Genomic DNA, 576,716 nt, shown 5'->3' with positions numbered 1-576,716 from the left:
CCTTTATCTGCCTGCCTGCTTCAAAGTTCCCCTTTTCTGGAGGTCAACTGCTGCATGAGTCATCTATTAGCCCAAAAGGTGTCTAAAAATGACTTTCGGCAATTGATATTACACCTTTATTGGATTGAAATGTTAGTAATGTGCGCATAATTTAAAAAAGAATAAAACCAAACATGACGTATTTCTGACTTTATTTAAGCATTTTACGCCAGGAAATAAATGTCAAAGTACGACCGAGACTTAGCATTCTGGCAAAACTCGATATCCTTGCAGCTGAGCTTCCCGGAAGTTGATGCAGTATTTTTTTCCAAAAACATATATCAAGTTACAATTTATGAGTTATGCTATAAATCTCTATTGTCACAGTCACAGACGAAGGGATATTTTCTCAGGGTATTTGGTTTCTCCCTGCTAGCAATTCGAATTCATCTGCTAGGCCTTCCAAAGATGGACTGAAAATAATTGAAGAAAATCCGGTGGAGAAGCGAGTGTTTTTGCGAAACGCCTCAGATTATCCGCTAGCTTTTGACAGCAGGAGTGGGGGTAAAGCGAGCTACCTGTTGAAAATAAGAAGTTGGATGAAGCCGAGTATCAGATGGGCATGCCGCTGAAATGTTGTTTGTTAGACAAGAATGTATACACCAGACAGAAATCCTTCGTAGCAGTGTTAATGCCGAGACAGCATGCAATCATTTTTTTGCGAGGTGGTGTGTCCCCTTAGAATAATTGAAAGAGATGTTAGTTGAATCAACTATATGCCCAAATTGTTTCCATAAAATCAAAATATTTCATTAATCAGTTCAATTCTTGTTTCAATTCTTGTAAAGGAAATAAATCACACTTACTCGCCAAAATCTTGGGTTTTCTGCGGCATAGGCAACCTAGTCAGACATTCCCGCATTCATCATTTTTCTGTCCATCACCTTAAAAAACAATAGATGGAGGTACCACTGTATACCTTTTTATTTATACATTCATCAAGTGAAATAGAAGAAGAAGAGTACGTTTAATATGCTTTGCGAAATTCTAGTATTTGAGGTATTCGAATATTCGAGCAATGACTTAATATTCAAATTCGATATTCAAGTTCAAGAAATCTGCTATTTGACCCATCTCTAATTTCTTTATACATTTTCTTCCTTCATAGCATATTGCCCATTCCTCACTATTGCCAAAAGTTGGGGCATGCACTGCATGTCCTGAGGTTCCAAATTTCTGCACTGTGTATCATGACTCTCCATTTTTAGTCCTTCCATGACACTCTCATACAAGGTGCCCATCATAGGCCATCCACCTAGATAATCATTCAGTGGTCCAAGTATTGAATTTTTTAATCTCGGCTATGCTTGCAATCTCAACAGTTACAAGCACGTGTCAGAGGCGCATCTTTTTTCCCAGAAATTGCTGCCAAAAGTGGGGGTGCTTCTCTTACACAAACTTCTTATCTTCCCCCCTCCCCTTCATTGGTCGCAAGTCCAAGGGGAACTGAGTGGCCTTGGTTTTCAGCGTGAGTCAGTCATCTGAAACCCTAGGTCAAAAGCAAGCAGCAGGCAGGGGAGTTTCTCCATTAGTGACGTATTTTTAAAATGCTCCTGTTTGCTCTTCTTACTTATAAGCATTGCACCTTCACGTCGGTACCTCAGAGGTGAACATGGAAAAGATCGCATGGGGTTTTTCGCTCTGGAGGACGTGCTAAATTTACTGCCACGAGTGGGCATCCCACGGCATATATACTGCAAATAGTAATCGCATATTAAACATAGAGAAACGCGTAGTTTTGAAGGACTATACCTGGTTAATAGTCAACATCTGTCATGCCGAGTAATTTCCATTAAGCTAAGGACCTAATTTTTCAAAATCATCTTCAGACGCTATTATGAGGATTATTGCAACTGAAAATTATAATGGTGTCAAAACATGCAGTTTTAAAAATTCAAATGAGTGTGTACATTGTTGGACTAAATGGTGGATAAGAGAAATTGAAAATGCTTATAAGTGAAGAGTGCTGAAGGAAAGGTCGAGGGGAAGGAGCATGCTCCCTCCATCTTGCCAGCAACGATGCTATGAGCAAAGGAACAAGGGAAGAACACGTCCGATCTTGCATGTGACGTCGATGCCTTCAAAGTGAAGGGGGAAGGCACAGCAATGTGGTATACTCAGTTTGCATTGCCTGAAGTTTCCAGTCCATCTCGTTTTGTTTGAATATGCTCATGCTACGCTTGTTTCTTCCGAAATGGTCCTGTTTGGAGTATGTTGAATATTAGTAGCCTTGTTGTGACTATAAATCTTTGGGTCAATAAATTAGAGCTCAAAAAACTCAAATGTTGTCAGATATGTGTCATGTTAGGTCTCATTCTTTTTTGAACCTTGTGCATGTCATACAATCATAAAATTGCTGAAAGCTATCAAGATATCTTTGAGCTCAGTTGATGACTCACCTAGCTTTTGGCCTCCATAAACTGGGAGGATAGGGTAGTTTCCTTCATTAAAGAAAACGAAAGGCATTGATTGCGATTCGTTACCCACCATTAGTGTATTCATAATATATAAATTATTTGGTTTAAGAAATCCCACTATAGACGAATGTTAATGATCAATTTTAACTTCATTTGAAAAAGGCCAGATAGGTGCCCATGCGATGCGACTCCGCATGACGTCACAGGGACCTAGATTCAATACCATTAGTCAGGAGTTTCAAAATACAGTAAAACCTCTTTACATCGTAATGGAGGGGACCAAAATTTGGGCAATTTGATGTATGGAGGTTCACTATAGAGAGGTTTTAGTGGAAGGCACCATTTTTTCATATCCTTGGGAAATGAAAGGTGCTACTGTCTTTTTAATCATTAAATAACTATATTTAAACATATATGCATGCATAAGTGAACATATATTTACAGTTATACATTAGGAAAAGGATTACACAAAGGTAAAGTAACTAGTTAAAGAGGCCTTTTTAGAAAATAAATTAGTTATTGGTTTTGCTTAAAATTTTTTTCAAACTCTTTCGAAATAATGTTTTCAATTACATGAGCACTTTTTAATGTCATTTTCACTATAAATAAATCACTAGCTGTTTTCGTTAATGCCTTTTGACCTAAGAAATTATTCAATTTACTAATAGTGTTCGGAGGAAAGTACAATAGTTTTATATTTCTCAACATAATTTCTTCATCCTCGTATTTCACTGCCTGAGTGTTTTAATTGTGCAGCCTAGATAGACAGTTTCTTATGTTTTTCCTTGGTTGTTTAAAATAGATGTCAGGGTGAATGATGGCTTTCCAAAGGTCACTGCTACATATTCCTTCTGCCAGCCCTCATTGATAGCTAGAGAAAAGCTAATTATGTGGTAATGTCAAGTAGTCGCCTTCTTTTATTTCTCGAATCCATCATCAGCCTATGATTAATTAAGTAATTTTTATATTTTATGGGCAATAATTGAAAACACTCCTGATAATATCTTTTAGAGAACTGATTTATCATTCTTATAACATGTGACTTGTTAAAAATTATAAAAATATAAATAAACATGTGACTACTGCAAAAAATAGACAAGAAATTGAGCACAATTTTGAAAATTTCATTGAATTCTCTCTCTTTAAAATATAATGCAAGTAGTTTTCCGAAGAAAAAATCTGTCAGGGGCACACAAAAATGCTAGGTCTGCGAAAGGACGTGATTTCCCGGCGAGAATGCTGGGTGAACTACTTTAGAATGCGGCGGCGACGGTAAGAAATTTCATTGCCCTACCGCATATCAGCTAATTAGCTGTCTCCTTCACCTAACATTGTTGCGCATGGATTGATGTTCGTCAGTATTGCTAGAAATTGACATCCCGGACTCCTGATGGAAGAGTCAGATTTTGCAGCATAAATACGCAGGCAAGACATATGTCGCTAAGCGCAATAAATTATAAACTACAATCGTTCACGAAAGCATCGAAAAAATTACCAAGGCGGTAGTAAGAAAGTGCTACACTGGGAAATGTGGGAATGAAATAATTGCAAAATTGTATTTGATTTATTTCGAGTCGCAGTATATTCATGAAATATTTTCATTTTAGAAGCAGAAGTAGCAATGCGGTCGAGTAATTCTGTCTCCATGGATGGGAGTGAAGTTGGTTGAAATATTTTCGCCAGCAAGTGATTATAAGCTGCACTGGTCGCCTCTTTTATTAACTGAACATTGTATGTAGGCACTTACAAGAAAATAAAGCCATAAGTAAATGAAAGCGATTGCTATCGCAAGATTTTGACCATGATTTGAGAGAAAACAATGTCTTCTGTCATCATCATCATTAACTACCACTTAATATGATTAGGAGAGTTGGATGCCTTTTTCTTATTTACTGTTATGTATGCTCTCATATGGAACAAAATGGCCCAAACTAATGGTTAACGTGAAAATTATTAAAGGTGTATAAGAAAAAAATAAGCGTGAAACATTTATCGCTGATAATGTCATTCCATGTTCGTTATCGCGGCTGCATTGATGGTCTCTAGTTGTCTCGGTACGAAATGCGGAGGTAGTTAGGCCGTCTCGGGGGTGTCTCGTTGCTATGATATATAGAGGTTTTACGATATAAAGAGGTTCACTATAGAGAGGTTTGCCTATAAATTTACATGTAAAACTGACGGGACCAGAGGGTTGGTATGATGTATAGAGGTTTTCGATGTAGAGAGGTTCACTACATAGAGGTTTTACTGTATTACTAATGCATGTATGAGGCACAGAGCTCAGGGAAACATCTCTTAATAATCACCAATTAAAGTTGACTAAGGTCAGAAAGTTTCCTTCGTTTGCTACGATATTACTAATCCTTATTTAAGCCAAGCTTTACCTGCTAGCAGCCTGCATCGTAGCGGTGCTCAGAGCATCGCACCAAGGTGGCCTCACATGACAGCAGCTGGAACCAGAACTGACGTCACGCAGGTTTTTCCCAGCATTCATAGTTAGGCGTCGTGTCGTGTGCTTGAAAATTTTCACTTTTCATTTAATTGCAAAAAATAGATATCGTCATTTAAAAATCCTAAAGCATGATCTATGTACTCCAGGAGTAATAATCTTTCAATTTAGGCAGTAAAAAAATAATAGGAAACCACCCTATTGAAGCTGGTAGACTGAAAAAGGTCAGTTGCTGAGATGGGGTAGGGATGAAAACGTTTCCATTGTTCCCTTGTAACTTGATATTTTCCTTTGAGGCAAGTGATTTATGGTCTGCAGGGTCTTTGAGAGGAAAAAAAAATGGCAGAGGCATTGGCTGATGGAGAGCCAAGTGTGGTTCTGTGAAATCTACGACGTGGTTATTATCCTACCGCACCTAGATTCCCCCAATTCTTGTTCCCCCATCTCTTGGGAAGGTTGTTACTGTTTGCCTGTTGTGTTTGCCTTAAAATTTTCCACGGTTGCATTTCTATTGCAATACTCCTATGAGAACTTTTAAACAAAATTGTTCGTGAGTAGGACAAGCATCGTAGAGCAACGACGTATGCGAAGAGAGGATCGGAACTCTTTCTACTCCCTCTTATGGGACGTTGCATTCACAAAAGCATTGGTTCAAAATTTTGGTTTCAGAATGAATTTCTTCGACAAATTTGGATCCGGAGTATAAGGTGAAGGGCATTATCCTTGAATACTTGGATGCGAGGTATCCAATCCGACCGTCCCTTGTAATCATCATAAACATTTATTGTTAAAACTTGCTGTAAAGAGTTAGGAGAAAAAAATCACTGAGTGAAACTACTATTTTCCCTCCTCATTATTAGTTATTACAATAGTCATCATTATGCAAACACTTTTAGAATATTTGAATGATTATAGAAGTGGTAGACAATTTTCCACCTAAAGACATTAGTTATTGCAATTATTGAATTTTAAGAAGATATTAGTGTAATATACTAGTGTACTCGTCCTCATCATTAGATTACAAAACGTGCAAGATATTGCCTGTATCGAGCATCTTAAAAGAGGTATTGTGGACAAAGGTTGGCATAGAGTATCAAAATTGTGGTATCCCACATCCTAGTAAAATCTCATGGGAATTTGATATCTTACGTGCATTGCATTTAAAGTTGTGGGCAGTTGTTGTTTTGCTCTTCATCCATTAAATGTACATCAAATTAAACTATCACATGTGTGTAAATTGTATGGAATGGGCTGTATGCCTTTTTCTTCTTGTCAGGAGCTCATTCATTTCTCTCCACATCAATCAACCACCTAATTAAAAGAAACCATTTGTTCATTTCTTGTATTGCCCTACTGATTCAAAATGTTTAATATTTATTTCAGCTAACTATGTTTTACCAACAAAAATATGTCAGTCAAATTAAGTTTATAGACTTTGTGAAAATTCCTCGAGAGGAGGCCAAAGAAATGCTAACCGATATAGCCATGTACTACACGAGCAAAGGATGGGACTTGATCTTTCCGGATGATGATGACTTTATGGAGAGGTGAGTGCCTTCATCTTATTTCAGTACCATTTTACATTATGCTAGAATCTATGGAAAAAAACACTAATATTGATGGAACGTAGTTTTATGAGGATCGGGTTGGTAATATGGCTACAGTTGCCCTTATTTTATTAACAAATTTGAATTAATTGGATGACAATAGAAATGGTGCACTATTTCCCATCTGAATACATTTGTTATTAATATTATTCAATTTTTGGAATTAATTATGTTAATTTGTTGAAGGATGTGTTAATTCCATGGAATCTTTGAAATATCTCTGCCACTAAAGGTTTAAAAGGCAGTGGTGGCAGCTGTATTTGAGTTTGTCAGATCTGTGCTTGTATGCTGTGCGTAGAGCTTTGCAAGAAGAGCACTCTTTCCATAGATGGGATATGAAGCTGTGGTCCTCTTGATACCTTTCATTTAGAGTAAGCTGATGCATACAGTGGCGCAGCGAGGGGGGTTTTGGGGGATAAAACCCCCCTCAGAGCTCAGAGAAATTTTTAAGTTTAATCCATTTACCGTATAAGCGTGTGTAAGAGGCGCACACGTGTAAGAGGCGCACCCCTATTTTGAGCTATGAAGAAAAAAAATTTGCGGCATTTTTTTAATACTATCACGCTGTGTTGCATACCTGGAATTTCGACAGTTATCGAACTTTTCTCTTTCAATATTAATTAGTGGTAATAGCGGCATAAGAGGGAGTAGAAAGAGTTCCGATCCTCTCTTAGCATACGCCGTTGCTCTACGATGCTTGTCCTATTCACGAACAATTTTGTTTAAATGCTTTCGCAGGAGTATTGCAATAGAATTGCAGCCGTGGAAAAATTTAGGGCAAAACACGACAAGCACATAGCATGAACCTTCCCAAGAGCTTGGCCAACAATCGGGGCAATCTCAGCGACGTAGGATAATAACCACGTCGTAGATTTAACGGAACCACACTCGGCCCTCCATCAGCCAATGCCTCTGCCGTTTTTTTCCTTTCCGAGACCCCACAGGAAAATAGGAAAACATCAAGTTACAGGGGAACAATGGAAACGTGTTTCATCCCTACCCCGTCTCACCAACTGACCTTGATCGATCTCCCAGTTTCTGGAGGCCAAATGCTTGGTGAGTCATCTACTGAGCCCGAAGATATCTCGGTAGCTTTCAATAATTGTATGACACGCACGGCGTTCAAAAAAAGAAAGATCTAACGCGACGCATATCTGACAGAATTTAAGTTTTTTAAGCTCTAATTGTTTGACACAAAGATTTATGGTTAAAACAAGGCCACTAATATTCAAAATAGTCCAAACAGGACCATTTCGGAAGAAACAAGTGTAGCATAAGCGCATTCAAACAAGACGAGACGGACTGGAAACTTTAGGCAATGCAAACTGCGTATATCAAATTGCTGCGCCTTCGCCCCTTCGCTTTGAAGGCAACGACGTCACATGCGAGATCGGACATGTTCTTCCCGTGCTCCTTCGCTCATAGCCTCGTAGCTTGAAATACGGAGGGGAGGGAGCGCGCTCCTTCCCCTGGACCTCTCCTTCCGCGCTCTTCACTTATAAGTATTTCTGATTTCTTCCATCCACAATTTAGTCCAACAATGAACACACTCGTTCAAATTTTTTAAAGCGCAGGTTTTGACACCAGTATAATTTTCAGTTGCAATAATCCTCATATTAGCGTCTGAAGATGATTTTTGGAAAATCAGGTCCTAAGCGTAATGGAAATTACTCGGCAAGACAGATATTGACTATTAACTAGGTATGTCCTTCAAAAATACGCGTTTCTCTACTTTTGATAACCGATTACTATATGCAGTATAAATGCCGCGCGAGATGCCCACTCTTGGCAGTAAATTTAGCGCGCCCTCCGGAGCGAAAAACATTTCGCGATCTTCCATGTTCACCTCTGGGGTACCGACGTAACGGCACGATGCTTACAAGAAAAGCAAACAGGAGCATTTTGAAAATACGTCACTAAGGGAGAAACTCCCCTGCCTGCCGCTTGTTTTTGACCGAGGATTACAGATGACTGACTCACACTGAAAACCAAGGCCACTCAGTTCCCCTTAGACTTGCGACCGGTGAAGGGAAGGGGGGGGGGAAGATAAGAAGTTTGTGTAAGAGGCGCACCCTCATTTTTGGCTGCAATTTCTAGGAAAAAAGGTGCGCCTCTTACACGCGCTTATACGGTAACTTATTTGGATCAGTATTACTTATAGAATAGTGTTAAGATTGATCAAATTTCCCTCAGGAAGCCGTAAAACTCGCCATTTTGAACCATTAATCTTAAAAATTTTCTGGAGGAGGGCCCCCGCAACTCCCACTTACCCTGGTGGGTATGCAATATTTGGCCGGCCTCGGTGGTGGTGAGGTAAAGTCCTCGCCTGCCAATCCGTTGGTCGTGGGTTCGAATCCCGCCTGGGTAGGTGATCCCTATCCAGGGCATGGATGTTTGTGTTGTACTTAGTTAATATTGGAAATCCTCGTTGTAAAAGGCCGTCATGTGCTGTTTACGGGGGATATAGTAAATAAATAAATAAATACCTCCACACCCGTAAGTATTAGTTGCGCCTAAAACCCCCCCCTTGCCTTAATTCCTGGCTGAGCCCCTGGATGCATATGCTGGGTTTCATTCTTCTTATTCAGGGACATAAATATGAACTAGTGTACCTTTGCTGAGTCACCTGCAAAGTGAACAAATTTTACTTTGGAAAAATCATTTGCCTTGACAAGGATTCAAATTCAGATCTCCAGAAGTCATGCCAGGCATAATGTCACTTAAAATACCATGGTATCTCCTTCATCTGCAGAGTTTTGTTGACTTTTGAGGAGAAGAGGGTTTATGCTGCTTGACATACAATGCCATGATGCAGCATATTTGTGCACATAGTCTTTCATAGTCCATAGGTTTGAGCCAAATACTTGGGTGTTCACCATAGAAAGTATCAATCTAAACAAGTAGGTTTATAATATTTAGGTATATATCAAGGTTGCCAGAGAAGTTTTTTTGCAGGTTTTTTAGGTGAAATGAACTATGGGGTTCACTTGGAGGATATACACCTTAGACTTCTATCTAACAATTTAGGGGGCTTCAACCCGTTGCTCAATTTGTATATGTATATTGTGACGGTCATGGCCGTCCCAACCCTGGCCTTCACCCCCTCGTTCACCATCCTCACCCATTTCCTATCCTCCCCCCCCCTTTTTTACCCAAGTATGCAAGGTGGAGTGGATGTGAGTGAGTCGGTGTGAGTGAAGGTCAGCTATGAAGAATGCCCAAGGTATCCCCCTATTTTCATTTTTTTTGTGTATGCGTGTGCGTCGGAACCCCCTCTTTTCCCTCTGAGATGTATATAAGCCGAATGCACCGCAAGAAAAAAAGAGAATTCTTAATGGTGTTACTGACTGTGCGATATCCAGAAAGTGGTTGCACTAAGAGAAAAGTGAAATTACGAGGCAGAAGACATAAGGCAGCGAGCGGTGTACGATGGGAAACCAAGTCGGACGATCAACCCCGGAATCCAAAGGTGGTCGCCATGGAGGTTCCAGGGGCAGCCAAGCCGCGCAAATTGCCGCCTCCGAGAAAATAGGAGACCGCACAAAGATAGACGAGCCTGCGTCCAGCCCGCACCACGGCACCAAGGAATGGGGTCATCCGGTGGTCATCCAGGTCACGTAAAGTTATATTGCCCTGACCCCAGTGATACCACCCCTGTGTCCGAGTACTCGTCCCCGTATGCAGCAATACGCCACTGTTAAGGCACCTTGTGCAATTCATCAACGCCTCAGTGATTTTTCTCATTATGCTCAGACTTAGTCAGCAACGGAACTTAAATGTGTAATTGGGACAGACTTTATTACTTCCCAGATATAAAAAGTGTAACGAAGTCTAATAATTGAAATAAGTCCGCCTAACGGCATACATTTTGGCTTTTGTTAGATATTTTTTTTTTATTGTTTCATGGTAATTTCAAATGCCCATTGTATAAATCATTTATTATTTCATCCATTCATCACTAACCCAATCATTTTCACTCATCAGGTTTAAAATTTCATGCAAGATGTTTCTTATTTTTGAATATATTTGTGCGAATGCTGAATGAAAAGGTCCTTGCATTTCTTTGGGTATTCCTACGAAATCTATTTATCTACCTTCACCTGCCGCCGAGTCGTCACGCGCCTTACTACAATTTGGATCTCTTCACCACGAAACAAGCTGCGAACGGGAATCCCCCGCATTTATTGTAATGCTAAATTAAATCTTTCGATAAATCGTCCTGACTGGCAACTTAAGGAGGTTTATTATTTATGGGTGGTTTTCGCGGTTTTCATCCGGGCAACCGACGTTGAACCATTACAATATGTATCAGTACATCAGTTAGCACTGTAGTAGGTAAGCTACTCTTTATCTTGTATTTGTTAGACATATGACCCAATATTCATAAAAAGTACGTAACATTGATGGATGGGAGACTTTTCTCATTGATGAAAAAAACAAACCACCTCATGGAGAAAAATTTGTGTGAACATGATATAAGTGGTACCAGAGGGGAAATTCTATTTCAAGCAAATTACAGGTTTCCAATCATTGGTTATTTTATGCTGGACGTGATTACTGGTCTATACAGCAAATGCAGGGACTGGTAATAGGACAAGACTCAGTGGGGTATGCATGAGCCCTTAAAATTGTTGTAAACTGATTGTGTGGTGAATCTATTGTAGAATATCCACCATTAAGTGAGATCCGATATCCTCATATAACTTAAATTGTAGGCTCTTAATGAATTTTGTTTTTGTGGAGCAAAGAGCAAAACCAACTAATCTTTGGACTGATGACTAAAGATGATGGAATTGTAATTACTTTTATATTTCCCCTTCCCTTGTTTTTACTTTTATAGGTATCCCGAAGTTGCAAAAGGTCAGCAAAAGCTGTTGGAAGATAGGAGAGCTATCCTTGATGTGGCATTCAAGGAGATGCATGAGCCTAGTAAGAGTCCAGATGTGCCCAGAAGGCAGCGGAAAAAGTCAGGCCGTGACACCTCTGGAGGCACCAATGATAGCAGTAATGATGGATCTGTTCCTGTACGCCGTAGGAAGAAATCTGCTCAAAATTCTGGGAATTTTTAGTTTTATTGACTCATTGAAGATTTTCCTATGCAATATAATGGAGTACAATTTAGTCACCCCAATCCAAGGAAAATTTTACCCCCAAATTTTGTGGTGAGTTCTCATTTGGCCCTGCCTGATCTGCATGCATGTGATCCCAATTTTTAAGTATTCAGCAAAACGGCTTTCTAGCCTTTTATTTCCTTGACACAATTTTTTATGAATGGAAGGGAAGATTTTTATGAAGGAAAATGTTAAAAAAATATTCATCTGTGGGCCAAATAACTTCATTTTAACTATACAATTCCATCCATTCCATTATACCATTTCAGTATTTTAAATGCAGTTTTAATATCTACATTTTTCTGGACCAGTGTCCTAATGTTTTATAATTAGTTGATGAGGCATTGGATAGCGTCTGAGGTATTCTTTGCAATTGGCATGCAAGCCGACCTTGTCATTTATAAGGTATCTCTGGCTTTCCTTGGGAATGAAGTACCCACCATGAGGAAGTACCCTCACTATCCTAAGGATATTGTTTTAGGATAAAAGAATTCTGGTGCCTGCCAGGGCCTTGTTTTTATGTTGGAGAAATATACGATCAGAAGTATAACATTTTATTTATGGGATTTGTATTTATATGGTTACAAATAAGTTATTTGTGGATGTCACATCAGTCATTATCTTTCCTAATATGTCATTCAGATATCCCAATAATTATCTGAGTGTGGAGAGGAAGAATAGGTGTGGTTTGATCCTTTCTGTACTCCATTACTTACAGCCCTATATACATTACAGCTGCCTCCTAATCAGTCAATTTAAAAGTGGTACAAACTTATGCATACTCTGATCTCATAAAGCAATTTCACTGAAGTACAATTTAACCTACCCCATTATGCTCATTGTCACTATTTTTTAAAAGTACTGGTACAAGTGTGAGTTACATTCTTATTTGGAGTTAATTATTAGGAAGATATTTTTGTCTGTGATGCATAAAGACTTTATTCTCTTTCTTAAATCTATTTATCTAGAATCTGTAAAGGGACACTTTAAGTGAAAATTATATTTTAATTATTTTGTACCTTATTAAGGTATATTTGTTTTAAATACGTATTGAGTTTCCCTTGTATGTTTTATTGAAAGATTGGCAAGGACTGAGAGATAAAAGAATGTGGGCCTTGACTAGGCAATGCTATTTTTAACCAGTGAGAGAAAGACTTTGCCTAAGAAAAACGTATTCATTCATATCTGGATGACTTAAAAATGTACCTGAACCCTGCCCTCCTCTAATAGCCAGTTTGCTGTTGTGATGCTGTGAAGCTGAAAAAAATAATAAACCTAAGAACTCTGCTCAGTGTAGTTGGGCTTAAGGATGTATGTATTTCCCCTTGCACTTTTGAAATTGCCAAAATTGCTGACTTTCGAATGGCAACTCTATTTATTTCCAGCTATAAGTTGAAGAAGTCTTCAGTACCCAATTTTATTGCATGAACAATTAGTAACAGGATCTCATTGCAGTCAATTATTGGTCATTTTATTTTCAGAGTAGAGGGCAAATATTCCTATTTTTTTATGCTTAACTTTTATTGAGATTTGCTACTTTTTTCTGTTCATCTGTCAATCTTTTATTCGTGTTCTCATCAGGAAACTTAAATGTTTATATTTTATTTTTATTTTGTGCATACCTTTGTATGTCGTTTCGTTTAAAAAAGTATAAATGTTTACCATACTGTGTGAAGTTACACAAATTGTATCATTTCCTTTTGTGATTTATGATTTATTTAATTGAAGTTCCAGGTATTGTATTTTCCATTTTTGCCGTTAAATAAAGATATTTTGATGAATACTGAAGTTATTTAAAATGAAAGATCTTTTTATGCATGAGCATTTGATGTTTTTGAACCATTTTCCTGTATGCATTTTAAAGAACTAGGCTGCTTTGAGTGTAACTTCAGCATAATGAGGTTGAAGATATAAGAGTAATTTTTTCTTGTGTGTGAAGTATTAAGAAAATCTTAACCATGATCCAGTCTTTAGGACATGAAGTTGTGTGAAGCATTGAAACTTCACTATTTTTTTGTCTTTTTTATACCATCCATTGTATAAAATTGGTATTAGCCCTGCAACCCAAAGTATCTATTCAAAACTTTGAAAAACCTTCTCAATCATTGTCACCCACCACCCAGTGCTGATTGGTTTGCTAGCTCTACCCTGTATTTTGTTCTCTACGCCCAGGGTGGTGTGGGGTGATTAGGGGCCCTCGACTGGGCCTCATAATAGGGCCCTCCATATTGGGGGGTTTCAGGGGTTCTTTTCCAAAAAATTGAGTGGATTGCATGTCCGGAGATGGATTTTGGCACTATTTTGGCTCTTAAAAACTAAACAAAAGTTAATAAGGTATCACTTTCATGGGGCAAAATACTATGAGAAATGAGAATTTCATGCTAATGCTAAGGAGAAAACTCCACCATCTTGAAAGGGTTAAACTTAAATGGATGCTATCTGTGAGAGTATTCTTCAATACATAAATGCTTCTGCAGTAGATTAGATAAAATATGTGGTAACCTTGTATAAAGTAATGTACATTCTCTGTGTCTCCCAAATTCCCATGTAAAGACAATTTGGCATCAACTTCAAATGTAAACCGTGTATTGAGTTCAAGTTCCATCAGGCAATTTACTACATATTGCCATTGATGGGAATGCTTCTTGACAGTTGCTGGTTACCTTTCAAGTGCCTTCGCTCAGATATTTTTCTAGAGTGTGGAGGTCATTTTGTCTACTACTGAACTTCTTAGGCAGTTTTTTTTACGATAGATCACCTGATTAGAGGTAAAATATGGATCAGGTTTATAACATACTTTTTTTTGTTGTCAACAGCTTTTGGGAGCAGCTGCGTATTGCGCTTTGTCACTTGAGCTTTTGCGGCCATTGTAGGTCGCCTTCATTGCCTGATGATGCAACCTGCAATGGCCACGAAAGCTCGCGTGACACAGCGCAATATGCAGCTGCTCCCGAAAGCCATTGACAACAATGCATCTCGCTGCCAAAGCCTAGGTAACACACTTTTCGTAGCTCTGGGCTGTATGCTATCAGTGCTGTGGAATGTCAGAAAAAAGTTTTGTTGTTAGGCCAATTTACTGTCATGAGGAAGTTCTCAGAAAGCTCAAAAATTCTTCAGAGAAATAATATGTACAAGGGCTTTATTCCTACAAAGATATTTTCCAGTTGCACAGTCCAGGTACAACAATATCCACTACGATCCATTACTGCATACTGCGCATGCAATTGCAATTGTAATGAGGTCAATGGTACTAGGTTCTCGTGGTCCATCTAAGATAGCAACACGAAAGAGAAAGGACCCTGTGCAGTCACAACATTTTGAGAGCCTCAAACCTGCTCTAAAGCTACACATGGCGGTGCTGTGTAATACTTCAATCCTGCAGAGTGAACGGTGGCGAAATACACATGAATTCCCATGAGAAAAATTCCTCAGAACCAGGAATTGATCTTTGGCTTTCCGTGCTGCTGCAAAGACCACTATGCTACCCAGGTTCCTGATTTCTCATGGCACTTGTAACAAAGCTCATGGTACTAAATGTTTGGCCCATGCGGTCAATCCAGGGTAGTAATCCAAAGGAGAAAGATCACCGCAGTACCTGCACAAGGCTCAAAATAATACACATGAGGAAGACTGGATGAGCAAATTGAGGAGGAGGTCTAGGACAATTTAGGGCCATAGGGCTACAAAGAGAGAGACTTTGGAGAACAGGCATACTGTATTTACTGAATAAAAACATATGCTTGGAAAATCTAGAATAATTAGAAATAGTAACACTTCTTCCACAATTCTTACTCGGAGGTACTACATCAAGACATCTTTCTTAACAAACAAATTAAATACAGTTGAGTGCAACGATGTACAATTTGAAACTTGCACAGTATATTTTTCAGTTAAGGACTTATGGACCTGCGTCTTTCACTCAGTCAAACCTTCCATCATTACTTAAGTTTTAAAGAAGGGTGAGTTTAGAGAATTACTCTTTCCTAAAAAAATGGAAGTGACGGAAGGTAGCTTTGGAAAAAATGGTTAACTATAGGCACTGAAAAATTGCTGAGTTGCAAAGTAAAGATAAATATCTGAAAATTTAAAATCTATCATTAACCTCAAAAACAGAAAAATGACAAAGGCAAATGAGTTAAACCTACATTGTTCAGGTGCTTTCATACTTTTTCATCAGGTTTTCAATATAAAATCAAACAAAAAAAGTGTTTGAGGAAAGAGATGAGACTATTTTATTTTACACCATAATAAATATACCAAACAATAAGGGCAAATTTTAGTTAAAGCATAGAAATATATATACGAATACCTGGCATAATGAAAAAGTTGTACAGCACACAACAAATTTTGTTGTTTTGTGTATGTGGTAAGGCTGTTCAAATGTTAGTGAATCACCAGTAGAAAAATATATATATATTTGTATTATATGAAATTTACTTTCATATTTAAGACAATTAAACTAATTTTCTAAAGCAAATAATGGATATTTTCCCATGACTAGGTTCTCACTTGAATATTTTACCAGTGAAATAATTAATACCACCTCATCAATAGCAAGAGTCAAATAATAACTTTAAACAGGATCATATCCTTAAAGCAAGCTGAAGGCATTAACAAATTATTGACCAATCACCCATTCAAGCCAAAATGGTTCATGTATTCTTGGATCATCAAATCTCATCGATTACAGCAGTGCCATGAAATTTTTATTATGGCATTTAAATGAACACACCTACTCTCTGAGTCACTTTGAAGGTGACACTCTCAGATGATAGGTCACTCAAAGCTCATCAGATTCTGAAATGCTGGAGATGAGTGAAACAAAAATTGAGTAACCCAATATGTACCTTCAGGTGATAGACAATTCTTCCAAATGTTCAAATAGGAACAAATAAAATCTAAGAGGCCTTATAACAATAGCCTCCACAAAAGACAAACATTTGCATAAAAGTAAATGAAATCAAACATAAAATTAAAACGACATACTACAGAAAGGTAAAAGACACATAATATGTAACTCATTAAATGGATTCATGGCATTAACACTTTGCGTGCCATGGACGTAATATAACGTCTATCTATTTTATTGAATTTGTTTACGTGAAGCTGAAATATTTCGTCCGTAGTACTTTTCCAGTTTACTGCTTAGTGGTTCTGTTATTTCAAAAATCAACTGCTCAATGGAAAAAGAGTTCTTTTAATGTCTTGAGGACGAAAAGTCCTCTCTATAGCTACCGGCACCCTTTTCTCAGCCTACTTTGTGTGAAAATTCTTTGTAGGAAAGAACCGTTCGTTGATGGAGCAGTGATCCTTTTTGTCATCCAGGATTTTGAATGATTTGCTTGGAACAATGCTTTTGCATGATTTCCGTGGTTTCAATAGCTCAAATTGAGCATGATAAAAAAATATTATGCATTTTATGGCGGTACATCATTTGTTGCAAATTTTTTATTTTTCAAAAACAGCAGGTTTTCATTATTAAAAAATATATTTAAAAGTTGGCAATAAATGTTACTAAACTCATTCAATAAGAAGAAAAAAATCCATTTTTATTGAAATACACATCCATATAAATATATTTTTGATGCTAATGTTTTTAAAAATTTGCGAATTTAGTAAAAATGGCTGGATTTTTCAGTGGGGCTTTAAAATTAGCGGCCGGCACTCAAAGTGTTAATGTGCTTTAGGTTCTAATGAAAAATAAAAAATATCACAGTAAAAGATTTCTTTTACTAAGGCACAAACCCACCAACTTTTCATTAAAGTTTGCCAGACACAAGATTGTGTTCTGGGTAATCTATAGGCAATTATGACCCGATGGAGATTCAACAATCTCTGATTTCAGCACCTTTGTTAAAAATTACACTACAATCTTCCCGCCTGTGATTAAAGGTTTTGCTGGTGCCTGATTTCATCAACTGAATAGCCAGAAACCAACAGATGGCAATGAAGAATGTTGATTTCGTTGAAATCCTATCCCTGATGAACCTGAAAGATAGAAGCAATATAAATTTTCTGTGCACTCTTTCGTGGTGAGTTTCACAATAAAATAGTGCAGTTTCCAGCCAAGATGTATAGATAGTATGAATCAATATCACAATTCGGATCCGCTTCATACAACATAGTGTGATATACTTTGACTTAGGCGATTAAATACAAATACTATGATAGAGTACTGTGGAGCAAGGAAAGGCTATAATTCCAATAAATGACAGTTCTCCCACAATTATCAATATTTATATTTGCAAATGACACTGAAAGGGCTTTGCTGAATAAGATGGTGAAATTAGCCTCTAAACAGATTGAAACCAGACTGATACCACCATATATGGAAGAAAAAAATGCCTTTCCACTAAACATAAACCCTTTACGTGGTGAATGGCCTTTCAGGAGTGTATTGATGGTCTAAAGGTTTTTTTTTAATATTTCCACAAAAAATGAATACACATAAATATTTAAAAAAATTAAAAACATTAAAATAAAGCCTTGTAACACAACCGACTGTAAACATTTATCAATCTTATACTTGCAATTATATTTTTGGCTAGAGCCTTTGAGAGGCAAGGGCCTTACAAACTTTTTGAAGAGTAACAAGCTAATGCTCTATCTGAGTATTCAAACAAAAGATTCACATTGTACTCTTTTTCAATTTCTTCTCCATTCTCTCTGATTGGCCATGTAGGAGATCAAATCACCCATGGAGATCATGTAGAAGACGTCTAGTAATTCATCAAAAATTTTAGACTTAGAACCATCACTGTTGCGTTGTCTGGTGGATTTATTATCAAACCACTCTGTAGATGCATATTTACCAGATGGATCAAAATTTAAGGAGTGGAAGACCTTTAATGCTATGACTACCTCTGAAATGGTCAAATAGGCAGATATAATGAAACTGTGGGGGGAACGTTGAATCCCTATATCCAAGCAGTGCTCTTCTAGCTTGAAAATTCTATTCATTTTGGTAACAAGCATGCCTAGCAATTAAGTTTTTTCCTGGCTCAAAATAGTTTTTGTGGGCTGACAATATGTACCAAATGATCAGAGTGAAGTCCATCAACTGTTGATAAAATACTTGTCATTCAAAATAACTAAGAATATTACCAAGGAAATAATAAAAATTTCTGAATGAAGTGTAGATGCTTTTCTTGACGTGTTCCAAATATGTGTCCAACATGTCATTTGTTCGATTAGTAGTTCATACTTGTTCCCACTAGATGTTAGAACACCAGTCACAGCAATACATGCAGTGAACAGATTTATGGAATGCAAGCAACAGTCCATGAATTGAGAATAATACTTACCAGCAGAATCAGGTGGACAAGGATGAGTCAGCAGTGGATGAAAAACTAGTGTGCATTGCTATGTGGATGAGTGGGCTGAAGGACGCCCTCCAACAAAGATCGAGAACCAAAATGTATTCCAATCATTGCGCGAATGACTAGCGTTCTCATTTTTATTGTTGCAATAACACCCCAGACCACAACCCTAGATAATTAAGAAGGAAAGCAAAATTATACCAAGTGCAGATACAATTACTACATTTCATGACCTATACCTACAAACTAGCTATAAAAATTCATATGATTTACTATTGGTTGGGACTAACACAAGAAGGTAGTGCATGATATCTGCACCACTCATCTATACAAATGCATTCATAACTATGCTAAATTCAGTTGCTTCAATTTTCAACTTGCAACGGCTGAAAGTGAACCCTGTTTCATCATTCTTAAATTTCATGTCTTCTAGCTTTTGGGTTCCATCCAATTTAACCGCTCTTGTTTTTGCCCACATTTTTCACTTTCCCACTTCTTACACTCTTTCATGGTCCCAACCAGACAGTTTCACTATACTTCACACTATGCATATGCGTGAGGCCCTTTCTGAAGACTTTCACATGCTAATACATGAACCACAGTAAACTCAGAATACATAAAGGATAAAATTTTTCACGAAAAAATCATTTGGCTTGGCCTAGATTCTAACCCAAATCTCCTGATAGCCGGTCAGGTACCAGGCACACCACTAACCCATCTTCCACCACGGTGGATTTCAGACTGGGTTTAACAAAGAAAGAGTGGATGCCTCAAGTCCACACTATGACACAGGAGATAGAGATTGTGCTTATTATTTGCCCAAAAATTCCACAGAGAATAAATCATTCGCCATGACCAGGATTCGAACATGGATTCCTAGATTTCCAGTTGAGTGCTTTAGCCAGTTAAGCTTCCAAGGCATCATTCCCTTCGGCGGAAATTTGTCAGGGTTTCCACTCAAATTATAAAATTCATGGTTTTTGCCAGGTTTTCACGGTTTAAATGTCGTCAAATTCACGGTCTGTAGAAAAGCCATTTTTGATATAAATATTGATCATGCAACAATCACAGGCCGCACGTTAACTAAAAGTAAAAAAAAAAAATCCGACGGACGCCGTGAATGTCTACACAGCACCGTAAGTGTTACCTCTAATGACGTCACCTATCTTTAGGAAAACTCAGGGCCAGCTAAAGGTTGTGAGTGAGAAAATGGAGGGAGGGAGGTGAAGAAGTGTCTGATTTTTCGACAGGGTTAATGAACACTTTTCCTACCCGTCTTCCAATCGCAGGAAAAACGGCTATGTGTCGTCATTGCACACGGACCAATCATTGCGCTTCGAATATACGTGTGCTGATAAATGCGTGTCTGCGAGTGATTGACCTTGAAACATGATCGAAATATTGATTTTTCTTTTAATCTATCGATTCTACAATCAAATTTGAGGGATTTTTAAGGTTTTATGACGAAATTCACGGCTTTTTCCAGGTTTTTTCACGGTTGACGAAATTCACGGCTTATTCACGGTTTTAAGGTTTTCACTAGAGATGGGCCAAATAGCAGATTTCTCGAACTCAAATATCGAATTCGAATATTAAATCACTGCTCGAACATTCGAATACCTCGAATACTGGAATTGCACAAAGTATATCAAACATACATTTGTTCTTCTATTTCACTTGATGAATGTATAAATAAAAAGGTATACAGTGGAACCTTGATCTATCGTTTTTCAAGGGGATGGACGAAAAAAAAACGATGAATGCGGGAATGTTTGACTAGGTTGCCTACGCAGCAGGAAACCCAAGATTTTTGTGAGTAATTGTGACTTCCTTTGCAAGGATTGAAACAGGAATTGAACTGATTAATGGAATATTTTGATTTTATGGAAACAATTTGGGCATATAGTTGATTCAACTAGCACCTCTTGCAAATATTCTAAGGGGATACACCACCTCGCGAAAAAATGATTGCATGCTGTCTCGGCATTAACACTGCTATGATGGATTTCTGTCTGATGTATACATTCTTGTCCACCAAACGACATTTCAGTGGCATGCCCATCTGATACTCAGCTTCATCCAACTTCTTATTTTCAAAAGGTAGCTCGCTTTACCACCACTCCTGCTGTCAAGTGCTAGCGGACAATCTGAGGCGTTTTGCAAAATACACGCGCTTCTCCACCGGATTTTCTTCAATTATTTTCAGTCCATCCTTGGAGGTTCTAGCAGATGAATTGGAATTGCTAGGAAGGAGAAACCAAATATCCTGAGAAAATATCCCTTCGACTGTGACTGTGACTATAGAGATTTATAGCATAACTCATAAATTTTAACTTGATGTATGTTTTTGGAAAAAAATACTGCATCAACTCCTGAGAAGCTCAGCTGCGAGGATATCGAGTTTCGCCAGAATGCTAAGTCTCAGTCATACTTTGACATTTATTTCCTGGCGTAAAATGCTTAAATAAAGTCAGAAATAGGTCGTGTTTGGTCTTATTCTTTTTTAAATTATGTGCAATTACAAATATTTCAATCCAATAAAGGTGTAATATCAATTGCCGAAAGTCATTGTTAGATACCTTTTGGGCTAATACATGACTCCTGCAGCAGTTAACCTCCAGAAACGGGGAACTTCAAAGCAGGTAGGCAGAAAAAGGTCAGTGGCAGAAAAAGACGGAAGGGTGAAACACGATTCTAGTAGTCTAATGTAACTTGATATTTTCTTTTGAAGCTTTTGATTTCTGATCTTCGTAATACGAAACCTGCGCATGCTGGGGCCTTTTGTTTGATTTCGGAGAGGAGGAAAGCGTTGGAGGAGGGGCCAAGGGCTGATGGATAGAGGGTGTAGCAGATTTTGGGAATTGTGCTACGTAGTTACTATCCCACGCCACTGAGGTTCTCCTGGTGGGGGAAACCGGGGATTTTACCGTGCGAATACTATTCACACATCTCTAGTTTTCATGGTCGAGTGGGAACCCTGTTTGTGGCTACACTGGTCAAGATGGTCTGGACTGCTGAGCATATTATGTGATTGATATTTTCAGATTTAAAACTTGTGCAAGGACATGCAAGAGCAGGAATAAAAATGTATTTTAAGTCACAGCCATGCACAATATATAATAATGTGAAATGGTGTGACAAAATCATATGCACTGAGGATTTATTTTTGGCTCATGCACACCAGATTAAAATTACAACTTAAATGGCAAAAGATAATCTGGACTTTTTCGGGAAGCAAAACTCAAACATTATGGACCTCATGAGCCCCAATACCACATGTACGCAGAAAAGACAACACTATGTCGAGAAATGACAAATTTGCAGCCCAGATAAAAGATAGGTTACAACAGTGAAAAAGCCAAGTCCTTCTCTATCACACTCTTAATGGTATCAATGCTGTAAAAGGGAGTGCTGAAAAAGAACTGTCATGCAATAACATATATTACCTAAATGATTTTTTGCTTCTTGATCTGTACTTTGTACCCTGACCATCACTTGAAGCAATGCCTGAGTGCTCGCCCTTTCCATGAATTTTTCCACTGACTCCTGGTCTTGAAGTTTGGAAGGTTTCCAAAACACAAAGAAAATAGCATTTCTGCCAAGCCAATGCTTTCCTGTTGCGCTCAGACCTCCAGTAATTGGCATATAGTTTTTGGAACTGAAATGTTAAGGAATATTTCATCATTAAGCTCTATAAAATTTATTATTAATAACCATAGAGTTAAAGTAATTTAATAAACTCACACAGTTAGCGATTATAAAAATATTACATGACTTAAAAAAATGCAAATTAGTTAATAAATCATGCACAACATCAGCAGTGAACTTCACCCATTCTTAGTAGAGCAAAAACCTGAGAAAAATAAAATCCATCAAAAAATTTAAATCCTGCACAAAAGCCAAAATATACTAACCACTTGCTGTAATTTGATTGACTCCCTGTTATCAGTTAAATGGGGCAATGCGTCAAGCATAGCCTGCTGATCTCGGAGCAATTCACCTGTTTCTTTTACCCTTGCTGATTGCTCTTTGGCTAACATATCCTGAAATATTTTTGCAACATCATGAAACTATGCAATGAAAAATAATGCACCGATGCAATTAAAACACATGAGACCAAAAATAAATTCACTTACGCGTAAAGCAGCTACTTCTTGCTCTAAGTGACAGCATTTGACATCAAGGAAATTTCTTTCGGTCTCTATTGAGGATGCAATTTGAGTTTGATAGTCATCTTTGTGCCTTAAATGCCCTTCAAGGACTGCATTGACGCCCTGTGAATAACGTCCAAAGTTATAAATCCTGAAGAATAAAATATTTACCATGGATCTGATGCTTGACCCAGGGTACAAATAGGAAATAATGAAGTTGAAAGAAGCATCAGGATGAAAGCAATGATTTAATTGATACACCCATGCCTTGCTTAGCCAAAGGGGTTCCTTGGGGTTTTTGAGCTAAACGAATTTGCATTGTATGAGAGCATTTTAACATTGGGAAGATAGCAATGCATTCCCAATAGCATTAGTGTTGGATATTCATTTTCCTATTAACCATATATATTCCTATTAACAGCCTTATTTATATAAACATTTATAGTTTAAAATATCTTTAAAGACTGTAGGCACGCATTAAAAGATAATTTTTCTCATTAAAATAAATTAGTACCTGCTTTTGTACCTTTCCAGTGGATGGCCTAACGTCCACGAAAAATGCATGTTTGCGTCAATGTGACGACTAACTATTGCATTACAATTGCAAAGTGAGAACAACGTAATTTCGGGTGATTTGCCGCTAGATGGCGTTCACACGACACTGCAGAACTTCTGATAATCTGTCGCTACCGTGGAAACTTGGAAGCATAATTCTTTTTCCAATACTATATTAATGTATTTATTATATTTTTTGTTAGCATTTGCATTATTATTTCGTTATTATTATTATTATTCGCATAATTTATCTCAACCTCAAACCACAAGTCGTAATTTAAAAAATTCATCTTCATACTCAAATATGTATTACATTGGTGTAAAAATGTGTCATTTACGCTTTACTAGTGAAAATAAGTTATGCACGTTTATTATAATGTATTATGCATTGGAGTTTGAGGGCGAAGAGTCGGCTCCTGGTGTATCTACCAGCGGGAAAAGAAGGTAATGTTGCAAAGGCATTATAACAAGATTCAGGAATGGAAACCTCCTTATGGACATAAATTGTATTATGATTTTATCAAATTGTGAACAAATTGAATCGGTGGTGACTAATGTAGAGTATATGATACTCCAAGGTCAGAACATATTTATCACCCTGATGAGTTCTAACGAGTGCTTGAAAAGTGCTCTTCAAATAATATCCTGAAGGTGGATGCTTCAATGATTGACCGTGCTCATTATGTTGGACTATACCTACATGCCACGGCCATGTTTGCCATCAAATTACAAACACTTTGAACACCCAAACTATCACTTTTATTTGAAAATTAATTTTCCATTTTTTAGTTAATTGTATGGGTCCTATTACTTACAATTACTGACTTAAGGATCATCACTATTTAAGTGCCTCTATTAATTTTTATGTCAATATAAATCTGCAAACGAACGCAAAACCAAGGATTGAGAAATACTATTAGGTAGTTCACGGTAGAAAAGTTGACAGAGAGTCTTGTCGTCAGCATAACCGAGAAATAAATGAATTAAAAGATGTAGATGATGGCATGTACACATGTTTAATCTAGTCCATAAGCCATTCCGTGGCTTCTTTCCAAACTCGTTATACGCTGTAGAGGGGCTCACCCTAAAGAACAAGGTATGTATGCCTGAGAACACATAAAACAAAATGACGTCACAGCTCTGAGAATATGGCCGACTGGTGTTTCAGCGCATCATTAATTTTGCAAATTTTAATAATTGATGTGTCACTTAAAAAGTACCTCACTATTTTCGGACTCGGAACTTACCCTAATTGAGGTTTAAATTTTTTTTAAGATAACTTCCAAAGAATGTGCACATACTCTATTGTCTTGATCCTTGACAATCATGAAAGTCATGTGAATGGTAATGTGATAACCAAGGCCAAAGAGAATGGAGTAATTATGTTGACTTTTCCACCTCATTGCAGCCTTCGCCTGCAACCCCTAGATGTCTCAGTTTATTCATCATTCAAGGCTAGCTACAATCGAGTATGCAATGATTGGCTGGCCAACAATCCTGGAAGACAATAACTATATATTGTGTTGCTGAACTTGTTGGGTAGGTATATCCTCTAGCAGTGACACCAAAAAATATTGTCTGGTTTTCGAAAGACTGGGATATACCCTTTTAATAGTGAACCATTTAGAGATGAATATTATCTTATGTCATCCGTCACTGATCGACCACTTGATTCTGCTATCGTAAATCAAGTCACTCAAAGCCTAAATGCAGGTGACATTCCTGGCACTTCTAAAATAGGCTCGTCAGAACCTATTGGTATAACTTCAACACCAGGAAAATCAACTCATGAGAATGAAGCTTCTACAGTTAAGCCCATAACACCTGAAGACATTCGTCCACATCCAAAAGCTGGTCCTCATATGGGAAACCGACTTGGGAGAACCAAAGGACACACTAGAATCCTGACAAGCACCCCGGAAGAGGCAGAATCTAAGAAAGCAGTGCAGGAAAGAACTAATACAGAAATGCAAGGAAAACGAAAAGTAGATTTGTTTACCGCCAAGAGAGCAAGGAAAATTTCAAAGGCAGGATCATCATGTGATGATGTGGCTAATCCTTTTCAGGAAAGTGATAATGAGTCTAATATATGCAAATCCAGCCGTGATATTAAGGAATTGGAAGATATTGGACTGGATTAAGCAGCAGGTTTGAATTCAAACGAATGATTTTGTGCTTGTTAAATTTTCTACAAAAAATCTGTTTTGTACTATGCAGGGAAAGCTTGTAGTAAAGAATACGATGATGGATTTGATGTCAAATTCATGTGGTTAAGGGGAGACAGTTTTAAATTTTTCTTCCCTGAATTAGAAGACATTAGTTTCGTGGAGAAAAAGGATTTTGTTCTGAAACTGAATTTTCCAATTTTGTTTGAAGGAACAAAAAGAGTGAAATCCTTGTTTACTTTTGATATTAATTGGACAAGATTTTATGCGCTGTAATTATTTCAGAGCTGCTATCTTATATGGTGCATATTTCAACTTTTGTACACTATGTATTTTTTTTTCTGAAGATCTGACGATAAAGTTTCCAGTGTTTCGTAAAGTCAATAATTTTCATTTTTATCTTGAGTCAAACGTGGATATTTTGCCATAAACCATATAAAATGATCTGAAATAACTACAATATCTATAATTTATTCATTTCAAAACTATCATTTATTTTTTCTAGCCATATTAGCACTTCTATATTAGTGTCCCATTCTTCCCACATAACTGTCCCATTCCTCCTGGAATGAAGGAGGACTGGGACAATTGTCATATGTTCAGAAAATGCTAAATTCCACAGTGTGTGTAATTTCTCAACAAATTTTCTATCGAATATAGAAGGATCAAGGCTATTAAGGATTCTAAAAAAAAATTTTTAAGCCTCCAATGTTTTCACAAAAAAAGTATCACAAAAAGTGTCACAGTCCTCCTTGGTCTCCCCTAAACAAAGAAGAAAATATCAGGCAAGCAATACTATTAATATGCATAAAATGAGTGTAATTTCGTGTGTTCTTATCGCAAGTTCACATTTTATCAAGAGAGTATTAAAGGTTATTTGATTAGGCTAAGCAGCACTGGAATGTTTCCCCAAGGAACGAATCTGCCCTATATCGAAATTGCGCTAATTGAAATTGCACTAAGCAAGGCATGGGTGTATTTTTATTCTTTTTCATAGCTTTTAATTACTAAATACTGGTCACTGTTACCAAGAGAATGGTAACACGTGTGCTCATGGGTCAACAAAATTTTTTACAGAGGGAAATTTCTAAATAGATTCACCAGTAGCAAAAATTCCTGTTTTTACCCAAGACCACATCTTCCCAACAATGAAGAAATAGCTGATGCAATGATCAACTTAATAATTAAAGTCTATAACACCTCTGCACTTTTGGATGATGGAAACATAATGAAAAAAATGATAGATAACACAAGGTGTACGACAATATTTCTAGTTATAAGAAGGAAATACAAATTTTTATTATTCATAATGTAAACCTTAAAATTTAGGTCTCATACCTGGGAATTTCTCGTCATACTCTCATATTGAGACTAGATGGTATAATTCTCACCTACTGAGCATGACTTAAAATGACAACACACCATACATCCCCTAAAGTTTCACATACCTGCAGGTCTTGCAGCACTCCCTCAGCATTGAATGAACTGTCTGTGATATTTGAGTTAGATTGTGATGCTGCAGCAGTCCACCTTGAACCATCAGCAGCCATACCACGTTCATGATGGAATCTACTCTCATAAAAGGTTTTCATATTCGCCAACTCTTGCTGGCACGCGACCTACAGAAACAAAAATATCAGATTGGGATTAATAATAAAATCTACCTTGAACCATGAACCATCAGCAGCCATACCACGTTCATGATGGGATCTACTATCATAAAAGGTTTTCATATTAGCCAACTCTTGTTGGAGCGCGACCTACAGGAACAAAAATATCAGATTGGGATTGCAGTAAAACTGATTTTACGCAGTTGGAGGGACCGAAATATGGGCACTGTGTAAAATCAAAGTGTGTAAAATCAAGAGTTGGTATTGAGGAGGAGTATAGTTTTCAGGATATCACTTGCTCATTATTGCTCGGAAAATGAAGCCTAATAATCTTATTTACTCAAAAGCAACACCACAGATGACGTGTTACCTTAAGAGAAACAACGTTGCATTCCTGAACAGTGTTTCCCATGGTTGAACAAAATGGTTGAAATGCCAGCATTTCTGGCACTAAGATTACTTCTGTTACCCAGGAGAAATTTCGGAATGGTGATACTAAATGGTCTCAGAGAAGCTAATTTTCGAAAATATTCTCATTAAAAGCAGTTTTCAGGATATCCGTTTAACCACCTGCAGACAAACAAAGATTGGAGATTGAAGAAATGAGATACCTGAGGATTAGTTTAAAGTTTACTGGGACTAGCCGCAGTGATAACTTTTAAGGGAGTCACCCGCAACTTTCGCACGATACCTGAGGATAGTCATCCAAATTAACCCCATTAACAGGGAGCAAACATTTGCTAATACATCACAAAGGCTTTACACCCTGTGGGCCAGGGTTCAAGTCCTGGCAGTAGCAGAGACTTATCAGAGTTGGCCCTATCCCTACTTGACTCTAATGTGGAGGGCACTTCCAGTGCACCACTCTGTCCATCAGATGGGAAGTTAAGTCCTGGTCCCTTTTGAGCTTATCATTACAACCTGGCTAATGCCAACATAAGGTTCCTATGCCCCCAGCTTCATGGCGCTAATGACCCCAGTTGTTGGTTACCTCCAAATAGCATACCATAGATAATACGGAGCACACAGGACCCGGGATATTCGGAAATTCAGATTTTTCCGGTGCTTAGATCACTTTTTTTAAGTGAGCTATTTAAATGACCGCACAACTGCCGTCATGCCGCCCGTGATGAGTAACAAATGACTTATAGTCCAGAAAAATTTTCCTTCTTTATAATTTATACGCATTAAAAAAGCATTTCCCCATGAAATTTTAGCATTCGTAGATAGACTCTACCGGGAATAGCTTCTCTGTCGGCATTCTAATATATAAACGATCTGTGTAATTTCAATTTTAGAGGTCATGTGACAGCATTTGCTGATGATGTCGCCTTAAATTATTCAGGTTTAAACTGGATAGATGTAAAATATGATATACAGTCAGATCTGATCAATTTGCGACGTTGGTTTGCCTCCAACAAATTGAATATGAGTGTAGCTAAAACGAAGTATATATGTTATAACTTATGTAACAGGTACAAATTTGATTGGGTTTTACATTATCATGAAGAAAATTGTCCTATAACTTTATGCAATAGCTGTTTACCCATTGAACGGGTTTCTAGTATTAAGTACTTAGGAGTAACAATTGACGATTCCTTAAAGTGGAATCAACATATCAACAGTCTCACAAATGTTATGCGTCACACACTGGCAAATTTTTATTTCATTAGAAATAAATGTCCTGAAAGCTTTCTAAAGACAATTTATAACGCCTTAGTAAATACCAGGCTAAGCTATGGCATTTTTTGTTGGGGTGGCGCATATCTAAACTCCTTGAAACCTGCTGTTTTTTTACAAAAAAGAATTGTACGTATTATTTTGAAAAAGGACAGATTTGAAAGATCCTTCCCACTTTTTCTTCATTTGGGTTTGCTTCCGTTGAGGCATCTATATATTTATAAGGTCCTACGATGTTTTTATGCTAGAAGTGGCAACTCTAAAATATTTCAGTCCCTGCCTTCTCCCTTTGCCCTGCGTAAAATAAGTGTGCCCTTACCACAACCAAATTTGACTTTGTTTAAAAGATGTTTTTTGTACGTAGGACCAAAGGTTTTTAATTTGTTACCACAGTCATGTTTTATTTCAAAGTCTTTAAAAAAGTTTTTTCAAAATGTACATTCTTGGCTTCTCACTAAAGAAAGTGTAGAACAAATATTGTTGTAAATGAATTATAAATAGTACTTTAGTTGTTTTTTTTTCATGTACGCACTTAAACTTTGGTTGCATAGATTATCAAGGTAGCACAAAATGAACACTATATGTAAAGCATAAATATTATTATTTTGGATGGTAGCCTCAAACAGGTTATCCTTCGCGGCTACCTAAAATTACTCAAATTTGTTATTGTCATGTAATTTGTGTGTGGAGTAATAAAATTATTATTATTATTATTATATTCTTCCGCGAATTCAGCGCCGGGACCTTCGACTCACAAGCCATGTGACTCAGCTTCACGTAATATTTTACTTCCCCATATCTGGTAACAACACCGGACACTTTTTGTATTTCGATTTAAAGGTGCTAAGCCATTCCTGAGTTTAAGGGGACTGCCTTATCACTCATGTCTTCAACTTGACTTCAATGATTACATGACGATTGACGACGCGAGTTATTCTCCGAGGGCATTAACTCCCGTTCCGTTAAAACGCTTGCCACCTGGCGGAGTTAAGCTAATAGCTATTCAAGTTCCAACCATGTTTAATTTAAACCCTCTGACAACGAGATACAAGTTGAGGCGGTTCTGATAAGCGCGCAGCACAAGCAATTTTTCCCCGCCTCCATTTGTCCCGCAGTTGTGGGGTTAGCCTGGGAATGAGACAATGCATGCTGCTTTTACCATCGTGTTTAATCACCACCGACTTAAGTCCATACTAGAAGTATGACTATCTTTTTTGGATCACCTTGGAAGCCAAAATTTTGATACGGGAGTATTTTTAACGACTCATTTCGCCGTTATATTTCGCTGGGGCGACGGAAAACATAGCGTTGGCAAAATTCTAGAAAGCCTTGCGTTGGGGATAGATATTCCGTAGCTCATAATTCTAGATATAAACAGCGTCGATCAATAAGTCGAATAATAAACGAAAGGTGATAATGTTAATATCTCCAGCGATCATGTCTTAATCAAAAGTAGTTACGCATACACGGCGATTGCCGTGTGTTTTAGGTTTCTATATCCTTCTACGGCGAATTTGAACTAAGAGCGACATTTGCGTTCGTAATGGAGCCTGAAATATTACTGAGAGGGCTCGCACGGGGAAGCAATAATTAGATTCGCGATGTTTTTAGTTTCACGCTCAATAGCGTGACGTCATTTCAACCGTTCCTGTATTCATTTTTGCAACTCATTGAGACGAAATAATAACCTAACTTCATATTGCTCCAGTCGGATTTTCAAAACAAGCCGAAAGACAACTGCGTAAAATCAAGAATAGCGACCTCTTAGGGGCTGCGGTTATGCTGCGCAAAATCGAAAAACTGCGTAAAATCAAGAAAAGATGTAAAATCGAAGTTTCACCATTGCAATTCCCTATGCTTTCCGGCCGGACTTTAGTGCCGCTGCGTAAAAACGAGACTTGATGTAAAATCGAAGTGCGTAAAATCGAAGTTTTACTGTAATAATAATGATCAAAAATAGGAAAAAAATCATGTCAAATATCTCTTTACAATAAGACCACATGCGATTAGGCCAATCACATGATGAATTCCAATCCACTATGAACTAACCTCTTGTTTTACAAGGATTTTTTTAAGGAGACTATAAATTTATAAACAATATTACCAAATAAAGTGATGAACCATAACTCATAGCTACCTTGATATGTGACCAATCAGCTTTTATTCAAGTTATTAAAGAGTGAATACATACAGAGCTATGCATGCATGGCTTAGCACCATGTAACAAAGCAATAACATCAAAATTGATGATTATTTTTGGATAATACTCCTCAATTAAGATTACCAAATCTGAACTGCTCATTAAAACTAAAATTAATCAAAATACAGCAATGCAACCATGAGTTTTTGTAGGAACCTTAATGTCAGTATAACGCATGCTCCTATGAAGTGGGAAAGAAGAAACAATGTCTATGGTACATATTTGGCACCAAGAAGGTAAAATTGCTTAAGATAAACTCAACATATTTAATGATGAAGAAAAGCAATACAAACTTAGCATTACAGAAAGTCACATAGAATAAAGGATGCCGAATAATCCACAAACTTGAGTAAATGTGATTACCTGAGAAAAACTAATGAAACCTACATCTCATATTCTCCCAGCAAAATTTGACCAATTCATTATTTCAATGCAAGTAATGTTCTTACGCAAACACTATCTTAATTAGTCAGTTTTTATTTGCAGCGATATTCATCAACAAAGAAGCACACTTAATGAACCAATGGAGAAAAACTGACAACAGCAAAAGTAGGACCCATCCAAAACAACAATACAAAATTAATTATAACCACAGAATCAAAATAAAAATTTTGAGTGTACTTACTCTTCTTCGCTTTTCTTCTTCAAGCTCCATCTCTAAGGCTTTCCTCTCACAGTCTTCCTCTATTTTCTTTAGTTTCAATTGTTCCTCTGAAATCCTCATTGAAGATCTCACATTCGGCTCTTCACCAGCTCCACTTGCATGACTCTGCTACAAAAGTACGTGAGGCATATTTGAGCATTTTTGCACCCGATTTTATAAAGATAAATCACATGCAAAGAAACACTATTTTCGTATTTTAATGCATGGATATGTGATGGATATCAGCTCTACTTTAATACAAATAACATTTTCATGCCTAAATTACAGTAGAACCTCACTTATGAAACTTTCAGCGTTGAACCGAAAAAGTTTCATAATTGAGGAAGTTTCATATGTAAGGTTTTTCGGTATTTAGCTTGAAATCCTTTTCAATAGGGCCAGATTGTTTCCAGGATGCAATTACTCATATGGAGGCAAGAAATTGAAGCCTAATAATCTTATTTACTCACAAGCCACACCACAGATGATGCGTTACTTCAAGAGTAACATAACTTTGCCTTCCTGAACAACTTTACCCACGGTTGAACGTCTTGGTCGAATTGTAGCATTTCTGGCTCTAATCCGCAGGGATATCATACAGGAGAAATTTCAGAATGGTGATACTAAATGTTCACAGAGAAGCCAATTTTCAAAAATGTTGGCTCATTAACAGCAGTTTTGTTGGCTCATTAACAGCAGTTTTCAGGAAATTCATTTTACCACCTATAGACAAATCCAAGATTGGAGATTGAAGAAATGAGATACGTGAGGAAAGTCATCCAAATTAACCCCATAATTAGGGAGCAAAGTTTCACTAATACATCACGAAGGCTTCACACCCTTAGGGCCAGGGTTCAAGTCCTGGCAGTGGCAGTATCCCTGCTTGAGAGTAGTGTAGAGGGAACTTCCAGTATAACACACTGTCCGACAGATGGGATGTTTAGCCCTGGTTAAGCCTCTTGTTATAACCTGGCTAATTCCAACACAGGGTTTCTATCCTCCCTCCCTTACCTCATGGCGGGGGAGGGGGGTGCTCCCCAGGTACTACTATCCCACCCCCCAAAGCATATTCCTAGTTACGCCACTGGCACCCGGGATATTCCATAATTATGATTTTTCCAGTGTTTAGATAACTTTTTTAAAGTGAGCACTTTAAATAACCGTGCAACTGCCGTCAGAGATGAATGAACAAAAATAGATTAAGAGCCTGGAAAAATCTCCCCTCTCTATAATATTTACGAACTAAAAAAGAATTTCCCCATGAAATTTTAGCCATAATAGATTGAATCTACCGGGTATAGCATCTGTCGGCATTCTTCTGCAAATTCAACCCCGGGAACTTCGACTCACAAGCTGCGTGAATTGCATTCACAGAATATTTTACTTTCCATTTCTGATATCAACACCGAACACTTTTTGTGCTTCGATATATTGGTTATGAGCCATTCCTGAGTTGAAAAGAACTGCCTCATCTTTAATGTTTTGAATTTGACTTTAATGATTACGTGACGACTGACAACGCGAGTTATTCTCCGATGATATTCACACAAACTCTCGTTCTGTTAAAAAATAAACCCTTGCCACCTGGCAGAGCTAAGCTACTAGCTATTCAAGGTCCAACTTTGTTTCATTAAACCCACTGAGGTACAAGTTGGGTCAGTTTTGATCTGCATGCCACGTATTTCTGGCTCAATTGGTCCCACAGATGCGGCATTAGCCCACGGAATGAGACCACGCATGCTGTTTTTACCACTGTGTTGAATCACTATCGACTTACATCCATACTGCAAATACGATAATCTTTTTCGGATGACCTTGGAAACCAAAATTTTGGTACGGGAGGATTTTTAACAGCTCATTTGGACGTAATTTTGCGGGGGCAATGGAAGACATAACCTCGGAAAAATTCTAGAAAATCTTTCGGGAGATAGATATTCCATAGTTCATAATTCTGGATAAGTGATCATCTACTATAGTTGAAATTAATGTATAATAACCATCATTGCTCATTATTAAAACTTATCATTCTTCATTGACATATCTATGTAATGAGCACATACTACTCCCGCTCCAGTGACTAAAATCGGCGCGCAGACTGCAATCTTCTCGTAGAGCAGTTCTCTGACAAGTCGTATAAGTGAGGTATTTTATCTCATTGGACTGGAAAAATATGCTTCGTAACCGAGGTCGTCGTATAAGTGAAAAGTTTCATAACCGAGATTGGAAATACATGGGTTCATATAGGGTTATTCACGGGACAAAAAAAATTGGTGTATAAGTGAGGTCATCGTATAACTGAGGGTCGTATAACCGAGGTTCTACTGTATTTTGCTTTTAGAGGTATTTTGGGAATGTTAGCATAAAAGCCCACTGAAATACAATAATTACATTTATTTAGTATTAATTCCTGCTTACTTTTTCTATACTCCTATCATGTTAATACCAGAGAAACATTTATCTTGCATGAAATATTTTTTCATAAACGAAAAGTAAAAAAAGAGTATATGGTGTCAAATATCATCGCTGTCAGAATTATTTTTTTTCCCAAGCTATGACATCCAAAGATATTTGTTTCAAAATACTCATAAAACAGAGCCCAAAGTTTTATGACAATTGGGGAAGTTCAATGAATACAAACAATGGCATACCAGTTCCATCTGCAGCTGATACACATGCATCTCCAATTCTTGTCTCACATCTTTCTCTTGTTTGTATAAGGCTTTCAGTTGTTCACACCTGCCCTGTAACTGCGTCAATTCATCCTTGAGGGCCTAGAAGCAGAAAAGAACTTTCAGAAGAAGAAAATACAACAACTGCACACATGATGTGAACTACAGGGTAGCGTTCCAGCAGAATGAAGATGAAATGATACCGAAAAACTGAAATAGCAAAAAAGAAAAGAAAAACATGGAACTGATTGCCATGATGAGTACACCAATATCAGAATTCATTTCCTGTATCTAGCTAATAGATAGATTCCATGATTTTTTGTACATCGTGGAAGCACAGAAGTGCACAGTTTTGGCATTATTGATTAAATACATGAGGTCAGATAACTATAAAAGGGAACTACCTTCTGGGTTACAGTATTCCTCTTATCCAGCACCCTTAATGAAATGCTAACAGAGAAATTCAAATAAAGCCAGCAGCTTGGTCATAAAATTATTCTGAGGGTCAGCTTTAAAACAGTTCCTTAGCTGTGATCTCTGCAAACCATAGGTCTTCTGTGGCACAATTTTCAAGTGCAGTTCCACCTTTCCCCACACAAAGGTGGCTCATTTTTTTGATCGGGATCTCAGTATCATTTATCTGCCAAGAGGTGTACAGTGGAATCCCGATCTATCGTTCCCGCATTCAACCTTTTCCTGCATTCATTGTTCGCCGTTACTGGTCCTAAATAAAGTTGCATATAGAAAATGTAATTCTTTTCCACATCTATCGTTCCCCAAAGAATCGTTTTCCCGCATTGACCCTTTGAAGATCGCGGTCCCTATGTATAATTTCCCACATCCATCATTTGACGAAAATGAGACAAAATATATATACGTTTCATTCATGGCTAATTACGACAGGCACATAGTTTGAATCTTCCCCAGGAGGAAAGACTACCATAAGGGGAAGCTCAGTGCAGTGGGAGAGTAACAATAGCGCATTTCCCAAGATCCATTATCCCCCTCCATTCAGCATACGCCTCCACCCTTCTGACGCTTTCCTCTTCCCTAAAATCAAATATGAGGTCCCGGCTCGTCTATATTTAATGATTTGAATGCTCAAGTTTGGGTTGAGAGTCGCAATTAATGACAAAATCTCTATTTCTTCGGTGAACACATTCCAACGAAAACGAGCCGTGACATCAAATTGGCCCACCTTGGAAGTCACAATCTCACAGAGTTGCCTATAAATCAAGGGGCAAACACCATAAACTACTCCATGAAAGTCACAGTCCACTTTCTTCCCCTGAATCGATATTTAAAGAACAGTAAATTCTCGGTGGTGAATAATTTAGGTACTCATAAAGCCTTTAACTGTATTTGCGCGCAATACTCCATAAGATATCTTGAGAGCATTCCTAGCCTTGCGGTAATGGGGAAGTAGCAAGCAAAGAGATAATCATCCAACGTAATGGTAGAAAGTATGAGGATGCTGATGTGCACTCCTTTGAAAATAGAGCAGGTCCCTTCCTTTCTTCTCTTCCCAGTACCTTTCTCCTCTCGCACAGTGACCTTTGCTCGACTGCATTGTGAAGGCTGTGCATCCGATAGGACCCCAAACATAAAAACTCACTGTCAACCAGCCTTCACCCTTATGGAGCCTTTGCTTTAAGCTTATTGTATTTTTTTTATTGGAGCTGGACTCTGCGGCGTCAATATGGGACTCGTCTCCATAAGGTACAATTTTTCTGAGGGAGAAACAATGTGCAGTTCTGCCCCAAATTATTTTTTCACTTACTTTGTAATTTACTGAATCAGAAGGTTTTCCGCTGCCAATTCATACTGTTCCAATCCATCTTATTACTTAGTACGTCATACCCCACCGCAATTCAAAGCAATACAAAAATATATTCAAGCGCTCATGTAAACAAAGCATTCCGTCGTCTGCAACTTCCAAAACAAATCAAGTGGTCAGAAACAGTCGGAAATATCATTAGAATCGAAATACATTATCGATAGTCACACCAGTGCACATCATTTCTGTGCAGAAAATTTGCCGAAATCATTAACCGTGCAAAGTGGTGAATGAATTTAATTCAAATGAAAATTCACTGTGTAAAGCAGCCTTAAGTGATGACAATAGGTTAATAGGCTATTATTTGCTCCACCTCCGGCAAAGCGACAATTCGCTATAGTCAGTGTTTACTTGAGGACCGTGGGGTCCATTTTATTGAGGTTGCACTATATGTTGACTCTAGGCCACAAAGGATGCTTCGCTTCATTTTTTGTCAAATTTACGTCAATAACCCATTTAACACTTGATCTTACTAATTTTAGGGTTAGTTATCACAAATTACCATGACCACAATAATTTTGAGCTAAGACCAAATCTTACCTTGACTACTTTGGAATTTAACTCCTTCGTCATGTTGCATCTCTTCCTTTCAGTATCCAGAGACACTTGTAGTTGAGAGAAGTTAGATTTTTCTTGCTTTAACACAGCTTCTAATCTAATAACATGAGACCTCTCCATTCCTAGGCGGCCCCTGAAAAAATTATCACAACATATTTAGTTATGAACACAGTCTTCAAAAATAAACTCCGCTAGGTGAGGACAGAAGGCAACTGGCTGCTACAACTACAGATGAATCCTTATTAGTAGAAATCTAAGAGCAAATTGTATTTCAAGTCGAGTTGAATAGGAAAACTTGACTCCACTACTTATGCAAAACCATCATTGAGTCAATAAGAGCAGAGATTCCTAAAAGAACTGAGTAAAACTAATTTACAGGATATTTTAACATCAACAAATAGATACGGTTGGTAATACTTCAGAATTTAATTGTCCAACAGCAGTATCTCTGCAAAAATGTTCTCTCTCCCAGCAAAAATTGCTGGGAGAAAACTAAAAGTGATGACATACAAGCTAATACTCAGGTAATTCATACATTTCCCCTCATATATAATCTGTTGCCAAGACTACTCACAATGTTTTCCGTGCCTCAGCTTCAGCTAGACTAAGTTTCTCCCGTAATTGCGTCACCTCCGCTTCTAGTCTTGCTCTTGCATTTCTTTGCTCACCAAGCCTTTCAAGAATATCAAACTCATGACGCTGCTGAACTCCAACAGCTTCAACCACACCCATCCAGCCAGCATGACCTTCCCTCTCTTGGAACTGCAACCAGTCACCTGAGAAAACATGCAAACACTTAGGTGAAATGAATTCAGTAAGTCAGTCCAGTGCTCCCCTACCTTTTTAGATGAAAAATTTTTAACCTAACTTAACTCCCCTAACTTCTTCTGAACCTTTCTTAGCATTAAAAAATCCATGAACCCAAACATTTCAAAGACAAACTATGCATAACACAACCTAACATCTAATAATAATCAGGATTATTAACTACATTACCATAAGATATACAGATTGAAAATACAATTTAAAGCAAAAATACTAATTTTATATTTTCTTTTCCCCAATTCTGCATCTCTGAAAACAAGGGATCTCAACTGAATTGACCAGAAAATTCCTTAAAATATTTCAAAATTCAAATAAAAGTTCCATGTTGAATTTTAGAAACAAATGGAATCAAGCCAAAAGGTTTCACTTCCGAATCCAACATGAATCTATACATAGCAATAATGCTTATGAGAGTTGATGTCAAAATAACGCAAATACCTAATAGCTCAGGGAATAGGTTAGCTCAAAGAAATATTAATTGTAGATGATGGAGATGAGGAACCTTAACTATTGGCCACAAAAAATATTTTGGAAAGAAGACTTCCTCAGAGAGCTAAAACGTAAACTGTTCTTTCAAAGTCTCACCCAAATTAATTTGTTATGAATGATGAAATGTTTTAGAAATATTCCAGTCTTGATGTGTTTTACCAGAGGTTGTTTCATTATGCCCTGCCAAGGACAGCAACCTTCCAAATCCTGCGTGACAGCGAATGTGAGAAATTCCACATCAAAAAAATAAAAAACATTTTATGCAACCAGCAAGTATATTTCAGGTATATTAAGAAAATTAAAAACTACCCTAATGGAACAGACAACCCTTTGAATACTTATATTTATACCAGGCAGACAACCAAATTATTAGAAGCAAACATGGTGGCTGATCCCTGACAAGAGAACCAGGCAGGCTGAAGAGTGCCAAGAGAGGAAAAGTTGGTTGGTATGAATCATGAGTTGAGTGGGTTTCCAAGCCATGGGGAGAGAAGAAAAGGTAGTGGGGAAAGTATAGGAATAAACATGAAGTGTAACTAAGTAATTGAGTGTCTCCTCATCTCGTGATTCTCTCGAGCATTCTTCTGATAAGGTAAAGGTGGAATGGAAACACCAGGGAACAATGTAAATGGTCACTTTGGAGTGGAGGAAGTATATTGGGTGGGAAAATAAAGGTTTTGTCAGCTCCTCTCATTATCAGTCAAGGAGAGGTCACTTCATCATTCATTAATGTTGTACACACTGAAATGGTGGCCACTTTTCAGTTTCTTATGTTACAACGAGCCTGAGAAGATTTAAGTAAAATTATGGAGTATCACGATCTGATTTTGACTGTGACTGACTGAAGTTGGTATGTAGATGAGCAGAACCAGCGCTGCTTGTAAAGCAAGAAACAGTTGCCAGCATTAAAAGCACACAGGTCTATTTCTGACAGCATCTGCAGAAAGAGCCTCCATACATACATCCTACATAATTGAGTACCAGTGGCTGTGTTCTCAAATGTCTCACTTTCACAAACTTTACTGCTGCTCTGCAATTGAAAATTTGAGATAGTCGATTAAGTTTAATGTGAACTGTTGTTACAACCACAATTCAATAATAGACATCCAAATAACTGGCCTTTAGTATTCTTCTCATGCAAAGTTGTGGAGTACAGAAACTTAAATAAGACTCCAAGCTGGCTGGCAGTCATTAAGTGACACAAAGGCACTCCTTCTGATTGCAACACATGCACTTTGAGTTCTTGCAAGGGTTCTTTCAAAATCAGTGGATTGCTAATTGAGCTTGACAGAGATAGACTCAGGTTTCCAATATAAAAACTAACTCATAATTTGAATTGAAAAAAATATAGAATGTTAAATAATTATGCCCAACATGCTGTAATTTTTACCTAGGTGGTGATGTGCAGGGTTGCTTAATTAGGCACTCAAATACTTGCACTCCAAGATAAGCATGGTCATTTCAACATTAAATTAAAATGGAGGTTATAATAAAGACATCCCTATTATTAATATTCAGGAGATTTAGGGCAAAAATGGTGGATTTTATTCTGATATATACAATGATTACTTTGAAAAATTAAATTTTTTACCCTAGTGGCATTCCAAAAAGGGGGGGTCGTCATAGAATCGTGTTTATCTTAGATTCATGCATTAGCAGTATTTCTACCACAAGAAAAAAACAATAAATTTCACAGCATGAAAATAAAGCCCTACATGGATTACCGTACAAGCATGTGTAAGAGGCGCACACGTGAAAGAGGCACACCCCTATTTTGAGCATCGAAGCAAAAGAAAAAAAAACTTTTTGGCATTTTTTTTATCCTATCGCGCAGTGTTGCAGACTTATGCCTGGACTTTATAGGAGGGAGTAGAAAGAGTTCCGATCCTCTCTTCGCATACGCCGTTGCACTACAATGCTTGTCCTACTCACAAACATTTTTTTTTTAAAGCTCTCGTACGAGTATTGCAATAGAATTTCAGCCATGGAAATTTTTAAAGCAAAACATGACAGGCACATAGCCTGAATCTTCCCAAGAGATTGGACAATGATCGGGGGAATCTCTCCGCCGTAAAATAATAGCCACGGCATAGCTTCCACCAAATCAACCCCGACCCTCCTTCAGCCCATGCCTCTGACGTTTTTTTTCCTTTCCGAGAACCCACTGGCCATAAATCTCTTGCCTCAAAGGAAAATATAAAGTTACGCAGGAACAATCGAAACTTGTTTCATCCCTACCCGTCTCACCAACTGACCTTGTTCGGTCCCCCAGCTTAAATTCTCCCAGTTTCTGTGAGTCACCTACTGAGCTTGAAGATATCTCGATAGCTTTCAGCAATTGTATGATATGCACGAGGTTCAAAAAATATTGAGACCCAACGTGACGCATATCTGACAGCATTTAAGATTTTAAGCTCTAATGATTGACACAAAGATTTATAGTTACAAGGCTACTATTATTCAAAATAGTCCAAACAGCACAATTTCAGAAGAAACAAGCGTAGCATGAGCACATTCAAACAAGACAAGATGGACTGGAAACTTCAGGCAACTCAAGTTGCGTACATTTATCACATTGCTGCATCTTCGCCCCTTCGCTTTGAAGGAAACGACGTCACATGCAAGATCAGACGTGTTCGTCCTTGCTCCTTCACTCGTAGCCTCGTCGCTTAAAAGACAGAGTGCGCTCCTTCCCCTCTACCTCTCCTTCAGCGCTCTTCACTAATAAGTATCTCCGATTTCTTCTATCTGCCTTTTAGTCCAACAATGTACATACTCGTTTGAATTTTTTAAACAGCAGGTTTTGACACCAATATAATTTTCAATTGTAATAACCCTTATAATAGCATCTGAAGATTATTTTTGAAAAATCAGGCCCTTAGCGTAAAGGAAATTACTCAGCAAGACAGATGTTGACTATTGACCAGGCATTGTCCTTCAAACTGCACGTTTCTCTACGTTTGATAAGCGATTCCTATATGTAGTATAAATGCCGCGGTATGCCCACTTAAAGCAGTAAATTTAGCACGCCCTCGGGAGCAAAATACTCCACGCAATCTTTTCCATGCTCACATCTGACGAGCTGATGTGACGGCGCGATGCTTACGAGTAAGAAATGCAAGTAGGAGCATTGTAAAAATACGTCACCAAGGGAGAAACTCCCCTGCCTCCCGCTTGTTTTTGACCTTGGTTTTTAGATGACTGACTCACGCTGAAAACCAAGGCCACTCAGTTCCTCTTGGGCTTGCAACCGGGGAAAGGGAGGAGGAGAAGATGAGAAATTTGTGTAAGAGGCGCACCCCCATTTTCGGCTGCAATTTCTGGGAAAAAAGGTGCGCCTCTTACACGCGCTTATACGGTATATGAAAAAGTAAAAACAAAATTTGATGTCGCCAGCGTGACTTCACCTCGCTTAGCGCAATTTCGATACAGTGCAAATTCATTCCTCGGGGAAACTCCCCAAAGCTGCTTTGCCTAATCAAATAACCCTCACATTCTCTTGATAAAACAGGAACTTGTGCTAAGTTCACATAAAATTACTCTCATTTTACAGATATTAATAGTATTTCTTGCCTCAAATCTTATTCTTTGTTCATACATTCATTGAAATCCATTCCACGCAATGGACAAAAACATAACTCGAGTTGGGGTCTGAGTGATGATATGAAAGTCAGCAAGGATATCGGGTGCATTGACTTCCACATAAAGGGTACAGCTTAAAGCCTTCAAGGCCATAGGTATTCATGGAGGAGAAATGGAGTGGTGGTCGAGTTGACTATGAATAGCATCAAAACGTAAAAGGGCCCGAGAGAGATTCTCAAACACATTGGCTTCTTTCCCTTCCAGCAATTGGAAGCCCTCTGCATCTCAGGAATACAGTGCAGCAGTTGTTCAGCAGTACAAGGTGATTTTGATAGAGCAACACAGAGTAAAAACCAAGAGAACAATGGCAAAAAATAGAAATGCGGATAGAAAAATAAAGTATTTATCAAGGAAAGCCTTAACCTAGAAGAGAAATTGAAAGTGATCTACTGCTTTGAAAACAGGGAGCGTCAAAGCAATATTTCATGTAACTTAAAGCTCACAATGCCGACAATCCATACTATTTTTCTGAATGGAGACGAAGTTAAAATATTAAAGACATCAGCCACACCAATTGCAGTTAAGCGGTCAACACGACAAGAAGTTCATTGCTGGATAAAAAATCTATCACAGGCAGTCATTTTTGCAAAATCTGTGGGTTTAATTTGATCTATAAAAGAAGGTGAAGGTGGTGATTGCTCTGACACATCAGGTGGAAGCTTCAACACAAAAGGGCCTGGGTGACACGAGAATTGTTTTAAGATGCTGGTTTGAAAATTCGTCACCTGCCAGCAATGCACTGCTAACCCCTGAGCTAGCTTATTTTTTTCATAGATGTTAGCCCACCCACACATAAGGAGGGAATTTCAAAAGCACATGGGAATATTTTTTAACGGGAAAAAACATCTTTGAATGCATACCTACTATCCTTTAAGATATTTTAAACGACAAATGTTTGCATAAAGAAGGTTTTCTAAGGCTATTAATATTAATACATATGAATTATAGGCAATTCGCAACCCACCACCTATGCTGATGGGAAGGCATCCCTATCTTCCCCATATTAAAATGGTGTCAAATTACACAAATTTGATCAGCTCAAAGACCCCATGGAACGCATCCCTTGCGCTAAGCAAGACATCAAAAATATTTTTTTCTCAGTCTTAGATGCTAACAAACTGGGTTATAACATGCCACATCAAAACCTAGGTCATGCAGTATTAAATTTACATGGAATTCTTTCGTTTTTTTACGTTTCATTGAGTAAAGACAAAAGACAACGCTTTCCATGAGCAGGAAAAATAGCTTTAGGACATACGTTTCCTTTTTTCTTCCCTCTCTTTGCGAGCAAGTTCATCTTCAAGAGCCCGAATTCTCATTAACAGCCACTCCTCACGACTAATTTCCGTCGCTTGCTCCTCGTCGTGCTTGATCTCCACTTTATTCTTCTGTGGTGTACTTGCTGAGCTGCTGCTGCCGAATCCTGCCTCAAAACTTGCATTCTCCTCCAGTGGCAAAGGTGAGCACACAGGTGAAGTCAACACCGCTGGTGTCACATCACCAGAGGTACTCTTTCTACTAGCTGCTCTCTCACTCAAAGACAAAACCTGAAAAGATTGCAACATATTATAATGAATACTTTACTTTCAGCTTTTGCATTATTTAATCACAATCAAGAATGACATAAATATTGAAAATATTAAATGTATCTGGAATACGGAAAACCTTCAGAAAGCCGACTCCAAAGTAAAGACAATGAGAAATATGAAAATCAATCCCTTCCTATTTTGCATAAGAAATATTGCTTGCACAACTGAAATATTTTAAGATACGACTTCATTTAAGCCATAAACCCAGAAAGCTAGTGTAATTATTTATTATTTCAATGAGCAAAATAAATTTTTTCTGCATGGAAACTATTTTTCATAATTATTCCCAAAAGAAAATAAAATCCCAATAGACAAACAATTTTGCATCCATCCCCTGGGATGTAAATCAACCCCAAATACTGACTTATAAAGAATTTGAACACATTTGTAGTGTTGGTTTAAATGAGACATTTAATACAGTATTTGCCAACTGATTTTGAACAAATTTTGATATGTTGTTAAGAGTTAGTTCTTATTACATTTGGTTGATGTATAAATATTTCTAAGGTGATTAATAATGGAAAAAAAATTCTAAATAGCCACCAGATGGCATCTACTATCATCGTCTATCTGGCCAAAAACTAAAAAAAAATAGTAACATAGCAGCAGGATCAACATATAGATATCACTATGAATTCTGTGTATGCTACCATGCTTGCGGTGTTTGTGGCCAGCTTCAGGCCTCGTACCAGTAAGCTTGTGGATACGAATGGGTTAAGTCAGATAGTAGATGACTCACAAGGCAATTTTAAAGCTTCCATAAGGGCAACTTAATTATAAATGCTCAGCAATTCATGACAATGAGTCAGCTACGGAGTCAGTTTTGTACCTTAATAATGAATGCAATTTGATTTTCTTATGTTATACTTCCACTACTAGCATACTTTTACTTCATCCATGAAGCATTAACCTATTTCTGGAGATAAATAAAATACATAGCGGCAATTTCTTAGAGAATAGACATGTGTTAAAGATATCTAACCTTCTTAATTTTACAAATTGTATGCAGATACTAAGAACATAGTTTTACCACTCACTTCAATGCCTTCTTGCTGCACTTTCTCCATCATCTGCTCTAACGCTCCTAAATCTGCAGGAGAAGAATCATCTTCATCAACTTCCAAAAACTTCTCGCTCCTTGCATTGCTTGAATTAGGAGACCTGGACCTGAGATTCTCTGTTAAAATAGAAATTAATAGCATTAAAAAAAATCTTCATTTGATGATACATAAAAGCTGACAACCTATAGAAAACGTATGTGGACTTGTTTCAGACTCTTGACTTTGTTTATTTGTAGGGAGGTTTACAGACAAAACAAGCACAAGCGATTGTAGATGGGACCAATGGATCGAGACCCTGAAATATGGAAGAATTTTGCACTTTTATAAGGGTGATCTGACCCACTACTAGCAACACCAGATTTACTGTTCCTATAGAAATGGAAGATCATCCTACAAATAGAATCCAGATGAGATAGTCTCTCAAGAGCATAAAACAACTACCTAAAGGACTTTTACACAGAATGGCTGCCACAAAAAGGAGATTCAGGCAGCCCATAAAGAAAAGACAGTCAAGCAGATGACAGAAGGTATGACTGGCCATTGGAAGCACTGCTCAAGAGAAAACAACCCTTCAGCTCTGCCACCATATACTACAACTGTAGCAAGGAAAATCTCCCAGATATTGTCACAATTTGGCATAGACATAAAACATAAACTTCAGGAAAACTACATAGTTTATCCTAGAAAGTAAAAGATAGTCTCAGTAAGTCTCTCATTTTTAGGTGCCTTAAAATTATCCCATTTTTTTTACCCAGCTTGCATCCTTAAGCCTTATAAAAAAAGTAAGGCAAGTTCTAAAGTAAAATAAATGCGATGATTTTGCATTTAATAAGGTAAATATATATTTTTTTAAATCAACTTTTTTTTAAACCTAGAAACTCCCAAATATTATATCTTCTAAAAATGTTATTGTTTCTCAAATTCATTATATAATGCAGATCCTGTGACTAATTCATGTTCTTATTTCTTGAATGATGTATGTACTATCTTTATATTATCTTTCGTATATTTACTTTTAGAAAACCTTTCTTCAAATTCTTCACACAACTTACGACAATAATCATTTAATTATCCAGGGATGTACCGTATTTAAGAGCATAAAAACAGCATTAGGCTGGGTCACATAGATAAATCTCACAAAGAGTGCAGTCTGGGTAGGAACCATTCCACAGTTTGTGAGGGAGTAATATGTATCACTCAGCAGATTGTGTGGGGGCTGGAGACAGCTCCTCAAGGAGGCAATTGAAATTAGGCTACAGAAAAAAACAACTATTATTACACACAAAGAGATGCATTTGAAAGTTTTCCGGCTGATACTCAAGTACATTGATACAATGGAAAAGAAATTGTGAGAAGACAATAGCCAATCAAGCAAAATCTAATCCCATGGAAGAATATACATTATGACCTTCGGAGGTCAAAATAATGACAAAACCAATCTATGAACTGCAAAACTGACTTGGGTACCCTTCAAAAGGTAAGGTTCAACACGTTGGTTGTGATTATGGCCCGACATTTACTGCTATGACCTGTGACCTCTGTGTTAGCCTCGGAGGTCAATTAGTGGATAAGATGTATTTGGACAATACCAATGACTTGGACACCCTTTAAAACCTATGTATCTACACCTTTGTTGGGATGCTATTCTTTTTGCCACGCCTATGACCTTAACTGTGACCTTACTGGATCAATGGTTGAATTTTTGTAGTAAAAAAGGTGTTATTTACAGTTTTTTTGCATCCAAAAACCTAAGAATTGACATCTTGTTCAATGAAATTCAGACTTTTTTCTACCTCAATTTTTTTAACATTGAAACCCTATAAGAAAAATTCAAAATTTTTGTTTGGACTAGCATTGTGAGGTTAAAAGGTCAAAATTGTAAAATTTTGCTTACACTCAACAAAACTTAGGACTTTTCCCCATAAGTATACCAATTTTCATGAATATTGCTTGAGACAAATTTAATAAAATTAGAGGTCAAAAATGACACAGGACTAGTGGGACAGTCTGTAAAGGAGACTTGCTTAAGTGGTGCAAAGATTAACAGTTTTCTTCTACGTCCCAAAAAAATTCTCTCGAGAGCACAGTTCTTATTTATTTATGATACTGTAATCACATAAGAAAAATGGGTCCAAATTAAGAATAATCAGAAAGAGGGTATAGTTCCCCAAGACCAAAGCAAAGAAAACCTAGTTCACTTTTGGAAACTAATTGCAATACTAAGACACCATCACATTTCCACTAACGTACATTCAATCAGTTGTTCACTAACCTAATATGCATTTATTCTCTGGAATATGAAGCAAATTTTAGGAAAAATTGCAATACTGTTCCCACAAACCACTATCTTACCTGATATTTCCATACTTTTCCTTAGTTGATCTTTCTCGTAAACAGCGCGAGTCAACTCACTCCTGAGGTGCTTCACTTCCTCCACCAATCTATACGCTGCTTCCCTGATAGAGGTCTTCATCGCTGTTGGGCTAAACGCTTTTCTTTGACTAGCATCACTCTCCCTTCCATCACTTGAGCTTTGCGCACCCGGGGAAGCCAAAGGAGACGATGTTGAATGAGGCTCTGTGATGCATCCACTTTGCAGGCTGCAAATTAACAACAATTCTCAAATGATTATCCAACATGTACATTTTTATTCATATGAAGAATGTTATCAAAGTCAAATGACTTTTTAAGTTGATGCTGCATGAATTACTCTTGAACTTGAATTTTACATTTAGTTTATCGTCATGTCAAAAAATAGATTGCAAAGGTTATTTTTTTAAAGGGCATTTTAATAAGTAACTGAAAAATAATTTTTTAAGTAACAATTACTTTTTTTAGCTTGAACCATAATCAGTTACTTTTTCAGAAAAGAAACTTTCATCTTTAACAAGTAACTTTTCCCAAATATTAACTTTAATTTATTTACTAACTGTTAATTTTTTGGTAACTTCATCAACTACTTAGAATTCCATAACTTAAGATAAATCCGATAAAAAAAGAGTTCATTTTTGATAAACTCAAGTGGCCCAGAGGAATAGCACGAAAGGAATCAGGGAAGTACCATGTCAAACAACAAAAAAGCAAATGTACTTTTACATTTTGGCTTCATGACCTATTAAATAAGCAAAGGATATGAACCTAATAAAGGTTAAATTCGATATCATCATTACCTTACTGCATCAATAATGTATTTAATTTCTTTTCGCTCTTGCTGATCAGCTTTTAAGAGCATATGTTGTTCCTTATTTGCGCGACAGTACTTTTGTACCTTTTCACTCAGTCTTTTATTTTCCTCTTTCTGCTTCAGGATTTCTTCTTGCAGACTTATACTTGATGCCCTCAAATTTGATATCTGTTGAAAATAAGTGATTTTAGTCCCATCCTCAATAAATTGGAATAAATATACTTTGGTAAAATTCAACTGCTGATTATTCCTTACATCTAAGAATAATATGAAATTTACACTGATAATTCCCTACATCTAAGAAAAATATGAAATTTACTCTACCTCCTGTTCACATTTGAGGATGTCATTTTTAGCCTCATCCCTCTCACTAATTATGACATTCATTTGAGCCTCATGATTAGAACATATCTCCAAGTGCTTCTCCAGATGTTCACTGTGCCAGTTGATTTTCTCTCGAAGCATTTTATTCTCTTGTGAAAGCCTACTTAGCTGGTCAGAAAAAAAATAATTGTCAATATCCCTTTCAATGCAAATCATTTCAGAAGAACAGAGCCTTGAAAGAATACATTGAAATGATCAACAGTCAATCACTTACCTTAATTTCTAAGGCTTCAAACTGCACAAGTTTTTCCCATGTGCCATCATTAATCTCGCTTGACGTTTGTGTTCCTGCTTCTAGCAACAATGGCAAAGCATTGCCTTCCACTTCCTTTCCAAAATTATCATCTCCACTCTTCCCTCCAGTATCCCTGACATTTGATTGGCTTCTGCTTGCCGTTTCCCCAAGTGAAATTGTTTCTGGGATATCCTCTTTCTGTAGAGGCTTGAGCGTGACATCTTGAGCAGCTTTATCGCAGGGAATGACTAGTGATGAAGTCAATCCAAGAGTATTGGCTGAGATGTGGGTCCCTAGCTTGGTACTGTGGAACAACCACTGTGAATAAGATGTATATGAGGAGGCATTTACATTGAATGAAACATTTATTTTACGCCCATAAATATTTTAAGAAACAAACAGGAAGAGAGAACGGCATCCAAACCTGGTTTTCAACTCCAACCCTATGTATCACGTCCACTGACAATTCAGGAACTGCAGCTTCTCTCAACGCTTCTACTTCTTCACCACACGTGGACTCGGTGGTTGGCTGCTTAGACTTTTGTTCCAATACTTCAGAAGCACCTTTCGAATGCTGCACATGTAAAAAAGAAAAAGAATCATAACACCATGACTCTGCAAATAACGTTTTGGAATAAAATCACTTCTCATTATAAAGACATACAGCTGTCAATGCATCATCCAAAGATCTTACACATATCTCACTCTAAAAGTGGAAATTGGAAGAAACTTAAACACTATGCAACATCCTATTATTTAAAATAGTAAAAGGCATTTTAAAGGAATATTTAGTTTCAATAATCTGTACTCAAGAACAAGTATTTATAAGAAAACTGAAAATTCCTATAAGGTGCTTGGGGGTAACTGGGACCAAGGGGTAACTGGGGTATGGGTAAATTATATGCATATTTATGGGAATTTTGAGTTTATCGGGTAGGCACAACAATTTCTTCTTCTTTTGCTTCTGTGGGCCGGCGCATTGTCATGATGAAGGATCCACGAAGCGGTGATGGCTGGTCGGACGCGGACGATGCATTTTCGCAGTCTTTCGAGTACTTGCACGTAAAAAGCTGCATTAACGGTTTGCCCTGGTGGCACAAACTCACTGTGGATGACACCTTTCGAATCGAAGAAGCACATGAGCATGGATTTTTGCTTCGATTTGGACATGTGAGCTTTTTTGGGTTTTGGCGATGTCGCTGTGTGCCATTCTGCACTTTGCCGCTTCGTTTCTGGGTCGTATTCAAACGTCCACGTTTCAACTCCAGTAACCACGTTGTCTAAAAAGTGTGGATTTTCATTCACGAGGTTGAGATTTTCTTGTGAAAGTCGCACGCGCATTTCTTTTTGCACATCTGTAAGCACACGCGGCGCCAACTTCGCACAAACCTTTCTCATGGCCAGGTTTTCAGTCACAATTTCGTGCACTTGAGTTTTAGGCATTCCCAGTTCTTCGGATAACATTCTCACACTCATTTGACTGTCACTGTTTCATAAAGTTTTCACTCGCTCCACATTGTTGTCCGTTTTTGAGGTCGAAGGGCATCCTGAGCGCTCGGTGTCTTTGACGTCTTCTCTCCCCTCTCGAAAAATCTTGTGCCACTCAAATGGGGTTGATCTGCTCATGGCACTATCCGCGTAAGCTGCCTTGATGAGTTCATGGGTCTCCTTGCCGCTTTTCCTGAGTTTAACGCAGAATTTCACTGCGTAACGCTGCTCCACTAAACGTTCCAAGACGCACCGTGACGAGGTCACTTGACAGAGGTCTGGAAGAAATACGATTCACACTCCACAAGAGCTCAGAGCCGACTGCCACGCATTCGCAGCACTTAGTTAGAGTCCCCCCCACCACCTGCAACCCAGAAAACTCCCGTCCGACCGTCTGCGTGTGCAGGAAAAAATCAGTCCTACTACTTTCAGGACACACCCTGTATTATTAACTGGTAGAAATTACTTTCAAGTGTCATGATGTGTTAGTCTGATAGTTGATAAATCATTACGTGTTTTTTCTCAGCCATCCACTTGTGTTATCTGTACAAAAAAAATATTTGAAAATGATATTGTACTATCACATTGAAAAACTATGCCCCAGTTCCCCGGAGCACCTTACTTGCCAAATATTTTAAACCTCTCCGTACAGAGCTCTTTTATGGGGAGTTGCCCTGATATTCTCGTCCCTCTCATTTGGGACCCAACTCAATGGGGCACCTGGCCATTGCCCCGGCCACTAGACTAGACCCTCTAATCCTATCTTAGAACGAGTCTACAGTCAACTTATTGCATTGCCAGCGTTTTACAAACCAAATATTGCTTTTGATTTTCAATAATTTACACTTCCATATGAATAACTAACATTTTTAAGCATCGAGGAGTTTTAAACAGATTTTTAGCATTGATAATGACAAAATTAGTGAGCACAAGTTAAGAAGACTCAAAGTTCCATATTAGTAACTCTAAAACTTCATCGAAAAATTGCTTACGCACAGAAAATAAAGACAAATCATTTCAAAATGTAAAAAATTGGAGTTCGCAACAAATATTTTTTTAACAAAATCATTGCTGATTATACCAGTTCACCGCAAATTCCTGCTGTGAGGAGGATCATAAATGAGTGGGTGGGTCGGGCTTAATTGCTGAGGAATGGCACTAACATCCTGTCATTCGTGTTGAAAAATACAGCCCCATTTTACCTGACATTAGGTCTTCTGCATATGAAAATGCTCATCGGCTCCACCCGACGTTCAGTGCAAAATGGTTAAAACAGTAAATACTTACCGAAGAGCTCCATGCCTAGGAATCATGCCCATGATGAGAGACAGGTAGAATGAAGGCTTTGAAAATAGCCTACAGTACATGCTAAGATCCACAAAATTTGCAGTGGGAAAAAAGCCTCATAATCTTTTTCCTCAACTTCCTCATTTGAAAAATGAGTTAGCAACTTACATTTGTTTATTGAATTACATCAAGACATAAGGCTCCAATGCCACTAAGTTATAATGAGAGAATTTTTAATTGTAAAAAATACTACCAGAAAACTTGTCCCGGCAGCATTATTTACCATGGATCTCCAGGAAGTACCCACTGTAGGTATTTAGTTGACATTTCTCATGTTAACGATACTTTAATTATCACCCCAAAGATATAGATAGTTGATTTCTCTGGCACAAACATTAGGGGTAGGAGTTGATAAATTCATCGGATTTGGGAAGATGGGAGGTGCTCACAAGAGATTTCCAAAAGCACAAGAATGTGCAGAAATGATTCACTACAGCACTTGGTTAACGTTTGAAAATGCAAATGATATAGTTATACCTCTTATAAAATTTAGAGATTGAAGCAAATAGGATATCCAATGACAATACAACTTTGTTAAATAAGTAGCCTTATCAAGCAAGAAATTCTCCCACTGATTTTTCAGATATGGTGAGAAAAATGGTCAAAATCTGGTATTCATTAACTCAGTTCCATTACCGAGTAATTATTATACATAGTATTATCCACATTCTTGTAAAGCATATCTATAAAAATTTCGGTGTCGTCATATTTTGAAATCTAAATATGCATGCATTGAACTTTCAAAATAAGACTTATCAGAGAGAAAATCAAATTGATATCCCACCAGAAATATAATTACATCAACTGTTTGTAATTCAACTTACTTCTTTCTGAACTGCACTTTTAGTTTCTTTGCTAGCCTTGAGAAGTAACTGTTCCTTCAATGTCACCACTTGCAAGTTCAGGAAGTCAATTTCCTCATTCTTCTCGGCCACTAGAGCATCCAAAAGTATTGAAAATGGAACATCTCCATCGTTTGTCTTAATTCTGTGGGACAATTTTACCTGAAACACGTGGAAATTTGAAATTTTATTTTTCACTCAAATAGCAATTATGCCCTGAAACCTTATGTGCAAAATATTTTGTCCCATATGTTTAATCAGTCCACAAAATTGTTAGAAATACATATATGTCACTTTGATTAATTAGCGGAGTTATCCTGAAGGCTGTAGGCATCCATCATTTTTAATAAACTTCCATCTGAATTAAAAAGCTGTCCCCCTTCCCTATTCAAAGTTAAATTATGTAATTTTTTAGCAGGTAAAGCCTATTATGATATTAGCGATTATTTAAATGATTCTATGTAATTTGTATTATTGTATTTATGTAATTTGTATCATAGTGATTTTTGTGATGAAACCATGCAATGTATATTGCCAGTTCGGTGAATAAAAATTATTATTATCATTATTATTATTATAGGCACCAGGAGAGGCTTTGAATCCTCATTAAGTTTTCAGAGAATTTCTTCACCAGGAAGGTATTTTCAAATTTGCACTCACATTCAGATGATATCACAAATTTAGCTAAATACAGGCAGTATTTTGAAGTTCTATAAGTGACCACCTATGATGCATAAGTAGCTGCTCACTTAAAGGGCTCACTTTCATGAGAAAAATTAATTTCTATTGGGTCATTTTTAATGTCTTAAGCATTGAATGGCTCATTGAACATTTTATCTGAAAATCTAAAAGGTCTCCGAATGATGTCATTTTAATTTGGAAATAAAGGATAACCCTGCTGGAATGTCCTGAATATCATTGGCTCGCAAGCAAAAATTGGTGGAAAGAAGATAGAAAATGATGTTCTCTAGGAAGATCTGGAGAACTGACAACTGCAAGTTCAGTGCAGGAGGTAGAACCTATGGAAGCTTTGGACATAATGTATGCAAAGATGTATCTCAAAATATAATGAAAGATATGCAAGGAAAATGTAGCTGCAATTTATTTCTATGCACACCCAACTTATCATAATTACACCTAAAAAGTGTCCAGAACACAGCAAGCTTGGTGTTTTTTAATCCTTGGGCCATTTTGAGCCATTTTGGACGGAGCCACAGCACAATTGTGCTCCGTGATTTTGGAACCACTCTATATAGAAATTGCCTCCTAAGCAACTGAAGAGTGAGCTTAAATCAACTTAACCCAATGATCTGTAAACCAGAGTGCGGATGGGTATTACATAAAATACAGCCAGACACTGTAGCCAACTAATAAAATGATTATCAGAATAGTTTCTTTAACAGAAATAACATTTTTTTGCACCATAAAAGTAAAACATTTTATAAAAACAACTTCAAACTTTGTAAGAACATGTTCATCATGAACAACCAATATATTTACATATCATAATTTTCAACATGATTAGAAAAAATCATCCAATGCCAATGAATTGTGTTCAATCCATTGGAATAGTAGCCATGACGCCTTGGTAACAAATATCATAATAACGAAATCACATCTTCACTGGTCCCATGAATTTTTTTAATGCCAAGGTTCTACCCTAAACATCTTGTAAAAATATCTCTCAGTGAAAAAATTCCTTTCGTGAGAACAGTGTTATTTATCACAGTTTACCTCATATACTACCTACTTACAGAAGACTATGCTACGATGAAGCTTAGCTGGTCTTGCAACAAATAAATGAACAACAAAATTTGAGTCAAAGTACAGAATATTTCTGTTCACCAAGCCTTTACTTGAAACTAATTCATTTCAGAACCTTCTGCTCTCCCTCAAATTTACTATCATCACAGTTTGCCTAAAAATCTTTCAATTAAGACCCATTTCATCTTTTATTGCCTTAAACTCCAGTCTGTTGCATTCCTGTCGGGAATATCCCATGTTTCTTTCCACTATTATTGTTTCAAACCCCACAAACTAACCTGCAGTTCATCCCTTTCAGATTTCAGTCTTTCAAATTCTCTCAGTTTTTCAAATGTTTGGGCAGATTCCTTCGCTTTATTCATCAAATCCTTTTCTTGTACAGCCACAATCTTTTTAGAATTCTCCAGAGCCCCTTTCAACTGCGTCAGCTGAAAAATATACAGCATTTTTATAGGTTCACTTCCAAAGAGGGATTGCACTGGATACAATTACATTTTACTCTAAAGTGACAAAAAGAATAATTGAAACGACTTTAAAATAGAAGAGGAGGAGAAACTTTTGATCAATCACATTGTAGGTAATGTAGTTTTAACACAGTGAAAAAAAATTTTACATGGAAATTTATGTAATTTAAGGATTCCCCTTAATTCAAAATTACCACAGGAATTTACAAAAATATTTAAATAATAACGATAAGTGAGAAAGTTTCATCAACCTAGTGAACTCTAACCCTATACCCTCAGCTTTGAAAGACTGAAGAACTTTCTCTTTGACAGGAAATTATATCGCACATTTATGGCTATGATTCTATGGCACTCACTTCCAGCTCCTTCTTCTCAAGGCACTCGGTGATATTTTCAATCTCATGCCGGGCTTCAGCAAGGGCAGCACAGCAAAAGAACGGCTGGTCTGGAGTAGCTGACGGTGACCCAATGGGAGATCGGGTCATGGGTGATGATGGGAGTGGGGTCACTGTCACGCAGTGAATCTGGCGTCCCCCTCTCTGCCGTGCCTCATCCAGACGCGCCTGTAACTCCGAATTGTGCAGAAGTTGCTTTTCCACCTGTGACTGAAGCACTTCTCGCTCAGTCATCAACTCCTGGAAGGTATAAAGTTGCAAGTTAAGGGCCAAACAATTAATACATTAGCTACAAGAAAAAATTTTCTCACACAGTAAATTAAACCGTGGACACAAATATGAGTAAATGCATAAATCTAATACATCATTCAAAGCCAGGAAGAATACCTTGTGGACATAGGTGGATCTAGGGGGGGCACAGGGGCACGTGCCCCCCCCAGACCCTAAAAAAATATGCAAGATTTTTACGATGGTCCCATTATCATTGCCCTTGTTTTGTATTATGAGGTATCCTTGTGCCAACCCCAGAACAAAATCTTGGATACAGCCTTGCATGTGCCCCCCCCCCCCCCCCCACAGAAAGAAATCCTGGATCCACCCCTGCTTGTGGACATATCATTTTATGGTCAGGCCACTACACTAATCATTTCCCATTATGTTAGCCTTGTTGTTCTCTCAAATGGTGATATCTAAGGTTTTTTAAGAGCTATTCTCATGGTAATAAAATGAGAAATTATATTAAATTGGAATCAATAACTATAAGTGACAAATTATACAGATACATATCTATTAAAGAACATTGCTCAAGATGAAACATAAAGGAGAAATTATATTGACAGCAAGCCAGGCAACATCTTTGCCTGATTAATTATCTTTGCACAAAGTTTTAATTCTATTTTGTACTTCATTATCTCTTGCTGGCATTGGTATGCTGGTACTCACTTCTTCATTTTTCCTTATGGAATGAAGCTGCATTTCCAAGTCATGTATCTTCTTCCGTAATGGCTCTTGTGCTTGAAAGTGACGCGACAATTTTTCTTGGAGTGCCACCAACTCGGAGAGTGGGGCCCGTGGGATTGAATAAGACAACGACTCTTTGTTGGAGGCACTAGCCTCTTCAGCATTTGGATGAGCTCCTAACTCTGAGACCTCATCTTCTGCTGGGGACTCTGACCGCCAAGTTGCCTGCTCCAGCTGCTCCCTGTTTCAACAAAGAATTTTCTTAGTCATTTAGAGTTTCCCAACTAAGACATCTCCATGGGCAAAATTCATTCAAGTAATCATAATCTGTTCATATTATAATATGCACAAAATTTATCACATAGATGATTAATGACATTAATTCATTACTTTTATGGTGGTAAGGGAGATATGCACACACAATAACCAAGCAGTCATGACACTAATTTATTGTTTAACAATGGGGTACATTACTGCCACTTTGATGAGAGCTATCACCAGCACTCTCTTTAGTATTTGGAATTGATGGGGGAGCAGTGTAATTGGAGTTGGTCAATATTTAGAATTAATTTTACAGAATTGCTCCAACCATGCTGAAGTCAATGTATTGACAGAAGCGTCTCAATCCATGTGATGCAAGCTTATGGAATCAAGGTGCAGGCAATAATTTTTTAAAAGTCAGTAATCCAACTGGGTTTCACTATAAATTACCACAGAAAATGAGTGGGATACTGAATATGATTTATGTATTAATTGCAACGTGTTCACAAAATTAATGCAGGTCTCATCTTAAAGTAAAAAAATACATACTACCCCTATAATGATGCGACCCACAATACACCCATGCACAGGGAGTCGTCAAATCTCTGGTTCCACCGAATTTACTATAGGGAGGTTTATAAGTAATAGGCATACTTGGAACTGTGATTATAATGGTATAACTTCAATGCAACAAGAAAATTTTGACAGTCTCTCTCATACTGCTAATAGAAATTGGTAGGTATTTCACCTTATAGAAACATCTTCGGAAGGTGAGCTGCAATTTCCACTCACAGCTGGAGTAACCTGCATTGCCTCTATTTCCTTAGTTTTTTTATCAATCAATCGGCCCATGTCCAGTAGCTATAAAGGAATAACGCCATGTGTCACTTCATTAAAATTAAAATCAATGCTAAATGAAAATCTCAAATAACATGGAGTCAATCAAATGATATAAGACAACAATCACTAAAACAATTTATCTATGGGACATACATCATGGGAGCTGCGAAATGAATTAATATAGTGAATGGGATTTTAAAAGATACATTTAAAATCCTTATCAAAAGCAGCAAAAGAGCACAAAGTAGGAATACAAGTGACTAAGGCAGCCTGAATACAAATATCAAAGAACATCTCATGTCATGGTACACATCACTATTTGCCATTCAATCTCGTTTAAATTCATCTAAAGATCCTATATTTTTTATAGAAAATCAAATAGCTACAGAGAGATGTGATTCCTTTGTTTTTGCAGAAAAAAACGAATTGCAGCCAACAAAATAATTTTAAAAGTTTTTGAATGTGATCATTAAAATTTGATGAAATGCAATACTGGAACTTATGATAGATGAACAGAACATGCTTTGAAAACTTATTTGGAGGTCAAGTTAGTCTTAAGTCAGAAATAAAATTCAAAGAAGAGACTTTGGAGATCCTTAAAAACCTGTTATTTTAAATAATTTTAGTCATAACCTCAGACAGTTATATGTCAGGGATTACCTTAACATTTATTGCAAGTTACATACTTAGATTGATTTTATATGTATTATTCATAGATTTGGAAATACATTCATGAAAAGAATACATTTTTTTTTTAATGTAAAAGAAATTTCAATTAAAAAGTAAATGGTCATGCATATAAAAATATGGACTAATAAGAGAGCCTCTATTATGTAAGATTTTACACTTTCCCGGTGAACAAAATATATAAACTTTTCTAGGGATTCTGCACGGGTAAGATTTTGTAAGAGCACCTCTATTAGTTTTCCATTCTCACTGTTATTGAAAGGAAAAAAAAAATTCCCACCTTGCACGTCAAATCTTTGAGAGATGGGCCAAGAGCTTTGGCTTGTTCCACTTGTTGACAATGCTTACGCAGTGCCTCCTCCAATAAGGCTGTGTGCCCTTCATTTTCCATTTCGCCAGGAATGCTATAACCAAGGGAGCTTCTCAATGACTCCAACTATTGATGCAAAACACAAATTTTCAAACAGAAAAAAGGAGATAAAATAAACCACTAATAATGCATATTTAGAAGCACATGCAATAAATATATTGACACAATTATTTCTATCCATATTTCTAACATACTATCTAGATACTTTATGATAAACACAGACATGGATGAATACTGGGTCCTGAAAACAGCACATGACTACTGAGAAAAATACAATACATTAAGTAGTAAGAGAAACCTATCTGCATTAGCAGAAATGAACAATGAGGTCTTTAGAAAATTCAAACCAGTAATTAGTTTGACCGCTTAGAACACCAACAATACCATCGAGAAAATCATTGAATACCAAGTGAATTGCAAGGAAAGATAACTCAACACCATATATGTATATGATAAGGAGATTAGTTTGACCCTTTGTCAAATCATTATTGACATTCATGATTATGCAGGGAAAAATTAACTAAGTGATTTTCTTGAACCTGGCTATTAAGGTTGTAAATGCTACACCACTTTTCAGGCACCATAAGTTCCAATACCTGAGCCTTATAAAGCTTAAATACATCCCATATCATTAAAAAGTTTATTTAAATAATAAATCCATGAATGAGAATAGTGGGCTAAGAAATGATGTTTGTACTGTACATCACAAGAATTTACTGCAGAAATCAAACTTATGGTATCAGAACATGTGATGACGAAGTATATTTTTCTGATGCTTACCACAAAAAGAAATGCCAATTTACTTACCTCTTCAATTAGGTCATTCAACTTCTTACTCTGGAGAACCATGTCAGCAGCAAGCCTTTCATTCTTTGAACGGAGATCCTTCTCCAACAGTAAATTACCTTCGACTTGGCCTTCCAGCTCTCTGATTATCTCTCGAAGGTCCCATATCTACAGGAAGCACAATGAGTCAGACAAATGCGATGGTGGTTGGCGTAACATGGTGAAACTCCTTCATGATGCACAAAGGTTAAGAAAAGACTTCGCTGTTTCACAAAATAAAATACATTGCGACCGGTTTCAATGCAGCGTATCATCATCTGGCAATTACAAGTATCAGTACATAGAATTTATACCCTTGAAGACATTAGAGGGGCGGTGGAGTGGAGGTGGAGAAAGGGGGGAGGAGAAATGGGGGAGGGGGTAAGGGAAGGGAAGGGTCTTTTCTTAACCTTTGTGCATCGAGTCAGAGAAAGTTTCAACCATGAAAATCTAAAATTACAAATTATTTTTTATAGCTTTGGATTCTACATTATCACCAAAATCTCATGCTCCTAGTTTTCTAGTTTTGTAAATATAATTAGTTTGATTAAAAAACATTAAATGAAACTTATGTCTTCAAAAGGAAAAAGAAGGAAGTGATTAGATTAGGCAAGATAGATCTACTAATCAATTCAAGAAAGTGGGTCATCAAGCCATAAGATTTGAAGGTTTACCTTATCCACAGCTGCTTTCAATTCCCCTTCCAGTTCTTCCTTCTTGGCAGTTGTTTCTTCGAGTAGCTGGGTTAAATCCTTTGAATGCTGCTCTAATCTCTCAACCTATAGTTAAGAGATTACGGGATCATATTACATAAAAATTATTTTCATTCATTAATATTCATTTGAAAGCCAATTTAGAAAAATTTCAAGGATAGCATAACCTGACCCAATATTACTCATCACAAGAAAACATGTTATACCATTTGTCTGAACTGAAGGCGGCTGACCTTGAGCGTGCTCGAAACCCACCCACTCATCTAGCCAATCACAGAAGAGCGACAGGAGAAAGTGAGGAAGAGCCCGCAGTCTCTCTCCGAACTCCGAGCAGTGCACATCGCTCTCTAGCTATCAGTGTTGCCTAGCCGAATCTTTGGAGATCGCACAGCGATCGTTCTGCCGCCCCCAAAAGTACCGTTATTCTCAAGGCTGGCAATGCCGATCGGCCGGATGGAGGGGAGCGGAGGGGAAAAGGGAAGGGGATGGAGGGGAACGGAGAGGTCGGAGGGCCAGCGCTTCTCATTGGCTAGTTTCTATTTTCCACCCAGCCGCCATCAGTTTGGAAAAATGGTGTAAATGACAAGACTTTAAAAGATTTGAAAATCCATGTAAGAGCATGCGAGAGTCCCTTATCGAAGTCAAGCTTGAGAACACAACACCATAAGTTTCCCATTCTCAAAGCAAAAACGCACCCAGAATGAAAACATTAATTTTATGCACACATCAACAATGATGGTGAGCATGTAAGTTAATAATTGGTCTCAATTCCTGAATTTTACTCTAAATAGCAGTGAAATTGTATCAATGACTTTTCTGTTCTAGCATAAAACAGCCATTCATTCTGCATGGTAAACCTTTCCAAATAACCTAATTTTCTCTCTTTATTAATTCCTATAACATTCCATTTCCTATTCTTTTTTACCCTAATTTTTCTTTCCTACATAGTTTTAGTTGCAGTAGTAACTTTCTTTCTTTTCCCAAAGAGAAGTGGAATTTTGTGATCCTCTTTCTTCTCAATGTCTATCATTTCAGCCCCACAAAAGACAATGCCACTACAGTAGAAGGAGGGAGACTGCACGTAGGATGCTCCAGTTTGTCCCATAGAAGCTTGATTTATGTGGTCACTTTGTTCACATTATAATCAGTTACCAAAAATGCCCACAGTGGGGTGATGAACGCAATTCGATCTGCAGTTGGGTGAAGAAAGCTCTCAACGAGTCCTTGAAGAAATCTAAAATAACAGAATATCTGCATAAATAGCAATAATTGTTTGATTTAAGTAAATTATGACAATTATAAAAACATAAAAGTGAAATTTTGGATCATCTGTGTTTTCTGATTATTCAGGCCACCTCTCACCCATCATAAGCCCATATAATAGGGTGGTTTCATATTATTTTTTTATTACCTTAATCGAAAGATTATTACTCCTGGAGTACGTATTTCACGCTCTTAGATCTATATATGACGATATCTATTTTTCGCGATTAAATGAAAAGTGAAAATTTTCAAGCGCACGAAAACGCGACGGGTAAGTATGAATGCCGGGAAAAACTCCGGGTGACGTCATTCTGCTTCCCGCTGCCGCAAGTGAGGTGACCTTGGGGCGAGGCTCTGAGCACTGATACGACGCAGGATGCTAGCGGGTAGCTGAGTACCATGCTAGCTGGTAGCGCTTGGCTTAAATAAGGATTATTAAAACCTTATCAAACGAAGAAAACTTTCCGACCTTAGCCAGTTTTAATAGGTGATTATTAAGACATATTTCCCTGAGCTCTGTGCCTCATGCATGCATTGGTAACCTCAGACGATGTAAAACTCCTATCCTCTCGAGTAGAAACTAGGTCCCAGTGACATCACGTGGAGTGGCATCGCGTGGGCGCCAATCTGGCCTTTTTCAAATGAGGATAAAATTGACCCTTGCCAATCGTCTAAACCGGTATTACTAAAGCCAAATAATTTGTATATTATGAATACACTAATGGTGGGTAACGAATCGCAATCAATGCCACTTGTTTTCTTTGATGAAGGAAACTACCCTATTGGGAGTTTAGAGTATGTGCATACTGTGGCTAGACAGCAAGAGACAGCTATAATATTTCACACTTCTTCCTCAAATTAGAGTAACCACAACATAAGGAAAATGGATATAGTGCTACAACGAACAGTTTTTAACTCTTTTAAGAGACAACATTCAGATGTTTTAGTACCGGGAAGCTTCGCTATTACAAAATTCTACCATTACAAACTTAGACTTAAGTTCGTTTCCACATGCATCATAGAATGTTGTGCAGAATGATGAAGATCAGAGGGGAGACAGCGCATAGAGGATGAGTCTTGGAGAGGAACCCAAGCATAAAACTGTGCTCCAACAAAACGACAATTGATCCAAGCTGTGAAGCCATATCTACACAAAAATGTATTGCAAACCACTCAAAGTTTACTGTATAGGCCATATACTTATTATTTAATACCTATTTTGTTATTTATAATGAAAGGAATTCCAGTTTCAATCACCAGTGACCAATTATTGCTGCAAATAACATTGGAATGGAAGGAGGCCTGTTAAAATTTACCATGAGTCACCACTTCCAACAAATTCTACAGTAGCACAACTAATTATAACTGCACCAAATGATTTCCCTGGCAAAAATAAATTATTGTCTTGCCAGTGAACGTGATTTATTCTTTAATCCTAGGCCCAATTAGAGTTGGTATGTGCCATATCTTTGCGTGAAAAGAAGACTTAAGTTTGCGAGATGGGCAGATTAGTGACTACTGCTTGCAGAAGTGATATTATTGACGCTGCAGAGAGGCAGTTGCTCAATTTATCCACAAAATTGAAAAATGATAATGGATTTCTTACAGCAATTTATTATTTTGTTCAAAAGGAAGAGAAAGCAGTATTATCACCCAGCATGGGTCTACTGCACTCTATCATCTGTTCACCCTTTGTTTGCGGGTGAGCTCTGGTGAGAGCCTGGACATTCTTGGAGGGCTTCCCTGATGGGGAAGGGTAGTACCGAGAGACAGAGAGAGAGAAGGGACAAACTAAACATTGTCATATGTAGATAGCTACCCTAGTTTGATAGATAGCCACCCTAGTTTGTCACAGAAAATGTGTGAGTCATGGGTGGCCACAGGCCCAGCACTGAGACATTATACCTACTCATTTGGAAGGCATTGAGGATATTCCCTTCACAGAAGCCCATGACAATGTCAGCTACCATGCTGAATGTGGCACAGATGGTGAAAGGCATACTTAAGACATACCCGGAGAACATGTTAGGTTTTGCAAAACTGCTTCATGAGCAGTTTCACGAACATCAACAGTTAACATGACGGAGGTCTGAAAGCAACTGAATTTCCAAAGCACCTCTCCTAACCCTAACGGGGGGAGGCTCAGAGGGCAACCTGCTGTCTGGTGATTTGCTAAAGGAAATTCACGTGTCGAGAAACTTCCCCTCCCCCTAACCCCCACTTGCTTTAGCCACACCAGCTCACCCACAAAGATAAAATAAACAGAGTCTAGTAGGCCACGAGCTGGAATTGGAGTTGTAGCTTCTGGGAACTAAGCTCAGTAGCTACTGCTCACCAGCCCCTTCACATGACACCATTCTTGCATGCCTCTTGTCTCTAAGGGAACTCTGCGCAACTGGTATCCAAACATCCTCCACAGAGCAAATACACAATTGCTCTCAGCGATCTCGGAACTGTGCCACGAAGTAGTTGCCTTCTGGGCAACATAAACACAGCACAACTGCATGGGATGTTGTCTAACAATTTAGTTTCTGAATTCACCATTGGTCTGACGTATGCTAGTAAACTGCTATCCCCAATCCGTAATCACAACCCCATCCAACACACAGCCACTGAAATGTGGTTCTCAGAAACTAAAGCGTAAGGTCATGAAACATTAACTCAGTAATAGGAGTCAAATTGTAAATTTAATAACATGCAGGCAATTTAGATATCCTAGAGCTAAATTTTCACTCATAATTTAATAATTTGAGACATAGAAACCAATGTCCATACACCAAGGAGCTGCTACACACCACAAAAAATAAGCCTGAATGCCATATCCAATGAATACTATGGCCGCTAGACATGATTCTGTCATAGAAAACATTTTGTTACATATGAGTACCATAACCTTGCTACTTATTGGGTAACATGAAGTTTGCTGCATCAAGGTTCCATTGTAACTGGTAACTCAAAGATTAGGAGGCATATAATAATAAAAAGAGCATATCCTATCTTTTTCCTACTAATAATGAAAATTATTTGCTTACCAATAAAATTAAAAGAATCACTTAGAAGTTGCATTCAATTAAGTTTCATGTTATCAATCAGAGGGATATGTTCACAAAAAATGGCATTGCAACTAGCCTCAGAAACTCCCATTATCTCAAATCTTGATTCTTATCTCACAAAACTCCAATGAAATAATTTACATAGTTGTATATTCCCTTTAATCTAGTGCTCGCGGCTAACAAACTCCCCTTGGTACAAATGAAAATTAACATCAAAAGGAATCTTCCAAAGTTTTACCAGAAGATATTCCTTCTTAGTACTTTTTAAGTTTCAAGTAAAAGGGGATTCACTAAGTAAAGAAGAAGGATTGCAAATGAATCACAAGAATCTTACTTGCAATGATCAACGCAACACAACCACAAAATTCTTGCAAGATAAGAGTTTGCACAAGAGATGGGTCGAATAGCAGATTTCTCGAACTCGAATATCGAATTCGAATATTAAATCATTGCTCGAATATTCAAATACCTCGAATACTAAACGATAAATGCGGGAATGTTTGACTCGGTTGCCTATGCAGCAGGAAACACAACGTTTTGGGGAGTAATTTTGATTTCCTTTAAAGGATTCGAACAGGAGTTAAGCTGATTAATACAATATTTTAATTTTATGGAAACAATTGGGCAAATAGTTGATTCAACTAACATCTCTTTCAAATATTCTAAGGGGACACACCACCTCGAAAAAATGATTGCATGCCGTCTCGGCATTTATACTGCTACGATGGATTTCTGTCTGATGTATACATTCTTATCTACCAAACGCCATTTCAGCGGCACGCCCATCTGATACTCGGCTTCTTCCAACTTCTTATTTTCAACAGGTAGCTCGCTTTACCCCCACTCCTGCTGTCCAGTGCTAGCGAACTATCTGAGGCATTTTGCAAAATACACACGCTTCTCCACCGGATTTTCTTCAATTGTTTTCAGTCCATCTTTGGAAGTATGTACTCACGAGATAAGAAGATATATTCGAATTGCTATCAGGGAGAAACCAAATATCCTGAGAAAATATCCCTTCGTCTGTGACTGTAACAATAGAGATTTATAGCACAACTCATAAATTGTAACTTGATATATGTTTTCGGAAAAAAATAAGTGAATAATAAGTGAAATAAATAAAAAACTTAAATGAAGTCAGAAACACGGCGTGTTTGGTCTTATTCTTTTTTAAATTACGTGCACATTACTACTATTTCAATCCAATAAAGGTGTAATACCAATTGCCGAAAGTCATTGTTAGACACCCTTAGGGCTAGTAGATGACTCATGCAGCAGTTGACCTTCAAAAATGGGGAACTTCGAAGCAGGTAGGCAGAAAAAGGTCAGTGGGCGAGAAAAGAGGGAGAGCGTGAAACACGTTTCTATTGTTCTCGTGTACCTTGAAATTTTTTTCGAAGCTTAGGTCTTTGTAATAAGATCCCTGCGCGAGCTGGGACCTTTTGTTTGATTTTGGAGAAGAGGAAAGCGTCAGAGTGGGTGAGGCAAGTGCTGAATGGAGGGGGATAGCGGATCTTGGGAAATGCGCTAATGTAACTATCCCACGGTAATCAAGCAGCAGTTGACCTCCAGAAATGGGGAACTTCGAAGCAGGTAGGCAGAAAAAGGTCAGTGGGGGAGAAAGAGGGAAGGGTGAAACACGATTCTATTATTCTCCTATTTTCCGAGTCCACTACCAACGACAGTGTGCGGCAGAAAATTCAAAGTATTCGAGAGCGTACCTTTAGCATAATTATTCGAGACCTCGAATATCGAATACTTTCTAGTATTCGAGTATTCACGGATAATATTCGCACATCTCTAGTTTGCACATTAATTAATCACCACTCAGTCACTAGTAATTCCCTCAAAATGTTCAATGCCATCACCACCATGGTTAGTGTTGAGAAAATAATGTATTTTAAGGCATGTGAATCATTGCTATGGTATAATATTTGAGCCATTATCATATGGTCACAATTATTAAATGCATGGGCAATTCGGCAGAAAGAAATAATTACAAACTCAACTAGTTATCACTTAGGTTCATAAGACAAACTTAACGATGAGAAGAGAAAAAAAAATGCAGAAAAAATATCAATAGGTAAAACAAGGCCACGATGGAAAAATTTGCGCCAACCATCTCAATCTCTCCAGGGAACAAAAACTTAAAGAAATGGCAATTATCAATGGAAACAAGTCGTAAACAAAGTAAAAATATTCACACATGGTTTCTTTAAACAATGATGCTAATTTTTTCATCTCTAAGACTGTTTATTGATATTTTAATTTATATGACTACGATCTAATCCGGTTAACGTTTGTAGCAGCTACCATAATTGAAAAAAAGTTTAATTGACATCAAGAAACATAAAAATATAAACATAAATTTGAATCAATATAAAACACATGATTAACCAAGTACAGTGACCACATCATAATAGACTCTAATTAAGGCTCCACACATGTGCTTTGTTTATACCACGACTTAGGTGCAATTTTAGTTGACCCAAATAACCAATACAAAAAATTTAATTTTGTTGATTAGAAATACCAAGTTCATGCATACAGAAGTAATACAGCATATAGATATGTAGCACACAGAAAAGCGATATTATTTGAGTTATGTGCAACCCACAACTACTATGTTAGCAACACCTTATTGGACAAAATTGTCAACAGTGAAAAATCAATACTAAACATGAATAATTATTAATTCTAATATTATCACAGCTCTTACCTCCAAAAATATCAATTGTAAAAACGTGTAATAGAAAAAAATAATCATTAAGTCTGGCACATAAAACCAAAATACAGAAAATGTACGGTCACAGACTAAACCAAAACTCAAGGTGCTGATTTGAAAATGAAATACAAAAGTGGCAATCGAGATGGAGAGAAATGTATGTATGAGACAGGCATCAGATAGAGGGACAGACATCCCTAACCCATTCACCTCAATTGATGACATCTGGATACTTATTTGGCATTCACAACAAGGGAAGAAGATATTTTTCTCAAACTGAGCTACATACAGACATTAGATAGCTTAGCTAAAAGTCTTATTGATAGCTCAGTGATTCAACCCAAAGGTTGCTTTAGATAGAGCACACCTTGAATTTTTATCACCATACTATTTTTCAATTGATATATCTCCTCTTATTTCCTAATATGATTGAGAGTAAGCCCTTCAATAGATGGTATGTATTACCTTGAGAAGAGTACTTCTTCTGTTCCATAAAATTTTAGCTCTGCATTTTAGGGAGCCTTAAAGTGCTTAGTTTTCACAGCTTGACTGTAGTGAAAGGTTTTCATATCGGAAAAGGCGGAGCTATCAAATGTTGTGCACCATTAATTGCCTGGTTATTTTCCAAAGCTATTTATTCCCCAGCTCTGTTCAGCATAGCAAACTCCCATATAATGAGGTTTAGAAATATGACCTACTGATATTAAGATCCCTCTTTTCAGAGTAGCAGCCCCAGTTTCCACAGATGCCATTTTCGAGCCTTCTCCACTTTTGTTGTGATTTAATTTTTTCATTTCATCCAGATGCAGTTTGTATTAAATAATATTATAAATGCATTAAAGGGTCTTTAACTTTACAACAAGTGCTTGATTATGAAAACAATAAAAAGCTTCAAGAATAGGTTCTTTATGTTATCAAAACTAATAACATTAATTGCTCATCCTACACTTAACTAGATCCCTGAAAATCTCATAGCTTCATAGAATATATAACTACCACAGACCAATGAGTTTTGGTTGTCAGAAGGTATGACACAACATTCTCTGATACAAATTACAAACTCCTGGAATTGGGAGGGAGGTAGGAGGTTTAGACATGATGACAAGAAGACACTCTTCAATAAGAATATCACCAGAAACTTAATGCCAAATAATGCCGAAACGGGAGAACACAGGTATGGAATGATTTTAAGGAGCAGGAACGCAAAAACATTTTCAAAAATAAGTGAACACTCACTGTATCCCTTGACGAGGGGTCTCTATCTTGGCCTTCTTTCTGGTTCTGCTGTGGCATTTCCTTAAAGAGGAATATTTCAGGAAAGCAGCAAAGGAAAGCCAGAAGGGGTGTGTGATAAAATAAAATTAATTTTTGTCAATGTATTGTGCTCACACTTGGTGGTGAGAGTGATGGAAATCAAATGCTTTATATTAATGCAATTAAGGAAAACAACTGGGGGTAATACAACAAGGAAGAAATATTAACAGAACAGATGAAAAATATATCCCTCCTCAAGGGGACACAGTGCAACTAAATTAATTTCCAGAGAATGGAATTGATGAAAAAACTTATTTAAGTAAAGTTTCACTCTGTACTTGATACAAAGTTTTATAGAAATAACAAATAAATTATTTATCACCCTTATAGTGCAACAACTATTACAGAAATTAGGTATACTTTTAGTTGGCAATCAATTCAGCTTTTCAGTTTGTTAATTGATAACTTAAATAGCAAAGAGATGAAGAGTTTATTTTAAATTGGATAGACTAAGTGAGGTATGAAAACCAAATATTCCTTTCACATTAAAAATATTCCAATTTTACCACCCCAGTAGCTTCGCTTTCATTATATGTGAATACCTATATGTACATCAGACAGAAAAATCTTACCACCCGGCCATATTGTTTCAAAAGTTACAACTTAACGACGAATTAGCAAAGCCTATGAAGCATGCTCCCATAGAGGAGAAAAACAAACCCTTTGAGCTGGGAGGTAGGGCATTTCTACCATGGTGGCCAAAAAGGGTATTGAAGCTCACTGTGTAAGAGATTATGACCTGCAAATGTAGTTTTACAATGGGGTGGGTGCAAGGTCGAATTCTTCACAGAGTTCAGCTGCTAAGTATTTTGATGCCATCATTTCGTCTGCAGAATGCACTTTTGTGGCTATCTCCAGATTGATTAATTCAGGAAACAATGAAAATCCATTTTTTCACAAACATAAAATGTGTGGCATTAAATATTTGGTACAGTAGATTCCAGTTAATTGGGACATATCAGGACTTGTGCACTTTGCCCCAATTAAGCGGCTGTCCCAATTAGGCGAACTCTCCTGTATATGTGCATAAAGAAACATTGAAATGATAGAAAGAAGACTAAAGAATGTTTGTAATGCAACATAATTTTATTAAATTATTAATTTTATTAATAAATCAGCAAGTTTAGATAATTTATTATCATTTTTAAGAATTATAACAATTTAGTTAAAAATATTTTTCACAGCCTAAGGCGACGCTGAATGAAGGTCTTTTACTAAGTCCTATTAAAGAAAAGTCCTATCCTCTTGCTGATATTGAAACAAAAAGAGCTTTCAAAACAGGGCAATAACAGGAACATTTGTGAAAAATAAGAGTAAATCAAAGGAGGAAAATATAAAAAATAGTTTTCTGAAAAAAAAACATTTAATTTCGCCGCAAGTATAGAGTCTATGTCACCGACTCATGGCCCAATAAAGCGGCATGCTGTCCCAATTAAGCAGAGAATGCTCTGGGGTATTCCTCTATTGGGTTCTGTTCTTCAAGATCCGCCCCAATTAAGCGGCTGCCCTAAGTAACCGGTGGACCCATTAAACGGAATCTACTGCATTTTCTGGTGATTGTGTATAGGTCGGATGTCAGACTGCTAAGGTCATCTCTCACAGAAGGGAATGGAAGGTGAGGAACAACTAAGCCTGAGAGCAAATCCCTAAATCTGTGATTAATGATGGCAGTGCGAATCACTGCGAATAGACAGAGGAGAATCATGAGTGAATTCCTCAAGGGTCTACCACAATCCAGGGTCACATTGACTGAGGATGTTTTGGATACAAATGTGGTGTTTGAAAATTGTCTGCTCTAATGAGAATCTAAACTAGAAATTCAAGAAGAATTCACTCAATTCCTAGTCATTGACGTTAAAGAACCCTCACAGAGTCAACATAATAATGGCGCTAAAGAGAATTCCTTTTCAGAGCCCTCTTCCCACAGTGTGGTTTTTATTCTCCGCTATGGAGGCCCGGCTCAGAGTCATTCCTGATCCCTCGTTAAGACAGGACTAGAAAAATTTTGGCTCCTGAGCGATAAGATTTTCTGTCCAGTACTGTACATTACTGACAACATATTTTTCATGAGCAAGTTTCTTAAGAAAAAATTCACAATTATTCTTGAGCTCAGCTTTTATCACTTCTCCTATTCATTCCATGCAACTATCACCTAGACAGAGTAAAGAAAACATAGACACTACTTTAAAGCAATAAAAAATTAAACTCCATGGGAAGGTAGTCTAAATTGGTTACAATAAAATTAAAAAAATCTTCTGCAATGCCCTGCCCTGACTTGAGGGACAATTTAATGTAGGCCGAAAACTAACAGGCAGATCACTGAAAATATAACACTGATTAGCATTAAAATTATGCTACATAGACATCCATGTGTAAAGCCTTGTAGGTGTACATAAAAATCTGAGGCAAATTCAGCTACTCAAGCACACAAATTTATCCATCACTTTAGCTACACAAAAATAATTACAAGCTACAATACCATGGGAAAGCAAAAAGCAATTGCTACACCAAAATCTGTGCACCAAATGTGTGAGAACTGACGTGATGATAAGCTAGTCACAACAACCCAGCACCCACTCAGAGAGCAAAAGCTAAACCATATAAAAACTAAACGAATAAGTAAGGACATAATACTGCCTTAGTGTGGGTAACATTTGAAGAAAGTGAAAATACTGCTCTAAAACCCAGTAATCCCATGAAATCAAAGGAATTAGTTTCATAAAAAACTTTTTAAACAACTGGCAATGGCTATACACTAAAATTCTAACTGTGTTAAACCATATATATTCCTATTAATAGCCTTAGAAAACCTTATTCATATAAATGTTTATTGTTTAAAATATCTTTAAAGAAAGTACACACACATTTAAAGACTTTTATTCCCATTGAAAAAAAAATCGTACGTGCTTTTGAAATTCTTCTACAGTAAAACTTTTGATTTTACGCAGTTGGAGGGACCAAAATATGGGCACTGTGTAAATTCAAAGTGTGTAAAATCAAGGGTTTGTATTGAGGAGAAGTATAGTTTTCAGGATAACACTTGCTCCTTATTTATAGAAAACTTAGTCATACACTTTTGTATAGTTCTGATTTAAGCCAGAACCGGAACCAGAAAAAGTCTCATATGTGAGGTTTTATGGTAAAAGAGCATGAAATCCTTTTCAATCGCATCAGATATATGTTTCCCGGATTCAATTACTCATTTGGAGGCAACAAAATGAAGCCTAATAATCTTAATTACTCACAAGCAGCATCGCAGATGACGTGTTACCTTAACACGTTGCGTACCGGGGTATTTAAATTCCTTTTAACCCTCTGTTCCGGCGGTTTTTTAAACATCACTCACTTAGCAAACCTTCCATTCGAAAAAATGCCATAACTTATTTAAAAATTAAAATTTTTTCATGCAATTTTGAATGCAATACTCACAAATAATTTCAGAATCTTTTTCTGGTGTGATACTCCATGAAACACTTTCCCTTGTGGAGTGGAATGCCGCAAGTTGAGCACACATATCTTGTCTCTTTTCTAATTTTTCTCGTAGCGCACATTTTGCATCTTCTTGTGTGATATTTTTTCGTCCCCTTCCCCACAATAGGAACGAGATGGTGTTTGCTAAGGTCTCTCGATAAGCGCTGTGGGTGATCTCTTGAAGGGGCCCGTCCTGTTGGCTTATCATCGCAGTCATCGTCCGAGAATGATTCACTCGACTCCTGCCTACTCGCTGCCCACTCTTTGGCGGTCTGGAGCAATAAGCTTTTGAATCGAATGCCATTATTTTTGTTTAGAGTTTTATAAACTCTGAAAGCATTAAAAAGAGCGCAATTTATTAGCCAAAGCACGACTTTCTTCGACCATTTCATTGTTTTTCTCATGATGGAGTAATAGGATAAGTACATATCCGCCCTGTCAACACCTTTCATGCACTCATTGTATTTTAGAATACAAGTGGGTTTTCTGATTGCCTGTCCTGTAACCCAATCTTTTACCTTTGAGTTACCCATGCTGGTGTTATGAACAGTGCTAATCATTCTTACTTCCCTCTTGTCTTTCCAAACCACTAGTAACACCTCACCTTTACGAGAGAACGTGCTCTGTCCCTTTTTCAAAGTTTTTGCCTCGCTCTTCAACATGGGAGGGAGTCCCGATTTGGTCATATGGTTCCACACACTCTTACTTTGTTATCTAAGAGCAGTTCTGCAATTTTCACACTATTATAATAGTTGTCTTGATAGACATGATGCCAAAGATTGAGATGTGGCTTCAAAAGAGACAAGATGGTTTGTTCTAATTTTTTCCCCTCGGCTGAATAAATTTCTAAATTACTAATGTAGCCAGAATCACTTTCACAAACCATTCGAACTAATAAACCATATTTTACAATTTTTGCAGGATTATAGGTCTTGATTTTCAATCTTCCTCTCCATGGAATCATGGCTTCATCAAGTGACAATTCCTGCTTTTGTTTATACACATTTTGAAATTTTTCAACTAAGTATTCCAGGGTGGGTCTTATTTTATATAGTCTATCCGAAGTATCTGAGAATGCTTCGTTATCACTAAAATGCCACGCTTTCCATATCTGCTCAAATCTGTTTCTCGTCAGTAGCTCTCTAAATATTTTTGTTTCGATGAAAGGATCTGTACTCCAATACTCCTTCAGTGTATCCCTCCTCACTTGACCCATCAGAATCAAAATAGAAAAGAATTTTTTCATTTCAGCCATGGTTATGTTTGACCACTTCCCTGTTTTTGGCGATTCTTTGTATTTATGCTTATTTTGACAGTAATACAAATTGGATTGATGGCACATCATTTCAAAAAAATCATTACCAAGAAATAGTGAGACTACGTCAAGGATGTTATTGGAATTTTCTGGTAATCGCTTCACTCCAGGTTGGCCCAAAAATTGCTCTAAATGTCTCTCAAAATCTATTTTTTCCCATGAAGTAGAACTTCCTGCCAAAGTATTGTCTTCATTTTCACTCCCATCGGAGTCACTTTCACTGATAACTAGAGGAATACGTTTTCTAGTTTTCATATTCACCACAACATCAGAATCGCTTTCACTTTCGTCGTTATCTTCGTCATACCCTAATGGTACATCTGACAAATCATCAGCACACAAGTCTAACAAAATTTCTTCTTCATCCAAAGTGTTGTCCTTCCGATGTGATGCCATAATATGGAATATTCTTATGAGTGGTTTTTAGAGCACAAATGCGTGCAAACCTTCAAGCGAGAAAAACTTGACACCAAATGTTCTATTCACTTGGACTCAGGGAAACACCAACTGCTCTTGACACATTAGGAGAGGAAACTAACCCAGAGGCAGGAAATAAGTAAGAGAGCATCATCTTCCTCCATGGCATGTACCAAAAGAACTGGGGGCCTCATTGTGAGTCCCCCAGTTCCTTTTTTCGAGAATGTTTATGTTGACGGAGCAGAGCAGTCCACTTGCTGAGAGTGCATCTCGAAGAAGCGGCGATGAAGATAAGGGTCAAACTCGCCAGATAAAACAAGGCCATGTGGATAAACTCTTTGGAAATAATAAGCCAAGTGTGTGGGGTAACTGAAGGAAAAAGATAAATAAGGAGCCAACGCTGGTAAGAAGAGGAACGCCGATTCTGGGTGGAGGTGTTGAGAATGGAAATATGTGCCTATTCGGGCGTAATGCCTTTAGTTTAAGCATGGTTAAAAAGCTAATGTTTAGAATATAACTTTACCCAATCAAACTTAATGATGTATCAATTCATTATTAATAACGAACAACAACTGAAAACGTTCTAACGAATACGGATTGCACGCTTTAAAATTGTTTAGGTTGACGCGCCTAAATGACGAGAATCTTCGTCATCCGTCCGGAACGTTCGGGGAAAAAATGACAAGAATTCTCGCCATCCGTACGCAACGTGTTAAGAGAAACAACGTTGCATTCCTGAACTATATTTCCCATAGTTGAACAACATGGTTGAATTGCTAGCATTTCTGGCACTAAGATTACTTCCGTTACCTAGGAGAAATTTCGGAATGGTGATACTAAATGCTCACAGAGAAGCTTATTTTCTAAAATATTCTCGTTAAAAGCAGTTTTCAGGAAATCCGTTTAACCATCTGCAGACAAACAAATATTGGAGATTGAAGACAAGAGATATCGGAGGATAGTCATCCAAATTAACCCCATTAACCGGGAGAAAATTTTCGCTAATACATCACAAAGGCTTTACACCCTGTGGGCCTGGGTTCAAGTCCTGGCAGTAGCAGAAACTTATCAGAGATGGCCCTATCCCTACTTGAGTGTAATGCGGAGGGCACTTCCAGTGCACCACTCTATCCAGCAGATGGGACGTTAAGTCCTGGTCCCTTTGGAGCCTATCATTACAACCTGGCTAATGCCAACATAGGGTTCCTATCCCCCCAACCTTTACTTCATGGCACTAATGACCCCAGCTGTCGGTTACCTCCTTCCAAATAGCATACCATAGATAATACAGAGCACACAGGACCCAGGATATTCGGAAATTTAGATTTTTCCGGTGTTTAGATCACTTTTTTTAAGTGAGCTATTTAAATAACCGTGCAACTGCCGTCATGCCGCCAGTGATGAATAAAAAAATGATTAATAGTCCGGAAAAATTTTCCCTCTTTATAATTTTTACGCATTAAAAAAGCATTTCCCATGAAATTTTAGCATAAGTAGATTGAAACTACCGGGTATAGCTTCCACGAATTCAGTGCCGGGACTTTCGACTTACAAGCCGTGTGACTCATCTTCACGTAATATTTTGCTTCCCCATATGTGATAACAACACTTTTTGTATTTCGATTTAATGGTGCTAAGCCATTCCTGAGTTTAAAGGGACTGCCTTATCACTCACGTCTTGAATTTGAATTCAATGATTACATGACGATGCGAGTTATTCTCCGAGGGCATTAACTCCTGTTTCGTTAAAAATAAATGCTTGCCACCTACAGGAGTTATGCTAATAGCTATTCAAGTTCCAACCATGTTTCATTTAAACCCACTGACAATGAGATGCAAGTTGAGTCAGTTCAAATAAGTGCGCCGTGCAAGCAACTTTCCCTCCCCTCCATTCGTCCTTCAGATGTGGGGTTAGCCCGCGGAATGAGACAACGCATGCTGCTTTTACCATCGTTTTGAATCACCATCGACTTACGTCCATACTAGAAGTACAACTATCTTTTTTGGATCACCTTGGAAGCCAACATTTTGATATCCTTCTACGGCAAATTTGAACTAACAATAAGAGCAATATTCGCGTTCATAAAGGAGCCTGAAATATTACTGAGAGGGCGGAGGGGGAAGCAATAATTAGATTCGCGATGTTTTTAGTTTCACGCTCAACAGCACGTCGTCATTTCAACGGATCCTGTATTATTTTTGCAACTCATTGAGACGAATAAATAACCTAACTTCATATTGCTCCAGTCGGGATTTTCAAAACAAGTCCAAAGACAACTGCGTAAAATCAAGATTAGCGGCCTCTTTGGGGCTGAGGTTATGCTGGGCAAAGTCGAAAAATTGCGTAAAATCAAGAAAAGATGTTGCGAAAAATCGAAGTTTCACCATTGCAATTTCCTAAGCTTTCCGGCCGGACTTGAGTGTCGCTGCGTAAAAACAAGACTTGATGTAAAATCAAAGTGCGTAAAATCGAAGTTTTACTGTATTTATATATTCCTATTCAGTACGGCGCTTATAAATTGTTTGAATGGTTAGTTGTTGTTTAAGTAAGGAAATTTAGTGATGCAAAAAAACATCCCCTTTTGTCTGGATTTATGCTTACGTTTATCGGATATAAATTTGTCTGTCGCCGCACCGCTCCTGTTCCTCTATAACTGTTCAAAATAGGTATATTGGCTATCATTTGCTCCACCTCTGATAAAGCGACAAATCGCTATAGTGAGTGTTTATTTGAGCACCGTTGGGTCTCGTTTTATCGAGGTTGCACTGTAGTTTCTGCCGTCACACAGTGATTTGACGTATCGTACCAATTATGGAAGGTACTAGATCCATAATCATGCCTCTACTCATATTCTGATTACATATATGTGGTGTTTAGAAATTATTCCAAATCATTATTTTTGCGATATTTCATTTGCAAAATTACGTAAATTTACGTAATTTAACACAAACACAGATCTTGTTCCTTTGTGAAGTAGAACCGATATGAAGTAAAAGCAGTATGCAGGTGAATATGGGCATTGAGGAGGATCATCCTTCAGCTTATATATTACAAATATAACAATACATAACAAGTGCCCAATATAGCCAACAATTTTCCAGGCATTATGAGCACTTAATGAACCAAGCTCCATTGTATACTAACTGTGCTTGGGACAACTCATCACCTAAATATGATGTTTTGACACTGAAAATTGAGCCAAAATAAATTTCATTATTTGCAAAATATCACCTTATTTTACAGGGTTCCCACTCTACCTGAATAATGAAATTCACGGCTTTTTCCAGGTTTTCACGGTTATTTTTCACGTTTTCACGGTTTTTTTTCACGTTTTCACGGTTTTTTTTCAGGTTTTCACGGTCACAATTTCGCAAAATTCACGGTCCGTTAATAAGGCAACAATAAGAAAATCACTGGCCGTATATCAACAGAAAATTAACGTACGCGGCAAACGCCGTGAATGTTAACGCCGCAATGAAAAGTGATATCTGTTATGACGTGATCTATCGTTTGCAAAATTCAGGGCCGACTAAAGGACCAGCCCAACCGCGCTCTTGCCTCGACGCCGAATACCCTTCGGACCTTCTTCCGTCCGGACACCCGAGGTCCTTTTTCAATTCCTCGCCGAGAGATTGTTTTTAGCGCACGTTGTTATAAGTTATAACTGCACAGTAACCGAATTTCCCCCACCCCAATCATTCTATTTAACTGAAAATATTTTATTTAAATTGTTTATAGAATATAATAAATCGAAAAACAATTTCATACACCGTATTAGCACAAATCTAAGACGAACACGATTCTAAGACTGCCCTCCTTTTTTGGAACTCCACTAGGGGAAAATTTTTTTTTCCTAATAACGTTACGATTATAAAATGAATGCGGAAAAAAGATCAATGCTTTATTTTTTGCTAGGTTGCCTATATCCCAGGAAACGCAAGATTTTGGCGAGTAATTAAAGGTTTCAAACAATATTTTAGATAATAACAGGAATAGTAGTACTTTATCAAGACACATAGGTCATATTGTTGATTCGACCCATATCTCTTTCAAAATTCTGAAGGAAAACGCCACCTCACTAAAAAAAATGTTAGCTCTCCACTCGGAATTTACACTGCTATCATGGATTTCAGTCTGATGTAAAAATTCTTATCCATCAAACACCATTTCCAGTACACGTATTCACGAGAGCAATGTGCATGTTGTGCCTAAAACAACCGCATTCGCCGGCACAGTGACTGGTTTTGAGATGGATGACGAAGGCCAAAAATAGTCTATTACTTGAATTGTTTCTGTCTTATGATTATATTTTTAATATAATTGAGGTAGTGTGTAAAGCGTGAACAATGTTGCGTTAATCGTCAGTGGCACGCTCATCTGGATCTTCGCCTTCATATCTCTACTTGTTTTCTCCAGGTAGCTCACTCTACCCCCACCCCTACCGTCATGTGCTAGCGGAAAACCCAAGACGCTCTGTAATATTCACGCGCATCTAGCCCGGATTCTTTTCTTCGTGTTCAATTATTTTCAGTCCATCTCTTAAAGTTCTCAATAGTTTCTTCGGAGTGGCCAAGGTCCGAAGACGAATAAAATTAAACTAGTGAAAATGAAACCTGACTTTATTAAACCCACATGGAAAACACTCGGTGGTTCGAAGTCCAGCCACCCTGGAAAGTAGGGAACCACTCATACGAGGTGAAGTTCGGAACTGATGCTATCGCGTACGGGGGTACGCAGAGCATACTGCAGAGGGCGAAGCGTGACCATATGACTGCGCCATCAAATTTTTTACCCTAAAGATACCCATTCTTTTCTAACTATCGTAGCGCCAGATGAGCAGATGAATTCCGATTGTTAGTAGGGAGAAACAAAAATCCTGAGAAGATATCCCTTCGTCAGTAACTCTGACAAGTGAGACTTATAGTATAGCTCGTAAATTGATAACTGATAACAACCTGATATCGTGTTTCCGGGACAAAATGCCGAATTAACTGCCGAGAAGCTCAGCTACGAGGATATCGCATTTCGCCAAAAATCACCATCGTATTTTTTCATCTATTTCCTTGCTTAAAATATGTCGCGTTTGGTCTCGTTTTTTTTTTATTACATGCAAATTACTAACATTTCAATCTAATAAAAGCATAATAGCAATTGCTGAATATCATTGTTAGATACCTTTTGGGCTAATAGGGGACTCATGCAGCAGTTGACCTCCAGGAACTGGGAACTTTGAAGGAGTTAGGCTGAAAAGGGTCAGTGGGTGAGAAGAGGGGGGAGCGCGAAACACGTTTCTATTGTTCTCGTGTAACTCGATATTTTTTTCGAAGCTAAGGTCTTCGTAATACAATCCCTGCGCGAGCTGGGGCCTTTTTTTATTTTGAAGAAGAGGAAAGCATCAGAAGGGGGGAGGCGAATGCTGAATGGAGGGGGATAACGGATCTTGGGAAATGCGCTAATGTTACTTTCCCACGGCACTGAGCTTCTCCCAATGGTAGTTCCATCTCTTGGGGAAGATTCTAACTATGTGCTATTCATTATTAACCAAAAATTACACATTGTATTTATTTCGTCTCATTTTCGTCTAACGATGGATGCGGGAAAATTATGCGTCGGAACCACGATCTTCAAACGATCAATGCGAGAAACGATACTTCGGGGAACGATAGATGCGGGAAAAAACTACATTGTCTATAAGGAACTTTATTTGGGATCAGAAACGGCGAACGATCAATGCGGGAACGATAGATCGAGGTTCCACCGTATAACTTTTCTTTTGAAAGCGGCAGTGTAATGACTTCTCTGCTACCGTAATACTCTGAAACCAAAACTGAATCGATCTCTCTAATCAGAGGCAAATCATGTTCCCTTCATACTGTTGTTCTGGGAAAAATGGAACGACTTTGTAGCAGTTTATATCGCGACAGCATTGAGGCTTTAACGTTACGATCCTAGGCGGATCTAGGGAGGGGCACGGGGGCACATACCCCCCAGACACTTAAAAAATATGCAAGATTTTGAATACGGTCACATTATCATTGCGCTCGTTTCGTATCATGAGGTATCCTTGTGCCCCCCCCCAGAACAAAATCCTGGATACAGCTTTGCTTGTGCTCCCCACTCCCCAGAAAGAAATCCTGGATCCGCCTCTGGTTAAAATTGAGGTAAATTGTAATCAATCACACAAAAATTTTGTAAGTTGATCAAGCTCTAACTTGAATGGAGCCGAACCCAGGGGGAAAGCAGGCGATCTCGCGGACACGGCAGAAGTGCACCCGGCGATTGATTTGCACGCACGCTTTACCTGCTGCCTAAAATGGCAATAGTTTTTCACTTAAACACAAAATTAAATAAGCTAAATTACTGTTCAGGTATTTTTGACGTTGATTTTTCGTTGTATGGCTATATATATTAGGTTGCAACCTCAGGTATCCATAATTTTTTCCGACGAAAATTATGCAACCCGATTGACGTCGAAAATTTTGCATTCGATTGTAAGCTCTTTTCTGCAGGAGTTAGGATGAAAAAAAAACTTGTCTTAGATAGGTGCAAATAGGTACATTATAATTCACTTGGTTTGAAATACATATATAAAGACATAATAAATACCTGCTGAAACATGATATTTTCACTTTCACTTTACTTTATCACTCGTCAAATATTTCCACACAAACTTTCCGGTTGCGACGTAAAACCGGCAAGGCCCAGGTCGACGCATGCGAAGATCGTGTAATGCTGTGTTGCCATAAGCGGAAATCTTCTCTCGTTTTCAGGCCGCAACGCGCGAGAATTAGTAACCTCGCGCCGAAAGCTCGCTGTCGCCCGGTTCAAACGCAAGGAGTGTAGTGTCCACAGCGCATAGCAGGTTGTCCAGGTTAGTGGTCTTCCAATCACAGGTTTGAGGGTGTTGAATAAACGTTCAAATTTTTCGAAACAAATGCCATCTAGATTTAGTTTTGAAAGTGGTCGCTGCAGCCAGTGGGAAGCCTAATTAGGTGGAAGGGGACTAAGCAGTGACCGAGGGAGGGGAAACCAAGCCAGTCGAGGAAAGTAAACAAGCTGATGAGAAGTGGTGTCATATTTCAGGAGGGGGGAGAGAAAAGGCCTGCGCTGGGAAAAGATGTTCTTTTTTTCTTCAGGCAACATTCGTTTCCACGCTTTTCTGACCCATGCGACGATGCTCGCCACAATGAATAGAAGTGCGCTAGCCACGAACGAAGTTGAAAATTTCTGGGAAGGTATTATTATCAAAATTGAGAGATTTTTAAGCTTTTAGGACGAAATTCACGGCTTTTTCCAGGTTTTTTCACGGTAGACGAAATTCACGGCTAATTCACGGTTTTAAGGTTTTCACGGTTGAGTGGGAACCCTGTTTTATTACGTACAAATACACTTGATTTCATGGGACTCCTTGGATTTAAAAAGCAATTTCCTTCTCTGCGGCAACTTTAAGACCCCATTATGCTTGAAAATGAATTTTGTATGATCAGCAGTTTGAATACTTGGAAATTTTAAATCCCCAGCATGACTATTCAACTCATTTACAGGCTTAAAAATTTTTCATTACAAGTGGCATTGCCAAGTCAATACCAAACAATTCAAATAATTTATAAACAACAAAGTCAGTATCAGCAGAAGGCAATTCTCCATTACTTATCACCCACTACACAATTACTATGATGGAATTGGTACTATAATCTGACTACTGGACAAACTACATGACTTGAACATATCAAAACACATAAAAAATCATTCACACTATCTTCCAAATTACTTAAACCAGGTATGTGAAAAAATAGACTCTCATATAGATCATCAATATGTACACCCTCCACAGCACAATAGAGTTTCTGATAACCAAATTTTAATTCCACTTTACAGTTAATGAACATACAATGGAATGAAATGTACAACTAATTGGTAAAAAGATATTTTAGTAGAAACCTATATCAGAGTTTGACATTCCCATTTAAACTCGGAGGCTTCTCCAAACCTTGAAAGAGCTGATGTTATTGGTTGGGACATAACATCCAAGGCCACATGTGACACAGGTATATTCATGAGTTGTTTTTATTGTGATGGCAAGCAAGTAATTGATATACTCTGATTTTGATATTGAATGCTTACGTTATGTGTAGAGCTCTTGTTCCATAAAAAAAACATGTAAAACAACAGGAAAGTGTCCACAACCGCATGATTCTCTCAACGATTATGAAATATCTTATCCCAAAAAATATTCTCAATTTGGTTTCCATCAAAATATAGCAAAATATTTGTTTACAAAACTTTGCAGTCATATTTCAAAGCGAGAAATTTATATGAAATGAGGCAACAAAAGCACCCATGAGGTGAGATACAAGGCATTTAAAAAAACAAACGAGCAAGGAAAATACAATGGACATACCTCCTTGGAAATTCTTTCCCTGTCCACCTTCTCGCGCTCCCTACCCTCAAGTGCTTCATTAAGGCGTGTCAGTTCACGCTGATATTCTTCTCTCTCCTGTTCCCTTTCCACCGCCTGTTCTTCCAGGAAAGCGCGAGTTGATCGCAGCTGTTTATCAGCAGCTTCCACCTAAATAATCAATAAATTTCAAGCATCACCTATTAGTATGCAAGAAATGAGATGGCTTCAAAAAAGCTGAAATGGACTTATTATAGCTTTTCCAGTACTGCAACCCACTTATCACCTCTGCCATACAAACTGCCCTATGAAGTTATCATTTTTCTGGTCCTAAGGATTTCGTTACGAGGAGGTTTTAACATTGCTATTTTCTTTCCTCCTTTTTCAAGGTGATCTCAAGTAACCTGATTGTAAATGTATACGAATGCAATCCAGACTGTATTACAAAGCTGTCTGTTTACTGATTAACATAAGGATTAGGTTTGAAAATCCGTCAGCAGTAAGCAGGAGCTGAATTCTTACCTTCTTGATTTTCTGCCAGATTCTTATTTAAAATCCCATTTTTCACACGACAAATTTGCTTTGAAATAAATAAATACACATATCTATCTAAAAAAATAATCCCGTGCTTCTCAACTGTTAAGTAATATATGTAAATACATACATCATTTTGAGTAGCGACTCCTTACACATTAATAATGAGGCTAAATACAGTGCTTTAAAGTGCCACTAAATGCAATAGATGTTTGTTATAGAAACGCTGAAGATCCCCAAAAACCACTTGTAGCGATGATAACTCTTTATAGGCACTGTCTATCAAATATCATATCTCTTTTAGGTTATTATGACACAGAAAGAAGAATATTAACATTACTTACACATTAATATTCATCCAGAAAAATTAATTGATATAACAACAACAACAATAACAATTGATTTTTTTAAAAATGATTACGTTTCAGTAATAAATACTGATGTCTTGCAAAAATTCCTTCATTTGTCAGTTACAGCAGCACAAAAAGACAATTTGATTTATTTACACAGTGATTTCAAGAATAATAGCATACATTCCTACGAAACCAGGAGATGTAATGACATTCACATCAAACAATCAAACCTAGCTCTGGTATCAAGGGGGCCTGAGTTCATATGTACTAAATTGTATAATAACTTACCTGTATATATTAAAAGTATAGAAAGTATTAATGTTTTTAAAAAGAGTGTCTCAGTTTACTTGTTAGAGAAGTCTTTTTATAGTATAAAAGAGTACCTTCAATGTGAAATGTAACATTTTTTTATGTGAATTTGTTAATTTTGATGTGCCCTATACACTTGTGTTATGATTGTATCATGATATAATGTGTCCTTTGGGCAAATAAATATTATTATTATTATTATTATTATTTCAATAGATGTACAAAAAATCAATCGGTAAATGAACTAAAATGAAGTTGCTCAACAAAAGCTCTTCGTCTTCTTGTCAACTATCGCTCATCTTGTTTTTTTTCCGAGTGTTTTCCATCAAGAACAGTGATAATCACAGGAGCAGAAGTATTACTAAATAGCATATAGGTAGTCTTCCTGTCAGGAAGAAGTTGGCTGAGTGCTATGGTGGGGCTTTTCAATCGTTCAGCCACTCCCCGTTTGTAACCTAGCACAATTATCTGCACTCATGCTAAACAGCGATGAGTGCTCATGCATGTGGAGGTCAAAAAACTAATCAGAACGGAAATAAAGTGTGAAAATTGCACGTCCATACTGTAGTCTCAGTTACAAGGAAACTACCATGGCTGGAGAACTCGCACCCCTTGTGCCCATTATTCCCTGGAAAAATATAAAATCCCTCTCCCCTCAGAACTCTCTCTGAGCAAGGGAGTGAGGAACTACATACATAGCATATTTTCAGCCTACCTGAATAGAGAAGTAGATTGAGCATTATGTGGAGACTTTAAGACCATCTAGTACCACATCATTGGCCAACTAGAACCAATATTTGAATTCCCGGCAAATAACAACGAGTCTTAGGCAAGTAATGGTCTAACAGACTGCTCCAAAAAGTGAGTAATCACTCTAACTTTGCATCTATGAAGCCATCACATTCATGGAGAAATTCCATAGCTATTGGGCATTCAGTTGTGTTATCACTTTCATCTGTATGTAACTCTACAGCATTTTCCAGGCATGGAAATAACACATATAGTGGATGATGATAACAGGAATTTGTAGAGGAGACGATTAGGATTCATATCTGCCAAAATTATGCCTTACCTAGGTGAAATTCAGCTGAAATAAGCAACAACCATCCTTAGGTGACAGTTTAGCATGGCATTAGCCTGTGAGTTATACATACCGGATGACGTCTCCAGCCAAATGGTCTTGTTATAGAGCCACTGTAAATATGAGGAGTCACTACAGGCAGATGATTTCCCTACGATTTTCTAAACGGGCCAACTAATACAAAAAACTCACTTGCAAGAGCATCACCCACTCTTTAGTCCTACTTGCTATTATGGACTTCAACTGTATGTCCAGCAATAGGCTGAAGACATGTTTCAGGCAGTCATTTGTTCATCATCACACAAATTTATAGGGGGAATGAAGAAGATTAGTCTCAATGATAGGTAACACGTCACTACCCAACACTGGCTCTATTTGATTTACTTACCTGGGCAAGAGCCTGAGAAGACTTCAAGAAAATTATTCACTAAGGAAGAGAATCATGAAAAATACATCTGTGTTCTAAAAGTCACCATTTGTAGACACGAAAGGAGCACGTCTATACCTGTAACTGAAGGTCCTCCCGTTCTTTCCGAGCTTCCTCTGTCAGCCTATCTCCTTCCACACACAGCTCTTCTACAAGCTGAGCCACTAGTGTGCCTGGTAATACAGTTTGACTTGCAGATGAACTCCCTCCTTGTTGCTGATACTCCTTCAGGATCATACGCACTAGGAATGAATATATGGAGTAAAATCATTTATTAAATGAATATACTTTTCAAGACTCATAAATGAATGGGGCAATATAAATTATGGCTGTTTTAAACTTAACCATGGTAATTCACCTAAACATATGTAAGCCCTAAAGATGCAGGTAAAAAGTGGCAAAGCAGTGGACGAGAAAAAGAATACCAAGTGAAGTTCAACAAAATACCCTCAAAAGACACTAGCTGAGACTGGTCAAGAAAGCAAAAACATATTTAAAAATAAATATTGACCTAAAAAATAAATTGAGTGACTCAAAAAGGGTATTTCCTAGGACCTAGCAAGCAACAAGGATGAATTAAAAAGTTCAGGGTTGTTCATGTTGAACCAACAAGAAAAACTTGGTAGACTTCCATAGGATGAATGTATTTCACGACCATCGTTTTGCTGGAAAGTCAGCATAATCAGATGAAAATTTTACAGAACATATTCCTCAAATAGTAAAACCAAGGAGTAGAGGAAGTGGTAGTAGGACAAGTGGAAAAGGAGGGGTTTACAGGCCAATTGGTTGGGAGCGTGGGAAGCAGATTAGGGGAAGGAGATTTTCTATTTCCTCTATTACTCCCCTTCTTCATTTTGCTATTTAAGGAATATCTTCTAAATATTTCTCTATTCAGTGAAAAATGAATTTCTTGTTCGTGAATCATCCTTATTACACTTAACTTCGCAACTGTGGGGGCAACTGTCTACTAAGTCACTTGTTTCATGCAGTGCTTTGGAATTCGTCATCGCCAAAAAGAGCAGCAAAGTAGGGTTTTTCACTCTGACAGTGGCTTAGTCAGCCAACCTCCACCACATGTGCCACAGTGTGGACTCGAGATGTCAACACCTTGTTTGGTAAACCCATCCCGATATTCGCTCTGACAAAATGGCTTGGAGGTATAACTGGCTAACATGCCTAACCGGCAATCGGGAGATCCGGGTTTGAATCCCAGCTAAGTCAAATATTTTTTCATGGCGAACTTCATTCTAGGTGTATTTAACTTTGCACCCATGCACGTGACTGTGTACAAAGTCACTTGTTTCATGCAGTGCTTATGCAAGTCTAATTACAACAGGTAATTTAATTAGGCGAAGCAAAATAATAATATATCTTTAGAATATACTTATTACACAGTAATAATTCAGATGGTATGTAAAAAAGTCTACCTTTCTCGCCAAAGTTGGCGATTTTTTGCTGTTGACCACTGAAATGTGTCACACCACTGCCCTCCCCATACCCCTCCGCTACAGTCTCAGCTCTGCCATGGCTTTTCATCACAGCAGTCAATTGACCTTCAGCTTGAGTCGCTCTGGTAAGCAGGGAAGAAATGGTGGCTGCATTCCCCTCACATAATGCTTTGGCTTCATGCAGTTCCACCTTCAGTTTATCTTTCTCTATTACCTCCTTCTTCAAATGATCCTCCAAGTATGTGATCTAAGAAAGGTTAAAATAACAAAACAATACTAATTTTCAGTCATGTATTAGCATTTAAGTAATTAAAAAAAAACGAAAGTATTTCCTGCTGATGGGTCGATTCCAAAATTTTAACGATTCCGATCCCGATTACGATTCTACCGATACCGATTCCATCAATTCTGACGCCATAGGCTCCAAGAAAAATATCACTTAATCCCAGGCAACAAGACAACCACTTAAAAAAATTATTACTCTGTGAAAGAATCAGTTGACAAGAGCATCTTCCATATCATCACTATGTAATTAAAATATAATAGCTAAATTTCAAAACAGAACATGCCTGAAAAGTGGTGTTACCTCATAGGTAGACGTCCGTGTAATTCGCGAGACGTGATATCGCAAAATAACGCAAAACTGGTAAATAAACACAAAATTTCGCGTTTTTTGTGATTTTAGGTGAATTAGCAAAAAGAATCACTTCTATTGAGTCACAGTCTATTAAAGCCTAAGCCTTCATTGTTTAAAGCTGCCAACGTTCATTTGCTCTATCTCATTGCGATTCCAAGGTCAATTGGCTCGTTTATTCTCGTGCATGACGCATCCACGTAATATTGCGCACTGCAGTGATTTCTCTGCCAGAATTTGCCGTTAAATTTATCACAGCCTCTCTCTTCGATTCCCACGTATCAATCCTGAAATTTTAAGAATGAGGCGCTTTCTCACCTGAAGAATTAGATATTATGAATTAAAAATGTGCGGAAAGAAATTTAACGCGGCCGCGGAAAAGAGGAAATACAAGCTCATGCGCCCGTTACGTGTCAATGCCGAGCAGTAATTCCGGTGACTCACCGCGACGATTTAGACAGCGTTATTGGATAACTTGTTGCAGGAAAAGACACTTTGGGTCTAATGTAACAATTTCGTTAATATCAATAAAAGAAAAAAATATTGAAAAAAATATTTCTTTAAGAAATGAAGTTTTTTTTGATTATGAAAAGTGTTAAAATTAGTTTAAAACCCATTTCTTAGTACCCTGTTTTTCAAAAATTTCCCTCCCTGGTTTTGGTGCCCCCCCCCCCCCCCCCGGAACAAAATTACTGGCCACAATACTGACACTGCTATTACAGATTTCTGTCAAATGTAAAAATTCCTATCCATCAAATGCCATTACCAGTATCGTCAACAGCACGCCCACCTGATCCTCGGCTTCATATCCCTCCTTGTTTTCACCAGGTAGCTCGCTCTGTCATGTGCTAGTGGTCAACCCAAAGCATTCCGCAATATTCACGCACGCTAGAAAGCCAGGATTCTTTTCTTCATCTTCAATTACTTTCAGCCCATCTTTTAAAGTTCTCACTTGTTTCTTTGGAAGGGCCATGATCCGAAGATGGATAAAAATAAAACTAATAAAAGCGAAACCTGAATTTATTAAACTCACACGGAAAAAACTCGCTAGTTTGAAGTCAACCCACCCTGGAAAGTACGGAATCACTCGTACGAGGTGAAGTTCAGAACTGATGCTATCGCTTACAGCGTACACAGAGCATATTGCAGAGGGTGAAGCATGACTGCGCCATGAAATTTTTTGTCCTAAAGATAAGGCAACTTACCCATTCTTTTCTAATTAGCGTAGCACCAGATGAACAGATGAATTCGGATTGTTAGTAGGGAGAAACAAAATATCCTGAGAAGATATCCCTCCGTCAGTAACTCTGACAAGGGAGACTTATAGTATAACTCGCAAATTGATAACTGATAATAACCTGATATCCTGTTTTCGGAAAAAAATGCTGCATTAACTCCCGAGAAGCTCAGCTATGAGGACATTGAGTTTCGCCAGAAATCACCATTGTATTTTTCCAACTATTTCCTTTCTTAAAATGCTTAAAAAAACGTTAGAAATACATTGTGTTTGGTCTTGTTCTTTTTTGAATTACATGAAAATTATTAAAATTTCAATCTAATAAAAGTATTATAGCAATAGCTGAAATTCACTGTTAGACACCTTTTGGGCTAATAGGTGTTTCATGCAGCAGTTTACCTCCAGAAACTGGGAACTTTGAAGCAGGTAGGCTGAAAAAGTTCTGTGGGCGAGAAAGGGGAAAGCGTGAAACACGTTTCTATTGTTCTCGTGTAACTTGATATTTTTTTTCAAACCTAAGGTCTTTGTTATATGATCCCAGTGCGAGTTGGAGTTTGCTTTTGGAGAAGAGGAAAGTGTCAGAGGGGGGAGGCGAGTGCTGAGTGGAGGGGGATAACGGATCTTGGGAAATGCACTAATGTTACTTCCCCACAGCACTGAGCTTCTTCCTATGGCAGTTCTATCTCCTGGGGAAGATTCTAATGTGCCTTTCCTAATTAACCATAAATGATACATGATATATATTTCGTCTCATTTTTGTCAATCGACGGATGCGGGAAAATTATGCCTCGGGACTGCAATCTTCACACGATCAATGTGCAAAAACCATACTTCGGGGAACGATAAATGCGGAAAAAATTACATTGTCTCTATGGAACTTAATTTGGGACCATGAACAGCAAACGATGAATGCGGGAACGATAGATCGGGGTTCCACTGTAATGTGTTTTGTTATTACGATTACGTGGCACGAAAATTCAAATGAAACTGTTGGAAACACGGTCGTATATCAATTTGTGGTTTGAAGTACTACTGGAATCGGAATTGATTTTTCACCTTGGCAAGTACTCATTTTCGAGAACAGAGGAATCGAAGAATCAAGGAATCGAAGAATCAAGGAATCGAACCGACCCATCACTAGTATTTCCAAAACCAGTGATCCTGTCTCCACAGAAAAAAGCCAGTTAGATAGATTGATCAATGCTTGATTATTTAACTTCATAGACCTGAGACATGACGTCGCATCTTTTTGCCTATGGAAGGATGCCCTCTCGGGCTGCTGAGCAGCGCTTTTGGTGTGTGCGAAGCAGTGCCTCAGCATGTCGCAGCTTTACAGATATTAAAAATATTGTATTTATCACCTTATGTTGCCTTATGCAAATATTTTAATGTCTCCTCAGGTGAATATTTTAACATATTGTTACAAAAATGGTTCTACTATTGCTAACATATTTTTTCCGTAGTGATACACTCGCACGTTTCAGAGATAACGTTGTTTTTCAAATTATTTTTAACACATAAGGTAAAGAAAATTTGTCATTATGTTAAAAATATGCAATACAAATTTAATTGATAAAGAAGTATGTTGAAAAATATGAGATGACATTGAAATTACGTGTCACCACAATTACACCTTCTGCTACAGAACAAAGCTTTTATTTCAATCTAAATGCAAGCAAATTGACTAAAAAAAATTTCATGTACCCAAAATAAAATAAGACGAGCTTTTCAATGATGCTCATTATGTCTTTATATAATTATTTTTAACTAAAATTCAAGCTTTCAAACTACAGTGCACAACCTCCCAAGAGAGACTGATGCAGTACCTTTGAACATGCTTGTACAGATTAAAAAAAAATATTGTGGAATAAGCCAAAGTGCATTTATTCTCTGTCATAGCATCATTCAGGGGTTAGGTGGAAGAAGGGAGATATTAGTCTCAACCTCACCCGAATAAAGGCACCTATTATTATTAACCAAAAATATGGGACCTCAAGTTGTAGAAGTCATTGCAGCACAAATATTTGAATATAAGCATCGTTAAAATACTTTGCTCTTAGTGTAGCATTGCGGCCTCCTTTTCACCAATGATTGTCCCTTGAGTCTCGAGGAAGCAGCTGGAACAGTGGCCATTGCTGTGGTACTGTATCGGAGCCTTCGAAATGGCAGTTGCGATTTCAGACCCACTCAAATTGACCGCAACCCATTTCAAATACCATTGGAATTTCGACAACTTTGAGAATTTTTATCTTGGGAAGGAAGTGTCACCTACCCCTGAGGATTTTTGCATTGAGCAGGATTCCTCTTACTTGCCTCTTTTTTGCCAAAAAATGTCCAAGTATTCCATTTATACACACAATAAAAATGCAGCCATGGCCATATCACATCAGATTTTTGGTAATCAAGTCAAAAATTACCATTTAATATCAAATTGTATGCACAAGCACCATGTTTTTCAATTGCCAGTTATATAGTAATCGGTCTCACCTGATTCATGTCAAAAATTTGTTCAACATATTGAACATTACCAATCACTATCAAACTGTTCCCACAAGCACAGTGGTTCGTGCAAATTGCTAGAACAGGCCAGTGGTCCTCAAAATACATGGACAAAAAATAATGCAAAATTATCACTTAAGCAAGAGAGTTGGAAATACTGATACTGACCTTGTCGATTAGCTCCTGCTGAGTCAGCAAGTTTCCACTAAATGCATCATTGAAACCAGGATGTTTCAAGTTAGAAGATAGGCCAAGCAGGGCACTAGCCTCAGCTCGCAGCCTTGCTAGGCACTGCTTCAATTCAATCCGTATACCCTCTCCCGAGTCTTCCAGCAGCGACATCACACCCTCCCCTCGTTCTCCGTCCTCAACTTCAACCACATTTAAAATGTTGGGGAGCCTCTCAGGAGCAATATGTACCCTCCTGGGTTGAAGCACTCTATTCCCACTCCCCTCTGTTAGGACACCATCATCATCACTTACTCCACTCAATCTCAACATGTTTTGCACTAGAGTGTCATTAAGTTCACTCTCACAGTCATTCGTATACTGCACTAGATCATTCATTAGTATCCTCATCATATGAGTTGCCTTTTTCCATTTGTCTCTGAAAATTGAAAGGAAAGTATCAGCAACTAAGACTTCACAGAATTATTTTAAGGTTACCACTAGAGATGCATGAATAGTGTCCGCGAATACTCGAATACTTGCAAGTATTAGATATTTGAAATTTTGAATAATTACGCTAAAGAATGATATCGAATACTATGAATTTCATGCCATGCACTGTGGCATGCACGCCAATGGCAGTTGACTCGGAAATACGTAGACAACTCTAATCGTTTAGTGCATGAAGCGCCGTTTTAGGCAAGTTGACGAACTACATCAAATTCGCGGATAAAATGGTGAAAAGATATCGTTCGATGCGGGGAACCAAAAGTGATTGGGGGAAAAACTCCAAAAATCCCTGCTTTCCCCCTCAAAACCTCTCAAAAAAATCGACTTGGCGGTACCTTCCGTCATGCATTTAGCTACTGCTTCCGAACCGTTCCACTCATCGGAAAGATCATTCCGAATTCAAAGACTGCAAGGTTTCGGGCTTCCCCTGACTTCAGTTTTGTTTCATTATGCCGAAAGATGGCTTGGCAATGACGCATCAAAGTTGAAAAAGGATCGAAATTTTCATTATAATAATAGTAAAAAACAGCATGTGCGCGGGCCCCTGGCTGAATGCATCAATACACCAACATTCAAAAAATTATTTTTACCACTACTCATCCTATGCTCATCCAGGATGAACCCACAAGATGGAAATCCCTTTTTCAAATGATGAGGCGTCTTCCGGAACAGAAGCAAGCCATAACTTTAGCTGCCTCTAACCTGAGTTTTAATTTAGACATAACTCCACCACAGTGCGATGCTATCAAGCAATTGATTGATGCTCTGGATGTTTTTGAAGGAGCAACATTTCTTGCGAGTGGAAGTGCAGTCACAGTTTCTTAAGTTATCCCCCTTGTGAACAGCATTATTAATTTCCTAGAAACTAAGAAGTTTTCGCATAGTCATCAACAAGGTTTCATCAACGATTAGTTGTTTTCCATTACAAGTTGGTAAGGATTTCTGGAAAAAGAATTATTCACTTATGCCAAATTTTTTGATCCACAATTCAAAATCAGTGATTTCCCAGATTCAAATAAAGCTGAGATGATAAAAAATCAGTTTGGCTTTGGAGATGACAAGGCTGTCTAAACAAAGTCACCCAACAAAAAAAACCATAGGATAAGTGCAACCGAAAATAGCTGATGTAAAGCAACAACAATCAATGTAGGGAAATAATTCAAAATAAAAAATTCTATTTAAAAAATGTATTTTACATGTATTTTACAATGTATATACCTCTTTATCTACACATCTATTAGTGAAATAGAAGAAAAAATGGAAGTTTAATATGCTTTGCACAATTCTAGTATTCGAGGTAATCAAAATTCGAGGTATTCGAGCAATGATTTAATATTCGAATTCGATATTCGAGTTAGAGAAATCTGCTATTTGACGCATCTCTAGTTACCATATACCTCTCCTCACAAGATAATGAGCAAATAATTGAATTGCAGGCTGAATAAAATAGTGTCAGTAAGGGTCACATGCAGCCCACAAGCCATGGATTTCCAATCTATTGACTTAATATTAATATAATTATTATTTAGCAACTATTTATTGTCAGGAATGCATTTTGAACATAATCCACAGGTTGCCAAATCCTACACATGAGTTATAGAATAGATAAGTCAAGATCACATATACGTTTAACTAATAATTTACTGATTCAATTAATAATATTTAAATTTGATGACTGACAGTCATGACAGTCTTCGCACATTGAAAACAAACTGGCATATTCCTCTTTCCTTCAATTTCAACATTTTAATCGCTATTGAGTAAACAAGGATTCTTTCATACTTAATTAAGAGCCAATAAATTCTGCATCACTTTTAAATATTTAATTAATAGGGCCAGTCATTTGGCGAACATTTATCCCTAAATATGATAAAAGCACATAAATGTCAATAGTAGCTCAAAATTGTCTATTTTAAAGAGCTACTTCAGAATTTATTAATATAAAGAATCCATTTCCCTATCAAATGTTTGCAAATGTTTAATAAAGATTATATCACAGTTAGATCCCATTACACTCATAGATTACGAAGAAAAGTTAAAAGTTAAGAAAAACAAACATTTCATTGTTTGTTGTCCTTCCCCGAGTTCAATTCGGTCTTCCAGGGTTGCAAACTAGATTCTAACTACCCATATTGGCCCTCACAACATACCAAAAAATTAAAATTAAATGAATTAATGAGTTAGGTAGCCTCTTTTCATGAAAGTTTCAACAAGCCAATCAACCCATGTTCTATACCGCATATATCTCTCTCATTTTATCATTTCTGTTGAACCTCAAAACACAGAGTGAATTCTAATATGATGTTCTCTGTGGTATTCTTAGAGATATTTGTTCTTAATTACTCAAGCAATCTAAAACAAGCACATACACTCTGAGTCTCCAGATACTATATCTTATTATTTTTTTGCTATAACATTATAATTTTGATTAATCCCAAATTCAACCAGAAATTTAACTCATGGGAAATAACAAGTTCTGAAAATTCCAGAGTAATTCCCTGACTTCCAGGTTTTGGAAGTTACCTGGTCACCCCATAATTAGTAAGAAAATAATGAAAATATTTCTGAGGCCACTACAAAGATAATCCAACCTTTTACTGGTTGCCATTTTTAAGGTGAATTCTTTGTTATATTATAGGGTGAAGTCTGGCACATTGTCACATAAGCATTACAACCAATCGCAATGGAGATACCATAGCTAGCACATGTGAGGTTGACAGCAGGCTTACATGAGTCCCTTCAGAAAAACCTGCTGACCAAAACAAAGGTATGTGAATACATTGGTAAAAATGGCATATTAGTAAGCCAGCATCTTCATACCTATCCTTCAGCAACTTATCCAGATCAGTCTGCAAGACAGTAACAGACGTAGCATTGTCAATTTCAACCTCAGCCTCCCCAAATCTTGATAGTAACATGTTCTTGGACTGCTCCAGCTAAGGATAAATGGACACATAATTTGAAAAGGGAACACAAACAGAAGGCCTGTTTACACGGTACATTAACCCGTACGGGTTAACGTCTAAATGTATGAACGCGAGAATGAACGCCAAAATGCACCGTGTAACCACCCAACTTGTGCGAATGCATGCACAGAAAATAGAACCTGTTCTAATTTGGTTCATGCATTCGTACATGTTCAGTTCCGGTCCACAAAAATCATTCACGCAAATGTACATTAACTCGTTCGTGTTAATGTACCGTGTAAACAGGCCTAGAGAAATGATAATTCCTCCTACTCAGAATCTATGTCTACAGAATAAATTAATGCCATTCACTTGGAAATATTTCATTGAGACAAAAGGCTCACTAAGAGCATAACACATAAGGGATTTGATGATGAAAAAAATTTAAGAGCAACTCCCATAATCATGGTCAGGCTCCCATTATTATGGACCTCTAATAATGTGGTCAACAAAACGGACCCAGGAATTTGGTGAACTGGCATTTCCCCAGATTTTTTTGCAATAAAAAAGTATTAATTATATGAATGAAGCACTTACATGTTAAAATTTTATATTCAAATGATCCCTCAATGAACAGAAATTAGATAAGTCACAGACTAAGCATATCCAATGTGACAAGTGAAAGAAAGCAATAGATGACAATACTGCTATATACTCTGCATCTCATCTGGTGTGACAGCAGGGAGTAAAAATGTATCATCAAATGATAATGGGGGTAGAGGCGACTTATTAGTTTTTCAAACAAGGCTTACAGTAAAACTTCGATTTTACGCACTTAGATTTTACATCAAGTCTCGTTTTTACGCAGCGACGCTCAAGTCCGGCTGGAAAGCATAGGGAATTGCAATGGTGAAACTTCGATTTTACATCTTTTCTTGATTTTACGCAGTTTTTCGATTTTGCGCAGCATAATCCCAGCCCCAAAGAGGCCGCTAATCTTGATTTTATGCAGTTGTCTTTGGACTTGTTTTGAAAATCCCGACTGGAGCAACATGAAGTTGGGTTATTTATTCGTCTCAATGAGTTGCAAAAATGAATACAGGAACGGTTGAAATGACGTCGTGCTGTTGAGCGTGAAACTAAAAACATCGCGAATCTAATTATTGCTTCCCCCTGCGCCCACTCAGTAATATTTCAGGCTCCTTTACGAACGCGAATATCGCGCTTAGTTCAAATTTGCCGTAAAAGGATATCGAAGCCTTAAACATACGGCAATCACCGTGTATGCATAACTACTTTTGATTAAGACATGACCGCCGGAGATGTTAATATTATCACCTTTCGTTTATTATTCGATTTATTGATCGACGCTGTTTATAACATATTTATTGTAAATACAGTAGATAGTCCTTAATCCGCAGTTATGAACTACGGAATATCTATCCCTAACGGAAAGTTTTCTAGAATGTTGCCAACGCTGTGTTTTCTGTCGCCCCAGCGAAATACAACGGCGAAATGAGCCGTTAAAAATCCTCCCGTGCCAAAATTTTGACTTCCAAGATGATAAAAAAAACAGAGTCGTACTTCTAGTATGGGTGTTAGTCGTTGGTGATTCAACACGATGGTAAAAGCAGCATGCTTGGTCTCATTCCGCAGGCTAACCCCACATCTGCGGGACGAATGGAGGCGAGGGAAAGTTACATGCACGACACGCTTATCAGAACTGACTCAACTTGAATCTCATTGTCAGTGGGTTTAAATGAAACACGGTTGGAGCTTGAATAGCTATAGCTATAGCATTCTTAACGGAACAGGAGTTAATACCCTCAGAGAATAACTCGCGTCGTCAATCTGAGCCGTGCCTCACTCTAACGGTCGAGCAGCTCGGCGGGTGGTGTAATCCTCCGCCGAAAGGAAATGGCCTCCGGTCAGTGAGGGCCTAACATTGCTGGTGGAAAATGGGCCCACACTATAAAAAATAATGCCTGCCCGCGAGCGACCAACATTATTTTGGAAAAACTCTCGTCGAATGTTTGGCTGCGAGGAGAGCTGCTCCCGGGAGGCGACCAACGTCGCCGTTTCTTTGACCACCGCTACCTCTTGCTGGCAAGGTAACATCCTTACCCTACCTTACCTACCCACCCTGAGTCATTAATTTGTATCTTTAGCGCCACAGTTCAGTAAGGTTTTTTTTTGTTTTAAAATTTTTTATTCTCCTTTCAATTGTGCCTTTTTTTTGAGCTTTCAATCCTACGCATCTCCCCCGGGCCTCCAAGTACGTTCCAAATCGTCATGTAATCATTGAAGTCAACTTCAGGACGTGAGTGATAAGGCAGTCCCTTTAAACTCAGCAATGGCTTAGTACCATTAAATCGAAATACAAAAAGTGTCCGGTGTTGTTATCAGATATGAGGAAGCAAAATATTGCTTGAAGATGAGTCACACGGCTCGTGAGTCGAAGGTCCCGGCACTGAACCATCTGCTAATGCTAAAATTTCATGGAAAATGCTTTTTTAATGCGTAAAAATTATAAAAAGGGAAAATCGTTCCGGACTATTAATAATTTTTTTATTCATCACTGGCGGCAGGACGGTAGTTGCACGGTTATTTAAATAGCTCACTCAAAAAAAGTGATCTAAACACCGGAAAAATCTGAATTTCCGAATATCCCGGGTCCTGTGTGCTCTGTATTTTCCATGGTATGCTATTTGGAAGAAGGTAACCGAAAGCTGGGGTCATCAGAGCCATGAAGTAGGGGCTGGGGGGATAGGTACCCTATGTTGGCATTAGCCAGGTTTTAATGATAGGCTCCAAAGAGACCAGGACTTAACGTCCCATCTGCTGGATAGAGTGGTGCACTGGAAGTGCCCTCCACATTACACTCATGTAGAGATAGGGCCATCTCTGATAAGTTTCTGCTACTGCCAGGACTTGAACCCAGGCCCACAGGGTGTAAAGCCTTTGTGATGTATTAGCGAAATTTTTCTCCCTGTTAATGGGGTGAATTTGGATGACTATCCTCAGATATCTCATGTCTTCAATCTCCAATCTTTGTTTGTCTGCAGGTGGTTAAACGGATTTCCTGAAAACTGCTTTTAACGAGAATATTTTAGAAAATAAGCTTCTCTGCGAGCATTTAGTATCACCATTCCGAAATTTCTCCTAGATAACGGAAGTAATCTTAATGCCAGAAATGCTAGCGATTCAACCATGTTGTTCAACCATGGGATACATTGTTCAGGGATGCAATGTTGTTTCTCTAAAGGTAACGCCATCTGTGGTGCTGCTTGTGAGTAAATAAGATTATTAGGCTTCATTTTGTTGCCTCCAAATGAGTAATTGAATCCGGGAAACATGTTTCTGACGCGATTGAAAAGGATTTCATGCTCTTTTACTGTAAAACCTCACATATGAGTCTTTTTCTGGTTCGGGTTCTGGTTTAAATCAGAACTTTACAAAAGTGCTTGACTAAGCATTCTAAAAATAATAAGCAAGTGTTATCCTGAAATATATACTCCTCCTCAATACCAACTCTTGATTTTACACACTTTGATTTTACACAGTGCCCATATTTCGGTCCCTCCTACTGCCTAAAATCAAAGTTTTACTGTATTTGAACAAACCGGTTTTCACACTTAATGTGCCATTCTCAAGGGGTCTACAAAGAATAAAACTGACACATAGATGAAGAATCTGAGCTTTTCCCGGTGAATAGCATGGATGAAAGCTTCTTGGGTTTCCAACCGGGTCAGGGTCTGCATTGTGTAGGCCGACGTTTTGTTGGGAGACTTTCCCAACATCCTCAGGGCTGATGATGCCGATGTCGCCATGTTTTGATATGTATACCCTCCTCCTTCACCTAGGTGGTCTCTGATTGGTCCGGGATTTTTCCTACTTTCTCGTCCCATTTATTGCCAGGTTCCAAGCGCTACTTCCTTGCAGTCCTTGATCTGCTTCAATCCTTGATCTTGATCTCTATTGATGTTGTTTGGGTGAAGACAGATCTCTACGGCTTCTTTAGTAATACAGTCCCAATAGCCTCTTGTTCTTCCGAGTTAGGTAGTTTCTTCCCAGTGGATGTTGTGATTTTCCTGGACAGTGTTCAGCAATCGCCGATTTTTCAAATTGACCGAGTCGGAGGTGGCGTCGATGCTCCTTCACCATTCGCATGGAATGCAGTAAATGCCAGCTGTTTTGAGACCAATAGGGTCCTTGGCTTGGACTAACTGATCCCAGAGTTTGCCAGGAGGAAGGTGAATGCTACGAATATGGTGTTTAGAAAGATACCTTTCTATCTTTCCCGAGACCGTGGAGACGTATGGCAGGATGACTTTAGATGCTGGAGGCTGTTCTTCATCCTTTGTCTTGTCTTAAGGCCCTTTTAAGGGCCCTATGGACTTGGAAGTGGCTGTTTCCGTTGTCTATGAAGGTCTTCTTCAGATGTTTCAATTCTCCTTGTAAATTATCCTCGTCGGAGATCTTTTTGGCCCTATGAATTAATGAGGATAGGACCACGTTCTTCGACATACCTGAAGAAGCACTTAGGGCGCAGTGGAGTTGAGTTGAGGGCGTGCTCTTCGAAGTCTTCCATAAAGAAGTAAGCAATGATAGGTGATAGAGGCGAACCCATAACTCCATCTGTTTGCTTGTAGAAGTCCCCGTTGTATAGGAAGTAGCTGGAAGTTAGAACGTGGCGGAAGAGTTCCACTGTTCTCCGGTCCAATATTCTTCCCAGCAAAGCCAGGGAGTCAATACAGACCCTGACCCGGTTGGAAACCCGAGAAGCTTTCATCCATGACACATAGATGTCGAAAGCATAATAAAGTAAGTGTTAAATGAACATTGCATGGAAAATTACTATGGTGTTATTACTTCCATTATCATGACAAAATTCCAAGTTGAGGCAGCAACAATTGTACATTAAATGTTGAAGCCACACCATGATTTCAAAAAACAATGCAATTAGAAATTAAAATAGGAAAAAAACATTCCCCATCATTTGAGCGAATCTCCATTATAATAAATATTAATGCACACAAACTCATCATAAATCATACACCAAGCAAGCATGCTAAGTAAAATTTAAAAAAATAGCTTCATCAATTAATGAATTATTTAGTAGCACATTGCACAAACCTGATTCACTTGCAACTTTAGAGTAACTAAATCACGTCCCATACATTCACTTTGAGAAAATCTGTGCGTAATATCTGAATCAATTTTATGTTTGAGGAAATCCACTTGTTGCTCCAGCAAAACCTAATAAAAAAGAACCAAAAAACTTTCAGATGGGTGTATCAGATGGGAGTCGAAGTTTTCCCCCATGAAATTTTGTCATTGAATGCAAATTGAGGACTTAATTTCACCAGCATTGCATGATAAAGACTAGAACACTCAAAGGTGCTATTTCGACTCAGGCAATTAAGGAAAGTGCCAAAAAATTTTCATTCCATTATCTGGGTAATTCGATTTCTTGACTGACATTAACTTCTCTTATTGTGTGTGGGGTTAAATTTCAGATCTCCAAGTTTTAAGAGGCATAACTACAACCTCCAATGGGAATTACAGCAACTCTGTCAGATAGTTGCCTTCAATGAATATGAATGTCTTTCCCAAGAGCTTGTGGCATATGTGACAGTAGCAGTACAGTAAAACATTGTTAATTTGAACCCGTTCAATTAAAAACACCTAAATACATATTTTATTCTCATAAAATTAAAGAGTTTCAGTCATCAACAGCTACAAATGCTATACACCCATGCCTCGTATAGCGCAATTTCGATATAGCACAAATTCGTTCCTCGGAGAAACATCGCAACGCAGTGTAGCCTAATCAAAAAACTTTAAACTGATAAAACGTGAACTTGCGATAAGTACACACGAAATTGTTATCATTTTACGAATATTAATTATATTGCTTGCCTCAAATCTTCTTTTTTTTTATACATTAATCGAAATCCATTGCTGAACATTGGCCAAAAGCATTACTCGTCATTGGGTCCAGATAGCTAGCCTACCAAAGTAATTTATCTCGTCTCCTTAACAGAATGACAATAGTTAATTTAGATCATTAATGAAGTGTGGAGCTAGTGGAAATGAGTTTTTTTAAGCAATACGGTTTGAGATGTAATTTTATGCTGTCATAGGTTATCAGACTTCCAGATAGAGGGTCTACACTAAAACCTTCAAGGTCATCGGTATTCACAGGGGAGAAGTGGAGCGGTGGCCTAGTTGCGTATGAATAGCATCAACACATAAAAAGGGTCTGCTATAGAGTCTCAAACACAATGGCTTCATTCCCTCCCAGCAGTCGTTGGCCCTCTACGTCTCAGGAATACAGTGCAGCAGTAGAAGGTGATTTTGATAGAGCCATACAGAGTAAAAATCAAGAGAACAATTGCAAAAAATAGGAATCTGGGTAGAAAAATCAAGATGTTATCAAGAAAAACCATAAACCTAGAAAAGAAATTGAAAGAGGCCAATTGCTTTGAAAATAGAGAGCGTCAAAGCAATACTGAGTAGAAGTTTAAACTCATGATGCCTTATTCTGAATAAAGTCAAACTTAGAACATCAGTGGCCTCAGCCGCACCAACTTCAACCAAGCGGTCAAGACATACGGAATGCTCATTGTGAATCTGTACAAAAGGACGAGGGTAGTAATCGCTCCGAGACATTTAGTGAAAGCTGCGGTTGGTTCCAGAATTTAAAATGGCAAGCAGGTATTTTCAGTGCGGCAACATCAGGTGAATCTGCAAGTGTTGATAGCGCAGCCACCACAACATTTTCTAATGAACTCCAAGCTGTTATTGAAAGTGGCTCCTTTCCCCCTCAACTAGATCTAGTGTTGACGAGACGATATTCTTTTGGAAAAGAATGCATTCTCGTTCATTCATTTTCAGGGAAGGAAAACCTGGGTCAGGTTTCAAGGCATTTAAAGGCTGTTTCACGTAGCTGCTAATGACTCGGAGGACTTCAAATTAAAATGATTTATCATTCATAAACTCCGCTAGCTATGAAATGGCATTTATAGTAGCATTTTCCTGTCATTTCGATGAGCTACAAAAGGGCCTGGGTGACACAATAGTTGTTTTTAGACTAGTTTGAAAAATCATCAACTGCCGGCAACGCATTACGATCCCCTGAGATAGCAGATGTTAGCCCACCCGCACGACAGGATGGAATTTCGAAAGCATGTACGAATTTTTTTCAACGTGAATTAAAGTCTTTAAATGCGTGTGTACTATCTTTAAAGATATATTTAACAATTAAAATTTACATATATAAGGTTTTCTAAGGCTATTTATGGGAATATGTATGGTTTAGAGGAAATTCGATACCCCACACCTATGCTACCAGGAACGCATCCCTATCTTCCCAATGTTAAAACGCTCTCGTATAACGCAAATTCATATGGTGCAAAGACCCCAAGGAACGCATCCCTTTTAATGGAGATTTCTGATTTTTTTGCATATTTCTGAACGTATGTTTCATTTGTGTCCATTGAAAATTGTCAATTTTTATCCCATTCCAATGGAAGAATTTGATAACTCACAGGTATTAACTTTTGCGTCACAAGATGTCACAATTCCAACAGAGTAACCAAGGAAAACAAAAAGAGTAAGGGAAACTAAAATTCCTCGATAAGCAGAAGTGGCGCAACAAACTTTGCCCAAAAACTTTTGAAAGTGACTGTACATAGTAAAAATACCAAATGGCAAGCCCTCCAACCCCTTCATTAGAATTACAGTACATTGCCACACTATTCATCAGAATATACTACAAAGACGAGAAAGCATCCACCTTAGGCAACATTGGGGATTTGTTTTGTTTACAAATGGGACATTAGATGATGTTAAAAAGATTAGAATGTTATTCATTAATTGGAAAAATTTTTTAAGAAGTAAAGAGAAAGACATACAAAAATTGTGGGAGAGTTCACAAAAATTATACAAGAAATAGCCTTCGCACAGAAGGTAGAGGTAATAAACGCGGTAGAAATTTCAGGCCATTTTCCAAAATATACGTATACTTAAAGAATTTTCTTTGTTTTTCCCCTTCATGACAAGTGGAAAATGACAGCTATATATGTATCTCAAAATTCATTCACCCTACACCAGCTTAATTCTGACTCAAATGAAAAACAGTACAGGGAACAGAACAAAAAGTCTCATGCAGGAGTATATTTTAGAATACCATCCCAAGACACTCCACAATACAAATTTTTTACAAAAGAGTATGATTTAAATGAAATGTATACTTAGAGAAAATGAAAAATATCTTACAGGATTAGCTAGCTCAGTATTAGTAGTCACCATCTTCTTTGTATCCTCCGGAGAGTCTTCAGTCGTGGATTTTCCTTGGCCTTTCTGCTCCTTGTCAGCTGCCATCTCTGAATCATTCTGTTTTAGATGCTCTCTTGAAGTACAGAGCTCTAATGAAGATGAAGTTTCCTGACCCCCTCCATCACCAAACAGTGCCTAAGGACAGTAAAAAAAATTGCATGTTATGGCCAATAAATATATTCTACAAGCCATGTATAAACACGACAATGAAAGCTAGCTTTTCATTGTTTCTGGTCATTGCTCGAATGAGAGGAAAATTATGCTCACTAGATCGACTTGGAAAAGTACCCACCCACATGACAAGCATCACTAGTACTCCACAACCGATGCACATGCAATAACATATCTACGAAGTACACTTTTTATGTAAGTACCGTTTTGAAATATAAAAAAAACAGCAAATTTTCTAAAACAATTTCACTTTAACACAAAAGCCCACACTTTAAACTACCTTTCCACACAATTTCTCGTAATATTAAGGCACTTATTGTATCCCAGAACAAGCTTTTGTACACCGTTGTCATATAATACTGCCACCTGCATTGACAGCAATTGCAAAACTGTTGTTTTTACACTTTCATTGTCATCATCATACTGACTATATATGGTCAGAATATTCTCCAAACATTACTACATATTAAACAGAACATAAATATATACTCAACTAGGTCTCAGATTCATGCACATGACACCAGATCCAAAATTAATTTAGAAACTGAGCACTGTAGGCTCATAAAGACCTACTATAATTCTGACAACCTGGGCATAAAATTTTTCAACAGGCCACCTAATGTAAATGTCTGTCACAATTGATAGGTTTAAGTCTATTACAGTAAAACCTCTTTATATCGTAATGGAGGGGACCAAAATTTGGGCAATTTGGTGTATGGATGTTCACTATAGAGAGGTTTCAGAGATAGGCACCATTTTTTCATATCCTTCAGAAATGAAGGATATGATATGACACTACTGTCTTTTAAACCATAATATTTATGTGTTTAAACAAACATACATGCATTAGTGAACATGCATTTATTATTTAATAAATACAGAAAGCGAGTGCTATCACATGATTTTTGCCATGATTCGAGAGAAAACGATGTGATCTCTCTTAATTCAACAGTCACTTAAAATGATTTTGATAGTTTGATACCTTTTTTCTTATTTACTGTTAGGTATGCTCTCATATGGAACAAAATGGCCACAACTAATGATTAACATGAAAATTACAGCATATTAAAGGTGTATAAGAAAAAAATATGGGTGAAACATTTATCGCTGAAAATGTCATTCCATGCATGCGGCTGCATTAATGGTTGTCTCGATACGATTTGTGGAGGTAGTTTGGCTGTCTCGGGGGTATCTCTATGGTATGATAAGTGGAGGTTTTATGAGATAAAGAGGTTCACTACAAAGAGGTTTGCCTATAAATTTACATGTAAATCTGACGGGACCATAGGGATGGTATGAAGTATGGAGGTTTATGATGTCAAGAGGTTCACTACATAGAGGTTTTACTGTAGAAGTTTATATCTCTGCAATAATCCATTGTATTCCATTCAGGAATATTTTGATGTGATTTAATATTTTTAAATGTGTATGTAAATGATGAATTGCTTTCATTTATTTTTTCTGACGACATTCTAATGCATTATTTAACATGGCATGATGGAATAAAGACATTTTTTTATTTATTATTAGTATGTATTATTATTCTTGGTGCTGACCTCCTGGGTGTTCCAAAAAATTGCAGCCACTTGGCTAGGCATGGTAGCTATGGGATCTTGAGTTCAATTGACTGCCAGTGGACTGCAGTGGAATGCAAGAAATGGACTTCAAAGATTGATTTCAGTTTTAGGGGTAATCTAACTCTTTCATTTGATTTTGAACTTAACTTGGACTTAAAGAAACATATGAAATATCATAAGCTTAAACTTCTCCAGCCATCTTTACCAAGTGAAACTGAAAATTTCTTTCAATATGTATGGAATGCCATACAGCAAGATTTAAAATAAATTAATCTGCCTTTCCCCAAATTCATATCCAAATGCCTTCTTAACTTGAAGTGATTTACTTCCAAGGATAAGTTCCTACATGAGAGCATACTTTTGTGTCTCATCCAGTTGACATGACACCAAAATTTATCCAAATGAAACTACACAAAATTGAATATGCATACTCCATTTGTTGAAACATAGTACCAATTCAGAAACCAAGTAAATTAGATTCCAAACTGAGGGTAGCTACATTTAAGAAAGTTTCACTGCAGCCATTCTTCACAACTCTCAACATGCAACGGAACATATAATTACAGCTTTAAAGTATCTGGTTCAAGTTATTCTTCCAAAGAAAAAATTAAGCAGTTCCTCCGTATTAAATTGCATTATGCCCTTGAGGAATATCATTATGATCTTATTGACTTTAATTGAGGGAAAAAAATAAAGTTTTGGAAATGCATGATTTATTATTCTCCGACTGTCGATTGAATGATTTAAAAAGCATATTTAATTTACGAAATTTAAAACAAAACTTTTTCAGTAGTTAAATTGTTGAGTTGTGATAGCTTCAACAATATTTATTCTTATTTTCTAATCCCATAGAAAGATACACAGCCTGTAGATTTGGTAGAGCCTGATGATTTTTGATCAGAATATTTACTTGAAGTATGAAATTCCTAGGAAATACAAAGGAAGCTATGAAGATGAGCTACTAGTCAATTGTTATTAGTTACAGTAACAAGTAGAATAGACAACAGGAAAAGATCACATGCCTCCTCCATGCATATCATGAAAATGTGAAATTTTGAATGTCGCTGTAATGTGAGAGTGCATTAGCTAGAAGTGCTCAGGAATATTCAGAGAAAAGAATAGCATAACAATCAATTGAAAATTAACAAGGGCATAGACTCAAATAAAATTCCCAGCTTCACCTTCCCAGACTTTGTTATTATTCATGAAAGAAAAAAGCATAAAATTTTGAAATAAGCAATTCCCTATTCCTGGATGTACCTGGATCTGATCACATTGATCTTCATTGGTGAGCCTAGATTGCTCAACTTTCTCCTGCACCTTTCTGTCAAAACTCTCTCTCAACTCCTTAAGTTCAGTCTCATACTGATGTTTCACCTCCAAACATTTTTCCTCCTGGCAAGATAATGATGTGGCAGGTATATGTCCCACAGTGTGATGGGGTTCCAAACAGGTAAGGAGCACACAAGACGATGGAGAGAGGGAAATATTAGCACAGGCAAGAAAACCAGGCACAAATTCTCGCATGCTCAGGAACTTGTTTCCAGTAAAAACATGGTGTTAGAGTAAGGGTGAAAGCGGGTAACATGGCTTTAAGAGTATTAGACATTTAGTGACACCCTCTGGCAACATTAAGCCTCTTTGAATCATTCAGGGAAAGAGCTATCAGTCAGGAACTTACATTTCTTATGAATACTGATGACGTTTCTTTGGTCCCCTTTGCTCGGCAACATGTCATAGCATTTGAACAAGATGGCTTGGAAAACCATGATAGCAAGAATGGTCCGCTTAAAAATCCAAAACTATTGCTACCCATTATGATGCCATAAAGCTTCCCCCTTCAGCATTTTTCAAAGAAAAATCGAAACAATAGAACTAATCATGAGTGCAGGAGATATGAATGTCAAATTACACAGCTCCTGTCAAACTATATAAAGAATGAAGGAAAGAGAAACTGGTGAGGAACTAAATCTTGGACATATGCCATGACATTAAGCCAAACTCAAGAGTAAAGAATGGCTTCACTACACTAATGAATACAAGGAAGACTGTATACAAACTGGCTCGAATTGTAGCATTGTAATTAATAAACATAAATTTTCGCTTAATTTTGGCACTTCTCAACTTTGAAATTATAAGAAGTTGAACCCATTGAATCTGAAAAATTAAAGTTTCTCAGACATGAATACAAAGAATTAAATACTATCAAATCATGATGTACTTAGAGATTTTTCACAAATATCACAATGATAACATAAGCAAAACCTCAAATATTCCTAAGTTCATCACAAGGAAATACAGGTATGTCGACAGCAACTTAACGCAAAGCCAAAAGAAGTGCCCACGATTCCAAATCATTGTTTATCATACGGAAAAATCATAGCAAACAAGTGGAAAAAATTTTAATCCTAAGCCCAATGATCATAGCGTCATCACGAAAATCCTATATATCATCAATTAATAAGCTCATGACAGCATTGAAGTAAAGGCAGTAACTTGATTCTACAGGAAAATTTCACAGCCTCAAAAACCTTATCTATGCTGGATTGCTATATCTAACAAGTAGAAATATGATGATAACAAGATTTTTCTTGAAAAATAAGTAAATATATCGAAAAGACTCTGGAGGAGATGAAGAGCTCATCCTGTAATTTCCCATTTCAGGAAGCATGAAACATTATTCATAGATATTGCTTGTATTTATTATGGTTCAGTAAATTTTCTATTCCCAATGAGTCAATATTATGTTATGTACTTGAATAGAGGCCATGAAGCACAGGATTCTATAATAGCAAACAGCAAATTTTGTTACAAAGCCATGCTTGACTCAGTAATGAATGAAATTTAGTCTTATACATCATTAGGCATTGGAAGGATGGCACTTGACAAGTATCTCATTTTCTCTAATCATGAACACATTTGTAAAAAAAATTACTATGGCAACAAAACTTCCATTGTAAACAAATACATATTCTAGAAATGCTTCTATGAATGTATGAGTTTTTTTCCAAAAAGAATTGATTTGGTCCTAGTTCAATTTTTCATCATGAAGATATTTTTAAACATAAAAATGTTTTTAAGGGACAATCAAACATTAATGTGCACATACAAAAATTACCTCCACCAATAAGGCAAACATTTTTAAAATCTGTGCAGGAAACTAGAAACTACATGTGATTTCATTTCAGGTGCCAGTAAAACAAATATGTGCAAAAATCTGGTAGTCATACCGGGGCACAAAGTACATATTTTTATTATTTTTTCCATGCTTAATTTAAAAAAATTCTTTGGCAACAAGGCCATATAAATTCATAAGTCAATCTAAGAAATGCATACGTTTTTAAAAATTAAATCCAATCACATTTCCCAAACTGTGAATAAACATTAACATTAATTCAACTGCCCACAAAACAGACTAACTTCTTCCTAATTGCCTAACACTTCCAAGTGCAGTGAGCTATAAATTTCTTGACACTTCATACTGATGTCTAAAAATGACCAAGGGGGATTTTTATAAGGAGCTCAGTTGACCCCTGACCTTCAACTCGTATAATTTGCAAATCCCTTAAGTAAAGTAATCCCTAAAGGAGCAAGGTCTAATATAATCTGATATATATATTAAGCAGTCACTGTTTTGTAGCCTACTCCTTAAAACACAATATGTAGTTCCTATCGCCAAGATACACCTTAACAAGTCACTAGACAGCAGAATTTCACATAGGATTCACATAGCATTCTGATATCAAGTGACACAGCTTTGCATTGTGTGGGGTCAACTATGTACATTGCTTTCCAACCAAATTTACTAATTACAATAACTGAAGATTTATCAAATCATTGGCATTAACCCCACAGTTAGGATCTGACACTTCTAACATTGTTAAATCAAATACATTAGAGTTATTTACTCAGATCTGAACTTGAAATTCAATGAAATAATTGAAGACTGAAGTTAATTAATAAATAAATATAAGTCAGGCAGAAAAAAAACCTTCCCCATTTGGCCATTTGCTTGTAAATTAAAAATATGAAAACGCTTTAGTTGCCACCCACTTTTCATGAGTTGATGACATCATTAGAATTCTGGTTTATTAGCTTCTTCAGGGAGAACCATAAATTGTGGAAAGGAATTGCTCACAGTACGTAGCGTAAACAACAACCAACCACACGAAGCCCAAACACAGCTGTGTGAAGCAGCTGAGAAGCAGTGACACGCTTGGCATGAGCTAGTGAGGTCATTAACTTATCAGGCTATCAAATTTTTGCTGCTAATAGCTCAAGAAGTCGGTTACTAATCGAAAAACGGAAAAATAAGGGTCCATTTATTTTTTAAACTCCACTAAATCTACAATACTAAAATTGTTGGGGAACCAGCTCATTCCACTAATACATGAAACCACAAATGCACACATATACATAGAAGCTCCAGGCACGCCTTTATATTTTAGTGCCGCACATTCATTAGAATACATAGAAAATATTTTAATCAGGATAACTGATATGCTTTTTCTTAGAGCTGCCTGGCTACTATATTTTATTATAATTGTGGCTTTTACAGGGTAAACCATTCCTTAAAAACTTTAACCACATGAAAAGCAGAAATTACTGTCACAACATGTATCTAGCCCAATGCTGAAGGTAACATTTACCTCCATTGCACACAAGCATGAAATGCACGGCAATCAATTTCTAATTATTTCAGTTAACCTTTTAACTAAAACTTAATTTAGTGGTTCTTGGTAAACATACCTGAAAGCTATATACCTACATGATGATCATTAGCAATCATACTATAATGAAGCAGCAGAAAATAGTGAACTAAGAGAAATTATAATTCAAGAAATAAATATGTTTGTAATTACCATCTTCTTTATCTCTTTCACCAATTTTTCCTTTTCTTCTTCATGCTGGGCCTTCAAATTTTTCTTTAGCTCACTAACTTCTTCAGCATGTTCTTGCATTAGTTTTTGCGATGCTAGGAGGTATAAATTGTGAATTAGACACACAAAATATTTCAACTATCAATGACATAAAAGCTTAATAGCAATAACATGCTGTCTTAATGATAATAATTACAACAACTAAATAATCGCTTCTCCCAACTACTCTTGTATCCAAACATTTACATGCCCTAATTTTTCATCTAATGTGAGGGAAAATTGCGAAGAATGTTTACTATCAAAGATTCACAGCCATTTAGACGAGCATAATCCTAAAAAAATATGAATGTAAGTGATGGCACAATTTGATCAAGATGTAAGGTAAATTCCTCATTTGGTTATGATAACTGTAACTACATATAGGTCAGTTCAGTTCATTTGTTCTTGGTTTCACCAGTTCTTCCACTAGGAACCGGAATTGGAACCAAAGCCAAAAAGAACTGGTACCAAAATCATTTGCATAAAACACAATTGAAAACTTTTCTTGATCATAATTTAAATTACTTACTTAAGGCAAGACATGACAGGTACATAGTGTGAATCTTCCTTAAGAGAAGGACCTTACATTGAGGAAGCTCAATGCTGTAGGATATCAACTATGTTGCACATTTACTTAAATTCACCAACCCCTGCCCATTAGCCCTCGACCCACCCCTATGATGCTTTCCTCCTATACGAGACCACCCAATAGGTCCCAGAGACCCAAGTTCATGACTACTTCAAGGTTCATGTTACAGAGACTATACATACATATATCATTAGCTTCATAGGAAAATATAAAGTTACAAAAGAACATTGGAAACATGTATCATCTCTCCCCCTTTCTCGCCAACTGACCTTTTCAGACTACCAATATTCAAATTTTCCCAAACAGCACTATGTATTTTAAAGGAACAAGCATTGCATGAGCACACTCAAACAAGACAAGACAGACTGGGAACCCAAACTGCATAAGTCACATAACTTGCCTCCCTCAAAAGCATCAATCACCACAAAATAGCTAGATTGTGCGTGTTCATCCCTTGACTATCTCATTAGTAACCTCACTCTAGAGCCTTGCTGCTTCGAAGACCGAGATATTGGGTGCCTACCACGCCACCACCCCTCTCCTCTCCGCGCTTCCGCTGCCCTGCCATTCTCTTGCATTGTGGTTGTCTGTTTCTAGGTACCCCAACTTGCTGTAAGTGATGCCCTCTGATGGGGCACATTTTTCTCATTCTAATTGTAAAATATATTACATAATTCATCCATTTCTAATGGCTTCAAAGCTCACATTAAACCGATCATGTAGCCAGCATTATTTTCATCATCTCATTTTTTGAAAAAAAAAACAATAAATATACACACTTTGACCACACTTAACTTTCAATATCCATATCATTTTTATTTAAATATCATAGAGATAAAAAGGTCTATATGTCCTACATGTGTTTGCAATGGTTTCATGCCGATAGTTACATCCACTTTGCTAGAGGTGGTAAAACCATGCATGGGGCAATCACTTTTTCCTTAATGCATACTGATGTTAAGGATCCCATCACTTCAGAGATGATTTATGTTAAGTAGTTTCCATTGTAACCCAGGGAATATTATTAAAAGCTTTTGACTTTAACTAAGCTAAGAAAATGAAAAACTTGTTTAACGGCCTGGTTACACGATGCATTTACCCATATGAGTTAATGTCTAAATGTATGAACGCATGAATGAACAAAAAAATGCACCGTGTAACCACCCAACTTGTGCAAATGCATGAGCAGAAAATAAAACCTGTTCTAATTTGGTTCATCCATTCGTACATGTTCCATTCCGGTTCACAAAAGTCATTCACGCAAACAGACATTAACTTGTACGTGTTAATGTTCCATGCAACCAGACCTTAAGATAAGGAGTCCAGGGGCCTGATTCTGGTTCTTTCTGGCTAGACCCAACGGGATTTGTCGAAAAGATTGGCAAATGCTGTATGCGTTCACATTCTCATTTTCATTCACTAGCTGTTTTGCAAAAATTGCTTTGCTTCATGTCTCTGGCGACAAAAAAGTTAATTCTCGTTCTGACTGGCGAGCATATAGTGAATGTAAACATTCGCCAAGTGTGAATTTTGCTAGCGACGACAATGAAAACGCTCTAGCGTCTTTGCGAAAGAATTGATGATGTGTAGGATTGCCTGAGAAAACTTATTGTTTCAGTTTTCATGCTCATGAACATTTCATCAGAAACAATAAGAAAGACACTGACCACAGCTTTGCCATATAAGAGCATTTCTTTTGTTTGGTACTTGGCATAGTGGTGTAGTGGATAGTGTGCCTCTCTGTTAATCTTAACGTCGTGAGGTTGATTCCTCCCACAATCACTTTTCTTTCTCTTTACCAGAAGAAAAATTTTGCATACCATATTTTTCATATTCAACAGCAAGTCACTTAAAGTTATCATGATACATATTTTCTATTTACAGGAAAAATTTCGTATCAGTTGTTCAGTTCGTATAAAGACTCCATGAATTTCACTATTGGGCTTTCCATTTCTGATCAGCAGAGTTCTGGGCAGCAGAGGATGTGTAGCACATTGTTATGCCACCTTTGGTGTTCATCCAACATCAGCGAATTATGTTATTTTTAGAATATTTGACGGCATTCCTTGCCTATTCTTCCCTTAAAAAATATCATCCTTGCCTTACAGAAGTTTCCTAGCATACGATAAGTTTCTTATCACTTTTCTTCCATAATAAAACCATGAGAAACAGATAACTCTTATTTTGAGCCATCTGGGTTGGAATAAAATTGAAAATATTAACTCATAAGTTTCACCGCATAGACTTTTGGACTCATCGTTTATATCTACGAAAAAGATGAAAACCAAAGAAAACCATAAAATATTTAAAAATACGACTTGAACTTACCAACTGCTTCGCCCTCTTCCATTTTTTCGTACTGCGGAGGCAACGTATTGTTGCCGAAATTGTATTGCGCCCATTGACTTATGGGTAATTCGTCATTGTTACGTCACAGTATTTCGCTTCGAGAACGGAGTTACCCGAACTGAAGCGATAGGGCGGTGAAGAGAACGACAATAATGGCGGAGAAAATTTTAACTTCGAGTTGCCGTGGCGAAGCGAAGACTCGGGCGATGTTGTTGTATTTTTCAACCCTATGAGTTTAATTGATATTAAAATGCTTGGCCTACAACCTGTGTGTTGTTTTACTCGTATGGTCGATCTACGTTATTAAATAAATGAGATTAAAAGTGGGTTTGCATTTGAATGAGTCGCGAAGCTCCTCTTTGATAAGCGTACTGTGTTATCGTGGGGCTGCTGTTATTCTGAGCATATAAATGTATGTATTGGATTGCCTGAGAAAGCTTGCTTTTCGGTTTTCATGCTCGTAAACGTTTCACCGGAAACAATAAGAAAGAGACCACAGCTTTGTCATATAAGATCATGCCAAATTTAATGTTATAAGGTCATTTCCCACCATGTTCGCTTTCTTTTCGCTCCAATATAAGAAAAAGATTCGCATACTATGCTTTTCGTCTTCAGAGGCAAGTCACTTGAAGTTGTCAAAATGTTTTCTATCTACAGGGAAAATCTCGTATCAGCTATTCAGTTCTTATAAAGACTCCATAAATTTCACTATAAGGCTTTCTGATCGGCAGAGCTCTGGGCAGCAGAGGATGTGTAGCACGTTGTTATGCCGCCTTTGGTGTTCTTCCCTAAAATATCACCCTTCCCTTGCAGAAGTTCCCTAGCGTACGATAAGTTGCTGATCACTTTTCTTCCGTAAGAAAACCATGAGAAGCAGATAACTCTCTTATTTTGTGTCATCTGGGTTGGAATAAAATTGAAAATATTAACTCATAAGTTTCACCGCACAGACTTTTGAACTCATCGTTAATATATACGAAAAAGATGAAAACCAAAGAGAAAGGTATTTCGTTACACTACGGAAAACGACTAATGAATCAGCAATATTGTACAAGCATACATAATGTAGCAATTTCATAGCATCACGCAATAAACAAAACATGGCATAAAATATTAAAAAATACGACTTGAACTTACCATCTGCTTCGCCCTCTTCCATTTTTTCGTACTGCGGAGGCACCGTATTGTTGCCGAAATTGTATTGCACCCATTGACTTATGGGTAATTCGTCATTGTTACGTCACAGTATTTCGCTTCGAGAACGGAGTTACCCGAACTGAAGCGATAGGGCGGTGAAGAGAACGACAATAATGGCGGAGAAAATTTTAACTTCGAGTTGCCGTGGCGAAGCGAAGACTCGGGCGATGTTGTTGTATTTTTCAACCCTATGAGTTTAATTGATATTAAAATGCTAGGCCTACAACCTGTGTGTTGTTTTACTCGTATGGTCGATCTACGTTATTAAATAAATGAGATTAAAAGTGGGTTTGCATTTGAATGAGTCGCGAAGCTCCTCTTTGATAAGCGTATTGTGTTATCGTGGGGCTGCTGTTATTCTGAGCATATAAATGTAGAGAAATGTAGAGCATATAAATATAATGTATTGGATTGCCTGAGAAAGCTTGTTTTTTCGGTTTTCATGCTCGTAAACTTTCATCGGAAACAATAAGAAAGAGACTGACCGCAGTTTTGTCATATAAGATCATGTCGTACAATAATGGAAGTAGTGGTGAAGTGGATAGCATGGCTATATACCAATCTTAATGTTATATGGTCATTTCTTGCCATGTTCGCTTTCTTTTCTCTCCAATATAAGAAAAAGATTCGCATAATATGCTTTTCGTCTTCAGAGGCAAGTCACTTGAAGTTGTCAAAATTTTTTCTATCTACAGGAAAAATCTCGTATCAGTTGTTCAGTTCTTATAAAGACTCCATGAATTTCACTATTAGGCTTTCCATTTATGACCGGCAGAGCTCTGGGCAGCAGAAGATGTTTAGCACATTGTTATGCCACCTTTGGTGTTCATCCAACATCAGCAAATTATGTTATTTTTAGAATATTTGACTGCATCCCTTGCCTATTCTTCCCTAAAATATCATCCTTCCCTTGCAGAAGTTCCCTAGCATATGATAAGTTGCTTATCACTTTGTGATAAAACCATGAGAAACAGATAACTATCTTATTTTGTGTCATCTGGGTTGGGTTAAAATTGAAAATATTAACCCATAAGTTTAACCGCACAGACATTTGGACTCATCGTTTATATCTACGACAAAGATTAAAGTCAAAAGGAACGGTTTTGCGTTCCACTACGGAAAACGACTAATGAATTAGCAATATTGTACAAGAATACTTAATGTAGCAATTTGATAGTCTCACGCAATAAACAAAACATGGCATTATATATTTTTGAAATATGATTTAAACTTACCAGCATGCTTTGTTCTCTTCAATTTTTTCAGACTGCGGAGGTGTTGATCGCGAATTATCTTGAGCCCATTGACTTATGTGTAATTTGTCTTTGATTACGTCACTGTTAGGGTTTCTGCGAGACGAGACGAGTCTTGAGCCAGTCTCGTCTCAGTCTCGTTTGGTGAACTCAGGTATCATCTCGTATTGTGAACCTCAGTCTTGTCTCGTTTCCCCCAAAATAAATTTAGCACCATATAAAGCCGTTTCCTTTGCATACTTAATCGCTGTATCGATACACTCGAAATAGGAAGTCTTCGATATAAATTTTTAATATATATTTATCAGAACACCATTTACAAAAAACTGCTGATAAAATCACTGATTTTAGTGATACTCAATGAAAAAACTAGTAACATAAAAGAAAAAATTTCTAAAAAGGGAATGACACAAATTTACTGCAGAGGAATCCAGAGAAGAGGTTTAAGAAAATAATCGCAAAAATAATATGATTGCGTCCATCCACCGCAGTCGCATCCACCGCAGAAACTGCAGTCCTCCAACTTTAAAATGATTAGAAGGGACTACAGTGGAAAACTCCAAAACAAATCAGTGCAATTTTTGGATACTTGCACGTCGTCAGCCAAAACAAACCCACGGCCCAGCGATTCCAATCCTGCACATCTTCAAAAACCAAAGAGTAGTAACGACACGCCTGCAACCCCTGGCGATGATTCCGACGAGGGTTTCAGGGAAGTCAGAAGAGGCAAACGAAAAAACACACGGATCATCGGCACTTGTCCCGCCTCAGAAATTTCGTTACGCCCTGCGAACTTAACTTCGTATCTTTATGTTGGACGTCTTCACCACGACACCACTGCCGAGGAGATAGTCACTCACCTTCGTAATCGCCTCAAAATCGATCCTGCAGCTGACCGCCTTACATGCGAGAGAATCGTTGGGAAAAGCGTCCATGCCGCCTTTAAAATCGGCATCGCTCCTTCAAGACGGAAGGATGTCCTAAATCGCGCCCACTGGCCGGAAGGTGCTGTGGCAACCATCTTTCACTTTCCCAAAAACGCCACTGACCCCCCGACCTCTATGTGACTAGAGGATCTGGCAACAAACGACCATCCCCAACAAGTGAAGTGCTCTTCCCAGTCCCCAAAACGCTCTACCTTTGACCTTAACATCATCTATCTCAACATTCAGTGTTTGCGACAGAAAGGCTTCCTGATAGATCTGCTCATGCAGGAGCACGACAGTGATATTCTTCTTCTAGCTGAACACTGGCTTACAAACGATGAAATATCTACCTTTAATATTAGTGGCTACAATCTTACCTCATCCTTCTGCCGTCAAAGAATGAAGTGTGGTGGTGTGTCTGTTTATAGTAAACCTTACATAGGCCTAAAAAGCTTAAAATTCAATAAATCTGTTGAATCTGTGTTAGAGTGCGCAGTGTCCATCCTAGAAGTGAATTCACAAAAATACATTATTTGTGTGATGTATCGTTCACCAAATGGTGAAGTTCGTGACTTCTTAGACCTTTTCTCAGAAACTGTTAATTTCCTCATCTCTAAAAACACAGATGGCATCATAATTTTTGGTGATTTTAATATTGATCTATCAAGCAACTCCCCTCATAAGTCATCCTTTCTCAATGTGTTATCATCCTTTGGTTTAAATGTCATGAATAGTGAACCAACCCGGTTAACCTCCCACTCCGAAACCCTCATTGACCTGATAATTAGCAATCTCCCTAAGTTGTGTTTCTCCTGTACTACTTTTGATTCCCTTATGTCTGACCATCTTGCAATTAATGTCAACATAAAAATCAAAACTCACACCCCACCTCGTCCTGTACCTATATCTCAGCGAGCTTTCTCAGACTCTGCTATGGAAAAATTCCTTCATGATCTATCTCTAGAAAATTGGGAAGAGATATACTCAAGTCTGGATTTGAACTCAAAACTTAGTGCCTTTCTTAACATTTTTCATATCTATTTTAATGCAGCTTTTCCACTAAATGCGAAAAAAAGCAGAATCTTCCCTCTAAAGGAAAAGATATATTCTGAGAATGTTCTTAAAAGAGCCGCTAATGTACGCAACCTTTACTCCCTGATAAAAAGCGGTAAAAATGAATTGATTCCCAGTTACAAAGTAGCCAGGAAAGACCTTAAATCTATGGTATACAATGAACGTAGGATTAAAATTGATACATACATAAAAAACTCAAACAACATTATAAAGGCTTCATGGAAAGTGATCAAAGATAACACAAAATCCTCCTGTGGAACCCTGACCCCCTCCCCGATCTTCTTCAATGGCACTCCTTGCTCTGATCCATCAATCACTGCAGATAGCTTCAATAAACAATTCTGTTACTCACCCTCAACCCTGAATTCCACAATTGATTTCAAAGTAGTCAACCCCGAACAGAGTATTTTTCTCTTCCCAAGCACGCAAACTGAAATTATTCACATTATTCACTCCTTCAAAAATAGTTGGTCAGCAGGTACTGATGGTATACCCATGCCTATAATTAAGCATGTTGCCAAAGTCATTGCTGGTCCCCTTTCTGACATATTTAATACCTCCATATGCTCTGGAGTCTTCCCAGACCTTTTCAAATATGCTTCAATTACCCCAATTCATAAGAAGGGCCCTCTAAATGACTCGGCAAACTACAGACCTATATCTGTACTGTCTGCCTTCTCAAAGATATTCGAAAAACTCTTTTACCATCGTGTAATGAGTTATCTCAAAACCTTTAAAATACTGAAAAATGCCCAACACGGTTTCTGTAAATCCAAATCCACAAGTACAGCCATCTTTCAGTTACTAAACCAACTATGCACAGCTTTTCAGGAACGCAAATTAGCAGCTGGTGTTTTCTTTGATCTAAGCAAAGCCTTTGATCGAATTAATCATGAAATTCTCCTCTCTAAACTGCAGTCAGTGGGCATCTTGGGGAAAGCTCTCTCCTGGTTGTCATCATACCTAACTGACCGTCAGCAATTTGTCAAATATACCTCCAGAACAGCAAAAAGCATTACAGTAGTTAAGTCAAATCCCCTTACTGTGAAAGCAGGAGTACCACAGGGTTCTATACTAGGGCCATTGCTATTCCTAATTTTCATTAATGACTTGCCAGACAAACCCCTCCTCCAAAATGCCATTCTATATGCAGATGACACCTCAATCATTTCAAGTGAGGTAAATAGGAGCGACCTAGTTAATACCACACAAAGCAGTATCAACAACATGTCAGAATGGTGTCATGATAACGCCCTTCAAGTCAACATTGACAAAACAGTTTTTCTTCAGTTCCAAGGCAACCGGTCTCCATGTACCTCAAGTATGATCTTAAATGTTGGTCCTCACGTGATTTCCCGGGCACATTCAACAAAATTATTAGGTGTTATCCTCACTGACAACCTTGACTGGTCATCACATATTGATTATATAACGAATAAACTATCCACTGGCATATTTATTATAAGAAGGCTGGCTGAAGTAACCACCATTGATACTCTGAAGATGATATATTATGCCAAAATATATCCTCACCTAACTTATGGCATCATCTTTTGGGGTAATGCTAGCTGCTGCCACAAAGTTTTCTCTATGCAGAAACGTGCAGTGAAAGCCATGGCCAGAGTTTCTATGCGAGCACCTGGCTTACCTCTTTACAATGATCTGAAAATACTAACATTCCCATCACTGTACATACTCAACTGTGCCTCTTTCGTTAAGAATAACCCTGAATACTTTCCAAAAAATAGTTCTCTCCATAATCACGCTACCAGAACCACCAATGACATTCACCTCAAAGACTACCATAGCACTTTCTGCCAAAAAGGACCCCTTTTCTCCCTATCAAAAATATACAACAGGCTACCGTATGATATTAAATGTCTCCCACCTACGCCATTCAAGAATGCTTTGAAGAAATATTTAATGGAAAATAACTATTATAGCCTGAAGGATTTTATGTTGGGCTCGGAGTAATCTTTGCCCATCAACCACTAAAATTGTAACTCTTTTTCTTTTATCTGTAAAAATTGTAAATGTTATATCACTTCATTTATTTGTAACTATTACTTTAATTATTTACTTTATTTTGACGACTTCCAATGTCACCGGAACATGTGATCTCTAGGAACAATAAAAATTATTATTATTATTATTATTATTATTATTATTGGTTTAAGAGATTATTCGCTTTAATAAAACAGTTAAAATAATTTTCAGATATAAAAAAGTTTAATTAACATTGCAATTAAGTTTTTCATTTTAATTTAGCCATTTAAGCTAAAGAGCTAAGCCATCAATCTAAATGTCCGGGTTCGAATACGGGTCAGGGCGAATGGTTTTTCCTCTGAGGAATTTTGCACTAGTCTGCAAATAGATTTTTTTGAGAGGTTTCTGTATAGAATGGACTGCATGCTGCTGAAATAAGGTTATCTGCCCCTAGCACGTGCTCCTGGAGAAAATATGATGAATGGAGCTAGAATGAGTGGCTGATGTATAAATGCCGGTCAGAGCATCCAGTAATGGACTTTTTGATAGCAAAATAAAGGCAAATGAAAGAAATTTAACTCAAAGGAAAGGCTATTGTAGTTATTTTTTATTTTAATATCCTCAACACAATTTAGCAACATTATGCTAAATACCTTCACTAACCTCGAAAAATTTACAATGCAGGAAGAGGTACACATGATTATTTCAATTATCATTTGTCTTTCTGCTGAGGTGATGTACTCTGCAAAATTTGAAATAGCACCATCATTTTCTCCTAGCATGCAAAGTGTAAGCAGGATAACAAGTGCCGACGGGTGATACTTAACTGATATGCGAGTAAAAATCCAAGATATTTTTGTCGTACAAGTAAGCACTGAAAATTACCATTTTAGATAGTAGTCTAATTTTTGCTGGATAAATTTTCCAAAGTTACTATCACAGGAAACAAGGTAACTTAGTCACCATTTAACCCCTCAAGTGCCGTGGGCATTTAATTAAATCCCATCCCAGCGGCCGGATGAGATTTAAATGTATTTCCCTTTCTGGCATGCTATCATTCAATAATTTATAACTTTCATGATGCACAATCAGTATTGTTGAAAATTTTTGTAAACTAGCATAAAATAATGTGTTACTATATGATAATTTTTCAAACAATTTGAAAAAATATTTATTGTATTATGTATCATGTTTTCTGAACACAATGGATAAATTTTCAGTTTTCAAAATTTTAAATTTTGTTTCCATTAATCAGCCAGATCTTTAGCATGACATGCATTAATTTAAAATAATTACATGATATAGTTTAGTGATAAACGGTTAAAAATTTCATAACCGATTGGATATTTTCGATAGGATTACCCGTTTCGTCTAGTGAAAATGCATGATGTCACCTATTTCTTTGACTTTGTCCTATTATTACCAAATCAATTCCTTTAGGTACTTACTTTCTGTTGTTTCAAACGTCAATATGGAAATATTCAAATGACTTTACTTTGGCAATTCTGCTTTGTGTGACATATTTCGAAGCAATGCCAGCTTTAGTCCACTGCACATCAGTACATGCTGTTTCTTCTTTTCCTATGATTGGCACCAACTGCACACCTCCTTTGGTACTTTGGTTTCTTGCCAGCAGCATGAATTCTCCATAGGAAATGTCTTTCTCTGAGTCTTGGTTCGAAATTATCTTTGGGTTAAACAATCGTACAAACTGTCCATATGGAGTTGCACATTTCAAAAATATTCCCTTGACCAGCTGCATGCAAAATGATAAGAGGGCCAACTTTTATACATGTTTTCCCTATGAATAATGTGTGAATATAGGACTGTGGCATTCAATAGTTTCCTAAATAACTTCATACACAACTTGTTATGAATTTATCTTTCCATTAGGTACGAATGCAATAACAGGGCCTTGAGATCCACCCCACCCATGAATTTATTATAATCTAACACACAAATAGACTCCCAAGTCCCTTTTTTCCCTTCCAATTTCTCCCATTTCGTCATCGTAGAATGCTAAGATCATGAATACAATTTTTTGCCATCCATTTGAAAACAAAAACTGGCCCAGAATGTTTTCCACATAATTCGTCCCTTTGAAGTTTCATCTCCTTCACATATTTTGGGACATCCTTTCTGTTCAACCTCAACATCTCAACACTGTCAGTCTTCTTTTTGTTTTCAGTAGTCTGGCAAGATCAGGAGAACTATTAAAATTGTGCAGTCAAACAAAACGTCCTTGATGTAGCAGTGTTGCAGCCGTATTGCATCAATTTCAGAGTGTTCGTTGATATAATTTTCTCCATTACTTGCCGAACTTACACTTTCGTCTGAATCACTTGCAAGTAATGCTTGAATATTTCGTCATCAATTGGAAATTGTAATATTTTGCTTCTAGTGGAAGCCATAGTATGGATCCTTAATTATAATAACCACACACAGGAAGTACAACTGACGAGAATTATAACACTCTGCCTGAAAAAACACCACACAGCAAGAATGGATCTAGTGGACTGAAACGCAATGTTTAGAAACACTATCAAGAGAATATCTGGAAGGGGCCCCAGTGCACGCTGATTGTTTGGACGGACTCTTATCTTCGTTCATTACTGTCCACCAAAGAAAAAAAGAAATGCAGAGTGAAGCACATGGCCCCTTTGCTTAGGATGCTTAGGACTAACGACGCAAACCAAAGACACTTGGGGCTCGAGGTGATGACACGCAAGGGAAAATCAGAGGGAGGACTGAGAGCTATTAAGGAAGATATTGTATCTCATGCTAAATGAGCTGGCTCTTCTTGACGTCTCACAAGCAGAATAGGCTGCAGTTTTCAAGATGGTACAGTTGATGAAAGGCGTTCATTTTTAAGACCAAATTCAATTATTCACCAGTGTAAAATGGAATTTCATCGATTAGAAAACTTCCATATAGTGAAAAGCATATAGTGAACATAAACATTGGCCAAGAGCAAATTTCGCTGGCGACAGCAATGACTAGTGGTTTAGCGAAAGAATTGACAAGAAACAGACATGATTTTACTACCGCTTTACATCATTAGGTATTATGTTCTATTTTTGATAACGATGAATTTAAATGTTATTAAGATGTTTGGCATACAACCTGTGTGTAATTTTACTCGTCTTATCATTCCAAGAAATTAAATAAATTACATTGAAAGTGGGTTTGCTTTTGAATGAACAGCAAAGTTTGTGTTTGATAAGCATTGTGTTATCCTGGGAATGCTGTTATTCTGAGCATATTAATGTGTTGGATTGCCTGAGAAAACTTATTGTTTCAGCTTTCATGCTCATGAACATTTCATCAGAAACAATAAGAAAGAGACTGACCGCAGCTTTGCCATATAAGAGCATTTCTTTTGTTTGGTACTCGGCATAGTGGTGTAGTGGATAGCGTGGCTCTCTGTTAATCTTAACATCGTGAGGTTGATTCCTCCCACAATCACTTTTCTTACCAGAAGAAAAAAATTTGCATGCCATATTTTTCATATTCACCAGCAAGTCACTTAAAGTTATCATAATATTTTCTATTTACAGAAAAAAATCTCGTATCAGTTGTTCAGTTCTTATGTTGTTATGCCACCTTTGGTTTTCATCCAACATCAGCAAATTACGTCATTTTTAGAATATTTGACTGCATTCCTTACCTATTCTTCCCTAAAATATCATCCTTGCCTTACAGAAGTTCCCTAGCGTACGATAAGTTGCTTATCACTTTTCTTCCGTAATAAAACCACGAGACACAGATTACTCTCTTATTTTGTGCCAACTGGGTTGGGTTAAAATTTAAAATATTAACCCATAAGTTTCACCACACAGACTTTTGGACTCACTGTTTACATCTACCAAAAAGATGAAAAACAAAGGGAACAGTTTTACGTTCCACTACGGAAAATGACTAATGAATTTGCAATATTGTACAAGAGTACTTAATGTAGCAATTTGATAGTTTCACGCAATAAACAAAACATGGCATAATATATTTTAGAAATACGATTTGAACTGGCCAACGTGCTTTCCAGGATTTTTTCCGGATCCAGATTCAGATCGGATCCTTGATTTTCGGAGCCGGATCTTTCGGATGGGATATTTTTGGATCCAAATGCATTTTGAAATTCCTGATGCTGAGATTACCCTGACAATTGTTCAATCTCTTGGGAAGAGTCACACTATGTGCCAGTCATATTTTGCCTTTTTTATTTTCCACGGCTGAAATTCTCCTACGTAACCACTGCGAGAGCTTTCAAACGAAACGGTTCATGAAAAGGACAAGAATCGCATGCGACGGTGCATTCAAAGATAGAATCGGAACTCTTTCCACCCTTATGGGGCTAACAAAGCTATTATTTAAAATTTCAGATCCAGATTCGATGTCTTCCGCGACTTTGGATCGGATGTATCCGATGAAGGGCAATATCCGCGGATATTTGGATCCGAGGTATCCAATCCGACCATCCCTAATCAATATCTTTCCCTTACTAGCTGTTTTCTTGCTCTCTAAAGGGAGTAAATTCGGGGCTCTCTCTGTTTCTTTCACAATTAGCGTTCAAATTTTGTTGGAACAGCATATTTTTAAGCAGAGGCCTTGCTTTGGTCAACGTATGTTCCTGGTAATTCTTCAAGTCAGTTTTGTACTATAAAAATGGCAAACAAGAGTCATCAAAATGAAACACTAACTCAGAGACGGGGATATTTACATGAAAATATCCGTAAGTTCACTTATATTTACAGCAGAGTTACACGTACAGTCACTTTCAAAAGTTTTAGGGCAAAGTTTGTGGCACCACTTCTCCTTCTCAAGGAAATTTATAAATAGTATATAGTATCCTTTACTCCTTTCGTAGTTTTTTTCTGCGCTCCACAAATATTCCGCTTTTGAGTGAATACATATGCCCTCTAAGGGGTAAATTATTTTATAACTGCAAATTTATCATTCCGCTCCTATTTATGAAGGATGTCATGATTATTTCATGTCCATTTACTGCATACTTGCACTGGTTTTCACCCTTAATTGTTATAATACTTATTATGTAGTTCCTTTTATGTGAACGCGGTGGTATATAGTGGCCAACGCTTTGAGCTGAGGTAGTGAAGGTTGACGGTTCGGGGCTGTTTCTCATAACTTTTTATCAGTTTGTTTTATTACTTATGTACAGGTTTTTTATAATGGTAATTTTGCTGTCATTGCTATTATACTTTTATTAAAAGTAATGTGTGTTTTTAAAATTAGGAAAAAAATGGTGGATAAAATCCTAGCGTTGTCGTTAACGTACAATTTGAAGTCTGGCAAAAGGAGTCACACATTACATTTTATTATTTGACACTTATTCTGTTTCAATTAATGATAGTTCTGTTTGTTAGTATTCATTCAGTTCACACATGCCTCCAGTTTCTCCATTTTGCTGTAAGAGTTGAAAAGTTAATCTGTGTTTATTATTTACTATTCGTGCATCTATTTGTCAACCTGGCGGTACCTCCTAGTGTCAGTTTTGTTTATTTATACTTTTTGCGAGTAATACAACACAATTGTATTTCCTGGAGTACAAATTTGAGATTATCATGCGTTAACTCTGTGCTATTTGACATTTCATTAGGATAGCATCAAAGACCCTTTCCGTTGCAGTTGCTGGCTTTCAATGCATAAGTTAAAAACAAAGAGTGAAGACAGCGGCAAATATACAGTAAATGCACGCGAAATAATCATTGAATCTAACATAAATTAAAGCAGAATGATACATTTTCAATTATAAAGGAAAATTTCCCTTTGAGTGTGGATATATTTATGCACACACAAAATTTATGTGATGTGTGGCTAAAGACAACAGAAGGAGCAATGGAAATTAAATCCCTTTGAGAAGCAGAAGTGATTTGCATTAAAATGGCTCCCACAAATTCTATAACAGCCTATTTCTGAAGGAATGTGCAGTCTCCTTGCGCGTCATACCACTGATTTCTTCAGTCTGGATCATTTGGCACAGCAAAAAATACTTTTCTGGTGTTCAACGAGAGGTAAATTCACATCTCGGCACACAACAGTAGACATAAGGTTTCCTCCCACTAATTTAAAACTCTCCGTTTTATCCATATTTTTATATATTACTTTTTATATATTATTTTATACGCTATATCCATTTATTTATACTCAAAATAACGCATACGACAATGCACTCGTTACGCAAGCAATGCAGATATCATGAGGCTCACATGTCATCAACATGGCCCGAGAAATAAGTTTTTGGCACGAAATTTAAGTTGAAACTTCTGACTATCATAACCATTTTAAGGAAGTATTTCAAGGCATAGTTCATTATTAGTGAAAAAATTTACCCTTTTGCCTTAATTTATTTCCAATTTCCCCATAAACAGCACATTGTGGCCTTTACAACGGGTTTTCAACATTAACAAAGCACAACACAAACATCCATGCCCTGGTTAGGGATCACCTACCCAGGTGGGATGCGAACCCACGACCTACGGATTGGCAGGCGAGGACTTTACCCCTCCGCCACCGAGGCCAGCAAGGTTCTACAATAAATATTAACTACTTTTTTCATTTTCAAGATGAAATCCAAATTCCTGAGCTTTTTCAGCAATTAAAAAGAGCAATACATAAACGAAAATAATGATCATGAAAAAGTGAAGAAATAAAAGTAATGGTCCTTGGTAATTTTTGCACATGAGCTTATCATGAATTTGAGAGCTTTGGTTTCCTTCTAAGGAGTATATTTCTATTAGAATGACTACTTCTAATGGCCAGTTCTCAAAATGCTATCATAGCTATTCGGCAAAATTAAGCGAAAAATTAAAATTAAATGTAACCCACAATCAAGTAAGAAACCAGTGTTAACTTAAACTCACCTTCAATTAGCTCTTGATTGTACTTATGGTGCATTCTTTCCATTTCTGCTTTTAACACACCCACTTCACCAGTAAAGTCCCTTTGTTGAAGTGCTTGGAGCTCTTGATCATGGAGTTCATTCAAATCAATCAAGTCCTTTTGATGCTGCTCCAGGAATTTATCCATCATTTCTCGATGACTCCTGATAAACTTCTCCTGCAATCAAAGGAGACATTACAACATCTTCATCTTTCAATTTATGTAATGAAGCAATTTTTAAGTGCACTTCCTTAACCTGTTCTTCTTCACTGCATTTTTTAATGGCATTAGTAACTTCTTCAACATGATGCGCATATGCCTCAGCCTCAGCAGCTATCTGAGCTCTTAATGCTTCTTCATGTTGTTCTTTCAGCTCATTGATTACTTTCGCCAATTTCTTCTCATTCTCCTCAGCCATTTGACAACTCAACTCCTCACGAATCTTTGCTTCCAACTCCGCCTGAAAAGAAGAATGCTCCTAGTATTTACCTTTTGTAACAGTATTATAACACATTTAACAGGTGCTACAAATAGGTCTACAATAAACGCATTATAAACTTCATATAAGTATCATCCTCATGATATCATACAAGGAAAATTTTTAATCAAAATTAATATCTTTGATTGAGTTTATGACATTTCTAGCCCCATGACTTACCCTCCTCTCATCATAGGACATTCCTTGGTTGACTAACAGCTGCAAGTCCAAGCCTTCTTTCTCATGTTCCTCAAGGCTTCTGGAAAAAAATCATGTAGAATTCAACCATATCAAGAAAAACTGACCAGGCAATATAAACCCAGCTCTGTGAATAATGAATAAAGAACACTTAAATTTTTGTAATCCCGTGAAATAAGCTTTGACTTGAAAATTGTAAATTTTTTTTAGAAGTAGATTACACTTTCAAAGTGGCTGTTTATCATATCCTGTGATTAGTAATCTCATTTGGAGATGGGGGATCAGGTCCGGTACCTGGTTCTTGGTACTGCCAGTTCCTGGCCAGTGGAACCAGATCGGAACAGTGGCGAGGGTTTGAATTTGGCGTCCAAATCATAAATGCGGTCTGTGGGTATTCAAGGCCATGGCCAGTGTCTTGCACAATGATCTTTCAGCTTTCATTCATAACTTAAAATACCGTTTTGTGAGAGAATTAGCAATTCTTTAAAACTCTTTTATATGTTCAATCTACTTTTCACTGTTGCAATTAAGGATGAGTCAGTTCTTAAATTTAAATTTTTTTTATTCTCGCTACCGGTCCGGTTCTACCCCATCGGTTCTCGTTTCTCGATACTCGGCTCCAAAGATGAACTCTTAATACCTGAATTAATGGCAAATTTAAATGAACAACTGCAAGAAGTGAATGAAAATAATTTCACAAAATATCTAAATCAGCAGGAAAGGTCTGTAAAAAAAACTTAAGATCGTCTCCATAATTTTATTTGCCAAGCAAAAAAGTTTAAATAACAAATTGTTAAAGAATGCATGATTGACCAATATGTCACATTACATCCGGTAGCCACTTCTTTTTTACCATATCTGGGTCTAGTCTATTATTTTTTTGGCAGAAATATTGCCTACAGTACTAAACAGGCGTTCACTGAAAACAGTAGTGGTCAATGTTGATTTTGAAGGGCCGCGTTAACATGCTAGGAGCACAGTTTACATACTGCATAGCATCAGGATCAATAGTGAAACCCCCTCAACATCTGACGACATCATCCCTTAATTTGCTGTAACTTGTGAGTCAGTTCAAAATATATTCTGTATTCTGCAATGTAGCTTAAATTGTTGCTAACAATTACAACAGTTTACAAGAGAGCGGAGGAACACAAGAGGAGTTTTCGGACTTGTAACCTCTCCCAATCCCACTTTGCTAAGCACTTTTGGGAGGAGAACCACAACAGTGATTTCATGCCAAAAATTCTGCACATGGAGGAAAAAGGCAGAAGAATGAACAAGCTAGAAGAGTTGGAGATTAGAAGACTCATCAAGAAACGTCCCCTTCTTAATGATATCCTTTTTGAGAACCTTTCCCCCCTCCTAATAGCCTCCCTGAACCTCACGGAAAAACCAACAACCCATAATCCTTCCCCTTCCCCCACTCCCACGGACACCCCCGTCATTACCTTAGTCACCAAAAACCTTCCGTTACTCCCGACCAACGGTCTTCCACACCCCACCCCTCTCCAACTCTCACCACCCTCCCACAACGCCCAATCACACACCTCAGATTTCCCAGCCACCCCTTCCACCTACCTTCTTCCTCCCGATACCACATGATATATAAGGATGTTTGTTTCTTTGTAGCCTTTGTACCTGATGATGACGCCGCTGCGTCGAAACTAGTAGTACCACAAAAATAAATTGGTGGATTTATACATAGTTTGTTCGCTTTTATTTATTAGAATGAACCTCCACAAAGTTGAGCCTGTTACGATAGAGATTATTACAACAGTTGCTTAAACTGCTTGCACTGACATAAGAGAAATGAAATATTTGCAGCATCTATTAGTTATTTCAACAATAAGCACACAATTCTCATATGGTTTTCAGAACTGGCTGATATTAATGAAATTACTGGGTGACTTACATATCTTTTATTCAATTTACTGTAAGAGGAATAATTTATATCATTGCAATCAAGAGTTTACTTTTACTATTAATAGTATGGCACTTGGAGAAGGTGACCGACAGCTAAGGTAATTTGCACAATGAGGGAAGAATAAGGATGGAAGGGTGGAGAAAAACCTTGCATTGGTATTAGCCTGCTCCTAACATAAAGTACCAAGGGGACCACGCCTTAATGTCCCATGCAACACGCAGAGTACTGCACTTGAAGCGCCCACCACAAAGCATTCAAGCAGCCTCTGAAAAATCTCTAATTGGCTACCGCCAAGATTTAAACTCAGACCACTTGAGCACGAATCCAACACTCCAGCCACCACACCAACCCGAGCCTCCTTTTACTGTTTACCAGGATCATTAAGTTATGCTAACAACCAAAATAATTCACACCTTATTCATTTCTAAGGGCAGTTCTCATGGTGGCATTATTGAAGTTCCATGATAACTCCAAATAGTGACTACAGGAATATAAGAGTTTATGAACAGCATGAAAGATGTGCCATCATGGGCACTTTCTCAGTCCCTCCGAGTCTCAATCCCTCCGAGACTCAATCCCTCCGAGACTTAATCCCTCCGAGACTTAATCCCTCCGAGACTTCATCAGGAGGAGACGATTCGCAAGCGCCAGAGTACCACTCTCACGAAGTGGCCGAGTACGTCGCGCAAGCTAGATTCCGCACGCCGCAGATTCTCACGTGCAGTGAAGTTCTCCTCAATTTATAGTGAATTTATCAATGGTGTCGGCCTCTTTATGCCATGTGTGAACTTTCATTACTCTCCGCCACCACCTCTCCAATTGTAAGGTGAAACATCAGAGTGAAACCTGTTCCCCCTCTTCTGCCTTCACCTCCCCTCTCACGCCTGCTTTGAGCGCGGTGGCTATGCTGTAAGCGAGCCGGCTAGCTCTCTCTGCTTCAGACCTCGAGCAAGGAAGGAACTCCTGGTGCCCGGCATTTTCCCAACTTCAAAGACTACAATTAACCTCAGGCAATTTAGTATTATATGTATTGTGTACCTATAGCTTACTTTGCATATTAAATTTATTTATACTGCTGGAAATCAACCCTATTGTTTTGTCATTTTCCACTCCTAACCGCCAATTTCTCGTCAATCCATTTCTCGCGACGTGTGTGCGTTGCAAAAAGAATACACCTTATTTTGAATTAGAGATGGAAGAAGAATTAAAGAAGGAAATTCAATGAAGGAGGATGTAATGAATGGCATCATTTCAAAAATTCTTCATGTAAATTATTATTCCTTTTTCCTTATAATTATTCATCACTGAAGTACAATAACTTACTTTCCTGCAAACTTTGTAAGTCCTCTGTATTTTCTTTCAAGTTAATACTCAAATAACCATTAAGAATTATTGCTTGATAAATGTTATTACAGTACAAATGAGTTTTTCTCAGACTATAATGTAAATCTTTTGTGGCAGGATATTGTAATGCAGCAGACTCCCGATTATCCGGGTGCAGTTTATCCATGCTGCGGATTATCCGTCCATGAGTTCACACTCCTTTGATGTTTCCCGTGATCTTTTAAAAAAAATAAAATGGGACACTAAAGCACCGGGATATTTGCATTTTAATGCATGGCTACAATGGACCCATTATTTCCATTAGAATTCCCTCCGTAAAATGGAATTTATCTATTTACTCGCTGACAAGGAATGTTTCAAAGGGCATAGCCAGATAAGAGGGTGAAAAGTCCCCCCTCCGGGATTTTCCCTGTACTTGGGGTATGCGATTTGGGATCAAATAGGACAAACCTCCCCACATTTTCAGCCCGCTAGAGGCCCACCAGGGCCGGCTAGATCAAAAATACAATTTTCACTCTTTTTTTAATATCTCAGTCAAGAAGGCATATTTTTTAACGCGGTTTGCGGCATTTGAAACCTTATTTAATGGAGCAGATTTCCAGTTGTTTTCAAGAACTTTGAGCGGGACAAGAAGATATGGTGTGATTTGAAAATTTCTAATGCATGTTATTATAAATTATGCTTGAGAGGGCCAAAAAGAAAAAAACGTTTTCTGGAGGTGTTTTTTTAATACAATTTGGCTGGCGTATTGAAAAAATAATTTTTAGGTGGTGGAACATCGCAAAAAAAATGCGATTAAAAATATGGGATTTTGGCCATTTGGCTCTTTGCTCTGGCCCTCCATAACACCCCTTTTTATTTATTATAGTAACTATTTTTAGTATTATAGTAAGATGAATGTATACTTCATATCGTAAAAGCACAATTATTGCCGTGGCCTCACAATGTGGTTGAATATGGCCCAAGGGAGCCAGAGTTTCGTCGCACTCTGGCATGTTTACGCCGTGACTAGTCCAAGTCAACCCGGAGAGGAAGGGAATAGTGGAAGTAAATGAGTAGAAGTGAAGGCAATGGGAGAAGTGAAAGTAGAGATAGCATGAGTCATAGCGATGCACCTGATTGCATTGACAGTTTGTCATAAGCCTTGGTTTCCCATAACCACTGCAGGGTCATGGGGTGATCACGTGCCTGTAGCCATCACGGGAGTTCCGTGTTCCTGTTCTACAAGCATCGCGGTGCATGACCGTGCTCAGTGATCATGGATCAGCGTCCCACAGCAACTGCATCACAGGCAACTTGTTGGAGACGTGTCATTGTGTCTGAAAGTGTCGTTTCCGACATCGCGCAGTAATTTTGAAGCATTCGTGCAAACCACATTCTGAATTTCTGATCTTGCAGCCATGTATGTGTGGTTTTCAGAAACCAGGTATTATACAGTGGTAAGAATAGGAGTGCAATCACGTTATCACCACTAAAAAGATCACAGTCGGGAAAAGAAAGCTCTTAATGATTCTGGAGAGAAATAAAAATATCACAAAATGTGCATTGATAATAATAGACTCATTGAGTTACGTAAATGATGAAAGTAACGAGAAATTTTGGATTGTTCGTGTTTTACGATTACTCAGGCCACCCCTCCCCATCATCGGCCCGGATAATCGGGATTGTTCTGTATACTTATGTTAACCCTTTGAGTGCGGATGGCATAGCATTGATGCCCAGCGTAGGTCCTGCCAACAGGCGGGTGGCATCACATTGATGCCACGCCGACCTATGTCCTTCAGTCGCTCCCTACGCTCCTTCGCTCTGTTCTGTCTACTCTCAAGATGGTTTCCCGCACGCGCAATGGATTAGGCTACCTGGATATGCCTTCCGTTTTTGAAAAAAGTTCATATTTGTTGAGTAATTTTTTAAAACATTTATGGAGTACTTTTCAATTTGTAAAATTTTTCCCCATTACAAAAAAATTTAAATGTGATATTTTCTTTACAATTCTGAATATTTGTACTAAATGTAGCCACATTTGAAGGTTATTATTCTCGTTTTAGTCCTATTAAAGTTTTTGTAAACAATATATAGACATAATCTTCCTTCGATCTCATCGACGAGAAATATTTTCATATTTCAAAATACGGTCACTTTATACACGCTAAACACAGTTGAATAATCAGTTGCTGTTTTTATTATTGTTTAAACTTAATATTTACATAATGCCCTAATAACTCATAACATTCTTCCATAATACATTTGCAACTTATTTTCTGAACGATCCTTTCAAAAGGGGTTTCATTACTTTGGTTACGGAAAAAGAAATAGATTTTTTCGACTTTTTCTCATTTATTTCGTATGAGTTTGTTAAAGTTACTAGGTGGGAATAATTACGACCACCAATTCGTTATTAACGGGAAATAATTGAGGTTCTAGGAAAACTTTTATATTTTTTTTTTCATTTTGAATGAGAAATTAGAATTGGGGAAATCCTCGGGGAAAAAATGATCGAATTTCGGGGCTCAAATAAAAAGAGTCGTTTTACGTCACCACGGAATAGACTACAAGTCGCTCTGAGTCGCCTGTTATCTCTATGTTTAGAAGCATTTTTGTCATTCCTATTATAAATGCATGCAAGTATTCTGTTGTGCGCATGCCATGGAGAAAATCAGCTCTTCCTTCTCAGTTTTTGCGACTCTCGCCATTAGTACAGTCTCTCTTTCGGACATCTTTCGATTGCGTGCATTTTCACACCTCTAAAGAGATTTTATTTTTTCTAATATTACCGCATGGCCTTTTTCTATTGGACATTTCAGTATTTACATATATTTAGCCACTTAGTGGAATATGGGAGAAACCTTTATTTTTAATTTTATTCCTATTTTCAAACCCCAAGGACCGTTTATGTATCAGCCTTTGGTGAAATAGGCTTAGAATATCTCCTCGCAATAAAACTACCTCTGGTACAATTTACTCAAGTGTATACATGGAACACTGCATTGGGTCTTCTCCGCGAAGCTTTTTTTTTAACTTTGAAGCAATTTACATATTTCACTTTGACCAAATAGAGCTATTATAATCAGAAAAGAAAGTCAGCAAAACTTCTATGCTCAAAGAAACAATTATTTTTGGATTATTATATGTTGCCGTTTTATCTGGAACATACACGTTTAGACAGATACAAATTTCTTGTACGTCGGTTGTAAATGTTGACGCTCACATCTCTTTCTGACTGCAAAAGAGCAACCTCATCATTCTTGTGTATTTTGTAGGTGTAATGTATTTTATTGAAGTATATGTTATAGGTTACTGCAAATTCGGCTCTTTTGAATTTCTTCACTCGAGGAATGAAAGAAATTTACCATCCGGGTAAAGAACCCTGCTTCATGAGTCCATGTTGCTTTGGCGTCACAAACACTGTACAACATTATACATGCTTTCTGAGCCTAATGACCTCGTACAAGATGCTATAATTTACACTGGGCCGAAGGATCCTGATGGTGGAGGCAGGGGATATGCAAACAAAGTCGTGTGAAAATTAATCGATAGAATTCTTCTCCGTGCGCACAGTTTATACAGTCATGTAGCCACGATTTTGAAATGGGGGGGTCTTCGCCGGAGATTTTGGTGCCCTTCCGGAGGGTGCGGGGGTCAATTTATCCATTTTTGGCGCCTCAACGGGGGTTGTAACACATAACTCCCTCCCATAGCTACCCTACTGAGAAAATTATAATAATCTGTTCAAATATCTAGACACACCACTGAAACTCTAAGGAAAAACAGAAGATATAATCCTCCTCACGTCCTAAGAACGACTAAAAAGTGGCGAACCAGTATACCTCTGATGGAGTACGATGTGCAGAAGTTCCAGGGCTGTGTTTGAACCCTTTCAGAATTATAAGTTAATTTTTGCAGCATTAACGCAAAATAAAATGTCAAAAAGATGAAATAACTTTCATATGTTTGCATGCAAATCTAAGTTACTAGTAAATTTAAAAATTTGGAAATGTAAAAATTAAAATTCGAAAACTTTTGTTTACCCAAAATATGATGCATGGATAGTGGATGACATCTGAAAAAATATTTATCTTATTTATAATTCATTTCCACCACCATTTCAGAAATTATTTCATGCTTCTTAGTTGCTACGTAAAATATGTTGTCCGTCGTTCCTTATGTTTGTGTAACGGGTTGCATAAGTATCCGAAGCATATATCACATGGGTGCGGATGGCATCACTGTGATGCCATTAACAAATTGTTTAATAAATACTCAAATGAATATAAAAATTCTTTTTTTATTGAAACTGTTTTCATATTTTCGAAAAACAAAGTGAATGCAGTGAAAAAAAATCTCCGCCAATGTGAAACGACTCTGAGAAAATGCTACGCAATGAAAGGGTTAATGTGTGGAGATGACTGATTCTTGTATATTATAAATGTTTCGGACAACATTCTATGTCACCAAAAGGCCAACAGAACAAAAAAGTTACTATTTTTTATTATAATTAAACCTTACTTAACCAGTAAAATAATTATAATACTTCTTGAGAACACAATGCTTCTGAAGGTTCACTTCAAGATACAGAAATGAAGCCCTCAAGAGGAGATACATAATTCTTTGTGGTAAACATTTCCAAAATTTGTAGCCAACCATTTTCGCAATGGTTTTGGTCATAGATACCTTGATGGAAGAGTATCTTCTGGATTCAAAAAGAAATGATCAGACTCCAACTCTGCTGCTGAACCCACGATACTGGCATTACTAGAGCCTTCACTGCTACCAGTTGCAGAATGTTTTATGCTTCTCTGAGTCAATACATCCTCAGAATATCTGATTGGAAAAAGGAAGAACTGCAATTTTAAATTTGTAAGGATAATAAGAATTAAATTCAATAGATAAAATGGTACACACTGCCTAAACAAGCAAAAATCACATAAACAATAAACAAAAATATTAAAACTATTAATAAGATTTCATTCACTAACCAAACCGAAAAGAGATATCTGTACTACCACTCATCCTTTTTGTTTATTAATACCAATGAGGAATAAAACAACTACCAATCTTATGCGTAGACAATAGTAGCTATTCGCTACTGACCACAAAATTCTTGGTTGAAATTCTTATACAAAAATTTTCAAGGTGTTATTTAATTATGTTTTCTAAAATGGACAGGAATTTCTTTAGCGCTAAGATCATTGATATTTAACAATACAGAATGGGAAGTTTAGGGTTGTGTGATTTTTAACGATCTTTCACATCATAAAACCAATATGAAAGAGCATTTTTAAAACTCATATCTTAAATAGCCACTGAAAACGTAAAACAAGGTCACTAAAGACAGAAAAAGGGCAGTGGGAACGAAAGCAAACATTTTTTCACGACTTATTAAAAAGGTTTAAAATTACGAAACTCTATATTTTCCATTCCCACTGACTTCGTATAATTAAGAGTTTACTGTATCTGGAATTTAACACTATAATTTTAACTATTCTATGAAACAAACTATGCAGACTTTATTAATTCTGACTCACACCACAAACTGTAAACCAAATAATATTCAGTACATTCCTCTTTTTGAGCCACCACGTGTTAGGGGCAGCTGCAGACATGGGACATGTCTCCAAGAACAGAAACCAAATGAGAAATTACCTCCAGCTTTTTCTGGTTAACTGGGACAAAGAGCCATTTAAACTGGCCACATATCAATGGTATTTTTCTAGATGATATGCAATATTTTAAACAAAAGTACATTCTACCTCTCCCTTGAACTAATACTGAAGATATATGTATGTATCTATTTTCATTGTCACTTTTCCGCTTCATAAGCTATAACCACAAGCTCTCAAGCATTGATGCAGAGAGAAATATGTATAATTCTTCATCAACCATGGAATTTCAAATACTTTTTTTATAATGCTAGTATTTTTTCATAGTGAAATTATAAATAATATAAAACAAAACAAAACTGCATTTTAATCTTCAAATTATCTTATCTTTTTCATTTAAATATCCATGTATTACTGCTTTGGATAAATAGGGCAGCCACTTAATTGGGGCAAAGTGTGTGTGGCATGGTTTTTGGAGGGGGAACCCAATAGATAAGGTCATTTGCACTACGAGGGAAGGAAAGGTGGAGAGAAACCTGGCATCTGAATTAGCTTCCTCAAAACAAGAGGTGCCAAGGGTGACACAACTTTACGTTCCATACAATTCACGAAGTGCTTGAAGTGTCCACTACACAACACTCATGCAGGGTTCAGGTATATTATTATTATTGTAGTATTCTACCAATTAAGGTAGGTTTCCATGGAGTGTTCAAGAAGTGATCTGGAAGCCTCCCTTTCCTTCCAGCATTGCCTTCTTTAATCCACTGTAAGGCCTAATCCCTTTCAATCTATCTAAAAATCCTATTCTTTTCCTTCCCCTCCCTTGTTTCCCTAACCCCAAAAAATTCTCTGCCACCACAAGGATTTGAACCGAAGCCCACAAGGTGTGAAGCCAACCACTAGCTACCACACCAACCCAACTTCCAACGCTAAGTATTACAGTTCTAATGTGTCCCAATTAACCATAATTTAACACTTTGCGTGCCATGGACGTAATATTACGTCTACCTATTTTATTGAATTTGTTTTCGTGGAGCTGTAATATTTCGCCTGTGGTACTTTTCAAGTTTACTGCTTACTGGTTCTGGTATTTCAAAAATCAACTGCTCGATGGAAAAAAGAGTTCTTTTAATGTCTTGAGGACGAAAAGTCCTCTGCAGCTACCGGCACCCTTATATCAGCCTCCTTTGTGTGAAAATTCTTTGGAGGAAAGAACGGTTCGTTGATGGTGCAGTGATCCTTTTTGTTATCCAGGGTTTGAATGATTTGCTTGGAACAATGCTTTTGTATGATTTCCATGGTTTCAATAGCTCAAATTGAGCGTGATAAAAAAAATATTATGCATTTTATGGCGATACACCATTTGTTGCAATTCTTTTATTTTTAATTTAAAGTGTACCGGGACTAGCCGCGGTGATAACTTTTACAGGAGTCACCCGCAAATAGTCAGTCAGTCCGGTAGTGTCCGAAAATATCCACAGGGAAGAATGACGCCTCGGTAGCTTAACTGGCTAAAGCACTCGACCGGAAATCGGGGGATCCGGGTTCGAATCCCGGTCAAGGCGAATGATTTTTTCTCTGTGGATCTTTCTTTTATTTTTCAAAAACAGCAGGTTTTCATTATTAAAAAATATATTTAAAAGTCAGCAATAAATGTTACTCAACTCAATCAACAAGAAGAAAAAAGTCCAATTTTATTGAAATACACATCCATACAAATAAGTTTTTGATGCTAATGTTTTAAAAAAAATTGCGAATTTAGTAAAAATGGCTGGATTTTTCAGTGGGGCTTTAAAATTAGCGGCCGGCACTCAAAAGTGTCAAAAAACACCACCATGCCCCAGTTCTAAAATATACCCAGGCGGGAGTAAAAACCATGGCCCTCAGATTGATAGTCAAGAATTTATACTCCACCACCACCAAAGCCAACCTGTGGTCGCAATAGGGTGGTTTCCTATTATTTTTTTATTGCCTAAATCGAAAGATTATTACTCCTGGAGTACGTATTTCACGCTTTTAGATTTTTAAATGACGATATCTATTTTTCGCGATCAAATGAAAAGTGAAAAATTTCAAGCGTGCGAAAACGCGACGGGTAAGGAAATCTCTCCGTGTGACGTATTTCTGGTTCCCCCTCCCGCCTTGTGAGGTGACCTTGATCGAGGCTCTGAGCGCTGATAGGACGCAGGATGCTAACAGGTAGCTGAGTACCTTCCTGTCTGGTAGCGCATGGCTTAAAAAAGGTTTATTAATACCTTATCAAGCGAAGAAAACTTTCCGACCTTAGCCAGTTTTAATAGGTGATTATTAAGACATGTTTCCCTGAGCTCTGTGCCTCATGCATGCATTGGTAGCCTCTGACGATGCATAACTCCTATCCTCTCGTGTAGAAACTAGGTCCCTGTGACGTCACGTGGAGTGGAATCGCATGGGCGCCAATCTGGCCTTTTTCAAATGAGGTTAAAATTTGACCCTTGCCATTCGTCTAAACCGGTATTTCAAAAACCAAATAATTTGTGTATTATGAATACACTAATGGTGGGTAACGAATCGCCATCAATGCCTTTTGTTTTCTTTGATGAAGGAAACTACCCTATTATTAAAATTTCTATGACTTTTGATTTTATCTTTTTATTGGGATTTCAAGATTCTACGAAACCAGTATGATCATCCAACAAATGCCAATGCACACCCTCCACAATTTCTATGGATTACCAGCACAAGCGAACACTGAATAGTTTCTAGACTCCAAAAGAAAGACTTACCTCTTTTCTACTTCAGCACACTTCTTTTCAAAGTACAACCTAAGACTTTCCATCTCCTTAGCATGTTTCTCTTCCAATTCTTTCTTCAAAGCTTTGATGTCATTAATCCAGGCTTCATCCTCAGTACCCAAGAGTGAGTATATATTTTGGTTCACCGAGTATCTTTCTGACCTTAAAATAGTATTACAGTATGTTATGATTTGTAGATAATTAAAACTTAGAAAAATATAATGTAAATTTTAGCAAAATAAAATATTAACACCACATTAGCACCAGAGTTAGTCCAGCTGAAACAAATGGTATCAATACAAAACTCATAAAATTCTTTTCCTTAAAAGGATAACAGCAGAAGTCACTTCATGCCCAAGGCAGTTTATACAAAATTCAGTAAAAACAAGCAATTTTCTGGGGTTTATAAGGACTAAAAATATATCTGTCATCTAATTAGCCACTTTTTTGTGATACAGAATCACAATTTATGAAAGTAAAATTTCCCAGTGCATTTAAATTTTATGCAGCACTGACATAGGAGATGGGGGGAAATATGGAACTTAATGGCAGATTGAGAGGGGGGCTACCCCCTGGCCCATAATTTATGGAAAATTGAGAAGATGGTTATGTTTAAGGCAACTCTCCAAAAAATCTCTATCTTACCAAACAATATTTAAAAATAATGATAAGATGACAAAAGCCACTTTTCAATGCACATCAGACCTCATCAATGCAAGGTATTGCATACCACCAAGGCAAGGTAAGTAATGATCAGCCCCTTCCCAAAACAATGACCTGAATCCGTTCCTGAGGAAAACAGGATGTATAACGATGATTCAGATAGTGTATTCATCAGGCAGTTAAGAAGTATTTTTTTCTTACTTCTTTTCGATTAGATCAGCATTATCTTCCACACTGACAACACGAGCGCCATTATTCCAGTGTACTTCAAGAAGTTTCAATTTGAACCGAGACTGCTCGGACTGCAACTTTTCCATAAGTTCTTTCATGCACTCAAACTGCCATTCAGCCATTTCCTTTATGTGACCTGTGAAAAAAAATTTGTGTCAAAATACTTAAAGCTTCAGTGCATAAATTATCAATATTCCATGCCATAATCCCAATAATAATAATACTAACATAATGCTACTTAATATAATCCTGAATTCCTTCATGGGGTCATTCATCAAGACCAGAAATCGCAGTTCATTAAAAGAATTCAGTATATGGAAGACTAAAAGAAGATTAAAAATGGAAAAAATCTTCCCTAATCAGCCATTCTCTTCAAGTTCATAATAAGAAATCATGAAAGTTACCGCCCACTTATGATGAGTAGGTGATATCATTGAAGCTTTGGTCCATTTACTCATTCAGGGAGAACCTTTCATTGGGAGAAAGAATCTCCAATAAGAGTGAAAACAATAATGAACCATGTGAGGACCATGCAACAAGCCGGTGGGTGGCAGTGACTTACTCGGCATGAGCTCATGACATAATTAACTTATCTTCAAAATGACTACGCTACTAAATATTTGTCTTGAATAACTTGAAAAGTAAGCAAAGGATTGAAAGATGGAAAAATACAAGTCTTTTTATTCTTTAAACACTGCCACAATTGATGATTAAATTATGTAGGAGAACAAATCCATTCGGAACTCTATTGAATGGAGATAAGTAAACAGAACAGATTTAGTCCAGTGAAGTCAGAGACTTTTCAGAGAGATATGGGAATTATTTCTTGTTTCAAGGAAGGACAAGTACAGATTGTCCACAAGGACAAGTACAGATTTTTGCTCAAAAGAAAGTCAACATCACTCCTCTACTGATCTCGACAAGGTCACATATTATTAATGGCTTGGGCATCAAGGAAGCTAGACCTTGTTGTTACTCCATTATATACTGTTATAACTTGAATAGCTATCGGCCAATATCCATTATTTCCATGCTTGGTAAAGTTCTGGAACGAGTGTACTTCCATGAAGGTTTTATTTTTTTTTGAAGGCTTCTTTTATTTTTAACTCCTTCGTCTGGAGTATTATTTGTACAATTATAGGAGCACTTGATTTCCACCAAGCCTTCCCCATCAGATATTATACCATCTGGACTGGAGCAACCAAAAAAGGTAAATTTTAAGTATACCGGGACTAGCCACGGTGATAACTTTACGGGAGTCACCCGCATTGCACAATTGTGCGAAAATTCCACAGAGAAAAAATCATTCGCCTTGACCGGGATTCGAACCCGGATCCCTCGATTTCTGGCCGAGTGCTTTAGCCAGTTAAGCTACCGAGGCGTCATTCTTCCCTGTGGAAATTTGTGGACTATACCGGACAAGGTGGTATGTTTTTTCTCTGAGGAATTTTCACACAATTGTGCAATGCGGGTGACTCCCGTAAAGTTATCACCGTGGCTAGTCCTGGTATACTTAAATTCGTCAAGAGAGAACACCTCTATGTGTTCAAAGTTCAGGCTTTACTCCCCGGCTGTGGCGCCATGCGCACGATTTGGACTGCTCGTCCCATAATATGCTCGGCAGTCCATACCACCTTGGCCGGTATAGTCCACAAATTTCCACAGGGAAGAATGACGCCTCGGTAGCTTAACTGGCTAAAGCACTCGGCCGGAAATCGAGGGATCCGGGTTCGAATCCCGGTCAAGGCGAATGATTTTTTCTCTGTGGAATTTTCGCACAAGGTAAATTTTCATCAACAAAGAGATCTGCAGGCAAAACTTTGTTTTTGCTTGATCTCTTGTATTCCCTGATAGCAAATTTTTCATTGGCATTTCCCCAATCGGTTGCCTTGTTTCCTCTGAAGGAAGGCAACAAAATATTGTCAGCCACTTTTTCCCTTGGTGTTTTTTCCTTAGCTTATATATGCGACCAAAGAAAGAAGCCATCAACCTCTTCCAGCTTTCTGACTGCCACGTCGCAATGAACATTTGATCTCTAGTGTTCCTCTCTAAATTTTCCGGCAAGGTTCGATTCATTTTTCAGTGTAGAAAGGAAATCACTCATTGAATCGTGGTTGGCCAATGAAACATCACAAATGAGTCCATATTGTTTTTCTGGTCCCTCTATTTGCAGACGTTTCTTTTTGGATGTTGCAGAGAATTTCAGATGTCGCTTCCTCATATATTCCACATTCCTTGTGGCAGAAACAGATTTTTTTGTAAATTCTTCTGGGATTTTGCTCCTGACCTTTGTGAGTAATGTTATGCACATCGTCTTTCACATTGAAGGCTACTGATGCAATGGCACACCTAGTTTCGTAGGCCTATGTTTTCCTCTCCTTCTTTGGGCCCTTTGCAACAATATATGTCATGTTTACTATGGTTTTCAAGGGTAATATTTCCTTTTCTTTGGCTGGTAACCCTTCCGATATCTCCACCTCATGTAATGAGTCTGTTGTTCCACCTTCTACTTTCCTAGAATCCAATCATATACGGCATAGACCCATCCAAAAATCACAACAGACTATCCGAGAGGTTGGGCTAAAAATACCGGTATTCGGTACACAAGTTGCCGGTGTTGCAACTGCTGTGGGATGAGTATCTGTGATCATGGAGCGTGTTCACACACTGCAAGGAGAACAGAAACACTGAGCTCCCGTGAATGCCTTGCGCCAGTGAGCGATTGCACCATTGTGCAGCAGCGGTTCTAGGCTGTCCACGCCAGCGTGTGCCTGGGTGTAACTCATACAATATCTACTTCCTTCGTTACTGCCTCCACTTCGCCAGCTGCCTTCACTTCCACAAATCCCTTCCTCTCCAGTTTAACCTTGAGTGGTCATGGCATAAACATACCCGAGCTCGACGAAATCTCCAGTTCCCTTAGGTTGTATTCAACCACATGCAAGACCACGGCAATAATTGTGTATTTGCGATATGAAGCATACAATCTAAAGGTCATGAATAACACTTTTCTTAACTTACAATTGGTAAACAGTTGAAGAATATTTTAAAATTAATCAAGAATTTTTTCCCATCGCTTATTGTCTTTTTCAATAATAGAGCAGACGTCCAAGTAAACTTGAAACATTAATTTTCAGCAAGTAAAGAAAATAATTCCGTTTTACAAAGGAGACTCTGATAGAAATAATAAGCCCGGTGTAGCCTACCATTAAAATGCAGTAATTCTGGAGATTCGCATCCGATTTTATTTATTTATAAAGATTGCAGAAAGCATTGAATGAGAGTGAAAGTCATGCACGGATAATCTGCAACACTGATAAGCTGCAGCCAGATAATTGGGAGTCTACTGACGGTATGATTATCCAATTATGAGGAATTTATGTAGCAATTTAACCGTAATGCACACTAGAAATATATGATTACCTTCAGACATGGAGATAAGTTTAGAGCGCAAATTGACGAATGGGTCCTGAGAATGAAGTTGCTGCTCCTTGGTCATCATCTCCCTGCACAATTTACTACTATTCTGGACATTCATGGTGCTACCCTCTGAGTTATTTGCTTCTCCCGTATTTGCTTCTTTCTCAAATTTCTTCAGCCATGTCTCACCAAAACCCTAAAGAGAAAATACAGTGTGTAAGACAACACAAAGCCATAACTAGAGATGGGTCAAATAGCAGATTTCTCAAACTCGAATATCGAATTCAAATATTAAATCATGGCTCGAATATTTGAATATCTAAAATTTCGAATACCTCGAATACATAATTCTGTGAAAATCAACTTCAGATAAGTGCATTGTGATAGACAGTTTTTTCGCACTTATATCTTGTCATACAATTAAATAACTGTAGTCTTTTGCTAAAAGTTTATTTTTGGTACATTAAATTCCCTAATACAAGCTGTTTCACCATTGCTTGCTTTGTTTCGAGCATTCATGATTCGCCTGATAGCTAGTTGGCAAATATGCTTCCCGCTGTCTCTGAACACCTAAACTAGGGTGTTACTGGGTGGGCTAAATATCTATTATTTTGCAAGCATTTGTTAATAACATTTTTGTGCTCCCTTTTTCTCTATGAAAAAAAACAATTATTTTAATTTTTGTCATTTTTTAAAGTGCTTTGCAGGCTCAGAAGATAACGTCTAATTTTGATATTTCTTTTTTGTTTTTCTTGTACCAACGTATCACAACTTATCCGCACTATAGCGACACGAAATTAATAACTTAAGTTTTTTCGCACCACCCTATAGGTAATTCAGCAGGGCTAACTTCAGTTTTATAAAAAAAAGCTCTACAAAGAAAATTTATAAATGTGTTTCTTTTTGCATGGTTATGCCTGCTAAAAAATTGACTACATATCTACATGTGACTATAAAGGCTATACCAAAAACGAGCAATTTATCAAAATTTTTAGGAAAGCAATTTCATTAAAAACTTTTCTTTTTAGAAACATTAGGACACAAACTTACCACAAGAGCCCCCTGGAAACCTTTGATTATATTTTTCCTGAGATCATCTAAAGCTGTTTCATTTGCAATGGATGCCTTCACTGTTACTTCATAGCACCTGGTCTGCAGACCTTTCAAACCAGATTCCACAGCTTTAATCATTTCGTTGACATAATCCTTTGAGTTTTTACTCATCTCCTGTTTCAAGAGAAGAACAAAGAAATACTGTAACTTACTGATAGGGTAAAAAAATATCACATTACAACTGAGATATGTTAGCACAGACGAAAGACAAAACTGCTTGATATAATTCTACAAACATTTAAAGCTACTATATCACTCAAATCAAATCAATCAAACTGATATCTATGCAGACATCATTTGAAAAAATAGGGACATGCCTCAATCTTAAGTTAAATTGAATAATAAAGTCAGAATTTATTAAAACATGCTCACTTGTCTAACATGCAACACTTCTAATTCCTTTTCATGCTCAAGTGCTGCCTTGATAGCCTCAACCTCCTGCCGATGAACCGATCTCAATAGATTTATTTCTTCACTGACTTTTAAGTCATAACTTTCCTGCAATTAAATGAAAGCATTAGATAAGAATAAATAAGGATCTTGACAATTATATCAATTTTTACGAAGCAGAAAGGTAGTGAAGAAAAGGGTGGCAAATAAATCTTTTTTTTATCTTAGAGATTAATAAGGTTTTGCTGGAGCTAAGTTAATTCTAGCAACAGCAAGAAAATAGTGAAATAAAATGCTGCATTGCTGTTTAAAAATGAAAAAAACTATTGATGTGCATTATGAAGGTAAAAGCTATTGAGGTTTTACTGTAGATGGAGGTTTTCGTTCTGTAAATGATAAAATGAATTGAAGGGCATATTTAAGTTAAAGGGAGAACAGTTAAGAATAAAAGTTAATTTTTCCAAATGAAGGGCCAATAAATATAATTTCTGCTGATAATAAAAAATGTGACGATACTTGTATTCCCAAATTTTTTATCACCAATAAAATAGCAGGAAAAACTATGTCCATCAAAAAATAACAATGAAACTGATAATAAGAATATGTACCATGATGTCAAGGGTGGCATCAAAGACACAGGGGAGTATATAAATGACATTGTTTAAAAGAAAAGCTCAGTAGAATATACAGTAGAACCTCACTTATGAAACTTTCAGTGGAGAACCAAAAAAATTTTCATAAGTGAGGAAGTTTCATACGTGGGGCTTATCAGTAAAGAAGCATAAGAGTGGCTCCTTTTCAATAGGGTCTGCTTTGTTTCCAGGATGTAATTACTCATTTGGAGGCAAGAAATTGAAGCCTAATAATCTTATTTACTCACAAAGGTCATCGTATAACTGAGGGTCGTAAAACTGAGGTTCTACTGTAGCTCAAAATTTCAACTCCATTTTATTACAGTAGGAGACCCATGTTAAGCCTGATTCTTAAAACACACACAAACTAACCTTATATATCCTTGTAGCCAAAATTATTTGCTCTGCAGTAATCCTTTTAAAGATTTGCTTCAAAGCCTCTCTATGTTTTTCGTCAACATCAGCCCACACTGCCTCAAGTTCTTGCTTGTAGCTGTCCTAAAGAAAAGAAAATGGTGGTTCCCTTCAGCATAAATTCAATGTCAATGCAACAAAAAGGCAAATATTTGCTTTCCAGATACCCTGTCCACGGTATGTAACAAATCTACCGTATATCTTTGTTAAATCTGCCCACATGGCCTTCAGTTCTTTATAGATGTTGTAAAGAGGTGCAAATAAAAACCTCTGGGGCATAGGTTAGCTTCAAGATAGCCAGTTTACTTATTGAATAAATAGTAGTTTGAAACAAGATGTCAATTGCCTATCTTCATTCCTGTCAAGGGTAATTAATGGGGGAGCAGCAAAATCTTTGTGATTGAGACCTCTTAAATTGGATGAATCTCATTTGGAAAGGTAATGCCTACTGTAATCGTAATCCACATGAAAGTTGAAAGCTATAGTTGCACGATGTTTTGAGCCCAACTTTGCCTAATATACAATTCATTCCCTTCCCTTCCATTATCTCAGATAGTAACTGATGCACTACCGTACCCAATAAAAGTAAAAAAAGTTTGAGGTATAACACCAATGTTTGCCATTTGAAGTTTTCCTTGAGCAAATTTTACTTGCCATAAGTTAGAGGTGATTTGTCTGCTGTTTGAAAGCCATCGATTATGGAGAAATGAAATGAACTCTTTCATTTCACAAGCCTATAAACATTCTATATATACTTGCCTTAATTTCTATATCCCTGGCTTCCACTTCCCTGCATCTGCTTGACTCAGTCATGATTGCTTCTTCAGTTTTTCTTTGATTTTCATTCATTTTTTCAGATACTTCTCCCATCAAATTTTTAAGCTGCATAAAGAAATAATAATTTATGGGGAATGATAACATGCAGAAAAGGAAGGAAAAAAGTACAAAACCAGTATTAAAACTTCCAACACATTTCTCTAATTTTTTTTCAGTTTACACATGCTATTTCCGTGATGATAATTACCACAGTCATAATTAACTCCTCTACTCTAAATAATTATCACATTTACTCTAGACCCTTGTATTGCATAACTGCTTTAGAGACAAAATTTGTGACAACGACACCCATGCCTCCATTAGCACAATTTTGATTAGTGCAATTTTGATATAGTGCAAATTCGTTCCTCGGGGAAACGTTACAATACTGCTTAGCCCAATCAAATAGCCTTTAACCCATTAATCCCCAGCGTTGCGTAAACGCAACATTATTGAATTGAAATTATTATAGAAAACCTTTGCCTTAGGATAATTTTTTCTCAGGGTTTCTGAATTCCTGAAATACCATTCGCTCTTTTTCAGTTATTTTTGGAAAAATATTCATTAAAATAATAATTTTTATTTTACTTCGAAATTTGCCTATTTAGAAGCGCTGAATTACTACAAACTGCAAATATTTTTTTACAAAGATTTATTGGGCGATCTTGCTAGAGGTAATGTTTTCTCTTAGTTCTAAGCTTCTTTATTCATCATGTTTATTTTTGTCACGAACTTTCATCGCTACTGGTATAAATATGGTTGTTGTAAATAATGTTGCGTTTACGCAACGATGGGAATTCTCTGGTAGACCAGAGGGCTTGTCTCAAAGCAAAACGAGAATCGTCAATATGGCTTTTAATCGACAACATAGTCTTTTGGAGGCATTTTAGATGCATTTTTGGCACTCACAGGTTGTGAGTTTACATAGTAAAGGGTGAATGGTATCTTGAATTCCAACATGGCCATCGGTACGAATTTTACATGGAACACTCTGGTACTTCGTGGAGTCAAACTTTTGCGCGCACACGTGAACCGATACAGGGCAATGTCATTCCCATGTCGTTGAGTCGAAGGATTACTTAGTAGACGTTAAATTCAGCTTTAGAGGTGAGAATGAGAGGGTGAGAAACGTATTAGTTGATGCAGGATTGTGATGGAAGGTGGAGCGTTCCTCTAGTCACTCATTGGAATTTTCTCCGTGCAATCCTGAGTTACCTATTTTTTCTTCTATCGCTTAGGTGATGTAAGGCTAATAATCTAGCTTCAGTTGGGTTCGTATCAGTAAAACTGTCCTCTGAAATGCATCTTTAATTCTCATCTAGTAATTATATCAATCATACCGCAGTAGTTTTTGCTCGGCTTTTTGCAAAATAATTTATTCAGGGGTTTCCTTCAGATTTAAAATTGAAGAAAATTTTATTCGTTATTTCTATGCCTCAGACGTATACTTTATAAGAAGCGTCAAGAAGGTGACTGAAGAATATAAATTGACAGGAGAGGCGATTTATAATATTTTCTTAACTTTGGAACTACAATGGGGATTACATCTTCTCAGTATTTCGAATATTGCAGGAGGTGCTGCAAGGTAAATCATATTTTACTCAAGCAGTATCGAAAGAAAAATCGTCCAGTAAACGCGCACGCCCAGGTAAAAGATGCAGAGAACAAACAGCGGTTCATCTAAATGTGAAAAAATAGAATCTACCTCCGTAGGAGTCCCGAATTTCTATGTGAAAAAGGGAATAGAAACACTTATTACTCAGTATGGAGGCCACTCACCAATTGAGCTCCGTCACTTATTTCTCAGTGGAAAATTAATTGAATTAATTTTGAGCTACTCAATAATTACGCTGAGGAGATAAATAACCATTCATTTACTCAGAGTAAGGCAGATATAAAAATAATTGGAATGGTAATGTTGTCGGGGTAAGTATTACATATTACCACGCACTAAGTTGTACTCGACAAGCCATGAGGAGATGTCTGTCGCAATTGTGAGGCAATTTATGACGAGGATTTGGTTTGAAGAATTAAATAAATATCGACAGCTGTCCGATAATTCTCAACTACACAAAGTGATACATTTTTGAAAGTTGGACTTTTTCTCAATAGTCTTAACCAAAATTCCATTCAGTTAGGAATTTTCCTAACAAATGGTCCCATATTTCAGGTGGCACACAGCTAAAATGTTCATTCGTGGGGAACAATTTAGAGTAGGTTATACATTGTGGTGTCTGGCCTCATCTACAGGCTATCTATATGAATTTTTGTCATATGGAGAGGTGGAACTTGAAAGTGATATGCCTAGGATTTGTAAGTTCACTAGAAGAAATGGTTGTAATAAATTTACTGAATTTTTTTGTTAGTCTCCGAAAATTCTTGCCATGTATTTTGATAATTTCTTCATCAGTTACAATCTATTAGTAACTCTTAAGTGCTAATTGTTATTTTTCAACGGGAAAGCAAGAGGAAATCGAACGAAAAACTGCGCACTCATGTCTTCGAGAGATTTGACAAAAAAACCTAACGGGGATTTCTACTATTCGTTTGACAGGTCAAAAAATATTCTCTTAGTGCGATGGCAGGATAACTCTGTCATCGCTGTTACTTTAAATTATGGGAATATGACACCCATAGTAAGGACGAAAAGATATTCCCGGAGATTCCCGTAGAAAATCGAAATATCATCAACGATTACAATCAGGGAATGGGAGGGGTAGATTTTCTCGATAATTATATTGTATGTTACCGTATCCACTTTATGAGCAAAAAATGGAGGTGGCCTCTATTCCAAAAAGGGGTTGACAGTGCAGTGGTGAATCCGTGGTGATTTTACGCCAAAGTCACGGGCAAAGCAATTCCTCAGTTAGAATTTCGGTCCGAGATCGTAAAACTTTACTGAGACTAGAAATCGTTTCCAATACAATGGCTGATGACATTTGGCATTAAAATCGGTGTCCACATGCGGGACACTTTAGGAAAAATAACATGTATGTGGGGTTAACCGCAGCATGCCCGTAAAAAGGAGAATACGGCATTTCTTCCGCAGGCTACATATAATTCCCGGCAAAGATGTCAAATTTGCAAATCAAGGATAATTATGTTGTTCAAAGCGCAACGTTTAATTCCGAGCAGCATATTATTGAACATTACATCAGAAAAGACGATGAAAAATAAAATATGCAACCTAAGTTTTCAAAATTTTTTTTTGCTTTTATTTACCGGAGTTTTCCCAGCGTTGCGTAAACGCAACATTATGCAAATCATATATTATGCTGAATATAATAATTTTGTCCGAAAATTAATCTTAATTAGGCCATAATTAACCGTAAAATACGAAATAACCGGAGATAAGAGCCCTATGTGCAGTCTGGGGAATAATGGGTTAATACTCTCTTGATAAAATGTGAAAATACGGTAAGTACACACGAAATTAGGCCGTTTTCCAATTCACAATTATTCACCCTTCGTGCACTTTTCGATCGTCAACTTACGGATGTGACGACAGCAAGGGTGGATCCAATCGGCGAGGGCGCAAGGGAACGAAGGGTAAGTGAACAAGGGAACGCGGATGCTCCCTCGGTAACGTGCCCTCGTAGGAAGTGGACGTGAAAATGGCGGCGATGGAAAACTCAGAAATCTTGAACTGGAGTTTTAAGTAATTTTGTGTTTATTATGTGAGCTCTTCTACGTTATATTATATCGGCATTGTGAATTCTTGCTCTTCCCATGCAAAAATATAAGTATAAAGGTGAAATTGATTCTTAAATCAACCACCAGATATTCTAACACTACCCCGTGCGTCACATTTCGTTACTGCCAATAGTTCGAATTATTTCCGTTCACACTTTATGGCGCCAGTAGAGCATTAGGGTGCAAGGGAGAAAGGGATCAAGGGAATGAGTGCATACTACGTGGATTGGAAAACGGCCTTACACTCATTATATGCATATAAATAGTATTTCTAGCCTTTTTTCTATTCTTTGTTAATATTTTCGTTGAAATCCATTGCTACGCAATGGGCAATAACATTGCTCGTCATGCGTCCGGACAGCCGACCCACCAAGGTAATTTTTTCATCCCCTCAACTGGATAACATCAGTTAATTTAGATTATTATTTAAGTTTGGAGTTGGTGGAAATGAGTTTTTTTTAGCAATACAGTTTGAGACGTCATTTTTGCCATTATAGGTTATTGGGCGAATTGAATACCACGTAAAGGGTCCACCCGTTCAGCCTTCAAGGTCATTGGGGAGCAGAGGCCCAGTTGCATATGAACAGCATCAACGCATGCAAGGGTCTGAGAGAGAGAAAGAGAGTCTCAAACACAATGGGACAACGGCTTCATTCCTTCCCAGCAGCACTAGGCCCTCTACGTCTCAGTGGAATATACTGCGGCAGTTGCTCAGCAGTAGAAGGTGATTTTGATAGAGCCATGCGGAGTAAAAATCAAGTGAACGATGGCAAAAAATAGGAATGGGAAAGAAAAGTAAAGGACTTATCAAGGAAAAGCATAAACCAAGAAGAGAAATTGAAAGTGATCGTTTTCTTTGAAAATAAAGAGCATCAAAGCCATATTGTGCGTGACTTTAAGCTCACGACGTCGACAGTCCACACTATCATTCTGATTTAAGATGAGGTTAAAACATCAGTGACATCAGCCGCACTAACTTCAGCCAAGCGGTCAACACGTACGCGAAGTTAATTGCTGGAAAAAATGGAAAGACTTCTAATTAAATGGTTGAATGATGTTCCTCTATCACAGGCATTTATTTGTGCAAAAGCTGTGGCTTTATTTGATCTATAAAAGAAGATGAGGGTGGTGATTACTCCGAGACATTTAGTGGAAGCTCTGGTTGGTTCCAGAATTTTAAACTACGAGCTGGGGTTTTAGTGCCAGGATATCAGGTGAATCTGCAATTGCTGATAGCATAGTGAATGCTGTAACATTTTCTGATGAACTCCAATCTATGATTGAGAGTGGCTCCTTTCCCCCTCAGCTAGTTTTTAATGTTGACAAGACGGAATTGTTTTAGAAGAGAATGCAATCTTGTTCATTCATTTTCATGGAAGAAAAACTTGACTGAAGTTTCAAGGCATTTAACGACCGTTTCACATTGCTGTTTATGATGCTAATGCCTCGGGGGACTTCACATTATAGCCAGTTATGATTTATCATTCACTAACTCCTCCAGCAATGAAATAGTATTAAAAGTAGCATTTTCCTGTCATTTGATTAAGCAACAAAAGGGCCTGAGTGACACAAGAATTGTTTTTAGATTGGTTTGAAAATTTGGCAATGCATTATTATTATTATTGCAAACCCCTGAGATGGCATGCAATTTTCCTGAATGTTAGGCCACCTGCTCGAAAGCTGGTGAATTTCAAAAGCACGTACAACTTTTATTTTGAAGAGAAAAAATGTCTTTTAATGCATGCCTACTATCTTTAAAGGTATTTTAAACTATAAATGTTTATATAAATAAGGTCTTCCAAGGCTATCAATAGGAATACATATATACCAGTTTATAGGAAATTCGATACCCAACACCTATGCAACCAGGAATGCATCCCGATCTTCCCAATGTTAAAACACTCTTTTCAAATGCAAATTCATATAGCACAAAGACCCCAAGGAACGCATCCCTTGAGCTAAGTGAGGCATGGGTGTACTAGGTGATTGCACAATGCATATTCAAAACACAAGAAAAATAATTTAAACAGCATGGACGATAAATAAAAAAAAACAACTAGGTACCATATCAATACTCTGAGCAGGTAGCAAGATACTTAGTCAAACATTATCCTTTGATAAATTTTCCTTGACAAAAAGAGAAGCACATAAAATTTATTATGATTCCTCGACAAGTGAGTGATATATGTCACTAGAAACAACTACATACCTGCAGAACATGTTGCTGCTTTAAAGATGCCACTTCACCTGCATGATGCATTTTCAGTTCAGCTGTCTGTATTTCATGCTCCTTTTCCATACAATACTTCATACATTTTATCACTTGGGTATTGATAGCACCCATCTCCTCATGTAATTTGCTAAGACTACTTAAAATATCTTCGGCAGAACCATTTTTATCTACAATGCATTTGAGCACCTTATCATAACTCTCTCTTTCCTCCTGATTTGACTGGTGAGTAGGATCAGACTGAAATCAGAGAGATATATGTAAAAAAAATCAAATATCCAATCATCTAATACTGCAAGCTGTTTTAATAACACAAGCATAACATATTTTGAAAAATAATACTATAAATATTTAATAACAGTCTTATCACACCAATTTGTACAGGACCTGTGGCCTCAAGCATTTTGATAAAAATGGATGTTTGCCACCCCAAATAAAATATCATTACAAGCGCTTTCAGAAGATCTAAAAAACAGACGAATATTGAGTATTTTCAAAATAGCAGTTTTCATAATTAAAAAAATTTTTGTCACATTTTAAGGAAAGGAATGAACATAAAATGTTTGAAGACTTGTAAGAAGAAGATTGTATATTCTTCAAAAATTAGTTATCATATACGTATAATTTGATTACAGTCGACATATACAGTAAACTCTCGATTATACAAAGCAGGATATTATGAAATTTTCGATGATACGTAGTGAAATTGTGGTCCCGGCGAAAAGCCTAAGTAAATACATGGAGCTAATTGATAATATGAAGTTTTGAAAAAACAAAATTTTTTGAAATTACAAACACCAGGCTTGGTCCCCAGGAGCAAATGGATGTTGGAGCACGGCACCCGCACGGAGAGCCCGAAAAGAATTTACTTCAAATACTCCCCGGTACAATTCACATCTTACGTAATTTATGATACTAACTGAATCATAATGAAAATAACTAATTAAATAGATCGTAAATTCACTTGACAATATGGAGGGAACTACAAATATTAACCTAAGTAGGTTACTTTGGAAATGGGCTAAGTCCCTTGTTTTTTTTCTTTTTTTCTTGTCACTGAGCAATAGAGGGTAACATAAATGGTGGTTAGGCTGGCTGCCGTTAAAGTTTTGTAGGCGTTGCAAACAAATCTTATGCGTGGATAATAGTTGCTATTTGCTACTGACATCGAATTTCTAAGACTAAATTTATATAAAAAAATTTTCAATTGGTCATTTGATAATGCTTTTTAAAATGGACAGGAATTTCTTTAGCACTCAATCGTTGATATTTAACTCTAAAGAATGGGAAGTTTAGGGTCAAATGATACTTTAACGATTTTTCACAGCATAAAATCAATAACAACAAACATTCTTTTTTATTCTAGAGTAAATAACCACCAAAAACGTTTAAAAAAGGCCACTACAAACAAATAAAGGCAGTGGAAACAAAAGCAAACATTTTTTGCCACTTATTAAAAAGGTTTATAATTACGGAACTCAATATTACAAAGTGCCTATTTTCTGGCCCCGCTGACTTCGAATAATTTTCAATTGGTCATTTGACAACGCTTTTTAAAATGGACAGGAATTTCTTTAGCACGTTGATATTTAATTCTAAAGAATGGGAAGTTTAGGGAATGGGAAGTGCTTCGAATAATTGAGAATTTACAGTACAACTACTATTAGGAATCAATTCATATCAATAAGTTCTATCAAATTTTTTCGCATACCATCGATTTCATCACTATAATTTATAATAAGAATTGTGCATCAGGGAAAATGAAATATTTATACAAACATTCACTGATGAAATAATAATAATCACTCCATACTTACTTGAGTTTTCACATTTTGGAGGTAACATTCAGCCTCCAGTAACATCCTTGCCTGCCTCAAAACTTCATCCTTCCTCTTTAGATACACAGCGAGTTGGCAAATGTCATTTTCCACTGAGGCCCTTAGAGGTTCTATTTTCTAAAATAGACACCATCATCATAACTATCAGAAAAGTATGTGCTAATTTATGCCTCACAAAAAATTATTTATCAACATGCAGCCCTGGTTTCCTAGAACCAGTCCATTATGCACAATAGCAAGATTGCATGCCAGTTTCCTGGGAAATGTTTTTAATAAAAATCCAAAGTACCATATGTCTGAGTAGTAGCATGGATAGAAAGAAACCAATCATCATAATGGACTAGAACACAATTCACAATTAAAGAAATCTACACAAAAACGTCACAATCATGACAGCATTATGACACACTTCTTAAAGGCTTTCTCACAATGGATACAATCTAACCTCAGCATTTATTCATTTATGTAACAATGTTAGGATATCAGTAACACACTAACTGAGGATATTAGATTAAAGTAGCCCACCTGCGCAGGGAAAAAGTCAGTGAGGCTGAAATTAATGCCTATTAGAGTTTACACACAAACACTTACAAATGTATGTACTGCAAAACCCTTACCATTTTCCTTTCCTCAATTAATCTTACCTTTGGAAAAAATAAATCAGTCTTTTCTTCATTTATCTTCGTAATCACATCAAATGCTAATTGCATTTTATTCCAAAATCTATGTAGAAAAATGGGGATAAATTCTTTATTTTCTATGGAGCTGCTATCCAAATCTTTCAAAAGTTTATCTTGCTGATTTTCATCTTTATGTTGTGAATGCAAAGGAGATGTTATGAAAGGCATTTCATTATCGTCATTCTTTAATACATCAACCAGTGATCCACTTTTATAAGTGTCTGTGGTCTCCCTCCCACAAAGCAATTTTTCAAGATCCCTTTGAAGGTCCATTGCTAGTTTCTCAGCACTTCTGCATCTAAAAAAATAAATACATGAAAAGTAAAACACAGAGGTGAAAGTAATGTAACTCATCAAACAATCTGGAATATTTACCTTTTCTCAACCTTATCACAAGAATCCATGGCACTTTTTAGTTGGCACATCAACGTCTTCTCTCTATCGTACATTATTTTCAGCTGCCTCTCAATGACTGACAGGTGTCTTGCTTTAGTACCCAAATCAAGAAGAACTTCTTCAGGACTTGAGCTACCAAGCAAAAGAGCATTTACGTCCAAATCGTTTGACTTACAAGCAGACGACATATCATTCACTCCACAACCCTCATATTCTCGTATCGTATCACACTCAACAGGCATTTCCAAGTCCGCTTTGACCTCAAAAGAATAATTACTTTCAATTTTGGAGGGATACAAGGAACTATTTTTAGATGGCACATTCTGATTTTCAACTTCAGAATTAGAGGGAATATTACAAAGCGTCTCTTCTCCATCTCCTTTTCCTAACTTGGCCACAAATTTTGCATAATTTAAAGAGGAACTATTCAAGTTTACCTGCACTGCAGAACATTTTTCACCTTCAGTCCTCAACACATTGGCATCACAAGGCATGTCGTTCGACAAAGATAAATTTGGAAAACCACACGGAGAGATTTCTAAAAGCCTATTCATAATGTTCAAATCAATGAATGATTGAATAGATTTGTCTTTAGCATTTGTCTTTTCATGGTTCATATCAGTTGCACTAAAATAATTACTGCTGCTCTTGCACTCCTGCTCTAATTTGTTGCACCTGTCCTTCATTGCCTTAAGTTCAACATTAAGATCACTAATGTAAGACTTCAGCTTAATTAACTCTTCTTCTTTGTTTAGCACTTTACTCATCATAATTTCACTCTGTTCTTTGGTTGAATGTAGCTGTGCAAGTTGATCTTCATGAGCACACTTATACTTGTGGGCTTGAGATGATAATTCTCCAATGTTACCTGTTTCAAGTTAGATAAATAAACAGCAGATAAATATAAAATATTGATATAATTTTTTGTTACACAGTATGTATTATTAAAAACTAAACATTTTGCTTCTCCAAAAGTGAGACTAGACCGTGAGAATAAGATGAGATTGTTCTCAATATCTATTAGGCCACATGTACATCCATGCCTCGTATAGTTCAAGGGATGCGTTCCTTGGGGTCTTTGCACTATACGAATTTGCGTTATACGAGAGCATTTTAACATTGGGAAGATAGGGATGCATTCCTAGCAGCATAGGCGTGGCTATCGAATTTCCTCTAAACCATATATATTCCCATAAATAGCCCAAGAAAACCTTATTTATATAAATTTTATTGTTTAAAATATCTTTAAAGATAGTACACACGCATTTAGACTTTTATTCACGTTGAAAAAAAATTCGTACATGCTTTTGAAATTCCCTCCTGTCGTGCGGGGGGCTAACATCTGCCACCTCATGAGTTCGTAATGCATTGCCAGCAGTCGACGATTTTTCAAACCAGTATAAAAACAATTATTGTGTCACCCAGGCCCTTTTGTCACTCATCGAAATGACTTGCAAATGCTACTTTGAAAGCCATTTCATAGCTAGCGGAGTTTATGAATGATAAATCATTTTAATTTGAAGACCTCCGAGGCACTAGCAGCTGCGTGAAACAGTCTTTAAATGCCTTGAAACCTGACCCAGGTTTCCCTTCCCTGAAAATGAACGAACGAGATTGCATTCTTTTCCAAAACAATATCATCTCGTCAACACTAAAAACTAGTTGCAGAAGAAAGGAGCCACTTTCAATTACAGCTTGGAGTTCATCAGAAAATGTTGCAATGACTGCGCTATCAACACTTGCAGATTCACCTGATGTTGCCGCACTGAAAATACCTGCTTGCCATTTTAAATTCTGGAACCAACCGCAGCTTTCACTAAATGTCTCGGAGCGATTACTACCCTCGTCTTTTTGTACAGATTCACAATGAGCATTCCCTATGTCTTGACCGCTTGGTTGAAGTTGGTGCGGCTGAGGCCACTGATGTTCTAACTCCGTCTTTATTCAGAATAAGGCATTGTGAGTTTAAACTTCCGCTCAATATTGCTTTGACGCTCTCTATTTTCAAAGCAATTGACCTCTTTCAATTTCTCTTCTAGGTTTATGGTTTTTCTTGATAACATCTTGATTTTTCTACCCAGATTCCTATTTTTTGCCATTGTTATCTTGAAATTTACTCTGTATGTCTCTATTGAAATCACCTTCTACAGCTGCACTGTATTCCTGAGACGTAGAGGGCCTACGACTGCTGGGAGGGAATGAAGCCATTGTGTTTGAGACTCTATAGCGGACCCTTTTATGTGTTGATGCTATTCATACGCAACTCTGCCACCGCTCCACTTCTCTCCCGTGAATACCGATAACCTTGAAGGTTTTAGCATAGACTCTCTACCTGGAAGTCAATCCCCCAATAACCTATGACGGCAAAAATTATGTCTCAAACAGTATTGCTTAAAAAAACTCATTTCCACTAGCTCTATGCTTAATTAATGATATAAATTAACTATTGTCATTCTGTTAAGGAGATGACATAAATTACTTTGGTAGGCTAGCTATCTGGACCGAATGACGAGTAATGCTTTTGGCCAATGCACAGCAATGAATTTCGCTTAATATATAAACAAAAAAGCAGATTTGAGGCAATCAATACCATTAATATGCGTAAAATGATAGCAATTTCGTGTGTACTTAGAGCAAGTTCACATTTTATCATGAGAGCGTTAAAGTTTTTTAGATAAGGCTACACTGCGTTGCGATGTTTCCCCGAGGAACGAATTTGCCCTGTATCGAAATTGTGCTAATCAAAATCGCGCTATGCGAGGCATGGGTATACTGAATAGGAGATTGACACCCATTACATTTTAACACAAAAATTCACTACATCTAGAGATATATTTGGCCTTTTCATATTAAAGTGATTGGACATCAATTTTCAAAAGAATCTATAATTCAACATTTCCCTGAGCTCACCTAATTTTGTCGCACAATAGATGAGATAAATTCAATTGATACACGAGCCACGAGGAATAAAAATAATTTCAAAGCATACACCACAGAGTATAAACTTAAACAGTTTCACAATAGTATTCACAATGTCGGCAAATGTCATTCATCACTGATGGTAATGAAAACAAATTAAAATTTGACATTTGCTACAATGTTTTATGCAACCAACAATGAAAACAAATATTTGTTCATGATTATAAGCATATCATTGGAAATATCTTGAGGTCATTACTGCAAACATTAAGAAACTCAAAATTTAACATTATCGAGTAGGGATGTGAGAGTACTCGAAAATTCGAATCGATTCGAGTAGCTGGTACTAGACTCGAGCTTTTCGAGTAGCATTACGAATGTCAAGTCAAGTCGAGTAGTTCCGGTAACAGAGCCATTGAGGCCAGAAATTTCAGAGATCTGCCAACATGAGGCACTATCATGAAACTAATATAAAGATATCGTTTTTGAAGTCGATAAGGCGTTCTAATGCCTTAGCCGATGAGTTTCAACTTTAGTGTACGCAGCAGTCAACCACTATAGCACTCGACATGGGTGCTGAATACCTACCATTTTGTCAGCGGCAGCGGCCGACCTGGCAGTGCGGGCGTTGGAGTCGATTGCTGCATCGCGCATGCTTTTATACCTTACAATACATTCTTTGCTCAAACGCTGAGAGAAGACATAAAAATAGCAAGGATTTCAATGGAAAAAATGCACCTTTTAGGTTTCAGTGAACAATGCCGGTATTTTCCTGGTATTTGACTTCGAAAATGGTGTCATCTTTTAGCCTTTTTGAGCACTACATACACCCAACGTTGATTTTCGCTTATTCTTTTGCTACGTTTCATTTCCTTCTTGAACAAACAAAAAAGATTAAAAGAACGCTATGGTTCATTAAACGAAGTATGAAATTAAAATAGCTATAGCTAACTTCTATATTAGTAAAATTGGACATTGCAATATTTCTGCTGAGTTCAGTGGGAATATTGCAATGTCCAATTTTACTAATATTTAAACTTCCATCGCATCATGCCTCACATCATACAAGACTAAGTTATATTGTTTGTTTGCTTCGTCCACTTAAATTCCATGACGATTCAAGATCCATAAAAAAATATAATTTTTATAAAAATTCCCAAGGTTCCCAAATCTTTTAATTTTGGCAAGAAATTATGCACTAGTGCAGCCACATAAGTGCGTTGTGAAAGACAATTTTCTGCAGGCAGTAATACTGTAACATGGAGATGTCAAAACTTGCTGCGTGAGCATGTAGAATAATTAGTTTTTCTGCATGAGAATTTGAAAGGATCAAATGTTACATGATTCATAATATATTCTACATATAATCTTTATTAAAACTGTAGAAATGCCTTAACGGAGGGCTCTTCCCAGCATTACATACATTAATTAAATTGCTACTAGACGTAGTAGACTAAACGTGCTACTAGAGGTAAATTCATTTCAATTGTGCTCATGGGCCTGTTTAAGACACATTAATTTTCGTTCATCTCCTAATTTTGACACAATTATCATCAACGTTCCTCATTATCTTTTCCTTTTTATGTCAAGCTAAGCATTCAGAATAGAAAATTTACGAGGGAAAAATGAGACTATGTTGGATCACGCATTGCCTAGTTCAGGAATTGCCATACTCGACTCAATACGCACGAGTAGTTTTCAACTCAACTTGATACTCGACTTGAGATCAAAAAGTACTACTCGCACATCCCTATTATAGAGAAAACTCCACCTCACCCAATAGATAGATTCCTCAGCATACTCAAGCCACCGGGACAAATGTTTATATCATTGCCATGGCTGCAGAAGGGAAGCCTAAAGACACTCCTATAGACCTATAGTACCCAAAATCATTTCAGCTAGGATGGGCCGCTTCAAGTGTTTTGTCAGTTCCGATTTTGATTTGGTTCCTGGCATTGGCTCACAGTCCCAACTTGCCTATGGTTCTTAATCAAGTGTGTCATTTTCAAGTGGATGATTTTCAAACTCAATTAATGACTAGCAGGCCACCCGGCATTGCTCAGAAGGATAGCACCCAAACAAGTAGGAAACTTGGATGTCATGATCATATAGGATTTTAATGTTTCCTCTTTGATCGTGTCAAGAGGTGTTCCTACCCGGCAGGATGCCAAATCGTAGAAGTAGTATGACGTAACATAACTAAGGGTAATAAGACAACGATGCAAAAGACGTGTCATTATCTCATTACGTCGTTGGTATATTTTTGTTGGGTTATAATCAAAACTGTCTAAAAATAACACACTAAGTTACCTTATAAGTTACCGAAACCACCATATAACTCTACTTTGGGTGTGTAGTGTAAATTTTTCTCCAGTTAGTTTTCAAATTGGGTTTTGCACAATTATTCGGTGCTCTTTTTGGCTATGGGTCCAATTCCTGTTTTCAGCTGAAGAACCCTGGGAAGCACATCCTGTAGTACCAAACCAACCCACCGCTAGATTTCAGTAAAACATTAATAATCATACAAGCTTGACCATTCACTTCATAACTTTTTCATTTAACAATTGCTTCATGAAATTTGAGCTATTTCAGAAATTCAACCAGCTGTTACTATTATTTATTTTCAGCTATCCTATGAATATTTTTACTACACTTCAGGGCATCCACGCATTAAATTTCAAATATGCAATGCCAAAGGAATTTGCCATTGGCGAAACTTTGCCATACTCACAAGCTAGGTGGCTACTGACTCAATGCAGTAATGACCTATATTTGGATATTGTGTATATTGTTAACAATGAATTAAGATTAGATAGAATAAGTCACATTTCCTATCTCTATAACAATTCTTAGCTATTTTTAACAGAGAAATGTCTAAATTTGTTATTCAATGCCAAAGCAAGAAATTTACAATTTTTGGACCGCTGGGACATTATGATTTTTACACCGCTTCCTTGAGTATACCTACCACTTTTCAGGGGTCTCCACAAATCTTGCATGCTAAGTCCTAAGTTCTACACTAGTACAGGCTGATGACCGAATAGATGACTGTTCTCTGATTTCCCAAAAATTGCATGAAATATTTTACTAAGTACTAAAATATTTCCACATGTTTTACTAAATTTACAAATACCTGTGACTTAGCACAAAATTCTCCAACTTTTCAACGCTGGATTAAAGTAGACACCCTGTACATACTAGCATAAAGTTTATGAAGCACTGGGGGTCTCGAAGCATTAATTTAACTTACTTGCTAAATCTAAATCACGTTGTTTCATTAAAATATCAGCGGGAACTTGAAGATGTTCCAAGCTGTGAAGCACCTCTTCTTTAATCTGATTAATCTCTTTTAAGTGTTGGCAGTGATGATTACATTCCAATTTCTCTACCCTGAAATGAAATATACATTAACAAGTTGAAGGTGCACATTCATTTAAATGCATAAAGTAATTACTATTTATACGATCAAAATTTTGTCACCAAGCTAAAAATTAACTGATTAGTTTGATAATAAAATCAACTAAATTATTAAAATATAACTGATAAAACAAAAAAAAACAATTAGTAAGCCATTTCATCATTGCAAAAAAAATTGCAAAACTTTGAAGGATAGGACAACCAAATCCAAATAAAAAAATAACAAAAAATAAAGGTCAGAAGCTGCAACAGCTCTTCTTCATATGTGTGAAGGTGAAGACCACATTGGTTGGTACAGAGAGACAGAGTTCACAACAGGCATGGTAATATTTACTTTAGGCTGTAGTATTGCGATGCGGACGGGGAAACCACCACGTTATTACCTTGAGGAGTCACAACTGCACTACTACTCATGTAACTTGATATTTTCCTTCAAAACTAATGATTTATGGTCTGTTAGGTCTCAGAGAGGAAAAAATGTCAGAGGCATGGGCTGAGGGAGGGGGATTGTGATTTTGAGAAATCTGCGATGTACCGTATATGTCTGAATATAGTCCCCCCTTTTTTCCCAAAAATGCCTGTGGTAAAAGTAAAGGGGGGGACTATGTTCAAACGCATTTTTTTCAACTTTTCCCGAAACTGAAGCCTCAAAATTGGGGGGGGGGGGGGACTATATTCAGAGGGGGACTATATTCGGAGAAATACGGTAGTTACTTTCAATGTGGTTATCATCCTATGCCACTGAGCCATCCCCTATGGTTGTTCAATCTTGGGAAGATTCACTTAATGTGCCTGTTATATTTTGCCTTCATATTTTCCATGGCTGAAATTCTATTATGTAATCCCTGCATGAGAAGGACAAGCATTGCCATGTATTTGCGCATGCAAAGAGAGAATCGGCACTCTTTCCACTCTAATGGGATTGCACTGTATTCACTAAAGCATTAATTTAAAATTTCGGATCCAGATTCGATTTCTGTCTTGACTTTGAATTCCATATATCCAGTGAAGGGGATAATCTGCATGTATTTGGATCCGATGTATACGATCCTACCAGCCCTAATAATGACCATTAGGACTACAAACGATAGAGAGCATGATATTCCCATGGCAAATTAGAATGCTTTTTAGGGTTAATACTTGCAAGTTATCTGATCCCCAATCATATGAACGAGACTTAAATAATTCTAAATTTATAATTACAGTAGACTCCTGATTATCTGGGTGCGGGTTATCCTTGTACATTATCGGTGCATGAGATCAAACAAACGTTTTCCGCGATCTTTATAAAAATTAGTGATGGGTCGGTTCGATTCCTCGATTCTTCGATTCCTCGATTCTCGGCCAAGAATCGGAATCGAAAATGAGTACTTGTCAATGTGAAAAATCGATTCCGATTCCAGTAGTACTTCGAACCACAAATTTAAATATGACCGCGTTTCAAGCAGTCATTTGAATATTCGCGCCGCGTTATCGTAACAACAAAAAACATTATCTTCTAGGGATTTGCGAGTACTCGAAAGTTCGAGTAGAGTCGAGTAGTTGGTACTTTTATGCGCTTAAGTAGTTGGTACTCGACTCGAGCGTTTCGAGTAACATTGCAAATGTCGAGTCGAGTAAGTTACGGTTACACGGCTTTCGAGGCTAGTTGGTCCAGCAATCTGCCGACAGGAAGTGCTATCATGAAACTCATGTAGTAATACAGTTTTTAAAGCCGATAAGTCATTCCAATGTCTTAGCTTGGTAGTTTTAGCTTGCTGTACACTCTACAGTTGTCGACGTGGGCGCCGAATACCTTTACGCCAGCCGCGGCGGCCGATCGTCTTCCGACCCGGCGCACACCGCGGTGCACCGGTCCGAAATCGGAAAAAGCTGGAATCAAGTCCAAAATCACCTTTTTGGGGATAGAGGCTTGAAAATTAGCGTAAATACTCATAAATCATTACCAGATATACACTTATATGCCATTTTACCTAAATAGGACGCTTTAGTGATGATACAGTGGCCCAAACATGACCAACTTTTCAAAACCACGCGCGATCTCGTTAATCCTCGAAAATTTTTAAATTTATCCAGGTGGTGTTGCGTTGGTATGATTTTTATGGAATAAAAAACGCAATATTCCTTACACTTGGTGCTTTTTCTATACTTCTAATGACTTTTGAAGATTTTGGCTTTCATCTGTCTGGTTTTACAACGCGAAATGGTCGACTCGTTTTTCACTTGAAATTTGACATAAAGTAGAAACTATCTTTCGTTTGCGAAAAATATAACTCGGAAAATTTGAACCACAATATATAGTAGAGATTTCTAAAAAGTACTGAGCAGAAATCTTGGAAAAACACTTTTGAGAAGAAGGAAAAAAGAGCGATTTTTTAATCGCGCGTCAAGGCTGAGCTACACGCCGCGGAACTCAGTAACTGAGGCCGATTTTTCAAGTTTTAAAAAACATAAGTCTTGAAAATCGTCATTTAAAGCACGGACAATCGTCTTCATTGACTTAAAAAACTAAAATGAGGGTGTTAAAAAGGGTTATATATAGATCGACTTGACCATTTAACGCATTACTCGAGTGAAAATACTAAGGATTGGATATTTTTCTGGAACCATCCCACGCATAAGAAATATGGCTCGGGTATTGAAGTAAAGTGAAGAAATTAATTCGGCATGCTTAAGAGAGAGGAAAATGAACTGTTTCCTCGAAAGGCAACAGCCGATACCCTTTTTCCCTCTCCACCTTCGCAAAGGTGAGTCGCGCGGAAAGCAGAGTTTTCACATCACAAGGCATCTTTTAGCCTTTTTTAATACTGCGTCCGTCCAATGTGATATTCATTTGTAGCGTTTAGTTTCTTTCTTGAACTTAAAAAAGCAAGAGTTTTAAGGCTGATTAAACGACGTGAGAAGTATAGGTATTTTTGGCTCTACAAAACTAAAGCTAAGTTCTTTAGTTCATTTGCTTAGGCAACTTGAGTTCCATGAGGTTTCAAGATCCACAAAGATCGATGATATACTTCAAGTTTCCAAAATCTTGCAATTTAGGGAGGAAAGTACTTTCCCAGTCACACAATTATGTAGCAAAAGGCAATTTTCTGCAGGCAGTAATACTGTGACATGGAGACATCAAAACCTGCTGGCTGAGCATGAGCATGTTGGTTTTTCTGCTTGAGAATTTGTAAGGGCCAAATATTACACGATTCATATAAGCAGTATTTAATCTTAATTATAACTGTGAATATGACTTTACTCAGGGCTCTCCCTTGTATTTAAAAGTGGTCTTTTTCTTGGAGCCTATTTCGTCAGAATCGATGGAATCGGTACCGGTAGAATCGGAATCGAAATGTCAGAATCGGAATCGGGATCGGAATCGATAAAATTTTGGAATCGACCCATCACTAATAAAAATAAAATCGGACTCAAAAGCAGCAGGATATTTGCATTTTAATGATGGCTACACCAGGCCTATTATTTCCATTAGAATTCCCTTCGTAAAATGGAATTATTTTATTCACTTGTCAACATGGAATGTTAAAAATTTACTTGCACAGCTAGCATTGCAGATGATGATCACCGGCAGGAAAAAAAACTCTTTGATTAATTTTAGAAGATTCTTCAAAGGTTACCCAATCGTAAATTAAGAAAAATTTTATCTACGGTCATTAAATATATGTTTCATATTGCAAACATGCAATTATTGACGTGGACTTGCATGCAGTTGAATACGACCCAAGATATTGCTTTTGTTTTACCTAGGTAACATCAGTATTATATTTGTGTTATATTTTTAATGAATTAATATCAAGTTAATATCTTTTCTCATACTTCCAGTTCAATTCAAATAATTTATATTGCAGTGCAGTGGATACACTCAATATAATATTTCAATGACATAGTGGGCGTGACACTCATAATAGAACTTAATTTGAAACAACAGCTATGGTTACGGCATTATTAAGCATGCTTAGCTGACTTTAATGTAGATGGTGAAGATTTTACATTGGATGAAAGAAAAAGTCTACTTCTCGTTCCATCGCCTTCCACAGATTTTGTCTGCAGAAACAAACGCGACACCTTATTTCACATAACTTCTGCAAAATTTGCAGGAACATTGAACATAGACCAATGGAAGCATTGGAGGTAAGTTATAACCGCAATACAGTTTTATGAGTAATCATTTGAATTTTTAGCAAAAAATACTAAAATGATAAAATCATCACATAAATGCACTAGGTACAGAGAAAAGTGTGACTTAGTCGATTGTCCATAGGGATAATGGTTGACAAAGTAATGCTTTGTATGATCTTGATTCAGTACGTTGCCTATAATTTGAATGGTTATTTTGCTGTAAAGGTAAGAAAAATAAGTGATGCAAAAAACATTGCTTTCCATCTGGATTTATGCTTCTGTTTCTCGGATAGAAATATCTCCATCCCCACACAAATCCTGTTCCTATATCGGTGTTGACAATTGCTACAGTGAGTGTTTATTTGAGCACCGTGGGGTCTCGTTTTATCGAGGTTGCATTCTACCTAGTTAGGGTGTCGACAATGACTTTAAAAATCAAACACGAATATCATCTTACCCATTTTCTGAACTTGTCTCACTTCTTTCAGGGAAGGAATGGAAAGCAGATGACTCGCATATCTCAGTTAAGCTCCGATCCTAGAAAAGACACATAACATTTTTTAAATCCTTTCAAACTCATTTCAATCAATGTGGTGACAAGAAAAATAACTTACTCTCTCCTTCAATTATGTCTCTACCAAAAGAGACTTAATGGAAGGAGAAGATGAATATTTTCTGCCAGAATTTACTCAGAATTAGTCTTTTACTGGAAATGCTAAAATAACTCAATTTACCAGGATTTAAATTGAAGCCTTCATTTCCAGCAACTACAGTAAAATCTCCATATAATGCATCAGTACAGGACTGGGAAAACGACTCTTCATTGTGAGGGAGTTCAGCATACTGAGGTGATTTGTGGGTTGCATCGTAGCAGGTAGGGGAAAAAGGGTTGATTGAAGATGAGAGCCACAAATATAGCAGCTATAGTTGACTCCCATAAGGACTTTTTTTGAAGGGACAAGAAATTCTATCCATGGTAACTAATCCATCATGTATACAACCCCTTGCTTTGCTGAAAGAGTCACTCACTGATTAACACTAATTCCTGACCACTTCGAGAAACGTTGGACTCGTGAAATTATGGATAATGACCCCCTATTCTATTGCAATTGAGGAATTCTGCGTAAATAGTTAATTGATGTCAACAAAAAGATGCATAAAGGCTACAACCAATGAATACCATGGTCACTGCCAGGTCGAGTCAAGTATCAAAGTATGTAAGAACAGGATATGTACCTCCGAGCATTAGCAAGTTCATTTGAAGAATTTGATATTTTTACAATGCTCACAAAAATAATGAATGCCATTAGGTTCACTGTACTACAGTTTCCACTCCATAATAGAGCAGAAAATTAAGGCCAATAATTTTTGCTTATAAACAACAAATTTGCCAATTATAACGAATAGTAGGTATATGTTGCGACATCACCATTGTGTGGCATAAATTTTGTACATAACACTCAGAACCAGAAATTTCCCACATATCCTCAGTATTTTCATTCCTTCCAATGAAATCACTCCCTTAACCAGCATTGACGAGCTGGGAAGATTTAATTGAGCAAATACCAAGAAATAAGACTACCAATAAAACTTGAGTTCTTTGAAAATAATACATCAGGTACTAAAAATTAAATAATTCAGTGGACCTGCTCATCGTCAATTAATATGCATCCAATTTTCATATACATGGATAACTCAACTAATACAGAAAGACCAAATTAATAATTAAATTCACCTGCTCATCTAAGTTGTCACCATCTTCATCTTTTACCTGGTATATGTTGGACAAAAATTCAGTAGCTGAACTAACTCTGGTCTTCAAGGCTTCAACACATTCCTCAGCTGACTGCCCTTCCTCATTCGCTCTCTGCACAGTGTTCAAAACTCCACTTAGAGTTTCTCTAAGCTGAATTATGGCACTATCCCGATGCTTTAACTCCTGATCAAATTCTCCAATCTAAACAGAGTACATAATAGTGTCACACAAACATCAACACAGACGTTAAGCACACTAAAGCTTGGAAACAAAGGAAAGCATAAAAAATAATGTGGACAATTTGGTGAAAAAATATAATTTTTAAAGTTAAATATTACTTATTCTGGAAAATTTTCATTTCGTAAATGAATTTTAATAAAGCAATCACATTCAAAACATAAAAAGCAATGGTTTTTGACAGTGCTTTGGAAACAACAACATCAATGGTTCCCCACTTTGCTCACCTTAAGCTGACATTTTGTAAATTAGTTAGTTTGTAATTATGGGAAAACAGTCATAATTACCATGTGGGTTTTGATAACAAAAAAAAACAGGGAAAACCATCAAGCATAGTACAGGCAGTCATAATTTGAGGCAAATTATATGTACGATGTCAAATGAGGAAAATAATATGCATGATGGACAATATTTCAAATACAGTACACTCCCAATTATCCAGGCTAATCACGGGAAAAGGCGGCACGAATAATCAAAAAACACAGATAATCCAAACTTTACTCTTATTTCCTATAATTTTCATAATTAAAAAAAATCAAACAATCTATTATTACTTACGCTCATTGGCTATTATGTATTTTATATTATTTTCCGGAATCGTTAAGAGCTTTTTCTTCCTGATCGCAATCTTATTTGCTGTGATAACCTGATTGTACTCATATTCCTACTGCTACATATAATACCTGGTTTCCTAAAACTACGCACCCATGGCTGCGAGGTCATGGATTCAGGAAAGTGGGTTGCACGAATGCTTCGAAACCACTGCACAACGTCGGAAACTACACTAACCGGCACCATGCAGAGTAATCGCGTCTCGCACAAGTTGCCTGGGATGCAACTGCTGCAGGATGCGGATCCGTAATCACTTCGCCCGATCTTGCACCGCGATATTTGGAAAAGAGGAGCACGGAACTCCCGTGAAGAAAACGGGCGCGCAATTACGCCACCGTGCCGTAGCAGTTTTATGAAATTAGGACTTAAGGCAAATTATCTAAGTAGGCGAGTGCCTGGCTATGACTCATGCTATCCCTACTTCCACTTCCCCTACTGCTTTCACTTTTACTATTCCCTTGCTCTCCAGTTTCGCCTTGAATGTTCACCATGTAAAAATGCCCGAGAACAACGAAATCTCCAGTTCCCTTAGGCCGTATTCAACCGCATGCGAGGCCATAGCAATAATTGCACATTTGCAATATGAAATATGGGCAATTCCATTAGTGACGGAATTACCTTTAGAGAAAATTATGCAATAGGATATTTCGATTGATTTGTAAAATACAAAAAAATTGTAAAACTTTTAACTGTGCATGATCAAAAAACATTGATGAAGGTGATTTTCATGTACATAAACAAAATTAATTATCGAAATACCTTGTAAACAAGCCCATAATAAAAATGTGACGGAATTACTGTGAGGTCAGCCTCCTAAGTGGAATGATTTTAAACATCTTCAAAGCTCTGTGAATTGAAGTATAGTTTGAAAACTTTTAGCAAGGCTGTGAATAATATTTCAAACATTGATTTCTTGAAATTCAATAAATTAGCTGTTGATTTATAAAGATAAAATATTTCCAGCCTAAATTTTAATTTGTGAGAAAAAGTTGACATTTTCATGGAAATGCCCATCTACAATTAAAGATCGTAAGTAACATTTCTCTGTAACCATTGAAGAATCTTCTAAAATTAATCAAGAGAAATTTCCCACCACTGATAGTCATCTACAATGCTAGAGCAGATGTCCAAGCAAACTTGAAACATTCCTTGTAAGAAAGTCGATAAAATAATTACACTCTCAGAATGGAATTCTAATGGGAATAATTAGCCCGGTGCAGCATTGTATTTTTTTTAATGCAAATATTTTGGTACTTCTGCTTCCGATTTTATTTTTTTAATAAATATCACAGAAAAATTCAAAGGATCATGAACTCATGCACGGATAATCCACAACCCGGATAAACGGGAGTCTGCTGTATTAAAAAAATAATAATAAACAGATAACTGTGGTATTCTTCATAAACAAAACTTGCATTTTTGATTAATCTAATGCTCAAAAGATTTATTTAATTTGAGCACTGAAATTTTGCAATCCTTTTAAGTAAGAACAATATAGCATGGATAATCAACAAATCAGATTGTTAGAATAATAGAGAATGAACTCTAAAGCAGGCTTACAATTCTCAATATTGCCCACCACAGCATTAAATACTTCAAATAGCATAGTGTTATTCCACTGATGAATTGTAATTAGTATACCAAACAATATTCAACTAATATAATTCATGTAAAAGAATCCATAGATCTATGGAAATACTTTTTTACCACTATTTTACAATTGGTACTGCAAATGGTACCAGGGTTACCTAAAGGATTTTACTTACTGCAATGAATTTATTCAAATGATTTTAATGAGAATTTAGCACTTAGATAGTATTTCATCTAAAACAATATTAGACAATAACTTATACCCATCAAATGTCAAATCAGAATCAAATTTATGCAAATAAAGTGGTATTTATCCCAACTGTTGATGGACGCTAATTCAAATTAGTCAACTACCAGTCAATAAAATGACATTTTCACACTGAATTTCATCCTAATTTTAACCATAAAAAAACTCATTCCATAGAAAATACCCATTTCAGAAAAATGCATGGTGAAATGGAGGTATGAATAAAAGTCTTTCATTCCAATATTAATGTGATATAACATTTAAAATAATAGATGATAATGTTGTTACCCTTTTATTGCATTGATGAATATATAGTTTCAGGGCAGCAACTGTTTTCACATTCCCAGCAGTCACACAAAGTTCTTCATACTCTCGTGTATATTCTTCTGGAAAAAAGGAATAAAAGATGAAGTCGAATGTGAAGATGTAGGATTAAGCATGCTGTTTTTGGGGGTTCACTCCTTTCCGCAAAGCCTTGGTGATATTCACACTAAAAGGCTAAACACAACAGGCAGATAGCACGAATCTTTGCCAAGAGATGGAACTACCATCGCGAGAACCTCAGCGCTATAGAATAGTAACTACATCCCACATTTCCCAAATTCCACTATCCCCCAACCATCAGTCCTCAGTCCACTCCTTTAACGTTTCCCTTGAGTCGAGTAAAATTTTCAAGTTACCTGAGAACAATGGGAAGTGGTTGTGTTTGAATAGCTTCCCCCTATCCTGGCCAGCTCCCCTCTTTTCATGCAACCTGCCTTCCTGGTCCCCAATAGGGTAGTTTCCTTCATCAAAGAAAACGAAAGGCATTGATTGCGATTCGTTACCCACCATTAGTGTATTCATAATACAAAAATTATTTGGTTTTTGAAATACCGGTTTAGACGAATGGCAAGGGTCAAATTTTATCCTCATTTGAAAAAGGCCAGATTGGCGCCCATGCGATTCCACTCCACGTGACGTCACAGGGACCTAGTTTCTACACGAGAGGATAGGAGTTATACATCGTCTGAGGTTACCAATGCATGCATGAGGCACAGAGCTCAGGGAAACATGTCTTAATAATCACCTACTAAAACTGGCTAAGGTCGGAAAGTTTTATTCGTTTGATAAGGTATTAATAAACCTTTTTTAAGCCAAGCGCTACCATTCAGCAAGGTACTCAGCTACCCGCTGGCAGCCTGCGACGTATCAGCGCTAAGCCTCGCCTCAAGGTAACCTCACCGGGCGGAAGGTGGAACCAGAAATACGACGTACGGAGATATTTCCCATCATTCATACTTGAGCGTCGCGTTTTCGCGCGCTTGAAAATTTTCACTTTTCATTTAATCGCGAAAAATAGATATTGTCATTTAAAAATCTAAAAGCGTGAAATACGTACTCCAGGAGTAATAATCTTTCGATTAAGGCAATAAAAAAATAATAGGAAACCACCCTATTTTAGAAACACCCTGATAGCATGAGTCACATATGTTCCTTGTTCTTTTGTGACAACCAATAACTTTCCGCGATAAGTGTTTTACCTCTGTATGATTTCAAGAATAGGAATGTACACCAAATATAAAAAAGAATGAGTGCAAATATGACATATTTTTGACATAATTTAACATTGATAATCATGGTTCCGTCACTTAATTATCAACGAATCACAAGTATTCTAGCCAACATATATTAGACTGCACCTAAAAAGCGATGAGAAGTTTTTCTCACAACAGTATAATTTTGCTTCAATTAGCATAATAGTATTAATACAATTTCCACTGATATGTCCAATGAAGAAAGTAATAAGGATTACACACAATAATTAGAAAAGTCGGTATGTGCATGTTACGTTGTATTTTACACGTTAGTACACATATAATTATGCATCTTATATTTTCAATTTTCTTCCATGCATGACAGTTTAGAAATTGACACATGGTAAATTTAAAAAAAGTTGTTACTCAATCTATTAAAAATAAGACATTTTTTGCAATATATGGTACTCCATCAACAGAACTTGAAAAACATGGTAGAATCATAAAAATGCAGGCCTGTGTTATTCGTATTACACCCAAACAAGACTAGAAACTCAAACAGCACAAATCACTTAGCTCGCACGTTTCTGCCTAGAAAAAGACCTCACGATCTTACACGCTCCTCCCTTGCTCCCGTCCATATTTCTCCAGTGCCTCACTGCTAGGAAGGCAGAGTTCCCAAACACCCAGAGAACACTCTTCATCCTTACCACGGCCCCTACCATCCTATGCTTTCGCAGGCCCCCCTTTCTCTCGCTGAGCGGATGAGTCATTCTAGTTTCTCCAACTTGCCACTGGCGATGCCCTCTAACAAGTCCTGTTTTTGTGATTATTATTATTTGATTTACTACTTTACACTTGCATATTTCTTGGTTATAAAAGTTCCATTCAACTAGACTTCTTTTGTTGCTACTATCTTTTTCCAAAAACAATATATTTAATTAATTGCAACACGAGTGTGATGTGCCTGCTCCCAGCGAGCTTCCCCCGCTCTTTTCAATGCAGGTCCACAGAGGGATAGGCACGTTTCTAATTTTAAAATGTAGAAAAAAAAGGCAGGGTCTTATGTACAAATTTAATTAGAATATTCATGTACAAATTGAGGTCAGAGGACCTCATTAAACACAACATTGGAAGTAATTACGCTATCCTCTGTTAATACTTGTTTAGCGTTTTCCTTAATATTTACAAAAATATTTTGAAAAGATCTTACCCTAGAGAATGCTACATAAAGCTGGACATGAGAGAATACAGGGTCAGGCAGGAATAAGTCAGCTCTTAGCAAATTCTGACCCTGAGCCTTGTTAATAGTCATCACATAGGAAACCTTAATGGAAAATTGTCTGCAAGTCAAATTAAAAGGCATTAACTTTTAATTTGACTCGCAGATTTGACTGACAAGACGTTAACTGTATTCTTGGGATGAGGACAATCTTGCCGGAATGCATTTTTTTTATCGAATATTTTTTTAAAACCAATTTTAGGAAACAATAGCAATATTTAGGAAGTAAGATATGCCCTCGCATGTTCTCTGATAAATTCTGTGCATTTTGGTACCTCATTTGTAGAGTTTGGTTGCGTATAAGTTGAGAAAAAGGTATCTATACAGTAGAAATAATATTTGCAACATATGAAACTTACAACTTGTGGTACCTATAATGGCACCTAAAATTATTAATACCAGGGATAATTACCATCATCATCCGACAGCCCTCTGGCTAAGGAAAACTCAGGGTCAGCCATGTCCATCATGTTCTCATCTGCCACAATTTCTGCTCCTTGACTTTGGCCTTCCTACATGGGTAAATTCATAAAAACAACTATGATTACTAAATGTGATGGATTGAAAGGCAGATGAAAAATGATTACAGTATCAAAAAGATAATTATGAAAACTGGTTGACTATATCAAATCTTTTTGGCTGTACTAAATCTTTTTTTTTTACTACATCAAAACATTTGTCACATAGAAATTAACAAACACAGCTTTTTTTAGAAAATTTAATAGTTCAAGACAAAATAAATGAAATTACAACAAATTACAATAAATAAATACATAGCTCGGAGTGCATGAAATTCCATGCAACGCATTCGTTGAAGATGAATAGCAAATCTTCAATTTGGCAATAATGGAAGTAAAACAAGAGGTAAGAAATAAAGAATGTTTGAGGGAAGAAGAATAAGTATATATTTCTAGCAAACATTTAAAATTCATACATCTAAACAAAAGTTCTAATGACAGAAAATTTTAAATAGTAAATTTGGGAGAAATTTTTTATCGCTGCTTTTAATTACATGTTCGAAATTATGGCAGACAATAGAAGCATCAGATAATTCTAAAAACTTTCACAGCAAAGTTTTACCTACGTGTAATTTGCAGTAAACAAATAAACCTAGGCTATTGCAATCTTATATAATCTTCATACTACACAAAAATCACTCTGAATTATTGACTACTCGAAGCAGAGAAGAGTGAGAAAATATGATAAGTGAGCATATAGGTACTTGCAGAAAAATATGGGTGGTGATGCTCAAAAAATGCAAGGCACCAAAATATGAAACCACGGAACCTAGGACTTCATCCGTGGGGAGACAACTATTGACAGAAAAGTTATGACGAAAAATTATAATAAAAAACGATCCCTTTCAGGAATATCGTTATATCCATTGAAAGAGAAACGTCACTTGCGAGAGAGTAGGCATTTAAACGAATACAACACAGAAAGCCAACGAAATATTGACAAATTTCTTGATCTTGCCTCATAGACAAATACAAGACTTTGGCAGACCTTATTGCATAAAACTAGTACTTATTGTAAAGAGCCATGAATCTATAGGTCTAAGACTCCAAATGCACAGCTAAATTCATGTTTACTTCCACATTTTGAATCCTGCATATGTCATAAATCTCTCAACAATCATAGCGACAGTCAAAGACAGAAGCAAAATCAAAGACAATTCTCATCAATAACTTCAAAAATGCATGTTTCGAGGTGATTAAAGCCGTCAAAGAGACTTAAATGCAAAGCCACTCAACATTCACTCACGATTTTTCCTCCCGCCTCAGTGCAATCCCGTCTTGAACTTTCCATTTTAGACCAATTTTAATGTTTATTACCATTAATGCCGTCAGGTAGCTATGTCCCATTCCGACATAAAATTAAAACATAATTGGGGACTACACTCCTGTGAATTGAAGTGTTGTTTACCAACGACATTTTTCAAAGTCGCCAAATATTCCAAATATACAATGAAAAACGAAAATACTATCTCTGCTACGATTTTAGCGCCGCTTTGGACGGCCGGAGAACTACAAACGGTAGGAGGCTTGGCTTTTCGTTTCACCAATCATGAAGTAGTGGGACTTTTAAACGAGGAATGAAAACAGAAGCCACAATGAAGGAAGAATTGGTGCTCTCCCAGTGAATGAAACGATTAATGTTTTCTAGTGTTCTTATCTGGGTGTGAGGTTCCCACAAGTCCGGCCTAGAAACCTTTCATCCGGCAGGAAACCCAAGAAAACTTTAGTTTGTGGCAAAAATGTTCAGTTGTGAGTCTGACAACTTGTATAGGAGGGACATAAAAATTCCCAAGAAACGATGAAGGTAATGATAACGACGTGACTGGTAATTGATAGAGCAAGGGTTTTAATTAAATGGTAAGGGCGTACCCAGGATCATAACTAGGGGGTGCAAGCCATGGGATTAATGAGATTATTTTCTTGATAAAATAGTTTTATTTTAATTACATATCTTATACTAATATATATCATTTTTCGTCGGGTTAAATAAAATTTGTTGAATACTTTCGTTTCAATTCAGTACAGATTTTGCTCAAAGGATACTGTGATTTTCGCCTCTAGGGGGAGCAGCTGCCCCTCGCTGGGTACGCCCATGTTAAGCAGTCCTGTCAAATGAGATTTGTACCGTCACTTTATCCCTGCAGTTTATAACATCATTTTCCCAAAACTTAGAAGTGTGCCCTTCTTATTATTTGTTGTGGGAGCATAGTAGCTTTTGGCTACTGTCCAATGAATTCCATCATCAAAACCGGGTGAAGCCTTCAGGAGTCCCAGGAAAATCCTTCAGCAGGAGGTGGTCCACAAAAAGGTACTTGCACCTCTTCTCTGGATTTTTTAAATTCTCTCAGTTAGGGTCTGGAGTACCACAACCCCTGAATAGCAGGTGATCAAATTCTTTTTAAAAAATCTATATAAGCTGGCTAAGAGGAGGAGTGGGGTGCTGAGGAGTTAAACCATCTCCATATGGAATTTTGCAAAGTATTCAAAATGAAAGTAGAGTTGCCAGGGATGAAGGCACAATTAATTTTGTAATTCAGCCATTTTCCATTAAAAGGTGAGCCACAAAGTGTGATTTCCCTCACAATGTGCTTTGGGATATGTGCCATTGTAATGGTCCCTGATAGCATGTTTAGATGAAGCTCTACATTTATCAATGGAACTAACTGTACAATAACAATGTAAAATCTGTGCAGCAACCTACAAGTTGAAACATTGCGAGAGATTTATTACGAAGCTAAAAATTGTGAAAATGGTATTGCCACATTGTACATATGAGTTAAGTCTGAAGAGGAAATGGTATTGCTTGAATTATTTGTTGATACTGTGTCATTTCAACCCCTTGCGGTAATGTTTTTTTACACGTTTTGCACGCTGACTGCGGCATTTACCCAAAAATTTTAATTCCTCCTAGATATATCCTCCACTAAGGCACTTTCCCTCACCAGAAGGATTGATAAGGGGCTTAACTCTATAAGACCAGCCCTCATGGCAGGGGGTGCCTCCTGCACAGGGGGTCTCTTCTGCACTGGCTGGCAGCTAAAATCATGAACTACCGCAGCCCAAGGGTTAAATGCCCACAACACTCACTTTTCTGTTGGAAAGTTCCCCTTTTTGGAAAATTTCCTTTCAGCAGGCAGTTTACTCCTCCAATCTTGGTCACTGGACTATGATAGAGGACATCGAGGTAAGGATGTTTGAAAAAGGGACAAAAAAAATGCCTACCACTAAAATAGCCAGAGAAAACACACAGACAGATCCAACAACCTAAACCAGCAGTCTGTATTAGCCAAACCTGTTCCTCTGACTTAAATATGTGCTAGGGAGGAGTACAGCAGTGGCGCAGCGAGGGGGGGGTTTTAGGGGATAACCCCCCCCCCCCCCCCAGAGCTCAGAGAAATTTTTAATTTTAATTAATTTATTTTTAATTTCACTTAATTGGATTGATACTACTAATTGAATAGTGGAAGGATGAATAAAATGTCCCTCAGAAAACTGTAAAACTCACAATTTTGAACCATTTATCTTACCGCTTATCCTAGTGGGTATTCCATACCCCCACGCACACCGGTATTAGTTGCACCTAAACCCCCACCAGCCTTAATTCCTAGCTGTGCCCCTGCACTCTCCATCAAATGTTTATGCTGCTTGTGACAGTAATAGACAAAGACCATAGCCATATTCACATAAACATCTGATGAGTTAAAAATATAATCCTTTTAACAATTCAGGATTTCAGAAGTTCTTGCAGTTCCTTAAAATAAACCCATGTAGATATACAATAGGAATTGGCATGGATCTGCTTGAAATGCTGATAAAAACTTAGCTCAAAGTCAAATATTATCCCTAGCAGGGGCGCAGCTAGGAATTGAGGCTAGGGGGGGTTTCATGTGCACCTAATACTGGGGGGCTTGAGGTATTGCATACCCACTAGGGTAAGCGAATTAAATAGGGTAAGAAAAAAATTAAGATGAACGGTTCAAAATGGTGATTTTTACGGCCTTCTGAGGGATATTATATTAATCCTCATGCTATTCTATAAGCAACATTAATCCAATTAAGTAAAATAGATTTAACTTAAAAATTTCTATGTGCTCTGGCGGGCGTTTTATCCCCCAAAACCCCCCTCGCTGCACCACTGATCCCCAGGTCCTTCATCAATGTTACCTGGGACAATGATTCCCCATTTAGTTTATATTAAAAATGACAGATATTTTCATTCCTGGAGAATGTCATTGAGAATTTTTTTTACTTCTTAGGCTAAGTAGATTATGTTTACACCAAACTTCCAGTTTTATGAGAGTTTGGAGGGTGAATTGATTGGATTCTATAAAAGATTTTCATGTCATCAGCATATAGAAGGAATGGAATTGAAGATCTATAAATGCTGAGGCCTCTACTAATCTCACTAAAATCAATGCCTTTTCTCACTGTACCTCACTATAAGGGCGTATCCAGGATCACTAGGGGGGGCAAGCCATGGTTTCGGGGGGGGGGGGGGGGGCAAGCCATGGTCTAGGGGAGGGGGAGAGCCATAGGATTTATGAGATTATTTCCTTGAAAATATAGTTTTATTTTAGTTATATATCTTATACTAATACATATCATTTTTCGTGGGTTTAAAGAAAATTTGTTAAATACTTTCGTTTCAATTCAGTACTGATTTTGCTCAAAGACTATTGTAATTTTTTCTTCTATGGGGGGCAGCTGCCCCTCGCAGGGTACGCCCATGCCTCACTACCTCCTCATTCCCACTAGATACTACAAATCACTCTTGTCTTTTAATCATCAAGTTCTACTATATTTATGGGCACTCCCAAAGGTTACATAAATGATGCTGCTTTTCCATCAAGTCATGTTTAGTCACTAAGAACTACGTGATAAAGAGAACTTGCCCCCTTGAATTTATAGTACAGATGGGTTTTATAACCTATAACAAAATCAATTGAATTATGCTGTAGACCATTTTTGGATTGGGTCTTCTTGATAACTAGCCACTTTGGGAAGAGGCAGCATTCACTGAATATTTATGATCATCATCATGGCTAGATGCTTAAATGTTGTGAACTCCCAAATTTGGCACGTACTGTCAAAGGATTCAAATGCTTGCAGCTATGCACTATGGTGGACAATATAAGGAGGGTAGAGTTATGGTGTGATGAGTTCTTGTCCTAGGCTTAGTATATTACCTGCAGGGAATACCAAAATTATTCTCACTCAGGAAAACATTTGCCTTGACTTACTCAACAGCATTGCTGCAATTCTTTCAGCCATATGATGACTGACCATTCATGCAGAGAATCAATGAAATTCTTCAAAGTTTGGTGCCTAAATAACCTACATTTTAGTGACACCATGACAAAATTTTGTTATTATATGAATACTGAATCTACCCTTTTTCTGGGAACAGATTTTCTATATACATATACCTTTCAGTTTGCATGTAGGAAATCCAATCTTTCTCAAAGAATATGCGGAATTACATACTTTCTTTTACCTTCAAAAAACAAATGTTTTTCCTGTACATTTGTTACACCCTTTTTATTCACTCATTGCATGTATTTCTCTGAAAATAGTCCCACCTCATTTAAAGACAAGTCCAATACACTCAGACATAGTCCCACCCCCATCACCTTTCTCGAGTAAGGGGGCATCAAAGAAGGACTAAATTCTGGGTAATACAGAATTAATTTCATCATACTTCCAATTCATGGTTAGTAATTCAATCCAAGCCATTCTCCTGAAATCATTAGCATAACAATAAATCTTAAAAAGTAATGGAAGAGTAGGTACATATCTAAATGCTGCTAGCTTATTCTCACCAGTCCTCAATCCCGTTATTCCATACCACCAAGGAATGAAACAATGCATCAAAAAGAACTGCCCCATCCCCCATAAAAGACCTTAATTTGCCTGATTCATTATCTCCAACAATGGAACAGAATGACTGCAGACAGGCAACTGTATATTGCTGGATGAATGCAGCAAAGGTATGAAAGATGGCTTCCAGCTAACTTAGCCTGATTACCTTACTTCAGGAATAATAAGATTTTCATATTATCATCACTCCAAGTAACGAGTCTTTCATAGTTTGTTCAGCTGCATGTATATCAACAAAGTATAATGATTAGGTTGAATAAATAAATTCCAAATATTATCCAATATAACAAGAGTTTAAGTACCAATAGAAGAAATGATGAGAAGGAAATCCATTCCTTTCTTATAGAAGTACATATAATCGCTTACTTGAATGTGGTAATAACAATGGCAAGAATTGTTTTTTGCCAAATATCTTTTCCAAAGATGCCCATGCATCACACCAAGAAACTTTTTATTTATTTTAAAGTTGGATATCCAGTGCATTGCTTTTTTAGTTCTAGTAAATGGTGTGTGCAGGGGCGGATCCAGGATTTCTTTCTGGGGGGGGGCACAAGGATACCTCGTAATACAAAACAAACACTATGATAATGGGACCGTGTTAAAAATCTTGCATATTTTTTAAGGATCTGGGGGGGGGGGGCATGTGGCCCCACACTAGATCCGCCTATGGGTGTGTGTAAGGTGTGAATAAGAAAAAAAATATTTCTCACAAAATCCTTCCTTAGCACACTTAAAAATCGTACACAGGAAATATTCTGCACATTTCATAGTTGTATCACCAGTAGTTCAAGCTGTGCATTAATGAATGAATCATGACAGTATTAGTATAATAAAATATTTTTTTAGTGACAAATGTTATGAAAATCAGGATCATCACAATTTCCCTAGGTCACATTCCTGCCTAACCAAGAATTGAAATGGATAACTCGAATGCTCCTTCAGCACCTCCAAATGCAATGCAAGAAAATCTGGAGATTTTACTTTGATGCTGTTTACCCATTTATGCCAAAGGTTTGAAAAATGCAAATTTTACCTTGAGTGTTAGATATTGCAGATGAAAATACGTATGAAAGCAATACCCGAAAGAAAAAACAATGTAGCTCTTGCCAATTATTAATTATGAGGTGTTCCAAAAATGGAACACTAAGCAAATCCACTACCATGACGTACTCAATGATAACAAGCAAAATTTGATTCATACATTTATTTACTTACTATTAAGAGTGATATCCAGGTGAATACTTAACATGCAAGGATACATGGCATTTTTTACTTTGAAAAGTGGTATTTCTGTGACATTGGACAGTGGGAGTTTGCTTTCCTTGCTTTATAAACGTATGATTCATGTCATCATGATGTGAGTCAAGTTTATGCTTCATAGATGGTCTCCCTTTCTCACCAGGCTCAGCAGTATTATCATATGTCTCTATGTAGTGACAGGCCACACGGCGACAAAATTCAAGAAGGTCCATTGGGTTCACATCGTTTATTTTATGAAATTGGCAAGCATATGTAAAGCCAGCTCAAAGCAGAATAACAGAGGGCTTGAGTACCATTTCTTTTCACAGATTGATGCTCGATTTTTGTCAATATTTTCATTAGCTCGGTCCACTCCTTCCATTTACTGATTATAGACCTTGATTTGGCTGATTAAATTGAATCTTTTATCTGCTTTTGAGAATAATGACTGACCTAAAGGATTGACACCAACACCAGAAGATGCAACAGTCACAACACTGTTACCATTCCATCTACAAACAATATTGCCTTTTCCATCAATTCAGTGAACAAATGTGCCCCTATCTTTTTTCTTTAGGGTAGCTACAGATAGTGAAGGAGGTTTATCTATGCGATCTTTTCTCGCTGTGCCTGTTGCTTGGTGGCCCATTGAATGAAGCTTATCAAGGAGTACAATGCTTGTGAAAAAGTTGTCAAACACAAAATGGTATTTATCAGGATGCTGCATTGTGCCTCAGTAAATTGCAAAACAACTGAAGCACCTACACCATATTCTAGGTATCGAGTGTTCAGGTTTTTTCCTTGATAAGGCTGAAACCAGCAAATGTAGCCTAGACGCGTTGCACCACACCAGAATTTATACCCAAACCGCATAGGCTTACCCCGAATGAACTGTTTGCACCTGTGACGACCAAAATAGGGAATCATGGCCTAATCAATGCCGACGTATATTTCATTTGGTACAAATGTCATCTGTCATTCAGTTGCTCAATGAGAGGTCACAGCTTGGACAACTTGTCCATGTGGTTCAAGTTAAATTGTCAGCAACATGCAAATTTGAAAATATTGTCTAAAATCGGTCACATCTCATTGCACCAATAACGAGAGAATTATGCGAATCTGGTCTTTGCTCCCAAAACTTACGTTATCTCGGAACAGAGATGCGAATAGCAGAAGGTCAGCATGGTCAAAGTACTCGTCAGAAGAACCATGAATGAGATGAGCCAAAGCACGCAGCAATGAACCAGGAAGATTATTAATTGTTCCACACCTAATTGCTTACTTTTTAAAAATTAAAGAATATTTCAGAGCACCTGAATGCACGCATAATAGTAGTGGATTTGCCTAATGTTCCAAAAACGGAACACTGTTAAATAAAAGCTTATAACTAAAACAAAATAAGTTGATTCAAAGTTATCTTATTAAAGCACTATAGGTTAACTATTATTGAACATCCATGGAAAAATTTACAACATTTAGGCATAATGGCAAATAGTTAAAAATACAACATTGGAGAACGTCTCAGAAAAACTGCCTTGAAAAAAAAAGACCAATAATCCTCTATACTCTGGCTGCAATGGGTTGGCAAAACTGACATTCTTTGCTCCCTGTAATACAATATATCTTTAAAAAGAGGTATAGGAAGAAAAACCGTGGCATATTGGTGTATAATGAGTCATAGTCATTAAATTAGAAAGTCGTATCAGGTGTTCCAAAAATGGAAGACTAGGCATAAATGGGTTGAAGCAAAATCAATTGTAGTCCACATTCAGTATAGATCCTCACCCTTCAGGTAACTGTGATCAGGAGCAAAACTCAAGCTCTACAGATTGTCACATTTATCCCAAAAATTTATAACTATGTACCATAACGCCAAATTTACCTCGCAGAAATTCCACTCTTCTCCGATGAACTACCAGGATCAGGTGGCATGACTCTCACAAAAAGCTAATTAAGACACTACCCGCCTAACAAACAAGTGGTGCAGTGGCAGTACTGCCTTAACAATTAGAATATCTAAGATAAATGCAATGTTCAGTGATTCGAAAGAGAAAATTTAACAGGACACACTGCTTTATAGCAATAGGGTGTAGTATGTTAAGCATTAACTAAATTACGATTAGCATGTCACAAACCTGCCACTTGTAGCAGGAATAGAGTGAGTTGCCAAGTCCTTCATCAATAGGGAGGAAAAAATCTAAAACAATAGAATGCCCATCCTTTTTTGTTAAGTGTGAAGGAGCATAGCAAACGCAAGATTTAAGTGTGCACCGGAGTTTCAACAATAAAAGCAGGGACTGACATACTAACAGGAAACTTTCTTTTGACCTAAGGAAAAACAAGGATAACCATTACCAGATGCTTGCTGAACCCAAACCATACATGAAAGAATTGTCATCTGCTGTTCAAAAAAGTTTCTGCCAAATTCCAAATTGGATTTACCAATGAATAATACCCAGCAAGTCTTTCTTTTGGATACGTCCTGGATTAATGATCCTTTTGATACACACTAAGAAGGCATTGACATTAAAATCAAGGGTAGTCTTGTAAATTAAAGCAAAACCTTCACTAAAATTTCTATCATAAAGGACAAACCTGAATATAACACAACACTATACCTAGAAAACCGATACGCATAGGAAGAACTTTGATGCCACAGAATATCATTAAACGCTTTAATGCCAAACATATATTTGCTGAATAAGCTGCAAATTCATCCTTCATTACCAATTAAATTTGCATCATAGTTTCTAACATGAGCCCTGGTGTTAAAATCACGTTCATTAACTAAATCAACTTCCACCCTTTAACTTAGCAAATGCTATCATGAAATGAAAAATGATTGATATTATGTTATTATTGCATTAGTGATAGGGGAACTAACAACAAAAATAGTAGGTATTAAGTTACGATGAAATGTTGCATCATCTAGCAGTACCTTATTATGATCAAGGTTCAACACACAAGTTACCTTGCTCTACAGTAGCACATCACATATCCGAAAATAATATAACCAATAGAACCTCAGAAGAGCTAATCCCTAAGTACTTATTTCGTGTTAATTTACTTTGAGCACCACAATCTCAACTCACAGATAAGCAAGTACCAAAAGAGACAGGAAATTGTAACCCAACAAGAGAATCCGAATCAACTAAGTACCAAGGTAAACTTTAAACGAAAAAGGGTAGTGGTATAGTTATTTGAACACAAAGTGAAAAATAGTGAAATAAACGTCAGGATGCTTTTATTCAACATCGTAGATGTAATTAACATGATTGGTAACCAGGTTTGAACTGACATGTACAAGGTTATGTATTTCATTAAAATGATGACCGACCACTCGCTTTATTTACAGAATAGGTAGCTTCACCCATTCACGATTTAAAATGTTCACTTTAAATTAAATGACAGTGATTCAATAAATACCTATCTTTACAAATCCTTATTGTAAGGATTTCCTAAAAATTTCACTAATAACACCAACTACACATGAGATGGTATTCCACAAATTCCTGGTCTAATTTCAGAGCTATTACTTCGTAGCCTGCTCCAGGTAGGCTATTAAATCGCCTCTTTCCTGAGGCTTTTTGATTCCAGCGAACACCATCTTCGTTCCAGGAATATATTTCTTCGGATTCTCTAAGTACTCAAACAGCGTATCCTTGTTCCATGTAATACCTGCAAAAGTAAGGCATTAAAGTGAGTAGGCCAGTACCATTGCAAGGAAAGCAATTCACCTTTGCCACAGGTCCTCACTCATGTCCAATTCTAAGTAACTTTACTGCATGCTAATATCCGAAGAAGTTCAATAAGGCAATAGTTAAATATTGTGACTCTGTTGCATTCAGTGTGTGGCTTTATTGCAATATGGTATAGCTGAACTAAAAAACTACAACCTTAAAATCGCTGAGATGTGCGCACGCAAGAGAAAATTCAGCGATTTCCACATATCCTTGACATGATTAACAATGCACATGGAAGTGGGTGACGAATTAGTGATGATCACATCAAATAAATTGCTTTACAGAGGAAACTGACAAGTATGAACGAGAAAAAAAGGCAGCATACACGCACCTTTGCTTTTGTTAGCATCTGTGTAAACGAACCCCGCGGCCTGGCCTGTTTTCCTCCCAAATAGTCCATTCAAATTTGGCCCAGTTTTGTGCTTTCCGCCCTTCTCCACTGTGTGACACTGCGCACAGCGTTGAACAAACACCTACAATTATAAATAGAAATTTATTACTTCCACATATATCATTCATGTACATGAAATAAATGGTGATACTCTGCCCAAAGAAATTCTCAGGGTATCACTCTACTATCTTCACTAATATTCACCTGCTTAACCATTCTTTTTCGACAGCAGATGAATACGAAACTACATTAACACTATACATAAATAAAATGAACGAAATTCGCACATTGCTCGGTCAATTGTGCGATTCGACACCCGTATTTTGTAGGTCGTGGCTTAGCCCACTATTTACGAATAGCAGTAGAGAAAATATCACTAACCTTCTTTCCTTTCTCAGGATCACCAGCAGGTACACCCATTTTAATTTCTGCAAATAAAAAAATCAAAATTAGTGATGGTAATATGCAAGAGTCACAGAAACTAGCCCGTAAACCAGCCCAAGTTCGTAAAGCGGTAACTACTCGCAGCTTTCACGAGCAAATAAATTGATAGATGTGAGTAATCGACTATATTCGCTAAAGAAGTGATTACAATCGCTGTGTATCTATAATTATATCACAAAAATGGCACTAAAATACGCCAACAGACCAAGAAATTTCAATTAAGTTCCCACACACCTAGGATGTGATCCGCACCGACCGTATGCCAAGTGAGAGAGAATTGACTCAATGCTTTGGGCGACCTTTACGAAATCGCATCAACGTCGACCGATCGCATCGTTCTGTCGGAATTACATCATTTCGTTTTATGATTGTAATTATGTCACTGCAACTCAATATTGATTTTTAAAATTTTATATATGTACATTGAATGAACTATAATAAGTACTATAATCTTAGTAGGCAAATAAATACTATTCCCGCAACACAATCAACTTGGCAACGTAGCACACCTATTTCAAATGTTTACAATTCGTTCAAGTGGGTTTGACGGAGAACTGACGGAAAATCTTGAACGTTTCCTGCCTGGCGTTCAACGTGGATGAGGTAGGTTGTGGCTATGAATTTCTTATGGGAAAATCTTACTTCGACTACAAATTAGAATGGTGGGCTGTTTGATATTTCATCTCCAACAAACCACTCTCCTACTTTTCACCATTCAGAATGTTTGTAATTATTCTTATGGGTGTGCTTTGTCAACAGTTTGGACCTGGTTATTGTCATGTTTCCCAGTTAATAATATGCATATTTTATCAAGATTTGACCCTATTTATGTGTATTAGCTCCTTAAATCAAAATTGTTATTATTATGTGGTGTAGGTTTATCTTAAAGAGTGTTTCGTTTTAATTGGACTACATTGCCGAGCTTCTGTTTCTCCAATTTATTTTACCTGCGATCCTACATCTCCGTTGCCTTGAATGTTTTTTTTTCAATAAACTATTCCGGTTGGTGTGAAATTGGACATGTATCCCGTGAAAGCCTTTTAGTTGATTTATTGACTTACGATGGACCCTGCGAGACACTTATCATTCTTACTTCGGTGACAATATTACTACGGCAAACATACGGTCTACAACAAACAGCGTCAATAATGTTTAGAATTTACATTAAGCAAAATCTGTTCTTAATTCGTGACATGAAGTCATAATTGGTTTTCAACGTTCTGAGATACCCAATGAGTAGATGCTGGTTTGTTCTCTTTATTTTCCTGGTTCATATCTTGTATGTTGTCTTTTGCACTTCGGGCATGTATATTGTCATGCCCTAATTCATACTCTTACCTCTTAGATATCCACCACCCTATGGTGCATCCTGTGCAACATTTTCACTATGTGTCCAACCAATGGCATCATACAATTTTTTTAATTTTGTAGAATGATTATAAATATCTAAGGCGACTACATTTTTAAATTGGTATTTGGTTCTGATATGCACTAGAATCAACCCTTAAATTCCCCAGCATTGCTGAATATTTACAATCCCTCTTCTATCATAGGTTTTCTCAAACACTAATATTTTTCTCATTTTTCAAATCATTATTCTGACTATGCACCTCTTATTATTTAACTTGCAGAAAAACCCATTTAGGCATATAAAAGTTAGATGTAGTATGTGGGACTTATGTGCTGCTGGAACAAATTAATTTTGAACCTTGAAAAACTGTTTTTATGTTTGATTCTTCCATTAAATTTTTTTGGAAATACCTATTGTAAATTATTATTTAACACTCGGCCATTTTATTGAAGTGAAACTTGAAAAATAAATTTGTTGCGGTTTTCATTTCGTCAGAAGTGAGGCATCCTAGAAATTACTATTTTAGGGCTGTAGGATGCCTCACTAGGGAAGGAATTTGCCTCTTTTTGCTTCAACATCCAGCATATCCAACTCCTGCTGTGTGGGTTACCAATTTTCAGCCACCAGATGGCCTTGAGTGAATCATTATTGTTTACACTTTTGCGAAGGATTATTTCCTACAGTAAAAGTTCCTCCCTTGAGGAGTAAATGACCCAAAACACAAGTGATAACAGTTTTTCATGAAAAGTGTGCGGAAAATTTTTGAGTTTTCTTATGTTAATGTTAGCAGAGAATGGCTGAATGGAATCGATTTTTTCATTGAAACTTATCTTTGCCTTCCATCTGCTGAATACTTTAAATGAATTATAATTTACATGTCTGAGTGAACGAACCCATTTAGGATGACAGAGAATTAGGGAAGTATATAACAATGAAATACCGAAAAAGTATGCTTCGAGCCATTTTTGTAAAGTAGCTGAAATATGTCAATTGATCCTAGACAATCGACTGTATAGTATGAGTTAAGTATCTTAATTATTTTATTCCTGTTGACCATTAGCACTGGTGTTAGATATATTCCTTGTTTATTTTCCCTGATTTGTCAAAAAAGTTTTTAAAAATTAAAAATACTATTCTAGAAAAAAATTAGTAGCAGTTTTTCCTGGCTGTAACAGGGTGGTAGTATTACAGTTTTTAATGCATAAATCAGCTGATGGCATAAAAAAGAGATTTTTTTGGCATTTCACTTCCATAGCTGTTTAAAAAGATCCATTTAAATTCTTAATAAGCCCTTGATCCATGTGTTCACTCACCATTTTTTTAATGTTGATGAAGGTGGAATTGGTGGCAGGTTTTTTGCATCAAATTTTTGAATTGATTTTTCAATTGGACGTTTACCATCTTTTTAAATATATTTTCCCCCAATATTGGGTGAAATTGGGGCGGAAATTTTTAAAATTATAAGTTTATTCATCCATGTAAAATTTACAAAAATATTTTATGGCGGTGATTGCTGATAGATACTCATGTCCATTAAAGGTTAGGTCTATTGTGACGTTGAAAGAATAAAGTACCCTCAAGTTACAATTCTTCCATACCCTTGTTCACCTCTTGACAAGTATTTAAATGGAATATACATGAACAATGAGGATAAATGATGGCAAAAACAAGTTCGAAACTACATATTGGCATTAAAAAATTGGGCAACAATAATTCTGGATCCTTCAGCATTCTGGCCAGAATTTCTGACTGCTAACTTAAAAAAAATAAATGATGATACTTCCATGGAATGGATAAATTTTTACTATAGTGTAGTTACGTATAGTTCATCCTTACAGTGATTCTAAAATTGCTGAATGATTGCTTTGGAGGGAAATGCACTAATCATCTGGCATGTTGAAATAAATAGCCTCACCTCAAGTCCCAGGTTTATGGATTAGTAAATGTATGCCTGTACTGTGAAAATGATCATGTATGGTTTATCCATTTTTCCTGTCCTGAATATGCTATGCTGGAGACTACCAAAGGGAATCTGGAGCCATAGTTGGTTTGTACCTTTCTTCATAGGCAGGGGGGCACCAATGCTAGGTTTCGCTCTTAGTTTCCTTCCCTTCTCTCTCGCAGCTGATGATGTAGCATGTTGGTTGCTGTCTGTCAATTCCCACCAATCCAAGTACACAGTCACAGGGGGCAGTGGGTGGGCAGTTTCCTCCATGCTGTGTTTTCTTGACATCCTTTGAGTTCGGATGACATTTTTATATTTATAATATCGTTAAAAATTGATTGTCTATTCTTAATACTTTCCTCCTGTATTCACAGAGTCTTAGATTCAGAAATTTGATGAGAGTCAACAAACTGAAAGTTAAGGGACATTCTCAAATCAGAGTTGTTTGAACAGCCCTGTGCACATTTTTTTTGTGTACGAAAAGCAGGGGAATATCATGACATCAGTTTTGGTGTGGTTATTTCCCTGTTCTTATTCTGTCTCATGATGTATAAAGAGTATTGTTTAATGTATTATGGCTTCCTAACCATAGTTTGACCGGCATAAAAATTTCTTTCCTCGATTCTTAGGGTGCAAGGGCAGATAATAAAAATGTACATTCATACTTTAAGAAGGCCCATTGTGTGCGCTAGCTGTTAGTATAATGGTTGTATAAGGGCATAAGTTGCGTGGTACCCTTGTTGGAACGTAGTCTTCCACAATCAAAGTGAAGACGCTTTCCAACTGAAGATGCCTGGTGGAACCCCGGTGAAACTGTCATCAACCTCTGATAACCAACGCGGCGAAAACCCGGAAGATGGAGAGATCTACGCATGGTAGCTTACTTACTCTGGTATTTCCAAGTGTTCAGGTTGTATTGTCTTGGGGACCCAGGTGCTAGTGAATCGTGTCCCCCTTCTGATTCAACACTATGTGTGAAATTCGCTTGGTGGTGTAACTTTTAGCGCACTTTACTGGCGGTAGGGATGTCTGGGTTCGAATTCCGGCTAATGATTTTTTCATGGCGAAATTCATCCATGATGTAAATTGGCACTCTTGAGAGTGGCTGCGCACAAATTTATTAGTTAAATGTATCGTTGCGAGTCAGGGAAATTGAAATGGGTCAGGAATATCGTTCGTGGCGTCTAAGAATATTTATGCCATTAGGCGCGACTCAAAAGAACCATCGCGCTTTCGTCATTGACAGGGAGAGATGTAGTGGATATATAATGCAACCTATTATTTGATTTGAGAAAATCTAGGCTCTGAGAATGCCTCATTTAATAGAATTGCTTATGATTTTATTTAAATCTCTTTGTGTGTGTGTCAATTTTGATTTGAGGCTATTTTTTTGTTTTAATTTCACTAAAAATTAAGTTCACATGATACTGTTTTTCTAGGGGTTCGTTGCGAAGATGTGCGAGCCGATAAGAATGAAAACATTTTTAAATTCAATTTTTTCATAACCGACTCGTACTCTTAAAATAGGTGTTGTAATGATGGAAAAGATAGTATACAATAGGCAGGGGAAGGAAGGTTTTTGTCAAAGAAAATTTGGAGAATTTTATTTCGGGAGTCTTGTAACAATACCGTGGCCTGCGCAAGGGAACGCCTGTCGCTTCCTCCAAGCGCCATTATCGAAGGAAACGTTTCTCATTTGGCTCAGCATATCATCGTAAAAAAACAGCGGCAAGCAGGGGCAGGTTAAGAGGGTAGGGTGACTCCCCGTACTTCCTGGAGTAATGGGAAGGATTGTAATCATTAAGGTGGGCCTCTAATGCATTGTTTTTCAAAAGCTCAACCAACCGTCTTAAAAGATATTTGGTGCATATTTAAAAGCCGCCTTTCCATTAGCAGACGCATTATCTTTGACGTGAGAGGTATTGCATATCATCAAGGTACCTACAGTGGAAAGTAGTGAGCAGCCCCAAAAAAACCGCTGTAATCCGCCCGTGGCGACAAGCGCGGGCAGTCTTGCTTTCCGGAATTAATTATTTACCTCCTCTAACAATTTATTCCTTTCATAGCCATATTTCTCGGTCTTTCAGCACTTAGTAACACTGATTACCTTCTTTGTTAACTTTGCTTGAGCTTAACTCAAGGTCGTTTGGAATGAAATGGTTTAAGCCCTCCTGAAATACTCGCCCGTTCAATGGGCACGGATACAGAAGTCACGTTTGGGTTGTTCACCGTGTCTTTTTTCCCCTTCTCTCCTCAGAGACATTCATAAATATGCATATTTTCAAAATTTCTACGGTTGCAATTCAAGTTTGTTGTAAATTTATAAGTTTTCTAGCCTTTTAGATTGATATAAGAGACAATGGACACTACTTGTCAATTTCCATATAACCGATTCATTTTGATGTAATGCCGTTCGATATTTGCCACCATCACGTACAAAAATTGTCTACCTTTAATTCCATAGTGTTCAGATCATTACATATCCATATGTTTGATTATAAATTCACAATAAAAATTTTTTCCGGGGAACATCACAATGTGAACTTATTTCCTGCAATCGCATTGTCGTTCCACGATGTGAAGTCTGAGACATGTGTTGTTGGGGCGCAGCTAGGAATTAAGGCTAGGGGGGTTTTAGGCGCTACTATTACATAAGGTTGTGGGGGTATTGCAATTGTATACTTACTAGGGTAAGCAGGAGTTGCGGGGGCCCTCCTCCAGAAAAATTTGAAGAATAATGGTTCAAAATGGCGAGTTTTACGGCTTTCTGAGGGATATTTGATTCATCCTAAGACTATAAATAATACTGATCCAAATAGGTAAAATGTATTAAACTTAAACATTTCTCTGAGACCTGGGGGGGGGGTTTATCCCCTAAACCCCCCCCCTCTCGCTGCGCCACTGATGTGTTGTACATCGATTTTTATTTTAGGTAGAGCCATTTTGGGCATTGTAATGAATTTACTATTTTCCCTCCCCTTTTTAACAAGAGTAGAACGTCCTTTATTTTAAGCCGTTACTGATGTGTTCCTCTTGCTTCGTTTCTCCTGCGGAATGACTCTTCTTCCCCACGGCTTATGTTCGCCGCGGGCTCAAGTTCTCGCCTCCATTTTCACCGCTTCCTTTCCCCACCTCCGGATTGTGTTAAACTAGGAGTCAGCAATATTTTTTTGATCGAAAATACACTAGGTACTCATATGCTTTATCTACTATCAAAGTTCACCCATGGAAAATCCGTGACTAGGGAAATTTTCGCGGGGGACATGACATTTTTATGCTCTCGTTCACAATACGAAATTTAGGATAAGAACTTCATCTTATTTTTAACGTATGTACAAGTAGTCTCTGAATTTATGTTTAAGGCACCCTACTGAATTCTAGTCATTATTTATGGTTCTTTTTATGTTTATCTGCCTCAAATGTAACGTATTGGGGAGCAGAACTGTTAAATGCTTAATTAAAATTAATGCATATTTCTCGAGTGCAAGTGTGCCTCGAAATTAGGGCTCTGTCTAGTGTGATACTGTAATTGATTAGAATTGGCATATGGGAGCAGCTGGGTTGGAGGAAGAGGAGTATTGTTTGCCACAACGGCCACAAAGAACCAGGAATAAAAAAATCAAGGCAAATCAATGGCTACGGCCTTGCCTTATGGATACCAATCGCCGTATTCACTTGGTTTTATACGAAATTATTTGCGTTGGTTTTTATCACCGCCACGTTTCCATTGGTTAACCCCCCTCATTGTTTACTGTTTTACTTCTCTTCTGCATGATTTTTCATTATAATTCCATGTTGACTTTCCCGTTGTTAATTACCCGATAATTATCTCTCCCGTACAACTCCGCCCGCATTTCCTCAGACCTCACGCAATTTCCATATTTGTTTCATTTCTCGATTTTTCATTTGGTATTTTCGCCTTTAATTTCCTATACATTTGTGGTACGTCATTTACCACTTCTCTCACCATTTACATCCTGGTCCTCTCTTTTGGGATGTCGTTGTCTCTTTTCTATTTGGATGACGGGGATGATTGCTAACGCTAATTGCTCGTGTCCAGCGTTTTCTCTCTTCTCCCCCAATACAGCGGGTACGGCTTTCGGGAAGTCATATTCTTTAAATACTTGTAATTATTTCATTGGCTCATAATAATTCAGGTCTCAACTTTCAATAAATTACCTAGATTATAGTTATGATATTTTTGTAGCCACTAATCGCTTTCGCTCGTCTGCAGCCTTTTTTTGGTCACACTGCCAGTTCTTACAATTGTTGTCTGCCGTTGTTCATTAGGATATTTATTCGGATATATTAAGCCTGCTTAATTTGAATTCTAGGAATACCAAGCAGTTATTGGTTTCCAGGCTCTCTGACTGTTACAAGGTGTCTAATGTAACTAATGGCTGTCACATTGTGACAGTGTCACAAGGACTTAGGTGCCATTAACAAGCTTCTCCGCGATGTTCAAATTCCTCATTTCCATCGATTTTTGACCCCCAAATGGCCTCTAAAACTGAAGGCCTGAAGGAAATTGGCAGCACTGTAATAAAAGGAAAATTTTGTGTTTGGACGATTTTCCCTAGTGTTTCAGACGATTTTCCCTAGTGTTTCAGACGATTTTCCCTAGTGTTTCAGACGATTTTCCCTAGTGTTTCAGACGATTTTCCCTAGTGTTTCAGACGATTTTAGAGGGGGTCGAATCTATGACTTATTGTCGTATCTCGTCTAGTTCAACCAAAACATTTGTATAAATTAGTCAGTCTGTCAGTGGTAGAAAGTGGGCAGTATTAAAGGTATTTATGGAAAATAACATTATTGCGTTCGTATTTTTCCCGATGGCTTTCATGTCTATTAAGCTGAGGTATGTGTGTTCCCCAAAGCAGAACATCAATCGTGCAACAGCGCCACATGCCGCAGAACGGAAATGTGGGCTACTGAAAGATACCTATAGATGATATTTAGTCATCAATACGCCCGCATTAATGAAAATTCTACGAGCGGAAAGGAAGTAACCCGGTTTTTATGCCCTTGTACTCTCCATCTTCTTCCATTCTCTAATCCTAGAAAAAAATGATTGAAGTGGATGGAGAAATAGGCTTTGAGAGTTGGGACAGGAGGTGGAAAGAAGGGGGTAATTTGTTTTCTCCAAGAAACATTGTAAAATTGCGATCTTAGTAATCTTAAATACTGGTCTTAACTAATCTGAAAAAAATAATAAAAAATGTTTTTTTATACATTCATCGTAATGAAGTACAGATTAACGTATTTGCCCTAAAATAAGCGTTTTGAATAATCGCACGTGAGATTAGGGGGAGGGGGTCGAGTCGAATTTCGCGACATCTTACTGAGAGGGTAGGGGAGTTACAAATATCGCAAAAATCACCTCACGTAATTAATGAACGCCCCTTTATCTCCATTTGTCCATTAGAACTCTTGAAACGCCGAGGAAATGTAATCGAGTCTCTTTAGTATACTTATACGTGGATGCACCGAATTTTCGCGAATTGCGAAATCTCAAGGTTCATGTGTTTTCATGATTGTGCTGTAGACAACATGAATATGTTATGGAAACTTTGAAGGCATAATTTTTACGTTTGATTGCAAAAATGGGTACGAATATTTTTAAGTAAACTGTTCTTGCAATTGCTATACGCGAAAATTCTTTTGAGTTATCATGAGATACGAAAACTACCGCGGAAAGGTAGTGGAAATAGTTCGGTATTTACTGCTGAAGCGAAATATTCAAAAGACGGTTGATAAATCTATTACTCACTCTTTCAATGTATCGTTACAAAATTAATTATGCAGACGATGTTTCTTCGCAAAGATGGGCATGTCTGATTGGGTTAGATCTGGCTCATCATTAAGGTCCTGGAGTGAGAAATTTGCTGTTTCCGGGGGCCTGGTGCTCTCCCTAGCCCACCTGCGGTTTCATGTGAAGCTCTCATGATCAGATTGCATTCCGAGGATTTTTTTAAATTGCTATCCAACAGCGTGAACAGCGGTGGAATTCACTGTAATTCACTTGAGGAAATATCCCTTTGATCGGAAATCGAACCATGGCCCTTTGGCTTTCCGGGCTGTAGCGCATGTATGGGGTTCTTAAATGATTATGGCTGCATGAAAGTCCATTCTCCCTTGTTTGGATGTCTTGGGTTGACCTTGAGGGTGTTACACCTAGCCCCAAGGGCCTCGAAAAAATTTCCATGGCAGTAAAATAAACTGCTTGGGGTTAGGATCTGCGCATTGACCCGGAAAGCGATTGAAATTAGTACGAATCTCGAAAAAATTGTTTTAATGTGGCTATTTGGAGGCATCATGCGGATATGTACTCTACACCTCTTGATATACATGTAAAATATCCATTTACTTTAAATACTCGAAAATCAGTTACTATTCGATTTGTTTCAGCGTTGTCTGCGTGAGCGAGGCAGATGCTTATATAAATAAAAGTCTGTGCCTGATATTTGCGTCGAAACCAGTTTTTATTAAGTGCGGGACATATAAAATTGTTTCCTGATGATGTCATCAAGAGGTTTCAATGCCTCGAAGTGAATACGTGGAGGAGATGAGGCGACTTTTTTCCTGGTCTGTACCGCGAATGACGTTCAATCATCTTGCTTCCTGTTGTCGGAACCGAAATGCTTTTTCCTTCCCGCTAACTGGTCAATTTATTTGGCTCGTGGGTTGATGCGTATTGGAGAAGTACCTGAATGACCTCCTGAACGCGCGATCGACTGCTCAGGACTAATTCCCCGCCCTAGTTCTGCTCACGCCATTGCTCTTTCTTCGAGAGGAAATACTGTTACTGCTACTGCTGGGGATTGGTATTTTTCAGCCATATTTCCTCCTAACAAGGAGGAGTATCGATTTGTGCCTGTAGCTCTTGAGGATCTTAATGCTCATCAAATGTGTTTGCGTTGCATTTTTGAAACTATTACTTACTCTAGTGCACATCAGAATAATATTTGTATCGTTTCTTTGGTGACCGTACTAAGGACTTCGCGAAGGCGTGTTGGCTCAAAATGTAGAGGCATATTTTTCATGTAAAACGGACGCCTTAATATTGCGGCAAATGTAGTACACACACGTTTCAGTTGTAGAAATGGTCGCGTATATCAGTGTCCTTGAAAGCGACCATATTTTCATTTTTTTGCAAAAAATGTAGGTCTTTGCAACGTGGTAGTCTACTACGAAAATGTTTAATTTAGTGAACCTATGTTTGTCGATGATTGAAAAAAAAGTAGGCCATGGAAAAAATAAGCCTGTCTTTTAAGAGTGAGAAACGTTTACTCGCAAAAGTTGTAATGCTCTCAAAATATTCGGACGTAGCAAAAATATTCTGTTATGGTTCAGTTTATTTCAATTCTGTTCACTCCGCTGGCTACAAAGTGAGGGAATGGAACGTAGCTCTCTTAGTGACTGGACTGTAGTTGTGTGTGACGTCAATTGGCTTTCCCCTCCCCTTTCTGTGATTGGTTTAATGGCTTTGACGTATGCCTCCAGTAACGAAAAGGACGCGACGTGAATATGCGAGACAATATGGGTCTTATTATTTTTGAATTATATTATAATGTACCATGGAAGCACCTGGGTAACTGAGTGTGTATGAATCGTTTCATGCGCATTTTCCGAGTTGTTACGCTGGAAGTTTTTTTTTTACCTTTTCATTTGTTCATGAGTTACGGCTCTGACTCTGAACAATGGCTCACCACGTCAGTGAAGGCGACCGTACGCGCGCCCAAGGAAGGAAAATAGAGCGCGCTGAGATCAAGGTTAAAACTTGCGGCTGCTTTTTTCGTGGTGTCGTAGTTAGTCTGCTGTTTAATTAGGGATGCAAATTTTCGTCACGCCATTTTTTTCGGTCACTGCCCTTAGGAGAACTTTATTACCTGATAGTCAGCGTTCACAAGTGTAAACTATTCCGGCTTGAAAGAGGCTACAAACACGATTTTTAACATAACTCCAGGGATTCGTAATGTACTATATGGTTGTCATAAGAGGACAGTGCGGTTTTGAACATGGTTTGAATGAAAACAGAGTCTACATTTCTTCGTTAATGGTTGTCATTGCTTCATTAATCCTGTTCAGTAAGTGGTTTAGGTTGCGAATTTTTTTGTCCATAAAAACGCTTTTGATGTACCCCCGAGGAAAAATCAGCAATAAAACATCTTGAAATTTCCGCAATAACTTCCTCTAAAGTAATGAAACCGCTCCATTCTTTTAATATAATCCTGTATTTTAGTATGCGTGTGTTGAGTAGATTTCAGACATCTCATTCTATTGGTCTTAGCTCGAATTGCGTTGCGGTGACTTTCACTGCATTCCGGATGCCCATTTTAGGTGGTTATCTTGCCATTTTTTTCTGACCTGTCGTCATCCTATGATGATTCAAAGCTATGCTACGATTTATTTTATTCTCTGAGCTAGCAAGTGGAATTGCAAGGTCGGGGTATCAAATCCGCGGAATGGGCTTTTGATTCACAGAAACGAAGAGACTATAGCATAATACTATAACTGACATTACTGAAAGGAATGAATTTCATAGTCTCCAAATCTCTTCAACATTTTATTCTTCTGTCAAACATCGATCCAGCGTTGGCGAAAAAAACATGCATAACTTTTAAGTAAAATAGCTCTTGCATGCACAATTTTTAATGTTATCGGTTGTTTAAAGACTGGACAATTTTTCTTGGTTAAATTACTTTTAATGGCACCATCTAGAAATTATCTTACATTATCAGTGTAGGTGGTAAAATCACTTTGCCATTCCACATCGATAATTTTGAGAATCGTCCCTGAATAACTTTTTTCGGTTATAAACGTCAAGGCATGAACGGTACTTAAATGAACGCTTAAACTGTTTTTTTTTCAACTCCTGAACAGTCGGTTATTTTATTCATGTGATTCAAGTAGATGCAAGTATTCTTAGGGCTCACTGAATCCATTTTTCGTCGTTGCCTTCGCTCGCTCCGGCAAAATTTTGCATGAGTTCCACCTTCATCATAACCAAACTTACCGCTGCATGCGTTATAGCATAATAGTCGGCCTTGACCAAGAAAAATAACTGGTCCTCCCGCTCTGAATGCATATTTATTTCATACACCAATGACTTCGTTCAAGATGAACCCTTCTCTGCCGTAAGAGTATTAGTGAGTAATAATGTCATGTAGAAATTGGCTTTCTAATTTGTAGAATTGCTTTTTCGAATCTTAGTCGTTAGTTACTTTTAGAGATGGTGCTGAAGATCGACTTAAGACGTTTCTTTGAGACTCACTGCACTCTATATGGAGCTAAAATGCAAACACAATTATTTATGTACCTATTGCATTTAAGAGTGGGGGCAAGGTAACTTAGTGGGTAGAGCGTTTGGAATCTGACCGCAGGGTTCCTAGTTTAAATACCGGTTGAATCAGACGCACTCTAACCTACCTCTTGGAAGTTTGTGTTGATCAAAAGAAAGGAACCGCTCTCGCCGTCCTAAATGAGTGTTATCCTCATTGCACACTCCTGTTGCTTATTCTGGGTTGAGCGCTAGCCTCGCCAATTCAAACCAGCCCTCGGGTTGAAACACTTAGTTTTTGGTATGAAACTGAGGTATGATAAGAATTCTCTCTATCATATCAGGCACAACCTCGTGGAAGTTCATTTTATCGTAAATGCAAAGAAAAACTGTTATATTCCTATAAAAATATATTGGTGGGATATAGCAAAGTTTAACTCTTTATTTAAGATATGCCAAATATGTTTTTGAGCTTTTTATAAAATGTGTTTGTTATATATTTTTATTTGCAGAATAATATTTCAATTCATGTCTACGTTGTATCATAATTTTAGACGGCGACCTGGCTGCTTCATTAATTAACCCTCGCAGAACTGTGGCGTCTGTGAGCTAATTTGTTGTGAGTTTCTTTGAACTGTCATCAGTGCAAAATGCAATTGACCTGTGTCCTGGTGAACTTGACCGTCGAGGTTCTTGATTCACCTATGTCGTAAACACCACCATGGACGTCGTCTTTGCGCCTTCTCACTCTCGGTGTTGATATTCGAGTTTACGCTGTGCATGAACTGCATTTCTGCCTTTCCCTTGCCTTGGCCGCTTTTCGTTTCTCTCTTGTCGAACAGTGGTCCGAAAGGAGGTCAATCAGAAGTCTCCGTCGGTTATGTAATCACCGTGACTCGGCATTTATTTAAGCGGAAATACAGCTGTATCTTTTCAAGTTTCCTCTCGGGCGGGAACTGGCTCGGTAACTTTCTTTAGTATGAAATCCATAGACAAGGTTGTTTTCTTTGTTTTCTGTATGTGTAATTTTACGTAGAGAGGCCGATGTAACCTTATATGTGGTAATGCCTAAATTCCATTTCCTCCTGTGGTAATCCCGATGTAAATGAAGGTTTTCGTGAAGATTTAAGATTAACATTTAGATCTCTGAGATAAGGAGAGAAAACACTGTGAAAATAAAACGTATATTATTTTAACTTCTTATTTTATTTAGGAATTTGGTGTTTGGAAATTCTTTCTTTCCAGCTTTCTTTAAAATGATTTTATCGTATATTAATTCAGTGGGAAATGCGATTACATAACGTTGTAGGGAATGTGGTAGATATAGAATGCTGGTGATTATATTCGTGAGCGAGTGAACCATGCTATGCAGGCTCATAGACTCTGTCCTCTGGCCATCGGTGTTGGAGGGAATATCTAAGTGGTCGAAAATATTTCATTTGAATCCTATCTCAGTCAACAGCTCAAAACTAAGGCAAACGAACCATTACTATCCAGGATCAATAAGTATTCCTCAAGAAGTTCCTTCCCTTCCCTAGCGATTCAACCCTCATATCGGTTTGAAAAGGTAGTGGTAGAGCTCACCCTAGACCAAGCCGCAGGCGAGTAATGTCACACATCAGAGCTTGGAGATCAGTCCCTTTCGTTGGGCCACCTCGCTTCTCGAGAGGTTTGGTTTGAGGTGTTCGATGGCTTAACTGAGATAAAACCGGGTCTATTCGTTTTTTTCTTCGCAATAATATACTGATTTTTTTATTTACGGCTTAAATCCTGTGGCTACCACTATCCACCTTTTATCTGAACTTTGTTTCTTTAAAATGTAATGTACCAGCGCAGTTATGGCCAAAGAGTGTTATTAGGCGTAATGTCATTGACTTGTCAATCGCATGTTGTCGTTGTCGTAGAATTTTACCTCTCCTCGAGTCATTTGGGGCTGCCTTGATTTGATAAAGCCCCTTGAAGATTGTTTTCGGAACCTGATGTATTCTCTTCTCAGACGGATGTAGCGTGAGAGTAATGGATGGTAATGGAAGTCACTAGCTGAATCGGTAGCCGTTGGGCAGGTGGAATGCGTCTGGAAGCATCGGGCTTCAGATGCACCTCTCAGAAATGTTTTTAGGTTTACTAAACCTGTGTATGCTAACGGATTTTTACTGAGTTTATCAAGTGTTTATTTTAACGTCTTGTAAATTTATACTTAACTGTTTCTTTCTTTTATGTTGTCCACATTTGCGACTGTGATTTTTGTGACACTACTGTGAAGGCGAAAGAAAGATACACGTGGAATTAATGACATTCGTAAAAATATGTATATTATTTTTATCTTTAGCGATATGTTACTTGTGACGGTGTACCTATAGGTTGCCGAAATGTGTATACATGTACGTTGTTTTTGGTTAACATTCTCAGTTATTTAACGGTGAACGGTTATCTCTTTAGAACAATAAAAAATATTTATCCCTTGAAAATTATTTTGGGCGTTGGTAATACTTTTTTTAGATAAAAATTAAGAATTTTTGTTGGATTTTGATCGAGCTAAAAATGGGGGTTGCGTTCGGAATAATGCAAGGGTTAAGTTCATTGAAGAGTGTGGAAAATAAGGTATTCTTTTTTTTCCTAATTTTCCTCTTCTAGAGTCTGAGGTGTCAACTGTGTTAGAACTAAGAAAAAAGTTTTTTTTACCTGCAATGGGCGAAAATAATGGATATTTTGGATGTCCACCACCATAGATATGGTAGTAAATGGAGGAGAATTTATCTTCGATGTACCATGATTGTTATTTTCTTGTTGAAAGTATGATCATTTATGGTCATGTTACTCATCAGCCTTGCTTGTTCCTCTTGCCAAATTTGATATTCCTGTCGTGAAATCTGTTTCCCTTCGTTCAATCCGTGTACCCTGTTCCTTTTCCTCCACTTCTCTTGTAACATCTGCGTGTCAGACTTCCGTGAGGAATGTCCGCCGGGAGGAAATCGTTGTATCATAGTTGAGGATAGGTCACTGCGCCCTAACGCTGTCGTTCCTCTTCATGGAAGAGAAAATGCAGTTCCAATGTGTTGGTTGCGATTGTCCACTAACAATCCGACATCTCTATGACGGGCTGAGAAAGATATCGGGACGCAGGGGTTAAGTTAGCTGAAGCGCTAGGAGACATTCCAGAGCATGTTTCTCGACTTATCAAATTTTTCATCTCAACCGTCCTCTTATGTAACTGGTGGGCCACCCGGGCCTCGGGAAGGATAGTACCCAGAGAAGTGGGAAGCTTGGAACTTGGAATTCATGGTCATATAGCAGGGTTTTTATATTTTTTTCTTTGAGGGCGTCAAGAGGTGTGCCTACCCGGCAGGATGTTTAGCCGCGGAAGTTGTATGATGTGACGCAACAAACGGTAGTGAGAAAACGGCGCGAAGGACGCGTCGGGCGCAACCGAAAGTAGCACTACGAGGTTCGATAGCATACGATGCTCCTATGTACTAACTTTGGTCGCGATCCGTGCAGCCGTATGGAAACGCATAGCGGACAGACAGACAGGCATCCTCTTTTACGTGTATATAGATAGATATTTGCTACTATTTTTAGTTTTTTTTACATTAATTTAAGATCAGACTTATTTTTTTTAAGAAGCGTCAATATTTTCTTCCTTTACGATGAGTAAGTGATGCAAAATTAGTCCTCGACGTATTCTGGTTCCTAATTACTACGACTACTACTCCACTTCCCCGCTTACCCTATAGCCTTCCCTCTGGCACAGTTTTTAGTATCCCTTCCCCGCTTAGTACTCCCTCCATCCGTCTCATAGTCCTCTATAAGTGTCCTATCTTCTCCCCATGACCAGTGTCTTCTCCGCCTTATCATCTACCTGATCTTCTCTATTCCTCTCGGAACCCAGGCCTCGTGCTCCTCTCCAGCCTATTCTCAATATTTCGCCTCAGCGTCCACGTGCATGCACCACAAAGCGCCATACTCCTTATCATATTCTCCTCTATCCTATTCTGTTATTCTATGAATGAATGACATTTATTTCTCCCTAAAAGTTTGCATATGAAATGGAAAAGAAACTATTTGATTGGGGGTTTTGATGGTAATCGGCCTTTGAGGGGACACAATCAGAGAAAGTACGTTGTACTGCTGACCAAGCATCTCAACATGGTATTATAAACAGCTCTCATTAACTATGCAATTTTATGCATATGCACATAGATAGCTATTTATTTACGTTATAAAATTATCCAAACAGAACGATGCAGAGTTCAATCAAGGTCAATTTCATAGATCATAAATCACTCATCATTTGTTTCCTATTCATGAAAGCCTCCTTTGCTAAGGCTGTTCTTTTCGGTTATCCCTTTTTCTTGGTACATTTTCTTTATTTAAGCCTCAACATCTCTTCTGCCAGCTAGGAAAGCTGTTCTGTTGTTACTTGCGCTGGAATAGGCACCCGCAATAGTTTCTTTTGCCTTTTTCAATAGGCTCGGCATTCAATCCCTCCATTTTTGAATCGACTGCTGAGCAAATAAAGGCCAGAGCGTTATTCGGGTTGGGTGCGTGTAAATAAGATAGAAATGGCAAAAAAAAGAAATCACGAGATGGTCTTGTTGGTCAACTTCGGCGATAGCGTTTGTTTTCATTTCTATACCAAAGTTTATTTCGATAAAATTTAGTGCTCACAAATAAAGAGGATCACTACGATTTTAATAAAACTATTATGATAGATACTTCATTACTAATTTTGACAATAGAATAAACATATTGTGAAATAAAGGTACTGTGGAAAAAACCAGTGTTGGAGTCATCGTCATATAAAGTTATTTTGAAGGGAAGGCATAAAAAGAAACAGTTGGCTGGTGGGGCCAAAAGCCTAGCATTACAAATTTGACATTTTTATAAAGTCAAGAGAGAACATTTTTTCAAATCATAATTTCACTGCAAGAACAAGAAAAAACATTTTTACCATTGGTCCCGAGTATTAATAAACAAACGCATTTACAACGTATGCATTAATCAATTAAATTTTTAGTTTAATATCCGAAATTATTTTTCAATATTGTCTATAGAAAATACCTTCAAGTGTCATAGAGACAGTTTAACATGCTTTGCCGAGGCAACGTTGAGTGGTTGGCGTTTTAGCATTTTAGTCATACAATGGAGGTAAGACCGTCTAAACGTTTCATTGTAAATCTCTAACCTTGGTAGGAGCGCTCCCTGAGCGCTCTTTGTTTGATTTCCCTTATTTATTTATTCATGAACAGCCAATATGACCTTTAAATTGAGTATAGAACTTGTAATCTGAAGCTTTAACAAATATGAACCATAGAAAAACTAAAAAAAGATAAAACATTTAGATTCAGGGTAAAATAGCTTTTCTAAGCTGCCTCATAAATGGTCCGAAGGGCGTTGAGATGTCCAGGGAAGGATAGGTAGAAGAAATGATGTTGAAAAGGTTAGGAAATGTATAAAAAAGTGATCTGAGAGAGAGAGAAAGACGTAATTTAGGTCAGTATAGTTGGTGGTTATTATAAAGGACGCGGGTTTGAATGTGAAGTGAAAAGAATGGGAGTATTTTAGAGGATCGGCACTTACCATTTAAGGCATTGTAAATGAAAGAAAGATCATGAATATTCCTACGGGTGAATGGTGGGTCCATTGTGGGACAGATATATTTTTAAGCTAGAAGAATTACGGAGGTGAGGAACGAAGTGTCGGACAACTGAAATGAAGAAATGAACAGGACATTCAAGAATTCTCAGGTTGGAGGGACAGGCAGTGGAGTAGATAACGGAGAAGTATTCTAGGATTGGGTGAACGCTGCCAGTTAATCATGAATATTATAAAAGTGTACCCTCAAGTCGGCCTCTAAATTTGTTGTCAACCACCGCGCATTTACATGGGTTTACAAAAGTCACCATTCGGACCATTGTCACCATTTCCCCAAGACATTCGGAAAAATTGATCTGAGTATCTCGGGGAATTAAGTTATAATTAAGGGTGATAACAGAAATTTATTTAAATGATGATGTGATCTATCTAATGCATAACTTTTCAATGACATTCCTCGCAATTACAAACATTATACTTCAAATTATTGGGAAAAAGTGGATCGCATTGCACTCAACACCGTTGACATTTTTGAAAACTGATTAAAATGCGACCGAAGTGCCAACAGAAATCATCATTCTATGGTATGGAATTGGACCTCCTCTGTTCAGTCCCCTTGCAGTGAATAAAGTTTTCATGGAAATAGGGTCAGTGACAGTAGTGAACCTGTAAAGGACTCCCACGAATGATATGGAATTTGGTTTTAAAAGAAAACCCTTCAGACTGGAACTAGCTCGGTCATTGAGAGGTTGGTTGTGCAGCTGGGATTCGGATCCCAGCTCCATAAATTTGCCGTGTCTATCGCTACGGGTGAAGAGGGATGCTTTGCCGTCAAATTTCTCGCCTCATCAACCTTTTCAGTGAGACCATATATCCGAATGCCGTGTGGTCTCGGCGACAATGGTGACCATTTCGCTCCATTTGCTGCGAGCAAGAGGAAATGTATGGAATCGCCTGTTCATCGTTTCCACGCCTCTTTGCCGGGAATTCGCTGTGCCTGGGACTGAGCAATGGATGCATTCAGCCACATCGAGCGCTCACCTTTTCTCACTGAGCAAGTAAATGCTCTGACGTCACGGGATTGAGCGGTCGCCATTTTAGTGAGCGTAGAAACACCGCGGAGCAGGGGGACAATCCGGGAATTTCGACGTGTGAGATTTTCGTCATCAGTGTCGACTTTTCCTTATGTGACGTCACAGCTTCTCGGAAATTTTCCGCCTTCGGTTGACTGGGCGGTTCTCCATTCACTGACCGGCTCAAAATTTCGACAAATTCATACTTCCATTCCGACCGTAAATTTGATGTTGGAAGACGATAGTATTTTCAGAAAATATCCCCTCCCCGTCTTCGCAGCCTGATTTGGCAGCGGAACTTGTCAGTATTTTCTTCAAAGTTTTAAAGGCGGATAGGGCGAGTAGAAGATTTTAACTCCTATTTAAATGTTTAAATTAATGGTGATTTTGTTATTATTGGGAGGTAGAATGTAATTATCTTTGGATATTAACTAGTAAATGCTATCGTAGTTGTCCTGCGTGCGGGAACTTATTTGTATTTGAAATAATGATGAGAATAGTGAAGAGCACGTTTCACGTCTTTCTAAAATTTCTTTTGTATAACTCTAAATTTGATTTTATTCCGTTCATAGCCATGGGAATGACACTCGTTTGAGGTCAAGAGAAAGTAATTCCATCTTAATTGGTATGGAACGGCCACAATGTATCTTTAACATTGTAAAACGGTGGATATAAATTGATAAATATACATTGAAAATGCATATTGATTTATTATTTTTATAAATGGGATAAAACACATTTATGCCCTCTTCCACACGTACAAATTCGTTATAATTCACATACTGAACGCGTAATTCAAAGTCTTTGCTCTATTAATCACCGTTGTCTGAGATGTACATGCTTCTAATTTCGTCGTTTTAATTTGTTTCCGTACCGAATTGCGAGGAAAGCAAATGCGAAACGTGAAGCACGGCATTGCAAGAGAGAAGAAAAGGAATGAAACACTGAGCTAACAGCTCATTCAATGGATCAAAGAATCATTCATTAAAACGTCCACACTGATCTTTTTGCCATTCATTGAGCGCCTCAATGAACGATGTCGGACTTCGGCTAGCGCATATGAGCCGTCAAATTCCCAAATCGCCCCCCAGAACGAAGGAAAACAAGTGAGAATCGTGTTGCGTACTATTGCATTCGGTACGCACTCGCCGAGTGATCATGACGTAATGATCAATTGATCACAGAGCAAAGTGCGGCTGAATGTACACAATGGTCGCGCAACTTACTTCCCGATTTAATGGTTCCCTCTTCCCATTCTCTTTTTTATGCTTCTCCCCAGAAAACGTTTTCAGGTCTCCGCTTTTTCTTCCATGAATCTAGGTCGGCTGAATTACATCGGGGTCGTTCACTCACAATCGGAACCGAAATCGAAATTCATTAAAAGAATTCGTAAGATGGAAGGGAAAGAGGATTTATGGCGAAAGACTATCTTCCTTATTCCGCCATTCTCTCATAATTCTAACATAAAAAAACGCGAAAGTCGCCGCCCCCTTTGAACAAGTTGGTGAGGCCATACACAGTCGTGTATTGTTTGCTCATTCAGGGAGAACCTATCATTGAGGGAATGAATAGCTCGCATGTAAATATTGTAAATAACAAGGAACCATGCAAATGCCCGTAGCTGGGGAGCGGTACCCGCTCGGTATGAGCATGTGACGTCCTCTACTTATCTGCGCAAGGGTAGAGACTGTCGATTTTGGTAGCGGATAGTGCGAGAAGTTGGTAAAAAATTGTGGAACGGAAAAAATACGGTTCTCTTTTATTCCTACTCGATCACAATCGTCAAATATAAAAAGAGCTGTACAAGCCCATTATTTTCGGATGCTTATGGCTTATATGTCAATCGGTGTGTGTGTCCCGGTACTTCCGAGAATTCTGAATCCCTTGAGGAAGCAACCAGCATCGGAAGAGTACCTTTCCGCGCGCGCACGAAGAGTACCCCTGAAAGTTTTAACGGAGAATAGAAATGAAGTTAACAATGCTCGAAAACTCATTTTTCAGCCGCGCAGTACATCTTCCCTTGAGAATCCCTTGAGAAAGCGGCCAGCATCGGTCGGGAAACGTTGGGGCCACCCTAAAATTGACGCGGCGACATAGCCCAAAAGATTTTATTCAATATTCATTTCTATTGAAATTAATCAGTAATTCAAAAAATATGTGAAAGGCTGGTGAGTTACCCTTTTATTTTTTCATAGTCTACAGTATCATTTTCGTATTTGTGTCATAAATTTATCTCTAATCTGATGATGGGAGACCTTCCCTCGGATCCGAGATCTCAATACGCTGGGAGAATTCGGTAGATGGAAGGGAAAGAAGCCACTCTCTCGTAAGTTTAAAATGAAATGTAAACGCGAGAGCTGCTACCCACTCGTCATGAATTGTTGACGTCATTATGGTGTGGGTTCATTCACTCATTCCGTGAGAACCGCTCACTGAGGGAAGGAATCGATCACGAGGGAGTAAGAACGGATCACGCGAGACAAATGCGAGGAGGAGAGGGTTATCCGAGAAGCGGTGACCCGCTCGACAGGAGCGCGTGACGTCATAGCTTATCTGGTAAAGGATTAAGGACGTCGATATTGACCCGGAAATAGTTCGAAAAGTAGGCCGCGGAACTAAAATCGGGAAAATACGGGTCCTCCTACTTTTCATTCTACACAATCGACGTTTACAAAATGTATGAAAGAGCCTATTCTTTTCCCTAGTTTTTTGCTCGCAATCACTGACATCTATCATCCAAAATGTCATTCTCATCCTTCGTTCACATTTTCTCATCAGCTGCAGCTGTTGCCTCAGAGAGAATTAGGCCCGCCACATGTTTTATTTGCTTTATATCTCTCTTTGAACGCTTCATTAGTGGCGGATTTAGAATCAAGTCTCATTATCTGCGGCAGGGGGACAATATCTCCTCATACGTTTTTTTACAAGGTGGTTTAATAATTACCTCCTCCATTGCTATCGGAATTACGAATTTTTCGTCTCGAGGAAGAGGGGTGGCGATTGCCGCTTTATTCCGTTGGTATCAGTCTCTGATCTTTGTGTCATTGTAACGATTCGCTTCCCGACCCCCGTCTCACCTTTTTCTTGGCGTACAGTTTAATGTCCTCAAAATTGCCCTAATACCCCTTAATAATCTTTACTTATCTTTAATGTTACTTATTTAACGATATTTGTTTATTCTTACTTTAGTCAATATTTCATTAAGTTTAATATTTCTCTTCTAAACTTATATTTTCATTATATTTGAGTACTCTTGATCTTTGATTTTTGTAAAAAAATTTGCAATGATCATTCACTCATTGAGCTTTTAAGCTCTGAGGTTTGGCACGCTTAGGTAGTGCTCTCCTTTCACTCAGACAATGAATTATGAATTTCACTGATTTATGGAGGGTTCCAATCCCTGAGCCACCTGCGAAAATTCATTAGTCTGTCATTACATGATCGCTTCTTGAAAACTTGAGATTTTTTCCCCACGACTTACGCAGAGTTTGATCACAGAATCTTTTGGTCAGTGGTCGGGAACTGTACTCACTCTACCAAATCTTCAACCGTTTATGAAGTTGCGGGGTTTAAAAAGGGAAATAATAGGAAAACCACTAAAACCTAAGTGGATATTACTTCTGTAAAATTGAATTGATTATATTTGACCTTCCTCAGTAAACGACGCTTTAATACTATTTATGCATGCATTCCCTACTGTTCTACCCCCTCCTTGTGCCCACGTTGGAGGTATGCGATTCGAGTCTGTTTCTCCCGTTACAACCGGCCTTGCGTGATGTTGTGCTTGTTATCGTACGAGTAACCTGCTGGTGACGTTGGAGGTTAGCTGCCTGTAATCACACTATCTATGGATTTTATCAGCCATATTGACCGGGATAATAAACTCCATCACTAAATGCACTCACCATTTATTGTGGTATAATAGTGTTGACTGTGTAAGCAGCGGCTTTAGTTCCTATTCTCTAATGTACTACCTGATGGAGTCGAAATCAGTAAAAGCTATTTTTAGAGGCCCGTATCTTTATTATGGAATACGGATTCTGTTGTTTACTTGAATTGTAATGCTCATTCTGCATGGGGAAAATTTCAAGGTCTTAACCTAATTTATATATATTAGAAGAGTAAGAAAACTTCTAAATCCTTTCCCTTGAGGGAATTAGAATTAGAGAGCATTGGGTTTCCGGATTGAATATCGGAAGACTTAGCCACAAAATTGAGTGTGAAGCCTAACAAGGGCCCACTGCTCTAGCTGAATTTTGAGAGCGCGCTGCTAGAGATTAAAAGGAGGCCTATGACCTAAATCTTCTCGTCTCTTCTCAACGAGCTCGAAGTCTGCAGACCATCTAGGAGCAATCATGTGGTGCATTTGCAGGGTGAACGCATGCCCAAATGAGGCCTCGTTATAGCGCGTGAACTTCATACCCACTCTGCGAATTGCTGGGGAGTGTTTGGAGGAGCTGGCGGTGCAAGTGATAGGCGTATAATCAGTAATATTGAATGGGTAATGTAGCAAAGGAAAATCGAGTCTCTACTGAATTTTCTTTTCATATGAATCCTCCCAAAGTACCGAAGGCGTTGACAGAGATTTCAAAAGTTCAGAATGACTGGGGAACTGAGAGGAGAGACTACCGTGACGGTCTTGGGTTCGAAGCCCTCCTCAAACTCGGATGCTTTGGTAGCCCCCCTGGAATGGGGTCGCGAGCGAGCGGGTGCGGCATAACCTTGAGGCACTTAAAAGCACGAGTCCAGATGACGTCCGCCGCACCTGTGCAGTCGCGGGGGGAAGGATTCCGCGAGGCGAAAACCCTGATGGGGGAGTATTTTGCCTCTTCCTCCGAACCCTGGGGTGAGGGAAGGGTTGTGGAAGGAGGCCAAGGATCCTTCGGGATGTTGGGAGGGGGCGTAGTGGAACCGGTGGCCCCGGATGTCCTAACGAATGTGTGCCACGGCACGACCAGGACCACCCCTGCTATCCTTCCTCCCGACTCGAGGAAAATGGGTCACCCCTACCCATACCCCTGGCCGTGCACTCCTCCGCACCCCGCGCCCCGACCCTGTACCCCGTGCGCGCGCCTGCGGAGGAGGCGAGGATCAATATGGAGAGGGAGGAGGAGGGGGTGTTGCTCCTCCCCTCTCCCGCTTTCCACTCCCCTCTTTCATACCCCTTCCTCCCTCCCCTCCTAGCCGCATCGTGACTCACTGCAGCGCCGAGGCGTCTAGACGAGCCCTCGTTGCCGCGCCGCTGCTTCACCCGTTGCCCGCCTCCCCCGGCACCCGGGCGCGGATGCACACTCTTATCTGCTCGATTCGCGGCCCACCCGAGTCCTCTTTCTCGAACGACTCCCGTTGATGTTAGTTGCATTTGCGTGAGAGGCGCTCTAACCGCGAGCCATAGGTGTTCCAAGTCAGGGTGGCCTTTCCTAGGGATAATGGGGGAGATTTGAGAATTTCACGGCATAGAAAGTAATGGAATGTCAGAGAGAATGGAACAAATATGAAAAAAAATCATAGTTGCTCCGAAATTAAATGGTGATTTTTAGATTCGTATTCCAAGCCTAAATGGCCTTTCCTCTGCATAATGTTGGAGGTCAGAGAATTTTACTGCATGGAAAGTCATGGAATGTCAGGGGAATGGACACAAATGTGGGAAAAAATAATAAATTCTCCAAAATCAAATGTTGATTTTTTTCCTCTTCCCATTATTGTGGTAGCCTAGTGAGGAGAGTGGTTGGCTACTGATCGAAGGGTCCCGGATTCAACTCCCGGTGAAGTCTTCGGACAACTCCAAGAAATCCTCGACGTGTGAGGTGGCACAGGGGAAGGAACTGGCCCCCTACCCAGAGTGTTTGAATTTCCCGCGCCTGTGGTTTAGTCCCGGTTGTGATCTACCCTTACCTATCTCAACCAGCCTACGGGTTGAGTCACAGAGTGAGAGATTACAGAGGCTATGTATTCGATATCGGATTGTTCCATTCCTGTCTTATCTTTCAGATGGTTCTCCAAACTGATATCAGTGGCGCTTATGAATCCACTTTTCGGGTGGGTGGGAGGTGGTGCGGGCCTTTTCCACTGAGAGGCCCACTACTTCTAGCAACTCTTAAACATTTATTTGGCCCCAATTCATAGCATTATCTCGGTGACGAGAGGCAATCACATATGCCAGTACACATATGAATATTCATCGTATCCTAATAGGTAATTTAGGATCTTCGCTTTCTTCCCCCCTCTCTCACGCGTACTGTATTTAGAAGTAACTTGTGACGATTAATAGATAATTGTAGTAGAGGCGAATATGTGATTTGGTCAACTCATTTTAATTAAGTTTACTCCGTGATATTTTTATAGTTAGTAGATATTTTCGAATAATGTTATGTATGATTGTCACTGCATACCGCGGCCGTCGTTCATGATTAAGTAAATTAATTGGTTAGAATATGATACTTAATTTTTTGTTCCTCATTTCGGGGTTTGGGTGGGCCACCTTGCCCCGCGTTATGCTCCCGAATCGTATTAATACTTTATATTTTGAGGCTACTTTTTAACAGATCGTTCAAGGGCGGATCCAGGATTTTTTTCTGGGAAGGGGAAGAGTGTCTTACAGTCAAACAGTCTTCTCATATTTGAGATTTAAAACTACGTACAACAATAACTATACGAAATATTCTCTTTATTTTAATATGAAAGTTATTAATGTGTAATTAAACGATTGAGCCTCAGTAGTACACAAAACAAAACGAATGTAATGATAACCGTATTAAAAATCTTGTGTATTTTTTAAGCGTCTAGGGGGGAGGGGGAATACGTGCATCCGTGCCCCGTAGGGATATCTAGACCCTTTCAGGACCCTTGCGTCAAAAATGAATTATACAGTCCTTACCATCACTTGAATATGATTGGTGATGCATGCTTTCTTATTCATTTAATTCATACATACCATCGTAATCCTAAGATAGTTATGGTGCAGCCCTCCATTTCTCGATATCCCAAGCTGATTCATGTAGTTCCCTGATGTTCTTATTCTTGACCTTTTATCGAGTTCACTTTGTCTTCCTCCCAGTGTCTTTTTCTTCAAGTTAACCCTCCGTCAAAATCCTCTCGTGACTGCGTATGCCTTATAACATAGCCTATCCACCGGGTCCATAACCGGGTTTATAACTTAAGGTACTCCATTGTTATCTTTCCCCTATTCTTCGGTACCCTTTGTTTCTCGGCTCTCCGCCCATTTTATCTTAAAACCTGCCATTCGTTTAAGAGTATAAATTACTTGCTGTATTTTTTTTCAAATTACTGGCTCGAACTAATCAGGAATTTATCCCGTCGCATCTTATCAGTTGTCTTTATTGTTTCCTCTTACTGCTAATATAAAATTTAGTGGATTCGCCTGAGCGGTTTAGTAGATTAAATAACTCCTGCCTGAAGTAAGGGGCCCCCTGGCGTCTGACATGCTACAATAATGTAATTTTCGACTTAAGGGCCCTGCGATGAGCTGGAATATACCGTGGTAACCACTGTAAATGCGGCAAATTAAAACTCACTACCTTTTTCACATACCATCCTACTAATCAATTGCCTCAATTAAATCTAATGGGACTTAATTGGCGTGAACATCCTATATTGTATCTCAATCCGAACATCCAGTACAATTAATTGGTAACTTATCTTCCAGCCGGCCATTTCAATCGTCGAGATTAATGTACGTAGCAGACCTCGGAGGTTTTTATTATGTAACGTGGTCACATAAAAAAAGCCTACGACTGCTCTTTCAGCAGGATGTTAAAGGCAACTGGTTTTCTTCCTAAATGAGTCTATTTATAAAAAAATGACCCAAATAAAGGAAACAATCTCAATGAATTGTTATTATTAATTCAAAAGCGTATTTAACAGAGAAATTTGGACTAGAATGTGCTTTAAATAAATGGGACTATGCGAACGAGGAATTAATATCGTCACTTTCATGCTACGATCAAGCATGTGGTGACCTGGTAGGTATGCACTGTTCAATGGACCGCATGATTTTGAGGTCAAAACCGGGCGGAGCCTAAGGAAATTTCTTTTACGCTATTTCATGCAAAATCAGCTGCTCTTTTGTGGAGAAACCTACCGTTCGGTGTACTCATTGTTCCAGTTTCTAAAAACCGTGGCCAGTATTCTTGGCGTGCGATTTTTTATTCGAACTTCGTGGGGAAGTCGCAGGCGGTCCAAGTACACCAACTGAACTCCTTTCTGAGTTGCATCAATGAAAAGCACCCCTAGCCGAGTAAGGGGCGAGCTCTACGGTCACGTATCATTACAATCTTGGTTGTTATTACTGAAGAACTCCACGCTGGAGTTAGAAATATTTAAAAGTTCGCATCGCTTCCGCTTGTCGGGACTTTTTTCGTGACGTAATATTCGTTTAAAGCCTGTGAAAGCATAGTGAAAAATTCAGGGTTCTTGAAGTAGACTCTTGTCAACATGGTGTTGATGGAAGCTTTCATGGAGCTGTGCCCTTGTCAACATTTGACTAACGCAAATTTGACAGTTCCGCCTGAGTATTTTCATATGTTCAATTTTATATATCTGTGATTCAGGCAAGCGTTGGCAAAGATTTCTCTATATGCGCTGAAAATTTCTCTATAAGAACTTATTTTTTAAACGAGCAACTCGTCGCAAAAGTTAAAATACGCTCAGTCAAAAGGAAGTGATGCGTGCTCTTAATACGAATGGGAACGGACAGGCTAAAGCATTTTTTGGGGCCCTTATGTGTTAGTGGACTGCAGATTGACATGGTCTAGTATGTTTTTTCTGTATCGTAACTGTAGCGAACCACCTGTAGATTTTTTCCCTCCTGACAAACACCTGAGAGAAGGATTGCAGTGTGCCATGCATATATATGGAAAAGTAAATTTTCTGCCTCTGTTAGGCTCGGGGAGCTATTTGTGTCCATGAAGTGTGAATTATGAGCCCGTCTTCCGTGTGACGGCGTGCGCATTCATAGCACAGCTCCTCCATGTATTGAGGGAGCACCGACGTGAACAGTTATTCTAACACAGAAAAAAATACGTTGTGGTTTAGAGAAGCTGTGCGTACATTAGGTTTTCTCTGCGCTTAGATTTTTTAACGGTGGCCTATCATTGCAGTAATTTTTTGGTAAACATGATTGGATTTATTTTTTATATTTAAGAAGTCATTCGTTACGGCTGAAACACCAAGTCATTTGAATTATTGATGCTTGCAAATAATTTTTCTTCGTGTTGATCCCTCCATCGCCTCAAGTCCCATGGGTTCACATTTCTCTCTATGTTTTAACCCGAATCCTGGTTTGTGCAGGTGAGACTAAAGCTCATATGAGAGTAAGCCACAGCGATAGATTCCTTTCCCCGGGCTACTACGGAGCTGAGCTTGGTACCACATATTTTGTTTTGGGATATCTGATATCTTCTCCCGGGAATTGAACGTGGGACCCATAGTGTTGTGGCCATGCGGTCAACCCACAATTCTACCTCTCTCCCCTAGCTACAGCACTCGAGGCAGGCTTTGTCTCTCTTTTTCTTCTTTGTTATTGCCGGGTTACCTCTAAAATATTTTTTCCTTGCCTATATGTATAGCGTTTGAAGAAATTACTCTGGTATTACAACTCATAATCTTTCTTTTTTAGATCCGAAACATAAGTATCGAATTATAGGCGGCGAGTGAACGTTCGGTGTTTTTACCGTTTTTCGGCAAAGACCGTGGAAAGTTGTTGACGTCATTCGCTGTTGGCATCCAGTCACCATGAGTTTCCTTTTCTTTCCTTGGATACCTGATGACGTCAAAGAATTTTTGAGTGGGCGGCAATATTCGCTGATACCTGTTTTTAACTGACGTTTTCTAGTCGAATGAAGAAGAATGGCAAATAATGAACGACTCCTTAGATTCTTCGATAAACTTTTGGAAGTGCAGTAATAAATGGCGTTAATTTGTATTACTCCAATAATGTCTTGCTTGTTCTTCTTGTTAACGATTAGAATTCATTTCTATCATTGTTTATGCTAATTTTTTATTTTCTTCATATACTAATGAATACTTACCATGCGCAATTGTTGTTCGAGGAAGGCTTGTTTAATAGCCATTAATGATCGTATAGCCCTTTTTTGATATTTCCTGATTTACCTCTGAAAATAAAAATCACATTGGAACGTAAAATGGAAAAAAGTTGATGACATTTAGGAGTTTTCAAAAGTTGAGTATAATTGCGAGGTTACCTTATTGTCTATGATGATTTAAGCTGTGTAAAATTGAACCGTGGCAACAATCGATTATATCTATGCTAGTAGGAGCGTCAAAGAATCGAAGATGGAGGTCGAAATGAGTATAGAGGGCTCTCCTTCCCAATTATCAGCTTTCTTGCTATCAGAGGTGCTGGCTATCGTTTGATTTTTTGAGAAATTATTATTTACCACCGATAAATTCATGCGGTTCATCAGCAATTATTGGAACTAGCCTGATTTGACGTTTATATTCGTTGTCTTGTTTGAAAATGTGGAAATGTTTTTGGTTGTGTTTTAAGTTTGTTGCTAAAAGCATCATGTTTATTGTAACGCTAACTTTATGTATCATCGAGTCGAGGTATTTCTGGTGCTTTTGTTCTCTCGGTGTGTTTACTTTTTTATGCATCTCAAAAAAGGCCAAGTATTATTGCTACCAGCATTAAAAACGAAATAATTTTCAGGTAAAAAAATAGTTGCGAGTGTATTTCATCTTGCTGGGGTCAGAAGAAGGTGATGACGACGAAGAAAGTGAGAGAAATGATAAATTGAAGGGATATGAGGCTGAATAGCTAAATACCGTTTTTCTGTATGTGGGGTTGATTTATCAATAGTGATAATAATTCAGAAACGTGTTCATTAAAAAATTTACCGTAAATTCTATCTCCATGTAATATGATTGAAAAAATTTCCAGTGAATGCATGCATCAAATTGTGATTAATGTCGAAAAGAGGAATGTGAAGGCATAAATTGGTTAGCTGGGATGAAAATGGAGATCCGTAGGAAACCACAAGCTCCGAATTTATGGCTGCTCCGGAGGATGGTACTCGGTGTTAAATGGAGCGCGAAAATTGGGATATAAAAAGGAGTGATACAATTCGGGACTGGAGAAGATGTGAGGGTTGTAATGCATCGGAGCGCTCAGGGAATTGGAAAGGACTTGAGGCTCTGTGGCTGGTGAAGGCATTAGGGCAAAGGAGAGAAGCAACACTGCAATGGGATAGGATAAGGTGGATGTGCGCTAGTAATGTAGTATTAGTACTAAATTTAGTCTTCGAGGGAAAATAGCATTATTTAGAATCTTAAACGTTATATTTTTGTTGCTATTGAAGTAATGTATTTTGAACGGTGTATTATATGGAAACTTACAGTGCATAGGCTTAATTTGAAATAATAGTGAACCATAAAATAAGTAAGTCCGTGGATTGGTTAATTGATGGCTAAAATTTCTTATCTGTACAGTGAAACTTATTAGAGGGAGGTATGGTCGTAATAAGGCCTCTTTAACGTTTTAACATTATTTTGATTTTATTCGTAATTATTGTATTTTAGGCAGCGTCCACTTCTTGCTGTGTGTATACCTTTTACATCTCCGTCATATAATGCATCCTTTCCCGTCAGGCGATAAGGTTTTTATTATTTTGTTTGGACAATAGTCGTGTAAAAGGAGGAAGTGGGGTCAAGGAAAATAATTTTGTTAAGTGCATGTGGTGAGGATAAAGTATTAGTTATCATCTTTGTTCACGCCATTTGCATTGATATTATTGTTGCTTGGTAGTAATCGTCTCTTATTCGTGGAGTATATATGGGCTAATGGAACGTTATATTAGAAGGGGGGGCCTAAAGCATAAACTCATGTAGTTCTAATTTCTTGGTATGGTGTTAGGAGTAATAGTATTCAAAGTCCTGATTTGCAGTTCATTAAAATTTGTGCGAACGCCGTAGAGGGCAAAAAATAGCATGATATTCGAACTTTGTTTCATTTTGCCTCTCAAACTATGCGTGTTGTGTGATCTGATTCCATTTTTTAATTAATAAAATTTAAATTTTATTATAATTACACTAATATTGAGTTCTGTATTTTGAGATATAGCTCTCCAAAAGAAAAGAGATTAAAAATTAAGACTCATAGTCAAGTATTTTATAAAATCAATATCTTGGTCGGTGTAGTACAATTTACTATCAGGCATTGAATTATTCATAAAATTATTCCAAATATTTTGGCATTTTGAGGGATCACGTCGGGTACAATTATTTTTGCTATAAAATGTAACGCATCAGTTTTTCAAGATGTTAACTCATTAATGTGTTCAATCTATCATGCCATTGGTGGTAATGGTGCTTCCTACTCGTCGGTTCGTTGCCGCAACGTATGCCTTTTTGATGTCAAGCAGACAGAATTTGGAAACACGTGCAGTGATGGCTTGGAATCCAAGCTATCGTAGCGATTCACGTCGGGTGGTGAGAGGATCTCTTCGTCAACCTCGTGGGAATCTTTCGAACGACTCAACATTTCTCTTCGCGTTGCTTCGAGACACACTTCGCGAGCTAGTGCGTTGATTCAGCGCTTTGATGGCGTGGGTGTTGCACCGTTGGTGGTGAGTGCCACGGCCGCCCAGAGGGGGATGAATGCTGCAAGTTGCGCCGTAGAAAAAAATTTTGGGAGGAACTTTTAAAATGATAGCTATATATTGGAGGGGGGAGGCTGTATATTTAGGGGGTATTAGCCATCAGCATTGGGGTGATGGGCACTCCCGGTGGGTACTATGTTTGTTTGAATCGGAGTAGTTCTCTAATAAAGGGAGTTTTAAATTATCCTTTCCGTAAAGTGTTACGTAAGACGATTAAGAAAAAGCCGTAAATCAAAAGAGGGTTTTTAGGGGGTACTCGGTTCCCGAAAGTTCTTGAAGAATCAAGATAGCAAAATATGTTCTACTCTCCACTATTTTGTTAAGACTCCAGAACAACACGTGTTATCGCCTCAGGGCCATCTTCATTTACGAAACGTTTGAACATTTCCTTCAGTCTTAATCACGGGAGTGCGCATTCTCCCTACAGTAAAAAAAAATCCTGCCACTCCCGCACACAGTAGCTACTTACTCAAGACTAAAATGCGAGAGTTTTCCTTCGAAAATCTGGTTTTATATACGTCTAGCATATGGTTTAGCGTTTAATAACCAATTATCAAATCAACCAAATTATGACATGTGCATAAATTACTGTGAGTGAATAAAAATATTCGGATTTAGTTTATATTTCTTTCATTAATTAATGCCCAATAATTATTTCTCATATGGGCAACTTGAGGCTTTATCCCCCCTGTGGTCGTCCTGGATCTGGGTCGGGACGTCCGAATAATCATCTGCAATCTATCGATGGCTGCCTCAATAGGTGAGTTGCTGCAGGTGTTAGGAGGATATTAGCCGCTAACCTGTACGAGAATACAAAAAATTAAGTTGGGTGTTGTGAGTGATTTTACTGCCTGAGTTCGGCTTTGCCTCTATAAAAGTCCGTTTTTTGTTGCGAGGAAAAGTGAATTCCAATACCTATCGGTTCTGCAAAATATGCCTCTTAATTTTATGTTTCTGTCGTACTCTAAAATATTGTGCATTGCTAAGATGATATTTTCAGTGATGAATTACCAGTTCACCGTCCTAAAGCAATCTAAACTTATCACCTAGCCTCCAAGTTTATATTGGCTACCTAGCCTAATTCGCGTAAAAGCTGTGTAGCGCTCTTTATTCACTCATAGGAGTTTTTTGACCAATCATCGGCTCGCTTTCCTTTGCATTTAATCCATGCCATTCATGCACAACACCGTTGTGGCCGTGGGATTGCAAAGCAATACCTCTCTCCCTCGGAAGGGTCCTTTTGAGGAAGAAGGCCTCTGCGCCGGGTGTATGGGGTACTAGTGTATTCTGTTTAGTGGCGTCTCCTTGTATTGCTCATATAGTTGCTCAAGCTATCCTTTGATTTCGCACTGGCGCTGCAAGACCTCGCCGTGGTAACCGCCGGACGCCGCTGCTTCTAGCTCCAACTCGCCACTTAGCGGCCTGCATCCTGGCCCTGGAAAAGCCTTAATTATACCTTTATTATCTCCATCCTCGTTCCACCTGGTTGCTTCTTTCTTGTACGTAATTATTAGTAATAAAAGTTACAGCTGAGTCGAGCTTTCTCTATGAACACCTACCTTCGAGAGGTATATATATAGTATTTCATATTTTATTATTATCACGGATTAAGTATTTCTGCTCGTGATACCATATGCTTGCCGCGTATTCCAGGCGCGGGAAACGAGTGCGAAATAAGACCTCTCAGGTGCGTTTTCATGCGAGAAACTCCCCACAACGCGCTTGACAAATCGGAGCTTTTTTAGGGCTCTGTCACAAGTACTTCATATATTTTTTCTCCGCGTTAGATTTGAAGTTATCGTAACTCCTATGTATTTGGCTTCATCTGACGCCTTCATGTTTAGATTTGTCTCCGAAAATAGTTAAATTTATCCAAAGAATCCTTTTTTGGTCGAGAAAAATTCCTCGAATTGGATGTATTTTTAAATTAAAGATGAATGTTATTTATTTAGTGTAGAATTATGTTATGATTTTATGGTGAAATAATTCTGTTGATTAGTGCGGAACCAGTTGACTAGGGGATCTTCCAGTGGCTTTGAATAGGCCTTCGATCATGAAGGATCGGGTTCAAATCTTGATCGAGGATTTTTAGGGTTGTATCGATCCCTACTTGGGTTCTGCGTGGAGAGCGCTTCGTGTACAACACTCCTTCCGTCAGAGGGTACGCTTAGCATTGGTCCCCATGATGCATTCAAGAGAAGGCTCACGTCGTCACTACGTTCCCCTCGGTAGACCTGAGGAAGCCAACTGTAACGCTGGCGAAATATTGTCCAGTAAAATGGATAAACGCGGAAGGAAATCCGGAAGAATCGCTGCCTACCGGCATAATCTCCGCGGAAGCCTACTTGGGAACTAGGTTTCCCTCCATCTTTCCCTTCGTGGCGAAAATTTTCTCAGTCAATACAAATAGAGAGCCTACCAACTGATTTATCTCTACGTTTGTTCGAAATTTTGGTTTTAGTTTGTTTTTTAGGCTGAATCCTACTGTTAGACTACTTGTTGTGGAGCATAAATGGGTTTACAAAAGTTGCCACTCGCATCGCTGAAGGACAGAGCGATCCGTATTCCGCTGAGTAATGAGGTATAATTCGTGATGTTGACTGAAATTTATGTCCGCAATGGTGTAACCTATCAAATTCATAAGTTTTCAATGCTACTCCTCGCAATACAAAATGCTTTCTTGCAAATATTGAGCGTAATTGGATCGCCCTGTAATCATCGCTGCGCTGTGGACAATTTCGAAAACCGTTCAAAGTGCGCCCAAAGCGGCAGCATGATTGAAGCATCTACGGGGCGGACTGGTGTGTTCTCCATGTAGTCGCCTTGATCGTTCTCTTCATTTGGCAATCTGCGATTTCTCTAGGAAACGAAAATCTGGTTTCGCCAGTGATAGCTGGAACGAGACTCCTAGGGCGGGCTCGCGAGGATACACTCCCGGGGGCAGGGTCTGTAAGCGCGAGCTTTTTACCTCTGCACCCAGAAGGGGGAGGACAGGAAGGAGGCGCCGCCGCGATAGGAGCCCGACGACGCCTCCTGGGACGGGATAGGGAAGGAAGGGAAGGGACGAGGAATCCCGCACCGTCACAAAGGCGGGTGGGTCCTACCATCAGCGAGACCAGGCATCAGCCATTGCTATTCTAACAACTTTGGAGGATTATCCTATGAGGAAGAATAATCCAACGATCATATCGTTAGATTTTGCTAGTGATAGCTCGCGTCGCCCCAATGGTGGTGAAAGATTCCCATCCCTTTCCCTACCCCGGAGGCGTCGTAGGGCTCCTCAAGCGCGGCGCTATCTTCCTCTTCCTTTCATCCCCCCTCACGAGGTCAGGATGAAAAAAGTCCTTGACTTGTCGACCCGACCCGAGTGTATCCTCGCGGAATCCCTGCGGGGTCTCGATCCTTAACCTTTACCCGGTGACGTGCGGTCTGAGAGACCGCTGCGTTTCTAAAATTATGAATATTTTCGAAATTAAGATTTCAAAATATCTATAATTCTCGTTAGCTTCATATTATTGCATAACAAGGACATCCCATTCTTAAAATTTAACGTTCCTTTTATTAATTTCTGTAAATTTGCAATTGGACTCGATTAGCGGTCTGTGAGACCGCACGTCACTTACTAAGAATGCATCAAGAAAAGGAATAAGCGGGATACATTTCATGGCTACTTACTACTTAGCCTTCCAACTTTAACATTTGAGGCTTTTTTTGAATCTGGCGAAATATTGATACATGAATATAATAATTACGAGGGTGGTCTGAAAAGTTTTCAACCCAAAAAAAAAAAAATTTTTTTTTCTGAAATTTTTTATTTTATTTTTCAACGTAGTCTCCTTTTAATTCTATACACTTCTCCCAGCGATGCTCCCATCTCTGCAACCCGTCCAAATAGTACTCGGCGCTTTTCTGTGCAAAATAATTGTCTACGAAGGTGATTGCCTCTTCATTGGATGAAAATCTCTGTCCTCCGAGAGCAATTTTTAGATTGGGGAACAGAAAGAAGTCACTTGGGGCTAGATCTGGTGAGTAAGGTGGATGGTCAAGCAGTTCAAACCGTAATTCGTGGATTTTAGCTATTGCAATCGCTGAGGTGTGAGACGGTGCGTTGTCTTGGTGAAACAGGATTTTCTTCTTCTGCAAATGTGGCCGATTTTCCGCAAGTTCTGCCTTCAGCTTGTCAAGTAATGATGCGTAGTATTTTCCTGTAATGGCTTTTCCTTTTGCAAGATAATCGATTAAAATAACTCCATGACTATCCCAAAAAACTGTCGCCATCACTTTCCCAGCCGAAAAAACAGTTTTAGCTTTTTTTGGAGCCGGTTCCCCCTGTGCAGTCCACTGTTTGGACTGTATTTTCGCTTCGGGCGTATGGTGGTGTATCCAAGTTTCATCAACAGTAATTAGTCGGCGCCAAAACTCGGATTTATTGCGTTTAAACTTCGCCAATAGAGCGTTGGAAATGTTCATTCGAACAAGTTTTTGCTCTAACGTGAGCAAACGCGGCACCCAACGCGCGGACAGCTTTCTCATTCCTAAATGTTGATGTAAAATGTTACAAACACGTTCTCTTGATATGTTCATGACCTCTGCTATCTCTCTCACTTTAATTCGGCGGCCTTCTAGCACTATTTGGTGAACTTTGGCGATATTTTCGTCTGTAGTTGCAGTTTTTGGACGTCCCGAACGTTCATCGTCTCCCAAGCTCTTACGGCCACGTTTCAATTCAGCTGCCCAAAACTTCACTGTTGTAAATGATGGTGAAGAGTCTCCATACACAGAATCCAACTCATCCTTGATTTGCGTAGGCGTTTTTCCTTTCAGAAACAAATATTTAATGACAGCTCGATACTTGAGTTTGTCCATTATCACAAAATCACTCACATCAACTCACTAAAATGACTGTTACACAAAAAATGCGCGTCCAAAATGGCTGAAACTTTGGTTAGTAACAGTAAAAAAATAAACAATTAAATTTCATAGCTTTTATTTACTAGTGTTGCCATCTTCACGTTGAGGTCGGAAACTTTTCAGACCACCCTCGTATAACTCAAGTGTTTTTGGCATCAGTTTTTTGATCCTGCTTCAAATCACAATTTTTTATGACAAATTGGTTCGTATTGGGAGTGTAAAAATTTTAATATAAGTTTTAAAATAGTTAAGCATTCAAAGAAAAATTAAACAAAACAATAAAAATGGCGTAGCAATATTTTATGAATTTTTGATTTATTGCGGTCTCCCAGACCGCACGTCACTGGTTAAGGGTTAAAGGTCTACTGACACTACTGGCGGTTATCAGTAGCGAGTTATCTCAGCCAAGGCCTGACAACTGAGTGCAGGAGTTATAACATCAGATAGCGTTATTTTAGGACAAGACATACCTCGATAGCATGCTTTAGAAATACCTCTTATATTAGGTAAACATACCCCAATCAAGTCAGGGAAGCATTACGTTATTACGGTATAGGTATTAGGAACGGTTCATGTGCCGTGGTGGGCAGATTCTAACAGTTCAGCTAGCCTTTTGAATGGCCTTATTGCAACGTGTAATATCGGAGTAAAGTCGCTGAAGTAGAGTTGCTAGGTACAGGCTAATTGATAAAAAAGTACGGTCAATTCAAGGTTTTTGGCACCTAAAATATTTTTCCACAGTGCAACTTGTGTCGTGTTGGCTTCGCTGGATACCTGTGCGCGAAAGCTTCGTCACAAATATACATATTCCCTACAGATACATACTCCTAATTCTACTAATCCTTTCAACCTTCTCGCTTGTGGAGTGAACTCGTTAATCTCGTGCAAACAGTCATGTTTTTTCGTGACCTGATACTTGTTTAAAACTTAAGCTATCATTTTCTTTACCGAGTCAACATTTGCCGGTATGCTATATAAGAAAACTGTATGCGTGAGAGAATACTGAGGCAAAAATCTGCATTTTTGTGATGAAGGTTAATGTTGAAAAGAGTCGATCCTAATTCTTCTTAAAAATCAAGAAAGCAGCTACAGTGTTAAACGAGTAACGCGTCGCGAAGAAACAGTAGTCGAGCGGGAAGGATGCGTTCTCTTGACGTTGCGTTCGCTATCTGGCGGACATGTTTCAGAATGTGAGGGGGGAAGAGCAACAGGGGGATTGAAATGGTGTGGGGGAAAGAGAGATGAATGAAGGGCGTGGAGCAAGGTCGAGGGATATGAGTAGTGGTGATAGGGACAGGGTGTCGGATGGACCGGGGTTATTTGTACAGTTGAGTCCTCTGGGGTCAGGATGACAACAAAAGGGTGTTATACGAAACGGTAGGTACAGATGGGATGACTTGAATTGATGGTTGCTGTGGACGTGTGCTACTGCTGATGAAATTCTTGAAGAGCTCCTATCTCCTATCATTGATCTGATCGTTGGTGTGTGGTCGATATTTTCCATACGTCAAACTGTTTATGAGCCTCTGTTCAATTGGGGTAAATATTGGTTCCGACCGTAATCATCTGTAGTTCACCAATAAAATGACTACTCCCCTGCTGGGTCTTTTTCCTGTAATCACGTCTCTTCAGCTTATCCTTCGTCATTGTTTCGTAATGTATGATCTGCTTCTGTCAGCTCCCATATTGTGCTTTTGTAGTTCTGATGTGATAATCCTAATCGTTTTTAGTGGCAAACATTATGCATTCATAAAGTGCGCACATGCATACATATGGTGTTAGTATTCCTCTCTTTCATAATTCTGTTTTTTGCTGCTAATAGTTTTTTTAGTACAATGCATTCTTTACTTGGGGTAATACCTTTACAGTGTGTATTTCTTGCTCCCGCTGATGATGGCTCTGTGTGTTACATGAAAAAGTTCTATCTCATTTTTGATACCCTTCGTAATCCCATCGAATATCCCTACTCTTTCCTTTTCTCATCACGAGTTGTTTGTCTTTTAAAGGCTAATACCATGGAATGCTAATGTGGTCATTTCCTTTTACGCGGAGAACATATTTAGGTTGTCTTTCCTTTGATTTTCAGTTGATTCTGGGTCATACAGTTTTCTCTCTTAGTTGATACGATTTCAAGCTCTCATTTCGTGTTCTGCGTAGCGCTCCTTCGATCAATTCCTTGTTTTCTTAATCGTCCGGAGACGATTGGATTATTGATCCATTTTATCTACCTTCAAGCCTGAAGGTTCTTACTTCCTACTTTTGGATCGCCTTTTCCAATTGCCGGTGATGCTAGATGAAATTTCTCTTCTATTTTACTCATTTTTTTATCTTTATAATTTCGGCTTTGATTCGACAGATTTTTATGCATACATGACTTGAGTTACAGTAAATATTTCTTCCACAATATGGTATGCCCACTCGTTTTCATATTTAATGTGGGTGCGTATCGCAGTGGGAAACTTGATTTAAAGTGCATCGAGTTCGTATATTTTTTACATTTTTTCATTTTTTAAATTATGTATTTTCTTCAAAAACCTTACATGTTTCCTTTTTAGTTGTTCTTTGGCATTGAATGGTGTGCTTTAAAGTAAATTCTCCCTCGATGTTCTCTTGATTTTAATTGCATCGATTGAATTCTTATGTTTAATTCTTACGAATGTGCTTTGTTCTCTTAGATTTTATTTCAAGCTGTTATTGTTGTGGTTTTACCGTAGTTTGAAGGGAATCCAAGTTTAATATATTTTATTTCTGGCTCAGAAACCTCTAGAACTCTGTAGCTCTTCCAGAGAACTGAGTTTAAGTACCTTCGATTTTTCTCAATACTGGAAGCGTGGAGGGAGTATATGAGCTATTATCTTTTCTTGTCCTATTTCGTTCTGGCGATTCAGCCATTAGCTCGGAAGATTGATAATGATGGAGTAATTGGCAATTAGGTGACTTGATGGAAATAGCTAACATTGACGGAAATGGGAGATGAATACTTGGTATATGCTAGTCGTATGGCACTTGTTAAGGGCCATTTTGCTAACTTGTGTTATATTACTAAATATAATCTAAAAATGCCTTAGTATTGAAAGGTGAGGTTCAATAAGGAGATTGTGTGGATTGGTGAGGACAGAGCCTTAAGACACCGGGCTGTGATTTCGCGCTGAGTTGTGAGGATAGTGCTCTGGGTCATCTCGCGTACAGGATATTTATACGGGATATTCAAAGGCTTCACTGGTAATCTGAACCCGGGATCCTTTGGTCAGCTGCCTTACGATCTGCCTTCTCGGCCACCTCGCCCCCATTTGCAACATTATCTTACATTCTAAACACATCATTGATGTGCAATTTTCCAATCAATCAATTCATGGCTAAATAGGGTGGTTTCCTATTATTTTTTATTGCCTAAATCGAAAGATTATTACTCCTGAAGTACGCATTTCACGCTCTTAGATTTTCGAATGACGATATCTATTTTTCGCGATAAAACGAAAAGTGAAAATTTTCAAGCGCGCGAAATCGCGACGGCTTAGTAGGAATGATGGGAAAAGTCCGTGTGACGTATTTCTGGTTCCCGCTGCCGCCCTGTGAGGTGACCTTGAGGCGAGGCTTGAGCGCTGACACGACCCAGGCTGCTAGCAGGTAGAAGAGTACCCTGCTAGCAGGTAGCGCTTGGCTTAAATAAGAATGCTTAATACCTTATGAAACGAAGGAAACTTTCCGATCATAGGCAGTTTTAACAGGTGATTATTAAGAGACGTTTCCCTGAGCTCTGTGCCTCATGCATGCATTGGTAATATCAGACGATGTAAAACTCCTACCTACTCGTATAGAAACTAGGTCCCTGTGACGTCACGTGGAGTGGCATCACATGGGCGCCAGTCTGGCCTTTTTCAAATGAGGATAAAATTGACCATTGCCATTCGTCTAAACTGGGATTTCTAAAACCAAATAATTTGTATATTATGAATACACTAATCGTGGGTAACGATTCGCAATCAATGCCTTTCGTTTTCTTTAATGAAGGAAACCTACCCTATTCCAAAAATAAAACGAAATCAATACGTCCTCACTCCCCATGGCCCCTGCGTACGTCTTCAGTACTGTTATGAAAAATAAAAGATCTTGAAATGTCAACTTCAGGTAAACTCTGCGTCATCATCGGGTACACACTCGCACTTCGTCAGGTACACTGTGTACCTGATGAAGACGCAATAGCGTTGAAACGCATTTTACTCATTAAAAGTCTGAGTGGGCATTGCAAAATCTTTTCTTTATTAATCCTCGTAACATGTTCCACAGCACCTCGTCTGACATCGTTGAATCTAGTCTTCATTACTCCTTTTTCTTGGGTCCGAGTCAATAATCTTTAAAGTTTCAGTGAATAAGCTCTTGAATAGAAAGGAAAATCGGCACAACTTTAAAATCACATAATGGGGACATAGTTATTATCCATCTTTTATATCCTTTTCTATGAGAGTGAAATTCTATCCCTTCTATAATATAGTACCAATTTCTCAGCCTTACGATCTGCCTATTTCGCTACCCCGTTCCCATTAGTAACGATTGCGATAAGAGGCTTATTTCAATTTCTCTGTTTATCTAAAAAAATTTTGGCGTTAACAAGCGTTATTTAGGAAGATTATAAAGAAACCTTGTTGTCAGGTGATTTTTTCCCCGGATGATCACCGTGTTGGCTCAGTCAAAAATTTTCCTCCGTATTCCAGTCCGTCATGTAGTGAGACATAGATTATGTCCATCCTTGCAAAGAAAGAAATCGTGTGCTATATGTATTCTGGTTGTCATCCCATTGGCACATTTCGTTGAATTTTGGGGCAGAAAAAAATTCGCTGAGGAATTTAATTTGCTGACCTCGGTCCTGTAGGGGTTAAGTCCTCGCCTACCAAACCTGAGGTTGGAGATGCGAGTCCCGGTGGAGGCTATTCTTAAGCTTGGGCGTTGTGAATATCCTTTTTGAATATTTAATCTCTCTTGGTAAAAAGCCCGTTTTCGGGGGGTTTGGAAATAAAGAAATTATTTAATTAATGGTCAAATTATTTTTATGTTTTCTTTAATTTACCAACGGATAATAGACATAATATTTTTTATGGTTCGAGGGAATTAGCTTTTTCCAATGATTCTTGCAAAAAAGATGAAAAACGAATTTTGTGTATACTTACCGTTGCATCAAATTGATAAGTTTCCTTTTGGAACGGTGTCACGAAAGTATAGTAAAATTCCATAGAAAATAGCCAAACTTCATCGCTCTCTTTCTATCTGATGTTATTGTAGCAATCCCAAGAAACCATGATGTGTTTCGTGAAGAAACAAATTCCAAATCTTCAATCTTGCTGTAATCAATCGTTATGATTTTCCTCTGGTAATATTTTAAAATACCGTGATAAAGTTTATCGTAAAATGAAAATTCTGTATCGAAATTATTTTTCGAATGTACTCGTGCTATAAAAATCAAATATAAAACTAAAGTTATGATACTCTGAGCTTGGAGGTATAAAAAGCTGAGATAATAGAAGAACTCACTCGCTGAAGTAATTTTCCGCATTTTTATCAAACTTATAGATTTTTACGGATAGCCGTCATTATCAAGGTTATCCGTTGGAACCTAGGTCGGCGTAAGTTTTTTTGTAAGGGTGGAAAATTGCAAAAGCGTGCGTGTTCTTCCATCAGTATGATTGAAAAATTCCGCAAAATTAAACTGGAATCTATTGTTTAAATTGAAAAACTGATTTCAATCTGTATGAACTATTTTTTGATTGTCCTTTTATTACTTTCATAAACTATGTATTGTATTTTTCATCTCTCGATTGTATTTTCAATGTAACTTCAATCGTATTTTTCATTTCTCATTGTCCTCTTTTCTTCGTCTTTAATATCGCGTTTTTACCCATTCTGAGTTGTGTGCCATGGCCGACAGTTGGTGTTGCGTATTTCTAGGTACTCGCATGTGCTCCCGGCTGCGGATTCCTCCTTCCTTGGTATGTTTCCCCGAAGTATGCCTCGTCACTGAACACGTCTCACGCCATGCTCCTTCTTACGTAGTTTTTCCTTCGGTCTCGGTAGTGCTTCCCGTATTTTAGTCACGCAATTGTATCGTGTTACCGCTTTGTGTTTGTTTGAGGGATAAACTCAGTACCTTATCCACAAATTTTCAGTCGAGCCTGTACCGGTTTTTGTCGCAGCACGCAATTTTCAAGGGCACTGTGAAAATATTGTCATTGTCTTTATATTCACAGCCAGGCAGTCTATTTATGGAAATATTTGTGCAATATTAGTGCCCTTCATAACGGTGATACCTATGTTAGGATCATGGAATCGAATTTTTCGGGATTTAAACTTCTTTCTAGAATTTCATCATCATAGTAATACAATCCTAAGATTTTTGTAGCACTCTATTCAACCTTTTCTGAAGTTAGTTTCCTGATGTTTTTCCTCCATGTGTCCATCTTTGTCTTCTCCAAGTAATTCTATTTTTTTCCTTTTGTGAGACTTTTCCTTCCATTTTTGAACCCTAAGATTATTTCTAACGTCATCCAGCATGGAATAACCTTAATGCCATATAATCAAAATTGAAATCATTGAACTTCAGAGGCTTAACTTTGGGGGGATGAGAGGATAAATCCCCCAAAACCTCAGGGAAATTAAAAACATATTGGAGAGGATTCGAGCCTTCTCAGTAATTTCTGAAAGCCTATTATATGGAAAAATCAATATCGCTGATTTAAAATGGTATATTTGCTAGTAAAAGGACTCATCGATCCCTCTAAACGGGTCTATTTCGCATTTTTTGTTTAAAACTTAAATGTTCTTCTAACACTTGTCAGGATAGATAAAACTTTGCCAGCTTTAGATGGGTCTCAGATTTGAAAATTTTACCTAATTACTTGCTGAGAAGTAATATTTATAAATTTGAGGTACAGATTAATGTCGCCAAGGGTCAATTCTCTATACCCTGAAAACTTCAAGGTGATTACGTAAGTGTTAAACATATGGTGTATGAATTCATTTATTTCGGTGTCCACAAGGGACTTGGTGATGTTTTTTGGATTACTCGCGTCTTGGTGTTAAAATTAGGTCTTCGTCTCCTCTTTTGCCGTATATCTCTTCAGTGCTGATAACACACGTAACGAACAAGTGGTACGTCACGAAGAAGTGAGACGTTGCGAAGAAAGACAAGATACGACCAGTTTAGTGGGAGTGGCGTGTCTTCTTGTAGTGGTACCGAGAGATCATTTGGTCTAATTATAAATTCCCATCGAGAAACGCCTAAGGAATTTGCATTATACGTAATATCTGGGAGAAAATTTTCTGTCATGTCAACATTTTTGGTATATAAACATGCTGTTTCTTTAAATTTCTCTCTTATGATATTATTTTTGACTGTATAAGTAATTCTGACTTTTAATCAAGAGTTTAGTTGCTGCTTAATTATTAATTTAAACAATTAATTACGCCAATGTCGATATTATGGTCTGCGGCACTAAGAGGATCATGTAATATTTAAGTTTGAGTAAATGAATTTACAGTTAATGCAACTTTTATTATTTTATTTTTCTTGTTAGTAATTTACTAAAAACACACCCATTTTCATTACCCTTCTATCGTTTTGTAAAATGTATCTGAATGGGTTTCACTTTGGCAATCTTAAGAGGCTGCTTTTTGTAATGCGGGCGAGCTTCGATTCCAGTCCCTGGGATGAGAGGACCGCTTGCTTTCCACCGCACCCGATCCCCGTTTCGCTTCAAATTGCGATGAGTAATGAGACGAAATGAAGAGAATGGCGCATCGTGCGAAGCCTAAAGCTTTCAGGGCGGCGGAAGTGGCCCTGTGTAGTTACGAGAGCCCCTCTCACCCTATTGCATGAACAGCTCTCCGGGCTAAATTACCGCTCTTGTCCGTCCTTTGCCTCTCGAGTCTGGATCTTTTTTTTTTATTCGCTGCGCAAAGGTCCGGTGGAGCGCACTTTGACCTTTCAAAGATCAAAAGGATGTGTTCCAAACTAGTCAGAAACAGCCTTCAAAAAAGGACGATATTTGTAGGTGTCAGCGCTGGAGTGCTCTATACTTTTTTATATTTGGTGTGAAAAGATCTCCTAGTGTAATAATGTCTCCGACAGAGTGATGTCAGGTTGAATAAATATCAGAACGTCGAGGCCTGGAGCGTGTGGTTGACAGCCAGAATAACAAGATGTGATCTACAATGGCATGGGAATATATTTCTGTTGTCCCAGGGAATTCCGCTGCATGTGGCTAATAGGCGGCTGTGATAATAATGGGGCGTTTCATTCCTTATAAAAGGGGTATCTGTCATCCGCATGTGTCCTCAAGTTCAGAAAAGGAATGAATTCAGCTGTAAAGCAGCAATTCAGCAAGGTGTTCGTAACCCTTTTTCTATAACAACTCATAAATTAATTGAAAAAATGCATCAATAAATGAAACGTTGGTAGGGCCCTCGATACTTATGGATTCTATATTTTACCGCAATTCATAGTAGCTGTCTTGTTATTAGCATATTATTATTACATCTTAACAAGTCTTACCATATCTTATGCTGGTTCCAAACATTTCGGGCTAGTTTGAAGTTCAAACTTTGAACCTATTAAGAGGATGGATTACTCCCTCTCGACCGATCGTATTTTTTTGGTGTAATTACTCCTGTAAAAATTACGCTATAATCGTGAAATTTTCTGAGTATATTGGTGTTTCAGGAGGAATCGGCAATACTGCAGAAGGTGGTAGCATTTTTAGTCCATATCCATAAACATGGGTTCGCAACTCCTTAGTTACTGAGCTATGGCAACGCAAACAGTTTTTTTGGATGCACTTTTCATTTATCATTAAACGTTTTTTCTTGGTTATGCAGCCTTTTCAACATTTTATTTTATATTCTGGATTTTTAAGGACATCAAATAATTAAGGTTGGACGAAAATATGAAATTACAATTGTCTGAAACTAATAGTCTCAAAATGGATGGGATTGTCTAATCGTATTGTTGATACCCACTCAAAGCTCTCGCTTAATTAAGCTCAAAGATTAATTGTTTCAGACAATTATAATGGAACCTTTTCGTCCAATATTAATTATGTAATGTTCTTTAAAATCCAGAGTATGTCAAATAAAATGTCGAAAAGGCTGGATACCCAAGAAATACCATTTCCGTAGTAACTGTATATTGCATAAAAAAATGTTTGCGTCTCCATATAATAGCTCAATAGCTAAGGATGGATAAAATGGATTGACCGTGTGAGTAACGAGGAAGTGCTAAGAAGAGTGAGAGAAAAGAGAAACCTCCTAAAAACTTTATGCAGAAGAAGGGACAACTTAGTTGGCCACATTTTGAGGCACGATGGTCTGATGAAGACAATCGTTGAAGGACTAGTGGAAGGGAAAAAGGGCTAGGGACGGCCCCGAATGAGTTATTTAGGACAGGTAATAAAGTATGTAAAAGAGAAGAAATATGTAGCTATGAAAAGATTAGCGGATAGGAGAGAGAAATGGAGAGCTGCGTCAAACCAATCTTAGGATTGTTGACTAATGATGATGAGCTAAGGAGTGTTGACCACATGATTATTTATTTATTCCCATGCCACCGAATACGGCACATATTGGCCTTTTACATCGGTGCATATTCAACAAGCAACCGTACCCTGGATATGTGATACCTATCCAGGCGGGACTCGAACGCACGACCTCTTGTTTGGTAGGCGAGGAGATGAACCTGCCGCCACCGAGGCCCGCAAACAGTGGACCAAAAATGCATAATAATTTCTCCCTTACCACCTCCTGAAGTATTGCAGATTCCTCCTGAAACATTTGTGTGCAGTAGACTTTTGTGAACATTTCATTGTTTGTCAAACATTAAAAAAATTGCGTATGAGAAAATGTTGCGTTAAAATTTTCAAACTCGAGATACAGAAAAATAAAGAACATGGCGTGCTTTATTTATCATGAAAATTTCATGAAGGTATCACATGTTTTAAGCGAGTAATCCGTCTCCAAAAAAGACCGATCGAGCTCGATGAATGTGTCCTCATAACCCCACCGCTTGCCGCGGACATATCGTCGCCGATCGCTAGAGGGGCAGACAATGGATGAAAGAAATGAAACCGTGCGGATATATTTTTTTTCATCCAATACACTTAATCAGAATCGGCAATAAAATTTGTTTCACGAGCACAATGGAGAATGGCTTTGGATGCTTCGTGAAGATGGTCTGCTGTGAAGGGAGCCTTGGGGTGACGGGCGGAGAAGTCATCGGGAAGTTGCGTGGGCTGGCAAAGGGCGCGAAAGCTGATTGAAAGGTCGGGGTCAGTCGACAATGTTCGGAGGGGACGCTGCTGGAGGGTGGCATTTCCGAAATTCAAGCGCCGTCAGCTCAAAATCCAGGAAGGAATGGCGACGTATGCACAAGTGAGTTCATGAAGCATGAGTTAGACCTCGAAGTTGATTATAATAGCTGGAGTTCGGAAAAAATATCTCGCTGCAATTTTCAGCACAAAAGTGTCATCTCCCAACACACTTTGTGATGGCAGAAGTGGACAAACAAAAGAATCCAGTCGGCGAAATAGAAATATTTTCAACTCCTCAGGTATTTACTTTTATTTTTAGATGAAAAATTTTCCCTCATAAGTAAGATATTGAAAATTAGCAATCGGAAGCTTCGATTTTTTCCCTGCGTAGTTTACTCAGAATTCCATATGCGATACATCCATAATCATTGATTCGTTCTGCGTTCAAAGTTGAGCTGCTCCATCTTCGCTAATGGAAGGAATCAATAATAACCATGTCTTCAATAATTTTTTCGATGTGTAATCCAGGCTTACCTCGCGGGGTTGATGGTTCGATTCATTGAAATCATTATCGATGGTTAATATAATCCTCCAAATACAGCATTGGTGTCTTTTAGGGTTCTATAAAGATATAGATAGTTGGTTTTACAGCCAAACTCACCTTGAGCGGTAGCTGAAATTGACTCTGGCTCTGGTTTCCTCGAACCCTCATCTCGCTGGCCAACCTTGATAAGCGGTAATGGGTCAAATACTGATTTAGTGTACCTCAATGAAAGTGCATCCAGAATTTAAGATTGTGGATACTGTAATGATCTATGCAGTAAGTCTGATAGCCATTGGTCTGTTAGTTCGATTCCTGGTGGAGTTAAAACATTTCTTTTCGAATATTCAGCGATATATATATTTTACGTAGAAACCCGAGAACTGTTAAGGGGACGCGTCACTCCTGCTCGACCGGTCGCCTATGACCGCTGTAGGATCCAATGGAGTCGCATTGTCATTGCACTAGTAGCAACTATTGATTTAAGTACGCAGGGAAAGAATATAATCACAGATTGATTTTTTTAAATCCATGGTGTGTTAGGGATCAAGGATAATCCAAGAATTGATTTTATTTTCTCAGAGAGAAGAGGAGATGAAATTATTTCTCCTTCGCAACTTCCACCTCTTTTGTTTATTTATCCATGCGATCTCGAAGCGCATTGTAATTTTTGGTACACTTTTGCGTAGATAATAGTCGCGAGATGCCGTTCTTGAGCCATTGGTGTATTCAACTTCGATCCTATAAACCTGGCTTCAACTTCAGCCGACGCAGTTCGATATCGAAAATCGGCAATCGATCAGGCATTGGTGGATAGCTGTTTGTGGATCATGACTGGTGACCTCTCCGTACGCGCTGTTGGGATGGACTCGTGGGTAGGCTTGTGAGGGTGGGATTATCCGTGGAAATGGTGGAAGAGTGGAGAAAAACCAGACTTTAGCATTAGGCCATATCCTCATGGGAATGGCACCAAGTCGTGATTGAACGCCCTTTCCTGCATTCGGTGGAATACCCACGAAACGCTTTCCACGTTTGCGGATAGAGGAGGAATCAGGGTTGCGATGGAATGGTTTTCAAAATGGCCTCGTTCTAAACAGGAAATTTTCTGCATGCATTCATAATACAACCACTGGTCGAGTCGTTAAAAACCTGTCTTACTGATAAAATTGATTACTTCAGGAGTAACTTTGTGGAAATGTTGTGTATTCATGATTGGATAATCACTACTTTTTGATTTTAACAGACATTTTATTTTCAGCTCGGACCTGTATAAAAGAAAATAAAATTTCGAGTAAAATTTCTGTGGAAATTACAAAAATGCGATATATCCATCATGAATCATTTCTTAAGTGTTGAGTTATCATATTTCAAGTTAGCATTCATTGTTTTCTCTCATATAAGCCAGGATTCCACCAAAGTGTGATGTCGAAATTACTCTTAAAATGTTTATTTTTTTATCTAAAAATAAAATTAACGAAATGCTGAATTCTATCCAGCTACTCAGCCATTTTCCCCATTTTTTTGGTAAGGGACCAAAAGGTATATTTTTGTACTTTTAGGTTCAATGAGTGCGACAGCAAAAACTGTCATAAAATTGAAGCTCGTCGAACTTTCTCTTCAAATCTCAGAAACGTTGGTTGTGTTTTATTTTCTAACTGTGGTAAACTTCCTTTATCAGTGCCACCGTTTGACGGCCTACTGTCTATAATATTTTTCCTCATTATTTATTGAAATACTGTAATGATCTCTTTAGTTTTAAAAGTCATGGAGTTTCATCACTCGAAACCTGAAACTTCATCTTTCATTGGCCCACTGTTTGTGCTTTGGAATTGGAAGCTCTTCCCCAATTCTCGCTCCGCGCGGTAGTGAATTTCCGTTCCAACTCCTTGATTGCCTGCAAAGCGTTACCTATTCACGCGCTACCCGGACTGATGACGTCATTTTCGTTGGTGCAACTGTTGTGTGATCGAAGTTCAATCGCCCTCTTTTTCTGTAGGAGCCATTTCGCAATGGCTCCTACAGGAAAAGAGGGTCAATACATCGTCACTTTTCCTAAATGCGCCTATTTTCAGTTGGAATTACATTATTAAAACTGCACATTATCACTAATTATTATTTCGCCGGCTAGAGTTACACATCTCGCCGGCATTCCATTTTGAGAAATCATCAATATTTGCATTTAAATTTTTACTACTGTATAATTTGGCATTGCTCTAAAAATAGTAGTGTTCATAATAATTACTTAAGAGTATTATTTCTGTCTCATTTTCTAGGCTCGGAGTATGGCAGTGATACCTCAGTATTCCTAGGATATCATATTCTATTGTGAGTACTTAATATTTTATAAATTTTCTTCTTTTCTAATTATTCAACCAACAAATTTCCCCGTTTAAAACTATCCATCGTGACTATCACGTCATGTTTACGAGATATATGAATCCGCGTGCGCAGATGCGTTATGTAAAACTCAAACGAATGCTTAGATTTAGAGCCGTGACATACTGATGGAATGCGTACACGCCTGAGTCCAAGTTGGAATTTTTACACGATGCAGTTTCCATGGTTATTGTTTCCACGCGTCCACCTAGAGTCTCCTACCTAACTCTGAGGAAGGTGGATGTATACCACCGAAAATTTAGTTCTGTGAGTGTTTTTTAAATCTTTTTGTGTCCCGTGCTTCTGCCCAACCTGGGATATTTTTATGTTATATATAGCGCAAACATGCAAATAAATGCAGAGGTAAGGAAAGAAAGGGATAGGAACATGTAATGGAAAAAGGACGAGGACAACGGTGCTGTGGTAGATGGAAAAATGCCAGAAATCAGAGGGTAAAAATGCGGCCTGACTTGGACTCGAACCCTGAACCTCCTAGTTGTCGGCCAGGTGCTCTATACATATAGTTATCATCAATTTTTTTTATTTATTTACCTATGCATGCTTTTAGCTACTTCGATTTATCTCGATTTATTTTTAACTACCTCGATGTATTCTTTCGTATAGGCTTCCGCGGGGTATTGTATGTGAAACACCGTTTCTACCGGATGTTACTCCGTGTATATTCAATGTTATGACGTGTGTTTTGTTGGCGATGCAATTGCCTAAGCTATATCCCAACATATTTATGCACAGGGAGTAAACCCTGTAGAAATGGTATTCCTATGTACGCAACATTAAAAATTGCCATATCATTGGTTTATTCAAATTATTTTAATCACGCCTAAAATGAAGAATGTAAGTGACTGTGAGAACATGGCTTTATGAGGGGAGTTATTGCCATACATGGCAAGTTGAAAGTATTACAGTCTTCCGGGTAATAATATAGTCACAAATAAGAAATTATATATGTATTACTATTATCAATGTTGGGACGATTAATTACTTAACGCTGCGCCTCGGTGGTATGCATTACCTCTCATTGATGATGCGTTTGATTTCCCGTAGACAAGTGGCTTTTAGATATTCATTAATAATTTTAAAACCTCATTTGTTAAGTTGGTGAAATAAAAACTTTATTGGAGAGCTGCGTTGAAGATTACCTTATTTTAAATTCTGCAGAAATAACGGGAGGAGGCGTCCGCCCCTCCGTTTATCCGCCACTGCGTCTTACTAAGTAGTCTCTCCTCTGGAAAGCCAAAGAATTTTATTATATCTTATCATCATATGTGTCATTTTATCTTTCATGGAATGTTTGAGGTGGACGCATAAAATCTGGAATTTTCGTATTTGCAATAAGGTTTTATGTGATTTTTCCTCATTCTTTTACTCATTGGTATATCTTCCGCATTTGCCGGGGGCGAATATAAGTACCGCCCTCTCACCCGAAATGAGAAATAGAAAGAGACCTCCCCGAACGGATCAATGCTGATCCTAAGAAACCCGGGTGACGAACTGTCCTCGACATGGAATAGCCAAACGGAGACGTTGGTAAGAGGAGAAATGCAATCGAACTAAGGACGAGGAATCGGACATCGCGGCATCAAGTTTCGGATGATCACGTGGTTAGGGTCAGTGGATGAGCGAGATTGAATCAATGGCGTGGTGCTCAGGGCAATTCCTCGTCCGCGAACGTTGACCCGAAGGCGGAGAGTGGCGTAGAAGGTTTTCGTGACTAATGACTCACACTCCCGGACGAATGACGTATGTGCTCACGACGCAAATGATCGTACAAAGTAGCATGCAGAGTACCTGCGCCGATTAGGAGAAAATGATACCCACAGCCTCTCTTCAACCGCCTATTTCGTAAGTTGGTCTCGTTTTTTATGCTTGGATGAATTTTGTGCATTGAATTATCGTTGTTAATATTCATGTTGTTAAAGAATGCGTAGTTTGGAGCGTAGTAGAACTTCTGTATCCTCTCTGCATGGTTCTTGCGTTAACTAATCGCTGTGACTGAGGCGACGAATAGGTGGCTGAGAAGACGAATGAAAATGATTCTATTCTTAATTGATTTCGCACAAAAATATCGAATGCGATTGATATACTTAGCGGATGGCGTTTTGGGTATATTATTTTGGTATAAATATCAACGGCATGAATCAGAAATAAACCATATATAATTTTTCCTTTCGATGTTTTGCTAAGTTAACGAATGGTTTGTGTGTATGTTTTTAAAAATTTAGTTAAATATTAGTTCGTCGGAATCTATCAATATAAATGGGTGTAGTATGTACCTTTTCCGATGGAAATATATCTGCAGTTTGTTCTCCGTACTGAAATCATTGTAAGCATAAATTAAACTGCGTGCATGCCCTGTTAGATAAGCCCTCGTTGGTTAATGAAAATTAGTTGCATGCATGCTTAAAGGAAGCCTAAAATATTTGTATGGTTTTTTAAGTCCCTTCTCAAACTTCGTACCCTAATTGCCATTGTTATAAAATTACTTTTCCTTAGCCAATCTAACTTACAATTAGAGTTCAGCCTGAAGAATGGTGTGCGTAGTTGAGGGTAGAGCTCACCCCATACAAAGCCACGGGCGTGGGAATAAGATACAAGGTAAGAGGGTTAGTTCCTTTCCCTGGGGCACGTGGAACTTCGAGAATTGCTCTCTTGTCTCTGAAGGCTTGTCCCGAAATTTTACCCAGCACTCTTGTGTTAGTAGCTAAGCCCTCTACCAAATGGGCTACCTCGATCCCCTTTTATCTTTCGTAAGCATCAGCAAAAATGTCACGAGTTGAAGTATTCAAAATTGGTGCTACCGAAGAATGATGAAGATGAAATGGATCGACCGAGTTAGTGGTCTAACATCTAAAACGAGTGGGAGAAAAAAATGTCTTCTGAAAACCCTAAGAAGAAGGCGCGCGTAGGTTGAAAGACTAAATCAGTAACGTCATGAGGCTTGATAACCTGTTGAAGACAAGTGACAAGGGGACGGGAAGAAAGGAAAAGGGCGGCTCAAATAATTTGCATAGGACAGGTTATTATTAAGGATGTAAAAGAGAAGAAAAGCGTCGCTATGAAAAGGCCAGCAATAAATAGTTGGTGGGGTGGAGAGCTGCGTCAAACCAATCTTCGAATTGCTGACTTATGATAGCGATGAATATGATTTCAATGTAAAGGTGTTCTTAAAGGTATCGTGAACGTGCACCAATTAATACGTCTTAAACCTTCGTTTTCTTTAATCATCATGGGACATCTTTATTGCTGATTTTCTTCCTTCATTCTTTCTTCACGCAGCACTTAGACCTTCGTAGTCTTTAGCTATTAAGGGACGTGTTCGTGCCCCTTCAGTCATTCTTTATGTAACGTATAATGTCCCACTACGTGTAAGTATCAAATCTTATTTGATCAACTGCAGTTATCGTACGAGAATCGTGCAATGTGTTAGAGAATGTTTTCATATTTTTTATGAAAAGCTTAATTTATTTTTCGAACTAATTGTTTTACGTTGTCCGCCATCCTTGTGTCCAATTTATTACTACTTAAACCTTCGTAGTCTTTAACTATTATGGGACGTCTTCAGTGATGATTCAGTCATTCTTTATGTAACGTATTAATGCTCACTACATATGAAACATCAAATCTTATATACTGAACTGCTGTAATCGCTCGAGATTCGTCGTATATGTTAGTGTGTGTTCTAAATATTTAAAATGAAGTTTTTAAATGCTTTATTGAAGTAATGGTTTTACTATTATCCTCCGTCTCACTTGATTGATAATGCAAGGATAGATTGCAGAATTTTTTGGGCGAGGTGCTGACGATAGGTTCTCGGATTTTCCCTTGGGTCTGGAAAAATGAGCCAGTTCTATCTCTGCATTCCTATATGTATTCAGTACATACGACGTGAATGGTAACAAGCATATACGATTATGACGACAGTGGCAGATTTATCCTTCCATGCTTCGAATGCACGCATATTGCTGACCCTATGCAAAGGACAGGAGTGGAATGAATCGTGTGGAGATATATTTTCCCGTATGCTCGCGGATCCGCGGTGAAGATGCAGCTGCCGCTAGTTCACCAGGTTGGCTGACTAGCGAAAACTTTGGTGATCTTGTGTTTTAGGGGCCATATAATTTGGGATTCGGATGACTGCGATTCAAAATCTACAAATATTTTATGAAATTGACTTTATGTTCAGCTGTTTTATAGTGAATATATAATATGGGCAAGTTCCATGTGCAGGATTGCAAAATTTGGCGTGCTTGAAAGCGTACATTTCTGAAAGAGGGGTAGTGGATTATGTCCAGATGTTTTTTGCCTGACTTTTTGGTCCATGTTGACAAACTTATAAATTTTCCAAAGCCTGGGTCAGGTACCTAGCGTAGTTTGTCTGTAAAGTAGCCGCTCCTGGCACGTTTTGGCGGGGAAATTTAGCAAAGATGGTTAAGCGTAGTTGAGTTGCTATTTTTAAAGGTGGCTTGGTTTACTTCCGCCCTGCTTTTGAGACTTCTCCATTTTTGTTTTCTATATATACGGCAATGGAACGCAACGGGGGCAGTACAGCATTCAGCTGAAGTATCTGCCCCAGTTAGATATGTGTACCGACAGTAAAAATTCGTTGGCGGCGACGTCCGGACATTTTTTTTCGGCGTGCGGCGCAAAAAAGGTTCTAAATTTCTGTTTTCGAATTTCTAAAGATCTAAATGAAAATCTTTCCGAAGATCTAAATGAAATAGCCGCTGATAAATTGATGGCAAAGAGTACCTGCTATTTGGCGTATCTATTAGAGGCAATATTTTTTGAGCAAATGAAATGTGAGTACAATCATTTTCATCAGCTTTTTATATCGATTTCATCTAATTATTCGTCGTCACATTCATAGTGCATAATGTTCTTGAGTGTCAAACTACACATTATGAAACAGCATGAATGATAACTCCGATAATTAAATAAATTACGACGATATTCTTTACCACGCGCATTGCACTAACGATTTTTAAATTGAGTTCCAAAACTTTAGAAGTTCAATACTAATATTGAATGTTCAATATGTACCCTAAAACCGAGTATTTTATCGGAGATTTTCAGGAGAATCGGCTTCGGCGCCGCGGCTTGGACTAGCTTTCGGTATCGGCGGCGCGGCGAATCTCACCTCTAACCCCACTACACAAATTTATTCTGGGCCCTAAAGGAGCCGTATGATATTGATAGAATGGAATTTCTTGTAACATACAGCTCTTACTAACTCCTTAGTTTTCGTACGAATTTTTTGGGATGTGTTAATTGCTAACCCCGGCTAGGGCGCGGTCTGGGGCGCGGTCTGGGTTTCTCAAAATCTATGCATGGTGAGCCTGACAGGCACATGGCGGAAAAAATCCTTAAAACGCCGTATTTAAACAAATTTACCAATTCTTTGCAGGAGGTACACGATTTAGACAATTAGGGAAAAATATGTTTTGTATTTCTTAGTATTTATTTATGTACAAAAACAAAGCAAATGTAAAAAGTCAAAATGTAAAAATCGCAAGTCTCGTTTGACCCTCGGTGGGAGGAACACCAGAAAAACCGATGCCTGTTCCTGTCATTTACGCAGGGTTAGTAGATTTGGAATCCATCTCCTTCGTGGTTAGATGACAATGGAATGACTATTTGTGAATGTCTTACCTACATTTTCGACTTTTCTCTTGTGCTGTATTTCAATCGCTTCTTCGGTATGCATTATTATTGATAGTATTTTTTTCTCTCTTCGATGTAATAGGCAATTGTGGTAATATCTTAGTATTTTTGCCACAGCACAACCATGAGGAAGTTATACTTAGCAAAGCTGAATGTAATTCCTGTATTAGTCATTATTGTGTGTACTGATTGAGAGGAATTAGGGTAGTTTCCTTCATAAAAACGAAATGAATTGATTGGGATTCGTTACCCACCATTAGTGTATTCATAATATACAAATTATTTGGTTTTAGAAATCCCAGTTTAGACGAATGGCAAAGGTCAATTTTAACCTCATTTGAAAAAGGCCAGATTGGCGCCGATGCGATTTCACTCCACGTGACGTCACAGGGACCTAGTTTCTATACGAGTAGATAGGAGTTTTACATTGTCCGAGATTACTAATGCATGCATGAGGCACAGAGCTCAGGGAAACATGTCTTAATAATCACCTATTAAAACTGCCTATGGTCGGAAAGTTTCTGCGTTTGATAAGGTACTAATAATCCGTATTTAAACCAAGCGCTACTTGCTAGCAGGGTACTCAGCTACCTGCTAGCAGGGTACTCAGCTACCTGCTAGCAGCCTGCGTCGTATCAGCGCTCAAGCCTCGCCCCAAGATCACCTCACGTGCCGACAGCTAGAACCAGAAATACGTCACACGGACTCTTCCCATCATTCCTGCTCAGCCGTCGCGTTTTCGCGCGGTTGAAATTTTTCACTTTTCGTTTGATCGGGGAAAATAGATATCGTCATTAGAAAATCTAAGAGCGTGAAATGCGCACTCATGAGTAATAATATTTCGATTTATGCAATAAAAAATAGTAGGAAACCACCCTATTAACCCCACAGCCTTTCTTCGGCCACCTACTCCATCTATGAATCTAGTCTTGATCTATGAATTGAAATTTATTTTTTAAATTATCGGAGTTATCGTTCAAGCTGTTTCATAATGCGTAGTTAGGCATTCAGGCGCACTGATAGAGACGACGAGTAGTTCGATGAAATCGATATAAAAGCCGCATAAAAATGATTGTATTCACGTTTGGCTTGATAAATAAATACAGAACGTAATTGATGTGCCGAACAGCAAGTACTCTTTGCCATCAATGTATCTGTGGGCACTTCATTTAAACCTACATTAATATTTGGTGTTAAAAAATTCTAAACTATAAAATTCTTATATTTTTGCGCGAAAGTTAGGGTATTTCACATTTCTCTCGATGTGTTTATAAGAAGCAATATTATTTTTAGAGTCATTGTTTGAAAATTTTTATTTAATGTATAATTAATTCGTAGGACATTTTTAAAATTACTTAACCTTAACGATTATTCACCAAATGTTGTTAAACAATCAAGAAACGGTGATCTTAGACCGTTTATTTAAAGAAAAAAAATTGTCTAACCGTTCGATTGCGGGGCAATTATTTATGCTAAAACACTCTGTGGAATGTTGGTTTAGTAGGCGTTCCCTAATTCAATTTTATGTGTTTATTAATACCAGCGCGCCGTTACGTTTTAGAAATGTATTACGAATCACATTAAACTTAGTGAAAACAAATATTTGATGTAGACTCGTAATTTTCCGAGACGTCGTTCCGGAGAAATGTAGTCACAAATATATGATTTGAACCAAATATTAATTGAAACGTTGAAAATAATTCATAGTTGACGAAAATAAAAGAGAATTATGTCAACAAATTTCGAAAAATTCGAAAATCCAATTATCTCTAACTACATTTGAATCTCGTGTTTCCTCCGTTTCCTCTCAGTTTAGAAGTGCGCTGGAAAGAGCATGGGATCGGAAAATTATGGGAAGCAGATGCGATTTTGTTTTGCGAATTAGGCATTAACTCGAAACGAAGGGAAAACACCCTAGCACTCGGGAGAGGCAGGTAGCCTAATTAACGCTTGGGCGCCGAGACGTAGGAAATTCTAGGCGAGATTGGATGTCACTTCCAACTTCGCGGAGCACTCGGAAGACTTAAGACATTGATGACTTCATTAGTGCTTAATATATAAGGAAATGCTCCAAATGAGATTTATGTGATAATCGGAAACAGTGATTGGAATGACAAATGATTATGTTGATATGCTTAACGACCATAAAGAGTCTCGGAGATGCCTTGCTCACATTCGTTACCGTTTTATTTTCGTCGCTTTTATTCCTTTTTCTTATCCTCGCGTTAATCTTCTTCAGCCTTGTATTTTCTCCTTTGTAATGCGCAGACATACATGCTTTTTATTACCACCACTAGTCAGTTTATTACTACACCACCACGACCATTATATCTGCCTCGTTGTGTGCATTACAAATCCCTTCTTCGAACGACAGGGAATTATGGCATTACGAGTTAGGTTAGATCCGAGGAAAATAGATATGCAGCAGAGAAGGCCAGTCGATCTGTCTTCCCCAACGAACAGATTGACTGGACTAGGATTTTTCCCCTCACTTTGCAAGTCATGAGAACATAGTCTCTAGACGGTGAGTGGAATATTGGAGCATTCCAAAGTTATTGTTATTTTCTGAGATATTGAGATATTAAGGGAGTATGGTTGGGGAGGATGAGACTGGTCTAGGATATTTCCAGATCTGTCTGAAAAATGGAATGAGTAATGATCCTAACTGTTGAGTCGGCTTGCGGGGTAGCATGTAGATTTAAATGAGCGTGGTATCCTAGTGGGTAGAGCAATTGGCTACTAAGTGAAGGGTCCTCGGTTTAACGCGGGGTGGAGCTTTCCCAAATAATTTGAAGTGCGAGGTGGCCCAAGGAAAGGAACTGGTCCCTTATCCTGAGCGTATAAATTTCACACGCCTGTGGCTTAGTCTGGGTTGAGCTCTACCCTGCCTCACCCGTCTAAACCAGCCTTCCGGTTGGATGACTGAGTGAGTCATTACAGAAACTATATGTTCGATGTAGGAATGTTCCATTTCCATCATATCTTTTAGATGGTTCTCTAAACGGTTAAAATTTGTTTTATATCTTAATCAGTGCTAACTGGCTCTGGGAAAGGAAGAGATTTAATGGATACTAGCAGGCCACCCGGCGTTTCTCGGTAAGAATAGTACCCAGAGAAGTGCGAAAATTGGAATTCATGGTCACATGGCAGGATTTTTAGGTAAAGGAACGTAGCAGGTATGATGATGGTTTACATAAGTAACATTGGAAAAAACGATGTCCGTATATTCTTCACGGGAGCAGCTTATACCCCGCTCCACAACATAAATCGTTGTGTGTGTCCTTACGTGCGTACACCAACAACGTCATGTGAACGCATACCCCAACAAAAATGCTTGCACCAAGAGCATAAGCGTAGAATCCTTTTGAGTTATGTTTTACCTTTGAGCGTTTCAAGAGGTGTGCCTATCCTGCAGGATGTCCAATAACAGATGTTGTAAGATGTGACGTAAAAAATGGTGATGAGAAAAGGACGAAAACGACGCGCCGGACTCAACCGAGGGTAGCACTAAAGGGGTTGGGAGCACGATGTGCACCTAAGTACTAACTTTGGTCGCAATCCGTGCAGCTGTATGGAAACTCATAGCGGACACACAAACAGACATCCTCTTTTAAATATATATATATATATAGATTCTGTGCCGAACGCTCACAAATTCCGCGTCTTATCGCTATCACTGTATTTGGATGGTATTTGAGTCGACCTTGAACCTAATTGAAGGATAGACACTCTCTTATTCCGCTGATTCCTTCAATTGCATGCCAACAAAGAATAATCGTTGGGTATTATCTCATGTAGTAGGTGTAATCACAATCTATCAGTTAAAATTTCTAGCATGGCCCTCTTCATGCGGGGGAGTAAATGGTGTTGGGTGCAGTGGGACAGATTGTTTCTGTTGGAAATTGGTTTCGCTGAAGCTTCTATCCAACTTGGGTAATGGAGAGGCAATGGGCTCAAGCGAATTAAGACTTGTAGGAGATTGCTTGCACCTGGTGGCTCCCGGGTGAGCTTTACCATCCGTTGATTGGCGTGTAGGCGCGAGGTTGATGGAACTCCATATAGACCCACCGACCGGAACCACTTAGCAATGATTCGAGGCGTGCAGACGGGCATCGGGTCGTGCGAAGTCAGTGACGACATCACGTCGGCGGGGTGAGCGGTGTTGTGCCACCGAGGATTCTATATGTTGCGTGGTGAAAGAAATCTCTAATTGGCGGAAGATGTTTGCAGAAATAGAAAGTAGCGTTCCAGACAGGAAAAATATCATTTTTCTTGACCGGTATCCGAACCCGAATCTCCGAAATTCGTGCCAGATGTCGAGGAATATGTTTTTTCCTCTGCAGAATTTTCGAAATTTATGTGCACTTGCCTGTTACTACATAAACGCACGCCGCTGGTTGTAACTTCCTTGGATAATGAACATTGGCTTTTCTTGATTGTGGAGTTGGATTAGGGATATCTTCGTGGAAGTTGATCAGGAGTTGTAGTAGTCATTGATATTGTTCCACTGTTAGGTGGCCTGAACATATATGATTTCGCAATTGGGCGTCTCATAGAATAAGTAATTATCTCCTTCTGTATGCCAACAAAACATTTGCCTCTCCGCATTGATTTCTCTGCTGAATATAGTTGCAAATTTATGGTTCAAAAAGGTGGTGACACATGATTGAAACGGTAATTAATGAACATAAATCGGAACGACATGAATCTAAATCATTATCATGATAATGATTTAGATTCACGTTGCTCCACCAAATGTATGCAAAAAAAACATTACTTAGTGTCTGAAAATGTGTTTTTTGATGATTTGTTCATCTGTTATTTTATGGCTTGAATATGTTTCTTTGTGCTAAAAATTATTGGAGGAATTTTTAAAAGTATTACTTAAATGAAATTTTCTTCGCCTGCTGTAACAGAGCTTACAGTATAGATTTTGTTGTGACCGATTACAGATGCACACAACTTCTATCTTACTCGGCGCTCCAGCCCTTGAATGCGTGTGCGTGCAACTGGGGCAGGCACATGGGGATGGAGTCATAGGCGAATACGCGGGAGTGGTGGCTGCGACATATGCATTTTCCTACGCTGTGTGATGAATAGCGAGTTTTCCGTCGTTTGCTAAATATACCTGGAGATATGGTCCAACTTTTAGATGAGCATATGGAATCAGCAATGAAGTATTTAGTCTCCAACGGTCTTTTTGAAAGACATTAACGTTTTTTTCATCAATACCGACGTATAATGCCTGTTTTACCAAAAGGTTACCCTCTAATAACTTCATCGGACCTGTTATAATGAGTGCAAGAGTAAAAATGACCCTAGTCATCGATGCACCGTGTAAATTAATTCTACCCCATTTGTAGTGGTGGTGCTGTCAGTTTAATTTTTTAAACAAATAAACAGAAAAATTAATAGAAATACCCTGCTAATCTTTGAAATTGATATTATTTCGCTAATTATTCCTTTATTTCGCATTTTGGTCGCCAGTGAATTTGCGACCCGTTGAGTAGTAGACGGGGAGATGATTATGCGCAAAAATTATTCACGTTGTGGGAATCGGAGTTGGGAGAACCACTTGGGGATAGGAGATTGGATAGATAAATCCGAACGGGGTGAGTAAAATCAATAGTCTTTCCGCAGAAATATATTTTTTTAAACTTTGATACACGTGTTTGACTCGAAAAGCAATCATCAGGTAATAGCTGGAAGGCATTTTATCTTTTGCATCCAATATGCCAAATGCACTCAGGGGCGCGCGAGAGTATGAGTATCATGCCGGAAATAGCCATAAAAATCTTTTTCTGGAATCACTCATCGCTATACTAAAATAATTTTATTTTTTTAAATTTTAGATTTCATCTTTGCTTGGCAGTAATGTACATTGTTTAATAATCATAATACTATTAGTTGACTTCAAAATCAAATCAGAATGCCTTATTTTCACCCCAAAGTTTCAATTTAGGTCTCGCATAAATTTCATATAAAAGATATGGTTAATAATACGAATAACAAATATTATCGTGTAGAATTTATTCTAGATTTTCATAGACTTGTTTAACAAGGCAGCTGTATTTATTTTTAATGGGCGAGCCGAGGTATCGCGCGGTAGTAAATTTAGATGTTTAAATATTAAAGAAAAATTTTGAGTTGGACTTTATTTTATTTCTGGAATTATACCGTATGCATTATTAATTAATAGTTTCGGCCGATTCGTATATTTAGTATCTGAGAAAAGATAAGTTACAATCTTTATAAATTTAAATTTTACAATTGTAGAAATAAAATAAATTTGTGTTATTAGTATTAGATGTTTTTAACCACGCCTGAGATTATTAATGGGCCGAAAACGGTGTGCATACGGAAATTGGATGGAGTGATTATTGGCATTACATGATTCAGGGCTAATTTTGAGATGTAAATCACTGGAATGCCAATAAACCGCACGTTGGCTTTTGCAAAACGCATTTTGGGTGTTTAGTTTATGTTAATTCACATGTATAGAAACGTCCCAGTTGATGAATTAAAAACTTGGAAATTTTCCAGAACTATGGCTGTAGTAAACAGTAATCGAAGTAAAGATCTTGCATCAGTGGGAAGAAACACATTTTTTTGTTTCCACTGCGAATAAAAACGAGGATAACTCCCTAGCCCCGGTCAGGGGAACCGTGGTTAAATATTTAACCGCGTTTGGCGCTGCCGTTCCCATGGCAATATGTAACCATTGTTCGGACGTTAATATTGGTCCTGGAATTGTGATATGCTTCCATTTTGTTGCCAAACATTATTGTTTTATTTTGTTCATTCCCACACCACCGAAAACAGCACAGATTGGCCCTTTACATCGCGGTTTTCAAAAAAATTTGACAATTAAACGCGCACAAACAACCATGCCCTGGATAGGGGCAATCTAACCAGGCGGGAGTTGAACCCGTGATCTCTTGTTTGTCAGGCGAGGATTTTACCCCGCACAATATGACAAATTCTTGGGCGATTACAGCGCCGCCAATGTTGTCTTTGACAATCTTTGTCTGGGAATCTGTGCTTCCTTAGAAGACGGTAATTGAATTTAGGTCCTTATTGGCCTCTTTTTTTCCAACGATTTGTCTTCTGTGAAATTTCTTCTCACCCTCTGCCTAATACATCTTGATTTAAAATGGCGTGAGGAGATCGTGAACCTTGACTAAATTTAGAGCCAAAGCATTAACTACTCGGGAGGAAGGTGAGGTAATAAGTTGCTCTCATAGAAACCCTCTTCGGGGGCACCAGACGAACCTAGGTGCAATGAAGAATTAGCCGAAGTCTGATCGAGTTCAAAGTTTAGGGTCGGCTCTAGGTCACATCCCCAAATAAATAAATAAATGTTTGTCGTGACGTTTCCGCGCCGTACTATCGATTTTTGCCTCAGTGTCACCTTCAGCGTTGGATGGTATTTTTTTCGGGAAGACGATTGACATTGACAGCAGAGGTCATTTGCGCCGTTGAGAGGGGGGAAGCTTGTAGGGATTTTAGGGAAGGATTATTTGGGGCTTTGGAGTGGGGCCGTGGGAGATCCGGCGTCGACATTATTCGACTCTTAGGGGAGGGAGGCAAAGGGGTCGGAGCCATGAGCCCCGTTTGATTGAGTGCCTCTCTTGAAGCGTTCTCCAAGTCCCACTCATGTGGGGTTCGGTATTCCGCTCTTAAAATCTCCGCTCTGTTGAAATTGGTACAATTACTGTTGACATGGATGTGGCCTCATCATCGTCACTAGTCAGCAATTCTAAGGTAGATTTGACGCAGCTCTTCACTCAATTCTCCAATCCTCTTTTAACACAAATTTAATTTTTCTGCTTTAAATCCTTCCTTACCTGTTCCATATATTTTAGTCGAGATCTTTTCCGTTCTTACTTTCCACTTGTCCTTCGACGATGGCCTTCATTAGGCCGTCATGTCAGACCGATTAGCTTGTTCCGTCTGCTTCCTAAGGTTTTAACGAGGCTTCTCTTCTCTCTTACTCTTCTTTAGACTTCCTCATTACTTGTTTGATCCATGTGATTCTGTTGCACCCCATTTCGAAGGCGTCCGCCCTTGATTTCTCATCTACCTATTCGATACACCATTCTAAAATACTCCAAGCGGCCTCTTCTCCCTCAGGTTTGTTATTTAAAGGAAATAGTTCTAAGTAACGACAGTGATTTTGTAAGTCCCTTTTTTGATGACAGCCACATTTTTCTCGAGAGTGGAATCGTCAGTGAAAATGATAAATATTGATGGATTCAAAATTGGACTCTATTTTTCATTTCTCAAGCAGTGGTCTCATGCGTAACGACTGAGTGTAGATTATATACGTGGCAGTTTACCCGTAACAAGAGAATATATGGGAGTTATCCGCAAATTTTATGCATTGAATATGTGGAGAACGTTTGCAATTTAGTTCATAAGCTCATAGTTTTTTTTGGCCAATGATTATGACGCGGTAACTTTCCTTTTGGAATAACAGAGTTATAATGTTTGTGGAACGAATTATTCTGATAAATAATGATTATCCATCCGTGAATGAAGTATTTTGATCAAGTGCAATACTACTTTCTAGGGGTAATCCACGTTTTTCTATGCGTGGACAAATATACCCATAAGGCTGTTGATTAATAGGATAAACAGTTATACTTGCGCTGCATTAGCTGCCATTCGTCACGCATTAAAAAAGCCCTCCCTTACCCCTATTTCTATACGAGACCATAGAATCTGCAATAGTCCTGACTCCCTGGAAAAATTTCTTAAAAATCTACGCCAATCCCTTCTTCATCGAAGTTATACTAACCACCTTCTACATAAGAAAACCCTTCACAAATTCTATAGATCCAAAAATCACCCTAACAAAAATCCCTCAGACGTCTTACTTTCCATCACCTTCTTCCCTGGCGTGCAATCATTGGCTATAATCATTAAAAGCCTCTTTCCTCTTTTTTATAATAATTTCACGACTGGAAACATTCACTAATTGATCTTTCTTAGCCTTCCGACGGGCATCATATCTCTCTTTCATCCTTAAAACCATCAAACCGCTCCCAATGTTCGCAACCCGAACCAAAACTTAACCTACCCTATGCCAACGATCCCATTCCGAAACCTGTGCGATCCCCATAACCCAGCACGTGCAAAAAAGGTCTCACTTTTTCGCTTTCTTTAACTCCATCTCACCTGCACTACTAATAATGTAATCTGTATCCTTTTGTGCAATCATGTCCCTGCTTTATACTTCCGTTTAGGATCCACTTCAATCAACCTCTGGGTTGACAACCATTGCGCCCCTGCAATCCTTCCTCCCCATCTGCCTCGCTTCCTGTCCCCACCCACGCGTTTTCCCTCAGTATGGATTTTGATAAATATTTCAGCCTAGGAACATTTGCTTCCCTCCCGCCCTCCGCCTCACCGCTAGGATTGAAAACCTTAAAGCAATCGTGCATATGACTATCCCAAGCGTTCAATCTTTCAAGTCATAACCGGGCCCACGAATTTCTATGACCGTCTCCTCCTTCCCCACCCTCTTCCATCCACTTGCTTATCCTAGCCTCCTCGGCATAAAGCCATCGTTTCAGGCCCCTCTTGTCTCCTTCCAGAAGAATACTGAGAATCGGTCGAAAATCTGAAACCACATGCATATATGTTTATTTTATTTGTGCCATCGTTTTTGTGGCCACTCTTTGAATTTATTTATGTGTTTCACCTGTGGTGTCCTTCCTAAGTTATATATACAGGCTGGAGAAAAATTTTGTCACGAAATTTTAGCCTTGGATAGCTGATGCGAGTGGGAACCAAAATTACTGATGTTGTTTACGTCGAAAACGCACCATTTGTAAACTACAGAAACTTTCAGCCTAGCGCTCCGATTGGCAGCGAGTTTGCTCTGTTGCCGGATGTCCTGGACAACTCTTAACTTAGAATTCTTTGCCTGCCGGACATCGCGATGTATCCAAGGTATCCGGCTACAGGGCAAACTCGCGGCCAATCGGAGAGCTTGGCTCAAAGTTACTGTACTTTAAAAATGGTGCGTTTTCGACCTAAGCACCCATTAGGACGGAGATGGCCCAATTCCATTCCATTGAAGGCTGATTTCTGTTGCCACTTCAGTTGCATTTTAATCGGTTTTCAAAAATGTCGCGGCGCGGTGATGAGTGCAATGGGTTCTACTTTTTTCCCATTCTTTGCAATACATTGTTTGTCATTGCGAGGAATAGCATTGACTAGTAATGAATTTGATGGGTGAATGTTTTTCGGGTTCATTCTGCGTTGACTCATATTTTGCGGACGACAGTTTCGGGCGCGTTCCAGCTCCCGCCCGAAGACGCCAGAAGAATATGAGTCGACGCGGAATGAACCCGAAAAATATTCACCAATCAACTCACCGCGGAAGCCTCCGTAATAATGAATTTGATAGATTAAATCACCTTGTACATATATGCCAATTAGTACTCCAGTAAATACCTTATTTCCTTGTGAAATTCTGATTAATTTGTCCGTCAGCGACGCGAGTGGCGACTTCTGGAAACCCATTTAAATGCGCGGTGGGTAACAGCACATTTAGAGGCCGACTAGAGGATTCTCTCATGCAATATTCGTGTAAACACCATGGGTAATTTTGGTCCCTACTGTCATCAGCTATCCAGGGTTAAAATTTCGTGAAAAGAATTTTCTCCTTTAAGGATATAGGCTGAAAAGTCAGGGAATTCACTTTTGATATCTAACGTGGACGTGGACACCGTACTATCAGGATAGGGATGAGTTGTCGGGTGTTAGCAAGAAGCTCTTCGTCGGTATCAGCGTGCTCATAACGAAGCACGGCATAGCGTCCCATCTAACGGAGTGATTGCCGTGCTCTGGCACTCCTCTCTCAACACCAAGAAAAAGGGCTTGGATTACCTATGACAAATTTTTAGGTCGCCTCGTTTAAACGTGTGGCCCTCCCATGTTAAGCCGGTGCTATATTCCACCCTAATACTCCTCTTCATGTGTAATCCATGCCTCATCAACCTAGTTACACCCCTAAATGACTTGAATGACCTGTGTGGATATCGAGCACCTCCCGAAATTTTGCAAAGCTTGATGAAACGTTGGTGAATAGAAGGACGCGTGGAATCACTGTATGGATTATGCTGAGCTCCTCAAATCTACAAAAAATTCTTTTTTCAAGATGTTAAAAAAAGTAAAGTTTAAAATATTTAAGTTTTCTAATCGTGTGTGGTTTCTTTCTGTATGTAAGAAAATTCTCCTAATAATTTTTATCGAGAATATTAAATTTAACTCGTCATGTTCCAAAATATTTTCCCTGGAGGATGAATGCATCTAAAATTCATGCGCTTTTTTTTAAGAATTTGAAGAAATTTATGAAGAAATCCGTAATCACTCCTTATGTGAGTTTTTAAGAATCACTCTAGTTTGGCATTGTCCTTCTTATATGACATACATATTACAATAGAGATTGGCAGTTGTCACAATATAGTCCAATCTTTTTTTCGGACTCGGAAAGACGTCCCTTTTCTAACACAATTACCTCAAGTACCTGAACATCCTATAGCACTCACCCTATCGGTGGCTTTCGGGATGGCACTGACGTAGATAACGAGTTATTGGATCGAGTCGTGTTGTGTCACTCGAAATATTGTCATTTGTAGGCAAAAGCCTTGTATCTTGCTATCGAAGTAGTGCAATATGTCCACTGACTGTTGAGCAGTTATTGATATTCTTGGGGTAAAATTGCGACGTGTCCTTATCTCATGAACCATCATTGCCAATCAGTTACAGGCCAAAGCTATCGTAGGAAATTCTAAAAACGTCAATTATTCAATAAAATTATGGTGGTTCCAATGCATCAATGCAGTTGGAAGGCCCTTTCACGAATAAATATTCTCATTTAATGAGTGTAAAAGTTTGGGTAATATTTATAGTCAAAATATTGTTGAAAAAATTCGCTATTTGTGCATTGCAGTTTTTTTTTCATATTTAGGTCGTTTTTAGCAATTATGTGCAGCTTAATGCGCTTCCTTAAACACGGCCCGTCGGTGGAAGAGTGCAATCAGCAAATGAAATAATCAAGGCTTTATCGAGTATTGCAATAAAATAGAAGGATCTTGGACTTAATTAAGCTCTTTAATAGAAGGAATAATTTTTTTATCCTATTTAAAAATTATAATAAAAATCAGAGAGAAGTATCTTACACAAATCAAGTTAGTTCTCTAATTCGACCATTTAATGCGTCACGAGGCGCGAGAACAATCTCTTCTTGTGAGCCATTTATGCACTTTCCTAATGCTGAATGGTCACCCGTCTAGCATTAATCCAAGCTCAGCAATCGCGTAGCTTGGGTGATATTTCGGCAGCCGGTGTGACATTGTGGCTGGGCGCTTGCCCGCTACTCGACTTAATCCCTTGGGGATGACAGGATGCTGAGGGTGGAGATATTGTTGTGGTTCCTAGTTGTGTCACTCGAAAGTTAGTCATTTGTCATCTTCCCGAGCATCCCGCGGTGTCAGAAATTGGGGCGGGTTTGTTGAGCTGCTATGAGCGAATTTGGGGTCGAAGTGTCGCGATAGCTTATATTTTATGAGTGCAATTGTTTATAATCGGTTAAATTAGAGAATAGAAAATTGGCGTGTATTTTGGAGCTAAGCAATGCAATATAATTTCGCCCTGAATGATATTCAGTAAGGTAGTTTTGTTGATGCTTTAACATCGTAGCGCCACGACCACTGATTTAAAATTGGTCTTTCCTTAGGTGGTTAAAATTAACATTAAGTTTATACATTTAACTTTACAGGCGGGTATAATTTTCTCTTATATTTTCGATTCATACGTTTCATATCATTTTCGTATTTTAGGGGTAAATAAATTAAAAATAGCGGAAAATAAGAATGCTACTCTAATTTATATTCTCAAAAATCTGTCCATTTTCCGCGTATAAGGGTCCACTATGTGCAAACTTAAATCTACCGTAATGGAGAATAAGAATGTCACTCAAATTTTGCTGCTCCAGTAATGCTTTTATTTATTGTGCTTAGGTTCTCTAGCCAATCACACCCCGTCGCCCGTCATAACCTAATCTCTCTGTCTGGAGTGCTCGCTGCTCATCTGTCATCGGCGGAGCGGACGGCCCGGGCGAAGATAATGCATTGTGTCCATGTGTTGTGCCACTCGAGAGATCGTCATTTGGCATCGTGTGTGTGGGGGCGGCCGAATATCCCGCGGTGTGAGGTGGGGGACACCGCGGGAGGAAGAGAGCAGCCATCTCGGCGGCTGGCGTGCGGGGGCGGGGCGATTTGTTTGGATGTGGGCGGAGGTGGGCGTCAGGGGTGGTGGTGGGCGCCGGCGCCATTGATTTTCCCTCCCATATCGATCGGCCAGCCTCCGGGGGAGTGGGGTAGCATGGAAGGGGGAGAGGGTCGGGGCGGGGGCGGAGGGAACACATCCGCCCCTCCCGTCCCCCGATCAATGAGAGGGCGAACTCGGGACTTTATTTTTGGGGACAAGGTTAAGGGCCGAGCGGGAGGGCGATTCCTCCTCGCGCCCTCGGTCCTTCCCGGTGACCGGCAGCGTGCGTGTGTATGCTCAGCCGTCTCCCGCCCTTCCCCTTCCCGCCAAACCGAAGATGCGGCCGTCAAATTCTCCGGGGTGACCGTCGTCAAATAGGTACCGCCGAAAACGTTGTTCTCCCTCCGGGAGAGTGTCAACCTCATCCTTCAAACCGAATGTCGGTTTGATTGTTAAGGTTTGACCTCACGTAGTTTCTGAGCAAGCCGTTTGGGTCTCCAGTGCTATTTTCGACGTGGAATTAGCCAAGTGCAGTGTCGCAGATTGAGTTTTTTTATTGCTCGTGCGGCAAGGCTCACTTTTGTGCCTTTCCTGTTATGCTAGTGATCGTCCTAAAATAGTTTGCGGGTAAATTAAATAAAGATTTTTATAAAAGTATCGTTCAATGTCGTGCATAAGGTGTTGAAAATTGAACAGCAGATCTATTTCTTCTATAAGCCTTATATGTTTGCATAATAAACGAAAAAAAAAAGTTTTACAAGAAATATGCTTTTTACTATTGAATTCATTTGTCGATATACTGCGAAAGCGTTGATTTTTCACTGTATTTGAATTGAAAAAAAACCATTTATTTGCGTTTCGGTCGCATTGAATAGACGTGATACAGAAGGGAATCATTCTTACTTTTCCATACGGCATTGTTTGTTTGTCTTCAAACGCTTTCAGCGACTTATCGCCATTCTCTAGAGGTTTATCACCGTCTCACTTCCCTGAATTTAAAGTTTAATGGGTGTAATTCTTGCAGGATCTATAGGAACGAACTGGCCAGCTTGCTCTTGAAATTATTCTCGTCTTTGGAAATATGAGCTCGAAAGCAACTAATATTAAAAAATGATTAGAAATTTGCTTAGAATAAGATGCTTCATACGGCCTTTGGAGTGCTTATCTTAGTGAAAAGGATCCAGCTCTATCATACTTGATTTGGGTGTTTTTGTTTTGTTTGTACCGTTTATCGTATTTTAGAACATATTCAAATCCATGTTATGGTATTGAGGTTTTATAAACACTTAAAAATATTTGTCACTCCTTCATAATCTGAAGCACACAGTCTCTACCTTGGAGTGCTAAATCTGTTGCTGTTTGTTTTGTGTCCGTGAAAATATTAGCTCAGCCTGTCATATTTTCACTTCCATTGCCATTTTTACCGTCCTATCATTTTTGGTGTTTAATTGACTATATTGGCATTCCTCAATGCTTTCCTTTGTCATTCCATCATTAGCATAAGTTGGAGTTTGAATTGCTCTGTGACCGTACGCTCTGATTGGATCAATGAAACATGAGGAGGCGGAAAAATAGATGTGTTCAGGCTGAAAAAAGCGATCGGGATCGCTATCATTACTTCTATCCTTGAAGTCGTTCTCCTCAAATTGTCGGATTTTAGCCTTCATGCGAGCAATCAGTAGAACCATACCACGAAATAGGTTGGGAAAATGATAGAGCGATTTAGGCTCGGAACTGAAGACACGGAATTGCTCTCTACCGGATCATGATTTGAACTCTGATTCCGCGATTTCAGGTGAGCCATTCGTCCTGAGATTGGATATTGTTTTATCAGCATTTCATGTCTTTGCTTTAATTTTTTAATCGTATTGGGACGAAGTTGCCGATGAAATGCGTCGTGAATTAGTATTAAAATGTTGTTGAAGGGGACATAAGGCGATGGTGAACTACATATGAGGGGGTGAGAAGCCGAGGGGTACTAGTGATTTTTTTAAAGAGTTAGATACAGAAATTGATAGAAGAAGTATGCAGAACCTTGGTGACAAAGAGATACGAGCGAGTCTGTTCTGTGCAGACATCGAGTGGAAAATCAAAGCTACTACTAAATATCTATTTGATTTCATTTGTTTTCTTTACCTAATTTCTGTATCTTACTCTGTTTAGAAAAAACAATCACTTGTACCCCATGAACTCGCACCACATCTTATATTATGCTTTTTTCTCTTATATAGTTGTCATTCTTCATCTGTTTTTTCCTCTTTGATTGCCCTTCTTTGCTCCTTTTCTCTCGACTTGATATTCGTGGTGGCGAAGGTTTTAGAGCAAAGAATGGACGCTGGTGTGGAGCCTTTCGTGCGGTGGAGTCATTTACTCACGAGAGGTGAATACTTATTAAATTTACGACACGTGTATCTCAGGTGTAAGGAGTACTCTAGCGGAAGAGCGAAGTCCGTCACTGCAAGGAAAAGAAAAGCCTTTTCCCCTTCTTATCTGCTGTAAACTCTCGTAGAAAAATGAAATCTCCCATCTATGGTTGTGCTTTCATAAATATACTTCTGCGCGAAACCTTCGCGCTTTTTTTTCTCTCATTACGTTACATTTGAGTATGACCAGGTTTTATTGTCTGGCGTACTCGCAGAAGTAATATGCGTTACATTTTTTTTATTAAAAAAAAACTAAGTCTCCCATTTATGATAGTGATTTCGTAAATATAGGCCTGCGTGAATCCTTCGCACTTTTTTCTTTCTCTTATTAAGTTACGTTCGAGCATGACCGGGGTTTATTGTCTGGTGTACTAGAAGTATAATAATTTATATATTTTTTAAATTCACTATGGAAATTGAAATTTTCATCACGGCGTAAATTATTATTGAAGAATTATGCACCTTTTGTTTTAAAGGGGAGAGAAAGTTTGAAAAACTGTAAACTTTAAAATTTATTACTTACTTCAGGAAGTCTACACAGCGGTTCTTCTAGATGAATCAAACACTTATCTCATGAGCTTCATTAAATCATTCTGGCTTTAGTGAAGTTATTCTACTTCCAAATTCTTAATTTACGTGTCAAAAAGTAATGCCGTTGGCAGTCTCTTTAAGTTCTCTCGCTGAAGAGTTTTATTTGGATGATAAACTTCCCTTCGCACGGCTCTCACATCTTTAATTTTTCTCCTAATTACTGGGCCATTGACGTGAGTAATGAAACGTCTTAATGGTCGTAATTAGGGTTGCGGAAACTTAACTCTATGTTGTATTTATTACGTTTCTTCATCATCTGAGCATTATTAGCGTTTTTGGATCTCCGTTATATTTAGGGATTGGCTGTGGTATCTTGTGCGTACGATACTACCTATAACCATGCTATTAATTACGAGTCATTAAACCCCACTAAAAACGAAAGACGTCGATATTTGGGTAAAATAGCTCTTTATTTGCTATCAATATTTTCTCCTTTTCGGATAGCGGAGTCAATCTTGTTTTAGGCAGATTTCGCATTATTTACCTGAGTATTTATTGCCTTATTCGTCTCCTTTTCATAATGGCCCAATAAATTACACCTGTTCGTTTTAATCTCCCATTTGCCCCGAAAGGAGTCCTGTTGAACATGCTACCGCTCCATGTACCTTTTTTGCACACTGCCCCCACTTAATATCTACGAGTTTTTCCTTGGCTGGGAACTTGATATCCTGCTACAATGAAGGGCTTAATTTTAAGTTGAAATTTATGTTGCTAGGACGCGGTAATTAATCTTGCGGCCGTTTTAACATTATCGAGAGACGGCGGAAGGATGCTGTATGGATGGCGTGGAGCAGGAATTACTATGAGCTCAAGAAATAAATCGATCTCAAAGGTAGAGCAGTTGTAATGGTGTAGGTTTTTCGTGTATCTCCTGGTTATATGCTTAGCGCAATGTTTTTTATTTTTGTTTGCTGTTCTAATTAAGGGGTATTTTATTAGAGATTTGATTTCAATTGAGTTGTGATGCAGTGCTCTCTTCTCAATGATTTTATTTTAAAAGGACCAATGTCGGCAAATTATAATGGTATTATTCCTGCGTTTTATTCCTCAACGCTCGATTTGTGCGATTTAAGTAGTGGCTGTGCGTGGTTAGAAACATTTTTCAAAGGAAAACTTCGTAGGTGCATGTTATTAGCTGCATCTAGTGTTACACTTTTGTTGAATACCTAACAGATTTAGCGCTGGAAAATAAGACGTAGATATTTGTTTAGGTTTTGCTTGCCTGTTTCGGAATTATTTACTTATGTGCCTTAATTATGGAGATTTACGCGCTTGGAAAACGGTATATCTACGGTGCGTTTAGAGTAGTAGGCCATGTCAGTGCTTATGAAAAGAGTGTATTCATTAAGTTCAGTACAATGATTAAGCATTCATATTAATATTTTGTGAAAAAACAAGGATTTTCCTTTCATTGAAGTTGAGCAGACCGCGTGGAAACATCGCAGAATCCTTCAGCAGCACTCAGACCACGGGTAAATCGGAACCAGACAAATTTCTACTGCGTCATTACTTCGCAATGGGTGTATTTTTGTAAAATCTAAAAGGTAGCTAATATTATATTTTTATATGGTTTTTATCTAACATTCACCCCATTATCTCACCTTATAATAACAATTAAGCCGTGAGTTATTTTTTTCAAACTAATGTGTAATTTTTCGTCGAATTTATTTGAAGTTTTCCTGTGGATAGCCTCAGTATGATTAAAATTATATTGTCCTCGTTTTGCGGTGGTATAGTCTTAATTAACTCTCTAATTGAACTTCAGCGCCTTTTTAGATATGATTCTGGAAATGAAACACCACTTTCCCGAGGCAATATAACTTTTATAATATTATCCTCTACGGTTTTCTCCTAAGGTAGTGGATATAGTATAGGTTTCGCGAGTCAAAGAGTATCACTTTCAAATGAAGTATGTTTTTGGATGAATTAACCTGGGACCTATAAGAGTGAAAACGAGTTTCTGTGGAAAATATGTACCGTAAATGTAATTCTTCCCTTTCTTTTCGGTACAATTGAGTCTAGGATCTCTCAACATTTTTGTCAGGGCATGTATCTCTTTTTTATCTAACATAATAGGTGCGTATGTGCACTGAGCGAAAGCCTGAATTTTCAATGCTACCATCCTTAACTTTGCTTGCCTAATGCACTCGTACTAATAACACTATATTTCGGTTAATTTGGACAATTCGGGACCGGGAGACTTTTCCCCATTTTTCCAAAGCGTTCCGTAAATATGCGCATATGAGGTTTGAGAAATGTAAAGAAGTCCATACGAGAATCAAAATTGTATGATCGCTTTCTTAACTATTATATAAACTATATGTATGAAATAATGCTAAAATTTTAAACATTATTGTGAAATTTGGCGACTAGATTAAATATTTTACATATTTCTGATGCTGCTCACGTAAGAACGAGTGATTTGTCAGTTAAGCAGCCAAAAGATGCATGTTAAAATGCCTGTTCAGGGTTAGTTCGGTGGAAAAGATGGTACGCAATTGTCCGGTGGCTCAAGTTGTCGGCATCACCCTAGTTACCTTAAAAAAGGAGACTATAATGACTTCAGCTTACTTATGTACTGAGTTGTTTCAGGCTTAATGTGGTGGAATTATAACGTATTATTAAATTTATATTTACTGACAGTTTTCATGACTTCTTTAATTTTCATTTCACGACCGGTTTCAATACATTTTCTCCTGAAGGTAGTACAAAATGTATTGATACCAGTCGTGGAAGGAAAATTTAAGTATTTGTGGAAATTAACCTTTAGCTTTTACTTACTAATCATCTTTAATGATAATAGCAAACACCCTGACATTGATATCGCAGAGCCACGACGGTCCTCAGGTCACTTTGTGAATGAACTGTCTTGAGAATCCAGACGAGACTCTTTCAGCAGGGCATAGTCCTGCCTCATGCTCTCAAGATCTCGTGCGACGCGTCTTCGCGGGGCACATCTCTGACGCGATCGTGGAGAGATGACGCAACCGATGGCGATAAACTGCTCGCGGTGCTAATGATTGTGTGGAACCACTTCATTATCCCCACGCTCATTGCCAGCCTCCGAAGAAAGTGTGACGGAGTTTCCACGCCTCGCGGGAAGCCTCCCTCCCCGCCGCCGCCGCCACTTTTTGGCCCGCGTCATCAACTCCCACGGCCTGCGCCGTCTCCGCCTCCCCCGCTACACTCGGCGTCGACGGCCGCGCTCGATACTTCTGGAGAGTCGCGGTCGGCCGTTCGCATCGCTTCCCGAGGGTGGGCCATGTGCATTTGCCGACCCCGCAATTGCCCTGGGGGTGTGGGGATGGACCGTCGCAGATTATCCGAATGCACTTCATCTAATAAATTCAACTGATTAAATCGTTATGTAGTGGTAGTTCGACATATACATACAGGCGTACAGTCACTGTCTCCCTACTACTGAGTCTTGTACCAGATGATGGCTCTGTGAGCCGAAACACGTCTTACGCATTAAATTATTGTGGAAAAGTGCTTCTACCTTTCACTTCAAAAGCCATTCATCTAAGATCAGTTTTTAAAATTATACAAGGGCCAGGCAACTGACCGGTGTACTCGATTAGTAAGGTGACGGCCATCAGAGACGTAATAAAGAGACAGGCGACAAAGTATTTCGAAAAACTGACAGACAGCTTAAATGAAGCGATTAAAGCTCTGACTAAATTCAAGGATACATTCGAAGATAGATTCCGTAGACTGGAAGACATTTTAAAGCATATGACGTAAATATCTTATTTTTAAATATGATGGACGCAAGGGCGTAAGACTGAATCAGAGAGCACAAGAAGGGAGAAGACTTCAGACTCCACCAAACCCCGACCACTCCGAAGGCCCTTGTTATTTTTTGGTTACGCCATTCGGATTGGAAATGGGAGATAATGGTTTTATTGCTGGTTTAGGCAGAGGATTTTTCCTTGTCGACATTAGTTCCCTACAAATTTTGTGGACAGATAGCCGAGTCCATGTGCGACACTGGTGTAAGGAAATATCTAGAGAAACCCGCTTTCGGCATTAGCCTGATGCTTGCAAAACAATATAAGGAGACCTCCATGTTTAGTTCCGTCAGATGGACGGAGCGCTGTACCCCAGAGTGAATACAAGGAAGACCGATTTTTGACTTCGTACGTGCCACCGGGATTGAAATGGCGAAATCTGAGATCACGTGTTTGGTTTTATAGCTGACTAAGACGTGACGGTAGCGTTTGTTTTCTTTTTGTTAATTTCCATTGAATATTTTTAATTTACTAAATTTTAGTACTCACGGAGAAGGGAAATTATCAGGATTTGAATGAAATCTGTTTGCCGGCCCCGGTGGCGGCGGGGTAAATCCCTCGCCTGCCAAAGGTCGCGGGTTCGAGTCCCGCCTGGGTAAGTTACCCTTACCCAGAGTATAGGCGTGTGTAAATGTCCTTCATTGTTAATTGTTGATTCCCCATTGTAAAGGCCGTATATGTGCTGTTTATAGGGTAATTGAAATAAATAAATTTGTTAGCATTGCATTTGCTTTCATTTTCTCAATTTCCCGTTATAATTCCTGTTGTAGTTTGCGTTGCAATATTGCCCTCAGCTTTTGGTTACCGTTAAGTCACCTTGCATGTTCACGATGATTGCGCCGAAGACCCGAATGTTCTTGCCGCTCGGGTGAGTCCATTAGCTCACCCCAATCCGCCAGTTTACAAAAGAATTTTAATTTTGCGCTTATGTTTGCGTTTTCGATGTTATGTATGGTTTACGCGAAAATGTGAAACTAGTAGCTTTTTTTCTCTTTTCTTCTCTTGGCAGAAGAGAAATCTTTTGGCATTTGTTTGAACATTTGTCTTTGTGTAAGTGGAAAAAAAGTAATTATGGATGGAATTTTTCTCTTAAGCTATTATTATTATTATTTCAATATTTTAACGTACGATTTGAATTAATAATTTTCAATTATCGACTATTTTCACTTTTTGCCGTCGTGAAGAACCACAACAAACCTAAGATTAGAAGGAGTTGCGTACTTGTGTGATTGTGAGTGACGTACTTGAAGTGACTTCCACGCAGTAGACAAGCATTGATTCGAGATTTCGCTCCTTAGGCTCAGCGACCGCAAAGATATGAGATAGGCCCTCTAAATGGGAATGTGACACTCTGCAGACAACAAACCAATCCGGTCCTCTTGAATTGTGTGTGTTCGCATCTCGGCGGAGATGCTTCAGATGTGTCTCAATGGCCGTTGCGTCGACACCTTTCGCCGTGAAGAACTTCAAGAAATACCCACGCCAGCGGCTTTGATATTTGTAATGGTAGAAATCGATCAGAAACGTATCTTCTAGTCTATAACGCCGCCTCTTCCCGTTGGTGGTGGTACTCGAGAAACAAGCCAGGTTCGTTTCGGCGTCTTATTCTCCGTTGAGAACGTCTGAGAAAGTACGGGCTCAATTTCCTTATCTCGCATTTCCCCGAGGAGAGGAAGCAATATGATTGGGATTCGTATCTTCGAGCGTCTTGAATTCTGATGCACGAATTTGCATCATACATGCTGGTATTCCCACTTTTTTTTGCAGAAAAATTATTTAACCGTTGCTTGTAGCGTTGACCAGTGTCATCGTTACATTCAAAATTATGTGAAAGATATTTTAGCGGAAATGGTTTGAGGAGCTTCAAAATCAATGGAGGCGGCTCTAATTTTTTTTTACCCAAGAACTAATAGTTTCAGGTGAGGTATTTCCGTTATTTCTGCGTACATACTCCCTTCCTTATTCTAACTGAAAAAGCGTGTCATTCCTTATGAAATGGGAATTTATAGAAATGGGGTTTGTATTTATATGCGAAGTTTATTCTTTATATCATCGACTACTATGCTAATTTTTTATTACTTATTAATCATCTTTTATTTTTGGGTGTGCGAAGGAAAAAAATATTAATTGAGTTTGGCTCTGTAGGAGGTTAAGTACGGAGTACATTACGAATTAATTAGATCAACAAATAAGACCCTAATCGCGTATTTGGTTCACCACTGCGAAAACGCGATCATTTATCTCACCGCACAGTTCACAGAATAGTCTGCGGCGGTGTTTGCACGGAAGTTACCGTATACTCTTTGGCTCTTAAACAGTGAGGTAATTGGTGCCATGAATCATCCATGAGCCAGAACAAGTGGGATGCTGAAATGCATGGGCATAATGGAGCTATGAAAATTAAAGTAGCCATGCGTCAAGGGCTTTTATTAGTACCTAGATCGTTAGCATAAGGATTCGCGAGGTTAAAAATGCTGTGTTATCTTCATTAAATGTCCACATGTTCCATATCTTGGTAGCGACTTCTGGTTAATGTATCTGCGGCGAGATATGGTAGAATCTTTTCTTCTCTCTATGGTTACATGTTTTTTAGTGGTGATTGTTGAGTTATAGTAGGAATCTTCAGGTCAGTAAAATTCAGGGGTTGATGATTTCTTGCATTTTATGCTACAACCTGTTGGATTCCGATGCGCTGTCGTTAGTTGGTGGCCTTTGGGGAGGCACACTCGTGGAAACGCATGCTAATAAATTGCGAAATATGGGCAACATTGCGCGAATATTGGAACTCGTCAATTAACAAAAAATACTTTCTACCTCCTGGTTTTCCATTCGTGACTAGGATCAATGTTTTTTAGATAGCCACTTACGAAACTGCAGAGGAACTGTGTTTTTAAAAATGGTGGATTCTTTTCCTTTGCAAAAATAAACTACTTGTACTTCCCACACACTATTTATGTAATTTGGTGTACACGTAATTTTTTCAGATATGATAGTGATAATGTATCCAATTTTATGGTGGTAATTTTCTTTTTCGGATTTCCACGATGGTTATTATCTTACTATCAATTATTGTTTGCGGAGCCTTCCCAACAAGTATTTGAAAATAATGTTTCTTTCGCTGATTTTGAAATAAAAGGTATTTGCACTTTTCCACAATTATTTAATGCAACGCATTTGGGCTCAGAGACAACAAGGTCTTGTACCTGATGATGAGTCTGTGAGCCGAAACACGTGTTACGCATTAAATAATTATGGAAAAGTGGGACTACCTTTATTTCAATATGCCGAACTTCCACTATTTCACGCCTGAATCGTTTGAGCTTTCTCACTATCTGGTTTAATGAGCTGCGTCCTTACATCCTAAGTAGTTGCACTGCCTCTCTGCTCATTGGTCTGTCACATTGATTATGTCCCCTCCGAGCGATATCGCGATTTCAAGGGCCTTAGGGTAAGCTTCTCAGCGCTGGGTGCGCCGATGGCATTTAGGGATTGTGAAAGTGTATTTTGGGGTAAGTAAAAACATGAAAGTAATTAAATGCATTATTTGATAAAAATGCAAACCCAGCCGAAGATATGCACTTGCTTCTTAGTCGTAGCCTAGAGAAGTATGACTTTGATGTGTGAAATAATGCGTGGTAATTCTCCAGTAAGCGCTTACATTTTATATTTAGGGAGAGAGATTTGAGGGATTGAGGGCTAGCCGTTGTGCTTGGACTTCATTAACAGCATTACCGTAAACTGGGACAACTTTACCACTTTTTTTCTTTTTCAACTGCATTCTTGTAAGTTCATGTACGACAATGATTTAAAACTATTTTCAGCCATTACTCTTGGTCTCTACTTTCAAAATTTGTGAAAAATTACAACCTAAGTAAAAGTTTATACGTTAAAATAATTGAAAATATAGTTGGCAAAGATTCTCTGGAACTGGGGCAACTTTGCCAACGGAGTTATATCCAGTGGAAACCTCAATAAAACAACGGAATAAATAATTTTAACTTAGAAAACTCTTAAATGTAGAATGGTACACACAGATACTCATAACACTGAGCATAATATACTATGGTTATTCCCCTAATTTTTCTTCTATTTACAAGTTCCTCTAATATGATTCTGCTGATCTGATGTGAAGGTGCTTGGAAGTGATCAAGTGTGATTTTTCCGCGGTTTCTCCTGGGGTCACATCAATTTTCCGACTTCTTCTCTATGGCGAACTTTTGTTTGGATTACAACGACAGACTTGAATCACGTCGGGGTCAATTAATTTTTTGCCGGCCTCGGTGGCGGCGGGGTAACGTTCTCGCCTGCCAAACAAGAGGTCGCGGGTTCGAGTCCCGCCTGGGTAGGTTTCCCCGGTCCAGGACATGGTTGTTTGTGTACATTTGTGTAAAATGGCCAATATGAGCTGTATCCGGTGGTTTGAGAATAAAAAAAAAAAATAAAAAAAAAATAATTAAAAAATGAAGCACTTACTCTTGTAGGAGTATCATTACGATCAGTTTTCTATGCATCCGGAATTGAAGACTAAACTCATTTGGGGTTGAGTAGCACCTTGCTATATTTTTCGAACCCTGATATGATGTTTGAGTTCATTTTACCTTATTCATCCAAACCACTGAGATTTTTTTGCCTTAAGTGTTGGAAATGATCTATTTTCAAGACTTTTATTACTAGTAAATTTCAACAATTTATGGCCTGTCAGTATGGCTCTCCATTTATTTTTTACAAGGTTTGAAGACTGAAACATCAAAAGGTTGTCATAAATGATTGGACGAAGGCGTAAGAATACAAAACGAATCAATCATCAATTAATGCCATTAAAAGGCATTCCCTGGTCTGCATAAACAACCAGATGTTTGAAGATCTCTTCTACCATATCCTTGCTCAATGCCGTCTGGCGCCCTTGATTCTTTGAATGGCGACACTTCACCTTACTGTCAATTGTCCTATGTGGAATATTATTTTTCAGAGCTGCTTTTCCACTTCTCATTTCATTATTAATTACTGCAGTGACAGCAAGTTGCAGTGTAGTATCATCATAATTTCGATACCTGCGGCCTCCCCACTTAGTATTAAAGCGTCTTGGCATCTGAACGGTCTATAAAACGAATATGAAAAACGCACCCTTACAAAAAAGTGTATTAGAAATTGAGTAATAACAATATTGTCAGTTGGCAAAGTTGTCCCATTTCCACCAAGCTTCCTGGTGCAACATTGCCAAGTTACATTATGAAACCGAAGTACTACATATATTTCACCATTTAAAGTGATTCTGAAAGTAAATTATATGCTCTATTGAACGATACCAGAAATTTTTACTGCAGTTTGAGAAAATTGGCATGGGGAGACACTTAAATAGCCTACCAAAATATTCAGTATGGTGCGACGAAAACAAAACACTAATAAATACCTGAAAAAAAACTCGTAAGACTACAAGTGTGTGGAAAGGCTATCACTTAATATCTTTTCTGTGTGATGAACAGATATGCCCTTTCTTGGATAATTAGGGAACTTAGTAGGGCACCAAAGATAATATTTTTCAAAACCTGGCAAAGTTGTCCCACTAGGCAAAGTTGTCCCAGTTTACGGTACTTTGTTATAAACTTGTATATTAGGCCTGTGACATTCCTAAGTTTTATTTTTGTCATCAATGTTAGGCAGTGATGCTCCTTATTTCATTCTAAAATGTTTACGAATTTTAGATTCCGGCTAGAATAAACGTTATCATGTTATTGGAGAAGCTTGTCACCAGAATATATTGAAATTTTCACAGGCTGAAGTTCAGTTTTCAGAAAATGTTGCATGGAGAACAGAATTTGTTCATTGACCTTTTTTGTGAATCATGTGAGTTTTATGAAAACAACATTTTCATCGTTTCTCCGTTCATTATCCCCGATTTCAATTATATTAGGCCAGAATAAAATAAAAGGCAAAATCCTCCGCGTTCGTCGTACCGTTGAATGAACAATACACGTTACTCGTATTTACTAATGTCCTACATTTCTGGATTTTGCAAACTCTCGTAGTTCTATAGCCTTTTATTGCAGGCATTAGGTGACTTATGTTTAATTTACCTGTTGTTAATTCTCTGTATCGCGTGTTTCAAAGGCGAATGCAATCCTATCTCCGTCCTCCGATAGCCGGAACAGTCCGTGATGATCCCATCTTGCCCTCTTACTCTCATCCCAGCGTGTGCCTTCTCGTAGTGCCATTCCCCCCCGAATCTCAAATTGTAGTCACTGATGGTAATGGGCTCTGCTCGATTACGTAATCCCCTGTCCGTCTCTCTCCCCGAATTACCACCGATTTCGACCCCATAATGATTTCATTTATTCACGCTGTAGTTTCGATTTGGTTGGACTTCAATCCACCTTTGGACTTTTGCTTCGGGTTTTAGCAATCCTATTATCTTTCCCTACGGCATCCTCTGTTTGAATGGAATGGTCCTAGTATCCACGCCTACGATTTACCTTTCATGGTATTGTATGCTTGCGATTTACATTTCAAAGTAAAGTACGCCTTTGATATTCCTATCAATGTACCACAGATTTTCCTTTCCCGTGTGTGTACTACGTTAATATAGTCGTCCTGTAGCAATGGCGCACCCCGCTCAGAGTGTATTGTTAATGTCTTGAGGATGCTCTTTGTGTATGTAACTAACTAGGCGAGTCCTCTTGTCATGGATGAATTTAGGGTGCTATTAAAGGAATAAAGAATGGGTGAGGTTTAGTCTTTTCAGCCACCGATGAACCAAGTAATAAAGACAAAACTAAACCACGAAGTTATTCATTTGCTGTGAGTCAAGTGCTGTGTATTACACCTTTCGACTCATTCACTAGGAATATTGAAGTATTTCTGTTATAGGCGAAAGAGAGTGTGAATTTGTTATAGACGGCTGGCTCCTCTATGATGAGATGCAGATTTCTTTTGGAATTGCGAAAAAGGTGTGTAAATTTTGCCATCCGAGCCTTGTATTTGTGTAGCGTGCGGGAATACTAATAGGATATGGTAGTGAACTTATCTTTATCTTTGTGCGTTCAATGTGTCAATTATTGATCGATCAATCATGCTCGATCGAAGGTCGTAAATAATCGGTTATTCTATGAATAGGAGATTTCTTTTTTTAGGATTAGGGTTAGTGTATTTACTACTTATTATTAATTGAGTGGATTAGTGTGCAACGAAGGTATTACGCGCATAATTTCCAACAAATTAAAATTTGATTTTCCATATTTCCCATTTGAATTCTTATGTTGGCCCGTTGTTAAAACGTCACCTATTTCGCCTCAGCAACAGGCCTGTAAGAAGTTATCGATTGACGGTATGATTCCTTGGGGCTATATTATACTAGAAATACCGTAATTTAAGCGCTTACCTTAAGCGAGAGGGATTCACAGATCGTTTCATCACTTTGAATTAATGACGGGCAAGATCATTCTGCTTTCGATGGAGAAAATGTCATAAAATCTTCAATATCTCAAGTTACTCCCTAAACCACTAGTCCCTTCAATTTTCAGGGCCAGTAATCGTCGAGATTCAAAAGAAGAGATTACCCAAGCAATTTTTGACGATTAACCTGAGTTTCATTGTTACATCATCGTAGGTAGACCACGGTTATGTATCAATATTAAAACTCGCGAGGAAATCAAAATTTATTTTGCAGGTGATAAAACTTTTGGGTTAACCGGCGTCTTTTGGCTAAAAAAGTCAACGTTTCATCTTCTCACCCGGGGACCTCTTTAGGACTAATGTGATTAGTCATATTCACATTAGTCCTGAAGATGTCCCCGGCAGAGGAGAAGAAACGTTGACTTTTTAGCCACAAGACGCAGGGTAGTCCAAAACTTCTATTAATTTACAAGAAATGGACGGCGAAAGTTGTAACAAATTAATAAAAATTTATTTTGAATAATAAACAAAGATATCGTGCTACCCACTAATTTTATTTTAGCAGCTTACACCTCGTGATTCGATTGCTACTCAATCATCATCAGGTACTAACAAATTCCTATCACAGACAAATACATAAATCTTCAAAGGTAGTTGGGGGAAGGATCAGAAAGATGAATGTGGTGGGGAGGGGGTGTGGAGGAAGGAAGAAGACAGATGTGTAGGAGGTGGCACAGAAACAAAGTTGAGAGGACTACATCATACTTTTTAGTTTGTTTATCATTCGATATGTTATTCTATGATGTCTCAAAAAGTTAACTTTAAAATTTATTCTGTTTAGCAGTATCGTGCGTGTATTATCTTCGTTGTACACCAATCCCACGCAATTTCGCTGAAATTTAGACGTATTTTATGATGGCATCCTCACGGCCGGGTAGTCTGGTGAGAAGTCGCCGCGCTCTACCACTCTCGCTTCGTGTTCTGCCTTTCATCTTGCTCCATCGCTTCGATCCATTTGGTATGAGTGGCCTTTGGGGGGCCGTTATCATTACCTACAAACGCCGTTAGGGCCAAGGGAATGCGTTAGGGGCGCTACGCAGCCCTTGTGAGACCTTTTATTGCTGCTCTCTGGGTCCACCTCATGCCTTTCTGACGAGATGGAGACAGTGATGGGCGTGCGTGATCCTTAGCAGTCTGCTGGACGGGCAACTCACAGATAAAGCATCAAGCGATGAGCGGTACGAGAAATATGATCCGTAAAAATCAGTCGAAATGGTTACCAATGGAAATAAAGGTTTTCTTTCGTTTTTATGCGAGCTACAATTCGTGGTTTGCTCTCACGAAGGGTATTCAGTTCCTGATCCTGACGATCTAATTCCATAAATAGACGTAGACGAGAGGAAAATAATACGCAACGTTGTTTGAAGGTATTTTTTTCTGGGTTTCCGGGTCATAGAGGTTATCCCCGACATGTTTTGGCAACTTACTCCGCCACTGTCTTAAGGACTGAAGTCGATAGTAGAGTATGCTACCAAAACATGTCGGAGATAACTCCTTAGACTCGGATGGAAACCCGAGAAAATAATATGTGTACCATACACCAGGAAAGCCTCATCATTCATCAAGTACCGTATTTACTGGTGTCCACTAGTTTTTCTTGTATTTTTATTTATTTTATTCTCATCGATGTAACTACTAAGCCGTTGATAAATGAACAGAGATGAGGATACAGTGAGGGCAGATTAGCCATCACTCCTGTGATTTTCTGTCAAGATTATTTTATTTAATCTGACCTTCTTCTTTGCTTTCTTTTTGCTTTCACCTCTCTCCTGCATAAAAATATGTGTACTACTACTTTAGTATGTGTAAAACACTAGTGCATACGTGAACCCATTTTTCGGGTGTGTACTTGATGGAAAAATTATTCTTAAAAAAATATTACAATACCCTTGAGCCTGCCACTTCAAAGCCGAAATTTCAATGTCCAAAATCAATTGATACTAGTTTTAAGAGGATTTTCGCGTATACAGGACACCCTGTGAAAGTATTGTTTGAGGAGACGTGTTGTCATTCACACTTAGTAGTAAGATTAGCGAAAATCTTGGAGTTTCATGTTTACTGTGTACTATCCCTCATTTTTACTGATATTTTAGGGAAACAATGTGCTCGGCTTACGTGGCGAAATACGGTTATTCTGTAAGTTGTTACCTTGGTAGAAATATTATCAAAGCGCGCATTAAGCTAAAAATAGCATTATTTCCTATTTATTTACGGTGAAGCGACCCACTTTTCGGCTATTATTGTTATTGTTAAAGTTTGCTTAGCCATTTTTAAAAGTGTATGTTTAAATTCTACGAAAGAGAAGTGGTAGTAGGGAACTAATGCGAGTACAGGGTAAAAAAAATTTGATTGGTGGTTAAATTGAGGGTAACTATTGAAAAGTGTGGAGGAAAAAATTGACCTCGCACAAGAAGGCTAAACTCGACTTGTGGTTATTTTTAACGGTATAATCATTCTTTTCTCTCTATGCTCGGTACCATATGGTCGACAACTGCAAGATTTGGTAACATTAAGCAAATGAGAACAGTAAAAGTTTCTAGACACCTCTGAACCGTAGTAAACGTGACTCTGGTACATCTTGTTCAAAATATTTTTGCCTCACTCAACACGGATTTTACCATTGTAAGTTTAGTGTAACATATTGCGTTATTAGTACCATCAAATGCAAATTTATGTACAAAATACTCATGTTAAGTCTTCTTTGGTTGCCACGATTTGGGGTTTATACATTTTTCCATCGGCCTGCCTGAGGATGGAATTCTTTTCTCCTGGAGACCCTCAGCAGAGAATTGAGTTGGCTAACCTGAGGTATATTTCGTGGAGAAATGTCACTTCCCAAAGATTCATATCTTTCTTTTCCCCCGATGATTGTTTTGGACCATAGTGAATAGAACGATGTGGTTTGATATTTTAGGATCAGGTGCTGAAATCGTTACGTGAGCAAATTTAGAGGTTGTGTAATAGGTTTATTTGCTGAGTTGTAGTGGCATTGCTGTATAAAAATTGGAATATATGGCCATTTACATTAAGGTGTCTCACTGTTATGGTGGAAAACATTGCTACAATCCATCGAAATTTTCCATAACTTTGCTTGACATTGGCCCGTTGTATTTTCTCGGTATACTCGAAGGAAAGGATTCATCTTTGCAGTAATTACGATACATCTCTATTTTAATGCCAAGAGAAAGGAAGCTTGAAATTAATGTTTTTTTTTCATTTTCTATATGCTCGCGTGCAGTTGAGTCTTAAAAGAAAGATATCTAGCGATAGCTGCCAATATTGGTCCTTCCATCTTTGCATGAAAACGATATGCAATTCTAGATTAGGAATTCAAGCTTAAGTATGACATGATGAAACGGACGCTTGGAGATGAAGATCCGAGCTCAGATGCTGCGGTGACGAATCAACCGCTGCGAAATATGCACGCGTGGAAATCCCCGTTTGACGCGCCTCTGACGTCACCTAACGGAGTTGCAAGCCGTGCCCGCCGCCTCAATGGCGCTGGTGTATGTTCTCGTAGGGCGGGAGTGGAGCGGCGAGGAGAACAGACCTAGTAGAACTGTGTAATGTTAACGACTCCCGTCTTATTAGCTCAAACTGCACGCTAGGCCTTTACCAATTGTTTGCCCATATCACACGGAGTACCGTGAGCCTTTGCAAAACGTATGTTGCGGCCTTCGCTGTACTATGCGGCCCCGTGTTTGAGAAGTTTCGGGACGAGGTTGTCTTTTGTAATAGAACTGACGAATATTTTGCTCGCATCAATCCTCAGGTGGTCACAAGGATTTTTTTTAAGCTCTGTCGAGATTTTTTTGGGAGAAAATACTGAAGACTCTTTGGCTCGTGAGAAGCTGTGTCCAAGTTTCGTCCGGGTAATACACTACGAACATGTTAAGGTGAAATAATTAAAATTTCTGGCAGATATGCTTTAACGTATTACCAATTTCGTAGGTCAAAGCTAAATGTACAGCACCAAAGCAGCTGTTTAATACCCGCATCTAATATTACCAGTTAATATTTAAGATAATATATGCTATTACCTACCTTGATAATAGAATATGATGCTGAAATCGTAACCAGTTGAATGAAATAGAGCAGGTTAAAATCAGCCATACTTTTTAAATCAATAGTGCGTCTGTTAGCTCGCTAAATTACCCATGCTCAAAATTTCTGTAAATGGAAGCCTTTTTTGACTTTTCTAGGCCCTTGAGACTCGGGGTTGGATTGCAATGGGTATGGTTTATTGCGATGTCAATTTTCACCCATTTTCTCCAATGCATCATCGAAGAAAACTGTCGTCACCGGATTCTTCCCTAGCGCATGAGATTTACTCGCTGTTCTCGTGATTCACCATTGTCATGGCGGTCGTCGTTCACTCTCTTTTGGGAGAACGGGCATGAGGAATGTAAGCTGTAATCAATGTGGAGTATATAACAAACCTTGAAAAATATACAATCGAGTGATGGAGCGTTGGGATAATGATCGAAGGGTCCCTGACTCAAATCCCGGGAGAAGCTTTCAGTCTCTCCGTACCAAGAGCTTCGAAATGCGAAGTGTCCAAGGGGAAGGATCTGGCCCCCGACTCTGTGTCAACTGAACACGCCTGGGGTGATCTATGCACTCAACTATTTAAACCAATCTTAGGTTTGAATCATTGAGTGAATTAATGAATATCCAAAGATGTGGTAGTTTGATGGGTGGGGCTCTTGGAAACGGACTGAATGATGTGAGAAAAATCTACAGAGGAAACATCATTTGCCCAGACCGGGATTCGAACCCGGATATCCCATTTAAAGAAGCGTTTTCTACCGCTTGACCCAAGAAGGCTGGCCCAAGAGGTGGAACACCTGGGCCGAATTTGGGAGATCCGGGTTCGAATCCCGGTGAAGGCAAATGATTTTTCCTCAGCTGATTTTTTTTATTTATAATGTGCGCTTGCGGATGACTCCGTAGAAGTGCGTCGCAGGCTAGTCCGCGGTTAATTCCTTGAATAATAATCATAGTATGGTGCATTTTTTTTAGTCGTCAGGACCTTAATTAGGATAGAAATTGTCCGAGGTCTCTCAAGGGAGATTGGGTGCGGTCTTCTATTTTGCTCTATTTTCACATTTGGTCTTTAAAATTCTAATTTTCCAATTTTTATTCTGTGAAAATTGAAGATTGTAAATAAATTGTGGGATAAATGGTACGTATTGCTCCTACACATCCACTCCTTGCAGGTGGTGCCGAAAAAGTAGCTGACCCCTCTACCGTGTATACATGCAGTTCACTCGTTAATGGCCTGTTGCAGTGGTAGCTCTACCCAAATTTTATCAAACCACCCTTCAGGTCGTTATAGGGATCGAATGAAATTAATCGCATACACGCAATAGAATGGAACATGATGAAATTTACTCGATAAATCTTAAAACGATTATCGATTTTCCCTGTACTTTTTTCATTCTCTTATTCACGTTGCGCTCAATGAAAAACCTTTGTGGCCTGAGACCTAAAAATCTTATATCTTTTAGTATCTGCAGTATGTATACTTAGGGACCGTAAAGCCCTGTCGCTATGTGGCGATACATAAGGAGGTATGTTTGGGTAGGTATTTTAGATTTACTGTTAGCTTGAACTCTCTTATTGTTAAATGATTTTATCCTCTCTCTACCATAATTTTAGCGCATCATTTGTATGGTTCATGTGGAAAAATGTTTCCTTTAGATATTTGCATGAGCGGCGAGGTGGGGTGAGGGAGCAGGTCCCGCTTCAAGCGGCCGGGAATCGACCCAGCCCTCGCGAGCGCGGCTCCAAATCGATAGCATGCGGTGAAGAAAGGACGGGGAAGTTGATGTTCAGCAACCATCCGGCCTCCGATCGAGGTCGTGGTTGCTGTCGGCGGGCCGCAGTTCTTTTTCCTCAGCCACGGCGACACTTTCCTACCTCACTGTCCATAAATTTTTTTATTCCACTCGACCTCTCGAATCAATAGATGGTGGAATTGATTTCGCCAAGATTTCTGTCTTGGAAGAATACATCTTACAATTCCGACCATCTTGCCATTTTACATTTCATTTAATATTAATTATAGGGAATAAATTTATTTATTATGTATCTTACGCAAAATCCAGACTTAATTTATAAAATATACATACATTTTAATATAGGACACATAATTACAGTGTGAACTGCATAGGTGTAAAAAACGATTTAGGACTTTCCCAGCGAATAGACTTCGTAAAATGTTCTCGGGATCGCCACCGAGTCAGGAACTGTATAACTGCCGATTGTTGAGTCACTCACAGTCCCCAGGACTATGGCCGAGTCGGGCATCGAAACGTCGGCAGTTATGCAGTTGAACCGTTGGCGATATCGAGAGCATTTTACGAAGATGTATAGGTGTAATCTAAAATATATTGATCCTATATTTCCCAAATTAATGCATGAGGTCATTTATTTTTGTCATAGGCGAACTTATTGCTGCCAATTTGCCATGCTTCTTCAGTCCTGGTTTCAAAGTCGGTCATTAGATTCACTAGGTTCAACTGTGGCATCCAATTTTCTTCTGACTACATTTTTACGTATCTATGGTGAAATTTGCCTGTCATATTTTTTTTTTTTGCATAAGTGGACAATGTCTGTTGGAAAATTTCCGATAGCAGGCGGTGGAAATGTTTTTCTACACGAGATTAATAGCTCAGGTTTGACAAATACGACGGTTACGGTAAACTTTTGGTGGAGGTACTAGGCGGCAGGGAGCTGATAAGGACATCGGAGCGGAAGAAAGCGTAATTTATTGACTACCTGTTAATCCGCGATGCATTTTTAGAAAACGAGACACAGGGTGAATTTATGCTCCAGAAAGATGAATGAAGTCGAAGAATGGCTAGGTGTTTTGCTTACTTGTATATCATTAAGGAGTCTGATAGATCTGGAAAAGTGCGAAGTTTTACATTTTCCGAAAAACTGATGCGGTATGTTTTAAGGATGAATTTTATAGTATTAATCTTGAATTTATTGGTTTACATTCCGTATTTATGTGAAAAGTTTTCCAACTCGTAAGTCATCTGTTCCTCGAGTGTGTGTACCTCCGTAAAATCCTTGTGTTCAACCATTGTTTACCGTTCTATTAAGGTCACTGAAGTGGTTACACGTAGGTCAGAGTCATTTGTATTTGAATATAGATGATTTTTTGTTTAAATGTTTGTTCCCCGTGGTACTAATGCGTACATTTTTGGAAGATATCGCTAGTATACTACAGTTTCCTGGCTATCCCTCGTTTTTTTTGGAATGACACCCCGTTCAACGATATGGTGGCTGGAGAACTATCTTCTAGCGGTACCTATCCTTAGGTACAGATCAGGATCGTACTGCTATCTGAGATTTTGAATGCTGTTTGGTGGGCAGTTCAAGGACAGTATTTCATTCGATGGATGGGATGCTAAACTGTGTCCATGAAAACATCGTTACTTCGTGGCTCGTATTTATGGAAGTTTCTCGATATGTTTATCTAACTTACATGGTGCAATAGCCTTGGCGAAGCCTTCGACATCAAGGGAGAAATATTGGTTTAAAGAATAGCGAAGAAAGCTAACTTTATCGTGACAGAACTCTCAGATTGACTGCGAAAAATGTGTGTAGTCCGATGATCGCTTCTCCAATCCATTTGTGGGCGACGGTTGGCGAAAAAATCTGATATAATATTTTCAGTCGGTTTTGTTTGGCGTTGTATGGTTGCTAACTCGCTCTGAAGCAGGGCCGGATGTGGGATCTGTAGTCCTGTGGATTTAACCTGTGGTTCGGGCACTCTGGGTCAGGACATGGATTACCTGATCGACAAGGGTGCAGGGAGGCCCCCGGAAATTTTCTATGAAGCTGGCCTTCTTAGCGCCTCCACTGTAAATTTTATTTCGTGCACATTTGAAATAGCTGTATTGATTTGGTAATGATAAGATTTTTTGTGGTGGGTATCTCTAGATGTGCGCCTATGTTGATGTCCTGATATTAAATTCGCACCGGCCCTCAAGGGACGAAGATCGAATCTTGAGAGCGGTGAGGATTTTTTGGTGAACTTCCCTGTCTATAATTGAACGGGATGCATCTCAATCGTTGTATTTAATTATCTGCAACGCTGGTGAAGCTCTTGCTCACCAGAAAAATACGTTCGTAGATTCCTCAGTTCATTTTGATCTTATCGTTGCTAAGGCATAGCCTGTAAACCTAACTATTCTCTTTTTTCCTCCTGATCTCACCAACTCCTGGTGTATCCTTGTTTCCTGTTTCTAGTTAACTGCTGTTAACATCTCTTTTAATGCCATTATAATAGCTCTTATTGATTCCTACTTCCATCTCTTCACAATATTCACTCCACGTCTTCTATTTTCGTCTCCTTCGTCCGTTCTTGTTCTTCTGACAGAATTTTATTTTATGGCGATTTCTCTTCACCCAATATCTGAATGTCTTTTTACATCGGGAGCTGTAACTGTTGCTTTATTGTTGTGTACTATCGAAGTAAGATGGGACGCAAATCAGGGTTCTCATAAAAAGTAGAACTTTCGGACTCATACTTGTGAAAATACATTTCTAATTAAAAAATTCACTTGGTTCACATTTTTACTTTAAATGCGTATCTTTAACATCATCAGGACTGACGATGTTTGGTCCTGTAGTGGTTTTTTGTTTTCCGTGATCTAATCGGCGACAAATCTGTCCACCCTTTCATCTACCCATTGCTAACAATCCTTCTGCCACTGGCCTACATACATTTCAATGTCTTTATTGATATCAACTATTGACTAATCACCAAATTACTTATCTGCTTCAAGAGACACTCATTTTCTAACAGTCTGTTCTTCCATGTGTATGGGAGCTAGCCTGAAACCTTATCATCTCTGATTATGTTTCCATAGAGATTGCTCGTAAATGCCTTCTCTGAACGAACTGATTGAACCGGCAGGATATCATGCTACGACGGTGATTTTATTATCGTTAGTGAGAATAATTAACTACTGTAAAAAGCAATGAATACGTGAAGGCTTCTTGACGTTCCATAATTATTAGTTACTTAAGAGAATAGATTGAAATTAGATATATTTTTTTACGAAGGGAGCGGAATAGTAACAAAAGGTTTTACTGGGCCTAAGCGCTGCGTCTTTGTTTGTAGTGACTTATTAAAAGTTTGTATCAACAAGTATCCGTGTAATATTATGCGCGATGAATTTTTTGTCGTAACCGTAACTGTTAGTTTCAAGATATCGATTTGTTAATACTGAATTATTGATATTATGGTGATTTATTTGTGAATATGGAATCAATGTATTCATTTGCAATTATTTTCGTAGAGGTCTGCTGAATTAGAAAAAATGTTCAGGTCTCCATGCCTTCCTTTTTCATAAAATTGTAACTAACACAGTATCATGCTAATTTTATGGTAAAAAGTTGATGTGAAAGTTTGTAAAAAATAATCCCGCCGCCTGGATAGAGAGTGGCCTTGCAGTCTGCATATACGCTGGTTAGCTTATACTCGATCCGTGTTTTCGAAGTGTTTAGGGCGTTAACGAAGGGAAGAGGATTGGAAGGGTACCAGGTGTACAGTCTGAAATCCATTCTTTTCCAATCCTTTTCAGTGTTCTTATCCACCTTCCTATCTTTGCTTTGATTAGAGCTTGCCAGCAAACTCACGAATTCAACTTTAGGACAAAGGATTGACCCTATTCTTATACCTATTTTGAGTGTGCATTGCAATATTTGTCAGTGCATTTGACAAGATTTTGAAACTTTATTTAAGAAAATCACCTTTTTCTGTTGTTATTTCACACGTTTCGTTTTTGAAATCAAAATTCAATTCAGACTTTGAAATGCAATAATCGCATTGTTTTTACTCCACTGTTTCATATGGGATCCTTGTTTTATCTTTAGAATTTAATTTTGACGCTGATTTATGCTCTTAGGTCGGAAGTAATGATAAAATGTGTAAGTGCATCGCCTAAAACAGGGATCGGCAACCTTTTCGTGGCTACGGGCCGTATTTTCAAGAATTGCCATGTGGCTACGAAGTGCAATTTCCTTGAAGTTGTAATTAATGGACTTATTCTGAGTGTAGCACTTTTTATTTCTATTACTTTAGCGAGCCGCATGGAATGTATTTGGGGGCCGCTTTTAGCACATGGGTTGATGACCCCTGGTTTTCAATATGAGTTCTTAGATTACGTTTTTTCCTGTAAATATGAATATGAGTTATAAAAATTTAGCAGCAAGCCTGTAAATGAAAAAAAGTTATCATTTACTAAAAAGTAGAATCTTTCCACTGCTCTACATTGTCACTCGAATGCTGTCTTCACACACTCCACCACAGACCCCTGCGGCGTATCGTGGTGTAATATTGACGTTCTTTTGTCTTCAATCCTGTTGTTATCATCTTTACTCTGTATTTGTACTGATAGCAGAGATAGTCTATCAATTTACGCATTTTAAAATAATAATGCGCAATTTTCCACTCCTTTGCCAAGTTGCACGTTTTTATCATTACTTTTACAGTACTTTGTGAGGAGTCTTCAAAAAAGCCAAGGAAGAAGATCAGACGGCTAAATTGGCCACATCGTGAGGGATGATGTTTAGGTGAAGGTAATCGTCGAATGACAAAGGGAGGGGAAGAAGGGAAACGAAGGAACTTAATGAATTTTGTTGGGCTGGTTACAAAGGATGTTAATATGAAATAATACGTGAATATAGAATAGTAGAATTGTATTTATTTAGAGAACAGAGTTCTTAGGACTCTAGGTTCAACATATGGTATTTACAGTTTTGATATAAATGCGCTCTCCCAGTAAATAATTACACAATTACAATGCAAAAGTTAAGGCCGTTTTACACGAGGCATGTACTTGCATAATCTGACGTGTGTACGAAGGCGCAGTCTGAATTGCGTCGTGTAAAGCGGTGAATTGCTAGAACACATGCGAGAATGCGTGGAAGTGAGATGGCAAAATAGCCCTTGTTCTAATTTCGTTCCTGCATTCGTGCAATTCCACGCCATTTTAGAAATTAATGCAGTTCTAACCTGCGCAATACCATGCCCCGTGTAAAACGGCCTTTACAGGAGAGACTTTAATGGAAAGGTTGGTTGATAGCAGAGCGGAGATGAGATTCAAATCAATTCTTCGCATTTTTGCCTGCTGAAGATGACGAAAGCCTGTTTTTCACGGTGCACAACATTTCACATCATCTATCTTCATGTTTTTTCTCGATTGGGCGTGACATCGCGTTAGAATTGGAGCAGGGGCTATTTTTCCATCCGCCGTTGATAAATTTGCGTAACCGTTCATGTAATTAACGGCTTTACACGTTGTATTTTGTAATGCACGTTCGTCCGTGCATAAGGCTGTGCGCTGCCGTGCTACGAGTGAAACGGGCGTAATAGTCCTCAATTTCGCCGGAAGATTCGGATTTTATATTATTTGGAATATTTTACGAATAATAAAATGCAGGATTATTCAGTGAGCCACGAAATGTGTTTTACACCAGCGCTTATTTAAATGTGTTTTTTATAGATATCACTCTCGTCGCTTCGGGACGAAGCTATCCAAATTTCACGGCGAAAGAAGCTTTAATTTAGGATGATAACCAATATTTATAATCGTGATGGTGTAATCTGTAAAATCCATAACTTTTATATGCTAGTTCTCGCGATTTCAAATGAAATATTGAAGATAAATGGAATGTTTTGCACTAATCACCGTGCTGCGGACATTTTTGGAACCCTATTAATATGCACAAAAAATGTGGTAGCAAATATCAGTCTTCAGCGAGATGGAGTGGTGTCTCCTCTACGCAGTCCCTTTGAAATCTATTCTTCTTTTATTGAATCATGGAGAGCTTTGTGTTGTGCAGTGATGTGATGTAACGCAGTAAAAGTAATCGTGTCACTGTAAATCTCGAGGAATTTGAAGACATTTTAAGACAGTCGATTGCCTATTTGTTTCCAATACGGGATTTAAGTTTTTAAATGTATGCCTTAAAAATCTTTGGTTATTTTTTCGTATTACGATACATTCAGCAAAAGTAATATTTTCTTGAAATCTTCTCCAAAGCTCTTGCGATAAATCGTTACATTTGAGTTGCCGTTACAGTTTTGTAGTCAAAAGTGGACATTTGAATTCCACGCGCGCTTATCAAAAGGCAATTACCGCTACATTAACTTTATCCACAGGTGTAAATTTTTGGTATTACATATTTATTTGTGTTTTAAGTGCCAAATTCAAACATTTTTAATATTAGTTGATGCAATTGCATTAAATAATAATTAAAATGCTGGTTTTCATGTTAGTACTCTGCTTGAGAAAATATTGCCAGCGATTGCATCATGTACAGGAGAAAATTAAAAGTAATTCTAATCGTACTGATTACTTTTTCAAAGAGTAATTTGTAGCTGTAATAAATTACAAATACGACAGTGCCATTTTAATTGATGCCGATTACATTCTTACTCTACTATTCCCATCAATGAAAACCTTAATAAGAAGACGGAACATCCTTATAGGCCACATCTTGAGACATGATGGCCTGATGAAGACAATCGTCGAAGGACAAGTGGAAGGCAAGAATGGAAAAGGAAGACCTCGAACAAAATATATGGAACAAGTAAAGAGAGATGTGAAAGAGAAGAAATACGTAGGTGTGAAAAGATTAGCTGATAGGAGAACTGAGTGGAGAGCTGCGTCAAACCAATCCTAGGATTGTTAACCAGTGATGATGGCGTTGTGTGATGGTTTTACACTTGAGGAGCCAGCGTTGCAATTGAGATGTGTGCTCAAGCGTGCAGTGCTGCAGCAATTGGGAGTGGTGTTCCGGCCAGGGTCGCCGTGACCCTGAAATACAGTAGCACCTTGCTCGGGGGGGGGTTCACCCTCTGCGTCAGCCGCTGAGTGATCGCGATAGATTCTGGGCTAGGGTCACTTTTGACCCATTTCACTCGAGTCGGGCTCTGGCTAGAATGTGGGATGGCATAATCGCAATCTCATCATAGTAATGTGTGCCGCCTTAACGCTATCATATGTTGAATATTTTATGGATAAATTGCTATTGTTAGTTAAAAGTTTTATGAGTTTGGTCTTCAATTAAAAATTTTCCCCCTCGGGCTTAGATTTCACACATTTCCGAGAGTATTTTCATGGATACAGTTTGTAAGATGGTAATATCGTTAAACAATAGTGAGTAAAACGTTAAGTATAAAAATTGCACCAATCGACGCAAATACATTGAAGACAAGTCTCCAGAAAAGTTCAACTCTTAATCCTGTAGCAAAGTGAACTGCAATTAACATTCGTGTACTGTTATGTATAAATTTCGATTAATATCGAAGATCTACCATAATGTTGGCATATTTAGGCTTATAGCGTAGGGAAGCATCTGCTATAGATTTTCTCTCTAAGTGACATCTGAATCCAGGTAATTTCATGCATGCATTTGTGGTTGCGGAGTTTCAGGATACGTCGAGGTGATTTCTCAATATAGCCGCATGGGTGTTTTTGCGTGGTACTCTGTCACTAGTGATGCTGAGAACAATATTTATAGGTTGGTAGCGCTGTCATGTTCGTGTGTGGTTTCTTGTTCGTACTGAACTCTGGTGTGTGTTGTAAGAACGTGTAATCGTTGCGTACTCCTTGCTAATGAGACGGCTGTTTCAAATTACCCGTTGATACATCCGTCTTGTAGATCAGAGTGTGGAGATATAACCGGCCGAATACAATTTCTAGTGACAGAAAATCTGAGCCCTATCCTAATTATTGTTTTTGTCCTTGTGGCAATTTACGGAATTGCACGAATTAAACTTTGAATTGAAATTGAATTTATCGAATAAGACGTACGGACATACGGTGTAGGGTTTTGTTGGGGAAGTGTCACTTACAATAAGTGTTTCCTCTGAAAAACTTCTAAATCAATGTAACTGTTGAATAAAGTATTATATTTTACTTCCTTGTTATTTGCTTAGGACATAGAAGGTAGTATGGTTGGTGTGTAAATGGAATAATTAATTTGGCGATTGGTAGACCTTCAACATTAATGTTGCTTGCAGTCCTTGTGCGTGGCTCAAGACTAGCGATTGTTTTCATAAAATGTTAAAGGAAGAGTTTTTACCCGATCATAGATTAGTCTCCAGGTATTTGAAACTATTTAAGACAGCCAATTGCCTATTTGTTTCCATTACAGGATTAAAGTTTACAAATGAAAGCCTTAAAATTGTAAAATCGATTGAAGGAAAAATGGCATGCAAGGGTCGCCGCTTGAGGTATTTGGCATGATTTATAATCCCAGTGAATTAAGGTAACGCAGACAGTTTTTCAAGTTTTATTGTTTTATCATGATTTAAGACTGTTTTTAGTGGTGAAGATACTCTTTCCAAATTCAGCCGAAGATTTGTGAATCTCCATACGTACAGGTAGATCGATTTCACTTTCCTCTCTTGAGCTATATGCGATTTCCCGCGAGCGTACAAACAGAAAGCCATATCGCATGGAGTTTTTGGTGAGGATAGCATCATCCAGTTCTGAAGATGAGACCTTTCTGTCCGCAGCCCAGCGCAAGTCCTCTGAGCTACGACTCCCCCAGCTTTTACGCTACGAAGCTCCCTGCTTTGCTTTTATCATGTATAAAAATAACCTATGAAATGAAAAAAATATCTTGCTCATTTTGATGAATTAATTATGGAGGGAATTGATCGTGGAGTTTATGCAAATTATGGATATGAAATGGATATGTAACATGTATGATATGGTTAAACATATAACACGAATATATCCCAGGTTGGGCTTACACAGTACAGAGCACAATTAAAGACACGAAAGGCTCGCATAACTAAATTTTCCTTATCGCCTTCCTCCATGTAATTATGGAGGAAGTTATGAACTTAATGGACATGAAAAAAATACGTATTTCAAATTTATCTTTATTTCAGTTCAACTTCGGCACCGAAGATAGCGGGTCATCCCGCTGAAACGTTTGTCTGTTCCTATGAGCGTCTCTTTTGTATGTGTTTCTGTGATTTTCGTAGTCTGTTTTGTGATCCGTTCTTTACCCTCTGATCTCTGGCTCTTTCCGTCTACCACAGCACCGTTGTCCTCGTCCTTTTTCTATTATATGTTCCTATTCCTTTCTTTCTTTACCCCTGATCGCAGAATTTCATCTTCGATAACTTCGTTTTTATTAAACACAGTTGAAAGCATATTTCGGTTTCGTAATGAATTTCGAGTCTGATTCCAAAATTTCGGCAGTGCTGACACATTCCTTGCAGTGGAAAAGGCGTGAAAGGCTTGGATAAAATTCAAGGATGTAATTTAAATTTTTGATCTATTGTAATGAAGACAATTTTACCGTACATATTGTGGCGTTGTATCCTAAGATACAGATGACATATTGAGTGAATTGTACGATTCATATTCAGGCTTGTAGTGAAGAAAAGAAGGAAGCAAGATGCCGCAATAGTATTGAGATAGTAGTGTGGCCATATGCAGGTACTATTGCTGCCTTCATGTTTAGTCTTCTTGGCAAGCTTGCATTGCAACCAATCTCTGGCAACATATCTTCTACTTCCCCTTCATTTGCTCTGGAAAGGTAGCACCGGTCGGTAACGCTCAGATTACCTACGTTCTGTTACCCAAGCAAAACCACTGAAGATATGTAATGAGTGGCACCGTAGTAGTGATCTTCATCTTCTTTACAAGAGGCGCTGACAATTCCCAGCCCGAAGTACCGATTTCATTCCAGCCCGAATAGCTTATTTTAAATGAACCAGTTGTATTGCATGCATTAATTATCAGAGTAAATCATGAGGGTCCTTCATCCTTAAGCCTGATGGCTTTGCAATATTTTTATCCCTTCTTAAGGAGCAGAATTCCGAAGAGGGTATAGTAAATAAAGAATGTGCATTAAAAATGTTGCATAATATCAAGTGTGAAATATAGTTTTGTTGTATCAAATACCTCCAATTAGGATAAATATTAATCTTGTATGCAAGAAATAATATGTACTCGCGTTTGCATCGTAGAGTGATGCTCTACTCTTTCCTTTAATTTAATTGAGCTGAATTATAATCCTCCTGAATTTATTTGCCATGATATTATTAATTCCGATGAGAGCCATGGAATGTGGGCATTAATTTGTCATTTCGTCCTAAAATGTTGTACAGTACCCTCAATTGAATTTTATTTTTCCCTTGGCCTTCCTATTTTATGAATATTGCGTTATTCGGTAAATATTGATTGAGGACCATTTCATTATAGCTTATGACGTACGCTGGGGGTGATAGCTGTGCAGCTCATGGATAGGATGATAAAATAACGGAGCATTTTCCAATCGCACACCTTCGTTTCGTGGGCCTTGTCATTACAAAAGAACAGCAGCTACAGTTCCTATGCTGTTTTCGGTATCAACTGTATGCCTCTCATTATTTTTAAGCAGAAATGTTCCATCTTGTTGCGTATGTGATTAGAGGACCATTACTCCGAGGTACCGCAGGCTTCTATCGTTAAAGGCTCTACGCCTATCGTTGGCTTTTATTTTTTCCTTCATTATTTGTATGGTTTGCTTTTATTCTCCCGTCCTTCCTCGTAAAAAATTTCAAAAATCAGAACCGTCAAATATCTCAAATATTCTATTGACCCGTCAGATTTTACCCAATGAGGATATCATTTGATGGTGTCGGTTCAATTTCACCTGGATATTAAGTTGAGATTTGTTTAACATCTAGGAAAACCGTGTTCTGCAATCTTCACCTGGATATTAGGTTGGGATTATTTTAGCATCAAGGAAAACATGACAGTTTCGCCACTTATCTGTGGTGAATGAGACTTAAAAATAATCTAGATCTTATTTAATTCCATCTCTTGCAAGCCTAGATTTTTCCCTCCAATTTTGACTTAATTTACGTCGTACCTTTCTAGACGGCATCATGGAAATTAACTTTTGATAGGATGGGAGATCCTATTTCTATCTTTTGACGAAATGAGTTTTTCCTACTCACGCTGCTCTTCAGAAAAATACTCTCTTGAAACGAGGAAGATGTTACGCACGAGGCTTTCAAGCGCCCTCCCGCATATGGCATCATTTTTAGGCATTAAGCCCAATTAAGGCCTGAAAATTGTGCCGATCATTGTGGTGTTATCGATTCTGCGTCAGTTACGGCGATATAATTCCCATGAATTGTCAGAAAAAATATTCAACCAGACCGTTTTTCCAGCACAAGCTAGGAAATCCAATAGAATCTCAGAGGATTGACTATGGGATTATAGATCCTAATTTGTGTTATCAATAGCAACGCTTAGGAAGAATTTAAAGAAATTATTCCTCCGACTTCACTTTCTCCAAGTTAGGGATGGCCACATAAACCTTCCCAGCATTTCTCATGGGGCCCTGCGACCATGTCATTAGATCACCTACTATCTTTTACGACATGGTGAATAAAAGAAACAATGAAGAGAGCTCGACGCAGATGTCATTATGATTCCTCTCTATCTCACAATGAACCCCTCCAAGACGACACGTCATTGATGAATTCCTCCGCGATGGGTCCAGCTCAACGTTGACACATGAGTTCTTCCAACGGGAGAGGAAAGAGTGGAGACGAAGGGAGAGATGAGACTCCATTCATTCGCATGGGGACGTCGATACCGCACACGGCAATTTTTGTCCCATTTCTGCCCTTTTCTGCGATGTTCACATTTTACTCCGCAAGGGGGCGGGGAAGGGTATAGGGGTCTTGTGTGGGGATTTTGAGTGGAATCTCCCGGTTCGAGGGGAGGGGGGACCAGGGTAGGAGGGTTAGTGAGGGTTTTCGTATCCCGATAATAATTGGAGCAATGGGGAGGGGTTTGAGGGCGAGGAGGGTTGTGGAGAGGGGGAGGGTTTGACCGCGCCTGCGCGGACCCCCGGTGACGTCAGTGCCGAAAGGACGGCGCCTGCTGGGGCCGCAGAGCGCACGGCGACGCCGCGTCAGTGTGGTATCGAGCGCGAAGTCTGTTGGTGGAAGCTCGGCCGGTCCGTTAAGCCAGCCCAGCGAGGTTTTCATAGCGATCGAGGCGTTCCCTGTTTACAGGGGGCGAGGACGCACGACACCCCACGGAACCAGCGATGAGAGGCGCCGAAGGCAGTGGCCCCGCGGCCATCTGATCTCTCAGAGCCCCATAATTCTCTCCCCCCACCGTGCCCCCATCCGGACCCGGGAAGCAGGAGACGTTCCCCGCGGGGGAATCGAGTAGAGGAGAGGGCCGAGTGCGGCCCGTCGTCAGCGGACGCACAGCAAACCGGAGAGAGACCCCGACGTCTCCAGCCCCGACAACCTTAGCCTCACTCCCAAATCGCTCGCGTTTTTCGAGGTGAGCGCCATTTTGAATTTTTCCATCCATTACGGTGTGACGTTGTTTGTTGCCTGTCCTCGTCACCGCCTCACCGCGCCCCCACATCGCCACCCTCGGAGGCATGTCTCTCGATCAAAAAAAAAAATTGTATCCCACCATTGTCAATCCCGCGACCTAAGTCCGCTAGCCGCGGGAAGGTCTGTTGTCTCTACGCCCAAGGGTAGTTCGCTTCGCCGCGGGGCTTTGCGATGCCAGTGACACCGCCGGACGCTTGACGTGTGTGAGTGTATGTGAAGGTTTGTGGTCCTTTGCGACGAGTGCTTGACGTTTTCCGTGCTGGAAGGACTGGGGTTCGCGTCCCGGCGGGCGGTTAGGTCGAAGGCTTCGCGGCGTACGCTCTCGCCCCTTCCTCGTCTCGCTCTCCGTCGCATCGATTACGGGGGTGGCAAGCGCGCAGCGGGGCGAGTCGGGGGCAGAAGTCGGGGGCGGGCTTCTCGCCTCCTCTCTCTCGTGACGCTTCTCTCTTTTCTTTTGTTTGACACGCACGAGGACAACACGGGAGGAGGGTGAGTAGTGCCGCCCACGAAATCTGCACGCCCCCTCGTAACTTCCCCTATCTTGTTGTTACTTTGTCGCCTCAATACGGTGACATTTCGTGAGCTTTGCTCCGCCCCTTGTGCGTGTTCCATGTACCGCGGCCCCCCTTGTAAATATACGCAGGATTTTTCTTAGGGTCAGGCTGTGGTGGACCCTGAAAGAGCCGTAGCCTTGCTCTTCCAGAAGGTCCAGTCTTGAGGAATCGGCGATTTCTTGCGCCCCCGTGATCATTCGCTGGAATATTTGGTACTAATCGGTAATTGGTCGGGAGGAGAATGTATCCACGACCATGTCAATATTGGATATGGATAAGAATACCGTAGGCCGTAATCTTCAGCTTGGTACTCCTTTCCCTTTGGCTCCAGATGGCCGCAGTGCACCATTCCGAAGATTACGGCCTTGGGATTCTTATGTAGTTTGTGTTGGCTTGGTGGAACTCGGTGGCAGTGTGCATATGGCATGAGTTCATTGGTGGAATGCATGGGAAGCTTTCGGGAGGCCGAATTCCAAGGGGTCCTCGGGATGTCTCCTAAGAGGACCTACAATTCCTCCCTTCCGTACGGCCACCCTTGTCTTCCCCCGCTGACCATTAGCCTTCCCAAGGCCCCGAGATACGCGAAGCGCGCACATACCGAGTCGCTGGTAGTATTTGGTGCGTGGGACGTTCATCCAGATGGTCCCTTTCATTTCTCTCGGGATGCGGGAAGGCGCGGCGGCTGCGGGTGCCGTATTTTCTCCGCCTCCTCACTCCCGCCCGCGTTGTGTGTGTCTGTGTGGATGTGGTCGCGTGCCAGGCGTGGTGTTCGTCTCACGCGCGTGTGGACTTGGGTCTTACGGTGGTGCTCTGGTGGGCGGGATGGGGGTCGGCGTGGTGGGGCGGTGGCCACACGGCTTGGCCTTCGCCCCACCGTGCTGGGGGGGCGGGAAGAGGGGTGGGGCGTGGTGGGGGGAGGTGTGGGGGTTCGGAAATGGGGGTGGGAAGATAGAGCGGGTGACCTTTTCGAGATGCATCACTAACGCCGCGTGCCTGCTGCCTTTGGTGCGCGGGCGTTTTGGTGCTTCCAGGAGCCGCTGCTAAACCACAGCCGCAGCCATGTCGTCGGTGAAGGTGGCCGTGAGGGTGCGGCCCTTCAACAACCGGGAGGTGTCCCGGGAGTGCAAGTGCATCATCGAGATGGGAGGAAACACCACGAGTGAGTACAGAGCCCATAATCCTCCAAAAAGCCCTTTACACCCACACATACGTAGAGGTTTTCCCCGATATTTTTTTCTTGTCCCTACGAGCTTGCCATCAGCTGGTTATATGGAAGGTTTGACTATCTGATATTTGTCTGTTGAACTGTAGCTTCTCTCTCGTCTGGATACGTTATGCTTCACAGGGCTTGAATTTTCGTTTACGTGAAAAGAAATTGATTTTAAATTAAATTCAGATCGCAGTAAATAGTTATTTCGAGTTTTCCCAAATATGCTTGGTCAATTATCTAAGAATTCCTCACGGTTAACGTCTACACGATGACTTATGCTTTGTTGGCAGCCTTTTTGCATTGCTCGGGGTTCAAGAAGATGTTTTCATGATGTTCCTATTCTTAATAGTCCCGAGGGTTTTTGATTAATATACCTACGAAACTGTGAGCCATTCGTGTTGGCTTCCAGAGATAAGACGCAGATGACCACTTGGTTAGTCATCACGTATCTCCACGGGACGTGTCGCGTTTCAGTCATTCAAGGCACAGTCCGCTGTGAAACAATAAAATGATGATCGTAAAAATTCGATTTCCCACCCCTCCCATCTTACGAGAGCGGGGATCCTTAAGGTGTTGTCCTCGCATTCGCAAAGGAGATACGAGATCAATATTTCCAGTTGCGTGGGCATTGCGAGACTCTTGCCCGTCTTCTCCCACATCTATGCAGTTTCCGCTGGACTTCTTTGCTATAACGTTCGTTTCACTCGATCTTTTGTTACAGCAAGGGTCCACTCAACCGTGATTGAGGTCATCTGTGTCACAAATGATAATGCGACGGATAGTTTTTTTTTAAACTTGCATTTATTTTTATCGGGTTCCATTTGTAATTCGAGTCAATTAGATTGCAGTTGTGACTTCCTTCAGCCTCTTTGTGCCGATGTGTATCCCCAGTCCCAGCATCTTGCTTTTCGCATGCGTTCTGGAGCACTGAGGAGTTGGTCACGTGCGTTGACTCACTGGCCTTCCTCCTGCGCTCATCATGTCTCGGGAACTTATTGTCGCCCCAACAGCTGGCTGGTCGCTTGTTGAGGGCGGGTCGGGAGGGGAGGCTGTGGGGGGAGGGAGGCGCTGCAGTCACCCTTGTAAACGCATCGGACACACTTTTTAGTCTCCCCTATGTCGTCACCGCCAAGGACGGATTTCCACTGTCTCATTACTCATCTCGAGTCCTTCTAGGATATCCATGCTGCGTGGAGCAGAAATTAAACCGCGATTGATCTTCCCATCGTCCACTAGCTGTCTGTGTAAACAGTGGGTTGTCTCAAGTCGAGATCTGGGGCGTATGAAATCATGGTGTATCATACCCAGACTAATGAATATATAAAGAGGTAGATATAAATGAATTTACTGTATTTATTTTCTTAATTATTCCACGCAGTCCCATTCATTATTCTATATTTGGATACTAAGGAAATGTGTCATTCGGTTTTTAAAGACCAAATTGCTATGGAAGACTACCTTAAAAGATATCATCAACCTGTACGAAAGGCTTAAAGGTCCAAGGGAGAATTATCATATCTCCTATTCCCTTGGAAATTCGCCGGCATCCGTTTGTTATGCATTATCATCGCGGGATAGGTAGACTCACTAGAACTGTTAACCTGTTCCGCAAAGTTTTATGAGTTGAGTTGACGTTTTCGTGGGAGAGAACATGTGTATACAACTAATGTTTTTTTTATAGATTTATGCAATACTTTTCTCTTGGGATAAGTCTCTTCCTCCAGCAGATTTGCGATCATTCTACAGAGATTTAATCCTTTTCTAGAATGGGTATGGCAAATCCGTCACTGATTTCCCTCTGGTTAACGTCTGTTCAATGGCTGATGTTTTGTTGGAAGGCCTTCACATTCTCATCTGTCCTAAATATTGGGATAAGTCTTCTTGCAAAACGTGTAGCCGTTAATCTCGACGAGAAACTGGAAAAATTATATTCTGCGGCGTATGAAATCCATTACTATTTTTCAATCTAAAATGAGATGCGTTATGTTTATAGCCGTAAAAAATATCGTAATCGATCGTGTATCCCTTTTTAGAATTCTCGGCGATCAATTTTCGTCGCGAAATTAATGATTTCTAATGGGAAACTAATTAATATTTTCTTAGATGAGAATATAGAATGGTGGCTAAGAATACCCATAAAATTTTTGTATTTTAGAGAGATGTAGATGAAATAAGGCATTGATGAAACCATACCGTATGAAATCTGGCCATCTTTTGTCGTGTTTGTAGATAGGCATAATTAAATTATTAAATCCAAATATAGTAGCACCAATAGTGAGGGAATATTAGGGCTTCAGGAAAAACGTAATATCGTGATCACGGTCAAATTTGTTGGAGGAATTATGATTCACTGAGGTAACTGTATTCTTCGACGATTCCCTCTCTAAATTCTTACGTGGCAATATAATACGAATGCCTTTAGTATTGCAAAGTTATAAGGTTACTATTGTAGAGGTATGGTTGAAATATGATTTATATGTCGCTTGAAATATGATTTATATGTCGCGGTCGTTTTTGAATCCATTGATGGCTATTTGTATGACCTGTAACACCGATTTTTGTGTATTTCAATTCAAGAGGAATACTATGGGTATTTTTCTGAAGAGAGATGGATTCAGGCCTTACTTTGTGGAGCCGTGTCTTTACATACAGAAACATGTAAACTTTTTAAAGGACATTCCAATTATACTTTTACTACCTACCATGACTTCGCCGATTGATAGCCATTCTCACCTTGGTATTATTTTGATAATGGAGATCAATCGCTGTAACTGTGGTCGGTAATAAATTCGTATCTAGCTGGAATACTTTCAGAAAGTTACTTACTTAGGTATTTACTTTTCTCTTTATGACTTAAAAATGAATATTCCAAATATATTATGGGTGGTCTTTAATTCAATATCTTGAGTTTGTTAAAATTAGTCGGAAAAATGCTAGTTTCTCCCATAAATTGAACCGTACCCTGTTCCTCTACTTTTAAGAATATATTTGTTGTGGGTATTCACGAAGAATTGAATAATTTAGCTGAAAATTTGAAGTGGTTCATTGTGAGCTTTGTGGAATAAGGCGAAGGTGGTGTGCTTGATCTATTGATGGAACGTGTCTAAATAATTTTATCCCTCAACATTCATGCATTTTATCAGGGTTCAGGAGCAGTACGAATTTAATGATTAAATCGAAAATTTAAATTTGCGCTTTTGGAAGTGTAATGTGGTTCGTCTAGCTGTGGAAGGAGCCGCGGTTTTCTTTGTCGTGCCCCTCATCTGTCGCTTCGTCATCCCCAGAGTTGCGTGCATTGGAGGGGGAAGAGAGAGGGGGGGCAGGCCGATCCCCCGTCGGGAGTGGGGGAGGTCAGGACCGCGTCAGCCCCCAGCGCTGGCGCATCCGGGCGCCCAATCATACCGCCTCTCTTTTCTCTCCGAAGGCTGTCACAAGTTTCCCAGGGTAGTTGGTCTCGTTAAACCTTTTCCCTTGCTCGGCTCCCGTGTGCATCGTTTCGGGCCCGAATAAGCGCCGCCGTGTCTCCACGATGCTTGCGCGCGCACGCTGGTCCACAAATCCCTTACTACGTGCATTGATATCCATGCATCGGTGGATTTTATGATCGTTCGCCTCCCCCACAAGTGCTGCTGGGGAAATGTGTTCTGAGGAACTCTCGTGAGGGGTCGCGCTATTGCTCAGTCTCCTAGCGCAAACAGCTGTTGTCATTTCTCCCTCTATATCACCCATAAAATGCCTATGAGTTAAGATTTTTTGAGGCAATTTTATGAAAAACATTAAGAAAACTATTTATTCCTGCTCACCAAACTAATTATGGTTTTCGTCGAAATGTCTATGCCATTAGATGACCAAGACTAATCCCGTTGTTTGTTTAGTAAGTATTCTCCTAAGGAATATTTACCAGGTTTTTCGTACTACCGTAGCGAAATTCCGGAGGTAGTGCTTATAACCGTGTAGTCCATGTTAAAGGCTATTAGAAACACAGTCATAGGAAATATTAGTCTCTTTCAAACAAGGTATCATTTTTTAGCTGTTATCCGTTTATTTTCACCGCTAAAGCATAGCGTATTTCGCAGGTCATGTTTCATTTGTTCGTTAAGAGATTTCTGTGGCGATTTCCTCAACACTTCCAGCGCGGCGCCATTTTAGCGAATGCGTTTTCGAGGAAGTGATAACAGCTTTTCGCGGTACCGTACGGCTAGAATCTTACGCTCTCGTCAGGCAGTGTTGTATTGGAAAGCTTGAATGCTTTGGATACGCTAAGGTGGTGTTAGTATGTGCCTACCTTTTAATCAACCCCTGGAAGAACGATCTTCCTTTTATGCGATACATATGTTCAAATGTAGCCTAAATATTTTTTCGCAATCATGTAAGTTTTATGCTATCCTACTGTCCTGTTTCTGTGCTAGTTCAGAGGATTTTGGAAAAACCCCCAGTTTGGTCTTCGCCCTATCCCTTCAGTGGAACCCGAATGTGATTTCCTGGAACAGAGGGGAGTGAAGCTTTCCAAGAATTCCCGATCGATAGCCAGGATTGACGGAAATTAAAGCCCCTGTTATGTGCCCGCGGAGGAAATAAAAACACGGCCTTGGTCTAGATCCTATTAATATTTCACCTTGCCAATTAGCTTTGTTATTACTTCTGTGTTGGGCTTTAGAAGGCATTTGAAGTCATAGGAGAGTTTGATAGAAGTGTCGCAGAATCTATGAGTTATCATATTTCTGCGTCGTAGAAGATATTCCTTGAAAAGTTTTATCCCACCCCACTTTGCTTTCTTTTCTTTTGTTATTGCCGTCGCATGGAAGGTTTAATGTTTTTAAGGCCTCGAAATTATACGATTGTTTTCCAGATAATAATTTTGAGCAACCTTAAAAATACCTTTCACGTGTAAAAAAATTGCAATTAAATGATTTTATGACCGTAATCATTTTAGTGTCACCATTTAATGCGTATTTTACATGAAAGTGACGTCATGTAGGAGTAAATAGATTCGGATTAAACAATTTGAGTTTGCGTAAATAATATTGTATATTTCTGTGGATAATCCTCGGTTAGATAAAGTCAGCGGTAAATGTCGTATTTACTTGATGTGTGTGAAGCTAGGAAGCTTGACAATATTTGGTCTGTCATATTTTTCGTCTTCAGCATCGTTGTGAATGTAGTTGCAGGAGTATCTTGAGGATTAACCATTAGCTCGAATGCGAACCGATAACTCATCTACCCTACAGCCCTTGTTCGGTAGCCTATGTATTTAACTTCTAGAGGTGCTATTTTATTGATAGTTTGGAATACAAAGAATATATTTTGAAATTAGCTGTCCTTAATTCTCTGTGTAATGTTTTCCTTGTTTGAAAACTCTATACTTTTGAATTTTTGGTTTGGGTTTTGAATTTTCGCTTCGTCTCGATTACCTTATTCACTATGGAAGTACTTGAAAATTACCATTTAAAACCAGGTTTGATTAATTTGTTTGTATTTGAAAAATAAATATTTATTTGCAGTTATAAGGTTAGGAGTGAAATATTATTTTGGGGGAAAATCAAATGAATTTTGTGGGAGGTGTTGTTTATACACTTTAACTAGTTACTAAAAGTCACCTTATTATTATAAAGTATTGTGAATTTTATCGCGGATTCTAAGCACGGAATCATATCTTGCGTTACACATATTCTGTGGTAAATCAATTTCAACCCGCTATATATTCAACATAATTTTTTCCTACATCTGAAATAGATGTTATCATGTCGCTGAGCCTAGAAATGAGAAATCTAGGAACTGGGTTAGGTCTTTTACCGCCGAGATGTGTATTCGTCGGCGCCATGCCGCTAGATCACTGCTGTCTACTGCAACATCTTTAAGTCTTACCGCAATTTTAGAAATTAGGATTACTCGTCTTAATCGTATTAATTCTTAAGTACTAAAACGAGGTTTTTCAATCAAAATTTGCTATTAATGCCGTGAGTTGTGATTATGACGGACCATATTGTTGGAACTGACGGATGACGCAATACATTGAGCTTCTGGGAGTGACGATCGTGTTGCTTTAATTTACTCTCTTAATATTGACAATAATTCATTATTTTTATGCTGATAACTTTGTTGAAACTTGATTTTATAATGATAAATTTTAGGTGAGTACCAACTTTGCGCAGAAGGCAGACTGTTTGATCCTCTCTCCATTGTTATTGAAGTTTATTATATTTGATAATTTTTCCACGGCCTACTCATTTAAAATCATTTTATCAAATTCTCATTCTCACTTTTTATTCTGTGTTATTATTACTTCCTTTGTGGCCTTACTTAAGGATGTGCTTCGTGGTTCTTATTAAATTTATCTTCTCCCGTAATACTTCTCAAATGACTAATTGTACAACGATTACGCACTGAAAAATTCAAGAGTATTCGCATATCAGGAGGCAATTTTTCCCATTTTGAACGCCAGAAATATTTTCCAAAATCAGCGTTTTAGTCCTTACCGCTAATTATAATAAATATAGCATGAGCCTTTCATAACAGGATTTTTGCATGGCAAGGTTTGATATGGAGGAAAGTAAAATAATTTTTACTTATTGTATATTCTATATAATATTTTATTTTTAAAGACTATTCAATATATTTTACCTTTTCCCTGTTCTTTCATGTTATCGTTGTTTCCATCCCTTTAAATTTATCTTTTAAACGTGAAATAGGCTATTTTACGGTATTTATTCGTATACCTTCCTAAGAATCTCTTGCGATAGATATGTCATTTTGGGTCGTTCTGTTATTTTAAATAGCTATTTTAGCTATTTAAAATGATGGAAAATAAATGTACTAAATAGCTTTAGTTTATTACTGCAATTATTATCCACTTTTAGTTCATTTTTCTCTCATGAATTTATGGAAGTCTTGCCTATTTCAGATGTATAATACCGAAGAATCAATTAAAAAATCAAACCTGACAAGTTAGGTTTCATGGCTAGGTTTTATGAACTCCATGCAGTATTTATCGTAAGAACAATTTGGATAAAAGTTTTTGCCATTAATTTAGTGCTTTTATCGTATCAGCGTTTTAATTTCACTTGTTTTTTGTTGCCTCATTTTCTTGATATCGGTAAGTCATTAACGGCTCCTTATTCGTAACATTTTCAAATGGTTATTTTCACTTTCACTTGTCTTATTTCTCGTTCCTTTCATTGCATAAGAATCTGGTATCGCTAAGCTTTGGAAACATTCTTGAAATTGCTTGGATATTAAAAGGGTAAGGCTTCTTGCATTAGGTTAGTACAGACCTCTTCTTGTCTCTAGTAATTATTAATGGGGTGTAAACTATTAATATTTGGGCGAACAATAGTTATTCGTCTATAGTGAATGTTTGTTTGAATGATGAGATATTAGTGTCGTGCGGCCGAAAGTCAACTGTTACGTAGGAGCTACCCGATTCGCCTGGAATGTGATTTAATGGCAGCTGCCGTCCGCCATTGTATGAGAACAATCAATATTGACCCAAGAGGCCTTTCCTAGTTGCTCTACAATGGCGCGTAGGAAACATTAAAAGTGCTGTCACCTCCGTTGATTTTGTATTTCCCGCATGATAATCTATTTTTCTTATCATGCTCTCTATCATAAACGGTGTGATTACGTAAACGGCCTTAATGAAAGCAGCTGATTAGGTAAACATGCGATGATTAATAGTGGGAACTGCTCTGACTCGAAATGCCTATTCAACGTAGGCAGTTTCCTATTGACGTTCAAATTCGTAGTATTTCGATGGCTTCGGTACGTTTTCCCTGTCATGCCAATCAGTCTGAGAAATTGTGAAAACGCGTGCCCCTAATTTACATTAGTAAACACTAGTTTAGCTGTACATATAACATCGTTTCAGGTTTAACTTTTTGGAATTGCGATGTATCGATGATAAAAACTACAAATGGTAATTTCCACACTTAAGTACAAAATTCAACTGCCGACCACTTTCTACATGTTATGCCATTTTCAAGGCATATTTAGGTATTGATATACGGATGTTTAACTGTTCAGTTCCTCTCTAGTATGGCGTTATTCGTATAATAGTCCATTATGAACCCTCTGTTTTGATCGGAGAGTCTACTTGCACAGATGTTGAGGGACAAGGAGCGAGTTTTCTTGCTATTTTTACTTTTTTTATAGTTTCTTCTGTTACCTACGGAAAAAAGTATGTTTGGAATGGTCGAAACTTGGAGTATTTTTTATGCTGTTTATTTCATTGTGTAGCTCCCGGGTTGTTCGCTACGGTGTGCTAAATTTATTGTGTCAATTTATGTTTTCATCGCGGTTGTAAAATTTTTGCTCTGCCGTGATGTAAATCAGAAAATTTCGTGTATGAAGCAATCTCGCGGTAAACAAGTCAATGCATCAAGTGTGCTCAGTTATGACTTAATGTATCTTCCTAATGTACCATCTCATTATATTCTCGGAATGGTTACGAACCCATGGATATGGCATTCAGGGCAGCCTAGGAATTTTTGTACTATTTTTAGCCATGATTTTTGCCCGTAAGATTGGATTTTTTAATGCGAGATCTTGAAAAAGATGAGAACATTATTAGCTTTTCTCTTTATTCGATGGAGGTATTTTAAAGATCTTCTGCTTGAGCAATTGAGTTCGTCTATGTGATCGGTTGGCTGTCGTCACATACGTCTTGTTGGTAAAAGGTGTCGTATGAAGGAGAGTTGTTTTTTCCTCTTTGCTGGGCGTTTGTCCTTGAGTTTGTACCTATAAAACAATCGGATCTCATTATTTTCGCTTGCATCATGCTTGAGTGAATTAAGTCTTTTCGTATACTCATTGCGCTTCTCAGTGAGCCCATAGTTGATCTATTTCAGTGGCATGTTGTGGAGCTATCAGAAAATATATTTCACCAAAGAAGGACTTCTCAGCTGAGAATGTAGTTTGTAATTTTTCTCCCGTATATAATATATCATGAGATTCACTTCTAGGTAATTATAATTGTCCCTATATAGTTTGCTATCCAGCTGCTGCATTCTCAATAAAGTTGATTGCGTTGTATGTAACTTTTCCTTGCTATGAACTCGGTCATTAACTGGCATTTACTTCAAATGTGCATTTATTTGATGAACCTTTTGTTAAATATTTGCAATTTGTATTTTCTAGCTCTTTAATAACGAGTCTTGTATTTTCACCCACCCTCGCTGCTCCCTTTCTAGAAAATGCTAATCCACAATATCACGTAAACGCAGGAAATTTAGGAAGTCCCCTTCAGATTTCTTTTACATTATTTTATTAGAATATGATTATCCGTGGCCTGGCGAAAGAGTACCTTATTTCCATTTGATTATGGAGAGGCCACAAATTTCAACCCATTTTTATTACAAATCAGATCATGACGTCAATCCAGGTTAAGGTAAACTCTCCATGAAATGATCGTCATTTGTAGCTCCTCTAAAAGCTGAAGACAATGTCTTAAGAGTTGATTAATTAATCTCTTTGAATGATGACTCATTTTATTGTGTATTGTCATTAAGTGTGTTACCAAAGTTTTCCTTTATTCACTTAAATTGCATTTTTACGGGTGCATTTTCTAAAATTATTGTCGAAATTAAAAAAAAATTTCGCTCATTTTCAATTTTAAATGCTTAGAAATTTCCTTTTCATTACTTAGGAGTTGCATTGCATGCGACTTGAGAACATTTTCGAAGATATTAGCGAATGGGTAGAAAAGGAGCAGCATATTTAGTTCAAGCCTTACAAAGCGTTAATGCTGCTAGTTGGAGTTATCGGCTTTTATGAGAATTGCCATATTTTCTGCTTTTTTCTGATTTGTGGTAGTTTCATTAAGTCAATGTCTTCTTTTTCTAGTTTTGTATTGCACTAAAAAGGAGCTAGTTTTCTCGCTCCTTTCCTTATTTTGTCACTTTCACCAAGAATAATGACATTGTGCTTATGTAACGCTAGAAGAAATCGATGTAAATGGCTGTTATGGAATTTATCTGCGTCGTCCAATCAGGTTGGCAGCGGTTGAGATAGGAAGTAATCGCCTGTCGTTCCCCACGTCATCCTAAGGAGGGAATTAACAGTCAAGCTTTAAGGCTTTGCCCTCGTGTTTCCCACACAGTTTGGACTTTTTTGTGAGTTATTGTTTTTCGAAATTTTGTTTCTTAATGTTCGCCAATTCTTAGTTTAGTTCATGACGTTGAATTTGTGCATTAAAATTTTAGGGATTCTGTTGTGTGTAAATAAATGGTTTGAATTTTTGGGAAGACATTTTTTGTCACTCTTTTTCTTCTTGGCGGCTTATATTTCCACATAACGCCTCGGTAACTTGTGTATAAAAATTACTGGCATTATATGTCTGCACAGTTACGTTGACGATGAGGATGCGTTCGTTTAATTGTATGAGGTTGCATTTGTGCAATTTTAAGTTGATAATGAATGTGTTTGAACATGTGGGTAATTCAACTCTTGATTTTGAAAATATCTTGTTGGATATTGTATGAAAAATGTCACCATCAACTCAAAATGAAGATAATTGCAGGAAGTAGTGTGTTAGGCAGTCCATTGCATTTTAATCCAGACTTTATGACTTGCAGTTTTCGTTGTATGTTTCGATTTTTGAGGTAAGTTTTAGGACCAGCCATAGTAGTGGTTCGAATTTCAGATAACCTTTGTTTACATCAGTTATATTTAGCTCAAATGAAGGTATCTTCATTTTGAGTTGATGATTACGTTTTCATACGAGATATAGCTAGGCATTTTCAAATTGAAGACTTCACATTGCTCACATGTTCAAGCATAGTCATTATTATGTAAAAATTGTACCCATGTAGCCTCTTACATTTTATTCATTCATATTATTAAATAAATATATTTAATCTTTTAACATTTAGTATGATGTAAATAAAGCAGCTAATGAAAACGTAGAAATTTATCATCGCAAAAAATACTTTTATTCAAGTAATCTGACTTTTTTGTTGCATTTTTTACGTAAACTAACTGTTGATAAGAGCGTTGTGGGGGGCCCCCTAATCACGGGGCCCTTGGCGATCGCCGACCAGCCTACCTGGCCAGATCACCCCCGGTAATTACTAATTTCCTCCGGACTTAGTCATTTTTATTTCATTTTAAATAAGTAAGTGTGTGTGATTTCTCATGTTTTTGGGAAATGTTCAATATTTTCGAACTAATTAAGAAGTATTTGCCTGAAGTCTTGCGAGATGGATCTTGTACGTTCGTGTCTTATTAGCTATTGTGTTTTGAAAGTAAAAGATCGTATTTCATCTTATTTTTATATAACCTTTTGAATGGCATTTCTTCTGTCTTACGCTTGTATGTCTTCCCCACCTTTTGTTTGATAAGTCGCTAAAGCACAATTGAATCCATTCTGTCAACTACTCAGAATTCTATTTCTAGATTTAGGCGGGTACTAGTCCCTCTATCAAATCAATTCTGCTTCGGGAAGTTTGATTTGCGTTTGAAATTAAAATAATCGTCTTTAATGAATTTTTTAATGATTTTTAAAATTATATTTTCCCAAGAAATACGATACATTTTTTCTTTGGTGCATTTCCTCTATGTATCTGAATTTTGCCTTTTAGATAGTCTTATGCAAATTTAGTTCCTACGGCATTCCTTCCAAGTGTTTACTTGATTATCCCTTGGAATTTGTAAATTTGAGGTCATTTTGTTTGTTAGCACTACATTAAATTACTTCGGTACGGATCCAGGTTAGTTATTTCTGGCTGTCTATGTATTTGTAACCATGAGAGAGTTCAATAGCATATTTTATTTGAATATTCGTGTGTAACGGACCCTGAGTCACATCTTCTGATGACCCACTTCTCTAGTTCTTGCATTTTACGACATCTCAGAATCATCTTCATACCAAAAGTGTTCATCCGCGAACACTTCTCGTGTTACGCCCTACATGCTGTTACAGCGCTATACCAGAATTGTGAGCCTGAGTAAACTAAACTGAGTTATGAGCTGCCAAAGTTGACCCGGCTGTGTTTTTTCTCATGCAATTAGGGCAGTTGAAGGACCGTAATATCCATCACCTGCGCAAATGGGAATTTCTTAACCTTCAATGAGTAGTAAAAGGTTTATTACAAGGTTTTAGAAAAACGTCGATGAACCTCATCAGGTCCTCAGAATAAGCTTAAATATGAAGAGATAGTCATGCGTTTATATAGTACAAACCCTATGCTTCCTTCTATGCGAGGCTTAGAGGATATCCCTCTTCATGAAGCCAGAGAAAGGCTGAGAAAATGAATTACGTGATTATATGAATGCTCTTAACATCCAAGTTTGGTCACGAAAGCCCCTGTATTGATAATTTATCAATTATTAGGATTGTTCATGTACAACCCTCTTTCGTTCCGGAATAGGTTCAACTTATGGTAAATGGGCCCAATATTTTGGCATAATTGTTTGGTAGGGAAGGAATTTGGCTCTCTGCTTGAATATTTCATCCTATGTATATTTTATAGTATAATTTACATTTTCTTATGTTATTAATCCGGATTTTTGGGTTTTTATTTAGTAGAAATGTACTCTCCTATTTGCCAGTCAACTCCTCATCCGCCATTATCTTTGATTTGATTCTGTTGGGGAAAACGCAGCTTGCTGGGTTGTATTTTTGTGCTATCTCTTGTATTTCCTGTATTGATAATTATAACGAAAATTTTAATATTTAGGTCTCATATTGGAGGACATGGAGGCATATTGGAGGACTAGGACATATTAAGGGGATCATCATCATCATAAGCCAAGAATCCTAAAATTGTTTTGAACTGCGTCAGACCAGTCTTAGGAATGTTGACTATGATGAAGCACCGCTTCATATTTCTTAGTCCTCCAATTTGCCTCCTACATGTCTCATGCGCTCTTGAATGTATGCAAGTTCCTTGTAATTGTATCGTAGGTACCTATTATTTCATGCCGAAATTTGGAAATTCAAGAATGCCGGTAAACCCTCTGTTTTGATCAGCGAATGTGCTTGCACATGTTAAGTGACTATCCTTGGCATGCATATCTATTTCGAAAGTGATTGCATCCCCTTTTGAATGAACAGAATTTTTCCATTTATAAGAAAATCCTGAAGTTCTCCTTGTTTTTCTCATAATTTCGGAAATTCTTTTTTTTTATTTGTATCTTGTTGTGGAAAAATGGTAGAGTATCAACATTTACCTTGCGCCTTTCGTGTCACTTGAAGGATATTAGATGCGTCGTATTATTTCTATCATGTGCAATTCATAGTATTTTATTTTTGCTAGTAGTATTTTAAATTATGCTTGTATGCGGCCGACTTTGACTCTTAGCGTGCACTGCTCCTTGAACTGTTGAAACAAGAGATGGGGTATTTAATATGGATACCTCCTTGATGTAGTAGCTAAAAAATTAAGACGTCTTTTCGTATTCAATTGCTCGAAACTCATTTATTGTTTTTGAGTCATAGTTTTTTTTTACTATTGCTTGCTCGTTTGCCAATTATTATCAAGATAATCCTAAAAAAAATAGGACAGTTACCGCTTTCGAGAGTTTAGTCAAACTTTAGATTAAAATAGAACGAAGATTTCCTAAGACCTGACTTGTGTAGTCATTTTTCCATCTCAATCAAACGTTTTGGAAATATCGTTTTTGTTGTTTGGAAGCCATTATCATCTCCAGTTTTTGAACATGGAAATAAATGAGGTATGATACCCATCCTGCTCCAACAAGCATCTTCCATAGATAATGGGATTTTCTCATGGAAAAATACTATTTTCTCGTCCTTTAGTATACATTCCATTTCCTCCAGTAATTAAACGTCTTGCAGTTTTTGTGGAACGACCCATGGAGTTCTGTTAAATTAAATTCCATCAAGGAGACACTAAGCAGTTGGTAATGGGATGAATGGTGAAGTAATTGAAAAGATGGGATGAGTCTGTGTAGCCGAACTGATTGTTTGCGAATGTTGGAGGGATAGGCGACATGGAGAGGCGTGCAAATTTTATATGGAAAGTCGTCTACACTGTATAGAGTGTGAGCAATGAATAGCTATGGCGATGACGAAAAACTAACTCCAGATAATTGCATAAATATTGCGTCTCGTTATCTCTTTTCCAGAAACCCGCCGCTACCCTCCCCAAAGCGCTGTTCACGGCGGTCTAGCAAATGAAGTATAGGAAATTTTATGTATGTTTTCAGTTTTTCACGACTTTTTTTTTATGGATCCCTTAATTTAATATACTAAAATTAGGTTCGTTGGCTCTGCAGGGCAAGTTTTCCAATACCACAGTCAGCGGGTGTTACTCAGTGTTACATGAATACGCTTACCGGAATAGAGAAAATGTCGTCTTTAAATGCTTATGGTGATGATCACCGAAATAATTAGGTTTTCCAAAATTTCGATATGTACACTTGCGGAATCGTAGTTTGCATGCTAGAAAATTATCTAAGCTATTGACGACTAATGGACTAAAGACAACTGGAAATGAATGATTCCCAAGAAGTGACTTCTTCTCTTTGGTGGTGGTATTCTGAGTTTTTTGTCCCTCCATTACAATGCCTATATAACATTAATTCTAAATTAAACATGACGAATGTAACACGCTGAAAGTTATATGTTAATCGTACCTGACACTGCAACCTATTCCTTGCACCCGAGTCCCCGACAGTGGCAGATCCAGGATAGGGGCAAGGGGTGGGCTTAAGTGGGGGTTGAAATTCCAGCAGTAGTGGGGGTCGGAAGAATATTACCATTCTATCTAGTGTAAATTGGATACCCAAGGGGGGGCTACAGATCCCATAGATACGCCACTGGTCCCTGATACATATTAGTTGAAAAGTCTGCATTCGTGGCGTATGCTTTTTCGTTTCCTCGGAGTCCGAATTTTTCCTTCCTCCCAGCCTTTATTTCGCAAATTTTCTTTCTGTGGGTTTTTTTAAACAACAGCCAGGAAGCGTCTGTCACTCTTGGGGGATCCTCGTGAACAGCTGCTGAGCACCTTCCCCTCCCCTTCTTCCCCCTTACCTCCCTTCGTCCAAGGCGTGCGGAAGACGACATGGGTGCGGTAATGTTGCGGCGTCGAACGCTCGACGACGAAGCTACTGGAAGCGACCAGTTAGAAGTGTCAATTTTTGACGCTTAAAACCCAACTCAAATAGCTAACGGTCATTTCATTCCTCATGCTAATCGATTATGTTTCTTCACCATCGAAGCCCTCAGGTACTATGATGGTTGAACCTGAATCCTTTGAAATTCCTTGATTCCAAGGAATCATCTGCGGTGATTCTGCCTTTCTAATCAATGCAAGTTGTTGAACAGATGAATGAATCTTGAAATTTGTTCTGTATCTCTTTGAAATCGGGGCAGTTTTTCTTTCCTACTCAGCCATTCATCATTTGCATTGGTGTTCACAACATTTCCCCTTTCATTCGCCTCCATTTATTTCTCCCTTCTAAGCGCGCACATCAGAGATTGAGCAAACAAAGATAACGTGTAAAATGGCTGTAACTAAACTGGGTAATGGCGAGATTTATTCCATCGGCCTGATGATTTGAAATACTCGACGGTATCCTTTACATGACGCGTTTCAACTAAAACTTTTAATCTCCCATTCAGGGAAATTAGTTTTACGTCGCTGAAATCCTCACACATCCTGGATACTTGCCTCATTTATTGGGTTTTTCGGAGTACTTGTGTCTCTGGAATACTCGGATACAAAATGGTGTTATACCTACCTATCGCTGAACTCTTTGTCATTGCTTTGAAATTTAGTGGTGAGTATTCCAAAATGTTTATAATATGTTGGTCCAAACTATTATTTTATGAATGAGGAATTACATTTTTAGGAACGAATAATTTATAGGCTCTAGAATTATGTTTTCATTTGTATTTATTAAGTCTGAAAAATCGGCATCTAGGATATTGTTAAGTCAAAAATAACTAACTCTACTACTATTTATGACGTTTCTGAACCCCTTATATCTATCCAAGATATCTTCTCTGCCTTGTTACTGTCGGCTAAAAAAAACTTTTACTCATAGGTTGATAGAAAGTGCTTGATTAGGAATTAGCGTATAGGTAGATGTTCATTTGTCTTTGTTGCGCTGACGTTGCATTCTTGGGCGCCTAGAGCTCGTGAGGAGGGGGTGGGATCGCTGACGCATGCTGGACCCCCAATTGCGCGACGTCAGCACACCACCGGCGTATAAGCATCTGCATTTTCATCCGTAACGCAACTTTTCGCCATTTCACACCTATACTTAGGTGCTTTCTGCCTGTCCTTTTATTTTTACCTGGGTTTACCTGTCTGGGTTACCTGGGTGATATAAATACCCCATTTCACTATCTTTATTTCGATTGGGTTACCTCTTATCAGACGTCTTTTCCTGGGAAAAAGGATTGGCGTTGATTGAGTTATGAATTGCGTTCAAAGCTAGGTCCTATCATGCTTCGTTCGTAATAATTGAAAATGATTCTGATGCAATTACTAGTAACTTCACACGGTTGCTTAGGGAAACCATTTCCAAAAGTAGCTTGCCTCTTCCTTGTATTTAGAATTGCAACCTTATTTTACAGAAATCCCGACTTTTCCAGTTTGATCAACATTCCAATATTCTTTCATTAAACTCATTCAGGTATTATTGTAAAATATTGTATGGACTATTTTTGAATTTTGAAATAATTCACGTACGCACGTATTGATTCATGTCGTACAACCTTGATGATATTCTTGACCGAATAGAATTTAGTCACCTTCTGGTTAGTATAACTACGTGCGAATTAATTAAAAACTATCGTATGAAATTCCATTTATTGTGCAAATGCACTTGAAGAATATAGATTATTATAATAATAAATGAAAACAGACTTGTGATTTGCTTTAATTGTAATGGTATACCAATTCGTGCTGGTAGTCGTTGCTTGGATCCTTAGTTTTATGTGAATGTCATTGGATTGTGGTTACGAGAGTATTACCTTATGAATTTAAACTTTTCGATCATTTTGTGCTTGTAGTTTTAGCTTGGATCCGTTGTTTTATGCGAGTCTCATCAGTTTGTGATACCAATATTATTTTCAAATTCAAAGCTTTTGATAGTTTCGCTAAATTAATGTCTTATTTCATACCGCTAGTTCTAATTACCCTTAAAAGTGGGATAATCGTTCTTCAAAAATCAGCTATAATTACGTGTGTTTTCCCCTTTTTGTTCTATGTCTAAATCTATTGCTGTTGAGGTATCTCATTTTTTGATCATAGATGACTCATTCCGATTGCACAGAAACATTTCTCTGAATGGCCCCAAGATGAAGGGCGTATAATCATATTGCGGTAGTTCTCTTTGATCTAACGTCAGTCCATTCTTCCTATTAGTTCCTTTCAGGGATTTTGTAATGGCGTCACTATTATACCCGCATGTATTAACCATACGTGTGGATCAATGTTTCCCTCGAGAAATAACACGGCCGTGGCTTTTAAGTGACACGCTTCTCGAAGTTCTCCCGTTCAGCGTGTGAGGTAGCCATCAAAGCACTACTTAGTCTCCCTCTACTCTCATTCGCACGAACATTTGAATGCGTCCTGTTCATAATTATGTTCACGTTTGGGTTTGTACTGCGCAGTCTCTGGGCAACAATTGTCATATCTCTGTTGAAATCACCTGGAGCTCGGATTCTACTGACATTGTCTCTGACCAGTATTGCTGTAGGCATCAGGTAACGGGGATGGTGTTTTTATTTAATGTATATGTTAAATATGTGCATTTAAAACGATTTTCTTTAAAATATAGCATTTAAATTTCGCTCTGTGATTGCCTGATGAATCGTAACCTGTAGTATCCGATAAAAAGACATTTGTTGTCATTGGTATTTAGGATTATTTATTGGAAATGCATAGACATTTCCTGAAATAATGATAGAAATTAATGAATCAGTTACTTCGGAAGAAATCGTGGGCACGCTAATCTTGCTCCTTATCCGCATGATTCTTAAAGCATAATATGTTGCTGTGCCACGTGACGAAAGTTTTAAGTTTCGTGTATTTTTTTAATTTCGGCCGTCCAAATAGCATAAATAAGGGTTATATTTAGTTTATTACGTGCAATTTAACCTCGAGTTAACGAAACCGTGCTGATTTTCGGCTTTTTTCAGAGTTATGTGAACTGTTTTCTTCTCTGTTGAACCATTGTCTATTGTCAATCATCTCTCCTATCTCTTTCGCAGAAGTTGACATCAAAGGCGTAACTTTTTATGCTAATTTCTCTAGTTTTGTAAGTTGTTAAGTTATCTTTTACAACCTAACGCCAATTTTGGGAGCTATTCACTCCTGAGACAAAACTTGAAGGACGGGTCAGAAACGTTTACTTCTGGCGTTAAGAAATGTGTTTACGAGTACTTTAGCTTTCTACTACAATTTTTCTAATTCCTAGGCTTCTAATTTCACCTTAAGAATGATGATATGCAGTAAAACCCTTGGTGATGGTGTTCCACCGAACATTTATTCCACTGTTATCTCACAGGTACCTCTCCACCATAAACTGTTATCACACCTCTCCTACGGGTTTCACGTGCATATCAGCATTGTGATACGCTATTTGTTGATTTACTAATAATTTGGAGGGGGAATACGTAAAACTGTTGGTAATCGATATGTATACTTGTTCCTGATTTAGAAAGAGTATATAATGGTTGCTATAGAAACGAACGTATGTGCACACAGTGACATTCATTATTTGTTTGCAAATTTTGAGAGCAAAAGACTAATTTCATAGCGTGTCACTTGTATTTAATCGCAAAACGTTTAATTTAAGGTACACGGGATCATAATTGTTAGTTTGATCGGCTAAAATCTACAGTGGAATTGGGGAAAAATCAGTTTTTTTACCACTCATATTTAGATGAGATTAGTGCCCTTTTTTACAACCTCATAATTTAATAATGAAAATATTAATTTTAATATCAAATGTAAAAAAACTTGCTTGGAGATGAATATAGCGTTTTAAATGAGTTGAAATTCTGCTTCGATGTTACAATTGCTCAATGTTTCTGGAATTGTTTATTTAAGGATCAATTTACTGCTAACGAGCATCTGGAATTTCTTCTGCTCGCCCATTTTTATTTAACGAAGTCGATTGACGCTGAAAATAACTCCTTCCGTCTTTTACCACTCGTCTTCTCATTTATATTTATCATCCCAATATCTCTCCAATTAATTCCTAATTCAATCGATTCGATGATTTAACGGAATTTCATCATACGTATCCGTGTAACCAACTGGTTCTAAGTTTTGAGGTGATGGGCGGTAATGATGTGAAATACACTGTCGTATTGTAAGAATCGACGCATTCCATTAAGTACAATAGATGAAATAAGCGACTGAGTAGAAACAGCAGGGCTCATTTTAAATTTATTGCTATCTATATCAAATTTACTCTCACTTAGAAGTAGACCGAAGAGAATTATTTGCGTAATTTTTCATGCGCCATTTTTATTTTTGGGCATTTTTTAAGCTAACGAAATTGTCATTTTCTTTTTGTTGTTTATTTAACTGCTTGATGTTGCGATACATAAAACCATTGTCCTGGGATCAAAATTCTATGGTAAATACCTCATAAGATGAAGCTATTATTTCCTTTTCCTTTGCCATTATATTTGCTGTGTCACCGTATTTAGTTCATATATCATTATCGAATAAATGTGAGAACTATTCCTTTTGTTATTTCAATGATTTAAGGCATCCATTATGACATCTAAGTATTCATCCCATAGATATCCCCATTTCACGTAAGGGTTTGAATGAATATTTTTGGTCCATTCTCTCTTCAGGCGTGATGCTAGAGTTGTAATGCGATTAGCGTGTCATGAAAAATATTTTCCCGTCCATGAAAGTCTTTATTGTCGATGTTGTCAAATCTACCTCATATCATTGGATATTGATGGGGAAAATTAAGCTTTCGCTTTGGGGCTTATTTTTCTCCCAAATTGCCAAATCGTATAGGCTGATATACTAATGGTGTATAATATTTGGCTAAAATTACGGATATATTCTAATTATATTTATCTACGCATCAGCAAACATAGCCAGTAGTCTACAAAAGTTTTCCAATATTAGATAAAATTGATGGCGTATATTTGTGGAATGTAGTCAGAAACATGATGAAAAAATAGCGTAGTATATTCCGCACTTAAAAAATTTAATTTCCGACCTAGGTTACGACTACAGAGCAATCATTTGCAAGATACATTTACAATATGTGCGTGTCTATATTTAGGGAAGTTAGAGGTAGGCCTGGCCTTTAACTTACTCTCTTATCTACTCTTTATATTGCTCGCACACTTAGTAAATGTATGTGTCATGAAATGATTGCAGTGCGTTCGAAACCTTGGGCGGAAAAGGAGTTAAGTGTACTGCGGAAAGACCTTGGTAGTTTATGTATTTAATCATACAAACGCAGCCTATACGGCCTTTAGATGGAAATATGGAAAATGGATGGATATGCAACGGATAACCTGAAGCTTTAACAAATTTAAACTATAAAGAGGATAAAGCAAAGACAAAAAATCGGAAGAAGATGGCTTTTCGACGCTGCCTTTTGAAAGATCCACAGAGTATAGATAGATCCAGAGAAGGGTAGGTAGAGGAAATGGTGTTGAAAAAGGTGGAAAGTCTGTAAAAAGTGATCTCTGGGAGAGAGAGAAAGACGGAATTTAGGTTACTGTAGTATATATAATTTTAAATTAATTCAGTTCAGAATGCCCAATTGCTTTTTACGGCAGTCGTCAGAGCGAAGTAAGAATGACATAATCTGAAAATTTCTCGAAAATGGCGATTATTTCGTTTTGTTGCTGAAGCCACCTCAAGTCATTTTGTGCTGGACCCAGTTTAGCGGTGCGGCTGTGGTGACATTTTTGCCCTCCGCCCGTGAGGGCCAGGCAGGCTCGGGATGTCTGGCTGGCCGTGGATTCCGCTGCCGCTCGCCCCCGTTCAATAAATCAATATTGGGGGGCGGGGCGGGGAGAAAGGAGGGGCACGTTTACCCCTCCAGCCCCCCCCCTCCGTCGCCTTCCCCTCTCGGATGTGCACCACGTAGGCGCCACCCGCCCCTCCATTCCTCCGTAGAATTGAAATGTTTTTCCCTCTGCATTTACGAGGCTCTCCGACTCACTTCCCTGCTCCGCATGTAATCCGTTGCAGGGTCACACGCTTTATCTTTCGTCATTTCGAGTTGTTAAATGTGGAGAATACACCTTGAGAGTACGGATGTAGTGATTTTAATTTGGATTCGAGGTGAATCGTACCTCCGTAAAAAAATGAGTAGGAAACGTTGTCAAAATCTTTTATTTTTAATTTAAAGCAATCGTTTTCGAATCAAAGTTGTGTGTCTCTTAAACAAATTCTAAGTAAATAGTGATGTTTAAGTAAATTTACAGCTGTTATAATTTTTACAGCAGTAGGTACGAGAAATGACGCACTATTCAAGGAGCATTTTCTCGAATTAGTCATTGCCACACTTAGCACTACATATGAATGATGTAGTGTCGGATTATGTGGCTTTAAACGAATTATTTAGATTGCCTTATTATTAAGAACCTTTCAGTATGGACAAAATTATGAATGTTACGAATAGATGTAGGCCTGATTGTTGTGAATACTATTTAGACGCCTTCTTATAGAATTACCCTCAACGTTAGGTATTTTACAGCGATGAATCCATGACTTGAATCCGCGTGATGAAGGTGCATAAAAATGGCGTCTTATGCCTCTTTAATTCTGCCGGTTCCGTAATTCCTAAGTTCTCGCTCTCACTCGTGGCGCTGTGGCCGGAAGTCGCACATTTCGGAGCATGGTCGGGAAGCTCATTGTAGGTTCGCTAGACAGCGGAAGAGCGACAATGATTCTTCCCCTCTGCTTTTACCGGAGTTAGTTTTAACTGTTTACAAGGAGCTATTGTGTGCTTCAGGCTTGGTTGAAAGCATCGTCCTACCCGACGAGACATATTGTCTCTTTGTTTAGCGCTTGTGGTGTCCAGGGAAATTTATCGTTGTGCGCCCTCTCCAAAGAATTGCCATATGGAGTACTTAGCAGTTCCTCAAATGAGCTTCTAGACTGTTGAAATGACGTATTGAGTTGATAAGTCTGAGGTTGTAGTTATCGCACCGTTTAAAGGTATCCGGTTTCTTTTGCGTTATCAAGTTTTGGCCGAGGCTACCGCAGCCGTCTCTCAATTTGAAGCACCGTAGTGATTTTCAGCGCAATGCGGTGAAATTTAATTCTTTCAGTTCTGGCTAAATTCAGAGTAAATCAGGACAACTTTGACTGATGCTTTATGCTATACTTACAAATACATTTATTACTAGACATTCCTTTTTTGGCAATGACAATTGGATTGATGATTGTGATAAATATATTTTTTTACTAGTCTACAGACAATATTTTAACTGTTTACTATTGCGTATTGGGTTTGAGTTTTAGAAATAGGATCCTGATTTTTTTGGAGAGATGTGTCCGTGATTAATATTTTGATTTAAGATCGAAATGGATTGGGAATTGGAAATGATCTTGGCACATGTTCATCGGAAAGCAATCTACTTGCTAGAATCAATTAAAAGTCGGCCAAGTGGATTGGATATGGGAGCGGAGAAATAAATGTGTTTCTGTGGTTATTGATTACTGATCCATCTATCTCGACATTGCGAGATTATTCGGTAACCTCTTTATATCACATCTGCCTAATCCGTACGCGAATTTTGCGTCGCATTTTCATCCTAGGCATCACTGCCGTATTTCCTTGCTCTTCTTTCCAGCCAGCTGCAAAAACCACCACGTATGCTCTGCTATCTCGGGAAAAGCGGGCACTAATTTGGTTGATGCCCTCCCAAACCGTGTTGATAAGTAAAACTCATGTTATTTCATGAAGCATTAGCAGATCCCTCTTTTTTATGAAATAGATTTTTAGTAAAATTTTTATTCCAATCGTTTGTACGTTAATTGTTCTCTCCCGATGTTGCCCATTTATTAAAAGAGTTGCGTTTTTTCCGGAAGAAACGAATGCCCCAGAGGCTGAGGGAAATAGACTTTTTATGGAATAGATTATGAAGATTACCGCTTCGCTCTAAGCTCTGGCAGCGCGTGGATTTCGCGTGGGTCCTACCTTAGTGCTCCATTGATAATTTATGGGGTGAAGAAGGGTTATGCATGTATAATGACCTCGTGAACACACGAATGACGAGGGAGGAGCTGACGGAATGACCAAATCAGAAAAAGCGAAACCATGAGTATATAATCCTTGGAATAATGGTGCTTAAATTTAGACGTCTCTTACCTAGGAGATGCGTGTTCGGTGCTGTTTTATTCCCTTAAGTGTATATGTTTCCAATGGGACATGAAAATAACTAAAAAACGACTGTTGATTAAAAGAGTGGCATTTCTATCTGGAGAAATGAATGCTTTACCCGAAGGAATGATCTAACTTGTGGCTAACGATTGTGATGATAAGAAATGGTATCTCAAGAGGCTGAGAGAATTTCTTTGTTCACCGTTTTTGAGAGTCCTCTCCTTGATAAACGGCTTTGCCGTAACTGTGAATAGGACATCCAAAGAAATTTAAGTACAAGGGTGGATGTGATAATTAATGCCGTTCGAATATAAATCCATGAATCTCGAAATTATTGGGAAGCATGGATATTTTTGCATTACGCTTTTCCAGCCAAAGCATCGGCATGTAATTCGCTAGAACGTACCGCCATTATGTGACACTCATCACAGGTACTAAATACAGTGGCTCTTTTGAAGGTTATGTAGAACCATATGTTCTAACCCTTAAGTAATTCAGGAATGGCTACGCTAGGGAAAGGCGGGTCCCAAGATACGCGTGGATGAGTACAATTCTAGGACTTCGTCGTGCTTAGCGTTGATTGTGATTATTCATTCCGACCGAAAATAGTGCGTACTCAATAGTACTTCTAAACTGCAATTCTCAGAATTTCCACGTCAATGGGCAGATCTGCTTTGATATTTAGTTCGCTGTTTGGACAGTGTCCTTCATTTATCTTTGCAGTTAAATATGCCTAATTAATTATTTGTGATGTTGCTGAGGAATGGTGTTACTTAAACAATTTGTAGTTCATGTTTATTAGAAAAAATAAAAGTAACTTTACTATGGAAAATAAAAAATCTTGTGTGCTCAAATCCGGGTTTGAGTTAAGATTTTAAGAGTTTTCTAGCCGTGATAAATTGTTCGGTATCTATGATTGTTTTTTTTATCTGTTAATATTTTCATTGTTGTTACATAATTCTTAAGGAGTCTTAAGCCATATTTTTTGCAGAAATGACACCTTATACGTTTAAGTAATATAATAGCAGTTTTGAGGTAAATTAGCGTTGTACGCATCGCGTTTTGGCAGTCAGAGGCACATGGATTCATTCCTCGCACAGATATTTATTTTATTTTCGTAATGTTTGTGTAATCAGTTGCTATATTACCATTCAGATGTTCTTTCCTCCTCCATCCTCCTCATTTTATTGTCACTGTAGATCTGTCATGCCCGATCATGTTTATGACTCTGAGCTGTAAAAATAGAGGTTGCTCGTGCAACCGTGACTACGTAATACTTCTCGGCTTTTGGAGAAATTTATTCTTTTATTCATGTAATAATTGTCAACCGTGAAAGCTCATCGTATTTCATCAGCCGCGACATCGTTGCCTCTCAGAGAAGTGCTATTACTGTTTTTGTGCACGAGTGGATAATCGAAGTTCACTCATTGAATTTTTCCGTTTTATTCCTTCAAAATCGATCATTATATTTTAATTGAGCCCGAGCTGTACGCGGATTTCTATCGAAGCAGAAGGGTTGCATTCTGTACACGTCTGCATTGGCTGAATTATACTTTAATGGCTTGAAATTTTCTCAAGTGCTGTATTAAATTGCAGTCGTTTGGTCGGCCCCATAATTTTGCCGGTGATTGCGGCAGAGATGGTGCTTGAAGCCTCGTCGCGAATTTCTCAAATGAAGCCTCTTGTTTTTATTCCGCGATCTCATCTCTGTGATTGGGTTCGTCCTTTTATTCCCATTTTATATTTTCCCCAATCTCTCTACATTGTGTGTATCATCAGTTAAACTCGTTATACGATTCCATACGCACTTTTCTTACTACTGTAGTGCGGAAACGGGAGAGCCATTGAAAATTGTCGAAAAAAGTTCTAGTAAAGATTAATCCGTATCGACTGCGTTTATAACTATTGCTTTCCATATCGCTCGAATATTTTGATCGTGTCCATTCCATTTTAAGCATCATGCGATTTTAATTTAGGGTATCGTATTGCAGCGTCCTTAGTTCGAAACCTGTTTCAAACGTGATCAGGAGAAAATCTGCGCGAGTGGCGTATTGTTTAGGGGCGCGATCCTTTGAGAAGTTCATTTTGCGAAAGAGAATGGCCAAATTGGAAATTCCCTGGGGGCTTGTTGAAATCGTGAAAGTTAGAGAGAATGTATCAGATCAGGAGTAAATCTCTTTCTGTGGAGGAGGTAGCTTATGGCACCTGTTGGTTTTTTCCTTATTCATGAGACTTTCGTCAGTTATATCGCGTAAGAGGAAGTTTTGAGCCCGCAGGTAACAATTAGGATCCATCATTGAGCGCTTCTCTTGGCTGACTCGGCAGAATGCGGAGGCTTTTGGTTTAAAACCGCCTGGAGGGATAAGGATTTTTGGTTAAATTATTAGAAGTGCTGCTTTGGTATTTGCCGTAGAATCCTCTTTTGGTAACTTAACGAAGTTGGTGGAAACTTCTCTCGGTTTCTAGCCCGGTTAATGGGCCCTTATTTCCCGACGTTTCGGCTCCTGTAACGTGGAGTCTTCGAGGAAATACCATCATTAGTAAATGAGGACAGTGCCCAATTCGGGAGCCGAAACGTCGGATAACATGGCCATAATAACCCGGGTCGACACCCGAGATAAGGTCCTACGAATCTAATACCGGAAAGCATCAAATCCTACTTTATTGACTTGATCATATCAATAGCTTACTTAAAATAGAGGGCCTCCTGAAGGTATGCCATACTGAAAAAGCGGATTGTTTCGCCGATATTTGTTAATATATTATGTTCAACTAAAACACTTCCCTTATCACAGCTTAGCGATAAGACTTTGTGGTACCTTTACTTTTTTTACACATCATTGTAGTGCTGGTGATGATTATTCATGGTTCTCGTTTCTCCATGATAAAGATAACGGTTTTTTTTGTTCCCATGATTATTGTACGTACGTCGTTGTTGAGGGCCATTTGAAATTTAAATTATTCTATATTGCAACCCTTATTTATTATTCTCTTAAAATAGCATTGCGTGCTCTCGGATTGAACGTAATTCCGTGATTAATGCTTGCAGTCATCAAAATTCAATTTTAATTTGCATCAGCTGATTATTTGCAATATTTCACTGTTTCATTAACTTACTTCAACCTAAAGTCGTTCGTAGTGGATTTGTGAGATGGTGGCCTCGTTGATATCTTAATGTGGGAGCCAGTTAAAAATATTATGGTTATGGATACTTCCTAGCCATTGTTCACATCATTTGATAATTATATTCTTAACCATGTCATCTGTTCTTAATTTGCTTTCTTATAATGCCAAAATTTGATTGATATTAGCGTCTTCTTACAAGTTTTGTCCCTTCTCAATACCCCTGTCCCTCTATACAACCATTTGCAATTTTCTGGATAAAATTCATCGAAGTTTATTCATTATTGATGCATTTACCATTTATTGGATTTGTAATGTTTGTGGCAACCTCGTATACGGTATTGAGGTAGGTGGTGACACTGGAAGCTCACCGAAAGAGGTTTCTTTTTATCACTGATTCAAGCCTAACGAAGTGATGTTTGTTTTATTTTTGGAGTGGAGGTCCAGAACATCTTGATGAGAATAAATAATACTCTGTATTTTCACACAATAAAATTTATCCTGCGGACCCGGGATTCACCCTCTCCGTATGCATTCGAGGGCCATTGTCTATGGATTAGGTGCAACCAGGGTGTTTTCATCGAATTTTCTTGTGTGAAATATACAAAGTGTACGTGTAATATTGTACGTAATCACGAAATTCCACAAAGTTATGCCTGAATCTGTTAAATTTAATGGAACATCTTATTCAGTTTTCAACTCTGAAGACAAGCCTATTTTCGATTTCCTAGCAGCTGTCTTATAATCGTAAATCGCCATATTCCTAACGGTATATGTTGGGGTCTTCCTCGTGGACTATTTCCTTCCGAGTCTAATCTGACTTGTGACGTACTCTGCTAAAATTGTGTCCGCTAACGATTTTACTTTATCAAATATGGCAAGAAATAGTTCGAATCGTTTCCCCCGTCAATGATTTGTTGAGTAAGTTAGCGTTCTGATGAGTGAATAAAGTTCCTCATGTATATCAGCTATTGAGCGTATCAAATTATCGCTTCTTTGAAGTTTTGAAATGGTCGCTCTCATTTTTATATGCTTGATACAGACAATGAGCCATTGTCGTGCACTATCTCGTATCAATCATTTTAAGCCCTGGTAAATGTTTGATCATAATCATTCATCATAGAAAACCGATATTTAGTTGAGAAACTCTGTGGCTATCATATTTTATTTTATTTCATAGTACTTTGTATACTATACAGATATTTATTCATTTATTTATTCGTTATAAGTTGTGAACTATGATCATGACGCTCAGCCGGTGAAACTTCGGTTGGCGTTTAATAAATATCTTTCGGGTATACAAAGTATTATTCAATTCAATGTTTATTTTTTCCACCAAGGCCTGAAGGAGTGTATTTCAGTCATAAAAATCGTTAGAGCGTGTTTGAAAGTTCAAGGCAGTGGTTAGGGACTTATTGGTGAGTCATGGCAGTAAGTAATTTCGAGCGAGAGAAAATAAACCTTGAATGTTCCTCGATTTGCCTGAGAGTATAAACCAAGATTTTTGTGAACTTATCACCGTAAACTTCAATGGACAGGGATAAGTAAAGCAAGGGTAATATTAGGTAAAACTTTTGTTGAAGTCACTAAATTAACATGATTACACGACCGAGGTATCGGCTCTCAAGCGCGGTCTTCGGGCTTCCTCATTTGTCAGATCTATATCCCTGGCGTTAGTGGTTAGACCCAAAGTGAATACTCTTTTTAATTTGTTAGTTTTAGTAAATTTTGTTGTTGTGTATGCATTTTTTTCCTTTTCGCGACCTCTTCATGTGTATCGAGATGTCAGGTGTTCAGATAATAGCCTAAAGTTGTGATATTATTGGATATCTAAGTTTCTATTCGATTTTTATTTAATTGGATTACCAACAAGTAATATTGTAACAATTTAATTATAATATGGAAAGGAAGAGAATGTTGGGGACTGTAATTTGGTTTTATCAAGTTTAAAAAGAGAAAAAATCCTACTTTTTCTTTTACTCGCTGCAATTCACTGACCACCTTCGCTTTGTTTTGTTACCGGGAAGTTTGTTTTATAACCGGAAAGTAGAGCCTTCAACCTTTCTAGAACACTCGTCTGCTTTGTAGGACCGTTCAGTCTGGAGGTGGTTATTAGGATTTCAAATTCTTATCGTACCATACTGCTTACTCAAGTCCGTTTTTTCCACCGTCCCATTAAAGTATTTCCTCCTTAACGTCTCTATATTTGCCTACAAGTTTTATTAAGTCGTCTTTATGAATGAATTCAGAATAAAAGAAAATATGTAAACAAATATCTCTCACTCTCGTCCTTTCTGTGTTATAAATTTGTTTTTAAATCTCGAATTTTCATAGTTGGTAAACTGTCAGGCCTTTTCATCTTCGTTGCTGGTCGCGTTCGCTTTTTTCGTTTTGAGTTTCGAGTTTTGGTTGAAGGTATTGGGTTGAAGGCACTAGTCTTTCTTCGTGTCAACCGGAAGGTCATCTAGATCACTCACTGTTATATTCAACCCGAAGGTTGGTGTGGATATTTGAGAGTCGAGCTCACCCCAGACTAAGCCAAAGGCGTGTGATATCGCAAATCAGGGTAACGGCCTGTTCCTTTGCTTGGGCCACTTCAGACTTCCAAGATTTTTGTTTGAGGGGGCAAGTAGGCTTAATCGGGATTGGTACCCTCCGATTAGTAGTTATTAGATATCTCTATGAATTGATAAAAGGCCTTCACTTATATCCTTGAAGATGGCTTAAAATCGATTGTAGTAGTTGTATCAGTATTTCATTAAAAGTTGAGATCTAGGATTGCCTTTTATCATTTCTTGTAATTATCTATCATTATATTCCTTTGGCATCTTACCTTGAATTTATAGACATGGGAGGATAAAGGTTACCTATTTTAATTATGATGTTTTGGTTGAAGTGTGTTTAAATTTAGCGAGCAGCAGGAAAATAAACCTCAGTCAACCTTCCATACTTTTATTTGGATAAGTTATGATAGACACGAAGATTTGATATGATATGATAGTAATATGTTGCTATTCTTTGAATCGCTGTTCATTCCATTGTTTGGCCGATAGTTTACCAGTTCCACTCTTAACAAATCACGAGCCAGATATTCTCCGTTGGCTACGTGCGATTAGCCACGGATCCGATAATCAGAGAGACCGCATGATGCGCCGCATTCATTCATAATGGCTTAAAAGGTTTCGGCTCGATTTGAAGCTAACAAATTTCGGTCTGTGGCTAATTGATTTATCCACCCTACTACGCTTATAGGAAGCTACCAAATTGACGTCCCGACTGCCAACCGTATTGTGCAATCAAACCACTATTTATCTTTGTAGAAAGAAGTATTTTGGACCACTGATTTTTAGCGCTATCGAATGACGTTGTGACGTTATGGAGATGGCCTTGAACAGACGGAAATGCGTATGTTCTGATAAGTAAGCCAACTGCTCATGCATATCTGCTATCGATTACTTCACTTTATCGCTTATTAAAAGTTTTGAAATTGCAGTTCCCCTTTTAAAAATTGATATGGTATTCGCCGTTCAAAATTATCTCCCACGATGTCGGTATGATCGAGTTAACTACAGTGAGTCTTCTATTTTAGTAATATATTTTATAATAATTGTATTGTTGAATCGATGGTCCGTCTTGGATTTAAAAAATCTTTTCGTCTTCAGTCTCGTCGCAACTTCTCGATTTTATCCGAAATCAGCGTTTCTTTATAAATTGATGGTTTTGGTGGAATTAAGGTTACCCCTAATCACTTTTATCATGTCCCAAGAGGTTTATCATCATTTGCATGATTTTTTTAAGTTATCATTTTTTTTCTGTGTAACAGTAATTAGTTTGCTCTTTTGTTCTCAATTAAATTACATTAAATCGCTGCGATAGACATATTTGTTCCTCCTGCACGTATTCCGTTGACATTTTCGTTGCGTTAGGATGTGTTTAAATATGCTTTTACAGATCCTTCCTTATTCCACTACATTTTCAATTCAAGCGCCTTGTTGCCTTCGCTAATTTTTCAACTCAGTACGCATGCTATTTATGTGCCAATAAACTACTTGCGAAACTTGACGGTGTGCTTTATTTCATGCTGATATGTATGCCGCTATTCTTTGAGGCTGCGTCAGTGTCCACCTTTTCCTCGATAGAGTATGCTGGATGAATGGGGAGGAACTTCCTATCGCAATTCTCTGCTGCTTAATGGTTCACAATTTTTCACTCCATCCTCTGGAAGTTTTGTGCTGAAAGGGGCAAGTAGTCTTTAAGCAATGATCAAGAATTCTAAAAATGTTCATCTGCTAGCGAAAATAGGCTTCTTTCGATATTGTTTTCGATTTCTTCATTGCATTAACTTGGCGGATTTCTAGTTTTCTCAGTGAGCGATTCGAGTATCCATTCTTTTAGTCTCCGTGCTCCAACGGCTTTAATGCTGATGTAATTGTCCTCTTGAGGACGTCTATGAACTGAATTGCGTTAAACTTTCAATTTATCCCGGTGGGAGTGCGGGAATAATTCTGTTATACCAGCCTGAATTGATTCCTCAGCACTTCCTCACTATGATTTCGATCGTTTTTATCCTCTCGTCAGCATTTATTTTAATTTTCGTGTTGAGTAATGAGGAAAAAAGTCATCGAGTGAAAAAGTCAGTCGGATTGCATCCGTATCGTGTATTTTGGGCCATTTTTTCTTCCTATCATGTCGTGTATTTTAAGACTCCGTCCTCACCTTTCCTTAGGGTCCAGGTTCGCTTCCTGGTTCTCTCTTATATTTTTGATCTGCATCGGTGGAGTTAGACGAAAGTCCGGGCGTGATTTACCAAAAGTCGCGGATTCCATTCCCGCCTGGCCAGTTTAACTGTTACCAAGGCGTGTTAGTGTTTTGTGTTGTTGGTTGTAAGCAGTGGTGTGAAAGCCGTTGTGTATTGTTTGTCGGGGTAAAAGAGAATGAATAAATATCTATGAATGAGTGCACTAGTCTATTTAAGTTCCGTTTTATCTCCTTTCTTTAGGTAAAAACGTAAATTGGCGGTAAATTCAAATTTCATGTATTAACTAATTGGAAATTTTGTGTGTGTGACTTCGAGTACGGTAATGCGGCCGTGTCCGAAAATCGCTGTTATGAAACTATAGTTTCATTTCCCGTCGAGCCTTCTTCATACCCATCATTCATCCCATCTCCACCTCGTTGACAATGCAAGTGATTATGTCTTGAGATGCCTCTCTCTTGGCTGCCTTTAAATTCTTGAGAAAATGGGTACAAGGCTGCTTTAGAAGGCCAAGAACCTCAGCGATCATATACGTCGCTGCATCACTATTTCTTGTGTGACAACTATCTGCCATCCTTTCTTCTCTGCCATAGAAATTGATTGGCCTAATGGTAATGTATCGACAGCCATTAAGCCCTTTATATTTAACCGGGGTCATGGGCTTTAACGCTTAGCTATTCTCTACAGCTCCCTGACTATTTTCTGGTGGCTAGCTGTGTACACAAATTTAATCTACTTCCTACCTTTGCATTTTTCAGACTAAAAGAATGAAAATATCCTTTCCTTAGCAATTCTTATATTAATTAATCGCTAAAACATTTTAAAGGAAAATGATTGCTGTTACTTACACTTTGGTACACAAGGTGTATCATAAACTGGGCATTTCAAGCTTGCTGGGTGTTATTGAAATACCCGTGGAGTTGGAAATTGAATCTAAAGAAACAGTTGTCATGATTTGGAAACGATAAATATTAAGTCCAATTTACTGAGAACTCTTCATTTATAGTCATATTTAGTACAATTAATTTGAATCACCTTCATCACATACCATCGCCTCATGTGTATCGTTCAATTGGAAATCGATTAAAATATTGCCTCTCCTACGTTGCGTCTATGGTGTTAAAATGCTGTCCGTTTACTAATCACCACAACTTATTGTTCTGAGCCAAAAGGTATGTTAGTATATTATGACAAAAGAATTTGAGACTAAGTGGTTCTATATTCTGGCATGAGGATTGCTTGTTGCTCAGATTTGCGCATTTTATCGGCACAAAAATTCCGTTAAGTAGGCGTAGTCTCGGCTTACATCTGAAATTGGTCTCCATTGAGCTACTATATACATTATTTATCATTTTTATTACGATAATTTCATTAGCAGCAATCGTATTGACCCATCATTTTATTTTGGTACAATCCTTGGCGCGGAAATTGAATGTACGGATTTCGACTTGAAAAGCTACGTCCCTACTAACTTCTTGTTCGTTTTAGGTGTTAAAATTTCATTTTGAATGATAATTATTTTATTTCTATTCTCATTATTTAGAATTTACTTCTGTGGGCATTTATTTTTTGTTTATTTCAGCATGCTGTGAGTTTTCAGTTTTTGGGAAAATTTAACTATTTATTTTACAATTTCTTTTATCTAACTTGAAGGAACACATAGTACAGACATGCTGTGCATTTTCCTACTGTCCTTTTGGAAGAGAAAATGCTGCTTATCTGTAAAATGGGTGTTTTCCTCTTTGAAGGATCATAATTATGCCCCGCTTATTATCCAAAAGTTTTTTTTTGCCCATGCTTAGCATATAGCCGTAAGTCTTTTCTGCTTCGTAACTTCGGTTTACCATTGAAGGAGACCAATGTCATGAGAGACGTGTCTTTCCCATGTCGTCGGCAAAAGTAGGTTAGGCAGATAAGGCCTTCGCGATCCAGTTTCCCATCCAGCGCGTGTGACGTCGTAACGCCAGTATAATATATATGCTGATGATGATCGTGGAAAGATCAATGGGACGCTTTAGTGTTAATTTTTTAGCCGTCACATTGTCGTGTCACGGGAATCTCATTATCTTTGGTTTCAAATCCGATCCGTCGTGAAAAATGGAAGGCAAGATTTGATATGGTATTTAGAGGAGGCGACCGACAGCTGAGGTCGTTTGCGCCATTAGGGAAGGGTATGGAAGGAAGGGTGGAGAGAAACCTGGCGTCGGCATTGCCTTCTCTTAAAGAAAGGTACCATGGCTTAACGTCCCCTCCGACGTAAGGAGTGTTGCGTTTAAAATGTCCTCCATACAACATTTAAGCAGGACAGTCTAAAAATTCTCTGCTACCGCCTAGATTTGAACTCGAGCCCATAGGGTGGGAAGCCAACACTCTCTCCTCCACAACAATCCGATCCCTTTGCTAGCTTTACTTCTTCTCTCATTAGGATGTTGGAAACGTATTTTTTAAGCTACCTCGGCTTTGCTCAGCGTTATTACTCGGTCTGAGGTTTTCTATTGCGGTGGATATTTCGTCAGGAGTACCTGTGACAGCCTGCTGTTGATGATGATAAGCGTCTTTAACGACCAAAAGCTATGTTTATCTTGAAGTATGAAATATTTTGTCATCCATGGACTGTGGAGAATCTAGAAGGTACAAGGAAGTGTTGTTTTTATTTTATCAAATAGAAATATTTCTAATAGATAATTTGCGGGTGTAACTACTGTGCAGACCAAGCTTCGTAGATGCTTATATTTTGGCTAAAGAACAACCGTTTGATTAGTCTATTAATTGTGAAAGAATAGGAAACCAAATTCTGGAATATCTACGTCCGTGGTGTCTTTTTATGGCCATTATTTTTGCACCTTACTGTAGCGGTTGACTTAACGTTAAGTTTGCTAGGTCAACTAGAGTTCGTATTATTATCATTGAAAATGGCGAATGAATATCCATCCTGAGAACCGAGGTCATTAGGAAAAAGGGAACGAAAAATTACTTGACTGGTAGAGGGGCAAATGTTAAAGCTCTTAGTTTCCTGCTTCCTTCCGTCCGGTGCACTGCTTGCTCTACATGTAGGAATTTCTACTGAACGGACTGAAAAAGTGGGGTACAGTACTTTCTTAGCAAAGTAGAAACAAAAGGCCATGAATTGAAGATGAATGAAAGACGAACACATCTGCAAGTGTAAAGTTATCCCTGGATTTGGTGAAATACTAACGCGCAAAGCATGAATTTATGGTACTAAATGAATTGCTACGAGAAATAACTCAACTTCACCGGTAATTAATCAAGGACCCTTGGTTTTCCGTGCCGGTGCTCAAAGAATAACTCCATTCTCGAACCATAATTATTTTAGAACGTTTACGTTGGTTCATTCTTCTATATATCCTAGGGGTCCGCTAAGGATGGTTACGCTGTAGAAATTCAGGAGACTAAGAAGATTCCTTCCTTGAAGGAAACCGAAACAAGAATTCTCCTTCATACCCTCCCCCTCAAGCCGCTCTTGGTTGTGAATGTGATTATTGCGTAACACTTAGTACGATGAACCTCCGATAGATGTCCTTAGGAATAGACGATCCCGGATAGAATGGTGGTTTGCGCATAGTTCGAAAATTCTACTACCAATCCGAGTGAACTCAGGTACTTCTCCCTTTCATGCAAGAGTGAGCTGTTGTTTGTTGTTTTATACACCCTTGTGAACGATTCATTTCCTCAACGAGTGGTTCTTGCTGAGCGAGTTAATGAACTGGGCATCTAATGACGTCACCAACTCATGGAAATCAGGCTGTAACCATCGAGTTTTTTTTTATTTTAAAGTTACGAGAAAATGGCTGGATGAGGTCGACTTTTTGTTATACCGTATCTTTCCCTTCCATATACCGAATTCTTTACATTTTTGGGCCAAGCGAACGACCGAATTCTTACATCTTCCTATTTGGCTTTATTTTATACTCCATGTATTATTACCTTTGCAGCCCTTAGAGATGTGGGTGTTAGTTGATGAAAGCTGCAATGAGTGACGCAAATGCCTTGGCATCAATGTATCTCCATGCAAACGGAAACTTTGCGGTCGTCAAGGGACTTTGGAACTCATGTGAGGTAATGACTATGAACACCTATCGGAATGTGGTCTCGTTAATGGATTGCTGCTCATGACCGTTGCACCTGTTCTGCTTTATCAAGATGCGGGCTTTCCCCGTCAAATTACCTGCATTGTTGAGATACCTACCGAACCTGTATCTCACGGCCATGCTACTTCTTCCTTTTGAAACTTCTTTGGTTCTGAGTATTAAATCCCTGACTATGGTATGTTGTGCGGTTGTTCTAGATCACGGCCATGTATTTTTTCACGAAATTGTGCATTTGAAGTTATAAAATTTATAATTTTCGAAAAACATTCTTTTCACATCTCTGGGGAGGTTATAATGTATTTCATAACTTTGGTTCAAATGATGACGCCGCATTCATAGAAATAAGGGTATTGCTTGGAAGGTCATTAAGTGACCGTCTACGGCGCGGGACTAATGCCTCCCTTAATTGGCTCAATTCCATCGGAACTGTTCATTTCTATTATATCATTTTATCGTGGCAATGAATTATTCATTGAATGGTTCAAGGCCAAAACACATGATTCTTCAGCGCAGTCCTATGATCACATCTTGCTGGTTTTATATATTCATGATCATTAATAATTTCCAATGATTGTCTTAAGAGAAGGCATGTTTCCAAAGTTTTGAGCTTGCTTTTTCTATGTATTTAGCTTCGTGAAGTAATTCCGTGTGCCAAATTAATTTTTATGTGATTATATGAAGTCATGTATGTTTGTACACAAAAGGTCAATTCCTGGGATTAATATTATATTTCTTGCACTGACTATGTTCCATTGATCTTCCCTGTCGCTCACTGTCATATCTGCTTAAGTTCTTGCTATGCAAATTAACCACTGGAATTCTACCCTCTCCTTATGTCACCGATTCCGCTGAAACGCGTAGCATGAGGCCGTTAAATTCAAATGAAAATTTTATCACCAATGAAAACATGTGGACGCTCTCACTAGAATGTGGAAGGATGCCTCATTACCCTGATTGCTGCTATTTTATGGCTTACTACCACGTCTCTCTTAAAAGTACATTCCTTCGGGTAAATCTTTTCGGGGGAGAATATGACCTTATCCAGAATGTGCGAATATTCTTCGCTCATTCGAGTCCAATATGCGTCTCCATAGCCTTTTCTAGGTCGATTCGACACAAAAAATGGTTGCATTCATCCCAAATTTGTGTTTGTAGCATTCTCATCAAATGTGCTCCTGCCTCCTTTCCCAAAGAGTTCATGTCTCCACATTGTGGCATGTACGACTTCCCCTTTGAGTATTAGACACATGCTGATGCTACGCAAAAATAAAATGGACAATTTAAGGTCATTTTAGGCTCCGGGAAAGATCATAGTATGTTCTGGGTTACGACCTTCATCACTTACGGGAAGCTTATGTGTGTTTTGAGTTTTTATTATATTATATTATACATTATTTTTCTTTTAAAACTATTATATTGTCATTTGAATCAATTTCGAATCGTAAAATAATTCCCTGTCTCAAATATATTGTAAGTGTGGCCATGTGAAGTTATGTATGTTTCCGAGTGAGACTATTGGGTAGTTCTTGGATAGAGTCGTAGTTACGCAGTGAATTGATTCATACGAGTTAATGTGTGATCGCATGAACCATTTTGATGGAACGGAACGTGTCGTATTTGGCACGGATGTAGTGCGATGCCGGTGGGAGTGGGCTGCAGGAGGCCGGAAGGCGCCGTGGCGCCTTTAGTTCCGCCGGCATCCTGGGCGGAAAGTCGGAGACGCATCCTCTAGTACGATCGGTCGCAACGGCGCCTATTCGGTGTTGTCCCTCCGCCGGGGTCGAATACTCAGAACTTGGACAGTGACGATATTCTGTGGAAGTCATACAGTGCGGCTCGTCTAGACTGGTCTGCAGACCACGGACGGTGTCCCGGGCAATGTCTTGCCGATAAATGGGGATCCTGAGCGAGATGGGTCAGATACTGCTCTTTAGGGTATTTCTCGCTCCCTCTCAACTCGTCCTATTTTGTCTACTTACACGAATAGTTGCTCGTTTAAGACTTGCTCATATGCACTGAAATTTTCAGGATGAATGGCGTAGAACTTTGTTAACATTGGCCTCTATCTCAAATAAAAAATTACACATGATAAAATACTGAGGTAAATTTTTCATGCTTTATATGCGGTAAGATGCTGGAAAGGGTGTACTCTATTTGCCATGAATATTTCAAGGTAATAAGTGGCAATGAGTTATAAATGGTTATCAATGTATATAGAGTTTCTAAATCTTTCTTCTATAATTGTCAAAGTCGTTTAATTTTTCTTATGGAAAACCGAAAAGTCTATTTGTATTCTCAGTATTTTGGAATATTCCGGGAAAACTTATGATCTTAGATGAACCACTTGGAGTGGAACGACCATTACTTTACGAACCTATGTTCTAGCAAAGTGATCTATTTGATAGTAAGTATTTAACTCGCTGTTTCAATTGAGCTAGCTGAACTATTTTTTCCTTTTTCAGGTGAGTTTACCATCACGTTTTTGTATGTCAGTACTCTATGTATTCCAGTTCATCATTCACACTATCAAGATCTTGTGTAATATTGGGGAATAAGGATATCATTCATCAATGAATTTACCCTTAAATTTGATTTCTCATTAAAATCAAGGATTTCATTCAATACTACTTCAAAACAATCGATTTCAAACATTTTTTCGTTCTTTAGGTCGGCATAAGACCATGCTTCTCTTTATCTCTTCCCTTAAGCCAATTCTCTCTCTTTTAGTAGGTAGGTAGATTTTTCTAGCTTCTTTCTATCTATTTCTGACTCCAGTAACGTACCTTATCCTTATCACGTGTACCTAATTGGTATCCCTGGAAGCGAGTGTCAAATGTAGCGTTATCTCGACGTTCTTCGTGAACTCGCTTGACATCGTTCTACTCTCACACTCTTTAGTATTCAATTAAGAAAATCAATGCTGTAGCCAGCATATGGTCATGACAATTTCGGCTGTCGACGAATTCCAGTAGAATTAAAATGTCATTTACCAAGCTCAAGTTCTTCTGGAAGTCATGCAGTTAATTAAGCTGATTTACAACGTAGAGCAGTAAAAGTGTTTTTGCATCAGTCAACGAGGCATTTACGCCAATTTTTATTGTCTGGTTTCTTTTTATTAGTGGCTTTCTTCGGAGAAGTAACTAGATTTCTTTTCGCGTTCATGTGCATTTTATGTTAAATCTATTTTGAATTGTGCTATTTTAATCGCTAAAATTATTAATTGATGCGTTTAAATACGTTTTTTATTAAGTTAAATAAAGGAATAAGCGTGTTGTAATAAGTGTAAGAAATTTTGATGGCGTGAACTGAAACCGCCGTAACTACTTTCCCGACTGAGCCGGCAAGGTCATTGCTTCAGGTGAATGATAACTTCTAATCCTTATCAGTTGGTGAATACGAATTGATGCGCTCATTTCAAATTTACCATCCTGGTTTCTCCGTAACGCAGCCGTCATTCACTGACTCTTGTGATCGCAGAATTTAAGCTATCCGACTTTCTTGTAACAAACTTGTGGCTTTATCGGTCCACTCTGCCCTCTCTTTGTGTACTCAATGTTTTGTCCATAGTCACCATTTCTAACTTGAAATTATACTTAATTTGCGTTGATAGAACAAAATGTGAACAACCTTGCTCTGTGATCGTTGGTTTGTAACTCCTCCGCCATCTATTAATTTCAAAATAACTAACGTCCCACCTATAAATTGAAGGAAACAGCACCCGTATGTGCTCCTCACTTTTCGTGACACCTATTTCAAAAGTATTGCCCGTATCAGTCGGGGGCTCAGATCTCTGAAGTAAAGAGACGATCCCGTATGAAAAGCGGTACCGGATCCAATTTGTTAATCTTTGTTTTTGTAGCGTTCTCTCAAGTGACCATGAAGCGAGAAATATGTTCTATCCCTAATTATTTTTCACCCAGAGCATCAATTACCTATCCGCGTTCACAGCTACCAGGATAAAATTGAAACTCAAGCGCGGTAATCTGAGGGCGGCGATACCTTGAAAACTTTATTCGTAATTTCCGATGGATGGAGACTTTCGACTCTCCTCAAATCCCTCCGCCATTAAAGACTGTTATTACACTTATTTGTCTTGCTTGCAGAAGGTTGGTGAGAATTTCTACCTTACCTCAGATTTTCCTCAAGAATGCGATCCTTCCAATATGGCTTCCTTACGAAACCTGTCGTTTAACGTTTCTTAAACCCGATTTTTTGACGAATTATTTTGTTTGGGTCAGGTACTCTACGGCATAATACATGCAAAATATCGAATACCTATTCAATCATTCTAATCCAAAGGTTATGTTATCCGTATAATTGGTCCTCCGAGATATTTCAAAATATGTTAACGTTCGCGGTCCATTTTTATAGTAACGTGAATTTTTTGTAGCTCCTCATTCTCGTAGGTTCAGTGACGTTTTACCTCCGCTACTGCGGGAGTCCTCTTCAGTCCATCCTGAAGAGGCATCCAGTAGCGGAGGGAAAACGTCAATGTTAAACCCATGAGAACGCGTAGCTACCCAAAAAAGCTATTGTACCATTTAAGTATCCCGGGGCTAGCCACGGTAATTAATTTACGGAGTCACCCGCAATGCACAAATTCTGCGGAAATTTCAAAAGCACTCGCCTTGACGGGGATTCGAACCTGGATTCCACAGAGGGGAATGACGCCTCTGTAGCTTAACTGGCTGAAGCACTCGACCGGAAATAAGGTAGTCAAAGAAAACGAAAGGCATTGATTGCGATTCGTTTCCCACCATTGGTGTATTCATAATATACAAATTATTTGGGTTTAGAAATCCCAGTTTAGACGAATGGCAATGGTCAATTTTAGCCGCATTTGAAAAAGGCCAGATTGGCGCCCATGCGATGCCACTCCACGTGACGTCACAGGGTCCTAGTTTCTATACGAGTAGATAGGAGTTTTACATCGTCTGAGATTACCAATGCATGCATGAGGCACAGAGCTCAGGGAAACATGTCTTAATAATCACCTATTAAAACTGCCTATGGTCAGAAAGTTTCCTGCGTTTGATAAGGTATTAAGAATCCTTATTTAAACCAAGCGCTACCTGCTAGCAGGGTACTGTGCTACCTGCTAGCAGCCTGCATCGCAGTGGCGACCATACTCTCGCCCCATGGTCACCTCACTCGGCGGCAGCTGGAACCAGAATGACGTCACAGGGGCTTTTCCCATCATTCATACTTAGCCGTCGCGTTTTCGCGCGCTTGAAAATTTCCACTTTTCATTTAATCGCGAAAAATAGATATCGTCATTTAAAAATGTGAAAGCGTGAAATGCGTACTCCAGGAGTAATAATCTTTCGATTTACGCAATAAAAATATAATAGGAAACCACCCTAATGGGGGATCCGGATCTGAATCCCGGTCAAGGCGAATGGTTTTTTCCTCTAATGAATTTTCGTACCATATTTACCATATTTTTCCTGTATGTTTCCGAGCGCCAAGGCGCCATGTGTTGACATATGCTTTCCTCTGAAGCAGATGCCCGGGACGCAGTCGACAAGGGGTGTGGCTGTCGGAATGAGTCGCAATTGCCCGCCTTTCACATCAAGGGACGCAGCTCCGTGATGCTGGGTTTCGGGGAAATTTTGGGTGCTTTACTTGATTGCACATTTGTTTATCAGTTGTCGGAGAATCTATTAATCTAAGGAGAAAACTGAGGACTAGGCAGAGGTGAACCTCCATGGTGAAGTCACTCCTGGGTGCGACAAAAAGTGCTAATATATCGTAAAGGAAAAGTAATTAGCCGTTTTCTGGACGCAAACTTGGATCCCTTGATTTCTTGCCACGTATTTAAACACTTATTCTTTTTTGAGGATTTAGATGGCAGTTGGACTAGCGAGAATATTATTTCACAATATTGTAATTTTGAGTAAAGGTAATCGCTTAATGAGATAAACATTCCTTATATTTTATTGGACCAACCAGGAAATGTGTGTAGGGCTTGAAGAGAACTAAATAATATGGTTTGAAATTATCAGTGCAACATTACCACAATAATTTGTCGTGAATTTTCGTGAAAAGTTGGAGCATTCACGGTTATTCGCGAGGCCCAGTGGCGCAGCGAGGGGAGGGTTTTTGGGGGATAACCCCCCCCCCCCCCAGAGCTTAGAGAAATTTTGAAGTTTAATCCATTTCACTTAATTGGATTTATGTTACTTATAGAATAGTGTAAATATTGATAAAATCTCCCTCAGAAGGCCGTAAAACTCATCATTTTGAACCATTTATCTGAAATTTTTTCTAGGGGAGGGCTCCCGCACCTCCCGCTTACCCTGGCGGGCATTCCACACCCTCAGACACCCCAGTGTTTTGCGCCTAAAACCCCCCTGGCCTTAATTCCTAGCTGCGCCCCTGGCGAGGCCCACGGTAAAGTACTGAAAATATCATTCTTGTTTGAGATAATTGTCCCGGTATTTTTGAAGGGGGCCATCTCTGTGCTTGAAATAGGTATACCGTCACTTAGCAATATATTCGTGTGTATAGAGCCGCAATACCGGGATTAAAGAATGATTTGGTACTTTCCCGGCAAGTTCACTGGATAAAATTCTCACGGGTTTCCAACCGGGTGAAAGATCGTTATGTCCGATGTTTCGAGGTACGTCTTTCTTTCCTGTCACGTTCCTCGTTTTTTTAAAGGAATAATGTGCCTCAAAACGCCGGGCATGATGAACTCTCTCACCTCGTTGGAAACTCGAGAGTACTTTATCCAGCTTGGACTAAAGCTGAATGTAAAACGTTTTGGCAGTTTAACACGGGGCATGCAATTGCGAATGCTACAACTGCATTAATTTGTCATTATGGCGCGCAATTGCGTGAAGAATGAACGAAAATAGAACGGGCTATTTTGCCTTCTCACGTCCATGTATTCTCGCACGCGTTCTACCAATTTACCACTTTATTCGACGCAATTTTGACTGCACCTTCGCACACGTGTCAGATTGTGCAATTACATGCCCCGTGTGAAACGGTCTTTAGGGATTCTCGCCAATGGCGGATTTTTTTAAAGACAACCTCGTCAACAACATCTGCACCCATTTCAAAAGTACTGGGCGCAAATCTGGGGATCTTAGTTTGAGTCTAGGCCGAAGGGAGATAATTTTTCCCGTGTGTAATATTTGCAGCCCTTAGATAGGTTGATCGCAGTCAATCCCCCTGCAAATATTTTACACCGTGTTTGTATTTTGTGTGAGAATCTGGGAATTTGCGCATCGTTTGAGACTGAGAAAAACTAGTCGAAGAGTGACGACTGACTTCACCATCATGTTCAGAACGATGTTTCTTGATGAAAATGGTTAGTGATGTATTGAGACCTAGCCGTTTCTCAACCTCACGTTTTGTGTCAACCAAAACATGTTACCCACAGAACGATTCGCTTTAATGAAGACGGCTATAGAGAGACGTAATGAGACCTAGCTTTTTCTCAACCTCACGTGGTGTGTCAACCAAAAGACATTACCCACTACTCAGTCGGGAAGTCTTATATCTTGGTTGCTATTTTTTCACGCCCTTATTTTACTCGTATCAGCAATGAGAAACACTTCGTGACTTTTGCAAATTTTTAAATAAATCCTGGAAGACACGAAGTGTTTTTCATTGCTAATGTGGAGCCCTTCCACCACGAACAAGCTCTAAGTTTCGATTTTACTTTTTTACCCGATTTACGGTCTCTGGACTACGACAGTAAGTGAATATTCGTGCGTTAATATTTATGCATTTCCTCGTTTCCCAGACTCACGTCCTACATGCATATGCGCCTTCTAGCGTCCTACATACATTATATGCGCCTTCTAGCGTTCCTGTCTCTCTCGCTCTCTCCAGGGAGTTTATCATGTATTGACCTGGATAAGTGAAGTCGTGAAGAACTTTCCGAGTGGGTGGCAACTTTGTTTCATTTTTTCTATCAATTTACAAAGATTGGCTGATTGTCGAAGTTTTTTAACATTAGCTGCAAGTAAATTTTCCCCAGCATCTTCCGGATTCGTGGAATAAATTTCAATCTCTCGTGGGAATGAACGAATCCGGACGTGGCGAATATAAAAATCAGAGTGGGTACGGATTAAAGTCAAATCGCGAACTTGATTAATGCGAGGTGTTTTTTTTTCGCGCGGTTTTTCCGTGTTTTGGCGGGAGGTAGAGGAGCGCTAAGAAGGGAACAATGCGAAGCGGAAACTTCCGAGAATCACGGTAACCACGTAGGACCACGTGGGTTCGACGTAAACAAGGCGAGACGCTAATCCATCCGAATCTCACCAGCCGTCCCCTACCTCACCCAATCCCTTTTCACTATTCCCGCGTATATTTATGGCTCGTTCTCGGAATCATCCCCTTTCGGCGACCCGCAGCATGGCCGATTGGGTACCTCATCATTCGAAGATTATGAATCGCCGTGATCTGACTTACTAATAAAAATTTTATTTAGCAAATCAGGGTGTTATTTTTCATCTACATCTACATTATACCGCGAAAGCTGCCTAAAAGTGTGGGTGGGGATGTTAGGACACCAGCCGTTTACATATAAAAAGCAAATGCTCAAACAAAATTACGACTAGCATTTACGAAAGTCCTTTATGTTCGGGGGAAAAACGAATTAGCATATCTATCCGTTCGGCAAAATATCTCTCTAAATTTCTCAATTTTCATCGGAGGTTTAATAAAATGAATATGTATGATTCAGTCGCATCTCCTGGGATCTTTGGTATGAGACATACTACTGATAAGTACCTGAACCTTCTTGATAGCCTTGTTGACCTTGGCACGTCACTTCAAAACGGCCGAGAAACGGTAGGAAACCATAGAATTCGTATCCCCATTATTTTCCTACTTATGTTGTATAAAAGTTAAAAAATGTCATTTACGAATGCATACTGGGCATTACTTTCGTCGTGTTTTTTTAAATTTTTTATATAGATTATAAGTAAGAATATCCATAACTTTGGACGAAAAAACGCGTTCTTATAACTTCAAAATTGCTATCAACTAAGCTCATAAATTCCTTGTAGAATAAATGTTATTTTACTTGGCTGCTTAATATTTTATATGCATCAGGTTCAGATTTCAGTTTAAACTGTCAAAATATTTGGAACTTATATACACATAATACGCTGTGTTTACACAGTATTAAATATTTTTGCAATATATATGATCGTATACTGTCCAGGTTATTTACGATTTACCATCTAGAGACAGCAGGACGTAGAACTAAAACTATGAATTTTTTTGCATGTGACTCAATGAAATTTATTATGACGTGGGTTTCTCCGTGTATGTTTTTCAAATGATAATTTGTTCTTAAATATGCCTCAAGGTTATGAAATAATTCACGCAAATCAAAAATATCCCGTGGTATAGTTCAACGTATATTTCATGATTGGGTTGTTACGGAGGCTTGAGTGTTGGCTTCTCACACCGTGGGACCGGGATCAAATCCGAAGATTTTCCGATACTGTCGGATCCCGGCCTAAGTGCGTTGTGGAGGGCATTTATAGTAGAGCACTCCATCTGTCGAATGAGATGTCAAGACTTTGTTCTCTTGGCGCTTTTTATTAAGAGAATGATGTTGCGGACGCTAGTTTTCTCCCCAACCTTCCTTCCGTACCCTTCCATCATTACAAAAATTACCATATCTTTCGGTATCCTCCTTCAAATACGTATTATCTTATTTAACTGTACATGCTTGAAAAACTTACGAATTGAAGCCTCAATCCTGGGGGGTATTTACATTTAATTGTGCCCCCTACCCCCGAAAAGAGATTTTTCTACTTATAAGCTGTCATCCTGAAGAGCGATCGCATTGCTTACTATCCATATACAAATAATATTGTTCTTTCTTATTCTTTTACTCTCGCATTTATTTTTAATGAAAAATATCATGGGGCCTTCTTATTTAGCATTGCTGAACCTAGCCTAACATTGATCTTGCCCCTCCTCCCTTCAACATTTAATCTTTGCACGCTCATTGCTTCCATCAGTAGACCGTTAGCACTGGATTGACGCATGAACGGTTTACTTGTACTCGCACCCTGGGCGCCCGGGCCCGAATCCCGCCCGAGGACATACCACTCGGAAGGGTCCCTCGCCGCCCCCTCTCCCTCTTCCGCCTGACGTGAAGCCGCCTCCCGCAATCAATACTCCATCCGCGGCCACTCTGCGTGGGGCCCTCTCGCATGAATATCGCTTGATGAGCGGGGGCGGAAAAGGGGGGTCGGGGGCAGAGGAAGGCGCCGAGTGCGTCACACTCGGGCTGGCGGCAGTTCCCTTGTGTGTGTGTGTGCGCCCCCCTGGGGGCGGGAGTGTGGTCGTTTCGCACCCCCGCAACCCCACGTGCGACTCCCGCCATTCCCAACCGCCCGCCCTCCCTCCCTCGCACTTTCAAGTCTTCATCTCCCGCTGTGTTGTGGTGGATTGGGTGCTCGGCAGCACCGTATGTGGCCGTGCACCACTGCCAGACTGTTGTGCGGGCAAAACGGCAGCTCATGGGTCGAGAAAAGCGGTTTAGATGGACTCAAAAATAATTCACTCTTAGAATTCATAAAATTTAAGTTAATGAATGAAATGTAAATAATTCACTATTAGAATCTATAAAATAAAAGCTAATGAATGAAACCTGGTTTACGCTACCATATTTGTACTGCAGTTAAAACTCCAAAGCTTAAAGAATAATGTTGTTATTTCCAAGAAATGATATTGGAAAGATAACTCTCGATGCGATGAAAATATTTGGGATCATACCTTGAAGCAATTTTTAATAAGTTCTGTTAAGCAATTAGCTTTTATGAAATGGATTGATTTGGCTTTCAATACTTCGCTCTTATAATTCATAAAATAAAATTTAATTAATGAAACCTGGTGTACGCTACCAGATTTTTACAGCAGTAAATACTCCAAAGTATAAATAATGCTGTTATTTTAGATAAATGATACTGGCAAAATTAAACTCTATAAGATGAAGCAATTAGGAATCATGCCTTGAATATTTTTGAAGATACCTCAGTTAAGAAGTTAGCGTTTATGAAATTGATCGATTTGGCTTCCACTGGGTGAAAATTCGTTTTGAATGAACAGCATTTGTAAATTTTTATCATTAATTTAACATTAATTTTAATTTGCTAAGACAAGTTTCGGCGCTAAGGCTTCATTCTCGAGTACCGTGGTGTGGAAACGCGTCGTATCAAATAAAAGAATCTGAATCTTCACCATGTGAAAGCCGAATCTTTCGATTTCACAAAAGCTAATTGCTTAATAGGGCTTAATTTAAGATATCATCCCAAATTGTTTCATCGTATCGAGTGTCATTTTGCCAATCCCTGAAAGTAACCACGTCATTATTTATGCTTTGGAGTTCTAGCTAATGGAAATGTGGTAGCGTAAACCAGGATTTCCATTATTAATTTAATTTTCTAACGCTATTCCCTTGTATAAATGAAAGCTATTCCCTACATCTCTTCCGTGATATTGATGCCAATGTTATGTTAATTGGAAGAATGAAAGAGAGAATAATTTTCCTGGAAATTCTCATAAATCGATATCTACGAACAAGTCCCATGTCAAACCGCCCTCATCTCTCGTCTGCAGCGTTAAGGAGAATACGGATGTCGTCTCATTTAGTTCATTGGCGTGGAAGAAATCGCGAATCCGATTCGGTTGTGGGGGTGGTGAATGTCAGCGAGGTCGAGGAACCCTGTTGAGGTTTTTCGCGATCAATCATCGCTACACGGCAAAACCGGCCATATTCAGAACATTGACCCATTACTGTCTCTCTGAGAGTATATTTTATGTGAAATAATGGATGTTTATTGTGCTATTGGTTTCTCCTTTTGAGCTCCACAACATTTTGTTTTTCGTTCTCTAATGAAAATACAGCCGGCCGAGTCATCTAATGTAGGGGAAGGTTGCCTAAATCGCGCCAATTTTGAAAAAAAAAACAAATTAACTCAAAAATAAGTGATGCAATATAAGTTTTTAATGTTGCTTTATATGAGGTGGAATGTGTACTTGTCTCATAATTTTTGGGGACAGTCAATTCCAAGTTGAACACATGTATAAAAATTCAATTTCAAACCTCTGCAAACGGTGCGATTTTGGCAACCGGTTTCCCAAATCGCACCACTGGAGGCCAAAATTAGGAAATGATGTTTCAACGAAAATGAGAGGCAAGTTACTTAAGGTTATTTTTTAGATCTCTTAACAGAGAAAACATGTACATTAAAATACCCGTAACATAAGGAACGAAAAAAAGTTAAATAAGTCACATCTTTGACATTAATAATAGATGTTTTTATGCTTGATAAAAAAATCTGCAATAATTGAAACAAAATTTACAAGTCTTTTGTAGAAGTGTTTTTGCTTTAGAATAGTCATTTTACGGCAGCTTTTTTTTTAAGACTTCTTGCATCGCACAGGTATAGAGAAACGTGTTGCGATTTGGGAGCGACTGCCATTTCATATGAAATCATTTCCACTGCTTAAAGACGTGGTTATATGACGCTGTTAATAGCACTAAATGAAACATAATAGACTTCAAAAATATGATATGTAGCTAAAACTATGCAATTACTACTTATTTGTTTACAATATTCCTGTGAAAAGACGAAAGAAATAGCAGAAGAAACACTTCTTTTCTTAATACCTACGCACACGACTTGTCACTACACTGGTGGCCACAACTGAAGTGTGGTGTGCTTGGTGATGCAGGAAGTTCTAAATGAAGCCATTGGAATGCATATATATCTATTACTTTGTTTTCAAGGATGATGGTGCGATTTGGGAAGCGGTTGATGAATAACTCGAAAATATGGATGCGCAAATTTTCTGTGAGGGGAAAAGTGAAAGATGTCCGGTTGAATGAAGCTGTTTGTAATCACAGTAAAACTATAAATCTGGAATAGATACAAGGAAATATTTGAAAAAAACGGCAGAAGTAACTTGAAAGTTACTCTGACAATGAAAGTGTGTTAGCTATTAACCCTTTCTAACTCAGAGCTGCTTTTGGGAGAAATCAAATTTCAAGATTTCTCACTTTGAAAACTTGAAAATTTTGCACTCAATCATAATCATCGTGGCAGATAAATATTTCTTCATTAAAGTTTACGCCACAAAATAATACGAAGTTTAGATATTTCGTAAATAGAGATGAAAATTTATACATTTTTGATGTTGCTTGAAGCAACATTGGGCTATAATGGGTTAAGGGGAGTGTCCTTGCTAAATTAGCTACAATAATATTTACTGTAAGACAAAATACTTTTTTAGTCTTTACTTAAATATTGGCAAAGGGACAGATGTGAGAATTATGTTATCATATTTTCGTACTTTATCTTTACGGCATCATTCTTCTGTGCTTTTATAGTTAAGGCATTGGGCATAAGGGGTAGTTAGGCTTTTTCTATTTATAGGGCTTGAGTTCGCATCCCGTCCTTGATATAGCGTTGAAAGAAAGGGTTATGATTTATTATAGATTATCTTGGCGATTTAACGTTCAGTTCCTTTTATTTTATGTACTTATCCGCTTTTAAAATGACCTTGTGTAGTCTCCGTTATATAGCGGTCGCATATAGGAAAATGAGATAAATTCTTGGAAATTCGATAGTATTCTGTCAAATGTAGGTTTAGGAAATGCACTGTTTTTATCCTTCAGTCTTTATCAAGAACAAGTGTGGCAAATTTATAAATTTGAAAGTTACTGGTCATTACTCAATTATAATCACTAATCAAATATTTGATTGGGTTACTGTCAGGTTTTTTTTTATATGCGTAATGTGGGTATTAGGATTGTCGCACTATATATGTATATTCCCGTACTCTGAAAATTGATCCATTAGTTGCCGTTAGGTTATAGTTGATAGTATTTATTAAAAAGTTATTCTTTCGTTTATAAACTACCTTTGAGCATGTTGTGTGGGTAAGGCCAAGCATTGTGTTACTTTGTGGAAGGCGAATATCTTTTGGACGAAGCTTGTATCGGTGTGGCTCTAATGACTTTTCTCCTTTCCTGGCAAACGTCTCATCACCGAAGCCGTATATGATGCCTTCATTGACTTGCCTCCTTATGTAAACGCCAGACTTGCGATAGGCGAAAGTAGAGTGATGGCCTTTTTCATTATTTTTGTTTATTCAACTGAAAAACACGTTGAAACGATTGACCTCTGGTCGAATTATACACAAACGAAATGGTAACGTTGCTCACTTTGTGGGATTCCATATATTTAACCAGCATGTATGTAAATTTTACAAACCAATATGGTCAAATAAAAAAACTTGCACAATCCGGATTTCAATGCTTGAGCATTTGAAATTTAGCACCTGATGATGAAATTGAAACCCGGATGATGCAAGTATTTTCTTTGGCCATAGTAGATTGTCAAAGTTACTGGTATAATATAATAACGACTTATACGCGATTCTAGCTCTCAATCCTCATAATTGAAGAGAATTGGTATTTTTAGTGATAGTGTCTCTTTCCTGAGCGACAGTGTCGATTATCTGTAGCCCGAAAGTCAGTGTGTTTGCTATCACCGCGGTAATCTGCCCCGTGTGACATGACCTTCATTAAAATTTTGAGCTGACCTGGTGGAATAGGTCAGGTCACGTCGATAACTCCGCGCAGGAAGTTCGCCGCCAAAGCGGCGAGGCCCTTGCGGCAAACGCCCAGCCGACTGCGTCACCGCCCGAAACCCGATCTTTCCCCGGGGATGCCATCTTTGCCATTCTACGCATTTATGTTCGGGCGCGCTAAAACCTCGGATATCGGAAATGTGTATTCTACGCCTCTTACCGGTAAATTCTGCAATAACGAATGTCATATTTTTTTCCTTCCGTTCATTTTACGTCTTAAAATTACAAAGGATATTGCTACACATCTTGCATTAGTGTCTCTTATGAGGGTAGCGTGTGCAATTATAGATTGATATCGTGTTTATTGGATGAATTGGGAATGTGTGTAAGTAATTGTTAATGTAGAGTCGGGAAATCACGAGTACAGAAGCCTACACCTTACGTAGTTAATAGAGAAAGCTTGATTTTGCACTTTTAAACTAGAATAACATTAAAATAAACTCTGGGAGCAGAGCATTCTTTCGAATTGTAGCAGAAGACTTGAGTCAGTATGTGAGGTATCGATGATTCCTTCTTTTCAGCCGAAGCTCAGATCGTACTAATATTCTGAGCTTACGTAGTCGACGTTTTCTCAATTTTCTTGATTTTGCAGATAGATCAGCATTAGAGGTACCCACGGTAGCCAATTTACGTTATGGGTCCTGTACTGAATGCATTGATTTTTTTTAGTATTAAAATGGGTTTTATAGTTGTAGGAGCATAAGTTTCTTCTTATTAATAGATATATCGGAGCATAGAAGCGTATTTTCAAATTTTCAGCAGCTACACTCTGAAAACCTGAACCGTTATGCGCTCTAATATTTCATTGCGTTTTTTAGGACTAAAACCTAAATACGATATTTTTAAAAATATTAAGAATACAAATACACCGAAAACGTGTGTAATTTTCCTGGTAAACACCTGAAATAGAAAAAGCTTGATTTTGTAGTTTTAAAGCTAGAATAATTTTTAAAAGAAATAATGGGATACTGATTGTGACATCATTAACGAAAATACTCTTGCTGCAAAATGAAACGTAGCATATCTTTGCTCGGCATATTCATTGGTTTTTTCTTGAAATCTACTCTCGTTCTTTCTTCGTATTGCTGGTGCAAAAATAACATGGAGATTCAATTCCAATTAAAGCGTTTAGAAGCAATTGCGTTCTGATTCCCACCGATACCACTGGGGTCATCGAAGTACCGATCATCCTGTACGTGCAACGCAAAGTGTAGCTCGCAAACACTACGGGTTGCGTTATGTGCAGAAAGAAGGGGTTCCATCATTGAAAGTAATTTTCTCTACAGGGAACTTTTTCTCCAGAGGTCCTTCCAATGTATTCATTCCAGATTACTCATGGTATTGCTCTGCTTCCAATACCCTCTTCGATATCTTCAATTCGCTGCGGTAATCATTTCCCGGGGACATCTTTGGGCCTTCTTTCATTTTGTTTACTTACTTTCACGGGCAGATCTCGCGATTTATTTTCGGACTGTGGCTAGGATGTTTTTCTGATGAAAGTGGGGTCTGGGAATGATCCGAGGGCTACTCTCTGCCGGTTCGTCGGATAAACTTCGTATAATACGGTTCTCTAGGGTGATCAATGTGGGTCGACTAAGTGCCGACTAGACCAAGGCTGAATTTTCCCTTGGGCTAGCTGTTACCTGTGGGACTCGAGTATTTTGGGGACCTTAGTGGGCTTCGTGAATGATTGTCCTTCGTTAGCACATTGCTTGTTAATAAAGGTTAAAAATATGTTTTTTAAATCTTCAAATGGAGTGTGATTTGAAAATATTAAATCGCTCTGCCACTTCATTCACATCCGATATGAAATTTTAAAAACTGTATCAGTATAAAATATTGCTAGTAATATTTAATATTTGTGTACATTTTTTAATGAAACACTAACATAGGAAATTAAATAATTTATGTAAAAGAAATTTTCCGGCTTGATTGTTCTGTGCGCAAGGATACAAAAGTGCTCTCTAGAACGCTAACTTGAACCGGCTGACTAAGGCAGTAATAGAGTAATTTCCTTCATGATAAACTTGAACTTTAAATCAAACTGTATCAGACAATTACATACTCTAGGTATAACTTTCGCTTGAGAAAAGGGAAAAAGTTGAAAAATACCCGATTAATATACGGCTCCAAATTTTATTCAGTATTACAAGGTGGATACCGGTTACCGCCTCGGTAGCATGTGTAGGATGTGTGTAAGCAGCATGGAGGAACGAACCACCTATGATGTATCAAACGTTTTTGTGTGTCTTTGATTGTTTTTGTTCATCTGTATATCACCATCTGATCGTCTTTCATGTAACAATTTTGAAACCTGTTATCTAAAAATAATGTTTTTCTTCTATTTCTCTTAATTTGGTCTTCTCCCATGGCAGAAATACGTTTTTTTTTAAGTTAAGTGACTATTTATGCATTTAATTAAGTGAAAAGTGGTAATGATTTGCTGTCAATCTATTAAAATGTTTTGGTTAAATGAACTGTGCCTCCTGTTGTGACTATTCTATGCATATTTATTAAGTTTGCTTGCGATATGGTCATGGCGAGCGAAGGGGTCTAGGGTTTCAAACCCCCCGAAAAGTACCTCCTTTCCAAATAAATTCTCTGAAATTCTATCATGGCCACGGCTTTGCAAACGTATACTTTATGTTCTCAGAAAGCTATGTGGTGAGCACCTAAATTATTTGTGTGAATCTAAAAGAAAGAATATCCCTTGTTTATATATTTTTACTAATTCATGCCCATATGGGCAAAAGGAGTATCCTTGACGCTGCATTTATTCTTCGTCTGCAAACGGCCTCGTCAGTTTTCGCATTTAGTAGCTCCTTATTGACAGTGGGCGGCTCCAATGTGATTCCAGGTGGATTGTGGAGGGTCGTAAATACCTTGAGTATCCATGTGCCCATAAAATTAGTACGTACTTTGGCTGTGTCGTAAATCCTTCAGGTAAATTCTGACATCCTACTAGGCTGGGAAGGGTAGCCTACGAACCTTGACGGTGGAAGTAAACTTGGGAAATGAAATTGGGCGACATTTTGGATGTTTATGAGAATGAGATGTTTATGAAGAGATGTTTATGTTTCAAGTGTTTTTTTGCGGAGATTACTCCTCGTGTTAGGTGAGGAGAAAATACTTTTTTGTGAGTGATTATGTGAATTTACAAGTTACTGAATAGAAATGGTATGCGGAAACCATTGTAAGAATCGAACTAGAGATGAAGGGAATAATGTGAAGTGGAATGAAGAAAATAGGGACTTTTTCTGACCTGTGGAAAGATACAATGAGTTCTGGTAATAAATTGCAATCGTCTTGCGGAAGAAAAAATTGCTTAACTGATGAATACACGCCTAAAGCGGTAACTTAATCGGTTTAAGTACCAGCTAAAACATTATACAGGATATTTAATAGAGGTATTTTTGCAAACCGTATTTTGTCAATTATTTTTCTAATCCTTTGTTTCTTTTTGTACACCATTATTTTACATTTCTTATGCAAAAGAAGTTCTTGAAGCAGAAATTTTGTTTGGGAGAGAGATGTTCCTTTGAAAGAGATTTTTTGAGAGTTGTTTCAGACTTAATCTGGTGGTATTCTAGCATATTAGTAAATTGCAAGTTTTCCACAAATTGCTTGAAATTTTCCACAAATGATTTAACATTACTTCATGACGGTTTTAGTACATTTGGTTTCGTCATCATGTGAATTTAAAGTCTTTTCGGAAAGTTTCCAATAAATTTTAATTGATTAATATGGTTCTTGAGATTATCTGTGGTCTTTTAGGTCATCAAACTCCTGGCTAATTTGGTTTTCTCAAGAAAATAATGGGGTTACGTGCGGACACTGGGTAATTTCCTTGTTCTGCATGATGTCAAATTCTAAAACGTGAAAGGTGGAGTGGTGTCGTGGGTGTTTTCTCCATTCAGAGATCCCGTCCACATCCGCCCTTTTGAGGTCAGGAGTTTTTCTTGTCTCGCATCTTGCGTTAGAGGCCCTCTTCAGCTGGTCTCATGAGGTTAAGGAACCCACTTCAAGTTTAGTAAAAAATAAAGACCCCAGCTGGATAGCTGTTGAAACTGTCAATTTCACTGCTAACTCGCGCGAACTCTTAAAATTCAAATGGCTTTCGAGAAACGCCAAAATAAAACGTGCGAAATGTGTTTTAAATCCCTGTGTATGAAGATGTAGAATCTATGCTTCTTGCTTTTTCAAACTGTAGCAAAAATTTCTTCGTTCACCTGCAGTGTGTTCCCTTTCAAATTGTGGGCTTTGTATAACCCGGGGCCGCGAAGTTAGAAGCCAGCATTACAGACTACACGACGTTACGATCCTTTTTCTTGCTCATGCTTGCCTTCCTGCTTCGTCTGTTTGTCTGTTTCTTTGATGGAATTTTGTAATTGATTTTTAACTTCCCATTTTCAGATCGGCTTAAAAATTTGCTCACTTGCTTGCTTCTGATGACAATACAATATTCAATAGTCAGACGTTTGATATTTTCTTCCGTTGTGATCTAATTAATTAACCAAATTTCTTGTGGAAAAATAGTTTTTAAATTTCTCATTTGATGGCTTTAACTATATATTTTTTGGCAGAAATATCTTTAACAGCTCTACTTTAGTCGATTACATGATTCATCACTAAAAAGGAAAAAAATTAAATAATATTAGGAAAGATGAAAAAACACGCTTTTTCCAAAAATTCCCTAAAAAATGAGATACAAGCCTTTCATCACCTTGAGAATGAAGCGTAGTTACTGATTATGTTTGGATATTAATATTGCGTGCCAATCCTTAGTCACCGATCAGGGGCCGTATTACGTATCTCCAAACCAATCGGTGAGGCACCGGCGAAGTACAGAATACGGCCCCAGTCTCTTCTACACTTATTTCTAATAAACTGAATCAGCACCCACACTTTATCCTCCCAGAGATGAAAATGTTATTTTTTATGAAACTAATGAATATTGAGTGCGGCTCAAGTGAGGCAAGACATAGCGTGGGAGCTATTTGTAGCTCAGTGGATGAGGGATAAGTTGTCGAAATGGAGGGGAATAATGAAGGTCATAGTTGATGAAGAGTGGACGTATGAAGGAGCTCAAATGCGAGCTCATTTTTAAAAATCAGAATGCTTGTCTGTACATGTGCAGTTGCTTCCCTCTTTACACTCGTAAAGGCCTGATTATACGATACATTAACTCGTACGAGTTAATGTCGAAATGTGTGAACGCGTGAATGAACTCGAAAATGCACCGTATGACCACTCAACTCTTGTAAGCGCATGCACATAAAATAGAACCTGTCTTAATTTGGTTCATGCATCCGTACATGTTCCATTCCGATCCACCTAAATCGTTCATGAATTTACATATTAATTCGTACGTGTATACGTACCGTGTAACCAGGCCTTTAGACAATCTGAGGGAGCCCGGATAGTTTTCACGTTTAAATAATGTGACCGCTCAGCTTGGTTTTAATTTCTAGACCATTTGATGAAATGTGTTTTCTGGAATAGTGATAGTGAATTTGGGACGGTTAAAGAAGGAATTTTGATTACATCAAGACCTGAAAAATAAAAGCATTACCCTGTCACAACCATTTTTAGCAATGATATTTCCCTAACAAAATCCCCTTAACGTTTCGTTTGCTTTTAAGAATCAGTTACTTTCCATCGAACAATTAGTTTAACTTGAGATAGGTTTAGGTTGAAGTGAATCTAATTATCTCATACTAACCTTAAACCTTATTAATTACCATTTATAGGAAAAGTCGCAAAATTCGGTTCTTATGATGTGAAAAAATTACTCGATACTATAAAATCGCCCCTTAACTGTAAAAAAAGCCTAATTTAGTTGGTTAATCCGTTCTCTTGGGCCTGACTTTATGGAATCGACTTAACGTATTGAAATGTGAAAAAATTACAATTCCACAGAAATTTAAGCCGTTATACTGTCACAACGTCCATTAGCATGGACATGACCTTTATGGGATTTTAATCTCTCAATATGTGTGCCCGCCCATAATTATGGACGTAGACCTCAACATTTTTTACGCGAAAAATAGCCAAACCTTAGCTTAAATGTTCATAGGATCAGCATTAAAATTAAATATAAAAAATTATATTCATCAAAAAAGAGGAAAAATATCTGACTGGAAGTGTTAATACTCTACGACGTAGGTTTTGACGTGGTACGTCTATGAAGTTTGACGAAAGTTTTTTACGTTTCAGTCTTGTTATTTGAACATTTCCTAATTGCGTTAAATGCGTCAATTTCTCTCTTTCGTGTCCGTATTCAATACCACAGCAGAAACATCTGAAGGATAACCTACCCGGACTGAATACGTTTCACTAATCTCCCATCGTTTCCCTCAGCCTTGTTACACCACCTGCCACCCACCCTCAGGGGGTGGTGCGTGGGCGCATAGCCGTGCGGACAATTGACGAGGACGGAGGCGCGCGGATCGGCGCTTGCTGGTGACACCTCGCTGCGTCCCTTAATGAGTCAATTAGCCGCATGACTGGCGTTCTGAGGGAGTCGGCCGGCGTTGTGAGTGACGTGCGCGCGAGGAATATTCGGAAATCCATGTCAGAATGGGGAGATCTGGGCTTGTAATGCCAACTCAGTCGCTGGTATCGGTTTGACGATAATTGGCAAGGCTCTGAATCAAGCGTCGAGTGAAGATTCGGGATATTGTTGCCTTAGGAAGAGGGGGTGAGAATTGAAATTTCATAGAATTCGGCACGATAGATGAGCTCATATTATGGTGATGCAATTTCCAATACCCGTATGCCATAGTTATATCTCAATAACTCGAATCCCTTTCAAACAGTAAGCATTTCCAACAAAAAGATGTTTTATCGGAAATTATTTCCCAGGTAAGGAAACTGATTTTTTTTCGGTTAGAAAATAAGTTAAGCATATTAAAAAATATGCACTCTAAGTATCAAATTGGGATCTGCCTTGAGGACTTTTTCGTAGATGTACCAAGATTTACGATTATTTGATAATTATTTAAATATTCCCTTCCATCACGCTACGTTAGGATGCAACATCGTGCGATTATATTTCGTGCTTAATATAAAAAGCTTATTTGACTGAAAACCATTTAAGTTTCATGTACTTAAATTTCCAAATTAGTGAAAAGTTCATGTGTTCATTCTTATAAATGGTAAAATTTCAACCCGTTGGATATTAGAAAGGACACAATTGTCTGACTGACTACAACTTACACAACAGCACAACTAACGCAACAAGCTTAAAATGACACAATTTTGTCAAATGCAGAGTTGTCGCTTAAAAGAAATCTTGACAGTCATGCTCCCTCATGTGTCATTTTTGTACAGGTGTAGTAGCAATCGCGGCCCGTGTCTCCCTGTCAAGTAACTATACATTTCGCGAGTGATTCCATTACCGCTCTAGGATACTTCAATATTGAGATATACGAAATTTCAGGCCCGTATTCTTAGTCGACCTTACATACCCGTCCCTACATAGCAAGAGGCCCCTACATGCGTTTCTCAGTCGACCCTACATAAGTGGTGGGGGGTAATTCCGTCGTCAAGTTCTCAGAAATGACGTAGATGATGGCACAGCGACATTTTTCCACTCTGGTTACGTAATGAGACGATGGAACTAAGAAAAGACGTCAGATTATTTTCGGCCGAATTGTTAGGGCAACGGCTCAAGGTAAATAAACGGTGTCGTCCGCTAGGTCGTGTCGGTACATTAATTATCGCTACAAATACTCTCATATCGAGCCAAAAGTAGAATCATATTGTCTTTAAATTACTTCAAAAGCGGTATGCACAAGATAGTGATAATTACGGGGCAAATATGATCATTGACGTGAGAACTTACGTTGCATCATCAAGGTTAGCTTTTACCTTCCGTAGTTAAGTTTATTATGTGGCAAATAGCGGCATGAAAATATGTTTTATATTGCTGTACGTAAACGACATCGGTTTCTCAAAAGCGTACCAAGTGCCAAAGGTGAAAAATATTTATATATATCCGCAGAAACTAGCTGATGTATACCAATATATTGTACTTATTGTACCTCAGCCAATTTTATTATTCATTTCACTTGATGGGTATAATGTGATAGTATTATTACCTTTCTGCTGTATTACTGTACGTTTTAAAATGGTTCGTGTGAGCTCGTCTCCCTTAATATCCATTGCAACGTAGATTCTTTAATCGAAGTGATCAGCAGACGAAATTTGGCCGCCATGTTTTTGTGGGGTGTATGGCTGGTTCGGGTAACCTACATTAAGTAGAGCCCGTTTAGTTCCAAACACGGTCATATGTAGGGCTTGATGTGGCGTATGTTGGGCGAGATCGGTTTATGTAGGGGCTGATGACGTATCCAGGGTCGGTTGGCCCTACAGGGTCGACTAAGGATACGGGCCTCAATCGGACTGGATGGAATAACAGAAATCCGCTATCACCATCCCGACAGCTGGAATGAAACTAGAATTAATTATGGAATAAAAGCTTTTTCTGCTTCACTTTGAAAGCTTCCAATTGCAATTTTACTATTACTGCTAATACTTCCGTGTTGCACGCCTCTGTGAGCATCAGTAACTTTCATCGTATCTGAGCGTAAAACAGAAAAGAGAAATGGGAATAGTGATTGGCCCTTGACGCAAACCAAGTTCTGTTGAGTTTAGTACGTCCATCCAATTACGGAATCGGGTGGATCAGCCCATGATAGAAACCGAACGTTAATCACATCTCGACTGTCTTTCCGCGTGAATGGTCCATGTCTGACTTGGAGGGAAGTGGGAAACTATTCTCTCTCTTCGTCAAAAGGAGGGTAATAAGAGCCTTTCTAAACTTAACCACGTGCAATACTCTATTGATTAGCGGTTTATTTATTGGAAAGATATTGAAAGGCAATGCTATGAAATATTATGTGAGATATTTTGTGGGTGTGATGGCTGCAATGCAGGCTTCTTACTGAGTGGGACCGGGTTCTAATCTCAACGGTGACGGAGATTTTCCGAGACTGCCTGATCCCTGCTTGTTGGTGTCATGGAGGGCACTTCCAGTACAGCGCTCCGTCCGTCGGATGGGACGTTAAGCCGTGGTACCCTTGGCGTCTTTCTTTAAAGGCCGTTTTACGCGGTACACGGAATTGCGCAATCTGACGTACGTGCTAAGGCGCAATCAAAGTTGCGTCGTGTAAAGCGGTGAATTGCTAGAACACATGCGAGAATGCGTGGATGCGAGACGGCAAAATAGCCCCTGTTCTCGTTCATGCATTCGCGCAATTCCACGCCATTTTAGAAATTAATGCAGCTCTAACCTGCGCAATTCCGTGCCTCGTGTAAAACGGCCTCAAGAGATAGCTGATACCGTCGCCAAGTCGATCTCTTCTCTTTCTTCCCCTCCCTTTCCAGTGGCGCAAATGGGCTATGCTATCGGTCGCATCCCCAAAATATCTGCCAGGAATAAGTTTTCATGCAATGAAGGTTAAAGTATGAGACTTTCAGATTTGCCAGTAGTGACGATTTGGACTTAATCGCTGCTAATCCTTAATGTAATGCTTATCTCGCGACTTAACGATCTAATCATAATGACTGATAACATAATGCTTCGAAGAATATCACAAGTACTGTGATATTTCCTGTTAGTTTTTAATTTATATGTTGCAATATTCTTATATAATTCATGGCAGTATGTAAACCTATAATGTTACACATTATTGACGAGCTACTTACTTTCTCATTATTAACATGCTCATGGAATGAGAATCCAACTCAACAGCCTTATCATGAGCGTTACTCCCATCTCTAGATTAAAACACTGGCAACTTTTCCCGCAATATTTTCAATAGATTAACAACCGACCACGGTTTCAACCTCTGGTACCATTTTTTTCATCGTTGATCTGTAATGGCACGAGTTGCTGAAACCATAGTTGGATGTTAAGTTATGCCTGATGTTATTTTTTGCCCATTATCAGTGTTTTAATTTTGACAGAAATGTAGAGGAAAGCCTCGAAATCTTAATACGAAATCAATCTTGCCAATTTGATGGAACATCACTCAACGAGATTAAATAAACTAAAACTTAGTAATTTTCTACCGAAAGTAATTTTTAATACACGGAAACACTGCACGTTTCGAAACTGTCGTGTGTGATACATCATCAGATGGAAGGAGACGGTTGAGGAAGCAGACCTGATGATAACATGTTAGAATACGTGTAATTTGTTCCTGTGGACGGCACAAAACTGCTAAGTTTTCCTCATTCGACCTATTAGGCTTTTATGCGCGGCTATACTACTTGCTGCTATCTCCACTCTGGTCCAAAGTTGTTTCTCTAGTCTTTCATTTTTGTCGTACCTTATGGGGGTTAAGGATGAGTACGAGACGTTTGAAGCGATGACGATGAGTCCCCGTACGATTTAGATCCCAAGTTTTTTGGATCCATTTACCGCTGTTCCCAACTTTACTTCCATGTAAAAAAAACACCCTCACTAAAAGAGTAAGCAACTCTCCCCGTAAAATATTTTAAATCACGAAAACGACCATGATTTCCCCACATTGTTCCGTCATTATGTTCATTGCTAAAATATAATCGTACTATGTGCTGAAGCCATGGTCTGGTTTTAAGTTATTTAAAACATTTTTATGGTCAGTTTGTAGTTTTTAATTTTAATATAGATTAAATTACGTGCGTAAATTTCAGCCTAAAATCCGGTTTTTGGAATGTAATACCTTTGATTTAACCGTAGGAACAGCGGGAGATTTCATTCCCAGCGGGTCAGTGGCAGCATTAATGGAGAAAATTTGCCCTAAGCCTCGTTAAATTGATGTAAAATTGGCGTAAAGTGTGGTCGATTCTTAATTAAGGCGAAAAATCTTGACTACGCAGTGTCGCTACGCACATCGGTAATCATCGAAGATCTTGGGGTGAAAAATGGCATTGATATCATAAAAAAGGTCTGAAAATGTTGTCAATATAGCTGAGGAACGCCTTAAATCAATTTAAATACAATCTTTGCCGCGATGTCCCCTTAGTTTTCACAAGAATGGTTCGTTTGGTTCAGCACGCGTTTATTTTGTTATGAGCGCCCCTGCGGGTCAATGGTAGAGATCATAGAGAATATTTGCGTATCAGGAGTGGCATCAACTCCATGGAGCCTGAGGAGGCCCAAGCCTCCTCAAACTTCGTTATGGGTGTGAGGAAAAAATGTGTCAGGCTGGTTGATTTTCCCCGGAGTGTACAGATATCGAGATTCGAGTTATCAGGGTAATAATGTTGATCATATGACTCTTCTATAATACTTAAAAGACTTAAAACTCACTACTTATACAATTTCCTGGGGCAAGAACTCCGGTTTGGCCCCCCCTAATATTTTTTGTAAGTTTGCATCCCTGCGTATCAGTATCATAGAGAAAATTTGCGCAACGCCTTGGTAAAATGACGTAAAAAATTTGCGTAAGGCGTGGTCGATGTTGAATTTACGCGAAATATCTTGACTGCACATTGTCGTTGGCATTTTTTTCACCGCTCTCTTCCATTTTCTCTTCACGCAAACCGTGAATCATCGAATAGGATATCTGGGGGTGAAAAAAAACATTGATATTATAAATAAAGCTGTGAGAAGGTCATCAATGGCTGAGGAACGACTCAAATCAATTATAACACCATAATCGACGCGATATCCTTTTAGTTTTCACAAGAATTGTACATTACATTATATAATGCCCTGCGAGCCATCTCTAAGGTGTTTGGCAGGGGCTGACCAATCACCAGCATGGTGCATGCGAGAGGATCCCCACATGCGCACCACACGCTCATAAAAATATTACGCATGCTAACAAATTAACTGTCCTCATTCAAAAATTAAATTACATTCCTCATTAATTCACTCGAATGCAAAACTTGCTAACGGCTAGTAATTTCTGTAGCAAATCCATGCAAGATTAGCACAAGTGTGTCCAGCTTATAGTAATTTTCTCGTGAATACCCCAGGTGTGTTGACTTAATTTTTCTTTCGGTAATTTATTTAACTTTACACTAATGTTTTCTAAGCCAGCCTCAATAACCTCTTTTACCCGGCTTTACTAGTGGCGTAGGGTGAAATCCACTATCGCCCTAAAAATATTCCTCGACTCCGCGACGTTTCGCTCTCACGTCGGGGACGTGGGACGGATGAGTGGGAGACGCTTTGAAGTGATTCGTGAGGTCTCCGTGCGGGTTCAAACTTCATTGGCTCCACTTCCCGTCTCGTCCCTTGGCTTTCTCGAGTGCCCCGTCAAGGGTTTCGCCACTCCGAGGGCCAAATGGTCTTTTCCGCCCTAGCGAAAGGAGGCAAGGGTGAGCGGGAAAATCGTGACCAGCAACTCGAGAAAGTCCTCGAGAGAAAGAGGGAGAGCGAGGGGCAGTCCATGCGAGGTGTTTATTTTTTAAAGTGTGATTCGCTCCTCCCTCATTAATACTTCCTTGCTCTAATCCGTGTGGAATTCTGCGGAACATCGCCTGCGCGGCAACGGTGTAAAGGGCGTTCTACGTCTAAAATTAGCGATAAATTCTAACCAACCACTTAACGGAAAATTAGCTTAAGGCAGTTGGAGTGCCTCGGTAAAAGTAACAAGAATTTGATGAAACTTTGGTCGCATATTCTTTGAAATACCCACTTTCAATGATTCAAAGAAAATGAGAATCCCACGTGCCTTTGTTGAGATATTTGACGGTAAAATTAGGATAATTTAACGTGGGCTCTTTTGGAGAAATGTGGATTTTTCGAGCTAGCGTAACTGTTTGTAACAAGACTTGTTGAGACGGCGCACATTAGAAGCAAAGTTTTGTGACGAATCTAAATATATACGGAGAAGTATAATTTGAATATAAAAAAGAAAGATATTTGCAAAAAACTGCCTGAAGCTGGCAACATGGCGGCTGGGAATCTCTGGTACCAACATCGCAAAACGTGCACCGCTACACCGACTTCGCCTAAATTACGCAAATATCTTTAGTTTCTTGTCTTTAAAATATGATTTTCGTTTATTGTGTTTATGAATAAGGATAGTTATTTAGGACAAGGGCGTGCCCAGAATCATAGCTGAGGGGGGCAAGCCAAGTTGTGACATTTTAGTATGGAAAAGGTGAATGAAGCCAACCTTTTAAGAAAATTATAACAGCGCTTTATTAGTTTGTGAGATTATTTCCTTTAAAAAATAGTTTTATTTTAGTTACATATCTTATACTAATAAATATAATTTTTCGTGGGTAATAAAGAAAATTTGTTGAAAACTTTCGTTTCAATTCAGTGCTGATTTTGCGTAAAGACTTTTGCGATTTTTGTTTCAAAGGGGGGGGGGGGAGGGGGGAAGTTGCCCCCAGCCCCTCGCTGGTTACGCCCATGATTTAGGATTTACCTCTTAGATTGTGAGTATTAAGTCAAGGCATGTCGTCAGCAGTTCAGTGTTCAAAGGTTCGAAGCAGTGTTGAAACTAGTCAAGTGGACTACTGTGAATGCCTTAAAAAAATCATTTTTGACTTTTGTACTGCGCTGAGGTGCAAAATCGCACTCTTATTTCATTATTATGTTTAAATATTTTTGGCGAATCTTTTTCGTAAATAATAGGTAGCCCGAGTACATGAGTTGACTTCAGTCGATGCCGAACTAACAGCCTAGAGGTGTGGGGTAATTGTTAACGCGTACTCGGCCCCTTCTGTAATTCTTTTTCGGAGTTATTTCTAATTCAATATTATATCCATGTTCCTTTTCATCCCAAGTTGTCTTCTTCCATGATTGACGCTGATAATTTTCCCGTAAATTCATAATCTTTCTAATCCCACGCTAATTTCTCCGTTTATTTAGCCAGGTCCCTCGCTATTTTACACGCTTTTTCTTAACTTGCTTCGTCTGTTTTATCGATGGAATCTTGTAATTGATTTTTAATTCACTTCCCATTGTCGGATCGGCTTGAAATTCCGCACACTTGCTTGCTTTTGATAACAATATAGAATTCAATAATCATACATTGGAAATTTTGTTCCATTGTGCTCTAATTAATTAACCAAAATTCCATTTGGAAAAATATTTCCATGTATTTTTTTTGCCCTACCATCTATAAGCCGGTCTTTTGTTAGCTTAAAATCGTAAAGGAATTACAGATATGGTTTTGGACGGCCATTTGTTAGTTTTTAAATTGAAATCAATTCTAATACACGTCATTAAGTGTGTAAAAATATGTGTTGTGGTTGTGAAAACTATGATTGTTGAAATGTGTTTCGATTTAACTAATCTGCTCGATGTAGCCTGGAAGTAAAGTTAGTATACAGTGAAAATTATAAAAAAAACGACGGGTCAGGACTTCCAGCTTATCGAAATGAGACGTGATAGTGATAGTTTAAGAATTTAGAAGCTCAATATTTATTCTTTTAATGAAAATATCCCCCTGAAATTGTTGCTGTGGTGCAACTTGGGCCATGCGTCCCTCCTATGGGCGACCCTGCTTCTTATAACAATTTCATACTCTATAATCTCCCCCTATTTGACTGAGAATGCTATCCCAGGAGTAAATTTTCAACCTTATTAAAATGCCCGTTTTGCACGGTACATTAACCGTTACGAATAAATGTCGCAATGAATGAACGCAAAAATGCACCGTGTAACCTCCCAATTTGTGCGAATGCATGAAAATCGTTCCTGCATTCACTCATTAACTTGTACTTGTTAATGTATCGTGTAAAAATGTGTCGAGAGTTAGATGGAATATGGAACTTTCTAGCTATAATCTCGCCCAATAAAAACGAATAATTGTATTATTATTATTATTACTATTAACTGGCCTAAAGACAATAGTATTAGTACAAATTAGAGGAATCATACTGAAGGAGGATGAGAATGTTGTGTGCAGGTGTTCGACATGTTGGTATTGAGGGTGAGACGAGGTGGACGGCTAGGAGCGATGTAGGACGTTTTTGGGCTTGCATTGACGGGGATGTGGATGCTGGAGACTGACGGCTCGAAGCTTTTCAGGTGAACGGGGGTGGGGGAGAATGGCATTTATGGATCCGATGAAAGGATGTAGGTCGTACTCCGAGCCGAAGAAAGAGTTGCAATAAAAAAAGGGAAGATCTGCGCGATTTAACGATTGAAAGGAAATAAAAATTATCTTTGTGCATTCCACCCGAGTAATTTATCCCTGGGCATGGTTTTGACAATGCTTTATCATTATTGAGGTGTTTGTATTTGTCTAAACTATAGTCGGGAAAGAAGTATTAGTGTAGAATGAACAAAGTTAATTTTTATTTCCTATGTCGCGGATCCACAAAAGTATATCCACAAACATTAAGCAGTGTTAGTAGTACATTCTGCATGTCGAATTTTATATGAGGCTACCCTTGTGGGTAGTGCCATATAGAAGTTTCTAGCCTCATTTTCATGTTAATCGGCAATGTTTGCCCAATATTACGAGCGTGTAGCCTGAATTACAACAATTCTCGACCGACATTCGTGACCATTTGGGATGTTAAAGCACTCGAGCCCAGTTTAGACCGTAATAAGGTCAAGATAGAACTTTAATAATGGGGGACAATTAGGTTGATGGACTGGGTAATAGTTGTTTGGGGAGTAGGATCCACAAGCTACGTTCATATCGAATCTTTCACCAGTCTTCAATGCTCCGTTCTAAGGATGTAGTGTAGCATGCTTGGCAAATATCTAAGCGAGTTTAAAATCGTGGGTACCTAGTAAATAATAACTCCCGTACCAGTATTGTAAACTAGTTCGTCCTTTGGATATGTCAAGCAAATGCAAGTAACCTCTCCAAACAGACTTAAAACTGCTATAATCTTGACATCAACGTTTATTAATATTGAAATCACCCTGTTTGTTCTATCGCCCGTTCGGTGGAATACTGCTTATAGTATATCCTCCAAAAGTTATTATCAGAGGTGTTTTATATGTTTTTTTAGCATTGCGGTAAATAGGATTAAAAGATGTTGAGGTATTCCTTGGTTTTTCAGATAAGAGATTCCTCTTGCATTGTCTGTATTATTGTTCATTGAGAACACTTTCAATGTGAGATCATTTCGCCCCGGTAAAATACATGCGGACTATTCCGATAGTTAAAATTTAGATATTTCTTGCGAGATGCTAACAGTTTTTCTCTTCGTAAAATTTTTCAAATGCGTGCTTTTTAAGTGGATTGTACATCGAAGTGTATCACATCCAATTCTTCATGTTAATGGCTCGGCTGAGAGCTTGAGGAATATTTTTGTACTCGGACCTTGGTTACCGATAATGATTTTAGAGTCGGCGAAAGCGCTATTATTTCCGGCTTATTTGCTCTCGAGCGGAGCTTTTGGAATCATGCCTGCGGCTCGTTGAACGATTTTTTCCTGTGGGGAGATTTTTTCCTCGTATTTTCCCTCTGCCCATCTTTATTAGTTAAGGAAAGTGTTAATTATTTAGTTCAAATATTTTATATCTCCTGTTTAAATAATTTATACCGATAGTTCAAATGCAGCGGTGCAGGATTATAATGAAGATGCATCCACACAATGAGAGAATGCAGAATGCAAGTAAAATATTCAGGATTATAATCCTGAATGTTTTACTTTTGGTCATTTTGGTGCAAATCTTCCTAATTTATGTTAAGATTATAATTGCATCATGGCGATACCACTTGCATAATGTTCATTTAAATAAGTTTCATTCATTGGAATAGTATTTTCACGCAGCTCGTGTTGTATCTTGCGTTACTGCTGACTGGTAATTATGGCTCTGTTGTTATTGGTTGATAAAACTATAAGCCGTGGATGGACAACATTTCAAGCGGCCGCCATTTTGGTGAGTTGATTGGAGCCGTCTGTAGACTTACATGCTAATCTATTCATTTTTAGCCTTCGATTTTAGTAATTTTCTGAGACACTTGACTCAGTGGTATTTGAGAGTATAGTTTTTTTGTAAAATGAGAGTTTTATCGTAGCATAATTGACCTCTTTACTGTGAATTAGGTCGGATATTAAACAAAGTTTGCTCATGAAGGCTAAAATGTCTAAATATTTGAGTTCCATGGAGCCATGATTTCTCTATTCAATTTTAAAATACACATTATTGGACGTTGGAAACGCAGTGGGACCCACTTTTCTCCGGAAAGAATCTGTGACTGCGTAAGGTCACAGGTCAAGGTCACAAATAGAATGCATTCCAGTAAGAGTTGAAAACGTGCAAAGAAGTAAACTTATCCAGTCACAGGATTCAAACTAAGCCTGCAGTTACTCACCCGAATTCTTTTCGAAAACAAAGGATTTGCAATTGTGTTACTATGGTTAGAGGGAAAAATTAGTTGTAAAATATTGGGTGCGTAAGCATCATAGTTAAATTTAATGGTTTAATGGTAATCTAATGACTGAATTATGTATCAAGGCCAATTATTATGAATTTCCGTGAACATTCCAATATAACTGATAAAAACCTGGTGTTTGATGATTCTTGTGCCCTGATTGTTTTACCCTGCGCCCGGGTCCTGCATCCGACTCTGCACCCAGTCAGTTTTATTTTGCCGTTTTTCCATATTAACTTCAATGTATATCAGCGTTAACGATAGTTTTTATTGGCTAATCAAACTGCGTACCCAGAATTCTGTTGCACGAGTGTAATTGTATACCCGTTAACATATCACTTTACAATATTCCTCAAACGCAGAAACTGCAAACCTCCGTAGATCAAAAAGAAATGTCCTGTAATTTAAAATAAGTGGGTTGGTGAGAAAATTCTAATCTAAATTGGTTGATGTGCTCTTTGCACAACAAGGTATTTCTTATAAGTTTCTCTCACAGTGTCTTTATATTTTTCTATTCACCTGCTCCTGAAAGAGCATTTTTGTGCAAATATCTTTGATCCTAAAGTCATTATTATTGACTTATTAATCACAGACTCTTCGTATTGCTCCACTGGGTGTCATTTTCGCGCTTTTAAGTAGAGACGATGGCTCAGTTATAGTATAGTATATTTAAATGCTAACCCTTGAACCATACTCTGAAATGTTTAAAGTTATTTTCAATGTGATCTTATGTTTTCCATTTTTGTCTTTCCAGGTATTATAAACCCCAAAGCACCTCCAGGGACCAAGGATGCAGCTAAAAGCTTCAACTATGATTATTCCTACTGGTCTCATGATGTAAGTACTTGCTTATTTGTTTGCAGTTCTCAGTAAATATACGTATTAGTTTAAGATGTTCGCTGCAGAGGGATTGGATAAAAAGAAGCCGCAAATTGGTGAGGTAGTTCAAGTGCTCGAGATTGGTCCTATCAATTGACGGTCATTATTTTTAGCGAGCCACATGCGAATCATATGAATTTTAAAATAATATTTATTAGATTTATGTGATTAAAACTTGCGGGCGTGGAAACAGCTTATCATTGGCCATAAAATATAAAAATAATGTTTGGATTTTATGGATAACTTGACTCTGTGGTACTAATCTGATTTTTGGTAATTTTGTTTGTGCTTGCTGAATTTCGACTCATTATATTTGTTATAAATTTTCCAGAGTGATGGTTTGATTGCAATCCAATTAATAAAAATATATATATATGTGTCTTAACACATATACCTCGAAAATATTTCAACTCTTAGGTTTTAGATCAAACGTAAAATTTGAGATGTGTAACGATTTTCAATAATAATATTTTCTTGACAATGATGATGATGGTAATTTTTCACTAATGGATTCGCTGCTATGATAATTAGAATTAATGAATATCAAGCTTAATTGCAATGAATAAACTGTTAGGAGTCGTGAATTCTCATTGACAGAGTGGTAGCTTAGTTTACGGACAGTTAGCCAATTGTATAGCATTTTTATTGTATTCTATCAGTACCAGTACTTCTCGCTGTCATTTAACGTGCATGTGGCAGGAAATAATTGTACATCGTTCCATACCTATGTGTATTTTATGGATGCATGGAAAGATTGATAATTTCTGTATTCGGGATTCATTATTTAAAATTATTGTAACTAGTGTTCATCTTTTCAATCGGAAACATTATATTGTACTACGTTAGGCCTGAGAAACACAAGTCCAAGTCATAAATGTTTTATCAATTTCAACAGCCCCTACAAATGGTTCAGGTAGATAATTTTTTAATCTATAACACTAAATAAATTATTACCCTGAAACCTTTTCAGCTAAAATATTAATTTAGTATCCGTGGTTAGCTGTTTGTTTCTGCGGAAAAATTGTGACATTGCCCGTTTCTAAAACGTTGTTATGTAGCGAAATTTTATGTAACATATGCTATGAAAGCTATTCATACCGTGAGATTTTTCTCCGTGGGATCTTTTATATGGGAAATGTGAAACTTTGAAGATTTTTTGTGCTAGGTGAAATGGTATCACAATATGCTCTGTACCATATTGTAAAGCGTACGAAAATTCAAAATTGTTCCCCTCTATAACTTTGCTAACATGATTTATCGCTGTTAACCATTTACCTCTCATTTAATGTTCATTGGTTGGAAAATTGTTCGATACTCTATTGATCATTCAATAGTTATTTAAAATATAGTGTACGTATACAGATATCATTCAAATTTTTTATGAGTGCAATTACAGTATGCCTTCTTCTATTACAGCCCAATGATTCTGATTTTTCATCCCAAGTTATGGTGTACAAAGATATCGGAGAGGAAATGTTGGAGCATGCATTTGAAGGTGAGTTTACGAAAGTAAAAGAAGCCCTAGCATTCGGCTTGCTTTGAGTTAGGTTGAAAGAAAGTTATCATTTTTCCTTCAATCCAGAGTTGGAGTAGTAACTAAAAAAAATTTAGGCAATCGAATTGAAATGAACACCAAAGATGATGTAAGATTCCTTAGCTCTTGGGTTGTGCTTTTGCTCTGGTTTCGTTGGGTCCTCGTTTCTACCGTCTTGAGGAGTAAGGGACTGCTCTTTCAATGATTTGTGAACACTCTACCCACGGAATGCTCAGATTTTCAGCAGTGGAGGGAATCGTAAATATATTTTGGTAGTATCGCACTGAACTGAACTTCTCATGGAGTACTATTCCGCAGTAGCTGCGTGGCCATCCAAGTATTACGTAAAGTACTTACGCCATATCTTTACCCGCCTCCTCCCAAACCATCTTATGTTAAGCTACGTTTAATGATGTGCAACCGCGTCCTCCATTGAGTGCTCTGAATTTGATGATGGCATGAATGTAGATGAAATCCTCTACGAACAATTTTTCCCCTAGTTTTGGAAAATCTCTTGAAAAATGTTTTTTCTGTGTAATATTTGTAATGAATGATGTTACGAGACTTAATCAATGAACCAGGTGTGTTTTAGCGGCTCAGCGACAACTTCTTACCTTTGTAGTTAACCTGTTTAAATAAATATGACTCAGATAAAAATTATATTCAGCGATTGATTAAAGCAATCTATATATAAGTCCAATTTCTTTGTAATGCCTGGGTAATCTATTGAACAGGACAATTTAAGCCATGGACCATTTGCGAATCATTCTTTTCATTATTTTTTCATGGGGTTTGGAAGCTATTTGTCGACGTAGTGAATAAATAATTGATGGGATTTTTTTCGATTGGCAATGTTCGGGAGAATCATGTGGCAATATAATCGTTGCCCACTGCCAAGGCTCTTCTCAGCGGAGTACATTCCGACTCGGCTATTTTGGAACGCTAGAGTCCAAAGCCCTCGGCCAAATGCTCTACTTCTGCAACTGATGCGCCGACGGTATAATCAATAGGATGTGGCATGTGAAACGAATGGGCCTAGATAGCGATAGGAGGAAACGTATTGAGTGGTGATGTACTGGCAGCGAATTGAGGAAACCGCGGCCGTCATTTTAGTCTGAGCATTTAGAGCAGAGTAGTGGGCCTAAGTACACGTGAAAGACCATTACAGCTTGAATTACATTTGGAATGTTGGCTTAAGTTCCGCGTCCGCCAACTGAAGCGCGCCAAGCAGTGGTGAATCCACTTAATTTGTAAATAGGGTAGTTTCCTTCATCAAAGAAAACGAAATGCATTGATTGTGATTCCTTACCCAACATTAGTGTATTCATAATATACAAATAATATGGTTTTAGAGATCCCTGTTTAGACGAATGGCAATGGTCAATTTTAACCTCATTTGAAAAAGGTCAGATTGTCGCCCGTGCGATTCCACTCCACGTGACGTCACAGGGACCTAGTTTCTCTACGAGTAGATAGGAGTTTTACATCGTCTGAGATTACCAATGCATGCATGAGGCACATAGCTCAGGGAAACATTTCTTAATAATCACCCATTAAAATTACCTAAGTTCGGAAAGTTTCCTTCATTTGATAGGGTAATAATAATTCTTATTTATGCCAAGCGCTACCTGCTAGCAGGGTACTCTGCTACCTGCTAGGAGCCTGCGTCGCATTAGCGCTCAAAGCCTCGCCCCAAGGTTACCTCACACGACGTCAAATGGAACGTCATAACCAGAACCAGAAATACGTCACACGGAGTTTTCCCATCATTCCTACTTAGCCGTCGCGTTTTCGCGCGCTTGAAATTTTTCACATTTCGTTTAATCGCGAAAAATAGATATCGTCATTCAAAAATCTAACAGCATGGAATGCGTACTCCAGGAGTAATAATCTTTCGATTTAGGCAATAAAAAATAATAGGAAACCAGATCGCAAAAGGTCTCCCAGATCGCACACCACAGGTGGTGTAACAAATATGTCACGTCACTGGTTAAGGGTTAATATGGGAGCATGTATCAACCAGCAGCGTGTTTCCACGGCAGGCTACAGTTGAAAATATGAAGCATCTGATTTGACCTCACATCACATTGCAAGAGGAAAAAACCTAGGGCTCCATGGATAATTGCCATCTTTCCTTTGTAAGTTGCACTAGCGCCAATGTTTCCATAGTTTTGTGGCTCATCCAATGGTCCGAGTCCTGTGCCTTGCTATCCTGTTTTCTCTTTATCCAAGGCGGTATAGGCATTCCTCTGAAACAAGGTTTCCGTAGACAGTATTAGAGCCTACTCTTTAGGAGATGAGATGAAATGATTGTACAGTATATTCCGTTTAATGGGTCCACCGGTTACTTGGGGCAGCCGCTTAATTGGGGCAGATCTTGAAGAACAGAACCCAATAGAGGAATATCCCAGAGTATTCTCCGCTTAATTGGGACAGCATGCCGCTTTATTGGGCCATAAGTCGGCGACATAGACTCTATACTCGCGACTAAATTAAAATTGTTTAATTTCAGAGTACTATTTTTTTAATTTTCCTCCTTTGATTTACTCTTATTTTTCACAAATAATCCTATTCTTGCCCTTTTTTGAAAGCTCTTGTTGTTATGCTATCCGCAAGAGGATAGGACTTTTCGTTAAAAGGACTTGGTAAAAGACATTCATTCAGCGTCGCCCGAGGCGGTGATAAATATTTTTAACTAAATTGTTTTAATTTTTAAAAATAATAATAAATTAACTAAACTCGCTGATTTATTAATCAAATAAATAGTTTAATGACCTATTGCATTATTAACATTCTTTAGTCTTCTTTGTATCATTTCAACGTTTGTTTATGCCCATATGCAGGATAGTTCGCCTAATTGGGGCAGCCGCTTAATTGGGGCAAAGTGCAGAAGTCCCGATATGTCCCAATTAACCGGAATCTACTGTACTTAGATAATACCAGTTCATAGACAAGAAAGCCTGTTGCTTCATGGATCTCCAGATTGGTCGTAGTGACTGTTTCCTGGATATAGACAGTTACTTATACCACTTATTAAGTAAATAAGTAAAATAAAGTAAGTATTAATTAAATAAGTGGTATAAGTAACTGTCTATATCCAGGAAATAATGGAATACCACATAGTTAACCAAGAGTTAGTGAATTTTGTTCGTAGTGACTGTGTTTGAGTCCCTTTAGTCCAGGGACGTTACCAATTTTTTCCATTGTTATTTCATAGTCTTGAGTCGTCTGACACTCTTTAACCGACTATATTTAGAGTCCTGCGATACGCTTTGAAATTTTGGTAGTGAAGTCCAAATTTATTCGCTCATTAAAAGGTTCACTTGCAATTCTATTTTAACTTTCATCAAGAAGATGTCATTTTAAATCTGTTGGAGACGTTCATGTACGCTGTATAATTTTTTATTGAATTAATTGGATGTATGCACTTGTATGAATAATTTACGGCGGGTGTTATATTTGGAACCAGAAAGAATTGATTAGAGCATGGTGATAAATTAACTCGTAAGGGAATTTTCGTGTTCATAAAGAGATAATTATATAGTAATTATTTTTGTTCCTTGGACTTCACGAAAAAAATATTACCCTTGTTGAAATGCGAGTGTGAATCTGCCAAAATGATCGGCGCCAACGTTTGGAAAGTGTCACCATATTGGAAATCATCGAGAATTGCGCGGTCTGATTTTGAAAACGTGGCAATAAATGTTACGTTAAATTTTGAATGCTGAAGAAGTATCAATATTCTGCGTTTATTTAATTTTCCCAAGGAACTATCCATTAAAAAGCTTAGTGTTAGCTGAGTGCTGATTATATAACACCTGATCAAGGTGAATAAAAAACGCAAGCGCTTGACTCTCTGAAAACAGTGTTTAGTACACTTAACGACAGCGTTTAAGTTATTTTCTGCATCAAAGTATGATAATATATAAAAAATTTCGTGGATATGATGTGTCACAATCGGAAAGTAATTCATGCATTGGTATAAATGCGATTCTTTAGATGGCGATGAGAGTGATAGGAAAGGTAAAGCCGTGAGTGGGATGCGATAGGAATTTTATTATTCGAGTGACTGAATTTAGGTAAAACGATAATTATGTGGGCAATAAAATTCTAACCTATTGACTGGAATCGATATAAACATTTTCGAAAACGTAAGAGTGAAAAATAACTTTCCATCACGGCAATGCATATACGTTCATACAAAAACATATCTTATCCCTAATATTTGGTCTTCTCAGACTCTTTCCAAAAACTCAAAATCCTTATTATTAGGAAAACATTTGTTACCCTATCATGTTACTGCGGTACCTTCTTCATCCGATTATGGTTTTAGACGGGTATTTGCAGAACTTGATTCGATACAGGGATTGGATAATGAGACTGAAACATGTCTGGAAATTGAATGATAGCATGATTTGAAATAACTTCGAAAAGAAACAATTTATGAAAGCATAAATTGCTATTTTAAATATCAGGTCGGAAAATAATCAGACCTTTTACGTTAACTGTAGTTTCCAATTGAAACGTTTTGACTCTCCTCAAGACAAAGTTTCAAACTGAAATGATTGAAAAGCGGCATTTTGTAGCTCTATGCATATTTACTATCCATGTAAGAATCGATATTTTATTTCCTCCTCTATTCTTGCTACGAGCTGAAAAGGTTATTGATCTAAGCTGTATTCTACTTCACTGCACTCGCAGAGGTTAATGACTTGAGCCGTTTGAGTCAGGTTCTGTACGAAGTGTTTGGGCTCACGAAATCGCTACTATCGTGAGTGTTTAGGATTTTTTTCGCCACGGGCGCAAATACATTTAAAATGGCACGTAGAATCATCAAGCATGTGCCAGCAAATCCAAATACCGGTGATGTAATTCCCTATTGCGGCCATATAGGTCAAATGATATTAAATATTGAACTAAATGATAGTTGCCATTTTCCACAATTATTGGATTTTCGCTTTCATTGAAGAAAAGTGCTTTTACTTTTTATTTCAACATGTCGTACTTCCACTACATCACGCCTGAATCGGTTGTACTTATTCGGAATGAAATATAGTTAATTGGTTCTTTTGACGATTTGTTTTGTGTTGCCTTATCATATCATGTTTCCTCCATCGCATCTTTGTTCTTATATTGACTCATGCTTGCTTGTCTGTAGTATTTTTCCCAACCCCCCCCCCCCGATCGTAGTTTAAAATCTTACATCTTTTGCGATTTAACTTCATGACCTATGAAGATGACTTACTGAGAATATTATCCCTTTCTCCATTTTCCCTTGAATGTTAACAGTCTGAGAGGGGCTGTCAAGTCTTTCCACGGATTCACCACTGTGTGTGAGAAGGCTTGCTGCCTCTATTCGGATAATAATCGCTCCATGGGAAATTCCTGTGCGAACCCAGGTTTCAAGTTACTGATAAATATATTTCTGTTATCCTTAGACAAAAATGAATTTTCGTGGATTCGTCTAATTTCCTATCAATTGATACCAATAAAAATGTGCAAAAGCATAAAAAATGGATGGATAGGTATTCAATATATTACACTAATAGCCGGTTTATAACGTCTGGCTAGCGCTAACCATGAGATTACAAAGCCTTACACTTAACCTGGCGGTGGCTGAAAATTCTGGTAAGCTTTAAGTCTTATCTTATACAGAAGCTAACCAGAACTTTAACCACCTCTAGGTAAAATTAAAGGCTGCATCATATTATTGTTAGCGTTAGCCAGACATTATAAAATCGAGCCTAAATATTACAAATGGGATTCTATATATTCCTTTACTATGATGGGGAAATGTTTCTTTAACACCTTTTACAATTTTTTTGAATGTTCTTAGTTCCAAGCACTAAATGTCTAGTGATTTATTGTATAGGTTGAGTCCTTGGTGTGTAGTACTTTTCAATATTTTCGCAGTTCTATGGCTGTTAAGAGCTCTCTACGTATCACCTCGAAGTTTCCGGCTGAGCAGGAAAGGTAACAAGGTTAGATTTGTGAGGGCGACTTGACTTGTTAACGGTATCAGGGGTTACACTGATCGAATCCGAGTTTACTGCTCCCACGCAAAATAGATTGGAAAAACTATTGGACGGGTTTCTCCACCTATTTCGGAGTAATAATACAAGACTCTACTAGGAAGTTCTTCAAAGATGACCAGCCCCTAGTTGTGTACTTCATTGTGGTGTAATCCAAGTTGAAGTTAAGAGGTTAAGAGTGTACGAGGAATGTCTCAGGGGACCCGGGACCCCTGTGTCACATGATTAGGAAAATTAGTTTTACTAGTCATTTGAGATGGCATGGTCGCGGCATGCAGTCGTATATATTATCATTCGTATGCATATAAGTATAAAATATTGAGTGTGCCCTTGTTTAAATGTGTTAACCCAACCACAAATTGTACTTGGCCTCCCCAACTGTTATCAATCCATTATCGTAAGTTATTGCCCTGCAGGGCACGCGCGAGAAAGAGAGAGAGGCGAACTCGAAGGGTCGAAATCGCCTAATTGAATTCACGAATATTCCGTAGTCGTCTTAACAGGCGTGATCGCCACTTTTCACCGAGGTGACAAACGTAACTGCGTTGGGGACAAACCAATGTTTAGAGTTGCTGATGGTAATCCCCTCATTGGTGTATAATATAAAGTAGCCCCTTTCCCCCAGAAATGAGAATCGCTATACATCACTGGTTTTGGAGATGGAATAGAAGGAAGAAGCGACCGCTGCGTCATTGAAAGGAAAACAAAACCTGTAAATTCAGTACTTTCTACCGAGGTGTCGTGGCACTGTATCTTGTGGCAAAGAATGAAAGCTGTTTGTACAGCTCACAGTTTTGTTTGACGTAAATGCCTTGACTTATTCATCGGAACTCTATTACGAGTGCAAAAGCTTACGAGTTGGAGACTTTGCATTGAAAGCCCGAACTCTACTTATTTGCCGTGTCAATAATTTGAAAGAAAACATTCGCTCTTGACATTGATTTATAAGATTTTTTCGCACAAAAATTATTTTTTTAATGATTATTTGAACCGTTTAATTAGCTTGTTTTTAAACCGCTTACTTCTCTGAACTGATCCATCTGTTTTCGCCTGCATCGCGTCGGTGGCTACTCGATAAAGTCATCGTATGCCAAGTCGTAGGTTGCAGGTTCGACTCCCGCCTGGATAAGTTGACCGCGTATAGGCGTTTGGTTTTTTGCATAATTATTTGTTACTGTGCCTCGATTTAAAAGGTCCGATGAATGTTTAGGGGGCATGGTAATTAATATTATTAAGTGTAATAAAAATAATTTGTCCTCACTCAAAAAATTCTTGACGAATGGAATGCAATAACTGTTGATTCTACGTTATAATGCATACATCTACTTTTAGCGCGTAATCAGTGTTGAAAATCTATCTAAATTTAATTGACAATGCCATATTCGGGCTTTTCGTCGAAAGAGTTCGATACTTTTTTCGTATTCATAACGATGTCTGTAGTGTTTTAGTGCAATAGTGCACCTTAAGTACAATAATATACCTATGAAGTTGCCGCAATGCGGTGAAACCGGTTGCACGTGAATAAAAACTTCGTGGACTAGAACTAATATGAATGAAATGAATGTACAAAACTTCCAAGCAGTGACACCTTCTATGGTTAAATATGTGAATATTTTGTAATTAATGATTAGTGCCTCTTCGTCTCTGTCACTGGTAGTATGTCCTATGTATACTGTCCATTACATGGTCTTTTCTCCATATTTTCCGAGATTGCATGAAGTGTAGTACGTTTCCGATTTCGTGTGTAGTGTGCTGCTTTTGGCGGTTATTCGGATTTAGAGTTAGTATTATTTTAATCGTTCAACTTTCTCATATCTGAGATTTCTTTCCATTCAAGTCTGTCGTATTTTATCACCGAATGTGAAATTTCTAAATTTGTAAATCTCGATCTGTTTCACAAGAAAAGCTGTTATTCACGAAAACGTACTAATACAAGAACGTATGGGACTTGATGCTATACTGCACGAATATGCGAATTTTGGCTGTTTATCGAACTCAGAAAGATCCTCTTTTGTCGAAAAACCGCCCATAAGGGGGCTGTATCATTTTCATTGTCATATTAATAATTCCATCGTAGCTGCTCAGCGGTTTAAACTGTTTTGATTCGCAATCCCTAATTTGGGTATTATGTTACAGTGTTTTTAGTATGTGTCATAAGAGTGGTCTTTCGGTCCAGAGAAGAATTGTTACGTTATTTTTGTTGTTCTGTCATTGTGGGTCTTATTCTCCACGAATATTTTATCCTTAGTTGTATGCTTTAAATTCACACGTGCACTGAGTGGTGGTGTGTGTCTAGGAGTAAAATGGCATAGTTTGGTTCTTTCCACAAATTAGAGTGCATGACAGTTAGTTAGAATTCTTATGTTGACGCGAGTATCGTGGATAGTGTATTACCGGAAGTTTTCTTTGGTGTATCATTCATTTTATTTCCTAAATATTTATTGCTGGTCTTGCGGCCGAAATTGTGAAACGAAATGTCATTCTTGTTTTAATGACCTTAAGGTATTACATAATAAGAATAATACTATGAAATACTGCATGCATGTGTTCTTGCACTGCATTAAAATGCTAATCCCACAACCCATCCTATGCCCTTTATTTGCCTACTTTTTTAACCCTTTTGTGGACAATAAATATAACATACCTTTCTCAGAAACACATCTAATTTTATCTGCTAATTTTTGTCTCTAAAAAATGGATGGTGTGAGACATCATGTCCCTGGTAGACCATAACTAAAAGATTGCCATAGCCTTCTTGTCCGCAAAAGGGCAAACAAAATATATCTGATGGTTGCAAGTTGGTGGATAATTATGGGCAAACTTTTCTTTGTCCTCATTCAATTTATCTTTTCTTTTTAGGATACAATGTATGCATATTTGCATATGGTCAGACTGGTGCTGGCAAATCTTATACCATGATGGGTAAGCAGGAGGATGGTCAAGAAGGAATCATCCCTCAAATTTGTAAAGATCTTTTCAATAGGATTCGAGACAATACATCTGATGAGTTGAAGTATTCTGTTGAGGTAAGTGCCCATTCTGAAATTTTAGCTGTGGACTAATGTAATGTGCTTATTCTTTGCTTATTCTGAATTCTTTGCATTCAATAGGTGAGCTATATGGAAATTTATTGTGAGCGGGTTCGTGATCTGCTGAATCCTAAAAACAAAGGGAATCTCCGTGTTAGGGAGCACCCCCTTCTTGGGCCATATGTAGAGGACCTCTCAAAACTTGCTGTGACTTCATTCCAAGATATCCATGACCTCATTGATGAAGGCAACAAAGCCAGGTAAAAATGTAGATAAAGTGTGAATCTGGTGTGTTTGGTAAACTAGTTGGTTTTAAGTTAGTTTTTATTTTATCTTCATTTTAATTCTTCCTCTTTTAGGATAGAAAGGATGATATAAAATTAAATTATCCTCTTTCCTAAGGCTGAAAAAAAATTTAATGTTTAGCATTTGTAGACATAATATTGCTTCTCCCACAATTTTAGTTAAAATGCCTATGGACATAATATTTTATTAATTGTTAATCAATAGAGCTTTAATTTTTGCTTTAAAATATGTGTTCATTATTTATATTCTATTGCCTTTTCATGAGTTGGAATGGATATCATCTCCTATGACTGTGATTGCTTTTAAGAATGGCTGTGAAATATTTCACGGTGATTGATTTAATGTAACTGCTTATGGTAGATTGTTCAAATCAGTAAAATTCATAGGAAGTATCATCTACTGTAACAATTCTTAATTCCATGCATTATTTTGATGACTTTCATGTAAATGTTTTCTAATATTTTTCAGGACTGTTGCAGCCACAAATATGAATGAAACTTCCAGTCGTTCCCATGCAGTATTTACAATATTCTTTACCCAAAGGCGGCATGATACAATAACAGATTTATCAACAGAAAAAGTAGGTAGATTTCGAATGTGGTACCTTGCTTAGCTTTTTTGCGCTGCATATTTGTTTTATATTCTTCTTGCAAGTTATTTATTTTATATTTTCGAGCGCATTCCTTCCAATTACAGTGATATTTTTTTAGTAAGAATGAATGAAAGTTAGAGCAAAACTAAACAGTGCTGAAAATGAATTGTTAGAATTACAATTTTCTTATCAGAAATATTTATTTATCACATCCCCCGTAAACAGCACATAACGAACGGCCTTTTACAATGAGGGTTTCCAAATTTAACAAAGTACAACTCAAACATCCATGCCCTGGATAGGGATCACCTACCCAGGCGGGATTCGGACCCAGGACCTACGGTTTGGCAGGCGAGGACTTTATCCCACCGCCTCCGAGGCCGGCGAAATATTATTATTGTTCTGTCAATTTATCAATATTTGATGCATAGTGGATTGGAATGATTTACAAAATTTACATCATTTTATTTAGCCAATCATACTTGATTCTCACATAACCTTAGGTAGCATCCTTCCCCAACATTCTATTCTTTGAGTGTATTGTTTTTATCTTGCACATAAATTTAATGGCTCTTTTGCATCATTACTCACACTAATCGTGACTTTTTTTTCTTCAAGGTGAGCAAAATTTCCTTGGTTGATTTGGCTGGATCTGAAAGGGCTGATTCAACTGGAGCTAAGGGCACTAGGCTCAAAGAAGGTGCTAATATCAACAAAAGCTTGACCACTCTTGGCAAAGTTATCTCTGCATTGGCAGAAATCGTGAGTATATCCTATTTATATCAATTTTCATAGAAATAGATGTGATATACTGCCGTATAATTTATGATTAGTTATTGTAATAAATTCCTAGTGTGCTATTGGTTGAAAATTAACTAATTTTTTTTATGGGTTTCCCACCTGCTGGCCTTTTTCCCTGGTAAACATGAAAGATACTGCAAATTTTTTGACATTTTTACATAATTTTTTCTAAATTTATTTGAATCTTAATGTGAGTGCTTATGTTGAACCTAGCTTTATTTATTCTCCTAGCACTTATACAATTGACAAAAAAATTCATTTATGTTCCCTCCTTGAATGTATATCTAAGAAGAAAATTACGAGACTAAACATATTGGCATTCTTTGCATGCATCCCATAGAAATTTAAGTGGTTCAAATAAATGAGAATAGCTGAGTATTGGGCAGTTTTTTAAAATCATATTTTGCAATTTTGTTGTGACCTTTCACCAATTACTGTAAAGACCATATTGTAATGATCATTTACCATAAGCCCATTTCGTTAATAAGCAACTAAATCTTACTAATCCTTAAATTGTCATTGATGAGCAAGTCATCATTGACCATGAATGGACAGCTCTTTGCTCTTGAATGGACTGAAAAAGATCAATGACCAATCTATTGAGGGATAGTATTTTCTGTTTGTAAGACGTTTGTGTCGCTACTGCCTTGATCTTGTGGGCCTTCATACATTGTGAATTGTTTCAGCACTGGGCTTAAGATACCCATAGTTCAAGTTTTTCCTTGAGATAGTAAATGCATGAAGGCACATTTAGCATTTTTAACCAAGTTCACTCGGTGCGTACTCTCGGTACTCCCCCTCCCCCATCTGTGCATAGTTAGTGTCCTGGCTTGAACGAATGGCACACTCCCCCAATTGCTTCAGCCCCACTCCCTCTCCTGCAAAGATAGTTTGAGCCAAGTGTAGGTATGTAAGTCAGTCATAAGATGTCATAAGATCCAATTAGCTATGGCAAGTTCTCTGGCAATATTTCATGGGCAAAATGAGTACAATCAAAGCAATCTATCTTGGAAATTTTTAGAATTTTATGTTATGCTCACAAGGAGACATCGCCAAAGTGATGTTCGGGATCTGGATGCGGATGTTATTTTCTAAAACTATATAGGCAAGATAGAAAAAGTGTCACAGCTTTCTTCCACATAGGCCCAGGTTCGAGAGATATTCGCATGTAAAGATTTTGCGCAGCATGGCATCCCTTAAGTAAGTGGTCCATCTCAACTACGGCTGTGGCGGTGTGGTCTAGGGCGTCAGTCCCCTTACCTTTAGTTGGTATCCCGGGTTCGAGTCTCAGTGTTGGCAATATTTTTCTCTCTACTAATTTTTGAAATCACTGTTACATTTTATCCCCATTCGTTTTATTTAGTTACTTCGGGGAGTTTTAAATTTGATATCAATTTATGGATTTTAACCGAAACTTCGAATTGTGCCTTACCACGCGAATTAGAAGGCATATAAAATGACTTACCCGCAAATTTCCGGGGAATTTGATCATCCTCGCCCTAGCCATTGCTCCCACAGCCTCTTCGTATATTCGGAAGCTTTCTTCAGTCTTTCTTCTCAACAAATAAACACCATTGCCTATCCTCACATTCAGTTACTGACCCTAGCCAGTTTCCTCTCCTACCCATCCAGTACAATGATCCTGCTTTCCAGCAGCTTACTCAAGCCGTTTTCGAGGTCTTCTTTGTTTACCTTTCGCACCCGTTTTCACACAATTGGGCCTCGGCGCCTCATTCAGGGATTATCAAGGGTCAGCTGTGGACGGAGGGTTGTTGGGACGGAAGTCTTTGAAGGACGCTAGAAGGCAGGTCACAAGGGAGGCATGGTGAGTGGAAGGACAGTCTGTTGTAAAGATCGAGATTTGTTGGGAAGACAGTGGGTGGGCTGTGAAGAAAATCTAATGGAGGAAATGCCTAGTGGAAATGATATTTTGAATAAAAAACGTTGAAGCCGGAAAATACCGGTGCTTCAGAAATGGAAGAAAGACATTGAAAGTGGAGGCACACGCGTCAAAAACCGGGGAACGATTCATGAATAGATGTACAATTGGTTAATTGATGCGAGGCAGAGGTGTGCATCAGTGCACATGATGACACGGAAATTCACGTGTAAGTAATTATATACGTCCTCTAATTCGCGTGGTAAGGCACAATTCGGAGTTTCGTTTCGGTTTTTCACTTTGGCGATGTCTCCTTGTCAGTTGTAACAGTCATGTCATTCTTGTGATTACTTGAGTCTCTTGTTTGACAATTTTAATTGATTAGTGAATCCTCTATGAATACCTCATACTTTACTTCATTATAAGTGAGCATCAAGAGGTTTTGAGACACTGCTCATTGCCAGGAATATTTTTTTGAGCTTAACCTTCTGTCAATTTCATTGTAAAGAGGTATTTTGGTGTTTTGCTGATTATTTCTAGGTAAATTTGGAAATTATAATTTCAAAAGATCGAAGATTAAAAACTTCTAGTTGTTGTTTTGAAAATCCTGTTAGTCATTGGAATACTGTCTAAAGCACATAAGTTAATGTGTTTGTTGTTAACCCACCAAATTGACTCCAAAGTTATTTTAATTTTCCTACAGATTCCTCCATTTATTTAGGAAATTGTCCTCCTGTCAATGAATTTGAAGTATAACTACTGCATTTTTATACCATGCATTCACATGCTATATGTATGTATATATTTGCTAAAAAGGTTTTCAAGGATATGCTTGGTCCCGATGGAAATTATTGGTCCTTTTGTAACGGCTAGAGATTAAAAGTTGGTTTTTTTTAATATTTACTTATCCAAAATTGTAAGTGCTAGTTCCTCCTTTGGCACTCATGCTTTTTCTCACTCCTCTCTCCACTCATGCCATCTGTGGAATCAGTCGGTAAGAACTAAATTATATTTTCACTTCCGAGTTTGAGCTTATACTCCTCTGCACATCTGTTTTTACCTCGTATTTATATGAGTAGTGAGCATGCATCTTATTTATTTTAGCACATCTCCAGCTCTTCTCTTATGCTGGAATTTATTCTAGTGATACCATAGTTTTCTGTATATAATACACACCTGCATTTTCATGCATAATAAGTATCTCATTTTGAGATGACTGCATTTGCAGATGTATTGATTATCCTGTCTAGTGCTCAAAATAACCTGTGGCCTGTGAATGGCCTGAGCATCTGCAAGAACGCATTATCACTTGCACCTCTGTGACCTTCGATTAAGTTGATGATTCCGGTTGCAGTGAACGGAAAGATACTTCAGGGAACTTTTAGTTTTGAGTAAACTGTCTCAGATGTGAACAACTGTCAAACAAAAATCAATCATCTGAAAACATGTTTGTATCCATGCTTCTGTTTACCATATGGATTTTTGCATTGGCAAACATGTACATTTTAGTAACCACTCATAATGAGCGCACAACATTTTGCAACTTTACACAGAAAATAATGTAGTATACATACAGAAATTTTTTGTGCTTAAATAGTGAAGTTAATGATTAGGTATTTATTTTAATAAAGTGAATTGTTTGTTTTTCCATGATAAATTTCAATTTATAACAATCATGGGTGATAGTGTCAGCTTTAGAACTAGAAGTTAATGTTAACTTTTCTACTCTTGCTTTTGAAAATTGAAGTGTATTGTGGGGACAAAGCATGTATATTTCTCTGCAAGATTTGAAGCTAGTTCCATTGATTTTAGCTTTAAACTTCAAATTTACATTGATAGATTTTTCTAGAAGGTTGATTCAGAGGTTTATTGGAAAAAGTTTATTAGTGAATCAAAATCTTCAAGTAATCATTTGCATGATTCATCAAGTGAACTTTTGTCAAAAAATTTTCAATTTATCTGCTGCATGATTCATTACATGCCTTTTCTTCGAATCTTGTTCATGATAGTTAAAAGAATATTTCCCTGCATGCATGGTTTGTATGATATTTGGCTTATTGGAGATACAGTGGAGCTTAGATTATCCATTCTAATGCAGAATATAGCCTGTGCATATAATTGAAAGATGGACAATCCATTCATAGGATGCCCTCTCTTCTAGAAAGTCATGGGATTTTATTGTATCTGGAAAGTCATGGAATGTGAGGGAAAATGAAAAATAACCCAGTAAAAATCAAGTAGTGATTTTTCCATATTCCCTTATGCATATGTAGATTTCATCTTATGTCTTTGCTCTGGGACCATCCTAATCTTAAGATGGAATACAGGTGGTACTCTGTAATTGCATAATTTCATTTTCATTTAGACATTTTACTTCATTTTTTAAGGTTATTTCATATTAATATTTCCCATTACTCACACTTTTTTCTCCCATGAAGATGAATATTCCGTAAGATACTTACTACCAAATAGTCTTGAAAAATATCAAAATAGTCTTAAGTTGCAGAGGAATTTCAAGTTCACATTTGAGGGGCCACTATGATTCATGATTATTTTCAGAGCAATTTTTAGTTTAGATTCTGTTTGGTGCTTTTTCTGATTCTTTTGCTCCCATTCCATTGCAAAACTAATGGTTTTGAGACTGGGAAGGGTATAAAAAGAGAAGAGAGAGTGTTTGAAAGGACCAGGTATGGAAGTTCCTGGCAAACAATCCGACTAACAGTCAACTGAGGAATAGATAATGGAGGCTCTACTGTAGTTGGCTTTTTTCAACCAATAAGGCGATTGTTGAAATTTTTTGCTTGTTCAAAAATAGTTTTCTCTACATCTATAAACCATTTTTATCTTCTTTAGGCGACCAAGAAAAAGAAGAAGGCTGATTTTATTCCCTATCGAGACTCGGTGCTCACATGGCTGTTGAGGGAAAATCTTGGTGGCAATTCCAAAACGGCTATGATTGCTGCCATAAGTCCTGCTGACATCAATTATGATGAAACTCTTTCAACATTGAGGTATGTTATCTAATATGTAGTTTGTCCCTAATTTTTTCTGGATTCCATGGATTCTGGATTTCTCTTCTTAACATTATGTCCTTTTGTATGAGGGCATATTCAGCATTCTGGAAAGCCATCTTATTCAATATTGGCAATATAGAAAAAGATTGTGTTTCATCTTCTTGCGGTTACAAAATCCATGTTGATGTCATCTTAAAGTCAGGATAGATCATAGAGAACTTAAATTTTATGATCCTTAGTGTTATGTATCTAGTCATGGATTTTTCCTTTTCTGAAATAATGTAAGTTGAAGAGCTCCCTAAAAAGAGCTTGCGTGATGCTGATAGCCCTAGATGTTGACATACCCAATAAATGCAACTTTCTTACTCTCTCAATCTTCCTATTAATCTGAAAGTCAGATCATTTTAGTTACGAAATATGCATTACCCTTGGTACCAATGACACTGGTAAAATATTCATCCTTAAATCTTATCGCATTAATGGTTTAAGTTTTGTTTTCAGTAATGTGTAAACTTTTTATTCAATGAAAATGATATTACATGGATTACATTTGTTAACAACATGATCATTATAGGTATGCTGATCGAGCTAAGCAAATAGTGTGCAAGGCTGTTGTCAATGAGGATGCCAATGCCAAACTTATCCGTGAGCTCAAGGAGGAGATTCAGCGTTTGCGTGAATTGCTCAAAGCCGAGGGCATTGAAGTTCAGGAAGGTGTGTATTTGTCTTGAATATTAAGTATTTTATTGTATTTTTTCTTTAAGGACTAGGTAATATTACTAACGTGTAATTAATGAAAGTTGGTCATAAAGTCCCAGAACTGTAAAATGCTTTGATTTTTTCAATCTCTTTTGATAATGCTCTTGAGTGCTAAAATAAACCAAGCTAGACACTGGTCCTTCCCAAACCTCTGCATAGATTTTACTAATGCTCTCTCTGTATAAGAATGCAAAGTGAAGTATATACTTTAGTTCAAGATGCTGCTCCATGCAATTACTGTACTTTGGTAAGACTTCAGGAGAGTAAGAGAGACATGTTTCATTACACCCTGTATTTTTTCCCCCCTATCATTCCTGCCCAGGGCCGGATGGTAAAGTCCTTTATGAAAAGAAAGAGAACAATAATAGTAAGTAAATAATCTCATGAAACAGCAATACTAATGGCTTCTTTGCTGCATCATTTTTCCTTGGTTGACCTTCAGATGGTGTGGTGAAACTTTTTCAGACCAGGATTGGTGGTTTAAATTCTGCCCTCTTTTTGTTTTATGCGTTATTCCTTTGAGTTTTTGCTTTTAGCAGTTATTTTTTACGTGTATCCCTCTCTCCCATGTATCTGGAACTATTCTACAGCCAAAGCTTCGAGCTCAATGTGTGTGTTAAAGTTTCACTTCACTTCCCCTATTTATACCATTTAGTTCTTCTTAGAAATATAAAGAAAAGTGGCTTTTGGCTTTCTACTGTAATATGTGATGTCTAGGCTTATCCATACATCCCCTGCACCATGAGTTATTTGCAAATTCCACTCATGATAAATTCATTTGTTGACAGTCCCCCCTTTTTTTCAATGGTATTGGAGTTATGGCTATGCTTTGTGTGGTCGAAGTAGTTTGCAAGCCTTAAGAGGTTCATCATGCATTTTTCCCATCAACCATTGCTTTTGGCAACTATCACATCTAAGTGTACTCTGCCTTTGAATCAAATGATCAGTATTGCATATCATACTTAAAGTGGCTTTGCCTTGAATTTAATGTTTTCATAGTCGTAGTTTTTCATCTCATGATGCGTCTTGTAAAGATTTATTTTCATCACCTTGGTAAAACATGTCAGTGACTTACTCTTTAAGTGCGCAAGGTAGTATCCTAACAGTCTATTATTTTAGGCTTTCTCTGCAAATTGAAGGTATTACAGGTTTTCAGGTTATCCCAAGTAGAGTGTCAATACTGCTATATGTTATGGTAATGATGCCATCAAATTTGAAACAAAATATGATGCCAAACTAGGAACTAGAAAGTATTTATGTGAAGGCTTGGTTCAGGAATGCCCTCATCGGTATGTTACTCTATCAGTTCTCCTTTATCACCCCATCACATATTCTTTGGTGGAAGGTCATGTGAAACCTACCTTCACTTGAAGTGCTACTTCCCATTCTTATACACATGGTCATCTATGCCAAGAGGTCCTAATGGACCCTTATGCATCATGGAAGCTTCATGCATATAATATGAGTTATGTGGCTGTTTTTTTACTATCAGTGATCATTATTTATTTTCTTGGTATCAATATCCTCTGTTCAGTTGTATTCCTTTAAATGCCTGTTAAATATTCCACCTGATTTCGAAGTGGGTACATAGTTACTGAGCTCTCCAGAAGCGCAGTAGACCAGTATCCAATCCACATGGTGTAGAGACAGTTTTAACTTTTCTTCTATTTACGAATCAAGAAAATATTTATGTCAGCATGAAGGAGGCTGACTCTAGCTATGCAATTTCACTACTTCCATTTGGTTGCCTTTTTCATCTGGAAGATCAACATATATTAATAATCCATAAGTAATTCTATGCTAGGAGACTGGTTCCGCAGATTTTCCTGTTAAAACCTCTAGGTTTCTTTTTCTCAATGTGACATTTATGTGAATTATAGCATATAAGTTTCAGGTTGGTTATTTTCATTATTTAGTTCTACTTTTTAGGCAGTAATTTGAGTATGAGCAATGCAGTAAAATTTTAATTTTAGTTAAGAGTTCAATTCAACATATCAGAAAGTATACCTTGTCATATGAAGGTTGTAAATGAAAATTTTGGTTCCTGGAGAAAAATCTGGAGGAGAGTTTTTGTGAATCCCGTGAAGGAATTATTTGAATATTTTCATAATTTTGTATTGAATGATCATTTATCATTGCCATCAGATACAGAATAGGTTTGATAATTAGATTATTCTGCTTGGGAAGAATTAATTTTGTTCAATTAGGTATTCCTGAATCATAATTTGAAATTCACTCATTTAAGGATTGTAGTAGAGTTCCAGATGATGAAAATAATTCATCCTAGTTGGGGAATATTTTTCTTTTGGGAAGAGTAATGAATTTTAATCTCTTTTTCTATGCCTTGGTGGATTTTACATCTCTCATTCGTCCTACATGGAGTGCACATCCGTTAAGTGTAGTAGTAATCAATCATTTAAGTTTAAGGCAAAACATGAACCCCAAAGGGTATGTGAGAAATTGATGGGGTGGAGGAGTTATAGGAATAGCAATGTACATGGTGACTTTTTCATCATTCTTCTAAATCACTCCCACTGATAGATGCTAGTGTGTGCATTGGGCTTCCATTACTCCCCTTACATGCTCAACTGTGTGGTCCTCACAACTTAAAATTATTGTTCTGCTCCTGCGATGGATATTGAGTGACGTCATAACTCAGATTCATGGACCAAAAGTAGAAGAAATGATTTCAGACATCTGAGCATTATTGAAGAGTTCATTAAAATATCCTAGGAAAAAAATTGAGTGCATAGTAATGATCTAAGCTTTCCTGCTTGCAAATTAGTTGCTTGGTTGGCTCTCAAAGTATGAATTCAGTAAGAAATAATTCATGGACATGCTGATCATTTTGTGCCGAAGAGCAATATTTTGTGAGCTGCAAGTGGTGGATCTCTCCCAAACTTCTTGCTAAGTATGTTATACAAGAGTTTCTGTTAACACTCAGATAATGCAAGTATGAAAATTATAGGGGATTGGGGTGGTGCAGTGGCTATAGTGATGGCTTCCCACCCCATGAGCCTGGGTTCAAATCCTGGCAGTGGTAGAGATTTATCATAGGCATCCTTATCCATGCTGGAATACTTTGTGAAGGGCACTTAAGGTACAACACTCTGGCTGTTGGATGGGATGTTGAGCCATGGTCTCTTAGGTGCTTTTCATTAAGAATAGGCCGATATAGGGTTTCATGCTGCTCGTCCTTCCCTACCCTCCCCTCGTGGCACAAATAATCTTAGCCATCAATCGCCTCCTCAGAATACCATACCCATGAAAGTTGTACTCAAACATCCCCTCCCTAATAGTTAAGGACTGCTCTCCCTTGCAAGCCAAATGCAAGTGGTTCGTAGTTGAGTAATAAAAATGTGCATTGTAACCAAAGTTATCTTGGCAGGTGGTAGTGATTTAAGTTAAAAATTCTTCATAGTGTACTGTCCTTAGATCAGTACTCATTTATTGATGTAGAATTCATCATGGTTGGTGCTGGAGTTGTAAGTATTTCGTACATATATTATCCCATGATCATTTGTGAAGCAAGAAAAACAAGAACCTTTTCAGTTATATTTTAATGGAAAAATTCTGCTTCCCATTACACAATTGGTAATTTGTTGAAAGCTCCTGATCCAAGGTCATATGGCCTCATATGCATTCTTTGAAAGGAAATAGTTCATTATCACCAGAATGAAATCTCCATCAAAGGGTACTCAACTAGGTAGATTGCTGTGCCTTGTATTTTGCATGGTACTTACCTGCAAATTTCAGTTTAATGGTACTTGAGTTACTGAATGTTTTTCTGGGAGTCTATGGGAATTGTTGAAGAATGTTCTCTGCTGCTTAGGGTGGTAATTTTTTGTAGTCAGATAATAATGGATCTGAGGTCTTTATGTAGAAACCCTAAGAAAAAATTGAATAATTTTTATCTTAAACATCTTGATATGATTGATTCTTTCAGATGTGTACATTTAAGGTTGAAGTGACATTTTATAAATCTATTTCTATGTCCTGACCTTCAAGGCTTCTGTCACATTAATAGATCTATTTGGATAATTACATGAGAAAGTTCAGAAAGCTCATAAAAAACATTATTTACTGACAAACCTAATGATTTTTGAGCAACAAAAATTTTTGGTAAAGTTATTAGAGGCATTAATCGAATAGTTTCCTTCTGGTATGCTTTTATTGCATCAAGAGGAGTGACTGGAAAGAATAATCATCCCTCTATTTGGGAAATACGTAGTTCTTTTAAATAGGTCTCAAATATCATAAAGTATATTATGAATGGTGTGTATTTATCTCAATACAAACTTATTTCATACTTATTACATGTATCATTCGTCAAAGTATGGCTAAATACCGAAATATCCTACATTTTAAGAGGGGAATATTTCTATAGGTCAATGTAGTTATATCAAGGTGTACAATTCCCATCTGTAGTTTATCAAATTCCCCATAAAATTGATTCATTTAGCATTATTTCCAATCGTGTCATTCAATTGCACATCAGTGAACTTGCTTATAGAATGTCCTTTAGTTATAGGAGCCAATTAATACCATGTTGGAATATATAATGTCACTTTATTATGAGCCAATCGCAAATAATCACCTCATAAGGGAATTTTACTTTTTCAAAACTTTAGGAAGTGCATTGTAGTTCTGTAGCTCAGGTTTAGTTGAGTTTTGCAAGAGGTTTAATTTTTTTAGCATTGAAAGTAGGAGGGATGTGAGCCCATTAGGATAACATTTCATGGTGTGTATAATTTATCAGCTATATATCTTCATGTCATCTCTGCATCAACTCTTCGTTTACATATCATCTGATTGGAGCTGTAGCTTTTGAGTGCAGGAAGTGAAAATCAATTTTCATTTGATCAATTTATGCGCGGACTGCTGCTCGTCTTGGGCTTTCAGCTGACTAAAGTTCCTTTTCATATTGTTAAGCATGGCCATTATTTTTTACTGTACTAATTAATGTATTATTGTTCCTGTGCACTAAGTTAAAAATAATGAATGTTATTACCAATTCCTGAAGTTCTTCTTCATGAGAGAGCATTTAAAATAATGTAAATCTTTGTTTGAAAACTTCACTCATTGGTGATTCATGTTTGGCTAAAATAATATTTGTTTTATTCTTGATTATTCAGTTTTATTGTCAGTATTTTTTTGTAATTTGCGTCATAGATAATTTATGCCAAGTATTTCATTCATAATGCTGTCGTTACATGCCATTATCATTATTGTCATTCAGATCATTTGTTATTGTGTTCTACTTGTGTTGAGTTAGTACATGGTTTTCAGCATGTAATTAATTCCATGTGTCTATGTTCATTGTTCGAATTAAATGTGTACTATTTGGAATACTCTATGCATCAGTAAAAAAAGATCTTTGCTCCTTAGTTACCACTAAGTGTTTTGATGAGTGTGAGTTCATTTAAATGCAGCAGTTCATGAGGTACACTATGAGTTTAGTGCATCGATTCATTCTAGAGAGCACTTGTCACTTTAAGTGTGTACTTAAATTAACTATTTTCTCTAATTGGCGTTTTTTTATTCTCCTTTGTTCCTATCCAACTATCCAAAATCTTGTGATATCACTCCATTTCCTGTGTAATGCCATTCCTATTTTACTCCTTTATGTCCCAAAAACATTCCCCTATCATCTCCCTTCCCCCCGTCCGCACACTTGCCAACTGGAGATGATGGAATGAAAGTTGTCAAAAGAGATGGTGATAGAATACCTGTGGCTCCTGCATCTACTATTGCTGAGGAGGCTGTGGATCAGCTTCAAGCCAGCGAAAAACTGATTGCAGGTAAAAGTTTATCTACTATGATTTCGGTAGTCCCCAGGTTATAGATGCAATGAATTCCTGAAAATGTTGAGTTGCCCATAAATATGGGATTGCCCCTGCCTCTCAGGGGTACAAAGGAATAGAAAGGGGAAAAAATTAGTTCCCTTTGGGTTTCTATATCAATCTGAAAATTAATGTGAAATATGTAAAAATGTGTACCAGTTTTTTTTATTTTTGAAGCTTGAAATGTAGTTTCTGAAAAATTTATACTAGCTGTTTTTATCTTATTTTAATGAATGACATGATAGCCTTCATTATTCACAATGAATGTTGGTTAGGTATAAATTTGTAAAGACTATCTAAATATGAATTCCAAAAATGACTGTATGATTTTCATAAAAGTCAGATTTATATTTATTTTATATACATATAGTTTCTTTTTTTCCATTTATCATTTGTTTGGGATTTTTTTAAATTTAATCTGTTGCTAAGAAGTACTTTATTGGAGAAAATATCATTGCTCTTTGATCAGTTGGTAGTATTAATTTTTGACTGGATTTATTTGTTGATATGGGTTGAATTAAAGGAAATAAATTCTCAGCTTCAGTGTAGTACACAGTATCAATGAAGATATTATGCTTGAAAGCTTTAAATCCTTCAAGGAGGTCAGGATGCTGCACAATGCAGGTTTGCATCCTTAGTTAATGATAAAATAATACCCTCCTTCTATCGCTTGGGTATTGAGCTCTAAAGTAGTATTAATGGAATTTATTTGAGAAATAAATAGGTTTTCGTTTAATTAAATTAAAAAAATGGAATTTTCCAATATTTAAAATATAGTTTCTCTTGTCACCCGTTGGCAAAATTATTTATAAAATATGGCCGCTTTTTTATTAAATTATTCTGATATTGTCAATTGTAAAAGATAATTTCCCTCCTTGCAGAGCTAAATGAGACCTGGGAGGAGAAACTGAAAAGAACTGAAGTTATTCGCCTGCAGAGAGAGGCTGTATTTGCTGAAATGGGAGTAGCTGTCAAAGAGGATGGTAACACAGTGGGTGTCTTTTCGCCGAAAAAGGTAAGCAGTACTTACTATTATTTCAGAATGTGACTCATAGTTGTTATACTCAAGTTAAATCCATAAAAATCTCAGTGCTTGTTGCCTAGCTCTAAAGTGAGTTGTACTAAAATTAGTATTGTAAATGTTGTAGAATAAGTACTACTACTTATTCTCCATGTATTTATTTCATGATAAATTATATTTTGCCTCTATTTTTAAAGCGATAACAACCAAATGTTTTATGTGTGATATTTTTAATTGTATAATTTATGACATAAGTATTAGATTATTTCATTTAAGTTTTGTGGAGTTCCAGAAAGGTTATTATTCATCAGCAAATCACCATACTATTTCCTGACCTCTATCTCTGAATGATCCCCTCTGTGACTAATTTTCTTTTTTATTCTTCTTGTCCTGTTAAGGTCCATAATTCACAGTTTTGTTTTTCTGATTTTTAATTACATAATGAAATCATTCTAATTGGTTAAATGTGTATTCAATGTGTTGCATAGGTACTTGAAGCATGTAAAACTTCCATGGTCTTTCCTCTTAACTTGATTTTAATCCTCCATTGTGTTATTTTTTTAAATAAAAAAATGATTGAATTTTGTGGAGAAATCACTTTACAAAACTTATGGTTGAATACTATTTATCACTATCCTTTCACTTCTTTTTGTATCATGCGTGACGGTCAATCCTTGTTAATAGTTTTACTGTAATTCCTAATTGCAGACTCCTCATCTTGTGAATCTGAATGAGGATCCATCAATGTCTGAATGTTTGCTGTATTATATAAAGGATGGTGGAATTACAAAAGTTGGCTCTGCAGAAGCGAATGTGCCACAAGATATCCAGCTCTCTGGTCCTCACATTCTGAGTGAGCACTGTTCTTTTGAGAACAAGGATGGAGTCATAACGCTAATTCCTGGGGAGGGAGCCTTATGTTATGTAAATGGACGAGCTATATCTTCACCTGAAATACTTCGGACAGGAGCCAGAGTTATTTTGGGGAAGAATCATGTTTTCCGTTTCAACAACCCAGAACAAGGTATATATTTCAGTGATAACATTTAGCTTTATTTTTTCCTATTATAACTTACCAATACATGTGTATGCTTATATTGGTTTTTTATAATTTAATTTCATAATGACTGTCAATCATAAGCTTAATGCATCAGAAATTTTATGCTTCCATAATGGCCCACCAGGGTCTCTAATACCTAATTCCATGAACCATTAATTGCCATGGGAATTATGATATCTAGCTAGAGTAGTGGTCTGAACAGGGGTCTGGAGAGCCGAAGGTCTGTATTTCAAATCCCAATCCAGGGGAATTATTTCCCATGGCAATTAATGTGAACTTCAGCGGTGTTTGAAGGTTCTAAGCAGATATCCAAAGTACTGAATAGAACAAGTAACTTAGTATGCAGTCACTTGCTTGGGTGCAAAGTTATATACACCGAGGATGAAATTCACCTTGAAGAAAGTCATTTGGCTTAGCCAGGATTCGAACTTGAATCTCCCAATTGTTACTCAGGTATGGTACCAGCTACGCCATCAGTTTCCAAGGTAAATCTCAGATTAGGTTAACTGAACAAGGGCTTGAGATGTCAACACATTGTTAGTGAAATCTTCTTGGGTTTTCCATTGGGTGAGTTGCTTGTAGGCTGACGTTTCAATAGCTACCTCTGCCATCATCCTCAGGATGCCTTGAGGACAATAGCAGAGGTAGCTATCGAAACATCAGCCTACAAGCAACTCCCTCAGTGAAAAACCCAAGAAGGTTTCCCCAGTATCGTACGCTGGTAAAGAACAAATCAGATGTCAATGCTGTAACGTATCATACCTGACTGGCAATCGGGAGATCCGGTTTCGAATCCCAGCTTGGCCAAATGATTTTTTTCATGGCGAATATCATCCTTTATGCATACCTTTAAGTGGGCAATTCATCACAAAAAAAAAGACCAAACATGACCCATTAAAAATAAGTGATGGTTCTACTGGGCTCCTTCTGTGATTTTGAAATCTATATCTCATTGATGAATTCAGCTCGAGAGAGGAGAGACAAAGGATCTCCAGCGGAGACACCTGGAACTGGGGAAACTGTGGACTGGAATTTTGCTCAGATTGAACTGCTGGAGAAGCAGGGTATTGACCTGAAGGCTGAAATGGAGAAGAGGCTTGTGGCTCTGGAGGAACAGTTCCGCAAGGAAAAGGAAGAGGCAGACCTATTGTTTGAAGAACAGCGGAAAGTAAGTATTCCGATGTTTTGTCATTTTGGTATCCCATTGGAATCTTGAAATTCATACCACCACTGAACCATGCCATAAAAAGAGGGTTCCCTTCTTACCTGAAGACTCAGATTTCATCATTATTATTATCAATGTTTTTGGTTTTGTTGTTCAACATTCAATCACTGAATCAGTACTTCTACTCATAGGGTGGTTTGTAAAGAATTTTTTTCTCCTAATAATGTGGCCTTTTCTTGGGGAAATAAACTATAGTTTTATTCTCCAACAGGTATTTTATAATTTTCCATATAGAAAGTGTTAAAATAGTATTCATTTTCTAACGTTGGTTTTTACATTTTGTGACTGGTCTAGTTGGTAATCTAACTTTGGGATAGCTGTGGATTTAGCCAAAAATGATGGCTAAATTTTTGGTTTTCCATGAGAAATGTGATCATAGTACTTAGCTTATTTTCATGAAATGTTTTCTCTTCCTGTGGTCAGTTATTAACAAATACTTTTTTATCTTTGACAGAGTTATGAGGCACGCATAGATGCTTTGCAGAAGCAAGTTGAAGAGCAAAGTATGACCATGTCAATGTATAGTTCGTACACTCCAGAAGACTTTAACAATGAGGAGGATATTTTTGGTAACTATCTTATACTTCTTCCTGCTAGTACACACTCTCACATGATTACATCTGGTCAAATGCAGCAACAGGTCACGAGTTAAGAAGAAAACTAAGTATACAGGTTTTGGAAAAGGAATGCACTCCCATGACTATTGGTCTTCTACTCCGTTTAGCTTTTAGTTTTTATGAACTTATTTTTGTTTTGTTTTTATATTATGGCATGTTTTGTCCTTAGTTCAAACTTAGGTTTGCCAAGTGAAGTCTTTTCCAGCTTTTTAATTCAACCATAAATGCTGGCATATATAATAATGACCCTAATTTTTCTCTGTTATAACATGTTGTTAACTGGCGCTCTTAATTTGTATTTGACTTCCAAAGATTTGTTCCTATGTTCCTACCTTCTGGTAAGCTTTTCAAAAACATTTATGGTAAAAACAGAATTTTTGTACAGTTAAAATATCAAAGCCACTGATGTTATCAGTCCTCATTATGTTTCTTTTAATACCAAGAAGTATTAATACTTTGTTGTGTTAGGATTTTAACACCACACCTACACCATTGTCTGAGAGTATACCAATGGTATTTCTGAATTTGTTAATGTTTTGTTTATTTTCTGCATATGGCAAGTAATTTTTTATGGTTATGTAGACAAAATTATGATTTAAAGAGTGGAATAGGGTGGCTTTTAGTGAAAATGTCATCAAAAGATATAGATGTGCCTGCATCTCATTAGAGTAGGAAAAATCATAGAAATTTCCATGGAACAAATCATTATCAAATCAAGAAATAACAAATTAATTGCCCATGTCCCATCCCCTTCACATGTATGCAATACATGGAGAAAAAACCTCAGCGCAATAAACCTCTGCAATTAGAAAACCTCCCTATAATGAAGTCTGGACCTGGGCTCCAGTTAAGAAAACCATGTCTCTGTAGCAAAGTATTTCCATTAGAAATTATTGCAAGTTTATATGCAATTTCATTTCTAAATTCCAGGAACTTAAAATTGCCTCTTTATTGTGCCCTGTAGCCTTGTTTTCTCATTATTGGGTGCTATCAGATTCTCTGTGTCTTATCAGAGCCAGAAATGCTAGCTAGCATGACCTAAGATGCCATCTAATTTTACATCTTAGAGATTATGATGGATATCAAATCTAGCTGGGGACCAAGTGTTGTTATCTGGCATTTATTCATTCTTTTTCCTACAAAAATCACAATTTAAAGGCCAAGGGTGTTTAATTCAAAGATGCTCGTATGGTCAGTGACTTTTGTTGCCTTGACACCCTAATGCAAAGTAATGCCCGATTGTGTGTATAATTTCAATGTTAGAGGTTTCAACTGGAGTTATGCACATAAATACCAGAATGAATGCATTATGAATATTTTTGAGGGTAAGGCAGGGATTTATCGAGGTATTAATAACTTTCGAAGGAAGCACATCTGGTGGGCTATGTACAAGTGGAATTCCTAATCTGCAGTGGAATCGGGAATTGTCAGATTAAAAAGTTTGTAATTTTATCAGTTGGGTTACTTACACCTATAGGATGTTTGGGTGGTCCTTAGAAGTTCATATTTGAAAATGTTTTGCCCCAGATTCTAAGGGTTAATGTAAATGAAAAGCAGAGTAAATGAAGCACCAATCCTCCCCCTGTTAGAATAATTAACAGAGGTTAAGATCCCCGGTGCACTCTAGGCATTGGAGAGTGTGAACTGGAGGCGTGCGTGCGGAAACCGTAATTTGCACCATTTTGAATTCCTTTTGGGGGAAGGGTACTGCCAGTTGGCATCTTCAGAATATTTCTCAGAATCATTTTTTGCCCCTCACACCTTGCAAAATTTCAGCTTTCAAACTCTTCTGGAAGTGGTCAGGAATTTTTATCCATCAGTGAGGCATTCAATCAGTTCCGCAAGCGGCTGTATATGTTATTGACATGCTTTATTTGTGACTGTGCTCAGAATTTTTGTCCATGGAAAAAAAGGTTCCCGTTGGAGTCTGTTGCTGCTATTATTGTGGCTCTGATCCTCGGTCTAAGCGAATTCTTTTCCTCATCAACGCAACCCTCAAAGCAAATTCTTACACTGAACCCCCTTACAATGAAGTTACCATCTTCCTGATCCTATTGATTTCTTTACATGGAGGCTTTAATCTATTAGATTTTCATCGAATCACACTATATACAATGATACATCTCTTTTTAGAATTATAATTTATTTTTTATGCTTTCAATTTTGGTGCATAACTCTCCTTGCATTTATTTGAAAATATTCTATAAAGGCTGAAGTGTCTTTAGAGTTTATGTGGAATGTAAACTAATATGAAGTACTCAGTTTTTATGTCTTAAAATTCAAATTAGATTACATCTTGTGCTCATCATTGAGCCAACTTGCCAGATATATTTTCAGCTGAATTTTTCTCCCCTTGTTTATGGTATACAATAGTCTTTGTTAAAAAAACGACATAAATTTAGGTAAAAAAGTGAATTGGGTAAATTTTGATGATTGTATTTGGACTACTGCATGTATTCTGAAATCATGTGCTTTAATTTCTATGAGTTTTTATCATTGGCTAAGCAGAGTAGTATTGAATTCAAAAATATTATATCGACTTAAACTTATCCTTTCAAATATGCAGGTTGTTATTGCTAAGAATCCATATTTTTATCCACATCTGTTGAAAAATTATATTTGTAGTCTTTTTAGTATTCAGATTATTATTGTAGAAAACATACCCTTCATTAATAGGATTAGATGAATGAAGGGACTCTATAGCCTCAATCTTGCCCCAGTAAAGGTGTTTATTATCATTAATATTGGGTGATTATATGCTGGCATTTGTGGTATGTTTCTTTTTCAAGCATGTTGTTCTAATAGTTGTGGCACTGATGTTTATTTACACTTTTCAATTTCCTACATTTACGTAGAATTATGGCTTAGTATCTCCTTTAAAAAGTTTTTAGCAAAAAGAGATAAATTTGAGTAATTGTGCACCATATATACTCATTTCCTGGTCAGAGTAAAGTATTTTAATTCAGTTAACATGTTTGACTTCTTATGAGTTTAGAAATCTGTAGTTATATTACGAGACTAATATGCTGAAAGTGTATGACTAAAAATCCAAAGAAGTTGTTGATTTTACTGAAAATTGAACATTTTATGAGGTTAATTACCGATATGAGTCAGTTTATCAGCAAAACTTTTCTATGATTTTTTGCCTTATATGCATGGAAGTATGCGTTTTGAGACATATTATGTAAATTCCTTGCATATGGTGACTGCATTCCTAAAATTACCTTTGTAAGGCTACCGATTAGCCGGAAATCTGAATCCTGTAGAAGAACTACAGTTACTAAATAATCCTGAAGATTCAGGCATGATAGCAGAGAATAGCCTTTTCCTTTAATATCATGCATATAATTACTTTCATTAATGTCCATTTATTCCAAAAATCATTTCTTTGTTAGTAAACAGAAGAAGTACCAATGAAACGATGGTTGTCAAATTATCTGAGCATGTATTATGGAAGTAGTGAAATAAATGCACAGTCTCCCTCTACAATGCTAGGTGTGTGTAGTGTTCTTTAGACATTGCAAGTGAAACTTAAGTATTTTTTCACCTGTTCAATGAATTATTTTGGCCATTTTTGTAGAATGTTCTCTGCTTTTTACCTTATCAAATATTTTTTTAACTTGATTATTTGTGTATTATCCTACATATTTATTTCATCCAGTATATGCTTAAATTACTATTGTATTTTGAGATTTTAGTCTCATCATGCATCGAAAAAGGAGTCAAAGTTATGAACGGTAGAAAGAAGAAAAAACATCTATCTTATTTGTTGTTCTTTTGAATGGCATAATTTAGCACAGTGTTTTTCTAGGTGGTAATAAGGACCTATTGAGAATTGCACCTTTTTGTGATTGTTTTGTGATGAATTGTTTGTATAGGTAGAGTTGGCAGGTGTATATGCAGGTTATAGCTCATTTACACATTCAATAGCTCTTATATTCCTAATGGCCCATCAATACACTACCCTTTTTCATCGAAATGCTTCTTCCAAAATATTATCAGTATAAAAATTCCCGAAAATTTCTCATCTCTTCTATGCATGCCCAAAAATGTGGAGTAAAATCATTTGGTTGCTTTGCAGAATATTTCTAAGTCAAAATTCATTCTCTGTTACAAAATAGCATCCTTCAAATGTCAAGTTTTCACCATTGGTTATGATTTTGTCATTTCAATAAAATGTCATTTATATCAACATTTTGCTTGGACTCCCTAATCAACCAATATTTCTCTTGGAAATGTGTGCCCTTTAATTCATTGACAGTGTTTTTAACATTGACTTCTATTTTCTTAAGGTAATTTTCATCACATTTTCATATCACTTCGGTAGCTGTTAGTTTTTTGATTATTTAATAATGCTTGTATGGTTCAGAAAATGTCTTCTGCCTTTACGCAGCTATTAAGTAACAGCTTGCCTATTTTGCACAGCTTTTTTTGTAGGGGCTACAGGCTATTACGTATATTTCAGAGACGGTAAATATCAGGATCAGTTGGTCTCACATAAATTAAAGATATTTTGCATCTTGGTGAACCGCATGTTTGGGAAATGATTTAGGCATATCTGAAACAGTCAAAATAGGGGTATCAGGTAGCTGAGTGTCAACTGATTAAGTAATGCCAGTCAAGGTATTATCATTAATTTGTGAATCAGACTTTCATTTGAGCTTTCTTTCCCCATCCCGATTATTATAAGCTCCTCATTTGTGGTTAAGTAAAATGTTCAATGAGTCCTCATTCAGGGCCATGGAAATAATGTCACCTTGCTATAGATAGAGATTTTGTCTGGGAACAACATTAAATGGAGTTATATTAAATACTGGTGCGTACTGTATCACTTATCACTGAAGGCACTTTGGTTGCAATTTCTCATTTATTCTGAAATTGTTATTTTTCCAGTGAACAAGAAATTTTATAGTATTTTATTAAAATTCTCTGCTGTGAATTTCATTATTTTACAGGGTTCCCACTCAACCGTGAAAACCTTAAAATCGTCAAGCATTTACCTGCACACGTGTATTCGAAGCGCAATTATTAATTGGTCCATGTGTGCCATGACAGCACATTGACCTTTAGCCTGGGATTGGAAGACGTTAACCCTGGCAAAAAATCAGGCACTTCTTCACTTCCCTGCCACCCTGCTCTCTCCATTTTCCCACTCACACCCTTTTAGCTGAACATGAATTTTGCTAACGATAGGTGACGTCATGACAGATAGCACTGTCATTGCTGCGTTTGTATTCAAGGCATCTGTCGCGTTTGTCACATTTTTAGTTAACGTGCGGCCGATGATTGTTACGTGATCAATATTTCTGCCTAAAATGCCCTATCTACAAACCGTGAATTTTATGACATTTAGACCGTGAAAACCTGGAAAAAACCGTGAATTTTATAATGTAGTTAGAGTGAGAACCCTGTTTTATAAAGATGCGGAAGAATGGATGAGGAATTAAGGAAGTTAAAGAATAAATTAAGGTGATATTCTGGAGAGTAGTGCCATGCCCTTTTGTATGATAGTCATGATTCATGAGAAGAATGCATTGTGCATATCTCTCTTTAATAGGGTGGTTTCCTATTATTTTTTTATTGCCTAAATCGAAAGATTATTACTCCTGGAGTACGTATTTCACGCTTTTAGATTTTTAAATGACGATATCTATTTTTCGCGATTAAATGAAAAGTGAAAATTTTCAAGCGCGCGAAAACGCGACGCTTAAGTATGAATGTCGGGAAGTCTCTCCGCGTGACGTATTTCTGGTTCCCCCTCCCGCCCTGCGAGGTGACCTTGAGGCGAGGCTTAGCGCTGATACGACGCAGGCTGCTAGCGGCTAGCCTAGTACCCTGCTGGCTGGTAGCGCTTGGCTTAAATAAGGATTATTAATAACTTATCAAACGAGGAAAACTTTCCGACCTTAGCCAGTTTTAATAAGTGATTGTTAAGACATGTTTCCCTGAGCTCTGCGCCTCATGCATGCAATGGTAACCTCAGACGACGTATAACTCCTATCTTCTCGTATAGAAACTAGGTCCCTGTGACGTCACGTGGAGTGGCATCGCATGGGTGCCAATCTGGCCCTTTTCAAATGAGGATAAAAATGGACCATTGCCATTCGTCTAACCCGGTATTTCTAAAACAAAATAATTTGTATATTATGAATACACTAGTGGTGGGTAACGAATCGCAATCAATGCCTTTCGTTTCCTTTGATGAAGGAAATCACCCTATTGTGCCTTGTATAAGTACTGGAGATATCATATGAAGTTAAAATGAAATCCTGTTTATCAAGCAGAAACCCATTTGCTTAGCATGTAGCCAGTGGTGTCCAGCCCAATAGATTCAATAATTTTGGGCTTCCTGTTGGCTCATAGGGTTTTTCATCATAGTACATACGTGGCTTTTCTTAGAATTTACATATATAAATCGTGGACTTCATCCTTATCATCTGACATGTCCTAAACTGAATGGATTCAAATGCTTCTTAAGCAGAGAATAGCTAATAGAATGAAAGTAGTGAGCATTTTTATGGTACCTGGAGTTAATTAAATGCTGTATTTTATTTCTCTCTCCCCCAATATCTTCGATAAGTACACTAATCATATGCTGGATATTATGTTCCCTATCACTGGTGTGTATCTGAAAAATATTATTTGTATTCTTTAGTTTTTTATGTGTGGCTCATCATTTATAGGCTTACTTCTAAATTATTATGACTTTTGCTTTGTTATAATGTTGATGGCAAAGTTGTGTTACAACCATATGTTAAGCATTAACAGATTTTACCTGCCATGTATATTGAGCTATTTTGATTTGCACTGTGTTCATTTGCTTTCTTCCTCCTCAACTTCTTATTGTTACTTCCCCTCCTTTGTTACACTAGGAATAAATGAGATACTAGGATACTTCATTCTATGGATGAGAAGTACCTAGTCTCACTAGTTAGCTGCTTAAAGCTACTTACAATAAATTGATTTTATTTCTCAGACCTTGCTTGTAGGGAGGAAATAGCATAGCAATTTTAGTTCAATATTTAACCTGTCAGGTTAAATTTGTACTCAAAATCATGAAATGCGTATTTATCATTCAAAAAATATTATCCTAAAAACCTAAGAATGAGTACATATGGTGCATTATTGGTGAATGCTTAAGTTCACTTTCAAAATTGATGCACTCAGCCTGAGTACACCGTACAATGGTATGTAATGATTTCATAGATATTGAGGTTAAATCTCATTTTAGTAATTGTGAAAGTTTCTGTCACAGCTGTAAACTATCTGTATGTTTTTCCGGCGCCATTACCAATGGCATTCCAGTAAACCCCTTGTTTGACGCAGAATGCAACTGGAGTGACCGGGAGTACCAACTTGCGGCGTGGGCTTTTCGAAAGTGGAAGAACCATCAGTTCACATCCCTTCGTGATGACCTCTGGGGCAATGCCATTTTCCTGAAGGAAGCCAATGCAATATCGGTTGAACTGAAAAAGAAGGTGGGTATCGCATAACTCTGTATCACTGGTGTGTGTCTGAAAAATATTATTTGCATTCACTATTATTAAATATAAAATAAAAAAATACAGTTGAGGACCTCCAATCCAGAAAGCTTGGGACCAAAGGGCTTCTGGATTTCTGGTTTTCATGGTATATTTAGTAAATTAATTAATTTATACATTTGCTCAGGCTCTTGTATTTGATATTTGATATCCTTATGTGTCCCTGACAAGGTTCTTAGCATATGTCCATAGCATGTGCTAAATTCCTACTCATCCCAGAACAAGGCTTGGAGAGTGGTGCCACGCGGTGGCAAGTCAAAACACTACGCAGAGGAATTTTCAACTGTTCTGGATTTCTGGTTTACCGGGTTTCTGGATTCCGGATTAGAGGTCCTCAACTGTATTATAAATATTAAAAATTATTATGAATGAAAAATATTATTTGCATTTCACTTCAGTTGTTAGATATTATCACCTGCCCTTTTACTTTGCCATTTGGCTTCTCATGGTGGGTGGCTGTTACAGAGAAATGTAAATTATATACAACTTTACCCTTCTTCTATATATGATGAGAGTGCATAATTTTGGGCTGCCTATCTCTCCATGCATATCATGAGTAAGTGTTATCATTCATTTTGCTAACATTCTTTTTCTCATATTCATGAAAATACATCAGGCCCAGCAAAAGGGTAAAAGTTTTGGTGCTCCACTAGCCCTAAGAATATACTTTTCTTGTGGGATTACATTGGAGTACTTACGAAGCACAAGGTGAAAATTATATTTTAAATATTTTCTGTTGAATTTAGGCATCATTAAGGAGCAATAGTGAAATCTGTGAAACATTAATTTAGATGAAAAATGTCAAAGTTAGTAAAAATATTTATTGGAAAGTTTGCAAAAACTAAATCAGCAAGTTATGCAATGGTAATTTTAATTCAAAATTGCCATTTACTTAGATTTTACGTTTTTTGTGTTTTCAATTCTTGCTAAAGATTACCTAGAAGTGTGTCATATATATTCCTCAGTCATATACCGTAGAGGTAGGGTACCACTTTTCTCTCCAGTGAACCCTCAATCTGTATGAATGTCCTCCCCTCTACTAATTCATGAAAGGAATTGGTTTTCTAAATATTATCACTACGCAAACATTAAGGTTTCAACCTGCATCCAGTTTGAATCAAGTTAAACTTACAAGTTTTTAGTTGTTTTTTAGTTGCAATGCTGTTTCACATTTTTAGTGAAACATTGTCTCAATTAGTGTACTTAAATATAGATTAACCCGGAAATTGTTATCAATGGTACAAACTTCTTTTTGTTGTGTCAAATTCAATGGAGTTTACTTATGTTTTGAGTATAAAATTGCATGTAAGATGATTGTGGTGGTGTATGGTTGTTGCCCTATTCCTGATGTAGATCTGGGTATTGTAAATCAAAGGCAGAATGCAGTGACAAAGCATGATGTTCAAGGCTAGTCATCGCGTGCGTTGCGGGTGGCCCACCTACAGGGTCCCCTTTGTTCATGAAATTTAACCTATGTGGATAAAACAGCTGTTAAAAATCATGAAATCAATGCCGGGTACCCCATGGCCAAAGGCCTCAGATGGCCTTGGGAAGCCTGGGGCTCTTTCAGCACCTTCTACCCTTGAAATCCTTGAAAATTGAAGGTACTTGAAATTGCTACTGCCTGAAAAAATTCATGTCAACTCTAAGTACCCAGTACAGTAAGTTCTCTACTTACAAACATTCGACTTACAAACATTTGACTTATGAAATTTCAAAGATACGAACATTCAAAATTGAAGGGTGCCCAAAATTTCAAATTTGGTGCTTTTGAGGGTGACATCTTGGTGTGGCGTAGAAGAACTCACTTTTTCGGCATTATCTGAATGAATTATCAATTCAACCATTGTGAAGTCAGGAAATGTTTGGTGTTTGGCACATCTTTCCTTCCCGCAGGTAGAGAAATTTTTTTAGCTCCAGCTGCATCGCATGCGCAGCAGCATCAGTTCATCATCATTGTGACTTAACACAAATTTGTAATGCAGTGTTGCGTTATGCATGCAAAATATTCTTAAATAAGCTACACGTTACATTACCTTGCTTAATTTTGCAACTTACGAGCAAGGTCCCAGAACGCATCTTGTTTGTAAGTCGAGGACTAACTGTAATCCAAACTTTAACTGAGTTAATCTCTTTGGCATGCAGTAAATAGTCTTTCTCTCTCCTTTCCAGGTCCAGTTTCAGTTCACACTCCTCACAGATTCTCTCTACTCTCCACTCCCTCACGATCTGCTGCCTCCTCCAGGCGTTGTTGTGGGCAGTGGGCGCAGCGATGTGGAGATGGATGAAGATGTGGAGGATGAAGTGGACGAAGAGGAAGAGGCAGATGTGGACGAGGATGAGGAGGGAGAAGATGGCCTGAGGAACAGCTTGCGCAACTACCAGCGCACCATTGTTGCTGTGGAGGTGCAAGATACCAAGAATGGTGCTACACATTATTGGACCTTGGAAAAGTTGAGGTAAGTCATTTATTTAAGATATTCTGCTGATGTGTGGGCAAAACAAGTCTGAGACTTTTGGCATATTTCAGCAAAGAAAAATATAAATTTGTATGCCCTTGGACATATCATGTCACTATATGTCTCACATTTTTCTGCATCTTAGAGTTTATTTGTTTTCATTAGATTGAATCTTTTTTACCCATGTTGCATTTCCCTGTATTACTCAATGTTTGGGTCATAGATGGATTTGTTCATTTTTTTGCGGGTTCATAAATTTTTACTGCATCAGGTCCAGAATAATGCTTAGGAGTCAACTACAGAACTTATTTGATGATTTAGGCATGAAAATAAAACTTTGTACGACAAATGATATAAATTATGTGGCTCAAGTGGTATAAGTAGGATTTACCAGTCTGATCTCCTTGATTATTTGTTTTACTACAATCACCTTTGCATGTGATTATAATCTCTTAATTATAGTGAGAAATTAATTGCTCAGAAAAATTTGGCCATGAAAGGAAAATATTTGCGAATAAAAGCAACGTGTGACACCTGGTGGCAAAAAATCGAAGTTTAGGATGGCTGATCATGCGGATATTACTTTTGAGCTCATGCTGTTTTCGTGATTTCTTGGCGGTATCTAGGAAGATTGAGATAATTTTCATCAATATATTATGAGATGTCTTCCAAGAAATATGCTCTCATAAATTAGTTTTCACTGAAATAAATGTTTATTGACTAAAGTAATGGCTAAATAGCATTCAGTACATCAACAGCATCTTTACACCATTTCAACCAGGATTGTGTGCAATATTGTAATAGATAAGACGATGTTGGTATCTTTTGCTAAAAAGATAGAAAAATCACCCTCAAAATGTCTCCTAAATTAAAATTACCTGTATTCTGCACCTCTAACAAGGTCACAAGGTGTATTCCACAAATTTTGTAGGAGGGTAGTTTTAGGTTGTATAAGACTAAATGATTAATTTCTCATGCCATGATGCCAATTGAGCAGAGGTATTAGCCTCCAGCTGCTTTATGACTGACTGCAAGAGCACCAGGGATGGTCTCTGAGCTGGCCACGCCGGCATCCTTGCTCTCACAGAAGGAACTTGGGAGAGGAAAGGTGCCGGCAAGTATAGTTTGCTTGATTATTCTGTTATGAGGAAAGTTCCAACTATATCTTCAAAGGACTTCACTTTGCAAACAGACTGAATATTAAGGCAAAGCCATATTCTGCAATTTTGAAGGAAGGTGTTTTTCTTGTTGCAAACCCAAGAATTCGTTATTATAATTTGTCAGGAAAAACCTGCAATCTTTAAAGGTTTTAATTACCATATAAATACCAGTGAATGGATTTTCTTTCAATTTTTGAAAATTGGAATGCTGTTCCACCTCTATTAGGGCAGATCGTGGGTGATCTACTGTATTTCAGATGCTTGCGAGTATTTTTGAGTGCTTTAGGTAATGTGGTCACCTCTTGTAATGTGGCCTATTTTTTCGAAAAATGTCAAATGGAATGATTATATATTTACATTATGGAGCTTCAATGAATATGTCTGCTCCTTGAATGTATGCATTGAGTAGCTTTTTAAATACAGTTCCTGTAGAGTTAATGCATGTAAAAATTATTTGGTAGTATGTGAATTATCTTAATAGAAATTGGAGAAATTAATAATAAAGATATCCATCTATTTAAGCTATAAGCGGACTATAAGCTGTTTAATTTTTTGGCCTATTTATATGGTAAAAATATCTGCGCCTTAACAAATTTGTCAAGTATATGTTCATGTAAAGGTTGTGAAATACTCTTGAGGAAATGCAAGTTTCTCTTGCATGGTAATTATGTTTTTTAGGTATTGATATTTTAGTTGCTCTTAACATGCGCTTGGCTGGTTGAAACCATGTTGATTCATGAGCATATATATTTTTGTGTATTCACACCTAATTTTAACACTATGGTCTTATTTGGCTTTTAGGTTTTTATTTATTATTTGTCTGTTCTCACCCAAAACAAGTGTTTGCGGAAGCATTTGGAAATGTTAATGATTATTTATGATCCAGGAAGGAAATTAAATTGATGCCCTATAAATTTTATGGTATAATTATAGTAACGATGAAGATGCCGGTTATGCTAGAACATACTTATATTTTCCAAGAATTTGTTGTATCAAGATGTCTTTAAGTTTATTTGATTTTATGGTAGATTATAGTCTAATATTTTCATGAATGCTCAATGGTCTGTTATGGTAAAATTGAAATTGTAGCCGTTTTTATACTTCACATTTCAAGGTGATTGCTAGGGATGGTGCTATGATTTTAATGCTGTGTAGCATAAAGTATATTTCTCAATTTGCTTCATTACCCAGATGAGCCCTAAATTTCCATAAGGATATGATAGATATGCTATTATGATGCCATATAATTTGTTTAAATATTCAAAATTCCGTGGAAGTTTATATTTTGTTGCATTGGGGTCAGTCAGGGTATTCCATAAAGTGCAATGAATCTTAAATCTTGAAACATACAGAATGCAAAAATACTTCCTTAATGAGAAATACAGATGTGATAATAAAGTTATTTGTTAATGGAGTAAAATTAGGATAGAAATTAATTCCTCAATGCAAGTTAATAGTTTTTTATTCTACTTCAATTATAAACATTCGTCTTAAAAAATCTAATGTGTATCTGAAAAATCTAACATGCTTCAAGATCTGAACATCCCCACAATTTCAGTAGCCTCTATAGTTATCTACATGAGCTTAATATTTTTAATTATAATGAGGATAAAATATTTTTATTGATAATACAGTTGTTATATTGCGTTTCATGTGATTATAATTCTAATGATTTTTATGGTTTTAAGTTGATCTGATAAGGCAGGCTTGCTAAATTCATTCTAGGAAATGAAAAATGTTTTATTAAATTTATTTTTTGACTTGTTTTTGTGTCCTTTGCCTAAGTGTCAAATTTGCTATTCAGTATACCAAATAGATGTGTTAAGGTTTAATGTGGTATTCACTATAGGACCTAAGGCTTAATATAGAGGTGTTTGAAAAAGTTGATTGAAGGACATTGCAGCTGTGTTGAATAAATCGCTATTCAAGTTCAAATCCTTTCAAAAATCATGTGAACCAATTTTCATCCCTGAACTGGATAAAAAAATTTCTGAGGCTGTTGGGTTTCATTTCTCAGTTGGTATGTATCAATTTTTTGAGTATCTTAAGGGTCCCCACTATTCCAAGAATTTGTGGTGAATTTAACAAAAAAGTGAACTTGTATCAAATTTGGAGGGAAAATAAGATTGGAAAAGTACTTAAGACTAGAAGTTGGAGTAATTTAAATACTTTAGTGTGAGTTATGTATTTCATATTGTTTAATTTTTGTGTTAATATTGGAAAATACGGTTAGGCTTTGGTTTTATTTTCTCTTTGGAAAGTTTTTTTTTCTGGTTTCCCCTATCCATTTTCATCTCTTTCCAATCCTGCAAATCAATGACAAGTAGAAATGGCTTTATAGCTATGTTGATGTTTCTTCCAGTTATAAATTATAATTCAATCATCACTATTTAGCTCACCTTCCCCCCTGTTATCATTCCAACTCAGTGAAAATTATGTTGTGATGTAATTGGTAAGTGTTCACATTCTCTCATCGAATTTGAAAACTTGGTAAAAACGTTGAGTCATTTCATGTAAATTGTAATTGATGTACTGTATTTGACAGCATAGAAGATGCACCTGCATTTCAGTATGGCACGCACTAGAAAAAAAATCTGCGTGAAGGTGCGGTACCCCAACAACTTAAGTTAGTTCCTTTTAGATCTTATATGATCATATGAATTGGTTCGAGGCATCGAATGAGGTTGATCATACGAATACGATCAAACTCGTTTGATATCTCCCTCCCAACTCCTTCGATAATGTAGAAGTGAGCAAAGCGATAGCAATACATAGCAAAATAAATAAATGATAAATAATGTCGTGCAATAGCCAAGACCTTAATAATAACAATTACAACTGCAAAATTCTAAAATATGCATTAGTGAACATGATGGAGTCATGAACACTAACCCATGGAGGTCCAACCCTCGCTTGTGAGATGCAGGTGATTTTTTGAGCTATTATTTTGTAAAAATAGGTGCATCTTATATGCCATCAAATGCAGTACTTAAAAAATTTAATGAAAACGCAATTTGCTGGAGTTTTTCTGATTCCTGGTCCTCTGTTCCTGGTTTTCCATTTATGAAGTCTGTTCCATCTAAGTCAACATGTATGGATGGACAACCCATAATCTCAGAGATAGATCTTGATAAGACTATGGAAACCTCTGCAAGAATTACCATTGTGCTTATAATTTATGCACTATTAAATATGTTGTATTATCATTTCCTTCATTTGAAATTCTCTCAGTGAAATTATGTTCCAAGACAAGTACAAGCGATTTCAGTTTTAATAGGGAGCATTAATCTGGAGGTCTGGGCATGTTCCCATAATAGGTAATCTCTTTTCCCCATTTTCCTGGCATGATTCAAACCACACCATTCATAACATAGTTTTCAACTCCAACCTTTGTTGTACCACACTAGAAGTACATTTACATGGTCCAAATATATTGGAATACAGTTCCCCTTAACCAATGGCAATGTCAGTGACCTTTTATATATCTGTAGTATTTGTTTGAAGCATTAATGCTCTTGGCTCTGAGATTTCCATGGCTTGCAATTAGAGTACATCTTCAAATTGTCTACTTTCATTTGGGTTAAAATGTACATTCAAACTCTTACATGCCATCAACCACGGAATGTAGTTCTCAGTGGAATGAGCCTATAGTGGCTATTTCCTCAGTTAATTTCTGTCCATGTAAAAATCTATAGCTAAGTAACTCACAAGTGCATAATGGGTTCTAAATATGAGCAGCAATCTTAGACAAGTAGGGGAGGATGCCCTTCAGTCCAGCCAGGATACTGTCAGTGAGTTTCTCTGATGGGGGAGGGGGAGTACCATAAGTGAGAGTCGGGGGGAACTTGACATTGCCAAATGTAGGTATTGCCTTTACATATATGTATAGGAAACTAATGGGCTATGAGTATTTCAGGTCCAACACCAAGTCAATGTTCAAGGTTACTCATTTAGGGAGGATTCTGCCAAAAGACGACAAAACAGCTTTCATTGTTATCATCATCTTGCTCTTGAGACTAGCTACAGAGATTACTGATGAAATATTATTAAATTACTGTCAATTTGATCTACTTCCTACATAAATTCCCATAATATTGCAGGTTGCTCTTAGGGTAGGCTGCCTATAGCTTGGGTTCACAGTAAAGCTGGTTTAGCCTTGTCCCTCAATACCCATGTTAAATCTGAAATTTATTGTATTTGCATGACATAATTATTCTATTCTAATAGCCATTGTTTAAAATGTTTCATTCTGCAATCCCCGAGTGTAATATAACTTACTATCATTGCACATGCTAGGTGTGGTATAATTAATTGTAATTCCTTTCACAATCACAATCTGTTTTATTTCTTAAGTTAAGGTCAGTAGTACTCGTCTTTTTAAAGGTTTAATCCATCCTCATTCTAAAAATCAGTGTTTTTTTTTAAATAGTGATCAGTGCATGCCCATGTTTGATATTTCTCTACTCTAGAGAATTGTCATATCTCTTGTTCTTAGAAAAGCCGTTCTGTTTTATTCTACTTATTTTGATGTACATTGAAATGAAGATGTAGAAAGGGGCAGTCAGTTGTGGGAATCCAAGGTACAGCCGATAGCACTTGCCATTAGCCTGCTTTTCCTCAAGCTTTTAAATTTATGTGGATGGACCACTGAGGACGTGCTTTTTTAACATCTTCATTGCTTCACTTTAATTTCTTTGGTAGCCTTTGCTGTTCACCAAGTCTCATTAGTTTTTCATGAGAAACATTGCACGAAAATTAAAGAGAGCTAAGTGGTGAATTATTTCATTCTATTGAATGGTGAATGTGTTCATCTTGCTATTTAAATTCCATTAATGCTGTTTTATTACATTTATTGAGAGGTTTTTGCGGCTGCTTTTTAAAAATCGTATTAATTCTTCTAATTATTGTCAATTTTGTTCATTTATTTTAATATATATGTAGGTAATCTAGTACACCAATAGAGTCTATAGTTCAAGTGGCTAAAATATACTTTAAAATATTAGTTTACATCATGGTGAAATTGGCAGAGTTATGCTATCATTTATTTTACTCTAGAATATATGTGATTAGCTGTTGTCTATTTTATAATCCTCTCTTGTCTGAATTTCAACTGATATGTGGCAGTATTTTCTGTTACTTGTTGCATACTGTCATAGTATACTTCGTAAATTTCCAGCCTTGCAAATATCAAACCAAAATTATGCATCAAGGATGTCTTAATGGGAACAAGTACTCGGCCGGTGATAACTCATCCTCTTGCCAACTCATGAGGTTTTCTTGCCATGGACATGGAGTAACTTGTATAAAACGTAGATTAGAAATAATTTTGTAAGGGTACTAGGAATACCAAGTGACCCACTGAAGGTCAAAAATAACCTTAAAAATGTATGTAGCCTAAAAATTATTTTACCCTTAATGGTAAAAGCAGCATATCAGCCAGACCATACCAAAAAAGTTCAATGATTCCTACTTTGTAATTGCTAGTTTTGTATAGTCTATGATTTCTCTTGTATTTGGGAGGCATGAGGTATTGGAGGCCTTAAAGAAAATGTTGATGTTATTTTTTTAGATTTTTAGTCGGTTACTACCATGGCTTTGAGATGGTTGAGTTGCCTTTTCTTTCTTATCTTCAGCCTAATTTTTATATTATTTCTGTAAGTGTTGTATATGCGTATGGAATGAGGCTTTGTAGCCATAAATAATAGCTGCAAATATGAAAGTTTATTATAGTTAATTAATTGATATTTAGTTTATTTAGAATCTTTTGTAATAATTATTTAATTTCTTTATTCTGGTGAGTGGTACGCTATCCTAAGTTGGAGCTCATGCTCACTGAATAGTGCATATAAGATGAAGGAGGTAATTGGAGGGCAACATATACTAACTAGAGACATAATGATGCCATTAGATTTTTGTAAAAAAATATTGATGTATTCAATGAGAATTTTATTTTATACAAAGCATCATTAAAAAGAAAATGAATTTTAACGAGGTTAAATTTTAAGGGTTCCTCAAAAATTTTTGTCTCTTTTGTGCTGTAATTTTGAAACATTGTATGGCTACAAATGTCATTGGAATAACAGAAAATGTTGGAAAGATTCGTTTGCATTTGGTTTGACTAGTCGAAAATACTATGACAAAGATTGCTGAGATTGGACAGAAAAGTAAGATTCATTCAGACCAGTATTAGATATAAATGAAAGACAAAAAGTCAGCAGCCAGTCAAAGAATATTTGCAGCTTTAAGCTGTCATCTAATGAGACTAGGTCATTGACATTTTGAAATGCTATTATAAGTAAGCAGTGACTGATAAATTTCAATTTTTCAATATAGTAAGACAGGTGCTCAAAAATGTATTTATTCAAAAAGCTGGATCAGAAACACATTATTCACATTTAACGTAGTTGCATTTGGTAAATCTGTTTTGAGATGGCTGAGTAATTTTCTATATTGTGAGGAATTCGGACTAGTCACAGAACTTCCTACGAGCTGTTCCCTGTCAGAAGGACAGAATTGAGAGTGATCATTGTGAGATAAGTATCAATTTTATGTATATAAAAAACAGATAATGACAATCTTCAATGGAAATAATTTCATCCTACAAAATGCAATCATAGTGGTAGGATTAAGAGAAAATGTAAGGAATTAAAATTTGGTTTCATTATTCATAGCTTTGCTAATTGTTGATAGGAAATTATAATCTATCCAAATGGTTAAATGAATTTAATTTGAAAGCATAGAACTGAATATGAAAAGGCAAGGAATGAAGAAACTACATGTACATATAAGAAGAAGTATACACCTCGAGCCTGAAGGATAAGATTTGACATTTCTTGTAATTTCAAAATTATACTAGTGAAGCATTGAGTAATATCATGCACAGATGATGTTCGGAATTGGAATGTTCAGGAATAAGTCTACACAATTTTTGTCATTTATTTTCCCTTAGTTTTTGTGATGAGATTTTTCTGTCTTATGTGTGTAAAAGCATATATTGGAATTATTCTAGACTTGTTGAAAATTTAAGTGTGTTTTAGTAAATATTGGATGATTATACTGGTAGTGATTTAAAAAGTATTCAATTTTAAATGTAGCTGTTTGGTATTTGTTGGTCTTCATATTGTGGTTCAAGAATGAATGATTTTATAAGTCTATTAAATATTTATAAGAAAATTATTAAATCCTAAGCTCATCAAATATTGGCTGTCTATCTGATTTTTTGATTTATCAAACATTATTACATTGTAAGAAGAAGTTTTTGTTTTTAATTTATGACATCATCTCTCTGCAAATAAGCTCACATTTGGTTGATGTAACGTATGTTCTTCAATATTACCCTTTAATTAACCTCTAAACATTTATAATACATTTAACCTACCTCTTGAATATGTACTCCCCAGCTCAAGTTTATTTTTAATTTGGATAGAAAAAGCCTTTTTTTATTCCTACTAACACAGCTTTTGACTCATCAAGTCATAAACTAATGGCCTGTTGAGGAAGAGGATAACTAAAGCCTGTGCTCTGTAGTTGAAAGAGTATATTCCAGAGAAACCCCTCTTTACTGGGTCGAACTGCAGAAAAGACAAAATATCTAAAAAAAAACGTATCAGGTGTGTTTTGAGGCATGAGCCATATGGAATTATTGTAGTGCTGAGTAAGGTGTGACATGGGATTGGAAAGTGTAAAATCTGTGCCTTTCACTGGGTTGATAATTTTCAGTAGTATTTTTAAGATATTATTTGTGATAGTGATTGGAATTATTTCATGTATTTCTGTGGAATTAGGAGTGTAGCATGCATTTGCTGTATTAAATATCAGGTACATCAACATTTTGTAGTAATAATGCCAAGACTCGGCTTATTGTACAAGTAGTATTTTAGTCCCTTTTCTTAAATTCCATTCCTCTTAAGTCTTTCGTATCAAGTTGATTTTCACAATCTTATTCCCTGTCATTGACTACAAGTTTTCTGCTTATAAAAGGAACTCAAAACACCTGTGAAGGTTTACAGTTGTCAAAGTGGAATTCATGAAAATTCATGGAAAATAGGTCCTAGAGACTTCATAGGGTAGGTGCAACGTGCAAGTTCATTGAAGCTGAAAGTTAGAGAGGATTTGTGCAATTTATCAGACCATGTGTTTGTAATATACAGGCATAAATTTTTTCATGTCATCAGTAAAGGAACAAGTTAGAGAATTCGTGCAGAAAGTAAGTGGAAGCTGAAGTCAGTTCTGGTTATCAGCGAACAACTTCTAAATTTGCCATCTACCTCTGAACAATGCTGAAGCATTATCAAACTGGAAGCACATATTTATATTCAGGTATCAAAGTTAACACTTTAGGGTGGAATATAATGGCAGAATTTAATCTCAAATAATTTTCAAAAGGAAAATAATATGTTGAAATGTAATTTATGATTTTCATCAGTTTTATGTATTACATAATGAATACACATTTTTAATGGCATCATAAGGTAAATATTTAATGAAACTGAGATACCACCCTGGTCAAATTCTCTATCCTAGCCTGTGTTCACTGAATATTAATAATTATCATCCTTAAAGGTTACATTTCACTTGCCCATCACCAACACAGAAGAATTTTGTTAAATGGATTTGTGAAAATTTTTATAGAAGAGATCATTGTATGTGAGTTTATCATGGGCTTTGACATCTCCAAGAGCTAATGTTATAGATTGAATTATGTTTTGTATTATAAATTACTTTAACCTTCACATTTCACCAAAAAGTATATTTTGATAGAGTTTGTAAATGCTTGCAGCATATTGTTTGACATTTTTTCATGTGGTAATATTAAGAGCGTAGGGTGAGGTGGCACCTAGACAATGGCAGTTGTTTCTCAGTGCTGAGGGGTTTTCCTATCTCTGTACTGTAGACACCGCTTGGAACTAATGCGCCAAATTTACAACGAGGACCTAAGCCCCGGAACTCCGGAGGCTAGGGAGGACTTTTTCCAATGCCTGTCAGTCTGTGCCAATCAGAAGTTCTCTCTTGCAAATCTGTTGCCCTCACGGTTGGTGCTCACCCATAAAATGTGCGTATGAAATAATCATTATCCATTTTCCCCATTTTCTGCCTCTCATGTCTTTTTATTTCCTCCATCAGCTTCTATGCATGTGAAATGCACGAATTACTCTGATTCAACCATGCGTGACAGGTTTACATTTAATTTTGCCCTTGCATAAAAATGCAAGTATGAGTTATTTATCATCATTAATTCTACTTGACGCATTTTTTACTTTATTTTTTGATTGATGTCACTTGCTTGCTTAGTCAATCATCATCTATTATATTTACTTCCCTGAGGCTGGATATTAAGTGCTGTTGCTTTATTTTTTGCTTCACATGTAGTATCAAATTGACAATGCCATATTTGTAATATTCTTGATAAACATTACTCAATAATCATCATAAATTATTTTTGTGGCTCCAAATAACTTTATATGCTTTTGTTCAGGTGATGCATTTGATACCAAGTATAAAGGGTCAGGTTGCTGAAAATAAGTGATTTTTCATGTGACGTAGTAGTGTCTAGTTATATAATAATCAATATGTAAATATTGATTTTTTGAATGGTTGGTATCAAGCTTTACTGATAAGTAACTGTGCATAATTTATGTCCCTCTGGCAGTGGTAAAGGTTTTACAGAAGTATTCCCTATGGTCAGCTTACTTCCAATGTCGTTATATGTTCATTTATTCAAATTATGGCTGATTTGTTTACATTGCTAAAATATTGTGTATACCAAATGCTTATATGCATGTTCATATGTAGATGCTGCTTTTACAGTTGGATTTTCGGCATATCTGTGGAAATTAATGAAGGAAAGTTGCCATAATCAAAGTGTTAATGAAAATTAATGCTGGAAAAAACCTGCAGATGGTTACTAGTGATAATTTTGGAAAATAAAGGAGAATAGATGTATGCATTCAAATGCATCATTTCAATAATTTTAGCTCATTTCATTGCTTAGTTAAGGTTCATTACCGGCTGGCTGTTTTGAGTTTATTATATATTTGTATATTAATTTGATTCATAATGAAAGTTATCAGCATTCATGGAGGTGAATTAGTTTTGAATAATTTTTCAGAACTGTACATTTTATTTCAAATCATCCATCATCATATTTTCAAGTCATGCATTGCCGTAAATGACTCCTAGGACTTTAAACTCTGTTCACATTTTACTACCCGAAAGGTGTTAGGAATGATGCAAGTGGTCTGCTTTAAAGATTTATATAATAGTTACAGCATCCACATATATTGAAAATATCTCTGCTTGAATGTCTGCTATTATTGAAATGTTACACATTCAATAATTTGATTATATCAGGCCAAAGAAAGTTGAACTGAGAAATCGCTAAACCATGCTTAGCTCAGAATTTGATCATGCAGTGGCCATAATTCAATATCCATTCTTTCAGTTGGTGTATTGTCACTGAAACAATCCTTTACAAAAGACAAAATAAGTATGAATGATTTTATATTTTTGGGTTACATATCTACTTATCACCTGTGATCTTGTGTACATCAAATTATATACATATAAACACAGTTTGCCAAGTTATTAATATGAAACAATAATGAAGAATGAGTGTGTAAGTTTTTCACCACAACAGATAATATCCGTACTTTTTATGTATTAGGTGGTTGAAAATAGATGATGTCAAGATTATGTGATTGCTAAATCTGCCTAGGCTAAAAGGTGACCTCAGAGTATAAGTTTGGGTGACTTTTTTGTTTGAATTTCCATTATCTGTTTGATAGTGGGACAGTGGTGGCCAAGTGGCCAGATTACTTGGCTGCTGAGTGAAGGATCACATGTTCAAATCCCAGGTGAAGCCTTCAGAAACATTCAACATGAATCTTGAGAGTACAAGGTGGCCCAGGGAAAGGAACTGGCCCAACTATTCTGAACGTGTGCTAATTCACTAGCCTGTTGCTTATCCTGGGGTGAGCTGTGCCCTGACCTCCCCAAACCAGCCTTTGAGTTGAATGCATCAGATTGTGGTTTGATTTCTTATGCTTGATTTTGCCATAATAAATCTATTGGGGAAGAATATAACTTCGCTGAAGTAACCATGATAAACTTAGTAGAGTAATTGTGAGCATGTTGCTGTGCTCACAAGTGTGAGCCCCAGTTGTGAGCACAGCAACTGCTGCTGAAAACTGCTGGAAATTGGCATTAAGAGCAATCACTACAGAAACATATCCTTCATTCTCTTTTTTTTGTATCTATAAGGAATGTACTGGGATGATGTGCTCTTTATTCAAATGAAGAGACTCTCAATTAAAAACTCTTTCACTAATTATCTATCCGTCCGTATCTAAAATACATGGCTTATCTAATCAATTTGCCCGAATAATCCACGGAAGCTATTGCATAGTCTCTTCTTGCAAAATCTCTGCTGAACAAGGACTAGCATCTTTTTTGCTCCGCATAGTGATAGTAACAGCCAAGATTCTTTTTGTGAAACTTCACTACTGGATTCCCTATATCCTGTCTAATGGCTGTGATCAAAGACGGACCAGTAATATGGACCAATCCAAGTAGTGCACTACATGCAGTCCTGTATTCTTAAATTGGAATCTCTTGTACATAGATGCATTTAAGCACCACGTAAATTATTAAATAAGCTATTTTAATTGAACATTTTACAATGGTCACTTGCAGAAAATTGTTTTGTGGCCCATGTTGATGTCAGGTTAATGAAATGAAAAAAAAGGTACCATTTTTATTAATCAACCTCTGTATCAATATTTGGGGCTAATTGCTTATCTTAACCATGATTTTAGGCATTACAATTACTGCAATATTTGGAGCTTTTGCTGCTTATATTTGGAGCTTTATTGGTAATGGAATTTCAAACTGTATGTTTGTGGTCTTAAAATATCATTTAGGTCTAGTATTTAAACAGTTTTTGCTCTGTGTGAAAACAGTTCTTAAGACTCCTTAGTATTTAGTATCATAATCACATGATCTTATTACAAAAATGCTGCTCTTTTTAGGAAATATGCTTTATTTGTGTATCTGATTGTAATTTTACATAGCAAAGAACTTCTACGTTATTTGATTTTTTGGGAATGCCATATTACTCCTGGAGATGTTGCAAACTGCCTTTTTGATTCACTTCCTTTGTGAGTTTTGGCTCCTCTATGTGATAGTGTGTGTTAACTCAAAGGGCATATTTTGTACATCAGGAAGTATGTGTCAGGAACTATCAATGGCACCTGTCATAGGAAATGCTATCAGCATGGTATAGTTACTTGCCTAAAGGCACTAAGATAGTTGTCGTTAGCCATTTAATGTAGTCTATGAATATTACTCCTATGAGTTCTTTGTTTAAGATATTCCTTGAAGCAATACATCAAATTTTTTAGTTACCATGGAATATGGAGAATAGGTAATGCCTCATTTATTTTAACCAGGCTCATTCCAGAATTTCACTCAATGCTCTGTTTCTTATTATCATGTGCTGCTTATATTTGGAGCTATTTGATTTGATCAAATAGCATAATTTGATTGTTAATATTAAATTATTCTAAAATTTAGGTTTGAGGTATATATTGGGATGAGGTTTTTTCTTGTGAATTCTTTTAATTCTGTTGTCATATTATGTTTTGTGATTTGTTACCTCTCTGACTCCTGTCTCTTCTAGGGAGACAATGTCTTAAGGTAGAGTGGCCTGTAATTTTTATGAGATGTATTTGTTTTAAGTCTTGAGTTTCTTTCTGGTCAATAAAGAAACTGAAAATTTAGCATGTACATTTTCAATTGCTAGTCTTGCATTAATTGGTGATTAGTCCACCGAATTTCATTATCTCGCAGTTGAATCACTTTTGAAAAAGAAGATTGTGAAATTATTTAAGAGCTGTGGGAATATTAATGTTCACATGATTTTAATCTCGGTATGGGCAGTCTTATGAATCAGAAATTTAAATTGGTTTTATATTTACTAATTAGTCTAAATATTGGAGTTTGCTATGGTATCATGATTTTAACAGTGCCACATGTGATCTCTTCGGAGGTGGGAAGAATACCCATTCAAACCCAAGCTGTTATTCCCATATGCGTACTCTCTAAAGTATTGTACTTGCGTATCTCACGTACGTAGGGTAGGATTGAGGCTTCATAATCTTTGTGTTGCTATGTGTTTCTGTTTTTTGATGTCTACCTTTCTGTGGTTTTTGTATTTTGTATAAGTAAAATAGATATGGTATCCTTGCATGCCAAGCACTCATGTGTGTGAACCCTTTTTTAATTATTAATTTCATTCAAATTTTAAGTGGCAAAAGCTTTATTCAAAATTTAATTTTGTGCACCTCTGTTAGTACTCATTTCATAGTTATAATTCCATGTTACCTCTATTTTTATTTATGTATTTTGCCTATATATTCCATTCAAAAAGTCATGGTTGTGTGATGCACTAGTGCTTTTCTTGGTGTCAAAGTTAAGGTGAAGCTTTAGGCACTGTTAAATTTTAATTCAAGCATGGGTTGCTTTCGCTGATTATCTTTCCTATGTGTTCCATGACCAGTTAGTCATCTTGAGGGAAGATGACCTTACTGTGATATTTAATATTTCAAATATGTTTATTTGTGAACATGTGTTTCTATTAAATTAAAAATCATGCAAATTAATTTTTGGAAATATTTTTGACTGCAATACTTACTTTATTACTCTAGCAAGTCCTGCCATTATCTTAAATTATGAAGAAAACGATGCAATATTTTTCAGCTTAGAAAATATTTGTACAAATATATAATTTTTCATAAAAAACTTATGTTAGCCTCTTAGATGCCACCATGTGTAGGATGTGTAGCAAATGTAATTTCAGATATTCTAGTCTTATTGAAAGAATTAATATGAAAGTAAGGTGAACCCTACCTGTTTAGTACGTATACCATGTGGTTTGGCTCTGCTTTAGTGGGAACCCCACAGCCATCATGTCTGGTCAACTTCGTAGTATGCATGATCATGCCTGTATGAAAATATCCTCTTCACAAAAAATTTGCAATTTGAACGCCTACCTTGAGTCTCAATACAGTATGTAGGCATTTTCATAGAAATATTATTTTGTTATTCCTTTGACACTGCCAAAATTCAATGAAACCATTTGATAGCAGCCCCATAGGAATTGTGTAGCTATAGTGTGACTAGTTAGTATTAGATGGCAGCAGAGTTTTCCATCTGATGCTAATAATAGAATTGACAGGGAATATGATGGGGTTGAATATTTAAAGGCCCTAATATGTTACTTTGTTGGTTATGCATCTGATTGCTGTGGTGTATTAATTCTTAATATCCCCTTAAAATTATAATCTCATTCATCTGTTAGGTATTCCATATGAAATTTACTTACAATTCCATCATAATCATTAGGAAATACAAGATTTTAAAACTTTTCAAGGGCAAGTTGTAAAAAAGTTGTAATAATCTCGTTTTCAAAGTATTGCACTCAGAAAATATCCAACTTCCAATTGTTGATATCACGGTGTATCCTAATTTTACAGTGTATCACAAATCGTCTTCCTTTTAGGTGGAATGTTTTAATGTGTATTTGCCATGTTTCATTTGCGTATTCTTTTAAAAACTCAAGTACTCAGTGAGATGACCTTTGGAGATTATTTTTTGTTGTTTTGAAGGTTTTTCATGATCAACCAACATTTACATGCCACTTTAATTCTGTGCACTTCTTATTTCCATTAATATCAAGACAAATTGTATGCTCTCTTTTTATTTTGAGTTCAAACACTGGAACTGACCTCTACCCAAACTCTATGGATGGTTGTACAAAAATTCTTTTGACCGAGTCATTACTCACATTTCACTCAAATTCTTATGTACGGGTTAAAACTTCAAATGTGTACAATTTTGTTTCCCCTGGATTGTTACCAAAGTGGCCCTTATGGTGGATGATTTTTTTTAGAAATTTATAATTTTTGTTTCGTCTAAAAATCTCATACCCCCTTTCTCATTGCTATTCCCTCACAGGCAGCGGTTGGAGCTGATGCGGGAGATGTACCACAATGAAGCTGATCTATCCCCCACATCCCCTGACTATAACATTGAATCTCTCACTGGAGGTGATCCTTTCTATGATAGATTTCCATGGTTTAGAATGGTTGGCAGGTAAGAATGGTATTGATGAAAGTGAAGATGTTTTTATTTTGTTGATTCCTTTATTATATCCTTAGTAAAAATTTCAATCTCATATTTCATTTTAAAGTTCCTTTTTATTTACATTGAAATGATGACCAATATTAAGACTAATAGTTATTCATCCATATCTAAGGTTTCCTTGGTTATTAATATGAAAAGTATTAAACAGTATTTAATCGAAGCACTCTTTAGGAAGTGGGATTGGTTTGGTGTGGTTGTTATAGCGTGGCTTCTCAACTGGTGGGTCCGGGTTCAAATCCCTGCAGTGGCAGAGATATTTCAGAGACTACCTAATCCCTGCTTGAGGGCTCATCAAGTACAGCACTCCGTCTTTGGAACGTTAAGCTGTGGTCCCCTTGGCGCCTTTCATCTAGAGCAGGCTAATCGGAACACTGGATTTCTTCCGATGATACCCTTCCCTCAGAGCACAAATGATCCTAGTTTTCATTCACCTTCTTCAGATAACATACCAAACTTTGTATTAAGGGTATTGATGAATAATTATTTCAAAAACCTGTCATAAAAATAATTGAAGTACATTTATCCTTGGCATATATTCCCCTTGAGAGCAGTCATCAAAGCAATCCATTTTTTGGATAGACATAAGTAATTGTTTAATGTACTGTGAAGACAACATTTTTTATTGTAGTGATAAATTCGCATTACTTCACTACTCTATCCCTCTATCAGCTGTTCGCATTGCCCTTACCATTACTCTTATTTTCTCTTTGAAAATACTTTTCTATTTTTTAGTTAAATGCATGTTCTCTGGTCTAAGTCATTCAGTCACACTGTCCCACTACTTTAATCTTTTTTGTAGTTACCTTTTCAGATATTTTCTTATCCTCCCACCAGTGTTTTATCCTATCTTACCAACTTGTGTTTCCTGGATGAGGCAGCATTAACTTCCCCCTTTGCTTTTGTCTCCATATTTTTATGCATTCTTATGTATATTCATATTCATCCTAATGAATCCATCTGGAAAATTCTTTGAAAAATGATTAATGTTTCATTTCGTGCTTTGAAAACATTTCTTTATACCATGTAAGTACAGCAAACTCCCAATTATCCAGGCTAATGATGGAATGATCGGAAGACATGAATAATCCAAACTTCCACTTAAATTTATTGTAATTTTCATAATTTATGTAAATCAAACAATCTATTATTATTTACACACATTGTCTGTTACTTTAGATTGCTTTTCGGAATAATTAAGAATTTTCGTTTCCGGACCACGATCTCTTTAGTGGCGATGACGTGACTGTACTCATATTCCTACTTCTCCATGTAATGCCTGGTTTCAGAAAACCACATGGCCATCACGGATTCTGAAAGGTAGTTTGCAGTAATGCTTCGAAAGCACTGCGTGATGTCAGAAACTGCTCTGCACTATCAGGCACCAAACTGCGTAGTCGCGTCTCGCTGCAGGATGCGGATCCATGATAACTGAGCGTGATTGCGCACCACGATGCTTGGAAAAAAGGAGCATGGAACTACTGTGATGGTAATCACGCCATTGTGCAGCAGCGGTTATAGGAAATCAGAACTTATAGCAAATTATCTACGCAAGTGAGTGGCTGGCTATTACTCATGCTATCTCTACTTCCACTTCCCTTGCTGCCTTCACTTCTACTATTCCCTTCCTATCCCGTTTGACCTTGACCAGTGACAGCTTAAACATGCCTGAGTGTGACGAAATCTCCGGTTCTCATGGGCCGTATCCAACCATAAGCGAGGCCACAAAGGCGGCAATAATTACACATTTGCAATGTGAAATTTACAATTAAAGACCGTATATAACATTTCTCTCAATTTACAATTGGAGATTGAACCATTGAAGGATATTCTAAAATTATCAAGAGATTTTTTCCCCCCGCTGATCGATGTCTGCAATGTTAGAGCAGACGTCCAAGTAAACTTGAAACATTCCTTGCCAGCAAGTAAATAAAATAATTCCATCTTGCGAATGGGATTCTAATGGTAACAGTAAGGCAGGTGTTGCCTGTCATTAAAATGCAAAAATTCTGGTGCTTTTGTCGACAATTTTTTTCTTTTTAAAAGATCGCAGAAAACATCGAAGGAGTGTGAACTCATGAATGGATAATCTGTAACCAGATAATTGGGAGTCTGCTGTAGTTAATAATTTGATAAATTATTGTAGATAATGCAATTAGCAGTCTTGTTCAATGGATGCTCTCTTTACAGGGCATTTGTGTATCTGAGCAACCTTATGTATCCTGTGCCTCTAATCCATAAAGTTGCTATTGTCAATGAGAAGGGAGATGTCAAAGGATATTTACGAGTTGCAGTTCAAGCAGTAATTGGTAAGTGGGATTATTTATCTATATTTCAAATTACCTTAGCTCCATTTTCTGTGGATCACATTTGAGTCACCTGAATCGATTGTTTATTGAATGAATAAATTTCATCATCATTTATGGAGCCTTATCCTTCAGGCTGCAAATTGTAATACAGTTTTTCGCATTTTAGGAGATAAAAAGTTAACTCTATATAATGATTGATTTTGGAAGTATACTCATTGTTAGAGTACGACGCTAGAATCCTCTCTAGCATTACTTTTATGTATTAAATTTCGGTTCACTTCAGAAATAAAACTCTAGCAGTTAGTCCAACGAGTTAACATTTTTATAATCACTTATTCACATTCATTTTTTTACCCACAATTCAATGAAACAAACAAAAGACATACAAAAATCATTCTATAGGGCGGGATTAACTCAAACAAATTAGGAACAACACACCCCCTTTAATCCCGCACTTGAATAACACCAAGCAATTCAACAAACTTTCTAAATCTAGGATAGGGCAAAGATTTTGTGAATATGTCAGCAACCATATCCTCTGACGGCATATGTTGCACCGAAATTTGCCCCGTGTCCACAAGATTCCGCACATGGTGGTACACAATATCAATGTGCTTCGTTCGCTTTTGAAATGCAGCATTATTTGACAGAAAAATAGCTGCCTTGTTGTCACAAAACAATGTCACAGGAGAAACTTCACCAATAAGTTCTTCTAAAAAGTTTCTCAAATAGATAGCTTCGTTCCCAGCCTTTGCCAGAGAAACATACTCGGCATCTGTAGAGGACTGAGCCACTAAACTCTGCTTCTTTGACATCCAGGAGATGACCCCCCCACCAAAAGTGAAAACATACCCAGAGTACGACTTTCTGTCCACTGAGTCGCTACCCCAGTCTGCATCTGAGTATCCGCACAGTCCCTCATCATTTTTACAATACACAAGACAGTGGTCAAGAGTCCCTTTGAGGTATCTCAGCACTCTCTTAGCACACGCCCAATGTTCATCACCAAAGCAACTATTGAACTGGCTGAGATAGTTTACTGCCTGTGTTATGTCAGGTCTGGACCACAGACTTAGGTACATCAAGGACCCAATCAAGTTCTGGTATGGCACATTTGGCATCTCACCCTCATTTCTCTGCAAATACAGCCCACTCTCAAAAGGAGTTTTTACCGGGTTGCACTCCAGCATTCCGAACTTCGAGAGAACCTTTGTCAGATAGGCCTTTTGGGAGAGAAAAAATTTTTTATTCTTTCTATCACGAAAAACACTTACACCCAGAAAATATTTCAAAGAGCCAAGGTCTCTACAATCAAAATGGTCCTTCAAGCTCTTCTTCAGCAAACACTTATCATCATCACAATTAGACATGACAAAAATATCATCCACATGAATGCCCACTACAGTTAGGACATCAGTTCCCTTAGATTTAATATATACGCATGGATCACACTTTGACCTTACATACCCCAAAGAAATCAGAACACTGTCAAGCTTAATATTCCAGGCCCTCGAGGCCTGTTTCAATCCATAGATGGCCTTTTTCAGCATACATACCTTATCAACATCAACTTCATCTACAAAACCTTCAGGCTGTTCCATAAATACCTCCTCATTCAAGTCACCATTAAGGAAGGCAGTACAGACATCAAGGTGTTCTATGTCCAGGTCCAACTGATTTGACAAGGATAACATCATTCTCAAGCTCTCTGCTCTAACCACTGGAGAGAATGTTTCAAAATAGTCCTGACCAAAACGCTGGGTATAACCTTTAGCCACCAGCCGAGCCTTATATCGGTCAATTTCCCCATCAGAGCCCCTTTTTAGTTTAAAAACCCACCTTGATCGCACCACATTTTTGCCAGGAGGTCTTGGGACTAGAGTCCAAACATCATTATCTTTCAATGACAAAATCTCGTCTCTCATCGCTCTTTCCCACAGCTTCCCATCGCCTCTAGAAAGTGCCTCCTCCCTGGTTTCTGGCTCATCATTTAAATACTCTAAGGATGCTTTATAGGTAACAAAATCAGGGAAATCACGAGGCTTTCTATCTCTGACAGGATACCTGCGCTCCACCTCATGTCCTTGAACATTTACTCTTTCCTCTTCAGGTCCTTCTAATGCCTCCTCTGGGTTGACCCTATCGCAAAGCACATCATTATCTAACAAACTATGGATAGGAACTTCTGAGTCCCTGCTGATGATATCTTCATCTTGTACTTGAGGAGCCATTTCTTCCAGAAAGACAACATTTCTAGCAATTATCATATTCTTTGGATTTTGACGATCTAAAAGTCTGTAATTCTTCGTGGTTTCACAATAGCCTGTGAAGATGAATTCCTTGCTTTTTGCATCCCACTTAGTTCTCTTCTCATCAGGGACATGAACAAAGCTTTTGCATCCAAAAATCCTTAAATGAGACAAGTCAGCCTTCTTTCCACTCCAGGCTTCTTCTGGGGTCATGTTTTTCACTGCTTTAGTAGGTGAGCGATTTTTTAAATATACAGCTGTATTCACTGCTTCAGCCCAGAACTTCTTGCCCAAGTGTGCATCCTGAAGCATGCATCGTGCTTTCTCAACTATAGTTCTATTCACTCTTTCAGCTGTGCCATTCTGCTGTGGAGTGTAGGGAACAGTCCTTTGATGAACTATGCCACAGTCCTTCAAAAAAGTCTCCATTTCTCTATTCACATATTCCCTACCATTATCGGTTCGTAATGCTTTCAGTTTTTCTCCACTCTGCTTTTCCGCCAGGGCTTTGAACTCTTTAAACTTGGCAGTAACCTCATTTTTATGCTTTAAAAAGTAAACAAATGTCTTTCTTGTGAAGTCATCAGTAAAAGTTAACATGTATTTTGCTCCACCCCAACTTTCTTCACTCATGGGCCCACAAACATCAGAATGGACCAGCTGTAGCTTTTGGGACGTCCTGGTCTTACTCTCGTGGAACGACGCTCGCGAATGCTTTCCTTTTATGCATGAAATACAAGGCTCGTCATCTCTTCCTATGAATTTCATTCCAATAGCAAGGCCTTTGGCTAAAAGCTCCATGGACTTTCGGCACATGTGTCCCAATCTTCTATGCCACAGTCTTCGGTTTCCAGATGAGGCAGAGGCGGTATTTACCTTTACTTCAGGAAGTATGTCCAACTTGTAAATGCCGCCCACATTACTTCCTGTGAATTGAACATCACCTTCAATAATACAATTGTCTTTGTCATACACTTTGCATCCATCAGAGTCAAAAGTAACGATTAGTCCCTTTTCTACCATCCTACTCACAGACAGCAGGTTTGTACTCAAGTCAGGAGCATAAAGAACATCTTTAATTTCAGCAGTTTCGGCACGATTCACCCTCACTGGAACAGTCCCTGTGCTCTCGGTGTAAATTTTGTTTTTGCTAGCTACAGTCACTTCCAGAATACTTGGCTGTTCTTTCTCCATCCAATCCTTCCTCATCGTCATGTGAGATGTGGAACCGGAATCAATAATCCAATCACTAGGACTTGTTGTGGAGGTAGCTAACGCAGCATAAAGAACTGATGCCTTCTTTGCCTTGTGCTCTATTTTTCCTTGCTTTTCCCATGCTCTATTCGCATTCCTACTAACTCTCGTATCTTTATTAGGGCACTGGAATGCCTTGTGTCCTTCCTTGTTGCAATTATAACATACTAAGCGTTTGGGAGGGAATCTTTTCACCTTGGGTCTTGACATAAACGCAGTTTCCTTCGCCGCATCCTCGGACCCTTTTAGTTTGGCGTCCTGCTGAATCAGTAGTGACCGCACATAATCACTGCTTATCTTTACTCCAGAGCTTTCCATGGCCATAATCATTGGGTCGTACTCATCATTTAGACCATTCAGCATTATTACTCCGATGAATTCGTCGTCTATTCCAGCACCAATGGCGTCTAACTTTTGCGTTAACGACAACACATCATTTAAGTATTCCTCCATAGCACTGTAATCACTTAACTTGATTCTAAAAAGTTTTCGCAACAAACTTAATCTTCTGGAGAGTCCTTTGTCCTCATAAGTATTCTGGAGTTTTTCCCATACTTCTTTTGCCGAACGACCACCTCTAACCATAGGGTATAAGGATTCATCAACCATCAGGCATATCTTGGATCTGGCTTTCGCGTCCTTGCGTGGGTCTGCTTCTTTACCTTGTACAATGGGCCATAGTTCCTCCGCTGTGAGAAACATCTCCATGCCAAATTTCCAGTTGCTGTAGTTGCTTCTGCCAATCAGCTTCTTAATTGAAGGCATCGTTCCCGCCCCCAGGCCTGCCTGTGCTGACTCCATTCTCGACGCAATTATATTTCCGCTAAGAAATACCTCTTCCCAAGATAAGTCAAATTCTCCAGTTCACTCAAAGCACATAGAAAAAGGGAACTTAGTAGCAAAAGCTGGACTTAATCTGAACAATAAGTCCATCTAAAATCGGCATCCCCATGTGGTCGGTCTTTCACGAATTATTTCTTGGATACTTCACTTGCAACTGCATCCAACTTCTGAACTAACTGAATCAAACTAGCGTGTCTGGCCCATGACCTGTTAGAGTACGACGCTAGAATCCTCTCTAGCATTACTTTTACGTATTAAATTTCGGTTCACTTCAGAAATAAAACTCTAGCAGTTAGTCCAACGAGTTAACATTTTTATAATCACTTATTCACATTCATTTTTTTACCCACAATTCAATGAAACAAACAAAAGACATACAAAAATCATTCTATAGGGCGGGATTAACTCAAACAAATTAGGAACAACACTCATTAATGATTACCTTCTCTTGTGTCACAAGCAGATAATACTTATGCATGAAATAGATCTTTTCTTTTTACTACTATCTTATGATACAAGAGACAAATTAGGAATCTGATGCATGTTCATCAAAAGATATCTTTGAATTCAGTGATGGGTTATTCAAAGTTTTAATATCTTTATATTAATTCAAGAGGTAGGAAAATTCTTGCCTTCACTTAGCACATGCTACAAAAAATGTTCAGAATATTTTTTCTCCCTGCAATCAATTTGGCATGCATATTTATCTTAGAGCTCCACTGGGAATAATGTCATTGATTAGCTCAGTAGCTCACGTAAAATGCTTTTAAGTTTGAAGAAGAGCATGTCTGCCGGTGAAAAGCAATTATTTCTGAATTTATTTGCTCTTGTTGTGACTATAAATTATTTTACTAGGTTTTTAAGTTATTACATATTTTTATAACTGGCTAATCATTTTAATAGTACTTCCTTATAAATCATTGTCTCTTTGAAAAATGGGTTGTGTAGTAGTGAAACTAAGAAATTGTTGAAGAATTTTGTGGTTAGATTACGTTGCTGGCCCCAATGACAATCCCGTTAGTGACCTCACTTGTGATTCTGAGGTCATGGACTCAAAGGCACTTGCATCAGCTGAGAGCATGTGTGTTTGTGACTCTGGGTAGTCCTGGAAACATTCCATTAGATCAGCCATTTTTTCTGCGTCTGAGGAGTGTGTGAGAACCTCCAGGATTGTTCAGAAAAGGCAAAAAATAGTTAAATCTTTAAGGGAGTCAGAACTCATTGGATTGTGAAAGGCCTGGTGCTCTTAGTTTCTTTTACAAAATAAAGTTGCAATGATGTAACTCAATGTATCCCCAAACATCTTAAATCCCACAACTCAATCTTTACATTTGATCCTCTAGCCAAAGCTTTATTAGTGGTCAATTGTGATATATTTATGATAGATATCTTTCTGAAATTAAGTAGATAATTTTTATACTTAAGTGCCTTACCTCACTCTGATGTGGGCCAAATCAAGGCCACAATCAAGGTTAACTCTAGCATTAGTGCTTGTGCCGAACGCCGTGAAAATGCAACCCACCATACAGTAAAGCATTGATGGCTGCATTCCACATCGATGCAGGCGTTTTTATGCCTTACATCTATTAGTACTACTTCTTACTTGAGTTTTTGTTTTTGTGTGCCTTTTTTTAATGGTTATATGTTGGTCTGAATGACTGAACTAGGAATAAAGTCTGCTCTTGTTATATTCCTACTGAAACACAATTTTAATGCAGCAATTTTTACTTTGTTTTGCCCTTGTATAATTGGCAGTAAATTAGTTATTTCAAGTAAGCTGACCCATGTGATTAAATTTTATGCTCATCATGATTTTGATCACTTTAATAGTACTCCATCAATCCCTCATCTTTTGAAATTGTATTTTTGAAATGAAGCTTGTCATTGGATTATGGCATTATGTAAAATATTTGATTTAAATGTATGTTAAACATTGTATGAAGGTGTCCTGGAAAATCCTAGCACCCAATAGCTGGAATTATCAGAGAAGTAATGTTAATAATATCCAATAACTTTTGCAAAAATAAATAATGCATGTGATTGGATGTTTAAACATCAGAATTGCCCTCCTCCTGATATAGGTAATCTTAGTCACTGATGCTTCCTGAATGAGTAGAGTATTATGGCAGACTTACATGAATGTTATTTGTGCAATCACAGAGCTAGCAAGAGCGATCTGCTAGCTCTTTCTCAACACTCTGTTACTTCATCTTCATTTGCAATGTCTTTCCGGGACATGGACCACCCAGAGGAGTTTAAGCTCTGAGTTGATACAGGTGGTACTTGAATCCATGTCCTCAGAATCACTGGCAAGGCCTCTAATGTGGCTGCCATCGGGACCAGCATTGTGATGTAACTATGAAGTTCTTCAAGAATATCCTACTACATATCACATTTCACAAGGAAGCAATGATTTCTAAGAAAGTGCTATTATAATGATATGCCAGTCAGAAACAGATGTAATAAGTTAAAAACCTAGAAAAATAATTTTTAGATTCAACAAGAGCAAATAAATTCAGCCTTTCATGGGTAGAAATACATACCATTTTTCTAGCATAAGGATCCTAATATTTCTCATCCGATAATTTTTCAGAAGAGGAAAATGGTGAATATGCGAGCGGCGTGAGGCAGTCGGCACGTATCTCCTTTGATGATGAGCTCTTTAGCGGAAGGCAGAGGAATGTTCGAAGCAGGGGTCCCAACCTGCTCAGCAACCACAACATGCCTGGATTCCCTTGCAGGAATGCCAACCTGACAGGGAACACAGGAGGAGGTCTTGCCGAGATTAAAGTGGTCGGGGACGAGGAGGAGAAGGATGGTAAGGGAGGAGAGGTGGGGGTAAAGGCAGGGGGGGGAGTTAAGGGGGACAGGGGTGAGGAGGAGGCAGAAGATCGCGTGGTGGAGGGCAGCCAGGTGACCAACAGCATCATCCCAGACAAGGTGGAAGGTAAATACTTTGGGGTTCCCCATAAAACGAGTGTATCGGACATCTCTTTGTCAAATTTGATGATATTCATTTGGAATTGGAAACACAATGTACTTATTTCACTCGAGTTGACCATGAGCTTGCCAATTCACCAGCTTTCAGCCTCAGCAAAAATGTTGGCGAGGACGTATACTTTGTGCATGCCAATGAAATCATTGCTCAAGTTATTAAGCATGGTATGTTTATTCCTGTCATGAAAGTTATGAGCACAATTTTTAACTACTCATGAAATGAGCTTAAGGAAATTGGATATTGTTATCCAAAGGTATTAAAACTGATCATATTTTTAGGATTGCTGCTAATTTCCTGAGGGATATCTCAGGTGTTTGCAAGTAGTAACACTGCAGATGGATGGCTGTATGAGGGTTAGTGGACTGATGAAAGTTGCAACCTTAATAATATCATTAAATGTTGCCGCCTTTGTCAGTCCATTATAATACGTGTGAAATAAGTACATGGTGATTCCAATCTAAAATGGATATTGGGGTTCACTCTTCATAATAAGTGGTTTCTCATCTTTAAAGTAAATCGTGGATGATAGCCCCTGGGATGAAACTTAAAATATCATTGTTAACATGCTGTTTTTCATTGATTGTGTGATCATGGCTGTCTTTGCTTGTGATAAGCCACTAAAATCCTTGGGCTCAAAATCGGGCTAAAAAATAAATCGGGCTGAAAATTAGCCAAATGTTAGCCATTTGCCTATGCTCAAAAGATATGCTATAAGCTAATATTTTCCTTTCAATTTTGTGTTTGGATGTAGATTGTTGTTGGGATGTATGCTTCCTTCTTGATTCTATATCCAAATTTTTCTTGAATTGGGTATGGTCATAAACAAAGGTGGGATGAATGTGGTTCACTGAAGATTAATGTCTTTCTGTGAAACGTTTAGTTCTTGTACGAAGAAAAAAGTGGGTTATTAATGCCTCCTCCTCCCTTCCATGATGTGTCAGTGTATGACTAGGTGTAGTTGTGATGCTCTTGTTCAGTCCTGTTGCATATACCATGCAATGTAGGGGCAGGTTAGTTACCATTCAAGTTATATGGATTTGCTTGTTATGATTTTGCACACTGCTTTTGTGCAATTTATGTTGCAAGATTTTTTAGGGTGACTGTTGCACACATTTGTTGGACTAGATATTTTACGCTCAAAGTTAGCCGTTGCAACTATGAAATAGGAGCCATCAAAGGCGGCTCCTTTAGTTAGTGTTGTGGTTCTTTTGATTGTGCAGATGTGGAAGGGGATGCTGATAGTGGGCGCGGGGACAGCTCGGTATCATCTGATCACCCACCAAAGGAGGAAGGTGACCTTTCTGGAACCACTCCTATCTTAATACCACCCAATCAAAATCATCTTATCAACAACAACAACAATAACAACATCATTATTAATAATAACAATGTCAACAATGCCAACAATAACGAGAACATCAATACTACCAACACCACAGGAACTACTCCAGACCATCTTTTGATTGGCAAGGAGTTCACTTTTAGAGTGACAGTCCTGCAAGCTGTAGGAATCTCCACAGAATATGCGGACATTTTCTGCCAGTTCAAGTGAGTGTTTTTACATCTTTTCTATGCATTTAATTTAGTGTTTACATCTATTTGTGAAAAATTTTCTGCAATTATTTTAAATGGTCATTTTTATCAGGAATATTATTATGTTGTGCATGTATTATAATGTCAGATAAGATGAAAATGCTTCATTTTACACTAATGATGCATTTTATATTATCGTAAAAAGCCGTACCTTTTCAATGTGTTTTAGTCATTTAAAAAGAAAGTTTTCCATTCTTCCTTTGTCCAATCAGTATTAAATCTTATAGCATGTAATCTTTGGTAGTTTTCTTTTAGTTTTCCCTGGATCTAAGGGTGCAAAAGCAATTTGTATCTGTTGATTCAAGCTAAGTTTACTTTTGTGTTTAGGGTATTTTTATTCATATTGATATGGCTGATGTGTGTCATACATCTTTTACCCTACAGCTTTCTCCATCGCCATGATGAAGCATTCTCAACAGAGCCTGTGAAGAACACTGGTAAAGGGACTCCTCTTGGGTTCTACCATGTGCAAAATGTAAGATTTTTATACAGCTAAATTTTAAATACTGCCATTTGGAGCAATTTTCTTTGTATTAACTTGTATATAATATTCGTTTCTCAAATATTCATTGCAGATTACAGTTACTGTGACCAAGTCTTTCTTAGATTATTTGAAATCTCAACCTATTGTGTTTGAGGTGTTTGGACATTACCAGCAGCACCCACTCCACAAGGATGCCAAGCAGGAAGGTGGCCAGTAGTAAGTAGAATTTTTGTGTACAGTATATTTTTTATGATCCATATTTGAGTATCTTATTTTATAATTTTATATTGATGGAAATATTTTAATGACTAACTCTATTGTGCTTCACATCACATTTTGATCTTATGTTTTTTTATCAAATCTGGGACGCTTTCATGATGTATAGATTTGATCATTTTGTAACGAATTTGAAATCACGCTTTTTGTTTTTTGCTTAGTTTTTTAAATTATTTGAAGGAAAATAATGTGCTTCCATTCGATTACTTGTTACTCATCTGTGTACAAAGTGATTTATTTTTATCATTATAATGCCATAGCTAAATTTTTTACTTCATTTGTGACTTTATTTTTAATGATGTGATATTTGTTCATAAGTGTACGTCAGCCACCAAAGAGGATGCTTCCACCATCCATTCCAATCAGCCAGCCCGTGCGCTCACCCAAATTTGGAGTCTTGCCTTCTCCATCAACTAGCCACGTGCACGCCAAGTATGATGTCCTTGTGTGGTTTGAGATCTGTGAATTAGGTTAGTGACCATTCGTTATTATGTTAACATTTTAGTTCTATTCATGATAAAATATGAATTCTGTAGGTCCAGCAAGTCAGTGAGATTCACCCTTTGCCATGATGCTGCTAATCTGTGATGATGTGCTGATGCATGTTAATCTGTGATGAAAACAGTTGAATTACTTTTTTTGTCTGTTTTTTATTGGAATTAATCATATTTTTATGGACTGAATTTCAATCGGTGATGAACAAAGTTTCTCAATCTAATTTATGTACTCAGTAATGTCATTTTATTTCATTTTCAGCACCCAATGGTGAATATGTGCCTGCAGTTGTGGATCATAGTGATGACCTACCGTGCCGTGGTCTCTTCATGTTGCATCAGGGTATTCAGAGACGTATTCGTATTACAATTGTGCATGAAAACACACCAGAGCTGAGATGGAAGGATGTGAGAGAACTAGTTGTGGGTAAGCAAAATTTAAAATATATGAATAACTCTTTAAAATATGCATGTTTTTGTTATTCGATATTAAAAACTAGAGATGTGCGAATAGTATCCGCGAATACTCGAATACCTCGAATAATAGAAAGTATTCGATATTCGAGATCTCGAATAGTTATGCCAAAGGTACCGTCTCGAATACCTCGAATACTATGAATTTCGCGTCATACACTATCGCTCGCACGTCGTTGGTAGTTGACTCGGAAAAATGAGAACTCTAGTCGTCTAGTGCATGCAGCGCCGTTTTAAGCAAGCTGACGAAATTCATCAAATTCACGGGTTCGAGCGGTGAAAAGAGTTCGACGTGGGGAACCGAAATTGATCGGATGAAAAAAATCCGAAATTCCCAGGTGTCCCTTATCAGGAGAACCTCAGTTCCGTGGGATAGCAACATTGGCGCATTTCCCACGATCCGCTATCCCCATCCATTCAGCGTTCGCCCCATCCCCTCAATCGATTTCCTCTTCCCCGAAAACAAAAAAAGGTCCCGGCTCGTGCAGGGATCGTATTACGAAGACCTCAGCTTTGAAAAAAATATTAAGTTACCGGAAAATAATAGAATCTTGTTTCACCCTTCCCTCTTTCTCCCCACTGACCATTTTCCCGCATCCATCTTTTGATAAAATGAGAGGAGGTGTTTGCCGTGTGTCCTTTGTGGCTAATAATGACAGGCACTTATTTTGAATCTTCCCCAGGAGATGAAACTACCATAGGGAGGAACTCAGTGCCGTGGGATAGTGACATTGGCGCATTTCCCACGATCTGCTATTCCCCTCCATTCAGCATTCGCCTCACCCACTCTTGACGATTTCCTCTTCTCCGAAATCAAACAAAAGATCCCAGCTCGCGCAGGGATTGTATTACAAAACCCTTAGCTTCAAAAAATATCAAGTTACGCGAGAAAAATAAAAACGTGTCTCGCACCCACCCCCTTTTCTCACCCACTGACCTTTTTCTACCTACCTGCTTCGAATTTCCCCCTTTCTCGAGGTCAACTGCTGCATGAGTCATCTACTAGCCCGAAAGGTGTCTAACAATGACTTTCGGCAATTGTTATTACACCTTTATTGGATTGAAATATTAGTAATGTGCGCGTAATTTAAAAAAGAATAAGACCAAACACGACATATTTCTGACTTTATTTAAGCATTTTGCGCAGGAAAATAAATACCGGGAAGAAGAAGAAATACGACGGAGGCGTAATGCTCAAATAGGGTGGTTTCCTATTATTTTTTATTGCCTAAATCGAAATATTAATACTCCTGAAGTACGTATTTAACGCTTTTAGAGTTTTATAAGACGATATCTATTTTTCGCGATTAAATTAAAAGTGAAAATTTTCAAGCGCACGAAAACGCGACGGGTAAGTATGAATGCCGGGAAAAACTCCGCGTGACGTCGTTCTGGTTCCCGCTGCCGCAAGTGAGGTGACCTTGGGGCGAGGCTCTGAGCGCTATTACGACGCAGGATGCTAGCAGGTAGCCGAGTACCATGCTAGCTGGTAGCGCTTGGCTTAAATAAGGTTTATTAATACCTTATCAAACAGACTGTGTGATTATTAAGACATGTCTCCCTGAGCTCTGTGCCTCATGCATGCATTGGTAACCTCAGACGATGTAAAACTCTGATCCTCTCGTGTAAAAACTAAGTCCCTGTGATGTCACGTGGAGTGGCATCGCATAGGCGCCAATCTGGCCTTTTTCAAATGAGGTAAAATTGAACATTGCCATTAGTCTAAACCGGTATTTCTAGAACGAAATAATTTGTATATTATGAATACACTACTGGTGGGTAACGAATCACAATCAATACCTTTCGTTTTCTTTAATGAATGAAACTACCCTATTGTTTACATAAAATTAAAATATTCCATTAATCAGCTAAATTCCTGTTTGAATCCTTTAAAGGCAATCACAATTACTCGCCAAAATCTTGGGTTTCCTGCTGCATAGGCGACCTAGTCAAACATTTTCACATTCATCGTTTAGTATTCGAGGTATTCGAAATTCGAGGTATTCGAATATTCGAGCAATGATTTAATATTCGAATTCGATATTCGAATTCGAGAAATCTACTATTCGACCCATCCCTATTAAAAACCATTAAAAAATTATTACATGAATATTTCATCTGCCTCATTGGTAGTTTTTTCCCCTTAATTCATTTAAACATGAGCTCATTATAAGGCATGGTATTGAAAGGTATGAAGGGACTCTGTTTGTTGTAAAATTCTGTGTTTGTAAAATTTAATGGCTAAAGTTTTATTATACTATTTTCTCGGCGTTAAAAATTTAAGGATGTGCAAAACGAGACCTCTTTTAAAGCTTTTAATTATAGTGATAATAATAAGTATTACTGGGGGTTCTAAATATATTTATTTTTTGTTATTCTATATGAAAATATGTAAAAAAAAAATAAGCACTTTAATATTTCATGTGCGTTGTAGCTGGTTGTTTGTCCTTCATTAATTAAATATGAGCTCATTATAAAGGAATTCAGGTAGAATATTGAAAGGTAGGATGAATGCTTGGTTATTTCAGAATTTAGTTTGAAGAAAGTGTAATCGATTGATGTTTTTTGTCCAGGTCGCATTCGCAACACGCCAGAGTCTGAGGAAGAGGAGGAAGGGGATGAGTCAGGAACGTGTGGAGGGGACTGTGATTCCTCGGTGCTCTCCCTTGGTCTCTTCCCAGGCGAGAGAGTCATTGAGGATGCCCCAGCTGGTGACACTCGCTCCATGTTCCGATTCGAAGCTGCATGGGATAGCTCACTTCATAGCTCTGTCCTGCTGAATCGTGTTACTCCATATGGGGAGCAGATCTATATGACCATCTCTGCTTACTTGGAGGTAGATAACTCTTTTAAATTCACCTTATAAAGCTTTTTTTCATTCATGCTCATGAATATCTCTCCCAAATAATCAGTCTCCCAAAGTCCTACATATAACAAGTAACTTTTTATGCATTCATGCACACTGGTGTAAATTTACACCGTGGATGAAATTTACCGGGAAAACTCATTTTACTGTGGCATAATTAAAAACCCAGATTTTCTGATTGCTGGTCAGGTATGCTCTGGCTCGGTTTTGTAACTTTTAGTGTACCTGACTGGCAATTGGGAGATCCAGGTTCGAATCCTGGCTAAGGCAAATGATTTTTTCGTGGAAAATTTCATTCTTAGTATTGAGTCTAGAAGTCTCTCTATGGAAATGAGGTTGTAGTTAAACCCGTTGCTCTATATGTGTGTCATTCACATGCCTGTGGTTTAGTTTGGGTTGAGCTCCACCCTCACTTATCTAAACCAAACTTCAGATTAAAGCACTGAACTAGTGAGTGGAGGGTGCAATAAGCTGAGTTACATTATGCAATTCTTTCTTTCAACAAAGCAAAGCTAGAATATGCTCCAATAAATATGCATTCTTAACAATTGTTCTGGGTGCCTGTGAATATTTCAACGTATAAGCCTACAGAGTATGGATATTTTTTTCCACCATATTGTACAACTAACTTATTGAGCCATGAACCTGAGTGAGTGCATGCTTGGTCACTCTCTGGCTCATATTCCCCAAATTCAATCGATTGAGAATAATCTACCTCTCTTTTCACTCATGTCACTCCTTAACTGCCTCTCTGAGTTTTAATGAAGTCATGGAATAGATGCTGACATCTAAAACTTTTCAGTTCCAGCACATTTCCAATCAGATATGCTAACAAGGTTATTGTTTTGACGAATTTAATGCTTTTTTTTATTTTATTTGTGTAATTCTTCCCATTACTAGGTCTTCCAATTACGTTCTAGCATTTTTTCATTATATGGTGTATAATGCCTCCTGATTTTATTTTTAAGACTGTATGTGGTACCATTGTGTAGATAAATAGAAAAATATATGTAGTGTGGTGGCTGTTTTCACTGAGGAAATAAAAACTAGCTGCAATTAGTCTATAGCAAATTTCATGTTAAGGAGAAAAGGAGTTTATAAAATAACTTCATACAAAATGCTGTTTGAAATAATATATCCACTGATTGTCATTTTATGTCATTTCTGTTAAATTAATTCTCAGCTTGAAAACTGTGGACGCCCTGCCATTATCACCAAGGATCTAAGCATGATTATCTATGGCCGTGATGCCCGCACTGGTCCCCGTTCGTTGAAGCATCTCTTCTCAGGCAACTATCGCAATGCTGAGGCCAACAGACTATCGGGGGTGTACGAGCTGGTGTTGAAGAGAGCTGCTGAAGCAGGTAGCCCAGGTTTGTTGGAAACTATGCTGCACCCACCCTATCCCAGCCCCCAGCTATTTCCAACAGCTCTTCTACTTCCTCACATCCTGCTCATTGCTGCTCAACGTAGTGCCTGTCTAGGATTATTATCACAATTTTTTGCTGACATCTATTTATTTGTTCATCAGATGTAGCTATTAAAGTCACTATTTCAAAGAATATTCAATGCCAATGTCCATCTGTATAGAAAAAAAATTGGTCTAGGTAGTAAAAATATTACATAGGTTTTTTTATGTTTATGTTTATTTCATTTCTTTTTGAGAGCTTAGGGTTAGCTCAGAGGGTAGCAATGGGCTCCTTTCTGTTGATCTTTTGGTTGATACATAAATCCACTTTTAGATCATTGAGGTTAAAAAAGTAAATATTTCCAAGTTTCTGAGTGAGCATTATTCCTTCATATTAGAATAATGTTTTTTTGATTGCCAAGTCATTTTAACTGGTTACTCCTATTAAAGTCATTTGTGGTGTCAATTGGTTGTTTTTTTTTTTTCATTTAAGTTTAGCTTGTGCTCCTGTATAGCTTTAACTATGATATGAGAAACAAATGTCCTTCCTGTGGTTAAAATCGGTGCTTAAACCTAATAACGTTCAACCTTTTCATATTAAGAGGATAAATTGGGTACTCTGAGTACAAATTTTCCTGAATATTTGTTGAAGATATGAGAGTGAACAGGCTAATGTGGCTTCCAAAACCTCTGGCATCTTGTTCTCTTAATTCTAATAGTGTCAATGTGAATTAAATATCCAAGTTAATACGTGGAGTGGAGGAAACTAGAAAAGAAAATAATGAAGGAATTAGATAATTCTGAAATGCAAGCGATACTTTGACTTTCTGGTCAGTTAATGGACACTATTTGACCAGCTTAAAAAGTCAGTGTGTATCACAGTAACCATGCTGTTAAGTTTTGATGGCGATACCAAGAAACTAGAATATTGATAAGATGTCCCAAGAAACTAGAATTGTAATGAGAAAATAATGAAGCATCTGTGATTTTTTTCTAACTAAGTACAGTGGAACTTGGTTAGTACCTCTTTAGCATGTTTTCCTCCTGAACACAGTGATTTGTCTCTGTCCTGATACCATCCGAACAAAATACAGCTAAAACTATTTGGTCAGTACATTTTAAATAGTGGAGCTTTCCTGGATAGTACGCTCAATTACGTGCCCTGAAGCAACCCGCAAGATGTTTCCTAGTATCTTCTGAAGGTGTTTAAACCTTCGAATTCATAAGTTATTTTATTATTGCATATCAGCCATTGACCTGCTAACTTTCATCCTACACCTCTCTTTCTACAAGCGTAATGCATTTCTCAATGAGAGGGGTATGTGCGTCATCACTTGACAAGTTTTGCAGGAGCATACGATGCTTTGGATATACACGCGAAGCTTAACGCAAAAATACTTGATCTCGGCACAAGAAATAGAAAGTAGACTAAATTGGCCAATTTTTTAATTGAATTTCAACTGTAAAATAAGAAAATGTGCTTGTAGCAATCTTTAAGTGCATTATTAATCGTCATATCAATATTGATATACCATTCGATATAATATTCGCTATGGTTTCATTCCTAGAACAAGTGCATTAGGCGGTTGCCGTGATTTATGGTAAATAAAGTTCTGATGTTTTATAACAACCAAATGATATACTCAGAGTAATCGTCATATTCTCTGAGCTAGCTGTGAAAAAGAAGAAATTACTTAAAATGTCCTCTTAAAGCATATGCATGACAAATCACGGGAGAATGACACCATTTTTACATAATTGTCCCAGGGAAATGTATGAAACATTGTGATTTTCATTCACATGGTACTGCTCTTGCAATGCAGTGCTCATTTTCTTGATTTTCAATTCGGAATGAGTTCAGGAAGGCGATCCTGCTATAACTTCTGAAAGTAATTGTAATTATAACAATTTTTCCACCGAGTGCAATTACCCTGATTGCTATTACATTCCTACTTGCCTGGTTGGCATGGTTTCCTTGATAGCTCGTTCATTTTTTGTGGTCCCTTCAAAAACGTGCTAAACAAATTCTACTGTATTTCTTGATCACAATTTATCATTAAAAGTGTCGAAGCCTAGAAATCTTGTTTTTGGATAGAGATCGAGTTTTACTTGCTCTAACGTTCATTTGTAGTAGTGGCCTGATGCCAGCTGTACGAATTCCAGGGATTATTACTACTACATTTTATTTTTACATTCTGTAATTTATACACTGTATTCTGGCAGCAATTTTATTTGAGGAGAATCAGGCTGGAAGGCATGAGCTTTTTTTCAATGAATTCAGTTAATTATTGCACGATAATACATATTATTTTATCATCTGTTCATTTTTGCACTTTAAGTTGTCAAGTATAGTTAAAAATTATGTATCAAAAGAGTAAAATTAGTGGGAATTGGTTACATTTGAGCAGCATATCCTTAAAACCATCTTGCCTTCCATGTGTAGGTACAAATTTTTGTCTTGTCTCTATTTCGTGTTTGTGCTTGTTATGTACAGTGTCCATTTGTTATTAGGAGTTTCTATGTGTAATTTAATGCTTGTCTTAGCCACAGATAGAATTCCTAAGAAGCTTGAAAAGTAGTGATCAGAACAATGACATTTTTTTTTAGATCGTGACCATTTACCAAATCAGTCCTACTTATTCATTTAATCATATCAGTATGTAGAGACCCTGATAGAATGATTTTACTGTTTTCATAGTTTAGTGCTACACAGGAAATGATATATTTTACATTATTACAATTTCATTAACCTCCTAACAGACATTTTTTAATGTACATTCAATGGCCATGAGTTCCGTTCTGTCACATATGCATTGTAATTGGATATCTTCACACTCAATGTACCAAATTTGCCTTAAGGGTGGACTCCGCAAAAATTTTATTCAGTTTATTAAAAATTTGCTTTGAATTTCAATTTTTTTATCCAAACAGTCATTGAGTATCACTGTATTTGGCAACAAGAAGTATTTTGTGAGTTAGTTCTGTAATGCATTTGACACAATTTATACATCACCTATGTGACATTCAATAATAGGCAAATGCATGAAGTCATCTTCTTGGGCATTCTCTATAGTTTTATTCCTTAAAATTTTGCTGAAATGGATCACAAAAGAGGTAAGTTTTTTCTTTGCACAGCGATGGACTTCATGGCTTTTCCTAATTAGTCACTGTCATGAGTTTCGTGGTCACAAGAGTAGCACATTTGACTGTTTCTTGGTAATGAAGTGGTAGAATTTTAGTTAGTTTAATTTATCATGGGTGGCTTATGAACAATATCATGGAGCATGAATGCTTTGCCTGACTACAGGAGTACAGCGTCGGCAGCGCCGTGTGCTAGACACAAGTTCCACATACGTTCGTGGTGAGGAGAACTTGGAAGGATGGCGCCCACGAGGAGACTCGCTCATCTTCGACCACCAATGGGAGCTGGAGAAACTGACTCGCCTCGAAGAGGTTGAGAGGGTGAGGCACCTTCTGCTTCTGCGTGAGCGCCTTGGCGTGGATAGGCATCCCCTTCCCACTGGCCTCAGAGGTGTCAACTCGCAGCACCGTTCAACGCACGACTTCACCAAGTCAGAAAAGGTAATTTCTTCGACTTTTATCTACAATTTTGTTTGTGTTCACATTTTTTCGATTTTTGGTGTACCCCATCATGGTTTTTGGGTTGCAAATGTGATTCATACATCAGCGTAAATTTGTGAAATGTTGGAAGCAAAATTCTGTTTTCAGTTTTTTTTATCATTTGATAGCATGATAATCATCAATTTTTTGCTAAACTAATGGCCTAAAAATTGTTTTTTATAAGTAAAAAGAATTTTGGGAAATTCGTTTGATAAAGGTGATAGTGTATTGAGTTTAATATTGGGTATTTCTATCGTAATTGACTTGAAAAAAGGTCTATTTTGCTTATTCATTTTTCCACTATCTGTAGTTGTACCTTTCCTGATCCTCAGGTTGGTACTAAAGGTACACATTGTCCTCTCGGCTATAATAACCTAGATACCTTTTTGGTGCCAATCTGAGGATTATAATAGTAATTGTAATAATTTTCACTTAATGTACGTGTAGAAGTAGAAAAAGACTTAAGTAGAGATATTTGTAAACTGAATCGATAGAATAGATTTTTCCCCAAATTCTCTTCCTCATAGTATGCTGGGGAGTTGAGTGTGGGGTCGAGTAAATGAGTTTTAGTAGGTCGTGTAAAGTTTTCTCACTAATTCTCTTCACATTAAAGTATATTTTATTAGTTTTAATCATCGAATACGATATTGGGCAATTCCTCCATATGGTTTTATTTGTTTTTGCAGGAAGTGTGTAATATGGTGGCCAAAGCTACTAACGAAGGGAGGGCCAGTCCTACAGCACTTGTGGCTGCTGCTCAAAATGTAGGCTCGGTAGTGAATCCTGTTGTTGCTCCAATTAAAGATAAGGATGTGTATGAACCATGGGAAATGACAGAACGGGAAAGGCAGCTGGCTGTGAAGTGCATAAAGTTGATTCTAGGCAGGATACCAAGCAAGGTATGCAACTCATCTGTAGAATGAACGATAATTCCTATTCTCATGAACTGTCCTGTGAAACGTCATTGGAATAACTATTTCATTTGTCTTTCAACTGATCGTGACTGTGAATTTTTCAGGAACTCCCCATTTCCAAACAGACTAATGATGCATCTCCAGGTGAAGAAACATCTGCCCCAATGACTAATTCCATGGCTGACAGTATGACTTCAAGCCTACATTCTACCAGCAGCAGCATGACCCAAGAGTAAGTTTCCTTTAAGATTGTTATGCACTGGTGTCCAGATTTAATTTGATATTTCCTGGACTTCCTGTAGCTCTATAATCTAGTCATACTATAGCTTCTTGTAGCTTTCGTAACTTTTTAGTACCTGTCATGCTTTAACATACCTGTAAGTTTTGAAAAAAAATAAGCTCCAGAAAATGCATATAAGACTGATGTACTTTTTTAAGCGCAAACATACAAATCCACCAAGAGAGCCCTAGCATTCTTAAGTGTGCCAGGCAAAATAGGCTAGCACTGAAACGGATATGGTGTGAAGCAGTCGAACATTCTGATCATGTATCTGATATTTCTCTCAAACAGAATCACGTCCCCGGAGAAGATGATGAACTTCTTTCAGAGCACGTGCTCGAGCATGAGTTTAGGCATGTGCAGCACACCACAGTTGAGTCAGCAAATGAGCCAACACAGCCAGTTAATCTCTCAAGGCATGGCTTCCCTCGGCAGTGGCACCTTGTCTTGCTGCTCGCCATCCCGAGAACGCCCACTCGTCCTCTTTGTGCCTGAGATGGAGGAGATTCGAGTCAGCCCCGTTGTATCGCGCAAGGGATACTTGAACATACTCGAAGAGAACACCAATGGCTGGAAGAAACGATGGGTGGTAAGTTACCTCCTGTATGCAGCCATTCGAGTGGCCAACCTACGAATGTAAAACTACATTCGATGGACTAATTCTAATTTACTCTATTTGTTGATCTCTTTTGGACATTTTCTAATCATTACTGAATTTTATATCATTAAATTGCACAAAGGTAAACCTCTCAAGCACAATTAATTCAATACTTTTGCTGGATATCTCTAGATAATCCTTCTAGTCATCTGTTAAAATTGATATGATCAAAGTTCCCAGCTAGCACAAGGTATGAGATATACTCTTTTATGTATTTCTTGATTTTTATTGAAGAAACGGTTCATTAGTTGATAGTATGATACCTGTATGGATTCTTTGAATTAATAAAACTATAACACATTAGGAAATGCAGTAATAAGGCCTCTATTCTACTATTACCCTGAAGGATACAAGAACTCAGGTAGGAAATGTGTAAGCTTTTTGGCCTTCAGGAGCTTACCAATTTCCACATTTGAGCTTACCTTGATGACTTACAGTGTGCTAGCTGGACTAAGTTATATTTCAGTAATCAGATTGTGCTTATATTAAAAGTGGGCCACTATTTTAATGTAGGTATGTGAACTTTTTCAGTTCAAGGCAGCATGCTTTGAAATGTTATTTTCATGTGAAACTTCCTATCATGCAAGTTATTATATCTGAAAAAAGAGAAAAATATATGCCTAAGGCTATGCGTAAGTGACTTGACACCCAAATCATTGCTTTTGCATAGCAATAAAAATAAAATGGACACTAAAAATGTTAATATAAAAGTAAAGTGTCTCTTTGTATCATAAGTCACCATATTGTCACTTAAAATTTTGTTGCATTTATAGGTTGTTCGACGGCCCTATGTTTTCATCTTCCGTGATGAGAAGGATCCTGTTGAGAGGGGTTTGATTAACCTTGCCACAGCGCAAGTGGAATACTCAGAAGATCAGCAGGCAATGGTAAAAGTGCCGAACACATTTAGGTAAGTCTTCTTAGATCCTTAGATTTGGAAGTCTTAAGGCCTTGTACAAAAGAAAGTTGACTGTATCTCTGAGGCTACTTTTAAATTTGCCACTCACAGAAAGTAATCTTGGCGATTGAGCTTGGAACTAAAAGCTATCATGTATACCTATTCCAAGCATATTTTCCTTCTTTGGCCTTTGTAAAAAATATTTGGCTTGGCCTCTGTCATTAGATGCTAAAGTAAGCTTTGCAAAGGGTATATGTATTGTTTAGGAGACTTCAACTGTGTAAATAAGAAATTCTACTGTATTCTCACTTAGATTTGCAGGCATTTGAACTGCCCTAGTTGTCATATGCCATATTCAAGATTTAAGGGGAAGAATTAATTTTATACATTAATCACCCTTATGACATTTCTCTTTTTTTTAGCGTGGTCACGAAACATAGAGGATATCTCCTACAAACCTTGGGTGACAAAGAAGTTCATGACTGGCTGTACGCCATTAATCCACTTCTTGCTGGGCAAATAAGGTAAGTTAACTTGCACATAATTTACTTACAGGCCTGTGTCTTACTTTATGTTTTGGTTTGCAAAGCCTGAAAGATATTTATTAAAATTGATAGTGATAATAGAAATACTTGCTAATCTGATGTCTGCTATGGAAATATTTGCTGAGGAAATACATAGTTCTTAAGTTAAACAGGAAACAGAGCTTTATCGTAAAAATACATTACATGGGTTGATAGGAGCTGGATCTTTTGTGGCCAGATGAACTTATCGTTTGTGATTGTTAACCTAATAGATAATAATAAAACAACTTAAAATAATCAAGTCTTTAGGAAATTTTTTGTAAAAAAATTACCTGCCAACAAAATTTTACCGACCCATAAAGTAAAGGAAGAATATGTTGCTCCTTTGACGCAAGTACTAAGTATATTGGGGCTAATGGTATCAGTCATGGTTTAGCAAGTTAGAAACTACCTATTCGTGGTTTTTATGATGTATTCTATCATGACGTATTTGGGTCTATGTAATTCGTTAAATCCAGTAGAATATTCTCTTTGGTATAGAAAAACAGATCTTAGGTTGAAACAATTTCAATTGGTTTTAACCTTTCCTTCATATGCATTTATGACCAATATGCACATAGACCTATAATCTATTTAGTTGTCAATTCGCTCAGTTGTAATATTATTTCATGGGTACTCTCCTTGCTTGAAATGTCTTGGTGAGGGGTATTTAGTGGCAAATTTAGGGGCAGGGGTTCATGACCCTCCCCCAGATTTTATTTTAAAAATCTTGTTAGTTTAATAGTTTTTGTGTCCTTGTAAAGGAGTAAAGCGAGTGTACATGCAAATGCATGGCCTCAAGTCCCAAATGAGAGAAGTTTGAGTAGCATTTATCATTTATTGAAGAGGGTAGCACTTCCTACTGTAAAAAACACATTTTACACGGAAGAATGCCCCTCTCACCCAGTATTCCATATTCACTGGGCCCAGGTCGTGACCCCCTTACCACCAAATTTGATGCTGAATCCACCCCTGGGGGTGCAGATGTCTGAGTAATTCTCTTACCTCTTGCTTGTAGGTCAAAACTTTCTCGAAGAAGGCCTCTGCTTCAGGTTGGCGGTGGACTCGGGGGTGCACAGCAGTTGCTGCAGGCGCATCAGCAGTCCAACCTGCACCCTCCCCCGCAGGTGTCGAGCGTGGGGCTTTCGCATCCAGTGCCATTGGTGGCCAAATGAGGCAGGGAGTACTCAGCCCTTCTCCTCCCCATGATTGGGTGGACTCAGTCTTGAAGGGAGGAGGGGGGAGGTGGAGGGGGAAGGGGGAACGGGCATTTATCAGTGTTTGGTGGTCGAGGGAGGAGGGTGAGAGAATGAGGTTGGGAAGTGAAATGAGTGTATCTCGGTGAATGCCTCTGCTCATGCATGGTATTCCCCGTGAAGGCACACGTACGGTTGGACAGATGTTATATCTACTAGTGGGCAGTGAGATTTTAAAAGCTAAGATATGGAGGTTGAGGATACATATGGGCTTCAGAGAAGTTATTTTTCTCCATTTTTTCATGAAATGGACTCTTAAGATGGTGCAGATCTACAATATAGATATTCAGATAATTGTAGATGGGTCATTCCACAAAAATTATTTGTAAGGTGGTAAGATACAAATTAGCAGATTTGTGGTATACAGGTATTGTTAGAAATTTATTGGGAATTTTGTGGACTGTTACAAGTAAAGGTACACAGAGCAGCATTTTAGATGCACAGCCACTTCAGAGTTATTGTTAATTGGTTGAAATAATTTTTTTCATTGAATTTTTATTTAGCAAATTTCTTAGGTTTGATGATTCGTCTCCCTTTGCCCTCAAAACAAAACAAAGTAAGCCAAATTGAAATCATCAAAAAAGGAAATATTTAATTCCTTCAATGGATTGTATTTTCTCCTTTGGTGTATTTCAATCGTACATTTTTGTAAAAAGCACAGGCAGGGCTGGTGGCAAATGGTTCATGGTGGCTGGCTATTTTTATGCCCCTTATATTTTTTAATGGCTGGGCATACTCAATTGATTCAGTTTGGTTCTGGTGTAAGACACACCTCAACCTCCCAATCTTACTCAAAGACTAAGTAAAAAAATTGCCCTAATTGATACTATTTATTCATAATGGCATATTAATGACAAATAAAATGGTACCACCAACAACATGAAGATTCGGTGGAATTATATTTTCCTTGGCATTCCTAGGCAAAAAATGAACCTGTGCGTTCAAAGGAAAATGATGGAGACTGCTTGACTGTAGTGATCTCATCTTTCTAGTCTAATGTAACCAATTTATTGTGGTCTTGGGCCCTAAATGAGATCATGGTATTGGAGTGTACTTAGCTCAAATGCCTTGACTCCACCTTTCTATAATAATGCCTGACTTTGGAATAAATTACCAAAACAGCCTCTGCATTCCAAGAGGAACTCATCTGAAGGTTCCAAATTATCATAGAAGAGTGTACACATTCCAAAAATATTGTAAAAATTTAATTATGGAACTTTAAACATTATTAGGACCATAAGTGATTGTTAATGTTTTAATTTTCATTAATTTTTATTGCAACTGTAAGAAGCATAAAGGGGAATAAATTCCTCTAAGTTTTCAATAATTTGTAACCATCAAAAATGTCACCCTCATCATCCTAGTGTATCTGCTGTATATAATTTGGTTATTAGTGGAAGCTGAAATACTGAAATTGTATTTTTATTAGCTGTTGCTTCCACTTCCCTTGGTTAATGTTGAGTAATTGGATGATTTGGAAATCATGCAGAATCTACTCTTGTAATAGTGTGGACTGAATGATGAGAGCATCTTTGTGTATAGGGGAAAGAGATTTAAGGGAGTTATTGGTGAACATTGGGAACAAAGTTAGCTTTGAAATAAGCTTACAGAAAGAAAAATTGATGAAAGGAAGATATTATCCTTTTGAGCAGCTTTACAACCTGTTGAAGGAATATTTTTAAGTTGGCAGGATAGATTAATGCATGAATGTGTCTGAGTGTGCATGTCTGAAAATTGAATGTGTCATTCTGCTTTGCTTATTATCCCACAATTAGAGCAAATAGCTGTGCGTAAGTCGTTAAATATCCGGGCATAAAATATTTAGCATTTAAAATTTCAGTGCTTCTAATAATTTCTCAGAAAAAAGGTTCTTTATTACCTTTGTGGATTTAGTTTCATCAGTTAACAAATGACAATCTAATTAGTCTTCTAATTTGATATGAAATGTCAGCTATTGCACTAACATTTGCTGGCATAGTTTGATTTCTTTCAAGTGCTTGTTAAAATACATTCTGTAGTGCTTTGTGGGAGCATATTAAATTCAAATTGTGATACATGAAAGCAAAGTATAAAATTATTTGCCAATGTTTGAGGTGTCAATATGTGGATCAAATGACATTTTAAAATTATATTATGAATCCCGTTAATTTTTAAATGTTGTTGTAATAATTTATCAAATCATGTTTATGTATCTCAACCGTTAATCTTGAGTTTTATCAAGGCTGAGAAATGTTACTATTTTTTTATTTTGAACTTTTATCATTTCTATGGGTATGTATTTTATTTCATGATTAGATTCATTTCTTCATATTTATGAACAAAACATGCCAAAATTTTGTAAAGCATTTTATTTTTCTGTTTTACTGAATGGGTATGTCTAGTCAACTGTTGTTATCATTCAATATTTACATTTTATTATTATTTTGCTAGGTATGACCAACGAATTTTTTAAATATATTTTTTCTCAGTTGAAATAAATTGATGTCTATTTTAGTTTACTGTTTGTATGTTTGTCCTGCAATTTCTGTACTAAATGCTTTATTATGAATAGCTGTGATCACATCGGAATATATAATTTAAATTTGCAATTGAAAATGTATATGTGAAATCTTAAGCGCAAGTTGTTGTTTCAATAAATTTACTTTTTTTCGATGAAAATATTGTTTAATCTGGCTCAGATCATATGCAGTCACATGGTTTTTTTTTATTCTTCTGATTTTTTCAGTAAATTTCCTTAAAATTTAAATAATAATATTATTTGTTAGTGGTTTTGTAGTCGGCTGAAATTTCCCTCATAAACTTATTTGTCTTTCATGATGCCACTTGAAATTTATTCCTGCGGGAGATCTGTCGGACATGGGTTTAAAGAAAATATTTGTGACCACTATTGCATTACCATTTCTCCATGATGAATTTTTGAAGAGAAATAATTGGCCTCTGAGGGTTTTACTCCTCAATCAGATCGAACATTGTTCCTATTTCTCCATTCACTAAAACGCTATGGTCATAATAATCATTTCAACTATTTAAATTAAATATTAAATACATATATGCAGAGAATATGAAGAAAATGAAGTAATTAAGGACCATAAAAATATAATATAGCATTGTATGATGAAATTTTTAAAGAAAGGTTAATTATTCCCTTGCTAGTATAAATCTTTAGCCTCCACCAAGGATAAATTAAAGGGGTATTGAAATTTTCAATGTTTTATTTTAAAAAAAGCAATCCTTTTCTATTCCATGATGTCTGCACATGATGCTAAGTTATTTATTTCTTTTTAATAAATTTTCATGCTGAGCTATGAATTATAAATACATTATTTTAAGACTGTGATTTGCCATCATCATGTTCCTAATGAAGGACCAAAGAGTGCTCATTATGCTGTGCCATTGGGAAATATGATGAAGCTATATGCTAAATACTTGCTTATATGTTATACCTTTTGTTTCCTATTTTTAGCCACTAAATTTGCCTTATCTTGTGCAATCAAATGAATTTCCAGGGTTTTGGCCATTCATTCATGCAATGAATCCACCTTACAACTTGTTAATAAGGCTGACAATTTTTTTAGAGTAATTGAGTTATGTTTAGGAATTCATCATTTACTGTAGGGATAGTTGCCTTATTTGTCTGAAAAAGATTATTTTAGACTTGGAAATGAAATACATATACAGAGAAAGGTCTAGGAATGAGGGAATCTGGGGTAATGGTTAAAGTAGTACATTTTTTGTGCATTTATAATGTCTAATTTACTCATTAGAGATATTTTGCTAATTCAAAATGAATCGGTAATGAAAGATCCAAGCATTGAATAGGGTGACCCTTATATAGCGTTGTGTTCTGCCAAATTTAATTTACAAAATTTTAGTTATTTGTTGATCTTTTTTCATGTAAATATTCTCATGTTCTGTTGATTACAATTTATTTCCCAGCCTCAATGAAAATGTATCAAGGTTGCTTGATGCATGAGATTGCTGCTCTTGATTGTGAATTGTATGGAAACTGGTGAAATTTTAGTAGAAGGATATACAGACATGCGCCACATAATTTTTGACGAATCACGGCAACTTGTTGAAGCTGGTTAGTGAAACCATTTATTATATATTTAATCCCGTGGGATTTGAGGAGAGGTGATTTGTTTTGCAGCCGTAATAAATGTCAATCATGAGTGAGTGAGGCTCACTTTCAATGAAGTGGCATTTACTCCAGCAGCTGCGGTCGTGGGTGAATATCTTTTCAAGAAACTGTTAAAGAAATTGTTTCATACCAGTATATACAGTGTGGTGGCCAGGGAAAGCTTGGAATGATAATTGACTCTTGATTGAAAAATTCTGTCATTAGAGATTATTTTTTTAAATGTCTTATGCGTTTGGGAAGCAATAGTGATGGCAAACACGATCCATTCGTTTTTTTTACATGAGGTGCGGGTGATTATTTTCATTGGTTAATTAAATTTTTATCATAGGCATATTTGAAGTACTCATGAAATACATATACTATTACTTAACCAATTCCCAGATGCTCCCATGTAGGGCACATTTTTTGATGATATCCTCCCAATGTATTCATTAGACTCTCAATTCTGCTGTGTACAAACTATTTTATTTTGCATGGTTGTACAAGTATTGTCAATGTAACTCAATTTTGTTACTGTGCCAATGGTTCTCTTTTTTATTTAAGAATAAACAGTATTGTTGTCTTTATATACTTTTATTGATATAATAAACCTGGGAATCCTCTAATAAAGTTGTCAGCTATGTAATATTGTTGATGTTGACTAAACTTATGACATAAGTAATGACCTTGGGCTTCATGATGTCATGTTTTGAACTGGTTTAGACTATAATGGCAGACGAGCTGATCGGAATACTACTCTAAAATATGATATTTTGTCCCTGAACATTTTAAGATCTTATCTTTACAAAGTTTAGTTTTGGAAAAGGATTAAGATCTTGTTCAAAAGGGTAAGGATCTGTGATAGAGAATAGCTGCTGGCTGCTGCTAGTAAGGCTATTAATTCATGTGGTGTGTTTCCAAATAAGTTGCATTTGAATTTCATTGCTGTCTTAAGCTTCTGTGGTAAAATGCTAAAAACAACTCAATTACTTTTGATGTGTAGATAGTTTTTTTTTTTCACATATATTGCTTGTGAATGCCTTGTTAATAAATGGAACATAACTCTTGAAATCTTGGATTCACATTCACTACTTTCCAGATGTAAAAGATATCCTTGTAAAACGGTGAATTTGATGTGCTGTTTATTAGTTTAAGTGAAAATCAATAAATTCTGGGTAATGAAAAATCAAAACTATTCATGAATGAAAAGCTGTTTAATATTTGTCTCAGGTTACTGTTTAAGTCTTATATAGTGTTTGTAGGTCATGTACATTTGAAATATATTGTATGAAGTTCATACACATTATCGTAGCTATGCAAGTAAGAATACAGCTCATATCAGTCTTCATTGCCTTTGTCAAAACTAATTTGTTCTTTTCACATTTTACTCAGTTTTAAATATTTACTTTTGGTTAATCACTTATATGTAGCTCAGTAGGATTCATGCCATTTATTTTCACACTTAAGGATGTTAAGAGTATGAGCATTGGTTACATAAGGGAATGTAAATACTATGGTTCACTTTGGTATCAGGAAGGGCTCTTTTATTGGGTGTACATCCTAAGCTGTTGGTGGCTCTTCACTGTATTTTTGAACTGAGGGTAAAGTTGGGAATCCCTTTAGTTTAACTGTGCCAACTGAGTTATTATATTAAATTACCAGCATTGATAATTCATGGATTGATTAATTGTTCAGTTAGTGTAAATTGACCTCCTTTTCTGTCAAAAAGTTAAACATTCTGTATAAGTATACTATGGAATGACAAATGATTTTAAAACTTTGCTCCTGAAAGCTCTGTAAATGTAACAATAAAAGCTTAAGACCTAATCTCTGGAGTACTTAATTAGATGCATTTAAAATATGGTTTGAAACAATACTGACAGCTCTCGACCGGACTAAAAAAGTATCAGTATGTAATTTTTTCATGGGATTCATTATAGTTATTGTGGACCCTGGCTTCAAGAGTTGGATGGACTGAAGTATAGTATCATTTAATTCATTAAGCATTAAAATCCATTCTCATAATAATCTGGTGACGGTATATTTCTCATCCTAACAAAGTTTAACTGAGGTCATTGCATTACAGTATTTAATTCTTCTGGAACAGCTGCTTAACTATGGAATAAATTGGTACCTAAATAATGTTCACTCATATTGTGAAATATTCTTTCTTTGAAGAAGAATTGCCTGTGCTCCAACTGTTGTTGGATCTGCTCTTTAATTAGGGGGAGGGAGGACTTAGGTGAAATGTAATGTGTAAATTAGCCACTAAGTGAAGAGATTCAGGTACTCGCAGTGATGAATTTTGATTTTCATTTAATTTTTTAATTTCATTAATTTCTTTCCAAATGCTTTTTAACATATGGTTTCAGTCCCAAAACCATTAAAGAAAAGTTGGTATTAATTTAGCACCTTAATTCAATTTAATTCTTGTAATTGCAGATTTACATGGTTCTGATTTCATTGCATAGTGATGCAATTCGAATAGTCAGGGAACCTAGCCATGTGCATAAAAATTGTGATATGCTGCTGAAAATTCCAATAATATTATGACCTGATCTTTAAATTACTGGATAGTTGCTTCGTTGATGGTGACATGGCAGATAATTCATTAGTGTTGATTATGATTTACAGTTGACCCTAACTTTACGATATTACTCCGTTCCTCAGGAGCGATGGGAAAGCAAATGCCATCGTATGTTATTTCTGAAGGAGAAATCAGTTTAAAGAGCATCAGCGCTCATGATTGTTGCTTTGTTTATGATTTTCCATCAACAAATAAGGCGTAGAATTACAATGTTGATGGCATATTGTTTGAGTGAAAAAAATTGGCAAAATTTGACATTTTAAAAAGCTCATTGCCAAATCAACTCAGAATGTTTGTTGAATCCATGGTAGGTTCTAGCGAGGATCTACTGTAAATGGAAATGCACCAAATGCATGGAAATTAAAACACTGGACTCGCCTTATTGGCTGTATTAGGTTATTGGATTCAAGAGTCGGATGCAAAGTAAGTACCATTATTTCTCTTTCCAGTCGTAATTATGTAATTTGATTCCTTTTTTGCATGTAATCATGGTACGATTTTAAATATTCTGCAATCTTATCAATTTTCACCTCTGATATGAAATGGCCTTCATAGAGGTCCCCTACCTGGGGGTATCCATCGAAGTCCTCAGAGTTACCAATCTGGCCCATTTCCCTCAAAACATGATTTCTATGCAAATAATTCTTTTGAATTTTCGAAATCTCCTACCAATTTCCAAACTAAATTTAAAAATAATTTTTTTCTTAATGGTTCAACATGGACCAATAATCCTTCATTTGTAGCCTTGATTTCAAAAATGGATATGAAACTTAGCTGCCTATAAAGAAAGTACCCCATGAGAGGGCTAAGTTGTTTTTAACTGATTATTTTTATAACTTCAGTGCAGTTAGTAACCCATTTTCCAGATACCCTGGCACTTTTTGGAAACTAAAATTTATCCAGTACATAGAAAGCATTCATATCCCAGAAGAAACAGGAGGAAGACTCAGGGATGTTCTCCCTCCAGAGTCCACAATTGTCCTCCTTCACTCTGATGTTTTCTGTAGTCCAGCGGAAACGAGTCCCCAGGGTGGGCTCGTGGGGTGTGACTTCTGAGGGCCGGGACTTCAGTCTGAGATTTTTAGGTCCATACACCTCCGGAGGGGAAGGACTGAGGAAGAAAAAAAATGAAAGGAGGTGCCGCCACGATGAAAGCCTGACGACACCTCCAGGGATAGGGAAGGAAGGAATGGGATAGGGAACCCCACGCTGTCATTAGGGTGGTGTTGGCCACTATTAGAGAAACCATGATTTGCTATTGCTACAGAAATGAAAGAATATTCTATAAACAAAAATATTCAACAGATTTTTCTGTAGATACCTCTGTGGTCCAATGCCATTCCACCCACCCATCTCCAAGGATGTCCGCCTGTGTCTATACCGCCGTGTCTACAGTGGCGCCGACTCCATGGGGCCTGAGGGGCTGGAGCCCCCTCAAAAATTGGTTATGGGTTTGATGAAAAAATGTGCCAGGCTTCTCGATTTTCCCAAGTGTGTCCAGATATCGAGATTCGAGTTATCAGGGTTCTAATGCTGATCATATGACTATTCTAAAATGCTTAAAAAACTAAAAACTCACTACTTATGAAATTTCCCGAGACAAGATCCCCGGTTTGGGCCCCCTCAATATTTTTTGTAAGTCAGCATACCTGCGTGTCTATACACATTCTGCATCTACCACCTCAACATCCACCAGAGACCTGCATATGAACTTGAAATGTGATCCTCTGCCCAAGTACAATAATGCAACGTTATGATCCCACATTTAATAGAGGTTGATATCACAATACAACAATTGGGAAACCCAGAACACATTTCCATAGATTCTTGTTGAGGCAGGCAGCAGCGGGACGCAGCTATTCGGCTGGGGTGTTGGTAAAGCTGCTTTCTCGTGGCTGCAACATGCAGGAGCGCAGCTAGGAATTAAGGCTGGGGGGGTTTAGGTGCAACTAATACCGGTGTGTGTGGAGGTATGGAATACCCATCAGGATAAGCGGTAGGTGGGAGATTAATAAATTGCAGAATTTTAAGGTAAATGGTTCAAAATGGTGAGTTTTACGACTTTCTGGGGAATATTTTATTCATCCTTACACTATACTATTAGTAATATCAATCCAATTAAGTAAAATGGATTAAACTTAAAAATTTCTCTGAGCTCTGGGGGGGGTTTATCCCCCAAAACCCCCCTCTCGCTGCGCCACTGGCAACACGAGCAGTGTGGTTACTAGAAGCAAAGTCAATGTTGGTTGTCTACGTGGAGGTGAGCATATCGATGAAACATCAGAGCACAACTAACTCCTCTGTCAGGTGTCGAGCACAAGGTAGTACGTCTTCAGCTTATTTCCCCTTTCTACTCCTTCTTCCTGAAAGCAAGGGCCAAAGGGTTTGGGGGTGAGAACTGTTTCAGGGACTGTACTCACTACTTTTCCCTGAACTATGCAGGCCTCTTACAGGATGATCACCATCCCTTAAAATGTCAGCCTGAAAGGCAATCAGATGAGCGTGAATGTGGGTATGGGCAATAAACTAAGACTGGCAAGAAACACCTGGGTTTTCCTCTGCCTGCAGACCTCTAATTCTCTCTTACCCCATCCTTCAGCATACCCAGATGTGAACTGATCAACTGAATAGGCCCATAATTTAAATTAAAAAAAAATTAAAAATTAAAATACATATTCCAGACAAATTCAATTTTATAGAACAATACAATGTATTTTATTTTTGAAGGTAATAAAATGTAAATGAAATTATATGTCAGTTTTTTTTAGAAACACACGATCACTGCGATATCTCATCAAGCAATACTGAACTTACACTACACACACGCTGTCTACATGGCTTAATAACATACGTGGGGTGGTACACCCAAAATATGCTCCCTAACTTGTGATGTTTCGGCTGGAGGGTGACTCCTTGCCCCCTTCAGAATTCTTGGTCGACCATTGGATGGCATATGATTCCGTGGAGGGAGGGCCAGAGGAAGGGATGTGTTTTGCAAGCCAATCATGACCACTGGTTCAGTGAGGTGAGGGGAACCTCAATCGCACAATTTTCCAATTGATAGGTGTCTGGCAAGCAACAGGCGCCGGCAGAGGAGGAAGCGAAAATTTTGTATATGAATTCTAATTTTACTGTCCACCAATTCTACTGTCAGATATCTCCTCACAAACCATCTCAGCCATATACACCGCTGCAAAAAAAACCGTGATATCGTTGTCCAGGAGCCGTAATTGAGGTCCCACGGGCATACATCTCCACGGAGAACATAAGGTTTCGAGAGGTATCCTTGTGAGATGCCCCTCCTAACTGCAGGCGCTGTTGACTCAGGGCGACTACTCACCCTCCTTGTTCATTATCGGCGGACATGGCACTCAGCGGAGGGAGGGTTAGGGGAAGGGATATGTAATACAAAGACAATCGCGCCCGCTTGCTTAGCGAGGTCGTGGAACCTTAGACGCACATTATTCCCGTTGATAGATGTCTGGCAGACAACGGCCGCCGGCAGAAGATCAAGCCGTGGCAAATTTTGTAAACGAATTCTGATGGTACTGTGTACGAGGGTACTTCCTCACATTCCATGCGAGCCTAATACACAAATTGAAAAACCTGTTATTTCGCTTTCCCAGAGCCGTGATTGCGGTATGAAAGGTATATATCTCCACAGAGAACATAAGGTTTCGAGAGGTATCCTTGTGAGATACCCCACTTAACTGCAGGCGCTGTTGACTCAGGGCGACTGCTCACCCTCCTTGTTCATTATCGGCGAACATGGTACTCAGCGGAGGGATGGTCAGGGGGGGGGGGAGGGATGTGTGGGATGAAGGATATCCACTTAATCAGGCCGGTTTATAGGAAAAATAGCGATAAATTTACGTGGGGATTAGTTTAAAAAATATCTTCACAGATAGAAAAAGTAGGTGTGGACTGGATACCTTCTATCATTCTTCTGCAGAACTACAACAGCAAACGGCCATAAAGAAAGTATTGAGGACTTGAGACAGTGGCGGATCTAGGCCTGAACCAAGGGGGGAGATAGCTATGTGAATTAATACACCACCGGGGGGGGCTGGGGAATTCCTCCCAGCCGAAGCGGCTTTAAGGGATTTTGGAAAGGTGGGATATTCAAGACTCAAAAATGGATTTTTTTAGGCTTTGAATAAAAAGGAACTACTATGCAGTGGCGCAGTGGGGAGGGGGTTTTGGGGGATAAGACCCCCCCAGAGCTCAGAGAAATTTTCGAGTTTAATCCATTTTACTTAATTGGATTGATATTACTTAAAGAATATTATGTAATGATTTATAAAATATCCCTCAGAAAGCCGTAAAACTCACCATTTTGAACCATTTATCTTAACATTCCGCAATTTATTAATCTCTCACCAACCGCTTATCCTGGTGGGTAGTCCATACCCCCACACACTCAGGTATTAAATAAATAAAAGCGAACAAACTATGTATAAATCCACCAATTTATTTATGTGATACTACTAGTTTCGACCTAGCGGCGTCATTATATCTGTTGGTAAACTAGTAGTATCACATAAATAAATTGGTGGTTTTATACATAGTTTGCTCGCTTTTATTTATTAGAATGGACCTCCACAAAGTTGAGCCTGCTACGATAGAGATTCTCAGGTATTAGTTGCACCTAAACACCCCCAGCCTTAATTCCTAGCTGCCCCCCTGCTACTACGCACACGTAGTAGATCGTTTTATTAGTATCAAAGCGTGTAAAATAGGTCCTAAGATTAAAACTAATTAGTATTTTAATTCGTTATAGTAGATAAATTTTCCGGAAAATCTAACCAAATACTTCTTTACAAAGTGGTAACCTCCAAAAATTTGCCGTTTCTTCTGTTCTGCCATTGAGTTGAGTTGTTTCTTATCCGCAACTTTCATAGAGAGTCATATAATTACATTATAAAATTACCAACTGCCCTTGAAATTCTTTTAACCGTACAATTGAGCAGTGCTTTAGTCCTTTTAAACTTCGTGAAAAATTGTAATTATCCCGTGCTCGTGGATAATTCCAGACATATTGCTCTTATATGGTTGTGGGGCGGGAGGTGGTTTGTCCATCTCTTCCGCCACTATAGGTGTGGCGAGAGAAGTTTAGAGTGAACAGTATATGGTCTTACATTTGATTCTAACAGTCTATGGTCCAGGAAAATTTACGAATTAGGAGCAATACTTCAAAAAACTAAGCATAAGCCTTCTTTATCAGTTTACTCCCATGAATTACAACGAACTCAAGATACATATATAGCACGTAAATTAAGAAGAATCCGAGGATGACAATAGGGTGGTATCCTATTAATTTTTTATTGCCTAAATCGAAAGATGCGAATGTAATGACTCCTGGAGTACGTAATTCACGCTTTTAGATTATTAAATGACGATATCTATTTTTCGCGATTAAATGAAGAGTGAAAATTTTCAAGCGCGCGAAAACGAGACGGCTAAGTATGAATGCCGGGAAAACTCCGTGTGACGTCGTTCTGGTTCCCGCTGCCGCAAGTGAGGTGACCTTGGGGCGAGGCTCTGAGCGCTGATACGACGCAGGATGCTAGCAGGTAGCAGAGTACCATGCTAGCAGGTAGCGCTTGGCTAAAATAAGGATTGTTAATACCTTATCAAACGAAGAAAACTTTCCGACCTTAGCCTGCAGTTTTAATAGTTTATTATTAAGACATGTTTCCCTGAGCTCTGTCACAGAATAGAAACCTAGCGGAATTCCGCTAGGTTTCTATTCTGTGGCTCTGTGCCTCATGCATGCATTGGTAACCTCAGACGATGTATAACTCCTATCTACTCGTATAGAAACTACGTCCCTGTGACGTCATGTGGAGTGGCATCGCATGGGCGCCAATCTGGCCTTTTTCAAATGAGGATAAAATTGACCATTGCCATTCGTCTAAACCGGTATTTTTGAAACCAAATAATTTGTATACTATGAATAGACTAATGGTGGTTAACGAATCGCAATCAATGCCTTTCGTTTTCTTTGATGAAGGAAACTACCCTATTCAATAAAATGGAAGTATCAATGAACTGTTCCCAGACAAACATCACACAATGTTTCAACATAGCATATTTTAAAGAAATTTCCAGTTTTGCATCGATTTTTATCACATTCTTGGAAACAATTTTACTAAACAACTAGGGTTGGTGCAGCACCACTGGCTGCAAGGCTGCGGGTGGGACATTTTTTATTGAGGGGGGTTTGATTGAAGAGGTGTAAAATTCAGGGGGAGTTAGGGTGGAGATGGTACGCTCAAGAACATATCTCTCAAACATTTTAGCGAGTTTGAACTCCTCCACGCCCTTGCTCGGCTGGAACTTAATTCAGGGCCCCTTACTTTATTGCGGAATGGAGCTGAGGTGATAGACGCGGGTCATCGGTGGTCCCCGAAAAGGGAAATCCCAGGGCTGCCCACAGGCTGGTCACGCGGGGAAAGTTCCGCCTGTGAGGAAAAACAAACTGCTGGAAATCACAATTTAGGCACCTACGTGTTGGAAGACTATAATGGCAGATGAATCTTAAACGTTCACGTTGAGTACAGCGAACTAGATCTTCGGTTGGATGTGCTATCAGATATCAGTGGCAAGGAAGTACCGGCATGCGGAGATGGGGATGGAACTATTTATTTCTGGACTGGAATATTCCTTCATCATTGGGGTAAAGACGGCAATTTGGGGGATTCACTTGGAAAGGGGGTAGATTTCCGGGAGGCTAATTTGGAGGAGGTACGATTAAGACCGTTTCTCCCACGCCTTTCGGGGAAGTTTGAACCCTTGACCTCTCGTGAAGCTTATGGAACAAGATGTAACAAGGGCTAAAATACAGAATAAATATTTCCATTTATTTTACTCTTTTTTCAAGCTAAATACATATCATAAATACAATAGCGACCAAATATAACTACGATGAAACAGCCAATGTTTTCAAGAGTCTGTTACAACACCACTTTTCTAACGCCGTCTCCTTCAAAAACTTTTTACGGGTCCTCCGCCTTTGTTTGTGCTTCAAGCTTGTTAGAGCCGAAAATGTCCTCTTACGCTCCCATTCAAACGTTTCGCAAATCTTCACATTTACAACTGCCCTGCGGCTGCAAGCTTCTTCTTGAGGGACTCCGGCATCTCAGGGGGCGGGGGTCTTGGAATGCCCAGCCAAACTTTAACGGCATCGTAGATGAACCATTGAGCGGCTGTGAGGGTACCAATCATCACGATCCTGGGTGCCAATCCCTTCCACAGGCCTGATGAGAAGAAAGGGGTAGGAATTAAAAATTTGGAATAGAAATGATTTACAGACGCTATAACCCTATGGGTGTAACCTACTTTGAGTGGTACTAGCGAGAAATGCCATGGGTAAAATAATAAACTTTGTACGGTTAATTAATAGGTATATTTAAAAAAGCACGACCCGGGTTCGATAGAAGTTACATCTTCAGGTATATAACTAAGTTGTGAAATCCAGGTATTGCTTTTTTAAATATATTAATGAACCTTGCGAAGCTCATTTTTTCTTCCATCATGGAAAAAATTGAAACAGTTAAGCCTGAAGTTAAGATATAATATTATAAGTATTTAAATAAAATGAGACAATCTAAAAAAAATTCCATGATGTCATTTTTGGCACATAAACGTGATCTTTTCCATTTGACTGTCAAAAAATAAATAGATAACTACATAATTTATACCTTTATTTTAATTCAAAAGTTAAGTAGCTGCATAATTATTAATTTGAACAATAAACTTTCGACAAAGCTGATATATAGACTCGTGGCACTTTTCTGCTGAGAGGCAAATGCCAAATCCTATAGAGGTAAGTGTAGCCTCCGAGATGCATTTATTTTCATTAATAAGTCATATAAACTAATATTTTATTCTTAAAATTATTACTATCCCGATCACCTAAAGTTCCCTCCCTTATTCTTTATCCTTCCATTCATTCTCACTATATCGATCACCACACTGTCTCCTACATATCGCTTTCGATATTCTCTGCACATTTCGAACCATTTGTTTTTGCTTTCACCTAGGAGAGGGTGACTCTGACACTGATCAGAATCATTCTGATCGGTTTCCATTACGAGCCATTGGCTTCGAGTGGCTGAAGATGACGCCGCTGCGTCGAAAGTAGTGGTACCTTAAAATAAATTAATGGAATTCGATAGTTTTCTTTTCATTTACGAGAAAACTAATGAATTATTTCTTTTCAATGATATTATAATATTGATGAAATTCTTGTCCTCCTCCTATAGATTACACTCCAGGAAAGCGATCGGGATTAGGTTATCTGATATTTTCCGTTTCGAAGACTCGCTGCGAGGATTTATTTCGTAATCAGAGTGACAAATTTTGATTACCACAAATTCCGATCCATTTGCCAACCACATGGTATCAACCGTTCGCAATTATTCCGATCAGTTTGAAGTTCATCCCTCTTGGGGAAGCCGTTTAAGATGATTCCAAAGGAGAACAATGAAGTGTGTTGTTTAAGGTGATAGAAGATCCTGAAAGCAACAGTTCAATCCTCCTCGATGAATTTTTTTTTTGCTTGGAATAATCTCACACGGTTCCATACACATCCCCACTGGATTCCCTCCACGACTGTAAGTATCTACAGGAGTGAATTTCAATTTATAGACACATAAACGTGAAAATATGCTAAATAAAAAAACAACTGCGGAATCAGCTAGCGGTGAAATTTTACGGAGTCACACGCCAGTTTACATGAAGTATGAGAATTCACCCCATGGAAAAATTATTTTCCTAAAACTGAACTCGAGCTGGGATATCTTACTAACAATAATTATTAAATCACACTCATTCAAAAAAAAGACATACTTAATTTACATTACATTAGTTGTACAGAGAGCAAAGCAACACATAGAAACTTAGAGAAATAATTAGCCACTTAGGTATCTAATTACCCATCATTCCCAATTTCTTGGCAGCTTCGAGAGCCGTTGATCCCTTCTCTTGGTTGAGCTTGGAAACAACTGTATCGGCTGGATGTGATACAATCGCGCAGAACACGCCGGCAATGTAGCCAGCAGCGAAAGTGACCACCAATTGCTCTCCCTTGGTACAATCTGCACGGGGCTTAGGTACTACGTGTCTGAAGAAAGAAAAAAAACAATTGTGAGCCATAAAAATCATTGACACCCAACCTATGGCCATCAGTTTCGTGTATTTATACCAACATATGTTCCTCGCATATTTTTAACACATAACTGGACCGAAAAAGGAAGTTATTACGAATGATAGAATAATGAATGATGGCTAAGCAGAGAAATGAATGGTACTTACTTGTACAAAAGTTCAACAGTTCTTTCGAAGCAGGCGAACTTCATCATGGTGTAAGGGATTTGCCTCATCCACAAAGGAACCAAGCCCTTGTAGAATCCGCCCAAGCCTTCGTCTTTGTACATAAGAGGCAGTGCTTCCCTCAAAGTGCTCACAAATCCAGGTTGTGTTTGGATTCGCACCTGCAGCGTTTGAAAGGATACGAAAACAAATTATGATTTTTGGAGTCTGGGAAATGATAAATAATGCAATAACTCCCGTTGAACTGACCTTAGCGGCTTCCATTGGACTGAGCGCGATATCAGCGAAGAATTCTGCGGACGCAGAAGCGGCAAGATAAAGAGATGTCCTCCACACGTATGAGTTCTCTTCGCCAATTAAGTTTGAGTAAAAGACTTTAAAGATTTCATAGAAACCAAACTTGCACAGACCCTGCATCACATGAAGAAAAAAAAATGCTTGAGTTATTGAGCTAAAACGTAAGAAAAATATTCACCATTCATTCCTCAGCAAACTTTGTAAATAGAAGCTGACCTGCATGGAATAGCCGAAGAATGTGGGAGCCCAGCCCTTGCCAAGTCCCCGGAAACCATCTTCCTGGAGTGTAACCTGTAGAAGGAGGATAAGAATTTCATCTCATAATTTCATTGAAAAGAAATAACTCAATTATTTTTACTTAAGAACGAAAAATTTGATAAAGTCGAACCAAGCATTGAATTTTATTAATCGGAGATTCCTTAAGCTCGCAGCTACACTAAGGCAAAAAAATACAGAAAAAATAGGATAGAATCGATAGAAAAAATATATGTAAAACAGAATTTTCTTTGGCTACCCGCGTCAATGTTGAAAAGGGTCAAAGCTTCTTCTCCTTTACTTGAACGCACGCACGCAACATATTTCTCTTTCATTATTACAGTAGTTTCCCGTCTTAAGCTGTCTACTACTTTTTTCAATTATTATTAGATTCAAATAATGTGGTCAAGTCATGGCATATCAGTTAGGTGAATTAAAGGAAAGGGATATGGAAATATAAGAAAGCGGTTTTAGGGACTTTATATTAGGGTTTCAGGTTGTTATTCTAGAGGAGAGAGAATAATTCGTTGTCGGTTAGGGGCTGTAATTTAGCAAAAGTATGCAGAGGAATTTTCAAACTGAGAAGCAGAGGAGTGAAATTTAAGATCCTTACGGACGTTTCTTCACTTCCTGCCGCACGCCTACTGATGCAGCTTGCGGGGAAGTATGTATTTGTAGAAGAGAACTCATCAGAGTTAATTATGTCATTATTAGCATAAATATGTCTCTTAGTCATTTAACAATACTTATAACAGAGATAATGGACAAAGAATAAGTAATGTGGCCACCAATAGTTGCTAGAAGGAGGAACACCGTCTGGAATATTCGAAACTCCAACGAAGATGTATATTGACGTGCAATGTAAGCGAGATTATTAACCCTGATAAGGTCTCCGGCAGAGGATAAGAAACGTTTGCCGTTCTTCCTATTGACGAAGGAACCTAAAATAACAATTTTTCTCCACCCGTGAAAGTTTTTATACAACAAATATATTCCACCAATTTATAAATGTACGCCATCCAAATTTTAAAACTAAATCCTGTTGAAAAAGTCTCCCTCGCGGAGCCAGCACAAAGCAAGCCCCTAAGAAAAAAAAAGATATTTCTTCTCATTTCTGGTTAATTCGGACCAATCATAGAGTTTCGAAAGCATAAACCCCTCTCATCCGCATAGTTTTCCTATATAACTTGGAGCTGCGTTTATAGTAAGCTTCTTCAAGTTCAGGCGTGCACAACGATAACGCTGCTTCCTGGAGGTTTCATCTTATATATCTCCCCTTTTACATACGGCCAACACGAACTCAATGCAACGAAGTCATCGTTGCGACGTTACGTTACTTGCTTCTTGAATCGTATGATGCCCCATAATAAAATTAACCCTTTCACTGCTGTGAACGTACCTAATACGTTCGCACGGCAGACTGCTGTGGACGTCCTTTTTCTTCCTCCCTGCCATTCACTTTCGCAAAAGCACTTCGAAGGGTCCCTAATCCAGGACCTTTCCTCGACGAGCTCACCCAAGCAGGACCGTATCATCGACCCTACCAGCGGGGTTTAAAAAGTGACCGCTCTGACTGCATTTTGAAAATCAATCAATCAATCCGATCATCAAAAAATGAATGTTTTCATCGCACTCCTGCCAATCAAGCAATCAAGTACGTCTTTAAACCGTGTTTCTGCGATGAAAAATAACGATTTTGTTAACTTTGCTAAAATGGCCATTTCCCGGTGGTCCGCAGCCACGTTTTTAGCAAAGTTAACAAAATCGTTATTTTTCATCGCAGAAACACGGTTTAAAGACGTACTTGATTGCTTGATTGGCAGGAGTGCGATGAAAACAATCATTTTTTGATGATCGGATTGACTGATTGATTTTCAAAATGCAGTCAGAGCGGTCACTTTTTGACCCCCGCTGGTAGGGCCGATGAGACGGTCATGCGTGGGTTAGCTCGTCGAGGATAGGGTCCCGGATTAGCGACCTTTTGGAGGGTGTACCACGCCCATTTTTGAAGTACCTGCTCCTCGCGCCCACGAAACGCATTTTAACCTTTTCGCCGCATAAGAGGAGAAGGCCAAAATTTCGGCTATTTCTTTAGTATACATAATTTTTTCTCCGCTTATTGTTGCTGTATAATGCCTCGCCGTGTGAACCTTTTTTGGTGGCGCTTGAATTCGTTTTGCTAATTTCTACCTCTTGTAATACTTTTTTTTATCAACATTCTGAAATACGTACATTAATATTTTCATGATATTACTGGGAAATTTATTTCATGCACATAAGTTATTGCGGGACACGAAAAATTAATAATGCTACCGTGAGTGTAACTCTTGCTTACCTTGAAACCATGGAAAACTGATTTGTACTTTGCGGGGTCCACTTGGATACGGCATTTTACAAGATCCAGAGGAACTATAGCCGTATGGGTGATACCGCAAGACAAAATGCCTCCCAGCCCACAGAGGGCAAAGTATTTTGTTGACCCAAATTCACATGTTATACCCTCTGAAAATATTAAAAGGCGTACATGTTAAAACACACAATGTGCAATGCAATATCACAAATTACAAAGCATTTAGCATAATAATAACAACTAAAATCAATTTGAAAATAATTGGTTTTAACTGAAAATTTGCAAAATGGTCGCGAATGGAAAAAGTTTATCAAAATTCTTTTTTCTTCACTTTCAAAGAGAAAATTAGGAGCAATGTATTTTTATTCTACAGAATACGACTCTATAATTTCAACGGTGCTGTACCATCCAAATGTGGCTCACTCAAATTTATCGTTAAACTTGACAGTTCCTACAGAGTAAAGTCGCCCATTGAATCTTTAAATCTTAGATGAATTCACTAGAAAGGACGTAGTCCTTACCCTACAAGACATTTCACCAAGGACAAGAGGCACATATATAATTACTTATAAATACATGTTGTAAAAAAATATTCCTGAAAAAAATAGCAAATCGCATGCTATTGGCGGTCGCTCCCTTTCTTCATCCTCCCCTATCCCCCAAAAATCTTGATGGTGCTCATTGCACCACATCTACTAGGCACCTCAGACTTGAACAATAAGGTGGCAGATTAAGGGGGAGGGGGCGGCCGACCCCCCACCCTCCTGTAATTGCTGCAACTATAGAAAATATGGTAATCTTTAAGGTGACTCTCAAATTCAAGTAAAATTTGGCCAGCTCAGCAAAAAATGTTTTAATATAATTGAGGAGATCTTAAGGCAATTAATAGAACGCCCACATCAAACTTCCGACGCATTATCGCTGGCAGGAATTATCAACACCAAGGCGCCACGGAAAGTAACGAACCGCCATCCCCCGATAAAACGACTTTAATCCGGCCCTTGAAAAATTATCTTTACGTAAGCATGGTGTACAGACCCCGAGTCATTAATTAGGTACTCGTTCCGGGTTCCCACTCAAACTAAATTATAAAATTCACGGTTTTTTCCAGGTTTTCAGGGTATAAATTTCGCCAAATTCACGGTCTTTTGATAAGCCATTTTAGGAAGAAATAGTGATCACGTAACAATAACCGGCCGCACTTTTAACTAAACTAAAAATTTAGCAAACGCGATAACCGCCGGGAATGCAAACGCAGCAATGAAACTGTTTTTAGGACGCCATCAGTTGCCAAAATTTAGAGCCGGCTAAAGGTTGTGAGTGGGAAATGGAGGGTGGCAGGGAACAGGGGCGCAGCTAGGAATTAAGGCCGGGGGGGGGGGGGGGGTTAGGTGCAACTGATACCGGTGTGTGTGGCTTTGTGGAATACCCACCAGGATAAGCCTTAGGTGCGAGATTAATAAATTGCGGAATTTTAAGACGAATGGTTCAAAATTGTGGGTTTTACGACTTTCTGGGGAATATTTTATAAATTATTACACTATTCTATTAGTAATATCAATCCAATTAAGTAAAATGGATAAAACTTAAACATTTCCTTGAGCTCGGGGGGGGGGGGGGTTTATCCCCCAATACCCCCCCCTCGCTGCGCCACTGGGAGGGGAGTCAATTTTTCGTCAGGATTAATGAACACTTTAGCTACCGGTCTTCCAATCACAGGCTTAAGGTCTGTGTATCGTCATGGCACACGGACCAATATTTGCGCTTCGAATATACGTGTGCAGATAAATGGGTGGACAGTGTCTGCGAGTGACTGACCTTGAAATAATGATCGACGCATCGATTTTTCTTTTGATCTGTCAATCATAGACCTATAATCAAGTTTGAGAGGTTTTTAAGGTTTTACGACGAAATTCACGGCTATTTCCAGTTTTTTTCACGGTAGACGAAATTCACGGTTTTAAGGTTTTCACGGTTGAGTGGGAACTCAGTCGTTGTCATCGTAGGATTTGAGGGCATCGGTTGATGCGTTGGAAAACTAGAAAGGGAAATATGTCATCCGCATCCATGACACGACAATTAAGTCACGAGGTTTTGCAATGCTTGTTGATCCCATAGACTTAAGCAGGTTGAACAAATTATTTCGAAAGTACATACGTTGGAGGGAAACAGACCCTATAGTAAAGCTACACGAAATAAAAAAAGCGATTGAAAAGGTCACACGTAACGATAGGAATACGCAGATTAGAGGCGTCTATAACATGGGTCAGAGGGCACGGACCTCTCCGTTGTGGGAAGAATGAAGAACAAATTAAGTACCACTGTAAAAATTAGTTTAATGAGTCACGCGCGAGCAGGGGCGAATTTAGAGGGAGATCAGAGAGCTTTACTTTTCCCCAGGGTTGATTGATTTAAATCACTTTGATTTAAATCGCGATTTAAATCACTTGATTTTTATTTCAAAAAATCAGGTGATTTAAATCGCGATCGTGATCTATATGTTTGATTTTTAAAGAGTCAAGAAAAGGAAGCTGTAAGTGCATAATTTTAATTTTTATTTCTTAATTAATACAATGAATCGACAGTTATCAGCACAATGGTGGCTCTTAAATAGAAATGATATTGTAGGAATGCATGTAACATGAAAATTTAAAAAAATGGCTTTGGTTAGAATACTAGTGTATCCGTTGAAAAAAATTGTTTTCTGATTTAACTTCTAAGCGTAGGCACCATACAAAGTTGCAATTACAGAATTTGTCTAAACTTCATATGCTTTAGAACCGCAGAATATAGTACATTTGATACTTCCAATGGCAATTTTATATTATGCTGGTGTTATTTTTAATTTGATACCATTGGCATTTCCATAGTTCTCTCCCCTGATTGACTAAATGTTGTATTGAGTTTAGAGTATGTTGCCTCTTGTTGTTTCTGCAAACGATCATTCTCCAATATGCTGCCCAAATAGTTAGTTTTGCAAATAAATGAATTTTTGATGAATGGAGAATCATAAAAATCTCATTTAAATCAATAAAATCCGATTTAAATAAAAAAAATCAACAAAAATGATTTTTTGAAAAAAATCATGATTTTTATAAACCCTGCTTTTCCCCCCAAGTTTTTTTTTCAATTTTTATTAGCTTAATAGTTTTTGCATCCTTACATCTCTAAAATTGTTCAATTTCATCTGTTATAAAAAATAAAAATGAAATTTTAGGCCCCAAAATGCGTAAAAAAATGAGGATTGTTAAAAATTTTACATGGGAGAACGCTCCTCTCTTCCGGATGGTATTCCATACTCCCCGAATCCAGGTCATGACCCTCTCCCAAAATTTGATTCTAATCCGCCCCCGGGCACGACGGCATTGCCGCGGCATGCACCGATAATCTGCCATACATATATTATTATTATTCGAATATTTTCAAAAACATCATATCATGGAATGACCTTGTTTGAAATTAGTTGACTTGACCCTACGTTGATCTTGGCCCCCCAACAACAATTAATTCATCATATTCAGTTATTGCGAAGCAGCGGAGGCTTAACTAGGAATATGCTCTGGGGGGAATGAGGGCCTGGGTGGGCGACCTCCCAAGGCGTCGAAGGGTCCTGAGAAAATGCTTGACAAATGGCATGCCTGGAAATACATTTTACATCATTTTAGCACTTAACATTTGGGTTTCACTTGTAATTCCGCGGGAAATCATCACAACAGGGAAAACATTATGGCTCTATAAAATTGACTGAGGCTTTGGGGGGATCAATCCCCCTGATTCCCCCCATAGTTACGCCACTGCTAAGCAGAATCCAGTTATTGCTTCGGGAGGCTAGCCCAAAGGGCCGAAATCACTGTACTGAATTCGACGAATAATCCTGAATAGGGTGGTTTCCTTCATCAAAGAAAACGTATGTATATCACATCAGTCCCCTGGATTTTCGATAGTATAATGCATAGTTTGAGTGCACAATAAAACCTTATGAGGGAGTAGTGTAGAGAACTGCCATCCAGAGGACTCTATGACATTACTTTTTTTTATCCTGTAAGGCCCGCAACACAATCTCTTTTATGTTTTGCAGTGTAATCTACCAAAAATTATAGTATTCTTGCAGCATGAAACGGCAAAATAGCGTAGTTTCCTTCATCAAAGAAAACGAAAGGCATTGATAGCGATTCGTTACCCACCGTTAGTGTATTCATAATATATTTGGTTTTAGAAAACCCAGTTTAGACGAATGGCAATGGTCAATTTTAACCTCATTTGAAAAATGCCAGATTGGCGCCCATGTGATGCCACTCCACGTGACGTCGCAGGGACCTTGTTTCTATACGAATAGATAGGAGTTTTACATCGTCTGAGATTACTAATGCATGCATGAGGCACAGAGCTCAGGGAAACATGTCTTAATAATCACCTATTAAAACTGGCTATGGTCGCAAAGTTTTCTTCGTTTGATAAGGTATTAATTATCCTTATTTAAGCCAAGCGCTACCATCTAGCATCCTGCGTCGTATCAGCGCTCAGAGCCTCGCCCCAAGGTTACTTCACTTGCGGCAGCGGGAACCAGAACTACGTCACACGGGTGTTTTCCCGGCATTCATACTTACCCGTCGCGTTTTCGCGCGCTTGAAAATTTTCACTCTTCATTTAATCGCGAAAAATAGATATCGTCATTTAAAAATCTAAAGGCGTGAAATACGTACTCCAGGAGTAATAATCTTTCGATTTAGGCAATAAAAAAATAATAGGAAACCACCCTATTGACCTGTCGGGCGCGATCGCCTCATGTAACGAGATAACGCCTAACATTTTGCCCGCTACGACAGCGGAGCAGAGGGGGCTCGTGCACCAGGCAGCAGATTTCAGTGGTCGGCAAAATTTGACAATTTTATTAAAAACGGTTCATTCATTTTTCTTATTTAATTATTTAAAAATAATTATAAACTTATGTATTGTTAAACAAAAATATTAGTAAAACGTCTTAATAGCAAACATACGATGAGTAATTTCAACTACGGAATTTCAAAAAAATAGCTTACGGATGCATTGTGTTTCAGTGGTGGAGGGGGGAGGAGGAGGAATCAGGGAAGAATGAGGAAACAGGGGAGGGGGCGGTAAACTGATCTTTGCCTCCCCTGACGAAACTCCTAGTTCCGGCCCTGAACCAATGTACGGTGCTGTTAACGGTAACGGTCGGTTATACGGATTCCCCCTCCCTTCTTCCGAAATTACGATCTTTTTGCGCCACTGGAGCAGATGATTACAATAGGGAAATAAGGCAGCAATGTAAGGTACGCAAATAAGGACTTCGAGAATGGAGGTCGATAATAGGCTGCAGGCGTTAAAAAAATAGAAAAAAAAAAATTAAAGTGCACATAAGGGCCTGTACGTGAATGAGTTCTCTAGCCCGAAGTAACAATTGCAACGTAGCGATTACGCGATGTACGCAATGGCGACTGGTTTCAGGCCACTCAGAGCCAGGGGAATTTGGCCACGTGAATTTTATGCAACACTAGAACTTTCAAAAGAGTCGCAACTCACGTGCGCACGGAGGAAATCAGCCGGTAAATATTATACAATTAGTAATTTCTATTAATTTGGTCTGACTGATCATTTTTTTTGCAAAATCAAATACTTAGTCGGACACAAAGGGCGCCAAAGGCATGAAAAATCACTACAGAAAATTCCAGAGAGCCCACAGTATCCTCACCAACAATAAAATTGAGATGTATGAGGGATCTTAACGAGATACATTTCTTAACTACTTATTCTTTAAGGTTACCAATGCCCAGATAACTAATTCATTCCTACAGTAGCTGAAACGATAAGGACCCAAAACTGGATACATTTCATGCCGTCCTAGATCGAGGATTTACTTGAAGGGGCGCAAACATTTGATGGGGCCGCGGATTGGAATTTTTCAGGGAATTTGGACCATCCATCGGCATCGGTGAGTGGAGCAAAGGAGATCTGAACGGGGAGTTTCCCCGACTGGATTCGCCCTCGTTTAACTCTACAATAATTTAGCGAAGAAAAACGAAGAGAGGAAGTAATACACCATAGCTTGGGATATGGTATTCCTTACTGTAGTAAACGATTTCGGGCCAAAAGAGAGCACAAGTGGTTACTTCCCTATGAGTGAGGAAAATGGGCATCATGAATGTTACTCCAAATATGAATAGTTTTTCGCGAGATAGATGTTACGTCACTATTTACCGCTGAGGATGGTGTAATGAAGGTACTGGCGCGGTTCCAGGAATATTCGGCCGCGCAGAGAGCCGAATATTCCTTCACGATCTAAAACAGCCTAAAAGATGTTTCCGCAAGAATGAGAGGAAAATAATAGAAGACAGTCATCATATGCTAGGTTATAGACGTAAAATAATTACTAAAAGTCCTCTCCTCTCAGGTACGCATTTAAACTCCACTGTAGGGGAGGGCGTCGAATTGATTCCCGCTTACATTTGAAAGATATCGAGGATCGGCGACGATAACAATTTTGCTCTTGAAAAATAAATGTAATTGTTAGTTCATGAAAGCAATTATTCACGCCCAAAAACGGTCATTCCATTTAAATATTACTGAGACCATTGTATTCACAGGGTAAACTATGGTGTTAGCGCCTTTGGTTTATTCGCAGAAATTTTACCGGGGGAGGGAAAACAATACCGATACTTGTAAACCTATTTCGAAACAGGCTCTCAAACACACCCGACTACGATAAATGAACAACACACCAAACTTCTCATAACCATTCAGTTTTCGTTAGAGCTTTCCAACTGAGAAGACGCTTCATTAGAACTCTCGCTATCTTCCAGCCTCGGGAGTTGATTTGCTTCACCGTACGTCAACGGCCCATTGCCATGAATTCAAGCCAACTTTAGAACAGCAGACGACCGAATTGGCAACGGTCCATTTTTCGTCTATTGCCGAGGTATCACATAATCTGACGCCAGAAAAAATAGTAATAATGAAGTAACCTAAGGAATGGGGATATAAGTGATTCTACACCAAACTTCCATCGTTGAAATGATCTTTGTAGGTACTTACGCTTTCAGTTCGATAACCTGGAACCAGCATTTGCAGGGAAGTTTTCACACGCCATGCTTCGATGTTAAGTCACAAGATGGTTAATTCAGGCGCCAGTCAAACCACTCTGTACCATTTTTGAAGTCAAAGACACTACATCTACAGATGTAATAAGGGCGCTCACATGCACGGTGAGGGATTGAAGCACCAACTAGTTAAAAGGTTTCATCATTAATGATGAAAACACATCCACATAGACATTTCATTATTATTCCACATCACATACATGTGCTGATACTGTATATTTAGGTTAGTTAATAATAGATGTGGCTAATCATCTGTTCGAATGAACTATTATATATACGAAGCTAGCATATTTTTGGGAATGTTAGGCATTTTGGTACTTATAACCAGTGGCATAACTAGAAATATGCTTTGAGAGGATGTGGGGGATTTTGGGGGGCTTAGTGGGAGCTACCCCCCCCCCCCCAAGAACACAGGGATTTATGGAAAATTTTTGAAAAATAACATGCCTAAAAACGCATTTTACATCATTTTGGCACTTAAAATTTAACTTTTATCAGATGCACTTAGTATATATCAAATCCAGACAAGAGTTTTAAATATTTTTTTGATTTCTCTGAGTCTTTGGGGGGGGAGAACATCCCCCCATAGTTACGCCACTGCTTATAATTGAATGGCGCTCTCTGCTTCGACAAAAATTTCATACAGAAAGAAAGATACCCAAATGGCTTCAGTGGCAACAGAGATATTTCCAAACTTTTCACCACCATTTTCCGTATTTCATAAATTAAAAGCAACTGACTTGACCAGAGCATCATAAATATTCATACATTGGAACCAGCTTGGTTCTTGAATTGCGTGTCCATCTACTGTTGCTATTCAAGTTCATCCATTTGAACAACTATAAGAGTGGGAGCTCATCTCCCCAATACTGATAGTGCATTCCCCCACCCTCAAACTACCAAATAATATGCATATTAAAAATCCCCCAAATTTTTACATGGGAGATGTAAATTTGGACCATACATCCCCTTGTGGGCAGCCCTCAAACTTCATACATGTAAATTAGAGTTTAGAAACTGTTTTGTCCACGATGTTCTATGTGAGTCAAAATAATCATCGTAATATAAAGTGATCACATCATCAACGAAAAAATAATATCCAATATTTCAAATCACATTAATCAAGACTTTTTCATTCATTCTCGATGAAACATAGAGCCCAGTGAGCAAAAAAGAAGAACAACAGATCCATCAGCAAATGAAAATTAACCCACTCCAATTCCTCCAGAAGCTAATATGACCTGTCCACATTATTTTCATAAATGAATGACAATTAAAGAGCAATAAAAATATAAAATGTAGAGTGCTTGCCATCCAAATAAAAATTATAGAAAATTTTTCTTTAAGTTTCAAAACTGCGGGAAAGAAAAATATTTTACAGTTTCCACTTACAGAGGAACCACGAAACCCTAAATTTCATTATCAAATAAAGAGGAACCCCTTCACTTATGGCAAAACAGTTCTACCACTTCTAATTTGACACAATCAGTTCTATTCAAATATGTATTTTTGATACTGGGTGGCAAGTTTGGCAAAGAATTACAATTTTCTCCTTGAAAAAGTGACGAAATGAGGCACCTTGGAAGACATTTCAATGAACCAGATATAAACAAATGGATTACTGGTGGATAAAATTGGTCTCAATCAAATCAATTAGATATAACAAAATGAGAGAATCAAAACTAGGTGAGGTATTTCCCAATAAAATACCAACTATTTTCCTACTCAAAGGCCATATAACCACAATACTACTCCACAGTTCAAGAAATTTGGTAACAATAAAAGAACTGTCAAGGGCATGTAATTTCCACATCATCAATCACTTAAGATCATACACAAAATCTAACTGCAGAATTAACAGAATGATAAGTATTAAAATCATTAGTCACTTGAGGAGGTCAGCTTCAAGTTACTAACGTGGTTTGCAAAACAACTTGAGCAAAACCACACAGGAGAAAAAACTAGAAAATTGAACATCAATCCCTTACTATTAATTTTTCTGACAAGTATTTTGAAAATTATCAGGATATGACGAAAGTAGAATTAAAAGTAGCTATTAACACAGGGGTGCCAGGGTGGTAGGAATACACACTGCAGAGTTAGCCATTACTATTTGTGGAGAAGCACATGAAAATTACAGGGAGGTCAGCAAAATAAAAGTTTGTAAGTAATTAATTAATCATGCATCAAGTAATTGCAATAATATCAGTAAGTTAGGACGAAGAGCTATCTGCTCTAAAAATACAAAAAGAAACTAATTATGGAGTCAAAATTTAACTGCATGATTTCTTAACATTCCTTAAGAAAACGATTTTTGGATAAAGAGAAGGCTGACTTGCAGAGAAATTTGGAAGCAAATAGACTTTTTTTCAATAAAATGTTAGTATGGGGTTGAGTCATCAAGTTTTGGAGGGGTAAATTGTCAATCTCGGTGTGGTCAGCACCCTGATATAGATGGAATACATGATCCAAGGATAAATAGTCTCACTGACTGATAAGATAATAAAAAAAAAATGGAAAAGATAAAATTATGGACATACCGTATTTTTCCTAATATCTAAGTATATTTACCCCCCCCCCCCCTAATTTTGAGGTTTCAGTTTCGGGAAAAGTTTTTTAAAAAATGCGTTTGAATATAGTCCCCCCTTTACTTTTACCATGGGCATTTTTGGAAAAAAAGGGGGGACTATATTCAGACATATAAGGTAATTCTAGAGGATATAAGGGAAGAGAATTCAAGTTTTTAGCAACACTTTTTTAAATTCATGTTAGCTTTATTGACCATTTAGGCATACACAGCACTGAACACAACAAACAACAATACAAGGGAATAAATGCTGAAATTAAAAAAATTAATATTAATGATAATATTGCTGTTAATATTGACTATCACACTTGATGAACTAAGCCATGCAATTAAAGTAGAATTGTGAATAGTCACACAAAGGCATTCACACAACTTCACGGAATGAAAGATTCAAGACTCATGTCACAAAAGCAATATTGACTAGGTACTTCGTTTTCAAAAGTATGTAGACACCACAAAGTCCCACTTATTTGATGGGGCTGGGTCATGAAAACTTGTGAGGTTGGCACATAAAGCGACCATGCATCCCTCACTCGTATGCCAACGAGAGCCAACGAGGACGGCTCTTGTTGGCATGCGAGTTGGCTTTCCTTTAAAAAGTGAAAAAATTATTATAATTTCAGATTCGAACCCTCCCAGAACTTTACCGCTACTACCGCACACAGTATAGACCTACTTGGCCATGGAGCAACATATAGGGAAGAGATAAACGGTGAATCCAAATATGAATCTAAAGATAGGAAAACCCTGCCACGGAGCCTGAAAGAAAACACTCCGACAGCCCAATGTGAGTGTGGACGTGAGTTGCCCCAGTACATTCCATCCGCTAATCTTAATTCTGATTGGGCTCATGCTCCTGCAGTTTGACTCCAGCTTCAGTGGCTAGGTCGCGTCGCGTCCTCCATCCTAATCGGCTCTTGGTGGCATACGACTGAGTGATGCAGGTTGCTTCGTGAGCCAACCTCACAAGTTTTCACAACCCAGCCCCATCAGTTAAGTGGAACTATGGGGTGTCTACATACTTTTGATAACGATAGTACTTTAACTCATAGTATGCTAGTATAAAATTTGCTTGCTCAATATTTCTGATTTTAATTCAAAAAAGTTGTAAAATTTTCTAAAACTACACATTTCAAGAACATAAAATACTTCTTATTTACACTTCCACACCAGAAATCCACCATGTCAGCCAAAGTAGAAAACAGGATTCATTCCACCCCAATTATGCACATGAAAACAGGTTATATCATTTGCCTACATAACAATGACTATAATCATAAATACATGTATGAAAAATATGGCCAACTAAATTATTTAATATTAAAAATAATTCAACTTAAAGTACATATTTCAACAAATGTATGAAATATCAGAACATGTTTTTATATTTAAGACCTATATTTACGCATAAAATGAATGTAAAACCATGATTAATAAAAAAAATAAGATTTCCTAAGCTCAAAAGGCTTTAGATGTAACACCTTTATTTTTATTACAGTGAAAGTAAGAAAAAAAAACTATGCACCTGATAGAAACAGAGGTCAAGAAGAGCAAGAATAGCATCACTTTTTAGCTGATGGTCGATCTACTGAAGCTCTAAATGATCTATTGAAGCTTTAAATAGAGCAACTATAAGAGTTTCAATATATAACTAATATAGTGTATACCAAAGATGACAAATCACAGAAATGGCCTAAGGATAATGTAAAAAAATACGAGAGAGGTCTAGTAAAAGAAATATATGTAGACTGTGACAGGCTCCAGTGAAAACTGATATTTTTTTAAAAACAAATTCTTGACATTGATCACTTCGAAAATACAGATATTATAGGACACAGTTTACACAAGTAAATTTGGTTAAAAAATATTATTCATTGAATCCCATATTACTTGCCAATCCCCAACTAATAAATTATGTAGTGCCATTATTGAAATTTTTTCCTTTAGCATTTTGTTTCACGATACATAAATATACTACATACACAAGTTGATTTGTGAGTGAATTGACATGAGAATAAATGCAAAAATTCACCATTCAATCATCCCACTGATACGAATGAATATGGAAATTACAGAATCTATTCCAATTTGTTAACATGCTAGGACAAGTTCCATTAGATGGAAACCATTAATGGAAATGAACACTAGGCCCCATACAAGTTGTGCATAACGCATGTGGACATTGAGCTACTCTGAGACTTGTCAAACAATTTGAATGGCGATTTATCAAAATAACAGCCCCTCGTTCAGGACATTTCACAATCCATAACAACGAGAAACATAAATAATTTTCAATAAAAATAATGCAATATACTGATAAAATGAGTGGGGTAAATATACTAATACAGCAAAAGAATCATAATATTTACAATCCATTAAACATGGCTTACATATTAGAGATCGATTGTGAATAACTAGGAAGTTATGAAAATGAAGCTAGGTCAAAACTGCATCATGAATTTCGGTGATTTAAATGAATGAAGCCATTCATAAAATCGTGTATGGATAGGTTTGCTGTAGCATTTTTACCTCAACTGAAAATTTAGCATAGCCTTAAACTGCAATAATTGAATGCATAAGCAGGTTTTCAAGACAGGAACGCAAATTATGAAAGGCAGAATTGTTTCTTTCACTTCCCACTGCTTTGTTCTTCAAGTTTTTTTGGGCACTGCAAGACGTTGGGCAAGAGAGAGAGAATTCAATGACGAGGTTAGAAGTACATTACGGATTGCAGTACTGGTTGTTTCATCAAATGTTTCACCAACAGAGAATCTCCTTAATGAGAAACATTTTCATCTGATATAGTAATTAGAGATACCATCAGATAACTGCCTAAAACATAAACATGTCATTCTATGTGCTGATATGAATTGAAAACGTAGATAAAACATTAACTACAATCAGAGGGTCATTTAAAGAATCCTACTACACAAGAATTGTACTGAATTCCCTTTTCAGTAATTCAAAGAAAAATCTGAATAGTGGTTGACATTAAACCACTCAGGGGATTATCACAACTGGATAATTGACGAAATAATAAGCGTGATACCGAAAACAACGCAGGTGCACGACTAAACACAAGCAAAAAGTAGGGAGCATTCACAATCAGCGGGAGGAAATCATAAGGCCCATTCAAGTAGTCATTGCCTTCACAACTGGATTACTGACACAATCTCTCCCACTCTAATATGAGGTATTTCGTTAGTATATAACAAGCATATTGGCATGCCATCTAAATAAATCGTTAAGATTTCTGCGGATATTACAAATATTCCACACAATTGAGAATATATCATTTAACTGTTGATGCACCAATGATGCAAGGACAAGTTAGGATATCATATGATAGTACCAACCGGGCGGTGTATAATACGACCCTGTAAGAGTAGTAAAAGCCTTACCTTCCAATACTGGTGTAGCAGCAGCAGCAATTGACCTACCAGGGACCAAAGGTTTATCAGCTGCCTGTGATGCATCACAGCTTGCTATCTGAACAGGACAAGCGAAAGGGCTGTGTTTCGATAATTCCAACATTGACTGCAGCATGGTGAAGGGATAGCTGGAATAACCATATTTTTTCATGAGAACATAGCAGGCGAACACTAATAAAATCCATGTTTGAAGAGGTAACCCACCACACAGCCAACTTCAATACGGCGGAGTCGGCGAAAAGGGCTTTGGCTAGCAAGAGCAAATCGACGACGGGGGAATAAAAAAAATAGGCCGAGAATGTCGGACACAAATCGGGCACGAGTCAATTGCTTGAATATCTAAGCAATAGATACCAACTTCTACCTAAAATATTAAATTATTATCATATTTATACAACTTATTACTAAATTTCACCGTTTGACCTTCCTGCTTTATTTTCCGCGGCATAGTGACCTACTTTGACAGGTCAGCGTCGGAAATCAACTCTATTGGTCCTAGGAGCGGAAACCGCCATTTTAGAGGTAATTGTTTTTGAACTAGATGGAGAGTACGTATTTCACAAAGAAAAATGCGCTGTGAGCCCAAAACCAAATAAACTAAGCTCATATTTCAATTTTCATATCCCTTTTACATTAAGAAGAAAATTATTGGAACGAGTACGCTTGAGTAAGAAAAATAAATCGCGAAGTGTCATTCAAAATAACTTCGCTAAAATCTTCTTCCCATTCTACATGTCACAATTAAATGTAAACCATTAATGTAAACGTGTAGATGAACTGAAATGTCTCAGTGATCCAGACACGTGATAAGGAGTTAAAGGAAATTTTCCTTCAGCTAAATATTTTTATTTCTATTCGTTTTTCTAAAGGCTCCTCTGCACGAGTTTACGCGCAAGCTAGTGAACCCGAAATATAAAAATTACTTGAATAGAATAACTACCACTTTCATTCTAACCTAGGTCACTACCTATTAAACAAAATGGAAAATTTCAAGCAATATTTAATAATACACACATTCAAGTGAGGGCAAAAACGGTCATTAGAAGAAATTTGTCTCGAAAATCCGCGTCCATGTTTCACTGGTATAATATTTTTTGACGAATTATACTGCCTTTAATAATTATTTAAGTAAATATTGCCATTGTGTATTAAGTACACAATTGATGAGAACGGTTTTCATTTTCCAAAGTAGCGCGTCAACTTGGGAGTAGCAATTCCCTCTGTCGGTGACCTATCACACTATCGTAGTTGACTTTGGTGACAGTGTTGCCAAAATTAAGTGGGTGGATACTGGTCTCTCCTATTAGTTATGCAAGTCTAAAATTGGCGAAATGTATTGATAGTTTTTACTGTTTTTACATGACTCGAATTGCGAACTGGCATTATCAAAAACATTAAAATAGGACGATAACGAGCTGTTAATGAATTGGTTGTCTGTCTTGCTGGTGATAACTGTTGTTCAGTTAAGAAATACCGCTTTTTAGTTATCAAGGAATTATATCATCCTTTGTACTTGTAGAACACCTCCTCCGCAGTAGTATGTAATTGATTTATTCATCACGTCTGGAATAAGATTCTTTAAGAAATGGAGACGACTGCTTGTCTATATTTTTTTGTGGTGAAATATGCCTATCTGTATGAGGTAGCAACTATATGCCATTAAAATATTTTTTGCCTAAAGCTTTAGTTTTTGCTATTTTCTATTCATTCAATTTTATTGTGGGTGAGTACCATGTTCTTCTATTGTTATCGTTATGAAATTTTTCTCGGCCTCTTATTTATGCTTAATCAAACCCCCGGCTTGAGAAATCTCCAGTCATGGCTGAGTAATTGAAACCTTGGAACTCGGCCCTTGACGATGACATTTTCAGTAAATGTGAGAACTTTAGCATCGTGCCTCACATTAACATAGATTTCTGTTTGTGCCTCCAATCCACAATGTTAAACGAAAGTCGGGGGATCTGCACATCTCAAGGTTACACTCGAGTGTTCGTTGGTCTTGCTTTGCTCTTTGTTTGCTTTAAGTTACACTAGTTTTCTTATCCTACTAAAAAATTCCTACTTTCGCCTCTGTTTAGAGGGAGATATTAGTAAGAGTAGAAATGGAAACCATCCGGAAAAGGTAATGGTTGTATTTTAACCCTTTCCTCCTTGTGCTATGTGAAGCTTCTTCGTTCCTTTTAGTATAGGAACTGCCTTTATTACCCTACTCCTGCCTGAGCTGAGGCGACATGAAGAAACAGCAACTCTCCACACTCAAAGCAATTGAATTATCGTTTTATCGGTGCCTTCCTTTAACTCCCCTATTATCTTCTGTTTTTAGCTGTTTAATTTCCTAATATTAATATTTGTGAGTATAACTTTGCTCATTATCATCATCTCTCTTGGTGCATGAATAGCTGATTTTCCTAATGAAGGAAAAATTTCCATCAGTATGAAATTTTCCTGCTGCCTCATTTTTCAAGCAAGTGCTGAATATTTTTTCTGTGGGGTAGCAACAGCTCAGTGAAGATTGCACCCATCAGGAATAACTAGATTTATGTAGTGGCCATGGAATGATGAAGCTTAAGAGGATGCATGGATGATTTCTATGATAGTAAAAATGAGGGTAAATTTTACAAATTCTATTTCAATAAATTTCCTCAAAGTATTTTTGCTATTGAGCCTGGATGTTTTGCCGCGCTTGTAAGTTGAAATTTCTTTAAAAGTCAAAACTGTCTAGAGTGCAAATTATACACCCTGAATATCCTGGGGTTAAAATGATGCTCATAAAGTCATATAGTTGATAATGCCTGTGTTATTTGTAGAAAATCAATGCATTTTTTGTGATTGTTTGTTTTTGTTGATAATGGAGGTTCTCTGTGGGGCTATTTAGATATTTAATCCTGATTTCACATCTTGCAAGGGCAGTGAAATATCCAGTAATTTCTGCACATTCAGAGCTCTTGAAAGCTGGCTCAAAAAAATGCCACCCATGTGATCAGATCCCAATGCTATTTTTTAGTCGGCTTTGGATTCTATGACCAAAATCTTTCCATAAACTATGAATAAGGTGCAAAACATCTTCCATGGCTATTTAGAAATGTGTTACAGCATCCTGGAGTAGTCTTTATTTGTTCGTAATCAGAGTGGGTGTTGGTGACTTTTTATTTTTCCTTTTCATTATCCATTTACTGACTTATGGTTTAACGTTTGGTGTCTATTTTAAATTTGCTAATTGAATAAGGTTAGGTTGAAAATGTTATTTATCTCACTGAGAAATTTTTAACTATTTTTAAGATGTGTTTAAATTATAATTCACTCGATGATTCTACCTGAAGGTTGGTTAGAGTAGAGCTCTCCCCTGACTACCACAGGCATGTGAATATCATATATGATGGGTAAGGGTTCAATTCCTTTCCTTGGGCCATGTTGCACAGTGGGGATTTTATATGGGGGTATCCGAAGGCATTACCTGGGATTTGAACCATGACCCTCTGGGCGGCAGCCAACTATTCTAGCCTACCATGCTTCCCTTTGAAATGCTAAAGGGTGAGTATTTCAAGCAAGAATCAAATACTTCAATATTAACTACATTATGGTTCAAGGCTTTAAATTCTATGACTTTTCAAGTTTTCCTGGTCAATATTAACTTTTTCCAGGTTTTCATAAAAAGCCACATCCTCAAGGAACTAGGGATAATGTAATATCAAATTCTCAGTATCATGATTTAGGTCATGGAACAGCAAATAAGGAGGCTGCTGGGTTTATAGAAGTGTATTAGGGATTCTCCTCTGAGAATCAAGTAGATTTATGCAATTTCAGTGTATTGATCTACTTCGAAGGCTTGTAGGAAAGAATTTTAGCCTACCACCAATCAGAGATTCATATTAAATTTCTTTTAGAGTCCACAGCTGTGAGTACTTGTACATGACCCGTGTGCACCAGCCTGCGACTTATGAGATCTTATGAACATCATCAGTCATCCCTTGGTTGGTCCTAGGCAAGCAAGGCAATGTTTTGTATTCTATGGAGTGGCAGCTTCTTCTGCTCTTCTTTGGCCGCGACCATCCCTGCTTGTATGTGTTGAAGTTATATCAAAATTTTACCCACCATTCTACTAACTGAAAAATGGTATAAATATTATGATATGCTGGAATATATGGGTGGCTCAAGGAGTTTTATCGAGTGTATGCGCCCGCTCCCATTAAATTTGCCTATACATATCTTTTTTTCCCTTTGGGGATTGTAAAGAAAATAGCTGTTCTTAGGCTGTTTCCTTTCAATTCACTGAAATTTTTCTTGAAAAAATTCAGTTCGATTACTTGCAAACTGAATTTAACCTGGAATAGAATAATGTGTACGTATTATGCTATTCCAGGTTATCATAGGTATGATTGACACTGATAATATGTAGGTACATATCATAAAACTTTTCCATATTATCGCTCTAGACCTGTGTATTGTTTGATGTGCCAGCAGTTATAAGTAATTAATGATGTAGAATTAATATTTTATAGGAGGTTATTAATATTTATGACTATTATTCTGTTCAGTCTATGTTACTACCAGTGGCGTAGCCAGGAATTTCATTCGTGGGGGGGGGTCCAAAACCACGGGGGGACATTTTTGAAAAAGCGGGTACTAAGTGATGGGTTTTAAACTAATTTCAACACTTTTCATAATTGAAAAAACTTCATTTGTTATAGAAATATTTTTTAAATTCACGATTTTTCAATAATTTGTTTTATTTTATGAAGGAAAATGATTGTGTTTTTATATTTCAGGGGGGTCCGGACCCTCCCTGGCTACGCCACTGGTTACTACTATCTAAAGGTTTGTTTTTTATAAGTGAGGGTATAGCTCACAGCAGATGCAGCCAATGGCTTGTGAATTTTGCAAAGCATGGGGCAGCCACAATACCGAGGACTCCCACCCTTTGAAAACCCAGAAGATTGATGGTATTTTAGGGGATGTGCAAAGGCTTCATGCCAAATAGATGTCTAGAACAAATGATAATTAGCTAAGCTCTGGCAACATTGTTATCGTGCTTCCTATTTGAAGTTATTCACCAAACTCCAGTGTTCGTCAATGATGTAGATGGAAAATAGATCAAGAATATTGTTACATATCTAAGAGAACTCAAAAGTTAACGGAAAATGTCCTTGGTGTAAGGGAAACATATGTGTGAAAATTATTTTATGGTAGATTTTAACAGTATTTATAATCTTCCAATGTTAAATTATTATTTAATTACATAACAGCAATAAACATTATAAGTGCACACATTAAATGGTGGGTGAAACATTAGATTAAATCCTTTCTTTGGAATCATATTTTCATACAAAAGTCTTAATTCTCAATTACTTGAAAATCTTCAGTCTATACATGCGGAATGATTTGTATTGAGTACGTATAATTTAAATTCATGGGAGTTACATGGCTAGGGGAGGATGAATCACAGTTGGTTCATTGTCATGCTTTCCACAACCCTGATAAGTTGCGTGGAACCTGGGATACAATTTTAATAGATTCATCTGTGGATGAATATTACCCTCAGTTGGCTTCAATATTTCTCCCTTAAATTTGAGCCTCCTATAGCAGTCACGGGTTGGTAGTAGTTTCTCCATGCTAGGGATTTGAGATCTATTGATGGGCAATGCTTTTCTTTCCATAGTCAAGGGATTCATTGCCCCGGTGAACTTTACGGTGCTTGGCAAGATGGTCAGACCTTGCAAATCTTTTATCACAAATGAGGCACCTATAAGGCTTCAGGCCCGAATGCGAACGTCTGTGCCTAGACAGCTCATCTGACCTAGAAAAACGCCATCCACAGCCAGGCCAAGAGCAGGCAAATGGCTTTTCCCCAGTGTGCCGCCTAACATGTGCCTTGAGGTGTGAGGACTTGGCATATGCTTTTGTACATCCATCATATGTACATAGAAAGTTCCTCTCCTCCTGCTGACTAGGTGGTTTCCTTGAGTAATCATGTGGGGCTAAGGCAGATGTCTGATCTTTTGACCCCACTGGTTCTTTGGTGTTGACAACTGTCTCAGTTGACATATCACTAAAATAAGGGTTATCCTGGTACATGGACAGGGACAACTCTTCTTCAACCTCAGAAATCATCAATTGAGACTGAATTGGTGGATGTAGCTGAAGCCATCGTGCACTTTCTTCCAGGAAATCGGAACATAGGTCACTGCATAGTGCTGTCCTCTCTGGAAGGATTTCAGATGGTGTCCACATACTATCATCCAGCTCTGGGATCTTTGTGTCAGATAAAAAACCATCCAAGTCTCTTTCCAGGTCAGATTTTTGTTCAGGAGGACCTAAAAGTAGTTGAGAAAGATTATTGATCTATTATACATTTTCACGTATACCTATTAATTTGTATGAGGGCTGGTGTAGCAGCGAAGCTTGCTGGTCCAAAAATTGCAGAAGCCAGATTCATAGGATAGCTTTCTAAATCCAGAGAACAACTTCCTCACCCTAACTATTTTTCTACACTCAGCATTCATTTTTTTGGAAACCACTTAATTTTAAACTACAGTTAAACTTTGAACAGCATTATAAAGGACAGAGAGTGGATACAATGACTCTTTGATAGTCAATCCAGGTTGCTTACAATGGCACTAGTACCTTGTTAAGAACTTACTGCTTAATTTGTGCATTTTAGAAATAACTGTTGACTAACCAGTAGAGTAACTTAACTACCTTACCCCAAAAGCCCCAGAATACAAAAACTCCATGGATGAAAAATCATATGCTTTGATATATAATCAAAACATTTAGACAAATTCTAGCCTTTCAAGGAGCTAATATATACCATGCATTTTATGCAAAATATTTTACAGAAAAAATGCCCATTCTTTGACCTCAGTTGCCTCGACTTCAGTTCAAATTAAGATTCACTGTGTTCACACCACCTATGTAGGTTAATGGCAGGAGTAACATGCTCTGGATAATTCAATGGATTCAATCACCTGAGCAACTTCAAGGGTTCTTGCTTCTAGCCCAGGTTTAGGAAATGATTTTTTCCTGTAATCTGGTTCAGAAATCCCAATATAATGAGTGGAGACTCATATTCTAATGGATGTTGTGCAGTAGGAAAGAACACAGAAGTGAAGACAGCTTGGATCACTAATCAAACTACTGACACAAGTTTTAGTAAACACCTAGGAAGCCTATGACATTCAAAATCTTTGGTACATTAATCAAAGCATACACATTATCGCAAGCATACAGGTTAGATGTTTATGGTGAGATATGGTGTAAAAATTCCGTCATGAATGAAAGACGCTTAAAAAACTTACTTTATGAACTATACATGCTGACATTATCACATCACTCTCAAGTGTGCTCTTAGCTCTTGTTACCTATACAAACATGCCAACAATCCGGGTAGGTGGAGAGGAGGTGATTTTGAGGCGAGAGTACATTGAGAGAGGATGCGCTGGGAGGAATGTAGCAGCAGAAAGGGGAATTCATCATGGTGGAGGGAGCTCCATCCATTTGCAAGGTCAGATTAAGCCCCTCGTTTTTCATGACTTGCTATTGCTTTCTCGAGTACCTTGTAAGTGCCTTGGTGGTATGCAATACCTCTCTGCAACTATGCAACTAAGGTCATATATGTGTAGGCAAATGGCTTTTAGATATTCATCCAATATTTTTCAGCATTGTATGCTAACCTGGTAAAATAAAATTTTTCATCAGAGAGCCATCTTAAAAAAATTTCCAGAAATGACAGGTTGGCTGCCACTCCCCTATCTCCCCCTTAATCTGTCAATGTCCATATACAAGATTCATTAGGTTCAGTGAGGTCTCCACGTTCATCCGTTATATCTAGAGAAAAATATCTGGCCATCTCTTCTATAGGGTGGTCTTCCTTTTCTCTAGGAATATAAAATCTGGTTTAGCTAGTGCTAGCTAACATCGCCGATATTGCTGGTACGAGATTCTAAAATCTCTTATCCTTCCAACACCATCATAATCTAGGGACTTTGCTGAGCTCATTCTGTCCCCTTTCCTTTCATCCTCTCCAACTCCAACCTCTGTTGTGGATACAGGGTAAAATAAGTCTTGTACTTGTATACCCAGTCTATGGATAGTAACCCAGCGATGTTGGAAGACCTGTGCTTCCCCTAGTCACCTGGGGGCAGAGGGAAAAATGGAATGTGTTGAGGGTGAACGAAAGGTAGAGAGTAATTTTTTGAAAAGGCACTATGGTTGGGAGAACTGCCTAACAAACATTTATTAGAGGGAGGAGGGGGAGAAGGCCTTAGAAAAAGTTACTAAACGCCATGACATCAGAGGAATTTTGGACTGTGCCAACCAAAGTATCCTCCTCCAGTGGCTTAGCCAGGGGGGGCACAGGGGGCACATGACCTTCCAAACCAATTAATTATAGCAGAAGAATATTAACCTTCGAAACAAAATTATTCTACTCTACCAACAAGTTTTAGCAAAATAGCTTCCTGGCGACCCATCAATTCAGTGGCGCCGACTCCATGGGGCTTGAGGGGGCCCGAGCCCCCTCAAAAATTCGTTATGGGTGTGAGGAAAAAATGTATCAGGCTTGTCGATTTTCCCCGGAGTGTCCAGATATCGAGATTGTAGATATAAGGGTTCTAATGTTGATCATACGACTCTCCTAAAATGCTTAAAAAACTTAAAACTCACTGCTTATAAAATTTCCTGGGGAAAGATCCCCGGTTTGGGCCCCCCCAATATTTTTTTATAAGTCGGCATCCCTGCATCAATTGTGTCATTTTAAGCGTCAAAATAGCATGTAAGGTGATTTATAGATATATAAATGTTCACATTTTCCCAAGAGGGAGGCCCCACCCCACTGACCATCTGCAGTCGTGCCCCCCAACCCATCGTCCTGGCTACGACACTGTCCTCTTCCCTCCCTTATTGTCAACACCCACACCACCTCATATTTGGTGTCCTCAGCATGCGTCTTACTACAATGAAAGGTTTCTTCTTCCTTCACATGGTGAGAGGGGAGGTGGGACGTGGCTTTTAGATATTATTCATCAGTTTTTAAACTTTTCTTTCTTAAGCCCATGAAATAAGTGTTTTTTTTAGAGCCACCTTATAGATTACTACCTTTTCAATTTGTAAGGGCTTAGCCCAAAAGAATGGAGCCTCAATCTACTCACCACTCCCTTTTGATTGAGGCTCCATTCTCTTGGGTGAAGCCCTTACAAATTGAAAATGTAGTACATAATCTATAAGGTGGCTCTCTAAAAAAAAAACACTTATTTCATGAGCTTACGAAAGAAAAGTTTAAAAACTGAGGATTAATATCTAAAAGCCACTTGTCAATGCATATTAGACCTCAGACACATTATCGCAGAAAAGTATTGCATACCAAGACACAACAGAGAGTAATGAAGCATTGCCTCCAAAACAATAGCCATAATTCATCCCAGCACTGAGCATTCATCAATCCTACAAGGAGTATACTAAATATAATTATTGAGACTTAATCTTAATGGCTATCTTTCCGTTTAGTAAATTATGATGTATTTATTTTCTTAAAATACAAATGAAAGAGTGATAATGACAATGAATGTTGAAATGTCAGCTGAAATGGGCATTTTTCCATTAAAATGAAGGGACATTGATAGTGCACCATTAATATCATGGTATGTTCCATGGGCGTACCAAGCGAGGGGCAGGAGGGGGCAGCTGCTCCCCCAGAAGCAAAAATCGCAAATGTCTTTAAGGAAAATGAAATTTTTTTAAGCAAATAATTTAAAAAACTAATAAAGAGCTGTTACAGTTTCCTTAAAATGTTGGTTTCATTCACCTTTTCCATGCTTAAATATTACCTATAACTTGAACAGCCATGGCTTGCCCACCCCCAGTTTTTATCCTGGGTACGCCCTTGGTATGTTCATGAATAAAAGCTGATTATGAGTGAGGATAACATCCGAGCTGAGAAATTTAAAGAAGTTTGATGTGTTGCATATACTTAAGGATAGACTCGGGAGTAAGTTCGGTTGCATGTTTACATAAGATACCGCTTAATGCAGTCCTAGCATTGATACAAGTAATGAAACATGGGCAGGGGTGTTCAAAATAAAATAAAATCGTATTTTAGATAAAACATACAAATTACTTTGACTTTTCTCCAGGTATACCCTCACATAACTTCAAGAAATCCTTGATCTGAATTTTTTGGATTACAAATATTTCGGCCTTACTTAAATTCTCTGCACCTTGGCGGCTTTCGTGGTTTTTAAAATGTCTTTCAAATTGTCCGTTCCGGTGGATGTATGAGTATAGTTGCCTATTTTTTTGTATTAAGTCACAAATTATTTCATTATATACTTATTTTAGCATGAATCTTGTTAGTGAATTTAATTGAATGAGCGAGTTTAAAAACTACTAATTTGGATTTTCGGCGTGACCGATATATTCTAGAAATACAGTCGTCTTTGGGAATACAATCTAGGTAAGTACTTCTCTAAAAACTCCTTCTTAGTCATATTCTTAAACATCTCTTCACCCGCTGGTCTCGGCGGAGACATTTCATGTATCAGAATGGTGGGCCTGCATAATCTGACCCCACTCCCACCATTTACTGGACAAAAAGGTCACGACGCCTCTTTTTCCTAATGGCGTAATTATAATTCGCAACCAATTGGATTTTTTATTTATCTTTTTGAAATTGCAGTCTCTATACCTCCGTCTTAGTCTCCTTAGAACCACCTTAATTGCATGAAAATATCCCTTAAAATCACGACAGTTTCAATATCTTAACACTTCTAACCATTCCATATTTTCACAATCATAAAAATGTAAGAACAGAGTTTTTTACTCTCTTAACAAACTTTTTTACTCACTCAGTATTTCGACTGAAAAACCTATCCTCTGTGAAGCCGGCCAAACAAATACCCAGGAAGGCTCAGGATCTGTTACTACACTGGCATCGAAACTGGTTTACACGATGTATTTTATTTTAAATCTATTTTTAAATTACAAAATTCTTCGTCAACGCATTTTCGTCTATACAAAAATACTTTCAGAAGTGTTATTTTCGACACAAAATACAGAGGACTTAAGTATCTAAATTACATGCTTTTACAATTTTGCACACATCTAAGGTATTTGCTTGACACTCATAGAAATTATTCCGATCGGTTTTCATTCAGTAGTTTATTTCGATTGGTTTCAACGTGATCACAATATCTTTTGAATAATATTGAACACTCCGCCGACTCACTAAGGGACTCAGATCGCCGTTGGAATAAATCGTTCGAAATGAAATTCGACCAGAATAATAGGGTGGTTTCCTATTATTTTTTTATTGCCTAAATCGAAAGATTATTACTCCTGGAGTACGTATTTCACGCTTTTAAATTTTTTAATGGCGATATCTATTTTTCGCGATTAAGCGAAAAGTGAAAATTTTCAAGCGCGGGAAAACGCGACGGCTAAGTAGGAATGATGGGAAAAAAAACCCGTGTGACGTATTTCTGGTTCCCCCTGCTGCCTTGTGAGGTGACCTTGGGGCGAGGCTTGAGCGCTGATACGACGCAGGCTGCTAGCAGGTAGCCGAGTACCCTGCTAGCTGGTAGCGCTTGGCTTAAATATGAATTATTAATACCTTATCAAACGAAGAAAACTTTCCGACCTTAGCCAGTTTTAATAGTTTATTATTAAGACATGTTTCCCTGAGCTCTGTGTCTCATGCATGCATTGGTAATCTCAGATGATGTAAAACTCCTATCTATTCGTATAGAAACTAGGTCCCTGTGACGTCACGTGGAGCGGAATCGCATTGGCGCCAATCTGGCATTTTTCAAATGAGGTTAAAATTGACCGCTGCCAGTCGTCTAAACTGGGATTTCTAAAACCAAATAATTTGTATATTATGAATACACTAATGGTGGGTAAGGAATCGCAATCAATGCATTTCGTTTTCTTTGATGAAGGAAACTACCCTATTTCGACGGGTGTCACTCACCCCCTCTCCCCCAAAGAACATTAGGAATAACCAGGATTTAAATTCGACCTCCTCCTCAAGAATGGGGGAAGGACACCCATCAGTTTTTTCCCTTCACCACCAGATTCGAAATGTATTGCATCAACATTCAATTTATTGGGAAATTGCTCTCTCTTACAATCCATGATTATACCCTTGAAATGCAAAATTGCGTATAGCGGCGAGTGCGCCGACTCAAAATATCTTTATCGTTGATTCCGTATTATGTTTTTATTAATTTGCAGGATAATATCTCAATTATTTCTGGCTGGAAAATTGATTTTTTCAAAATAAATAATATGCATTTTATCGCCGATTTCATAAAAATCGGTGAATTAACTAAAATAGTAAATCATCAACAGTATTTTCTTCACGCTGAATCGACAATTCTCATCCAAGTTTGGAAAATATTCCTGCCTCAGGAGATTATTTTATTTGAGAAAATCACAGTACCTACTCCTCGGGTAAAGCAACCTTTGCAAATTTCAAATGAAACCACGTAATGTAAATATTTTTTGCAGCAAGAGAATGCATTAGAAGTTACAATTTTAATGCTGTAAGCTTATGGAAATATCAACGTAAAGAGTACCCGCATATTTTTTATCGAACTTTTCTACCATAAAACCTTTCAGGGGTACACATTCCCAATATATGTTCCCAGTAAATTGTATCACAAAATAAATTACATTTTAATGATGGTATCAATCAGTTTATATCAAAATGCTGCTTTTTCTGTTATTGAGCAGGAGGAACTTGACCACGTGAGAAGATACGACGATACAATGACGTTGGAGAGGTATGACACCTTATTTCTGCCATAGTCCTCGGGAAAACCTCATGTTCCGTTCCTCGTATGATATTATTTATTGGGCAATATGTGTACGCAGCCGTACATTTCCATCATAGGGTGCTTGGGAGGTGACTGCCATTACTGATATTTTTTGTTTATTCGCATGCAACTGGAATACAAATATTTCATAAAAAAAGCTTTACATTTCGTTTGCATAGTTCTAAAATTTAAATTCATCATTCTTCATTAGCAGAAATTGTGAAATTTAACAACCTATCCGAAAATGGAGGGCCAGAAGATACATACGCGTGGACAAGTGGACAACTCAGAAAAACATAATACTGCTTTTATACAGCTTAAAATGGGAAAATAAACTAATGAAATATACTGAAATTTGGAAGGTGACACTATATAGTAAAATTATGAGCGATCAAAGAATTTGATTGTAAATAATTACCAAGACTTTCACTCAGATGTTTCGGGCAGCACAAAGATTCCAGGTCCCAGTTGTAGCTGCAGTCACATTCAGCATTTTTGGATGCAGATGGCTGGTAGCACCATGCTGAGTTACTATCATCCCATTCTTCGATGTGTAAGAAGAAATTCTTTTCTTCTTGAACAGAAGAACGTTCCTCAGCGCCCATCATCTGCCGACAGAAGTAGATAATTTTGCATTACACACAAAATTTTCTAGCCTGCCGAATGTCGTGATATCTTTAAATATTTGATTTGGAAAGTGGCAGGATCCGTGTTGATGACTCACTCAATAGCTCAACAAAAGTGTAACCAACAATAAACCACGCGAGGCCGATGGGAAGGGAGGAGTTGCTAACGAGGGGTGACCTACTCGGCGGGCGCTCGTGATGTCATCAACATCAGGGGCGCAGCTAGGAATTAAGGCTAGGGGTTTTTTAGACGCAACTAATACTGGGGTGTCTGGGGGTATGGCATACCCGCCAGGGTAATTGGGAGGTGCGGGGACCCACCCCAGAAAAATTTTAGAATAAATAGTGAGTTTTACGGCTTTCTGAGGGATATTTTACAAATTCCTTCACTATTCTATAGCTAATATTAATGCAATTAAGTAAAATGGATTTAACTTAAAAAATTCTCTGAGCTCTAGGGGGGTTATATCCCCCAAAACCCCCTCTCGCTGCGCCACTGATAAACACAATTCAAAATTTTGTTAAAGCGGTCGACTTTTCGTCGCGAACAGCGTAAGCGATGCGTCGAAAAACAAAATACTGACCTCTTTCTTTTTCAAATTCGATCACAATCTAAATTTAAAAAACGGGTAAACGAGCATTCGAGGATTTTGCAGGGTGGAGAAAAATCTCGTCACGAAATTTTAATTTTGCATAGCTGATGTCGGTGGGAACCAAAATCGCTGATGATGTTTTGGTCGAAAACACAAAAACTATGAGCCAAGCGCTACGATTGGCTGCAAGTTTGCCCAGTTGGCTGATGCTCTGGGCAAAGCCAAGCATTCAAGTCATGAGTTATCCAGAGCATCCGGCAACAGGGCAAACTCGCGGCCAATCGCTTGACTCGAAGTTTGTTTGAAAATGGTGCGTTTTCGGCCTAATCATCATTAGTAAGATCATTTGTTACAAAAAAATACGCTTAATCGTTGTTTTCCTGAGCATTCATTTTATCCCTTATCGAGCCGATGGTAATTTGATAGGACCTAATTACACCATTGAAGCGATAACTTAATCGGGTGAGGATACGTTGGAGAGGTCAGGGTTGGTTCAATGGACACAAAGAGGAAGTAGTTTACTGTTGAAGGATGAGGATAAGGGAGTTCTCCCGTGTAGAATTATTTAAAATACCCATTTAACATGCGTTTTGGAGCCTAAAATTTCATTTTTATTCTTAAAAATAGATGAAATTGGACAATTTTTGACATGCAAAAACTATTAAAATAATAAAAAATGAAAAATTGATAAAAGTTTGGGGAGTCATGACCCCCTCTAAATCCGCCGCTGGATGAGTGGGAGGAAATCCAAATATCAAATTCACGAAAAAGTTTTCACTATGGCCAATACTTAAACACTTCAAAACAAAGCGTCATTTAATGATAACGCAACGGATTTCTTATTAATAGAAGCGACCCACTACCTAGAACATTTACGCAATTAATTTTAAATTCCGAAACGTGCTTACCAGTGTACTTAAAAATCTTTCCCCATTCCAATCAGAAGCGGATACAGAAAGAAACTCAAGGGGGGCCGCAAAAGATATCTTGAACTACCTTTACTTTTGTAGTAATGACAAATAATTAATTCACATGCAAAGTTTGAGGCATTTTTATCTAAACTGATAATACGCATATACAAGAAAATGCCACCTTAGGATATAAAAAAGTTACAATTGTGGTTCTGCAATGTTAGCCAATGGGGACGGCCGCGCAAAGGGGAGAGGATAGGACGAAACATATATGTAGCTACGGGCAGGGGTCTGGGGTGATTGGGGACTCTCGGCTGGGGCTCTTGATTGAGCCTCCCCCTTACCGGAGGATTCGAGGGAAAAAGTTTAGAAAATTGTATGCCACTACATAGATTTTGACGATATTCTGGCTCACAAAAACGAGATAAAAGTTAGTAAAAATAATAGAAATTTCTTAAGAAAAAATACTATGAAAAGTGAAAATTTCACAGTGCATTAAAATTTAAAAAAAAGTATTATGGTTATATAATCTACTATTTGGTGAAGTTGTTCCTAGAAACTGAGTGTACATAAAATGTAAAGCAACTAATCAAAGAGTAGAATTTTACAATTGCGAAAAAAAAACTTAAGTCCAAGTAATCTGAGTGTTTTTTATCACACCTTTCATATGCGTATCACGATAGACACGAGCGTTGTGTCCCCCCCCCCCCTAAGTTCGAGGCCCTCGGCGACCAGCCGATCTGCCCAGATCGCCCCTGGCTGCTGGAGCTATATGACCCCTTGTCTCTGACAGGGTCCTCAGGATTACTTGTTTTCTGCGTTCCACCTTGTATGATATTATTCCTTAAGCATTATGTCCTATCTTGTTGCCAACATGGACGGAATCAGCATCAAATTTTGGGGGATCATGATCAGGGTTTGGGGAGTATATAATACGCCCCAGGATAGAGGGGCGTTCTTCCGTGTAAAAGTTTTTAAAATGCACATTTTTAAACGCATTTTGGATCTTAAAATTTAATTTCTACTGTCGACAAAAAATGATATCTAACAATTTTAGACATTTAAGAATACAAAAACTATTTAAATAGTAGAAATTAAATTTTTTGATAAAATTGGGGGTGTTTATGATCCCTGTAACCCCCTCAAATTCACCCCTGGTTGCCAATAAGAACACGAAAATAATTTAAAAATATGAAACTTGCAAACTAAATAACTTAAAAATCTTCATTTAGCACACCAATTTGTTGATAGTCCAAGTCCTCCAAACTCCTCGGAAGTTCCCTCTAATAATTGAAGCATGTATCCACCAATAAAAATTCCTCAAAAAATAATCCCAACCATATTGGTCATTAAAGAATTTCTAGGACTCTCCGATTTTTCGGCGAAGTTCAAATGAAAGCTAATGAAAAATGCCAATTTGCCAGCCAACTGAGCAGTCGCAATTAGCAGAGTCTCGGGATATTTACCATCGCGAAATTTAAAAAAAACATTTTATATCACTTTAGATGCTTAAAAATAATTGTTTTGGTAGCCATAGGTGCTCCCGTTCTCATACACTATTAAATTACAGGACCTCAACATTTTTCATTCCACTTATGCACTAAGAAAATCAAATAATGATATTATCATGTGCCTCACACAATATCAAAACTTGTAAAACCTTCTGTACTACTGCATGGTCAAATGTTTACATAAATTAATAACAATGTCAATTTATGCAGTATTCAATACTCCAGGGCAGAGACCTCGCACACTTCAATCACTGCTCTCAAACCTGGTAAACCATCACGAAATATTTACTGTAAGAACTATAGAAGAAAAACAACAACAATACTATGATAGCCCGCCAGAGAACTTTTTAATTTGTCAATATATTTTTCCTACGAGAATGAGTGAGTATTGGCTTGACTCTCTCCCCCTCAAAACGCCTCGTATAATTAATGGATGCTAGTTCCGGGGAGTATGAAATACCGCACAGGCGACAGGGGCATTCTCCCGCGTAAATTTCTTAAAATTAGGTACCTACCCATTTTTTACGCCCTATATTCACATGTGGGCTCATAATTGCAGTTGTCAAGGGAGCGACAGCGTAGCCGAGGTAACTAAAAAGCGATATAGCGTAAATAATATCGTTTAAAATTAAAAATTCCTTTACAATCAGTTGGCATGTGAACAATATTATTCGACCCAGGAGTATGATCTTATCCGTTTCTATAGATGATTATATGACTTTAAACAAATATCTGTGAACTTTATCAACGTTAAGAATTACTATAACAGCGTCTAAATAGTGAAAGGAATTACGTGAAACGTTTTAAGATGCATTTGTCAGAGTATTGTATGATATATGAACGGATAACAATGCGCTTATCTTTCAATTAAGAAAGATTAAATTTATTTCACCTCCCAGGGGGGTCCGGACCCCCCCGAAATATGAAAACACAATTATTTTCCTTCATAAAAGAAAACAAAATATTTAAAAATCATGACTTAACAAAAAGTTTTTTCGATTATGAAAAGTGTTAAAATTAGTTACATAGTACCCTCTTTTTAAAAAATTTTCCTCCCCGGTTTTGGACAATTTAGAAATTTTCCCACTTCGTGCGAGAAACCAAAAACTTGTTACATAACACGAACTTTTGTTTTATAACACATTGTTACATGTAACGTTTTCCACGGATTTTTAAATTTTTCGTAAAACATGTTATATGTAACTTGTCTACATAACATGCTACACAGTGTAAACGCGTCTTTAGCCTGCTCTTAACGAAAGGAGCCCAGGGGACCGTGGCTTAACGTCCCATCCGACGGACGGAGTATTGCGCTTCAAATGTCCACTACATAAAATTCAAGCAGGGATGAGGCAGTCCCCGAAAATTCTTTGCCACCGCCGGGATTTGAACCTGACCCCCCAAGGTGGGAAGCGAACACTCTGGTCAGCACACCACATCAACCCGATCCCATTTTACGTTCATAATAGGTATGTAAATTCATAGCAAATTTTTTATAACACACCAAGAGTCAATCAAAGCATCTGCCAGTGGCGCCGACTCCATGGGGCCTCAGGGGGCCCGAGCCCCCTCAAAAATTCGTTATGGGTGTGAGGAAAAAATGTGTCAGGCTTGCCGATTTTCCCCGGAGTGTCCAGATATCAAGATTCGAGTTATCAGGGTTCTAATGTTGATCATATGACTCTTCTATAATGCTTAAAAAACTTAAAACTCACTACTTATGAAATTTCCCGGGGCATGATCCCCGGTTTGGGACCCCCAATATTTTTTGAAAGTCAGCATACCTGGCATCTGCTATCGGGGAAAATTTTGGAATGATGTGAGAAGAACGCTCAGCTGCTCCAGTTGTAGAAAATGGTGGTGTTGAACAGGTCTAAAATCGGTGCTACGTTCACGGGGGAGGGGAGAATAGGACGGTCGCATTAATGCAACATAACAAATGTATGCTCCCCTCGGACCGACTGAGTTCCATTCAACTCCCATTTGACGGCTAGCTTTACATTCCTCACTTACCCGTCACACTTCTCTTTCCTTTTGTTCCGACCTCTTTCTCCTCTAACCGCGTCCACCATATATATCGTCAACATACTGGAAGTTACCTTGCGAATTTGACGTCCTTAGAGCGAACGCCGCAAAATTCACACACACATGATTTTGAGCCACACTCTAAAAGCTCCTTGATATAGGTCAACATACCAAACACGAATATATATTCCATTTATTGCTCTTTATTGTCTCAGAGAAGTATGTAGATACGTCAAAATAAGTGAGCAATAGGTAAAATTAATGAGAGTTAAATTATAGCTTCCTCAGATTTTTTTGCGATAAATAAGGGTCTATCATATCACTGACGATTGTTCAAGGTCTTAAAAAGTGGCCCGCTTACATTAAAATTATTGACTGTAAATTCAATACCATTTATTCAATTAAAAAGTTAAATCCCTTTGAGGTGAAAAGACTTGCAAATAAATTATTGAATTATTGGAGCGGCATGTTCCAGTGTAATCGAAGTAATACCATAGTTGTTTATTTGGTAGTTGGTGAACAGCAGTCATCCTATGAGCTAAATAGAGGAAGTAGTAAGGTTAGGTGATAAGAGAATGAAGTTTTATGGAAATGGTGGAAGGGTGTAGTGGTACTCCGTGACGATATTATCTGCTCTTTGCGGTATTATGGGGTCCATAGGCTGACGCTTCATTTGGCAGCAGGAGTGTCAAAGACTGTTATTCTACTTAAATATTTCTGTCATTTGCCCTACAGGGATTCAAATCGGGGCAGTTAAGGAGGCATTAAAGTTCTTTAAAAGTAATCTCAGGTAGAAAAGAAGATGATCATTGTTCTCGAAGACAATTGCACGGTCTTCTGCGTAATTCGTATTCCATTCCAGTTTAAAAAGTTTAGCGCTTTTAGGGAAACAGATTAATTGCGTCATCAAGTAATACACGCAATATCAGCATTAATTATGGATTTAATTGCATAGGTTTTCATGGAGAATTTAAGAATAATTGTTTTTGTTAAGTACCTCATCCAACGAATAATACAACGAACAGTAATAAATTTTAAAAAATGACTTTTTAAATCTACTATTGCGATTAATAGTGTATTGCCGATGTAAGCGGGTTAATGCGATATATTAATGAGCATCTGAATTAGCATTGGCCTTCACATTCCAAATGCATTGGATCGAACGAGTGACAACGATCTACCGCGAATAGAAAAATCACCGCACATGTACTTTCCTGATAGGCTGACCAAGCTACACCAAAAATGCAATGCATTTTACAAAGAAGAATAAGAGCACAGTAAAAAGTCTAATCAGTTTGAATTCAGCATAGGAAATTACTAATATTTTATCCATGACTTGAAAGGTGCGATGAACCCAGATATTTATCTGAAATACAACAATAATCTAAAGCATTTCCATCTGTACCAAGCATGTAGATGTCGACCAAGAAAAATATAAGAAAATGAGACTGGTATGCATTGGTCCTCGCCGTGGATGCCGAAACTGCGGCTGAGAATAGAGACCTAAAAAGATGCAATTCATACGCTGGCCGCACGCAACGAATTACTTTAACTTTTTCGATCACAATTCCCAACTTTTCAGCTGTCTCCTGGGGTTTTCTTTAACAGTTGATTTCCTTTAGAAAAATACAGTCATGTCATGGCAGAGATTCAAACTGATCGTACGCTGGCCACTAAATAATGTCAGCACTTATTACATCAGCTGTGCCACTTTCCTGTTAATCATGATACGAGCGATGACGGAACTGTTTCCGGTTAAAATACTTCGTAACACGAACTTATAAATCAATGCCAATTCTTATAATCGACGAGTAATGGAAGTAAAGAGGAAGCCACTGCCCAATTCATCCAAACAAGTAGACTATAGATTATTTTTCAGTGTAATACTCACTCGCTTAATTTGGCTCGGTGTTACGGCTGCAACTTAGACCTCTGCCAGCACAGTCGGGATGATACCCCAGTATCGCAAACGCTTTTTTTTAGGAACTAGGATGGAGGAAAACATGTTGCGGATATCAGTCGACGCTCGACGAGAAGTTCCGAGGAATCCATCGCTATGCGTCCCTTCTGACCAACAGAGTACCGTACTTGAAGTGTTTTGCGTATGGCATAGTTTGAAACCAATGAAGCACTGCAATCACTGTTGGTATTAACCGCTAGACAGAGGCGTTCTCGAGACCACATCGAACACCACAAAGGAAGGGATACACGTACTCATCACTGCGATGATGCCGACATTAAAAAATGAGCCCCGGTTCGACCGAAAAATCCCCGTCCCCTCCACGAATTAAGTCACCAATGCATTCCGTCTGGGTTGTTCAGACTCAACGGTGACTCAACGGCAATCACGAGAAGAACACTCACAAGAAACGCTCGCGAAGGAGAAGGAAAAAAAAAAGAGTCGCTGACCTTGCACACTGAGATGTGCCGGATCGGACGGCAGGCGACGCCGGGCCCCGTTGACGGCGTCCCCCCGGAAGCTGTTGACGTCCAGCGCGGCGGGAGCGACGGGCCCAGATGCACTCGCCCGGCAGATACGGGCGCTTCCTGCCCGGAGGAAAGATACCGCGCTCGAGCGGCAGCGGTCGTCACGGGACTGAAAAGACCACGCGTTCTCTCCAGAGCTCCCGGGATCGAGGGAGAGTAGTGGCCACGTGGCCCCTAACGACTCCGCTGTTATCCCCTTCTCAGCCGCTCCTCCCCCGCCCCCCTAGGACTCGCTCCCCCCCTCCTTCAGCCGACTTCAGCGATCAAGGATCCTGCGGCGGGGTTGACAATGTTCGCCGGCAATATCACAGCTCACAGATGTCACTTTTGAGAGTTTTAAGCGCGCATGCCACGGGAATGGGGGGATCCAGTAGATCAGGATGGCGCTTTGGATAAGGGAGATGCAGATGCGGACATATTTGGGGTTAGGATAGATTCCTAGGAACGGAAATGGTGTCGAATGGAGAAAATTTGGTGTTAAATGCAGGTGTGATGAAGAGGCGCTCAGTGCGTCGTCGAACATTTTGTGGAGCTCTTCCTGGCAGCCAGTGGCGTAACTAGGAACACGGTTTGGGGGGGCGACCAACCCCCAGACAACGAGGGGTCCAGGGCTTTGATAACATTGATGAGAGAAAGAAGGAAACTTTTGCCATGGAATTAATAAATTATCTTTAACTTTAAGCAGATGCAGTTATTGTATGTCAAGACTACACAATATATTCTTTATTTTTCTGAGGCTTTTGGGCGGATCTATCTCCCTAATCCCCTCATAGTTATGCCATTGCTGGCAGCGCATTTAATTGTGGTGACAAAATAAATATAATAAAGTTCATTGTTCAGTAATTATATAAGCACTGGAATGGTGGTACCCGCTATTAATCTTTCAAAAAGCAGTTATTATTGAAACTAAATTCTTCGATGAATGACGATTAAGTATCCTGCAAATCTCCCGACTCTAGGTACCCAATTAGAGTGGCGGGATCTGTAATTTATGGAAAAATTGATAAGATGCTAATTAATATGGTGGCTCTCCAATGTCAGTTTTTATTTCACCAGGTTAGCACATAATGTTTGAAAGAATGGATCAATATATAAAAGCCATTCGTCTACGCATATCAGACCTCATTGTCAGATGCATTATCGCTGCAAAGTATTGCATACCACCAAGGCGACCCCTCCCAAAACAACGACCTTAATATGCCCGATTTGGACCCGAATTATGTGTGTACTGAATGAAAATTTGAAATTTACATGCCAACAAAGAAAACACCTTTATGGTATCAATCAATTCCTTTTTTTTAATGTACCGACAAAGGTTTTAACGGACAACGGTTTTACTAAGGCGTGCACTGGCAAAGCATTTGCATATATATCCTATATCCTCAGCTAGGGGTTTGGGAGAGGAAAAATTTGCAGTAGGAGCAAAGGTTTGTAAGAATTTTGGGCATACGAATTTAAATGTAAAAGGTGACGAAAACCAAGGCAGCCAGGCACCGAGACGTCAGATTGTTAAAAAAAAGCACGATTATTGGTGAAAAAGAGTGAAAAATGAGTACTACAAATGTATCGAACAGAATATATGAAAAAATGATTATAATTTGCATGGGAAATCAACGATATGCGACCAAAAAATCGATTTTATTTACGCAAAAAATGCCTGGCTTATTAAATAATGCATCTTAATTCTTCTGAATGGATTTTCATAGTTAATATGGGGAACTATAGGAGGAGTTTCCTTTGCCGAGTTTTTATAAAGTTTAGCAAGCTTCAACTAATCTTATACCAGCTTTTCACAATCACTTTTTATTGTTCCATCCATCATAGATCTTCCAATTTTATTCAAATGCACAGATTCGATTTGTCATATCCACACCGATTTCAGGACAGGAAGATCATTTAATTTATATTGAATAAAAATACCCTCGCCCAGTGATTCTACCGGAAGGTTGATTTGGGTAGGTGAGGGTAGAGCTCACCCCAGACTAAGCCACTGGAGAGTAATACTAACCCATTGAGGGAAAGGAATTCCCTTTCCCTGTACCACCTCGCACTTCTAGGATTTTTTTGTGTGGAAGAGCCTGAGGGCTTCACCTTGAACCCGCGACCCTTCGAAACCGCTCCCAAAAAATTAAATCAGAGTAAATCAGTGGACATTCCCATTCTAGCTTTTAGGTTGGTTATACATCACGTTCTATTGATAACGTTGCACTGCAACCGAAAAAGTCAACGGATATCAGTATGATGCGGTATCTGGAGGAGACGACTGACAGCTAAGGTCATTTGCGACATTAGGGAGACGTATGGAAGAAAGGGCGGAGAGAAACCCGGCGTCGGCATTAGCCTGCTCTTAACGAAAGGCCACAAGATGATCACGGCTTAACGACCCATCCGGCAGTCGGAGTGTTGCGCTTGAAATGTCCTCCACACAACATTCAAGCAGGGATCGGGCAGTATGTGACAATTCCCTACTACCGCCAGGATTTAAACCCGAGCCCACGAGGTGTGAAGCCAACACTCTAGACACCACATCAACCCAATCTCCTCGACAGATATCAACCATGAACTAGGGATATAGTGGTCTGCAACAGTGGCGCAGCGAAAGGGGGGGGGGGGGGTTTGGGGGATAAACCCCCCCCCCCCAGAGCTCGGAGAATTTTAAAAGTTTAAACCATTTAAATTAATTGGAATACTATTACTTATAGAATGATGTAAGGATTATAAAAATATCCCTCAGAAGGCCGTAAAACTTACCATTTGGAACCATTTATCTTAAATTTTTCTGGGGGAGGGCCCCCGCACCACCCGCTTCCCCTGGTGGGTATTCCATACCCCTAACTCCCCAGTATTAGTTGTGCCTAAAACCCCCCCCTAGCCTCAATTCCTAGCTGCGCCCCTGGTTGTCAACGCTGGGATCGCAAAGGTGGCAATAGTTCTCGATGCAGACAAGTGCAGCAAATAGGTTGGAATACCAAGTTGGAAGACGAGGTAGGAGAGATGAATCGACGGAGGGAGAAAGGCTATCGAAGAATATCGCCGAGATAGGAGAGCCGCTCGACGCTTTTAAACCCTCACGGGAGGAGGGGTGCTTGCTATCGACACGAATTATTCCGATCGGTATTCATTACGAGTGGCTGGCTACGCGATCGGATTTTGTTGCGCTGGAAACTTTTCATTCCCACGACGAGAAAATGCAACGCAGTGAATCGTCAGAATGCAAAATTTCAGACAACTACTGTCTGCACAAGGGCGTACCCAAGATCATAACTAGGGGGGGGGGGCAAGTCATGGTCTAGGGGTGGGTAAGCCAAGTTGTGACATTATAGTATGGAAAAGGTGAATGAAACCAATATTTTAAGAAAATTAGAACAGCACTTAATTAGTTTATGAGATTATTTCCTTGAAAAAAAATACGTGTATTTTAGTTGCATATCTTATACTAATACATATCATTTTTCGTAGGTTTAAAGAAAATTTGTTGAATAATTTCGTTTCAATTCAGTTCTGATTTTGCTTAAAGACTTGCGATTTTTGCTTCTGGGGAGGGGGGGGGCAGCTGCCCCCCTTGCCCCTCGCTGGGTACGCCCATGTGTCCGCACCAAAGGTTTAGACACTCGAGTTTGAACGCTTAAAAAAACCATACCCTCTGTGTTATTTTCATGATATTGGTACCATTAGTTTTCTTGTTATATTGCGCGTCAAAAATTAATTTGAGTGAATTTATTTTACTCAACTAGGTAAATATAGACATTAGTGCATAAACTAAAAGAAAACACAGGCTTTTTTAAACTTTTCGAAGTAAACGTCTACTTTAAACATTGGCCAACGTTAACGGCGCATTACTAACTTAACCAAATTTATACATATATGTCATGTAGTAAGGCTCTTTTGGCTTAATACATCTCCCGAAATGAAAACAATTGTTATACTATTTTTTATGAAACAACATTTTCTAAGTACCGGTTGCCAGTACGAGATGCATTTTGACACTGTTGTCGTTGGCTTGTCCTCCGTTTTTTTTTTACCTTATCAATTACTCACAAATATGCTTTGATTTTATAACGATTTTTATTTTGTACGCGAGGTGATGAGCACCAATCGGTAAAAACAGCCGGTAACAATAGTCCTTGTTGCACGATAATTCCGATCACGTCACCAATTACTCGTAAACAAAACGATCAAGTTATTCCGATCAGTGTCTAGCATATCCAATCTAGACCCCGAAGGACCTCCTGCGTTGCGAAAGACATTGTATTACATTTGTAGGCACATATTACATTTGTAGGTAGAACATATATTTGTAGGTAAATATATGTTCACAGACCGTACAGTTGAAAAAATAGTGATTATGTTTTACAAAGGGTTTGGAAAGGGGGAATGCGGAAAAATTTCCACCTTAGAGGCGGATTAAAACAATATGAAACACTTAACCGACGTATAAAAGACACCTGCATTATGAGGTGCTAAATGAAGGATATTAAGTTCTCAGAGTTGCAGTTTTGAAATTATTTTTACTTGATTCCGAATGAAACCTTATTCGGCGCGTCATATACAGGTAACGATCTATTTCATGTTATTTAATCATTAGTCTCGGAGGAAACGTTTTAGATTTCCCCTTCCCTTGGATCTGCTACTTACTCTTTCGTGTAAAAATTTTATCTTCTGCCGGTCCTATTTCGAATAGGGTTGCGAATTAAATCTTCAGATTCGATTACGAATATAGCACTACACCAGTTGAACGTTTATATTTGCTCCCATTAGCGATGAAAATTCACCCAATAAAATTTGCACGAGTCTGACAAAGATAATCTTTTATTTTTGCGAGAGGCAGCTGTAGAATCGTAACAGCGTTGGCAACGTAAGATATATAATTTCTAATTTCCATTCCAGATTACTCATATGTATGGCTAGCAGATCCTTCCCTAAAGCCAGCCTTGGCCGTTCTCGGCAGGGTCATCCGAAATGCTCTCAGACGACCATCGGTATCACGTCAGGCTGCAGCTCTCCGCCGTGCGTATACACAGGGGCGGTTTGGCCAGGCTTCTCGGTAATAACAGAGGACCCCTTGCTTAGGGGGCTCCCACAATGCTTGCACCTATCGTGAAGCGTATAATAAAAAGGTGCGATAAAAGACTCGGTTTACTCGAACAAAAGTTAAAAAAATAAAATTCTGCGTTTTTGTTAGTTGCTTTATTTACAACATACTCAGGGTAAAAAGATCATATAAAAAATTAGTACAACAAGGGGGTCAAAAAATAAAAGAGAAACTGATGCTTTTTGAACGGATTATTTGAGTTTTTTTAGATTTCAGTGCAGTTTCAAGGAATGAATTCACGAAACAGATAATAGAACCATAATACGTTATTAAATGTTAAGCGGTGAGATTCTTTCTTTACATAGTATTTCTTCTTACGAAATTTCTATTTTTTTATTAACTTTTATCCAGTTTTTAAAAGCCGAAGTGGCATCATAATTCATTCGCGGTCATGCAATTTCCTAAAATATTCCCCCAGTAAGGCCCTCAATCACCACATGGATATGCATGAAATTTGTTTCAGGTTTAATACTCAAATACAATTTGAGTACAATCATTCTTTGACGAGAGACAAAAAATTTTCACCCACATCATTGGCAACTGATAGGAGACCAATCATAAATTTAAGGCTCATCAACCCCAAATTTTACGCTCAAAAGTTCATTGTGGGACAATTTATTCTGTAATAAATGGCGCATATAGCTGAGGTGCTTAGCAGGTTGCTCAGTCATAATTTTTGTGCTAAGATTAACATTTCGCTCGCAAGAACTTAATATCATTTTACGCATACTTTATGCCCACGGGAACCGTAAAGTGCAAAAAATATGTTTCATCGGTGAAAATCTTAATCGCAGCTTGCGTACCATGCCTATATTAAATGCTGAAATTACTCTGAAGGAATAGTTTGATTCCTGAAGTAGGCCAGGAAATATATTAAATAGGAAAATCGGCAAACCAAAGGTGAAAAAGTATAGAAACTATAAAGGCTTCCTCCCGTGGGTGAAGAAAGGTTGGATTTTTATTAAGAGGACGCACCACTCTTCCACTGGTCGAATTTTATCTTTTTTGCGACGAATTAGTAATTACTCGCGGCAAGCTTACCGTACCATCAAAAAAAATTGGGTACACTGAATAGAACTTTGCCAAAATTTTCCTGTATATCAAATATTTAAAAAAATTAAATTTCGGAAAATACTGAGGAATTATTTTCAAATCGGGATACAGAAAAATGTTTTCCAGGGTCTGCGCTGTGTACCCTGAAAATTTCAAAATGATAGCGTGCATTTAAAACAAGTACTTCGTCGAGAAAAAGACCGGTTGAGCTGGAGTCATGCGTCAACTAACTTGAATTTATTACAAATTAATATACACCTTTAGTCCACAGGATATAGAAAAAATTTCGGTCGCAGAGATAGCATCTTTAATCCCTTGGAGGGATAAATTTGTTGGCTATAGCATACTCAGACACAGGAAGCCTGTGTTTAAATTATACTCGGCCTATATGTATACTCTTAACCACCGCTGAGCTTTCTGTGAATTTCCAGCTCTCAGCGCTATTTACTTCTATTTTCATGGTCTTCTGGGTTGACTGTCGACGGTGGCGGAAAAACACTTGCTGCCGACAGGGAAGCTGTCTCGCTTAACACTAAACACGTGGAGGATCACGCTACCGACACCGCCAGGCGCAAGTTATCCGAGAAACAGCTTGATACGCCGTGGTGCAAATAAGGGCAGCACTTATCTCTTGAAAACTCTTGCGTAGATGGTCTTGTCCTATCTCTAAATATAATTATTAAATGTGGCCTTGCAATTCAATTCATAGCAAATGATAAAAATTCCCTTTCTTTTATACGATAATAAATAAATATGAACAGACATTTTTGGCATGGAAACGTTTCCATCATGAAATTATTCCTGATTGACACTAATGAATACTCTTCGATATGATTATCTTCGATTAAGGTATTGGTACGTGGTTGCTGCATTGCTACTGCCCCAGTTTGCAGCATTCGTGTGAAAAAATCGTGAAACACGATTTAAAGACGACTCGCACTCCGTGCTGGCCTCAATGAAAGAGAGCCTGAGGTTCGACCCGTGCCTGGGTGGTATTTTACGGGTCCAAAACTTTTTTGTGAGAGATGATTGAATTCACATATTACCAAATCTATTCAATTAAAAATAAAATATTTCTCGGAGCGGTATTGATGTATGTAGAAAATTTAATTAGAAAATGGAAACTATCAACCGGAGTGTCAGCAAGAACTGCAGAGGCGTAGCGAGGGGGGGGGGGGGCCGGACCCCCCTCGAAAAATAAAAGCACGCTTACTTTACATCACGAAAGAAAACCAACTATTGAAAAATCATTAATTTACAAAAGATTTCTTTGAAAAATGAAGTTTGTTGATTATGAAAACTGTTAAAATTAGGTAGTTTAAAGCCCTCTCCTTAGTACCCGGTTTTTCAAAAAATTTCCCCCTTGTTTTGGACCCCCGCGGACAAAATTTCTGGCTATGCCACTGGCAAGGAGGGTATTTCGGAGGAAGAATTTGGAATGAATGAGGATATATAACCACGTAAAAAGCAGTTTCGTTCGGCATCATAAGCCAAAATTCGAATGAGGAAATACGGAGTGGAGAGGGTTAACCCCATAACCTAAGAAAGGACCAAATGCCATCCCAGGATGGGGTTAAGAGGATATTGGCAGAATGCCTATCACAAATTCCGCGACAGTGTGTGTCCCGTCAAGAGGTCCCTCCTCATTTTCCGAGTTCAGTAAAATGGCGACATGTGGGCCAATTCAAATATGAATTGCGATAATGTGAACGTTGGAATCAGTGGCATTCTTCATGCGCATTTGTCAGTCCAACTTAGAATAACACGACATCGGTTTGAAATAGGCAGTTTTTGGAGAGCTGATGAAAACGGAAGCAATATTTTTTGGGGTCTTGCTAAGTAGCGAAGCGTGATGTAGTTCACGCTCCGCAACTTCAACACGGACTCAGAGCCGCTTGCTGGCTCCACTTGGGTCATGAAAGCTTCAAGTAAAATTAATAGCAATTGCAATATATTAATCACGAGATGTTGATCATTTTAAATGTAAGGAGCGTATAAAAATGATTGCTAAACACATTTACAGCAATTGGAGGCAAGGGATCAGGGAAACATCTCTTAATAATCATCTATTAAAACTGCCTATGGTCGGAAAATTTCCTTCGTTTGATTAGGTATTAATAATCCTTATTTAAGCCAAGCGCTACCTGCTAGCTGGGTACTCTGCTACCTGCTAGTAGGTATGAGCCTTGTGATCGTAGTGAATACTTATAGCAGCCTGCTAGCCGCAACCTGCTAGTAGCCTGCATCGTAGCGGCGCAGACCGTGCACCAAGATGGCCTCACACAGCGGCAGCTGGAACCAGAATGACGTCACAAGGGCTTTTCCCAGCATTCAAACTTAGCCGTCGCATTTTCGCGCGCTTAAAAATTTTCACTTTTCATTTAATCGCGAAAAATAGATATCGTCATTTAAAAATCTAAAATGGGTGAAATGCATACTCCTGGAGTAATAATCTTTCGATTTTGGCATAAAAAAATAATAGGAAAACACCCTATTGGGGGATATACATACATGCTTACATATATATAGAGAGAGATAGGGTCGAAACGCACACAAGCTAAAATAGAAATTTTTGGAGGTTGCCACTTTGTACAATGGTATATAGTTATATTTTCCGATATACCTACTTAAACGAATTGAAATGCAAAATTAGATCTAAACTTAGGGCCTATTTTATACGCTTTTGGTATGTTAAAATCCAGTGGCAGATCCAGGGTGGATCTATAGCCCTCCTCCCACCTTGGATATCCAATTTACACTAGATAGAATGTTAATTTTGTTTGGACCCCCACACTGCTCGGAGGTTAACTTGGAACTAAGCATATAAGCACAGGCGTATTTAAGGGGAGGGGGGCGTGCCCCCCCCCAGACACTTAAAAGATGAACAAGATTTCCAATACAGTTATCATTAGGCTCGTTTTGTGCATTACAGAATCTCAATCATTTTATCCCATATTAATAACTTTTATATTCAAATAAAGAGAATATTTCGAACAGGAATGCTATTTAACTGGTAAAATCTGTATGTTATTTTCAATCTCAAATATGAGAAGAGTTTGCCTGACCGGACCTCGTACCCCCGCAGAAAAAATCCTGGATCCGGCCATGAGCGCAGGGATTAAGAAAACTCAGATTAACAAAGAAGTTAAATGGTGATTAGGTGAATGGAGGAAAGGAGTTATGAGAGCGCAGACGAAGAGGTAGGTGGGGAGACGTAGAGTGAAATAAATTACGCAGGGAAATCAAGAAGGCAAGAGATAATTTCAACAGATTCAGGCTTCAATTGGTGGAAGTTAGACATATTTAAAAAAATAATAGATCGTAGCACTTTTCCACAAGATTTTTTAATGTGTACAATGCGTTTCGGCTCACTGAGCCATCATCTGGTACAAGACACAGCAAAACATTTGAAAATCTCCTTTATACCCTTGAGAAAAGGGGGGCGGGTGTTGGGGAGGATTTGACATCTTTGAAGGAGGGGGTGGGAACGGGCGTACAGAGTTGAGACAGTGGGAAAAGATACAACTACGGGATGTGGAGAACCCATGTTGAAAGGAGGACTCTAGTCACCACTGTAAAATAACGACACGTGGGGAAGAACCATAGAAAAGTGGGAGGGGGGTTGAGAAGAGTGAAATAAGGGGGGGGTTAGGGTATAAAGAGAGGCCGCGTGTCTTTAGAAAGGGAGAGGAGTAAGTAGCGACGCAGGAAAAGAGGCGGAGGTGAGGAGTCCCTTTGGTTTAGCTGAGAAAGAGTGAAAGTTAACGGGGGTACAGGGAGGAAATTGCCAGCAAAAGAAAATGTTCAAACACAATACGGAGAGAGGGTGGGCGGACGGGAAGCACCCTGTGGATGTTGGGGTCAGTTAAAGCGTGGGTGAAGAAAGAATTTGACCTTAGCTGAAATATTTATGGACAATTTAGAATGCCAATTATTTGATTCCGGGCACCCCCTTTTATCCAATATCTTCTACTGGTACCGTTATGTTGACGACATCATCTGCTGCTGGACCGGAAGTGTCAGACAATTAGATAACTTTCTGAATCTTTTAAATACCCAACATCCTAATATTACTTTCACAGTGGAAAAAGAATCCAATAAGCAAATTAACTTTCTTGATTTCTCCATATCCATAGTTGGTGACAAACATGAATTTGGTGTATATATAAAATCCTGCTATAGCAACACAATCATTCCAAGTGACTTATGCCATCCAACCTCCCAAAAATTATCCCCATTTCATACCATGTTACATATATTGGTTAATCTACCGTTAGATGCAGTGAATTTCGATGTGAACTTTCCAATATTAAATCAATTGCAGTTTCAAATGGCTATAGTGTAAACATTATTACCAAAATGTTTCAGAGAAAGTTGAAAACGCGAGCCATTTCACAGCTTTGCTCCTTTACCCTCATCACAGAGAAATCTAAACAATGGTGCCGGCTATTGTTTGTGGGAGATTTTTCACATAGGCTTCCTCGCAAATTCCCCAAAAATAAATTCAATGTTTCTTTCTACAACCCCTACACTCTCGGTAAGGTTTTGTGTCGTAACAAAGACAAAATAGATTCCATCCATCAATCTGGCATTTACTAAGTTAATTATGAATCATGCAACATGTGTTACATCGGTCAAACAGGCAGAAGTTTCATTACCAGAATGAAAGAACATAGACAGTGCTGGAAAAATGGGGATGAAACGTCAGTTCTCGCCAAACACTTACTACAGACTTTGCATTGTTGTCATTTTCAACCTGAAATTCTACACTTCGAGAGTAAAGGCACAAGACTTGATGTTTTCGAGCAATTCGAAATTGTACAGAGTGATATGAATATGCTTATGACTGAACAAGTGTTTTTCACCCACTCTCCTCTCCTTAAGATACCCTTCCCGAAAACAAATGGTCAAATTCTTTCTTCAACCACGCCTTAACTGACCCCAACATCCACAGGGTGTTTTCCGTCCGCCCACCCTCTCTCCATATTGTGTTTGACCATTTTCTTTTGCTGGCAATTTCTTCCTGGTACCCCCGCTAACTTTCACTCCTTCTCAGCTAACCCAAAGGGACTCCTCACCCCCACCTCTTTTCCTTCGTCGCTACTTACTCCTCTCCCTTTCTAAAGACACGCGGCCTCTCTTTATACCCTAACCCCCCCTCCCACTTTTCTATGGTTCTTCCCCACGTGTCGTTATTTTACAGTTATGACTATAGTACTCCTTCCAACGTGGGTTCTCCACATCCCGTAGTTGTATCTTTTCCCACTGTCTCTACTCTGTATGCCCATTCCCACCCCCCCCTTCAAAGATGTCAAATCCTCCCCCTTTTCAAACGTGGCCCCCCCCAAGACTCTTAAAAAATATGCAAGATTTTTAATACGGTACCATCATCATTGCATTCGTTTCGTACTACGAGGTATCCTTGTGCCCCCCCCAGAACAAAATCTTGGATGCGACCTTGCTTGTGCCCCCCCAAAAAGAAATACTGGATCCGCCCCTGTCTTGTACCAGATGATGGCTCAGTGACACTGTCATAACAGTAGCGCATTGAGGTAATTTAAAACTTGCACACAAGCTAGGTAAGAGGAGAACAGGAGATGCTGAGAAGCGGCTACCCTCACGGCAAGAGCTCATGAAGTCATTGTATTATCTACGAAAGGACTAGGGATGTCGATTTTCTACTCCAGTAGCTCTGGAAGTCTGCCATGGATAGAAAATTGGAAAAATACGGGCCTCTCTTTTTTCAATCTCTGTCACAATCAAAAACTTAAAAATATGATGACCAATCTCTTCATAATTTGGACCTTCCCTGACCTTTGAGATCCTCGTAAAGAATCCTAATGACATTTGTAGATTAATTGATACCTTTTAACATTTATTTTCAACTACGAACTTGGTAAAATGCCAGGGGCATGTAGGAAAGAGAAAGGTGTGTGCTGTTTGTTGACTATGCCCAATGCAATGATCCCTCTGCTGTAAAAAATTTAAGTTTGAGACCAAAATGGATTTTAGTCTCAAACTGAGATCAAAACTCAAGGGCAGCAACGAGATCGAGATATTTAATATCAATTACAAGGGTCTGAATTGGAAACCTGTTGGTGAGTTTTCAGGAGAAGTGGTGACAACGGTCAATTTTGATAACTTAGTAATTCACTCAGATGAAAATAAAATAGGCAGGCAGATTATTCTATGCGTACAAAGATTTATTCAAGAAAACAAATTTGTCAGTTAAAAATTTCCATGAGACATTTCTTTCAATCCATGAACGCATTTCAAAAAATTATGTAAACAGCTCGCACAATAAAAAAATTGACAGACACATACAGGAAGAATTGTTTGTCCTTCCTTTCATACAAAAGTGTACCAGGAAACAGTTTATGAAAGTGTCATATACACAGAAAGATCAGTATCATTTCTTTCATAAACAAAGTTCAATTTCAGAGTAGATTTTGACTACTGTTGTGACAAAAACTTGTATTTTCAGCATAATAGCACATCTTCACATAAATTTAAATGGAATGATAACAACTGCATTGGATATAAAAAGCCATAAATTTCTCTTGTTAAATAAGTTAAACATAAAAGAAGATAAGGTGGCTATGCCATGCTTGAAAAACATTAGATAGTTTGTGTATCATCCAAATTTGGACATTCGGCTAATTAATATTACAACAATAAAGATTAACAAATTAGAGAGGAATATTTATATATGTACTGAAATGAGAAATTGTTGTTAAAGCACACATGGCAATTCTTTTCATCACTACCATCAACTATGAGATGCACAATGACATCTTACTCAAGTCTGTAATGGAAGCAGTCACACATCATACATATGAGGCCCTGACCAAAGCATTCTAGCCAGATGAGGACAAACTTTTTGCCACGATGAAAGTCCCTTCCATACTCAAACAACATGTGCAATTGAAACAATAAATAGCTTTTCTCCATTTAGACAGAAGATTAGCCAATTTTACACAGACTTTGAGGTTAGCATAAATTCCTCTTCCACCAATCTTCTATATTCTTAGTATTTTAATGATATAATGAACAAAACTAACAAATTATCTCTTCTGATTGAAATCTAACCAGCACTTCCATTTACAAACATGTAAGTAGGTATATACAAATATCGCATCAGTGACTGCAAAAAATCACAAATTTGCTTTTTCACAAGTAAATAGGATGACTTCATTGTTAATAAAATAACAATGTAATCAACAGCCACACAAGATAATGCATGTATCGATTGAATATGACAGGAATGACTATGACAGAAAATCTTGCAAAATACAGTATCAGTTGGTGCAGTGTAAACCACTACTGGGAATGTTATTGGTATTGTCTATATAGGGCTCCAAGGGCCCAACAAAAGCCCTTTGGAAGAACTTTTATAACATATGGAGCAAAATCATGTTAACATCAGCATCAAAACACCTAATTTCTCATAGCATACAAAGAGAGAATCACAAAACAGTTGAATGCATAGCTATTTAAATGTTATATGTCAACACAAAAAAGATTCCTGCTATCATCGTTTAAAATGTCACATCAATATGAATGGCCAAAAAGCAGCACTGTGAACATGAAATGGCAGAATGCGACCACTGTTTATAAAACTCTATCACCTTGCATTAATATGAATTGATTTCATCAGTGTTTTCAGTATAATGCAAAGATACTATGCCTTCACCAACATTTTAGCAGTGAATAGAACTTTGAGCATGAGTCATTATCATTTTAAAGATGGAGGGATAGATTTAATGGGTTCTTATAAATTGAGTCAGTATTAGTACCTTTAACTATTAATCAGAGGAAAATCTCATCTAAGACACTTAGAATTTGCAAAGTATTTACCAGAAAAACTTAGTGAATGTACATGAAATAATAAATACAGTACTTAAATAAAATCAGAAAATGAGTATTCAATCAATGATTATATATGTGATATGAAATATTGAAGTTTGTTTAAACAGTAACAAGTGCAAATAGAATTCTATTATATTTCCACAGAAAAGATGCCACTGACTCTGGGGATACAATAAATACTATGCAAAACTATTTCAGCACAAATACTCAAAATTCAATACTCATCATGTACCCAGCAATGGTATAGAAAAATGCCATCATGTTGGTGACCTTGTCAGTCACAATGGCAGCTCCAAGATTCCATTAATTACAGATTACCATTCACATATTAAATAAGGCAATAAAAGTCAGTGACAGAAATATTCCAATTTCATCACATTAATTAAGTTAATAGGTGGTGGTGTGGTAATTACACTCATTATTGGTGCTTTAAAGGGTTGAAGACATCAATAAATCCACTGTATCCCCCTTGCACATACAAAAAATATTTAATTCAGCAATGACTACCTCTTATTTCTTATACAGTAGAAGGGAAGTCATCATCAAAATAGACTAAATGTTTACCATAATCTCAGGAATAAATATAGATCTCTCAAGGATGTGGTTCATCATGTGAAAACTATCAGATGCTTTACAAGCCAGTCCATCCTCATATGCCAGATATTTTGTTGCTTGCAGCAACTACGGCTACCCAATCATAACAAGAATATATATTCAATAATTAATACAAAATATAATTTAAGTTGCATGTGAAGAAAGTTCCACTTAAAGCATTATGAGAGCTATACTATGCTATTAGCACATAAAAATAAATAGGAAATGTGAGGTAAAGTGTAGACTACTATGCCTCATTTTATTATTTTTTCTATGATGCATTGAAGAGGAATATTCCTTCTTTTTAGCTTCCAAATAAAGGTATATATATAAATATATACAAAAGTAATACTTATATTAACAAGTAGTTAAAATAAACAACTAGCAAAAATTAATTATTAGTCATGAGATTGCATTATACACTTAGCTTAATTTTTTTAGCTATAGAAGCTAAAGATTTGCATCAATTACCACCATTATGATGATGACACGGGCAGCATGCATGAGCCTAACTCAAAATTATGCACGAGTGTAATGCATGATAAAAATATTTTAGATGCTTGATTTGATAATCCTAATAAATAAAAGAATTTCCACAAATTTAATACACATTGAAGATAATAGTACCATGAGTAAAAAAATCCAACCAATAAAAAAGAAATATAAACCTAATATAGATTACGAAGCATTCAAGAAAAAAAAACCAACCACACCTCAGATAAAAAAAACTCAAAAGAGCTATACAAAAATGTACATGACATAAAAAACAATGCTTTCACAAATGGATATTGAATTATTCATTGGACATATATTTCAGTGCATGTATACTCTTCTAGTTAATTATGTACAAATTTAAGCACTGGGAAAGTCAACATTTTACAAATTTTTATAGGTAAACATCAACGACATTAATGGATTAGTGAGATAAAATAGTTAAATTTAACGAAATTTTAGTTTGCGCAAACATTTATCATTAATGATTAGTAACATTAACACTTAAAGATGAAGGTTATCACACTAAATTCTCTCACCATGTGCAGGAAAACTTTTGTTAAAATTAGTTAAGGAGATTTGCAACAAAAAAAATATCATCAACCCCTGAGAAAAGCTGATAACCAAGGGATCATAGGCATTACATACGTCCAACATACAGCTAAAATGAAATTCAAAGGATTGACGACTATATCATCAATCCAAGAGTACGATCAAATTAGGAGCAAAATTAAGAAAAAAATCTCTGATATCAACCCCCGAACTTTCCAGTATTTTTCTTATGCATTACATGCTCTTAAAGATAAATTACTTGGTCACCTGATTTTAGAGTCAATCCAATTGAAATTCACCACTATTAGCTAGCATAGGGGCCCAAACAATACTGAAACATTAACTAAAGCTTAAATTCATTTGATAGCTCACATTCATGGCTCACAAGAAGTATAAAATAGCTGCTATTCTTAACTCATTTAGAAGTGAAGTAATGCTCAAGACCAGCACCTAGTATCAATAAAAATAGTAATTAAATTTGACTGGCTGAAAGTTATGATTACATTATACTCAAAAACCAGAAAACAACACACAAAGATGACACAAAATTGTAGAGGCTGCCATGACAACACTAACAGATAGTTAATTACAGAAATTTCTTATCAGCAACATCCTGCATCAGTCAAAGCATTTTTTTACTTTTACTTTGGTAAGGTCCTTATTACTGCACTGGCCTTTAGACAAATTGGAGAATATCATCAGTTTATTCAGCAAAGATAGTAACCACCAAGGTCACCACTACATAAACAACCAGACGATGCTTCACAGGGGCAAAACTGGTCAAGCAAAGTTATATGAGTGAAATTTTCAAAGATTTTCATTTACAAATGAATCAATTTCATGAAGTCACACCGCGAACTACTCATGTCACCAGAGTTATTTCTCCATATTTAATTCCAGAGAATGCAAACTTGCTGAATATGAGGGGAAATCCTATGCAAGAATTTGGTTCCTAATTTAGAAATTTATGCATCCCTAAAGCTTTTCATAGTAACTAAATTTGGTACCTAATGTACACAACAGATTTGTTTAACTATTAGAAAAGAGATCCTCATTACTGATGAGATAAGAAGAGGCCGCTTGCTCTGGGGAAAATGCTAATGAATTGGAGGGATGTCGTCTCTATGAAATAAATGCCATAGGCGTACAATGGAACAAAACTAAGTTGTGCACAGAGATGAAATGAAATAATTTCAAAAGATAATGTGATGAGTACAAGCAGTAAATGATGGGAACTTGAGGTGAGAATAGGTCACCACAGGCAGCATATTTTAAAATAATGAGGACAACATTTAAGAATCACTGGCTGTATTCTACTAGCTTCTCAGCCATAAAATGAAGGCCTAATACTCATATTTCCATACATCTATTAAGACATACATATACTTAATGGCAAGAAATACAAAATTGCTTTCACTAACCAATGTCTACAGTTCCTCAGTTTGAAATGAGCTTTAACTTACAGCTGCCAAGATAATAAAAAATTGCATGATTTTTCCACTGCTGCTGGTTCCTACAACAAACCATTAACTCTCCTTCCAAACTGGACACATACTTATCCCAGAAAGAACGTCAAATATAAAAAATCTTTCTCTTTATCATTAAGTGGTACTAAATTTTGAGGTCTTTTAAAATCAAATCACAACATTAAACTTCCCAGGTGCACAAAAATTACTACACCATAGATCTAGGCTTTTATGCAAATTTTAAGAAATACTTTCTCTGGAAATGCCATTAACACATTTTTTCCTACCCACATAAATGTTTGCTAATATCTGCTTATCTAAGAATGTTATTCATTATTCTTATAAGTACCGTACAATGCAGGCAGCAACCCAGACCATCCAGCGATATGCTCGTGGTTTCATCGCCAGGAGGCGAGTGTATCACATGCGACGTTTGCGAGCGTCTATAACTATTCAGAAGTGTTTAAGAAGATGGATGTGCCAGGTTCGTTACAGAAGACTTCAGGCTCTTGCCCTTGGACTTCAGTGCAGAGCACGAGGCCTATTGGCTCGAAGAAAGTACCTGCAAATGAGGAGGAATGCTGCCGCCATAGTTATACAAAGGCACATTCGTGGTTGGCTGGCCCGTTGCTGGAAGGCTCACACTCTGCGCAAGATCGTCGTGGTGCAGTGCAGAGTGAGATGCTTCCTGGCCAAACGTCGACTGAGGCATTTGAAGGAAGAGGTGCGCTCTGTGGAGCACATCAAGAAGCTCAACAAGGGACTGGAAAACGAGATCATATCCATGCAACAAAGGATAGGAGAATTGACAAAAGAACGAGAGGCCCTTACAAATGTACACAATGAGTTGAATGATGTTAGGGATCAACTGGAGCTGGTGAAAGGATCAGAAATGGAATGGAAAGGCAAGGCCGGACGGCTGGAGATCTTGGAGGCGGAGTTAGAGCAGCTGAAGCAAGCTTTAACTCAAGAAAGGGATGAAAAGATGGATATTCTACAGGAGAAAGACCGGCTGGAGATGCTCAACAAGGAAGAAAAGAAGGAAAAGGATAAATTTATAGAAGAAATTGGTAAGCTGAAGGCTGAACTAGAGCAAATGGATGAAAAAATTGAGGCGGAGAAAATCAGTGCTGAAGAACGTCTGAAAAAACGTCTTGAAGAGGAAACTGCTTTCTTGAATCAAGAGCACGACCAGGATCGAAATGCTTACCAAAAGCTCGTGATGGAGAACAATGTTTTGGAGCAGCAGCGTGACAGTCTTGAAAGGGAACTGGTTATGAAAGGTGGAAGTAATCTGGCTGGTGAACACCATCGAAGTCTTTCCATTGCAAGCACGACCACTGCTGTCAGTGCATCTTCCGAGCTTCCCGAGGATGATTTTGGAAATGGGTCAGTCCGTAGTGCAGCATCTTCGACGGCAACTAATAGTCATACCCGTGTTGATGCCATAGATTGGCAGCATTTCTTTTTTTTTATTTTCTCTTCTTATTTTTGAAATATTAGATTTCAGTCATGTGTTTGCCCCTGGGTTGGGAAAATATAGTGGCCCCGCTCGCCGCGGCCGCACCCTCCGTATTAAATTAAAAATAATATCATGTCACACATCAAGCAGTGTCCAGAAAATATATAGAGGAGAAATTATTAGGTCCTTTTTTTTGTATAAATTTAAGATTTTCTTCATCAAACATTTACTTTAATCATTAATGCTAGCTGAAGATTCTATGTAGAAGGAAGATTTTTGGTATTCCCAAAGAAACCTGTTTCACTTAAAAGCCTGCATTTTCTTGATAATTGATATTTTACTTTAAAAACACATCATATATTGTGAATACCTATACAGGGTATTTTATGCATAATTTCCAATCACAAAATTCTCAGTCTTCAACACACGATATTTACACATAATATCATTGGTCATTGAGTGTTAGCAGTTAACTTCAAGGGGACCAACAATTTGAACCAATAAATGGTCTTGCACCTAATAGGCCTTCACCTCTAAAATGAAATTGCTTTTTACATATTGGGTTCCTTTCCTGTTCTATGTGCACCCAAGAATGAAAATTTAGGTGCTTTGGACTAAGTCAAGAAGTAACTCACTTAGGGGAATATTAAAACTAGTGATGCATCACTCACATACTAGGCCAACGAAGGTATCTTACCTTCCACTAAAATTCTACACGAATAAATCAAATATAGGAGATTAATTTATTAAGCACTGGATGGAAGCACATATAATTGGGAACTTAAAAAGGGGTGCATATTGTCATAAAATGGACTGAATTTGTGCTTTCAAAGGGGAATAAATTCATCAAGATGACCCATAATTTGATGACACACTTACGGGTGGGAGTTCCCATTAGATGATGGGTTTGCATAAAAGGTGATGTAAAAGTGTGATAGGCAAAAATGCCACTCCCTTCCAGGATAATTTAAGATAGAGAATCCTCAGCCTTTATAATGACTATTAATTGATTAAAAAATTAGTTACCATATTAATCAGTGCACAACACAGACCCTAGTTTTCAGCATAACCCTTGAGAACAAATAAAAATTTAACTAAAGTTTAGAACTCCAGTAAAACTTTCATTTAAAATTATGAGAGATTGAAGACACCCAAATTTATTTTAATATAGCTTACTAAAGTCAATTTAATTAGTAAATTACTATTCACATAAATTTAAATACTCATTTTGTTTCTGAGAAAGCAGGGTCAAACGACATTTGATCTGAATTTATCAGCAGAACATTGACTTGAAGTGTGAAGTTCCATATGGGAGCTAGGCTGCTGCTGAACTTCCAAATTCTCTGCAAGGACCAGAAGAGGCATGTGCAAATGTTGATCTGCTGCTTGGTGCTAACATATGAATCCACATGATTCCTGAATGCCTCTGGGTATTGGAGAATTACCCAGAGAGGACGGATGGGACAATGGAAACGAGGTCCCAGGGTGGGCTTTCGGGGTTACACTCCCGAGGGTTCCAGGTCTGCAAGGCCTCTGTGAGTCTTTTCACCCACACACCTCGGGAGGGGAAGGACTGAGGAAGAAAAAAGGATAGGAGGCGCCGCTGTGATAAGAACCCCAAGGATGCCTCCGGGGAAAGGATAGGGATGGAAGGAGTAGGATAGGAAAATCCCAATGCCGTCATTTGGGCAGCGTGGGCCACTAATAGCGAAACTATAATTTCATGTTTTTACAGAAAAGGAAAGATTTTCTTATGGAGAAGAAAAATCTAATGATTTTCCGGAGAGGATAGATTGGACAGGACAAAATATAGGCTGACTTAAGATATGCGAAGAAGATTATTGCCGATGGAGGACATATGAAAGAGTAATTAGCATACCATTGCTGCAGTACACTATGCGACACACCTCTTCATTAGGTAAAAGGATTGCTTTTAAGGAACCAATGGGCTAGAATACCAACTTAAGATTCCTCGTTTCTGCCCTAATTAGCATATTTCACTATAGGTATTAAATGGCTACAAATCAAATCTTGGCAAACAAACTTATAAGGCAATCGAAACATGCTATAATTACAAAAAGAGAAACATGGATTTCTGCAGCAGCCATTTAAATTTTACTAATTCAAAGATAGATCATCTAGATAGTAATAACATCTTTTTTAAATTGATTATACCTGAAAAAGTGGTCAAAATATCAAGGAAAAATATATGTTATACACCGATGAATAATGGCATTGGCAATCACTGATTCAATCAAGAAAAACTTGCTGAAATGCTTCTTCTTTATACAGAATTATAATGGCAGATTAGCCGACATAATGGATGACAGCAAAGCATTCAAGTCGAAGAGTTGAAAAGCGAGTAAAATAAAATTAGTGTCGAATAATGACCATCATACTTCATGGAAATAGTGCTCCCAATGTAAAAATATGAAGGAGAAATTTCATTTCATTCCCTTTCCTTTGGGCATCTGTAAAAACCATCTGTACAATTCAACAATGATGGTGATAAAAATAAAAGTAAAAACCCTTCCCACCATTAGGCGAATAAACAAATTTGAGAGAAGGGAAAGAGTTATTTGAGAAATGGATGCACTTCCCTCAAAATTGGCAGTACTCAAAGCATTTCTGAGGAATGGATTGGCTTGTTAAATGCTTTTAAACATGTGTAAAATTAAACTCCAAACATCAAATAATCATATAAAGTTCAGATAAAAATTCAAGAAAAAATATCAGTAAAAAGTAGTCACTTCTTTTAAGCATTAAGTAAAAGCTAGAATTTCATCATAGGTGAATTTTGGAACATAGAACACATTCCACCTACGTCAACTAACTGCCTCCAGCTGGGGCATTAACCATACTAAGAGGCAGTTAAACATAATGCCCTCGATAATTGTCATGGTTAAATAATATCAGATTGTCCATAATAACTTTGCAGTATAAATTCACCATTTGACAAAAGCACCATAAATACATTAAAATCCACAGCACCACGGTCCAACAAACAAATTTTAGCATCAAAACGCACCATTATACCTAAAATAAGTTCCGATGCTATGGGAGGAAATTGATCCCATGAGTACATCTGGAAGTACATCATGGGTACACGAGGGTCCACTTCCCCTCGCCCATTAAATCACTTCAGCACACATTGACAAAAAGATGGGATAACATTAAAGAGTTCTGTGTGGTACAAAAGACTACCTATTATAATGGTGTGGCTATAATTATGTCCACCTCTGCCAAAGATCAGAGAAAATGCAAATGGTAACCATGCACAGAAGCTCCTTGATTTAGTTCTGTTTTTGTAGACAGTCAATCATGATTTTGAGCAAGGGCATTGGATACCAGAAGCAATGGCAGTTGAATAAGAATTACTTAGTATATTTTTTATGGCTCCCACTGGTGTAACCTTTGACTTTAGCAACAAGTCCATTCAGTTTCCTAACTTTTGTGCCGCCTAAATGACAGCCTGAATCACTGAAAATGGACATAATGTTGCTAGACTGCAGTGGGAGCCCTTAATTGTCAGTGCCACTTAGCTTTTTGTGCAAATATGTCAGCTCGTAGATTCTGAGCAAAACAGATCCCCAATATCTGTTGAAAAAATGGAATAGTTAGAGTTTAGACCACAAGCAAAGTATTCCCTCAAGCATTATCTATTACACCAACTCATTTTCATGGCTATGGTCATGAAAATAATGATTCTTTACATAAATGTTACAACCAACATTTCAGTTTAAGTACGGCAACTACCAAAACCAATACAAGCATTGATCTGGAAAACCAATCTGGAATACTTTTGAAGATCAAAACATTGGCTGTGGAATTTACGAAAGAATCAATACTTCTTATATCAAAACCTTAAATGAAAGAAGAATATGTGCAAAATTGAATATGGGCTTAGTGAAATTGATATTACTTTATCAAAACTAACTCTTAAGCTCATAATAAAACACAGAATAAATATAAAAATTTTCCAAAAATAATCCACCACAACTCACATTTTGGCAAACAATGATTTCAATTTCCAAGCATTTGAAGGACTTGTAAAATCTTAATTAGAAAAGATATCAATGAGGAGCAAAATTTGTTTTCCGGGGAAAAAATAAAAGAGACAATGCGAGCATTCATACCTGTAGGACAGCAACACCCACGGCAACTCCAGCCACTGGGACTAAGTTTGTTTCCACCCATTCCTCACCAGCACGGAGACATCCTCGCTCATAGATGCTCCTTTCACCTGGCTATAAAGCAGTAAAGAATCACCATAAAATATAACATTATATGAATTATTAAAATTAAAAAGAAGAACTTAGTGCTTTCACATGAATATTTATTAACACATCTCCTTTATAATTTTAATAATGAATCACTTTCACAAAGTTACGCCTCAAACAATCAATTATATGAATTGCCACCACATAAATATGTACCACATTTTCTAGTGCACGATGTGTACCTATTTTTCCCTTTGTAAGCAGTGTCAAAAATGTGTTGGTCATATATAAGGATGAGTGTTTCACCCAAGTATTAACGTTTAAAATGATATTAACAGGAGAGCATATACTGCAATGGAATCAATTCCTGCAGAGAAATTACTTATTTCTTTGATCCTTCCCTGCCGGTTGTGGTGCTCAAGAGGGTCCCATCCACCACTGTATTCGTTTTCATATTTGTATTGTTTTCGTGAAAGATTAAGATAAATACTGGAAAGAACTCGATTAAAACTCGAGCAGGTCCATTTGCTTTACTCCCATATGCTTCATTGCTATTACATGAGGCAAGTCCCTAACGTTTACAGACGTCAGAATCTATATTGAAAGAGGGGAAGGCAGGAGACAGTAGAAGATGGTAGTTGAAGACCCACTGCATTGGGAGATATGTATCTCTAGCGTGTCTGCGGAATACTCAGTCAAATGTCCATCTGCATCGGAGACGATGAGATATGGTCACAATTTTGATCATGAAAATAATGTTAAGCCATCGTGAAAGTCAGACTAGGCCTTAATTAATGTGTTAATATCTTATTTAACTTATTGGAGATGTGCTAGTGCTTGACGTGGCCTATGTGCATACATGCAAATTTTGTGCGTGCATTGTTAGTAGAACCTATGCCGAAACCAAGGCTCTGCCTCCTTCTTGATTTTAGGCCAAGAACTAGGAGACTCCTTGCTTTTTTGAGCCATGACATCCAAGAAATTGTAACACAAATACATGGGAATTAATACTACTTTAATGAACATCATAATATCACAAGCCCTGGAGAAATTATGTCCACTACGATGGAGATCAAAAAAAGCTGGAGACTAGGATTGTTGACCATATTAATCATAAAATCGAGCAGGAGTAAAGCAGCACTTCTCCTTCAAACCTCATTAAATTGAGGCTTGCATAGACCTATAGTTTTTCTAATAGAAATAACGTTATCTTGAGCAAACTTTCTTGAAATTATTCATCTCTTGAATTCATTGCCAAAAAAAAAACAAGGTGCTTGTCTTACACAAGGGCATGTGGTACTTGAGAATGTATGGTACTTTTCATTACAGAATAAAATGCTATTTGGTACAAACATTATGTTTCTTGATTTTATACAAAATGGCCAGAAGGACATACATATGCACAGAAGAACTCCTTCCCACACTCCATACATGCTTTAACTAGAGTTATGTACAGTTGCCAAAGATGGGAATATGTTGACTGGTTTTGAAAACGAAGTTATCACCCCCTGCACAACCAGTCAACATATTCCTCTCTATACAATTCAATGCTGGCAATTTAACCCAACTTTCCCTTGCTCCACACCTACCAAAGGTCATTTGACCTCCCTTTATGCCCTATTCGTTGAGCCCACAGAGTGTGTGAGTGAGTGTAATCTCAACCCAGGTAACCTTAGCAGTTGACTAGAGAGAGTATTTGCATGTTTGACCTTTAAGGGATTTTTCCATTAATGGCGGCGAACATCAAGGATGTCATAATTACTCAGGGATTTAAAAACGTGGGTATTCATCCAGGAAAATTCCTAGGATTACATATTTAAATAAACAAAAGATTGCAGCACCTTTCCACAAAATGTTCTACTGCGTACAACGCGTTTCGGCTCACTGAGCCATCATCTGGTACAAGAGTCTTGTACCAGATGATGGCTCAGTGAGCCGAAATGCATTGTGTGCAGTAAAAGATTTTGTGGAAAAGTGCTACGATCTTTTATTTATTTAAATGTGACAAACTTCCACCAATTGAAGCCTGAATCTGTTGAGCCTAGGGTTACACACACAAAGCTACTTCACATTTTTACAGTAATGCAACTCTGATGTACTCCCATTGTAACTGAAAAATATTGAAAACTTCCACTATTTAAATTTTTTCTACCCCTGATTTCTTTTTTTACAGCATCAAAAATCATGTTTCAAGTAGCAAACAGCATCACTTCATAAAAAGCCAACAGCATCATGCTGTAAAAAGCGAAACCGGTCCTACTAAAAATTTTAGAAGTGGAATTTTTATACACTTCCCACGTGCAGTCACGCATTGCTTCCACACCATCTCACCTGAAATCTCAAATTAGACTCCAAAATATTATAAAACATGAAAGTTACTTACATAACCAGGTTTCCGGACGTCATAACCACACTGTTTATTCTTTATTATTTCCTAAAATAAAAGAACAGTCGATTAACCAGCAATACACACTAAGTGAATCATTTCCAGACATAGCAAATTAAGAATCACTTGTGAATGCAATTCATACTACCAAAATGAGTCAGCCTAAAATTAGAAGGGGTGGCATACCTAAGAAATTGAAGTAAATATAATATAAGGAGCAAAACAAGATACTTGCATTAGGTTTCCGCTTGCAGCAAGAAAAAGGAACTCCACACGCCTCCCTACTTCCAACATCTTTTGAAGAACAATTGAAGTAATTGTTCTTATCCCAGTCCTTTGGCCCTTCAATGCCACAGCACTGCAGCTGTAAATAGATGTTTCAACTTTAATATAGTTTACAGATCCAATCTAAAAATGGCTTTCCAATTATACCACATGAAAACCTGATAGAACAGGCTGCACCACGTCAGAATACATCAGTGTACAAAAAAGATTCAGGGGAGCAAGGCAGTCTAGTGGGTACATCACTTGACTGATGACATAGAGATGGGTCAAAAAGAACTAAACTGCCAAAACGAACTATTCACTGAAATGAACCGGTTTGAAAACGAACAGTTCTCTAAAACTCCCTGTTCACTGTTCATGTCTACGCTGCAAAAGTGTGGTGTTTTCGGTTCAACAGGTATGCTCACAACGAGGTATTTTGAACTCCAACTTACTCCAGCAAGTGCGAAGTGGTTGACAGATGGCAGTTACGATGCAGACCATTCAAGGCCGCCGAAGTGCATCATAGACAACCAAGCCCCTCCCCTTCCATCTCTATCATTCCCCTTCATCAACGAATATGAACAGTATAGCTGCTGAACGATTCGAACAGGTGTTCAAATTATTAGGTTTGTTTTAGGCAGTTCTTTTTCACAGCCGTTTTCTTTTCTCGGAGGGCATTCTTTTTTTGGCGGCCGTTCGTTTCCTCTGGCTGTTCATTTGAGCTCTCGTGTTCATTTTGATTTTGTGTTCATTTGAACATTCGCGTTTGATGAACAGGATGTGATGGTTCAGGTTCGTGGTCAATTTATGGCTCGGTTATCTGTTCATAATTTTTGCTACGGTTCAAAGTTAATGTAAATATTACGTTTAAACTTTATTTTGATTAATTATATTAACGCAAAAACTCTGTTTCAGCGCAAAGAAAACTTAAACAGAGATTGTTAAATTGCATTATATCCACTATTTATTTTGTTATTAAATTATTCGTGATGATATTAACTTTTAACCAAGGTTAATCTATATTTTACTCTGCTGCTTTACGAAATGTGAACTGATGATATTACTTGACACAAATTTAGCTCTAACTTTCCTCAAATTACTTGTTTGCAGTGTAATTAGGGAAGGACTTCGTACTTTACCAGAGAAAGTCTATGGAGGCATATATCCATCATTTTCGAAGGAATGAAAACAATATGTTACCTACGGCGATTTTTTTTATGATGTTAGGTTTTTCACGTGGCCACATTTTATGTATTTTATTGTGACCACTTCGCTTAATTGCACATAAATACACCTCAAAAGGGCTAACTCTTTCTTTGCTTTCAATGTTTAACATTTAAGGATGTTAAGGAATTCCATGGGTGTAACAGATACCACTATATTTTTACATTCTACCAGAAGTACTAATTTAGCAATGAAACTGATTACAGTGGAACCTCGTTAAAGCGAGTACGGGCTATAGCGACACCCCCGCTATTACGAGAGATAGCCGATGCACCGTCAATTGACCCTATAATAAGCGTGTTAAAAAAATTCGTTTTTACGAGACCCTTTCGGTGTTGGCTCTCGCCATAGCGAGGGTTTCACCGCCGGAAGACATTCATCAAGACTCCTTAACCTCTGTAATTGCTAGCGATCTGTTAGAAATGAAGTTAATGGAGTGAGTGCTCAGTCTTAAATTTATGTGGTAAACTGTCGTTCGATAAATATAATGATTGACGAAACAATGCTTTGCATGATTTTTATTCAGTGCGGCGCTTATAAATTGTTTGAATAGTTAGTCGTTATTTGAGTAAGGAAATTTAGTGATGCAAAAAAATATCGTCTTTCGCCTGGATTTATGCTTACGTTTATCGGATAGATGTTTATCTGTCGCCGCACCACTCCTGTTCCTGTATATCTGTTCACAACAGGTATATTGACTATTATTTGCTCCACCTCCGGTAAAGCGACAATTCGCTATAGCGAGTGTTTATTAGTGCACTGTGGGGTGTCGTTATATCGAGGTTGCACTGTATTTCTCACCGTCTTTCGCAAGCTATTATTGACAGTTAATTGCATTGTTAGAGTTAATAGATACCTAAGATATCTAAGAGAGAGATCCACAAATGAGGTTAACACTAAATATATATTTATAAAGAACAGTTAGCTGCGTATGAAAGTCTAAATTGCTCATAAGAGCAGCATTTAAAAACTTTTCTGGTGCTAAATACGCGAATAACATCAGACGCTGGGTTGATAAATATTAATTCTGGGTTACTCTACAAGTGGACAGAATATATTGTCCTGCACATGGATAACCAAGTAAAGGACCAGAATTTGCTTGAAATTACTATTACAAGCTGCACAAACCATATGATACCACACTAAGCCTTCATTTACTCAAACCGTCCGAAAAACAGTATTTTCTACCTGAATGACCCTGATTATATGCCACGAACAGATATTTTGAACTGTGCTTTTTACTGAACAGGTTCAAAGTGAGCAGTTCATAAAAATGAACAGTTTAACCCACCTCTATGATGACCGAAGTGGCAGAAAAAAATATATATAAACACACAAACACAAAATGTTTTGGAAAAAATGAGATGCACGTAGCACACAATATGAATGATTCAAGTCACTATCACTAAACATAGACACACAAAAAGCAACACTGACACGGGAAAATAACACTCATACTAACCCAATCTTCTTGAATCCAATCAATGAGATTCTGTTGATCTGGATCTTCTCGGTAATGTATAATAAATGCTTGAAAACCTCCAGTCGCCTGAGACTTAATCTGCAATTGTAAAAAATACTAATATAGTCTCTCATTAATAGTGTAGCTCCCATCATCAAAGAAAACGAAAGGCATTGATAGCGATTCGTTTCCCACCATTAGTATATTCATGGCATACAAATTATTTGGTTTTAGATATCCCAGTTTAGACGAATGTTAATGGTCAATTTTAACCTGTTCTGAAAAAGGCCAGATTGGTGGCCATGTGATGCCACTCCATGTGACGTCACAGGGACTTAGATGCTACACGAGAAGTCAGGAGTTTTACATCGTCTGAGATTACCAATGCATGCATGAGTCACAGAGCTCAGGGAAACACCTCTTAATAATCACCTATTAAAATGGCCTATGGTCGGTAAGTTTCCTTCATTGGATAGGGTATTAATCATTCTTATTTAAGCCAAGTGCTACCTACGAGCAGCCTGCATTGTAGCAGTGCTCATAGCCTCACACCAAGGTGGCCTCACACGGTGGCAGCCGGAACTAGAATGACGTCACATGGGTTTTCCCAGCATTCATACTTAGTTGTCATGTTTTAGCTCGCTTGAAAATTTTCACTTTTCATTTAATCACTAAAAATAGATACCGTCATTTAAAAATCTAAAAGCATGAAATATGCACTCCAGGAGGAATAATCTTTCAATTCAGGCAACAGAAAAATAGGAAACCACCCTATTATTATGCTAAGTAATAGGATGAAATTGCAACTTAATATCAAATAACGGATATTACTCCCGATTATCTGGGCTAATGAGAGGCGGCATGAATAATCGGAAAACACAGATAATCCAATTTTTCACTTTAATTTTATTTATTTTTCATAATTCATGTACATCAAACAATTTATTTATGTGCATTGTCTGTTACTTTAGGTTTCTTTCCAGAATCATTCACAGCTTATCTTTTCCCGACCGCGATCTTTTTGACGGCAAAAACATGATTGCAATCATATTCCCACTGCTCCATGTAATGCCCGGTTTCCAAAAACCTCGCACATGTGTCTGCGAGATCACGGATTCAAAAAATTGGTTTGAAGGAAGGATTATACATCATAGGCGAGATTTGTCTTACTTTGCGATGGGTTAACTATTGGGGAATCTTCTAAAATTAATCACAAGGTATTTTTTCCTGCCCCTGATCATCGTCTGCATTCTAGGGCGGACGTCCAAGTAAACTTGAAACATTCCTTGTCAAAAAGTAAATAAAATAATTCCCTTTTAAGAAGAGGATACAAATGGAAATAGTAAGGCCGGTGTAGTTTTGCATTAAAATGCAAATATCCCGGTGCTTTTGTGACCGATTATTTTTTTTATAAAGATCGCGGGAATCATGGAAGAAGTGTAAAAATCATTCATGGATAAGCCGCGGATTAACCACAGCCGGATAATCGCGAGTCTGCTGTATTTACTTGCATACTTTGAAAGTAAATAACCAAGTTCTCAACAAAACTTATTAATCTCACTATGCAAACACCACATGAAAGCTTATTGAAGGGAAAATGAGTAATAGGTGCAGGGAGAAATAAATGAGGATAAAAATGAAAAACAAGAAGCCAGAGAAATAATCTCGTTTTGAAGGAGACTTCCTAAGTCTTTGGTAATGCACCCCGAGAAGTGGGCAAAACTTCCATCACAATCCCTTTTTAACAAATTTTCAGTTATGCATTTTCATCAAAATTATTGTTTAACATATTGCATTCCACTGACAGGCATTTAAAATAGAAAATGTATGCACTTAACGCCAAAGTGAAATATTCATTAACACTAGAAGGACAGCAAGGGCCATTTTCAGGATTCAAATTCATTTTTCTCTTATTGAAATATTTTTTTAAATTTTGAAACTTTTTCACTTTGTTCATTTCGGTCTATATTTTGATAAATTAGTGAAAATTCAACTATAATGTTTTGTTTTGAATTTTTATGACGTGTTATACCTAGAAGGACGGCTAAGGGTCATTTGACCCACAACTTGTTTTCACGCTATTTTCTTGCCTGTGGACACTTTTGTGCCATGTATATCATATAATCAGCAAGAGGGTTGTGTGGTAGATGATTTGCTTCATTTTGAAACTTGGAAGTACACGGTTCAATGCCCGTTTTGTCCTCCTATCTGGCTCCTGGTCCTAAGGGCTCCTATCTGTATTCGAAAACCTAGGCATAGCGACTTGTTGTGCTCAATCTTTCGATATTTTTCGGGTGGCAAAGGGAAATAAAACTTTTCCAATCCTTGATTGGCGTAAATTCATGTAATTATGATATTTTAATTTTGTTTTATTTATTGTTCAATGATTATTGCATTACCCACACCGGAAAATTGTCACCTATCCCATGACTTTTTGTTCCGTCAGCCAAGATTCAGAGCTCTTAGAGACATTATTTTCAAAATTGCCTTATCAGGTTTACGAAAAACTGTTTCATTTCTTCTGGCCTGACGGCACTGTCACTTGGCCTTGTCCCTTTGCCGTGTGTCCAGCATTAGTGCCAGCTGACCCCGTCGGGTTTTGGAGCGGGATGATTGTACGCTGCGCCCTGGGGAAAAATCCTGTTTCCTTTTGAGAGAGCGGAGGAATTGGGTGGACTGTAAAATTCTACTGTAAATCCAACCCTTGGAATCCGCATGCAGGTCGGAGTAGAAGCATTACTGCAAGTTCTTGGAAGATACGAATCAGGATACGGTTGAGTCTCTGCCTTTTGAACGGCAATTAGTGTTACTTCTGAAATTTTTGTCCTTTTGTATGAATTTCTAATGCTCTCCAGCTCTCTATACCTCCAATGCAACTGGAGAAGATTCTACCATAATGCGCTTTCGTTTGTAGATTTTTTCGCATGCATATCAGTAGTGAGTTGAGGATGAAAGTAAGAAGTCGAGAATTATATCAAGAGAAGAGAATCGTCGCGATTCAAATAGCTGAAGGGAATATTGAAGATCAATCTGGAAGTGAATCGGAAACATCATTTCAAGGACATTCTGACTAATCCATCAAAATCTGCGTGTGATGGAAGCGACGAAGTCCAAGATAGTGAATCCGATGGTGACTTTGGCGTAAAAGCAAATGCACAGCTCTATCCAACAAAATGCAGCAGTCCACTTATAAGGTATATTCCAAATAAACCAGACAAATTTGGAATCGAGTACTGGGTTTTTACAGATGTGAAATGAAAATACAGCCTAAATGAATTTCCATATTGTGGCAAAGATGATGATTGGCCATCAAACCAAGCATTGGGGAAATAAATAGGTACTAAAGTGACCGAAACATACAAAAATTCAGGAATAAATGTAACTTGTAACAATTATTTTCCATCCATCCAGCTGTCAGGAAATCATAAGAAAATGGAAAACCTCTTTGCACGGACGATCTGAAAAAACAGGCGTGACGCACGAATATCCATAACCCCTAAAAAAACCATGCAATCCATTCAACGCGAGTGTTCAAAAATACCTTAGGCCATACTCTTACGTAGAATCAGGCAAATTAGAACAATAATGTACTTTTACTCAGCAGCATGATCTCAGACGACGCTATTTCCGTAGCGAATAAAGGAATACCAGCGACCATCCTATTTTATAATAAAAACAAAGGGGGAGTAGATATGATGGATAGCATGTATCAATTTATTTACACGTCTCCAAATCCAACAGCCATATCTCCACAGGCACAAAAAAGAAAAGGGTGCCAAATACCATCAAATTGCACCAATTTCCTTTCCATTTTCCAATTTCCTTTCCATTTTCCAAATTCCTTTTCATGTGTAAATGGCTGGTGTCCTAACACCCCTTGCCACACACTTTTAACACATTCAGTGCGGATGACATATATATATGTCATGAGGGCTTTTCCACTCAGGCGGATGACATAAATGTATGTCTTCGGGAGTACGTTTTTCCGCTGGTCACTAGGGTGCTCCGAGCGTGCCTAGCGTTACTTTTTCACCCTCCCGCAGTTCGGGATTGACCTTACACCATTGCGGAAGTGTCTGTTTCTAGTTCTACGTGCTCCTTCATTTTTAGTGTTTTTTTGTTTACTTTACTGCTGTTTTTGGAACAATTTGGCAGGTTGAGATTTTTCTTTTCATTTCCTTCGTCTCTTTTTCATCATTCTTATCGTAAATATCATTATCATGTCTTACATATGGATTATTCTTTTAAATTTGTTTTTTTTACCTTTATTTTTAATTTATTCATATTTTATGCGCTATCACAAAAATTATGATTAGACTAACTTTTTTATTGAAGATATTTATCTCCGTTTCATACTCACTACATTATAAAAAAAATGATCTTAGTGCGGTGCTTCAGTTAATGATGTTATATTTGAATTTCTTTTGCTAGGAACATTTTTTATTAATGCAAATTACGTTTATCCTGGGTGATTTTCTTTGGGTCTTTTTCCTACTTTTACTGCATATTTTCTCATTCTTTTCCCTAGGTCAATTACCAATCCTCTATTCATTTCTATTTTATTTCATTTTCTGAGTTATTCGTACGTGTTGGGTTAGTTGCGGATTTTCTTCCTTTTCATAAAAAAATAACATATTAATGGCGTATGCAACACTGCATTACATTATCTACAGTATTGGTCTGTATTTTTTTACTTGTTTATTTGTTTCCTTAGCTTTGTAAACGAAATTGCGGAAAAAAATAGACTCAGAGGTATTTTAAGCATTACGGCATTTTACCATTATTTATTCCCTTGAAATAGTATTTTTATCTTATTTTTTAATTTATTCATATCTTATGTACAACCACAAAAAATATTATCAGACTTAGTTTTTGTTAATAACGTGTATTCCCGTCTCAAACTTACTATTTTATTCAAAAATGTTTCCATGCGGTCCAAAAGGTCGTATTTTATACTTTATTAATAATTTTAAAATAATTATTGCAAATTACGTTTTTTTACATAATTTGGGTTTTTTTCCTAATTTTACGGCATATTTTCTCAGTCATTGCTCCGCATCAATTACTTGTCCTCTGATCATTATGGTGTTTTCATTTTGTAGGTCATTAATACATTCTAGAGTTAGGTACAGATACAGTCTTAATTTTCATAAAAACTAAGGTATTAATCACATATGCAACACTCCATTACACAAATTGTACTATTTTGCTGGATAATTTTTAAGGCTCAAGGTTGGAGTCCCTCCCTACCAGCGGCACTCCCAGAGATTATTTCAACTTGCAAATGATATTTTCTTTGAAATAATCCTCTCATAGACGGAGAAAAATGCTGTAAGCATTTTCCTCCAAAATCCTTCACCAAGGGCCTTCACTAAGGGCATAATGGATTGGAAGCTGTTAGACAGAGAGAACTGGAAACTTGGCTGGGCCTTCTTCTCCACATGGGCGCAATTAGGGTTAACACGATTTTTAACGATTGGAGGTCAGAATTAGTGTGAGTACCGATATTCGGGAGAAAATGTGCCGTGATAGGTTTTTAGTAGAGATGTGCGAATAGTATCCGCGAATACTCGAATACCTCGAATATTAGTTAGTATTCGATATTCGAGGTTTCGAATAGTTATGCGAAAAGTACCGCCTCGAATACCTCGAATACTTTGAATTTCGCGTCATACACTATCGCACGTACGTCGTTGGTAGTTGACTCGGAAAAATGTAGAGATATGTAGTCATTTAGTGCTCACAGCGCCGTTTTACGCAAGTTGACGAATTACATCAAATTCGTGGATTTTAGCGGTGAAAAGAGTTCGACGAGGGGAACCGAAAATGGTCGGTGAAAAAATCCGAAAATCCCCGATTCCCCCCACCAGGAGAACCTCAGTGCCGTGGGATAGCAACCTTAGGGCATTTCCCACGATCCGCTATCCCCCTCCATTCAGCACTTGCCTCAACCACTCTGACGCTTTCCTCTTCTCCGAAATCAAACAAAAGGTCCCAGCTCGCGCAGGGATCGCATTACGAAGACCCCTGCTCCGAAAAAAATATCGAGTTACGAGAACAATAAAAACGTGTTTCACGCCCTCCCCCCTTTTCTCACCCACTGACCTTTTTCTGGCTACCTGCTTCGAAGTTCCCCATTTCTGGAGGTCAACTGCTTTGTGAGTACCGCGGGATACTTATATTAGCGCATTTCCCAAGATCCGGTATCCCTCTCAATTCAGTACTAGCCCCCCTCTGTGGCTTTCCTCTTCTTCGAAAAAAAAGGTCAGAGCTCGCGCAGGGATCATATTACGAAGACCTTGGCTTCGAAAAAAATACCAAGTTACACGAGAACAATAGAAACGTGTTTCAGGCCCTCCCTTTTCTCCCCCACTGACCTTTTTTTCCTACCAGCTTCGAAGTTCCCCATTTCTGTGGAGGTCAACCGCTGCATGAGTCATCTATTAGCACAAAAGGTGTCCAAGAATGACTTTCGTCAATTGATGTTACACCTTTATTGAATTGAAATATTAGTAATGTGCGCGTAATTTCAAAAAGAATAAGACCAAACACGACGTATTTCTGAGTTTATTTAAGCATTTTACGCAAAGAAATAAATGTCAAATAGGACGGAGACTTAGCATTCTGGCGAAACTCGATATGAGCAGCAGAGCTTCTCCGAAGTTGATGAGGTATTTTCTTCCGAAAACATATATCAAGTTACAATTTATGAGTGGTGCTATAAATATTTATTGTTACAGTCACAGACGAAGGGATATTTTCTCAGAATATTTGTTTTCTCCCTGATAGCAATTCCAATTCATCTTCTTACCTCATGAGAACTCCGAAAGATGGACTGAAAATAATTGAAGAAAATCCGGTGGAAAAGAGCTTGTATTTTGCAAAATGCCTCAGATTGTCAGCTAGCACTTGGCAGCAGGAGTGGGGGCAAAGCGATGTTAGTTGAATTAATTATACAGTAAAACTTTGATTTTACGCAGTTGGAGGGACCGAAATATGGGCACTGTGTAAAATCAAAGTGTGTAAAATCAAGAGTTGGTATTGAAGAGGAGTATAGTTTTCAGGATAACACTTGCTCATTATTTTTAGAACGCTGTTGTATACTTCTGATTTAAAGCCAGAACTGTACACACTTTTGTATACTTCTGATTTAAAGCCAGAACCGGAACTAGAAAAAGTCTCATATGTGAGATTTTACACTAAATGAGCATGAAATCCTTTTCAATCGTGTCAAATATACATTTCCCGAGTTCAATTGCTCATTTGGAGGCAAGAAAATAAAGCCTAAATAACATGGTTGAATTGCTAGCATTTCTGGCACTAAGATTACTTTTGTTACCCAGGAGAAATATCGGAATGGTGATACTAAATGCTTGCAGGGAAGCTAATTTTCGAAAATATTCTCATTAAAAGCAGTTTTCAGGAAATCCGTTTAACCACCTGCAGACAAACAAAGGTTGGAGATGGAAGAAATCAGATGTCTGAATATAGTCATCCAAATTAACCCCATTAATATGGAGCAAAATTTTTCTAATACATCACAAAGGCTTTATGCCCTGTAGGCCTGGGTTCAAGTCCTGGCAGTAGCAGAAACTTATCAGAGATGGCCCTATCCCTATTTCAGTGTAATGTGGAGGGCACTTCCAGTGCACCACTCTGTCCAGCAGATGGGACGTTAAGTCCTGGTCCCTTTGGAGCCTCTAATTACAACCTGGCTAATGCCAACATAGGGTTCCTATCCCCCAACCCCTACTTCATGGCGCTAATGACCCCAGCTGTCGGTAATCTCCTTCCAAATAGCATATCATAGATAATACGGAGCACACAAGACCCGGAAACTCAGATTTTTCCGGTTTTTAGATCACTTTTTTTAAGTGAGCTATTTAAATAACCGCGCAACTGCCGTCATGCCGCCAGTGATGATTATAAAAATGATTAATAGTCCGGAACAATTTTCCCTTTTTATAATTTTTACGCATTAAAAAAACCATTTTCCCGTGAAATTTTAGCATTAGTAGAATGAATCTACCGGGTATAGCTTCTCTGTCGGCATTCTTCCGCGAATTCAGCGCCGGGACCTTCGACCCACTTGCCGTGTGACTCATCTTAACGTAATATTTTGCTTCCCCGTATCGGATAACAACACTTTTTATATTTGGATTTAATGGTGCTAAGCGATTCCTGAGTTTAAAGGGACTGCCTTATCATTCACGTCTTGAATTTGACTTCAATGATTACGTGACGATCGATTGAAGACGCGAGTTATTCTATGAGGGCATTAACTCCCGTTCCGTTAAATAGAAATACTTGCCACCTAGCGGAGTTAAGCTAATAGCTATTCAAGTTGCAACCATGTTTCATTTAAACCCACTGACAATGATGTACGAGTTGAGTCAGTTCTGATAAGCGCGCCGCGCAAGCAACTTTCCCTCACCTCCATTCGTCCCGCAGATGAGGGGTTAGCCCGCGGAATGAGACAACGCATGCTGCTTTTACCATTGTGTTGAATCACCATCGACTTACGTCCATACTAGGAGTACGACTATCTTTTTTGGATCACCTTGGAAGCCAAAATTTTGTCACGGGAGGATTTTTAATGGCTCATTTCGCCGTGATATTTCGCTGGGGCGACTGAAACCATAGCGTTGGCAAAATTCTAGAAAACCTTCCGTTTCGTGGTAATGTTAACATCTCCGGCATCATCTGTCACAATCAAAATTAGTTACGCATACACGGCGATTGCCGTATCTTTAAGGTTTCGATATCCTTCTACGGCAAATTTAAACTAAGAGCGATATTCGCGTTCGTACAGGAAGCTGAAATATTACTGAGAGGGCGCAGGGGGAAGCAACAATTATATCCGCGATGTTTTTAGTTTCACGCTCAACAGCGCGACGTCATTTCAACCGTACCTGTGTTAATTTTTGCAACTCATTGAGACGAATAAATAACCTAAATTCATATTGCTCCAGTCGGGATTTTCAAAACAAGTCGAAAGACAACTGCGTAAAATCAAGATAAGCGGCCTCTTTGGGACTGGGGTTATGCTGCGCAAAATCGAAAAATTGCGTAAAATCAAGAGAAGATGTAAAATCGAAGTTTCACCATTGCAATTCCCTATGCTTTCCGGCCGGACTTGAGTGTCGCTGCGTAAAAACGAGACTTGATGTAAAATCAAAGTGCGTAAAATCGAAGTTTTACTGTATTATTAATTGTTTCCATAAAATTAAAATATTCATTAATCAGCTAAATTCCTGTTCGAATCATTTAAAGGAAATCAAAATTACTCCCCAAAATCTTGTGTTGCCTGCTGCATAGGCAACCGAGTCAAATAATCCAGCATTCATCATTTAGTATTCGAGGTATTCGAATATTCGAGCAATGATTTAATATTCGAATTCGATATTCGAATTCGAGAAATCTGCTATTCGACCCATCTCTAGTTTTTAGGAATGATGCAGGCTCTTCATTTCTCCGCTAACCGTGAAGGCATCCGAAGGACAGTGACTGCAATTTGCCCAGAATGTGAAGGTCAACCAGGGCTCTAAGGCCTTGCTTTCAAATATATCATAAACATTTGTGAGAAATTTTATTGAAATGTTTCAATTTTGCAATAACTCTGAGGTAACATAGATTTAAAAAAATGTTTATCCCATAAATTTATATTTTTCTTGCCGTTCATTGTGTGTTCTACTTCTGTGACTTGAAAAAATTAAATCTACGGCCGTTGAAACAAAAAAAATACACGTAAAGACTAATTCCAAGATATTTCCGCCATTAACCTAAGGAATCAATGGTAGAAGAAGTATTATAAACGGAAATATGAAAAGTTCACTCCTTCATGCAAGGAAAATTGCATGTGTGTAATGCGGGTTGCGTGAATTGTCAATTACTGGTGACGGGTGGCATACATGTATGTCATTAGGGTTTTTTACTAATTGCTTGAAATAGAAACAAAAAAAATTGCAAATTCTGTTGTATTACTTCCAAGACCACCGTTATGAAGCAAAATCACCCATCACTGGAGGTTTCGGTGAAAATATCATCCGCATTGAATGTGTTAAGCGGCTTGCGGGTTAGTGTGTAAGTTTAGATGTAGATGCATAAATCGTCCAATGTACGCATTCAGCGCAAAAAAATATGTTGTGGAAACAGCGCTGAAAAAATACTGTCTGAGATTTACAACAAAGTAATAATTTAAAAAATTTTAAAGCAAATTTTGTAAACCCAGTACCTACGTCTATTGTTTAAACATGTAACACAACTTTTGTATTGAGTGTATGTATTTTCATTATTAGATTTGCAAGCGACTACTTAATACGGTTTAATTCATAATTCTTTAAAATAATTGTTATTAACTTTTGACGATGGACAAATATTTAATAATGTTATTTAGTGTTTTTAATGAACTGATTCAATAGTTAATATGATTAAACTGAATATTGGATGAAAATTAGGCGTTTTATTCCAAAATACATTTTAGGGGTCAAATGACCCCTAGCCGTCCTTCTAGGTAACGCAAAACTCCCGTCCTTCTTGTGTTAATGTATTGGTCCACTTCATGTTAAAATTCACAATACAATTTATCCCATTTTAATTGTCCACATAGTAACATGGTACAACACTCTTCTATCCTGCTATGGTATGCAATGAGAACCGGCCAAAAATATTAGTAAATCGGTTCTATTTCTAATGACATTCAGAGAGAAAATAACATACAAATACTTTAATTCAAGGACCTAATTGAATTTAATATAGTTAGAAACTCAGATTTAATTCAGCTTCAAACACAAGCAGGTACCAATTTTACCATAAAAATTGCCTATATCACAATACTATCATTCTGCTCCATACACAACTCTGAAATTAATGAACATGCCTTAAAACATCATGAGTATTTTGAATGCAATTAACATTTACCGAATATATAGATTTTTTATAGCTATAATTACATTAGGTCACCTAAAATCTGTTACAGTCTAGAAATTCATCAATGATAAATTGAATATATATTATGAAAATCCTCTAATTACAATTAAAATGGCAATTAAGACTTAATTTAGAAGAATTCAAAAATGATCAACATTTAAATCTGTAGAACTACTTTTGAATTTATTGATGAAATTATGTTAAAGCAGGATATCACGTACAGTGGAACCACGTAAAAACGAGTACGGCATCCTATGATAAGTATATTAAAAAAACCATTTTTACGAGGCCCTTTTGGTGTAGGCACGCGCCATGGCGAGAGTTTCCACTGCCGGAAAATCTTAACCATGAGTCCCCATTCTCTGTAATTGCCGGTGATCTGTTAAAAATGAAGTTAACATGGAGTGCTCAGTCTCAAATTCATGTAGTAAACTGTCATTTGATAAATTAGTAGTTCATTATAGTGAAAATATTGTGGCATTAGTATTCGCAATTATGCTTGATCTTCTTTTGCTCCACTGGTGGCAGAAAGCAGTCGACAGCATACCCGCACGTCCGTGAGTTGCATGAACAAAGAACATTTGAAGGTAGACACCATGGCCAAAAACACAAAACTCGTGTTAGCGAGAAAATGAAAATAATAGAGCAATACGAGAGTGGCGTAATTAATTTATCTTCCTATTCCCACTTCATAATTTTAAAAATCAAAAATAAGATTAAGTCTGCCACAATGCGGGAGACCAAACCATTACAACAAAAAAAGCACCCGAGGAATGCAGAACATGAAGAGTTAGAAGGAGCTTTCCTCTGGACGTTTTGCCCACTTCTATCTACAGGAACTACCGAAAAAGGGGGCTATGCTGAAGGCTAAAGCAGAGTATTTCATTGATAGATTCAGAATTGAGAAGTTCAAGAGTTTGGAAAGCTAGTTATACTAATTTAACGCACGAAAGCATCATCTGCCTTAACAATTGTTATGATGATGTATGTGGAGTAACCCCGAAGCCGTGGAAGAAAGGACTCGGATGCTAGCGGAATATCTACAGAAGTATTCCCCACGTGATATAACACAGGTGAAACGGAAATCTTTTACAATCTACTCCCTGATAAAACCCTTGCAGTATGGGGTGTTTCTTGCAATGACGCTTGTAGAGGCAGGAAAAGCAAAGCTAGTGATGACATACGTGATGCGCTTTTAGTTTATTTAATTCAAAAAATAAATTCTGCATTCTTTTCCATGTTCCGTAGTCATTATTGAGATTTTAAGATCAATAAATTCAAACTTGTAAGTTTTGCTGGCCTTTTGGGTCCATCAGATGCGTACGGTTCTTCATTTCTTTGTTGTACGTTTATTTATATTGTATTTCTGCTTGTTATATTTATTGCAGTTTCTTGCAACTTCCTTTTCTTTGAAATTAGGTGATATCAACATAATACCTGCATTATATTTTTTGTGAAATAATATCAAGTTAAACTTTTCTTACATTACCAATTTTAATTCAAATTGTTTTCATTGCCATGCCGTGGTACACTAGATGTATTATTTCAATGGCGTTGCGGGCGTAACACTCAAAATGGAACATTTTTTTTAAACAAAAGCAATTTAATTACATCATAATGCACCCTTTGCAAACTTTTTGATGTAGAGAATGAAGATATTACATTTTATGATAGAAAAAGTCTTCCGAGGCAGGATCGTTCTACCACCCTCCACCATTTTCATCTGCAGAAACAATCGTGACATGTTATTTATATATTAACATACACCAAGGGAAGCATTTGAGGCATAAATGACAGCGAAAAAGTTTTATCAGTAATTGTACGAATTTTCAGCTGAAAATACCAAAATAAAAAATGATCACGTAAATGCACCTAGTGCTAAGAAAAGTGGCTTCGTCGGTTGTGCATTGGGATAATGATTGACAAAGTGATGCTTTGCATAATTTTTACTCAGTACAGCACTAATAAATTGAATGTTTGATATTTAGGTAAGGAAATTTAGTGATGCAAAAAAACATCTGGATTGCCTGGATTTATACTTAGCTTTATCGGATAGAAACGTCTCTGTCACCATACCAATCCTGTTCCTATGTAATACGTGTTGACAATAGGTTTTTTTGGCTTTTATTTGCTCCATCTCCGGTAAAGTGACTATTCGCTAAGTGTTTATTTGAGCACCGTGAGGTCTCGTTTTATCGAGGTAGCACTGTACCTAATGGCCTGTCAACAGTCACTGGCCAAAGTAGATGCAGAGAAAATGCCTATCTGAAAACCCTTCTAGGACTAAGGTAAGTGAAATATTTCAGTTCTAATAAATAAAAAATTAAAAGGGATTAACGATTGAAATTAACATACCCAGTCTTTGAAAACGAACCCCAGGATCCCAGCTGTCATTTCCAAGAGCAGCAGGATAGCAAGGAATATAGCATACTGAAATGAGAAGATAAATTTACAAATATAAATAACTTCAGCATTTTCTCTTCAACATCAAAGAAAAAAAGTTTCCTTGACATGACCACCATCAAAAACAAACCAGCATTGCCCTATCGAATGTCAATCCCAGAGGGAGAAAAATTTGTGCATTTGTGGCCATACTTTGGCAATTTAAACCCATCTAAAAAATGAGTAAAAACTTGCATAAAAAAATATAAATACAAAAATTATTTACAAGGAATTATCCAGAATAAGAAAATATATTCACATTTTTAACAGTATTTACATAATGAAAAAGTCTCTTCCTGAAGTGGAGTAGGTTTTGATTTAGAAAATGAAATTTCACCATCATATTTATAATTAACATCGATTAATGAAATCATATCAATAACTTACGTGAGCCCCAGTAAGGGGATAGTTTGAATATCACCCTGGACACTTTCAGCTAATATTAAGACAGAATATATGCTAGCTGAATTATCTAAGGAACTTTGAATTACAGGTTGTCCAAGATGACATTTTAATTCAACCTCCGGGTATAAGGGTGAGGTTAATGTAAGGATCTCTGCCCCAAGTGAGTGTAGCATGAAAACAAGGCGTAATATAAGGAGCACTTACGGCTGCCAGAAGGCAGGTGTTCTCCCTGAGGGCCCCAACACAGCCAGTGAAGCCAATTATAAAAGTGACAGTCCCTGTAAAATGGAAATTTTATTAATGCATTAAAAATAATAACACAAAATATGATAAAGCAAATTATGATTTGGAACCTTTTAACAGATCAATGGCACGGCAAAAGATAAGGAAGTTTCTAAAACTTCAGCCACATGTTAATCAAATTTCTCTTTTAAAAATAATAAAACTTTGCAGTGCTTAAGTACTTAGTTCCATCGCCTCCTTGCAGAGTCAATAATATCTCAAAATCATTATTTTTTGAGGTACCACCTTACTGAATCAAGTAATTCAAACAACATGATTAAAATGAAATTCACTTGTTTGAAGGTGAGGAAAAAGAAATTATGCCTCAATGTTTCTCTGAAAAGATTCAAAATTTTTATGTTTTGCGGCTAAGTACTCCATAATTACAAGACCAAAATAAAAAATAAAATAGTTTTTTAATTGATACTCAGTCAGGAATAGCATCAAATACACAGTGAACTAGGCCTTACAAGTATTTGAATTTTAATCTCAATTCAAATATAGCACTGCGAAAAATACATTCAACAAGCATGAGCTTACGGATGGGTCTGACAACAATCCAAAGGTTTTGACATAAATAAGGTTTATAATAATCAGAAACAACATACCTCTCTTCTTTACAGGATAAAATACACTTGCAGATATTTATGAAATTAGTTAGGATTTTAGATATTATTAGTAACCAAAATTCTTTGGCCGATAAATAATAACTAAAAGCAAAACTATTATCATCAAATACCCTCAATTTGAATACAAATGTAAACTTGATCTAAACAAAAAAATTGGCCACTTTTAATTATTCACAGCATTTGCACCCACTAATATTTACCTTTTGGCATTTTAGCTACTTTAAAAGACAGTGAAAGAATTGCTTGGACATAAATACTTGGATAACAAAGTAGAAGTACATATGAATTACATTGATGAGACAATAGCATGATACTCCAGGAACCAAACTAATTTCCATAACAATTTCATAGTTGACAAACACTTGATGGAAGAATGGAGAGTGAAAATAATTTGGGTGTCCACAATTAGGCAAAAGAATGTAAAATACTGACATGAAAGCAATCAATATCCAGGCAAAGGCTTACCGATGAGCCAAGAAGATCTTTGCTGCTAAATGAATGCACAATAATTGCTAACACCAAGAAATTAAAATTCCAGCAAGGAATCTGTTATTGCACGCCAATTAAACAGTAAAAAGTATTATTTTTTCCAATAAAGTGCCTTCACTGATGAAATTCAATTGATTGCTCCAAATATAATCTTAAAATACCACCAAGATTTCATCTGTTACTTCCATCATTACGGAACAATACAAAGGATGTATGGTATATCATTACTAAGCATCAACCACAATGATCAAACTACATTGAGGGACAACATCTGACAGCACTCTGATGCAATGGGTCACTAATCCATCTATTTTTAAGTTGGGAGCCTGCCAAAGCTTAGTTAGCTATCAAATTATAGCACAAAAAAACAATCTCAAAATCAATGCATGATTAAATACTGAAAATAAATACAAACATACATCCCCTAAAAAAAGAAAAATACCCATAATGATACACCAGATGACTTTTTTCTGGGAAGGGAAGGCTAGGCAATTTAAGTTCTAGGAAAAGCCAATAACATTGGCTATGGGTTAAAATTTTGATCTTTAATCATTAAAAATATTTCCTTGCTCTCATTTCATGCAGAGGCTCTGGCCATCACTTATATTTTAAGATAAAAATCTTCCTAATTGCATGAATCTGAAAAGAACAAAAAATGGGAGACATAGGCATTTTTCATCATAATTCTGCCCTAAAAAGATTAGTATTGGCACCAAATTCAACAATAAATAAATAGCAGGGAAAACACAAATGTCCCCAGCACTCACTAATATGTGCAGTCATTTATGTGAGCTTATAAACGTATGAGAAAGCAAGAGAAAATAGGCAATTAAATTTAAAAAATGAAAGACAAGCAGACTCTAGTGTGACAATAAAAGTTATTCCAAACATCTGATTGACTAAGTAAATAATTCAGTCACTCTGATAGTCGATAATCAAACAAAAATTTCCTTAATCCTTAAGTATGCGCATGAAAAAAATTTAGTAGACAAAAATGTAGTTTATCAGGTAGTTCTTACTTGCATCATATATGCATGATTTTAATATTCACATGCAAGTATCTACTTTCAGTTCTCACTATTCCATTTAATTTTCATAGTAGGTAACTGGACCTAAAAAATGACAATTATTGGAGCAATTGCATTTGGAAATAATAATAAACTTACCATCCATTTGTAAAAATCTGATACCCAAGTATGAAGACTAACATGAATCACAAATTTAACTCTTTAGACTTTCAAATTAGGACTGTCACCTTAAAGCTTGTTCCGTTACTAATGGCATGAAGACCTTTTTATTGCTAATATTTCAAACATGTGTGCAAAGCCAAGGAATGGATTATTTTCCTGGTTGCTACACCAATACTTGTGACTTTGTAGTAACAAAACGGTACGATATCAGATCTTAGCTGACAAATAAATTAGGACTGATCCAGACCTTGAAGCATAAAGCAACATGGAACAAAAAAAACTGAGCTGGAAACCAGAGAGAAATACAGTCAATACACAAGGAAAACACCAGATCCTACAAGGTGGCAGAGAATGCAGTAACTAGGTTAATAGACGCCCACAAATCTCGACTTATGTGTTGAAAAAATTAGCAAAAAGTATACATTAATAGCATCACCACCATCAGTTGCAACTGAGTTTTCACCCATTTACAACTGACAATTGAAAAGATTTAGATTCAAAAATGGTGTTTTCAAATATGTGTAAATGGCAACATTTTTTCATAAGCAATAGTCATTAACATTTAACAAAAAAATTGATGCTGAAAACTGATGGCACTCACTGCTAACTCATAACTTAAGAGTGATGAAATGGATAAAAGAATCGCACATGTATTCAGTGACATGAAAAATGGGTGGCTTTGGGATTTAGGGTGCTAGGAAATAAAGTGATAAGGTGGTTCATACTAAGGTATCCCATAGAAATACAAACTTGAGTAACTATATCACAAAGAAAGACTTGCAGTGACTAAGGGGCATCAAATAATTGTTAACAGAGGACACCTACAAGGCTCTACTCCAAAATTTGAGTGTCATAATAATTTTCTGGTAAGAAGTTACTGAAAGCATTTTCCCAAAATTCTTCAATTTTAGAGCCAACAAAATAAATGTGAAAGTAGGTACTCTAATTAGCGTTTCCATGTAAACAGGAGAAAGATACCACCTTGTTGAGAAAATTTACCAGAAACAACAAGAAACAGCAGCACCATATGTCCTTCCATTTGGAAAATAAAATGAAACTTTTAGGCCGAAATGCAAAAATTAATGAGAGCATTTTATGTTCATCAAGAGGATGGCTACACTGATGCATAGTAATAGCGTAATGTTTAGGCTCAATAAGTCTTCAATAAGTAAATATCCAACAAGATCTACTAATACAAGGAATGAAAAAGAAATTTTAGTTTTTCATCTGCTGTCATCCCCACCAATTCTTTATCACCAGCAACAGGAAAGCAGTAAAAAAAATCATGCCAATATTTATTCCTCCATCATAGTAGAGAGAGCCAATTACAACGCGTAAATCAATATATGAGATCATTGCTCGGAGACAGAATTAAAATAATGAGAAGGCTGAGTAATGACAACAACATTAATTCATTCTTCATTGAATTACCAATGATGATGAGGATGAAAGCTGGATCTAGGGCGATGTTGGTAAGACGGCTTAAGTTGTTAAATATATCCTTTTCTGTCCAGGCCCATATACCAACTGCCAGGATCCCCAACCCCAGCAGCTAAACAAGGAAAATTCTAATGAAGCTGAGCAATAACATCAAACAACAAAAGAAAGTGGAGTTCGTAAAAGTTCATCACTCAAGATAGCACTACACTAAATTCATAAAATAGTGCACAACAGTACAATAACTACTAAGGTAATCTCAATCAGCTAAACAAAGTCTATCCTAAATTTACATTAGTGACTGACAACTAAAAAATTACAAAGATATTTAGTCAACAAGTCAACTCTTTTCAATGAGTTTTAGCCATCGCAATAATGACCACTGACTACAACTCTGAATTACGAGTTTTTTTTGGAACAACTATTAAGTAAATATTGCGGATGGGCAGGCTAATCGAATTTGACAGCTACGTTAACGGCAGCAAAACAATACTCTCAAGAAGCACAAGCACGTACTTATGTGCGGAAGATTAGAACTGCATTGAACTACGATAAAAATGCGATTTCGAAAAAATAAGGACGAAATGACATCAATAACAAATTCACTTACCCAAAACATCACATTAAATCCGAAAATAACATACTTCAAACAGCAACTGACTTCACTTTGATCCCTTCTATACTTCCTAACAGGCATATTGGCCACATTTATAATGACTTGTACAAAAATAACAAAATAATGATCAGCTGATTGCTTTTCTTACGATCCTTTGAGCCATTTTCAACAACCATATGCAATTCACCATTGGATCAACGATTTTCAGTTCCCCTAGATGGCACTGTTGTATCGAAAAATTAATGAGGCAAATGAAGTACAGATATCGCTTTACAGTTAATATTAACGGGAATTTGCTGAAATTACCAATTTATCGCGTTCGCTCGCCGTATTTCATCAGCAATTTCGAGTTAGTGCATTTGGAAATATGTTCACACGCCACTGTTAGACGCATGCATTGGAGTTGGTTCCGTATTCGTGGCTCCATGTAATTACAACTTCAAGGGAAGTTGTAGTGTCCTTATTCCAAGACTTTAAATTGCCCTAGTCAGCGGGTAATTTGTCGCAGTATGGAAATATGGGACATCGCTCTACCGTGTTCGACGAATTACTATCGACTACAGATTCACATAGTAGCGTTTCATAGAAAGCATTTGAGGGGTTGTAGAACTACAACGTATTATATGTTTCAGTAACGTTAACTTTGTTGTATTATCAATTTCAAGCAATCACGTTAACGCATTATATATTTTTATGGTAAGCAGCCGTGAAATAATGGAGGCTTGTTTATTTTCACTCGTTTTAAATGTTGCCACATCAGGTTGTCAGTATCGGTATTTATTCGCTTCACACTGTGTGAATGATAAATAACATTGACCATTAGCATAATAAAAAATTGATATCTATTTTTTTGTGTGAACCTCCAGGGCCCATCATTGAAATTATTAGGACGGAGGTACTGAGATAATCTTTAATAAAATCACATTTATTGCAGATAATACCCTGTTAAGGTCTGATTACCCCTTACAGTGGGTGCAAAAAGTATTCGGACAGCTCTTGTTCCCAGCTAAAATTTTCATTTTTTCTGTGTTCCGCTTTTATGGAACTCGCTCAGCCTTATAAACACATCAAAGGGCCACAGCATCAATAATAATAACTTGTGAGGTACACTGTGTTTCAAATATCTACTCGACTGAATACTTTTCGAGCACAGAATAACACAAGGAGTGTGTGGTGATTGCTCTTGCATGTGAATGAACTGAGTTTTCAGATGACACTAAATTGAGATCACTCCTGAGGAATTAATGCATTATAGCCATCAGTAATGTAATAGCACACAGTGGCGCAGCGAGGGGGGGGTTTTGGGGGATAAACCCCCCCCCCAGAGCTCAGAGAAATTTTAAAGTTCAATGCATTTTACTCAATTGGATTGATATTACTATTAGAATAGTGTAAAGATCAACAAAATATCCCTCAGAAAGCCGTAAAAATCACCATTTTGAACCATTTATCTTAAAATTCCGCAATTTACTAATCTCGCAACTACGACTTATCCTGGTGTGTATTCCATACCTCCACACACACCGGTTTTAGTTGCACCTTAACCCCCCAGCCTTAATTCCTAGCTGCGCCCCTGATAGCACATGTGGCAAAGCAGGTCTCAATAATGATATTACCCCTGTGAGGAGTTCCATTGCTTGTAATGCTGACAAGGCAGTGAATAGGCATGAAGCATGGGTGGAATTTATTGTTTTATTTTGGGGGGTTATGGAATACCCCCAGTGAAACAGAGGGTCCCCAGGGCCCTCCTCTGGAAAATTTGTTTAAAATAGCTTCTGAAAATACAATTTTCAATACTATCTAAGACTAAAATGTTTTGATATTTCTACAAGTTCCATACTTTCTTCGGACAAATTACCATTTGATAAGTTGGTGGGGTCAGGCTCCCCCTGGTCCCCCCTAAACTCCACCCATGGCATAAAAACTCCTCTGGGAGAGAAGTTGAGGGTTGCAATATGAGAGATTTAGTACATCGCGACTGGCAGCACAGCCACAGACTATGGAAGTATGATAGGATGTTTCTACTTCATAGAAAAATCTTTCCCGTCAGTAGGTACATCAAAATTTTTGCTAATGGTAGCCCACGTCGCTCTAATGACAGCGTGGGATTCTTCCATCCCATTCCTTCCGTCCCTATCCCTACTCTGGAAGCGTCGTCAGGCTCACTTTGAAGCACTGCCTCTGCTCCTTTTTCTCCTTCCTCTCCATCCTCCTCCCAAGGATGACTGTGCGAATGAGTTGAATTACTTGGTTCCCGACCCATGTAGTTGTATCCTCTAGGGGCCCACCCTGAGCCTCCATCTGCTGTCAGTGCAGCCAGTCTGGCAGCTAGGATGCAGGTGTAATGTCAACTCAACATTTCTTCTGTTGCACACAAATTGCACAACAAATAAAAAAATTTATTAATGCATGTTGCAATGCAAAGCCATTCAATGGTTGCTGTGCAGCCCTTAAATGAGGAGCACTCGCAAAACAATGCAAGGCTATCTTATCAGTTGAGGGATCTTTTATCATTTCAGTTAATTTTTGATGGGCAATCCCTCCCTGGTTTCACTGCCTGGCTATTAAAGAATACAATTGATGCTGGCTAAGCACAGCATAAATTTTCAAGAACTAATCCCTTTTTTTAATTACGAGGTAGCTTAATTCATTCATCAAGGTATCATGAAGCAACATTTCACGTAGATGTGAATACCATTATCACTTTCAGTTGCCATCGCATTTACATATTATTTATATTGTTTATATTTTACGGATTTCATATTATGTTAATACGAAGTGCAGAGCACTGCTACCACAGCTATGAAGATACACTGATTTCATGCGGGTCATGAGTTTGGTGGCATGCAAGTATGGTGGCAGCAGTGACTACACCTAATTTATAGACATAGCTTTAGAGCCCATGCTCCTAGTAAATCCATTTTGACAAATAGGAATATTTTGGATGCATTTCAGTAGTCAGTGGACCTTGAAAGTCCTTGACACTTGGCAGACATATACAGTAGACTCTCGTTAATACGAACAACGTTGTTACGAAGTTCTCGTTATTACGAATCAAACCGTTGGTCCCGTCGAAAAGGCCTATCCAAGCTATAGTAAAAGAAGCGTTATTACGAAATTTTCGTTTTTACGAAATTACGAACCTATGTCCCGGTCCCGGCGGTTACAATATGAGCTTTATTACGAAGTTGCACGCACAAGTCACGGTATTTAGGTGGATATTCACTACACTTAAGTTTCAATAATTGCGCCACGTTTAAGTTATTCTCGTTTACTGTGCCTAAGAGCGTCAATTATGGTTCTTTATTCAGTTTACACGCAACATCATATAACTAGCTTCATTCCTGTGTAGTCAGGGTGCCCTACTCATAACCGTTCGTAAATAGGATGTACAGTCAGACATCTTCCTAGGCACATTCGATTTACGAATTTTCAGAGATACGAGCATTCAAAATTTTCAAATTTCACATTTGGCGCCTTTCGATTTGGCCGATACTACGCGGTGTGGCGCTGGGAAACTCTCACTGTGATCATGATCTGAATAAGGTATCAATGAAAATGGTGTGAATTTAGGAACTGTTCAACGTTTCGCCCGTTCTTCGTCACCGCGGGGAGCTATTTTTTCGGCTCCGAATGCATCGCAGGCCCCGCTAGATCAGTTCGCCACAAGCGTGAGTAAGCGCATACGTGTAATGCAGTGTTGCATCCCGCAGGATAACCTTACTCTGCGATAAATTACATACAGTCCGGCTGGCGAGGGTTGTCCGATTACGGCACAATAGGATGGGCGGATAATCCTGCGCCAGCACGGTTTAAAGCCAACCGCTGTCCCCCAAACGCACCTCACACCCTCTCCTAGTCATACAACGTTGTCAAATACATAAACGAACACGAAATAAGCCTGATCCACCAAAATAAGCCCATTCTTCGAATCACAGAACAAGTGATTATTCCTCTAGGTCCTTCACGCTCGTCGTCCCTTCCGGATCTTTTCTTCACGGAACACTTTGTAAGCGTTTCCCTTTCTTACCTGGCAGCCTTGCCCCCTCCCCGGACCTAGACCATTTTGTCTGTAATTGGACAACTCTCGGTGGCCGGACTGTAATTTTATCAACCTAGGAACAAGGTCTTGGGACGCATCGAGTTTGAATATCGGAGTTCATGTATTCGGGAAGATATCAACCCTCGATTGCGTCATGGCGCAGTATTCTGTTGAAAAACTGAAACGCATTTTCCTGTCTATATAGATTTCCGCGTAATTTAATCGCGTTAATAATACACTATTCCTTTTGACAATTCCTAAAAGAAACGTTCTTACGAACTTCGTTATTACGAACCTCCGATTTTTCGGTCCCGTGAACTTCGTAATAACGAGAGTCTACTGTAGTCTCCAACATGTTATTGAAACGAAGCATTTAATCCTCAGACTAAATATTTATAAATTTTCATGCACATTTAAATTGACCGGATGAAGCCATATAAACCATGAGAATAAAGTGCTTCAAAAAGGAGGAAAAGTTAAAAAATAGAAGACATATGTAAATTCATCATCATTAAAGTAATAAGAAATAGCCACCCTTTTAATCCTCCTACATTGCTGCAATGCTGATTCATTATACATAATTAAATTCTACAACTGTACAATTATTTATCATGTTCATTCTTGGCGATTTATGGAAAAATGAATACATATTGTCATCTACTTCATTTTAGCACCCAAATGAAGAATTTAAATTGTCTGAATACACAAAATCAATTGGGATGATGCCATGATTTATGATGGCAGATGCTTTGATATTGGCTCATAGATTAAGTCACTGTGAATTTTCAGTAGGCAATATCAATATTTTGCATGAAAAAGAAGGGCTAAATAAAATGGGCTCTTTCTGAGTTTGTTACAGCATAAACTGATGAAAATAGTTTTTTTTACTTTCTGTACAAATGGAGGAATATAAAGGAATTCTGCTGGCAAATGGAAAACTCGAAATCTGCAGCCCGTAAATTAATTTCATTCACCTGAGAAATTTTATAAATATCATTTTTTTGGAGTAGGTAAATTTTAATCCTATCCACCTAAAATGTTTTATGAGATTAGAGAAATCAAAACTCAAATCCTAATACAGTAGATTCCAGTTTAGGGGTCCACCGGTTACTTCCCAATGAGAATTGGGTGGTGGAATCCACGTGGAACCCACGTGGAATCCACGTTGAGTGGTGGATATTTGGTGGTGGTGGATATTGAGTGGTTGGACCCACGTGGAATCCACGTTGATTTCAAGTGGATTTGTGGTGATTATCATAAAATGTTAAACAGAATTTCTAATTTGTGGAACTTAACTCTCTGCTGACATTGCGTCATTTATCATCCTGAAACCACGCTAGATATGTGAAAATGTATCTCACATTCTATTTTTATATAATTCGTGGAAAGGCAGCCATGAGAGCACATGAAAAATCGTAGACACATATATAGAAGGTTAGGATATAGAGTGGTTGAGGATTTAATGGTTTTAGGACAGCACCTACTGCTGTTTTAATTTTTCCACCAAATTTCCACGTGGGTTCCACGTTGATTCCACGACCATAAACACGTGGTATCCATGTTAATTCTCCACGTGGGTTCCACGTGGATTCCACCACCCATTTCTCACTGGGTTGGGGCAGATCTTGAAGAACAAAACCCAATAGAAGAATACTATACAAGAGTTTTCTCCACATAAATGGGACAGTGTGCTGCTTTATTGGGCCATGAGTCGGCGACGTTGACTCTATCCTTGTGACAAAATTAAAATTTTGTTGCATCAAAATACTATTTTTTATATTTTCCTCCTTTAATTTAGTTTTATTTTTCACAAGTGTGCCTATTCTTGGCTTCTCTTAAAGTTCTTGTTTTTATACTATCAGTTAGTGGATTCAGATTCTGTTTCCTGGCCATGAGACCTCATTCAACGCAGTGTTGTGTTAAAGAGGAGATGACTCCTGTGGCATTAGCTGGGTTATGGATAATAGAATGAGCCTAGGATTGTGAGAAAGAAGTGGCAACACCTGTGGTTTGGGTATACGAGCGGGTGAGGGCCAATTTCTCAGGATTGCAGGCTGATGTTGAGCAGAGGAGACTGGTCAAGGTGAACAATTTTGCTTACAAAGACGTTTTTGTTTGCAACATCTAGAAGAAAATTCAACTGAATCATGTGGTTTATTCTCTTAGTCCCTTTCCAGTGTACAACTGAGTTATCACCATTGGAAGATTAGAACGTCTCTTTGTTCCTTTCTCTTTTTCCCATCCCCATCTCAGTAGCTGACGCATGCACCAAAGTCATTTTCTCTTCACTCGTAAGTAGTTATTCATGAACTTCCATGGTGATCGAACAAGGGGTTTGCATCAGTGGTCCAATGTTAAACAAGAGGTCAGAGGAACTCACTTTGAAACTTGATCATGGCCATTTTAAGGCAACCTATATTGTTGGCTGTCTCGATGGAAGACCAGAAACGAAATAAAATTCAAGAGATCTCACAGAGATAAAAGGTTCTGATGTTCTGAGTGCTGAGGAGTGGAAATTGAACAAACTGCCCAGTATGCACAAAAATTTTTGTGCTGATGACATTTACAACGCCAATGGAATGGAGCTATATTACCGAGCAACACTAAATGGCTCTCTTTACTATAGTTATGTAGGACTAACGGGCTCCAAAAAAGCAATGGATCACAGCGATGGATGGATGGATGATTGTTCAAATGTTTCGGGAACTGATAAAAAAACTCTTCTGGTTATTGGGCAAAGTGCTTTGATGCTTTAAAGGGTTAAGAATAAGCAATTTACCAGTGAAGTACCAAACCCATAGCAATGCATGGATGAGTGTGAGCCTCTGCACGCAATGGTTTACTAGTTGGTATAAGGAATTGGCATGAAAATCAAGAAAGGTTATTCTTTTACTTGATAACTATATGGCACATGCTAATTGCTTAAGTGAGTTATTGAACAATCAGTTGGAATTTCTGCCACCAAACACAGCATCCTTGGTGCAACCAATGGATGTGGGGATAATAAAAAATTTGAAAACACTTAATTGTGAGAAATTCATAGATAACATTCTAGAATCTATAGAAGATAAACTTCTGATATCATCATCCACCACCAACGAAGCTCAAAGGTGAACATTCTGCAAGAAATTATTCGTCTGGCTGAAATCTGGCGAGATGTCACCTGTCAAATAATTCAAAAATTTTTTTTCAATAAGGTTTCAAACATTCTCATGCAGTTTTCAACATTGCAGCGGAATCTGAAAGCAAAATCAACTCTAAATTGTACCAAATAACAAGCTATGAAGAGTTCGATATTATCGACTGCAATTTGTACCAATTAAAACTGTAAAGTTGATATTACTGAAAACATATTAAGCGGGCAACAAGGTGAAGCTGAAGGTGAGAATAGTGATGGAGATGAAATTGCACCTGAGCATAGACCCGGGACATCTCAGGATACAAAGAGGTTCATTGAGGGGTCACGACTCATCTTCATGCAAAATGTGATGAAGGTAGCCCAATGTCGTCATTGGATTTCTGTGCCAACTTTGTTCATATGACGAGAATGCAGCAGAGTACATTAGAACTCCCTCGGATGAGGGGATAAGATTTGAACTGTACTCACCTATTTATGACTAAATGATATATTTAGGAATCACATATTCTTAATTAATTAACCGTGACTTTTTCTATAATAGGACTTGGTGAAAGACATTCATCCAGCGTCCCCTGAGGCTGTGAAAAATATTTCCAACAAAAATTAATATAATTCTTAAAAATGTTAATAAATTAACTTAACCCTATGACTTATTGAACAAATGATTAGTTTAATAAACTCTGTTTGCATTAAAAAAATTTTAGTCTTCTTTATATCAATTCAATTTTTTTATGCCCATACACGGGAGAGTTCGCCTAATTCCCAATTAACCGGAATCTACTGTACCAAGTAATGATAGAAATGCCCCGTACACTTTTTTAATCAAACAGTGAAACAATAGCTTCATTAATGCTCAATGAAAGCTTTTGGTAAAGATGAATATGATAAGTCATTTCGTGAAGTATCTGAATCACCAGCTGGATGTAGGAAGGTGGAGAGAAGGTCACTTTAAAGGTCAACAAACTGTCGACTTATTCTTCATCTTTGTCATTCTTTGAGAGATGCATGATCCTGATACTAAATTTCCATTCAAATTCCCTTTTCTCAATAGAGCTAATGACATTAGTCACCTTGAAACCACCTCTAACAGGGCGATTATTTTTTTATTGCCTAAATCGAAAGATTATTACTCCTGGAGTAGGTATTTCATGCTTTTAGATTTTTAAATGACCTTATCTATTTTTCGCGATTATATGAAAAGTGAAAATTTTCAAGCGCACGAAAATGCGACGGCTAAGTATGAATGCGGGGAAAACTCCGTGTGACGTTGTTCTGGTTCCCGTTGTCGCCAAGTGAGGTGATCTTGGGGCGAAGCTTTGAGCACTGATACAACGCAGGATGCTTGCAGGTAGCAGAGTACCCTGCTAGCTGGTAGCGCTTGGCTTAAATAAGGATTATTAATACCTTATCAAACGAAGAAAACTTTCCGACCTTAGCCAGTTTTAATAGGTTATTAACAAGACATGTTTCCCTGAGCTCTGTGCCTCATGCATGCATTGATAATCTCAGACGATGTAAAACTCCCATCTACTCGTATAGAAACTAGGTCCCTGTGACATCACGTGGAGTGGCATTGCATGGGCGCCAATCTGGCCTTTTTCAAATGAGGATAAAATTGACCAATGCCATTCGTTTAAACTAGGATTTCTAAAACTGAATAATTTGTATATTATGAATACACTAATGGTGGGAACGAATCGCAATCAATGCCTTTCGTTTTCTTTGATGAAGGAAACTACCCTATTGTGCCGTTTCATGCTGCAAGAACTACTATACTTTCTGGTAGATTACACTGCAAAACATAAAAGAGATTGTGTTGCAGGCCTTACAGGATAAAAAAGTAATGTCATAGAGTCCTCTGGATGGCAGTTCTCTACACTACTCCCTCATAGGATTTTATTATGTGCTCAAACTATGCATTATATCATTGAAAATCCAGGGGACTCTGATGTTATATACATTCTGATGTTCATTAGGTATTGATAGCTGTGCCAGTTAAACTTTCAAAAAAATTATTTTTCTGCACAATTAGTAAAAACTGCATTGATGATGGAAAGAGAATTGACCCTTACAAAAGCCTTTGAGCAATGTTAAAGATTTTGATGGTCCAATCTATTCAGAAATTTGGCTGCTGACTCAAATAACTAAAGTAAGACACACCTTGTTATTTAAATTGCAAACATTTCAAAACATAACTAAGTTGATCTCTTCAAAGCAGAGCAAAATTGATCCTACATTGAGAATACAAAATTAATGCCATTAGTAATCACTGCGGGTTCCCTATAAGATGACCTATTTTTTCTTAGGACATGGTAAACAAAAGGAGTTATATGTAGGTTATAGTATAAAAAAGCTACCCTATTGGAAATACTCAATTCTGTTCAATTAAAAATTGACAAATTTCAATTGAATAGAATTGAATATTTTCAATAGGGTAGCAAATCACCAGCAATCTTTTATTACAAATTGTAATGGTTGTTAATTGAAGGAAACCATGTCCATCAAAGATGTTTACATTCCTTATAGGGTATGAAGTAGCATCAACTTCAATATACTCTCCCTAGGGCCTCTTGACCTTAACACCAATACATATTCTCATCTCACATATTCTGGTTAAACATTACTAGGGTGGTCACATATCCAGGGATGCCGACTTATAAAAACTATTGGGGGGGCCCAAACCGGGGATCTTTCTCCAGGAAATTTTATAGGTAGTGAGTTTTAAGTTTTTTAAGCATTTTAGAAGAGTCGTATGATCAACATTAGAATCCTTATAACTACAGTCTCGATATCTGGACACTCAGGGGTAAATTGACAAGCCGGACTCATTTTTTCCTCACACCCATAACGAATTTTTGGGGGGGCTCGGGCCCCCTCCAGCCCCATGGAGCCACTGCACATATCATGGAAATATCAAGGAGATTAGGTCATCTGTCAGCAAAAATGCAAAATGTGTGGGATTTTCATGCCTTTTCATGGAAAATCCTCAAATACTTGGTTTCACTATTGAAATGGTCAAATAAATAAAATGGCAATTTCTGTGAAATGTATGAAAATTATTATTTAATCCATCAAAATTATAGCAGATTAAATGCATACAAATATTTAAAGAAAATTATTATTATTAATATAGCAGATACGGTAGGCTTAACTAAAACATTTAAATCTAAAAAGCTGGTCCCCATTCCTAATTTTAATGTCCTTTTTCAGTTTAGCCGAACACAATAGCGTGGTTTCCTATTTTATTTTACTGCCTAAATCGAAAGATTATTTCTCCTGGAGTATGTATTTCACGCTTTCAGATTTTTAAATTACAATATCTATTTTGAACGATTAAATGAAAAAAGAAAATTTTCAAGTGCGCGAAAACGCGACAGCTAAGTATGAATGCTGGGAAAAGCCCGTGTGACATCATAATGGTTCCGGCTGCCACTGTGTGAGGCCACCTTGGTGTGAAGCTATGAGCGTCACCACAATGCAGCCTTCTAGCAGGTAGCAGAGTACCCTATTAGAAGGTAACATTTGGCTTAAATAAGGATTACTGATACCCTATCAAATGAAGGAAACTTTCCGACCATAGACAGTTTATGGTTGGAAGAAAATTACTTTGCTTTTCTACAAAACACACACTTTATTGCAGACTAGTTTTGGTACACTGTACCATTTTCAAGACTAGTCTTAAAGAAAATTATACTCATATAGCATCTGGGTCCCTGTGATGCCATGTGGAGTGGCATCTCATGGCCGCCAATATGACCTTTTTCAAATGAGGTTATAATTGACCATTGACATTCATCTACACTGGGATTTCTAAAACCAAATAAATTGTATATTATGAATACACTAATGGTGGATAATGAATCGCAATCAATTCCTTTCGCTTCTTTGATGAAGGAAACTACCCTATTCTATCCATGAAACCTTTTCTCTTCTGTGCCATCAAACTCTGATCAGATCATCCCTGAATTATTCTATTGAGAAGATGATTAAAGTAAGAGCCGTCCCTATTACTTTCTGCAAAAAGAGAGGGTGCACTCTCATACTAATCACAGCTCAAAACAAACATTGAAACAGAAGATGCATAATTGATTTTTTCACAATCGACATTCATCGACATTAAAAAAATAGGGATGGGAAACTCAAATACACAGTTGAATAATGAAGTACTTGTGACAATCATTGAAGATATTAAAATGCTGCATCTAATTAGTTTTGAAATTTTGATGGAAATTAGCAACACTTGCCACTTCACATTCTGGCAACACCTGAGTAAAATAAGGAGACCAAAATTAAACTGAATATATTTTTCTGCCTGAGAGAAAGTTATAAATATTTTTACAGCTGAATTCTTCACAGATTTAAGTTAACATAACAAAATGGCACATGAAGAAGGTGGGGAAGCACTGCAACAACCATTAAAAACAATTTTTTTATTTCCTCACCACCGAAAACAGCACTATTCGGCCTTTTAGATCGGAGTTTTTTGATAACATGTAACAATCAAATGTACACAAACATCCATGCCCTGGATGAAGTCCACTTATCAAGACGGGACTCGAACCTGTGCCCTTTGGTTTGGCAGGCGAGTACTTTACCCCTCCACCACCGAGGCCGGCTTGTTGAAGGCAATGATTTACACCAAAATACAGCGTGGAATGACAGATTTTGAACTAGATTGATGTCTACCATCACTTACAGTAAATAATGTAAACATTTTGGGTGAAAAAAACTTTTATTTTTTATAAAAACACTATTCAGTATTCTACTGAAAGAGTACAATGGCCAGGTAGTGGTCAAAGCTGATCACAAAACATCCAGTACTCTGCTTTTGATAATTTATCCACAAACAAACTTCTATACACAAATATTAAAAAAAATATAAACACATACAAAATATTTTTACTTATATTAAAAATACCCAAATACTTACATGCACAATTAACAAGCTTTATTGTCAATTTTTCATGCACATTGAGGCACATGAAACATACCTTAATTTTTTGAAGTCATATCTCTGACAATCATTTCCAAATCCCACAATATTTATAGGTATATAAAACATACAGTAGAACCTGCAGAAAAGTTTTTCATTGGACATTTCATTATTTGCGCTTATAATGCATAAATATTGAACCATGAATGACAATTTATATTTTTTTGGAACAGTAACACACGAGAATGTTTACAATAAACCACATTTTCATAACTGTACACATTCCAATTGAATGCTTTCGATACAGCTGCAAAAGAATCCTTCCTATGAAAACTGTTGAACTCTACCATATCATGTCAAAATTTGATTTCCATTTATTCTAATATTTTACGGGCTCTAGAATGAAAATAACAGTAATGATAATGATACTGCCATGACAGCAAATATTACTAATCTAAAATTAAAGAGAGATGAATGAAAATGCAGAAAGTAACTCTGCTTCAATTTCCAGTCAAAATTGCACTGCAATTCTTGCGATCAGTTATATCATTAGTCAGAGTGAATTATAATGGACTTTGCCTGACAACATGCAACTCTTAATTTAATAAGCGTAAAAATATTTCACACACAATCATTGAAATGCAAATATGTACAACCCTTATTTAGGAAATGCAGACATGAACAAGTACAACTGATTCAGTAACATTATCAATTTGCCCCATCTACAGGTTCTACTGCTTCTTATTTCAGCCTCAGCCTCCTAACTCTCCAACAAGGGTGCCATAGAAATGTAGCTGCCTTTTCCAATCTTTCATCTGCTACCTTCTAACCTTGCCCTTTATTGGTTCCATGGATATAGGAGCCACACTCATTGGCTTATACTTCCTAAAATGGAAAACAAAAGCAATACAGTATTGTACAAGGAAGTTCATGTTTACCCAATATTTAGCAATGACCCAGGTCATCACTCCACCCAGTCTTGATGAAGTACGCTCAAACTGGCATGGTATAACAGCAGAAATAACTCCACTCCCATTGGCCGCTTTGATGAGTAAACACTCAATTTAAACACTGCATTTGAACTTTAAGTAGTCTTACTGACTAAATGAATGTATGTATTACTTTAATACTAAGTTTATAGAATTGTCAAGTTTATCTTGAGGGTTGCTCAAAAAAGATTATGTATTAAGTTTTTCGACAAATATATTGTCATTCTCAGGGCTTCGAACTGCATTACCAAACCTGGAGACAAAAATCAACCATCAAGTGTTTGAAAAATTGCATTGCTATATGCATATGCATTGGCGATATAATTTTAAGTAATTACAAATATAGTTTATACATTCAGCCAGATATTGAATGGTTGATTTTTGTCTTCAAGTTTACTATGCAAGTGCCTGGCCTTGAGGATGACAATATAATGGTTGAAATGCTGGCAAAGAACTAAATTACCTTTCGTTGACCAACCCTTAAGAGAAACTGGACAAAATTTTCCAATTAAAACATTATACGTGTACAAGGATGTTACAAGTATGAATGAAAACTCTGATGAAGTAATGCTAATTCATTAACATGGCATTTATAGCATTAAAAAAGGGAACTTACGAATATTCAGAATTTGGCACTCCAATCACAAGCATTTCACTGCCTTTCATATGCATTCTCCACATGCTCTTATGGTAACCCCGGGGATCTAAATCCCATATTTTAAAACACTGGAAATAGAAAAGTACATAAGTAAAACATAAATCAGCTAACTTACAATAAGCTAAGTATGTACTAAGAAGAATAAGGAGGATGGCTATGACAACATTTCCCTAGACTCAAAGAGAGCACAAATAAATAAAACCAGAGATCTACTGGAGAGTAGGAGAAATTGAAATCTTAAAAAAATACAATACGCATCATTCCATAATTTACATAATATTCTCTAGGTTTCAAGTTCTACATCTTCACAGTATCAAGTCTATCGCTTATTTAAACTTAATAAATTCATCATTCATAACAGGCCATACAAATCAGTATGGTGGATTCCATAATTATTTAGACCCAAATATGACAGGAAAACTGTTAAACTGTTAACTCTGTTGAAATGGTATTAATGATCTACGAGTTAGTCAGCACTTCTGGCTCTCATTAGGAGGCTGTGGTCACAATATGGCATTATCCTGCAAGATGGCTGAAAGAACTGAAAATTAACGCCAATTATGCTCTGGATTAAAAATAAAACATAAAACTAATTACCTTGGCTACCTGCAACCATGTAACAAAATCTTTTGGATCGTCCATTTTTATGTACATGATAAAAACATCTCCCTGTAAAAAAAGAATGTCAATAAGTAAGAACCCATGACTACACTGACTTCAATGTCAGTAACATATAGCCAAACTTATTATTATCTATGTAGTTACCTTCCTATCAGGAATGAAATTTTCATCACAAGGTGACTTAGTGTGATCCAGGACTGTACCTTTTTTGATAAGTCCAACAATTAGCTCTTCATAATTATTCTTTTTAACACTGAAAAAGATAAATGATGGACTTAAATACGTCTACATATGGCACATACATGTCCGATTTTTGGTCACTAAAACAGATAAAAATATGCTTAACTCATGAGACAATACCAATGAGAAGTGAGAAGTAAAATCTCAGATATTTGACTCCTCACGAAAAGAAAATCCATCGTAAATGGATGAACTCATACCATAAACTTTCCTACTCTTACGCCACACTCACATGAGATATTCACCTGTGCATGTACATGGCCAGACAAATGCTCTGAGAGATGTATGAAATTATAACAGGCTATTTCCTGGACATACATATGTGCTTTTGCACAACTTAGGGTGTTTTCACAGGGCTTTTTTTATGTTGATTCTGAATGTGCTTAAATGTACATTACTTTTCTGTGCACCCATGTAGGTAAATGCATCTAGTAAACACGCCTTTAACCAACAAAATTACACGCAAATACTTTGTTTTTACATCCAAGTAATTTATATTTTTCCACAATTCACATCATTTTCTTAAGGCCAATAATTTTTCTATATGAATCTGCCCCTAATCTATGCTGAAAAAATTTTCAAGTCAGCCATTCAGAACAGACCACCATAAGGAGCACTGAGAAAACATTAAATTAGTAACAACCACAACAAAAACTATGGATAAGTTTGAAATTTTGTGTAATTCTATCAAAATGACGTGAGACCATTTATTATCCTTGACATTTTTGTATTCAATGCTATTAACCTGTTTTCTCACTCTCCTAATATGGGACAACCGCCAGGGTCTCTAGTGCTGCATATAATTTAGCACAGTGCCAACCCTATGAGGCTGGGGCTCAACTGGCTGAAGCCATGGAGAAATAGAATCATAGGCATCCATTATTCAGTGGAACCTTGATCTATCGTTTTTCAGAGGGATGGATGAAAAAAAACGACGAATGCGGGAAAACAATTAATACAGGAATGTTTGGCTAGGTTGCCTATGTCCCAGGAAACACTGGATTTTTGGTGAGTTAATATGATATTCATCAAGGGATTCCAACAAGATGTTAGCTGATTACAGGAGCATTAGTACTTCATTCAAACTCTTAGGCCATATTGTTGATTCGACTTATATCTCTTTCAAATATCCTAAAGGAACATACCACCTTGTTAAAAAATGTTTGCACTCCACTTAGAATTTGTACTGCTATTATGGATTTCTATCTGATGTAAAAATTCTTATCCATCAAATGCCATATCAAGTACACCTATTTACTAGAGCAATGTGCACGTTATGCCTAAAACAACTGCTTTCGCCGATGCAGTGATTGGTTGTGAGATGGATAACAAAGGCCAAAAATAGTTTATTATTTGAAATGTTTCTTTCTAACAATCAAATTTTTAATACAATTGAGGCTATGTGTAAAGCGTGAACAATGTTGTGTTAATCGTCAGCGGCACGCCCACCTGATCCTCGGCATCATCCCACTTCTCGTTTTCACTGGGTATCTCACTCTACCCCCACCCCTGCCATTATGTCAGTGGACAACCCGAGGCGTTGCAATACTCTCGTGCCTCTAGCCCAGATTCTTTTCTTCATCTTCAATTATTTTCAGTCCATCTTTAAAGGTCTTACTTGTTTCTTCGGAAGGGCCAAGGTTCGAAGGTGAATAAAAATAAAACTAATAAAAATGAAACACGTTTCTATTGTTCTCGTGTAACTTGATATTTTCTTTCGAAGCTAACGCCTTCGTAATACAATCCCTGCTCGAGCTGGGACCTTTTGTTTGACTTCGGAGAAGAGGAAAGCATCAGAGGGGGGAGGCGAGTGCTGAATGGAGGGGGATAGAGGACCTTGGGAAATGCGCTAATGTTCCTATCCTACGACACTCAGCTTTTCCCTATTGTAGTTCAATCTCCTAGGGAAGATTCAAACTATGTGTCTGTTGTTATTAGCCACAAATAACACATTGTAAACAGTTCGTCTCATTTTCGTCGGACGATGGAGGCAGGAAAATTATACGATGGGACCTCGATCTTCAAACGATCAATGCGGAAAAACAATTCTTTGGGGGACGATAGATGCGGGAAAAAATTACATTGTCTTTATGGAACTTTGTTTGGGACCAGGAACGGCGAACGATGGATGCGGGAAAACGATCAATGCAGGAACGATAGATCGGGGTTCCACTGTAAAAATAGTTTCAAATATAATAGCGGAGGCACTAATGTAAGTCACATTAATGGTCACCCTACCGAATCACAAATACAGAAGACCCTAGGTACTACAAATTTCACAGCACCAACAATTTGGAGGATTATATAAATGAAATTTGTATAGAGGTTTCTTTTCAGAAAATTCGAAAAAATACATTTTTAATAAAATATTTGTGAAACACCCCTTAGTTTTTCACAATTTTAATGTTATTTTGCTATTGATTCAACCAAATTATAAATTTAGAAAAATTATGAGTTGTTGATATAATTGGTGATCTTTTGGCTAAAATTAAGAAAATATAAAAATCACCCTGCCAATAATATGAGTACAATGCAAATGACAGATTTTTGAAGTCTTTGAAAATTGGCCTACCAAGAATTAAGACATCTCTTTCAAACATGACACCCTCAAAGTTTTAAATTTCCGGAACAATCACAAAAGAAGAATAAAGAAATATTGAAGGTAATCAACATGTAATAAAATGGTAAAAAGAGTCGAAAAATGGCTAATTGAAAAGCATTAGCCACTTTAAGTAAATTTGTATTACCAAGGGCGTACCCAGGATCAAAACTAGGAGGGTGTAAGCCATGGTCGTTCAAGCTGTAACAATTTAGCATGGCATAGGTGAATGAAACCAATATTTTTAGAAAAAAATAACAGTGCTTAATTTGTTTTTTAAATTATTTGCTTGAAAATATTTTAATTTTAGTTAGACGTCTTAAACGTATGCCATTTTTCATGGGTTTAAAGAAAGTTTTCGAAAACTTCTGCGCCAATCCAGTCCTGATTTTTTATGTGATTTTTGCTTTTGGGGGAGAGGGAGCCTGCCTCCTCCTACCTCCCACTGGATATGCCCATGTGTATTACAATGATTAGTAATCATGACATACTCATCAATGTTCCTCATCTCAACATGGGGTTGAGTGTTGAAGGAATGCTTCTTGAAGTATACATCTTGAAAGTAGGAATTCATGTTCAGGCCAGAAGCTCCAAAATGATACGTGCGAGACACATCAGGAATGATACACTCTCGACCTCTTCGCACTTCAGGGAGCCTCATCCACATGTCCCAATCCCACATCTTTTTGAAAAGAACAAACATAATTGGTCCATTACTCACTTAATAAAGCATTTATACAGGCATAACAGAAACATTGTAAACACCAGCATCTGGATGTATTTACCTTTTCAGGTGTTGGCCATTTAGCCTCTAATTCATCTTTGTAGAGTGAGCGCTTCAACAGCCAACCCAAGCCAGGCATTGTTTCTACTCTGTACAAAAGGCTAGAGTCTTCACTAGTGTGCTCATATCCTTGGTCATTCCAAGCAGATATACAATAAATACTTTCATCCTCTTCCAACAGTCTTTTTGTTTGACTAAAATAGCTGAATATGAAGAAAATAGTGAGTTAGTTCACTATCTAGATAAGACAGAGCCACCACACACCATTTATGCATCACACATGAATCATTTTTAAATACTCAAAATTTGGAGTCCACAAAACTTTCTTCACCTTCTGTCGTGTAGACAGGCATTAATTAACCGAAAATAATATCGTTTCCCACAAGAAAATTTCAAAATATTAAAATTAATTTTCGTCTAAAGTATCTCCCTAGGAATTTGAAAGAATCTCATTGTTGCATTCACCTTATCTTTAAGTCCCCACAACAATAAATGCCAGAAAAAGAGTATTACTATACACATATCAGCAAATACTTATTTCAACACCAACATTCTGTAGAACTCCAGAATAGGGAGAATTTGCAACTTTAAAGCAGAATTTCAAACCATCCCATCTTTTCTAAAAAATCACAAATCTCCATTTAAAAATTCAGTAAAATAATACCTGAAGAAATCTGGTGAAGCATCCAAATCTTCTTCAACAATAATGGCATATTTTGCATTAGGAAATATGTTAAAGGTAGCTGTGAGAGAGGCTTTGTAATGCTGAGAGATTCTCGCATTCTTAGCCCCAATAGGTGTATGCTGGATTCCTCGAAGACCAAACAACTTAGTAACTTCCAGAGGCTCCTCAAAGTAGCCATCAATAAACACTGTTATCATATCAGGATTAGCACCATTAGCAGAAAGAAGAGATCGAAGCATCCTACAAACAGAAAATTTATTTCAAATTAACCACTCAGAATTACACTTATTGTTAATGACATTCCTCCACTGCAATGGAAACGTTGATAGTTCATGGTTTCATATTTATTACTGAGGTAAGCAGGGCGACAATGGTGAGTAATAAATTTCCTAATGTTACTAAACTTTAAACACACCATTGACCATTTATTAAAAATATATTTCATAACAGTGATGGGTTGATTACAAAATTAGATAAAGTGTGAATCTCAGATCAATTAAACCTCATGTGCTCGTGTTATCAACCCAAGTCCCAAAAATATCATTTTGTTCAGGAGGTTTTTCCACCCAAGAAGAGATTTAAGAAATATGCATATCCACTCTGCCCTGGAATCGCCAGTGCAATCTCTCCCTACTCCTCATAGCAGTAAGATGTTTTATATTTATTTCAAATTACCATAAATTTTCAATGGTTATCAATTCTGAGATTTACCATTACATATACACATGTACATCATGGCAGCCACTTGCGAGTGACTGAGGACATGAGGGCTATGTCATGATGCACTTTAATGGCATATTCCACCCCGAGAAAAACAGATGTGACTTACCTGTACAAGTAGTGAGGTCTGTTGCTGGCAATGATCGCCACTGGGACATCGTTGACTTGATTATTTAAAATCTGAAAAAAAGTAAGACTTTTATTAATCCAACATTAATTAAGTTGCCACTGTATTAACCCATTTAGTGCCGGTCAAGTGCCCATCAATTGGCCAGAGTGGTATGTGCGAAGAATGTCACAGGCCAATCTATTAGCCTGTTGTTTTTCAATGAAGATTGAAATTAATTTTTTCACAAGTTATACATAAAAGATAACAATATATGAGAACATTTTCCTCCATAATGTAAGAATATAAAGTGCAAATAAAATTTGAAATGCACCAAATTTAATCACAGCTTTTCATTCATATTAATAATGTCTAAAAATAAGTTGTCTACCATGATATATTCCAGGTGTACTTACCGTTTCTGGATTAAATATAAGTGGTGCTGGGTCAGTGCAGCTACACACGCTGCCATAACCCTCGATGTGATTACAGAAATCTCTTCTCCTCCTGTTCTCCTCTGAGTAGGGCCAATCACATTCACTATCTGTAATGTTATGACAGATTACAATCCATGACGAAATGATAACAAATAATCTACACTGAAATTGCATTACGATGGAAAGCCTAATTTTATAAGCTTCAGGAATCTATTTATTGTTCCTTCCATGAATGAAAAATATACTATGGACATGGTGGAACAAATTTCATATCATCACACATTGTTTATTATTTCCTGCTGCTCTGACAATAATCTGAATGACAACATAAGAAATAATGTCAGTATTATTATTTGTAAACAAATCTACGGAAAGAATAGCAGTTTGAGGGCAATAATTACACATTAATTTGTACATTGGGCATTTAGTAAAAGTGAAGACATACATAAGATAATACATATGTATTATCCCTACCCCTGCACATAAAAGCAATTTATAAGTATGGAATCGGAGAGTTTTGAATCACGTTTATAATAGGGTAAGAAGGTGAGCAGGTAAAAATGGGATGTGTGGCACTAGATCTGATTTAAAAAGGCAGAGTACAAAATAACTCAATTAATAGGGAAGGTGATATCTATGGCCTAAATTGTGAAACGAAAAGATCTGAAATATCTGTGACATTTTGGGGTTTTGTCACAGGTACAAATGAGTTTACTTTGTTGGCATACAAGAAACCGATAATTTGCAATGGTGACCAACAAGTAAAAATACAGGTACAGATACCAGGGGCTTATCTAGCCAGGAAACTCATTCACAAGCACTGACTCGACACAAAGAAATTTTGCAAGGGTTGATGGGGCCCTGCTAAGGTTGCCTAAGTTGAGATACCACTCACACATACACAAAGGTAAAACCACTCACTCACATACACTATGGGCTTGACTTCGGGAAAAAATGTATAGGCCTCTTTAGTCCATTTCAAGGTCAATATCCCTGGTAGAGTGGGGTTGCTATTCTTCCGAGATTCCTCTCACAGAGAAAGTACATGTTCTTCGCCTTTCCAATGGTATCATAAGAAAAATTGCTGTGGTGTAACCCATGCTACTTTTCATGTAGGATTCAGAAAATTATGTTATTTGGAAATTGATCATAGAATGTATATAAAATAACTCGATGATATTTTTTATACATGTCTGAATAGATTTACAGCAGTGGCTTATGCAAATGAGAATCGCTAAAAGCAGGAAGTAGAGGATTCTCTCACTCAGAATGAAAAAAGAGACCGATTAAGACCCATTTACCACAAAAATAATGGGCATGGCGGTTAAGACAAATTTGGTGATTGCAATCTGAGAGAAGGCAGCTTCATAGAGATTAGTCCTTACCCTTACTTGACATTAGCTATTTATCTTACTATAAATTTTTCTTCAGTGCCCAGAAAACAGAACATTTATTTCTATTTCTATATTATATTTTAGACTTTCCCTATTTCCTTTTTCCCTATCCTCTTCCCTTAGCCTTACCCCTCCTATGACACACCTCTACACTTAACCTTCCTCTTCTCAATTCCATCTGAGTGCTACAATAATGTTCCTACATGTACACAAGGAAAATTTGTGGATCTTTTGTGATGGACCTGAAATGGCTGTCTGTGGAAGCCCTTGAAAGATTATTTTGTGCCCACTCCAAAATGGATTACATTGTGTGGGGCAGTCGGAAACTTTGATGCAGGGATAGGTCGGTTTGGCTCTTTCTTGGTTTCCACGATTCTCGAGGTTTATACCAGATACAATGCCAAAAAGTGGTAGGGAATGATTGGCAGGAAATCCAGTTTGGACCCTGTGTACACATTTTAAGTTAATGTTTGCAAGAAAACCGTGAAATTGCCTTATTTAGTCATAATTTAGTTTCCTTCTCCTTCTCATTGCTTCTCTGGAGGTAGAAAAGGATTATTTTCCATTTCATACAATTATCAAATCATTGATGGTGGAAAAATGTAGCCTAGAGTTGGCAATGAAACGAAGTTAATCTCTTGCAAGGGAAATGATAAGTTCTTACTAATCCCACTAAATTGCTAGTATTTGAATATCTGCACAGGGTATGCACAATAATTAATTGTACACTAAACATGTAAATACTTCATATGGATAGAAGAACAATGTCTTACCTTCAAAAGGTACAAGAGGTACCTCAACTCTAAGAATCACAGGAGCACCCCAAGTGTTAAATTCTGAACTTTTACTGTATGACTCCCCGAACATCTTGCCACCTTTATGGATTACCATCGCCCACATATCACGCCAACCAATGACTTGGGCCCTTTTAGATCCGAGCCTTTTGAGTAAATCTCGAGCTGGTTGCTTCATTTGAAAAGTGCCTTCATCCTAAAGAAGAAAGTAAACATCAGAAAAGGGTAGTCAATGCGTTATTTCTTTGACTTCTAAAAAATGTCAACGCAGAAAACAAATTCTTACTTTAATAGCAAATACTATTATTCTTCCATCAGACACCATGTTTAAGAAGAGGGCCATCGCTTCATCTTCATGAGGTGAGTAGGTGTCAAATGTTCTCAGAGCCATAACACTCCCACTTGCTTGATTTAACACCAAGACATGAATCCCTCTTCCTTTGTGATCTTCTCCATCTTCCAAAATCTGTACAATAAAATGAGATAGTAATCATATATCAAAGTTGCCATTCATGGTAGACAAAAACTTCGATATTAAATTAAATTTACAACATCTTCTTCACAAGCAAAGGTCAATTTAAAGAAAAATTAAGAAAAGTTAAAAAAAAAGCATGTAGCAAAAATTAGCCTAATGGCTATGGGGCATTTATAAAAAAAATTAATGCAAAATCTATGCGATCCACCATTCCTCTGCAGAACTAACATCAAACTGCCACACACTCGAGAATCGAGTCGAAAATGAGTATTTTTTTAACAGCATTAATGTATTTTCTCTATTTAACTAATCAATTCTATATTACAACAGACTCCTGATTATCCAAGGTGTGGCTTATCTGTGTTGAGGATTATCTGTGCATGACTTCATACTCCTTCAATGTTTTCCACGACCTTCGTAAAAAAAAATAAAGCGGGACACAAAAGTAGCAGGATATTTGCATTTTAATCCATGGCTACACTGGGCGTATTATTTCCATTAGAATTCCCATCGTAAAATAGATGTATTTTATTTACTTTCTCACAAAGAATGTTTCAAATTTACTTGGATGCCTGATTGCGGGCAACGATCAGTGGTGGGGAAAAAAAAACATAAATAAAATGGCGGGTATAATTTTTGAAGATTCTTGAATGGTAAAAGAATCATAAATGTAGAAAAATGTTATCTGCGATCATTATATGTATATTTTATTTCGCAAACACACAATTATTGCCCTGGACTCGCATACATTTGAATACGGCCCAAGGGAACCAAAGATTTCATTGCACTCCGGCATGTTTACGTCGTGACTAGTCAAGGCCAATCTGGAGAGGAAGGGAATTGTAGAAGTGAAGGAAATGCATGAGTCATAGCAAGGCACTTTCTTGCGTAGACAGTTTGCCTTAAGCCCTGGTTTCCTATTACCACTGCTGGGTGATGGGGTGATTGCGTGCCAGCTGCCATCACTGGAGTACCATGGTCCTGTTTTCCGAGCAACACAGTGTGCAGTCGCACTTGATGTTCATGGATCTGCATCCCGGTCAACTTTTGCGAGAAGCAAATATGTGGCATGGTGCCTGATAGTGTTTCCAACGTCGTTCAGCGCTTTTGAAGCGTTCGTGCAAACCACGTTTCTGAATCTGTGATCTCGCAGCCACAGATACGCTGTTTATTGGAAACTAAGCATTACACCGAGCAGTAAGAATACAAGTACAATCACATTATCACCGCAAAAAAAATCGCAGTCGGGAAAAGAAAGCTGCTAATGATTACGGGAAGTAATCTAAAATAACATCAAATGTGCATAGATAATAATAGATTGATTTACGTACATGGTGAAAATTACAAGAAATTAAAGTGAAAGTTTGGGTAATTTGTGTTTTCCGATTATTCGTGCCACCTCTCCCCATCATCAGCCCGGATAATTGGGAGTATACCATACACCTGTGTTACTTATGATGCCTTCTTTTACCATTCATGTTTTGAGCAAACAAAACGCAGTTGAAAAGCATATGAAAAAAAGTCGGTCGCAAGTCCAAGGGGAACTGAGTGGCCTTGGTTTTCAGCGTGAGTCAGTCATCTGAAACCCTGGGTCAAAATCAAGCGGCAGGCAGGGGAGTTTCTCCCTTAGTGACGCATTTTTAAATGCTCGTGTTTGCTTTTCTTACTCGTAAGCATCGCGCCGTCACATCGGTACCCCAGAGGTGAACATGGAAAAGATCGTGTGGGGTGATTCGCTCCGGAGCACGCTAAATTTAATGCCACAAGTGGGCATCCTGCCTAATTTATACTGCATAGAGTAATCGCTTAGATAAACGCGTAGTTTTGAAGGACATACCTGGTTAATAGTCAACATCTGTCTTGCCGAGCAATTTCCATTACGCTGAGCACCTGATTTTTCAAAAATCATCTTCAGGCGCTGATATGAGGATTTTTGCTACTGAAAATTATATTGGTGTCAAAACCTTCGGTTTAAAAAAATCGAACGAGTGTGTTCATTGTTGGACTAAATGGTGGATAGAAGAAATCAAAAATGCTAATAAGTGAAGAGCGCTGAAGGAGAGGTCGAGGGGAAGGAGTGCGCTCCCTCCCCTCCGTATTTCAAGCTACGAGGCTCTGAGTGAAGGAGCAAGGGAAGAACACGTCCGATCTTGCATGTGATGTCGTTGCCTTTAAAGCGAAGGCGCAGCAATGTGATACACGCAGTTTGCATTGCCTGAAGTTTCCAGTCCGTCTCGTCTTGTTTAAATGCGCTCATGCTACGCTTGTTTCTTCCGAAATTGTGCTGTTAGGACTATGTTGAATATTATTAGCCTTGTTTTAGCTATAAATCTTTGTGTCAATCAATTAGAGCTCAAAAAACTTAAATGCTGTCAGATATACGTCGCGTTAGGTCTAATTCTTTTTAGAACCTCGTGCGTGTCATACAATTGCTGAAAGATATCGAGATATCTTCGAGCTCAGAAGGTGACTCACCTAGCATTTGACCTCCAGAAACTCGGAGAATTGAACCTGGTAGACCGAAAAAGGTCAGTTGGTGAGATGGAGTAGGGATGAAACACGTTTCCATTGGTCCCCTGTAACTTGATAATTTCCTATTTTCCTGTGGAGTCTCGGAAAGGAAAAAAAGGGCCGAGGCATTGGCTGATGGAGGGCCGAGTGTAGTTCCGTTAGGCCCCTTGCAAACACACCGATTTTGGACGGCCGGTAAAATATCGGCCGATATTTTACCGGCGAAGCGATGCTTGCACACACGCCGGATTTTTACTGGTCAAACGATAAGTTGCTATGTTTTTTGAGCCGGCGCCGGCGATCCACAGTGACAATGGCCGGCAGCTAACCAGCATTTAGCCGGTGCCGGCGCGTGTTCGGTACGTGTGCAAGCTCCAATGCTCTCCCATTGTTCACTATTGGAATGTGGACGGCCGATATTTTACCGGCCGTCCAAAATCGGTGTGTGTGCAAGGGGCCTTAAATCTACGACGTGGTTATTATCCTACGGCGCTGAGATTGCCCCGATTGTTGTCCAATCTCTTGGGAAAGTTCATGCTATGTGCCTGTCGTGTTTTGCCTTAAAATTTTCCACGGCTACAATTCTATTGCAATACTCCTGCGAAAGCTTTTAAACAAAATTGTTCGTGAGTATGACAAGCAACGTAGAGCGATGGCATATGCTAAGAGAGGATCGGAACTCTTTCTACTCCCTCTTATGCCTCTATTACCGCCGCAGTTATCAAAATTTCCTCTTTCAAATAGTACTGAAAGAGGAAATTTTGATAACTGTCGAAATTCCAGGCATACGTCTGCAACACCGCACGATAGGATTAAAAAAATGTCGCAAAATTTTTTTTCTTTACAGCTTCCTTCCTCAAAATAGGGGTGCGCCTCTTACACGTGTGCGCCTCTTACACACGCTTATACGGTAAATCCCTATCCTAAACTTTAAGATTTCCCTCTCCCACAAAATGAAAAATGACATCTGCCCCAAATATAGGAGACAAGATATCAATGGGTTTGGTAAATATGTGAACCAAATGCCCACATGCTATGCTCTTTCTGAATTAACATTCACTTTTTACATTTTCTACTACAGGGAGCCCATCATTATTAAAAATCGATTTTTCAAGATGACAGCTGTGCCCTTCACTTTCTGCAGCTTCCTTATCCTCAGTTATGTCAGCAATACATTTCAGGCCAATTTCATTATATTTTGGTGAACTAGAGGAAGTGGATTCCAAGCAAAAATCATACTGTGAAGTGTGAGTTTTGCCAGTTGCGATGGCATAAAATCATAAACCTATAATCCATTGTTAATGAGTATTCTGATAATGAGTTTTATGTATTTGACAGAAAAAAGGAGCAAATTGTCAAGCATTAATTCTGCAAAGCTAGGATAGACTGGATTCGTGAACTTTTCTGCCAGAATCACCTGAAACCCTTTAGGGATCATCCACACAACACATTTCCCTAGAAGACTCTTTAGTAAAAGAAATCTGTATTAAGAGAAGTTTAACTATTATACAACAGAGGCATTTATTAAGGCCAGTACACTCAAAAAATATAAACCCATGACCTTCTCAAATGTTCATAGACAGAATAAAGTCTACCATTATTATTCAAATTTTGGAAAAGTAATGTAGAACAAAGAGCGTGGTAGCCAAGAGGGTTGGGCACTTGTTCGCTGATCGAAGGGTACCAGTTTCAAATTATGGGTGTCTCCTGCGAGCACCCCCAGTTAAAATCCTCGAAGTGCAAGAGGTTTCCCACAGAAAGGATCTGGTCTCCCAACCCTGAATATTTGAAATTCACTCACCCGTGGCTCAGTCAGGGGGAGCTTGAACCTCAATAATACAAACTGAGCTTTGGGTTAACACTAGAACTACCAGGGGAGTCATTTTGACTCCTCGCGATTTTTATTTCTCCACCCTGACTAAAATTTTCCGAATTCTAACCTGAAATTCCGTGACTTTTATTCATTTTTGACATAAAATAAGGCTTAGTGATTAAAATAGTTCTAGAAAATAAAATAGTACACGCTTTTTAAACTCCATCGGTAGTTCTAGTGTTAAATCACTGAGTGATGTTTTCCTAATGTCTAAATGATTACAACGAAGTTCATAATCACATGCTAAAATTTGGTTAGGGAACCCAGGTCCTGATGGCCCCAAAAACAAAGGACCAAAAATTGAGTTTTTTTGGGACTGAAAAAGTCCCATGTTTGTGAAAAAGATGAAATGAATGACATTGAGGGTCGCATTTGCCATTGTGTCGCATTGAGGGTCGCATTTGCCACCTATGTCAGTACATTTGAGAGATATGGTCCAACATAATTTGATCTCCACCTCAGAGTAAAACCCTCCGACATAATGCCCACACATCTTCCTTCCTCTTCTACAGACCTCTCCTCCAACATTAGAAGTGCATTTGGATATTTAAAAATTTCATTTTGTACGTGAAATAGGTTTTATTTCACAATTTTATTTAGTACCTTTGTTGAGAATAGGATCTTTATACAGACCTCATACATTTATTTTTTTTACCTTTTCTCACCGCATTGTGAAGTTTTTATTTACTACAATTTAGGAGCCCTATCAATTGCACTTAAAGAAGCAAGTACAAAAAAACCAAGCCACAATTTTTATAAAGATATGGTAGATTTAATTTAACTTCTGGAAATAACTCCCATAGATAAATTAAACATTATTGTATTTAAAAAATCGTAGTGCATGATTGAGCATTGGGCAATATTCAAAGTGAAATTTTGGCAGAATCAAAAAGAATAAAAATTACAGCCTGAGAGGGCGATGACTGCTGAATGAGCTCCATTAAAAGTTGGAAGCAAAAACAAAAAATCTGAAGCATCACCAGGTCAGCAAAAATAAAAAGCCAAACAATATGCTAAATAAAAAAGCATGCTCCAAAAACTTGTAAAATGCAAAAATGCTTACAGTAGTGCCATCCACTGACACAGACACTTTCATCTGGCTAGAAAGCACATCAATGGCTAAAGACTTTGGTACACTCTCTTGAAGGCGTAATGTATTCCGCCTACTTTCTGCATGGACATGATCATCGTTGTCACCTGGAACTGTGTTAAGAGAGCTATTTTATAGCACTTGCATTGCTGATAATTGAAAAATTCTCTATTGAATCGGGATAAATTTTTTACTCCACACACACACTATTTCCTTAGAATTTTCAGCCCAAGCGAATCTCACATATATATTGGCAGTTGTGTATTTAATATATATGCAAAGCAACGGCAAAATGTCAATCATTATATTTCATATGTAATTACTACAGTAAAGTCATTCACATCATTTCATTCAAAGGGTACAGAGGAAAAAATTTCCAAATGAAATAATTGGTGGCCCATTCCACCTGAATTAGACAAAAGTGTGTACCTTAGGGTCTCAGATTTCGATTAATATAATGGAATTTTTTCTTGAAATGGTCTTGTAGTATTTGGTTTGAGGTGGATATAGACTCATATAGAAATTTTCATCAAAATCTAAGACCCTAAGGAACAAACATTTGCTGAGTTGCAGTGTAATGACCCCGGTATTGATTTTTTACATTGTACATCAAAAGATTGAGAGCAAATGGCAAAACATCATCCTCCTGGTCCTAAAATGTAAGAAAGTTTTTTGTAATATAACTACATAGCAGAAATTAAGTTTTTCTTGTTTGTATGACAAAATGAATAAAAAATTCCCATGATTCCATTTACCATTACATGACTGAATGAAATCAAAGACAATGTCAGTTCCTTCTCTTCCCCTGGATACAATTCACAGGAACAACAAGAAGAGCAGAGAGATTATAATGGCATGAGATGCCTGAGCAATAACATGATAAGATACTGGTGCTTTTTGTACTTCGTGATCTTTATTAGAAAAGATTAACTTTAACCCTTTCACTGCTGTTCAATCTCCGGAAACCTTCTCCTCACATGCGGCGAAAATGTAAAATGCGTTTCCTGGGCCCATGGAGCAGGTACTTCCAGGATGGGTGTGGTACACCCTCCGAAGGGTCACTAATCCCCGACCCTATTCTCGACGAACTCACCCACGCAGGACCGTCTCATCGGCCCTACCAGCGGGGACCCTACCTCCGGAAAAGTGACCGCTTTGACTGCAATTTGAAAATCAATCAATCAATCCGATCATCACAATATGATTGTTTTCATCGCACTCCTGCCAATCAAGCAATCAAGTACGTCTTTGAACCGTGTCTCTGCGATAAAAAATAACAATTTTGTTAACTTTGCAACAAAACGTGGCTGCGGACCACCGGAAAACGGCCATTATATCAAAGTTAACAAAATCGTTATTTTTCATCGCAGAAACACGGCTCAAAGACGTACTTGATTGCTTGATTGGCAGGAGTGCGATGAAAACAATCATATTGTGATGATCGGATTGATTGATTGATTTTCGAATCGCAGTCAGAGCGGTCACTTTCCCGGAGGTAGGGCCCCCGCTGGTAGGGCCGATGAGACGGTCCTGCGTGGGAGAGTTCGTCGAGGAAAGGGTCCTTGATTAGTGGGTCCCTTCGAAGTGCTTCGGCGAAAGTGCTGACTGCATGGCAGAGAGGAAGAAAAAGTACGTCCACAGCAGTGAAAGGGTTAATCGCTATGAGGGCTCTCAATGAATACGAAGCGAAAGAGTGATGATGAACAATACAATCACAGATTTTTACCAAGCCAATTAGACATTAATTTTAGCATGAGTACTTGAATAATTTTTTTCAGACGATAATGAACAGAGTGATAAATATATGAAAACAATATGTACGCTGTTTTAAAGGTAGTCGAAGCAATGCATTAATCAAATAGAGCTTTATATCTATGGGTTGTATGCACGAATGAAAACACTTCAATGCCACGTGTATCACCAAGCCTTTCAGTTACCTGAATGCTGTGACTCTTCTTGAAGCCTTCGACTTGTGTCCATAATAAACATAATGTTTATTCCAATTGTGACTAGAAGTACTATGACCAGGAGACTCTATAAAAGGAAGATGAAATCAATTACTCTTATTAATCCTGTAACTAAAATTTCATTACATGTAAAAGTACAATACTATAGCAGTGTTGATGCTTACAGTAAGAAATTTATTCATCATAAAAAAATGTCTCATCACAAATAGAAAAAATATTAAGCTCCTATAGTTTGACCATTTACAGTACTGAAGATACGTAAGTGTTGTTTTGTCCCTGTAAACTACAACTTTGTGGCACCATCAGAGATCTAGATCCATACTCACTAGTAGGAAAATTAGGGAAGGAAACGATACCAATGGTGATTGGGCAAGCGTAGAAAGTGACTTCAATGACTGTCCCCCAGGAGCATCAGAAATATTTTCTCTGGAGAGGCAAACTTGAAAAAGACCTACATTCTCCATGGAAAATAGTGAGCAGAGACTGGAATCTTGCCATGAGAGCATAAGGAGCAGTGAGAATCTGTGTCAGAATATAAAAAGCAAACTGGAAACAAGTTACTGCTCTGCCTGAATGGGTCCATGATGCTGGGGGAAATTGGACTCTCTCACCATTGGCCTTCACGGCATCCCATGGACCATTCCATTAATGCAATAAGGGTTTCAATATTTTGCAGTAGTCACTCAAATGGTAAGCAATAGATTATAAATCGGAAAAATAATTTCTAACTTTTTCGCAGTCCTAAGATTATGAGCAATATATAATTTTGGTGAAAGAGCCTTCTGAAGAAAATCTTACGCTTATCAGGCATTATGCTCTATACTCCTCTTTTTTTCATACACATGCCATAAAATCAAGATATTTTCACAGGCTAAGTCAACACAATCCATTGCTAAATATGGTAAACGGCAAAAAGTAAACAAAAATGAACCACAAGAAATTTACTATGTACTAGTATTCTTGTAACACTATTTCTGTAGATAACACATCTTAGAAGAGGATAGAGGAGTGATGCTGAACTCAATACCAACTTATCTCATCATCAGCTTTCAAAAGCAATCATACAATTGTACTGATGATTAATACCTCATTAGCTTAAAAGAAACATCAAACAGATTGATTCACAGAGCAATGGTGACTATAAATCTAACATTATAGAGAAAAATTTTAATTATAGCAAGACAAATGCATGTTTGCCATCAATTCATGCTACAGAAACCATTACAATACACAAAAGGCTATATTTATGCAGATTCATATAAATATGATAATCCAATGACCAGCATTTTCCAAAAACATCAAGATACAGCAGTGAGAACCATTCCTCTCGTAGTAGCTAAAATAATAAATCACGTTAGAAAAGCAACTCAAAGTGAAAATAGAATAATGGGTTGAAAAACAAACGTAAACAACACACACTTGAAAAATATCTGCTGCAGCCAGGATTTGAATCCAGAGTGTTCAGTTCCACCTTGGAATTTTGATTCGATGAATGATGGATGGGTGCTACTAGTACCATGCCTGACCAAAAATGCATGACCTGCGCTTGAATCCAGGCCAAGTCTAATGATTATTTTTTGCAGCAAATGCCTTCTTTAGGTGCATAAATATCTGCTCCCATGCCTGCACTGCATACGAAGTCCCTTGTTTATGCAGTGCAATTAAGATTACACTATTGAGGATCGGTAAATATGCCAACAAGATCATCGGGAAGAATCAAGGGAAGGAGAAAAATTGCAATGATTCAGCCTCTTCTGAATAAACAGTGCCTCTGACACCAATGAAGAATTGTGAATGAAGCAATAAAAAGGCTTGAATTCTCCTCCACATCTTATCTCGGAACGAAAATAGGGTGCAACCAAAAAGCTCAACCACTTAGAGGAATCAAACATTAACCCTTGGGATACCAATGATTCAGCAGCTGTACTAACTTCATTCCAAACTGTCCTCCGCATTCATTAAGTGCAATATATTATGATTGGTGATGCAGTTTTTCCGAGAACACTAAGCATTACATTAGGAATAAGGAGAACAAAACTATAATATGTAAAATACTATCACTGTCAACCTTAAATGAGCCACAGTCATATAAAACCATTACCTCAATGCGAAAGCTACACTACTTCTAAGATAATAACCTTAATCCCATATTATAATCTCACAATGACCAGCATTTTCCAAAAAACATTAAAAACTACAGAGCACCATTCCTCTCTTGGTAGCCAATAATATTTAAAGAACAATCGAGTTAGAAAAGCAACTCAAGGAGAAAACAAAACAAAAGGAAGAAAAACAAACACAAATAACACACACCTGAAATACCTTGGTGAGGATCCTTGGGCGAGTCATTGGCCTCATGACAAGGGTATGTGATGCATAAGGGAACAAGCTGCGCCGTGATGCACGCGACTGTTGCGGACCCATCGCACCACGATGTGAGTCCATTGTCAGGCAAAGAGGCATGTACCCTGCCCCGTTCAGTCTCCACCACCAAACTGTTATCACACTCCTGGTACACCCATGAAAGCACACATGGACATCAAACACACACAGGCCAAAGCATAAATACACTTAGGAAAGTAAATACTTTACATGACATGCCAATGAAAGAGAACTTCTTTTCCTTAAATGAGAGAATGTGCTGTTAGTAATGTATAAACTGTGGTTAGTATTATTTCATAAACTCAAACACCACTTAAGTAGCACTACCAAGCTAAAGCAAATACCATTTTCTACCCTTGCCATTGTTTCCCCTTTAAAAGAAGTTTCACATATCTCAATATATGCATAACACCTCATAATTTACTCAATAATAAATCTGAAAAATATGATCTGACTGAAAAATCCACAAACTATAACTAAACCAGAAGTACTATTAATCAATTCACTTTTGATTCATCATTTCAAGGAAAAGAATCAATCCACAAGTGTCTACAGGTGCACATTTTCCTCATATCAAAAGTTCCAACTGTCATGCATTCCACGTAAGAATGAAATTGTGTAACCAATTTTGTTTTAGTCATAATACTCCTTCCACAATCAAATCATGCTTTTTCCCCTATTCTCAGCACCACGAAATCCACATGAGCAAAAATTAACTTCTCAACTAATGACTGAGAAACATTAAACATAATATCAAATTTCCGACACAAAGACAAAAATTAAACACACTGCTGACAGTTAAAATTCCTGACAATAAAAATGGGCAATAGTAAAGCAATAAAAGATGAAATCAGCAAAAATAGAAATGGTATGAGGATGCAGCGAAAATGAATGTATGTTAATTTCAAGGAGCAGATGTGACGCTAACAGGACTCCATAAAATATAAATGCAGTTTACCATTACAGTCACAATAGTGACACTATTACATACATTTAAAAAGTCATAAAAATGGTTTTCAGCTGAGAATTAACCTTTTCCCTACTATACACGTAAATATACGTGTGGACGTTTCCTGACCCGGGAGATGACAGGCGTATATTTACGTGTGAGATTTTCCTGGCCAGGAAAACGAAAGCCGTATGTATACGTTTTCTAGCTCTTGCCCTTTTAGGACGGGTGCGGGTTTACGTCGTCTTTGTCTCGCGACCCAACCCTGCGGGGTTTAGGATTTACCCTCGGAATCCGGGAGCAGGTACCCGGACCCCTCGTCTACTATAACCCATCTTAGCGGTAAGGGACAGCGGTCATACAATTGTTTATCCAGTCAGGTTTTGAAATTAATATTTGTTCATTTCTCAAGAAAAATAAACTAAGAATTGAATTATTTGTCTTTTGAGCAGCGTTAACTATTTTTAAACGAAATTCTACGATAAATATTAACTTATATCTCGAGTTATGTATATATATCAACATGGAAATCGTTGCTGCATTAAATGCGTTAATATTGGCCTTAGAGCTTCGTTTGAAATTTGACAATGCTGAGAAAAAAATGAGGAATTCAATTCGAAGTCTGCAATTAACGTGAAAGCAACAATTATCCATTTGCTAAATACATATATAAGCAATACATAAGTTGACCGTGAACCAATGCCGCAGGTATGGTCGTAAACCCGGAAATGAGGGAGCACAACTACTCTCGGAGTCCGAGATAATGCGGAGTCCCAGCGGGGAGGGGTCGAAAAAGGTTCCGCGAGACCCTTCTTAACGTATGTCCTCCAAAAATGCTCTGTACCACGAGAGAGAAGTCTCTTGGGGCTCAGTACAGCAGTCATGCTAAGACGAAAACTCTGCTGTCTCGAAAGGGTTAAAAGAGGGCATTTGCCCCAGCAAGGCAAACAACTTTCATAAAATTTACACTTACACATTTGAAAGTGATTTGACAGGGCTAAATATTATGCAATCCGGGCAAATTTTTCTATGACTGTTTAATGACAGGAGCACAATATAAAATTCACATACACTCACTATGGGGTTTTTCACTCAGATTGAAAATCACATATCATTTGAAGAATTTAGTAAATTTTTAGGGTTTTAGTAACTAACAGTCACATCCCTGAATGAGTATGCAACCAGGGGCGGATACAGAAAACACTCTAGGGGGGGGCGCAAAAGATATATTGAGTTGCCTTTACTTTTTATCGCGATAACGCAATAAAAAATAATCAAGTCACAGGCAGAGTAAAATAAAATTTTAATTAATGTAATTATACACACATATAAGACAATGCCATCTTATGATATAAAAAAAGTCACAATCGTGGTTCTGCCATGTTTGCCAATACGGCCGGACCCGAAAGGGAGGGGCGCGCGCCCCCCATCTGTATCCGCCACTGTATGCAACTACACATTAAACAGTTCTTATCAAATATTCTTCTCGATGTATTTTTAGACTCAAAATAGCTAAGCAGTTGAGAAGCATGCTCGATGAGCAGTAGCATAGCTATGGGAAGATGTGTTGCTTCAACACATGAAAGGATAAGCCACTATCCATACCATCTCAATTGAAGCTACAATATTATGAAAAGAATAGAAATATTAGCCTTATATCACTCACTGTAATCACATGGACACTAGAGTCCATAAAATCCTTAAGACGAGAAGTTGCAAGTACTGGAGAGATTGCAGATACTTTGTGAAGCTGATTAAGCTTTGTACCTATGCACTGGCTGTGACAATGATTGCAAACAAATGGGATCTAAATACATACGAATGACATTTTCTAACATAAAGAAGCAAAGCATCTTAATTTAGAAATGAGGAAACCAAAGCTTCAACAGTTTCACTTGAAAGAGCATAAATAATACCTATACCTCTTCCAACCCTTAAACCACTTGCATTAGCAGATGAGCACACAATGTCAAGACACTAATTGTAAGCCACCCAGCAGAAAACTTGCACCAACACTTACTTTGGAGGACAAGAATAATGACTCTGTTGCTAAATAAATGAAGTAACAGATTCACGAGGTAATTCTTCAAGAGTTGAATCTTTGGAAAATTGCTTCAAGCAATGATATCGTGAAATGAAGCCTGTCATTGGCCAAAAAATAGCTTAGAGGAACAGCAATTCAGAAGATTTCAGCTCTTGTATGTGATAGAAAGATTTCATTAAATTGTAATGAAAATTCAATTATGGCTATAGAAATTTTTTGCACGAGCATCAGTCAGCTTGATTCCCTCTTGATTTGGAAACTGAACAAATTAGTGTTTCCTTGATTTAAGCATTATACTGCTGGTGTTCTAGGTAGTAGGTCTACTCCACACAAACTCCATACTATGGCACTTACCAAAGAATTAGTGGAGAGTACAAGACATAAATAGGCATAATATTTTTCATGACCTACATTGATTGATGGGAAGAGGCGAAACCTGCACCAACACTTGGGAACTGCATTCAGTTCATGATATGTAATTCTAAATCTATGAGGTTTACGAAAAACTCATATTTAATTCTAGACAAAGGATGAGGTTGTGGAGAGAGGTTCTGAGAACCCTGAGACAATTATCATCACAAGTTACAGAGGGTGGACTGTGAATGATAAATAAAAACTATGCATAGGCATAGCCAGGATTTATACCATCTTGGAGGAAGGGCACTGCCATATTACTATCATTCGAGCCTCTCCATAAGATTCTAAACAAAACATATCAACAACATGTAACTAGGGAAGACAACTGACTCCCTTTGCTATGACCACTGCTCCAATATATCAATGGTTTAATGCATATCCAATTCTGGCTCTCTAATGCTCATATAACTCCCGCTTCCTGATTAGACCATATATGCAAAGAAACTGAGCTAACTTGATTCCCTACTTGAGAAAACATGATACATACTAGCAGCATTCACTTACTTGGTGATACAACCCAAGGTTGGTTTGGAAAGGTGAGGGTAGAGCCCATCCAAGACAGCGAAATGTGTGGGGTAATCAGGGTAGGGGGGCCAGTTCCTTTCCCTGTGCCAGTGTACACTATGAGAATTTTATTTCGGGGTAGTCTCAAAGTACCCCCCAGCAGGGGCGCAGCTAGGAATTAAGGCTGGGGGGGTTTAGGTGCAACTAATACCGGTGTGTGTGGGGGTATGGACTACCCACCAGGATAAGCGGTAGGTGCGAGATTAATAAATTGTGGAATTTTAAGATAAATGGTTGAAAATGGTGAGTTTTACGGCTTACTGGGGGATATTTTATTAATCCTTACATTATTCTATTAGCAATATCAATCCAATTAAGTAAAATGGATTAAACTTAAAAATTCCTCTGAGCTCTGGGGGGGCGGGGGTTTCGCTGCGCCACTGACACCCAGGACACTTCGATCAGCAGCCAAGTGCTCTACCCACTAGGCTACCATGCTCCCTTACTAACAACATGCATATCAAAAATGATGATGTGATCATCCACAGCCTGGGCTCCACTATTCCCATCTAAATACACTAGTCAGCACAAAGTTCCATTGCATATCAGGTCACATCAGGTAATTCAAATTGCTCTGCCACGCAACTAAGCCTAGGATGCAAGACTAGTATTACGTACCCTGGCTATGCCATTTTAACAACCTACAATATACTTTCACATAACTTACCCAATGCATGGAGAATTATTGCCACACACTGCTCATGGATAATTTGTAACATGGTGTTTCTTTGCCTAAAAAAGACCAATGTATAATGTCATAGATATCAAAATAAACATTCAATTTCACTCAAATAAACACTCAACACATAATATCATGCTCTCCAGAGATGCAATACACTCATACAACAAACACTGCATTTCCGAATTAACCATGAAACTCAACCAACCGAAAAATTGCAACATTTTTGATTTGCCTCATTCTCACAGTTGCATGGTGTAGGAATGAACTGTGTTCAACAATGAGATAAAATGTGGAACAGCCATAACGAACATTTATGTGGCCCAATAAAAATTACAAAATGACAACATTTAACCATCCAATCACAGCCAAAAACCTGAAATTGGAGCTGGTTTGATACTTGGTCAGTGCTTATTTGGCACTTATCTGTAGGCCACGTGAAATTCACGTGTGTGGGAATTGAGTTGTTTTCCTAGAGCCACAACCAGTTCCCAAAAATAGCATGGGCTGCCAGATTAACCCACAGCTTAGGTGCAGCCATGTGTTTCCATAAGTATCTTTGTAATTAAACTGATATAAGGTCCTGGAACCTGTAATCAATATCTAAATTCTCTCATTAGTCATCTACTCTGACCCATCACAGAGAGTAATTTTCCGGATTGGCCATGACCCAGCAGAAATATGATACACTGAGTAAAAATGACTTCCATTCCCTGTGGGAAACTACTCTTTAGATCCATTCTGAAGTGGCTGGGCCAAGTGACTAGCTTTCAACCTCCACATATACCAGCTTCCCATTACGTCAAATACCATCACAGCCCCTGACCATTCAATATCTGCAGCTAAAAATCACCAAAAATTAACTTTAAAGTACTGACGAGAACAAAAACCAAGCACTAATTCCAGAGAATAGAAATTTTTTTCACTTGACAGCATTTTCCTCAATGGAACTTAGATCCAGTATAATTGAAAATCGAAACTAATCATGCACACAGAATAAGTTAAATAATGGGAGTCTATTCACTAAAACTCTAATTTCTTCGGAATAACTAAAAAAAACCAACAATGACGCTTTAAGTCATACACTATGCCACACTACACTAATGACCTGCACAATTATCATAGCAACCGGTGAAAGTAAACATCAATGATTATGATTCAACTCGACAATCAAATGGTAACAACACAAAACCCAGCGCGAGAAAATTCTTATCAGCTTGGCGGAGAGCAAAATAACCGCTTCACTACTTAGACGAAAGAAATTAATAGAGAATAAAAATATGGAATCACTGAATACTGAAAAAAAGTGTGTAGCCTGGCACACTGAACTAAGGTTTTGACAAATAATACGGCGACCAAAACGCAATAAAATAAATCGAATACTTTGCGCAGGGAAATCCTAAATAAGTAACTTTTTCTGAAAACTACCTGAAAAACAACGAGAGAGTATCAATAAAAAAGCGGAAAATTATTCGCCCCAGGAAGAGCCTTAGTCCCAATATTAGCTCTGTGCTCTCATATACGACGGTCATGTTGCAGACGATTATGACAAGAATTGTACAAATGACGAAATTCATTTGGCGATGTGTGGTGACAGCGTTTCTATCACAATAGTAAAGGGATTTTAACCCCCTAGAATTCAATTTAAACGTATAATAGTGAAAAATTATAAATCTTAACAACTTTACGATGGATGAAGCCACATCTGGAGCTCCGTCATCACCATAAACAAGCAACTGGCATCATGCTCCACCTGTAGATGAGAATCGATGTAAAATATCGCAGACGTACAGTGAAGTAACTCTAACCATGAACATTCATCGTGACAGTAAGCTGACACTACAAAACAAATTAGGGATTATTATCGGACAATCTCTTCGTACGGAAACGGAGAAACCTGACGTGTATTGGCACTCGTATGAGCCGGAGACGGACTATCAAAGAGCAGTAGTGCAGACGAAGGGGGCGCGGGAGGATCACTGGAAGGACGGGAATTGCCGTCAGCCTAGGGGAGGGACTGCTATCCTGTTAATTACAGGGATCGATCGCTTCCCCAGCAGGCACGGCAAAAATGAACCGAAGTCACGGAAATACATCAAACAGCCAACGGTTTTCTAGGTAATCCTCTTACAGACAATAACACGCCAATTAACCTCAAAACGGTGGCTGAGCCACTTAACGCAGGCAGATCATGATACGACCCTTACGTGAGGATGTGCATAAAAACTTTAACTTTAGCTGTTCACAAACGCACGTGACCAAAAGCAAGAACGTCCAGATCGTAATTACAACGAAACCGGTACTCCTGAGTCAGTAAGCAAGGTCCTACTTACAAACGAAAACCAAAAGACTAGTTTAAAAAATTTTAACTGACGTTTAGCTGAGCACTGATTGAAGTGGATTCGGTATACGTTGCTATTGAGAAGACTTATCAACACTTGCACAGGAAGCCAATTATTATAACTATAACATTTGTCCACAAAGAATAATCTAGTGAGAACCAAAAAACAATTTTATTATAGCTACATAAACTCGAAATTAATGAGAACACGAAATCTTGGCGCGGATACAGAGATATCACAGTGTAAACAAAACCAACAACACTGCCCACAATTAAGCTGCATATTACTGATGCGCGAACCACGTAAATAACAATTAATTATTTCAAAGCAATTAGACTTACCAGCAGAAGTCACGAGAAAAACTCTGAGGTAACTGTCCGAATATCAATATTTATAAACATTCTCCCTTCGTAACGACGAGGGGTGGTGTTTAATTTTCTGTAGTTCTGAGGTATCACGCGAGAGTCGCTACTTATAAATATGGGCGTTTTTGTTGTCATAAAAAGAAAGCTGGTGCTTCAGTCGTGGTTTTTCGGTGACGGACGTAGCTCCGGGATTACTACTTGAATTTAGGTTGCACAACTGGACTTCATCGCCTACGAGAACATCCCTTAATAACCCTTCCCATTACAACCAATGACATTGCTGGGATCATAGTTGAATAGCTATCGATATCTTCGATATTATCTCGCATTTCGATGCTATCGATCTGACTTCAGGGATTGTGGGCGGCAAATACAAAACTCGAATCACACGACTCATTGTTAGTTTAGTACCGTTAATATAAAAAAAATTCTTCGCTGCACTCGGAATTGCTTTAAAGTTTCAGACGTATCTAAGGATGCAAATTAAATATATCGAACGTCACTATTCTGGCTTGGTGACATGTTTTTGCAAGATGGCTGAGACGTTAATCAATGAATAATAATGAACATTTTACAGGGATGGTTTGAAATAGACTAGATAATCAATGCTAATCACGAAAAATTTGGAATTACAATCGGCTGCAATTAAAATAAGATTTGGCTGCAAATAGAATAAGGAATTGCGGCAGTTCATATTTACTATTTAGAAAATAGAATGATTAATGTATCTGGTCGTATACCACTATAATTTCATGTATCTCTCATGCCGGTCTTTTGCTGTATACATCAATTAATTATATTATAATGGACAGGGAAAATATTTGCACATTTCGTCAGTCAGGCTATAATTTTTCCCAGACTTAGAATAATAGATGGACTAAATAATATTAGTTATTCATAAAAACAGTCGATGAAATCATTTCCATTTCCAATGGCAGGCAATGGGGGAGAAAAAGACGCCTATTGCTTTCTCCCCTCCCCTTGCATAGCTTCGGCGTTGTCAATCTTCTGGAGGCACTCGGATAAAATCTGATCACTTTTTATAAATCCATATTGCTCATCGTAGAACCTCGATCAAAAGACGTACTTCATTGCACCACAGTCAGGAGAGCGATTAGTGTATTTATTTACCTCTAATTGTAAGGTTCCGAATAAATAAAGTAAAAATGTGCTACGACTGGTCATATCTACCTCACGCTATGACAGCTGTCTCTCTAGGGCCCGCATTATCTCGCGGAGGTCGAGGAAGGATCCCACGAAATGGTAGCGCTCGAGCGTTAATAACCCCTGGCTTGGGTCTCGTATACCTGGGGCTAAGGGGACCTCAGATAACTACCATGAGCCAACTTTTGCGGGGAAAAGAGACCCTGAAATCCAAACTGTTTCGAAGATTTGAGATTACAAACGGATCGGAGGAGAAGGACCCTCTGAAGGGATCGAATCTCACTTTTCAATGAAATCATAGCTTATAGATAGCTTATCATAGTAGACATAACCATAAATTGCTGCTGGATACTATTTACCCATGCAATATACATAAAGGGATTTTTCATGTCCGGTGCATGCATGCATTTATTTTTGGACAGGAAAACTTTTTCAACAGGGAGTTAATATTTATTTTTTAAGGAAAAAATATTTTGAGGTATATCAAAGAAGAGGGACCAAAAAAGTGAAAAAATATATGGATGACAATTTTATTTCTTGCTCTTTAGTTTCGATGTTAATAACTCATCAACATCAGCGAAAACTGAGGCAAAGTTGGCCTCATAAACCGTAACACCTGGCCAAATGATCACATCTATTTTAAAATAAAATTATGGCCACCACCATCAGAGGTCATATTTCCCTGAAACTGAACGTATTTCCCGTTTGAGCACTGTAACTTCTATTTATTTCATGCGACCACCTTCTTCAACGGCCAGCGGATAAATATTTTGAATTTTCGTTTCGGAGTTGCTATCCTTGTATCTAAAAACTCCACATTAAAAAATGTACAGAGCGTTCTAAAGAGCTCTAACTTATTAAAAAAAACCACAGCCTTCCTTCCATAGCGTGCAGCCTTCTGCTTCCGTGGCTGTATTGCTTCGTTTATTCCCTTAGAATGGCATTAAAACAAGGAATTATAATTAAAAACTCCCTATAACCAGTGAGTGGGTGGTGGCATAACTTTGTTGAACTCTTTCATGATGAATAGGAGAGAAATAACAGTTTTTCTTTCTTTCAGGCACATTAAAAATTCTAGCCAGATTCCAATATTAGGTAGATGATTCATTTTATAAATAAGAATTCCTGAAAGCTTACACGTCTCCACCTCTATTCAGCGGTCACCTCTCCCAGCAGTCACTTATCTTCAACCCGTTCGGTGGCCGATCAAGACAGGTTTCAAGGTATACATGAAAGAATATAGAAAGTGGAGAGGAGAATTATTTCTAGAATAAGAAGAAAATTAGGTGTTGCTACAATGCAAATATAAGCGCATTGCCAGAAGTTAAGACAGTTTTTGGGGAACAGAGAGGGCAATGCTTCCGGGAAAAGTTATTTAACAATAAAGTGAGAATTATTTAAGAATAATAAAAAGACAAAGGTTTCCAATATAGTCTACTTAAGCATATTAGTCATCATTATCTAAAATTCAATTTTTAAATTTGTAGGAATACTTTTCGAGAGAGAGATGTTTGGGTAAAACAGATTTAATTATGCTTAATCGATTTTGATTTAAAGTTGCGACCTGTAATGATTCAGAGTAAAATAAAATTGTGTGGAATATTTTGTTTTTTCTTCCTCCAAGAGTCTCGCTGGTCACGAGACCAATTGACATTACAGTTCATACTCTTGAAAAATTACTAATTTTATTTTCAT

At 37.8% G+C, this 576,716-nt stretch overlaps 9 protein-coding genes and 1 pseudogene across 29 annotated transcripts in view; 3 read left to right on the top strand and 7 right to left on the bottom strand.

Annotated features, from left to right (window-relative positions):
* The window catches only part of LOC124171307 (DNA-directed RNA polymerase III subunit RPC5-like), a 30,179-nt gene extending 16,775 nt beyond the window's left edge, over positions 1–13,404 (top strand). The window contains exons 8-9 of the mRNA XM_046550456.1: positions 6,289–6,452; positions 11,353–13,404. Coding sequence (XP_046406412.1) covers positions 6,289–6,452; positions 11,353–11,581 — 393 coding nt within the window. The 3' untranslated portion in view covers positions 11,582–13,404. The remainder of the gene's footprint in view (positions 1–6,288; positions 6,453–11,352) is intronic.
* A 3,684-nt stretch (positions 13,405–17,088) lies between these two features.
* Positions 17,089–173,190, bottom strand: LOC124170532 (centrosomal protein of 290 kDa-like). Of its 7 annotated transcripts, none has more exons than XM_046549308.1 (56): positions 173,017–173,190; positions 171,665–171,764; positions 168,742–168,839; positions 165,747–165,968; positions 164,469–164,548; positions 159,723–159,862; positions 153,533–154,421; positions 153,122–153,455; positions 152,457–152,594; positions 150,619–150,879; positions 144,660–144,782; positions 143,859–143,984; positions 142,837–142,962; positions 142,402–142,578; positions 141,355–141,547; positions 137,902–138,067; positions 137,029–137,199; positions 133,335–133,484; positions 125,378–125,456; positions 124,976–125,179; positions 124,701–124,896; positions 108,392–108,504; positions 104,790–104,924; positions 101,722–101,916; positions 98,575–98,697; positions 93,353–93,468; positions 90,023–90,461; positions 85,464–85,731; positions 84,115–84,278; positions 81,336–81,503; positions 67,653–67,712; positions 59,337–59,441; positions 58,645–58,791; positions 57,748–57,903; positions 56,689–56,801; positions 55,662–55,920; positions 54,681–54,959; positions 54,139–54,288; positions 52,079–52,258; positions 48,844–48,993; positions 48,399–48,737; positions 48,125–48,292; positions 47,787–47,968; positions 46,969–47,216; positions 44,593–44,732; positions 43,225–43,513; positions 37,585–37,786; positions 36,993–37,143; positions 34,595–34,717; positions 31,929–32,075; positions 27,262–27,432; positions 23,079–23,216; positions 22,857–22,985; positions 22,389–22,600; positions 18,928–19,111; positions 17,089–17,611 (listed from the first exon to the last, which is right to left on the bottom strand). In XM_046549308.1, exons 1-55 carry the CDS (start codon positions 173,059–173,061, stop codon positions 18,973–18,975), a joined length of 10,116 nt encoding a protein of 3,371 aa, XP_046405264.1. In that variant the 5' UTR covers positions 173,062–173,190; the 3' UTR covers positions 17,089–17,611; positions 18,928–18,972. The 7 variants fall into 7 exon arrangements, with proteins under 7 accessions (XP_046405264.1, XP_046405267.1, XP_046405268.1 ...); XM_046549311.1 differs by having other exon boundaries at positions 125,378–125,453; XM_046549312.1 differs by having other exon boundaries at positions 165,783–165,968.
* A 5,674-nt stretch (positions 173,191–178,864) lies between these two features.
* Positions 178,865–180,060, bottom strand: LOC124171183 (annotated as a pseudogene).
* Positions 180,061–182,113: 2,053 nt separating this feature from the next.
* On the bottom strand, positions 182,114–183,795 carry LOC124170741 (cytochrome c-2). Its single transcript, XM_046549662.1, has 4 exons — positions 183,699–183,795; positions 183,402–183,448; positions 182,961–183,102; positions 182,114–182,564 (listed from the first exon to the last, which is right to left on the bottom strand). Exons 2-4 carry the CDS (start codon positions 183,438–183,440, stop codon positions 182,419–182,421), a joined length of 327 nt encoding a protein of 108 aa, XP_046405618.1. The 5' UTR covers positions 183,441–183,448; positions 183,699–183,795; the 3' UTR covers positions 182,114–182,418.
* A 189-nt stretch (positions 183,796–183,984) lies between these two features.
* LOC124170740 (kinesin-like protein unc-104) lies at positions 183,985–440,407 on the top strand. 10 transcript variants are annotated; one of them, XM_046549652.1, is made up of 38 exons: positions 183,985–184,067; positions 233,364–233,415; positions 286,678–286,805; positions 354,828–354,910; positions 356,369–356,447; positions 365,378–365,544; positions 365,629–365,807; positions 366,322–366,433; positions 367,064–367,207; positions 370,117–370,119; positions 371,979–372,136; positions 372,714–372,853; positions 373,221–373,265; positions 378,586–378,699; positions 379,623–379,756; positions 380,471–380,786; positions 381,788–381,990; positions 382,502–382,616; positions 389,970–390,142; positions 392,378–392,664; positions 402,718–402,876; positions 408,837–408,974; positions 411,213–411,331; positions 418,271–418,495; positions 419,896–420,223; positions 420,653–420,743; positions 420,844–420,968; positions 421,347–421,498; positions 421,785–421,949; positions 424,570–424,832; positions 426,046–426,235; positions 429,578–429,852; positions 430,578–430,790; positions 430,910–431,037; positions 431,377–431,674; positions 432,517–432,653; positions 433,064–433,165; positions 434,223–440,407. In XM_046549652.1, exons 3-38 carry the CDS (start codon positions 286,706–286,708, stop codon positions 434,377–434,379), a joined length of 5,817 nt encoding a protein of 1,938 aa, XP_046405608.1. In that variant the 5' UTR covers positions 183,985–184,067; positions 233,364–233,415; positions 286,678–286,705; the 3' UTR covers positions 434,380–440,407. The 10 variants fall into 10 exon arrangements, with proteins under 10 accessions (XP_046405608.1, XP_046405611.1, XP_046405614.1 ...); XM_046549655.1 differs by lacking the exons at positions 183,985–184,067; positions 233,364–233,415 and adding an exon at positions 284,647–285,033 and having other exon boundaries at positions 389,991–390,142; XM_046549658.1 differs by lacking the exons at positions 183,985–184,067; positions 233,364–233,415 and adding an exon at positions 284,647–285,033 and having other exon boundaries at positions 420,115–420,223.
* A 7,602-nt stretch (positions 440,408–448,009) lies between these two features.
* On the bottom strand, positions 448,010–466,917 carry LOC124170729 (phosphate carrier protein, mitochondrial-like). Its single transcript, XM_046549627.1, has 8 exons — positions 466,743–466,917; positions 466,509–466,666; positions 453,391–453,557; positions 451,017–451,091; positions 450,753–450,914; positions 450,486–450,664; positions 450,107–450,294; positions 448,010–448,426 (listed from the first exon to the last, which is right to left on the bottom strand). Exons 2-8 carry the CDS (start codon positions 466,651–466,653, stop codon positions 448,260–448,262), a joined length of 1,083 nt encoding a protein of 360 aa, XP_046405583.1. The 5' UTR covers positions 466,654–466,666; positions 466,743–466,917; the 3' UTR covers positions 448,010–448,259.
* Positions 466,918–471,752: 4,835 nt separating this feature from the next.
* On the bottom strand, positions 471,753–487,658 carry LOC124171569 (Krueppel-like factor 9). The gene is made up of 3 exons (XM_046550747.1): positions 487,423–487,658; positions 479,766–479,955; positions 471,753–472,849 (listed from the first exon to the last, which is right to left on the bottom strand). Exons 2-3 carry the CDS (start codon positions 479,953–479,955, stop codon positions 472,164–472,166), a joined length of 876 nt encoding a protein of 291 aa, XP_046406703.1. The 5' UTR covers positions 487,423–487,658; the 3' UTR covers positions 471,753–472,163.
* Positions 487,659–499,833: 12,175 nt separating this feature from the next.
* On the top strand, positions 499,834–509,651 carry LOC124170594 (unconventional myosin-Va-like). Its single transcript, XM_046549410.1, has one exon. It carries the CDS (start codon positions 504,914–504,916, stop codon positions 506,111–506,113), a length of 1,200 nt encoding a protein of 399 aa, XP_046405366.1. The 5' UTR covers positions 499,834–504,913; the 3' UTR covers positions 506,114–509,651.
* On the bottom strand, positions 508,807–534,303 carry LOC124170595 (tetraspanin-5). Its single transcript, XM_046549411.1, has 9 exons — positions 534,053–534,303; positions 533,437–533,557; positions 529,620–529,693; positions 528,924–528,998; positions 515,640–515,738; positions 512,922–513,050; positions 512,684–512,734; positions 510,217–510,327; positions 508,807–509,677 (listed from the first exon to the last, which is right to left on the bottom strand). The coding sequence occupies exons 1-9, from the start codon at positions 534,137–534,139 to the stop codon at positions 509,609–509,611; spliced, it is 816 nt and encodes a 271-aa protein (XP_046405367.1). The 5' UTR covers positions 534,140–534,303; the 3' UTR covers positions 508,807–509,608.
* Positions 534,304–545,952: 11,649 nt separating this feature from the next.
* LOC124170807 (protein O-linked-mannose beta-1,2-N-acetylglucosaminyltransferase 1-like) lies at positions 545,953–574,125 on the bottom strand. Of its 6 annotated transcripts, none has more exons than XM_046549773.1 (17): positions 573,034–573,137; positions 572,834–572,903; positions 571,139–571,203; positions 566,429–566,624; positions 564,086–564,182; positions 562,122–562,261; positions 556,486–556,665; positions 556,179–556,395; positions 553,991–554,118; positions 553,578–553,648; positions 552,728–552,988; positions 552,065–552,266; positions 551,771–551,961; positions 548,585–548,693; positions 548,417–548,488; positions 547,778–547,887; positions 545,953–547,057 (listed from the first exon to the last, which is right to left on the bottom strand). In XM_046549773.1, the coding sequence occupies exons 4-17, from the start codon at positions 566,576–566,578 to the stop codon at positions 546,991–546,993; spliced, it is 1,995 nt and encodes a 664-aa protein (XP_046405729.1). In that variant the 5' UTR covers positions 566,579–566,624; positions 571,139–571,203; positions 572,834–572,903; positions 573,034–573,137; the 3' UTR covers positions 545,953–546,990. The 6 variants fall into 6 exon arrangements, with proteins under 6 accessions (XP_046405729.1, XP_046405730.1, XP_046405728.1 ...); XM_046549774.1 differs by having other exon boundaries at positions 572,839–572,903; XM_046549772.1 differs by lacking the exons at positions 572,834–572,903; positions 573,034–573,137 and adding an exon at positions 573,834–574,125.
* Positions 574,126–576,716: the final 2,591 nt, after the last annotated feature.

This window comes from Ischnura elegans, chromosome X (genome assembly GCF_921293095.1).
Source record: "Ischnura elegans chromosome X, ioIscEleg1.1, whole genome shotgun sequence".
In the NCBI taxonomy this organism is placed as follows: Eukaryota; Metazoa; Arthropoda; class Insecta; order Odonata; family Coenagrionidae; genus Ischnura; species Ischnura elegans.
Note: the sequence above shows the minus strand (reverse complement) of the source record. Positions and strands in the feature narration are given on the sequence as shown.

Coding starts and splice junctions, on each gene's coding strand:
- LOC124170807 (XM_046549772.1), bottom strand. CDS start 566,578: ATGCCTCTTTGCCTGACAATGGACTCACATCGTGGTGCGATGGGTCCG. Junction 564,183..566,428: donor TCCTCACCAAGGTATTTCAG/GTGTGTGTTATT, acceptor TTCCTTTTATAG/AGTCTCCTGGTCATAGTACT. Junction 556,666..562,121: donor TGTCAGTGGATGGCACTACT/GTAAGCATTTTT, acceptor TTTATTGTACAG/ATTTTGGAAGATGGAGAAGA.
- LOC124170594 (XM_046549410.1), top strand. CDS start 504,914: ATGTTTGCTAATATCTGCTTATCTAAGAATGTTATTCATTATTCTTAT.
- LOC124170532 (XM_046549308.1), bottom strand. CDS start 173,061: ATGGAAAGTTCAAGACGGGATTGCACTGAGGCGGGAGGAAAAATC. Junction 159,863..164,468: donor GAGACAAGTTCAGAAAATGG/GTAAGATGATAT, acceptor ATTTCATTTCAG/GGTAGAGAAATTGGAATGTA. Junction 81,504..84,114: donor GGGAGGACCTTCAGTTACAG/GTATAGACGTGC, acceptor TTGATTATTTAG/GTGGAAGCTGCTGATAAACA.
- LOC124171569 (XM_046550747.1), bottom strand. CDS start 479,955: ATGATGGGCGCTGAGGAACGTTCTTCTGTTCAAGAAGAAAAGAATTTC. Junction 472,850..479,765: donor ACATCTGAGTGAAAGTCTTG/GTAATTATTTAC, acceptor AACTACTTTTAG/GTCCTCCTGAACAAAAATCT.
- LOC124170595 (XM_046549411.1), bottom strand. CDS start 534,139: ATGCCTGTTAGGAAGTATAGAAGGGATCAAAGTGAAGTCAGTTGCTGT. Junction 529,694..533,436: donor TTTCATCCTCATCATCATTG/GTAATTCAATGA, acceptor TCCATTTTACAG/GGACTGTCACTTTTATAATT. Junction 513,051..515,639: donor ATTGGATTCAAGAAGATTGG/GTTAGTATGAGT, acceptor ATCTATTTACAG/CTGCAGTGCTGTGGCATTGA.
- LOC124170729 (XM_046549627.1), bottom strand. CDS start 466,653: ATGCTGCAGTCAATGTTGGAATTATCGAAACACAGCCCTTTCGCTTGT. Junction 450,915..451,016: donor TCTTCGGCTATTCCATGCAG/GTCAGCTTCTAT, acceptor CATGTGATGCAG/GGTCTGTGCAAGTTTGGTTT. Junction 450,665..450,752: donor GTCCAATGGAAGCCGCTAAG/GTCAGTTCAACG, acceptor CAAACGCTGCAG/GTGCGAATCCAAACACAACC.
- LOC124170741 (XM_046549662.1), bottom strand. CDS start 183,440: ATGGGTGTACCTGCTGGTGATCCTGAGAAAGGAAAGAAG. Junction 183,103..183,401: donor ATCCTGAGAAAGGAAAGAAG/GTTAGTGATATT, acceptor TTATAATTGTAG/GTGTTTGTTCAACGCTGTGC. Junction 182,565..182,960: donor AGATGCTAACAAAAGCAAAG/GTGCGTGTATGC, acceptor TTACTTTTGCAG/GTATTACATGGAACAAGGAT.
- LOC124170740 (XM_046549652.1), top strand. CDS start 286,706: ATGTCGTCGGTGAAGGTGGCCGTGAGGGTGCGGCCCTTCAACAACCGG. Junction 356,448..365,377: donor GTTGGAGCATGCATTTGAAG/GTGAGTTTACGA, acceptor TTTTCTTTTTAG/GATACAATGTATGCATATTT. Junction 421,499..421,784: donor GTTTGAGATCTGTGAATTAG/GTTAGTGACCAT, acceptor TTTCATTTTCAG/CACCCAATGGTGAATATGTG.